The 518705-nt window shown below is 36.0% G+C and overlaps 20 protein-coding genes and 4 long non-coding RNA genes across 41 annotated transcripts; 14 read left to right on the plus strand and 10 right to left on the minus strand.

The window, feature by feature from the left end:
- Positions 1–1353: 1353 nt before the first annotated feature.
- On the minus strand, positions 1354–26176 carry LOC126827434 (mucin-5AC). 5 transcript variants are annotated; one of them, XM_056101242.1, is made up of 13 exons: positions 25987–26172; positions 25549–25750; positions 8515–8799; positions 7931–8065; positions 6998–7129; positions 6186–6356; positions 4823–4998; positions 4411–4625; positions 3601–3828; positions 3134–3240; positions 2449–2824; positions 1902–1951; positions 1354–1521 (listed from the first exon to the last, which is right to left on the minus strand). In XM_056101242.1, exons 1-13 carry the CDS (start codon positions 26044–26046, stop codon positions 1448–1450), a joined length of 2211 nt encoding a protein of 736 aa, XP_055957217.1. In that variant the 5' UTR covers positions 26047–26172; the 3' UTR covers positions 1354–1447. The 5 variants fall into 5 exon arrangements, with proteins under 5 accessions (XP_055957217.1, XP_050412810.1, XP_055957221.1 ...); XM_050556853.2 differs by lacking the exon at positions 8515–8799 and adding an exon at positions 23325–24182; XM_056101246.1 differs by lacking the exons at positions 25549–25750; positions 25987–26172 and adding exons at positions 12827–13028; positions 14495–14652 and having other exon boundaries at positions 8602–8799.
- A 4408-nt stretch (positions 26177–30584) lies between these two features.
- Positions 30585–40812, minus strand: LOC126827541 (cadherin-related tumor suppressor). Its single transcript, XM_050557002.2, has 11 exons — positions 40611–40812; positions 39619–39823; positions 39276–39452; positions 37891–38019; positions 37098–37232; positions 35478–35648; positions 34979–35160; positions 34176–34503; positions 32812–33355; positions 31614–31678; positions 30585–30854 (listed from the first exon to the last, which is right to left on the minus strand). The coding sequence occupies exons 1-11, from the start codon at positions 40677–40679 to the stop codon at positions 30763–30765; spliced, it is 2097 nt and encodes a 698-aa protein (XP_050412959.1). The 5' UTR covers positions 40680–40812; the 3' UTR covers positions 30585–30762.
- A 1555-nt stretch (positions 40813–42367) lies between these two features.
- Positions 42368–57278, plus strand: LOC126827532 (protocadherin Fat 1). Its single transcript, XM_050556990.2, has 12 exons — positions 42368–42798; positions 43243–43432; positions 44985–45158; positions 46013–46147; positions 46972–47103; positions 48323–48478; positions 48895–49079; positions 50667–50831; positions 52708–52912; positions 53484–54030; positions 55579–55646; positions 56351–57278. Exons 1-12 carry the CDS (start codon positions 42733–42735, stop codon positions 56440–56442), a joined length of 2115 nt encoding a protein of 704 aa, XP_050412947.1. The 5' UTR covers positions 42368–42732; the 3' UTR covers positions 56443–57278.
- Positions 57279–57548: 270 nt separating this feature from the next.
- LOC126827548 (cadherin EGF LAG seven-pass G-type receptor 2) lies at positions 57549–72287 on the minus strand. Of its 2 annotated transcripts, XM_050557015.2 has the most exons (14): positions 71296–72287; positions 70279–70392; positions 69527–69598; positions 67913–68167; positions 65807–65990; positions 64601–64774; positions 64122–64256; positions 61991–62119; positions 61442–61603; positions 60619–60800; positions 59561–60287; positions 58768–58999; positions 58236–58327; positions 57549–57767 (listed from the first exon to the last, which is right to left on the minus strand). In XM_050557015.2, exons 5-14 carry the CDS (start codon positions 65982–65984, stop codon positions 57706–57708), a joined length of 2073 nt encoding a protein of 690 aa, XP_050412972.1. In that variant the 5' UTR covers positions 65985–65990; positions 67913–68167; positions 69527–69598; positions 70279–70392; positions 71296–72287; the 3' UTR covers positions 57549–57705. The 2 variants fall into 2 exon arrangements, with proteins under 2 accessions (XP_050412972.1, XP_050412980.1); XM_050557023.2 differs by lacking the exons at positions 57549–57767; positions 58236–58327; positions 58768–58999; positions 59561–60287 and having other exon boundaries at positions 60534–60800.
- Positions 72288–75134: 2847 nt separating this feature from the next.
- LOC126827504 (cadherin-related hmr-1-like) lies at positions 75135–168063 on the minus strand. Of its 10 annotated transcripts, none has more exons than XM_056099879.1 (13): positions 141435–141585; positions 139621–139771; positions 139413–139433; positions 139058–139225; positions 137989–138120; positions 137393–137512; positions 136612–136791; positions 133449–133636; positions 131237–131481; positions 127778–127962; positions 121051–121399; positions 120574–120923; positions 119837–119976 (listed from the first exon to the last, which is right to left on the minus strand). In XM_056099879.1, exons 1-13 carry the CDS (start codon positions 141471–141473, stop codon positions 119906–119908), a joined length of 2199 nt encoding a protein of 732 aa, XP_055955854.1. In that variant the 5' UTR covers positions 141474–141585; the 3' UTR covers positions 119837–119905. The 10 variants fall into 10 exon arrangements, 9 of the variants coding, with proteins under 9 accessions (XP_055955842.1, XP_050412905.1, XP_055955861.1 ...); XM_056099864.1 differs by having other exon boundaries at positions 127745–127962; XM_056099867.1 differs by lacking the exons at positions 119837–119976; positions 120574–120923; positions 121051–121399; ... (8 more) ...; positions 139621–139771; positions 141435–141585 and adding exons at positions 75135–76563; positions 77343–77698; positions 78816–79149; ... (7 more) ...; positions 166897–167047; positions 167882–168038.
- On the plus strand, positions 84010–88462 carry LOC126827616 (innexin unc-9). Its single transcript, XM_050557079.2, has 3 exons — positions 84010–84140; positions 85166–85367; positions 86173–88462. Coding segments are annotated over exons 1-3 (1269 nt in total). The 5' UTR covers positions 84010–84138; the 3' UTR covers positions 87238–88462.
- LOC126827684 (uncharacterized) lies at positions 103729–105853 on the plus strand. The gene is made up of 3 exons (XR_007682834.2): positions 103729–103897; positions 104158–104265; positions 105103–105853. It is a non-coding gene; the product is annotated as an uncharacterized LOC126827684 (long non-coding RNA).
- A 4321-nt stretch (positions 168064–172384) lies between the features above and the next one.
- On the minus strand, positions 172385–177230 carry LOC126827663 (E3 SUMO-protein ligase NSE2). Its single transcript, XM_050557117.1, has 5 exons — positions 176979–177230; positions 176208–176311; positions 174633–174780; positions 173597–173795; positions 172385–172904 (listed from the first exon to the last, which is right to left on the minus strand). The coding sequence occupies exons 1-5, from the start codon at positions 177112–177114 to the stop codon at positions 172763–172765; spliced, it is 729 nt and encodes a 242-aa protein (XP_050413074.1). The 5' UTR covers positions 177115–177230; the 3' UTR covers positions 172385–172762.
- Positions 177231–180208: 2978 nt separating this feature from the next.
- LOC126827583 (protocadherin Fat 4) lies at positions 180209–190169 on the plus strand. Its single transcript, XM_050557072.2, has 10 exons — positions 180209–180471; positions 181340–181493; positions 181940–182107; positions 182561–182698; positions 182978–183097; positions 183781–183960; positions 185379–185566; positions 186413–186645; positions 188679–188887; positions 189348–190169. Exons 1-10 carry the CDS (start codon positions 180412–180414, stop codon positions 189617–189619), a joined length of 1722 nt encoding a protein of 573 aa, XP_050413029.1. The 5' UTR covers positions 180209–180411; the 3' UTR covers positions 189620–190169.
- A 17338-nt stretch (positions 190170–207507) lies between these two features.
- On the plus strand, positions 207508–209455 carry LOC126827627 (alpha-(1,3)-fucosyltransferase C). The gene is made up of 2 exons (XM_050557080.2): positions 207508–208611; positions 209189–209455. The coding sequence occupies exons 1-2, from the start codon at positions 207538–207540 to the stop codon at positions 209252–209254; spliced, it is 1140 nt and encodes a 379-aa protein (XP_050413037.1). The 5' UTR covers positions 207508–207537; the 3' UTR covers positions 209255–209455.
- A 15880-nt stretch (positions 209456–225335) lies between these two features.
- On the plus strand, positions 225336–241964 carry LOC126827656 (exosome complex component MTR3). The gene is made up of 9 exons (XM_050557104.2): positions 225336–225517; positions 231815–231872; positions 234726–234804; positions 236068–236242; positions 236549–236609; positions 238178–238263; positions 238731–238790; positions 239235–239345; positions 239909–241964. Exons 1-9 carry the CDS (start codon positions 225431–225433, stop codon positions 239993–239995), a joined length of 804 nt encoding a protein of 267 aa, XP_050413061.1. The 5' UTR covers positions 225336–225430; the 3' UTR covers positions 239996–241964.
- LOC126827679 (uncharacterized) lies at positions 225586–227582 on the plus strand. The gene is made up of 3 exons (XR_007682833.2): positions 225586–227042; positions 227166–227327; positions 227481–227582. It is a non-coding gene; the product is annotated as an uncharacterized LOC126827679 (long non-coding RNA).
- A 2562-nt stretch (positions 241965–244526) lies between the features above and the next one.
- LOC126827495 (uncharacterized) lies at positions 244527–253608 on the plus strand. Of its 2 annotated transcripts, none has more exons than XM_050556888.1 (5): positions 244527–244640; positions 246461–246546; positions 247367–249062; positions 250621–250747; positions 251547–253608. In XM_050556888.1, the coding sequence occupies exons 2-5, from the start codon at positions 246477–246479 to the stop codon at positions 252018–252020; spliced, it is 2367 nt and encodes a 788-aa protein (XP_050412845.1). In that variant the 5' UTR covers positions 244527–244640; positions 246461–246476; the 3' UTR covers positions 252021–253608. The 2 variants fall into 2 exon arrangements, with proteins under 2 accessions (XP_050412845.1, XP_050412855.1); XM_050556898.2 differs by having other exon boundaries at positions 244580–244645.
- Positions 253609–256159: 2551 nt separating this feature from the next.
- LOC126827602 (uncharacterized) lies at positions 256160–268095 on the minus strand. The gene is made up of 12 exons (XM_050557078.2): positions 267831–268095; positions 266835–266981; positions 265232–265334; positions 264901–265066; positions 264069–264185; positions 263438–263589; positions 262887–262986; positions 262220–262334; positions 260498–260619; positions 260069–260171; positions 259711–259829; positions 256160–256285 (listed from the first exon to the last, which is right to left on the minus strand). Exons 1-12 carry the CDS (start codon positions 268078–268080, stop codon positions 256160–256162), a joined length of 1620 nt encoding a protein of 539 aa, XP_050413035.1. The 5' UTR covers positions 268081–268095.
- Positions 268096–269900: 1805 nt separating this feature from the next.
- Positions 269901–381229, minus strand: LOC126820359 (uncharacterized). The gene is made up of 3 exons (XR_007679932.1): positions 381085–381229; positions 276971–277084; positions 269901–273697 (listed from the first exon to the last, which is right to left on the minus strand). It is a non-coding gene; the product is annotated as an uncharacterized LOC126820359 (long non-coding RNA).
- Positions 381230–392919: 11690 nt separating this feature from the next.
- LOC126816098 (kelch domain-containing protein 9) lies at positions 392920–401708 on the minus strand. Its single transcript, XM_050542298.1, has 4 exons — positions 401611–401708; positions 398724–398880; positions 397445–397846; positions 392920–396433 (listed from the first exon to the last, which is right to left on the minus strand). The coding sequence occupies exons 2-4, from the start codon at positions 398803–398805 to the stop codon at positions 395931–395933; spliced, it is 987 nt and encodes a 328-aa protein (XP_050398255.1). The 5' UTR covers positions 398806–398880; positions 401611–401708; the 3' UTR covers positions 392920–395930.
- A 450-nt stretch (positions 401709–402158) lies between these two features.
- On the plus strand, positions 402159–409425 carry LOC126809580 (zinc finger protein 800-like). The gene is made up of 2 exons (XM_050534211.1): positions 402159–402164; positions 402909–409425. Exons 1-2 carry the CDS (start codon positions 402159–402161, stop codon positions 405864–405866), a joined length of 2964 nt encoding a protein of 987 aa, XP_050390168.1. The 3' UTR covers positions 405867–409425.
- Positions 409426–410932: 1507 nt separating this feature from the next.
- On the minus strand, positions 410933–439618 carry LOC126829407 (myotubularin-related protein 9). The gene is made up of 15 exons (XM_050559258.2): positions 439486–439618; positions 437310–437493; positions 435927–436086; positions 434887–435038; positions 432836–432964; positions 422997–423153; positions 422052–422156; positions 421557–421682; positions 420855–420957; positions 419902–420040; positions 418935–419019; positions 418462–418531; positions 418075–418174; positions 416752–416879; positions 410933–416510 (listed from the first exon to the last, which is right to left on the minus strand). Exons 2-15 carry the CDS (start codon positions 437454–437456, stop codon positions 416195–416197), a joined length of 1917 nt encoding a protein of 638 aa, XP_050415215.1. The 5' UTR covers positions 437457–437493; positions 439486–439618; the 3' UTR covers positions 410933–416194.
- On the plus strand, positions 423976–426095 carry LOC130013168 (uncharacterized). Its single transcript, XR_008788523.1, has 2 exons — positions 423976–424366; positions 425007–426095. It is a non-coding gene; the product is annotated as an uncharacterized LOC130013168 (long non-coding RNA).
- A 227-nt stretch (positions 439619–439845) lies between the features above and the next one.
- On the plus strand, positions 439846–464765 carry LOC126829505 (zinc finger C2HC domain-containing protein 1B). 2 transcript variants are annotated; one of them, XM_050559423.2, is made up of 10 exons: positions 439846–439868; positions 448385–448458; positions 448719–448841; positions 451587–451725; positions 452567–452700; positions 454193–454340; positions 455112–455152; positions 456714–456880; positions 458899–458916; positions 460349–464765. In XM_050559423.2, the coding sequence occupies exons 1-10, from the start codon at positions 439853–439855 to the stop codon at positions 460680–460682; spliced, it is 1194 nt and encodes a 397-aa protein (XP_050415380.1). In that variant the 5' UTR covers positions 439846–439852; the 3' UTR covers positions 460683–464765. The 2 variants fall into 2 exon arrangements, with proteins under 2 accessions (XP_050415380.1, XP_050415389.1); XM_050559432.2 differs by lacking the exon at positions 458899–458916.
- A 3985-nt stretch (positions 464766–468750) lies between these two features.
- On the plus strand, positions 468751–473796 carry LOC126829461 (octopressin receptor). Its single transcript, XM_050559371.1, has 3 exons — positions 468751–468925; positions 471056–471256; positions 471655–473796. The coding sequence occupies exons 2-3, from the start codon at positions 471061–471063 to the stop codon at positions 472758–472760; spliced, it is 1302 nt and encodes a 433-aa protein (XP_050415328.1). The 5' UTR covers positions 468751–468925; positions 471056–471060; the 3' UTR covers positions 472761–473796.
- Positions 473797–482064: 8268 nt separating this feature from the next.
- Positions 482065–484730, plus strand: LOC126829489 (P2Y purinoceptor 4-like). The gene is made up of 2 exons (XM_050559398.1): positions 482065–482208; positions 482589–484730. Exons 1-2 carry the CDS (start codon positions 482097–482099, stop codon positions 483692–483694), a joined length of 1218 nt encoding a protein of 405 aa, XP_050415355.1. The 5' UTR covers positions 482065–482096; the 3' UTR covers positions 483695–484730.
- A 3701-nt stretch (positions 484731–488431) lies between these two features.
- On the plus strand, positions 488432–490029 carry LOC126809569 (putative trace amine-associated receptor 3). The gene is made up of 3 exons (XM_056098825.1): positions 488432–488495; positions 488876–489225; positions 489316–490029. Exons 1-3 carry the CDS (start codon positions 488432–488434, stop codon positions 489898–489900), a joined length of 999 nt encoding a protein of 332 aa, XP_055954800.1. The 3' UTR covers positions 489901–490029.
- Positions 490030–495058: 5029 nt separating this feature from the next.
- On the minus strand, positions 495059–502415 carry LOC126829471 (orexin receptor type 2). Of its 2 annotated transcripts, XM_050559383.2 has the most exons (4): positions 502342–502415; positions 501428–501575; positions 501070–501133; positions 495059–497058 (listed from the first exon to the last, which is right to left on the minus strand). In XM_050559383.2, the coding sequence occupies exon 4, from the start codon at positions 497029–497031 to the stop codon at positions 495811–495813; it is 1221 nt and encodes a 406-aa protein (XP_050415340.1). In that variant the 5' UTR covers positions 497032–497058; positions 501070–501133; positions 501428–501575; positions 502342–502415; the 3' UTR covers positions 495059–495810. The 2 variants fall into 2 exon arrangements, with proteins under 2 accessions (XP_050415340.1, XP_050415345.1); XM_050559388.2 differs by lacking the exons at positions 501070–501133; positions 501428–501575; positions 502342–502415 and adding an exon at positions 497353–497415.
- Positions 502416–518705: the final 16290 nt, after the last annotated feature.

The raw sequence follows: 518705 nt of genomic DNA on the forward strand, positions 1-518705 counted from the left end.
CTTTGTGGATGCATCGGCCTTTGTTCATACAGCATGTAGATAGTACCCTGCGAGGTTTCATCTTTTTTTAAAGTTATCCTATCGTCCTTATGTTCTTATCATGCCTTTCCGGGTATTGGTATATTGCCAGGGGATTTTAACCTCTCAGCTTTAGATTTCCGAGGATCTCCTCGTCCGTGTAGTCTTTGGGGACCGTTGTAGACTATCACCCTGTCTGTCTGGTTGTGCTTCGACATGGAGATTTCAACCTTCAGATTTTCTAACATTTTATGTTGATTGCCAGGTGTGCATCCTCGGTGTGTTGAAACGCGATCCTGGCGTTCCCATTTGCAAGAATCCGTTTGTCGGGCAGAGCTGCTGTCCCCATTTCATGCGGATCTCTTCTCCTATTTGGGACACTTTTTTTTGCCTTGAAGGATTTCCCTTTCTTTGGTGTACATAACACGATATATTTATATTACTAAACCATTCTTGATGCAAGAACCGGTTAGCAAAATTTCCTGCCATTTCTATACAAAAGTTAAATGAAGAATAAAAAGAAAAAAATAGGCAAACTAAAAATATGAGGGAGAGGGGGGGGGGGATGAAAAGGGAATAAAAGTTCGAAGTCATTTTTTTATGAACAACTAAGATTAGCCCGCCCGCTAAGTTGAGTTACTCACATGACGAGTTTGACTAAGATATGTGAAACAAGTAAAGAACAGAAAATAAGATATGACAGTACTCACAGTATATGATAATCCAATCCAATAATCCGCTAAAGACACTAGATGTTAACAGGGCGAAATAATTACACGTGTGACTTAAATATTACTGGGACTCTGACTAGTAATGGAAAAAAAACAGCACCCGTCGAACTCGAGTCTCGAGAACAATATTGACATATCTGTAAACAATACAAGTAGATTATCCTTGGACGGACTGTCTAGAATGTCATTAATCAACTTGAATTAATTACCTGATAATCCAAGTCCTTTCACACTTTGACTGAAATTGTGTATTATTTATTCGAGACAATAGGGCGACCAGACGGGTATCCTGGAGCTGTTACATCATGGAAAGCTATTTTTAGAACATGAAGTAAATCAAATTTGGAGCTTATTACCTCCCTTGATATAAATTGTTCAGATATGATTTTAAAAGGTATACGTAAACCTTTTAAAATGTGACTTGGATTTTAAAATATTTCCGAACCCTCTTGACAAATAAAATAGGATTTAATGGTTGATTTACACATCTAGTACTTAGAATAAGGCTTTTTTTCTTTCGCTGGAGCTGTCAAATCAGCAATAATGAGACTGCCCCTTTAAAACAATATCAAAAAATAAATAAATGCTGTTGAAACTAAAATGAAACCAGAATAATTTTTAATGTTGTCCAAGTGAATTTGTTTTTGCAAAATTTTCTATTTTCTATTGTGTTTCTATTTTTGTTAAATCTGTTATTTTTATAATGGATATTGATAAGGCTGTGGTCGGGTGTTCCCGTGGTTTACATTCTTGTAACTCTTGTTTTTGAAATCTGAAACAAAAGAATAAGGCACCTGTGGTGATGCGAGTCTTTGTTTTCTGATAAGCGTGCACAATGTGTTCATTTTGTTTAAGGAAGTTAATGGATGTTACAAGTCCCTTTCGATTAAAGAGTTTACTACACAGACTCCCGGGTACCTGGTGATGCTCTTGTGCAACTTTTGTTTTAAGAAAATGACACTCTGATCCCTGGTCCAACAGCAATCCAACTGCAGAAGGGTAATCAAATATGCGTGGATGGCATTGATGTGTGGACCCGGGTTAGAGAAAATTATTATAAAGACATAGTCAAATCCCAGTTGTTATTGATCTTACCAAAGCAACCAAGATATGAACTTGTTTCGGGGTTGTAATATATTGATGAAAACTAACCGTTTTTAAAGAAGTCATCCTGTGCTCTTGGTTCAGTGAAATTATATTTTCTGAAAAAGTAATAAATGAAATAGGGTTTAACGCCCTACTGTTCTGTTACGACGAAAAGTAATAAATATACAAAGTATGAATGAATGAAATGCGGTTTAACACTCAACTTTTCTGCACCTACCTGACAACAAATGAATTACAACGAGTGTTCTTTTACGCGTAGGCCAATGCACATTTCAGTTGGTATCCCCCTTCTCAAGTTAAACAATTTTCAACACTCAAAAGCAACAGATCTGAAAGCATGCTTTCAATCAACCGTTTCTTTAATTAGATATATTAAAGCATATACAAGACAGAGTATTTCGAAATTCCTGATATTACCTTCCCACAGGAACGCTATTTATTCTAGAAAGTTTACCCGGTGACGTCCATATTTACACAAATTCGTCAATTTGAATTGATGGACTTTATTTTGATTGCACTTTAAGGGAGACGATACTATATTATATTGATGGCAAACTATCATCAACCAAAGTAATCGGATTTACAAACTCACCTGGGGCAGCAACGCTCACTGCAGCTGTTAAATGCATTTGAAATTCTATAATGAGCGTCAGGGAAGTACTTAGGAAGACAGAACCTATACAAAAGGTACAGTATTCCAGCAAGGAGAACCAGACCTAAGATGATTCCCAAAACTACAGATGCTGTGGAGTCAGTGGTATCCCCAGTTGTTGTTGATGATGCTGAGGCAGAAGCACCACTGTTGGAATTTCCACCATTGTTGGTGTTAATATTTGAGGAACTCTGTTTATTTATGATGGTGCTTCCACTAGATTCACCAGTTCCACTCTTTCCTGATCCACCAGAGCTAGGAGCTGCAGTTGTGGGTATAGGTGCTAGTGTAGGTGCTGGTGTTGGACAAGGTTTACCTGCGATATTCATCCATAACACACATTTAATTAACACTGATATTTTATGGGCATGCTGAACCTCCGCGAAACCATAGGAGCGAGTGGAACGATTGTCCATTGCACTACGGGTCATGTCGCAAGCATTTCCGATACGAAATACAGGTCTATCAGTTATGCAAGCCTTGGGTTCGAAGTTGATGTCACTGTTGGGTGTGACAGGGCAAAATCGTCGTAATAAAGAGACTCAAGGTTCTAAAATAGTTGTATTATAGGGGCGGTAAACCCAATTTGTTTTATACCTTATACCTATATTGTATCCCAACTCACCAATTAAAGTAATGGTAACGGGAACGATGCTGGTCAATGAACCAGGATTGGTACCATGATCTTTAGCATAAGCCTGTACAATATAAGACTCCCCTGCTTTAATATTCCTGAAATATAAATAAATATCAATAAATGTTAAAACACCTATTTAAATTAGGTAAGAATTTTACATTGCCTATTTTATAATTTAATCTATTTTGTAAGGGGGTAATCTGTCTTTCGAAACATAAAGTTCATAGTATAGAACAAATCGAAAAACAAATCCAATTAACGGAATTATATTCTTGATTTTTATCTGAATTAAAGAAGTTTAACGTATTTATGAAAACGTGACAAGGATTACGCGAATAGTGCAGCCTTGAGAAACATTAACATTAGGTGTATCGGTAATTGCAACCGTTTATGAACAAAACAATCTAAACGAACTATGTAATTATATTGCAAATAAAAACGTCATATTTACTTACGTAGTCATGTAAACAGTGCCATCAGGTGTCACATTAAGAGGACCGGAAGTGACGGGAATGGTTGAAATTTCGGCATTACCATTCTGTGAGGAGTCAGAATCAAAGTACTCTAGCTTTATATCAAGTTGCTTAGGTAGATCACAAGCTGTAGCTGTTCTAGTGAAGGACTTTACTATAAACTCAGGAGCATGATTGTTGATATCCTGTATTAGTAGCTTGACCAGAATCCTGAATGGAAAAAGATGTAGATTAACTAAAAGCTTAAACTCATGGTGCATCAACACAAATATGAATAATATTAATTTCATACCGAAAACGGATCTAATCTCAAGGACGTTATAACGTAAGCTTAATGACAAATATACCACTTCTCAAACAACAAGATCCCTTTTTATGACTGTTTGGTGTACTTTTTGTTTAGCGGGGTTGGATGGCTGAATGGTTAACGCGTGTCATAAGGTCTGTCATTGAGTCAACTGGCGTGGTTTCGATTCCCCGGTCGTACGTGGTAAGGAGTAGGATCGCCTGTCCAACCTCGTTGGTTTTCTCCTGGTCCCCCGGTTTCCTCACACTGCTAAAGACCCCTACGCGCAAGCGAATTATTGAAATTAAATTGAACCATATGTTAGTCCCATTATGATCTACTTTGTGTCGAGTGGACGTTAAACCCCTTTTTTCTCTCTCTCACTTGGCGTACTTTTTAATGCAGGCCACAAAGTTTATCCTAGCAGTCAAAAGATTTAATCTCTACGGATTGATCAATATGCATTTTTGGATATCAGCAGTATTGAACTGAAAACGGTTTCTTACTTGTTAGATTCAGCTAAACCCTTTTCATCAGTAACAACAACTTGAAAACTGACTTCCATTTGTCTTATTTTATCAATAATTACACCTGTAGGATGTGATATTGCTCCAGTGAAAGGATCAATGTTATATCCCCCAGTTCGGTCTCTAAAGAAACTGAAAGTATGACGGTCATTGAAGTCTTCATCAGTGATTATATAGTTCGGTTGGGCGAAAACCTGGAACAATATCAAACATGGGTATAATACATATGGCAAATCTTTTAGACGCACGAAAGGTTATTCATTTTCTTTTTAAAAACTTGTATTGTTTCAATATATCTGTAACAAGCTATTATGATTGATAATGGTGAGTGAATATTTCGATGCGTGGCAACCTATGTTTCTATTAGATCAGCTGTATAGAAAATACCCACCTGTCCTTCATTCACCTTTAAACTTTGTTCTGCTGGACCGAGAACAGGTTTATCATTCTCATCACCGATTCTAATCAGTATATAATATTTAGATTGACAGTTATCATTACTGAAGATAAACGTGATGTTGATTCTTGGGAATGTCTCGAAATCCATTTCTTGAGACGTTCTCAAAGCTGTAAATACAAACACACAGATCGATACTATGGATCCTACCCTGAGAGAGATCAACTATACTCTTCAAAAAAAAAGAAGGGAATATTGAATGCAAATACCAATGCAGGTTGTGATATGATAAATAGTCATGGACACTTGACATGCTTTGAGAGGAGTATGTTCACAGATGACGAACTTATCGCCTGAACAGAACCACTGAGCTGCACATGCGACACGCAATAGCGCCATACACGTGGAAGGGGTTCATTTTCATATTTGACACTTCAAGGAAGGATTGATGAAAACTACCACGTGCTTGTTTATCTATCCATCTTAGCATTCCTATCGGTTCTTGCATAATATTTACTGTTTAGCGTATCTTTGCTTTAGTGTGTTACGTTTAATTGATCGGGAGACGTGTTCGTCGACGTCAACGAAAACCGACAAAACTGCCAGAATTGGCCGTGGCACTGGAAGAGGAGTGGGCCAGATTGCCCCAAATCGTGATTGGACGGTTGATTAGGAGCATGCCACGCCGAATTGCTGAATGTCTGAGGATTGATGGAGCAATTACTCATTATTAAGACAAAAATCAATAACGTCGATTTTCACTTTTGACGGTGTATCTCTTTGGGAGTGAAATGGGGCCGTCAGATAAGCCGCCCATATGAACTGTTTATGTTCACGTGTAGGCAACTGGCCTGTTATTAACATACAATGGTTACCTCTAATAAAAGCAGCAGTGCATTTCCGCAGTTTTGTATTGTTTCTGAATATCCCCTACTTTTTTTTTAAAGAGTATATAACATATAATATGACAACTGAACTGTGACAAAATCCTGACGTAATGCATGTATGAATTCTTTTCTGAAATATACATACTTTATTTAACACGCGATTCATTTTTGTGTATAAATTCATAATAACAAGAGGACATTATTATTTGGAGGACCTAGTTGGTTAGTCTTCCAATGTGAATCCCGTCTAATTCTTATTGGCATCACCAAAAAATACAAGTTCTCGTGACTATCATTTCATAATTCAAGTAGATTTTGAGAAAGAAGTAGACTTACATAGCATTTTAAAATTATTTTGCGAAAATTATTTAGCATTTTAAAATTGTTTTGAATGAAACTAGACCAAAGATATCAAATTTAATATGGAAAGGGTTAAAAGTACTTTATTAAATCTTTTGGGTGATACTTACTCGATGCGACTATTAAGAATCTGGTTTGGGCACTGATTGGATTGAAATGAGGGTCTGTGTTCTTCGTATCACTACTGGCGGACCATTTAACTATGAAGGTCGGAACTCGAAGCGTTTCCTTGTAAAAGAATTCTTGGTTTAGTCCTCGAACAGTGGGAGCGGTACTAGTGCCTTATAGAAAAATTTAAAAGCAGAGATATTTAGAGAAAGAGAGAAAAGAAATTGGGTTTCATTTTGGAACCAATAATATGGTGTATGTTTACACCAATTATTCGCTTGCAATACAAGAGAGCTGGAAATGAAATGTGTTTTACTTTCCTGCACTAACCCGGCCAATAAAGACGGGAATACGCCATTTCATCGTGATATGGTGTTCCCGCCTTCTTTTAACAGAATTCCCATCTTTAAGGGTGCGCAAGGGATATCGGGATTCCGTCCTACATTATTGACAAGGGAAAATCAGACTGAAAATCCCGTGGGAAATTCTCCGCAAACACCGATAAAGAGCCTTGGGTCCCCTGATTAGTGTATCAGCCCCTTACTCACCGAATGATTCACGCACGAGATCAGAGATGCAAAACTGTGGAATCAACCCCACGACATTTGAGTTAATGATAGAGACTATCACGCATTAGATCATTCTACCACCCAACTGATCTGCTTTTGTCGTCCTGTCAATGGCACAATAAACCGGTGTGCAAAATATTTCTTGTACAGCATTAAAAACAAAACATTAATGTTAACACTATATACTATGATAATATACACGAATTTACATGAAAGACGAGCTACAAAACAACTACTTTACTTACCAGACAGACGAACTGTAGCTACATGTGGACCAACAGGATCATGGAGATTATCAGTAGCATAAATGCTAAACGTATAAACGGCGGCTGAACATTCTGATCTTAACGTCTTCACTGCTCTGATATTACCACTGCCTGTAACAGAAAGAATATACTTAAAGTAGCTAAGTCTCTTAACTCAATATCATCCAAAACCATCGACATTTAAAACACGAATTATTTGTCAATTTAAATCAACACTGATGTTGTGATCTTACCGGGAAAAGATGGGCTTCTGATATCCAATATTTAAGACAAAATAAACATTTTACGATTGGTACACGAATCGTGTATCATAATGCGTTTCAACGAAATTTTTAGCAAGCGACTCGAAGAACGAGGTTAGACATATTCCACAAGTCATGTCAAATGGTAACCCCAAATTCTTATCTGGAGAGCATGCGCAATAAATACTATCGGTGTAGACTGGAATAACCAGACGCTAGAGATTGCCATTCGATTGAGACTTCTGGCGTATTTTGCCGAGCATAACTGCTTTGAGAGAGTAAAAACGGAAACGATTGAATGTAAATCAGATTATTTACATTCATATTACATTATTATATACGTTAATTTGTAGGTCCTAAATATTAGCGATTTAGCTCCTTTAAGTAATTTTCACTGACTCGTCAGTATTGATACACAATAATCCCAAGTGATCTGACCCTTCAGTATATATACTCAATAATAGACTTCACAGACTCTTCGGTATAGATACACTTAAGCACTACCGATTCTTTGAGATGTAATCCCAAGTGATCTGACCCTTCAGATACCCAATAATAGACTTCACAGACTCTTCGGTTGAGATACACTTAATCACTACCCATTCTTTAAGATGTAACCCCAGATGTAAAAGACATTTCTGTGACTGCATACCATTAATACAAATCTTACCATCAATATAGAAGTTTGTATTCCGTGGATCAACACTCATGGTGAAATTGATTGGATCACCTTCTGGGTCGATTACTGGAACTGTATAAACTATACCCCCATCATTTACTCCAAGGGCATTCTTTGTTATACTTGCTGAAAAGGTTCATTAAACTTTTATGATGTATATTTAATTGTACATAAATAAAAACAAAGGTATCACAACTTTACATGAAGGGATGATGATAGCTTTTATACCAGAGATTGCGTATTATTACGGTTGTTGGACGACCGAATGGTTAGCGCGTGCCGGTTCAATCATAAAGTCTGTCATTGAGTCAGCTTGCGTGGTTTCGATTTCCCAGTTGTACGTGATAAGGAGTTGCGTCGCCTGTGCAACCTCGTAGGTTTTCCCCGGGTCCTCCGGTTTCCTCCCACTGCTAAAGATCCCTACGCACAAGAGAATTATTGAATTAATATTGATCCATAGGGTTGGTCCCGAAATGACCTAGTTTGTGTTGAGTGGACGTTAAACTGTCTGTCTGTCTGTCTGTCTGTCTGTCTGTCTCTCTCTCTCTCTCTCTCTCTCTGTCGCTCATTCTTACCTGCAAGTGGGTTAAATACTGGAGGTTTGTTCGGGATAACCCGAACCTGGATCCTACCCTCAGCTGTAAGGAATGATGGTATGTTACCTGGTGTCGATGTGGTGACTATAACTGGTACTGGCACTGGTACTGGTATCGGATTTGGCGTAGGGGGCGTTGTTGGCATGGGTGTAGTAGCCGTATTTTCCACGGTACATCGAACTGTCATATCGAACACTGATCCTCTTCTATAAGATATAGGTATAACACCAGGAACGTAATAAAGACAGTAATTTGGCGGAGATCCTTAAAAAAATCATAAAATGAAACCAGCCTTGTTTAAAACTAAACGTTATTTTCATTTCATTTATTGTGATGTTCGTGTCGAATATGCACTGATAATTCAAATGGATGATTAAATGGTACATTACTTACTAACACATTACAATTTAATGACACATTATCATAGCGTGATAATTTAATGTTTTCATTAATGATGCAGTTCTATTTAATATTTACTTTATCATTTAATCTTTCATAACCAGGTAGAGGTTTTATTGCATATTTAATGTATTCATTATCATTTCATATGTTGCCATTTAATGCATTCATTATTATTTATCATTTAATGTTTGCAATTATTATTTAATGCTTTCATTACCTTTGAATGTTTTTATTATCATTTAATGTTATCATTTATCATTTAATGTAATAATCATTATCATTTAATGTTATTTTCATTTAATTTTATCATTATTATTTAATTTTATGTTTGTTTATGTTTATTACATTTGATATAGCGCTCATTATTACATACTTGATGTATTCAATGGCGCTTTACATGAACTATATATATATATGTTACAGTCAATTTGTGAAATCAGTCATTTCATGTAATGACTAAACGAATCAGTCATTTCGCGAAGAGCCTGTGAGCACAAGGCAATACGTGTAATGACTGAAAATTCCAGACATTACACGAAATGACTAAACATCATGGGCAGACATTACGCGAAATGACTGAAGGACTGTCAAACCACAAAAAGTCACTGTATAACATTTATTGACTTCACATCCAACGTTAAATCATACATAGCAGAATATTAATTATAACGAAATATTAATTCTTTTAAACAAAATATTAATTTACTGAAACGAAATATTAATTCGTTGAAATGAAATATTAATTTCATCACAAAAGTCTTACTGTAAAATTACTTTTTAAAAAAAATGCCGACTGGTTCATCACTCAAGTCACTTGTTTTTGCAGAACAGGCTGCTATGACAGCGGCTGGAGCATTTGATTTTCATTTTGAAGCATTTGCATCTATTCGTCCCGCATCTCTTGGAACCTGCACAATTGCACCGGACATACCCCTGTCCACCGCAGCTGGATTCTTTATGTACAGCCTGGCGAAGTGTTACCGTCTTTGTAAGGTCTACATCAGATTCAGTAAGTAACTGTTGGGGACACAAATCAAACTGATTGCGTGAAAACTTCCCTTTTAGAATTCCTGCTTTCACACAAATGGTGTACATGTTATTCTCATCGCGGTCGATAATTATTCCCAGAATATTACGTGGATCACCACGACCTCTATCCACTAGAGGGATGGGTACAGCTGCGTTGTCTCCCACCTGGCCAGTGGCTAGTTCCACTCGACTCCTCTTGACCATCGCTGAGCTTGTATCATCTGAGCAGAGCTGGCACCATTTCTTTCGCATAGGATGTTTTGCAAATCGGAGGGACTATTCCCCTGTTCAATTGGGCTGGCTGGAGGTTCAAAGTCAAAATCCAGACGGGTAGTTTGGGTCGGTTTCTGACTGGTAGTTAGTGTCGGTTCCGGACTGGTAGCTTGTGACGGTTCCGGACTGGTAGTTAGTGTCGGTTCCGGACTGGTAGCTTGTGACAGTTCCTGGCTGGTAGCTTGTGACAGTTCCTGGCTGGTAGTTTGCGTCGGATCCTGACTGATAGTGTGTGACAGTTCCAGACTGGTGGTTTGTGACGGTTCCTGACTGGTAGTTTGTGACGGGTCAAGATTGGTGGTTGAGTCTTGCAGATTGGAAAATGCGAACAATAAATCATCCTCACTTTGCATCCGTTCGACTAGGTTTCTCTAATCATTATAAAGCAATGAAAAAATATAAATTATAACAAGACAATATATCCATGTAAACAACAATACGTGGTTAATGCTGACCAACCAGAGACACCCTTCTAATTACCTTAAAGGAAACCCAACTTAATTAAAGTAATGTAATTATTGAGAGTGATCAAGGTTGATAAGGGTAATGCTAATGACAACATCCAATATGCCATAGACCACTCTTTCTGAAATTAAACACAATGATTAATGGATAACTTGTTTTGAAGTATTGACAATGATTTTATCAAGTTTTTAGATACACAACACCCTGAAAGAAGATTAAATTTAATTAATATTGTCAGTGAAAATAATTGTTGATACATGCATAAAGAATTAACATAATTTCACTTAAATACAAAGACCATTAGAACAAAGATTTTACCAATCATTAATGGTCCCCTAAAGGCCGGGTAATTAAATCAGTGAGTAGTATTTTCTCCGGGTGCTATAGTGATTCCTTCAGATTGAAATCACATCATTCATCTGTTAAAACGGCAATGGGACCATCCATTAAACTAAAAACGGGTTATTGAAAGGGCAGGATTTAAGCCTATAAGTTCATTAAATTCCAATAAAAACAACCATTCTACAGACCTACTGCCAAGAAAAGCGAAATAAAAACTCAAAACCAATATTAAATGGTTTTTTTTAAAGGTTATGTTGTAATTTTACGTGTTACACATATTGCCTGATTTGTAAAATCTACAATCAGGCATTATGTGTAAAAAAAAGGGTAGGAATTTTAGTCATTTCGAGTAATGTCTGGAATTTTCAGTCATTACACGTATTGCCTTGTGCTCACAGGCTCTTCGCGAAATGACTGATTCGTTTAGTCATTACGCGAAATAACTGATTACACAGATTGACTGTAACATATACACACTCACACACCCACACACACACATACCCACACCCACACACCCACACACACACACACCCACACACACACACACACATACACACACACACATAAATTAAATTAAATAAACACATAATAAAAATGTTATTTGCAGAATGTTGTTTGAAATAGATATGCTTTTAAAGTCTTCTTAAAACTTTCCAAAGAAGGACACTCTTTTAGATTTCGCGGTATCATTATGATTATCATCAATATCATGTAATGTTATCATCATCATGTAATGTTATTATTATCATTAAATGTTATTATCATTTAATTTTATCATTATCATTTAATTTTATCATTATCATTTTATTTTATCCTTTAATTTTATCATTATCATTTAATTTTATCATTATCATTATCATTAATTAATTTTTCATTATATAATTTAATGTTTACAAAATCATTTACCATTTAATGTTTTCGTTATCATTTGATGTTATCATTATCATTTAATGTTATCATTAGCATTTAATGTTATCATTATCATTTAATGTTATCATTATCATTTATGTTATTATTATTATCATTTAATGTTATCACTATCATTTAATGTTATCATTAACATTAATTAATATTTTCATTAACATTTAAACATACATTATGCAAGAGCTAAATCTGCCTATTGCAGGTCTTACTTTAGGCATGAAGTGTGTTCTAAATTATTAATTAGACATTAATTAACTTATCCGTACCATAATCAACACTTGATCGCATCGGATTTCTCCGATATTAAATAGATTAGAACAGTTCAGCCATATTTTGATTTAAGCTAAAAATGGAGGAGCGAGACTTAGCTTCGAACAACCAGTATGGTGGTTGAAATTTTTGCACACCTCTTGTCAAACCTCCAAAGGCTAATATCTTCGCTCCCAATAGAGTTATTTGAATGGAATTTTCAAATTATTCATTTTACATTATTTATGTTCGAACTATTATAGCAAGAATGGCTAGCCCTTTATCTAAATCTTATATAATGTATCTTTAATGTTTTCATAATCTTCTATCATTTTATATTTTCATTATCATTTATCATTGAATGTTTTCATATTCATTGAATGTTTTCATAAACATTGAATGTTTTCATGATAATTTAATGTTTTCATAATTATTTATCATTTAATGTTTTCGATTTTATTTAATGGTTTTCACAACCATTTAATGCTTTCATAAACATTTAATATTTTCATAAATATTAAAGACATATTACATGCTACATTATGAGTAAATGATACAGTATGAAGCAAGCAATGACACATCATCTTGGTGGTAACATGTGACCTACCTTTAATAATACCAGTAAGGTTATAGATGGAGAAACATTGTCTACAGTAGGTGGGGTAGTTGATGCTGACCAATTCGACAACATAATGTGCCATAGGATCTCCATTACATGTACAAGTTATACACGTCAACTGTTTCATCTGATTCTCACTCTCGTGTAGATTATCCACAGAGAACGCATCCTGTATCTTAGGTTGAACACACTGAAATAGGTAGCAAGAATGGTTCAGAATAAAGACATGAACTCTTCAAGGTTCTTGCTATAATAGTTCAAAAATAGATAAAGAAAAATGAATATTTATTGAAATTTATTCAGATCGTTTATTATCGTAGCAATGGTACTTCACTTCTGATACTAAATCTTCATAATACATATAATGCTAAATGTTTAAATCTTGCGGGTGTTCAAATCCTTTTAACTCTTGGCCACCCGATGCTTTAGGGGGTTGATTATGGGCTTGCCATGTAAATAAATGTCTAAAAAATAATTCATATAACATTTGATGCCAAAGAAAGACCTGCAATAGGCAGCTTTAGCTCTTACAAAATGCATCTTTAATTAAGATTAAAAGTGATCATATGAATTAGATTAAAGGAGCTAAGTCTCCTTGATTTAGGTCCGTATAAAAATACTCAGTTGGGTTAATCTGAATGGAAAAAATGATTGGTTATATATCCCAGCCCCGGCTTTACATGTGGACTTTAAATTGGAACGATAACAGATTGTCATCCGGAAAAATCAATCGTATGAAATCGAGATAAACACCTTATCATTTTTTTTATTAAAGACTTCACAGCAGGCCAATTTTTAACTATAACCGACTTTCGTTTTAATATGTGACAGGTTAAACTAACAACAAATTTAAAGACGTATAGACAGACGGGTTTCTCTACTAACTTCAAAATGTCTCGATTGAGTTGTGTGGAGCTTACCAGATCAATAATCGAATTAACATACCAAGTCCGCACTGGCATAGCCTGGTCCGTAATATACATTACCAACATAACGCATAGTAATCGGATATCTGAACTTAAAGAGTGTTTGTTCATAGTCTTAAAAATAAAAGGCGGAGTACGTATGAAATTTAAGCGCCAAAATATGGAGGAATTTTGTATTTACCTTGTCTGAAAATCCTAGCTCAAAATACTGAGTCGTTTGGACGTGAACGTAAAAACTGCTTATCCGGACACGTAACCCGTTTAAGATTCCGGGTCAATTTTTTCGTTGGGTGACCTGATAATCGATCCCCGTTCCTTAAGGTAAATTTCACCTACATATTATTTTTATAAAATAAAAGTCTAGTTTTATCCAGACACCGCATAATGCAGCTTGGGACACCGGTTCCATCTCCAGATGAAGACTGGCAGGTCCTTAGGTAGGGGATTTTAAGAGATTTTTACACAAAATTAAGTAGTTTTATTCTCCCAAAACTTATCGGGATTAGCTCTTTAATGAATCAATAATGGTAATCCCTTCCTAAAAAAGTAACAGAAAGTTTTCGTTTCCCTAAAAGTCAGTGGTTGACTCTCATAGAGAAATCTAAAGATAAAAAATAAAATAAATAGCTTTTGTTATATCCTTAGGTATCAATTTATAATGACTATAAAATGGCAGACCATCATGGTAGAGTCTATTTTTTTACATTTTAATTATAAATTAATTACTTACACATTGAGGATTAACGCCAGACAAATTCAACCAGAACAACATTAACCAGAGAAATGAAATCTTCATGTTTAAAAAATAAAAGTACTCCGTTTCATTTACGTTAATTTACATCTTCGTTAATAACCTTCATACATCTCGCCATTTTGAAATGTTGATACTTGACGTCAGAATATAGCTTGAAGGGAAGTAAAACTTATGCTTTGTTGTGCAGTTTAAAAGAAAACTGCATAGATCTGAATTGTTATGGCTTGCCTTAGTAACACCAATAGGCCTCTTTATACAATGGTAATTTAATTTATACAATATTAATACGGGGGCATTTATACAATAATGCTTTAGTAACACCAATAGACCGCTTTATACAGAGGTAATTTAATTTACGTAATAATAATACGGGGACATTTATGCAATACTGTGTCTGAATAAACTTCCAAATGTTGTTGCTTGCTTTATAGTTAAGCTAAAGGGAGAGGGGGGGGGGTCGCGACAATTACACAGTGATATTTAAGAGTAGTTCATCAATATTATCCCGTTAGCTTGTTTTGGTAGGCCTATATTATATATTGAACTATGTACTTTAAAGGAAATGAAATGAAACTGAAATGAAATGAGGTTTAATTAACGTCCCCCTGTTCTGCTCTGATTTTGTAAATGAAGACGAACATACGCCATAAGTGTCATATGAAGGAAATTTTGCCCGGACAGCGGAGCTACGGCTTACTCTTATATCAATCTTTTATGTGCACGCCAATGTGTACACAGAACCCCTGTCTTTCGTTCCATACGAACGACTATACGCTGTCCCTTGCCAGGCCCCCTGTTCTGCATCACTGACAAGTGGGAACCCTTGTCAGTTATTCCCGATGAACTCTTACGGCCAACTCGGGGATAGAACATTGGAACACCGCTATGTGGCATGAAAAGACGTCTCCAAAACAAAACATCCCCCCCAAAAAGTCAATGCGGAAGTAATTACAAATGGCTCGCGTATAGATATTACAATAAAGATTTAAAGGAGCTAAATCTCTATTCTTTGGCACTTAGAAATGGACTCAAATGGGTCGCAACGCATATAATAATGTAATATGAATGTATATAAACTGATTTTCATTCAAACGTTTCTGTTTTTACTGTAATTTTTGATCTGTTATGTTCGGCGAAATATGAGAAGAGATCAAATTGAATGGCGGTCTGGTTATTTCAGTCTACACCGGTAGTTTTTCATGTAGGGTATGTTTAGCCTCATTCATCGAGTCGCGTCATTACAAATGGCGCTCGAATAAATTCTGGCACGCGATTTCAGATTTCCATCTTGTCCAAACCTTAAAGTGGCATCGTTTAAATTTCCATTTGCTCTATTTGAATTTTGTCACCTATAAGAAGCACCAAGACGGAATAATTTGTAGTCATTAATACATCTTAATCATAATATTTCTAAAAGTCTACGTATCTTAAATGCATCCCCATCAAACAGTATCGTGTCCTTAGCTCCAGATGACTTACTGTAATAATCATGACGTTTTGGTTGTGAAACTGATATAAGATACTTGAGTTTACAAACCCTATATTTTGGGACTTGTTAAAGACTTTATGCTGCAAATTCTTACCCCATGCAAATATTGAACATGATTTGTTTTATAAATACTAACAAAAATATGTCTACATAACTAGTTTATTTGGCACAATGAATAATACAAACATAATTACATGCTATAAATACATGACACGAATGAGCATCAATGAACTTTATTTAAAAGTTATTTAAATAAGACCCTGTAACAATTGCGAGCGTGATAAAAGTATTAAAGAATTATAAAATTTATAAATTTGGAATAGTAAAAATATGCAATAAAATAATTAATTTTGTGCATAACGACAGTAAAGATTTAAACAAAATAAGGTGATAAGATTAAATGATACACTTCGATAATTTGAGGTAGAAAGAGAAGATAATGATCATATAAAAATAAAACACAATATACTTATTGTATATAATGTACATTACGTAATGAAACAGATAATGTCATAAATGCCTACAAGTGACATACAAATATTAAAACATTTGATATAATCGAAACATTAAAGGGGAACTTCAGCTCTTCCGAACTTTTTAAATTATGTTATTTTAAAAAAAATGATCTTGTATTAAGATAGGTTTAGCAATTCACAATCCAAAGTACAGTCATTGGTTATGTCGGTATGTGCAGAAATAAACAAACCGACAGTGCGTACTAATTACGTTTTTCTTCTCCGGTTGAATCTGACTACACAAAACTGAATATTTTAATACTAGATATCGAATAAAATATGAAACTGTGTAACACTGAAGTTTTATTTTACTCTTCACTCTTCAACATGTTAGATGATCAACAAAAAGTGAGCTATACGTTTTATTTAACTGGAAATTTAGAAAAACCTTTAATCGATATGATTATCAATTTTTAGCATGTTCATAAGGAAAACGATGGTGCAGAATTAATAACAACTTAATTATTTAATCATTAAATATATATAACGATACTTAAAATGGCTTATACAAACCATTTTTGAATTAAATGCAGGAGTAAAAATATCTGAAAGGGAGTAGAAGTATTAAAACTATATATAAAAAAAGTAAATGCTGTTGAAACTAAAAAAAAGGAAACCAGGAATATTTTTTTAATGTCATCAAAGTGAATTTGTTTTTGCTAAATTTTCTATTGTGTTTCTATTTTTGTTAAATCTATTATTTTTATAATGGATATTGATAAGGCTGTGGCCGGCTGTTCCTGAGGTTCACATTCTTGTTACTTTTGTTGTTAAAATCTGAAAAAAAAGAATAAGACAGAGGTGGTGATACGGGTCCCTGTCTGCTGATAAACGTGAACAAGGTGCTCATTTTGTTTATGGAAGATTTAATCGAAGATTTAGTCCCTATACAGACGCCGAGGTACTAGATGATGCTCTTATGCAAAGTTGAAACGGTGTTAGGTAGCACATTTGACACTGACGTGACCAAGGACAATAAGAGTAAAAAGTGACACTCTGATCTCGGGTCCAACAGTAATCCAACAGCAAAAGGATAATCAAATATATGCGGATGCCATTGATGTGTTGACTCGGGAAAGCAACTAAGAAATGAACTTGTTTCCAGGTTACAATATATTGATGGAAACTAACCGTTTTTAAAGAAGTCATCATGTCCTCTTGGTTCAGTGAAATTATATTTTCTGAAAAAATAATATATGAAATTAATGTGGTTTAACGACCTACTGTTCTGCTACGACGAAAAGTAATAAAGATACAATATATCAAGGAATGGCTAATAAAGATGCTGATACGCCATACATCGTGCTATGAGTAATGTCAATATGGAATCCTCGTTCACAATTTAGACAATTTTCAACACTAATAAGCAACATGTGCGAAAGCATGCTTTCAACCGACCGTTTCTTTAATTGGATACACTAATGCATATACAAGGCAGAGTATGTTTACCCTTTCGAAATGCCTGATATTATCTTCCTACGGGAACTCTATTTTCTCTAGAAAGTTCACTGAGTGAAGTCCACCTTGCACAAATTTGAATTGATGGACTTTTATTCTGATTGCTCTTTAAGGAAGACGGCACTATATTAAATATTGATAGCAAACATTGATAGCAAACTATAATCAACCAAAGTAATCGTAATCGCCTTTACTAACTAACCTGGGACAGCAACGCTCACTGCAGCTGTTAAATGCATTTGAAATTCTATAATGAGCGTCAGGGAAGTATTTAGGAAGACAGAATCTATACAAAAGGTAAAGTAGTCCAGCTAGGAGAACCAAAGCTAAGATAATTCCCAAAACTACTGCTGCTGTGGAGTCAGTGGCATCTCCAGTTGTTGTTGATGATGCCGAGGCAGAAGCACCACTGTTGGAACTTCCACCACTGTTGGTGTTAATATTTGAGGAACTCTGTTGATTTATGTTGATGCTTCCACTAGATCCACCAGTTCCGGCCGTTCCTGATCCACCAGAGCTAGGAGCTGCAGTTGTGGGTATAGGTGCGAGTGTGGGTGCTGGTGTAGGACAAGGTTTGCCTGCAATATTCATCCATAACTCACATTTAATTAAATGATATTTTATGGGCATGTTGAACCCCCAAGAATCCATACGGGCGAATGGAACGATTGTCCATTGCACTAGGGGTCATGGTTCAAGCATTTCCAATGGGAAGTACAGATCTATCAGTTATGAACTCGATGTAACCGTTTTAAAGAGACATAAGGGTCTAAAATATTTGTATCATACGGACGGTAAACCCAATTTGTTTTATACCTTACCCCTATATTGTATCTCAACTCACCAATTAAAGTAATGGTAACAGGAACGATGCTGGTCAATGAACCAGGATTGGTACCATGATCTTTAGCATAGGCCTGTACAATATAAGACTCTCCTGCTTTAATATTCCTGAAATATAAATAAATATCAATAAATGTTAAAATACCTATTTAAATTAGGTAAAAATTGAAAATTGCCTATTTTATAATTGTATCGGTAATTGCAACCCTTTATGAACAAAAACATATAAACGAACTCTTTGATTACACTGTAAATAAAAACGCCATCTTTACTTACGTTGTCATGTAAACAGTCCCATCAGGTGTCACAGTAAGAGGACCGGAAGTGACGGGAATGATTGAAATATCGGCATTACCATTCTGTGAGGAGTCAGAATCAAAGAACTCTAGCTTTATATCAAGTTGCTGAGGTAGATCACATGCTGTAGCTGTTCTAGTGAAGGACTTTACCATAAACTCAGGAGCATGATTGTTGATATCCTGTATTAGTAACTTGACAAGAATCCTGAACGGAAAAAGATGTATGATTAACTATAAACATGATCTCATTATGCATCAACGCGAATAATATTTTAATTAAAATTGCATACCGCAAACTTAAGTAATCACAACGACGTTATAACTAAGCTGCTTAATGACAAATATACTTATACTTTTCAAACAACAAGATACCTTTTTATTGAAATAACACAAACACAGCTTTATGGATAACAGTCACTAGCAACGTTTCAACAAGTATCCTCTTACCGTTATCAAGTACAAGGTAAATGATAATATGACTGCTTGGAGTACTTTTTAATGCAGGATTCAAAGTTTATCCTTGCAGTCGAAAGATTTAATCTCTAAGGATTGATCAATATGCATTTTTGGAGATCATCAGTATTGAACTGAAAACGGTTACTTACTTGTTAGATTCAGCTGAATTCTTTTCATCAGTAACAACAACTTGAAAACTGACTTCCATTTCTCTTATTTTATCAATAATTACACCTGTAGGATGTGATATAGCTCCAGTGAAAGGATCAATGTTATACCCCCCAGTTCGGTCTCTAAAGAAACTGAAAGTATGACGGTCATTGAAGTCTCCATCAGTGATTATATAGTTCGGTTGGGCGAAAACCTTGAAAAATATCAAACATGAGTATAATTTTAAACATTTTTATTAACATTCATAGCCTGTAATAACTTTGACAAATCTTTTAGACGCACGAAAGACTAAAATCATCTTTTAATTCCTTTTTACAATTTTTATTTTGTTTATTTTATTTCATTCGCCAATAATTGCTAAATAATTGTTATTGATTTTCTTTTTAAACAAAATTGTTTGAATATATCTGTAACAAGCTATTATGATTGCAGGGATGACAAAGCTAAAGGTCCGTGAATATTCCGATGCGTGGCAACGCATGTTTCTATTAGATCAGCTGTATTGAAAATACCCACCTGTCCTTCATCAACCTTTAAACTTTGTTCTGCTGGACCGAGAACAGGTTTATCATTCTCATCACCGATTCTAATCAGTATATAATATTTAGATTGACAGTTGTCATTACTGAAGGTAAACGTGATGTTGATTCTTGGAAATGTCTCGAAATCCATTTCTTGGGAAGTTCTCAATGCTATAAATACAAACAAATATAACATTAAACAAAACTTTATATGCCTTAAAGTTAAGCATGACATGTCTCCGCGTGTCAGTCGTCCATAATTAAGTAATACTTTTTATAATATTAGACAGGTTCAAATGGCCTTTTTTGGTGCATAGGCTGAGTGCCGGATTTAGATGAAGAGATACCCCAGGCTATTCTACTGTGAGGTCCTCCCCAATCCACTACCTTCACGACTAGAGCAAGGTGAAAGTGTGTTTTAAGAACAACTGAGCAAAACCGGAGATGATGATTGTAGTACCAAGGGTCTTTCGTCAGACCTGAAGAGCGGACAACAAACTAAAACCGGTCGCCACACCCGGCGTATGACTTATGCATCTTTTCTTACTACATATCTTAGAAGTCTTGTGATCGTCTTGTAGCTTTGGGTTTTGGACCTTCAATTATCTAATTGGTCAAATATGACGTAATTAATTATAGTGATTGGTTACTCAAGCCAAATGATGCAATTAGTATGACGTAATGGATGTATGAGTACGGTTCTGAATTGTACATGCTTTATTTAACACCCTATTCATTTTTGTGTATGAATTCATTTCATAACTTAATACATTTTGAGAAATAGCATTTTGAAATTGTTTTGAGAACGAAGTAGACCTACATACATTTTAAAATTGCTTTGATAATATAATACGAAAATATCACAAATAACATTACAAAAGCAGATGTAAAATGTAATATGAAAATGGTTAAAAGCACTTCTAGGTGTTACTTACTCGTTGCAACTTCCCGGAATCTGGTTCTGGCACTGGTTGGGTTGTAACTAAGGACCGTTTTCTTCGTATCACTACTGGCGGACCATTTAACTATGAAGGTGGGAACTCGAAGTGTTTCCTTGTAAAAGAATTCTTGGTTTAGACCTCGAGCCGTAGGAGCGGTACTGGTGCCTAATAGAAAAAAATAAACGCAGAAACATGTAGAGAAAGAAAGAAATTGGGTTTCATTTCGGAACCAATATACGGTATATCATTATGTCAGTTATTGGCTTGCAGTGGCAGAAAACTGGAAATGAAACGTGTTTAACGTTTTACTTTCCTATTGCAATCCGGCTAATAAAGATGACCATACTCCATTTCATCGTGCTATGGTGTTCCCACCTTCTTTTAATAGAATTCCAACTTTAAAGGGTATACACGGGACATCGGATTTTCGTCCCATCAGAACGACTACAGGCCAGACCCCCTGCCCTATACTACTAACAAGAGAAAACAACGCCGGAAAATCTCGTGGAAAATTCTCAGCGAACCCTGGTATGGAACCTTGGACCTCCTGGTTATTGTGCTAGCGCTTTACTCAGTGACTGACTCGCCGTGACTCGAGATAGGAAACTGTAGAAAGTGGTGGGACCCACGAAATCAGAGGCGTAAAAGTGTGGGATCAACCCCACGCCATTTGACTTAAAGATACATTATGGGAGATTCGATAACGAGTTGGCAGTTCTCACTATAATAATTAAAAACTAGATAACGTAAAGGCAATTTGCTAAAAATTTCATTCAAATTGATCCAGTATGAACCGAGAACTAAGCGAATGAAATTACTGCCTAGCCTCGGTCATCTTTACTAAAGTCAGTACGATAAACAGCATAGTCTCGATTATCCATTTAATCGTTTAATTGAGAAGGAAAGTTATGCAGTAAATCGGCTCACAATCCACTTAAGATCACAGGCTAGCGATGCCATCTAGAGTTGATTATGGTCTGGGTAAGTTAATCAATGTCTTATTAATAATTAAGATAACATTTCAGGCCTAAAGAAAGACCTGCAATAGACTGATTTAGCTCTTGCATAATGTATGTTTAATGGCAAATCTTATGATTTAAAACCCATGCATTAGACCATTCGGTCACCAAACTCATCTGGTTTTTTCGACCTTTCAGTAGCAGAATAAACCGGTATCCAGAGCGCACATTGGAAATGTACGCAAAATAATTCTTGACACCTGCTGTTAAAAGCAAGATATATCATCTTGTATAGTATTTATAAACAGAACATTAATGTTAACCCTATATAATATAATATACACAAATTTACATAAAGACCAGCTATAAAACAACTACTTTACTTACCAGACAGACGAACAGTAGCTACATGTGGACCAACAGGATCGTGGAGATTATCAGTAGCATTGATACTAAACGTATAAACGGCGGCTGAACATTCAGATCTTAAGGTCTTCACTGCTCTGATATTACCACTGCCTGTCACAGAGAGAATATACTATGGACAAAGTAATTTTCACTAACTCTTCAGTGTAGATATTCAGATATACTCTTCGCTATAGATACACATAACCTCAAAAGACCCCGAAGACATCTATCAAATAGTTTGATCTCGTAGAATACATTCAATATTACATGTTTGCATTAGTAGATTTACACATGATTATGGGTTGTATAACAAATAACGTAAAAGACAATTCTGTGACTGCATACCATTAATACAAATCTTACCATCAATATAGAAGTTTGTAGTCCGTGGATCAACACTCATGGTGAAATAGATTGGATCACCTTCTGGGTCAGTTACAGGAACTGTATAAACTATACCCCCATCATTTACTCCAATGGCATTCTTTGTTATACTTACTGAAAAGGTTCATTTAACTTTTATGATGTATATTAAATTGTACAGAAATAAAACGAAAGTACCACAAACCTTACCTGAAGTGATAAAAGGTGTTAAACAGAAATTACGTATTATAAATGGACCTTCTAGAAGTAAACCCACCCAACTCCAATGCTCTATACTCCGATGTTTTTATAACATACATTCAAAACAATAAGGAAATACTATGGGGCAAATGTCGAATTAAGGATCCATGGTTAGTTCTTACCTGCAAGTGGATTAAATACTGGAGGTCTGTTCGGAATAACCCGAACCTGGATCCTACCCTCAGCTGTAAGGAATGGTGGTATGGTACCTGGTGTCGGTGTGGTGACTATGACTGGTGCTGTTGTAACCGAAGTTGTAGTGAGTTGGGTAGCTGAGCTTGGGTTCGTACAGAGTACTGAAGAACTCACAGCTGCCGCCATTATGGAGCTCGTAGCTGACGGCACCGGAGGTGACATCGTGGAAGCTATAACTGTAGTATCTGCAGCTGTTGTAGTTGTAGTGTCTGTTGCTGCTGTCGTTGTAGTGTCCGCCGCTGCTGTCGTTGTAGTGTCCGCCGCTGCTGTCGTTGTAGGGCCCGACGCTGCTGTCGCTGTAGTGTCTGCCGTTATTGTCGCTGTTGTGCCCACCGCTGCAGTTGCCGTAGTGCCCGCCACTGCTGTCACCGTAGTGCCTGCCACTACTGTCGCTGTTGTGCCTGCCACTACTGTCGTTGTTGTGCCCGCAGCTGCTGTCGCTGTAGTGCCCGCAGCTGCTGTCACTGTAGTGCCTGCAGCTGCTGTCGTTGTAGTGTCTGCAACCGTCGGATCTATGGTCGTAACTGGTGTTGGTGTTAGCATTTCAGACACCATTGTTGTCGCACCCAACGATGCCGTAGTTAATACTGTACATTCAGGAAGAGATGGTACCGGTACTGGGACTGGGACTGGTATCGGATTTGGCGTAGGGGGCGTTGTTGGCATGGGTGTTGTAGCTGTATTTTCCACGGTACATCGAACTGTCATATCGAACACTGATCCTCTTCTATAAGATATAGGTATAACACCAGGAACGTAATAAAGACAGTAATTTGGCGGGGACCCTTGAAAAGAATCAAATCTTAAAATGAAACTAGCCTGGTTCAAAACTAAACGTTATATTCATTTCATTTTTTCTGATGTTCGTGTCGATTATGAAGCTGATAATTAAAATGGACGATTAAATTGTACATTATTTACTAACACATTACAATTTAATGACACATTATCATGGCTTGATACATTTAATGTTTTCATTATTAGATAATGATGAATGTTCATTTTATGCTTTCATTATCATTTAATGTTTTCATTATCATTTAATGTTTACATTATCATTTAATGTTTTCATTACCACGTAGCGGTTTCATTGTCATTTAATGTTTCAATTATCATTTCATGTTTTCATTGCCATTTAATGTATTCATTATAATTTATCAATTAATGTTTTCATTAACTTTGAATGTTTTCATTATCATTTAATGTTTTCATTATCATTTAATGTTAATATTATCATTTAATGTTAACATTTATCATTTAATGTAATCAGTTATCATTTACTGTTATCATTATCATTTACTGTTATCATTATCATTTAAAGCAGCATTATGGGAGATTAGATAAAGAGTTGACAGTTCTCGATTTAATAGTTAAAAAATAGATAACGTAAAAGGAATATGCTGAAAATTTCAGTCAGTCAAATTGCTCCATTCTGAACCGAGATATTAGTTTTTGAATTTTAGGCTAGCCTCAATCATCATTACTAAAGTCGGTACGATAAAAAAAACAGTCTCGATTATCCATTTTTACATTTAATTATTTTTCGAAATATGTATTCCAATCCGCTAAATATCGATGACTAGCGATGGTATCGAGAGTTATTTATGGTCTGAATAAGTTAATAAATGTCTATTAATAATTAAGATAACATTTCAGGCCCAACGAAAGACCCGCAGTAGGCAGATTCAGCTCTTGCATAACGCATGTTTAATGTTATTATTATCATTTAATGTTACCATTATCATTTAATGTTACCATTATCATTTAATGTTATTATTATCATCTAATGTTACCAGTATCATTTAATGTTATCATTATATATCATTTCATGTTATCAATATTTTTAAATTTTTTCATAATCATTTAATGTTTTCATTGTCATTTATCATTTAATGTTTACATTGTCATTTATCATTTGATGTTTTCATAATCATTTATCTTTAAATGTTTTCATAATCATTTATCATTTAATGTTTTTCATAACCATTTAATGTTTTCATAAACATTTAATGTTTCCATAAACATTTAATGTTTCCATAAACATTTAATGTTTTCAGTATCATTTAAAGACATATTACATGCTACAATATGATACAGTATGATACAATATGAAGCAATGAAACATAGGTTAAATGATAAGATGTGACCTACCTATAATAACATTAGTAAGGTTATAGATGGAGAAACATCGTCTACAGTAGGTGGGGAAGTTGATGCTGACCAATTCGACAACATAATGTGCTATAGGATCTCCATTGCATGTACAAGTTATACACGTCAACTGTTTGATCTGATTCTCACCCTCATGTAGATTATCCACAGAAAACCCATCCTGTATCTTAGGTTGAACATACTGAAATATATAGCAAATTAGGAAACGTCAGATATAAATTTTGATTAAATAAAAATATTACATTGAAGTCAAAATAAAGTCCTACATTATGTAGGTATAACTACAGTCAGCAGTTGTGTCGCTATTTACGCTATGGGAACACCCAAGGGCGTCATATATAGTTTAAAAGGCCTCTAATTAGTTCTTGTGATATTTTTTAAATCTCCAAGAATTGTTACTAGATGTTTTATACTTACACATTGTAGATTCACACCGGTGAAACACACCACAAAAACTGACAAAAACAATCGCGACATTTTAGAACTTCGACAAAAACGAATTTAAAACATGATAAGCAATTAATCAGTTTATGTTTTCAATTTCTTGCAATCTTCTTATGAAATATTGACACGCCATTTATATTTCTTATTTATAAATATATGACTTTAGATTTTCTTTCAGTTGACGTAAACACATATACTGCTGACGTACAACACATGACTTCTATTATCAGCCATGTTTGTGTGTCCACACAAAAGAATACAATGAAATGTTGGCCAATGTCTAGTGAGTATTGTTACGTTACAATAAAGAAGTTACACAGTAACGACGTTGTTGTATCTATGGCGGATGGAATGTAACGGGAATAAATGAACGGGTACAATAATATAGGTACTGTTATATCAAATATAAGTATACACATATTTATCATAATAATATAGATGTTCTTTTTATATACCACTATGTGGGACAGTAGGGGTACTAGCCATAAACTGGTATACAACCATACTGGCTTTATAACGCTTCAAGAGAGACGGAGACATACAAACTGATAATTATTTTAAAAAAATATTAATGATCTAATATCTATGGCAGCCAGGTTTATCATCTTACAAACAATGAAAATCTCTAAGAATATCCATTTCAGAGCAAAACATTTTTCAACTATTTCAGACCCTCTTCAACTGAAGTATTTATCTTATACTACTTTCAAACAAAATTAAAACTAAATGATCTTATTATTCTTATTATTACGGCAAATCCCAGAGGACCCATCTTTCAGCTACAGTCATCGATTTGATGATTCTTAACATTTTCTCTTCTGGTGCCCTATATATTCAGATATATGTCAGCGATATCACTTCGGTGGACGCGGACGTTTAATAAAGCTATTTCAATTGAAATAAGATATTATTTACACAGTGCAATGTTAATGGCGCCTACAGACCGACCCGTGGCGTACAAAAGGGCGACAGGATGGAGGTTTGAAAATATTCCATAGCTTATAACGCACGTAAAATTGTACACTTGATTAACATTTGATTAAGAAAATTAATAAAAATATCAACGGAAGATAATCCCCCGACCTGCTTTCAATCGGATTAAAAATAGGTCCACCCAAAGTTCATCGAATCTTAAAGATACATTATGGGAGATTCGATAAAAAGCTGTCAGTTCTCCTTGTAATAGTTAAAAACTAGATAATATAAGGGGAATTTGCTGAAAATTTCAGTCAATTTGATCCACTATGAACCGAGATTTTAGCGATTAAATTTTCGGCCTAGCCTCGATTATCCATTTCATTATTCAATCATGAATGAAAGTTCAGCAGCAAATCGGTTCCTAATCCAGTAAATAATGCAGACTAGCGATGCCATCGAGAGTTGATTATGGTTTGGATAAATTAATTAATGTCTAATTAATAATTGAGACAACGTTTCAGGTCTAAAGAAAGACCTGAAATAGGCAGATTTAGCTCTTGCATAATGTATGTTTAAAGATGACGCCGGCGTATTTAAATGTTTTATAAATGGTCAAAGCGGACATAACATTTAGTCAAAACGACCATAGATAGGTTATAACCCACATGACAATTAAAACGATGGATTTAGTATTTATTATTGTTGGACTAGGAACTTGTCGCTAACCGCTGTCTTTTTGTTCTTCTTCTTGTTCTTGGGGTGACGCTCTTCAAAAAAGCCTAAGGCTCCGCCAGTTCAAGTCTAATAGACATGAAAATTGGCATGTCTCTTCTTTAAACAGGTCTGCATCGATTTGGTGAGTTAAGAATCTAGTGATAAATATATTTAGATCGATTTTGACTACATTTTGTTGAATTTTACCGTTTTGGTTTGCAGCAGTTTTGACAATATCCAGTTTGTATCGTCTGAATTTATCATATCTTTGCAAATACTGTACGGTAGAGATTCAACTTAGATAATATTGTAGTTCCAGGGATTAACAATACAACAAGTGAAGTGTACAGACTTTAAAAGGGATGGGATATGTGAATAAAAAAACAGTATGCAGGAAGTGCGGTAGAAGTAAAAATCCAATTTTTGTTTTGCTCGACACAAAGCGATTGGGCATGGTGCAATTTCCTGTCCCGAGAAACTCGTTTCCGCTTACTCTCCTGCTACTTACATCGGTCAAGGAAAGTTTTACACTGAATTGTTCACGGCAATGTTAAGCTTGGTCGATACAGTACAAACAATTCGGTGACAATCTTTTGAAGTATACGCGATGCAGGAGAACGTTCTATGTAGAATTAAATGGCCTTACGTGGTCGAGTGATCTTAAGCGTTCGCTTTATATCATAATATTTGTCACTAAGTGAAGTGGCGTGGTTTCAATCCAAGGCTCCTAGTCCTACCTGTTAAGGAGTAAGACCGGTGTCCTTACCGCGACCTCGCGGATTTTGGTCGGGTCCTCTCCACCACTAAAGACCCGGCCGTATGCACAAACCCTTTTTCTGGCCGAATTATTTTGTTCACAAGACTTTAAACCCCATTGCATTCCGGTCATTTATCTTTGATTTTATTGTGAAGTTATATATATATACGTGTAAATGCATTAATGGGCTTAAAAGGGTTGGTTTGGGGCTAGGGATATCTCAGCATTTTAAGATCGTTCGTATATGCGCTTAAGAGGGTGGGGTTGGGGCTAGCGCTATTCAATACTAAATATGATTTCACAAGAACCATAGCCTCATGATGTCGCTAAACTTGTTGGTTTCCCAGTTGTGATTTCCAAAGGACACAATTATTGTCTAACCGTAAGTCTGATTGTCTGTTCTAGTGAGACCTGGTTAATCAGCATCTGTAGATTAATTCATCCAGGCGTTCAACAGATAAGGCGTGGAAAATTGACCAGGGCCCTGTTTCACAAAAACTTAAATCTCCTTAAAATCGTCTTAAACTAAAATTCCATCCTAACTTAAGATAGATGCGTTTCACAAAACGATTTTAAGCATTTTAGATAAAATCCCCTAAAATAATATTGTAAGTTAAAATTCTATCTTAACTTAAAATAGTGGCGTTTCACAAAGCTATTTTAGGGACAATTTTAACTAAAATCAATTTTAACTTAGGATAGCCGTCACCCTCTCCTAACTTAAAATCACGACATTAACAAACATTGATTAGAGCTACGTTGTGGGATCTATTGCGACATATGGATATATTTGGAATAATGATAATATTGCCAATGGCTCGGGTTGTATAATTTAAACATTAACATACTTTCATTCACAAAAATAATTTTCATTCATTTTTTTTTCATTGCATGGGAATATAGCTGCGACCCACCCGTTTATTTTATTGTAAGGCAATATAAGCAATTAGATGACCCCCTAAATTAAAACTCCAAGAACAAAAAAACCCCTCAAAACCCCAGTAAACAAAACTCCTTGTTACTATTTTATATATTACCATGATTCAAGTATAAATAATATTATTTTCAAATAATTAATAGACCCCCTCCCCCCCCCCCCCCCCAAAAAAAAAAAAAAAAAAAATCTAAACCCACTTCATATCTAATGGCTAAAAAAAATATTTTTGTAGGCCTACAATTGTTTAAAATGAGAGAGAGAGAGCGAGAGAGAGCGAGAGAGAGAGGGAGAGAGGGGGGGGGGGGCTTTTCGGGACTAACACATGGTTCAATTTGAATAATTCGCTTGAGCGGAGAAAACCCAAGAGGTTGGACGTACAACCGGGGAATCGAAACCCCGTCAGTCCTATAATACTAGATACGCCATATGCAAAGTATTTATGGCTTTGGGGTTATGATGATTTATATAGGAGCCAAGGGTATTTTATATTGAGAAAAATCATTTTAATTTAGTAAGATAGATAGGCATTATCCAATAAGGAGTATGGCACTTTGGCATTTTCAAATTATTATTGAAAGGGTCAATTCGACTGACATTTCAAATCTAGGCATAACATTGGTTATTTTGTGTATTAGCTTAAAAGTTATTAAATACTTTTAAAAATCGACAACATTTTAGTCTAGATTAATCGTTTGAGTCAGAAATATCACATGTTTGTGAATTTCTCAGTAGTTTCTGTTATCCAAAATACCATAAAACTACGAAATTCAAGCGATTTAGTTTATCCATACGCATTATTTCCATTAAAGCCTGCGAGTAAATCAAATGCCAAGGTCACGAAAGCGACATGCAAGTTCAAGGCCAACCAACTGATACATTTCAAAACAAAAAACACGCAATAAACTTATTTATTTCATCTCTCTACGATTGACTGACCATGTGCAGACATTGTTACAACGTATGAAACCCTCCTCATTGGTATTGTAACGGTTAGTTCAACCTGGCAACAGTTTTCAGTTTCGAAGCGTGTACGCTCACCCCCTATGTGCCTACACCGGAATTGTGCACTGCGCGAGCGCAAGCAATTTTAACTAAAATCTATTAAAATTACATTTTAAGTTACAATCGATCTTCGTGAAACGCTTAAAATTTAAAATTTCAGTTTGATTTTAGTTAAAATCTATTTTAGTGATTTTAGTTTAAGTTTTTGTGAAACAGGGCCCAGAGCTACAAATACTGAAACGATTTGCTTCTTGAGGATGTATTTACACAAACTATTGAATTCTCATATTTACAGTGATTCTTCACAAATCTGATAAAACTTTTAATAGTATTTACACCAATTTGTTTCAACTTTTGTTCAAACTGTTAAGAGTCTTTATATTATTATACATTTAAATAGCATTTTATTGTAGACTAAACGTTAATCATGTCTAAGGTAGCCCAGCTCATGAGGTGCTGGAGTTGGTTTAGCACTTCGATGAACTGTTGATCCATAATCTTGTTCTTGATAATCTGAAAATGGTAAATGTCAGATGGACTGAGTTAACAATTCTCAAATTAAAAAGATATATAATCACCTCTAGTTCAAAAATGAAAATAAGGAATTTATTGCGTCGTCACTATGGTGGGGTTTATGGTTTAGGAGATAATGACTGAAAATATAAGGTACAGTGTATCAGCAAGGATGTTGACTGCTCTGGAAGGCGTCATGTATGCCCTTGACACCCGACGCTCATTTTGTGTCGAATGAATGGATTTAATATTTCTCACGAACACAAAACTCCCCTCATTTTCTTCCTCAAAAATCAGCTGTCATGAATATTTTACGTACACGACTTATTTGTACACGAAATGACAAAACGGATAGAGACACTTCCTTATGCCAACCCGGACCAAGGTGAAAATCCAAACGATTTTCTCCGCACATTTTCTGTATTGCACTTATAACCAGGTATTTCATTATCTGTTTTATTAAAATTTCATGAAACATTTCCTCTGTGTTTTAATATCAGGGCAGAACGATAATAGGAAGCGTTGTCTATAAACCAGCTAAATGTCCCCAATTTCCGTGTAGATCTACACCCAGAAGTAAATCAACACGACACCCCTCCCTCATAGTATAGACTTAAATTGTTTATGGATTCCCCATCTAAAGGTAACGGAGGATAAGTATTTATATAGAAAGCCACAAATAAACAACTTTGAAAGTTAAAATTTATCACACTGTTCTATTACCACATCAAAACAGTTGAAAAAAACATTTTAACTTACGTTCTTGCCAAAAATCATGAATATCTCCTTGGCCCCTGACAGGTTGAGCTGTGAAACGTTTTGGTCTGAAATGTAAAATGTTTTATTGAAAACGCGCGGATTCGATCTAATCAGTGACAACATACATGTAAGTCTATTGCACAACACAATTTCAATGATTTGTGCTACAATATAAATCCTGACGTGTTGCGATTATGTTCCCAATCTCATTTCATTGTCGATTAAACGAAAAATGGATAATATTTGAAGTCGGCTGTGTTTTAGAAATACCTACTAAGCAAAGGAATGGAGAGAGAGAGAGAGAGAGAGAGAGAGAGAGAGAGGGTAACGTCCACTGGACATAAACTAGGTCATTTCGGGACTAATACATGGTTCAACTTTATTTCAAAAATTCGCTTACGCGTAGGGGTCTTTAGCAGTGGGAGGAAACCGGGGGACCCGGAGACCCTACTGATTATCACGTACAACCGGGAAAAGAAACCCCACTAGTTGACTCAATGACAGACCTTATGATACAGCGCGCACGTGCTAACCATTCGGCCATCCAATCCCCTTACGAAGGAATGGATAATAATAATTATTATTATTAAAAAAATTATTAACAGCCCTAATAGTAATACTTATTTTCCTTAATCTCGCTAAATACATGACCTGTGCCTTTTGGGTCAGATAATATCAGTTTTACCGAAATTATACAATCAGCTATTTTTAACAATTAAAGAGGACCTGCCAAATTGAATTTTACTTGGCACCACCATAGACATTAGCTTGGAAATGTAGGTCAAATCACTGGTTAACGCATGTGGATTGTCAATCATTAAAGATACATTATGGGAGATAAGATAAAGAGATGGCAGTTCTCGCTATAATAGTTAAAAACTAGATAGTGTAAAGGTAATTTGCTGAAAATTTCAGTCAAATTGATCCACTATGAGCCGAGAAAGAAGCGGGTGAAATCTTTGCATAGTCTCGGTCGTCATTACTAAAATCATTAATATAAACAGCATAGTCTCGATTATCCACTTTTTTAAATTTAATTATCAATGGCCGTTAGCGGCATATAGGAATCTAATCCAGCCAACATCGAAGGCTAGCCTTGACATCGAGAGTTTATTATGGTCTGGATAAGTTAATTAATGTCTAATTGATAATTTAGATAACATTTCCGGCCTAAAGAAAGACATCGCAATCTACTCACCTGCAACAATCACAACAGCCATCTCCTTCACCACCAGATCCACAGAACCCTGGACAGCAGCGAGGAAAGCAGAACCTCCATAACAGATACAACAGCAGAAGGAGCAGTAAAAGTCCAAGAATAGCCAGAAGAATTACCCAGGCTAGATTAGCGGGATTATCGAAGAAACCCGTAGATGCAGCCGCTGTTGCAGTAGCGCCCGCCCCCGCCCCAGCATCACTCCCTGTACCTGTACTGTTCACGCTTGTAGTAATGTTAATTGTAATATTGACCGCTCTTGTCGTAGCAACCGTTGTAGTCGTGGTGGTTGTGCAAGGGATCCCACTAATAGTTATGGTAGCCGGTCTGTTACTTTCCCTTGGGGGGCTTCCCAAATCTTCAGCGAATACGACTATCGTGTGACTTGATCCTGCCGCAATAGCACTTCTTAGGTAAACGTTACCGGAGGCCGTCACGGCCAGTGGACCACTCTCTGTAGCTGTGTAAATAATTTGTCCATTCGTTCCTGTATCAGCATCTGAAGCTTTTATAGTTTCAATCAACACTGTAATATAAAGTGAAGTATTTGTTAGGACGGTACGCGTTAGTTGCTTCCTCTTTGGATTTATTTACTATCCCTTCAAAATAAGACCTTGGCTCACTAACCAGGATATTCTAGGTTCGATAAAGTTTCCTGGTATTTTCCAGCAGAACACTGGGTGGTATATGATAATCTTCATTATTCCGGGTGATGTAAAAATAAAGGGCGGTATCAAAATACCGACAGTCTTTAGGGGGCTGTCGGGTATCGGAAAATGAATTAGAGTAGAAGCCTGTATAGGGTATTTTAAAAAATGTTTGTCATTGCATAAAACCAATGCGGTTATATCAATATGTCGATATTGAATGAAATGGGGGTTAATGTCCCATCGAAATTTTACTAAAACTAAGATAGGGTAATGCTACTTCGGTAGTTACATATATAGGTTGGTAGGGGGAGAACAGGGTTTCCAGCCATTCTTGTTTGAATTCCTACTGTCAAGGATCGTATACGTCCCACAAGGCATATTTTCCTCGTCAGCCCGTAACAGGTGAGATCCATGCTTAAAAACTCCCGACATTTATTATATATGTCTGTATTTGTGTACATGTAGTTTAAACAAATTAATGACATCTCTAATGCGCGTGTTAACTTCTAAGATAGACTCGACTGTAGCGTTATCTGGGATCTTCTAATAAATGAAATGATCTTGGATTTAGCATCTCACTGTTTAGCACTGTTTTTAATAGGCTAGCTGTCGGTTTAATAACTACAATAAGACATTATATCGTTTGTGAAATTATTCAAGGAAGCATGGATATTATTTATTGATTATACAACTTACTGGGTGGATCGCAGTCCATAATATTATTAGCAATATCAGTATTACTGATGATTGGAGCATTGTCGTTGGCATTGGTGATGGTCAGGGTCAGTTCAGCGGTGTCGCTTAGACCTCCACTGTCCGTTACCTCTATAACGAAGTCCACGGCTTGGGAATTCAGTTGATTTGCATCCAGATCAAAATCAGCATCAGAGGTGATAACTCCGAGGCTGTCGATGGAGAATCTGTCCGTGACGACAGTATTTCCAATTAAAGCCGTTACAATTTTGTAAGTATGAGTATCCAAAATGTCTTCATCGTCGATAAATGTTTGTGGGTCATAGGTTATCTATTAAAATAAATTAGAAAATATAAATTCCCAGCGACAGTTGTGTGGTTCTAGATATCATCAATTAGGTAATATCCAAACCACTGGGTTAAACATATTTTTTTGTCAATGCGTCGTTAAACCAAATTTATTGTATAATCTACATATTTTAATTTAGTAGCCATCGTGTAGTACAAGGATGGACTGGAACTGACGTTACCTTTTAACTGTAAAGAACCGCAACAAACCAAACAGTGTTAACGATCTGTAATAATAAACTTATCTACTGTATTGTGGGTTTACCGTATTAGTTATACATTTTCAATCATGAAACTATTTTTGTCTATGGGAAAGGCAGTTTTATGAACTCTGTAATGGTAGTCTTATCAAAAGACTGGAGAATATCGAGCTAGTTCATAAACTCAGAAACGATGCTCTAGCCTCTATTAACCAGGTTGGTTTGGTAATGATACAAGGATAAAGACTAAATGCTTACAAATCCTTCTTCGACCATTCCTGTTTGAGTCTTCGGAAGGAGAATTGGTTTATCATTTTCATCAATAACTTTGATAATCAGATAGAACAATTTCCTACAAACACCATTCGTTACTGCAAAAGATATATTACCAGTCGAAGCTTCTTCAAAATTAAACTGTTCCTTTATTCGTAATACATCACCTAGAACAAATCCGACAAGTAATATTAAAGGTGTATTTTCAATCAGTGAAAATATATGTAACACGCATTAAAGACGTATTGTTCATGCCCAGAGCCCCCGCAATTTGTAAACAAGACCCGATATATTTACTTCCGGTACGTTGATGGCTGTGTTCAACTTAGAAGGAGTTAAAACATTTAAGCACTGATTGGTCAAGATACACTTATCAATTATTATTTGTTTTGAAGTCTAATCGTGTTATGTAAAACTAAAGTATATAGTTACATTCCCCGCACCCAATAAGATCTGCAAAACCAATACATTAAACGACACTTACTTTGTAATGTAAATTTGTCAGCTATACTGGCAGGTGTTATGGGGTTTCCGTTGTCTATAGATAATGTGCCATCTTCTACGTTAAAAGAATGAAAGTATTGTCCCACGGGAGCTTTCTCAGAAACTGACACCTCTTGATTGGCACCAATTAAAGTTGGTTGCCTTGGATAGTCTTAAATATAAAAAGATTGAAATATGTACAATATCAATCTCAAAACAAAAAAAATCCCTTCATTTTACAGGAGAGTACTGATATTGTCTATTATAAGCAGGTATATAAACGGCCAAACACTACGATTAAACGCTTGCCATTTTACGATAATTTGTGCTAATGATCACTTAAGATCGTGCAAAATGGCAATTTATTCATTCCGCCATACTGTAGCCTCGGTTATATAGGAGGCTATTTCAAAGTTGATTTAATTATATGACCAGTCGAAATGAAAATATGAATACTCGAAATGATCGTGTGGAACGCTCAATGACGGATATCGGAATCTATCCTGGTTAAGCCTGGCACACAGCCCGCCGTACTTGCTACTACGGGCAGTCTACAGGTAAAATTTTAGTAAACCCGTACGTGAGATTCACGCATCACTTGTGTGTGTTGTGTTCGGCACCGTAGAAGGTCGCAGACTGGCCGTAGAGAATTTTGGTCCTGCACAGGCAAATTCTACGGGTCTAGCGAAAAATCACGAACGCATACAGTACGTACGAGTACCGTACTCCTGATGTACCCCAGCATCAACTCAGGAGCACGGCTAATAGGGGCATTGCGATGACAGTATGACAACGTCAAACGCACGGTGTCTGTACGGCTGACGTGCATTAGACCTATTACACAAGTACTTAAGGCTTACTATCATTGTGGTCCACCAGTCAGAAGTACATCTCACTTACCACCTCTGTGTGTGGCGTGCAATCAGTGCACACTTGCCCGTATTGTGCCCTTACTATTTATAAACACTTCACCCGATTTCTTGCTACAGATCTGCTAGCTACCAAAAGCTTAGCTACGAGAACGTAGCTAAACCAGTTGAGATATACCGATGACCGATGTACTTGTTCTTAGCTACGATTGGGTGCCTTTAGTTCCATGTGACAAACTCAATTTCTTTATTAATGCATGTAACATCTTAAAAATTAGTTAATTTTACACTATTGTGACTAATTGAATTTACAGAGGACAGGGTAGTGGCACAACTATCGCCTAACTCCAAATATTCGCGTTTAAATTAATGAAGTGTTGTTTGTATCTGACATACACCGTCATACATCTGTCGTTTAAAAATGGCGTTCTTAGTAAAGGCTTAACGCCTCGAGTTTAAATACGATGATTTATAATTAATTGTAGTTGGATGTGGCAGAAATGTTATAAATAACAATAATTAGTCGTTGTTTTGATGAAAAATATTGTCAATCTTGCTTACTGAGGCCGATCCGATGTGATTTGCGTTGGGCTTTGCTACGTGGAACTATATAGCACCACTTATCTCGAAACACGGAGGGTTGAGAGATGAGGTTTTGACACGTACGGCGGGTTGTGAGCCAGGCTTTCTAAGTGGGAGTAATGATACGACAAATGACTTTATATAGCATTATATATCAGTCTTTACTATACCTATATTTAAATCTACAGTTATCGGTGTTAGGAACTCGTGATAAGCGTCTTTGACTGTAACTTGAAAATTAAACTTCTTCGTTCCCGTACATGCAGCTTCAAATCCTTCTACGACTCGAATCTGACCCGTTTGTGCTGAAATAAACAAATCTCATTTTAATACCCGTTTCAAAAGTGCGATAAAAGGTCTTCGCTATCGTAAAATTTCACTTCAATCATCTTAGCGGAGTTATGGCTACATTTATGAATCGCGATTTTATTACCCTAATGAAAGGTAGACTAAACAACTTTAACAACTAAAGATGCATTAAGTAAAAACTAGACCTACCTATCGTAGGCCTTTTTACTTCCTTGAAATGTAATGTAAATCATTATTTCGACATTCATTCACATAATCAGCCCATAATCAACCATCAAGGCCATCGTATAGGCGACTCAGATATTAAATACATTAGAACATCCGCGCCATACAGTTGGTTAATGTTAAAATGAACAATGATACTTGACAATCGAGACTATTTATGATAAATCAAGCTTTATTTGAGTAATTTAATTGAAATTCATATTTCAGTATCCATATTTAAACTATTATATATCAAAAACAATGCATATTTAATGCAAAGTCCCACCACACAAAACAGAAAACGGTGATGGGGAAAGTGAGAAGGGTGGTGGGGGTAGACGAGAAATGGTATCAGATGTTCTCCAAGGGAAGCATACCCTGATTGGAGCGGTGTTTTGAAAGTGGATGATTTGAAATGCATGATCCAAACATAACGAGCATTATACTTACAATCAAGAACAAACTCTTGAAAACTATTTTGCTGAGAGTATGTGAGTTCATTGTTCTCGGCGTCCCTTGCTGATACTGTGAAAACTAGAGCTCCTACAGTCAAGTCGGCAGCAGCCTTTGTAACCGACTCTGAAAATAATGGGAGTTGAATGTGTTTTAGAATCTCGCTAGAATTGGACTTAGACTTAGGCCCGTGTTTTCTCGGTGTTTCCGTGCGCGTTTTCGCCAGCTAATGCAAACTTTAATAAACTGATAACGTTTCCATGTAACCGGCGAAAACGCGTACATGTCAAACGGGCTTAAACATACATTATGCAAGAGCTAAATCTGTCTATTGCAAGTCTTTCTTTAGGCCTGAAATGTTATCTAAATTATAAATTAGACATTAATTAACCTATCCAGACCATAATCAACTCTAGATGACATCGCTAGCCTGCGATCTTTAGTGGATTATGAGCCGATTTACTGCATAACTTTCCTTCACGATTTAACGATTAAATGGATAATCGAGACTATGCTGTTTATCGTACTGACTTTAGTAATGAAATTTCAATCGCTTAGTTCTCGGTTCATAGTGGATCAATTTAAAAGAAATTTTCAGCAAATTGCCTTTACATTATCTAGTTAGTGAGAACTGCCAACTCGTTATCGAAATTCACATAGCGTTAGTTTTGTCACAGAGTGAAAATAGTGAACTAAATCATCAAATGACACAAACTCCAGCAACATGATAACTTTTAAACAAAAATTTGCCAGGGCGTTCATATACTATTATATTTCCTCCAATCAAAGAGCTCCATCCCATTTCACGGGTAAATGGCCGCCTAAAATAGATGTGTCGTTATTCCGATTGAATCAAATGATTTTGTCTCCATCTCTTCATTTTCTCTGGTTTATGAATTTTGATTTGTAATTCCAATAATTGTATATCTTCTTTAGGAATGTGTTACGAAATGTACGCTTTTCAATATCTTTAGTTCTGATACTTTCTGTTGTGCGGTTATTGGGAAATGCATAGTTATAGTCGGAGATTTGGATAATTGGGAAACACCACAAAACCCATATGAAAGTCATGCTGTCTGTTTACAATTAGCTTTGATTTGAGAACAGACACGAAGCTAACTGATTGACAATTAAATTCCAACATCAACGAATTTAGTCCAAAACACTAATATTTCAAGTTCATTATTCTGCTTCTATTTTCATGTTTACTTACTGAATAAAGAACGTAGAACGGTTTAGAACCGCATCATAAAATAGTACACTGTTTTTTCAACATGGCGATCATTCACAGCAGAGATCTATTCTTAAAGTAAATACTTCGTTGTGCGCAGAATGCCCCACCCCACTATCTACAACCAGTTCCATCCATCTTAAAAACTTACCTCCTGACTTGGTCACAAATTGAGGCGCCATATTAGGAACCACCCGAACATCTGCTATTCCCCGCCTTGTTGTTGAATTCTGATCTTCGCAATCAAATGTTAATTTATATTCATTCACTACAGAGTACTGTATTCTGTTGTTGGCGAATGGGTAGTGAAAAATATTGTATATTGGTTCTGAAAAAAGTGCATAAAAACTTTGTGTTATTAAGAGAAATCGTTATATCTATACATACCTTTTGTGTTTTGTTGTAAAAAAAAGTTAATCCAACTTCTAGAAATAATCCAGAGCAAATAAACAAACATTGTTTTTAATAATAGACAATACAAATCTGTAACTTACGATCGCTGTCATCGTTATCAGATCTTATACTGAAACATTCACCATTGCCACCACAGTTAGTCGTTGGAGTAACAGAAATAAGGGTCACTTTATATCTAAAGTCAGGATCAATGGTGTCATTCAAACATTTGATCTCGCCTAATTTACTCCCGATCTCTAACCCTTCTTCTACATTAGTTACTATAGGGGCATTCAGAATAATAATCTGAAAAAAAACAACCAAATGTAAACATTTTTGAATTGAAAATGTGTACGTATTAATATCATCATGCAATTAAAACCAATGGCGAATGCAGGACTTTTGGTTTGGTTGGAGAGGGGAGTTCTTCACTATTCAAATTTTAAAATTTCGGGGTGTCAATGATGGTTATCTGTGGCGCATATCTGGACCCGAATATGAAATTCAATTTCACAGGCCAGATAACCCCAACAAACAAATAAGCCTAGATTTACACGGTCAATAAAAAATGATTTATTTATACTGTTATTTGGGGATGGGGGTGGATGAGTCCCTACCAGGATCCACGACTAGTTAAAACAAAACTCACCATCAACAAGACCCCCTCCCACAACCTCTGTAGCAAATAGAACCCAACAAAGCAAACATTACCTGGGCCATTCACCAACAATCGTTCATTAGCGCTCGAGTGGCAGACAAAGGTTAGATTTAAATATTTGATTTATAAATTATAGCAAGTTCGACGCCAACAAACATAAGTAAGGACCGTCTAATCAAATGTTTTTAACGATACTCATTTAATAATTTATGTTGGCATATATGCTAAATGTATAAATACGACCCTTTAGAATAAATGAATACGGTGTGACAAACAGATTTAAAAGATATCGAAATATTAAGTAACTCTCAAGGGACACATTCCATTTAATAATAACAAATTCGACTAAATTTATAGTCATTTTGTAAGAATTTATTTTCAAATAGTATGGAATTTACAGAACTCACATGTTTTGATTTGTTTTATATTACTTACCGCTGGTGTTAATCTGAGTATATACACCAGACATATAACAATACTAATCCTATATCTCATAATTTCCATCTGATGGCTGCAACTTCACATAATTTTTCCACAGACGCAAGTATTTTGAAGTATATTGAAATTTCGTATAAAACTAATCTCTGAGTTTTGATCGTTGTTGTGCTACAAGAAACCTAAAGAACACAGAAAGTGATGACGTTGTAGTCGAATTTGTATACAAGCTATTAACATATGTATATTTATATCTTTATCACTATATTACTTTTCATTGTGCAAATCTAACAAAATTGTTTGGGTTGACTTTTGTATGCGTGTGTGTGAATGTGTACAATTGGTGTCAATAAGACATTATTTGTACGAACAGATCTGAATAAATCGCGTTGTTACTACTTCAAAGAATAAACGACAGAAAGACCTTAAGCAACAAACATGGTGCCCCCAATTATTTTCTTCATAAAAATACTTCCCCAAATTAAATTTCACCTGTTGGCCTCGCTGTTTTAATGATAAACATTTAACATTTGATAATAGGGTAAGGCAGGGTTGTTACTTTAGCCCCTTCTTTTCCATTATGTATGTAGTGGATATTAATCAATAATACTAATTATTTGAATAAAACGCACCCAGACCAAGGTGTTTTGTTTCATATCATTATTTGTATACAGAATATATCGGAACTTGGATTGGGGAACAGTTTGAAAATTTAATTGCGTATTTTGTCTTGTAATTTGTTATTAATTAATCAAAAGATATTATTCACACAACTGTCATGGATAGAACTCCCTGGTGTGTTATTTAGTGTAATGTATGACGTACATAATGCATTCCAAACCACTTCTAGACGTCTCCTAGAGGTTAATACAAACCCTCCTGGATACTAGCCAAAATAGAAGAACCTTTTTATTTTAAGGCGAGCCGAGTGTCCGTTCTTGATTATCTTTGCCATACGTTTTGACAGCTGAAATCAAAGATTAATACTATCTCAAAACATGTATTTTCTATGGAATTTAAAGTTTTAAAACTACGAAGCTCATTAAGCGCAGTTATACTTGTGTCACAATATTGTTATAGCGTGTTCCAAAAATGATAACACACCCTGGTACATAATACCAGTAACTAACTAGTAAGAGATAAATGAGTCAAACGTTACCGAATTTAGTACTAATTGTAAACTAAGAGAGCCAAAGAATTGACTAGACGCGAAGAAACATTTCTCTCTTTACAGATATCGGGTGGGGGGGATGGCCGAATGGTTAGCACGTGCGCGCTGTATCATAGGGCCTGTCATTGAGTCAACTGGCGGGTTTTCGATTTCCCGGTTGTACGTGACAAGGAGTAGGGTCGCCTGTCCAACCTCGTGGGTTTTCTCTCGGTCCTCCGGTTTCCTCCCACTGCTAAAGACCCCTACGCGCAAGCGAATTATTGAAATAAAATTGAACCATGTGTTAGTCCCGAAATGACCTAGTTTGTGTCGAGTGGACGTTAAACCCCATCTCTCTCTCTCTCTCTCTCTCTCTCTCTCTCTCTCTCTCTCTCTCGTTACAGATATCAAACGAGCAATCTAGTCCTATATATCAGCGTAGTGATACAAACAAAAACACAAAGCTTTACAAATGACACAATAAGTGAAAATATTGGTGACAGTGACTTGTTCAAATAAAAACATTCTATTGTGCCTTTAGAAATGTTTATCATTCTGCTTATAATATACACTGACGTATATTGCTAACTGTGAATAGAGCACATCGCATAGAATCCATATATTGTGTTCTAATATATATATAATATATTCATGAAAAGTTTCGTATTTTTGTAACGAACAAGATAGACATTTCATAAGAAGATACATAGTTTTTGTTATCCAGGATTTGAAGTGTATTTAATAGAAGAAGTTTGTGAATTTAGACAAAAATCATGTAGAACACTACATGTATCACGCCGTCAATCAACAATATGTGAAGGATAAAATTATCAAAGTAACTTAGACTTCAGTTTTTTTCTGATTAAGCGTTCCATCGACTGAATTTAGAATTGAATTAAGAAGTAATATTTGTTGGTAGGACTTTTACTATTTATAAAACATTAATTACTGTTAAGTAGAAATTGGTTAAGAATGGAAACTCGTGTGATAATAATGGCGTTTTTGTTGGGGATATCAGTGGATTTCTCATTAGAAGTGGTAAGTTCACGTATTCTTACGATTATTAGTCGTATAATCTTTTTTTACTTCGTTTTAGATTTACACTACAGCACTTCGCTCTACATCTTAATGCTATAAGCAGCAGATTTTCCCCTTCAGTGCTGACAGACGATTGCAATTTAGGTTCACTTATGTTACATATGCCCTTTAAAATTTCTGTTTACCCGTTGCGTTTATTCAGGAGCGCAGAAAAGGGAAGATAGGCAAAAAATGGACCGGTTGTTTTCGGAAAAGAAGACCGGTTTGACAGAGTCCCTTACACAAAATGAGGCCTACAAATCAAAATTACACAATGGTGAGTTGACCGATTTTTTTATATGCCCCCCCCCCCAGCCACACACACACACAAAAGGGAAAATATATTTCTGCGACCCTGCGTTCATTACTAAATATTTTTCTGTCTGCGTTTACTCTTCTTTTCAGCCCTACTTAGCAAACCTGCCAATAGTTTATACTCTGTTTGAAGGAACACAAGAACAGTTTACATTCAATAGCCAGCAATTGATCTGTGAAAATGCTACGAATCGATATAAGGTCAACTTTATTAACGTTGACCCTACAACTAATTGTCAAAGCTGCTTTAATGTGTGGGCTGACACCGCTGGTGCAGGACGTAAGTACTTCTACTTATATTTGCGACAGCAAAACAACCAAAATATGTCGTCCTGGCGTCTAACCCTTGTAATACCAATCCCTTGCATTCAAATGGATCAAATCTGATACCACTATAACAATACGTCGCTTTTCGGAAGTCACTAAACAAGGTTTTTCAGGTCGCGTTGTTGTTGATACGGGGTATTTTGTCCAGAACGCGACTGGGTTAAAAAATACCCCGGTTTCTAGACGTATTTTCGTCAAGAAAAATTATTACCGACATCAGCTACAAACAAATAGAGCCACACAAATAATGTTCCGATCTTCAGGTGATAATTTAAACATTCTGCTTATGCTAAAAACTGCAGATCTACAAATTGGAATAATTATCATTGCTATGTATGTGTTTAACATCAACCTTATTTAAAATAAATACTGTTTAAATCATCGTAACACATACCCTTCATCCTACACTTGTCACATGCTCTAATGTGTATAATTATTATTATCGACGAGTGTGGTTTTTTTTGACATTATCGCCCAGAGTACTGCAAAAAGTGTGCCCCTTTGTCAAACGTATTGTACAGTGTGACCGACAAGGAAATATGTGATGTAGATACGTATATTATACACATCACATCCCAAATTTGATTACATTATAATGTTATCTATGAAACACGATATTTATAAAAAGAGCCCCCCCCCCCCCACCCACCCCCCCCCCCCCAACAAAACACATTGTGATCAAAACATAAAATCACCCCTGCCAGAGTTATTGAAAATATGTTTTCATTTATTTATTAAAGATACATTATGGGAGATTAGATAAAGAGCTGGCAGATCTCACTATAATAGTTAAAAACTAGATAATGTAAAGGGAATTTGCTGAAAATTTCAGTCAAATTGATCCACTCTGAACCGAGATTTTTGCGATTGAATTTTCGGCCTAGCCTCGATAATCATTACTAAAGTCGGTACGATAAAAAACATAGTATCGATTATCCCTTTTATGATTAAATCATGAATGAAAGTTGAGCAGCAAATCGGATCCTAAAGCAGTAAATATCGAGAGTTGATTATGGTTTGGATAAGTTAATTTTAATTAACTGTCTAATTAATAATTTAGATAACAGCTCAGTCCTAAAGAAAGACCTGCAATAGGCCGATTTAGCTCTTGCATAATGCATGTTTAAGTGCCCAGGAGGCAAGCCCCCCGGAACCCCATTTTCGCTCGATACGCTGATACCCCAAAAAAGACCTAATATGAATTTCGTTCCAACGGGCGTGTCAACATATCGTTCCGTTTCATTTCCGATTGTTAACTCGACCTCATCTTGTCTTTATGACGAGTTAAATATAACGAAATTAAACATAACATTTAATAATTTTGTATTATTGAAAACTGATACCAATTCCTTGTTAGTGGTTAGTTTAATTTTGACGATGTGATAATATCTACACTACATGAAGATCTTACTATGCTGAATTCTGTATCCTTGTTGCATTGGTTATAATTTACTTTAAATTAGACTGCACAAATTGCTAACGTTAACTTGTCTCTCTTATTTCAGAACCGAGCTACTTCCTTCGGTTTGTACCTAGTGCTACTAAATTAGACTACAACGCAGAGAATACGTACACAATAACACTGACGTGTGAAGACAGTGTCGTTGAATCACAAGATCAAAAGGTTGAAGTACGAATAACTCCTAACAACCAACCAACCTTCAGTACACCATCATTCGGTAAGTTCTAAGGATTATTTGTCATATTCCGTAACTTTCTCCGTACCTTGGTCCATTAGGCACAGAGATATCCACCACACCATCATAATGTGCCATTAATTTTGAAATGGTGTCAGACTATTTACTATAACAAGACCACCAGTTAGTGAAATAATACCATGGATCCGTTATATAGCCAACTGGCCCTTTTCATGAAAATTTAAGCTAGAATAGTTTTAAGAATACTGAATGTTCATTCATTGGCTAAGCTCAAAAATCATAGCACAAATTTTAGGACTTCGTTTAAGTTTCTTGGATATGGTCCCATTTTGGATGACCTAAGCTAACATTCCAAACCTACGCTGTCTGTCAACTATTAGCACTATTTGAGAATAAACACTGAACTAGTGACTGCCATTTTAAGTCCCAAAATCGACAATTTTAGTCGAAAACACTAATTTCTTTTTCGAGAATTTTGAGAAGCATATATTCTGCTTTCATTTAGTATAATTGAAAAGTTTTGATTAGTCTTTTTGTGAGAATTGGAGTAGAGCCTCATTACAAAACAGTATAGTAATTACAACAAAACACATACTTATGGAAAACAGCTACTAGTGTATTTAAGGCGACGTATAGTAATTGTTTGATATGGCGGAGATTAAGGACAGAGATCTATTTCCGAAGTAGATAATCTGTGAGAAGAATACAAAGCTAGTAGTTGGTGGGATTTAGGGAACCACCTTTTGGAAACATCGGAGTCCAGATTCTCTACCGCAATGTAAACCGGTAAAAGAAAGCAAAAATATGTCATTCCCATTTAAGTTACAGGTCTCATTATACAATACAAATAAATGGAACACATTTTATTATTTCAGACAGGGTAACATTACAGTCCTCAAATTTATTTGCTGGAACTAATGTATATGAAATTGTAGCCACAGATTCGGAAAATGATCCGATAGAATATGCTCTAGAAACTGTACCGACGTCATCAAATTTCGACATAAGAGGTACGTCGTAGAATTTCAGTTCTAGTAGAAGAACAAAATAAAAGCTATAGCTTCCAGTCTGCATGCTGAGGCTACCTTCACTTTTATTGTCTTGTTGACCGCGGTAGACTGAACCAGTCTCGCACCTATTTATATAGTTCGTATAGTAGGATTCTTGATCAGCAAGACCAGGACGAACAATTAGAATGTCGGGGCCGAACCCTTCTGATCTTATTTCGTTTCGTTTTTTTATAGTTCAAAATTTACTTGGGATCTGAAAGAGTTGATATATAACTCGCGTTTTGGCTGAAGTGAGGGATTAACCAATGAAACCACCTGTTACGGCGACTTCCTGATGTGCTCTACACTGAACTGTGGGTAAACGTCAACTAGAAACGTCAACGCTGACTGGGTGATTAATCAATGTCTGACGTCATAGGGTCAAAACCGCTCGTTTAACCCCTAACAGCCCCCCCCCCCATTACAACTGGTCAAATCTTCATGTAGTGTAGGCCATCGAAAGTATAAAAAAAAATGAAATATCGATCTGTATCTTAATCAGGTTGGGGCCGAAACGAAATTCCGGTGCTTTTTCCGATCTCGTTTTTCCATTGGATTCAATCTTTTGGGATGGTCGGAACCGGTCTGCTAAACGGCCATTCTCGTATATAGCTTGTTGAAGCTTGAATTTAAATGAATTTCTTCAGTCAATCGTCGGGTAATTTCGGAAAACGTAGAAAAACAGATCAGATGAATAAAGAACCCTTTAAAAATAATAAAAAAAGATGAAACAGTCTTTGCAATTAATATTCCCAGATGACGCATTTGTGTATTCTATCTTGTAGCCAATGGACAGATCTACACAGTAAATGGTTTTGAAGGAATCTGTTCAGGACAGAATAGTTATGAATTTAGAGTTCGTATTAAGGATCCATACAATGAATTTACAGATCCAATATCTGTCACTTTAGATCTACGTAAGTTATTATATAATCATAATTACATCACAATAAAACTGTACTTCATTAAAATTAAATAATAGGACGTTAAACCTCATTTTATTTCATTTCATTTCATTTAACTGCTGATGCGCCACTGGCATTTGTCTCTAAAATATCAAATTTCTCACGGTTTAAACTAAGTTAATATGTACCCAGGTTGATTATTTAACATTTAATCAAGAAAACAAAATCAAAATACCAACTCTATATAATGTCCCGGTTTGGATCCAATCGGATTTAAAACAGGCCCATCATTGAATTTTCATGAACAATAAAATGGCGGCGGACTTAATGCATAGCGAGCAGATAAGATCGATAAAAATCTTTGTAAATACTGAACCTAATGGAACCATTTTTGGATTGATATTCCTATTAGAGATTTTTTTTTCAATTTATTTTAGTTTGCAACTGATTCCTGTTGATTAAAATGGCACATCGTTACTTTAAGGTCATACGTGTACAAATCAAAACTACTTTTATAAACATTTTCGTATACATTATTATTAAAATTGATCAATTCTTACTAAAAGTACGTACACAATCAAGCCCTATTAGACAAACATGCGAACACGAGACACAAACCCCCGGCATTGCAAGCAATACACAACAAAAGTATATATCGAATCAATTGAAAGGGTCCGTGGGCTATACGGTATGGTCAACTACGCTGCTATGATGATGGCAATTTACATTGGTTTGACATTGAATTCTGAATGTGTCGCATTCAAAAACATTATAATAAATCGTTTTCGTACAAATTTTTTTTTTTATTAATCATTCATCCACAAATTGATTTTGTTTTGGAGCTAAATGCCCAATTATGTTCGATGATTAAAGGAGCTAAACCCACAACTCAATATTTCCATAATATTTGAAAATAATAATAATAAAAAAAACCGAATTAGATTTTAATATTATTCCATTTCAATCAATATTGATGTTATCTTGTTGTTACGTATTTCACCGAACATAATTAATCAGAAATTACAATTATATTTAAAAAAAAAATGATTATGAATTACATTATATACATTATCATTACAAGGATATTTATTAAGCTTCCAGAGAATAGAGCCATAGACCCTTTAACTCTGTTATATATGGGCTTGTCTGGAAAAAACAATGTTTTGACTGCCCAATTCCCCCATCCGCTTAACACGTCTCTGATTTTAGTACTGCTTCCATTTGATTCCAGAATTTCCCAACTTACCGTCTATTGGTAACGCCAATAGAGATGTAACAGTACCGGAGAACAGTGTACAGAATATACATACATTTACTGGTGTATCTGGTACAATTACTATATTAAATGTACAACCTAGTATTATGAGAAATAAGGTGACACTCTTTGGTAAGTTTTCTTTTCCTGTTGAACATTTAGCACAGATACTGTATAGATGGCTACACGTTAAAAACGTATAGTTAATTTATTATAATTCTTTGTGAGTAACAAACTCTGTATATGACGTTTTTATGTGTTTTTTTAACGGCCTACGTTGTGTGGCCGATAGATCACACGGCCTGTCATTAAGTCAAGTCGCGTTTTTCGACTCAACGCTTGTACGTGACGGGTGTTAGGGTCGCCTGTCCACCCTTGTGGATTTTCTCCGGATCCTCCGGTTTAATGCAACAACTAAAGACCGCTAGCGAATTATTGAAATAAAATTTAACCATATATTAGTCTCAAAATGACCTAGTTCTTTTTCGACTAGACTCATGGACGTTATAAGGGAGTATATACGTTTGTGTGGATATTATTTTTTTTAGGGGGAAACATATTGAGAGTTGATGAAGTATTTAATTTTGAACAGTTTAATACAGCAAACGTCACACTTCTTGTTAAAAGCGGCCAATGTGAAGCAAGGTACTGGTTGATGGTGCGTGTTCAAGAAATGAATGACATTCCAGTATTAACACCAGCGAAAATAAGTGCTTCCGTACCAGAGGGAGTTGTAAGTCTGCATTACATATAGTAAACAGAAGTATTGCGAAATCCTTCTTGTACCTCTGTATAAGATAACTGACATTTATAAGTTCAAGTATGCCTTTTACATATGACGTCACATCATACGGCCTCAGCCATTGTCGTTGCCGAAACCAATCTGATTAAAGCCCAGGTCCTGTTTCCTTTCGTTTCTTTTCAAAATTTCGATTTACTTGTCTTTACTACACTAGGGTCTGGAAGAGTTGTTATATTACGGGCGTTTTGGTTGAAGTGAGGGATTAGCCAATGAAACCACCTGTTACAGCGACTTCTTGGTCTTTTGATGTACGGAACTGTGGGTAAACGTCAACGCTGATTGAGTAATCAATGTCTGACGTCATAGGGTCAAAAGACATTCGTTTGACCCCTGACGTGAACTCCCACAATAACTTGTCAGATCTTCATGTAGTGTAGGCCATCAAAAGTATAAAAAAAACCGAAACGAAATATAGATCTGTATTTTAATCAGATTGAGCTGAAACTGGTCTGGTTAGAATGGTCCCTTTTACTCATTTTGCATACCCATTTACACTAAATAGGAAATATTTTTATCCAGATATACTTCAATCACCTTTATTTATTTTTCTAATACTTCAAAACAGTGTTTTAGAATTTAATTTTCAGAAGGAAAAAAAGTTAATATGGCGAGCTAATTTACCAGCACCGATGTCCCCCTCTCAGTGATTGCCGCGGCATAGCGAATATTCCCTGCTGATCACTGTAGCTCAATCTGTTTGAACATGAAAGAACGGACTAGTGGAGCAAGAATATCGACAGTCGAAAAACGACGAGTCCGCATGCGTTGTGCATATCTGACGTTGTTTGTCGTGTCATACAAATTACGTCAAATCTTTTAGACAGTTGTACCAGATTATCCTTTTTAGATTTTTATATTTGCTTTATAAATGTTATATAATAATAATGTATAACAAGTGCACGGATAAATGTAGTAATTTCTGTTATGCCCCCCCCCCCCCCCACCGTACCAATGAATCCCCAACCAAACAAAACCAACTAGATAATCTTTCCCAATTAACCTAACACAACACAACCTACTAAACACAAAAAAAAATTATCCAACTAAATTCAGGTAACCAAAGACCAAACCCAATAATAACAATTAAGCAAATAATCATCCCCCCCCCCCCAAAAAAAAAAAATAAAAACTTAACAAATCCCCAAACTCAGTAAAACCGAGTAATCAAATCCCCAAACTCAATAAAATTAACTAAACGTAAGTCCCAACCTAACCTAACCAATTAAACAAAAGCCCCAAACCTACAAAACCGACTAAATAAAGCCCAAACTCACCAAAACCAATTTTATGTACCCCCCCCCCCCCAACCACCCGTCCAGCCCCGCAATTCAACAAAAGAAATAACCCAACAAACTAAATAAAACATAACCCCAACGGAACGAGGCCAATAGAAGTAAAGCAACAAAACCAGTTAAACAAACCTCAGCCCAACAAAACCAATTAAACAAACTCCAGCCCAACAAAACAAAATCAGCCAGTCAAAGTTATGCAGCTTCATTCCACTGCTTGACTTTCCAGATCACCTACAATGCAGGCTTTAAAGTAGAAGATGAGGATTTTTCGGATACGGTAACCTACACTATACAGCGAGCTATCTCTGGAACACGTGATATCACGAGAGATTTCACCATTAATCAAGACGGAGAAATTATTTCAAATTTTGACTTTGACCTTGACAGCAGGGTAAGTAATACCCTACGGTCCATATAGGGCATCGGGTATTTTTTTTTTAATATGACACCATATAAAGATGCAGTATGTAAAATATAGATAAAGATTTGTCCGTTCAGGCTATAGTAGTTCAAAAACAGATAATGAACACAAATTATATTGAAAATTTCTTTCAAATTACTTTATTCTGGGCGTAGTTAAATGATTGTTTTGAGATGTAGCTTAAGTCGCTTATTATCGCAGTAACTGCACTTGACAACCATTTGATCGTTAAATTTTTAAATTCGCATCTGTTCATATCCATTTCAAACTCGGCCATCTCATGACCTAGAGAGAGATGATAATAGGCAAGTCATGTGAATAAATATCTCAATAATAATTTATAAAGGATTTGAAGCCAGTCAAAAAAAGTTGAAAAGGGAAATTTAGTTCTTTTTCATCTGTAAGAGTTTTATGTTTGTGTCAATGCCCAATATGTCTGTGTATCGAACCATTATTTCCCAGGGCTTGTCACGAGCAAATTGGAGGCGTGTAGATGACTACTCACGCAAATATAGACTTGCGCGAGTGAGGCGAGTACATGTATTTACTCACGCAGAATGATGTGCGTGAGTAGCCATTTAAATTTCATGTGCTTAATGGCAATGCTCTTGTCACTTCCGTGGAAGCAGACGTTGAATAAAGGTATTTCACACACAATGACAATGCATACTCTTTTATTTCCTTGGCAGTAATATTATCTGTAAATCGTCTTCCCATGACAAGAACATTGCAAGAGAAACTGGGCTTCCCTTTGCCATCGTTTGCGTGCTGAGGGGATTCGGGTAAAGCTTAGAAAGGTAAAAGAACAGGCAAAACAATTTCAATCCCATCAATTTGCAGAAAAGATGCGGGATCGAAAGAATTGCTATTAATAGAAACGACAACATCCGCTCAATGTTTGATTATCCAGACACGGCAAAGGACATCCGCTTAAAAACCGCCTGGCAGTACGCGTCTCAAAGTATTTTTAGTAACAACAGTTGGCACTGGAAAGACACGCCGCGTGCGCAATAGTGCATCGATATGAAGGCATACAAATTGTTTACGGCTTTTTATATTACGATATTCAATTATTTCTGATTAAATTATTTTTTATATTTGCGCGAGTACTTAATCACTCACGTAAATTTGGTTTTACGCGAGCGTAGCGTGCGCGCGAGTAATTACTCGCGTCTCGTGGCAAGCCCTGTTTCCCATCCACTCCTGTAATACTATATACACTGTACAGGTTATTTCAGTGCTCTAAATTTCAGTTATATCAGTTCTGTTTAATATATTAAAGTGGTTAAACAAATGGGGTGTTAAATGATATCCTCGTATGTTAATGATGTCACTGCCATCATTTATCTCTTGGTGTTAAATGTACGTTACGATAAGACATGAGATCGGAGTACAGATTAGCTTATTTTTTTTATAAATGTAGGGTTAATGAAACACTTATCCAAATATATAATCTCACTCATGCACGTATCCTATTTATAAGGAACGTGGGGGGTTTAAGTTTTTGAACACCCCATGTTAACCCTTTCCCCGGTTATGTGACATTATCCTACATATAGTTCATGTTGTACTGGATAAAATAGCCTTATTTGTGTATGTATCAACTGGGTTTTTACTTGTACGGTTCAATCCAACCGTTAACGATGCAAGTACGCTGACGTGGTCAGCCTAACTTAAGGCGTAACGATTTTGCCGTATCACCACTGAAGATGTATAGGCAATTGTCGCTATATTGTCCAGACTTTTCTTGCAAATTTTCGAGGCCATGTATTTTTTGGGGGTACCGAGTTCAACAACAGTTTTGGAACATTTATTTCATAATTTATGTGTATTTCATATTTTACAGGGTTCTGAAGTTGAATTGATAACATTTACTGTACGTGCTACTGATAAAAGAGGTGGTTTTGATGAAAGTGAAGTTATATTGAGAGTTGAAAATATCAATGATAATCCCCCAGTTATCACCACGGCATCTATTATAAATGACGTACTGATGGATTGTGATCCGCCACAACGAATCGCCACCGTAGCCGCAACAGATTTAGATCCAGGTCAGTTTCCAAGATCGTAAAACGCTTTTCTTGTTCACCACTAAGATTATCTCGAAAATACGACAGAGGACGTCCGGGTTACTTGGTGGCATGTATAATGTTAGGAGCAATGGTCGACAGATATTCAGCAGTCGTAAAAATAGTATGTCAATCTGCGTTCATGCTATTATATTTTACGCAAAGAGGGAGAAACCATTTGTATTTGTTTCATTTATCCCTGGGACTAATGATGTAACACCATACATGTATTAATATTACTATCAGTACGACTGTCAAGCTCTCGGGGATCTCGGGAACAATGGGTGTGTGACATTTTGGCAAACTTGACCAAATCTACTAAACGACCATAGACTCCCTGTATCTGGAGTACCACGACCCTACGAGAAACTGAGGGTAAAGTAGAACGTGTAAGCTATATATCGTTTGATGTTTTCATTCCCTACTAATCGAATTAACATGATAAATGGATTGTGCGATAATTAACAAACGAACAATGTATGCATATCGGGCATCCATAAATCAGATTCCAGATATAAGACTATTCATATTTGATTTAATTTTGATAACACAGGTACAAGTCCCAACGGTCAGTTCCAGTTTAAAGGTAGCGGAGCGGGAAACTTGAGAGTGACCCCGGATGGTGCCGTTTTCTTGGACACGCCTGTAACAGCAGACACAACCTATTCTTATACGATATTTGCTGAAGATTTAGGCAATCCACAACTAACCAGTGCCAAACCAATTACCATTACAGTCATAGGTCAAGCTTGTACAACCATCTTCGTACCACCAACAACATTACCGGCAGTAGTTGTTACTGTGCCCGCAGTGACACTGAACACTGGGGCCGGTGCTGGGGCCGGTGCTGGTGCGGGAGCTTCTGCTGGGGCTTCGGCGTCAGCTTCGTCCACGTCCCTTTTGGACGACCCCACTAACCTCATCTGGATAATTTTCCTTGGACTATTGGGTCTCCTGCTGCTTGGTCTCCTGGCATGGCTGTTATGGAGATTCTGCTTTCCCCGATGTTGTCCTGGTTGCTATGGTAGCGACTCATCAGCATTGGGTAGAAATACTGGAGGAAGTGACGGGTGTTGTAATAGATGCTGTGGCAAATCCAAGTAAGTTTTAAAATGAAAAAATGAAAGGAAATGGGATTTAACGTCCTACTATTCTGCTCCTACTGGGCAAATGTAGACGGGTATACTCCATACAGTGTGCTATCAGGAAAATTTTGCCCTATGGCCTACTCTTATATGGAATTCCAACTGCCAAAGGATCTTTTACGTGCACGCCAATGTATACACAGGTCCTTTTTTCCGTCCCATCCGCACGACTAGACAGCTGTCCTTGCCAGGCCCCCGTTCTTCACCACTGACAATGGATTTATACCAGGGAGTAGTAACATTACCTTCTTTTTTAAAATCCCAACAATCTACTTTTCCATTACGTGCCCACAAATCTTTACCGGGGAGATTTCTGTTGGTTTTTTTACCACTCCAATGACCGAGTACTGAAGGGTCCGAGTACGCCCCTTATACCCATATCTACCCACTCCTAGTAAAGTTTCAGTCACTTCCATTCAGCGACGTTTCTATTTCGACGAAAGACAATTTTTGTTTCAGCTGAACAAAAAGTGCGAAATTTGTATACAGAACCAAGTATACACAGCCACATGTGTATACAGAGCCGATGGTAACACGGAGGTTGACGTACAGCTTACGGATAAGAGGATATTGACTACTGAGAACACATTAATAACAAGAAAATTGAGACTCAATTTCCCACAAGTCATACAAGCCAATTATCATATACACACGTGGTGCTATTTTGTCCAGACTAATATTCGCCGAGTCAATTCATGCTAGGTTGATGGTGACTCCATAAAGATAATTTAAAATAAACACAGTGTTCATTATTTTCAATTAATAGACAATATTGGTGTCAGTCATTATAAAATATGTGATAGAGCTCGTAAAATACATCCCAAATATAGTTTTAACACAAAGATCATTGCTACGGGAGTTGTGTAACAAGCACGTGAAGAAACAGGAAGTGACGTCAAACATGACAAACACGAGTTGTCCTTCTATATAACTGAATGAAGTAACGAGCGGTAACAGACAAATGATCGAATTTCATTTTACTGATAATTCCGTTGAAGATGAAAGGTTGTTATATGAGACGATGATAGGATATCTGCCAATTCAAAAAAAGAATTGGCTGTCAGTAGATAAAAGATAACGAACAGATTAGAAAAAATCCGTGCATTACCATGTTTTTATTAAGAACAGAATGAATAAAAACGGGGGAATGCACGGGATTTTTTTTACTTTTACTCGTGTCCCTTATCTAGTGACAGCCAATTCTATTTTTGAATTGTGAGATACCCCCTCACCGTCCCATATAATAACTTTTCAACTTCAACGGAATTATCAGTGAAATGAAATTCGATCGTTTGTCTCTTACCGCTCGTTACTTCAGTCAGTTATATAGAAGGACAACTCATGTTTGTCAGGTTTGACGTCACTTCCCGTTTCTTCACGTTCTTGTTACACGTCTCCCGTACCAATGATCTCTTTGTTGAAATTATATTTGGAATGTATTTAACCAGTTCTATCACATATGTAATAATGACTGACACCAATATTGTCCTTTAAATTTTTCAGTCCAACAGTTGGCCCACGAGAACCGGAGCACTACCCCGAAGGAAAGGTTAAAGACTTTTGGCAAGAACGTAAGTATATCCGCTCACTTTTCTAGAGTCAAAAAGTCTACTTCCAGTTGCACGCTTTTATGAGGGTGTATGTTTACACAAAGAGTTAAAATGAATTAAAATCCACTGGACGAGATCTAGAGACTACTTTTTTAAAATTAAGATCGTCTTTTCAACACCCAGTCGTACATATCAGCATCGGTTTGGCAGATTAAGGGCTAATAATGAGCATCCAAATGAGAATTTAATATCTGAATAGTGGTCGTTGACCTCGAAGAACCTTCGGAATTTTTCAAATCCTGTTCTCACTTTCGAAGGAGTTGAAATTCCACAAGGAGTATTCGCAAAGGCGACTGTCAAAGGTTATTTTATGTGCACGCCAATGTGTACACTGGTGAACCTCAGTTTCATCGAGCAATATTTCCTTGTCAGTCTCGCAGGCACCAAACATGACAATAATTGAAGGTCAGGACATTATATATCCTGAAGGATTCGAGTAGAGCGTCAAGTGCTTGTTTTCTTTTTACCACGGACGCCTCTCAGTACGCTTGTGTTTTGACATTCCAAGCTATTTATGAGTTCTAGCTTGATACTAATTTGGACGAAATTGATCTTAAAATCTGATTTCAATATCAACATATTTTTAATAGACTTTTGAAATAAAAGTAAACGTTCTGGTATATATTTAATACATAAAAAGCTTGTTGTTTTTTTTTATGTCACAGACTATCAAGAACTTGATTATGACAACACAACACACAGAAGTCACGTTCCTACAAGTGGTCTACATGAAGATGGTTATCTAAACCCACGATAGATACATGCAATATATGGATGTATCCATGCATACAAAGACTGACACATACTAACAATTTATAGACTAATGTTAAAGTTTAAAACACACACTACTTATATAATAAATTTATAAATTAATACATAAAAATTTATTCAAAGGTAAATTTCAGTGGATTTTTGTTTATTCTACAAATTCCCCAAATGCCAAAAATCCCGATTTGTAAATATAAATGTTAATTTAGGAGGTTTTAAAAAGAACAACAAAATATTTTTTTTAAAAATCTTTGGGGTTATTTAGTGGAAGGAAAATTTCAACAGATATTCCTGAAGAACTAAATCTCAAATTGACATGTGTGAAAATGTATTACTATATTATAAAAATGTATTCGAAAGGAGACCATTAATCTGACGTATTACCAGAACTATACTTAAAGGAGCCAAATCGCTAATATTTGGGACCTAGAAATTGACACAAATGGGTCGCAACGCATATAATAATGTAGTATGAATGTATATAAACTGATTTACATTCAAACGTTTCTGTTTTTACTATAATTTCTAATCAGTGATGTTCGGCGAAATACGTCAGAAGTCTAAATCGAATGGCAATCTATAGCGTCTGGTTATTTCAGTCTACACCGAAAGTATTTATTGCGCATGCTCTCCAGGTAAGAATATGGCGTCATCGTTTGACATGACTTGTGGAATATGTCTAGCATCGTTCTTCGAGTCCCTGTTGCAAATGGCGCTGAAACGCATTATGGTACACGATTCGTGTACCAATGGTAAAATTTTTTTTTTGTCTTAAATATTGGATATCAGAAGTCCATCTTTTCTCGGTAAGATCACAACATCCATATTGATTTAAATTGACAAATAATTCGTGTTTTCAATGTCGAAGACTTTGGATGATATTGGGTTAGAGACTTAGCTACTTTAATTGTGAGATCAAGTATTGTTAACGGGATGAAATGGTGTTGAAATAGCAATAAAAATATTTTAAATCAAGAAGCGTCGTTGCCTTTGTAAACACATTAATTATATTAGATATTTGTGTTGTCTTGGAGCATCGTTAAAATTAGTTCAGAAAATTATTTTTTAGGACTGACTTTATATTCCCCATAATTATTCGAACACATTTTTTGTTTCATAACGTCACCCTCACTTGGATTACTAATAGGTATTTTGCTCGTGCTATCAATTTACATTTTTATTTCTGAAATACTTTATATATATATAGAAGTTGGATAGTGTGAATTTTCTCAAAAAGTAAGTATTTGCGATATTAAGAAGTTGTAGGAATCTGTTGACGATGACCAGTAGTACTATAGCCAGCTTCGTTATAATCTGAAATAATAATAATATACATCATGGTTTTATTTATACATGCTGAATTTCGTATCTTGGTATATAAATTGTGTGATGCATTGCACGCCGCGTTTAAATAAAATCTTATTTTCTAACAACAGATAGATAATGGTGACAACTTCTAGATCAATCTTAAGAAAAATTCTAGGTAGATTGGAAATAAAATAACAAACAATAGTTGGAATTCGGAGAATATAGGTGGAAACACCAGTGTCTGGGCGTAACTTTCCCCACTAGTGTTGAACACCTGACTATATGAAAATAACCGTATGTTAGTCGAAAATTGACCAAGTATACCTTTCTTTCTTTCACGTTGTCAGAATTGCACATCAGCCCGAATAAAAAGTAAATGAAATCAAGTACACTTGAAAGATACCGCTTGTTACAGTCTGATCATTGTCAAGTTTATTGTCATTGAGATATAATTAACAGAGAAAGGTTGCTTACGCTCTTTCCAGAAATCGTAAATTTTCCCATCGTTGATACTATTGGCGCTCCTTACTGTATATCTTGCTGGTATCACACTATTTCTTCTTGGCCTAGAAGCAAATATATACAGGGTTATTAGTAGAATACCTATTACGTAACCGTCTTCATTTGACCGATTAGATCAGAAAAGTACAAAGTTAAACACCATTTCATTTCCTATTACAATATACTTACTTTGGGATTGTAATTAAAAGAATCAAACCAGTACTATATGGACCAGAAATCGGCCATCTTGAAATTGTGACGTTATATTAAAAATGACGATGCGCCCAGGGATCAAGTTTGTCAAGTTTCATGTCGATCATACTTTAATTGGCGGGGCCTTGGGCTTTCGATGAGCCCCCCCCCCCCCAAGTACAACAGCAGTCAAATGAGGACGGCTTTGGGAAACAGTTCCTTGTCAGCAAAGAGATTCATTGGAATACGGGGTGGGGCATTGTGGGTATACTATAAATCTATTTTTCCCGGCCATAAGAAATATCATATTTACCCTTCACAGCATTGTGACATGCGCACTTTACAACATCGGCAGCAATCGGTATCACATTCACAGAACCCTCGTCTACACAAACCGTTGTCAAACACCTCATCACTACGTAGATGCTTGATGGGATAGCATAATCCACAACATGTCGGACAACAAAACTTCCATAAGAGATATCCTAAAAGACCCAGTAGAGCTAGTCCAAGGAGACTCGCCATTACCGTGGCTATGATGTTTCCTGTACAACAATAAAAGTATTAGCATTGTGAACTCTTCAATTGAGAAGTGATATCAGATTTTCTAGAATAGGTACATACACGCCTTCTCCTTACTCATCGATAAATGGAGCGATAATTCAGAAAAGACACAAGCGGATCATTTATAAACAGTTTTTGTTCAACTATGTCACGTAGACCATTAGGAAACTGTCAGGTTTGCTTTGGCAGATGTTTATTAGATTAATATTTATATTTAGCTACCTTTATTTTCAACAGGAGTTGATAAAAACTGTAGGGTTTTATCAAAGGGAATGCAGAGGTGAGTGTTGGGGGTAGGGAGAATGGGAGGATAGTTGTGTACGAACGTCAATTGGCAACTCAATTATAATGTATAGCCTACGAGCCAGTCAGTTCCTTGTCAATTGTACATACGTTTATCAGTCTTAACGTTTATCAGTCTTAACGTTCATCTAGTATTAGTCCGACTAGCATCCTCCAGTTTAAGCTTGGAAGTGGAATCCACCTTATATCAAGGATCAACTATGGTACTTGCAAACTACATTAAATTAAAATCATGTTACCTGGATCACTAAAGAAGTCATCTGGTTGGTTACTGGTAGTGATATTAGTCAGATCGAGATTATTGGAGATTCCCGTGTCAATGTTGTTGATGATCCGATTGGTTACTTGTATTTCCGTTATGACTACAGCCGGGATTATGGTCGTAGGTGGTGGCGTAGTCGTGCACGGAACTCCGACTACTGAGATCGTAACGGGAACCCCACTCGTCCGTTGCGGTGTGCCACGATCAACAGCCTCTACGGTGATAATGAAATTTTCTCCTGCATTTATTGGACTGGTTTGATAAACCGCCCCACCTGGTGTTACGGTGATTGGACCTTCCGACGTCGTTGATGATCTGTATAATATTTCTCCATTTCGTGCAAAATCTTCATCCTTTGCAGTAACGGTCATAAGTCTCATAGGTAAGTCGCAATCCATAATTGTTAACTGCCTATTGATTTCGCTCGTAAATTCTGGATCGTTGTCATTGATTTCCGTAACCGTCAAGGTTACCGTTGCTGTGTCAACAGCTTTACCCTTTGAATCTATGACCTTGACAGGCAAGACTACGATGTCGCGCTCCAAGCCCCGATCATCGAGGTCAAATTCACCATTAGATGTAATGACACCAGTTACAGGATCAATAGAAAACTGGTTAACCGCGCCTTGTGTCGACGCGAATTCAAAAGTGTGACTGTCATCAAAGTCTTCGTCCTTTACGTCAAATTCTGGGTTAAATGAAATCTACAACAATAGATAACTTTGGATTACAAAAAGGTTTGCGAATATGTGTTAAAATAATACTTATTGTAGATGGAAATTTAGTTTTAATAGAAAATAAATTCAAGAATATTAAGCCATATCTCACAAAATTTATTTAAGGGGGTGGGTTGTAGGTTGGTATATAAATCCACTTTATAAAACCCATGATGCGTTTAGAACCTTTATTGATTAAACCACGTGTATTGTAAGCTTTTCACCAAATTCAGAATGATTTCATTGTATTTGGGTCCTGCTTACATTCCTGGCTTTAGGAAGGATAGTGTTATTATTCCTCCTCAGTACTCGTACTTACATATCCCTCCTCAACCTGGGCACTCTGAACTTGGGGTGATAATTCTGGTTCATCATTGACGTCATTTACATTCACGACTAACCAGTATTTTGATTCACAGAAACCGTTGGAAAATGTGAAGCTTATATTGGCCTTGTTATCTACTTCATAATTAAATGGCGTGTTCACGGATAACTGGCCATCTGTAAATGAAAAGTAGTACCGCGTGTTCATGAAACTATAAGCATACTACACTATTGTACACAATAAAAAGTAATTTTATCATACAAGCATGATAGTTAAGAATTATTTAAAGTTGCAATTTCACATTTTTAAATTATATTTTTTAAAATTTATTAAAATAAAGACTTAAAATAGATGGTATCTATAACAGTCCTACCTTGTTAAAGACTAATTCTATTAATCCTATAATTCACTATTGCCAGTTGAGAAATTGGCAAAAATATCATTTTCATCTTCTAATTCCAACGTTTGAAGATAACTACTCCATGGTGGAGAATAGAAAACAAGGGAGGTAATTGGGAGGTAATTGTGTTATTATTTCCAGTGTAAATGAGTTTTAAGTGTGAGAATGACACCAATGATCGTACAATAGTGAGTTGACAACCTATTGAGCAAAAGACATAGAAATAATTATGTTTTGACTTTCTTAGAAAATATGAAATTGTAACTTTAAAACGACCAATAGTTCACATGACTTACTATTCATTTCACGCCACCAACTTTATTTGCCAGTTTCACCCTCTTCCAATGGTAAGGAATGTATATATATATATATATGCCCTGGACACATCAAAGCTGAAAACAACTGGTAAATACGTACCTTTTAATGTGAAATGTTTCTCCATATTAGAGGGTCTAACAGTCATGATTGAAGATGATGCATCTAATAAACCAAGGTTTACTAGTCTCGTACCTGTACCAGTGTTCTCATCAATAGATATTTGCTGATTTAACAAGTCTGTTGTTGGTGGAGTGTTTGGATCTGAAAAGTTTCAATATGGAAGTCAAGTAGTTTATTATATCAAAATAGAATGGCTTTACCGGTGTACAAAAACACCCACGGGTCTAGTCAGGCATCATCAAGCGACAATTTCGCTTCGCCTGTCATGGCTAAGCACTATTAATTTGTGAAATGCATTAGCTAACTTGTGTTTTCTTGTATGCTTTTACTGGGTGTGGTCTACAAGTTATTTATTATTTAAACACAGCGTGAAGTAAAAAATACCGCCCCTAAACGTACACCACTTTCGTGGCCGTAATATCCACAAGGTCACCATACTTCTTATAAAGTACCTGTATGGAACATATGACGTTCATACATATTATTATATAAAAGACCGCCGCCATTTCCTTTTAGTGCTTTACTTACTTTCGACCTCAATATTTATATTCACTGGCCCTTGTCTATCATTATAACTATCTGTGACGTAAGCTGATAATGAGTATGACGTTTCACAGCTATTTTCTATGTTTTGTTTTAACGTTATTCTTCCATTATCTGTAAGAACAAAATGATTTTATTTATATTTGTTATCTATTAAAACAGTTTTCAATCAAACAGTAAGAATGACAAAGATCAACTTTTCTTGCTTGGTATATGCCATGTTATCAAAGCAGCGCAACCGATGTACCGTTAGCTGATTTTCTATTACATGTACTATTATATACTATTCAAAAAAAGTAGGGGATATTTGATTTTGGGGGCATAATATTAAAATATGCAAATGACTACGAAAAAAGTCACTATAGAACCTAACAGAAGAAACATTTCCAGTTACATGTGACGCCCAAACGCACCAATAGCTGCCGCATGGAATGCAGGTGATGCTTGGTATCATCATGGGGGTCCAACCCAAGATTTGCACGACTCTGACTTTGAATGTTACAGTCATTGTGGCATTGAATTCCAGGGTGGAAACATCAGTTTAATTGTTTTAGTGACCAGAAAACAAATTTTGATATGCGTCGGCTTACCCAAAATGAAAGGTTACGTGCCCTTGGCATGCTACAGATCGGCACAACACAGGCGGTTGTGGCGCGGACGATGAATGTTTCTCAGTCTGTCATAAGCAGGCTATGGTCCAGATACCGTGATACACAATCTGTACAGGACAGACCACGCTCAGGTCGACCAAGGGCGACAACTCAAGCCCAGGATCGATTTATCCGTACCTTGGCCTTGAGAAATCGTGTCATCACAGCAAATCAGATCAGCGCTCGTCTTCAAACAGACACTGGTGTGAGAGTGAGTGGCCAGACGATTCGGAATCGACTGCATAGGGGTCACCTTCGCGCCCGACGTCCTCGCGTGATCCCTTGTTTGAGAGATCATCACATTCAGGCAAGACGTCGTTGGTGTAGGGATCGTCAACACTGGGATAATCGACGCTGGAGCAATGTGATGTTTTCAGATGAGTCAAGGTTCACTGTTGATTTTTTTGACAGACGTAGGAGGGTGTGGCGTCGTCGAAACGAGCGCTTCCAAGACGTTAACGTCATCAGACATGATCGATTTGGGGGTGGTTCTGTTATGGTGTGGGGAGGCATCACTGTTGCTGGAAGAACGGCTTTACATGTTGTTGCAGGGCGTGTTACAGGCCAGTACTACCGGGACAACATCTTGGCAGTCCATGTTGTGCCGTTCGCACGACGTCATAGCCGCCGTTTCATCTTCCAGGATGACAACGCAAGATGTCACAGGGCCAGGATCGTTACAGGTTACCTCCAACAACAGAACATCACCACATTACCTTGGCCAGCACCGAGTCCCGACCTCTCCCCCATCGAGCATGTCTGGGACATGCTTGGACAGAGGTTACGTCAACGTCAACAACGTCCTGCCAATGTCCAAGAACTTGCTGCTGCGTTGCAACAGGAATGGGACAATCTGGACCAAAATGACCTTAGACGTCTCATTAGGAGTATGCCACGTCGGATCAATGCTTGTTTGGCAAACAGAGGAGGATTTACCAGTTACTGACTTGGTTGTGATGCTGTGGTAACTTTGCTGTTTGACCCCGGGTATCATTTTACCCTTATAATGGTCAGTCTGTGCCTTACTTAGTCTAACGATCATTTGGAATAAATCGATGAATGTGAACTTCATTTCATTTTGTCATTTGTTTCTTCGTCAGTTTCATTAGGTGACTTTAATAACACTTAAAAATCAAATATCCCCTACTTTTTTTGAATAGTATAAGATTAAAGGATCTGCACTAGATGCTAAGGAAAATATAGTCTTTTACATAGGCCAATAGCTTGAAAATATAGGCGACACATGCGATCGTAAATCAATATAAAATTTCGTAAAATCTCAGCTGGTTAACATAATAATAATTCTATTATTCTTTTGTATTCTGCTCCTTTAGCTAAACCGATAAAATTAGAACATTATTGTGAGATAAGGTGCATTGTTTACCCAAATCACCTAATCGTTTAAATACAAAACTGATGAATATGCTTCAACCAATTGCCCCTCCCTCCCTCCCGTCTGTACTTACTGTCTATTTGAAAGGTATCAGAAGAACTTCTAGACTCGGGTGTCAAGGTATATTGTAGATCATCATTATTAGGGTCGGTAGCCTCGATTTGAAAGACTGGTGAACCTACAGTTTTATCAGGTAACGACACTGAGACTGATAAATAAATCAAATATGTAATATAAAAAATAAAAAAAATGATAATCACAAAATGACAAAAGCGCTTTGACCTATGTGAAAACCATGATTAAATCCAATATTTTTATTTTATGGTATAACTGCTTTTCAAATTTTGTGTGCGTAGATTGAGTCAAAATACAATTACCGCGCTTTCTTTCTACTATTGACGACACAAAACATTACAATGTCAAGCAGACCAAATTCCGCTTTCTTTGCAGAAATGAAAATTGATCACTCACCACAATAACACGTTGATCCAATGCAATACTTTACCCTAGCGTAAATAACTTACATAATAATGCGCTTAAATATAGTCTGACCTGAACTGGACGATGTGATAATTGGTGGAGAGTTGGGTAGAATTCGAACTTCTATCTGACCTCTGTTTGCCCGACCATTGGCATCCACACATTCAACTATAACACTATATACAGACACTTTCTCGTAATCTAACTGGTTGGTTCCAGGTACAAATTTTAGACAGTAGTTCGGCGCTAGAAAAAGATAGGGAAATTATTCTATATCATAGAATCATCGACAAATGATTGTCAACCAGTAAAACACAAGTACAGGTAAATTCGTTTTTCAGTCTTAAAGACACATTCTCACGAAATTATTTATTGGGTGGTTATTTCCAATAAAAGTATGGCAAATTTGCTATACATATATATGGAAAGTATAGACACCCAATCATAATAGAGAAATACTGGATTACTCGAAAAACACCAATGGGGAAAACACTGGGCAAAAATGTCAGGATATCACTAACTGACAAACCGACGGATTAATGTCTGCTACCTTGATTTATAAATTAGGGAGCGGTTGTTATTTCTTGATCAAAAGTTTAGGCGATTTTGAGAACATTGGCGGGTGTAAATGTATAACAGACTCTGTAATTAAATGGGCAGAAAATAATTCAAGAATTTACTTTGGCCCCAATACAATATGTATGGTACATAGACGAGTAATGACAAATACATTCTGTAAAATGGGCCCTCCCTCAATCAAATTAGGTGACAAACATGGCTTCTAAAAATAGATTTTTTATAGCTCGGGGTATCTTCTCGTGAAAACAAAATGGTTTGAAGACGTTTTTAGTCCAAATATATATCATCAAATCGCACTGTTTGTACGCGGGAAGGCATCTTTGATATATATTAGAAATTATCCTTTTAATTCAACGAAAATGAATTGTCTTTTCCTATCTGATGTCCTGTCCATAAAACTTTACACATCTTGTGAAAGAATATATACAGGTACAGATTAAGTGTAAGTAATAATTAAACATAAAATATAATTTATATTTTGGTACCATTCAATTTTATTTGCGATATAACCCTAGGTGAAAGCCAACATTAACCTCACCTAGCAGTAGTAGTAGTGCTAGTAGTAGTAGTAATAGTAGTAGTATGCAAAGTGTACTATTCACAAATTTGAAGCCATATTTGATATTTATAATTGTAGCGTATTGTTGATATATTCTGATGGTCATTGGAAACTGAATAAATTCATAATTCAATACTCACTACCATCCATTTCGTCTTCATCCCAGATATTAAAACAATTACCACACCCTGTCGACGGCGATACACTCACAAACCGCACTGTATATGGAACAACTCCTGTACATGTCAAACATTTTATGGTGGTAATGGCATTAGTCCCTTCTGGTAGATTACCATCCAGTGGCATATTTTCTAACATAGGGCCCTGATAAATAATTTTTAAAAAACATGGAATGCTTTGTACCTGCTGGAATAACACAGACGGGCATCTTACGAATGAAATTATCTGTATTGATATAGAGGACAGCTATTTGTGATTAATTATGGGGATTTTAATAAGAACGTATGTACAAGTGATCGCTTACACCAACTTAAATATAAATAATACGTAGCCCCCCCCCCGCACGCAAATACTCCATACGACCACATCTCAAAATGCGACAAGTAAAAGCCGCAAAGCAAACAAATACCCGCTAAACAAAACGATAAAAAATAACAACATATGTTTAAAATAAAACTGTCATAAAACAAAATTACCTGAGCCAGAAATGCATCGGATAAAAACAAAACGATGAACAAAAACGAAATAATCCACTGCATTATTCATAAACTTATTTGATCGGTTTTATTTCAGTCGTATTATATACTTGGTTCGCCATTGAATGACTCCTTGTTAAAACTCACCACTGAGTATTTGCCTTGACCCTTGGCCGGGTGATTTAAAGGGCCGTTTCAACAGCAAGAGTAACGCGTTACTAATTACTAGGGCGGATCAAGGTCGGGGCGGTTTGTCAGGGGTCGGGTCCCTAGACATTTTATATTTCCCAATTTTGAACATTTTTTGTAAATAAATCAATTTATATTTTTCTATTATTTGAGTGCATTTCAATTTTCGCACTGTCACGTGTCCATTTAAATATAATGATGTTATTGGTAAAACACCAAACCTGTTGTGTTGTTTATGGAAGACAAAATAATCTATTTTCACAACACATCTTAATGGCATGTGTAGGCCTAAGCCATAATCGTATTTACGCCTATGTTAGAATTAGTTATAATACGTTATAATAATGAAGTTTTGTGAGAATTGGAGGCCTATTGACATAAACAACAAGACATTGTTTGTTCATATAAAAGAGGGGTTTAACCAACTATACGACTATTTACAACTAGTCAAACCATCTTATGAAACATAATATTTTAGCCGATCATAAAACAACTTTGGCCGATGTTCAATTTTCCTTTTTAAATCCGAATCGTCGTATTTGAAGGGGGGGGGGGGCTTCAATTTGATGTGTCTATTCGGGTGTTTGGCAGTGAAGTTGTGTGGATAATGAAGATTTTAAAACAAGAGTAAGAACACAATGAAATAGAAAATATTGTTAATTTATAAGCTTATTGTAGCCTACACGCCCCTATATTTCTCAAGTACAGAATTTGAAAGTTTAATTACTGTTCTCCTTTTTTTACAGCGAGCAGCAACATTATTGGGATATAGAGAAGGGATAGCATTCTGCATGCTGGATTACACATTTTGCTTTCGTTTCTCACATTCGGTTTCCTCTTATATAGGACATCCATTGTAAAGGAAATTTGACAGTTGACAATGCATGATGGTATCATCGTCTCCAAATTACGTAGGCATACATACACACTGAGCTTTTTAAAGAGAGAAATCCAGAAATCAAACGCACCGTTTGACGTTTATTTTTTATCATGAATTCGCATTGTGATTCAAATATTTCATTGATGCAAAGCATTAATTGGGATATCACATTATGTCTATATCATTATCTCGCGCTTTGAATGCCCATCCCACCCCACCATCTGATGATACAGGATACAGCACATGGTTTACAATTTACTTATGTAGCCCCCCTCCACCCCTCTCTCTGGAACCTCCCCTGGTTCCGACGGTTTTCGGCAAAAGGGAGTAACTCTGGAATGCTTCACACGGACGATGGCATAAATTGTAGGCGTAAACCAATTATAAGTATGATGAGAAGCAGATTAATAGAGTCAAAATATTCCGACTTGCATCGATTCATTGATAGTTTCTTTTGATGTGAAACTGGAAAAATCCGACTTTCCTAAGGTTATGTTAGAAATACGTAATATAAGATTTACCGGTTCTTCAGTCGTGGTAGGGGTAGTGGTGGTAGGAACTGTTGTAGTGGTTGTGGTAGGTGTTGTTGTCGTTGGTGTTGTCGTGGTTGGGGTCGTTGTTGGAGTCGTGGTCGTAGGTGTGGTCGTGGTTGGGGTCGTGGTCGTTGTAGGAGTTGCGGTTGTGGGCGTAGTCGTAGTTGCAGTAGTCGTAGTAGTAGTAGGTGTTGTGGTCGTAGTAGTTGATGTTATTGGAGTCGCTTCTTGCTGAACCAAATCCTATGATTGTCGATTTAAAGTGTATATAAGCGTATATAAATAGTGAACACATAAAATAAGCATTGCCGAGGTACCGGGTGCTTTTAGATTAATTAAGATATAATGAGTTCAGGGACGTTGGTGCACAGTGATTTGGTCTCAGTAGTGCTGTGCTTTTATTTTTAATAATTTGAATTATTTATTATTTCACACTAACTACATGTAAATTCAATTCAAGTATGTATGCCTGTCGTATACAATTTTCAAGCAAATTGTGTATAGATTTGCTTTATCAACAACACCAGAAGCTACGCCTAAAATACTGTTTGAAATTCTAATAAAGTCTCCATAAATTGCTTCAGTATCTTAATGGAAAGGGCATTTACATGAGAATGAAACGAGTTTTAACCAAGAAGCTTCTTGGGTTTAACGGAGCCGTTGGCTCGCTAACCTGGAGGTCCCGTGTTCGATTCCGGTATTTGTCGAGAAAGTCTTTCGGGATTTTCCGGCGTGGTTCCCCCTTGTCAATGGCACAGAACTGAGGGACTGACAAGGAATGAAATGAAATGAAATGGGGTTTAAGGTCCTACTGTTCTGCTCCTAACCTGGGCTAATGAAGACGGGCATACGCCATACAGTGAGGTATGAGGAAAATTTTGCCCGGGTAGCGGCGCTACGGCCTACTCTTATATCGAATTCCAACCAACTGCCAAGGGATCTTTTACTTGCACGCCAATGTGTACACGGGACCTCGGTTTTTCGTCCCATTCGAACGACTAGACAGCTGTCCTTGTCAGGCCCTTCATCCTGCATCACTGACAAGGGGAAACCACGCCGGAAAATCTGAATGAACTTTCTCGGCCAATGCAGGGATCGAACACCCGACCTCCAGGCTAGCGAGCCAGCGTCTTACCCACTTAGCCACGTGAGCCCGACTGACAAGGAACATCGCATAGTCGCTCTGATAGGACGACAAACCGAGGCCGCGTGTAAACAATGACGTGAATGTAATTCGAAATAAGAGTAGGCCGCAGTGAAAGATTTCCCTCATGGCATACTGTATGTCGGAGCATAACAGTAGGACATTAAACCCGGGTTTATTTCATTTCTTGGGTTAAACGCCCTACCTTTCTGCACCCACCTGGATAATGAAGACAGGCATATCAAATAAACGAAATTTTACCTGGACAGCGGCTCTACGGCCTACTCGTATTTCGAATTCCATCTGCCAAGGGTTATTTAACGTGCTCACGGGAGCTTTGTGTGTCGTCCTCTTCAAACGACTAAACGCTGCTCCTTGCCTGGCCCACAAGCCTAAACCACTGACAAGAGGAAGTCGCCCCAGAAAATCTCTTTCTTGGCGAGAACCCGAGTACTCACTTGTAAAACGCCAGTTAGTTGTTGTAGCAACTTCGTAACTTCTAACGTAACATCCGCTAGTTTTTCATTTTCCTGAAACAGACATATTTAGAGTAACACATGTTTTTTGTTTCATTTTTAGTTCATCTATTTATCCAATGGTCCTTCCCTTGCGAACGAGTGAGCAAATTTAGAAATTGTTCAAATTTGGTAGGTACGTTTTTTTCATGCTCAAAATGCTTTGAGCGGGGGCTCCTTTAAAGGCTCAATACCACTCTTGTTGTAACTGAATAATATGTCCCAATCTTTATTCTGGTCAACAAATTGTACTATTTTACAATATTCCAATTAATTGATGATACAAATTTCATCTTAACACACCTAATTTAAAAAATTGGAAAAATTCAACTAAATGATTTGAAAGCTTTTCAAATGTGACTTGGATTTAAAAATATTTTTGAACCCTCTGGACATGTAAAATATGATTTAATGGATAATTTACACAACCGGTAGGACACTAACACATCTAGTACTTAGAATAAGGCTATTTTTTATTTTCTGGAGCTGTCAAGCCAGCAAGAGTGTTATTGTCTCTTTAAATCGTAGATTTATACATTTTTAATTTCTTTGTCTAAACCGTTGGGTTGGTTGGGTTTTAAAATGTAATTATTTTGCTTGTGTGATTTATTAAAACTAATTTATTTGTTCCCTTAGCAGTAGGTTGGGTATTCTGAAATAAAACAAGAGGTACACACTAAATCGTATTAGATTACCTGTGTATTGAATGCTGTAGTTAATGTGGCAATCGTAGTCGGAGCAGGTGTCGTAGTTGTAACGGCTGTCGTAGTTGACACTGGTCCTCCTGTCGCTGAGTTACCAACTAGATTCTGAAATATTGAAAAATTCGGTGGTGAATTGGACTCTAATTGGTAGTTCAGTGAATTAAGCGATTTTTATCAAGTTTTTCCGGACAACGAAATATAAAGAATGTTAGTGATCAGTAACGCACCGGAAGCAATCACAACAACTAGTTCGCCTGCCTAATCTGGTTATCCGACATACATTTAACGTCCCCTATACTCAATACTTCAGTGATGTCGAGACTAAAACATAGGTATATGTTCAATGTGGGGATAGGGAGATAACTTGGTCAGCTAAAGTTTCGCCTACTTCCTATAATTCCATTTCACAAAGGATATTTTACGTGAACTCCTTGTTTGTTCCACATTGTTTTTAAAAAAAGGTATTGGTAAAAGAGGGTTTCTGTGTTATGATTTTCCATCGCAAAATTGCCAAACAGAAGACTGGTTAAAGATGTGTCAGTCATTCGAACTCCAAATCAGAAAAACAGGAAAAATAACCTAAAATGTTAGACATAAATATTTCTGTCTATCAACATGTAAGCTCAATATCAGGTACAGCACAATATCAGACACAACTTTATATCAGATACAACTCGATATCAGATACTGCCCGATATCAGATACAGCTCGATAAAAGATACAGCAGGATACCAGATACAGCATGATGTATGATACAGGACGATATCAGATACAGCACGACATCAGATACAGAACGTGCATGACTATGACGTAGTGTGTGAAAGTCACAGATTTCGTCTTCTAATCTGTAACATGTCGGCTGATCGCATTTTAATAGAAATTCACATGATTGTTATCAGAAAATTTATAAAAGAGAAAATTATTCTTAGGAGTTTGGATATATCAACCAGTAGCGTAATGATCTATATCATTTATTTCCCTCATAAATATTATCTTTTATTGACTTACCTGTAAAATACCTGTTAGCTCTTCAAGGAGATTTGTGACGTCCTCTACCGTATTGCTCTGCTGCAATTAACAATTGAAATAGGTGGTAGATAATTGAATTGCTTTGGTTTCTTATTTTGAACTAAAAATCCAAACCAGGAATCAAAATAAAGATTCCAATGATGGTAACAAGTGGACTCGCCTTATGAGAAAAATATAACAATTGAAAGTGGTATCCGGTCTAATTGTTGTGTTCCAGTTTTTCGCTACATGAAGATCTAACAACTTCCTTATTAATTTACATGCTTTTTTTCAAGCCTGACGTCAGCTACTTTGATTGGTTAAAAACATATTTGCCCAAGTCAAATCATCTCTGCATCGGCGGGATGTGTGATCAGGTTATGTCATTTGAACACAAATGTCTTTCAAATGTTGTCAGATCTTTTACTATAGTACAAATAAATAAATAAAACCAAAGTAAAAGTACGGAGTTATTTTAATTAGATTGATCATGAAAGAGGTTATGTTAAAATTTATGAAGAATTCTTTTTTTTAAGGATATAATATATAATACAATCTTTGGTAAATCTACTAACAAACTAATAAATATGTCGGCTCTGGATCCATTCGCTTTATTTATATCATTATTACTTACAATGTCCGTGTGTTATAATATGGGTGTGGTACGTCGTGTCCGCGGGCTCGTCTTTTGGTTTTCCGTTTTATGCGTGGTGCGATTCTCCTGCACTTACTTTTAGAAAGCGTGTTCTCTTATATGAAAGGGTGCTGAATAATTAAGGAAAGGATGTTATTTTGTCATTAAAGTTATGAATGATCACCGCGAATTCGAATTTGATTCGCCACGCTGGGATCAACCAATTTGTGGTCTTAATTCTCTGATATATCGTTAAAATAAAACTTACCTGCCCAAATCCTTGCTTTAAAATTAAAAACCAACAAAAACACAAAATTAAGCATCTTAATATCTCCATCTTTATATTTCAGAGATATATTTTAAACTTGATTTGAATGAGAAGGGTATTTTACGTAAACGAGTCTAGGAAAACCTCGACAATTTACACTGTAAAATAACATTCATCATTTAACATAAATCTTTATACCACGAGGGTTATATACATGTATATTTGTCAAGACAATTTAACAACCACGGTATGAATACCGGTCTCTACATGCCTTTAATAAAATAGCCTGTCGTTATTTTAACGCGTAGCCAGAGGCAGGGAGTGAGAACGCTATATGCGTACTCGAATATCAAAATTTCTTTGGAAAATCATCACTCCTGAGAGTCTGGACCTGCGGCACTTTTATAGCAATTTCTTTTTTTTAACTGCCACTTTCAAAATAATTGTAATGAGTTGTATATAAACGAATCTTAAAAACATGCTAGTTTGCTCCTATTGCTAGATATGTTATTCTTTTCTATATGGTCTATTTTTTGTATTAGATATCCATGTGCTTGTAAATTTACACTAATAACTTAACAGTGTTGTCTATGTTCTCAGTCAGTTAAAGATTATTAGTATATATACCTACTATTTATATTGGTCTACCTGTATGTTATGATTGTTTATTGTTCACTTAATACATACCTATATTCTATAATTGTTTATTGCTCGATTAACTGCTAAAAGCGAAGCTTATACTAAAATATAAGATACGGTCCTGTATTAAACCGATTCTTTGTTAGATGTTAGACGCCCCCCACCCACAATAATAAACTCATTGTATGAGCGAAATCAACTGATATAATACGTCTCTCAAAAAAGAGCCGCGCTTTTTCAGTGAGTAAGTTCATCGGGATTTTCTTGTGTCGTTCTTCCTTGTCAGTTGGGGGGTTGGATGGCCGAATGGTTAGCACGCGCGCGCTGTATCATACGGTCTGTCGATTCCCCGGTTGTACGTGACAAGGAGTAGGGTCGCCTGTCCAACCTCGTGGGGTTTCTCCGGGTCCTCCGGTTTCCTCCCACTGCTAAAGACCCCTACGCGCAAGCGAATTATTGAAATAAAATTGAACCATGTGTTAGTCCCAAAATGACCTAGTTTGTGTCGAGTGGACGTTAAACCCCATCTCTCTCTCTCTCTCTCTCTCTCCTTGTCAGTTGTGTAGGGCGGAGGGTCTGGCAAGAGACAACACATAGTTGTTCGGGTGTACACCTCGGCGTGTTCATAAAATAACTTTGAGGTTTGGAACTCGAAATAAGAGTAGGTCGTTGCGGTGCTGTCCGGGCAGAATTTCTCTCCTGGTGTATGCCCAACTTCATTAGTCCAGTCGGTGCAGCAAAGTAGGACGTTTAACCCATTTAATTTCATTCAAAAAAATGTAAGGAGATAATTATCCGAAAAAACTAGTACAACTTTATATTTCCAAAATTATTAATCCATATTCTGAGAAATTCATATTTATGTAAATTCTTATTGGAAGAATGTTTTATATATAGTAAGTATATGCGAAAATACATTCTTAATAAAGTTACTGCCATCAGGTTACAATCTGGCATTTCCCGATCCATATGAATATTCACGAAACCCTGGCGGAAAATGTAAATTCAAATACTCTTTTTCGATTCTATACAACAAATTGCAGTCTTACAAAAGGTAAAAAACAAAGAATTGCTATAAAAATGGGCGAACTACATTCATGAACTCACAGGAAATATTCACTAGATAATTACAGGTTTTGTTCCTAATTCTAATTCGTAAATTTTATTTTCCGCCCGCTTGCTTCTATTGAGAAAACTTCGATTTGTGGAGCTCATTTCACATGCTGTAAAAGTCAAAAGGAACAGATGAAGATAACAAAGATTCCGAAACGGTTCTGAATTTGATCAGATGTCATCTTTATTAGTCAACTAGCAGGATACCCGGCTTCGCTCGGGGGTCATAACTCCGAAACCGGAAGTAGTAGACTAACGCCACCTGGCCTATGTTACTCCCCGGTCCGAGATACCCCTATACCCCAAATTTCAGACTCGGGGCAGACCTAGTGTAGCCGCCAACCCCGAACAGACAGACTTCGCTCGGGGGTCATAACTCCGAAACCGGAAGTGGTAGAATAACGCCACCTGGCCTATGTTATTCCCCGGTCTGAGCTACCCCTATACCCCAAATTTCAGACTCGGGGCATATGTAGCCGCCAACCCCGAACAGACAGACTTCGCTCGGGGGGGTCATAACTCCGAAACCTGAAGTGGTAGACTAACGCCACCTGGCCTATGTTACTCCCCGGTCCGAGCTACCCCTTTACCCCAAATTTCAGACTCGGGGCAAACCTAGTGTAGCCGCTAACCCCGAACAGACCGGCTTCGGTCGGGGGTCATAACTCCGAAACCGGAAGTGGTAGACTAACGCCACCTGGCCTATGTTACTCCCCGGTCCGAGCTACCCCTATACCCCAAATTTCAGACTTGGGGCAGACCTAGTGTAGCCGCCAACTCCGAACAGACAGACAGACAGACAGACAAACGACAGTCACAAATATTAGTATAGATAGATGAACAATATAGCCATGAATTAACACCAACCAGCGCCATGCTTTGTGCTATGAGGAAGTTTTGCCCTGGACAAGCCCCCCACCCCACCCCCACCCTCCACACTTTTGTACACGTACAACAACCATTGACAACTCGAATTTGTTTAAGAGCATGTTGTAACACCACTGACCAGGCAATATTGTACACCTGATCCTAGAAAACATAACCGTACATTAGTTTCGAAATGACAAGACGTGGAATTTCATTCCCTCCCATCCCTTACACTGAATTAACAAGCATTATGAACTCAAGGACCAGCAAAACCATGCTATATTACTATAGGGTGTTAGACAGTAAAGATTCAACACATAGATAAAAATAATTTATTTAAGGAAATATACAAATTAGTGGGTTCTACAGTACGGAGGTTTTTATAGTTTAAAGGTCCTGCTGTGGACTGAAAGATTACAAAATTCCGTTTTATGTAGTAGGCGTAATACGAATGTTCATCGACTGAATATAATATTCCACCGCCAGGCGTTGTTATATGTCTGAAATAACTTATATAGGCCTATAACGATTTGTGGTTTGTTCACAATATTTGTATTCGATTATCGAATCGTTTGACTATCGGACCTTCGGTTTATTGGAGCAACTATCGGACTATATAACTTGTACACTCTTAGCATATCATATACAAGATAAAAAAGTAAATTTACAATAGAGGTAGACTGCAATAATTTTTAACTCCCTTCAATCTGAACCTGATCAACCAAAGTTTAATGTTTATTTTTTTTACAACATACACCGATCGAATATATTTTTTGTTTGGCTGTGGATCATACGTTTTTGAATCTATTATAGTCCCATTTTAACGTTGGTAACATCAGAAAAGCCCACACACTATTAATGAACTAACATTAATAATGGACAAACACTATTAATGAACACACATTGATAACAGACAAACACTACTAATGGACAAACTCTATTTATGGATAAACGTTAACAATGGACAAACATTAATAATGCACAAACTCATTAATGGACAAACATTCAGTCAAGATAATATCAACTATAGGACACAGGCGTGAATCCAGGAATTGGAATTGAAGTGGAATAGTTTTTGGTTCTTTCCCCAACTACATGACCACCAAAACACTCTCTGGAAAGGTAGGTGTGGGTGGGGCTATTTTTGGACTTCTAATTGACAGATTTGTATTAAATAATTGACTTGGTTACTTTTATTTAAGACGTGTTATTATTTTAAATACACGGGTTGAAGATTGGTCTTTCTATTCCCCCACCCCACCCCCAAGATACTAGTAGATAGAGTCTTTCAAAATATTATGGTATGATACGACCGACATTATAATTCATTTTAAAGCTGATACTTTGGTTCTATAGTGGATAACGATAATGTAACTCAAAAAGCATGGAAACCAAATGAATTTAAATCGGTGGTCTTCTTGTATCACATGAAATTCCATACGTAATAACGTTCCTTGTGTTAGAAATACATTCCTTAGCAAGTATAGTATATCACAGTTATTGGGGATGTTTTTTAAACTTAAAGAAACCATTCGTCTTTAAATAATAAGAAATATATAGGATGTATACACCGTCTTAAATATTTTAACTGCGATATATAAATCTACAGTAAGGACAATAGGTCTGTAACTTTTTATAATTATTAATTTGTAAAACATGTTGGCACTAAGTAACATCTAAGCTTTATCCACAGTTGCTGGTAACGACTTTCTACTGGGTGTGGTCCCTAAATCTTTATCCATATAATCTGAAAAGAAAACAGGACATAATTTCAAAATGTTGTCTATTACATAAGTGCAAATCTGAAGAGCGGTTCATAAGGTCTGTCACTGAGTCAAGTGGCGTGGTTTCGATTCCTCGCCTGTACGTGACAAGGAGTAGGGTAGCCTGTCCAACATCGTGGGTTTTCTCACACTGCTAAAGACCCCTACACGCAATAAAATTGAACCATATGTTAGTCCCAAGTGTCGAGTGAACGTTAAACTCCATTTCTCTCTCTATCTCTCTCTCTCTAAATCTTCACATTGCTCATATACAGAGTTTGATGATATTGAGTATTGTGAGTTAAAATTGTTAGAGTTTGTAATTAGATATCACTGGTTAATCAGTAAGGTAAAAGACTGGTCAATCACAGTATTATAATAATTGATGTCAACTATTGAAAACAGTAAATACATTGTCAACAGTTATGCCGGAAAAGGATAAGATGCAGAACTGCACCAAAAGTACGCTTCGTAGGATCGTATGACTTATTAGACCGGAACTAAGTATTACTAAATATTATTATGTCACTGGCTTTAGTTAAATGAAACACGTTGTTGTACAATTAAAATCCTTAACTTAAACATGTGACATATGCATTTATCTTATAAAACATATACCGGTAGTCGCGATATGTGTGGATTAGTATAATATGCGACAACATTAATTGTTAGAATAAAACTTAGTTAACCAAGCTTCCATACTAACAGTTGGCTATATATATACGTCAATACTGTAGAGCGTATATCTAAATATCATACTCACGTTCTTTCCAGTAGTCATCCACTTTCGCATCCCCATCTCCAACAATTACTCCTTCACCGCCCCCATAACCATAATCTCCACCTCCCGCTGAACCATACCCATATCCCCCTCCTCCACCCCCCGAACCATACCCATACCCACCACCGCCGCCGCCATATCCCGATTCACTAAAAGCAGCGTGTTCTTCAACAAAGCCGCCATACTTGATACGATATCCTCCGATCATTTTGGCCTTCTTGCCTTCACCGAATCCGGCATCTTCTTCGACCACTCCACCTTCGCCGCCCTTGTTGGCTCCTGGTCCACCAGTATCACCACTCAGCTTACTGGGTTTGATCTGATTAGATTTCAGAGGACTGTAAAAACAAGTAAAGCATTGACCTAAGTGTACAAAATTCCTGATAATTGTTTGTTTCCTGAAGTGAAAACATATAAAAGTTTAGTTTAGCATCCATACGTAGTAATAACGCCAAGATCTATGATATAATTCCAAGAATGGGAGCACAACCATCTGTACAAGATTGTATTCTGTGCTATCGTTGGACGTGAAGAAATAGATGAATGTATTACAAACCAGAGTTTGGTATAATATTATTCATGCATAAAGAAAATTTGAGTTAAATTTCAAACCTTTTGTATAGTTCTTAAAATATTTGGCTTAAAGGGCCAATCTCGATAATATTTTGTAGATTAAAACTGCTTAATTTTTATGTTAAAAGCCCTTAAAATCCCCTATCTTAGGACCGTGTAACTAGCTCAATATACGTGATACGTTTTTAAACACTTAAACCCGTCAGTCTTCATCTGGACAAGGAGACTGGTGCCCTAAGCTGTATTATGTGGTGTATGGATAAAATCAGACTTTTATTTTATAAAAATAACGTGTAGGTGAAATATACCTTTCGTTATCAAGTAGAGCACGTGGGTCATGCACTGTATAGACCTCTAAAAGAATGGCAATCGATTACCAGGTCACCCAACGAAAAAAATTGACCCGAAATCTTAAAAGACTTACGTGTCCGGATAAGCGGGTTTGACGTTCACGTCCAAACAACTCGATATTTTGAGCTGAAATTTTGAGACAAGGTAAATACGCCATTCGTAAACAAACTTTTAATTTTGAGACTGTTCAAATCGGGATAGTCCCTTTAATTGAAAACTAGAATATAAACAAAAGTCCAAAGCTTTTGCATAAAACTAATTTACACAATTACAGATTTCTGTATCTGCTGCGACAAGCAATTCGGGTCCTAAACGACCACCTAGAATCACGAATCTTGACAAAAATCTGAAGTTGCTGTCGTTGCATTATGCTTCCGCAACTGTAGCATGATTATTTGGATTAGGCACCTCAATATAGGGAGCTGGTGTCAGACAAGGAATTCCGCGAAGAGTTATGATCTCCGTGTTGACTTGACATTAATTTGATCTGAAAATTAAAATTACTTATAATCAATTTTACAGGGAACTTACGGATTTCTGTATCTATAGCAGAGGTTGCTACAACATGGTCCGCAAAATCTATACAATAGATAACCCAGCAGCCCAAGTAATGCTAGTCCAAGAAGGCCACCTAGAATCGCACCTACAACATTCCACGGATTGTCAAAAAAACTGGTAGCAGTTGCTGTCGCGCCGGCGAATGCTCCTGCAGTTGTAGCTGGAGGTAGTGGGATTAGATTGGTCACTACAATTGGAGGAGCTGTTGTTGGACAAGGAACTCCGCGAAGAGTTATGGTTTCTGTCTCGCTTACTAATGGTGGCTCTCCTCTATCGGTCGACTGGACAGTTAAAACCTCTGTTTGACCTGCAAGATAATTATACTTACTTAATAAAAAGTATTTTGCGTCTAGCACGCAGACCTATGCCACATCCACTATTTACAGGTTCAATCTTACCTTTTTCCTTAGAATTTGGATCTTTGCAGTCATTCAAGCCCCAGAGTAGCCGTCCAAGATATATTTCAGTGAATCAAACTGCCAGTATAGATAGCCGCAAGGATAAATATTCGTACCAATTACCAAGCCACTCATACACTAAATGAACAATGGAATTCCTAAAACGGGTTACGTACCCGCTATTAAAATCTAGCACCGCTTAATACTTTAACCTGATTTAGCTCTTGCATAATATATGTTTAACTCGATGGTGGGCGCGTAAACTATTTGTTGCATTAATAATGGGATTGCACATTCCCTCCACACTACTAGTCAGGCGATCTCATTCATTTTCGCTTATGGGTTCGAATCGATGGCAGGCATAGTATAGATAACGAACCTTGTGGTTTAAAAGCGCACTAATTAGATCTTCGGACACCTAACCGAAGAAAACAAATTTATGAAGATTGGGATTTAACAACACGAAGACAATATAACGGTTGCCTGTATCCGCCCCAAGCACCAAATGAAATGAAATAGGATTTAACGTCCTACTGTCCTGCACCGACTGGGTTGATGGAGGCGGGCATATGCCATACTGTGCGCACTACGGCCTATACAAATTCCGAATTCCATCTGTCAAGGGTTCTTTTACGGGTACACCAAGGTGTACACGGGATATCGGCATTTTTCCATCCGAACGACTATTCGTTGTCCCTTGCAGGCCTTGCGTCCTTCACCACTGATAAGGGAGAAACCACCCCGGAAAATCCCGATGAAATTTCTCGGCCAACACCGCGTTTAAACACGAGAACCAACATCTTACTCGCCGAGGCACTGCGACTCCCCTGCCTCATATACACTCCATTAATCATGTATTTATTATTAATAGCAGGACATTAATATTACCATGGACCGTGTATAGATGGACAGACAACGCCCACGAAGCCATTAGAATTCTGTGCCGCGGCAAAAAATAGACCGGACAATCGTGACTAAAATAAAATTACCTCCCCTCGCGCAATTACCAGTATTAAGTTTAAAAACAAGGAAACAGAAATCAATTCATATTATTTTTGCTACTCTTTTTTTGCAACCCATACATAGATAGACTACTAACTGATGATTGGGGCGTATCAACACATAGTCTTTGTTTACTTCGGACGCGCCCATGTGAATCCGAAAATAACATGTCGAGTTTTCATTTAAAAACAAATCTACTAAAACACTCTTTTAATTTTTACTTCTGCACAATTAATCATCATTTCGGACAGTATTATACCTGAACTTTATTTTCATAATTTTAAAATCCTTCATACATGCGGGAATTTGGAGAAATTCGTCACTACCGGATAGGAATACTTATCGAGTTGAAAAAATACCATTTAACTACCATTTAGAATACCGTAAATTCCAAGGAGGAGTTCAAGAAATTAATTTGTATAAAATCCCGCTATGTCAAAAATCACATCGCTTGATTTGCCGTTGACATTGAGATCTCGTCGTGTCTCGCCTTAACACATTTCCGATTGGATTAATAATAATAATAATAAGTTCTTTATTTTTTAAAGGGTGAAAAATTAGGCTTTGCAGCCTGTTTACAATTCTGCCCTTAAATGACAATAGACAAAACAAACATACACATATATTATACATACAAGGAAACTGAATAATGAAAATGTATTCTTTACATTCCAAATAACATCAAATGCAGAAACCGATAATGGTTTAAATTTAAATATACAGAATAGTTATATAACATTTTTGGATATAATTATGCAGTGATTTTTTAAAAGTTGAGAGAACATGTAATGAGTTTAAATTATTTGGAAGTGAATTCCATAAAACTGGTCCATTATAACTAAGACTATGTTTAAATTTAGTACAATTTGGATGTGGAATTTGTAATTTAAGAATTATAGAGTTGTAAGGAGTATTTTTAAATTGAAATAAGGAACACAAGTAATTTGGACTTTTATAGTTTAATATTTTGAACAGAAATATATATTTATTCATTAAATGACGTTGTTGAATGGTAGGCAGTTTTAAAGATTTTGAAAGAATGGAATATGAAGAATCAGAAGAATTATATTTAATAATAGGTTTGTTGAATATAATTTTAAATGATAATTTTTGGATAATTTTAAGTTTATTAAGAGAAGAAATTTGACAGGAGTCCCAAATGGTAGAGCAGTAGTCAAGATGTGATTGAAAGTGGGCGTTATAAAATAATTTTAATACATCAGTTGGAAGTAATGATTTGATTTTCCTAAGTTGAAAGTTTTTCTGTTTTAAAATAGTACATAAATGGTTTACATGAGTGTCCCAAGAAAGATTAGAGTCAAAATATACTCCTAAGAGTTTAAAGTCAGAAACGTGTTCAATGAAGGTAGAATTAATAGAAATGGACAAATGTGTAGATAAGGAATTTATTTTAGGTTTTGAAGCAATAATCATACATTTAGTTTTAGATTCATTGATGATCATGTCATTGGAGTTGCACCATTGTATGATTTTATCAGTTTCTGGCTGAAGTGTAGAGTTAAGAGAATCAAAATTGGTAGAAGAAGAATATACAGTGGTATCATCAGCAAAAAGATCACATTGAGCTGTCAAATTTAGAGGAAGGTCATTAATGAACAGATTAAATAGTAGTGGTCCAAGAATGGAGCCTTGAGGAACACCATGGGTTGTGAGATCAAGAGAGGACTTGGTTTCACCAATTTGAGTGCATTGATAACGCTCAGATAAGTACGATTCTAATAATGTGCATAATTTGGTAGAAATTTGGTATAATTTTAGTTTCTCAAGTAACAGGGAGTGATTGGCCATATCAAAGGCTTTACGGAAATCAAAGAATACTAAACCAGTGTATTGACCTTTATTAATGGCAGAATAAACATTTTCTGCAATATTTGTAAGGGCAGTATGACAAGAAAATTTGGACCTAAAACCAGACTGATGAGAATAAAGTAAATCGTGATCCAGGAGAAAGTTATTAATGTGTTTACAAATATGCTTTTCCAAGGGTTTAGAAATAGTTTGAAGTATAGATATGGGGCGATAATTATTGGGCTGGGATTTTGGACCTGATTTATATAATGGAAGAACTTTAGCCTGTTTGAGGGTGGACGGAAAATATTCTTATCTATACAAAGATTATAAATAAATGTCAGTGAATCACAAAGAATTGGAGCACCAAGTTTAAGAAAATGAGGACCAACTTGATCTAATCCTATTGATTTGGAAGTATCAAGAGAATGAAGATATTGGAATACGTCACATTTTGATATGTAGGGAAGATGACACAAGGTATTGTTTTCAAGATGATTAGATACAAATGTAGATATCACAATAGAGGTAAAACGATCTAAACGATTTGATGGACTAGGTATAATGGACTTTGCAACATTAACAAAATGAGCATTAAAAATATCAGGGGCAACAAGAATGGAAGAACAATCATGAGATTTACCCTCAGAATTAGCAGTATTGATGGCTTTCCAAATTTGTTTACTGTTTTTGCGATCAGTGACTAATAATTCAAGACATTTGCTTTTATTACTACGAATAAGAGATTTAACTTTATTACGAAAATGTTTAAATTGCAGAGTATTGCCTTTTTTCTTATGAAAATCACGTTCATGAATATAATGAAACACTTCAGGGGTTATCCAATCAGGTTTATGAACATTTTTGACTCGTTTGGTTTTTAAAGGGACATGTTTATTAATAATGGGCTGTGTAATATCATACCAGTTGTCTAGTGCAGTATTAGGATCACAGTGATCATATATAGAATTATATGGAGCCCGTTGTAAATCATAGAGGAATAAATCATTATTAAAATGTTTAAATGAGCGATAAGTAATATTAGTATGTGAAGATTTGGGAATTTTACACCTTTCTTTTGCCAAGTAAAACAAATAGGGAAATGGTCTGATATTGAGTATTGAAGGAACAATAGATTCTTTGACATGTTCAGTTTCAGATACAAATATATGATCAATTAGTGATTTAGAGGAAGAAGTAATTCTAGTAGGTGACCTAATAATTTGATGTAGACCATATATTTCAAGAAGATCGGTCCATGATTTATTATGATTATGTAATAAGTCAATATTTAAATCTCCTAATGATAGTATCTCACAGTGAGAATTCCATGCTTTTTCTATCATAAATGAGAAGTCAGTATTCCAGGAAGATAAGGAAGAGGGATTACGATAAATATTAGAAAGTAATAATGGTTTAGAGTGTTTAGGAGTAATTTCTATCCATTTGGCCTCAATATTATCATGTTCTAAATGTAACCTACGATTACATATGATATGATTTCTAACATACAGAAGTGTTCCATAGGAACTTACATTACAAGAATCTTTCCTAAAAGGTTGTTGAAAGTTTGGGATTGAAATATCTTCATTAGTCACAGATATATCTAAATGTGACTCAGATATATCTGTGACTAATGAAGATATTTCAATCCCAAACTTTCAACAACCTTTTAAGAAAGATTGCTATGAAGGTTGCTGCGTTCAACTATATGTTAGTCCCGAAATGATCTAGGTTGGTTTGTGTCGAGTGGACGTTAAACCTCATCTCTCTGCAAAACATTTCATGTAGACACCCTCACTTTAAACGGCAGCCAATCGTGTATAACATTACTTTGTCTCAGTCGGTATCCGTCTAAAATTCCACTATTTCGTCATACGCGATATACTGGATAGTAAAAGCTCTATTACAATAATATGACACTCCCGTATCTTGCGACATACTTATATCACGTGACTTAATACGTATTTAACGGGTGCAAACTCTATTGTGAAAATCCTGTTTGAAATAAGTCATTCTCCATTTAAAGAAAACCACTGGGACAGAGAAGTCGTTTATATTATCTGTTAGTTTAAAATTATCAAGCGATGTAAGTGTTTCATTTTATTTTGTGCTTAGATTTTTAACTCATCTTCGAATCCCCGGTTGTACGTGACAAGGAGTAGGGTCGCCTGTCCAACCTCGTGGGTTTTCTCCGGGTCCTCCGGTTTCCTCCCACTGCTAAAGAGCCCTACGCGCAAGCGAATAATGTAAATAAAATTAAACCATATGTTAGTCCCGAAATGACCTAGTTTGTGTCGAGTGGACGTTAAACCCCATTTCTCTCTCTCTCTCTTTTAACTCATCATATATTTATATATATATATTATATTTTATATAGGCTATAAGTTGTTCCTAAACTTAATCCCCCCCCTACACACACACACACACACCATCACCACCACCAAAAGAAACTTCCCTAAACCATGGGGTTTCGTTTTCTATTTAAAACAAATAATAATAACTGCCGTCTTTGTGAGGTTTTTTTGTTTTGGTTTTGGTTTTTGTTTTGGTTTCGGACATTTTCTCTGATAGTATTAAAATATAAATAGTTATTTTTAATTACATCTAATCGAAAATGCCTTGGTTGTGCAAAAGCGCGATATTTTAAAATAAATCTGAAGTACAACCTGATTAGTATAATAAATAGCAAAAAAACTATTATTAATTTATTTTTTTATTTGAGTAAAACATGGCCGTGTGAAATCAATAAAGCCAATGTAAATTTAAATGACCATTGGTGGTATATATTACCTCAGCTATATCATTTATACAATCTGATTAAAATACAGATCTATATTTCGTTTCGTTTTTTTATACTTTCGATGGCCTACACTACAAGTGTAGTAAAGACAAGTAAAACGAAATTTTGAACTATAAAAACGAATCGAAATAGGATCTGTGTTTTAACCAGATTGATCATTTATACTATCACTTCCGAAATCATTGACCTATTACGGCTTTTATCAAAAAGAAAATATCAGATGTAATAGAATATATCGGATTATTTATTTAATGCATTCATATGTTTATAGTAAATTCCATATTCATTAAATTCATGTATGTTCTTTACAGGTTAGGAGCTATTGGTTCCGTTTTTGGATCCGTAGCCAAATTAACCGGAATAAACGCACCCCAAGATGACGACTTTGTTGACAGGTTAAATCACGTGATCACGGTTTCGATATTTAGCTTATTCGCCATATTTGTGACAACAAGACAATTTGCTGGTGATCCAATCAACTGTTGGTTGAGCGACGAATACAAAGACTCACATGTAAGATATTTATAAGTGTATATATTTGACATCGAGGGCTTATACATGTATTCCCACCGTAAGTGCACAATGTGGACTATAATTTGCCTTTGAACGTATGAATGCCTATTTTAACATATTTCAAATGTTCACAGACGCATACAAACGGCGAGTCAAAACCAATATAAACTAATGTAAACTTCAAATGGGCATACTTTACGTTAACATGTAGCCATTAAAATGAATGTTATGTACGTGGGGTGGGGGTGTTTAGAATAGGGTTTAAAGATGCATAATGTAAGGGGGTGTTGAGAATAGGGTTTAAAGATGCATTATGTATAAGAGCTAAATCTACCTATTGCAGGCCGTTCTTTTGACCTCAAATGTTATATAAATTATTAATTAGACATTTACTAACATGTCAAGACCATAATCAAGTCTCTAGAACATCTGATGCTCGCGATTTTCAATAGATTGAAACAGGGTCATCATTTGATAAATTAATTAAATAATGGATAATCAACAATTATATGGAATACAAGTTACTTAGAAGTTTTATATCTTTGCTCGAAACATCACCGCAAATTAATTTCTAAGTAACGCGAATCCCATATAATTGTGTCATGTGTTATCTTCAGCTTAACTCCACCATTCACCACACATTTAACTTTTATTTCCGGTTTGTTGTCATGGAAGGAAATGTAGGTCAAAACATTGATTATTGCTTTCCGGCATAGCAAAGTCAAGACTATAGTCACGTAATTGGAACCAAGCAACAATCGTATTATATTAATAAAGATAAATCTAATGATGGGTTTTCTTTCAGAAAAGTTACATACACAGTTATTGCTGGATACAGAACACGTATAAAGTCAGTTGGGATGGAATTATACCACAAGATGAGAAAGAACGTCAGATGACCAGCATTAAATATTATCAATGGGTTCCTGTCATACTTATGTTCCAGATTCTACTATTCAAACTACCCAACGTCTTCTGGAAAGTTCTTAATGAACTATCGGGAATAAATATCGAAAAGATTGGTCAGCTAGCGGAAAATACTCAGATCGGGGATATGGAATCGAGGGATACCGAAATCAAAAACCTAGCAACGTGCATCTCACGATGGCTGATCTACAAACGAGAGCATCGTTACAACGTTTTTTCACGCCTGCGCAGTAAGATAAGTCGGTTTAGCGTCATCTTATTTTTTCTTGGACTCAGGAACGGAACCTACCTTGTTGGATTATACATGTTTACCAAACTACTTTATTTTGTTAATGTCGTGGCTCAGTTTTATATGTTAAACACATTTTTATCGGACGATTTTAGTATGTATGGCATTGAAGTTATCCGCCACTTGCGAGATGTGGGAGAAATCAAAGATTCCGAATTCTTTCCAAAAATCACATTCTGTGACTTTTATGTTAGGCAAATGACAAATGTGCAGCCCCACACAACCCAGTGTGTTCTTCCTATAAATCTGTTTACCGAAAAGATCTATATATTTATTTGGTTTTGGATGTTTTTCCTCGCCATGGCGAATGGTTACAGTTTTCTTCGCTGGCTATACAAAGTTGTTTTTAGAAAAAATCGAAAGGATTACGTTGAAAAATATCTCTCCGCGTGCATTGACGTTTCACAACATGAAGCTCAAGTATCACAATTTATTGACGTCTTTTTACGAGACGATGGTGTCTTTTTATTGCGCGTGGTATGCAACAATTCTACGCCCCTGGTCATGATGGATCTTATTAAAGAGTTATGGGCCTTGTTTGTAGCCAGTAACTTTTGCAAAAAGGATGAATTAACCAAACCCCTGTATCCTAATATTCAAGAAAACCCCATAGACACAATTGGTGCATTACCCCTTAAGGAACAACTTCACTGATAGTAAAACCTTTTGACCTGTTCCAGATGTGATATCGCAGACAAACACTGCAATATCCACGCTTGGAAAATAAAGCATAATGAAGGTATGAGGTCACGTATGCCCAGTTTGTATAGACTATTCACAAATGTGTTGCAATACCCCCACCCCTAAAAATAATTGTACCTGAAAACATGTTGTTACTCTTCTAGTACTAGGCATAGTGATGACAAATGTTCATTTCATTAGTCAGATTATTGACTGTAAAGAGGCATTATAACTGGGACCAAGAAAATAAAAAATAATTTAATGTAAACAATATCATATTTAGTGAACTATTTAGAGTAGTTGTTAACTCATTAAACACCACCAAAACTTGATACAACAGTCCCTTAATTAAAGGTTGAAACGTCGGTATATCAGCGATGGTTTGACATATTTATCTCAAATTATGCATACAACAATTTTACTCCGAACACCCCAAATGTAACTAGTCAAATCATGTCAAACTTAACATTATTTTGGAAGGTGTAAAAAGCGCCAATGTCCTTTTAAAGATGAGCGAAAGTAGTCCCAAAGAATTATAATTTGTTAACTGTTATATTTACTATCTGGGTTACTCCACAACCTTTAAGAATATTATCTCTTGTGATTTTCTTTATAAAATTTTGTTTGACAATTGGTAAATAAGGGTGTATTTGATTGAACCAAATCCGGGTGGCGCCGCATCCGGGTTCGTATATATTCGGTCAAACTTGTAATGATATCGTTGATTCTTCATTGTATGAATTCATGTAACAATAGGATATCAAATATCACTACTCTTAAACAATGATTCTTGATTGTAATTATAAATCCAGATTGGGATTCTCACGCAATACGACCATCTTGTTATTGTATTATTTTTAGCTACATGTACTAACAGGATGACTAGTCATTTTAAACGGATATATCCACCCAATTTAATCTCCATTTTATATTCAAAAGAAAGATTTACATGAAATTTTAAAGATTCTTTCCGCGTTATATCCCACCATAAGTCCTAATAATTTCATATATATAGTATTCTGTTGTATTGGTTTTTGGCCCGATATTAACATACACATCAAAGAAAAATAATCAGTTTTTGTATGCATTTTTATATACTTTATAGACTTATTTTTTATATCTATATACACATACTTGTCTATCAAAAGTATTATTATTGTTGTTTATATGTTTGTTATTAAATTTTAATATGTAAAAAGGTGTTTTGTTTTATAATGTAAAAAAAAAGTAACTGTCTTAAAATTGAATTGCTGAACCACTGGTAACAAGCTTTATCACAGTTAGGTAATGTATGTACGCTTTAGATTCTAAGGTCTATCATCGTGACTGATTTGTACGTGACAACGCGAAGGGTCGCCTATTTAACCTCATGAGTTTTTTTCTGGGTCCTGGGTCCACCCACTGCTAAAAAATGGCATAGTTTGTGTTCATCGGATTTTACACCCATCTCTGGCGGTGCTTCAGTTTCTTATCAGTGGACTAAGCAGTGTAACTCTTTACTCCGCGCCCTCTTACGTGTTATTGCAAGTATCACCTGCAAGACTCGGACGTCCACACCAGAGTCTTCAATGTCCACTCTGCAGTATCACTTTATTAATTCAGACTAAAAGAAACTGATTTTATTGAATGCATTGTGTTTAAACCCGGTGTTGGCCGAGAAAGTTCATTGGGATTTTTCGGGTAGGCAGTGTGTGCTAGGCAGTCTAGCCTTTATGTTTTCTCGATATTGTCTATAAATAGTATACAGTAGTTTTCGGCGGTTAACCATCCTGCCTGAATAGGAGAGTTGACATTGTAAACTGTAGAGTTACGGTAACTAACTGTGTTAGTGTGTATGTCGTAAACATGTAACTCAAACTGTTGAACAGTTATAATAATAAACTTTATAAGCATAATTTGTAGTTGAATAGTATTTGGGGCCCATGTTGATATAGACCCTAAAGTCTGGATTCGTCTGTATGTTGAGGACGGGATTAAAATATAAGCACTTTCTTTCTGTTGCGGTCTAGGCTAGGTCTATGAAAAATATAACGTGGCACGGAGTTGCCTCAATCATATTTTCTTGTTTTCAATTGTTTACTTTTGCTAAATCAATTTGTATACAACCGTCTATCAAGCGTTACAGTGACTAGGGTATGCGACCGTGGGTAGCAAACGTATCCAACTTCTTTCGTTGAGAGAACTTAAAATTATGGGTTTCGATTGGCCAGGACAGTCAGTATGGTAGAGACCAGTTACCTACCTGCCACAGGAGCTTGAACAAGATCAAGTTCACCTTGCGCGTTCAATGTTAAACTGCTAGTTTTGGAAGGAATAAATTCTGTTTTGCCATTCGTGTCCTTTCTACAGTCGTCATCTATAGAGCGCAAAGTAGCAAGTCTGATAGGTTGTGCGCAATCTGTGAAGGTGTACGTTCTTGAAAATGGTTCATGATAAGGTCTCTTGTCATTTATATCACTAGAAAAAGAATCAAAGGGACATGTTAATCTTAATACGTAGTCAAATTCTATAAGGTAACACCAATGCTTTACTTTGGTCATTTTGAGACCATCTATGTTTAATCAGTACGTTCGCTTCTTTTTTCCCTTATTGTGGATATAGAGAGGGGGGGGCATATGTCTAGTAGTTTAACGCGTGTGGGTGAAACCACATGGTCTTTCAGTAAAGGCGAAGACCAACGGTTTTCAACAAGGTTTCCACAAATCTTATATATATATTAATATATATTAAAATTTACACTGAACAAATAAAAAAGTTGGATTATACATTGTCTTAATTTAAAAATTACATGAATAGAAGTTAGAAATTACATGAATAGAAGTTAAAAATTACATGAACAGAAGTTAGAAGTTATACGAAAGAACGTTAGAATTTTGAATCTAATAGCCCGTTCAGACGCTTAAGTTGAACTAGTTTAAAAACCCCGGGGATCGTTAAACCAGTTTAACTTAAGCGTCTGAACGCAAATGTGGGGCAAATAAACCAGTTTAAAAACCCCTGCTCGCGACCTGTCTTCGAGAAGGCTTTTTTTTTTAAACTGGTTCATGAACGGGTTGGCTTAAAAACCCCAGCTCCAGCTTGCCAATGTTATCGAAAGCGTGCGAGAACCGAATAAAGAATGTGAAGCTACCCATGCGCAGTTAACTCTAACCTCCGACCGAAGAGGTCAGAATAGTTAAACTGGTTTGGCTTATAGTACGTGTGAACGCAACACGATGCTGTCTTAAAAACCCCAGCGATTATGAACTAGTTTAAAAATAAGCGTCTGAACGGGCTATTATATACCGCCATAAATTCACGCCATGTGGCCAATTGTTAATACATCGCGTGGTTTGTTTGACATCTTGCAAGCGACAAGTATTTCGTCTGCTTCGATGTTTTTGTGCTTGCTGACAGTGTTTTTCAACATAAACAGACCAAAATTATGGGAGACATATAATATAGTGCATTTTGGCACATATTGTCGAAGCGATATCATACATTTCGATACGTTGGTGTCTGACGTTGACATACTTTGGAAATTTATATTTTTATTTGAATATATATGTGCCACAAGTCCGTTGAAATAAATAAAAACACTGTCAACAGACTCAGCACGCACAAATATTTTCAAGCAGACGAAATATCTCTCACTTGCCGAGTGTCAAACAAACCACGTGATGTAAACACTTAGCCGCGTGGCGTGAATTGGTCCACAACGTACTCTTATTTATGAGTGAATGTACTCGTCGGATTTACGTATTAAACGTTAACACCCCCAACAATTCCATATTTATAATATCCAAATAAACAGTTCCTTTAGTCGGATTCTTATCCAAACGACGACGCGTGAACAAAATACAGCAGCAAACTTATGCCAAATCTGTACGCTTACTACAGAGACCAGTGAGCGTGTTGAACCAACTACATCACTTCTGCTCTGGTTATAATAAAAATTGATTTCTCGCTTACAAAAATTTTTTTGCATGTCTTACAGAGGGGATTATTTATCAATATATATTTAAGATTTATGGAAACCTTGTTGAAAATCGTTGATTTCCCCTTGGTTATATCTATTTCTTAAAGTCACCTCTAGTAAGAAACACACTAATGTGGCTCTCACTCGAGAGCCTCAGATTTATTCTTTTTTCTTCAGAAACAAAAATACCAGAAGCAAGACCATCAGCGCCACCAAAACAGTGAAATTACCTTTCTATATAAATCTAATGTATTGCATGTATTTTTATAAAACTAGGAAATATCACGACCTAATTTTTTAATCGTCCTATATCAGTGCTTATGTGGAGACTTAACCTCTCGCCCAAATTCTTAAACCTAACCCACAATCTCATAAACAACCATGTGCCCTAACCTTATTTAGATTTTAGCGACCTTGACGAAATATGGAGGTGGCCTTGGGAAATAGATCTAGCCGAGAATAATAGCAACTAGCCCTAAAAACAAGACGTCGAAACACATAAAATTAATATAGGAATTGCCATTTCAGAAAATCCATTTGCATTGCTAGTTCAATGTCAACACTCTTAATTTTATTTATTCTAAAATTTCTCTCTTCGTGGACCATATCTATGTCTTTTATTTAAATTAATCCATCGTCACGATTCATGTTTGATTATGGACTAAGACTAGTAATTATTTCCCCTTATTTCACGAATGTAGTGCTAGTTATAAATAGACAATTTTTCCCTTAATTTTTTTCTCCCCTCTTCCTGCATTTTTGGGTTGACTTTTTGGTCTAGAATTGGAGAAAAGGGATCAAATTTGCAATTTCATAGCAGTTTTGGGTAGTACTGATGATATTACAGCGGAGGGATAGGGGGTGTAAAGTGCCCTTCTGCAGAGCAATCATTGTGTCGGAAGTGAGATTTTCACCCCAGTCAACTTCAAATCCGCGTAGCAAAAAATCTAAATGGTCAACCCCCTACAAAATTATGACGAGATTGCCAAATGTTGTCCCCATTGTGCCTATAAAGATTGGAACCAACGGAATGTTCAGCAAAAAGCTACAGCCTGTGATGTTACAGCCATTTAACATTGAAGTCAATGGGCAAATAATTGCTAGTCTGAGTCCTTATAATAATGCATGAATTATGGAATTTATTTCCGGAAGGGACGTAACTCTTACTTGACTCGACGAAATTTACTAGATACTCATCCACATAAGAAACAAACTCCCGTTTTGTGAAATGTTGACAACAGACCCAGACCCTCCCGTACGTTGAAGACTGGGAAGTTCCGGGTGACCGAGACTAGTCGAGTCTGGTCGCCTGTCCAACCTAATGGTTTTTTCCAGGTTCTCTGGTTTCCTCCCACTGCTAGAAACCCCTACGCGCAAGTGAAATATTGAAATACAATTGAACCATATGTTAGTCCCAGAATGACCTAGTTTGTTTTTGTCTTGTGGAGAGTTTGCTTGAAACCTGAATCAGCCGTTCATGATCGCAACTAGACGAAACTCACTGTGTTGTTCTAGATGGAGTTGGTAATGTTTTTCTTGTCTTTCTTATTGCTTTTTGGGAGACGTTCTTTAATTAAAAAAAAGCCCGAGGCTCTGTAAATTTGAGTACGACCGACATGAAACTTGTCATGCTCGTTCTTTGACATGGCTCTAATTTTTAACAATGAGGTCACAATTTCAAGAAGGCTGCGATGGGGGTTGGGGTGGGGTGTTGGTGGCGGGGGTTTAGACTAAAGAAGGGTAATTTTAATTCTGTTTTAATACAGAAGTATAAACTGTAACACATACTTTTGTAAGAGCAATTACTAATTTATTTGGGCGGCGTTTCCAAGAGTATTGTTTGAAAACGTTGAGAGAAAATATATTCTTCGAAACGTCGCCCAAATAAAAAAGTAATTGTTCTAAATGCCTATGAAGGATACAAATATACATGGACGCTTACTTTAGTTTGATGGTGACTGGAACAACATTTGACATGTTCCCGTCCTTGTCTGTAACTCGTACCTCGAAATCAAACACATCCTTATCTGGAATACATTCAAAATTAAAGTATTCTGGGGTGAATATCTTTCCTGTAGCGGGTTCAATCCGGAAGTCGGGCTGTAATCTATCATCAACAAACGAGTAGGTATGTTTCTCATTAAAATCATCGTCTTTTATTTTATATTCCGGCTGAACTTGGACCTTAAAACAAAAATTAAATGGAAAATAGTTTAATACAGCTCACAAAATAACACAGACTGTATATATTGACAAGTTAATTATAATTTCCAACTTTCCTTAAACAAACTATGAAATAATGCAATAGAATGAATGGATTACACGGGGTTTAAAATCCTACTTGTCTGATCCAACTTGGCTCATGAAGACGAACATAGTCATACAGTATTCTAGTAGTGAAATTGTCCGAACAGCAATTGAATTCCAACTGTATTAACAAATAGCCCAAAACACAACGTAAAGTTTATGGAGGGGAGGGGCTGGATTAATAAAACAAACGCATATGTTACAATAGGGCGTGAAGCCGCTCCCCACCCAAATTTGAAACATAGAATGGATTTGGCACATTCTGAGGTATATTGTGGGCGAGGAACACAAGTTAAATAAAATAGTTATATTGCTCATTTCAAACTTCAATCAAGGTACGATCCCAGTCAAGTCTTTTTAAAGACAACCACTAGTAAATGAATAATCGCACATTTCCTGACGAACTGGTGGCACTATAAACATAATATATGTCTACCAGCGGGCAGCCTAAAATGTGGAGACCCTCCACAGATCCAAGATCTGGTCCGAATATAGCATACAAATTGGAAAATAACGTCTCGGGTACGCCGATATAGAGATCCAGAGTAATAACTCTAAAAATGATTATCGGGAATCCATTAAAATTTATAGGTTCTCGTGTGTCATGAACATAAAAGGTCAGAAACTTTAAACAGCATGACCATAGCTTTCATACGGAGCCCCTTAAGTGCACGATTCCACTCTTATATAATTTTTTCGTGCATAATTTTATAAGAGTGGAATCGTGCACTTAAGGGGCTCCGTACTTTCACATTATCTATACACGGAACTGTGTACGGCGTCACAAAACACTATTCAAAGTCCTTGACAAAAGAAATCGTTTTTGCCTACCCATCCTTCGTCTGTAGTATACTCCTTTTTGTCTAGCTCTAACACAGGTTTCTCTGGGACATCACTCCATTGGACGTATATCCACCTTGGTTCAGAAGGACAATTACCATTGTCAAACACTAAGGATATATTAACAGGTGGATCATTCTCAAAATCAAATGTTTCACCTGTTCTCGTTACTATCCTGGCTGGAAAAAAGAAAGTACGTGCATCTAGATGATAATGAGATTGAACAGGAACTTATCGTGTAGCAGTAGCTTGGTAATAAGCTTGGCAAGAAAGAACGCATCGTGTAGTCCTAGATGGCAATAATCTTGAAAAAAAAAGAACGTATCGTGTTGCACGAGCATTGTAATTAACTGTTGAAAAGAACGTATCGTGTAGCTCGGGCATAGTAATATGCAGACAAAATAGCACGAGCATTGTTATAAGCTGACAAAACAAAAGTATCGTCTACCACGACCATGGTTATAAGCTGACCAAAGAACGTATCATATATCACATAATCAGCCGACAACAGAAAGTACTAAATAGCATAAGATAGACAATGTATCCCTTAAGGTAAAGATAGCACGAGCATGGTAGTAAACAATCTGATAAACAGATCCATCAGAGCTAGCTACCATTTACTTTTGGAATGTTATATTAGTTACGTATGGTAGTAAGCTGACAAAAGAAAGTGCTGAACACCGAAAGCATGGCCATTTGTCACCTGTGCCCTTTAAGCTAAAGACCAAACAAGTTTATATATTGCTTAAGCGGCACTTAGTAACCGAATGAATTAATACATGACACAATTATGTAATTAGAAGTTTATTTCTAGCGACGTTTAGATGAGAGTTCTCTCGTCTTCATCAAACAAAATGATATATAATTTGAAAATAGAGACTTACTCGGAGAACCAGTGGGGCAATGTGTGGTAGTATCTAGACGTTCTAGATATCTAGCCGGATCTATAGTCACGACACATGTACCCCCTGCTGCCAGACCATCTGTTATGGGTAATTCTACAAGACTGTTCTCTGGTAATACTATGCTTCTATTCCAGTCCGTAAGCACACGTTTAACATTAGAGCCTAAAGAAATTTAAAACCATATAAATGTTGTGACGTCTTGAAACAAATTTGAAAATTTAAAAACAAATTTAGTCTCTGCGAATATTAGTCTGGACGCGTTGACAACATTTGAGAATAACAAGTCATTGGCTAGATGATCCCGGTCTTTTACATTATCATAAGGCCACAGATCACCAGTGATTTCCCCATTGACTTTAATATTAATTCTCGTCTCTTAGACCGGCTCTAACTTTTCCCCAAATGTTCGTTGGGTAGAACGCGTTCTACCACAGATGGAGCAACATGTGGCAACCTTTTGCCCAAAAGCACGTACGAGGTTCATCGAAAGTAGAGACAAGTAAACATGCAATTCTCCGCTCTACTTTTGAATCTAACTAACCTCTTTACTGTTGTATCCTTCCGCTCAAAATCTCAAACCCTTTTCTCCAATTCTATACCAAAATGTCAACACAGATCGTCATGCAAAAGGGTGAAAAAGAGAAAGGGGGAGAAAGACTAAAAATAGCATAATTGGTGAGCTGTGTCCATAAACAAAGTCTATATGGGTAACTAGTCCTAAAACAAGATGTTGACACCTATGAAAATCCATTTGATTGCATTGCCAGTTCGATTTCCAACCCTCTTAATTTTTCTTATTGTTTATATTAATGCTATATCGTGGGAAGGGGCGCAACCCTTACTTGACTTGTTCAAAGATACTGGATAATCAACCACATGCAAAACCAAACTCTCTGTAACGCATGGGCAATAAAACTTTGCGTCAAATATTGACAACGGTCCCAGAACCCCGGACGTTGAAGACTAGGAGGTTCTGGGTTACCGAGCCTTAAACAAATTGTGTCCTTTCATTGAATGTGGCATTAGCTTGTTTCACTATTCACTGCATTACCGACCCTTGTCGTAAGAGGGACGTGTCCCAACTGTTACTTTGTCGGTAACACTTGTAGAGCGGGACCCCAGGGGAATCAACCTAGCTGAAAAGTGTACCAATTTTCTCCTATGGTATCAGTTCATGTATATCTGGTATCATCAGAATGTAAGTCTGTCGATATTGCTGACGAATATGCAGGGTATTACGTCAAGGGTTTGATAAGATGTGGGTTAAAGCGAGATCAACCCTCGTTTGGAGTTGTGGCCAACCAGGCATCATTATTCGTATCTGTTTAACCACAGACAATCGAAAGAACCCCCCCGATTCCATTATGTACACTAAATGTTATAATTCTCAGGTACCGTGTTTTTAAGTGCTATGAATCTATATAAATGATTTGACAACCTAAATAGCAACATACATAGAAAAATAATTATGCTCTGACTTTCTTAGAAAATATGAAATTATCGCATTAAAATGAGCTAAATTCTAGACTAACCTGGATCCATTGTTATAGTTCTTGTAACTGCTGGGTTGTAAGGATCGGACATAGTAACAGTTACATCCTCGGGTTCACAAAATGTATTCATATTTTTCTTGGCTGTTATCACACCATTGTCTAAAGACGAAAACAGGTGTTATAGTACATGAACTAAATACCAAGGGATCAACTAAATCGAATGATAATTATTTTGGATGAACGATTTTGACTTTGTTTAATGATATTTACATATTCTGTTATATAAAAAAGGGACCCATTTCCCTGCGTTTAGTCCCCCCCCCCCCCCAACTTATTATTTACGGAAATAACACATAAAGCCTACTATCAATAGAGAAGAATCCATTATCTGGTCGTTCTGTAATGGTAAATGTTAGTGTGTCACTCTCTGGGTCCATTGGTTTCAGATCAAGAACTTCACCATTAGTTTGGGTAAATGTTGTAATAGTGTGACGTGCTGAAATAGAAATAAGAAGTTAATTTGTAATAATAGTGTGACTATAATAATTATACTTGAAATGGATAATTATTCAATTGAGATTGATATTGAACTTCTGTGGAGGTGTAGCTGCAGCTACTTGACAAGAGTAACCACCAAAAGACTTAAACGCCACTGCATCTTCAATAATAAAGTTAACGAATGGAGCAGATATTTTTGGGGTGAAATTAATTCGTTTTACATAGATTATTTAAATGAAATATAGTATTGAACGTTGAACTGAAAATAAATTGTTATGATAACGTGGTATGATAACATTTTTGATTGAAAGCAAATGTTTGGTTATTTTGGTGACTTGTGGACCCACAATAAATCTCGTCGTTTTATTTCTTATATCTATAAAAGGGATAAATAAAAGACAACTGTGCAGAAGTATGATGCTTATTAAGAGGGGTTTTATAAAGTGTACATGGTACACAGCAAAGTCTGGACATGAATCTAATGACTTTAATGCAGTACCGTTTAGACCAAAGTCAGCCGATCCTATCCTAGAATGCCAACCATTCAATGTCCTTCATTTACTATAATACATCTAAAGTATAGATTTGAATTTTATTTTGAAATATAGATATTAATCCGTGTATTTATTTGAGTACAATGACTTTCCCTGAGGTTTCATAATTCACAGTGAGCTTCAATTGAAATGTGGATTTAACTTGTCTGCACCAACCGATCTAATGAATCTGATGAAACATGGCGAGTAGAGTGTTTGAGTCATAAGGGTGTATTTGTCGGTGTCACAGTTGGTTGTGCCTTTAGTATTCGAAAAAGTATTCGAAAAGATATTCGAAAGGTGTAATCTTGAAAGGAACACAAAAAGCATATCTCTGTATCATAACTTACTTCTTGCGTCTTGAAATCGTGGCGGGAAATTTGGAATTACTGCGAGACTGATGACCACTGCGGTTCCAGTATCGCGACATGTCGCTGTGATCTGATAATTTCTAGATTTATCAAAATCTAATCGTAAATTATTCCTTGGTGCGTAAAACAAATTATAGGTACCACCACCTGAGAAAAAAATAATAAATAAAATAAGACATTTAATCAGTTAGAAGTAGAGGTATAATATTCATAATAACACAACTTTATGGATTTACTACTTCTTGGTTTATTACATGCAACGTTTTAATAAACCCAGAAAAAGTAAATCCATAAAAATGTGTTATTATGAATAAAATAAAATATATTTGTGAAAGACCAGTAACACGATTTTTAAGTTGAGAACAAGTCTGTGCGTTGTCGAGTTACAACAACGCCATTAGGAATAATTGCCAATGAAATTAAATAAGAAAAATAATCATGTTTGTATGATATAATTACCTACCGACAGGTAATGCTCCAAAACACCCATTACATGTAGACGGGACTGCTGTTACGTCCAAGGCACTGGCACAAGCTATAGGCTGCGCAGGAAATGTGTTTAAGCCCTCTGCTGATTCAGGCAAAGACCATTGGGCTTTTATTGTTATTATGTTCTGTTTAAAAATAAACATCCTCATTAAGTAAAGCAGTCAAAAAATAAATAACCCAAAGGGAAACGTTGCTTGTTCTTTATAGACATTTCACATCACGGTCTATTACTATTAAAACTAAATATAAAGATTGTTTTGCAAATATATCGCATTATAATTACCCCCTTAAAATGCTAACATGCCTGAATAAAACCAAACATATTATACTTTTAGACCACACCCTTTTTAAAAGACAATATTTTGATCAGAGTCGATCAATACATAATTATATAAGTTATGGCCATTTTGTATGTTTAGATAACTAAATGTAAAGATATTCAGTCGTTTTCAAATATTATAATTACCCCTTAAAACTCCAACAAACCCGAATAAAGCTAAAGTTTAAGACCATACTTTTTAGAAAAGAAAATATTTTTTATCCAAGTCGACCGATACATGCTTAATTATATCAGTTTTTGTCCATTTTATGTGCTTAGATAAATAGTGATATAATAACAATCATAAACACCGGCCCATACTTCACGAAAGTTTTTATAAAGTCGTAGATATTTCTTGGAATACGCTAATAATTGCGGACTGTAGTTTTTAGGGGTCTAGTGATAGTGAAACTACGTTACTGTACTTGACTTCCTAAGCAGACAAAACAAGTTTTCCCCAGTTTTTCATGGCAAAATTAAATTGAAACGATACTTCCTGGGGCCAAAATGAGTCTTTATTCTTATTCGACGTTATAAGTTGCTCTTAAATGACAAATATGACTCCTATTTGTTATTTTAGAGCAACTTATAACGTAGAACATTATATGAGATATGAAAGGCCCAAGTCTTTCAGAAGTAACTTTTTAATCTAATTGTCAAAGCCCAATATTTCAAGGGGGGTGGATGGCTGAATGGTTAGCGTGCGCGCGCTGTATCATAAAGTCTGCCATTGAGTCGACCGGCGTGGTTTCGAATCCCCGGTGGAACGTGGCAAGGAGTAGGGTCGCCTGTCCAACCTCGTGGGTTTTCTCCGGGTCCTCCGGTTTCCTCCCACTGCTAAAGACCCCTACGCGCAAGCGAATTATGTAAATAAAATTAAACCATATGTTAGTCCCGAAATGACCTAGTTTGTGTCGAGTGGACGTTAAACCCCATTTCTCTCTCTCCCCCCCAATATTTCAATTGAGAAGCGGAATAACCTTTTTGTTCTCATTTGGAAACAAAATAAGTTTAGTACAGTATGATGTAGATAGGTCATTTAGAAATTATTTTAAAATCAACGTGAAAAGTCAACACTTTTGATAATAGCCATTAAAACTCCATCATCGCACAGATTTCAAGTGTCAAATAAAAAAATAAGCCATAAAATACACAAGATGGACATCAGTGTATGTTACAGTTCTACTTCTATTAAAATGTGAGTTTAAAGCACTCGAAAACCTAAAAATAATTACTGAATTTATGATCCGTCTCTGTACCCTAATTTCAAATGGCCATATCTCAGAAAGATTTTGACCCAGAGAGTTATACTTACGGATATCTTTTTATAATTTTTGGGGAGAGGGTCATGTTCCCAATTTTCTGAAATTTGATCCACTTAACATGGAATGACCTAAATTATATTTTGTTTTACCCACTAGAAAGACCTTCAAAACCTTACACCCTCTTTGAAAATAGTATTTGTATATATTAGATGGTATTTATGAACAATTTTTATCTAAACATGAAATCATCATAACTAATTGTCTGAGATGATTTAAAAAAAACAAAAACAAAGCATCCCCAAGATTATTAAAACAATGAACAGAAGCTAATTTACAAATAAATAAACTGACAAATAAATAAAAACAACTGAATCCAGCTAAGAGTTTCCTTTCTGTACAAATATGTAAACAAGTTACAAAATAGTTAATTTGAATGGTCACATTACTTACCAAGAGGAACATAAAACTAACAAGAAAATGTTTAAACATTTTCTGTGTTTTTAACATATCCAATTCTGTAAAATTTAAACACGTAATTCTGTCACATATTTGTCAATCCAGTACAAAACTACTCTGTTAATACGCTGAAAAATTGTTTAGTATTAAACGCATCGTTAGTTTATTGGGTTGCGACACAGTATGGCAATATAAGCTTATAAAAAGAATATATTATTTTATTGTTACACCGCCAGTCAATACCTCAATATTTCATACAATATAAAGAATTGCTAAATAGACACTCGGTTGTTTGGATCTGCATACGTGAAAAAATTCACTCACAATAAAACCTAGGTAACGTGAAAGGAATTTGCTGAAATTTTCAGTCAAATAGATTCACTCTGAACCGATTTAGCCATCGAATTTTGGGCCTAGCCTCGATCATCATTACTAAAGTCGGTACAATAAAAAAACATAGTCTCAATTATCCATTTTTTTGATTTAATCATGAATGAACGTTGAGCAGCACATCGGATTATAATCCAGTAAATATCGCAGCCTAGCGATGACATCGAGAGTGGATTATGGTCTGGATTAGTTAATAATTTAGATAACATTTCAGGCATAAAGAAAGACCTGCAAATGGCATTATAGTTTGTTATTTTAACATCAAAGCAAAACTATCAATGAATATTTGTTATGTTTGGAAATTACATTAAGTTTAACACTTGCTTGTGCGATGCATTACGATAGTATTGTCCCTATTGAGTCCACGATCCGGTTAGTACAAATACGTTCGGATATGTTTCGATACGACCAACGCGATTGCTATGACTGACTACAATATATGATAAGACCACGGTTACTCCACGATTAAAACCACAATTTCGATCGTAGCGCGAATTTTGATAGTGAGAACCTAGCATTAACTATATAATACCCCCGTCAGGCCGGCGTGGCGTCCTTACTGTGCTGCTACGGCGACAAAAATTGGTCTCAGAGCGCGTTAGATCGTCATAAGCGTGGTGGAAACGCCAGATATCATGCTGTGCAGCTGTGGTCTCCATGGTGGCCAATGATCGTCGAGTCACGGCATTTGTTTTGAGCATGTTCAAAGCAAACGCCAAGGTTCTGCGATCTTACCTGGAAAGCTGTGACAAGCGTGGTATCATCTTCTGAACGTAGTACACGCGCAATACACACGTGGCAAATACGCTGCCACTGCGTTTATAGAGTTCGTAATACGACCATGGCGCGGTTACCAAGCTTGCATTACGCTCTATGGCGACTTTCTATAAAAAAACAGGCAACTTATATAGCCGCCGTGATCACGTGGTAGAAACGCACGTGCATTCGCGATACACGCAGAAGACGTGTCGTGTTGTAAGAACCCCATGTGTGTGGTTGGGGCGCCGCGGGTTCGCCGATGATCGCCATTGCCAAGCCAATAGATCTTAATAGAAACGCCATAAGTGCGGAGAGGTCGTGACAGGCGCGCCGTGAGCATGCGGTATAATCGCACGGGTCGCGGTAAGAACGCGACTTTTTTCAAGTTTGTAATTTTTTGAGACATCTTCTCGTGTTGTGTTCACGTTTGCCGGAGACCTTGTGCTTTTACCACGGTTATGGCGATATTGGCGTGCTCTGAGAACCATTTTCTGTCGCCGTAGCATCGCGGTCTGTTGGGGTATACGGACGCCACCCCGGTCTGACCGGAGCTTAAGATGAATTTTTACTTTTTAATTATTTTTTTCTTTCTATCTATCTATATAAATTACTTTTTAATATTTTTTTTTTGGGAGGGGGGAGGCGGGTTAATCGGTATAAATTGACTATTTGTCGCCGTTAACCTACCTTACAGAAACATTTACCCCACAACATAAATTTCTTTCAATTGTTTCATTTTGGCAAATATGACACAATAGTCCAATATGTTTTGGTGTGCATATATATATATTCCTTAGTGATAGAAAATGTGAGGTGTGTTTATCTTTGGATTAATTTTATGAATGGATTTAATAAGGTAATTTATTAAATATATTATGGCCAAAACTTATTCAATTCGACCAAAATTTGTTTTTCTCTAATGTTCGTAGTGCCGTCGATAACATTTTACACCCATCTTGTTGTATTCATAATGTTAATTATTGTACAGGTTTAATGTTGGCTTACTCCAATTTAATCTGATAAAAGGACACGGTGAACACATCTTCAATAGAAGGCTTGATCTCGCTTTAACTCCGTACATCTGATCAAGCCCTTCATGTAATACCCTGCATATTTCCTCACTAATTTCAATTCGTACTGACCCAACTTGGGACCCCATCTAATTACTCGATTATCGCGAATTCCAAGCTTCGCGATTTCCTGTTAGAATTTATCAAAATGTCTACCTATGATAATCGAGTTGCGAAGTTCAAGTTTCGTTCAATGTCAAAGTTCAAGGTCGCCATGTTCGATCTGAGTGTGTTTTTGTCACAACCTCTGATTGGTCGCTACTGTTCACGTGTCTGTAGTAAAGGCAGATAACGTAGCTATAAGTGCAGGAATTGTAAAGCAGTGTAGCGACGTCTAGATGTTGTAAAACGTGCGCACCGTAGCATGAGACCTGTCATTGAGTCAACTGGCGTGGTTTCGAATCCCCGGTTGTACGTGACAAGGAGTAGGATCGCCTGTCCAACCTCGTGGGTTTTCTCCGGGTCCCCCGATTTCCTCCCACTGCTAAAGATTCCTACGCGTAAGCGAATTATTGAAATAAAAAATCAAAACCATGTTAGTCCCGAAATGACCTAGTGTGTGTCGAGTGGGCGTTAAACCCCATTTTTTTTCTCTCTCTCTCTCTCTCTCTCTCTCTGATGCGCACTTTAAGTTCTGTAAGCCTTTCCCTTTAGTTATGTTGATACAATAGCTTGTTTTTATTATTTGTCTACCAACCATTGTATCAGATATATCCCGGGTAACCGATAATAGCATAGATCTATCTATATAGAAATATATTTAATATTAGGTATAGCGTAGTTCTGTTAACGTTTTATTACGCGATGCAAAGAAAACTGTCAAGCAGTCTATAAACTAAATAAACAGAACACAGACACATAACTTTTGTATTTGGACAATGATCGTAGGACTGGTTTCAGCTAGGCAATGTATAATGGGCCGATCTAGGTGAAAAATTCCCGCACCGATACTGCACCCACAGTATGTAGAGAGGACAACGGTATTGTCTTATGAATGAATTGGTTTTATAAGGATGCGCTGTAAAGAATGTCTGTTTTTTAAATCCCACTTTTTGGTATTTGAAGGAAACTATCCGATTTATTACAGAAATATCTGTGATTTGAGATGTATTTTAACCATAAAATCTATTGTTTTAGTCGCATTTCTGTCTTTGTACAAGAACGTCGATATCTTTTACATATAAACTGTTTATTAACAATATAAATTGTATTAGTAATAAAACTACCTGTAATATTCTAGAATAACTTGTATATTAACGGCACTGTTCTGCTAATTCACAAAGTTATACTGTTGGATTCAGTTAACGTAGAAAAAAAGAAAGAGGGAAATCAACGATAAGATATGAAGGTAAGTCTTCCTAATAATATGTGTGAAGGAAAATCAAAGCATTATTAGATACTACGTATAATGTTATTGGATTTAAAGACACGGCCTTTGTGCTGTCTGTTCAGTTCGTTGCTTTTTTATGTTTGGAATCTATGATCAATACACTATATAGCGACCATACAGATGTATAATGTATTATAATGCAAACAATATTAATGTGTAAGAGACGCGATGGCTCAGTGAATTTGATGTCGACTTATTGACCATTAGCCAAGAGAGCTACACATGCTTGTTTTGTAACTTATTCTTCCCTGTCAATGGTGCAGGTTGGAATTTGTTCAGTTTGGACTAACAATTGGGGCCCTATGTGCTTTTGACAGTACATGGCCGTAAGCCCTAAACATTTATCTCCACCGCCGATAGGATACCCCATCATATATGCACTTAAGTGAACACCTTTTAATTTAACTTTGTTTCAAGTTTGTATTGAAAATAGAAAAATTTACAAGAAGAAGCGATGTAACTTTTCTTGCTGTTAATTTTTAATATGTATATAAATTCATGACTGAAAAGTTACATTTACAGAAAATAAATTATTTTTTTACAGATGATTTGGTTTATATTTAACCAAAATAATTATGTTATAAAGAACAGAAACTATTCTGGCAGCAGATTTACCAGATGTTTATCCTGTAATTTTACCTGTTTGTAAACAGAAACATGCTAATATGACTTAAGAGAAATTGTCTGGTAAAACAATAGAATAAAAATATGGTAAATTTGCTGCCAGAATTTTTTTTTGTTTTTTTTGTTTTTTTTCTTGTTTTTTTTTTGTTTTATTTATTTTTTTTTTTACAGAATTATTGTTTACAGTGTGCCACGGTGACTGAGTGTGTCATGCTCTCTCACTAACCAGAAGGGCCTTTTGTTCAGAAAGTATCTCGAGATTTTCCAGGTAGTTTCCCCTTGCCAGAGGTGTAGAACCGATGATCTGGCAAGGAACGGCGTCACGTCGTTCGGATTGGACGAACAAAGTTCTGAATACACGTTGGCGTTCACGTAAAATAACTATTGGAATTGACGGTAAATCCCGTTTCATTCCATTTAATAAAGTTTATATTCCATACGGAGGCGATCATAATTTTACCCAAGACTGATTTATATAAGCTTCTTTAACGTGCATATGGGTAATCTAGTACATATTTGCATTCATAGAGTGCATTTCTTTCGTCTGACAATCCCTTTATTTAAAACGTCATATTAAAATGATTGACAGGTTATTGACGTGCCCTTTAACACATATTCAAATTATTATAATTCTAACGTATGTTTACTAATAACTGTATATTAAGAATATAAATTAGTCATGCTGTAGCAGTGTGGGGGGTGGACAAATTTGGCCTTCAGAACATGTTTTAACTGATATTTTAGTACTGTAAACATTTCTATGTGGTTCTTCCTTTCAACTCCAACTTTCAACTTTTATTAGGAATAAAATCTTATAGTGCACAGTCACATTTTCCATATTGCGATTTGTAATCGATGTGGCAGAAACAGCAGAAGTATTATAGACACTTTCAAGATAAATACTAAGCAGCAAAAGAAACGTCAGGTTGGTATGTTACTCTGAATAGACGCATTGCATAAAACTTGCCAAATGTTTCCATTGTATATTTGTTACCACATCTCAAACTTTACCTGAGCAATAGGCCTCTTCCCGAGCACAGAATTGGACTCAGGAAATGTTCTCAAAAAGGCAACCTGACTTCTGTATGGTGGCTGATAGTGGCCATGTTAAATCTCGCCCTTTTCATAACGCGACAACACGACATCACGACAGTATTGGCGCAATCATACGACACTTAACTCTGTCGTATCATCGTGTTATTTTTATCCTAACGTCGAGATGTCGACTTATTGGCATAGTCTCTTTCTACAAGTCACAAAAATACAGCTGTACTCATTACACTCATTACATCAGATTAGATACAATAAGACTCGTCAAAAGAGATAATAGGAAAGTGTTGATTAATTATTCGTTTTCTCAAAATAATGAAACATTTTGCGCCCAAAATTGAATTATTGGTATTATATTCAAAAAATCTAGAATTATAATAGCAGGACAAAAGTGAGTCAGCTATGTTAATTCCTTGAATAAGAAGTGGTGTCGGTAGGTATCGAACAAGCATGCATTGCCTCGTGTACGACACCCACCAATACTTATAGATTACTGAAGCGATAGTTTAGAAGCGATTTCAGAAGATTTCCAATTTATTTTATTAGAGTGGGAAGGGGATTATATAAAACCTCAAATCAGATCACAGAAAATCACTGCATTGGTGTAGCACGCCATCCCAATAAGTGCAGGGGAGGTTTTTTATGAGGTGAAGAAAGCGATTTGCAGCTGTTATTGACCTTATCGCGTATTCATCCGTTTGGCATCACTAATGGGATCGGGGCCTAGATGATTAAAAATAGGCCCAGTATTGCCTTCAGCTATGAACACACTCCGAAAGTCCCCTACGCACCCCCCCCCTTCTTTTTTTGTTTAACAAATAATTTCGGAATCAATAAAATGGCAGGTCCCTATCAATGATGTTTGATACGACTGGAAATTAATGTGTCTAAAATTGATTAAACAACATAGGGTAGTAAATATTACATTTTGAATCCGTATCAATGATACATTTACTCAAAATGTTCCTTCTAATGGATCACCATTTAACTTGAAAACAAGGGAAGCAGCCGATCGAAGAAAAAAAGATTTTAAAAAACAAGTTTCAATATGACAGTCGTGGTTCGGTCATGCATTTACATCCGTGGGTGTCATCCTTTCTTTGAAAGTAATGATTGTGCTAAATTTGAACAAAATCCATCTAGATTCGCGGCCTGTAGGTAAAGTGTTGACAGATAAAACGTAAAAAAAAACCCAGACCTATAAAAATATATTTTCTAAAACTATTTTAATTTTGAAATTGTATTATTTTGACATGTGCCAAGTGTTTTAGCGAATAGTTATAGAAAGGGTCTTGTCGATTAAGACTATAGCGCATGTGCAATGTGCAGTTTTAAACTTCCGAGACGACAAGTCGACAAGTCGATGATACGACAGTTTCGCTTTTTGTCGTGCCGTCGTATCATCGACTTGTTGTGGCGATAAGTCGATGATACGACGGCACGACAAAATTGGGTCGATGACACGACAAAATCACGCGATCTTACGACAGTTTGTTCTGTCGTAAGATCGCGTGATTTTGTCGTAAGATCGTGTGATTTTGTCGTGTCGTCGTATCATCGACTTACAGTGGCGATAAGTCGATGATACGACGGCACGACAAAATCACACGATCTTACGATAAAATCGGGCGATCTTACGACAGAACAAACTGTCGTAAGATCGTCTGATTTTGTCGTATCATCGACTTTATTTTGTCGTGCTGTCGTATCATCGACTTATCGCCACGACAAGTCGATGATACGACGGTACGACAAAACGCTAAACTGTCGTATCATCGACTTGTCGACTTGTCGTCTCGGAAGTTTAAAACTGCACATGCGCTATAGTCTTTATCTACAAGACTCTTCTATAAATAAAAAAACAAAACTGACACAGTTATATGGGACAACAATCACTGTTTTATTATACACAAGCACAACGTTTCGATAAGTATACTCTTATCGTTATCAAGCACAATGATAACGATAAGAGAATACTTATCGAAACGTTGTGCTTGTGTATAATAAAACAGTGATTGTTGTCCCATATAACTGTGTCAGTTTTGTTATGTTTCCAATTGCTAAATGCCAATAAAAGATTATATTACCTTCTATAAATATTCGCTAAAACACTTAGCACATGTGAAAACAATATAATTTCAAAATTAAAAGAGTTTAAGAAAATATATTTTTATAGGTCTGGGGTTTTTGTTTGTTTTTTTTTACATTTGATCTGTCAACACTCTACCTACAGGCCGCGAATCTAGATGGAATTTGTTCAAATTTGGCACAATCATTACTTTCAAAGAAAGGGGGGCACTCTCGGAGGTAAATGCATGACCGAAGCACTACTGTCACATTCTTCGATCGACTGTTACCCTTGTTTCAAGTTAAATGATGATCTATTGGAAAGAACGTATTGAGTAAATCTACGCTATCACTAATACGGATTCAATATGTAATATTTCTCATTACTACCTATGTTGTTTAATCAATGTTATACATGTTATTTTCCAGTCGTATCAAACATCATTGATACCATTTTATTGATTCTGAAATTATTTGTAAAACAAAATAAGAGACGTGGGGGAGGGGGGGGGGCGTATGAGGCTTTCATAGTGTGTAATCATCTAGGCCTCGATCCATTGTTTTTGGTGCTTGATATTTTGCGGGGGAGTCGCCGTGTCTAGGCAGGTAAGACGTTGGTTCTGTAACCCGAAAGCTGGGTGTTCGATCCCTTCATTGGACGAGAAAGTTCATCCAGAATTTCCGACGAGGTCTTGTCAGTTGTGCTGGACAGAGGGCCTGGCACGTAAAATATCCCTTGGTAGTTGGAATTCGATATAATGGTAGGCCATAGTGCGCTGTCCTGGCAAAATTTCGCTCATAGTATGGCGTATGCCCGTCTTCAATATGACAGTAGTGGTTCGGTCATGTATTTACACCCGAGAGTATCATCCTTTCAGAGGATCGCGTGGCTACATGGGCAAGACGCTGGCTAGCTAGCCTGGAGGTCGGGCGTCGATCCCACACTGATCAGAAGTGAATATTCGCTAGGCCTCTGATAAGGATGACATCGATGCGACTTAATGAGTCCCCAATATTAACATTATTCCTCCGACAAATTTAATTCTAAAACATTTTTTTTTATGTATTAGAAAAATAAATAAAGACATTTGGAGTATTTGTAGGTAAAAAATATTTCCTATGTAGCGTAAATGGGTATTAAAATGAGTAAAAGGCATCATTCTACCCGAAGCAGTTACGTCTTATATAAACAATGCACGCGCCATTGGTCCAATGATTGACACCGCGTGACGTGATTGCATGTGTTGAAAACAGTCATCTTTTACAGAGATATTAGACGACTTTTTTCAAAGATTGGTTCGATCCCTGCATTGGCCGACAAAATTCATCAAGATTTACCGGCGTGGTTCCCCCTTGTCAGTGATGCAGGACGGAGGGCCTGACAATGACAGCTGTCTAATCGTTCGGATGGGACGAAACACCGAGGTCCCGTGTACACATTGGCGTGCACGTAAAAGATCCCTTGGCAGTTGGATTTCGATATAAGAGCGGGCCGTAGCGCCGCTTCCCCGGCAAAATTCCCTCATAGCACACTGTATGGCGTATGCCCGTCGTCTTTAGCCCAGCTTAGGAGAGAACAGTAGGACGTTAAACCCCATTTCATTTCATTTCGTGCCATCCTGTCTTTGAATGTAATGATTATGCCAAATTTGAACATTTAGTTCCGCAGTCTGTAGTTATACCAGAGGGTTGACAGATAACACCTTAAATAAAACAGATCTATGAAAATATATTTTCTAAACCTTTTTTAATTTTGAAATTATATTGTTTTTACGTGTGATAAGTGTTTTAGCGAATAGTTGTAGAAAGGGTCTTGTAGATTAAGACTATGGCGCATGTGCAGTTTTAAACTTCCGAGACGACAAGTCGACAAGTCGATGATACGACAGTTTGGTTTTGTCGTATCATCGACTTGTCGACTTGTCGTCTCGGAAGTTTGAAACTGCACATGCGCTATAGTCTTAATCTACAAGACCCTTTCTGTAACTACATGTATTCGCTGAAACACTTAGCACACGCGAAAACAATATTATTTCAAAATTAAAAGAGTTTTAGAAATATATTTTTATAGGTCTGGTTTTTTCTTTGTTTTTTTTTACGTTTGATCTGTCAACACTCTACATATAGGCCGCGAATGTAAACTGACTTTGTTCAAATTTGGCACAATCATTACTTTCAAAGAAAGCATGACACTCTCGAATGTAAATGCATGACCGAATCACTACTGTCATATTGAAATGTGTGTGTTTTTAAATCTTTTTCTTCGATCGCTGCTTTCCTTGTTTCATGTTAAATGATGATCCATTGGAAGGAACATATTGAGTAAATGTACGTTATCACTGATACGGATTCAATATGTAATAATATTTCTCATGTTTAATCAATTTTTGACATATTATTTTCCAGTTGTATCAAACATCATTGATACCATTTTATTGATTCTGGAATTATTTGTAAAACTAAATAAGAGACGTGGGGGTGGGGGGGGGTATGAGGCTTTTAGAGTGTGTTCATAGTTGAAGATATTACTGGGCCTATTTTTACTCATCTAGGCCCCAATCCCAATAGTGATGTCAAACGGATGCAAGCCTATATGCGATAAGGTCAATAACGGCTGCGAATCGTTTTCTCCACCTCATAAAAAAAACTCCTGCATCTATTTGGGTGACGTGGGGGGGGGGGGGGTATGAGGATTTTAGAGTGTGTTCATAGTTGAAGATATTACTGGGCCTATTTTTACTCATCTAGGCCTCAATCCCATTAGTGATGTCAAATGGGAGAGAGAGAGAGAGAGAGAGAGAGAGAGAAAGAGCGAGAGAGAGAGAGGGAGAGAGAGGGGGTTTAACGTCCACTCGACACAAATTAGGTCATTTCGGGACTAACATATGGTTTAATTTTATTTCAATAAATCGTTTGCGCGTAGGGGTCTTTAGCAGTGGGAGGAAACCGGAGGACCCGGAGAAAACCCACGAGGTTTGACAGGCGACCCTACACCTTGTCACGTACAACCGGGGATTCAAAACCACGCCAGTTGACTCAATGACAGGCTGCGAATCGTTTTCTCCACCTCATTTAAAAAAAACTCCTGCAACTATTGGGGTGACGTGCTGCACTATGATAATGCTGTGATTTTAAAGAATGTGACCCGATTTGTTTTTTTTACAATCCCCTTCCCACCCTGTCTTCTGAATTTAAATCACTTTTAAACTATCGCTCCAGTCATCTATAAATATTGGTGGGTGTCGTACACATGGCAATGAATGCTTACTTGTTCGATACCTCCCGACACCACTTTTTCTTCAAGGAATTAACTTAGCTAACTCACTTTGGTCCTGCTATTGTAATTCTAGATTTTTTTAATATAATACCAAATATAATTCACTTGTGGACACAAAATGTTTCATTATTTTGAGAAAACAAATAATTAATCAACGTTTTCCTACTATCTCTTTTATATTTATCAAATCTACTACTTAGGCCTATATATGATGTAATGAGTACAGCTGTATTTTTGTGACTTGTAGAAAGAGACTAGGACAATAAGTCGACATCTCGACGTTACGATAAAAATAACACGATGATACGACAGAATAAAGTGTCGTATGATTGCGTCAATACTGTCGTGATGTCGTGTTGTCGCGTTATGAAAAGGGCGAGATTTAGCATGGCCACTATCAGCCACCATACTTCTGAGATGGTAATGTGTTCTTCATGATTTTCATGTAAATGATGCTGCACGTGCTGTTCACCAGGATCAGCTCTATAAAATGAACCCCAATACCTGGTTGAATCATTCACACTACAACGTCAGCAACATGCCACGATTCACGACAACTCAGAGGAACCAGGCGCTTGGAAGACTCGACGCTGGCCACACAGTCCAAGTCGTTGACAATCACTTCCAGGTCAATGTTCGGACCATCTACAGGTTTCAGCAACGCTTTCGGGCCACCAACACCACGGATGATCACCCCCGAACTGGTAGACCAAGGGTTACCACAAGGCGATAAGACCTCCATGTTGTGCGACAGCACGTGCAGAATCCCTTCACACAGGCATCTGAGCACGTCAGACAGTGGGAACACACAGAAGACCCACCAGTACCGATACAGTGTGCCGACGTCTCACCAGAGAGAACATCCATTGTCGTAGACCTTACCGTGGACCGATCCTCACCCCTTGCCATCGACGTGAGCGTCTACAGTTTGTCCAACAAGACGAGAACTGGCGACACAAGCAATGGAGAACAGTTCTGTTCAACTGCCAATGGCAGAACAAGAAAATGGCGTCGACGTGGCCAGCGTCATTCTGACTAATGTGTCATGGAACGAGACTCATGGGCAGGTCCGTGCATTATGGTTTGGGATGGAATGGGCCTGAACCAGAGAGTGGGCCCTGTGGTGTTCCAAAATTTAATCTTGGTCCAGGGAGAGGAGGCCACGTCACATCAGTGTGCTACATCGATCACGCTCTCAGATCCGACGTCATACCACATTTCGCACATCATCGAACCAACGTTTTCCAGCATGACAACGCCCGTGCCCACACCGCCAAAGTTACTCGGGACCTTCTACAGCAGAACGGTGTCAACGTTATGCACTGGCCAACCCTTAGTCCGGACTTAAACCCGATTGAACATCTTTGGGATGAAATTTAGAGGAGATTTAATAACGTCGTACCGAGACCAAACACATTACATGTACAGACGCTGCGCCGCTGTTATTGACACTCGCGGTGGACACACCAGATACTGATGTATAGACTGTGTACAGACTCTAAACCTTCTCGTAATGTCTTGGAATTGTCATGATTTAATCACTTATGCGTCAACATACTGTTCACAAAAATTGCTTTGATCCATTTAGTAAGTCGTTTTCTAGAATGATTTGATTAAAGTGACTTTGAAATCGTACTGTCGTTTCTTTTTTGCTGGTTAGTATAGTATTAAATTAGTTTATTTATATGGCTATCAGATTAAACTATAACCATCGTTTTCCTTAGTGTGACATGTAATCCTCGTGACAGAGAAAGAAGTAGCATGGAATAATCTTACAGACGATTTTAAGCGAAGCCCAACTTAAAAACAATTCAATGTAAAGCAAAAATGATCAAATAATCCAAACCACTGCTACAAAAGGGCCAGAAATAGACAAAGAATTCACTCCAGACTAAGGTACCAAAAAAGTGATCTACAACAAATTTGTAATGAATGTGTCTAACAATCCATCATACATGTGGTCACGTTATGGAGGACAGCGAGCATTGTTGCAGTAAACAATTCTAAAATCTTTGATCGACTAAAAATCGTAAAAATCAAATCTGGAATATCTCTAGCTAAATCTATCACATTGACATATGTATAGTCTGTAGACCTTGGTAATGTCCTTTAAATATGCTTCCGGGTGGTTGGATGGCCGAATGGTTAGCACATGCGCGCTGTAGCATAAGACCTGTCATTGAGCCAACTGGCGTGGTTTCGAATCCCCGGTTGTACGTGACAAGGAATAGGATCGCCTGTCCATCCTCGTGGGTTTCTCCAGGTCCTCCGGTTTCCTCCCACTGCTAAAGACCCCTACGCGCAAGCGAATTATTGAAATAAAAATTAAACCATATGTTAGTCCCGAAATGATCTAGTTTGTGTCGAGTGGACGTTAAACCCCTCCTCTCTCTCTATCTATCTCTCTCTCTCTCTCCTAAATATGCTTCCCTTTTGTTGCAATAAACAATTCTAAAAATTTTAACAGACTAAAGGTCTTAACGAATGTTATTTTCATACGTCTTGTACTAAGTAAGGTATATTATTTCCCTGAGAAAACTAGAACCAATTTCAAAGTGACAATTATAATAACCACCTCTATAAATCAGAAATCAAACTAAATGTCATATATATGATAACGAATTATGGTTTTTTTATTTACACATGAATACAAATATCTGGAGCAAATATCATGAAAAACAAATTCATAACGATATAAGGTATTCCACCATTTTGTTGGCAGAGAGAAATAATTGTCAATTTTATATCTCAATCAAACAACAGAGGGAGGCGGGGCTACCCCAATTTTGTTTTTTTAAATTTTAAAAGCTATTGAATTGAAAATGAAAAAAAAATCGGGTAGCCTCCCCCACTTTAAATAAAGTTTAGTTTATAAACGAAGGCCTGTGGCATTTTTTTACAAGAATTGACACCGATATTTTGTTTCTTTATTTTAGGTTTAGCATTGTACTTGCTTTGAACAGTAAAGGGGGACAACTTGTTAAATTATAAATCAAGGTATGAACCAATCATCCATGTGTATATGCTCTTCAAAAAAAAAGTAGGGGATATCCAGAAACAATACAAAACTACGGAAATGCACTGCTGTTTTTGTTAGAGGTAACCAGTGTATGTTAATAACAGGCTAATTATCTACACATGAACATAAACAGTTCATATGGGCGACTTATCTGACGGCCCCATTTCACTCGCAAAGAGATACACCGTCAAAAGTGAAAATGGACGTTTTTGATTTTTGTCTTAATAATGAGTAATTGCTCCACCAATCCTCAGACATTCAGCTTTTTGTCGTGGCATGCTCCTAATCAACCGTCCAATCACAATTTGGGGCAATCTGACCCACTACTCTTGCAGTGCCACGATCAATTCTTGCAGTGTTGTCGGTTGATGTTGACGTCGACGAACACGTCTCCCGATCAAATTAAACGTAACACACTAAAGCAAAGATACGCTAAACAATAAATCTTATGCAAGAACCGATAGGAAAGCAAACATGGATAGATTAACCAGCACGCGGCAGTTTTCATCAACCCTTCCTTTAAGTGTCTAATTTGACAATGACCCCCCCCCCCCCCACGTGTATCATGGCGCTATTGCGTGTCGCATGTGCAGCTCAGTGGTTCTGTTGGGGTGATAATTAAGTTCTTTATCTGTGAACATACTCTCAAAGCATGTCAAGTGTCCATGAGTATTTATCATATCACATCCTGCATAGGTATTTGCATTTCAATATCCCCTACTTTTTTTGAAGAGTATATATTCACATTACTGTAAAGTAACATTATTATCCTCGTATCAAACAAATGATACGTCTGTACAGAAAACATATCACTTAAGTCGTTTCTTATCAATTTTATCTTTGTTTTCTTCTAAATTATCGACTGCAACTGTTTGATCACTACGGCCACCACTAACAGAGCATCTACAAAACATGGGCAAATACATCAGCTAAAAGAACAATGGCGGGGGGGGGGGGATATATTGTAGGGGTATATTTACTTTATCGGGAACATCTGTTAAACCGATCTATTTAGTGACTATTGCCGATCCAACTTTCGCCTTCAAGAAATCTATTCTTTTTGGTAGCTCTATAAATATTACCCTATAGTTTACCAGATTATCCTTTGTACTTGAAAACGATAAAAGAATACTTGTCAAAACGTCGTGTTATATGTGTATAAAACAGTGATTGATTTCCATATAAATCGAGTTGTTTTTGACTGCTCAATCGATAAAGTTAAGAAAACTTCCACTTGTCGACTTCATAATCTGCACGAGTCAAAATGAATAGACGAGAATAGCCAAGTTTACGAAATGGTTCTAATTTCGAACAGAGGTATCTTTATTAAACAATAACAATATAGAGAAATAAAATGAAATTAGGTCGGGTGTTCGATCCCTGATTGGCCGAGAAAGTTCATCCAGATTTTCCGGTGTGGTTTCCCCTTGTCAGTGATGCAGGATGGCGGGTCTGACAAGGACAGCTGTCTAGTCCTTCGGATGAGACGAAAAACCGAGGTCCCGTGTATACATTGGAATGCACGTAAAAGATCCCCTGGCAGTTGGAATTCGATATAAGAGTAGGCGATAGTGCCGCTGCCCGGGCAAAATGTCCCCCATAGCACACTGTATGGCGTATGCCCGTCTTCATTAGCCCAGCATAGGAGCAGAACAGTAGGACGTTAAACCCCATTTCATTTCATTTCAACGGGGATAATAAAGACGAGCACACGCCGTTCGTTGTGCTATGGTGGATTATTTTTAGTCTGGTCAGCAGGATCCACCCCATTACAAGTAAAACAATATTTGACAATTGGAATTCGATGTGGAAACACCACTGACCGGGCAACATTCTCCTCTCTAGTACTGTACACGTGACCGTAGAAAACATAACACTGAATAAACCAGCGTCATGAAATCCACGATCGGGAAGCCATGCTCCACTAGGTGGTAGACAGCGAAGATTCAACGTCTAAAAAATAATTTATTTACGGAAATATACAAACAGGAACATGTTTATAATTGGTGGGTTCTGTAGTCCAGGGGTTTTAATAGTAAAAATCCGGGTATTGACTGAAGGGTCACAAAATCCCGTTTTATGAATAGGAGGCGTAACACGATTACTCATCTATAGATAAATTGCAGAATATAATATACCGCCGTCAGGCTATTTGTATAACTTGCATCTACAAGATAAAGTAAAATTAGAGGCAGCCAGCCATTCATACTATTATACTATTCAAAAAAAGTAGGGGATATTTGATTTTTAAGTGTTATTAAAGTCACCTAATGAAACTGACGAAGAAACAAATGACAAAATGAAATGAAGTTCACATTCATCGATTTATTCCAAATGATCGTTAGACTAAGTAAGGCACAGACTGACCATTATAAGGGTAAAATGATACCCGGGGTCAAACAGCAAAGTTACCACAGCATCACAACCAAGTCAGTAACGGGTAAATCCTCCTCTGTTTGCCAAACAAGCATTGATCCGACGTGGCATACTCCTAATGAGACGTCTAAGGTCATTTTGGTCCAGATTGTCCCATTCCTGTTGCAACGCAGCAGCAAGTTCTTGGACATTGGCAGGACGTTGTTGGCGTTGACGTAACCTCTGTCCAAGCATGTCCCAGACATGCTCGATGGGGCAGAGGTCGGGACTCAGTGCTGGCCAAGGTAATGTGGTGATGTTCTGTTGTTGGAGGTAACCTGTAACGATCCTGGCCCTGTGACATCTTGCGTTGTCATCCTGGAAGATGAAACGGCGGCCATGACGTCGTGCGAACGGCACAACATGGACTGCCAAGATGTTGTCCCGGTAGTACTGGCCTGTAACACGCCCTGCAACAACATGTAAAGCCGTTCTTCCAGCAACAGTGATGCCTCCCCACACCATAACAGAACCACCCCCAAATCGATCATGTCTGATTACGTTAACGTCTTGGAAGCGCTCGTTTCGACGACGCCACACCCTCCTACGTCTGTCCAAAAAATCAACAGTGAACCTTAACTCATCTGAAAACATCACATTGCTCCAGCGTCGATTATCCCAGTGTTGACGATCCCTACACCAACGACGTCTTGCCTGAATGTGATGATCTCTCAAACAAGGGATCACGCGAGGACGTCGGGCGCGAAGGTGACCCCTATGCAGTCGATTCCGAATCGTCTGGCCACTCACTCTCACACCAGTGTCTGTTTGAAGACGAGCGCTGATCTGATTTGCTGTGATGACACGATTTCTCAAGGCCAAGGTACGGATAAATCGATCCTGGGCTTGAGTTGTCGCCCTTGGTCGACCTGAGCGTGGTCTGTCCTGTACAGATTGTGTATCACGGTATCTGGACCATAGCCTGCTTATGACAGACTGAGAAACATTCATCGTCCGCGCCACAACCGCCTGTGTTTTGCCGATCTGTAGCATGCCAAGGGCACGTAACCTTTCATTCTGGGTAAGCCGACGCATATCAAAATTTGTTTTCTGGTCACTAAAACAATTAAACTGATGTTTCCACCCTGGAATTCAATGCCACAATGACTGTAACATTCAAAGTCAGAGTCGTGCAAATCTTGAGTTGGACCCCCATGATGATCCCAAGCATCACCTGCATTCCATGCGGTAGCTATTGGTGCGTTTGGGCGTCACATGTAACTGGAAATGTTTCTTCTGTTAGGTTCTATAGTGACTTTTTTCGTAGTCATTTGCATATTTTAGTATTATGCCCCCAAAATCAAATATCCCCTACTTTTTTTGAATAGTATATATCTCTACTCTCTAAGCCATCTGAATACGATCAACCCAAGATTAATGTTTATTTTTTTTAGCATACACCGATCCAATATATTAGTTGGCTATGGGTTATACGTTTTTGAATCTGTTAGAGTCCCATTTTAACATGCTATCACCAGAAACGCACAAACATTATTAATGAACTAACATTAATAATCGACGAACACTATTAATGGACATTAATAACGGACAAACAATATTAATAGACAACATTAATAATGGACAAACTCTATTAATGGACAAACATGATTGCAAGTTATCTGAATATTTATTCAGTTAAGATAATATCAACTAGATGATACAGGCGTGAATCCGGAAATTTGAATTCAACTACCGGACCATCAAAACATTCTCTCGAAAGGCGGGGATGGGGGTATTTTTGGACTTCTAAATTGAAAGATCTTTATTAAATAGTTGACTTAGTTACTTTTATTTAAGACGTGTTATTATTTGGAAGATTGGTCTTTCTATAAAAAACAAGATACTAGTAGACAGATTCTTTCAAAATATTATGGTATGGTACAACCGAAGTATTATAATTCAAGTGTGTACACTTTTCAAAATGAAATTGAGTTTAACGTCCTACTGTCCTGCTCCGACTGTACTAATGAAGACGGAATATACACTTTTTAAAGCTGATATTTTTGTTCTATAGAGGATAAAACGTAACTCAAAAAGCGTGGAAATCAGACGAATTTAAATCGGTGGTCTTCTTGTATCACATGAAACTAGATAATTAATAACGTTTATACCTCTGTAATTATATGCCTGCATATGCGAGTATATAAAAGTTAATGGGGGGAGTATTTTATTAACTAAAAGCAATCATTGGTTTTTAAACAAGCCAACAGTGAAGCTGATATCACCCACCGAAATCCCAAAATAAATTGATTACACATATTAATTAATTGCACAATTATCTATTTCGAAAGTACTGAGAGATCAAACTGATTATCTATACTTAATCTAAGCATACAATCTTCGCGATCAAACTCAGTCACGATGTTGAAGTACCAGGTAGTGAAACTATGCACTAAGTTTCATCACTCTTCATCAGTTAGAATCAAAGTTATCTTGCCCTAAAGCATCAACCAATTAAATTGCTTAGCTCTTCTTAGCTTTAGTGCGAAATGTTAATAATTGAACTCAGTCAAGACATTCACATAATGAACATCTACATCAAGTTTAAACATTTTACCTCAATTAAGTTGTTAACACGTTTCAGAACTATGATATCGATATATAGGATGTATCTATTTGACACCGTATTAAATATATCTTGACTGAACTATACACATCTACAGTAGGCACACTAGGAGATATTCGGTGGGTGAAGGTTGCGAATGCACTTAAAAGAATCGGAGTAGAGCAAGCGGAATAAACCCACCCAAGATGACGACTTTGTCGACAGGTTAAATCACGTGATCACTGTTTCGACATTTAACTTATTCGCCATATTTGTTTCAACAAGACAATTTGATAGTGATCCAATCAACCGTTGGTTGAGCGATGAATACAAAGACTTACATGTAAGATATTTATAAGTATAAATATTTGACATCGAGGGCTTATACATGTATTCCCACCGTAAGTTCACAATGTGGACTATAATTTGCCTTTGAACGTATGTATGCCTATTTCAACATATTTCAAATGTTCACCTATGCATATATAGATGGCGAGTCAAAATCAAAAGAAACTAATGTAAACTTCAAATGGGCATACTTTATTTTTAGGTTTGTAGCTTATTATAATTATTTGTAAAACATGTTGGCACTAAGTAACATCTAAGCTTTATCCACAGTTGCTGGTAATGACTTTCTACTGGGTGTGGTCCCTAAATCTTTATCCATATAATCTGAAAATAAAACAAGATACAATTTAAAAATGCTGTCTATTAGATAAGTGAAAATCTGAAGAGCAGTTTAAGATTTCACAGGTTATCCACTAATATACAAGTGGGATTAGGTATGTAACACAGCGCTAAATGCGACGTAATGACCCATTTACCTTTCTGGAAGTTTCAAATCAAGATAAAGACCGTTTAGAAATGACTGGTCAATCACACAGTATTATGATAATTGACGTCAACTATTGAAAACAGTTAATGCATTGACATTGTTATGTCGGAAAAGCAGAAGAAGCAGAACTGCACCAAAATTATAAAAGTATACTTCGTAGAATCGTAAGATTTATTAAATCGAAAGAAGTATTAATACATATGTGACTGGCTCTGGAACACGCGATTATTTATAGACTTAAAATCCTTTAAATTAAATATGTGACATATACATTTATCTTTAAGGATAGTAAATATATGTATAGATTTGAAGTTGGTGTACGCCAACAGCATAATAACAGCATGTTTCGTGCCTTTCTATTTACATATTTCTAGAGTTATTGAAATAAGAAACCTGTCTCTTAGGTAGACCGTCTACCTAAATATCATACTCACGTTCTTTCCAGTAGTCATCCACTTTCAGATCCCCATCTCCAACAATAACTCCTTCACCACCTCCATAACCATAATCTCCACCTCCCGCTGAACCATACCCATATCCTAAGCCCCCTCCTCCTGAACCATACCCATACCCACCACCTCCATATCCCGACTCACTGAAAGCGGCATGTTCTTCAACAAAGCCGCCATACCTGATACGATACCCTCCAATCATTTTGCCCTTCTTGCCTTCAACGAATCCGGCTTCTTCTTCGACAAATCCACCTTCTTTGCCCTTGTTGGCTCCTGGTCCACCAGTATCACCACTCAGCTTACTGGGTTTGATCTGATTAGATTTCAGAGGACTGTAAAAACAAGTAAAGCATTGACCTAAATGTACAAGAGTCCTGATAATTGTTAGTCAATCTGTTGACTAGATATTTAGCCTGGAAACTAAGTAATTATTCAAAATCAATATTATAGGGAACTTACGGATTTCTGTATCTGTAGCAGAGGTTGCTGCAACATGGTCCGCAAAATCTATACAATAGATATCCCAGCAGCCCAAGTAATGCTAGTCCAAGAAGGCCACCTAGAATCGCACCTACAATATTCCACGGATTGTCAGAAAAACTGGTAGCCGCTGCCGTTGCTTTTGCGTTGGCGTCACTTTTTGTATCTGGATCTGGATCTGGAAGAGGTAGTGGGATTAGTTGTGTCACTACAAAAGGAGGAGCCGTTGTTGGACAAGGAATTCCGTGAAGAGTTATGGTTTCTACCTCGCTTACTAATGGCGGCTCTCCTTTATCGGTGGACTGGACAGTTAAAACCTCTGTTTGACCTGCAAGATTATTATACTTAGTTGATAAAAAGGTCCTCTTATGTCTAGAATGTATATCCTTGCCTTATAAACTACTATGGGTTCTGGGCTGCAAACTCAATCTTATCGTTTTCTTTTGCAATTGGACCTTTGCTGTCATTCAAGCCTAAACGGGGGCGTCAAAGATATATTTTAGTGAATTAAACGAGATAAGTGTGTGCGTATAAGACTCTTGGAAACTTTTATACTGGTCCTTTACAACCATCTGAAGCTCTGTGCTACCTTTTCACAATTTTAGTTTCGATGTGTGGTTGGCGATAAGTCCGTAAATTCAGGCTATCCGCGCTTTACCTGGAACAATAAGTGCCAAAGTCATAGAAATAAATAATTGTGTCGATTATCAAGTTACTCAAGCAATTGAACAATGGAGTTCCTTAGACGAGTTACGTTCCCCGTTAAAGCTAAATATGCCAATTGATATAGGCTTCAAATGTTATAGAAATTATTCATTAGAACTTTATTTATACATAACAAGCCCAAAATCAACTCTATAGACCCTCGACTGCCTTGGATACAGCTTTGATTTAAACAGTCGTTCATTTATGTATTAAATCATTAAATGGCTGACCAAGCTAACATATACCGTTAATCACTGACGTCACTCCCGGAGACTGTCGATGAAAGGACTGGCAATCGAAGGTATCGTAGGCATTGAAAATGTTACTTGATAATCAAGAAAATTATGTGAGCGGAGTTATCGTCTGTCAATCAAACGATTGGCAATTCTCGGAGACGGTGCGTAGACAGTTGATGCCCATTTCTAGTCCAAACTTCCAATAGCGAAAATTCGTTAATAAAATAATTTGACTGAAATTTTAAATATTTTCTTTTTTTATCATCTATTTTTGAACTGTTATATACTCTTCAAAAAAGGTAGGGGATATTCAGAAACAATACAAAACTGCAGAAATGCACAGTTGTTTTTATTGGGGGTACCAGTGTATGTTAATAACAGGCTAATTGTCTACACATGAACATAAACAGTTCATATGGGCGACTTATCTGACGGTCCCATTTCACTCGCAAAGAGATACACCGTCAAAAGTGAAAATGGACGTTTTTGTTTTTTTGTTTTAATAATGAGTAATTGCTCCACCAATCCTCAGACATTCGGCAATTCGTCGTGGCATGCTCCTAATCAACCGCCCAATCACGATTTGTGGCAATATGACTCACTCCTCTTGCAGTGCCACGGCCAATTCTTACAGTGTTGTCGGTTGACGTTGACGATAGGAAAGCAAACATGGATAGATAAACCAGCACGCGGCGGTTTTCATCAACCCTTCCTCTAAGTGTCAAATTTGACAATGAACCTCTCCCACGTGTATGGCGCTATTGCGTGTCACATGTGCAGCTCAGTGGTTCTGTTGGGGCGATAAGTTCTTCATCTGTGAACATACTCTCAAAGCATGTCAAGTGTCCATGACTATTTATCTTATCACAACCTGCATAGGTATTTGCATTTCAATATCCCCTACTTTTGTAGCACCATAGGTCTTTCTGTCTGACGTGGAGAGCGTCTATGGGAAACCGGTCGCCACATCCTACGTACGACCCATGCATCTTTTCTTACTACATATTTCTGTAGCCTTGTGATCGTCCAGAATTTGTCTCTAGCTGTCTTTACTTCTGCTTCACGTTGTGTATTTACTTCTTCCAGTTTCTTAAGACGTTTGTCTTACCAGGAATAATAATGCATAGTTCGCTTCTACATTTTATATAGCATATAACTGAATACGGGTATACAAGCATAGCACAAATTACAATACTATATAGCTAAAACCACTTCTCCACCTATCCAGCCTCTCGGCTGTCTAGGAACTCAGATGTACCCTCGATCTCTGGAATCTAATGCAAGTCTGACTTACAGGGTTCCCCGGTTTCTCTTATAACCATATGAATATCACGCACAATCAAGTGTGATCATGGCCCTGAACCTGTGCAATTAACGATATGATTGGTTACTTTAAGCTAAATGATGCAATTAGAATAATTCCACTCACGTGTAATTCTGGTGGTAAATGAGTGACATATGTTTTCGATAAATAACTCTTTTTTATGTGTCAACTGTCAATTACAGACTAAGTTGATTTAGTGCACACTATATATGTGAATATGTTTGAAATTACTAACTTGCCAAAGATATTAATTAATGAAATATAAAGGCATTATATTTCAAGAGCAAAAATTCGAGCAATATTATTACACTTTTTTTGAAGAGTATATAAAGAATGGCCAACTCTTTATTAACATCTTATGTATCTTTAAGCAAATCAAACGATCACTTCCGAACAGCTTAATATTTTGAGCGTTTAATCTGTATACCAAGACATAGTTTTAGGAAGGTGCCTTGTGTAACTGAACACTGTCCTCCCCACTCGGCAAACATCGACAGACTCCGGTACCCTACATCAAGCTACGATCAAAAAGAAAAAAAGAAGAAAATGAATAGCAAGTTGATTTATCAAGTATAAGTTGAAACAATATCCCATAGCCGGCATAATATTCGGTGGGTGAAGCTTGCGAATGTACTTAAAAGAACCCTGGAAAGTTGAAAATCGAAGTGGAAATTGTACTAAATATGCACTAAAAATGAATGAATGACAGATTGTTGTATAAAAAAGAGTTATAATTTGGTAAACATTAAATTCTAGTTTGATAACAGATATCTTGTGGGAAATTTCTACTCTAAGTTTTCACTATCCATATAAGGGTGGGTTTCGACATCATTAGACTAATTAACCAATCTCTATGATTATTTACGTCATATTTGACCAATTGGATAATTGAACGTCCAGACTCGCGGCTACAAAACTATCATATACTAAACAGAAAAAGAAACGTCAGTACGATTTCAAAATCAGAGAGGAACTTTAATCAAATCATTCTAGAAAACGACTTACTAAATGGATCAAAGCATTCTTTTGTGAACAGTATGTTGACAAATTAGTGATTAATTCATCACAATTCTAAGGCATTACGAGAAGGTTTAGAGTCTGTACACAGTCTATACATCAGTATCTGGTGTGGTCACCGCGAGTGTCAATAACAGCAGCGCAGCGTCTGCTCATGGAGTGGACCAGACGATTGATGAACGCCATTGGCACCTGGAACCACACACTCTCAGAAAAGCCTCATGGCGCAATCCATCAGCTGTGTTTGGTCTCGGTACCACGTTATTAAGTCTCCTCTGAATTTCATCCCAAAGATGTTCAATCGGGTTTAAATCCTGACTGAGGGCTGGCCAGTGCATAACGTTGACACCGTTCTGCTGTAGAAAGTCCCGAGTAACTCTGGCGGTGTGTGCACGGGCGTTGTCATGCTGGAAAACGTTTTTCATTGACGTGCGAAATGTGGTATGACGTGGGGTCTGAGAGCTTGATCGATGTAGTGCACTGTTGTGGAGCCAACTCCTCCTCTCCCTGGACCAAGATTTTGGAACATCACATGACCCACTCTCTGGTTCAGGCCGATTCCACCACAAACCATTATGCTTGGACCTCCCCATGAGTCTCGTTCCATGACACACTGGTTAGAATAACGCTGGCCAAGTCGACGCCATATTCTGGTCCTGTCATCTGCAGTTGATACACAATACCGACTCTCATCTGTGAACAGAAAAATTCTCCATTGCATGTGTCGCAAGTGCTGGTGTTGTTGGCAAACTGTAGACGTTCACGTCGATGGCGAGGGGTGAGGATTGGTCCACGGTAAGATCTAGGTCAATGGATGTTCTCTCTGGTAAGACGTCGGCTCCTGTGTGAAGGGATTCTGTACGTGCTGTCGCACAACATGGCGGTCTTGTCGCCTTGTGGTAACCCTTGGTGGCCTGAAAGCGTTGCTGAAACCTGGAAGAGATTGGCAACGGCTTGGGCAGTGTGGCCAGCGTCGAGTCTTCCAACAACTGGGTCCTCTGCGCTGTCGTGAGTCGTGGCATGCTGCTGATATGACGTTGTAGTGTGAATGATTCAACCAGGTATATTATTATATTATATATAATATTATAGGGCTGGTCCCGGTGAACAGATGTGCAGCATAAGTTACATGAAAATCATGGAGAACACATTACCATCTCAGAAATCAGGTTGCGTTTTTGAGAACATTTCCTGGGTTCAATTCTGTGTATGGGAAGGATCCTTATAGCTCAGGTAAAGTTGGAGATGTGGTCACAAATATACAATAAAAACATTTGGCAAGTTTTATGCAGTGCGTCTATTCTGAGTAACATACTAACCTGACGTTTCTTTTGCTGCTTAGTATATTTGTGAGCATTCGTCAGACAGCTGCTTGATTCCGGAAGAGAAAATATGCAGCAATTCCTATAGTCTGGCTGGATGGGGTTCGAGACTTTATTATTGCAATCTATTTTAATGTATTCTTGTTTCCAGCTATGATATATAAAATGTGAAAACGAACTGCTGCTTTGTTATTCCTGGCAAGACAAACGTCTTAACTACTGAGAAGACAAACGTCTTAACTATTTAGATAAGAAGAAGAAATACACAACGCGAAGAGGAAGCAAAGACGATCACAACGCTACTAAGATATATAGAAAAGAAAAGAATGTACGGTTTTTATTGTTGTTCGCTTTCCACGTCTGACAGAAGGACCCAGGGTGCTACATATTTGGTTTGGTGCACGCAACCAAAAGAACGAGTACCCTGGAAGATAAGAAAACCCGTACAGGAAAACAATTGTTATCCGCTTTCCACGTCTAACAGAAAGACCCATGGTGCTACAAATTATCATACCTCGCAATGCCCACTTAACCGCCTACAATCATGTAATTTATATCAGATGTAATCATAATAATGCAATATTCATTTTCGCATTTATTTAATGTATTCATATGTTTATCAGTTTGAGACCTTAAGTATATTCCATATTCATTAAATTCATGTATTTTCTTTACAGGTTTAAAGCTATTGGTTCCGTTTTTGGATCCGTAGCCAAAATAACCGGAATAAACGCACCCAAGATGAGGATCACGTGATCACTGTTTCGATATTTAGCTTATTCGCCATATTTGTTTCAACAAGACAATTTGCTGGTGATCCAATCAACTGTTGGTTGAGCGATGAATACAAAGACTCACATGTAAGATATTTATAAGTGTATATATTTGACATCGAGGGCTTATACATGTATTCCCACCGTAAGTGCACAATGTGGACTATAATTTGCCTTTTTGAACGTATGCATGCCTATTTCAAATGTTCACCTATGCATATAGAGGGCGAGTCAAAATCAATAGAAACTAATGAAAACCTTAAATGGGCATACTTTACGTAAGCATAGAGCGATTGAACTGATTGTTCGACAATTATAATAATGTTATGATTACTGATGTACAGTCATAATAGGGGGCGGGGAGGGGGGGGGCGGGCGAAGAATGGGGTTTAAAGATGCATTATATAAGAGCTAAAACTGCCTATTAGGTTTTTTTCTTTATATGTTATATAAATTATTAATTAGACATTTAGTAATATGACAAAACCATAATCAACTTTCTAGAACATCTGATGCTCTCGATTTTCAATCGATCAAAACAAGATCGCCATTTAATAATATAATTAAAAAATGAATAATCGAGACTTTGTTTACTATCGTAACGACAGTGGCACTGACAATCGACACTCCGCTATTATCCAAACAGCCATACTTTTGCTCCGAATGAAAATATTTGACAGAAATTTTCAAAATATTTTAGGTCATGTATGTTTGTAATACGCAGTGATAAAGGGTGTTTGAATGATTGAGCGCTTTAGATTATAAGGTCTGTCATAGTGTCGTACTTATTGGTAGCACCGAGTAAGTGGGTTTTCTCCAGTCTTAGGGTGTCCACCCACTGCTAAAATATGACTTAGTTAATGTTCAGTGGATATTAAACCCATCTATGATCGTACTTCAGTTTCTTATCAGTGCCCTAAGCAGTGTACCCCTTTACACCCCTCACTTTTTATTGCAAGTATAACCAATCTGAACATTGATTTCAATGCCCAGTCTGCAGTATCAGTTTATTAATCCGGACTAAAAGAAACTGATTTTGTTAAATGCATTCTTTTACACAGCGTGACATGGATTTGTCTTTATCATATTATCTTGCTTTCAATTGTTTACTCTTGTTAAATCAATTTGTATACAACCGTCTACCAAGTGTTAACATGTGCAGGGTATGCGTCCGCAGGTAGAAAACGTATGATTCTTGTTTTAAGTAAACCTATGGTCGGTGGACTTCTTTCGTTGAGAGAACATATGGGTATTGAATGGCCAGGAAAGTCTGTATGATAGAAACTATTTACCTACCAGCCACAGGAGCTTGAACAAGATCAAGTTTACCTTGCGCGTTCAATGTTAAACTGCTAGTTTTGGAAGAAATAAATTCTGTTTTGCCATTCGTGCCCTTTTCACAATCGTCATCGTTAGAGCTCAAAGTAGTAAGTCTAATAGGTTGTGCGCAATCTGTTAAGGTGTACGTTCTTGAAAATGGTTCATGAAAATAAGGTCTCTTGTCATTTATATCACTAGAAAAAAATCAAAGGTATATGTTATTCTCAATACAGGTGTACATGTATTTTAGAATACGTAGGCATATTCTTGTTCTCAACACATTTCAATATTGCACCAAAGGTGGAACGGTGTTTAATATGTCCTCAATATTTTACGTGGGTCCATGATTACCAGTTCCTTCTCTTTTCTCTTCTTGTGGAGATTTTGTTTGAGGCCAGAATCACTGGGTTGTTCTCGATGGAGTTGTAAACAGGAGCACGATCGACATGTCATGTCAGTTCTTTGACGGGCTCCGAGTTTTGACATGACGTCCCAATTTCAAGATGGGTGCGATGGGGTTTGAACACAGGATATTTTTAGACTAAAGTAGGGTAATTTTATTTCTATTTAATACATGTATAGAAATATAAACTATAACACATACTTATATAAGGAAGAACAATTACTAGTTTATTTGGGCGAGTATTGTTCGAAAAAGTTGAGAGAATACCCTGTAACCTTGCCGGTTACTTTCCTTGATTGAAGGTTGAGAGTCTCTAATATATATATATATTATAATATACTATTCAAAAAAAGTAGGGGATATTTGATTTTTAAGTGTTATTAAAGTCACCTAATGAAACTGACGAAGAAACAAATGACAAAATGAAATGAAGTTCACATTCATCGATTTATTCCAAATGATCGTTAGACTAAGTAAGGCACAGACTGGCCATTATAAGGGTAAAATGATACCCGGGGTCAAACAGCAAAGTTACCACAGCATCACAACCAAGTCAGTAACGGGTAAATCCTCCTCTGTTTGCCAAACAAGCATTGATCCGACGTGGCATACTCCTAATGAGACGTCTAAGGTCAGTTTGGTCCAGATTGTCCCATTCCTGTTGCAACGCAGCAGCAAGTTCTTGGACATTGGCAGGACGTTGTTGACGTTGACGTAACCTCTGTCCAAGCATGTCCCAGACATGCTCGATGGGGGAGAGGTCGGGACTCAGTGCTGGCCAAGGTAATGTGGTGATGTTCTGTTGTTGGAGGTAACCTGTAACGATCCTGGCCCTGTGACATCTTGCGTTGTCATCCTGGAAGATGAAACGGCGGCCATGACGTCGTGCGAACGGCACAACATGGACTGCCAAGATGTTGTCCCGGTAGTACTGGCCTGTAACACGCCCTGCAACAACATGTAAAGCCGTTCTTCCAGCAACAGTGATGCCTCCCCACACCATAACAGAACCACCCCCAAATCGATCATGTCTGATGACGTTAACGTCTTGGAAGCGCTCGTTTCGACGACGCCACATCCTCCTACGTCTGTCCAAAAAATCAACAGTGAACCTTCACTCATCTGAAAACATCACATTGCTCCAGCGTCGATTATCCCAGTGTTGACGATCCCTACACCAACGACGTCTTGCCTGAATGTGATGATCTCTCAAACAAGGGATCACGCGAGGACGTCGGGCGCGAAGGTGACCCCTATGCAGTCGATTCCGAATTGTCTGGCCACTCACTCTGACACCAGTGTCTGTTTGAAGACGAGCGCTGAGCTGATTTGCTGTGATGACACGATTTCTCAAGGCCAAGGTACGGATAAATCGATCCTGGGCTTGAGTTGTCGCCCTTGGTCGACCTGAGCGTGGTCTGTCCTGTACAGATTGTGTATCACGGTATCTGGACCATAGCCTGCTTATGACAGACTGAGAAACATTCATCGTCCGCGCCACAACCGCCTGTGTTGTGCCGATCTGTAGCATGCCAAGGGCATGTAACCTTTCATTTTGGGTAAGCCGACGCATATCAAAATTTGTTTTCTGGTCACTAAAACAATTAAACTGATGTTTCCACCCTGGAATTCAATGCCACAATGACTGTAACATTCAAAGTCAGAGTCGTGCAAATCTTGGGTTGGACCCCCATGATGATCCCAAGCATCACCTGCATTCCATGCGGTAGCTATTGGTGCGTTTGGGCGTCACATGTAACTGGAAATGTTTCTTCTGTTAGGTTCTATAGTGACTTTTTTCGTAGTCATTTGCATATTTTAGTATTATGCCCCCAAAATCAAATATCCCCTACTTTTTTTGAATAGTATATATAGGTATCTATTATCTTATAATATATATATGCCATAGAAATATTCATAGAGCACAACAATACAATACATACAATAATAATACAATATTTGAAATGAAAAGTGATTATATTTTTATATCAATCCGAACATGAACAAGATTACAACCATTTGAAACGTCGCCCATGAAAATAGGTAAGTAATTGTTCTTCCATAAGTATGTGTTATAATTTATTGCTCTATCCAGTCACTAAATGCCTCTAATTTTAAAGGATAAAGATATTTATTTTATGATCAGTAGTGGAATACCGTGTTTTATCAGTGAAATAAAAGTGTTATTCCACTGGCTAGCAGTGAAATAAAACTTGTTATTTCACTGGCCGCCGGGACTACTTTACCCAACTACGCTACGGTCACAACTCACCACGCACGGTCACTAGTTCAGTCGTTGAGTCAAGCTGGTGTAAGTGTTGTTGTCAAGACTCGTGGCATGATTTTACATCGCTTGACTTACATGTATTTCAATAAACACATCGATATCAGTAAAAGTAATATGTCCTGAAAAATGTAATAATCCACAAACGCCCAGAAAAACACTTTTTAGTGACAAAATTATGAAAACAATATGGCCGACTTGTCGATCGTTACATTCTCAAAGGTATTCATACACCAGAAGCAGATAAAGATGTAAAGCGGTCTAACCCCCCGCGTTGTCCAAGCTGACAAAGTAGTTTATGTTGTTTCTACCTAAAATGGTTGTAAAATCATAAAATAAATAGAACATTTGTTGTTTTGTCGTGAATAACATATTTTATTTCATCTCTAAGCAATAAAACGTTTATATTTTCACTCATGCTAGGCATTCGTGAAAATATAAGTTTTCTTGCTTCTCGTTCACGACCGTCTTCATTACTATATTAGCCCAGTATAGGAGCAGAACAGTAGGACGTTAAACCCCATTTCATTTCATTTCTCGTTCACGACAAAACAACAAATATCCGCTATACAGTACTAGAACACTAAGTATGGATACAATCACTTGGTTTATTATACTACAACGTTTCAACAAGATTTCACAATCAATAATGTCGTTAAGTAATGGGCTGTATAGACAGTATAATAAACCATTATCCATAATAAGTGTTCTAGTATTATATCATAAATCAATTGCTAAATGCCTCTCAATGATTAAATAAAAAATAAAAATGGACGCTTACCTTAGTTTGATGGTGACTCGAACAACATTTGACATGTTCCCGTCCTTGTCTGTAACTCGTACATCGAACTCAAACACATCTTTATCTGGAATGCATCTATCAAAGTATTCTGGGGTGAATATTTTTCCTGTATCGGGGTCAATCCGGAAGTCGGACTGCATTTTTAATTTATCATAAACAAACGAGTAGGTATGTTTCTCATTAAAATCATCGTCTTTTATTTTATATTCCGGCTGAACTTCGACCTTCAAACAAAAATTAAATGGAAAATAGTTTAGTACAGCTCGCAAAATCACAAAGGCTGTATATATTGACATGTTAATTATAATTTCCAACTTTTCTTAAAGGGACTATCCCGATTTCAACAGAGCCTCAAAAATAAAAACCCGAGTACGTATGAAATTTAAGCACCAAACTATAGAGGAGTGGTGTATTTAGTTTGTCTCAAAATTTCAGCTCAAAATATTGAGTCGTGTGGACGTGAAGGTCAAAACTGCTTATCCGGACACGTAACCCTTTTAAGATTTCGGGTCAGTGGTTTCGTTGGGTGACCTGAGATTCGATTCCCGTTCCCTTAGAGGTCTATACTGTGAATGACCCACGTGCTGTACTTGATAACGAAAAGTAAATTTCACCTACACAATATTTTTATAAAATAAAAGTCTGGTTTTATCAGACACCAAATAATACTCCTTGCGACACAGATCTCCATTTCCAGAAGAAGACTGACAGGTTTAAGTTGTTTGAAAACGTATCATATATACTGAGTTAGTTGCTCGGCCATAAAGTAGAGGATTTTAAGCTATTTTAACACAAAAATAAGCAGTTTTATTCTCCAAAATATTATCGGGATTGGCTCTATCAAATAAAATGAATGGATTAAATGGGGTTTAACGTCCTACTTTTCTGATCCAACTTGGCTAATGAAGACTACAAGAGCCATACCATCCCAAACTTAGGCTGCCTGTCTACAGCTAGCTCCGCCTGAGAACAGGCATCATAATCTCGAAGTATGACGTAGAAGGATCGCTGCGTGCAGTTTGGAGCCATACAGTATTCTAGGAGTGAAAAATTGCCCGGGCAGCATTTGAATTCCAACGGTAGTAACAAATTGCTCAAAACACAACGTAAATGAGGTAAACATTAACGATTAAATTTGGAATCTCGTGTTTTGATTGATATAAATACAATTGTGTAAAAATATAAAGATAGGCTGCCAAACAAGGAACCTAAAGCCCATGGCTATACACAATGGCTGTCGCGTTGTGGTCATTTGCAAGAAGCTATAAAATTGTCATGGGCAACAAATTATAAATTATAATTATCGGATGTCAATAGGCATCTTCTTATTTCTGGTGCAGACATAAATAATCACATATATTCAATCAGATGACAAGTTTTACTGCCTTGGCGTTCACAAGAACAAATAGGCGCAATGTAGCAAAAGCATATTATTCAAAATTGTTGTAATTAATACGTTTCGTCATCTCACTAACATACTATAGGCAAGATCGGATTAACCTTATATGTGTGTGTGTGTGGGGGGGGGGGGCTGAATAAAGCCAAAACGCGACGTGAAGCCCCAAAACATTTTGACAAGATAGAATCGATTTGTTACATTCTGAGGTATATTGCCCCTTTTTTTTGTATTAATCCATAAGTTTCAAACTTCAAAATTGGGTACGAATCCAAGTCAGTCCCTTTTAAAGACAGTCACTAGTGTATGAATAACCCCACATATCCTGATGAACTTGTGACACTGTAATTGTAAACATAATATATGTCTACAAGCAGAGTTTAAACCAAAGCCAAAAATACACACAGAGCCTTTCTGTTGTAAAAAGGAGCCTATCGAACGCAACAGCCGTGATTCAAAATGGGACTCCCGATTATTGACCCAATGACAGCCCAGAGAATGACCATCAAATTTTCAAATCTCAATTATAATCTCTCGGTTATCCAATGGTACTTTTGATCTTGTACTGTACTCAGCCCAAAATGTCCCCCCCCCCCTCTTCTCCCGAAGAAAACCCCAAAAATGTGGAGTCCCTCCATAGATCCAATACGAAATATAGCATAAACGTTGGTCTCTGGTACGTCCATTAATGTAACTCTAAATATGATTATTTGGAGACGTTGAACCAGACGGCCACATGGGTGACTACAATAATACGATTCCATGGCTTTAAAAAAAGAAATGATTTTTGCCTACCCATCCTTCGTCTGTAATATACTCCTTTTTGTCTAGCTCTAACACTGGCGTGTCAGGGACATCACTCCATTTGACGTACAGCCATCTTGGTTCAGAAGGACAATTACCATCATCAAAAATAAAGGATATATTAACAGGTTGGTCCTTCTCAAAATCAAATGTTTCACCTGATTTCGTCATTATCATGGCTGGAAAAAAGATCGTACATCTATCTAGGTGGTAATAAACTATAAAAAAAGAACGCATCGTGTAGCAGTAGCATGGCAATAAGCTTGAAAAAAGAACGTATCGTGTAGTACTATATGGTAATAACCTTGGAAACAAGAGCATAGCTACCGCTGCAATATACGTACACATTCCTGCTTTGATTGATATGTAAATGTAAGTTTGTTTTGCCAAATTTACAGACTAATTATTAACAAAAATGTTGGTGTGACAACACCCCCTGAGATCGGGGCATGCACCAAAATAAATAGTTGCTGTCCTTACGGTATAAAAAATAAATATTTGCACTCTGTAGACGATAAGCGATAAAATTGGGCTTAGCTCTGTCCCTGTGGACTGGACATAGATGAATACAAATAGGCAAAACCCTGTTATTGAATCTATTGATTTTGTCAAGCTTGAACAAAATCCGGTAATAATTGCTACATGTAAAGGATTTACACACAAAAACTTAACAAAAGGGTGAGTCGGGCATGCACCAATATAAATAATTACTGTCCTTACGGCATAAGGAGTAAATATCCTAAGTTCCAAGACGATCCGTTCCGAATTCCAACCTGTAGACTAAACACAAAACAGATTGGGCGTAGCTCTGCCTCTGGGGGTTGGGCATGGGCCACTATAAATAGGTACAACCCTATGATGCATCATGCCGAAATGGAACAAAATATGTTAATAATTGCAACCTGTAGAGTATTTACAGATACAATATTAACAGAAGAGTGGGTGTGGCACTGTCCAAGGGGTCGGATCATGCCCCAAAACCAATAGTTGCCGTCCTTAGGATATATATAGGTATACCAAGTTCCAAGATAATCCATTCAGATAAACACAAACACTGGGCGTGGTTCTGCGCACCAAAATCAATAGTTGGCGTCCTTAGGCTACAAGGAATATGCAAAGTTCCAAGATGATCCATTGTGTCTGTATACGATAGGCACAAAAATTGGGCGCGACTCTGTCCCTGGGGGTTGGGACATGCACCAAAATCAATAGTTGCCGTCTTGACGTTATAAGGAATACATATGCAAAGTTTTAAGACGATCCAGTAGATAACACACAGACACACATAGAAAAAACGGGCATGACTCTGCCATTGGGGTTTGGGCATTCGCCAAAAACAATAGAGATCATTCCAAGGGCATAAGGAATAGGTATGGAAAATTTTAAGGAGATCTGGTAAAAATTGCGGCCTGTAGGTGACACACATACACACAAAGAACAAATGGATGTGGCTCTGTCTCTGGGGGTTGGGTATGCACCAAAACAATAGAGATGGTCCTTATGCAAAGTTTCAAGGCAATCGGTCAAGAAATGGGGCCTGTAAGCGATACATAGACACAACCACCCACCCACACACACACACCCAAATTATGAATGTGGACGTATAAAAGAGAACGAATTGTGTAGCACGTGCAGTGTAATCAGTTGATGAGAGAGAGAAATGAAATGAAATGAAATGGGGTTTAACGTCCTACTGTTCTGCTCCTAAACTGGCCTAATGAAGACGGGCATACGCCATACAGTGTGCTATGAGGGAAATTTTGCCCGAGCAGCGGCACTACGGCCTACTCTTATATCGAATTCCAACTGCCAAGGGAGCTTTTACGTGCACGCCAATGTGTACACGGGACCTCGGTTTTTCGTCCCATCCGAACGACTAGACAGCTGTCCTTGTCAGGCCCTCCGTTCTGCATCACTGACAAGGGGAAACCACGCTGGAAAATCTGGATGAACTTTCTCGGCCAATGCAGGAATCGAATACCCGACCTCCAGGCTAGCGAGCCAGCGTTTTGCCCACTTAGCCACGTGATCCCCCATTTCGGAACTAACATATGGTTTAATTTTATTTCAATAATTCGCGCACGTGCTAACCATTCGGCCATCCACCCCCACCCCCCACACACCCCACATCCCCCGCCCCTAAGGAGTAGCACGAGCACTGTAATAAGCTGACATAACGAAAGTATCGTCTACCACGAGCAAGGTTATAAACTGAAAAAAAAAACGTATCGTGTAGCACGAGCATAGTAATAAACTGAAAAAAGAACTATCAAGTAGCACGAGCATTGTAATTAGCAGACAAATGAACTAACGTGTAACACGCGCATAGTAATAAGCTGACAAAAGAACTATCGTGTAACACTATCATAGTAAACACGAACATATTATGTAGCATGCGCATTGTAATCGGCTGACGAAACGAGCGTATCGTGTGCAACGAGTATAGTTATCAGCTGACAAAGTGAACGTATGGTGTAGTAGGAACATGATAATAAGCTGACAAAACAACGTATCGTGTACTGAATCGCATAAGAATTGCAATATGTGCCTTGCTCCTAATCAACCGTCCAATCACGATTTGGGGCAATCTGACCCACTCATCTTGCAGTGCCACGGCCAATTCTTGCAGTGTTGTCGGTTGACGTTGACGTCGACGAACACGTTTCCCGATCAAATTAAACGTAACACACTAAAACAATGATACGCTAAACAGTAAATCTTATGCAAGAGCCGATAGGAAAGCAAACATGGATATGATAAACCAGCAAGCGGCAGTTATTATCAACCCTTCCTTGAAGTGTCAAATTTGACAATGAACCCCTCCCAAGTGAATGACGCTATTGCGTGTCGCACATGCAGCTCAGTGGTTCTGTTGGGCCGATTAGTTCTTCATCTGTGAACATACTCTCAAAGCATGTCAAGTGTCCATGACTATTTATCATATCACAACCTGCATAGGTATATGCATTTCAATATCCCCTACTTTTTTGAAGAGTATATATATTGTTTAAGCGGCATTTAGTAACAGAATGAGTATATGACACAATTATATGGAATACAGGTTACTTAGACGTTTATTTCTGGCAACGTATAGATGTGAGTTCTCTCGTCTCTATCAAGCAAAGTTCTATATAATTTTAAAATAGAGACTTACACTGAGAACCACTTGGACAATATGTGGTAGTATCTAGACGGTCTAGATATCTAGCTGGGTCTGTAGTCACGACACATGTACCTCTTGGTAGAGCATCTGTTATAGGTATTTTTACAGTACTGTTCTCTGGTAATACTATACTTCTATTCCAGTCCGTAAGCACGCGTTTCACAGTAGAACCTAAAGAAATTTTAAACCATATAAATATTGTGATGTCTTATAACAAATATGAAATTTTGAGCGCATACGATGTCCTTTCCTTGAATGTGGGCTTTGCTTGCTTCACTATAAAATATTTCAAATCATAACGATAATTGTATTTTTTAAAGTTGCATGTTTAAAATAAAGCTTTGAAATGCATGTTATCTGTACACCGTCCTATCTTGTCAAAGAATAATCCTATTTACTAATCCTATAATTAACTAGTGGCAGTTGAGAAATTGGCAAATTTGGCAAATATAGCATTTTTTTTTTTAAATAAACACGTTTACCGATAGTGTCGTGATGGCCCTCAACATATAAAGAAGGTATGTTACCTTGGTCAACCAGACACCATTATCTCCCCGATTCCATTATGAACGCCTTTTCCAGTGAGAAATGTTACAATTTCCAAGTATGGTGGGTGAGTAGAAAATGTGTTTTTAAGTGTTATAATAATTCCTATGATTGTATAAAATTGATTTGATACGCTAAAGAGCAACGGACATAAAAATAATTATGCTCTGACTTTCTTAGAAAATATGAAATTATCGCATTAAAATGAGCTAAATTCTGGACTAACCTGGATCCATTGTTATAGTTCTTGTAACTGCTGGGTTGTAAGAATCGGACATTGCAACAGTTACATCCTCGGGTTTACAAAATGTATTCATATTTTTCTTGGCTTTTATCACACCATTGCCTAAAGATGAAAACGGATGTTTCTAGTGTTTGGTCATTTAAATTTAAAATTTACAAAATAACAATTTAATAAAATATAATAGTACATGAACTATATACCAAGGTATCACCTGAAACTAATGATAATTATTCTGGATGTAACATTTTGACTTTGCCTAATATTCTATACATATTCTGTTATATAAAAAAGGGATTCATTTCCCTGTGGATGAATCAAACCAACTTCTAGTTATTATTTACGGAAATCTATACTAATATTTGTGACTGTCGTTTGTCTGTCTGTTTGTTTGTCTGTCTGTCTGTCTGTCCGGGGTTGGCGGCTACACTAGGTCTGCCCCGAGTCTGAAATTTGGGGTATAGGGGTAGCTCGGACCGGGGAGTAACATAGGCCAGGTGGCGTTAGTCTACCACTTCCGGTTTCGGGGTTATGACCCCCGAGCGAAGCCGGGCATTCTTCTAGTAACACATAAAACCTACCGTCGATAGAGAAGAATCCATTATTTGGTCGTTCTGTGATGGTAAATGTCAGTGTGTCATTCTCTGGGTCAAGTGTTTTCAGATGAAGAACTTCACCATTAGTTTGGGTATATGTTGTAATAGTGTGACGTGCTGAAATAGAAATAAGTTAATTTGTAATAATAATGTGCCTATAATCATATACTTGGAATAGATAATTATTCAATTCAGATTAATATAGAATTTCTGTGGGGGTGTAATTAGTAGGCTATATTCCACGAGAGAGAGAGAGAGAGAGAGAGAGAGAGAGAGAGTTACAATTTCATTTCAATATTGCGCTTCGATAGCGCGTTCATTGTTTACATACCAAACTGGTCAGACTAGAATGGTGTCTTTTACGCATTTTATACACAAAATGGAAATTAATGTTTTATCCAGATATACTTCAAACAGCTTTATTTATTTTTCTAATACTTCAAAACTGTTCCAAAATTCAATTTGCGGAAGGAGAAAAGTTAATATTGCGAATCAATTGACACGCCAAAGGTTAAGTGCGATGAGAGGAAATGGTATGATGACTGTTTGGTTATTGGGCTGAATTGTGGGCCCATAATATATGTCGTCGTGTTATTTTTGATTTATAACAGGGATAAATAAATCAAAACTGCGCAGAAGTATGATGCTTTATGAAGGAGGGGTTGTATAAAGTGTACATGGTACACAGCAAAGTATGGACATGAATCTAATGACTTTAAGGCTGTGCCTTTTAGACCAGAATCGATAATTGAGAGCTGTTGATCGTTCCTAGAATAAAAGTGTCAACCGTTCAATGCTATAAATCTAAGTATAGATTTAAATTTAATTATCAAATATAGATATTAATCTGGATTTTCATTTAAGTACAATGAATTTCCCATAGGTTTCAAAATTCACAGTGAACTTCAAGTGAAATGGGGTTTAACTCTCCTGCACCAACCGATCTTATGAATCTATTGAATCATAGCCGGTACAGTGTTTAAGCCATCAGGGTCTGTCGAATTCACAGGTGATTGTGTCTTTAGTATTCGAAAATCCTTGTATTATAACTTACTTCTTGCGTCTTGAAATCGTGGCGGGAAATTTGGAATTACCGTGAGACCGATGACCACTGCGATTTCAGTTCCACGACATGTCGCTGTGATCTGATAATTTCGAGATTTATCAAAATCTAATCGTAAATTATTCCTTGGTGCGTAAAACAAATAATAGTTTCTTGTGTCTGAAAAGAATAATAAAATAAAATATATATTTGAAACACGCAGTAACAGAATTTTTGAGTTGGGGACAAGTCTGTGCATTGCCGAGTTACAACAACGCCATTAGATATTATCATTGAAATTAAATAAAATGATCATGCTTGTGTGATAAAATTTATTGGAAAATGTTTAAATCTTCAAATTACCTACCGACAGGTACTACTCCTGTGTCTGAAAAGAATAATAAAATAAAATATATATTTGAAACACGCAGTAACAGAATTTTTGAGTTGGGGACAAGTCTGTGCATTGCCGAGTTACAACAACGCCATTAGATATTATCATTGAAATTAAATAAAATGATCATGCTTGTGTGATAAAATTTATTGGAAAATGTTTAAATCTTCAAATTACCTACCGGCAGGTACTACTCCAAAACACCCATTACATGTAGACGGGGATGCTGTTACGTCCACGACACTGCCACAAGGTATCATTCGTCCGGTATAAGTGTTTGGGCCTTCTGCTGATTCAGGTAACGACCATTGGGCTTTTATTGTTATTATGTTCTGTTTAAAGATAAATATTCACATTAAGTAAAGCAGTAAATAAATAAATAACACAAAGGAAATCGTCCCTGGCTCTTTCTAGATTACTTGATAAAACATTGATGATGTTGATTTATGTAGGTAGGTATATAATATATAGCTTATAGAAATTTCACACCACGGTCTACTACTATACTTAAAACTATGTAAATGTAAAGATAATCAGGAGCTTGCAAATATCACATTATAATTACCCCTTAAAATGATAACATACCTGAATAAAACTAAACATATTATAGTTTTAGAACACGCCTTTTTCTAAAGATAATATTATTTTGATCAGAATCGATCAATATATTATAGATAATTATATAAGTTATTACCTTTGTGTGTGTTTAGATAAATAATGAAACATCATTATCATTATGTAATCTTTTCCATTAACTTACGCGCATACGAAAGTTTTATTTTTTATTATATTATTATATATGTGCTTAATTAATTACACAAAAACAGCAAGTTTCATAAAGTAGTAGACATTTTCTTCGATGCATGCGGAAAATAAAACACGGTATTTAAACTTACTAAACCAATAACGAAGAGCAGCTTTTTGTGAACTTATACCGGGAGTCACTGTGATTAAGTGTGTAAGACACCGGCTGTCTAGCCTGGAGGTCGCAAAATGTCTGGGCAAAATGTCCCTCATAGCACACTGTATGGCCTATGCCCGTCCTCATTCGCACAGTCGGAGAAGAACAGTAGGTCGTTAAAGCGCATTTCATTTCATTTCATTCCATTTAATTATTTTTTTTAAAATACCCACTGGCACAGTTTATAATAAAACATGCCATACATAGTATACACCAGCTTTAAAAATTAAAGATACATTATGTAACATTTAGATAAAGAGTTGACCATTCTGTGAAAATATTGAAAATTTCATTCAAATTACTTCATTCTGAGCCAAGTTATCACTATTTGTAGTTTTGACAAGATGTGTGCATAGTGTTAACCAGGGCACTGGTATATTCGAGACTTAGCCTCGTTTTCCCATTTTTGAATTAAATGCCGAACCATTCTAATCTAGTTAAAATGTCGAGTATCCTATGCCGTCGACAGCTGATTATGGTTTTGCTTTGTTAATAATGTCTAATTAATAGTTTATATAACATTTCAGGCTTAAATGAAGACCTGCAATAGGCAGATATAGCTCTTGCATAATGTATATGTTTAATATTGATTATGTCTTTGTGACTAGACTTAAGACCCGGGTTAAAGATGTATTATCACTATCACTGAGCAAATTCCCCAAAATATCAAAACACTATGCACACTTCGATTAGACAAAGGTATCTCTCACGACTAATAACTGACAGTTAAAACAGACGTGGATATTTCTTGGCAGATTAATTATGTCTCAAATTTTGTATGCAATCAAATTCGAACATGTCCGATTTCAAATCGAAAGCTATTGGTGAGTGCTAATGTTGCAGGCCGGTTGGGGAGGTTCGAGAATTTCCTGAGTCCACAATGGCCGCTTTGTAATGAATGAGTTTTTGGAGAATACATTTACAAATATAAATTGACAAAAAAAAAAAAAAAAAAATGAACCCAGCTAAGAGTTTCCTGTTTGTAATGTGTAAACAAGTAAAAAATGGTTATCTTGAATGGATACATTACTTACCAAGAGGAACATAAAACTAACAAGAAAATCTTTGAACATTTTCTGTGTTTTTAATCCAATTCTGTTAAATTTAAACACGTAATCCTGTCACATATTTGTCAATCTAGTACAAAGCTTCCTGTTAAAACGTTGAATAACTGTTTAATATGAAACGAATCGTTCTATTATATTGGGTTGCGACAAAGTATGGTATTATATAAATATATAAAAAGAATATACGCATATTTTATTGTTACACTGCCAGTCAATACCCTTATTTTGCATAAAATTTAAACAATTGCTAAATGGACATTCTGTTGTTTGAATGAAACACGTTTATCATATTGTAGCATTGAAAGGGCCAAGATCTTAAGGCCTGCACACACCAAAGATTATAACCGACTTTGTGTCGCCGTTGATCGACCTATCAAACAAAACAATTCGCCTCACTCATGAACATGGGCATCATAACATGAACATAGTCCAAAACATATGCTTTGGCTTACATTTCTATGGAAAATTGCCGATGATTAATCAATGGTATGTGCTTGTCTTCAGATTAATCTTATTCGAACGTGCGAAACGTTTTATGAAGGGATTCTAAAATCGTCTCGTGTGCTATGCAATTTAGTTAAGCAGGCAATAGAAGTCTGAGAATAATCTGTTGACGTGACGTGCTGATTAATTTAAATCAATGACCCAACATGCCAGAACAGAGGTTAAATATATACAGAGAGTGTAAGTAAGACTTTACATTATTAAAGGTACCTTTATTTTATAAATTCTGCCCCCCTCCACCCAAATTATTCTAATAAATCAATTCGAACAAAAGATGCGATTTCCTATCGTTATAATATCACATTTGTCGCTATATAATCAGTGTCGGGTTTACCTATAGGATTGGACGACGGAAATAGAGCCAAAAGACATCTATAGAGGTGTATAAGGTGTATAATATTTTTGACAGTGTCATAAGCCTTCCTTAAACGCAATGTAGTCTTTTAAAAACACCCGTCGTCACCATCGGTGCTGCCAAATTGTTTAAAACACTGTCATCTCTGGTTAGTCTTGGGGCGGAGATTGGGAGGGGCTCATAAGTGGAATAGCCTTGGGCCTTTATTTATCTAAATCCAGCGCTATCTTTTCTGTGCTGGGGGTTGGATGGCTGAATGGTTAGCGTGCGCGCGCTGTATCATAAAGTCTGTGATTGAGTCGACTGACGTGGTTTCGAATCCCCGGTTGTACGTGACAAGCAGTAGGGTTGCCTATCCAACCTCGTGGGTTTTCTCCGGGTCCTCCGGTTTCCCTCCACTGCTAAAGACCCCTATGCGCAAGCGAATTATTGAAATAAAATTAAAAACCATATGTTAGCCCCGAAATGACCTAGTTTGTGTCGAGTGGACGTTAAACCCCATCTCTCTCTCTCTCTCTCTCTCTCTCTCTCTCTCTTTTCTGTGCCAGTGTATTCTTTATCGGGGATTTTTTTAAATAGAAATACTAAGGTTTGCTTATTTACATAATAAAAACAGCCTCTACATTATGTTACATGTGAAAAATCTAGCTTTTGTGCCTTATTGTTTTTATTTTGTCGGTCTTTGAAATCGAATGGCTGAGCCTCTCTTTAATGTATGTTTATTGTGAAGATTTGGTTATTGTGTCGTAAAATTCTAAATGTCTTTCCTTTTAGTTATGTTGACACAATAGCGTGTTTTTTATTATTACTTGTATACCAACCATTGTATTAAATCTATCCTGGTTAGCCTACATAGATCTATAGCATAATTCAGTAAAAGTTTTAGTAGGCGACGTAAAGAAAACTGTCAACAGGGCAGGCGAAAGCATTTCTTGATTGGGAGAGTTGGGGGGGGGGGGGGGTGCTACCACCCTAGGTCCTTAGGCGAGGGTGCAGGGGCCGCCTAGGCCCCGGAAGCTCTTAGGGTCTAGACATAGGCGTACAAGCTGGTGGGGGGGGGGGGCTGGGAAAATTTGGGCACACAATTGTACTTTGTAAAAGTTGTATAAAAAAATATTGTGTTCTTGAATGTGTCCAATTTAACAGCGAATTTATTATTATTATGTAACATACTAAGAACCTAACTACATTTTCTGGGCACCAACCACCACCGCCACCCCCCCCCCCCCCCTCCCCGTCAAAAATTTCCCCGTAGAGGTCACAATTTTTATCCGATTTTGATGAAACTTACAATGTACATGTATCTTTATTACCGAAAGATCTCGGTTCCACTGGATATTGGCGCATATAGGACTGTCACTTCCTGGATTATGGCCCCTAATTGTACGAACAATCACATTTTAGTTTGTAGACCCTGTAGAAGTAACAGTTTTCATTTGATTTTAAAAACCGTTCAATTATATCAGGACACACTTTTTATACGCCCATATTTTCATGTGGACGTATTATGCCGTCGCCCCTGTCCGTCCTTCCACAATTTGTTTGTGGACACTCTACAGGTCACAATTCTTATCCGATTTTGACGAAACTTGAAATATAGGTTTATCTCCAAAAGATCCCGGCTTCTTTCGATATTGGCATGTATCGGATCGAAACTTCATGGATTATGGCCCCTGTTTGTACGAATAGTCACGTTTTTAGCTTGTTGACCCTATAGAGCTCACAATTTTTATCCGATTTTGTTGACACTTGACATGTAGGTTTATAACCTAAAGATCTCGGTTTCTTTCGATATTCGCGCATATCGGACCGTAACCTCCTGAATTATGGCCCCTGATTGTTCGAAAAATCACGTTTTTAGCTTGTGGACCCTATAGAGGTCATAATTTTTATCCGATTTAAAGAACCGTATTATTATATCACCGTTACACCCTAAGGATGGCTGAGTTCGAATTTCGTGAACATCGGCCCAAAATTGACAGACAAAATGGCCGCCGTTCGTTCTCAAATAGCGTAAAAATATGGTATATCAAGGTTGTGGACCCTATAGAGGTCACAATTTGTATCCGATTTTGTTGAAATTTGAAATGTAAGTTTATAACCCAAAGATCTCAGTTCCTTTCGATATTCGCGCATCGTACCGTAACTTCCTTAATTAAGGCCCCTGATTGTACGAAAAATCGCGTTTTTAGCTTGTGGACCCTATAGAGGTCATTATTTTTATCCGATTTAAAAAAAACCTATTATTATATCACCGTTACACCCGAAGGACAGCTGAGGTCGAATTTCGTGACAATCGGCTCAAAATTCACAGACAAAATGGCCGCCGTTTGTTCTCAAATAGCGTAAAAATATGGTATATCAAGGTTGTGGACCCTATGGAGGTCACAATTTTTATCCGATTTTGTTGAAACTTGAAATGTAAGTTTATAACCCAAAGATCTCGGTTCCTTTCGATATTCGCGCATATCGCCATATCGGACCGTAACTCCCTGAATTATGGCCCCTGATTGTACGCAAAATCGCGTTCTTAGCTTGTGGACCCTATAGAGGTCATAATTTTTATCCGATTTAAAAAAAAACGTATTATTATATCACCGTTACACCCTAAAGACGACTGAGTTCGAATTTCGTGAAAATCGGCCCAAAATTGACAGACAAAATGGCCGCCGTTCGTTCTCAAATAGCGTAAAAATATGGTATATCAAGGACGTGGACACTATAGAGGTCACAATTTTTATCCGATTTTGTTGAAACTTGAAATGTAAGTTTATAACCCAAAGATCTCGGTTCCTTTCGATATTCGCGCACATCGGACAGTAATTTCCTGAATTATGGCCCCTGATTGTACGAAAAATCGCGTTTTTAGCTTGTGGACCCTATAGAGGTCATTATTTTTATCCGATTTAAAAAAACCCTATTATTATATCACCGTTACACCCGAAGGACAGCTGAGGTCGAATTTCGTGACAATCGGCTCAAAATTCACAGACAAAATGGCCGCCGTTTGTTCTCAAATAGCGTAAAAATATGGTATATCAAGGTTGTGGACCCTATGGAGGTCACAATTTTTATCCGATTTTGTTGAAACTTGAAATGTAAGTTTATAACCCAAAGATCTCGGTTACTTTCGATATTCGCGCATATCGCCATATCGGACCGTAACTCCCTGAATTATGGCCCCTGATTGTACGCAAAATCGCGTTCTTAGCTTGTGGACCCTATAGAGGTCATAATTTTTATCCGATTTAAAAAAAAACGTATTATTATATCACCGTTACACCCTAAGGACGACTGAGTTCGAATTTTGTGAAAATCGGCCCAAAATTGACAGACAAAATGGCCGCCGTTCATTCTCAAATAGCGTAAAAATATGGTATATCAAGGACGTGGACACTATAGAGGTCACAATTTTTATCCGATTTTGTTGAAACTTGAAATGTAAGTTTATAACCCAAAGATCTCGGTTCCTTTCGATATTCGCGCATATTGAATTGTAATTTCCTGAATAATGGCCCTTGATAGTAGGAAAAATCACTTTCTTGTTAGCTTGTTCTCTATTCATCTCTCGAAAATGTGGGCGTATCCTGCCTGGCAGCCGCTGGTTATCCGATATTGACGAAACTTGAAATATAGATCTATCTTACAAAGATCTCGGACACTCGGTTCCTTTCGAAACTGGCATGTATCAGACCGTAACTTCATGGATCATGTTTTTAGCTTAAGGACACTCTAGAGGTCACAATTTTCATCTACTTTTGATGAAACTTGAAATGTATGTTTGGTTCCTTTCCATATTCGTGCATATCTGATTGTAATATTCTTGGATTGTACGAAAAATCGCGTTTCAGCTTGTGGTCCCTCTAGAAGTTACAATTTTTATCCGAATTAAAAGGCGTTCGAATATATCACCATTACACAATAATTACGGTTGAGTTCACATTTCCTGAAAATCGGACCGAACTGCCCGATAAAATGGCCGCTACCCTAAAAGCATGTAATACCCACATTAGATCTAAATATTAAGACCACTTGCAGATTTCGCCAAGTTCACGAGATCTAAACATGGCTATTGCCAACCTTAACCCAAGATCTAGCCCTTACCTAACCCACAATCCTCGGCAACAATCACGTGCCCTTAACCTGTTTACATCTCGCGGCCTTGACGAAATCTGCCGGGGGCTTTAATATTTAGATCTGACCATAATTACCAGGTTGTAGACCATCCAGCAGTTCGAATTTCATTTTTTTACACATCTAACCCTGCCTTTTCTCGGATGAGTTCAAATTTGGTAGCATTAGACCTTGCATTCCTGAGCTATAGCCCCTGCTTTTCACGCAAAATTTGAACTATGTATGGATTTTGACGGGGGGGGGGGGCTACCATTGTTGTCCAATTCTGATGAAACTTAAATATTTAAGGATGAAAAGATCTTGAATGAGAGGATAAACTCTATTGGTTTTACATCTTCCCCACCCATTTCTTTTAAATTGTGGGCATATCTTGCATGGCAACCGTGAATTTTTTGATGGATAAGGGACACACGGAAAGAGTATATATGGATGTGAGATGGGCTTGAAATAAAGATCGACTGCTCAGTTAGCTAATGGCGACCCACGAAACCGTAGGTCTCTTAACCCAGGGATCAGTATAGAGCATAGCAGGGTTTTCTACTGTGTAGAAGTCTCACTTCTACCCACCTCTATGTTAAAATCAAGCCACTTTGTTTTTAATAGAATAGTTATTTGGGTGAGTCCAGATCACATTTTAAGCCAAACATCAAATCAAAATATTCATCTCCTTCTAAGGACACATTTTACTTCGGTGACAGATTTTTCGAAATAATTCAATGTAAACTGAGGCATTGTAAAAGTGACTGGAACCACCAGAATAGACCAGGAGCCCAGGGGGTCAAACTAGCTGGAAAGTGTACCAATCTTCTCCTATATGGTATCAATGTAGGTATATCTGGTATCATCAGAATATAAGTATGTCGGGTTTCTGGTGGTGGGTGTGGTATTCCACGACCTAAATGCCATGACCCCCAACTAGGCTAGATTAGCTCAAAAGTGTACCAAATGAAAATCGTACAGCAGTGTACCGTACATCTTCAGGTATTACAGGTATCTGTCAGAGTGTTTTTGTAATACCTGAAGATGTACGGTACATTGCTGTGCGATTTCCATGTGGTACAATTTTTGTGCTAATCTATCGAGCAAAAAGCCCCAGTTCCCCCACCCCTCCCAATTGAGATTTGCCCCTTACGCCTATGGACCGTGTCTTGTGCTATGGGGGATTTGTTTTACCGCAGACAGTGGGATCGCCCCCTATAACGATAAAACAACCTTTGATAATTGGAATTCAATGTGGAAACACCACTGACTGGGCAACATTCTCCTCTCTAGTACTGTACACATGACCGTAGAAAACATAACACTGAATAAACCAGCGTCATGAAATCCACGATCGGGAAGCCATGCTGCATTAGGTGGTAGACAGCGAAAATTATACATATTATAGTAGTTCTAGTAGTTCAAAGGCCCAGCTATAAACTGAAAGATAACAAAATTCCGTTTTATGTAATATGTGCAATACGAATGTTCATCTACAGATACATTTTTGAATATAATATACCGCCGCCAGGCGTTTCTGTCTAAAATAACTTGTATATAACAATTTGTGGTTTGTTCAAAATATTTGTTTTCGTTTGTCGAATCGTTTGTGTATCGGATCTTCGGTTAATTGGAGCAACTGTCAGACTATTTATATAACTTGCACCCTTTGACATATCTACAAGATAAAAATAAAATTACAATAGAGGCAGACTGCCATTCATTTATATCTCTGTCCAATCTGAACACGAGCAACCCAAGTTTAATGGGGGGTTTTCCAACATACACCGATCGAATATAATTATTTGTTGGCTATGGGTTATACGTTTTTCAATCTGTTAGAGTCCTATTTTAACATTGGTGTCATCAGAAACGCCCAAACACTAATAATGAACTAACATTAATAATCGACTAACGCTATTAATGGACAAACATTAATAACGGACAAACAATATTAATAGACAACATTAATAATGGACAAACTCTATTAATGGACAGACATTAATAATGGACAAACTCTTTTAATGGACAAACATGGTTTCAAGTTATCTGAATATTTATTCAGACAAGATTATATCAACTAGATGATACAGGCGTAAATTCAGGAATTTGAATTCAACTACCGGACCATCAAAACATTCTCTGGAAAGGCGGGGATGGGGGGGGGGGTATTTTTGGACTTCTAATTAAAAGATCTTTATTAAATAGTTGACTTAGTTACTTTTATTTAAGACATATTATTATTTTGAATACACGGGTTGAAGATTGGTCTTTCTATAAAAAAACCCCAAGATACTAGTAGATAGAACCTTTCAAAATATTATGGTATGGTACAATATAATATATATAGAGAGAGAAATGGGGTTTAACGTCCACTCGACACAAACTAGGTCATTCGGAACTAACATATGTTTCAATTTTATTTCAATAACTCGCTTGCGCGTAGGGGTCTTTAGCAGTGGGAGGAAACCGGAGGACTCGGAGAAAACCCACGAGGTTGGACAGGCGACCCTACTCCTTGTCACGTACAACCGGGGAATCGAAACCACGCCAGTTAACTCAATGACAGACCGTGTGATACAGCGCAGCGCGAACGTGCTAACCATTCGGCCATCCCCCCCCCCCCAAATATAATATAATTATCGTGTATACAAATTTTAAAAAGAGATGGGGTTTAATATCCTACTGCTAATGGACGGATTCTACACATTTTATAGCTGATAATATTGTTCTGTATTGGATAACTCATAAAAACGTGGAAACCATATGAATTGTATCACATGAAACTGGATACGTAATGACGTTTCTACCTCTGTAATTTTATGCCTACGCGAGTATATCACAGTTATTGGGGATATTTTTTAAACTTAAAGCAGTCATTCGTCTTTTAGTAATAAGAAATATATAGGATGTATATCTATTTGACACCGTCTTAAATATCTTAACTGAGCTATACACATCTACAATCTACAGTAGACAGAATAGTTTATTTTTAGGTCTGTAAACTTATTATAATTGTTTGTAAAACATGTTGGTACTAAGTAACATCTAAGTTTTATCCATAGTTGCTGGTAACGACTTTCTACTGTGTGTGGTCTCTAAATCTTTATCCATAAAATCTGAAAATAAAACAAGATACAATTTAAAAATGATGTCTATTAGATAAGTGCAAATCTGAAGAGCAGATTAAGATTTCACAGGTTATCCACTAATATACAAGTGGGATTAGGTATGTAACACAGCGCTAAATGCGACGTATTGGCCCATTTACCTTTCTGGAAGTTTCAAATCAAGATAAAGACCGTTTAAAAATGGTTGCTATGTTTGCTTTCGTAGACTATTATAACTATTTACAGTTTAGTACATCACACACATCTTCATATTGCTCAAATACAGATCTTTGATGGTTTTTTAATTGGATATTACTGGTCAAGACATGGCCAATAACAGTATTATAATAATTGGCGTCAACTATTAAAAACAGTAAATAAATTGTTAACAGTTATGCCGGAAATGGAAATGAACCAAAAATATGATTCGTAGGATTGTAGGATTTATTAAACCGAAACAAAGTATTAATAAATATGTGACGGGCTCTGGTTAAATGAAACATGCGATCATTTATAGACTTAGATTCTGTGATTAAATCCTTTAAATTAAATATGTGACATACACTTATCTTAATGGATAGTCGAGATATGTATAGATTTGAAGCTGGTGTATGACTATAAAATTAATTGTTAAAATAAAGCAGAGTGAAATGTAAGTTTTATTTACAGCGGGATTTATTTACAAATTTTGAGCTATATGAAATATAAGTTTGTATTAGAGTTATGGTTGGCTGTGGGCCTATATACAAAAAGACTGTAGATCGTCTACCTAAATATCATATTCTCCGCCTTTGTTGGCTCCTGGTCCACCAATGTAACCATTCATCTTACTGGGTTTGATATGATTAGATTTCAGAGGACTATAATAACAAGTAAATCATTCATATAAGTGTACACAATACATAATGATTGCTTGCTTCCTGGAGTGAAAACATATATAAAAGCTTAGTTTAGCATCCATAATGACGCAAAACCTAGAATGGGAGCGCAGCCATCTGTGCAAGACATATAATTGAGCAATTACTTGAAATCAACTTTACATGAACTTACCGATTTTTGCTGCAACATGATCCGCAAAATCTGTACAATAGATATCCCAGCAGCCCAAGTAATGCTAGGCCAAGAAGGACACAAAGAATCGGACCTACAATATTCCACGTATTGTCAAAACGACTGGTTACAGATTCCGTTGCTGTTGCGCCCGTTGCTGTTGTTGGACAATAAATTCCAAAAAGAGTTATGGTTTCCGTCACGCTTACTAATGGCGGCTCTCCTCTATCGGTCGACTGAACAGTTAAAACCTCTGTTTGACCTGCAAGATAATCATACTTAGTTAATTAAAAGGTGATCTAGAATGTAGATCCTTGTCTAATAAACTATTACGAGTTCTGGGAAGCAGATTCAATCTTATCGTTTTCTTTTGCAATTGGAACTTTGAAGTCATTCAAGACATAAAACAGCCGGCTAGGATACGTTTTAGTGATTCAAACTGATCAGTTTTATGTGGAAGACTCCTGGAAACCTTATTCGGGTCCTTTACAGCCATCTGGAACTCTGTGTTACCTGGAGCATTAACTGCCAAAATCATAGTGATAAATAATGGTACCGATTATCAAGTCACTCATTCAATTGAACAATGGAGTTCCTTTGATGATACGAAAACCCCGTTAAGCAAATCAAGCGATCACTTCCGAATAGCTTAATATTTTGAGCTCACACGTTTAGCGTTTGAGTTGTAAGCCAAGACAGATTTATCAATTGTACCCTGTGAAACCAGGGACGTCACAACTAACTTTTGTGGGCAATGTGACTGAACACTGTCTTCACGTCAAAATCAAAACAGACCTTTATTGTCGTGATTATCAAGCCACTCCACGCGATGTTATTTCGGGACATACTGCATATTCTTAATTCAATAAATCGATTGGATGAGGTTTCAAAATGTAAGACTATTACTCGGTGGTGGGGTGGATAATTTATTTGTCTATAATTAACAAAGGGGTTGAACATTCCCTCCACACTATATAAATTCAGAAAAAGTGGCGACCCCACTCCTTCTCACTTACAAGTATAGGTTCGAATCCATGGCATGCATATTATAGATAACGGACCTTGTGATTTAAAAGTGCACGCATTAAACCCGTCGGACACCTACCCCTAGAAAACAAACTGATAGAGTGTTAAGATTGAACAACACAAAGACAATATAATGGATGCCTGTATCCGCCCCATACACGGAATGAAATGAAATAGGATTTTATATGGTGGCCGATAAGTACCGTTTCGCCCCTTCTTGCATTCAAATCAACGAGGTGCAAAGGCGGAGCCAAGAAGCCGCGACAAATGGACCAAATCTCGATCATTCACAGAGCGAATGGGATTTAACGTCTACTCGACACAAACTAAGTCATTTTATTTCATTTTATTTACATACATAATATTAACAAAAAAAGTGGGTGTGGCACTGTCCCTGGGCCTCGGGGCATGCTCCATCCGAGAAATGTTTTGAAATTACGATTTGAAATGGTGATTTTTGGAGTATATCTCGGATGGGAAGTTATATACATAGTTCTAAGCATAGAAAAATATCGTAGAGAGGGGGCCAGTCGGATGGGGGTCCCACTGCCAGCCACTGCCAGTCCCGGCCCAATGATATCGGTTCGCGATTCTTGTCAAGCGAGCTGGTTGATTGAGAAACGGGGGCCATACGGAAATATTGGACAATTACCAAGACCGCAACCTGTCAGACAGAAAAAATATTTCGGGTTTCGGGTTATGGAAACATTTCTGATATCACCTTCCCGCTGCCATCCCACCCAATATGGAATCGTTGATGTCTGTTTTCTTTCTTCTGGCCGATGCCTCTTGGGGCCCCCTTCCAAATGATTTCAAAACTCAAAAACACACTTTTATGGATAACAATTACTATGGTTTATTTCACTGCGACGTTTCAACAAGGTTTCACAAGTCGTTATCAAGCATATACACGCCTGACATGACTGCGCCTCAATCAAAATGGCTTGTTTCAGCTGTTTACTTTCGTTAAACCTAATTTGTGTACAACTGTGTATTAATTTTTAATATGTGCGGGGTATGCTGCAGTGGGTGATTAACGTATAATTCTTGTTCATCGGTTCATAAAATGTGTGCGTTTCGATTGTCCTGGGGTCGGTTGTTCAAAGCTCTGCTAACTTTTAACGACTCGTTAACAAGGAAAAAAACGGATCGTCATCTTTAATGGAGATAAAGTCTGTTGCTGGAACCCCCGTTATATTTAACATGTCGTTAACTTGTCATATTTAACGGAGTTTTGGGGCTCCGTTGTCTGTTTAACGATGGCATTAGTCGGCTGTCAGTCGACGTATACCCATAGCAAAACAAAAAGTCATAGATTACCAGTGTAATATTCTATACAACATTCTAGAGCGTTGGGAAATGGGGGATTATTCAATTTTTATATGAAGAAATTCTATAGTATTCTACAGAATTCGGGGGACCTGTAGGAAATAATGGCCCCAAATATTCTACAGTTTCTGTAGTGCAAATCCCATAATTTTTCTTACAGATTTATGCTAAAATTTCTAAAGGAAAAAATAAAGTATTCCATATAGTTTCTTTATAGTGTTTTCTGTATTAAATTCTACAGTTATCTTTTTGTCTTTAATCCAGTTTTGTGAACAGACTGCACAGTTGTCCCATTGTCTTCAGTTTCTTGTTAATACTAACTTCTATGAAGTTGTTATACATGTACATTGAATTCAAAAATTTAAAAGTCAGCTAATGACCAACCAGTCATCTCTTGGGTTAACTTTAATCAATCCGTTACCTAACGGATAATGAAATTGACTTTCCGGCAACAGAAATTTAACGGGCCGTTAATAAACGACGCGTTAGCAACGACCTGTTAGAGTTTAACGGATCGTTAACATAACTTAGTTTGGAGCAACCGGTCCCAGGAGGGTCCGTATGGTAGAGACTATACCTACCTGCCACAGGAGCTTGAACAAGATCAAGTTCGCCTTGCGCGTTCAATGTTAAACTGCTAGTTTTGGAAGGAATAAATTCTGTTTGGCCATTTGTGTCCTTTCTACAGTCGTCATCTACAGAGCGCAAAGTAGCAAGTCTGATAGGTTGTGCGCAATCTGTGAAGGTGTACGTTCTTGAAAATGGTTCATGATAAGGTCTCTGGTCATTTATATCACTAGAAAAAGAATCAAAGGGACATGCTATTCTTTATACAGGTATACAGGTATTTTAAAGTACGTAGGTACACTGTAACAAAAATTTCCGTGAAAAAACGTAAAAAATTCCGGAAACAAAAATTACCAGGAAAATTTTATCCGTATTTGTTTTTCCTGTAATTTACAGAAATTCCCTCAATTAACATAAATTCCATTTTCAAATACAGAAAAAAAAAATCCTGGTAAATTTTGTTTCCTGACCATATAGGTGATAAAAATTTCATTGAATTAACCATTGACTTTATACGCGTGCGTTAAATAGCTTTATTTAACGTCCGCTTCCACCAAAGTGATATCGCAGATAATCTTTAAACGTAACCTCTTTTCGCTAATGTAAGAATCGAGAGCAAGGTATCACAAACCGCTACTCGTCAGTGGTTGGATGCTTTCAGATGTAAGTTTGCGGTATTATCAATTCGCAGGTATGTAGACCCTGCCATAGAGACAAACCGACTTACACTGGCCAACCGGATGTACTATCCGGATTTAAGCGTGCTTGATTACCAGATATTACAACCTTAACACACGCAGGATTACAACATATTTTTACATATTTATGAAAATACTTACAATCTGATTAACGTATGATGAATAACAATAAACATTATAGATCTTATAAATAATGGAAATTAGATATACACGTCAATTAATATACCAAACGTTACAAAATATGATTCTTCATATTATGGTTAATAAATTGAAATGAATACTATAACATGATGATTATTAGGAGTGATTATATATGTATACTATTACTTATCGTTGCACCGTTTATCCCGTAAAATAACAGAATTAAGTCCATTACAGAACGGAATAAAACATTTTGTCCCTAAATTTCACGGAACTTCCTTGTCATTCCACCGTCTATTACGTAAAATAACAGAATTAAGTCCATTATAGAAGGGAATAAAACATTTTATCCCTAAATTTCACGGAAATTTCCTGTTTAATACTGAATATTCCACAGAAATACATAAAACACGTAATTTGAAGAAATAATTCACACTATTAACACAATTTCTCCAAAAAATCCATCGATTAACAGAAAAAAGGTGTTAAATTACGGAATTCGGCCACATAAAAAATGGATATTTTTTACAGTGTATATTCTTGTTTTCAACACATTTCAATATTACACCAAAGGATGGAACGGAGTTTAACGTGTTCTCAATACTTTACTTCGGTCATTTTTAGACAAGCTTGCTTAAAATAACTTCTATGATTACACGTTCCCTTCTCTTTTCTCTTCTTGTGGACTCTGGGAGGATTAAGTCAAGTGGCGTGGATTTGATTCCCCGCTTAAACGTGACAAGGTGTGGGGTCTTCTGTCCAAATTCTTAGGTTTTCTCCGGGTGCACCGGTTTCCTCCCGCTGCTAAATACCCTTACCGGCAAACGAATTATTGAAATAAAAGTAAACCATATGTTAGCCCCGAAATGACCTAGTTTGTTCATCATTCTCTTCTCTTGTGGTGAGGTTTCTTGAGACCGGAATCAGTCGATCATGATCACAACTAGACGAAACTCACTGAGTTGTTCTAGACGGAGTTGAATTGATTGAACCAGGAACTGATTGCATAAATTTGGTAATATTCATCTTGTTTTCCTTATAGCTTTTTGGGCCATGTTCTTCAATAAAAAGCCCGAGGCTCTGTAAATAGAAGTACTATTGACCAGGGCTAGAAAGGGGCCTCGCAGTTCACCAAATTAAAAAATTTCCAGGCAATCTGGCAGCAGGGCTGTCAGGTGGTGTATTATTAATCAATTACTAATTGTGAAGTAAAGCATAGTTGACCTTAAATATGAATGAATATATTATGTCTAGTTAAAGTTGTGTATGCATACCTTGCAATGTATTCATATCCTGTAACTTCAGGCCTTCCAAATTGGGCCCCGCATTTTCTCAACCAGCCCTGCGATTGACTTTTTCATGCTTGTTCTTTGACTGGCTCCAAGTTTTGATATGGCGTCACAATTTCAAGATGGCCGCGATGGGGGTAGAGAGAATGGATACAACCACTTGGTTTATTATACTGCAACGTTTCAACAAGATTTCACAATCAACAATGTCGCTAATTAATGATCTGTATAGGCATTATAATAAACCATGCGACTGTATCCATAATAAGTGTTCTAGTATTATATCATAAATCAATTGCTATAAAAATGCCTCTCAATGATTAAATAAAAAATATACATGGACGCTTACTTTAGTTTGATGGTGACTGGAACAACATTTGACGTGTTCCCGTCCTTGTCTGTAACTCGTACCTCGAAATCAAACTCATCTTTATCTGGAATACATACAAAATTAAAGTATTCTGGGGTGAATATCTTTCCTCTAGCTGGGTCAATCTGGAAGTCGTCGTAAAAATTATCAACAAACGAGTAGGTATGTTTCTCATTAGAATCATCGTCTTTTATCTTATATTCCGGCTGAACTTCGACCTTCAAAAGACATAACATGGAAAATGTTTTAGTATAGCTCGCAAAATTACAAAGGCTGTATATTAAGTATATATTGACATGTTTATTATAATTTCCAACTTTCCTTAAACAAACTATCAAATAGAATGGATTAAATGAGGCTTAATGGTTTTAGAGCGTGCGCGCTGTATAATAAGGCCTGTCATTGAGTCAACTGGCGTGGTTTCGATTTCCCCGGTTGTACGTGACAAGGATTAGGTCGTCTGTCCAGCCTCGTGGGTTTTCTCCGGGTCCTCCGGTTTCCTTCCACTGCTAAAGACATCTACGCACAAGCGAATTATTGAAATAAAATTGAACCATATGTTAGTCCCGAAATGACTCCTCCCTCCCCCTCTCTCTCTCTCTCTCTCTCTCTCTCATTCATTCTGGGGTATATTGTGTGAAAGCAACACAAGTTAAATAAAGTAGGTATATTGAACATTTTCTTTTGTTTCAAACTTCAATCAAGGTGGGAATCACAATCAGTCCTTTTTTAAAGACAGCCACTAGTGTAGATTAATCGTACATTTCCGGATGAACTAGTGGCACTATAAACATAATATATGTCTACGAGCGGAGTTTCAGCCAAAGTCAAAAATACACACACAGCCATTTTTTGTTGTAAAAAGGACCCTATCGAATGCGACAGCCATGAATTAAAGTGGGCTCCCGATTGTGGACCGAATGAGAGCTTAGAGAATGACCATCATATTTTCAAATCTCAATTATAATCTCTGGGTTATCCAGTGGAACTTTTGATCTTGTACTCAGCCCAAAATGTGCCCCCCCCACCCTAAAACAAATAAGTGGACATCGCCCCATAGATCCGAAATTCGGTACTGAATATAGCATATAAATTTAAAGTTAATTGAAAAATAACATTGGTCTCTGGCACGCCCGTAAAAAAGATCTAGGTTAATTACTCTGAAAATAATTATCGCGAATCGATGAAAATCAATAGGATTTCTTATGTCATGAACATAAAAGATCAGAAACGTAAACAACAAGACCTTAGCTTTCACAGAGTCTTGTGGACGACGGCCACAGGGGTGACTACAATATACGAGTTCATGGCCTTGGATAAAGAGATCTTATTTGCCTACCCATCCTTCGTCTGTAATATATTGCTTTTTGTCTAATTTTAACACTGGTTTGTCTGGGACATCAGTCCATTCGACGTATATCCATATAGGTTCAGAAGGACAGTTGCCATTATCAAAAATTAAGGATATATTAACAGGTCGGTCATTCTCAAAATCAAATGTTTCACCTGTTCTCGTAACTATCCTGGCTGGAAAAAAGAAAGTGCATGTATCTAGATGATAATAAGCTTGAAAAGGGAACTTATCGAGTAGCAGTAGCATGGTAGTAAGCTTGGCAAGAAAGAACGCATCTTGTACTACTAGATGGTAATAATCTTGAAAACACGAGCATCGCTATATCGCTGCAATATACACTCACATTCCTGCTTTGATTGATATGATACTTTTTAAAAAGAAGAGAATGAAATATGAAATGGCTGCAACCATTGTTTCATGACAAGAGGCAAAGAAGGCTAGGCGTTGGGTTTGTTTTGCCACATTTACTAATTATTAACAGAACAGTGGGTGTTGCACCACCCCTGTGGATCTGGGCAAGCACAGTTGCTGTCCTTACGGTATAAAAAATTAAATTTGCAAAGTTCCAAGATGATCCAGTCATAATTGCAGTCGGTAGACGATAAATATTAAAATTGGGCGTGGCTCTGTCCCTGGGAGGTGGATATGGAACAATATACAACCCTGTGATGGATCGGTTAATAATTGCAACCTGGAGAGTATTTACAGACAATCCACCAAAATCAATAATTGCCGCCCTTCCGGTATATGAAATAAATTTCCAAGATAATCTATTCAGAATTGTGACCTTCAGGGGCTAAACACAAAAATTGGGAGTGGTTCTGCCCCTGGGGGTCGGGATATGAAGCAATATTAATAGTCGGCGTCCTTAGGCTATAAGTAATATGTAAAGTTCCAAGATGATCCCTTCAGACTTGCGGCTGTATAGATAAACACAAAAATGGTCGTTGTTCATATTATGCCAAGTTCTAAGACGACCCCCCCCCCCCCACCTACACTATATCGCAAACACACACACACAAACAATGCCGTGGCTCTGTCCCTGAGGGGTCAAACATACACCAACAAATAGTAGAGTTCATCCTTAGGGTATAAGGAATAAGTATGAACATTTTTTAAGGTGGTCCATTAAGATAGAGAAAATAAAATGGACGTGGCTCTGCCCCTGGGGGTTGGACATGCACTAAAAGTAATATGCAAGACGATGCGTCAATCATGCGGCCTGTAGGCGATACACAGACACACACACCGACAGGTCATCCTTAGGGTTTATGAAATAAGTTTGAACAGTTTCGAGAAGACTCATATATACAGACACATATAAAAATTGGACGTGGCCCTGCCCCTGGTGTCTGGCATGCACCGAAATCATCAAGATACAAAGAATAAATATGCAAATTCTCAAGACGATCCGTTTAGAATTGCAGTTTGTAGGCGACAAATATAACAATTGGGTGTGACATGCACCAAAATCAAAAAATATCATCTTTGGTGTATAAGGAATAAGTATACAAAGTTTTAAAGAAGGCCCGTTAAGAATTGTGGCTTGTAGGCGATACACAGAGACCCCCACCCATACCCATACACACACACCCACACATGCACAATCGCACACACAAGTTTTCACAGCACTAACTGACGCCGTCAGACCATAGAACTACAATATTAGGCTGCTACGGCGACGGAAAATGGCCTTAAAGCACGTCAATATCGCCATAAGCGTGGTAAAAGCGTGGTGGAAGCGTCAGATATCGTGCTGTGGTCGCCATGGTCGCCAATGATCGCCGAGTCACAGCGTTTGTTTTGAGCATGATCAAAACAAACGCCAAGGTTCTGCGATCCGACTTAGAAAGCTGTGACAACGCGACTTTTGTAATTTTTTAGGACATTTTCTCGCGTTGTTTCACGTTTGCCGGCGACCTTGTGCATTTTCTGGTCACCGCAGTATGGACGCCAGCTTGGTCTAACGGGGTATAAGCTATTCTAATACATGTATTTGAAAAATACAGTTAGGCCTACGTGTGTTGTTCAATGTGTAAAAGTATTTAAAATAAATGAACAACGTAAGAAATTGTAACTAATGAATAAAGCCAAGGCATATGTTTTATTGAATTGGAATATAAACCTAAAATAGATTAATACACCGTGTGGGATAGTTCTTTCAAATATTGTGAAAAGGTTGGCAATAAAATTGAAATTATCATGTTGTTGTTACTTGTTACGTCTGCTAAAAAACTCAATAGAAACGAGTAATGTATTATGAAGGAAAATTTGTCTATAGAGTAATTCATAGATATATCTCACATGAAAAGGTTCAACCTAATTACGGGTCTGGTCGGTGTAAGGTTCTATGACACTTTGTCGCTAACACTTAGATTCGGGTTCGACCCCGGTGTTGGCCAAGAAAGTTCCTCGGGATTTTGTGGTATGGTTTCCCCTTGTGCCAGGTGTGCAGGACGAGGTGGGGTGAGCAGCGTCTAGCCGTCCATATGGTACGAAAAAGGGTATCGTGTACACATTGACGTATTTGTCATTTGAAATCCAAAATAAGAGCAGGTCCTAGGCAGCTATCCTGGCCAAATTTCCTTCACCGCATACTGTATGGTGTATGCTCATCATAATTAGCCTGGAAAGAGTAGAAATGTAAGACGTTAGGCCCCATTTGATTTTATATCGTTTAAAACCGCACGACACAATGTGTAACTCTTATCGCATACAATACATCACGAGTATCTGCTACCACAAGTTGTACATGTAATGTATCTATCACCGATCGTACGAAGCAACGTGTAACTCTTATCACGTTCAATACACCACGTGTATCTGCTAACAACAGTTAGTTATACATGTCATGTATCTATTACTAACCGTAAGACACAACGTGTACCTTACAATACACCACCGAGAGCTATACATGGTGTCTTACAAACAGTAATATATACACACCATGTATCGGTTACCGGCAGTAAAACAAGGCATCTAATACCCAGAACATATATCTATTACTGATTTACGACGACTTGTGTATCCATTACTGTAAGACAACATGTTTATCGGTTACTGATTGTAAGAGACTGTGTGTATCTATTGATAAACACCTTGTGTATCTGTTGCTGATTTTCAGACGCAAAATATGATTTTTTACTGATCTTCTTTAAGACACCCTATGTATCTGTTACGGATGTGTATCTGTTACTGTACGACACAATGTTTACCTGCTACTGAATGTAAGCCACCCCGTGTATCTGTTACTGAAAGACACCCCGCGTATCTATTACTGAAAGACACCAGTTATGTTACTGACTGTAAGACGCGGCATGTATACGTTACTGAATGTAAGACACCCCGTGTATTTGAATCTGTTACTGACTGTAAGTCAGGGCATTTGTCTTGCGTTGACTGTAACACAGGGCAGATTTCTTTAATGAACGAAGTCGCGACATGTATCTCATCCTGACCATAAGACCAACAGTTTATTACATTACTGTTATTAACTCGATTGTTTTGTTTTTTGTAAGATGTGTTATCTGTATCTGTTACTAAAAGTAAAACACGACATGTATTGACTGTAAGGCACAAAGCGTATACTTTACTAAAGTAAGATGCGACATGTTTCTGTTACTAAATGTTTCAGCATATATCTGTTACTAAGATTCAGCGTGTAACTGTAAGTCACGACATATGCTTCTTTCAAGGTTCATTTATATTGAAAGCGAAGAAGAATGCAATCACAATACAAGGGCCTTCCGGCTGATGGACGCAGCATGTATCTGTCACTGATCGTAAGACACAGCATTACAAGCTATATGCCCGAGTCACACAAACTAATATCATCCTTAGATATATCATTAAAAATTACAGATGGATTGGACTGTCATCGGGCTTTCATTAACACACGAGGCAGTGTCGGATTTACATATAGGCTTAGCAGGATGAATCCAAGGGTCTCAAAATCTAGGGTTCCTTCGGCCAAGGTGTGGTATAATATTTTGGACACTGGCATACATGTATGTCATCATCCTCGGATTTGCTCAAATTTATTGTGTCTAAAACACACTTCCATCTTCCTCTGGTTGAGAGGGGCCCCACAAGTGGAATAGCGTAGGTCCTCTTTTCATATAAATCTCAAACTGATATATCAAAAATATAGGAAGATGAAAATAACGTTTTCTGTTTGCTTGATTTTGACCCCGGAGATCTTTACTAAATAAAATAAATGATAATGTTGTATTGTCTTTGCTGCATTCTATTGACCATAAGCCGAAATAATTCGATTATTAATTTTATATTTTGTGTCTTTAGTTTTCATTTTTATAACGACGGTTGTTACCTTTCTTTGTCTGTAATACAATTATATTAATTGTGTATATATATACACCAACTATAAGAAGACTAGATAGATGATCTTTTGCGTACAATCAAGATCTTAAAATACAATAAATATAAAATTTATATTAACCAGCGGCTGCCAGGCAGGATACGCTCACATTTTCGAGAGATGGATAGAGAACAAGCTAAAAAAAAATGATTTTTCCTACAATCAAGGGCCATTATTCATGAAGTTACAATTTGATATACGCATATATCGAAAGGAACCAAGATCTTTGGGTTATAAACATGCATTTCGAGTTTCATCAAAATCGGATTAAAATTGTGACCTCTACAGGGTCCACAACCTAGATTTACCATATTTTTACACCTTTCGCGGACAAGCGGTGGCAATTTTGTCCGGCAGTTTTGGTTTGATTTTCAGGAAATTTATGGTGTTACGGTGATATATTCAAAAGAGCGTATTACTGAATAGCATAAGAATGACAATGTGTGCCATATCAATACTTTACCACACAAGTTTATATAATATTGTTTAAGCAGCATTTAGTAACACTATGGACCGTATATAGATGGACAGGCAACGAGTCCCGTTGGTTGGATTCTCTGCCACTCCCGCGAGACACGACAAGATCTCAATGTCAACGGCAAATCCAGCAATGTGATTTTTGACATTGCGGGATTTTATACATAATAATTTCTCGAACTCCTCCTTAGAATTTACGGTATTCTTATAGTTACACGGTAATGTTTCAACCCGATAAGTATTCCTATCCGGTAGTGACGAATTTCTCCAGTTAAAAACTTTGAAATATCCAAATGCAGCAGTTGAACATTCAGGTTTGATGATTAATCGTGCAGAAGTAATAATTAAAAGAGTGTTTTAGTAGGTTTGGTTTTAACGAAAACTCGACATGGTTTTTTTTCGGATTCACATGGGCGCGTCCGAAGTAAACAAAGACGATGTGTTGATACATTTACACCCCAATCATCAGTTAGTAGTCTATCTATGTATGGGTTGCAAGATTAATACAAATATTATGAATTGATTTATGTTTCGTTGCTTTTAAACTTAATACTGGTAATTGCTCGTGGGGAAGTAATTTTATTTTAGTCACGATTGTCAGGTCTATTTTTGCAGAGGCACATAATTCTAAAGGCTTCGCGGGCGTTGCCTGTCCATCTATACACGGTCCATGGTAACACGACACAATTATATGGAATACAAGTTACTTAGAAGTTCATTTCTGGCAACGTTTCGGCAAGAGTTCTCTCTTTTTTTATAAAGCAAAGTTATATATAATTTTGTAATCGAGACTTACACTGAGAACCACTTGGACAATATGTGGTAGTATCTAGACGTTCTAGATATCTAGCTGGGTCTGTAGTCACGACACATCTACCCCCTGTTAGACCATCTGCTATTGGTATTGTTACAGGACTGTTCTCTGGTAATACTATACTTCTATTCCAGTCGGTAAGCACGCGTTTCACATTAGAACCTACAGAAATTTTAAACCATATAAATATTGTGATGTCTTATAACAAATATGAAATTTTGAAAGCAATCTAATTAAAATACAGATCTATATTTCGTTTCGTTATTTTTATACTTTCGATAGCCTCTACTAGTACTACTAGACTGGACAACCTGCTCTAAATGACGTCAGGCTGATTCCTACGTCACTGCGCTATTCTGACTTCAATTCTATATTATGCAATTCTGACGTATTAGAGCGGGTTATCCAGTCTACCTCTACTACATGAAGATCTGACCGGTTGTAATAGAAGGTTGCGTCAGAGATCATACGAGCGGCTTTTTACCCTATGACGTGAAACATTTGATTAACCAATCAGCGTTGATGTTTTTGGTTGCTTGTTGCCCACAGTTCCGTGTACCTCACGCCAAAAACTCGCCGTAGCAGACCGTTTCATTTGCTAATCCTTCACATCATCTAGACCGTGGGTTATATAACAGATCTACCAGATCCTAGTTAAGTAAAGAAAAGTAAAACGAAATTTTGAACTATAAATAAACGAAACGAAATAGGATCTGTGTTTTAATCAGATTGTTTTGAAAGCCAGCTATGCTCTTTCATTGAATGTGGGATTAGCTCGCGACACTATTAAATATTTCGAATTATAGCGATAATTGCATTTTCTTTAAAGTCATATGTATTAAAATAAAGCCTTAAAATGCATGTTATCTTATGCACGGTCCTACCTTGTTAAAGAATAATCCTATTAATCCTATAATTCACAAGTGCCAGTTGCGAAATTGGCAAATATAGCATTTTCTTTTTGAAAATAAACAAGTTGACCCTTGATAGGATCATGGTGGCCAATTTCCAAGTGTTGTAATAATTCCTTTGATTATATAAAATTGATTTGACACCCTGAAGAGCAACGGATATAGAAATAATTATGCTCTGACTTTCTTAGAAAATATGAAATTATCGCATTGAAATGAGCTAAATTCTAGACTAACCTGGATCCATTGTTATAGTTCTTGTAACTGCTGGATTGTAAGGATCTGACATAGTAACATTTACTTCCTCGGGTTCACAAAATGTATTCATATTTTTCTTGGCTTTTATCACACCGTTGCCTAAACATGAAAACAGATGTTTCTAGTGCTTGGTCATTCAAATTTAAAGTTTACAAAGTAGCATTTTAGTATAATATAATAGTACATGAACCATATACCAAGGTATCAACTAAATCGAATGATAATTATTCTGGTTGAAAGGTTTTGATTTTGTTTAATATTCTTTACACATTCTGTTAGAAAAAAGGGATCGACAAAAACAAACCTACAGCTATTATTTGAAATAACACATAAAGCCTACCGTCGATAGAGAAGAATCCATTATCTGGTCGTTCTGTAATGGTAAATGTTAGTGTGTCACTCTCTGGGTCAAGTGGTTTCAAATCAAGAACAGCACCATTAGTTTGGGTGAATGTTGTAATAGTGTGACGTACTAAAATAGAAATAAAAAGTTGATTGGTATAATAATGTATCTACAATAATATACTTGGAATAGACCATTATTCCATTCGGGGGGGGGGGGGGGGTCAGGACTAACATCATTGTACAATTTTATTTCAATATTGCAATTGCGCGTAGGGGTCTTTAGCAGTGAGAGGAAACTGGAGGACCCGGAGAAAACCCACGAGGTTGGGGAGGCGACTCTACTCCATGTCACGTACCAATCGGTTTCACAATCTGTATAAGATTACTTGCCTTTATATGTTCACATGATCATTGGCTCGATAGCGCGTTCATTGTTTACATACCATACTTGTCCGACCAGAATGGTGTATTTTACTCATTATATACACAAAATGGGATTTATTTTTTTATCCGGATATACTTCAAAAAGCTTTATTTATTTTTCTAAATGCTCTAGAATTTAATTTGCAGGGGGAGAAAAGTTAATATTGTGAGAAAAATAATCCGCACCGAAGTCATCCCTTTCGGTGATTGTAGCGGCCTGGCGAATATTCACTTCTAATCAGTGTGGTCGCATACAGGCAGAGCATCGAAACCACGCTACTCAACTGACATGAGTTTCACGCGCACGCGTTTATCTACTAGACCACTGCATCTTCAGTAATATAGGTACGTATGGAGTAGATACATTTGAGGTGAAATTAATACTGTTTACATGGATTATTAATATAGTATTAAAAGTTTAACTGAGGGTCAATTGACACGCCAAAGGTTATGTGCGATTAGAGAAAATGAAATAACATTTTTGACTGAAAGCGACTCTTTGGTTATTGGGGTGAATTGTAGACCCATTATAAAATGTCGTCGTTTTATTTTTGATTTATAACACGGATAAACAAATCAAAACTGCAACAGTATGATGCTTAATGAAAACGGGTGGTATAAAGTGTACATGGTACACAGCAAAGGATAGGCATGCGTCTAATGACTTAAGGCTGTGCCGTTTGGACCAGAATCGATTATCGAGAGCGGTTGATCGTTCCTAGAATAGTGGCAACCGTTCAATGCTATTCATTTACTAAAATACATCTAAAGTATAAATTTAAATTTAACTATGAAATATAGATATTAATCAGGCTTTTCGTTTAAGTAAATTTAATTTCTCATAGGTTCCAAAGTTCACAGTGAGCTTTAAATGAAAAGAGTCTTTTTAACTCTTTTGCACTAGCCGGTGCAATGTTAAAGCCATAAGGGTCTATTTGTCGATATCACAGGTGATTGTGCCTTTTGTATTCGAAAAAGTGTCACCTTTAAAGGAACACAAACAACATATAATGCTTGTAGTATAACTTACTTCTTGCGTCTTGAAATCGTGGCGGGAAATTTGGAATTACTGTTATTTTTGATTTATAACAGGGATAAATAAATCAAAACTGCGCAGAAGTATGATGCTTTATGAAGGAGGGGTTGTATAAAGTGTACATGGTACACAGCAAAGTATGGACATGAATCGAATGACTTTATGGCTGTGCCTTTTAGACCAGAATCGATAATTGAGAGCTGTTGATCGTTCCTAGAATAAAAGTGTCAACCGTTCAATGCTATTCATCTACTATAATAAATCTAAAGTATAGATTTAAATTTAATTATTAAATATAGATATTAATCAGGATTTTCATTTAAGTACAATGAATTTCCCATAGGTTTCAAAATTCACAGTGAGCTTCAAGTGAAATGGGGTTTAACTCTCCTGCACCAACCGATCTTATGAATCTATTGAATCATAGCCGGTACAGTGTTTAAGCCATCAGGGTCTGTCGAATTCACAGGTGATTGTGTCTTTAGTATTCGAAAATCCTTGTATTATAACTTACTTCTTGCGTCTTGAAATCGTGGCGGGAAATTTGGAATTACCGTGAGACCGATGACCACTGCGATTTCAGTTCCACGACATGTCGCTGTGATCTGATAATTTCGAGATTTATCAAAATCTAATCGTAAATTATTCCTTGGTGCGTAATACAAATTATAGGTTCCTGTGCCTGAAACGAATAATAAAATAAAATAAAATATATATTTGAAACACCAGTAACAGAATTTTTAAGTTGGGGACAAGCCTGATGGTTGCTGAATTACAACAACGTCATTAGAAATTGTCATTGAAATTAAATAAATAAAATAATCATGTTTGTATGATAATTATAATTGATTGGAAAATGTTCAAATCTTCAAATTACCTACCGACAGGAATTACTCCAAAACACCCATTACATGTAGACGGGACTGCTGTTACGTCCAAGGCACTGGCACAAGTTATAAGCTGCGCGGTAAATTTGTTTAAGCCCTCTGCTGATTCACGCAAAGACCATTGGGCTTTTATTGTTATTATGTTCTGTTTAAAAATAAACATCCTCATTAAGTAAAGTAGTCAATAAATAAATAACCCAAAGGGAAACGTTGCTTGTTCTTTATAGACATTTCACATCACGGTCTATTACTATTAAAACTAAATATAAAGATTGTTTTGCAAATATATCGCATTATAATTACCCCCTTAAAATGCTAACATGCCTAAATAAAACTAAACATATTATACTTTTAGACCCCACCCTTTTTAAAAGAAAATATTTTGATCAGAATCGATCAATATATACATAATCATATAAGTTATGGCCATTTTGTATGTTTAGATAAATAATGATACATAATAATCAATTCATTAACGCCGGCCCGTACGAAAGTTTTATTTTTTTTTTATTATAATATTATATTTTATGTGCTTAATTACACAAAAGTAGCAAGTTTCATAAAGTAGTAGATATTTCTTCGAATGCATGAGGAATATAAAACACGGTATTTAAACTTACTAAACCAATAACAGGAGCATCCGCTGATTGTGAACTTACACCGCCAGACACTGGCTCCCTAGCCCCAGAAATGTCTGGGAAATATGTCCCTCATAGCACACTGTATAGTATATGCCCGTCCTCATTACCCCAGTCGGAGTAGAACAGTAGGACGTTAAACCCCATTTCATTTTAATTTAACTGAGATGATTTGATAAAAACAAAGAAAAAGAAAAAAACAAGATTATTAAAACAATGAAGACGAAGCTAATTTACAAATATAAATTGACAGACAAACTCAACTAAACTAAGAGTTTCTTGTCTGTTTAAATATGTAAACATGTTACGAAATAGTTTATTTGAATGGACACATTACTTACCAGTAAGAACATAAAACTAACAAGAAAATCTTTGAACATTTTCTGTGTTTTTAACATATCCAATTCTGTTAAATTTAAACACGTAATCCTATCACATCCAGTACAAAGCTTCTCTGATAAAACGTTGAAAAAAAATGTTTAATATGAAACGAATCGTTCTATTATTTTGGGTTGCGACAAAGTATGGTATTATTTAAATATATAAAAAGCATATACGTATATTTTATTATTAGATTGACAGTCAATACCCCCATATTGCATAAAATTTAAACAATTGCTAAATGGGAATTCTGTTGTTTGAATAAAACACGTTTACCAAATTGTAGCGTTGAAATGGCCAAGATCTTAAGACGTGCACACACCAAAGATTATATATCACTGACAATCCGACTTTGTGTCGCCGTTGATCGACAATTTTAGTCGAACGTACGACACGTTTTATAAAGGGATTCTAAAATCGTGTCGTGTGCTATAAGCATTTTAATGAATCAGGCAATAGAAGTCTGAGAATAATCGGTTGACGTGACGTGCTGATTAATTCAAATCAAAGACCCAACATGCCAGAACAGAGATTAAATATATATAGAGAGAAATGGGGTTCAACGTCCACTCGACACAAGCTAGGTCATTCGGAACTAACATATGGTTCAATTTTATTTCAATAATTCGCTTGCGCGTAGGGGTCTTTAGCAGTGGGAGTAAACCGGAGAACCCGGAGAAAACCCACGAGGTTGGACAGGCGACCCAACTCCTTGTCACGTACAACCGGGAAATCGAAACTACGCCAGTTGACTCAATGACATACCTTATGATATAGCGCGCACGTGCTAACCATTCGGCCATCCACCCCCACCCCCCTACGGCTGAAATAGGGGCAAAAGAGATCTATAAGGTGTATAACATTTTTGACAGTGTTATAAGCCTTTCTTTAAAGCAATGTGGTCAAAAACAACCGTCGTCTGCACCATCGGCGCTGCAAAATTGCTTTCAAACACTCTCATCTTTCGTTAGTCTTGGGTTGGGCAATGGGAGGGGGCTCATAAGTGGAATAGCCTTGAGTCTCTTTCTAGGGATTTTTTTAAAAAAGAAATGCCAAGGTTTGCTTATTTACATAATAAAAACAGCCTGTACATTATGTTACATGTGAAAAATCTAGTTTTTGTGCCTTATTGTTTTTATTTTGTCGGTCTTTGCAATTGAATGGCTGAGCTCCCCTTTAATGTCTATTTATTGTGACGACGTGTTTGTTGTGTCCTTAAATTCTGAAAGCCTTTCCCTTTAGTTAAGGTGATACAATAGCTTGTTTTTGTTATTTGTTAGCCAACATATTTATTTTAAATGACATAAAATATACTACCATAGATCTATAGCATAATTCAGTAAAAGTTTTAGTAGGCGAGGCAAAGAAAACTGTCAAACAATCTATAAAGCAAACAATGTCATGAAATATGGTTTAACGTTCTTCTGTTCTGCTCCGACTGGTCTAATGAAAACGGGTATAAGCCATACAGCGAGGAAGATTTGTCCGGGCAGCGGTGCCACGGTCTACACTTATAGAATTCCAACTGCCAAGGGACTTTTTACGTGCACGCCAATGTGCACATGGAACCTCTGCTGTTTGTCCCATCTGTTTGTCAGGCGCTCCGTCCTGCACCATTGACAACTGGAAACCAACACCGGGAGCGAACCCATGACCTCAAAGATAGCGAGCCAGCATCTTACACATTACCCACCGAGGCTAACAGAACACAGACACAAAACAATTTTGAAATAATTTCCGAATCTTTGAATTTAGTATGTACTTCTCGGACGGACAGGCCGTGCGGATATTTGAACAATGGACTGGTTTCGGCTATGCAGCACATGGGTAGCTAAGGTGGATAAAAAATAACTGCCCAAATTACTTTTATGATAAATAATGGACCGATCTAGGTGAAAAATGCCCGCGTCGGTTTTAATACCTAGTCCAATACTGCGTCTAGGATATGCACAGAAAACAACGGTAATTTCTTATGAATGAATTGGCTTTATAAGGGTGCCACGGTGGCTCAGTCAGTCTGGCGCTCGCTCACTAACCTGGAAGATCCGTAGTTCGATGTTACGGTACGTCGAGATCTTCTAGGAGTTTCCTCTTGTCCGTTGTACGTATCACGGTATAGCAAAGAACGGAATCTCGTAATTCGGATGGGACGAAAAAACGAAGTCCCGCAAGCACATAATAGAACGATTGGAATTGACAATTGTAATATCCCTTATCGGACACGTCTTCATTAGCGAGATTGGTGCAGAAATGTAGGACGTTAAATGCCATTTCATTGCATTTAATAAAGCTTATATTCCACGAGAAGGTGATCGGAATGTCGCACAAAACTGATTAATGCAACCTATAAGCGTCTTTAACGTGCACAGGAGATCTACAAAAGTTTGCGTACAGAGAGTGGATTTCTTTCGTCTGACAATCTTCTATATTTAAAACGTCATATTAAAATGATTGACAGGTTATTGACGTGCCCTTTAACACACGCCAAGATATCTTTATGCGATATTGGAACAAGTTCAAATTATGGTTTTTGTTATGTACCAGACAGGCCAAATTACTGACCTAATCAAAATAATGTTGCTTTGGAAAGTACAGAAAGTAATAAATCAACCCGAATCATTTCTTAATTTTAGTAATTTAAACCTTTTTAATGTGGTTCTTCCCTACTACTCAAGGTCTCATTAATTTTAATCAAACATTATTTTGTAGGATTCAGACCATAATGATATTCAACCATATCTTCTTCATTTACAGGCTACACCGAGACGAGACGGTTTTTCCACTCCAAAACTATACATTTTAACCGAAATGACATTTGATGAAAATCAATGAGTTGGAATATTCTAATGAACTACATTGGAAGCCCTGATAATTCATCAAAAAGTTGGCCTTAGCATTACTGAACAAGAATAAAATCTTATAGTGTGCAGTCACGTTTTACATATTGCAATTTGTAATCGATGTGGCAGAAACAACAGAAGTAGACACTTTCAAGATAAATATAATTGTATGACATTGTTTATTTATATGGCTACCAGAATAAATTATAAACATAGTTTTGCATATTGTGACATGTAAACCATGTGACAGAGAAATGAAATGAAATGAAATGGAGTTTAACTCCTACTGTTCTGCTCCTAACCTGGGCTAATGAAGACGGGCATACGCCGAACAGTGTGCTATGAGGGAAATTTTGCCCGGACAGCGGCACTACGGCCTACTCTTATATCGAATTCCAACTGCCAAGGGATCTTTTACGTGCACGCCAATGTGTACACAGGACCTCGGTTTTTCGTCCCATCCGAATGACTAGACAGCTTTCCTTGTCAGCCCCTCCGTCCTGCATCACTGACAAGGGAGAACCACGCCGGAAAATCTGGATGAACTTTCTCGGCCAATGCAAGGATCGAACACCCGACCTCCAGGCTAGGGAGCTAGCGTCTTACCCACTTAGCCATGTGATCCCCATGTGACAGAGAAAGAGGTAGCATAATAATAGTATTAAATTAATCAGTATAGCCATAGTTTAAAATGTAAGTAGAAAATTAATCTAAACTTTCTGGCTTTTTCTGACCTCCTGGTAATCAATTCCTTTTATGTACAGTTCGATTTACACTTGATATTCTCTGACTTTCTCATATAACTATAACCACCTTTCATCTTCAAAGGAATTATCATTGACATGAAAATAGCTTGTGTTACAGCTCTCTACCTCAGCCTGTAACAATATCAGATCTATATATTTTGCATCACTTCTAGATTCTTCAAGTCTTTGTTACAGATCAACCAGGGCAAAGATTTCTATGTAAAAATCACATTTGGAATATGCTTAGCTAAATCATCACATTGACATGTAAAGTCTGTAGACCTTGGTAATGTCCTTTAAACATGCATTATGCAAGAGCTAAATCTGCCTATTGCAGGTCTTTCTTTAGGCCTGAAATGTTTTCTAAAGTATTAATTAGACATTAATTAACTGATCCAGGCCTTAATCAACTCTCGATGGCATCAGATTTCTTCGATATTAAATAGATTAGAATGGTTCAGCGATACTTTGATTTAATCAAATATAGAGGACCGAGACTTTGCTTCGATCAACCAGTACGGTGGTTGAAATTATTGCACACGTCTGTCAAACCTTCAAAGGCTAATATCTTTGCTTGCAATAGAGTAATTTGAATGAAATTTTCAAATTATTCATTTTACATCATCTACTTTTGAACTATTATAGCAAGAATGGCTAGTTCTTTATCTAAATCTTACATAATGTATCTTTAAACATGCTTCCCTTACTTTTTTTTGTTGCAATAAATAATTCTAAACTCTTTGATAGATTAAAGGTCTTACGGAAGGTTATTTTCATACTATTAAGAGTAGTATATTATTTCCATGAGAAAACTAGAACCAATTTCAAACTGACAATAGTATAAACCATCTCCATAAATCAGAATAAATGTCATATATAATAATGAATTATGTTTATTATTTACACATGAATACAAATATTTGCTAAGAGATATAATTGTCGATTTTAGTGCTCTATCAAACAACAGGATCCTTAAAATAAAGTTTAGGTTTTCATACACAAGGCCAGTGACATTTTTTACAAGAATTATACAAAATGTTTCCAAAAATATAAAATTGGCACCATATTTTGTGTTCTTTATTTTAGGTTTAGCATTGTACTTGAGTTGACAGCAAAGGGGGACAACTCTTAAATTTTACCTCAAGGTATGAACCAATCATCCATATGTACATGTATGGTATATTTTTTCACATTACTGTAAAGAAACATTATAATTCTCGTATCAAACAAATGATAAGTTTGTACAGAAAACATATCACTTAAGTCGTTTCTTATCGCTCTTAGACCTTTGTCCACCTTGTCGCTTTTTCCTTTCAATAAATCGACGCAAATCTTTGTTTTCTTCTAAATTATCTGCTGTTACTGTTTGATCACTACGGCAACCACTAACAGGACATCTACAAAACAAGAGCAGATACATTTTGTTAGAATACATGGAATGTGTGCAAAATACAGGGGTATATTTATTTTTTCTGAAATATATGTTAAGACTTCTCATGACTTGTGGTGTACTTTTGTATTAACCCGATATAGCTAGTGACCGCTACAGATCCAACTTTCCTCTTCAAGAAATCTACCTGGTATTCCAAAATATTGCAAAACGATTTGGGGCTGCCATTCAATTTGGGCACATCAACCTAAAATGGCTGTTCATATTACGTTATATACAGATAACTTTCGTCTGTTTTCAGAATCTGAATTAACTATGTCAGTGATGAAACCTAGTATTTTCTCACGCAGTTCAGACAGCAATAATCAGTACACCCCTCAAAATAGCGAGAGAGAGAGAGAGAGAGAGAAAAATGGGCTTTAACGTCCACTCGACACAAACTAGGTCATTCCGGGACTAACATATGATTTAATTATATTTCAATAATTCGCTTGCGGGTAGGGGTCTTTAGCAGTGGGAGGAAACCAGAGGACCCGGAGAAAACCCATGAGGTTGGACAGGCCTCACAATAGCCCTTTATCTTTAATTATACGTTTATTAGTTATGTATGCACAAACTTGAGGCGAGCCACAGAACAAACTATAGAGATATGAATCCAGGACATTCTGTTATGCTCACTCCCAAAATATCTAGACCTACCTTGCTTTATGTTTCCGTTTTGAAATATATTCCATAATTCCTTCCTTTTCATAATTATGACCACAGATTATGTTTCGGACAGGGAAGGTCATTTCTTGTCCAGTATACGGACATTTGGTTACCACATTTTGTTGAGTCATCTCTACATCAAGATCTTCATCTTCAGTTGTTAAGGCTACCATGTCTGTGTTGTCTTCTTCTGGAATTTTACAATTAAATGAAATGAAGTTAAAATTACAGTCCTGCTTTTGTATACGACTTGGTTAATGAAGACAGACATACCTCATGCAGTCTGCTATAAGAGGAATTTTGCCCGGTCACTGGCGCTACGGCATACTCTTGTTTCAAATTCCAACTGTCACTGAACCTTGAAGTTTTTGTCCCATCCGAAAAACAATTAAATGAAATAAAAGACTAAATACTGTTTACCCGTTACTGATCACATCTTTGTTATTTTATCAATAGCCAATTGCTTTAAATTTACTTATGTGGATTACTATAGTTGTCATGGAGTGGGGTTTAATGTCTCAGTACCATAATACTTGAATCATTTTGAGACAAACATATGGTCAGTTTTACAAAATGGAGGGTAGTAGAATTTTGCCCCGACAGCAGTAATTACATCTTTATCTTCTTATAACAACTACCAATTGTTCTTTAGGTGCAATGTGCACACAGATGGACAGGGTAAATAAGCTAGTGCTTTATATATTTGATTTACAGACTTATTGCCACTGGCAATACAGATGTATATCGTAAATTGACGAAAAACTAGGTTGAATGGCAGCACATATGTACACCTTTGTATTTTTGTTCTTCGGATACACCAATAAAAAAAATTGTTTTCTAATTCTTTGGAAAAATTACCTAGTTAAAAACAAAAGTAGGCCTACTTGGAACCTTTTCCTGAAATTTTCCAATTTTTAAAATTTGAAATATTTGTTCTGAAGTAAATTGCTAGGCCTGAAGTATCATAACTCTCAGATTTCTGCTGGAAATTGTCGAGCATACATATGGTCAAGTATCTAGAACTTACCAGTATTTCTCACTTCCTGTATTTTATCTATCAAGTCCACATACTTCTCGTGATTTTGGAAGACACTGTCATCATTTTGAGTTTTCAATTCTTGTATGTGAGTGTCAAGTATTTCTTCAAGATCTTTTATTTCAGCACCTTTCTCAACCTGTGTAATAAAAAAGAAATTTAACAAAATATAATCTGCATTTAAGATGCTTGAAATAAAGATAAAGTTTGATCATATTATCATTCTTATAAAAGATTGCCAAATTAACAACATAATTAAAACACAGATAAAATGTAAAGACATTTAGATGGGACGAAAAACCAAGGCTCTTTGTACACACTGGCGTGCAAATAAAAGAGCCCTTGATAGTTGGAATTAAAATTCCATATGGTGTATGCCTGCCTCCATTAGCCAAGTCAGAGCGGCCCAGTCGGAGCAGAATTATAGTCAGGACCGTAAACTACATTTCCAACAGATCATATTTGGGTTTTTTTGTGTAGCGTTCAATTTATTTAGAGCTGGAAAGCTTTTAATACTCTGTTTAATGTCGAGGATTAGCCAACTGCCAGTTTAATATTACTTTATTCAGGGTGTGCATGGTTATCAGGGAGATTGATGTTATTACAATATCTCTGCTAATTTGTATTAATGATCTTAGTAACTTCTAAATATTCGTAATTATGGCTGGATAGACAGCCCAGATATTAGTTTATAAGATATAGATAAAGAGCTGGTCCTTCTTACTATAATAGTTGATAACAAGTGGTGTCATGCAAGATACACCCATATTTTGCAAGAGATGGAGAGAGAACAAGCTAAAATAATAATGTGATTTTTTATTCAATCCCGTGCCATAATCCAGGAAGATATCGTCCGATATGTGCTAATATTTAAAGGAACCAAGATCTTTAGGTTATAAACTTACATTTCAAGTTTCATTAAAATCGGATAAAAATTGTGACTTCAAGTTCTTGAGGGTCCACAACCTTAGTATTATACATTTTTAACCTATTTGTGTACAAGGAGCAGCCAGTTTTGGTCCGATTTTCACAAAATTCAAACTCAATCATCATTATTGTGTAGCGGTAAAATAATTGAACACTTTTTAAATCAGATAAAAATTTTGACCGCTAGGGGTACCACAAGCTAAAAACAAGATTTTTCGAAAGATCAGGAACCATAATCAAGAAAGTTGAGGTCCCATATGCGCGAATATCGAAAGGAACCAAGATTTTGGGGTTATAAACATACAAATTATAAGTTTCATATAAATCGGAAAAGAGAGAGAGAGAGATAGAGAGAGGGGTCCACTCGACACAAACCAGGTCATTTTGGGACTAACATATGGTTCAATTTTATTTCAATAATTCGCGTAGGGGTCTTTAGCAGTGGGAGGAAACCGAAGGACCTGGAGAAAACCCACAAGGCCGGACAGGCGACCCTACTCCTTGTCACATACAACCAGGGAATCGAAACCACGCCAGTTGACTCAATGACAGACCTTCTGATCCAATGCGCACGCATTAACCATTAAGCCACTCAACCTCCCGGGTAATATTGGGGTTGGGCTGTTGCGATATTATTACCTGCTGTTTAACATATTTAACTGATTCTATAAATTGTTTAAAATCTCTTTCCATCCGTATATAGTCTAACATTACATCCTTCAATGTTTCTTCACAATTAACATCTACAAGTATAAAGAGAAGTTTTTTAAGATTCTGAAGGAAATTTTGGAATTAAATTTTCATTTCAATGATTCAGTCTCCCAAATAAATCTCTAGATTTACCAGGCAGGTCATTGACAAAAACGGGAGAACCCCCTAAAGTACTCCATGTATTGTAGGCAATGTACCATACAAAAACAGGTTCTTTAATGGACATGTGTCAACACTGGATAGTCCTGGAGAATCTTTAGCGTTCCAGTGCCTTATACACTGAGCCACTGTGGCTCCGAGAAAAGATTAAATTTCATAATAAATAAAATTTGTTCCCATTAAAATTAAATGTGTAGGCCTACAAGAAATTATTTTTCGATTTTTTTTTCTACTCCTTGCGTCTTCTACACTGAGCCACTGTGGCTCCGAGAAATAATTAAACTTTATAATAAATCTGATTTGTTCCCATTAAAATTAAATGTACATGTACAACACAAGAAATACTGGCTTATTTATACATGTAACTTCCTTAACTGAACTAAGCCGCATTGAAATAAAGCTTAAAGGAGCTAAGTCGCTAATATTTGGGACCTAGAAATTGACACAAATGTAATATGAATGTATATAAATTGATTTTACATTCAATCGTTTCTGTAATTTCTAATTGTAGCTACAGCACTCTTTGCTACTTTTGTTTACCTTTTTCATAGTCACCAAAATCACTCGCAACGTCAATCGTCATTTCCATGCCAACTGAGATGTACGATTCCACCTGCTTCATCACATTCACAGCTTGATCAACAACGGCAAAATGGGACATGTCTGTTCGAGGCATTTTTCTAAGGTTGTGGTTAACTAGTTAGTTAAATTATTTCGTTAATTTCAGACAGTTTTCCAACTAAATTGACTTTACTTTTGGTTTTCCGCTGTTTGTCCACATCCGGTTGTAGCCACTCGGCAAACCTTGGTAATTCCGTTACTCTACATACTGGAATCTGCTGAGGTTTGCCGAGTGCGGTTGCAGTCTCTTTCATGTCCAGAAAGTTAAAAAATTTCGTTAATTTCAGACAGTTTTCTAACTAAATCGACTTTACCTTTTTTTTTATATATTTATATATTTCTATGTATACATCATCTTTCCGTAATCTTGAGTATTGAAATGAAATAAAATGGGGTTTAATGGCCTAGTAGGTCTGCTATTCTGCAGCGACTGGGCTAATGACCACCGGCATACGCCATACAGCTAGTGTAAGGCTACGAGGGAAATTTTACCTGGACAGCGGCGCTACGGCCTATTCTTATATCAATTTCCAACTGCCAAGGGGTCTTTTACATACACGCCAATGTGTACACGGGGCCTTGTTTTTTCGTCCCCTTCGAACGATTAGACAGCTGTCCAGACACTCTACAAGTCACAATTTTTATCCGATTTTGACGAAACTTGAAATATATAGGTCTATCTCCCAAACATCTCAGATCTTTTCGATATTGGCATGTATTGGACAATAACTTCATGGATTATGGCCCCTGATTTACGAAAAATCACGATTATAGATTGTGGACCCTCTATAGGCCACATTTCAGTGTATCACTGTTACACCCTAATGACGGTTGAGTTCGAATTTAGTAAAAATTGGACCGAAACTGCCTTAAAAAATGGCCGCTCCTTTTACGCAAATAGTGTAAAAGTATGTAATAGCAAGTCATAATTTTTATCCGATTTTGATGAAACTTAAAATATATTTTTATATCCCAAATATCTCCATCCTCGGTATCCCCAGTGGTTTCATTCCGTTTTACTCCACTACTCAAATTACATGTATTCGCCCTTGATGATTGTGCTATTTTTATCGACCAATTCCATCCATCGTTAATTGAAAAGGAAGTTGGCAAAGGGAAGTAACTCTCATCGGACAAGTTTAGGAGTTAGCCTAAATGAGAGAAGTTCAAATTATTCTAAATGCCTACTTACTAACAACAAATTGTATAATGTGAAATTAATGAAGACCGAACAAAAGTGCCATGTATAAGTTCAATAATAATAAACATAACAGAATGAAACATTTCAGATAAAGAACGAATAGTAATAATAATAACAAAAGTCAAACATATAGATGTTATACATATTTGAAATCAGCGAAACATACTACATATTTTGATAATACAATTAATTATAAATAAATTAGAAATATATATATTATTTACATAAATCATTCAGTGAAATCGAAAGCGAAACGACTGGTTTGGTTCTTGATTGGTTCGTAGACCTTATCTACAATCAAGGCCAGAGCAGATAATTTGAAATCGTGGAAACCCTATGGACTAACCCAGGGTATAGTGGAGTAGAACGGAATGAAAACACTGGGGATACCGAGGATGAAATATCTCAGACCCTTTCTATATTCGCGCATTTCAGACCATAACTTCTTATGGATTATGGCCCATGATTATACGATAAATCGCTTTTATTTCTAGCTTATTCTCTATATCCATCTCTTGCAAAATGTGGGTGTATCTTGCCTGGCAACCACTGGTTTGTAAATCTTTTGGCGTACTAATTGTCGCAGCTCTTTTTCGAAGGGGGTTGGGTGGCCGAATGGTTAACGCGTGCGTGTTGTATCATAAGGTTTGTCATTGCGTCAACTGGCGCGGTTTCGATTCCCCGGTGACACGCAATACGGTCGCCTGTTCAACCTCTTGGGTTTTCTCCGGCTGCACCCCCCCCCTCCCGCTGCTAAAGACCCCTACGCGCAAGCGAATTATTGAAATAAAATTGAACCATATGTTAGTCCCAAAATGGCTTAGTTTATTCGAGTTGGCGTTACCCCCCCCCCCCCCCTCTCTCTCTCTCTCTCGCTCTCTGATTATGTCTTCTATCGTTTATCATTATTTTGAAAACCCAGCAGAGGAGTGGGTATAAAAAACAAAATTGATTCAATCGTATATAGGTTAGGTCTAAATATTAAAGCCAACTGCAGATTTCGTCAAGGTCGCAAGATGCTAACAGGCCTAGGACACGTGATTGATGACGAGATTGTGGGTTAGGGTAACGGTTAGGGCTAGATCTAGGATTAGGCTTTGGGTTAGGTTTAGCGCTAGCCCCGTTTAAATCTCGTGACCTTTGATGAACGACATAATCTGGACGACGTTTTGATCAGGATTCTCTAGTTTGTATTTAAATAAATAGATATATTTGTATGGAATTCTTAAAAAAAGGAATCCGTTATATAGTCAGCGTGGGGCTTTAAATTGTTCCCAGTCATACAGCCCATTCTAAACGTCATACCATAGTCACACAACCAATTTCGCATAACAAAGACATATAACAAGAGTGTTGTGGCCCTTTGGAAAACTTGACACGCGGGACAATGGGCGACTTTCGTTTTTGATATACTTGTACTAGGTTGTATGGGTTTGTGTGTTATGACTATTGAAATATATGTATACACAGATTTACAATAAGCAAATACTGTTATTTATTTGTATATATTATACCTAATTGTATTATATATAACACTTCGATCATCTATTATTATATGGAGTTTAATGCTTAAAGGGAAAGGTCAGCGATGAGCGGGTTACTAAATACATGACGCCAAAAAGTTGTAAGAATTTGGAAAAATAATCTAGGGAATGTTGATATTGGAAAAAACAAACATATACTGCTATTCAATTTAGAGGTGTGAAAACAAAATCAGAATGAAATAGATTATGGCTTGCATCTTGAAAATGCAGTTTGTCTGATTATAAAAGTTATCACAAAAATCAACATACATTTAACCATATTGTACATTAATCTTAACGTATAAAAGTACCGTCACACGTTCTTACTATAATTGATCTTTTACTAATACGCCAAATGCCCATTATTAATATTCAGCCACATGTCCCTTTAATGCTTAGTGACGTCCATGAAGGTGAACCATACAAATTTGTTAAATGCGTACTTCGTCACGACAAAACGTTAAATTTGGAATATTCATAATATTGGATATACGTAAACTGTTTTAGGAAGATACGTTTATTATGTGATATCAAGGTTTCAAAATGTAAACCTTATAAAGGATAATCGATAGATTTATAATTACATAGGGGTTTTAGGATATTATAAAGCCAGAATAAGGATACTAAAATGACAATCCTTTATCGTTTAGGTGTATTTCTGATTTTATGGAATGGGGTTACCCATGCGGTAAGTTAAATGAAGGGATACTACAGATTTATAGTTTTATCACCAAAGAAACATAACTGATAGTTGGATATGGTCTTGTATTAGGGATGAATCATGATGAACGAGAACGTATTTTGAACAGAGTGAAGTACATAACTGATATGGACTAGGCTTAAAGTAGCAATGCGCCATTTGGATTTTTCGCTAAAAAATTAAATTTCTGACATCTTAATCCACGCTAATAATACATACTCAGATTGATTATTTAACATCTAATTTCTCCAAAATAATCAAAATACCAACGTTAGATAATGTCCCGGCTTAGAATCGGATTTAAGAAAAAGACTTACCTATAAATTTTCGAGGACAACAAAATGGTGGCAGGCTTATTACATAGCGAAGCAGCATAGATCGATGAAATTTCAGTTCACATACTGAACGCAAATGGACCAGTTGTTGATGTAAATGGATAGAAATCAAATACATCTCAAGGCATTCAGACATGTAAAACACAAATAATTAAAACTAATCTGCAGTAGCGCTGCCTTTCCTGCACCAAATTGAACATTATTTTGTAATGAGATGTTATCCGTGGTTAGGATTGTTCTCATGTAGTTACGAACCCTTAATTGTCTTGAATTTAAGTGTTTTTTGATAAAATGGTGTCACACGCTAAATTTGTACAAAAGATATACACACACAGATATTCTCTTGAAAGCACCACCCCCAGTCAGCTTTCAATAATTTCTCGCGTTCGAGGGGAGAGAACCGCCCGGACCGATCACTGAGTCAGGCTTAGGGGCCCGTGTCCCCTAGTCAATATACCTCTTAAAAACTTTAGCTGTAAATTCTAATATATATTTTGGTGGTATGTGAATTGTTTTTACAGGGTGTAATAACAGCGGGCAGTTCTTTTCAATGGGGATTTAAAGAGAGTGTACGTGTACCGGAAGAATTATGTTTCCAGTCGTGTTCAGGCCGTGTTAAACTAATATCTGTTGTACCTTCCTATTGTTCAGCTTGTTTTGACGTCTGGGAAAAGGGTAAATATTATGATGAGCTTATTTGGGTTCAGCAATAACGGTATTAATAATCCCTTTAGTTCTAGAAACTAGGAATTAGCTCCGAGGACCGATGATGATCGCAGTGGTGATGGAGAGGCTGTGGAGGGCATTATGGCATTTTAAACTTCGCTTTGAAATTTATATCTTCTCTGTACCATTATCATTTGTTTTTGTTTTGTTGTTGACATGCAGGTTTCCTGCATTATTTCTAGCTAGTTAACAGTAATTTATCCACCCCTGAACACCTTGAAGTGCATATAAAAGAACCATTTGACAGTTGGGAATCGAAGAATAGGTGAAAACGCCTCTATCCAAGCAAAATTCTCTGAAAATAAAAGATAGTCTCAAAATTACCAAAGTACTGCACTGGCGAGAGTTTAAGCCCGATTATATTGTCTATGGGTTTTTTTTTTGTATTTTATAAGGTGCTGATCAGTGTTTGTATTATGTTCCCCGTACAACTAAACTAGACTATAGTAAAGCGGCGAGTTATACTATACAGATACAATGTGAAGATGGCGCCGTCAACCCCGAAGCAACAGTACATCTCAGTGTTATACCAAATTTCCCTCCACGATTTACAGCCGCAACAAGTAAGTTGATGTTAATTCTTAGAAGGCTTCGAGACCATATCAGGTGGTAAAGTCCATTCAAATTTGTCTATAAACTGTCCTATTCAGTTCCATCTAGTGGATTTCAAAAAATATCTACACACACAACCACAGAATACCCTCAATAAGTTTTGTTTCTTAAACATGCGCAGATTATTCCTTTCAGTCACTTCAAAATATATCCCATTATAATTGTGTATCCCAGTAGAGCCTTAACAAGGTTTTGTAAATCAAGGGGGGGGGGGGGGGTAACTCTGGGTGTTATTATCCGAAATTGTTTAAAATCAATAGGGCAACCGTATAAATTTCAAAAAGATTGGATAACAGCAGATTTGTCTCATTTAATTTGAAAATCTTGAAAATCCCAGATTTTATAAAATCTTTACTAACCATAGGATCCCCAAATGTATTACGATAATTTTATGTTTTTTCTAGATACGATCACATTGGACATTAATCCGGACCTAAAAGCTAATGATGTTGTTTACTTAATACCTCATACGGATAGTGAAACTGATGTTCTTAGTTTCGAAGTAACAGAACAACCAAATAATGGCTTCTTCAGGGTGGACAGTAAGTGTATTATTGTTTTAAAACCCAAAGCGAAGGGTGTGTGACCTCCCGCCTAGAATCTGGAATAAATTTAAGAGTCCTTATCATCTAAAAAGAAGCGGAACAGACAAACAACGAAATATTTAACAAAACAAGCAAAAGGAAGATTTATCTTAAATTATATTTTCTCTAACGACTCAAAGTACTCCCCCCTCCTTTTGAACAAAACGAGAAAAAGAATATAGGCAACTGCTGCTTAAAATGAGAGTGGTATTTTTAAAATAAAATTTCATATTGCAGGTAACGGTAACCTCAAGGCCATGAAAAACCTGAACACCTTTTGTTCAGCTGAAACTTTGCAGGTCTCTATGACTGATCATCATAATCCGAAGGTTTACCTTACAATTAAATTAAACACAGGTAATTACAGCTATAGGTGTTTTTGATGAAGTATAGAGGCAGATTCTGTGGTCGACGGTTTGTAATACTTAACTGTATCTTATTGGACAATTTCAACCCATCTGCTCAGTGGAGCCATAATGGTTCAGTGTGTCGTCGTTGGCTTTCGACCGTGCGTCGGCCGGGAAAGTTAGTCGGAATTTTCCGGCGCAGTTCCCTCTTCTCTATGTGGTGTAGGACGGCGGGCCGATGGGTTCTAGCACACTGTATGCCATTCTCCAGTAGCCCAGTCGGCGAAGAAAATAAAAGGTTAAGTCGCATTTCATTTCATTGCATCTCATTTCCATCTGCTCAGATACCCATGCAGCTCACAAAGCTTATCAGATTTATAGAAAACTTTGTTTTAACGACCACTCGACGCAAACTAGGTCATTTCGGGATTAACATGATATTGCCCAATTTTATTTCAATAAATGGAGTAAATGGAGATAGCTATAAGTTCGGGAATTGTAAAGCAATCTAGCAACGTCCAGATGTTGTAAAACTCGCATTCGTTGCCTCAGGAACATGATGCCCGTCCGCCCCCCCCCCCTCCAAAAAAAAAACAAAACAAAAAAACAAAAACAGGCGCTTTTAATTTTTAGCCGAATTCATAAAAGTCTAATCATTTTAGACTTTCTTATTTATTTGTCTTTGTCTTCCAGGTACCAACAGTCGACTTATTTTAAAAGACTGGAATAAGAGTATCACTTACCAAGAAAACAAGAAACTCGACCTGTATATAGCCGACAGGTTGCCAGCGCCAGGCAACTGTTCCGTTCGGTCAGAACCCACCAGTATAGCCCATGATCTTACTCTATACTGCCCAGCCGGAATAGATAGATGTAAGTTATGTATAGACCTAATAGTTGATTTTCCAATTGCCATAAATAAAAATTAGTATATATTAAAGGGACAATAACACTCTTGCTGGCTTGAAAGCTCCAGAAAATAAATAATATCTCTATCTAAGTACTAGATGTTTAAGTGTCCTACCTGTTGTGTAAATTATCCATTACATCCTATTTTATTTGTCCAGAGGGTTCGAAAATATTTTTAAATTGAAGTTTCATTTGAAAAGGTTTACGTTAGACGTTTCAAACCATTATGTTGAATTTTTCAAAATTTTTAAATAAGGTGTGTTAAGATGAAATTTGTATCATCAATTAATGGAATATTGTAAAATAGTACAATTTGTTGACCAGAATAAAGATTGGGACATATTATTCAGTTACAACAAGAGTGGTATTGAGCCTTTAAAGTAGATAAAGTACAAGTACTTTTATGTTTACGGAAGATAAATACATATATAAATACAAACTACGTCCAGGTAAAACAAATAACCATTCTGACATACATTAAATCATATAAGCTAACTGTCTGTCCTCTTTGGGCGTCTCCAGATATTAATAATGTATACAAAAGTTAAATGTTACCATAGAGATACATTCGTAGAATAATAGATGTCCATGGAAATGGATTATAAACAATATTAGGTAACGTACAACAAAAGGTTATAGAGTATATAATATATACATGACATTAATTTACATAGTCTTCTTGGTATAGTCTGACTATATAGAATATAGAATGTTATGTAATCTGGCTATAACACTTAACCGTTAATTTACATACTCTTCATGGTATAATCTGACAATACAATTCTTGATGACCCAATATTTTGAATTGAAGTCCCAACGGGCCATATAATTTATATTAGTAAAATAAATTCGACGATCCTGACATTCACGACTTTCGTATCATAGAATATATGTGTGCTAATTTATCATATCGTCTAGGTTTACTGACGCCCTAGTAAATTATATAACATCTTTCATTTGTGCAGTCATTATGTTCGATTTCGTGATTGTAAGTGGCGGTATCCTTGCAAAACTGGTGATTTTCACCGGGTTCGCCGGGTACCTGCATGAGCCCTGATCGTATATTTCTTCCGAAATAAAAGGCAAATATAGACTTTAGAAACAATCGTAATCTTCTGTTGATGTTTGAACGATAACCCATTTCTTATGTCCACGAACATCGACGACAATGTTGTATCTAGCCCACGTGTTTTGTTTTATTTAGATACTTACTATTTAAATAACACTTTTCTGTTCAATTCAAATACGATGCAATGCGTATTTAGTTCTCACATTACACAGTTGTGTTACGTGGGCGTTAAATTTCATTTCCGTCTCACCCTTTGACCTACGGTGCCATTTGTTGTTCCTGCATCTAATTTGTTATTCTGTTTGAATTCCAGCATCTCATATATTAACCAACAGCCTGACCTTTGACTTTGAGAAAGATCCACCAATGAATATAACGCTTACTTACGACAACGGCAACTGTCCATCCAATACACGGTGGCTGTACATATATTGGAGCGACGTACCCGAAAAACCGTTGCTGACACTAACCACCCCTGAATACAATGTCAATGAAGGTTTTGTAAGTTTCGCTTGAAACATCCCAAGATATCAACACGCTTAATTATGGTTCAATGTTTACCAACCTGGTTCGGCGTTTGTAATCATATTTTACCAGTGCCAACCTTCGAACATTTAGAAAGGAAAGCTCGAGTATTTCTTCAAATCTTTAAAATGAGTAATCATTTATAATACCTCTTACAGTACTGAGTAATCAGATACCGCACATCACAGACAATCGTACCCGATGTTACAGAGTGTTGTTGTAAATTGGATTATTAACGTCCATTTCCACTTAGTTGACAATATCCTTTTTTGATACTCTTCAGGTTTCTTTATGCCTGGGATCTATTGTATTGAAGGGATGTTCTTGCTGGTCTTCTCTGTGGTGATTGCTGGATATTCATTAATGGAAGAGGCTCCCGATGTTGACATACCCTTCCTTCTGTTTTTTTTGTGTTGACATTGAGACGGCTGGGGTTTGTTCTACACCGTTTGATGGGCTAATAAGGAAACTTTTGCCCGGACAGCGGCACTCGCCCTACTCTCATATCGAATTCCAACTGTCAAGAAATCTTTTACGCACCCGCCAGTGTGTTCATGGCACCTCGGTTTTTTTCGTCCCATCCGAACGACTATGCATTTCCCCTCGCCACACCCTCCAACATGCAACACCGACAACGGGGACCACGCCGGAAAAGCCGATGAACTTTCTCAGTCAATACAGGGGTCGAACACGTCTTACCAACTGAGCCACCGTGCATACACCTAAAGCATGAGAACGTTGGCCCTGAACTATTTGTATGACCCTTGCATCTTTACAATCTCTATCTCTATTTTTGAATTAAATGAAACGTTTCTATTGTAGATTGAAGTTCAACCAGATTATTCTATAACTGATGAAGATTTAAATGAGAAACACACCTATTCTTTCTATGGAAATGCCAACGGGGCCTTCAGCATTGCTGCTTTAACAGGAAAGATAACAACCCTAGGCTACCTGCGAGCCACAGCCAAATCTACTCTTTATACATTCCAAGTCCAAGTCACTGATAAATCCGGGTTGAACTCTGACCCCGTTCGTGTTTTTATTAGCGTATCGTAAGTTATAAAGAAAACGAATATTTATATATTTTTAGTGTTGGGAAATCAGAAAATATTGCTCAGCTCAAAGAAGCTTTGTACAGTATTTAGTTACTATGAAAACGACGTTGTGATCGTGCGAGTTTACATAACAGAATATTATTCCGCTTTATTTTGAGGTTGTTTCCTCAACTTCATCTTGGTCTAAGGATACACAGGTTGTGATTGGTCGACTTCAGATCCACCTACCAACCAAAACCTGTGAATCAGAAAATTCCGCTTAATCTTTTGATTATCTAGCCATTTAATTGGCTGTCTAGTCAACGACAAAGCTACTATTGTGCTGTCGTTACAATTCCAGAACAAGCTTTTCCTAAACATGTCTTTAAATGTCACTGGTATGACCTCATTAACGGAGTGAAAATAACATTTAGTTGTGAGTGGACATTTAACCTAATTAGGATGTTCATTAGCAGGAAACGTAATATCATTATAACTTAATGATGCATATTGCATATACATGTACTGTACGAGCTAAATGTGCCTATTGCATGTCTTTTTTGACTTCACATACTATTTAAATTATTGTTTAAACGTTTATTAACACACTGATCCGCAGTGAATATTTGCTTGGCCGCGACAATCACTGGTAAGGATGACATCGATGCGGCTTAATGAGCTAGAAATATTAACTTTTTTCCTGCGACAAATTAAATTCTAAAACATTTTTTGTATATTGGAAAAATAAATAAAGGCGTTTGACGTATTTGTAGTTAAAAATTATTTCCGATTTAGTGTAAATGGGTATTAAAGGACCTAAGTCCGTAACTCAAAATCCTCCAAAATCTTCGACATCGAAAACACGAATTATTGGTCAATTTAAATCAACATTAATGATGTAAACTTACCGGGAAAAGATGAGCTTCTGATATCCGATATTTAAGATAAAATAATTTTTTTAACATTGGTACACGAATCGTGTACCATACTGCGCTTCAGCCCCAGTTGTATTGAGAGACTCGAGGGACGAGGCTAGACACACTGCACCAAATCAAATGTAGTTATGTAGACTAGAATAACTAGACGCTAGAAATTTGCACTCGATTGAGATTGCTGACTTATTTCGCCGAACATAACTGATTTGAAATTGGAGTAAAAACGGAAACCATTAAATGTAAATCCGTTTATATACATTCATATTACAGTATTATATGCGTTGCGACCCACTTTTGTGAATTTCTAGGTCCCAAATGTTAGCGATTTAGCTCCTTTAAAATGACTAAAATGCAGCATTCTCTCCGAAGCAGTTATGTCTTATGTAAACAATGCACGCGCCATTCAGCCAATGATTCACACCGCGTGCTGTGACAGCACGTGTTAAGGCAGTCATCTATGGCAGAGGTTTTAATTCTCTGTGACACAGATTGGTTTATTAACATTACAAGCCCATAATCAACTCCCAGGATCATGGGATGACTCCGAGTTTAAGTGTTTAATGGTAAAATAGATACTGCAATAGTAACGCTACGTTTGTCAAAACTTGAAACATTCACTCATAACTTCGCACATAAAAAAATACCAAAATGTTCAATATATTCATTTTTCATTATGTTTTTTAAAAAATAACAAGAAAGGTCAATTATGTATCTAAATAAATCTTACATAACGCATCTTTGAAATGTATAGCAATATATTGCATTATCGCGTATCGATTTCGCTGGATTGTATACCTTGATTTGTATTGCGAGATGACAATCTGCTTGTTTCAAAATTGCGCGCATTTAAATTAGACCATGGATTGTATTATAAGGTCTATGATTCGACAGTGGGAAGAAAAAATCGACTGTGCGTTCCTGTGTTTTCACAGTTAGCCATGCATGACACCAACGTTAGTAAACAAACCGACTTCCGCTTAATCGTTTGAAACAAAATGTTAATCGTATAGAGCCCTTTCACCAACTGATCAACCCAATTAGATACTTTATGTTGACTTAAATCAAACAGATTAAGTTCCTTTAATTTTAGACATATATATTTGCTTTTCAATTTAGAGACATTAATGATCATAAACCAGTCTTAGCAATCTTTGAGACACTTCTCCAGGCCACAGAATGTCAAGGTCCAGCCAAGTTTCTAACATTAACAGCAACTGATGAGGATTTTGACCAAAACAAGAAAATCGAGTTTATTCGTGTGGAATCAGGCAGTATGCTTATCAACAGAAATGGAGAGGTTTTCTTGACTAAACCTGTCATTGCTGGTACGTAAATATTATCTAATTTAATGACCTCTGCGTATGCATGAGTGAAGAGTTGCACGGGTAAATGTGTTGTGCACCTAACTTACATTCTCAGAAACTTAAATGAAATGAAATGAAATGGGGTTTAACTCCCAGTTTCTGCACAAAGACGGTCATACGCCATGCAGCGTGCTTATGAGGGATATTTTGCCAGGACAGCAGCGCTACGGGCTACACTTATAACGAATTAGAACTGTCAGGGGTTCTTTCACATGTACGCCAATGTGTTCACCGGACCTCGGTCAAAATACACGATGTGATCTTTTCTACTCCCTACTGTTTAAACAGCATTTAGTAATTGAACACATTCAATCAAACACAAGAGTTCCATGGAAAACTTTTCTACCCCTTTTCTATATTTGTTAGACCCCGTAATGATCGAAATCCAGGGTATCAAAAGTATTTTGTTTCAAAATTCCAGGGCAGTTTCAAGAACTAACTGTTACAGCCAGAGATAAAGGTGAACCTCCTCTAGAAAGTGACAAGGTAACGATTACTCTGCGTGGAATGCCTTGTCCTACCACCTCTACGCCGCCACCACCCCCGACGACGCAGCCACCCCCGCCAACAACAACGCCAACAACAACGCCATTACCAACCACGACAGAAAGCAGAGCAGCTCTGAATTTGCCGTGGTGCAGTTTACAAACTCTCTTTATCAGCACCATTTTAATAAAATTTGCGATGTATTAAATATTATTATAATAGATTTTAACAGGACAGAGGAGCAACATGACAGATTTTCACATACAATTTAACAAATATTTTAACACGTCTTTGGCTTGATTATGACTAGAGAATTGAGGCTGTTATAAAAGATACAAATGTGGATGTGTCTTTAAAGCCCTCTGCGAATTATTTTACAAAGGGTTTAAGGTGGTTGTCAAGGTCTGTTTTAAACATTAATTTTGATGACAATTTGCCAAATGTACGCACTAATTTGTCGGTCTGATTGAAACCATAACAATTGTTTTAGTTCTTTCTACTGTTTTCGTGGGCATTTCTATTAACTTTATCAAGTGACGTTTATAACTCGACGTCCATAATATTGCCTTACGCACACTGCACGAAACATTTTGCCTTATTTTACATCAAACTAAATTCTCAGACCTTCACTGACTTGCCAAAATACATCTTCCAATAATTTCAAAAAGACGAGATTACCATATAGTGCCAAATATATATATATTTTCCTTTTGTGTTTGTAAGAGTAACAGAATTGTATTAAATATTTATTGTCTTATCATGTTGATTACTATAAGCTATAGGGTTTTTATTGTAGTTCGCAAACAATACGAGAACCGAGTTTGGATACAGGAATTGTGCAAATGCAGTGGACATTCTTCGACAAATTCCCTTATGGAATGCCCGAATGTAAATCCATGAATAGCACATGGGAAAGATTTCTATCAGTTGAAGGTGGGTTTTTGGAACCTATATTCAAATGGTTTGCCCTTGGGTCATTCGCCAATGGTTTGCCTATGGGTCGTTTCACGTGAAGTTCTTGGCACCCATGTTGCATTGTCTCAAGGTTTGCTTTTGAGTAATTTCCCACTGGTTCGTTGACATGCGACGTCTCATGGGCTAATGTCCCATGTATTTCTATCAACTAGATTAAAAACTATGAAACGTTATACGAATATCTGCTCCAGTGGGATCTCTATAATCTTAAAAAAATGTATAATTTCAGAAACCAATATTATCCAGAAAGAATTTGCATGAATAAATACACCATCTGCTTATTGACTGTCTGATTATTCCACAGTCCGCATGAATTATTGCTAAAGGGTCTACGAAAACCCCACAGGAACACCCGAATGTCCCTATAATTACCCCTATGAAAACCCATGGGTCTCTATAGTTCTACAATCGACAAGAAATAAAACTGAACCACGTGTTTGTCCCGAAATGATCTGGTTTTGGTCAGGATCCTTCTTTTTTCGTCTTGTAAAGGTATTTATTCACATCGGAAAATATATAGTACAGTCAATGTCAGTGTTGGAAAACATGTAAATTATTTTCATAAAAAGTAATATTCAAATGGACGATTTAACAACATTTTTATAATCAGCGATATCTTGGTCAACGTTAAAAGGTCACCATGTTTAGCTCGAGGGCAAATACCTGTAGTTAATCGGTGGACTTGTGTGAGTAAGTAAGCCATTAAGGCATATTTCATAAAGGTACATCAGATCTTCTCAAGTTCAGTGATTACTCTATTTCGGGATAAAAACAGACTAATTGAGAAATAGTTTTGAGTGTTAGTTTGTTTCTCCAACCGGGAGAGAAATTTATTTGAAAAAACTAACTGGTGCTTTCGAGAGTATAACTTGGTGTTTATAGCTTATGCATATATTTAACGCGCGGCAATCTTAACAATTCATCAAAAGCCACGTAAATTCATGACTAAAAGGGGACCCTAAACTACGCAAGAACATTAACTAGTTTATGGACCCCTTAAACCACTATACTCGTTCAGTCCACCCCCCCCCCCCAGGAAGTTGTGGGGGCACGTTGACTTAGTGAGTATGACGCTAGCTCGCTAGCCTTGTGGTCGCGGGTTCGATCTCGGTGTTAGCCAAATATGTTCATCGGGATGTTACGGCGTGGTTTCCCCTTGTCAGTGGTGCAGGACGGAGGGTCTGACAAGGACAGCTTTCTAGTCGTTCGGATGGGAGGAAAACCCGAGGTCCTGTGTACACATTGGCGTACACGTAAAAGAGCCCGCCTTCATTAGCCTATGCAGTCGGGGCAGAACAGTAGTACGTTAAACCCCCATTCATTTCATTTCATTTCCATCCCAGGTATTGATAACACGGATCGAGTAACCATTTCTGAACTATTTAATATTAGGGTGCACTTTCTTACTAGATATATCTAAACAACTTTTAATCCCGGTGAAGATGGTACAAACTTATACCAAATGAAGAAACTTGCACTAAAAAAGGCAAACTAAACAGATGTTTGGATTTCTTAAATTTATTTTTGAACCCAAAATAAAATTCAATAACCCTGAAAACCAGATTAAATATATTTTAAAAACAATATCCACATGGAAAATGGGAAATAAAATCGCCATTATTGATTCTATTTTGATTGTCGTCTTCAATTTATAGCATCTGGTGTATTATTATATATACTCTACTGGTTATTTAAGTTCTCTAAATGATGTTCTGTTTAATATAGAAATTCGTTACCTAGCTACCTGATGTGTGACGAAAACTAGGCGAAGGAAGTACTTTGCGTGATTCTACTACTTTCTTAGACTAACTCACTGACAGTTATGCCAGTATCCATTTCTGGAAGTGGATTACTATCGTCCAGGTATCTGATGCACAGATGTGGTACCATGGGTCGTCTGTCAGACGTGGAGAGCGGACACCGGTAAACCGGATGCCACATCCGGCGTGTAACCCATGCATAGTTTCTTACTACAGTAGAATCTGTATTAAGCAGCCACCCAAGAGAATTTTCACGACTGACCGCTTAACGGGAGTGGGCACTTAATAAAATCTCAGTGTTTTATTGTGCTGACATCAATTAAATATTACGTTTGGATGCATGAAGCGAACATCAATACTTGCATCGGTAAATTTGGCCGTCGCTAAAACTGGCTTGGAACGAAAATTCTTTGACTCAAAACGCTGACATAACTTCTGTAAACGTGTAATTTTGTATCAACAACGACACTACAGTCTACATTGTGATCCATTTTTGTGAAGAAAATCCATGAATTAATTTTATTTGATCAAACAAGCACATGAACTAAAAAACATCGCTGAATTTGTCACCTATTATGAGGAGTTTAACTCTGCATGTTATATTATAGGAGGCGCTAAATCGGCTGTTTAGCAGCAAAGTGGCAAGGGAAAAGAGATACTAGATGATCGTGACAAAATTCGTCGGTACTTTTAGTTTATTCAATCAGTATCTAATAATGTTTCGTTACGCGTGAAAACAACGAGCGGGTTGGTCGTTTAATAACAAAAGATTAATTAACAGATAATCCCGGGTTTATTGTTATTTTCACATTCCTTTTTACCTGATCAGCGGGGGTCCAGCAAATTAACTATTAATCACGGGATAAGCGGGGGTGTTATGAAGAAGACAAGATGGTATCATTCAACAATGGCCGTTGAATGGGCGATGTTTTGTTAAATTTATTAGTAAAACAGTGACCGCTGGCCGCGTTAGAGGAGTGACCGTTGATTAAAGAGATGTACATATTTTGGAACAGCCCATGATCGTCTAGTATTGTCTCTGGCCGCATTTGTTTTTTTATTTTTATACGTCCGTCCGTCCACAATTGTTTGTGAACACTCTAGAGGTCACAATTTTTATCCGATTTCAACGAAACTTGAAATATAGGTTTATCACCCTAAGATCTCGGTTCTTTTCGATATTGGCATGCATCGGACTGTAACTTCATGGATTATGGCCCTTGATTGTACGAAAAATCACGTTTTTAGCTTGTGAACACTGCAGAGGTCACAATTTTTATCCGATTTGTTTTAAACTTTCAATATATGTTTATAACCCACAGATCTCGGTTCCTTTCGGTATTCGCGCATATCGGACCATAACTTCCTGAATTACGCAAAATCGCATTTTTAGCTTGTGAACACAATAGAGGTCATAATTTGTATCCGATTTAAAAAAAAAACCGTTTAGTATATCACCATTACACCCTAAGGATGGCTAAATTCGAATTTCGTGAAAATCGGACCAAAATTGACTGACAAAATGGCCGCTCATCGTTCTCAAATAGCGTAAAAATATGGTATATCAAGGTTGTGAACCCTATAGAGGTCACAATTTTTATCCGATTTTGTTGACACTTGAAATGTAAGTTTATAACCCAAAGATCTCAGTTCCTTTCGATATTTGCGCATATCGGACCATAACTTCCTGAATCGCGTTTTTAGCTTGTGGACCCTATAGAGGTCATAATTTTTATCCGATTTAAAAAAAAAAACGTTTTAATATATCACCGTTATACCCTAAGAATGGTTGAGTTCGATTTTCGTGAAACTCGGCCCAAAACTGACAGACAAAATGGCCGCACCTCGTTCTCAAATAGCGTAAAAATATGGTATATCAAGGTTGTGGACCCTCTCGAGGTCACAAGTTTCTTCTGATTTTGATGAAACTTGAAATGTAAGTTTATTACCCAAAGATCTTGGTTCCTTTCGATATTCGCGCATATCGGACCAGAACTTCATGAATTATGGCCCCTAATTATACGAAAAATCGCGTTTTTAGCTTGTGGACCCTATAGAGGTCATAATTTTTATCCGATTTAAAAAAAAAACGTATTATCATATAACCGTTACACCCTAAGGACGGCTGAGTTTGAATTTCGTGAAAATCGGCCCAAAACTGACAGACAAAATGGCCGCACCTCGTTCTCAAATAGCGTAAAAATATGGTATATCAAGGTTGTGGACCCCCTAGAGGTCACAATTTTCTTCTGATGTTGATGAAACTTGAAATGTAAGTTTATAACCCAACGATCTCGGTTCCTTTCGATATTCGTGCATATCGAATCGTAACTTCCTGATTTATGGCCCCTGATTGTACGAAAAATCGCGTGTTTAGCTTGTGGACCCTATAGCGGTCATAATTCTTATCCGATTTAAAACAACGTTTGAATATATCACCATTACATGGTTGAGTTAGAATTTCGTAAAAATGTAGTACTATCCGACTACACATCTTAGTTTTTGGCCTGATCGTCTAATGGGGGGGGGGGGGTCGGCTGGCTCTGGACTGCTACTGTTGTGTCTCTCTTCTTATAGGACTTCACCATTGTGTTTTCTCACGATACCGACTCAAATAAGTAACAGGAACAAGGATAGTGTTTTTGCTAAACATTTTATGTCACAACAGTTACACAGTTTTCTACATTACAATATTTAAAATTAACATCTCTTTCTCTCCAACCCCAGTCCTGTAAAATTCTAGCCAGCATGGCTAGACCCAGGAAAACACTACCGCATGAAATAGTCGTCTAAAGAATCCACATGATCTCTCCCAATTATTCTAGCCCCGCTCCCTTATATAGGTGCCTATTCTTTTGTCTGTGTTTATTCTTTTGTCTGTGTTATTTACGTAAACAACTGATAACAGCTAAATTCCAAATATGGAATTGACATCCACCCCAAACCTGTATATCGACAGGGATTGTTACCTTATTTGGTCAACAAATATGATATATGTTTTATAACAAAGAAACATGTAAATGACCAACATGCTCATTAATCTATAGCTCAGTTAACGTATCAAAATAACCGGCATATACTTTCTATATTTGTGGTTATGAAGTTAGAATCAATAATATGAAAGATAATGCTATTGTTCCAGCCATCATTTTTCCACATTCTTGTCTTTAGACCCCATGTCTTGTTATTGTCACAATATTCATAACCAATTTTAACTTGCGTTTCAGAATTCACTTATACCATAGCTAATATATTGACAATGGAGAATAATTAATCAAAACCATAATATTATTTTACATAGATGTTTCAAAGCACAAAGGATTTGTGCTACTTATTAGTTAGGAGACTCCTTGAAAACTTTCAATTTTTCTAATTCAACATCCATATAATTATATAATTATTCATGCAACATGCAACTTTTTAGGATTACTATACGATTACCATTCAATAAAATCATAAAACAAAGTCATCAAAGAAAAACACATAAACAAAAATCAAAAATCGCATGCAAATGCTCTCCAAACCTTCTTCAATGTCCTTAACACTGCAATTCAATGACTTAAACACAGAAGATCTCAACTGTAATTGTTTATTAAATCTTCAACTAATTTCAAAATACTATAACACTACACTTAAAATTTTTAAAGTTCAGTTTCACTTGGTAAATATTGGTAAACCATTTCTTCTTCTTGGATTTCTATTGGTCTAGTCCAGCTATCACAATTCTCAACAATAAATTCTCTTCCTTTCTTGAAGCAGAGATCTCGTCAGTCACAAGTCTTCTGACTTCCAAGAACTTTCTTCGCTCTACTGTGATGGTTGGGTGGGACATTTCATCCGTCAAATCAAAACATGTCATTGCAATCAGACCAAGAATTAACTATTCTTAATTTAAAACTTTATTTTAATATTAGTCTGACATTATGATATCCTAACCCTTACTCTTATTTAAACTAAAATTAAACCTTCATTTAATTATTAATAAGCCTTGATGTATCTCTTTAAAACAATTACAATACTCTAAAACAGTAGCCCAACTTTTTGACCTAAACTATCAATTGTAAAAGTTTCACTTCCATTTTGATATCGACTCCACAAACACACAAAGTGAGACAAGCGGGCCCTCACTTCTCCCAACATCAGTGGTACCTACACAATATCAAGAATGCCAATCAACAATGGCCTGTATATTCGCAAGACATTTTATTTTATCTAGAATAGAAATTTGTTTTTATAAACACGCACCTTGTCTTTATATGGCGGGATTTAAGGGCCAAAACTAAATGTATGTTGAAAGTGTTATTATACATCATAGAAAATACCTAATAATACCTAAGATGCAAAATACATATGTCGTTATACTTATAATGATAAATACATAATACCGTTAAAGTAAAAGTCAAATGTCAAATTACAAATGTTTTTTGGAAAAAATCCACTAATGTGCACAACCTTTTCACATATACACTTCAACAAAGCAACTTTGCAAAATGACATTTGTCTTTTGTGTTTTGCATCTTGAGTTCTCGAGGTATACGGTCAACGGTCAAAGGACATCGGGTTACATGTCAAATTGTTAAAATGAATGCTCCTGTTACGATTCCTCGATTCGCTTAGCAAAGAACGTAAATGGAAATAGGGTTCGCTCCAGTCTAGTGCTATACCAAAAGAATAAGACAAACAACAAGTTAAAAATTAATAAATTTTATTAGGAGGAAAACAATTAATTAATTGTAGGCCTATATATTATAGGTTCTACGGCAATAAATAAACAAATCGGCAATACCTAAACAAATCATCAAATTGCATAAATTATAAAATATTGGTAGGCAATTATAGTAGTGAACGCCAGATACTTTCTGTATTAAAATAATTAAAAATATGAAGCTGATCATTGACGCTACCGCCCTTTGCCCTAATTGTGGGATTGCATGTTTTTCCGTCCCAAAAGCCAAAAGTGACAAAATAGGGATTTTTCCCCAAAAAGTGGGGATTTACCCACTAACCCACTAATTGATAAAAATGGGGATTTTTCCCCCAAAATGGCAAAAGTGGGTATTTACCCACTAACCCAATAATTGATGAAATGGGTTTTTTTCCCCAGGAGTGATGAGAGTTAGGATTTTATCCAACTATTGATAAAAGCGGGGATTTACCCACTAATTGATGAAATTAATGGGGAGTTTTCCCCAAAAATGATGAGTTAGGATTTTACCCAACTAGTGATAAAAGCGGGAATTTACCCACTAATTGATGAAATTGATGGGGATTTTTCCCCAAAAATGATGAGTTGTGAGGTTATCTCATGATTAGGAGCTGAAATAGAACCTGTAAAATATACAAAAGGCAAGTAGATCTATATGTTGTTATTTAACGTTGTTGAATTCGGCTCTGGGAGGCCTCGAATTCCGGTCAAAATAAGGCCTACAAAAAGAGACAATCAATATTGACAAATTGACGGGGGAAACTGAGCCTAAGGCCTAGGCCTAACTTGCAAAAAAAAGTTCTATAGTCCAGCTTAAATAATCGCCAGTCAGTGTTCTACCGTTTACCACGGGAATTAATAGGCTGCTATTCACCTACCAATAATGTATCCATGACTTTCTTTAAGGCAAAATGGGCCTAAAAAGTAGTAACCTTAGATTCGACTGCGCCCAGTGACTGCCGGAGACCGAAGTGTCAAACCTAAGGCCTGTCGTCTGCTCTAATTAAACGCTCCGCCAATCAGAAGGATTGGAACGTCGGCTCGCGCTCACCAACCAATGAAATGACTTCGAAGGTTAGCGCGAGTACTACGGCCAATCACAGTGCCTGGAACAGACGCTCGTGTAAAACGTCAGTCAAATGCCGGAGTTGGTGAATGAAGCTTGTTAGAATCCGAGACGATGAATATTTGAAAAATACGGGTGCAATCTGCATTGGTATGCTATCTTGCGTAAGTATTCCTATCGCCCTTGAGATGGGGCATATTAATACGAATTATTGAAACATGACAAGCTGAATTTCGACCAGGGTAGAACTAGTTCTCACGCGTTGACTTTGTGAAATCAAACGCACGCGGTCTGCCTCCATTTGACACTTCCAAACGGCTGACAATAAATGAGTAGATAAACTTTAAATAATATAGCAGGTTAATGTCATCTCTAATTCTATGACCTTTTGTAGACTTTGGCCGCGATATATATATAATAATGATACTACTAATAATATAACAATAATTATAGTTTTATTCTCGTGCAACTCGAGCAGGGAAGTTATCACAAACATGTCACAAAGTGATGCATCTAGCTATAAGTATAACTAAATAGCTTATAAAAATAACAATACAGACTCTGGTGCATGGCACATATTAATGTTGACGTAATGATACTAAGTTAGCAATACTAAGTTAGGTCGATTCAGCTCTAATATTAGCTTTGCCTCCGCGCGTAACACTCCCAAGAAGGAAAGAACGGGTATAGGCTGGACCTTCTTTTAGTATCTGGAGACTTATCAGTCATGATGTTGATATTTGATATGCTAACTATACAGTGCAAGTCTGTGTAATCTTTAAACAAGGTGCCACCCATTATTAAAATTACCGTTAATCATTCTTACAAACGAAGTTTCTGGGACATTATATACCCATATATACTATTCAAAAAAAGTAGGGGATATTTGATTTTGGGGGCATAATACTAAAATATGCAAATGACTACGAAAAAAGTCACTATAGAACCTAACAGAAGAAACATTTCCAGTTACATGTGACGCCCAAAGGCACCAATAGCTACCGCATGGAATGCAGGTGATGCTTGGGATCATCATGGGGGTCCAACCCAAGATTTGCACGACTCTGACTTTGAATGTTACAGTCATTGTGGCATTGAATTCCAGGGTGGAAACATCAGTTTAATTGTTTTAGTGACCAGAAAACAAATTTTGATATGCGTCGGCTTACCCAAAATGAAAGGTTACGTGCCCTTGGCATGCTACAGATCGGCACAACACAGGCGGTTGTGGCGCGGACGGTGAATGTTTCTCAGTCTGTCATAAGCAGGCTATGGTCCAGATACCGTGATACACAATCTGTACAGGACAGACCACGCTCAGGTCGACCAAGGGCGACAACTCAAGCCCAGGATCGATTTATCCGTACCTTGGCCTTGAGAAATCGTGTCATCACAGCAAATCAGATCAGCGCTCGTCTTCAAACAGACACTGGTGTGAGAGTGAGTGGCCAGACGATTCGGAATCGACTGCATAGGGGTCACCTTCGCGCCCGACGTCCTCGCGTGATCCCTTGTTTGAGAGATCATCACATTCAGGCAAGACGTCGTTGGTGTAGGGATCGTCAACACTGGGATAATCGACGCTGGAGCAATGTGATGTTTTCAGATGAGTCAAGGTTCACTGTTGATTTTTTGGACAGACGTAGGAGGGTGTGGCGTCGTCGAAACGAGCGCTTCCAAGACGTTAACGTCATCAGACATGATCGATTTGGGGGTGGTTCTGTTATGGTGTGGAGAGGCATCACTGTTGCTGGAAGAACGGCTTTACATGTTGTTGCAGGGCGTGTTACAGGCCAGTACTACCGGGACAACATCTTGGCAGTCCATGTTGTGCCGTTCGCACGACGTCATGGCCGCCGTTTCATCTTCCAGGATGACAACGCAAGATGTCACAGGACTTCTCCCCCATCGAGCATGTCTGGGACATGCTTGGACAGAGGTTACGTCAACGTCAACAACGTCCTGCCAATGTCCAAGAACTTGCTGCTGCGTTGCAACAGGAATGGGACAATCTGGACCAAAATGACCTTAGACGTCTCATTAGGAGTATGCCACGTCGGATCAATGCTTGTTTGGCAAACAGAGGAGGATTTACCCGTTACTGACTTGGTTGTGATGCTGTGGTAACTTTGCTGTTTGACCCCGGGTATCATTTTACCCTTATAATGGTCAGTCTGTGCCTTACTTAGTCTAACGATCATTTGGAATACATCGATGAATGTGAACTTCATTTCATTTTGTCATTTGTTTCTTCGTCAGTTTCATTAGGTGACTTTAATAACACTTAAAAATCAAATATCCCCTACTTTTTTTGAATAGTATATATTTCAATTCGGTTTTAATTGTAGACTAGCCAATGTTAATGCACGTAGCCTATATAGTCATATTAATTATAAACTTCACACAAAATAGGCCTACATCTAGATTGAACATATTTAGAATAAATTTAATTTAATGTTAATGTACTTTTTGATAAATACCGAATGTGACTTGGGCTAACACAAGTTTAAATTAAATCAGGGTCACGCGTGCTGACTGTCAGAATGTATAATTGTATAGGCATATTCATGCGGCATCTTATTTTTTTAGAACGGGGGCCTGTCAAGGACAACTGTTTAGTTGTTTGGATGGTACGAGGACCCGTGTATACATTGGCGTGTACGTAAAAGATCCCCTGGTAGTTGGAATTCGATATAAGAGTAGGCCACAGTGCCGCTGCCGGGGCAAAATTTCCCCCCATAGCACACTGTATGCCGTATGGCGGTCTTCATTAGCAGAAAATTAGGACGCTAAATCCCATTTCATTTCACTTATTTTTTTTGCTGTCATATTTTTTGTTTAAATACCATTGCCATGGGCCTGTGTAAAGTCAGTAAATTACAGTTTCCCGGGGGAGTTATGGTAAGGTACTGGTTACATGTCAAATTGTTAAAATGAATGCTCCCAAGAAGGAAAGATAAGCTTGTCGTCGTCGTCTGCTAAAAGCAGCTTAGTGACATTCTGACACTATGTTGTATGGATTTTGACTTTACGGCTTTACTTGTTATTATCAATTAATGGAATCTTGCGTCAATTTAAATGTACGGAAACTGTATATTATATTTGGAAAGATTAAATATATATTAAATCCTTATTATGTACGACAACTTTTTGAAATAAAAATTTAAATTTTACTTTGATTTTGTATCTGTTCTTTGTTGTAAATTTTTATTAAGGAGCTCATTTCATGAAAACAAAACGATTAGTTCATTTAATGAAGTGTTCTTTAATTAAGAAAATAATTTCAATGATTAATTTTAAAATGGTTCATTCAACAATGTTTTAAAGTTTTTACTGGCCTGCCAGCAATCAAAAATTTAATATAACAAGAGATGGAAAACGTTTCATATCCCACCCCATATACTTGCCTATGCCTACTACAGTGAATAATAAGAACAGATCTGATTCTGATTTAATATTTAATTTCATTTATTTATTTACTCAAGTGCAGTTTACGAAAGTTATCCGAAATATGAAACACCAGTACCTTACCATAACTCCCCCAGGAAACTGTAATTTACTGACTTTACACAGGCCCATGGCAATGGTATTTAAACAAAAAATATGACAGCAAAAAAAATAAGTGAAATGAAATGGGATTTAGCGTCCTAATTTTCTGCTCCTAATGAAGACCGCCATACGGCATACAGTGTGCTATGGGGGAAATTTTGCCTCGGCAGCGGCACTGTGGCCTACTCTTATATCGAATTCCAACTACCAGGGGATCTTTTACGTACACGCCAATGTATACACGGGTCCTCGGGTTTTCGTACCATCCAAACAACTAAACAGTTGTCATTGACAGGCCCCCCGTTCTAAAAAAATAAGATGCCGCATGAATATGCCTATACAATTATACATTCTGACAGTCAGCACGCGTGACCCTGATTTAATTTAAACTTGTGTTAGCCCAAGTCACATTCGGTATTTATCAAAAAGTACATTAACATTAAATTAAATTTATTCTAAATATGTTCAATCTAGATGTAGGCCTATTTTGTGTGAAGTTTATAATTAATATGACTATATAGGCTACGTGCATTAACATTGGCTAGTCTACAATTAAAACCGAATTGAAATATATATGGGTATATAATGTCCCAGAAACTTCGTTTGTAAGAATGATTAACGGTAATTTTAATAATGGGTGGCACCTTGTTTAGATTACAGACTTGCACTGTATAGTTAGCGTATCTAATATCAACATCATGACTGACAAGTCTCCAGATACTAAAAGAAGGTCCAGCCTATACCCGTTCTTTCCTTCTTGGGAGCATTCATTTTAACAATTTGACATGTAACCCGATGTCCTTTGACCGTTGACCGTTTACCTCACACTGATCCGCAGTGAATATTCGCTTGGCCGCTACAATCACTGATAAGGATGACATCGATGCGACTTAATGACTACAAAATATTAACTTTTTTCTTTCGACAAATTAAATTCTGAAACATTTTTTTTTAGTATTAGAAAAATAAATAAAGGTGTTTGAAGTATATTTTGATAAAAAATATTCCATATTTAGCGTAAATAGGTACAGAAAATAGTACGCGGAGGCGTAAAATGGGTAAAACGATATAATTTTGCCCGTACCAGTTCATATTACTACGTTCGATGTAAACAACGCACGTGTGACCATCAATTTGACGTTTTTTTCTGTTTGTTTACTCTGAATTCTTTCAGAAGTACATTTTTTACCGTCTAATCTGATTGACCTGCTCGTGTTTGTTTAAAACAACAAAAACAAGCCACAGAAGTAATCTTTTTTGGCGTTATCGATGCCATCTTGCTTTGTTGGTAAACATTGTGATGTGACGTCACCCTTAGAACTACAGCGGTCTGACCTTTTAAAGGTCAGTCATCTTGGACAGAGATAAAAGACGGATGTCGGATTAGGTCTGTAAAACAGATTGCGTTTACCTCGAGAACTCAAAATGCAAAACACAAAAGACAAATGTCATTTTGCAAAGTTGCTTTGTTGAAGTGTATATGTGAAAAGGTTGTGCACATTAGTGGATTTTTTCCAAAAAACATTTGTAATTTGACATTTGACTTTTACTTTAACGGTATTATGTATTTATCATTATAAGTATAACGACATATGTATTTTGCATCTTAGGTATTAGGTATTTTCTATGATGTATAATAACATTTTCAACATACATTTAGTTTTGGCCCTTAAATCCCGCCATAGTCTTTACTCATTAATCTACAATTTAACTCCTGTTTTATATCACCAACATAAACACATTGTTATCATGTTCATGATAATTTGTAGCAAGCGGATGTACTTCTAATTTATCCAAACTCAACCTTTTGATTTGATAAACTACGCGTATATTATTTTAATAAATATCTCTTATCTATAAATTTACCATGTGACTTGCACACTATGAAGAGCAGATGACATTATATCGATTACACATTTTTGACAACATTTAGCAGACGAATTTTTTCTGTTCACACATAGAATACATACGATAGATTATACTATACTATTCAAAAAAAGTAGGGGATATTTGATTTTGGGGGCATAATACTAAAATATGCAAATGACTACGAAAAAAGTCACTATAGAACCTAACAGAAGAAACATTTCCAGTTACATGTGACGCCCAAACGCACCAATAGCTACCGCATGGAATGCAGGTGATGCTTGGGATCAAAATGGGGGTCCAACCCAAGATTTGCACGACTCTGACTTTGAATGTTACAGTCATTGTGGCATTGAATTCCAGGGTGGAAACATCAGTTTAATTGTTTTAGTGACCAGAATCAAATTTTGATATGCGTCGGCTTACCCAAAATGAAAGGTTACGTGCCCTTGGCATGCTACAGATCGGCACAACACAGGCGGTTGTGGCGCGGACGATGAATGTTTCTCAGTCTGTCATAAGCAGGCTATGGTCCACATACCGTGATACACAATCTGTACAGGACAGACCACGCTCAGGTCGACCAAGGGCGACGACTCAAGCCCAGGATCGATTTATCCGTACCTTGGCCTTGAGAAACCGTGTCATCACAGCAAATCAGATCAGCGCTCGTCTTCAAACAGACACTGGTGTGAGAGTGAGTGGCCAGACGATTCGGAATCGACTGCATAGGGGTCACCTTCGCGCCCGACGTCCTCGCGTGATCCCTTGTTTGAGAGATCATCACATTCAGGCAAGACGTCGTTGGTGTAGGGATCGTCAACACTTGGATAATCGACGCTGGAGCAATGTGATGTTTTCAGATGAGTCAAGGTTCACTGTTGATTTTTTGGACAGACGTAGGAGGGTGTGGCGTCGTCGAAACGAGCGCTTCCAAGACGTTAACGTCATCAGACATGATCGATTTGGGGGTGGTTCTGTTATGGTGTGGGGAGGCATCACTGTTGCTGGAAGAACGGCTTTACATGTTGTTGCAGGGCGTGTTACAGGCCAGTACTACCGGGACAACATCTTGGCAGTCCATGTTGTGCCGTTCGCACGACGTCATGGCCGCCGTTTCATCTTCCAGGATGACAACGCAAGATGTCACAGGGCCAGGATCGTTACAGGTTACCTCCAACAACAGAACATCACCACATTACCTTGGCCAGCTTGGACAGAGGTTACGTCAACGTCAACAACGTCCTGCCAATGTCCAAGAACTTGCTGCTGCGTTGCAACAGGAATGGGACAATCTGGACCAAAATGACCTTAGACGTCTCATTAGGAGTATGCCACGTCGGATCAATGCTTGTTTGGCAAACAGAGGAGGATTTACCCGTTACTGACTTGGTTGTGATGCTGTGGTAACTTTGCTGTTTGACCCCGGGTATCATTTTACCCTTATAATGGTCAGTCTGTGCCTTACTTAGTCTAACGATCATTTGGAATAAATCGATGAATGTGAACTTCATTTCATTTTGTCATTTGTTTCTTCGTCAGTTTCATTAGGTGACTTTAATAACACTTAAAAATCAAATATCCCCTACTTTTTTTGAATAGTATATATAACGTTTATATACGTTTCGAATACATAATTTAATGACACACAATAAAACATCATTATACCTATATTTTAGCCACCTTTTTAATTTGCCACTATTTCGCAAAGGTGCCTTATTTCTCACTTTAAACTCTAATTACTCACGATAATCTTGTGAATTCAATGAGTCTTAATTCCTCCGAGAAGAAAAACTATCAAAATCACCTATTAGCATTCTCGTGATTTATAGGCGCAATACATATAATACACTAGCACTTCTTCTGCCAGAACTTAACCTTATAACCAAAGGTCGTATAACTTCTTTTATTTTATGATCAGTAGTGGAATACCGCGTTTTATCAGTGAAATAAAAGTGTTATTCCACTGGCTAGCAGTAGTGCATGTTGTTTTTACCTAAAATGATTGTAAAACCATAAAATAAATAGAACATTTGTCGTTTTGTCGTGAATAATATATTTTATTTCATCTCTAAGCAAGAAAACGTTTATATTTTCACTCATGCTACGCATTCGTTAAAATATAAGTTTTCTTGCTTCTCGATGAAATAAAATATGTTATTCACTCTAGAACGACAAATATCCTTTATTTATTTGTCATTACTCTGGAAACACGTATCCCTACCAAAACCCTAAACGCTATTCACACAAGGGCTCTACACATGCTGGCAAATCTTGCCATAATTTAATCTTTTACTCAATGATTAAAAAAACGTATTTTAGCCTTTACTTGGCTCACATAATTTAGGACTAATACTCAAAGTCACAAATTTTAGCGTTACCTACTCACATACATGGACAAAACATGTAAACATAAATAACGAAGCCAGCGGAAGAGCCATCCATGAAACCTATGTGTTAATCACACCAAAACACAATTCCATATGGATTTGTCCTTTCGGTAAGATCCGGAGACACCATTAATTCTTTTATTTTTTTTTCCAATGCCTTATTATTCCTTAAATTTATTACCCTACTCGCTATTGTCCTATTTTAAATAAAACTCCAATTTACAATTTCTACTCATATTGGATAATTCTTAACGTTCCTGTTAATCTTAATAATGATTAGCTTTTATTTCCTACATTTTAATACCTATCGTCTTATTTAATTTTAATTTTAAATCGACTACAAAGCATTTATTTTGGTCTGTTAAAGCAAGTGACACTTTCAGTTTTTCAGGAAAAAAATGTATTTACCCATTTCCACCAATTTTCCATTGCTCACTTTGTTCATCTCAGATTTATCCTTGTCTGGTGCCAAATCAACATATGTACCAATATGAGGCTGCTTCATTCCTTTAAAGGTCGAATCCTGGCACGGCAATCAGGAACCAACTCACACTGCAGGAAGTAGGTATAGTTTCGTTGTTAAGGCAAACATCAGTTTCGGACATGCGCAAGTGCCCAGGAGAAAACACAGACCAGGAGTCAACTCAAACTATCACACCGGGGCTACTTATGAAGTCCCTCTACAACCAGCGAGATTTGCCTTGGGTGGCGACTGTCAAATTATCGTTTAGACTTGAAACAGGTAAAATTTGATATTATTGCGGACGCCTTGTTACACCAAGTGAGACTTAGTACTTATAGAAATACCCTTGGTCACTTTTACTTTACAAGTAAAGACTGATCATTCAATCAATTGGATTCTTTTGTGTGATCGTGAGTTAACCTCCAAGCTTTACAAGATACAGGTAAGCTCATGTCCCGCAAACATAAGGTCGATAATTGACTGGGTTGTCACGCTCTAATAATAAATTTGAACGTGAGAATAGCATAATAGTGTGACCACGTTATTTCTGGTCTTATAAAATTAAGACTGAGTCCAAGTAACTTCTATGTGATTTATTAAACATAGATAAATCAACAAATATTTACAAGAAAGAGAGAGATCTGATCCGTTCTAAACCATAGCTCACTCTGTTTTTGAAATACAGTTCTACAAAATATATAACAGATAATCATAACACATTGACAATTAAACTATAAAATATAGCCTCTTAGTTGAAATCTAAAACAATAGTTCGTTGTGTAGAGAGATTGGTCAATGACCAATTCTTAATCTTTCCATTGTTTAAACTCCAATGCTTCGTCTAAATTATATCTGACGTAATATAATAGCCAGTGGCTGGTTTAATAAGGTTCTATAGCCCAGGGCCCAGTTGACATTATATTGTAAAGGGTTTTACTCTATCTGTTTTTATAAGGACAATATGTCACTCATGCCAGTGTTGGTTTAATTCAACACGTATCTCACAGGAGAAATAATTAGGTAAATAAAATAGATTTAAAATACATTAATGGTGTCAAAGATATGTTTACCAAAATGGGGAATATAATATTGAATTTTAATATATAGAACTCATATCACTTATGTCGGTCATAATAGCCAGTCGTGCGTCCAGCATTCATCCTTTAAAAACCCGCGGCTATAAAGACACCGTCGTGTCATTTTAGAATGAACAATGTAATGTACAAGGGATCTGTTAATGGCCTTCTGTATTCCATGCGATATTTATTCTATTTTTAAATTTCAGGTGAAGAAGCAATTGTTTAGTGTGGTAATCATGGACTGGTTTTGTTTTACGACTCATAGATATTCCATGAAACATATTCTAGTGTTTCTGATCGTGTTCTGTGTAGCTTATATCTTATTAATAAATATATATCTGAAAGATACATCAAAAATCAAATCCAGCTATATAAATATATTTCCGGAGAGATATTATAGTAAACGGGAGATTAAGAGAATTCTATTCTGGACCCGAAATTTTAAATCGATCCACTGGCAAACGTATGATTATTATTCTACTTCGGATGCATTTAAAGGTTGTCCTGTGTCCAAATGTATTGTCACTGCAGATAAGACTCTAGTCAACGATAGCGATGCTTTGCTTTTCCATTCACAAGATCTGACAAATATTATTCTCCCATCACATAGATCACCCGAACAGATTTATATCCTGGCGGGCGTCGAGCCACCTACAAATTATAATATTATGAATCTAGGGCAGTATTCTAATGTTTTCAATTGGACAATGGGTTACAGATTTGACATGGATGCATTCATGGCGTATGGCAGTTTTGAAAAATCATCTGTCAATATGGCAGTTAAAAATGTTGACTTTTCCAAAAATAAAACTCACAAAGTAGCCTGGGCTGTCGGAAATTGCTATCCTTATTTCCCTCGCCAATTAATCGTACAAAAACTGTCAAAATACATAGATGTAGATATATTTGGACATTGTGGAAAAACAAAACCTAAATGTAGTAGACTTTGTCCTGAGATTTTAGGAAAATACAAGTTTTATCTTTCCTTCGAGAATTCCATGTGCAAAGACTATGTAACTGAAAAATTTTGGAATGCTTTGGTTAGAAAGCAAATACCTATCGTCCTAGGAGGGGCTAATTACACAAAAATAGCTCCACCAAAAAGTTTTATAAATGTTATGGATTTCCCAAATATTGAAAAATTAGCCGAACATTTACATTACTTGGATAAAAATCATACAGCCTACAACGAGTATTTTAAATGGAGATCTCATTTTACAGTGTCGGGTAAATTTACACCTTGGAGATGTGAATTATGCAAAGTTTTACATGACACTAGTCGACCTGCTCAAGTATATACAGATATTGTTGGATGGCTGGGGGAAGATAACTGTCCACTTAGGAGTGTAAGTATTCGACTAAACGTATCTCAACGCTGGCTCACTCACTCGAGGTCCCTGATAAAATCTCGGCGTTGGCCGAGTAAGTTACTTGGATTATTTTAGACGTGGTTTTCTCTTGTCAGTGACGCGGATCAGAGGGCCTGACAGGTAATAGTGTCTAGTCGTTCGGAGGGGCAAAATCCCGGGGTCACGTAAACACATTGGGCTGCACGAAAAAGAACCCCTGGCACTTGAAATTCTACGAAGAGAAGACGGAAACGTCGCTTTTCGGACAAACTTCCCCTTATAGCACACTGCATGGCCTATGCATGCTCCTCTTCATTAGCCCGGTCGGAGCAGAAAAAACAGGACGTTAAACAACAAAATTATCTTATCTGAGAATAAATATAGACTGGTTTCAATAATCGATAATAAAATTAAGATCATTTCCAAATGGTAACATTTTTCTTTCGATTTAACATCAGACAATGTCAGTACTTGCATTTTCACAGAATTGGCGAGTCTGTGTACATGATGAATATAAAATTATACAATATTATTAACTATTTTACCTTTTAGTTGTGTCTTTTATATATTTCAGTTTAGCAATCATATGATGAGACACGTCAATGGATTCTTGATCAACAAGGGTATAAAATGGTTTTAACGCCAACAGACAAAGTATTATATCTGTTTTACAGAAAATACAAATAAATAATGTAATTTTTTTTCCAACAATCTATTTATATTAGTGTTTACGGTTATTTAACCGAATTTCTTGAGTGGTTCCCTCTTGTCAGTGGTGCTTTCGAGGCCATTTGTAATGAAGCGACTCGATGAACGAGGCTAAACATACCCCACAGGAGAATACCGGTGTGGACTAGAATAACCAGACGCCAAAGACTGATATTAAAAGTTAAACATTGAGTTTTTGTTCAGTGCTATTACCATCAATAATTTGGTTCAATTTCAAATCCATTAATACGCATACAATTTATACCAAAGGTTTTACAACATTTCCCAATTTCATTACACCGAGAAAAGATAGCATTTTTGGTGCCAGTTTGCTCTGAAATTGCTTAAACTCTATTTTCCATGATCAACACATGGACCGGGGTCTTTCAAGGAACAGTGTCAGTCTAACCATTAGGATAGTGCGAAAAATACAGGTTATGTGTAAACGTAGACATGCTCGTAGTAGAACCCTTGACAGTTGGAATTCGATGAAGAATAGCCGGAAATACCGCTGTCCTGGTCAAATTACCTGCATAGCACACTGCATGGTACTGTTCGACATGACCTTCCTCGTATAGGGGGATTATACGGTGGCTAAGTAGGTAAGGAGTTGACTCGCTAGCCTGGAGGTCGTGTTCGATCCCTGCATTGGCCGAGAAAGTTCATCAAGATTTTCCCGCGTGGTTCTCCCTTGTCAGTGAGGCAGGGCGGAGGGCCTGACAAGGACAGCTGTCTAGTCGTTCGGATGGGACGAAAAACCGAGGTCCCGTGTACACATTGGCGTGCACGTAAAAGATGGAATTCGATATAAGAGTAGGCCGCTGTCCGGACAAAATTTCTCTCATAGCACACTGTGCACACGGAGCAAAAAAGTAGGACGTTAAATCCAATTTCATTTCATTTCCTTCCTCGTAGCACACTGTATAGCTAGGGATTGAACTGTAAACAATTTTAACAGCAAAATGACTTACAACGCCACCCCTTCCCCCTAATTGCATGGTTCCTTTTCCAACTGCGGCAGCTACTAAACCCCACTGGGACAAAGTTGTAACATCTTGCCCGTATTGCTGCGACCGCCCCACCACGATACTAGTATGTCTATAAAGGATAGCCCTGCGAAAAGTGTTGATGAGAAATGGTGTTATTGTGTTCAGTAAACGTACATTAACTCTTCATTTGCATCAGAACTGCGGTTTCTATAAATAAAGGGGAAAAATTCACACCAAACCAATCCATAGGCCGCAAACGGGAATACTGCAAAATCATATTCTTGTTAACAGGAACAACTTTCTGCCGTGGAAGCAGATATTACACCACCAGCTACTACCACTACTACCTTCCTAATGGTAAAGGGGCTAAGTGGGGGGGGGGGGGGGCAATGTCGCGTTTTGCTACAAACCGACGGTATAGCACGATTCACACAGCCAAAGTTTCTCGGAGCAACCCACTACCACGCACTCAGACCGACACAAATATCGGGTTTTGGCATTTCATTGAAATCTTATTACTAGCGCAAAATCGATAGCCACCACTCCCCTGCCCCTGTCTGTTGGCATTTCGAATCCACTAAATTTATTTAAAAATTTAGGTGGTATTTTAACATAAAGCCTGGTGTGAGATTTATTTTTAAACAACATATAGAAAACCCAAGGAAGCAGTTTTTACACGGGTTTCATCAAATGACAAGTAAAATGGTTTGAAAGATTGGAGACTTTTGGCAAGCGGAATTTTTCCCATCCGTATCACGTATCCGTATCGTATACGTGACACGTTGCGTCAATGTAGTTTTAGAGTTTTGGCAGATTTTCGCGTCGCGTACCTATACGTCGCTGAACAGGGCTTAGTTCTATTACAGCATGATGACAGAGTGTCTAGCCTACAATTTCCAAAAGAGAGCGAAGTCGCTCGACCGTCGCTGAAGTATTAAAAAAAATTTGGGTTTCACTAATGTATCATTTCAGAAAGTTTATACCCTTTACCATAGAATAAAATCATTTACAGATTTGCAAGCCCCCCCCCCCCCTAAATTTAGATCAACCAGCATGTAGACAGACAGGAAAAGTATGAAAATTCCGAGAAAAAAACATCAAAAATGATGATTAAATTCCAGTCTTTATTGTGGTTAAAATCACATCAAACATACACCTTCGTGTTCTAGGATATAGATTCATAAAATGATATATAACATTTCAGCGTCTCAAAGTAGCAAAAAAGACGACAATGTTATACGGAACTTTTCCGTATGAAAGCTGTTCGATACGTGCTACCGTATCCGTGTGCCGTATCACGTATGAGAAATACACATACATTGATGACGTCACATGCACAATCCATACGGATACGCGATGCGGACAAGGAATTAACGCTTGCCAAAAGTCTCTATTATTACACGTTAGGAAAATTGATGGCCACTAGGATTATATCATGGACTGTATATACGTAGTTATATTATGTATAGAATGAATAAAAACAAGGCAATGTACGGTATTTCAATTTTTCTCGTGTTATCTTATCTAATGACATTCAATTACTTTATTGAATTATCAGATATCCTCTTACAGTCTCATATAACAACTTTTGGTCTTCGAAGGAATTATCAGTGAGCAGAAATTCACCCGTGTATCTGTTATCACTCGTCACTTCAGTCAGTTATATAGAGGGATAACTCGTGTTTTTCTTTTGTGTTCGTCACTTCCGATTGTCGAAGCCTTTATTACGCATCTATCGTAGCAATGATCTATGTGTTAAAATTATATTTGGAATGTGTTTAACCAGTTCTATCACATATGTGATAATGACTGACATCAATAGTGTCCTTTAAGAGTGTAACAAAGTCCATAAATACTAATAGACAAATCAATGCCGATCCATTACGAAGACAAAAACGTTAAACCACATTTCTTTTCATTTCGTTAAGTTACATAGATTATTTTTTTTAAAGATTTGTGGTGTTGAAGATCGCACAATTGTTAGATTCACATGTCGAGATATTCAATAATTTTTAACATTTTCGTCTAGAAAAGCATTTGGTTTGACAGTTTTGATACATGGACACCGGATGCATCTGATAATGCCATGTTTAATTTCGAGGTCTGGCATTTTTTTTACTATTAATGTATTACTAGCATTTGTGTTGTAATAGTTTAATATCAATTTCAATATCTGCAAAGATTCAGACTCAAAAATGATCGAAATGTAAGCGAATTTACCGTTTATATACGGGAGACGCTCGCGGGAAAACATCGCTATGGCGTCAGGCGACCAGAGATTTTATATCAATCCGAATTGCTATGGCTCCCTTTATTGGTGAATCCGCACCTTAGTCAATTTGAATTTCTACTTTTTATCGAAATAAACAAACTAAAGAAACTCGACACCCCCTCCTAAGTCCTGATATAGTAATGCTGTAAAATTGAATATTGGTAGATAAATAGTGTAGAAACCTATTTGGCCGTAAGAATCTTAGGGGAAATCCTATCACGGGGAGTCATAACGGTGTGAGCCGACTCCTACAACTATGCATGTGCTAAACGGTAGTCAGACACGAGCAAAGCCAATGACGTAGATATATATGACCACAGGTTTTATAAAGGGACATGCTTGTTATGTACCATGCAACATCCAGGGTCTGAAAAACAAATATGTCTCAGATGGGGTTATTGGATAGAAAATATATTTTAAATTCTAAATTTCTCAGAGGAATTTATTTTAGCATGCATGTAATAAATATATAAAATGTGTACTGAAGGAAATATTCCTTTAAAAAATATGAATGGTATTTTTTCATGGCACTATAAAAACAAATAATTAGTTCCTTATCTATTATAAAGCTTGTGTGATTTTAAATTCTGTTACAACAAATACTTTAAATTATCACCATAAGACTCAGTTATTCTAAAAAGGTACACGCAATGTTTATATGTAAAGTCAAACCTTTATATGAATCAATCATTTGTTGAGCCTTTTCTGATAATTTCTTTTCATCATGAAGCTGGTTAACAACACTACCAATTACCATTTTTGCACGTTTTTCTCTGCGTTTGGTTAAGGCAAGTTGGTGGGCTGTGTTTTCCAGTCTATTGGTGGCATCGTCTAATTTTTCTTTCATGGTATTTAAATCATGATGGTAATTGTGTTCAATGGATGGTAAATATGATGGAGATACTATAACTCTTGTGGGCTCTACATCTACTCTGGCCCTTTTGCTTGAGGAGGTTTGTCTTGAAATAATCTATAAATAAAAGAAAAGGGTAAACGAGACTACACTCGGGTGGACGAAGTACTTTTTCAATCTAAATTGCATAATAACCATCTGAAATGAAATGAAATGGGGTTTAACGTCTTACTGTTCTGCTCCTATGCTGGGCTAATGAAGACGGGCATACGCCATACTGCCTATGAGAGAAATTTTGCCCGGGCAGCGGCACTATCGCCTGCTCTTATATCGAATTCCAACTGCCAAGGGATCTTTTACGTGCATTCCAATGTATACACAGGACCTCGGGTTTTCGTCTCATCCGAAGGACTAGACAGCTGCCCTTGTCAGGCCAGAAATTTCATATGACGTCATGAAAATATGACGTCAAGTGTACGAAGACGCCATCTTGGGTCCCAAGTATTTGTACCTACTCACTTTCTATTTTATGTCCTATCATACTGTTGTGTCGAAGTTGGCTGACCCCGACAGGGATGTAGATGGATATCTCATAGAATTCCGCGAAAAAGAGATAAAATATACATTTTTTAAACGAAAAGTATAGCCGAACAAACTATTATTATTATTATTACTATTATACAACAAAAAGCGCACATTATTGTTATAATAATATAGTCCATTTCCTAAGAAAATGAAATGAAAGATATATCAGATAAAAGCGCTATTAGATATATTTAACTTGCATACGCTTTTAAAAATCAGATTTTTATGCAGACGGGTAAAGTGAAAAATTAAAATTTAAATAGTAATTTTGGAGATAAAACCTTTTTGCCTTCTAGCCGGCAAAATAAATGCCTGAAATTCCGTGATTTTTTGGCCTGGAGCCATTCCGGATTCGATCATCGATCATTAATTGTATCATCAATTTTTCGAAAATTGAAATTTCTTTAAATTGACTAGATAAAACATTTAAAATCAGTCTAACTTAAAATCAATGTAATTTAAATAAAAGGTGTCTAGCGTAACATGTTTTTCGGGGATATGTTTCATCAGTGACATGTGAGACGAGATATCGCTCTACGAAACTTCCTGACTTTTGCAATTTGTTTGGGGTAAGACGTTATCACTTCCCACCTATGAGTAAATAATAATATTAATCTAATAAATAAACCGCACAAATTTAACAGATACAAATAATGTACATATTATTCCACAGGTGGACATCCATTGAAGGGGCCCGGTGAAGGAGACGCAGTTGCTTTAGAGTTTGTCCGACACCTTTGGGTATTTGCGCCCCATTTTCAATGAAATAATCATGTTGTTCTGATGCTCAACTAGTATCAAATATATACTCTTCAAAACAAAAGTAGGGGATATTCAGTAACAATACAAAACTGCGGAAATGCAGTGCTGTTTTTATTACAGGTAACCAGTGTATGTTAATAACAGGCCCATTCCCTACACATGAATATAAACATTTCATATGGGCGGCTTATCTGACGGCTCCATTTCACTCGCAAATAGATACACCGACAAAATTAAAAATGGACCTTTTTGATTTTTGTCTTAATAATGAGTAATTGCTCCACCAATCCTCAGGCATTCAGTATTTCGTCGTGGCATGCTCCTAATCAACCGTCCAATCACGATTTGGGGCAATCTGACGCACTCCTCTTGCAGTGCCACGGCCAAAGATACGCTAAACAGTAAATCTTATGCAAGAACCGATAGAAAAGCAAACATGGATAGATAAACCAGCACGCGGCTGTTTTCATCAACTCTTCCTTGAAGTTTCAAATTCGACAATGAACCCCTCCCACGTGTATGGCGTATTGCGTGTCGCACGTGCAGCCTACATTCCTACACAATGTTTTGTTTAGTCAAGTGAAACAAGAAAATGTATAGGCTAAATGGAACAATAGAACACGTACACCTTAATGCATATAATAATATGCATGATATAATATCTACATTCAAGTTAAACGAACCGCATCTATTCATTTTAAATCTTGCGTCGAGCTGAATAAATTTATGTGATTTATAACATCTAAGGGTGGTTAACTATGGTGGCTGATTGGTATCAGGTCGACATTATAACCCGACACCACGACATTAAGAATGTCGTAATGCCGCGTAAAAATGTCGTATTGTCGCGTAAAAATGTCGTGATGTCGGGTTGTCGTGATGTCGACTATATTTATCAATGTTGAAGCTGCAACGAGATCAAGTCAGCCCTCACTATCTCATCCTTCGATCACTATAGTCCATTTGACAGACCTAGTTTTGGAACATCACTACCAATTTGATGAATAAGTTCAACCATGATTTTCAGTTAGCCTGGTGGCTGTTGAAATTTGGTTGATGGACTTCCGGGTCACTTTGCTAAATTCCATTTTGGCGGCCATCTTTAAAAATGGCCGCCGTTATTTCATTGAAATTGAGCACATCGGGGAAACCTTCATAACTCCTAAAACGATCGACCTTTGGATATGGAATTGGCTCACAATGTTCGCAAGAAAATGCTACTTCTGGTGCTATATGATACTTGTTGTTGAATGAATCATATATTTTCCAAATCAACAAATTATTCTGGAAAAGGCAACCTTTTGGGATTTTTTCCCCAAGTTTTCATGATTTATTTTATAAGTTTACTACCAAATCATGTTCAGAGTAATTTAAGCCAAATTATGTGTTTGGTCTTCTTACGTTATTCATTTAGCATAAATAAATACGCCCAGTAGTCCTCCCTATACAGCTGCGGTGGTCGCAAACTCAACAACAGTCTTAAGTAGACTGTCAAATTTAAAATGTTGAACGTCGGCGAGGCAGGGCACCAACTTAGTGAACGTTTAGCTAGTGTGTCACAATCAAAGCGATATTTGGGGATGGGTTGTTTCTGTGTCAAAATTTGTCCCTGAAGACCATTTTGGGATTATGTCACTTCTGTGACGTCATTTTCGGTTGGGGTTCTGTCCGATTTCCAAAATGGCCGCCAAAATTTAACGAAAAACGAATTTCTAGTTAGGATGGGTGAGTATCACGCAAGGTAAGGCTTGTGATATATCATATATAGGGTTTTCGTAGCCACTGAATTTAAAATTGAATTATTTATTGGAATTTTCGATGAAACGGAAAGATTTGTTCCGCACAGGAATTAGCTTAGAAGGGACAAATACAATTGTAGAAGCAGATATTTGATGTTAGTGAACCCCTTTTTTCCAGGACACCTGTTTCACACAAAATCTTATTTTCTATCCAGACGGACCTTCAGTATAATAATCTATCTGCATACAAAGTTTATGAAAATACACATTCAAGCAGCATTTAATATGGTCTACCACCTGTAGGACACCCCCTTCAACTTAAAAATAAATTGTTTATTGGAATTTTTCGGAACAAAAATAAGCCTGTCCTATCCTAGGTATCATATGTGTAATAATACTGTAATTTTATGTCAACTTCACAATTGTCAGTATAAACATAGCATTTACTTGACAATTATCACAATTTTCATCTGGCCAACATTTTGCTTGGATTTGTGTTCCTGGTTGAACTTTCCAAAAATGTATAGTTTGTTTATTAGGGAGGATCTTGTAGCGGAACTGATTTTCTAAGCAAGCTAAAAATTATGGCTGCAGGCCTACTAGACTATACAAGAGTTGCCGGGCATAGAGTCGTTAATGTAAAAACGGATATCATTACCATTTCTGAACAAATAAGAGATCTTAAATTCTTAACAACTGGATATATCATAAATAATTCTCAAAGCGGCTAAAAATGGTGCAAAGGCATAGTAGATGAAATTAAAATGCCTCACTATTTTGGTGAAATGTCTTGTGATCTGTGAGATCCAGAATAATCAATTCCATATGCCCCATTGTATTGTTTATGGGGTGTGTGTGTGTATGGCGGGGCGGGGGGGGGGGGGGGGTCGGATAGGATGTGTCATTTTTAGCAGTATCATTAACATCATTTTCAGCATTAATTTTTGAGTTTTTATTCAAGTTCAGTGACTCTGAAAACCTTATAAAAGAGATATTATAAGCTATATAAAACAGTCATTCATGTTATGGAAATTCTGGCCGCCATTTTTAATTTTCCCCATCTTGGATTTTTAAACTGAGTACCCTTTCAGTTGGATAGTACATGTCATATCAAACAATGACATGACTATTATCTAACAAATTGGCCATTTTTAGGAAATTTTGTGGCCATTTTGAATTTCCGCCATCTTGGATTTGGGGCACTCATATTAGTGATCAATGTTTCTGATATCTATTAAATCACTTTAATTGACCAAATAGATAATTTGGCTTATATGGGTCTGAACACGATTTGTTAGTCAACTTATGAACAGACATGAAAAAAAAAATCGATAATGTTGCTTTTAAAACTGATAGTATTGATTAAACAACATATATCATATACTAGCAGATGCAGAATTATATTATGAACATTTTGAGCTATATTACATATCCATAGGTGAAACTGTTGAGGAGTTATGGAGACTTCCCGGACTCGCACTATTTCAAATAAGAAAAAAAAAACGGCGGCATATGGCCGCCAAACTGACATTTGGCAAAGGGACCCGGAAGTCCATCAACCAATTTTTGACACTTTAGACCTAAGGCTTACTGAAAATCATAGTTAAACCAATTCATTCATTTGGTATACTTACCCTTCACTAACTGCGAATCAAGCTGACCCTCACTACCAAATTACAGGTCTTAATACAAAATTCCCGATATCATGTTACATATCACTGAAAAGCACGTTCACTGCTCTTTTCAATATATAAATAATTTTCTGGCACATTTATATTTACTTACCTTGACTTCCATTTATATTTACTTACAATGTCTAATTAATTACGGGTTCTTATACGAAATTCCAGATATTAAGCTACATATCAGTAGAAAGCACGTTCACTGTTCTTTTCAAATATATAAATAATTTTCTAGCACATTTATACTTACTTGCCTTGAAAAGGGAAAAGTGGGGGTGGGGGTATTTGAAATAAAAATGCGGGGCTTAATCCAAAATTCCGTATGTCTATACTGAAAAGTAAAGTTAATCCTCTCTTGAAATGTATTTATTATATTTTCGGTGGAATGCATATATACTTTTTATACGCCCACATTTTCATGTGGACGTATATTGTCGTCGCCCCTGTCCGTCCGTCCGTCCACAATTGTTTGTGAACAGTCTACAGGCCACAATGTTTATCCGATTTCAATGAAACTTGAAATATAGGTTTATCACCCTAAGATCTCGGTTCCTTTCGATATTGGCATGTATCGGACTGTAACTTCATGGATTATGGCCCCTGATTGTACGAAAAATCACGTTTTTAGCGTGTGAACACTGTAGAGGTCACAATTTTTATCCAATTTGGTTTAAACTTGAAATGTATGCTTATAACCCAACGATCTCGGTTCCTTTCGATATTCGTGCATATCGGAACTTAACTTCCTGAATTATTGCCCCTGATTGTACGAAAAATCGCGTTTTTAGCTTGTGGACCCTATAGAGGTCATAATTTTTTATCTTATTTAAAAAACCGTATTATTATATCACCGTTACACCTTAAGGACGGCTGAGTTCGAATTTTGTGAAAATCGGCCCAAAACTGACAGACAAAATGGCCGACCCTTCGTTCTCAAATAGTGTAAAAATATGGTATATCAAGGTTGTGGACCCTATAAAGGTCACAATTTTAATCCTATTCTGATGAAACTTGAAATGTAAGTTTATAACCCAAAGATCTCGGTTCCTTTCGATATTCGCGCATATCGGACCGAAACTTCCTGAATTATGGCCCCTGATTGTACGAAAAATCACGTTTTTAGCTTGTGGACCCTATAGAGGTCATAATTTTTATCCGATTTAAAAAAAACGTTTTAGTATATCACCGTTACACCCTAAGGAAGGCTGAGTTCGAATTTAGTGAAAATCGGCCCAAAACTGACAGACAAAATGGCCGCCGTTCATTCTCAAATAGCGTAAAATATGGTATATCAAGGTTGTGGACCCTATAGAGGTCACAATTTTTATCCGATTTTGTTGAAACTTGAAATGTAATTTTATAACCCAAAGATCTTGATTCCTTTCGATATTCGCGCATATCGGACCAGAACTTCATGAATTATGGCCCCTAATTATACGAAAAATCGCGTTTTTAGCTTGTGGACCCTATAGAGGTCATAATTTTTTATCCGATTTAAAAAAAAACGTATTATCATATCACCGTTACACTCTAAGGACGGCTGACTTTTAATTTCGTGAAAATCGACCCAAAACTGACAGACAAAATGGTCGCCCCTCGTCAGGGGCGTACATAACGATTTTGTTTGGGGGGGTGTTTAGCCAGAATGCGACCGACTGATGCCCATACCCCTAGTACGAGTGACGCAGTCAGGAGCCTAGCACCACAGGTGCGAGTTTTGTAGGGGTCATGTGCAGTAGCGGGTCTAGATAGGGGCATGGGGGGGGGGTCCAAATCTAGGGTGCCACCCCAGCCACAATTCCACCCCACAATTAATGTCAACAAAATCATGGCTATAACATTAAGCGTCCCGGTACAACATAGGTGGTATTGTATAATTATATAGTTGTTTGCCGATCGTTGTCTCGCTGGAAAGCAGTTTTATTTAAGTTGACATAAAGTTTATGTCATATATGATTGTGCCTATAACACTGAGCAACCTGAGAACATTTTTAAATATTGAGTTAATATCTTGGCATTTGAGGTCATTGCTTGGAGAAATTCTTGTGGACGAGAGGACCAGAAATGTGAGTCAATTAAGACAAAATCTCGAGATCTGCTCCTGTCAATTCCGCCTGTTTTGCAAGAGTTGACAGAACTTTTGTATAGCCTGACGCCCCACGACACACACACCAGTGCCAGTGGTACTACTAACATAACTAGGCAGATCAGTATAACCGTGAATATGATAGTGCTGAGACAGTATAAGACAACAGAGGAGTGGAAGAATGATGCTATAATGGAATAGAGCGCCGCAGTCGCGAACAAATTTCAAATGTGTAACCGAGCTTTTAATTTTTGGGACTGGGCCTGACAATTTTATTCAATGTCATGGCATATGGATCTAAATTCTCGTTAACGAGAGGAAAAGAAATGGGACAGAATCTTGAGGCCTATCTGTCAATGTCGCCTGTTTTGTGAGAGTAGAACTAACAATTCTACAGTCTTTTGAACCACGACTCACTCACTAGTGGTACTACTAACTATGTGATTCACTGTAACTGTGAATATGATAGTGATGAGATAGTATAAGACAGAGAAGCAGTTGAAGAATGATGGCATAATGGAATTGAGCGCCGATATGTAACTGAGCTTTTAATTTTTGAGGACTGGGTCTGAGGGCACTTTATCTCAATGGGGCGCTTACTTGGTCTCTGAAATGCCCTGGACTTTGGGGAGAGATTTTGCAGAATTCTGATGGTCAGAAAACACCCCATTAATTCATATAGTCTGAGACCGACTGCGGTGAGCACTTTTTTTGAGACCGACGTGTGCAGTGAGCACTTATTTTGATACCGACTGCCCATATCTTACGACCGACTGCCCATATCTTACGACCGACTGCACTGATTTTGCGACCGACTAGTATTTGGGATCTATTCTGGCATTATTTGTTTACCTCATTAATTCATTAAGACGGCTATGCATAATTTTGAGACCGACTGCAGTGACTGCACTTATTTTGAGACCGACTATTTGTCTACCTGGGGGAAATTTTGTTCTTATACCTACATACTCACAACAGAATAAGAGTGAAACAACATCATTTTTTCAAACATGATAAGTTGACAAGGTTATTTTATACTAAAGTTTTGCGTGAGTAGCGTGACGTGTGCAGTGAGCACTTATTTTGATACCGACTGCTCTTATTTTGCGACCGACTGCACTGATTTTGCGACCGACTATTTTTTTCCTTCTGGGGGGGGGGGGGGGTGCAGTGAGCACTTATTTTGATACCGACTGCTCTTATTTTGCGACCGACTGCACTGATTTTGCGACCGACTATTTTTTTTCCTGGGGGGTGTACCACCCCCCCCCCACACATTTACGCCCCTGCCCCTCGTTCTCAAATAGCATAAAAATATGGTATATCAAGGTTGTGGACCCTATAGAGGGCACAATTTTCATCCGATTTTGTTGAAACTTGAAATGTAAGTTTATTACCCAATGTGACATATTATCATTAAACCAAACTGCATTAGCTTCTTTTGCATTTTTTTTAGGATAAATTATAGCCCGTAAAACGTTATAGTCCTACCAAGAAAAAAATACAACGTTTTGTTAAGTAAAGCTATATATGACGCCATGACGACGGAGGGCCCGACAAGGACAGCTGTCTAGTCCTTCGGATGAAACGAAAAACCGAGGTCCCGTGTATACATTGGAATGCACGTAAAAGATCCCTTGGCAGTTGGAATTCGATATAACAGTAGGCGATAGTGCCGTTGCCCGGGCAAAATTTCCCTCATTACACACTGTATGGTGTATGCCCGTCTTCTTTAGCCCAATATAGGAACAGAACAGTAGGACGTTAAACCCCATTTCATTTCATTTCGTAGTTTTTATGGGACCCAAAATGGCGCCTGTAAATGAGTTGTCGTAACTTTCCCTATACAGGGCTTTGCACAAAACAGGAACCAATGACATATATTCCTTTCTTTGTCGCAAATGAACTCTAAGTCTAATCCCGGTCTATCAAATCTTGTTATTTTCATATTCGTTTTACATCCGAATATTCTGCGAGGCTATTTATTCGTGATAAATTTTTTAGTCTATAGTAACTCGGGGGGGGGGGGGCTGAATGGTTAGCGTGCGCGCGCTGTATCAGAAAGTCTGTCATTGAGTCGACTGGCGTTGTTTCGAATTCCCGGTTGTACGTGGCAAGGAGTAGGGTCGGCTGTCCAACCTCGTGGGTTTTCTCCGGGTCCTCCGATTTCCTCCCTTTGTTTTGTTTTATCTGCGAGTATAAAACTTCTCCTTTGTTTTGTTTTATCTGCGAGTATAAAAGTTGACAATAATATATTGTTGAAAATTTGTGTATATTTAGTAATACTTCGTTGTTTTTCTTTTATCAATATAGTAAACGAGCTTGATTGACCGACCACTGCTAATGTTTTTTCGTGAAACGGTTAACTGCCAACACACGGCCGCCATTCTCGATGATTGACAACTCACGTTTTTCCTCATCCACCAAAAAACCGTTAGGTTTCTTTGAACATACTGCAATAACATCGGGATTATCAGTTAATCAGCTTTAATTATCCCGCTTTGATTGTTGCCATTTCTTATATTTTCCACAAAAAAACTTTGTCTTGTACGCACTAATTTATCGATTGGTATTGCCATCTACGACAAGCATGTCAACGTGCATCACGGATTATCTTGGGGCTTGTAAAAAAGATTGCATGTCGTGTACATATTTATTTTGTTTTTTGTGTAGGTCATTTTCAAATAAATTCATCAGCATATTATTCGTTTTAAATAAATATATAACTTGTACGAGAAACGATGATTATCAAAGAACCGTAAGTGCAACTAATGTTTTATCGTTTGGTTGAGCCTTTTACTAACCACGTGTTTCATGTTAATAAATATTTTCTTTCGTGTTTTGAATTGGCCTTTTTCTAATAAATTATCCCGAGTCCCAAACGTCGTATACCCGAGTCCCAATCGACGTATACCAACGTCCCAAACATCGTATACCCGAGTCCCAAATGTCGTGGTAATATTTTTGTGAGTCCCAAATGACGCGAGTCCCAAATGAGTCAGGGGCGTAAATGTGTGTGTGTGAAGGGGGGGGGGCCCCAGAAGGAAAAAAATAGTCGGTCGCAAAATCAGTACAGTCGGTCGGAAAATAAGAGCAGTCGGTATCAAAATAAGTCTCACTGCACACGTCACGCTACTCACGCAAAACTTTAGTATAAAATAACCTTGTCAACTTATCATGTTTGAAAAAATGATGGGTTTCACTCTTATTCTGTTGTCAGTATGTAGGTCTAAGAACAAAATTTCCCCGAGGGAGAAAATTAGTCGGTCTCAAAATAAGTGCAATCACTGCAGTCGGTCTCAAAATTATGCATCGCCGTCTTAATGAATTAATGAGGTAAACAAATAATGCCAGAATAGATCCTAAATACTAGTCGGTCGCAAAATCAGTGCAGTCGGTCGTAAGATATGAGCAGTCGGTATTAAAATAAGTGCTCACTGCACACGTCATTCTTCTCACGCAAAACTTTAGTATCAAATAACCTTGTCGACTTATCATGTTTGAAAAAAATGTTTTTCACCCCATGGCAAAAAAATAGTCGGTCTAAAAAAAAGTGCTCACCGCAGTCGGTCTCAGACTAAATGAATTAATGGGGTGTTTTCTGACCATCAGAATTCTGCAAAATCTCTCCCCAAAGTCCAGGGCATTTCAGAGACCAAGTAAGCGCCCCATTGAGATAAAGTGCCCTCAGACCCAGTCCTCAAAAATTAAAAGCTCAGTTACATATCGGCGCTCAATTCCATTATGCCATCATTCTTCAACTCCTTCTCTGTCTTATACTATCTCATCACTATAATATTCACAGTTGCAGTGAATCGCCCAGTTAGTAGTACCACTATATAGTGAGTGAGTCGTGGGTCAAAAGGCTGTAGAATTGTTAGTTCTACTCTCACAAAACAGGCGACATTGACAGATAGGCCTCAAGATTCTGTCTCATTTCTTATCCTCTCGTTAACGAGAATTTGGATCCATTTGCCATGACATTGACTAAAATTGTCAGGCCCAGTCCCAAAAATTAAAAGCTCGGTTACACATCTGAAATTTGTTCGCGCCTGCGGCGCTCGATGCCATTATAACATCATTCTTCCACTCCTCTGTTATCTTATACTGTCTCAGCACTATCGTATTCACGGTTATACTGAACTGCCTAGTTATGTTAGTAGCACCACTGGTACTGGTGTGTGGGTCGTGGGGCGTCAGAATATACAAACGTTCTGTCAACTCTTGCAAAACAGGCGGAATTGACAGGGGCAGATGTCGAGATTTTGTCTAATTGACTCACATTTCTGGTCCTCTCGTCCACAAGAATTTCTCCCAGCAATGACCTCAAATGCCAAGATATTGACTCAATTTTTCAAAATTTTATGTCAACTTAAATAAAACTGCTTTCCAGCGAGACAACGATCGGCAAACAACTATATAATTATACAATACCATCTATGTTCTACCGGGACGCTTAATGTTATAGCCAGTATTTTGTTGAAATTTATTGTAGTGTGGGATTGTGGATAGGGTGGCGCCTACAAAACTCGCACCTGTGGTGCTCGGCTCCTGACCATAAGCGTACGGGGAAATTTTGAACGGGGGGGGGGGGGGGCGGTGGTGGTTGGTGCCCCAAAAATGTAGTTAGGTTAAGTATGTTACATAATAATCATAATATCTCTTTTGCGATGAATAATTCTTAATTTCTAAATCATCAATAAAAGAGAACTAAATTTTATTTACTTGTAATATACACAACTAAAAACAGTTGTTTATGTAACTGTAATTCGTGGCTTACTGTACTCCAAACAATAGAGGGTTCGAGTCTTAAGATTTCTATAAAATTGCCTAACTATAGACACTCTGAATTTAAATTCGCTGTTAAATTGGACGCATTCAAGAACACAATATTTTTTCATACAACTTTTACAAAGTACAATTGTGTGCCCAAATTTTCCCAGCATTGTTTGTTTGTCCGAGTTACAATTCCAGCAGGCATTGTGCCAAGAAAACACTATCGATGTCAAAGCGCTACACAGGAACGATAACTCTAATATTTCAAGATGGCGGCGCCCATGCAAGCGTGTTAAATTTGTAAACTGCAAATAAACAACTGTATCGTTTGATTAATGCATTTATATTTTCTGAAATTGTGAAGATGCCAGTGGATTCTAGGAGGATATGTGGGCCGGAGTCAACACAAAGTCCCGTTATATTTACTGTAAATAAAGATATAAAACAAGATGTAAGTAATTGTAATTTGTATTAAGTGACGTAACCGGCTTCCATTCTTGTATTGCCCTATGTCAAAAGGGTAGCACGTCATTTCGGTCCCGCGTCATTTCGGACTCAGCACAAACGTCGTTTCGGACTCAGTATGGCGACTTTTCGGACTTACTCGGTGTCATTTCGGACTCAGTCAAACGACATTTAGGACTCGGACCGGCGACATTTCGGACTCGGACTCGGACTCAAATAAAACTTAAAATTATGTGTGTATATATTAGTAATAGCTGTTTTTCTTTCGTTGTAGGTGAGGCTCAAGACAGACCATTCACATTAATAAAGATTTAAACATTGTTAGTCTTGTTTTATTTATCCCATACAGGCCATTACTTGACAACACGCCTTTGAACTTGAACTTGAAGTAAAACCTATGCTACTTGCCTTTTTTGTATTTGTTTATTTACTTGATCGGATATTATTGTATTTTGATGAGTAAATTTTGATTGTTGACGATGAATTAGTTTAGATTGTTGACGATAATCGATCCGCGATTGTTGTTTTAATCTAGCGATTAGTGAATCCAGCGATTAGTGAAACCATCCCATTGTTGTATTTAAGATTAATAGCGATAATTGATCGGCGTTTCTAATAGCCGCTAAGAAATGATTGAGAAATAAAAACACTGATCGGCGTTTCTAATAGCCGCTAAGAAATGATTGAGAAATAATGAAGCCGTTAAGAAATGATTGAGCCCAAGCTCAAATGTATTATATATATGTGCCATATTTCAATTCAAATCATTCTCAATTTTTACACGAATCTATCATGGCTAGTGGAAATTGCGTAAAGTGTACCAATCCTGTCCGTCCTCGACAAGAAGGCCTCCAGTGCGATTCTTGTCTTTTATGGCAACATCGAACCTGCGATTCCGGTACGTAATGAAATTTTCTTTATTGTTATTTATTAAAACGTTTTAAATTTGTCGTTTCTTGTAAGTTATTGTTATTTATTAAAACGTTTTAAATTTGTCGTTTCTTGTAAGTTATTGTTATTTATTAAAACGTTTTAAATTTGTCGTTTCTTGTAAGTTATTGTTATTTATTGAAACGTTATAAATTTGTCGTTTCAGCTTGTAAGTTATTGTTATTTATTGAAACGTTATAAATTTGTCGTTATTGTTATTTATTGACACGTACCCGCAATCCGGGAATATTATTATTTTATTTATCACTATTTCAGGCATCACTCGGGATGAGTACAGGAGTTTAAACCGACATAGAACTGCTTTTGAATGGAAATGCTGTAGATGTGTTGCCCCGCTCCCCCCTACAGAAGAAGAAATGGACATCGAAGAATCATTCACCATTGAACGACCATACCAGCTACCTGATCCGGTTATCGAGTCTTCAATGTCTGAAGATGAGCAAGATATTAGCGTATTTGCTGAAGAAGAACCTGAATTAGCATACACTATAGAAGAGGCAGCAACAACACGTGGGAAAAAGAAGCTGTTTGACAACATTGGTTTTGCTTATACGATAAAGGTATGTGTTATATATATGTATGTTATAGACAAATATGATATCTAACTAGAACTTATATATTAGAACTAATGTTACGTGTAGACGAATATGATATCTAATTAGAACTAATGATGTTTTTTTTAGACGGACAAGAAAACGACCGTATGGAGGTGCTGCAAGAGAAATGGTTCCCTGACTTGTCCTGCAACGGTGATTCAGGATGGTACCGACTTCAAGAAAGGTTTGAAAGAGCATATTCACCCAGCAGAACCTGGTATATTGACTGCTGCTAAAATTAAAGTAACGGTATGTATATAAAAATACAAATATTAAAGTAACGATATGTACATATATTAAAAGATTGAAAGAACAGATATTCATTCCTCCAGCTGACCCTGGTACTGACTGTTGCTGAAATAAAAAAAAAGAATATGTATAATATTTATTATATCATTGCAGGCTAAGAAGGAAGCCATAGGAAATATTTTTACAAGATCCTGTCCATCAATCGCAGAGAGTGTCATGGCAAGTGTAGGATCGGTCAACGAACCAGTGTATAGCTATTTTTTCATCAAATAAATACACGTGTTGTTATAAATGTTGCGTTAATGTATGAATGTGTATGTATTTATACAATAAATGAATGTTTTATATGACCGTTGTTATCGCTATATGGTATGTTTAAAAATAAAATAATATGCCCGTTGTTATAAATCGATGTTATCATTTTATGCTATGTTGATAAATAAAATAGTTTATAAAGTAAATTGGCGTCAGTGTGTTGTATAATTCTATCTTACCTACCCGAGTCCGAAACGTCACCTACCCGAGTCCGAAACGTCACCTACCCGAGTCCGAAATGTCACCTACCCGAGTCCGAAATGTCGGGGACATATTTTTTGGAGTCCGAAATGACGTAAGTCCGAAATGACGCGGGACCGAAATGACATGTAATCGTCAAAAGTTTGTTTGAGTTCAATTTTTCAAGAGATAACTTTTTTATTCGATGGGATATTTAATTGTGCAATGGATTTTATTTAACCGGAGTTGATTTCAAACACACAGGTAAGTTTATAATAAAATAACCAAAGTTGTTCATAATCGAATTCGAAGAAATCCGTTTATTAATAGCAAGGTTCAGACAGTAGAAGTTAGTAGAACTAGAAGATCTAGGTACATTTGTACTCAACGACTACAGTCTGAACCATTGTAAATTTGAAACAGATTTCTTCGATTGTGAATAAGCTACTTAACTTTGGTTATTATAAACTTACCTGTGTGTTTGAAATCAACTCCCCTTCGATAAAATCCATTGCACAACTAAATATCTCAACGAATAAAAAAAAGTTCTTGCTGGACAAATTTGACTATTTACTTGTAATTTCGACTGAGAGGAAGACAACAATGCTTTCGTTACTTGTTGCGCTAAACCAATGCACAACTAAATATCTCAACGAATAAAAAAAAGTTCTTGCTGGACAAATTTGACTATTTACTTGTAATTTCGACTGAGAGGAAGACAACAATGCTTTCGTTACTTGTTGCGCTAAACCAATGCAGCTGTTGCGGGGGTGGTTTGATTTTGACAGATAGTTTGACAATCTTGTGTTGCAACTTGCAATGAAAACAAAGCGCGATCATCATGATCATTTGAATTTGTGCGACAAAAAATATACATGTAACTAAAGGCAATTACATAAGAGATTTATATTGAAACTATTGATCGCCAGTCTAACAAATTTTATTCACAATGAAAATATCACTGTTTGCATGGATACTCGTAAAAATAAAGTAATATATAACTAAAAATATCCTATCTTCTTTATGTTATAAATAATTTAACAAGGATCATGAAACTCACCTCCGAAGTCTCTGTGTTTATTGTTAATTTGATAGCATTCTTTCGATCAGATAATAACCGCTTCAATAAGATTTGAAGAGTCCAGGGGAAGAACGATCTAAGTTACATTTTTGTCTTTTCGCATAAAGGCAAAATAGACTTTTTCACGAGAATGCTTGACGCGAACAGAACAACGAGTGGGTTTAATTACATGTACAACTTCAAAATGATGTTTAATACGAATCATAATTACCAGTACAACAACTGACTTCAACTTTTCAGCCAAATTAAGGTCAAATAAAGGGTACGATGGACGTATTTGTCTGTGAGGCCATTTCAGAAGGGCCTTGGTTCGATGTGACTTTGATTGTTTTTACCTGAAATTGATTGTTCCACAGAAAGCTTATACAATTTGCTACCAGACGGCGCCATTAACTGGTGTTCGTTGAAAAAGTGACTTAGAAATAAATTGTTCTTCCCTGGGGCTCTTCATTTACAAGTGTTTTTCTTATATATATCATATTAAAGATAATCATAGGTGATATTTAAGGCCGTTAAAACGAATGTAATTGTTTTTGTGCCGCATGTGTGTTTAAAAGAAAATTATTCCATCCGAGTTGCTAATCAAATAATTATTAAAACAAAATATACCAAAAGGTAAAGTTATAAAATTTGTAGAGATTTTACCAGAGTGTAAAAAACGGTAACAAAATAAAAGAATACGGACAGTTATGTGTGTGGACGCCCAATGCCAAGCCAAGATTTGTAGCTTTTCTCAAACCAAACTTGAATTGTCGTAAAAGTGCCAAAAACCGTTTCGATTTGCTATGCTGTCACCCCTATATAGGTTGACCCACCATAAATAAATATCTCCATATATCTCGACAATTTCGCCACAATATTTATTTATATGCCAAGCCTCAAATCAGTTTCACACAATTATAGTCACTAAATAAACGATCATGTTGTACTTAATAAGCTATGACCATTAATCATCTATAAATAATAGACTGCAAACTGGTTCCATGTGTCGTCCATAACATCCAGACACTTTTGAGTAAAAGATAGGTTACGTGCCCTTGTTTTGAAATTAGTCTCGCTTAACCAGTCTATCGACCATTCTAGGGCTGATTGACAGGCCGGGATAATCAAGACTACTTTTTTACGAAACATAACAGAAAGCTAGAACAAGAAATTGAATTTAGAAATGAGCACGTTAGCTAGCTCAACAATTGTTTTAAGAAGCTTGTAAAAGTAAAATGAAACTACTGCTAGTATCATGCTCCTGTCTAACTCAAGTGTTTCAGAGATATTATTTGTACTAAACCAAAAGATGCCGCTCTTAACGGTACAGTTAATGATAAAGCGATTTAAAAAATGAAACAAACGTAATTTCTAAATCTGCTGTAATAACCAAGAAGCTTAATTTTACTGCTATTCAAAATCATCAACAATAATTTTTTACGGCTGTAATAGTTGATAGATTTGTAGAGAATTGCACGTGCCATGGCTATTTATAGTATCATACTGTCAGAAAGTTATCCTCGACACGGCGAATGTGCACGCTTCAGTGGTAGTCTCGAACTATCAGCGGTTGACTGTATTTCTGTAGGTGCATGGGTCACCCTACCCTATATGAAATGATATCTCCCGAAGAGTGACGTAATCAGCTTCCATATTGGTATTTTTCTATGTCAAAAATTTGTAGGATTTAAATTTTTCAAGAGAGAACTTTTTTATTCATTGGGATAATTAGTTATGCAATGGATTATATTTAACAGGAGTTGATTTCAGAAACACATGTAAGTTTATAATAACCAAGGTTAAGTAGTTTGTTCATAATTGAAGAAATCCGTTCAAGATTTACGATGGTTCAGACAGTAGGGCCTACTGGATTGACGATTGTCACATTCGTCTGGTCCATATATATTTACCCAATATAACCCCAAATAAGTTTAATTACGGTACCAAAAACATGAACATTAACAATCAGTATTTTGCTTAAAACAACATATATTTATGAGGTTAATTATTTCATTTTACATGTACAGGCAAGCGTAACCATGGACCGTACATGTATATAGATTCCGTGGTGTAACTCTTTTACTTTAAAGCTGCAATTTCATATTTTTAAGTTATTTTTTTAAAATTTATTTAAAAAAAGCCTTAAAATAGATGGTATCTATAAACAGTCCTACCTTATTAAAGAATAATCCTATTAATCCTATAATGCACTATTGCCAATTGAGAAATTGGCAAAAATATCATTTTCAACTTCAAATTCAAACGTTTGAAGATAGCTATTCCATGGGGGGAATAGAAAAACAAGGGAGGTAATTGTGCTATTATTTCCGGGTTCAAAGGATTTTTAAGAGGGAGAATAATACCTATGATCGTATAATAGTGAGTTGACAACCTATTGAGCAAAAGACATAGAAATAATTATGTTTTGGCTTTCTTAGAAAATATGAAATTATCGCTTTAATGATAGTTCTGAAGAAAAAATCGGTAAATGAATGAAAGATGAAATCAAGAAAGCCAACTCTATTGTCACCCTAGTGATTATGGAGTCAGACTATATATAGTATTTGTTAAATTCATGACTATTTCTTTGCTTAAACATTTTTTTTTTAAAATCCAATGACCTTATTAGTCATTATAACCGCAAAAATCCCAACATAAAAAAAAATATGATAAAGTACAGGTTGTTTCAATCGTTAATTGAAGTTGTTTAGGTTGTTTTGGGTAAATCTATGGCCTCATTCTGTATCTCGTGTTTGCTCGATTGTCTTTTGCTTTAGGAAAGAATGGCTAAATAATTGGAATTCTGTACTCAGTAAATAGCCATGCTTACTTTCCAATTGTATTTGATACCTCAGTCTTCTCTCTCCATCTGCAGTCTCAGGAGTTTGTGTTGTTTGGAATTCATTGAAGATTCCATTTTGTATTTCAGATTTTGTTAAATGGAGAGCGAAAAAATGGAAGAAAACTGGATCAGATCAGACCATTGTGTTAGTAAATAATCTTTGAAATGGCACTACTTCTTTGATTTAGGTCAAAGATAACATGTTTTATATTATTCATCTTTGATAGCACTTACAATTAATGTCACATCACAAGTGTGTTTTTTTAACTCTGATTTAAATTTAACAAAAGTTGAAATTTCTCAAATTGTTCTTGGTAGCTTATTCCACATATAGGCACCATTATGGGGAAAGATAATTTTCTTCTGAGTCTCTTGTAATTAAGCAGGCACAGATAATACAGTAGTTTCTGTAGAAGAACGTAGATTTGATCTTTCCTGTTTTGTAAATGTGAATAATCGTTTCATGTAGGAGGGAGCAGTATTCGAAAACAAAGCGTTATACACATTTGATAGCACTTTAAACTCAATCCAGGCTTTCACAGGCAGTCAATGGAGACTTTTAAGAGTTACTGTTACATGATCTCTAGAAAATGACTTGGCAACTAGTCGAGCACAGTTATTTTGTGCAACTTGAAGACGGTTGAGGGAGAAATCTGGAATGCCAGCCAAGAGTCCATTTCCATAGTCCAACTGAGATACATGTATGGCCAATGCTTATACAACTCTAGCACATGAATCTTGAGTAAAATACCTCCTGATTCTAAATACCGTATTGGTTTTAATCTCTCTCACAGTTTACACATAGTATAAGTTTACCTGTGGGATGAGAGACATTGCCTTGTCCATGATGAAACCCAGATTTCGTGCTTTACATGATTTTGAAATTTCAGTATCGCCAATGTTTGTCTTTGGTGAAAAATTGATTGTTTAGATCTTGGTCATATCACAAATTCTGTCTTCTCATCATTCAGCTTTTAATTTGTTTTGATTCATCCATGTCCAGATGTCACTATACAGGGTTCTAGCTTCTTTAGGGAATTATGTATTGACATCTGGTGTGAAGGAATGAATGGGTTATACAATTGCTTATCATCGACAAAACCATAATATGCACACATGTAATGTGGTCGTATATATAGCCGTCACCCCTGTCTGTACGTTCATTGTCCACAATTTCTTGTGATCACTTTAAAGACTACATTTATCATCTGATTGTTTTGAAATTGATATGTGTTTACATTAGTGAGATGAAGAATACTATTTACCGTCCGTCGTCCACTACTTCTTGTGAACACTCTAAAGATTACATTTATCATCTGATTGTTTTGAAATTGATATACAGTAAAGTCAGATCTTCGCTCAACTAGGATAAAATCGTTTGAACCCTTTGATCCTGCACATTTTTGTTATTAAATTTCTGCCTTTAAGTCAGATTTCCTAATTCGTATCAAAATGTTCGGTCCATTTGATCTAATTTGTGCTTTTTTCCTTCGCCTAAGTCAGAACGGCAGTATGTTCAGAATTCCATGCACAGAGCCCCAAAATACTTTCCTCTTATCATTTTGACTCAAATCGGCCTATTTGATGCGACGCAATAATAGAATTTTCCCGGATAATTCGAAACTTGCTGTCTGCTGTACGAGACACTTTCCTGAAAAATTTAGGACATTTTTCAAAGATGACGACATCTACTCGCACCAAAACGGAAGTTATCTACTCGCACATGTGAACAAAAGCTTGAAATTTGCCATTGAATCAATTATTATCCTGCTCTTGCAGTTATTTCTAATCGAGCTAAGATTGAATTTTGGTCTTCGGATAACTCCGATCTTTGCTTAACTCAGATAAAATTGGTCAGTCCACTTAGATCCGACTTATGCGAAGTTTACTGTATGTTGTTTACATTAGTGAGATGAAGAAGCCTATTTAATTTCAATAATTTCCCTTAATTTCTTCTAGAGTAATGGCCCTTGTTTTACCTGTTGCACCTTGTGAATGCTGTAATGACAAAAGTTATCATCTTGTCTGTATGAAATTTATATGCATCATTTTATTTAAACTAGTGAAACGGGGAAGCCTATTGAATTTCAGCAATTTCCGTCTATTATGTCTAGAGTTATGGTCCTTCATTTACTTTGCTGAACCTTGTGAACACTCAAACGACAAAAGTTAACATCTGATCTGTATGAAATTTATATGCATTTGTTTGGATTAGTAAGATGAAAAAGCTTGTCGAATTTCAACAATTTCTGTAAATTACTTCCAGAGTTAAGGCCCTTGTTTCAGTTTGTAGAACCTTGTAAACCTTCAAACGACGAAAATTATAATCTGATCTGTGTGAAATTGTCTTGTAAATGCCACCATTGCCTAAAAGACAATAAATATGTGACAACCCTTGTCGACCATTTCAACTGTTTAGCTGCTGTGGACATATGTTTTGTTACCTGGCAACCTATCTTCTAATTATTTGTTCTATGGGATGACAGTTTGTCTCTCTATTCAAACTTTTACTTTAGTAGATAAAGGTCAAGTCATGTTGATCTACGTCGTAATATTCATTCAATTGAATTAAAATACAGATCTATATTTTGTTTCATTTTTATACTTTTGAAGTCGTCCACTACATGAGGATCTGACCGGTTGTTGTGGGAGGCTGTGTCCGGGGTCATACGATCGACTTTTGACCCTTTGATAGAAGTCATTCAATTAACCAATCAGCATCTGTGTTTTAAGTGTATATTTGGGAATACGACTTTTGCTGTGATTTGTTTTCTATCGCTGTGAATGTCTACCCACATTTTCGGGCACTATACGCTAAGAACTTGACACAACAGACCATTTGATTGTCTAAACCCTCACAGCAACAAGAACCTGGGTTATTTAACTCCTCCTCCAGATCCTTGTGTAGAGAAGACAAGTAAAACAGAATTTTGAACTTTCATTTGGAAGAATGCAATACATGTATCAGAGAAATATTATTTTATGCCATTTGTTTCAGTTCTACGACCTGGATTAATTAGTCAAGCTAAGGGATCAGCTTATATAGAACAGAATCATACCAAGGTTATATGTGCTGTGTAAGTTATTTATTGTATTGCCAGTCTCTTGTTTCAGTCATATTGGGACTGCTGTGTGGTTGAGTGGTAGGGTGCTGGTCACTCTACTAGAATGTTCACGGTGCAAATTCTGGTTCTGCCAAGATTTAGGGCCTGACAAGGACAGCTGTCTAGTCCTTCGGATGAGACGAAAAACCGAGGTCCCGTGTATATATTGGAATGCACGTAAAAGATCCCCTGGCAGTTGGAATTCGATATAAGAGTAGGCGATGGTGCCGCTGCCTGGGCAAAATTTCCCTCATAGCACACTGTATGGCGTATGCCCGTCTTCATTAGCCCAGTATAGGAGCAGAACAGTAGGATGTTAAACCCCATTTCATTTCATTTCATTTCTGCCAAGATTTAACAAAGTAAGTGCGTAGGTCGATATATAACGTCCTGGACAACTGCCACTCACTGTGTGTAGGGCGTAATATAACAACTTGGAGGTATTTTCCCCAACCTATTCTTAGAACATAGTACATAGTTCTTCTTCACTTCGTCCAATTAATTACACAATAGGGGGTAGTTAACGTTTTAAAAACGTCACGCTTAACAGGTTAAAGTTGTTCAGATGGTATGAGAAAACGATCATAATATTGTGTTGACGAGATGCTGAGCCCCATTTCATTCAGACTTATTTACCAGTCTCTCATTTTGGAGTGGTGGCTCAGTGAGTAAGACGTTGTATGTCCTGTGTTCGATTCCAGCGTTGGTGGAGAAAGTTCCTCCTTGTGAGTGGTGCCGGCGCAAGACCTGACAAAGGACAAAGTATAGTCGTTTTGATGGGACTGAAGAACCGAGGTCCAGTGTACGCATTGGCATGACAGTTTTAATTCGATATAAGAGTAGGCCATAGTGTCGCTGTCCGGGCAAAATCTCCCTCATAGTACACTGTATGCCCCTCTTCATTTGCCCAGTTAAATCAGAACTCTAGGATGTTAAACCCCATTTCAGTTCATTTTCAATTCTGATTTTGGAGGGTCTGAGGTGGTTGAGAGATCTAATGTGTGCACTTTAGATTGTAAGGTACATGTATATCATCGAGTCAGGTGGTGTGCTTCAGATACCAAGCTTGTATGTGGCAAGCTGGTGTAAAGTCATCAGTCCAACCGTATGTGGCTTTTTTCCAGGACCTCCAGTTTCCCCCCACTTCCAAAAAGACCTATTTGCAAGCATATGTTGAAATAAAATTTTCCACCATAGCCATTAAAAAGTCTTTTAATAATTTTTTATAATTTTAAGATTTGGTCCAAGGGAGGTAATGAGAAAAGAGGATTTTAGTATGAAGGGACAACTTACTTGTGAATTTAAATTTGCAACATTTTCTTGTAAAAAGAAACGACAACATCAGCAAGATGCTGAAGAAAAAGATTTATCAGTCCAGTTACTGGAAGCTTTTGAACCAGCTGTGCAATTGGTAAGAATAAGTAGAAACATTATGTTTTCTGTCAGTCCATGAATTTGCCTCAAAGATGCTTTCTAGTCCACACTAGTGGCAAATAGCATTGTTAACTTTAGTCAGACTAAAGATAATATTGTTTTTCCAGAAAAATGAACTCTTGAACGATCTTAAAGAAAATAAATACGTGAAAATTTGATTGGCTGGTAATATGTTATGGCCAGAAAGCCTTGTGGGTATACTTTGAACACTCGATAGCATGAGATCAGTGACATGAATTACTATCACATTCACAGACACCAACGGGAATTTGTATATTTTCAGGATAAGTTTCCAAAAGCACAAGTAAATGTATACATAACTGTTCTACAAAATGATGGCAGTGGTAAGATCACTATTTATTTATATACAGTAGAATCTGTAAGAGCAGTCACTCCCATTCAGCGGCATCTCCTTGTGAGCAGTCACGATAAATTCCCCCCGTAGAAATTCTATTGTTTCATCTCTTTAATCAACGGCCACTCCTCTAACACGGCCAGCGGTCACTATTTTACTAATAAATGTAGCAAAATAGCACTTCCGCTAATCCTGTGATTAATAGTTAATTATCTACTCCCCCACCGATCAGGTAAAACAAACTGTGGAAATAACAATAAACATAGCTGGGATTACCTATTAATTAATCTTTTGTTTTATTAAATGACAAACCCTGATTATTGTTTTTACACGGATTGAAACATTATTAGATACTGATTGAATAAACTAATACTAGTACCGTCAAAGCCGAGTTTGTCGCGATCATTTAGTATCTATTTTCCATTGCCACTTCGTTCCAAAACAGAAATTTTAGCGCCTCCTATATTACATACAGAGTTACACCCCCTGAAAATCTGTGACAGATTCAGCAATATTTTTTGGGACATGTGCTTTTTGATAAAATAAAATTAATTCATGGATTTTCTTCACAAAAATGGAGATAAATAATATCGAAAACATCACAGTGGTTGACAGTAGTATCAATGTTGGTACAAAATGACACGTTTACAGAAGATATATCAGAGATTTGTGTCAAATAATTTTCGTCCCAAGCAAGTTTCAGCGATGCAAGTATTGATGTTTGCTCCTAATGCATCCAAGCATAAAATTTACTTGATATCAGCACTAACAAACACTCAGATTTTATTGAGAGGGGTCACTCCCGTTAAGCGGCCAGTCATGAAAATTCCCTTGTGTGGCTGCTTAATACAGATTCTACTGTACTATTCTTTCTGTTAAAGAAGCGTTCCCACAAAAATATAAATTGGGTAGTTATTTCCAATAAAAGTGTGCCAATTTTGGTATATGAAAAGTAGAGACACCCAATCTTAATAGTAAAAAATACTACCTAATCAACACAATGGACACGAAAAGAACAAAACTGTAAGGGTGTCACAAACTGGAAGGTGGCTTGAATGATGTACATGTAGTCAGTGGGAGGAGCTATAGGTTGATCGAATGGCTAGCAGTTATGAGAACAGTGAGACTAGTGAGAGGCTTAAACATACAACTGACTAGGCGATTATACGGCAGAAAATGATTTGTGCAGAGGATAATCACAGAATTTATTAAGGCTTCGATATTAATGATAAATGGACAATAAAGTAGCGAGAAATAAAAGCTGAAAATAGATTCTCTCCCAATCAAGTCAGCTGTTTAAAATAGAATTTTGTAGTTTGGGATATGTTTTGAGAGGGATTTGAAGCAAAATGTTGATAGATAAAATTAGCTGAATATGTTTTTTGTCCAAATATCATCAAATCACACAGTTTGTGTGAAGGCATCTTTAAATAAGCAGTCTACAATTAATAGATTTGTTATATTACCAGTAACATTTAATAGATTAAAGACCCAATATTCCTGACTTTCTGAAAATTTGATTAAGCTATGATCTATATATGGTTTGAATTTTTACAGCACTGGCAGCATCTATAACATGTGCATCACTTGCATTAGCTGATGCTGGTATTGAGATGTATGATATTGTTGTCGGATCTTCTGTTGTAAGTATACCCAAAGTTTTACACTATTTGTAAAAAAACCCAAAGAACTCGATTGAGTATAGGGTTAATGTAAGCAGTAATATGGTAACAAAGTAGAATACCGGTACCTTTTTCAAACATGGTCACTTGAAAAATTTCATGATACTCAATTGAACATTCGAGAAAGAGGTAAATCACACAAATCTGGAATTTCAAATCATCACTAATCTTATAAATATGTATCAATTCTTAATTCTCTCCATAACTGGAAAAATTAAAGCAGGAATCATCTCATTTAAAAAATTTATTGCTAAATACTTAAGGGAAGAGGTTTAGTTACTCTAACACTACTTTTGACCACACCCAATGAACCAACACTAGCTACACTTGATCAAATTTACCATCTTGTCTAACTCACTGTTGAGAGTGAAATGATAGAAGCTATTAGATGTTATATTAAGTATATACATGTATCGTATTGTTTACAGCGTATCCATGGTGATGTTATGTTGGTAGATCCTAGTGAAGAAGAAGAATATAGATCTCAGGTAAAACACAACTACCATTTATAAGGAATAAAATCACTGATTTGTTATATAATATAAAAGCAACATTTCAATCAGTATTGTTTTTGTGCATGTCGAAACATCGCACTATATACATAACAACCCTGTGATTGTATTCCATAGAGAGTTTGAATTGATCATACTTTTAACATAAAAATGGCTGATTATTCAACCATAGCAACAGATTGATGTGAATATTTAAAATCTGATTTCTCATCATTTTCCTGCAATGTTTTATTGGATTAGTTATGGAATAAACCAACCAAATCTAATTTTCTTCTCTGGTAAAATCTTGTGTTGATCACCAACATTGTTTTGGTTGCCATATATGATCTACGCCTATGTGTGTAAAATTTCAAGGGCGACAAAATTCACATTGTTCAAGATTTTCATTACCGGTAATGCAATATTATATATTTGATTTAGGATTGTAACGATGTAAACGAGGGGAATGTGGTTGTTGGTCTGATGCCATCAATTAATCAGATCTCAGCTTTAACATCAAAAGGTGAAATAGATTTTGAAACTATCAGTCAGGTTTGTATTATTTTACTACTAACCCACACTTGAGCTATACATTATGTCAGGGCCTCATTTTACTGCTAAAGGAACATGAGGTGACAAACTGTAGGAGGTCTTATCCATTTGACTGCTATCTCTTTTATTCATTTGAAGCCCAACCATTCAAGTGGTAAGGGAGCCACGGTGGCTAAGTGAGGGAGACGATGGCTCGGTAGTCTGGAGGTCGCGGGTTTGCTCCTGGTGTTTTCTGGTGTGATTTCCCCTTGTCAGTGGTGCAGGACGTAAAAGATCCCTTGGCAGTTAGAATTTGATATAAGAGTAGGCCATAGCGCTGCTGTCTGGGCAAAATATTCCCCATAGCACACTGCAATGCGTAAGCTCGACTTCATTAGCCTAGTCAGAGCAGAACAGTAGGACTTTAAACCCCATATCATTTCAAGTGGTAATATGTGGAAATTTGAGATGATTCAAGTTGTTACTGGATACCTATTGTTAGAAAACATACAAAATTTTTTTTAAAACACAACAAAATATTTTTCATTGAATTTTACATTTTATAATTTTTGTTTTTTTTTCAGGCCATTAAAACCTGTATACAGACCTGCCAGAAAGTATACCCAGTCTTACAAAATGCTTTGGTCAATTCTGTGAAAGCTAAAACATAGCACATACACATATACAAAAACATCAGGAGATTGAAAATAGATCTCAAAAGAGACATTACATCGATTGAACTTTAAGTTATGGTGGACATTTGTGTCTTTGTGCTCCCTCCATCACTTATAAGTTTTAGAATTTGAATAAACTCTAAAGTGTATATAAATATCTGTTTCTGTATTTGTGTTAACATCAGAATGTTGAATGGATTAAATTGAAAAGTACTGTTTGGAATCATGGTAAAAATATGAGGCATATTAAAGATGTGTTATGTAAGAGCTAAATCTGCCTATTGCAGGTTGTTATTTTGGCTTCAAATGTTATATAAACTATTATTTAGACATTTATTAACATAATCAACACTCTAGACTGTCGGATGGCAGAGATTTCAATGGTTTAGAATGCCCAATAGATTAAAAAATTAATGATAAAATGGATAGTCCAGTACAGTTGCTACGATAATAAACTATCTAAGCTACATCTTGCAACACCCACAACATCGCTCAGAAGAAAGTAATTTGAATGAAATTTTCAATATTACATGTATATTCATTATTCATTATCTATTTTTGAACTATGACAGCAAGAACGGCCAGCACTATCTATGACAGCCTTGTTAGCACAGTATTTTAGTCATTTCAGATTTAACATGGTCAAATTCAAGATCAAATTAAAGATCATTAAGGTCAACACTCTTTAAAACACCCCTATGTCCAAATTAATGACAGATTGGGAATCCTTGTAGAAATGCATTTCAAGCAATACCCATTTCAGCAATTTTGACCAATGGGTTACAGAACTATGGTCTTTTCAATATTGGCAGCTATGCCCAAGTTGGACAAAACAGCCAAATTATACGGGGCAGATCCCAGGAATGTATTTTTGAACTATGACAGCAAGAACGGCCAGCACTATCTATATCTTACATAATAATGAATATAATAGAAAAAGAGCAACAAGACATTAAACTGTTATGAACAAGAATGTGCAAAACAGATCTAAAATAATTTTATGAAATTTTGGTATTAAAGGCATGATATTCCAGATTAAAAGACAAAATTAGACCTTCAGATAGTTGCCTTCCCAATCAAAAATTGATCCAGAAATGATTAAAGTCCATGTCAATATTTTTATCTCTTATACACCACTGAAGGATAAATCATTTCTATCTGTGAACATTGAGCTGAATAACTTTGTTTTTATGGTGTAAATATAATAACCACTTCTCAAGTTTTTGTTAATTTTAAATAAGGAAATGTACATTGGGGGAATCAATGGCACCAGTATCATGGAATCAAGTCCTTATTAACTGTACTGTCACCACAGCTGGTGTAATGCTAACAGTAGTTGAAAAAAATATTTAGCAGTGTATTTTAAGAGCCATCTTATTGGGCAAGATTTGTTGATGGAAATGAAGACAGGCACATGCTATGAGGGAAATTTTGTCAGGACAGCAGCGCTACGGCCTACTCTTATTTTGAATTCCAACTATCCAGGATTCTTTTATGTGCATTCCAATGTGTACACAGGACCTTGTCTTGTTTTTTTGCAACATCCTAATGACTAGACAGCTGTTCTTGTAAGGCCCGCTGTCCTGTATCACTTTGTTGTTATAGAATTGTTAATGATCTGTTATGTATATTGATCAACTGTAGAATAAACTTGACATGCTGACTAAAGCAATCTGATTACATTTTTTTTGTTTTATGCTTTTGGCAGCCTTCACTCTATATACATGTAGATGTCTGTCACCAGATTGTGTGGAAGATTCAGGGGTCACATTCATGACTGAATTATTATTAATATTAACCATTGTTTTGTTTTGTCTACTGACCAATAGATGTCTCCCAGAATTCTGTGAAGAACTTGAATAAAGCTTGACTAAACAGGCCATTTCATTGGCTTATCACCCAGTTATCACATTATTGTCATGGCCTAGAGTTTGTATTATATTTGTTCAATAAAATTGGAGCCAAATCTGGAAATATTTTTATTCAACAGGTCAATATTCCTGTTAATTCATTGTTCAGGGACAATTCAGAATCGTGAGAAGTGCTCGTATAAAGAGAAGGAATTGGATTCACATCCTTGTTAGCACAGTATTTTAATCATTTCAGATTTAACATGGTCAAATTCAAGATCAAAGTAAAGATCATTAAGGTCAACACTCTTTAAAACATTCCTATGTCCAAATTAATGACAGATTCGGAATCCTTATAGAACTGCATTTCAAGCAATACCCGTTTCAGCAATTTTGACCAATGGGTTACAGAACTATGGTCTTTTCAATATTGGCAGCTACGCCCAAGTTAGACAAAACAGCCAAAATTATATGGGGAAGATCCCAGGAACAGTTAGACCGATCAAGCTAAAATCTGGGATGTCAGCCAAAATAAGCATATAAATCAATTTTCTGCAAAATCGAACAAGTTACGGTTTACTTCATTGGGTGATTTGACACAACCCAATTGTTATTTTGCTTGTGCTGTGAATAAAGACAACTGTTTGGATAGTGTTCAGATGAGTAACAGAGAGGTAAAACTTTCATTATTTTTGGATATTATCAGGTTGAATTGAAGTTATATTTTCAAAAGAGTTATTTGTGCTTTAGATTACGGTACATATCTGAAGTCTTCGAAATTAATCAAATTGCTTTTATTTGCAGTGCACTTAGAGAAACTAATTTATTATTGTTTTTATTTCTTTAAGTATATTTCAAGTTTCTTTCATAGTAATTACAATTCAAAACTTTATGAATGAATAAGTTTAATTGATTTTCTAAATAAGAATGTGGAAGTTCTAGAGGCTAAAGTTATCATTTGATTGACATGCAATATGTACACGGGAAGAAGACGTAAACCATTCAAATTTTAGTTATTTCTGATAATTACTTCAGGTATTGTTATTCATGATTTAATTTTTATAGTGTCTTGTAAATGCTCTCATTATTAACAAGAAAAAATATGCGATCACCTTTGTGGGTTGTTTAGACGACTCAACTGCTGTGGGTGTATATTTGTTTGCCTTGCAACCTATATTTACATACAGTGCCAACAGTTTTTAGGCATTGTATTCTGCCTTTCCAAAAAACTGATGTGCACACTTTTCTTGGGGTTGTGTCTTGGTTGATTTCTTGTAAAAAAAATACAATGTCACATTCAATGTTTTCAATAAAGTAAGGGGTGGGTGGCCGAATGGTTTAACACATGCACGTTAAATCATGAGGTTTGGCATTGAGTCCAGTGGCGTGGTTTCGATTCCCCACTTGTACGAGTTAAGGAACAGGGTCACCTGTCCAACCATGTGGGTTTTCTACAAGCCCTCCGGTTTACTCCCTCTGCTAATGATCCCTATGTGCAAACCAATTATTGAAATATACTCTTCAAAAAAAGTAGGAGATATTCAGAAACAATACAAAACTGCGGAAATGCATACTGCTGTTTTTATTAGAGGTAACCAGTGTATGTTAATAACAGGCCAATTGCCTACACATGAACATAAACAGTTCATATGGGCGGCTTATCTGACGGCCCCATTTCACTCGCAAAGAGATACACTGTCAAAAGTGAAAATGGACGTTTTTGATTTTTGTCTTAATAATGAGTAATTGCTCCACCAATCCTCAACCATTCAGCAGTTCGTCGTGACATGCTCCTAATTAACCGTCCAATCAAGATTTGGGGCAATCTGACCCACTCATCTTGCAACGCCACGGCCAATTTTTGCAGTGTTGTCGCTTGACGTTGACGTCGACGAGCACGTCTCCCGATCAAATTAAATGTAACACACTAAAGCAAAGATACGCTAAACAGTAAATCTTATGCAAGAACCGACAGGAAAGCAAACATGGATAGGATAAACCAACAAGGGGCAGTTTTCATCAACCCTTCCTTGAAGTGTCAAATTTGACAATGAAAACCTCCCACGTGTATGGTGCTATTGCGTGTCGTATGTGCAGCTCAGTGGTTCTGTTGAGGCAATAAGTTCTTCATCTGTGAACATACTCTCAAAGCATGTCAAGTGTCCATGACTATTTATCATATCAAAACCTGCATACATGTAGGTATTTGCATTTCAATATTCCCTACCTTTTTTGAAGAGTATAAATTGAATCATATTTTGTTAGTCCCGAAATGACCTAGTTTGTGTCATGTGAATGTTAAATCCCATTTCTCCCTCCTGATCCTCTCAATAAAATAACATCTTCTGCTGAAAAATGACTATTTAAGAAACTATAGCTGTGCTTTTCAAAGCCAGAGCACCCTGTGAGGTATACTACTCTAAAAAAAATATAGTCACCATATACAGTTTATAATTTATAAAATCAATTTTAAAAACAAAAAGTAAAGGTTCATTAAACCCAACTAAAAATTAGTGTGGTCAAACCCTGTTATGGTTTTGATTCGATAATTTTGACATTTTGCTCCTTGCTGATATCGGATTAGCCTCCACGGAATGTTCCAAAAACAGTCACAGTCCCTCTGGTGAAATAATTAGTTGACTTACTCCAGGTTTTATACAGATTTATTCCCCTTTATAGTGGTCTTGTTGGAAAAAGGAACATTTGATCAGCCGGTTTATCACGTGATGTCAACAAATGTCGGAAGTGGGATCGAATTTTCACACGTGTATTTTTGATGAAAAATAAGATTTGTAAGGTTTAGTGGTGTAAATTTTAATGCATATTAATTGCAGACAGTATTTGACAAACATATGCATAATATATTAGTTGTCTACGATCTTATTTTCCTTACTACTTCGTGTGAATTTACTTACATTCAATTATTGTAAAAAAAATGAAGGTTTTGATTTGAGCATCGCAGAAGAAATAAAATTGTTCTTTTATGTTAAGCACAAACGAAGAACTGATTCAATCTCCCCAACTTATATTGTGAATATTCCGAAGAACTAGAATGTACGGTAGAGCAACTGTTATTGTTCATAGTCAATGTCATTTTTGTATAGATTCAGATATTTGCTAGAGACAGACATAGGCCCGAGTCATATCATGCTCAAGATAACAAACCTTATCTCTCAACCCTCGTGTTTCGAGATAAGAAATGGTACTATTAACTTCAACGTAGCATGATGTGGGAGCGATTCGCACCCGGCATTTGTAAACAAAATTGACAATATTTTTAATTAAAACAACGATCTGCCACACCCAACGCAATTAAGCATCTACCTGAAACGGGTACAAATCTCCTCATTTTAAATCAAAGCGACAGTAGATTGCTTTTTCCGACATTTTAAATTTACGTCTGTAACACATAAAGGCTGGGCCTCATGTGCAATAGCCAATCAAAGTACTAATCTGATCAGAGTTGCGCAGTAGTAATACGCCGTAATTACATGTATGAATGTCTGAATCAATTTTGATAAAAACAATGCTTGATTTACTTTATTGTCAATATTTGCTGATAAATGAATGTTGTTTCGGTAGATAGGGCTGTGTATGTGTAATAAGTACTAATAGTATAAAATTAACTTATTTTTAAGACGGTACATGCATTAATAAAGAAATCGAGTTTGCCACTTGGAACTAAAGGCATCCAATCGTAGCTAAAAACAAGCACATCAGTATATCTCGTAGCTAATCATGCTCATGCATTAAAAGGGATATAAACACTATGCGCTCTTTTTCATCTAGGGTTAGACCTAGTATTCGACTTAATTTGATATAAGCCTACAGTCTACATGTTTGATATTTATTGTTTATCTGCAGAGTTGTCTTTTTGGTTTTGTTTATGTGGAGGTTGGCCAACAGAGATGGCTACCAGTACTTCCATTTACATTGCCAAATATGGATGTAAGTGCATGCTCAGCCAGAAGATGACATTCTGTTCTGTCTGTAGCAGAATGTGGTCCAGATTTAATATGAATATAAATTGTTGTCCGTGTTCTTGGAGGTTTTTTTTTTAAAATAAAATGAAATTAAATGGGGTTTAATGTCCTACTGTTCTGCTCCGACTGGGCTAATGAGGATGAGCATATGCTATACAGTGTGGTATGAGGGAAATTTTACCTCATGACACTACAGCCTACTGTTATATCAAATTCCAACTTTACACGGGACCTAAATTTTTCGTTTCATCCGAAGACTATTTTGGGTTGGTTTTTTTCAAATCTACAAGGATTGTAACTGTTTATTTCATGTACCTGTTACGTTCAAACTTGTGAAATTTTGTGAATTCGATATAGGAAACATTTCTTGAAATAATGTTTTGAAACTCAGTTGGATTGTTCCTGATATTATAAAAAAAGAACCCTATCAGATTGCAATATTTTCTGATTGCAATTTCGAATTTGATTGCCATCTCTATCACACAGAGTTAGTTTGCACACCTTACTACCATACATGTATGTATTTTCTCATGGTTCAATCTCCAGTTTTGACATTTAAACCACAGTTCTTTCCTTCCCTTGTAGGTCCATTTAGATTTCGTTTAATTGTAATTGAACTTCTGCTTCAGAATTAAGAGAACCAAAATGAGTGCTAAAGATGAAGGTGGTGTCCAGGGTGCCAGCAACCAAAATCAGAAATCTAATTCAAAATCTAGTGAGTCATCTTACATGTCGAGTACCGGGGCATAAATTATCAAAGAATTGAAATACAGTATGGTCTCTGTCAATTCCGACATCGTGCGGAATCGATACAATATGCCGGATTAGACGGAATATCGAAATACTCAATTGCCTCAATTATACCCGAAGTATTATTGTACCTTCGAATACTGGCAGAAGCTTTATTATAATGCACCCTCCAATACACAGAACTTAACACTTTCTGTACATTCAAAATTGCTCAAAACTTTTTTTATTGAAGTAATAAGGAAATAAATCGGGACATGAAATGATGACGGATTTCACAGAATGCCATAGTATTCAGATGTCAGAAGTGATAGAGTCCACTGTAGTTTTAGTAATGTTCAACCTGAAATACAAATCAATTTGTCATTTAAATTATAATATGAATTACCACACTAATTGGGACGTTATCAGGATAGCTGTCAGCATGTGCCATACTAGTCTTCGATGATCTAATGGCACAGGTAAATGGCTTTGTTGATAACCATTGATAACTACCATAATAATATCACATCCAGCATGTACATGTACTGTTGGTTTTTGTGAAATCTTTTCAGTACCATACTAGATAATGAATAATGATAATACGGCTGGATTTCTCCATAAATGATGTATGTAGCATTGATGTACAGTAAATAGTAGACATTAACTTTAAATGAGCTAAAACGCTACATGTCATCTTTTGGGCCATTACATGGAAAAAAGCACAGGTTGCTTCAAAAATTATTTCTAAATCCCTAATTAAAGATATTGACATTTCTAAACAAAACGTTTTTGAATATAATTTCCAGAAATTTCACAACAGAAAGGACCAAAAAAAAATGCTTCAGATGTCATTCCAACAGTCCTAAAGAATTACCAGAAAGAACTACAGGATCAAATTAATGAGGGTCTTCCTACAGATCCAGAGGTCCTCAAACAAATCTTTACCAAACAGCAAATGCTTCTTGAGCTACAAACTGAGATGATGTCTCAGCTAGTTAAAACCAATACTAATGAATCCGCTACTAGTACTACAGCTTCACAGGAATCCAAGAAAGCAGCAGCTTCAATGCCTTTTCCCATGCCAAACAAGAGATATTCAAATCAATATGGTTTTCATGGATTTGATGTACCTGGACAGTCAAGACGTGGTCTTGGAGGCAGGAGGTTTAATCAACATGGTGCTCCATTGATGAGGAATCAAGATTGTTCGGCTGGATATTATGACTATGATGATTGTCATGTAGATGAATATCAGATGTATGGGGCAAGAGGTTATGATCCACGACAATATGGATATGAATCACGTCACGGTTTTGGTTATGGTCCTCGTGAAATGAGAGGTGGAGATGGATATGGGCCTTTCTCTGGTGGATATGGTGGCTATGGTCCTTCTATGGCAATGGGCAGAGGTGGTTATGGCTCGTCTGCCTGTCAAGGTGCTTATGGGGGTGCTTATGGAAGTTATGAACAGTCATTGGGAAAAGGTAGCCGAGATATGGTGAGAGAAAGAAGATATCCTTCAAAAGGACAAAAAAAGCAAGGTCTTGTGGAATTCTTTATGTCAGATCTTATAAATCGACCTTATGGATCATCATTGCCCACAGAGGACCGATTGACAATACTCAAAAGAGAAGTTTTCAAGTATGAAGATTTTCCACAAGCAATGACTGTCATTGAAACCTCTCGACACAATTGCCAAGATGCTATGATAAGAACAATTTATGAAGATGAAGCTTTGGCAGATGATAGGTTCCGTGGATTTCTGATAATCAATGGCATCCTGATAGCTGTGGAAGAAGGACGGAATAAAGTGGAAGCAAAAGCTTTCTCCTATTCTCAAGCCCTACGCTTGCTGATCACCAAACCTATAAGTTTCCTCTATTCTAATTCTCAACAACTTTTCAATGACCATATTCATCCCACGAAAAAAAAGACAGAAAATTCCATGAACAAGGAACGATTGCATTGGATACTAGAATCACTACATCATGGTGTTCACAGTTTATACAAGTCCAGCGTGAACCGCGACTTTGAAGAAATCGTGTATGAGCTTGAGCTGGGGATTACTCACATCTACAGGCAAACTGAGAAGGGATATTCATGTGAGCTGTACATTGATGATCTTTTTATAGCTCAAAAAGATTCACCTAGAAAAAAGGATGCTTATCAAGATGCACTAAAGCTAGCACGTGAGAAACTGTTTCTGAGTCCCAGTAGAAATAGAGGTCTTCTCAACAAAGCTCTTCGACTCACAAATGTCAACTTTGCAGATGAGAACATTATTGATGTGCAGTTTTCAGAGAACAGACATCGCGTTTATTCTAATCTGGAAGAATTGAAGAAGAAGGGAGTGTCCACAAAGAGTCTTGAGGAGGTGAAGGATGACCTGGTGATTATTTTGCCATTGGGAAGAGCATCAGCATGGAATTGTTTGCAACAGACGGCTTTAGCTAATAATATTTTCATGGAGTTTGTAGAAAATAATCGTGGAAATTGTAAAAGGTAAGAGATAGAATTACATTATGTTGAAGATCTGAGATTTTACACATTAATCCCCCTCCCACCCTAGGTTTTAGAAAAAAACGCATATAAATTGTAAAAGTAAAAAGATATAGAATTCAATTATGCAGTGTTTGATTTTATATTCCATGCTTCATTGTCCCCTGCCTTTTGAAGAAAGCAGGGGACTATTAAAATAGGTTCGTCCGTCTGTCTGTCCGTCCGTCACATTTTTGGGGACACAATAACTCTCCTTCTAGTTGAGCTACATGAGAATGTTCAAACTTGATGTAGGTGTTTATTAGGTCAATGCCTTGATGGAGTTTGAAGATGAGCATTTTCTGCTTAGGGTAAGCAGAGATAAGCAATTTGATTGGTTGATGCTTTGGGACACGATAACTTTAGTTCTAATTAAGTGAGAGTGATGAAACTTGGTGTATAGTTTTATTAAATCAATACCTTGACTAAGTTCAATAATGAGCATTTTCTGCTCAGGGTAAGCAGAGCGATAAGTAATTTGATTGGCTGAGACTTTGGAACACAAGAACTCTCCTTCTAATTGCGGTAGAATGTTCAAACTTGGTGTAGGCGTTCATTAGGTGAATGCCTTGATCTAGTTCGATGATAAACAATGTCTGCTTACGGTAAGCAGAGATAAGCAATCTGATTGGTTGATGCTTTGGGGCATGATAACTTTGGTTATATTTAAGTGAGAGTGATGAAACTCTGAGTATAGATTCATTATATCAATACCTTGACTATGTTCAATGATGAGAATTTTCTGCTTAGGCTAAGGAGAGATAAGCAATTTGATTGGTCAAGTCTTTGGAACATACATGTACATGTAACAACTCAGGTAGAATGTTTAAACTTGATGTAGATGTTCATTAATTAGGCGAATGTCTTGTTTGAGTTCAATGATTAACATTTCAAGCTAAAACTAAGCAGAGCTAAGCAATTTCATTGGTCAATGCTTTAGGACAAGATACGAGTAACTTTGATTCTATCTGATAGGGAGTGATGAAACTTAGTGTATAGTTGATAATCAGTTTGATTGCTTGATGCTTTTGAAAAAAATAAATGTGCGATAAATTAAAATGTGTCATCTATTTATTTTGGGATTTCAGTGGGGGACATCAGCCTCACTGTTGGCTTGTCCCCCCTACCTCAGCACATCCCTGTAATGTATACACCGTGGTATCATAAAGACATGTCCATTGTGTATGTGTGTGCTGGTTGTTTGGCGTTTGGATAATTGTCATGTGATACATAATTAATAATGAATTATCACACATTGTTCTTGTTGTTAGCATTTAATTTTTGCAATAGTAGAACAATCTGCCAGATTGCTTTAAGGCACAGCCCATGCTTTGTATATAGATACATTTTAACAAGTGTTATGATCTATGAGATCTCAACTTTCCTTCCTCTTGTACCAGCAGTATAGAGTGGTATTAAACATGCATCATCGTCAAAATCATCTAGAGTGTGACAGCATTGTCATGTAATACACCATGGATTACCGTAACATCAGAGGTAAATATTCTGCTTGTAATTTCAGGTGTATAATATACATACAAGGTAAATGTATAGCTGACTCTAACAGTAATAAAGATGGTTCGGCTAAAAACGTTGCAATGGAGAGAGCTAAAACAGTTCTATTAAGAAAATATGATACATCTGTAGAGGTAAGAATATTATTTATGTTTTATGGCTAATGTGCACTAAGTGTGAAAATAACAAAGAGAATGAAATATTCCTTTTGCCATGTGAAGTTGGAGAATTTTACGGTTTGACACATTTTCCATATAAGTCCCACAGGTGCCACCTCTAACAAGTGAAGACTGGGCTTGAAAAAAGCCTGATGGTTTCAATCTTGGCCCACGCCAGTCTCAATCCTGGGACATTCTAATCAAGAGTCTAATGCTCGGCCACTCATCTTCAGTGGCACCTACAAATATAACAACCTCAACTGATACATGCTAGAAATAGTTTTTATCATAAAGTGAATATCAGTTCTATTTCCAGGGGATTATGCATTGATGATTTTAGCCGATCATATCTGTCCATTTATATATGTCAACAAATGTCTGTCTAACTTCTAAGGCCATATAAAAAAAATATTCTGTTTCTCAGATACTCCCATGCCATTTAAAAAGGGCTGCATGACCCGTTTTTATTTCTAAAAGTCTAATTAATTACCACACCTTAATATTTTTCCTGGGTTACAGAAATAAGTGAAAGAGTTTTTTTTATAAATCTGTGATTGAACAACCCTGATAAATGTTATTAACATTCAAAAATGATTCCGAATAACCATTCATTCCTATAAACAACATAGTGACTTGAAATGTGATGGTTATGAGAACACAAAATAAAAACACGAAAATAAAAACTTTCCTCATGCATTAGATTTTTTAGAAAGGATTGTCTGACGACTAAGATATTTTTTTTTTGCATGTTTGATTGTTGTGTTGTATTTTATAGATAGCACAAATGGATTATGAAAAAGTAACTTTGACCTTTGATGAGGTTAAGGAAAAGGCAGACGAACTAAAGAAATCGGAACCCAAGTTATTAGAGGGAGTTAACCCACAGGAGCATCTTGCTGCCAAAGACGATCCAGAGCCAGATGAGATGTCCCCGTGGATTGATGCCGTTTTACGCAACTTAATTGAGCAATACACAAAAACAGAGGGGTTGGAGGAAATGGTTATATCCGATCTACCATCTTACCATTCCCAACTTTTGGTAAATCAAGCCGACACAATGGAAGTTATTGTGCAATTAACAAGACGCAAGAATGTGGCATATACCACCATCCAAAAAGCCATCACGAAAGACCTGTGTTCAAAAGAATTCATTGATTATGTTATGTCTTCGAAAGACAGTTCTTCCGGACGTTACAAAGTTGTTAAACGAGAGACTTCAACGCCACAAGTTGAACCCCTCAATAATTAATTATTGTTTAACGATTCAATTATACATTTGGATGTTGAAAGTTCAAAGAGAAATATTTCTATTATTAATTTTCATTTTCTAATGGTTTCTCATTGTTACAATCGGATGTTTCAAAAGCAGGAAAAATATCCATGTCATCAGTTCTGTAAAAGATGATTGTTAAATGCTTACTTTCTTGAATTTGACAAATTTAATAAAGAGAAATAGTTCGTATTCAGCTTGTAAAAACTGCAATTTGATGAACTTTTTAATTCATATGGATCTGTAGGGATTCCTTTTTTTGTTTTCATTTATCGTTTAATTATTGTTCTTTTGCATGTGCATAGTGCTTTCTTTAACTTTATTTAAGGATAAATCCTAAAAATTTGTCGATCAGTATGAGAAAAAAATCTTCGACTTTGTTTGATAGCAATCAGGAAATCTTTATCAGTATTGACTAAGAAATGTCTTTGTTTAACATAATGTTCAGGATAACGTATGACTACATTATATAATATATATTATTTGTTATGTTTCATTTTTACAACTTTGTGACTGGCATCAACACCCCTGACTGGCATCCACACCCCTGTTACTAAAACTGGCATGATTTGTTTAAAAAATGGGGAAATAACTGACCAGAAAGCCCAATCTTATTGTTTGAATTCCAAAATAGCTTCCATGAGTCATGTATTGGCAGCATCAAGGGCCACTTATGTAAGTCATTTCTATAGGTTGACCTCAATGGTCAAGATGGATATCTGAAGGTAATTGTTTAAAATGTCTGTAGGCTGTCTGTCTTGTTGTCCTAATTACAACAGGATCTGATCAACAAGAGCATTAGTTTCTGTAAGATGGGTTTCTGTATAAGGGAGATGCCATTATGTAACAACACTGTATATAAGTTTATCACTATACCACTTATATTGACAATGAACCCCCAGTAATAGCATTATACTGAAGCACTAATGTATAGTTTTGTTTAATTTGGGTAAGAGTTCTTTTTTTATATAATCACATTTCATATGGTAGTATATTATTGTTTCTCCTTCCGGACTCGACCAAATTTGTTTTTCAAATTTGTGTTCAGTAAGTCCTATCGAAATTTAGACCTTCCCAACATTTTTTTTAGCAGATTGACTGCCCCTGTTGCCAAAACTCTGTAAACTCTTTACAGGTCAGAGTAGGTGTGATCATTTTTTCAGACTTGGTGAGATTGTTTGGCTAGTTGTGAGGATGTTTGTCAAACTTAAAGAGATTGTCTGACCAGTCATTATTCAGACTCGCCAATCAATTTTATAAGGGATTATCGAAAAACTTAAAAGTTACTGTGTTACCATCAAAATTCTTATGGTAGGCATATATTTGTTGGCTGACACTGTTTATATTTCCTAATACTTTTTTTTCCTCTTCTTGTAGATAAGGTTTATGAAATGTGTGTTTTTGAAATTCCTGTCCAATCTTGTAATAAGTATTAAAGTATCTGCATGTATACTTGTGAAAAGTTAGCGCCAAGATTAACGATTAACTTTGTCATACTGGCTGTATAATGTATAAATTCTCAAAGAGTACATTAAAAATAATTTCTTTGAATAGTTGTACAAAACTACATGTTTGTGTTAGAAATAAAAATCTGAGAATAAACTATGGCAATAGGAAGAAACAGGAGTTAAAAGGATGCACAAGACTAACTGTTACAGACAGACAGTATTTTTTTGAGGGTTTCTTTCCAAGTATTTCCCCCACCCCCACCATCATAAAATTGGGTCGGGGCTTTTATAAACACTGGGGAGACAGGGTCTGATCAACATTTGGCAGTGAAGGTTCTTCAAGATTTTCCAACTCGGTTTCTCCTAGTCAGGTTGCAGGATGGAGGTTAAACACAGTGCATTATAAAGTTTAGAATGCCCCATGTCAGGGGATAAAGAAAAACCACAGAGTTCCACTATGTGGTATCAAAGCTAAATCTAACTCTTAAGATCAATAGTTATTTCATATACAGAATTTGCTGCCTTGATCAAAAAAGGTCAGTTATTAGTCTAGATCATTAACCCGCCTATATCAACTCCTGGATATGTACACCATGTCAAAGGTCACATGGAGATTCTTGCATGTTTTACGATTGATCGATAGGAAAATGACGTTTACCTTGTATTTTAATTTTTTTTTTTTTTCTTGCACAATTCATTGCTAACTGGTGGACTGAGACAACATTGTGTAAACTGTATATGCATGTCGTCAGTTACAATGGACACGATGGCTGCTATTTTAGAACATCGGGGCTAATTTAAAGTCAACGTAGAAAGTTTATTATTTGCCAACACAAAATTCAAATGAAATGAAATGGGGTTTAACCTCCTGCCAACACAAAGTTTGTTCAGATCCAATCTGATTAAAATACAGATCTATATTTCGTTTAGTTTTTTTTATACTTTCGATGGCCTACACTACATGAAGGTCTAACCGGTTCTAGTCTACGGTCGAGTCAGGGGTCGTACCGGCGGCTTTTGACCCTATGACGTCAGACATTGATTAATCAGCGTTGGCGTTTCTAGTGGTTTACAAACAGTTCCGTGCATCGCACGCCAAGAACTCGCCGTAACAGACCTCTTTATTGGCTAATCCCTCACTTTAACCAGAACGCGTGTTATATAACAACCCTTCCAGATCCTAGTGTTGTGAAGAAAAGTAAAACGAAATTTTGAACTATACAAAACGAAATAGGATATGCGTTTTAATCTGATTGGTTCAAATCGGGTATCTGGTATATGGTCTCCATTGATCAAAGGTTAAAACCGTCTCTGGACAACAGAACTGCTTATTTGGAAATAGATGGTTTTGTCTGCGATATAACTATTGGGGAAGCCGCTGTTAAACGACCAAAGTGATGAAATAGAGGGTTTGTCGTAGATAGATTGTCCACAATAGCTCATGTTCAAGTCGGGCTGTATTAATTTACAAAAATCACACTGAACGATTAAACGAGTCCAAATTATTTAAGAAAGTCATTTAAATGCATGACCTTTAAGGAGCAAAACATTGTGTTGATTGGCAGCATGGTCAATTTTAAACTATTTAGTCGTCTACTGGTTTTCGGTATCATAAATAATTCGGGATTTGCTCCCCTCGGGTAGCTCAAATGCTGCACACTTTACTGTAAATCGGAATTTAGTACTCCCATTTCAACAGCCCCCACCCCAAATTTTTTTTATTCCAATGGTTTATTGCCATATTCCACAGAAGACAACCTTTTACACTAATGTACGTGTTTGCAATCTCCAAATGTGAAGTTCCACAGCGTGATCATCCACGACTAAAAGACATATTTGGTACCTAGCTATTAAAATATTAGATAACCAGTATATTGACACGCGCACATTGTAGACAACATCCAATCAAAAACCAGTTTAAGCAGTCAAGGGTGGATACTCTGAAGTACTTTGAACACTTGTGCAATCTGATTAAAACACAGATCCAATTTCGTTTCGTTTTTATAGTTTTAAATTTCGATTTAACTTGTCTTTACTACTCTTGCACATAGACGTCATTGCACTTGCATGTAGTGTAGACCATCGAAAGTATAAAAAACGAAATGAAATATAGATCTATGTTTTAATTAGATTGACACTTGTGCAATTATTGTTCTTTCCCTTACTTGCCGTTTTAAGTTTAAGTAATCTCCCATTTTGATCCAGGATGAAAACGAAACGAAAGTGAATATATGAAACTCTATGTGATCATAGGATTAAAGGTAGGCTACAACAGCCAGATCGTTCACATATATCTCAAAAAATAAAAATATGCTTTGTTGTAATGTAAAGACTGTTATTAATGTTTAAGCACATCTAAATACAAAACAAAAACTTTATTAACAAATCTGTATTACTATATTTGTCTTACGATAGGTAAAGATTCTGGTGTGCATCAAGTTTTACCAAAGACCATGACTTCAGCTAGCGTTGATAACGATTTGAGAAGAATATTTGGACTAAAATGATTTGAATACCAAAATGCTATTTTTAGTATAGGTACTTTTGATTATGAATGCCTGAAACTCTACTGGATAATTCTTTTCTGGCGTTTTGGGGCTTCAAAGACTAAAAAACCTCGAAAGATTATCGATTGATATCGACATCGAAAGATGATCGATCATTATGAAACTATTTACACTTATAAACTTCACTGAAGAACTCGACAATAAAATCACTGATGAGACCTTTATCTGGTATTTTAGCCATCATACCGTACACACCAGCTGTTCCTTGTTTAGACAGAGACTTGTTGTCCTGGAAAATAAACAAATAAGCGATAAATAGTCGCAGGACTGGTGTAAAATCAACGTTTATATTTTAAAATATTTGAATAACATATTATAACACCCTTCCACGGCCACATTTATGCCAGATAACACTGTGAGTATAGCAAGGTTACAATTGCACATTATGGTTCTCTTTTCGTAATTCATAAAAGAAAGCGGTCGTTATCCAATGGCTGAAATTATTTTAATAAATCAAATAATTTGCATGAAATTTGAAAAATTTGAGACGGGGTTAACAAATGGCATTGGACTTAATGATATCATGACACAATTCGAAGCAATGTAGGCGGACAAAATGCCATACGCTAGTTTCAAAAAGAAGTAAGTAAAGACAGTGTAAAATTTGGTTGCTTCTCATTGAAAACCCCGCGGTACAGGCTTACCTCGATCTTCTAAATTCAAGTTGCTCTTATACATAATATGATGTCTATGATAGATAAATGTTATATTTTATACGGTCCTTGGAGATAATTATTAGAGAAACATACTTTAAATTTAAAGGAGGCAAACTTTTTATTTAAGTCAAAAAAAAAAAAGGTTTGAATTTGATTGAAACGATTATTGATAGAACAAGCTCACACGACTAAAATTTTGCTTCAAACGACTAAGAAAAAACCCAAACTCAACACAATTTATATAGAAAACAATGACTGGTTTATACACATATAGCGCGACAAGTATCGTTTTCAAGTATAAGGTGTTATGTGCTTTTTAATGTGCGCAATAGCTAAATGGGACTCAAGGCCAAAGACAGAGTCGGGTTATTTAATAATTTCAACGAGGGCATAATTTTAATCCACAGAACAAATCAACATATAAAATCTATAGATATCGAAAATTTAACTTTTGACCCAAATCAAAGCGGTCTAGTCATTTTAAGACATTTGAACTATTTAATATACAATTCACTATGAAGACATTCACGTGTGTCTCTAATCAAACTGTTCCATTAAGACCCTTTCATTCGTGTTTCTAATAAACTAAATATTTTGTTAGACTTTCTGTTGAGAAATAGCAACATCACGGTCAAAGAGCTCCATTCATAACTTTAACAATGGAACTTCTCGTGGCTATTCTAGTTCAGCCGACTTGGGCCTCTGTTCATGAAAGGCTACGGAATTAGCATCTATTTACTAGGAGTTAAGAACTGATGTTTTCTTTCATGATAAATTAGGTCTATTGGCCACGGCTATACCTCACAACTTTTCATTGATATAAAGGCCCTATCTTGCGTTTTCACCGGGTGGTTTTAATGCAGTGTTTTAACTTGATGGTGCCGTATTCCCGTAACGGGTTGTTCTGTATCATGCGGATTTGAATATTGACAACAATTCATAGATACTGCCGTTTCTAAAACAGGAGATCACTCTATTTGAGAATTTTACAAAGGAGGATACAACCACCTCCCCATCCCCATCCACACCCATTTCCCGGAATAGGGCCTCATGGAATTTCTTATACCCCACAGACTAAACAACACTCCGACTTTCATACGAGCTAGATTGACTGAGATTTCGAAACATAAAATAAAATTAATAATTAAAGCGACTGTGCTTCTTGACCGCTAAATAAATCGTTCATTGGAAAATATAGCAGCTTATTTGTTTATGTACTAGCTATCATGAACATAAGAAAACTAAACCGTGTTTGGAAGATGTTATTAAGAACACATATTATGTAATAAAAGCATATTAAAGGTACGTAGAGACTCCTATATTTGCCAAGTAAAGCAAGTGTCGATTAATTTACGGGAAGGATTTCTGCTGCCGCTAGAACATATATGAAAAGGACAATGTTGCCCTCGGCAAATTGTGGAGTGGTTTCGATGTGATATCTCCCCAACGTCTCATATAAGAACCCTTCAGATGAATTGTCAGTGAGCTAACAAAAATCGTCTGTGTAGATGTTACCGCTCTCTACTTCAGCCGATAACAAAACCTAATTCCCCTTCTGTGTGGTGGTTCCCAACCGTTTGTTGGTTGCGACCCCATTCCAGACACCTTTTACTATGAAACGTTATCATGATTTACATTCATTATTGTTTCACTTATTTGACTACTTATTGTTTTAAATTGCTTAAATTTTACACCTTGGCAATGAGACAAGAGATGTATAGATTTATATGCTTTTCATGAAAACATAACATTTTTTCAAAAGTTTCAGAGTAGTCCGCCACGACCCCACAAAGCGTGCTTGGCGACCCACAGGTTGGGTTCGTGTCTCACTTCCCGAATCTTAAAATCGTTGGTGCGCATTAACCTTTGCAGAGATTTTTAATTAAAATTACATTTGGAATTGTTTAAACATACAAGAAGAAATGGCATTCCACGACCAGTGCACCATTTGTTGTGCTTTTGAAAGCCATAGTGATATTCCGAGTATAGAACCTAACACAAGATAAAATTGAAGCCGACCATACTAACTGAATGTGCCTTTAGTTTTAAATCGATGACAATGATAAGAAAAGTTAACTGAAAGAAGTAAATATCTCTCAAGTATCTAGATGAAAGTAATTGAAAGTATTTCATAAATGCACGAGCAAGTAAAAGTCGAGAGGTCTCTCCATTCATCCTAACGTTTTTAGGTTAAAACTAATTTGTTAGCATTTTTGTAGGCATAAACGTCTGTGGAAGTCCATGTACCCCTTTTCAAGATACCGGTTTTGTTCATGTTCTTCAGTTGCTATCAAACACACGATATAGGTAAACTATATAACGTTCGTACTATTTAACTGGGTATTCGAATTGGGAAACGATATGCTTTGGGCGTACATGATGTCATCGGAAGATAACAAGTTGTTTAAGCACAGCAGTTGCTACATTTGGGAAAATGTCTGACAAGGAGTAGTATGGTTTAGTTGATCTACAAAACGTAGCCCTACAGATAAAGTAAATTAAAGTAACTTATTCCAGCTCTTGGCATGTTCCTGAAGCATTGACCGCTAGTTTTACAACATACGCGGGTTCGAGATCAAGTCTTCTATTAAAGATGAGCTCTCGGAGGCTTGATGAATACAAATTTACAGTTAACGTTTTCATCAGATACATGCCGATTGTATAATTGAGGGTTTGTATAATTGTACGTATTTGCTATTAGCGACTCAATAGTACGAATATTAATGAGCCAGCTTCCCGAACCTGTTTTGACACCTAGTTTAAATCCCCAAATTCGAAAGCAAAACCCCAATCCCAAGAATTGTTTTGAAAAATAAGTAATGTTGTGTATACCCCATAATCGGATGAATATATGAGCAATAGGGATATTGCAAGTTTATACGCCCGAGTGGTGTTCCTATAGTAATACCCCCACTCCGTGCAATAAACATTGCCAATAGTCCGCACGCCTGCACCCCGCTGTATCCTCTACGTCGTAACGGTCTAACATGCTACTTACCCTACATTCTTCAGCACACTCCTTCAGATGAAGTAACATTTTATCAGCTACTGGTGCATGATGGGGTAAAATAGAACAATGAAGACAGAAGGGATTTTGTTGGCGTTCCATCTTCCAACCTAAATAAATAATGTCATCTTGTTTTATTTCTAAAATTTATATTACAGTTCAATTAAATATTAGCATAGTTTCTATAAAAATACGCCAATCACCCTTTCATGTAGACACATCCGTGTGGATTAAGACATTTCGTGAACTACTCGATGCTGATTCTCAAATCCCTTTCTGGAAAATGATGACAAAATATTCACGCATATGTCTGTAAACTATTCAAGAAACTGACACCCGTTAAGCATACCTCTTTTTTCCATGGCGTCTGCTACTGCAAGAATATCCACATCCGGGCTATTAGAACCGATGGAAAACCCAGTCATACATGGTTTACCAAGAATACACAATCCCTAAAAAATATAAACCATATAACTTGTATAACAATTAGATTACACGTTACAGCGATGTACACGACTATAAAACACGATGTACACGACTATAAAACACGAAATAAGTAACCCGAACATCCATTCACGTTAAAATAAAATTTTAATCGGTTTTGATGTGCTGGACGCAGATACTGTTTTCGGTATTCAAAGATACATTCCGGTATATCAAAAAGCACAGATGCGTTCCTGAACAAAGCTACTTCCCAGTAGAAATATTATTTCTATACGGTTGTATGTACGAATGTATATATTTGCCATTGTATCATTTTATAAAATACTAAACTTACGTCGATGTTATTTATGCCTTCTTTCAGTTTATTTGTAATGTCCATTAATTCCTTCGCCTTTCTCATAAAACCATCTTCACCAAGTGCTCTCATTGATGTCCAGGATGCAGCGATATTTCCACCTATAGAGACAAGACTGAGTTTCGAGAACAGGATTTTTATAAATATTCTCAAAAAATAATATTGTCCACATCCAATATTATGTTTTGCCATTACAACCAGTCTGCATTTGTGTCGGACCACAATCATCAATAGATCTTGCTTAAAAGTCATTATATACTCTTCAAAAAAAGTAGGGGATATTCAGAAACAATACAAAACTGCGAAAATGCACTGCTGTTTTTATTAGAGGTAACCAGTGTATGTTAATAACAGGCCAATTGCCTACACATGAACATAAACAGTTCATATGGGCAGCTTATCTGACGGCCCCATTTCACTCGCAAAGAGATACACTGTCAAAAGTGAAAATGGACGTTTTTGATTTTGTCTTAATAATGAGTAATTGCTCCACAAATCCTCAGACATCCAGCTCCTAATCAACCGTTCAATCACGATTTGGGGCAATCTGACCTACTCCTCTTGCAGCGCCACGGCCAATTCTTGCGGGGAAGGGTCAGGACTCATGGCTGGCCAAGGCATGTGGACAATATGGTGACGCTGGAGGTAGTCATTCACGACACCAGAGCGGTTGGCACGGGCATTATCATCTTGAAAGATGAAACGTCGACCTTCACGTTGAGCAAAGGGCAGAACTATCGGTGCCAGGATGTGGTTACGGTAGTACAAACCAGTAACACTTCCTTGAACAATATGCAAGTCCGTTCAGTCAGTCATGGTGATTCCTCCCCACACCATAACAGACGTTAACGTTAGCATGACGGTCATTTACACGCCTCATCTGAGAACATTACATGCGCCCATCGACGATTACCCCAATTTCTGCGCTGCCTACACCATTGACGCCTGTTTACCATGTGCTGGCGAGTTAATGGAGGCACAACACGCGGTCGTCGCGCATGCAAATGGGCTATATGTAGCCGATTTCTAATCGGTTGGGGTGTAACTCGAATTCCTGTAACTTGGTACAAGTTTACAGAAAGCTGATTGGCCGTTTGTCCTCGATTTCGCAGGACCTGTGTACGAATCTATCGATCCTGGGCTTGTGTAGTGGCTCTAGGACGCCCTGAACGAGGTCTATCATCAGCATTGTGTTTTTGTTGGTACTGGTTCCACAGTCTGTGATTAGCATGTTAGCTACTGCTCGCTGTGTAGAACCCATTTGAAGCATGTAAATAGCACGTAGACGTTCATCATGTTGAAGACATTGCAAATTAAACGTAACACACTAAAGCAAAGATACGCTAATCAGTAAATTTTATGTAAGAACCGATAGGAAAGCAAACATGGATAGGATAAACCAGCACGATGCAGTTTTCATCAACCCTTCCTTGAAGTGTCAAATTTGACAATGAACCCCTCCCACGTGTATGGCGCTATTGCGTGTCGCATGTGCAGCTCAGTGGTTCTGTTGGGGCGATAAGTTCTTCAACTGTGAACATATTCTTAAAGAATGTCAAGTGTCCATGACTATTTATCATATCACAACCTGCATAGGTATTTACATTTCAATATCCACTACCTTTTTTGACGAGTATATTTGAAAAATTAAGAGTTATAGTATAAAGCGGGAGATAACTATCATGTACTGGTGTATATTACCTCCCCGTGTACCAGCCATACTAGGTGAACCATAGAGACCACCCGGCCATTCAGCATAGACAAAGATTTGATACTTTCTTATATCAGCGTTTCTATACACAATAACACTGGAACCCTACAAATATAAGTATGGAATTCAATGCCCGAATACAGAAGGCTGAAAGATGACGATTAAAGTAAAAGTAGATCGTAATTAAGCTAACGCCCTTAGACAGAAAACAATGACGTCGTAAAAACTACTTAAGTTAGGATTCTTCGATTAATATTTGGACCGATTCACCTATGCCTTTTGATATAACTGCTTTTTAATTGGTATAAACTGAAAGTTTATATTTGTCTTTAGTCTGGAACACTGTGTCTTAAGGATATGTTTTTCGAAAACGAGTTCTGTAAACCGGTTGTGTCGATCTCAAAAAGGGTGTTTAACATTTTCTTTTTTACCTTTATGGTGTATTTATTAAAAAGACAAGTTCTTATCTGCTACGTTTACCTTAACCGTATATCCATATTTGTCTTTTAGTCTGGAACACTGTGTCTTAAGGATATGTTTTTCGAAAACGAGTTCTGTAAACCGGTTGTGTCGATCTCAAAAAGGGTGTTTAACATTTTCTTTTTTACCTTTATGGTGTATTTATTAAAAAGACAAGTTCTTATCTGCTACGTTTACCTTAACCGTATATCCATATTTATGAATATCAGCTGAAATAGACATTACTCCGGGACATCTGAAATCCCATTTAGGTACTTCATAACCCAATTTCTCTACCCTGGAAAGACAATACAAGTTTTACTGGTATTTCAAATCCTTAATGGAATGGGATTTAATGTCTCGTCAGCACATTACTTCAACCATCTTGAAAATTTCGCCGGACCGTGGCGTTTCCACCCCCTTTCTTGGGTTCTTTTACGTGCACCCCAATGAGTACAAGGATGGGATTTCAAGAACTTTCTAAACATCTGGCATCAGTTGTATCTAGGATCGATAGCAATGGTATTTTCTTTTTGCTTGTTAACAACAATTCTCAATTTGTGGCTGTCTTGTGAGCGAGTACAAATACTAACGTATTGGTCCAGTGCTTTTGGGGGTTTAATGGTTTTACACACGGCGCTTATTACTACGGCTGTCAAAACGATCAATCCGTCGTGGATTACACTAATATAATTCTCAATAATATATACATAGGTTTATTTTATTTTATGGCCCAGTATACATCTCACCATGGCAACATAAAACCACCAAAACAACCGTCCACGTGAACCGGAAGCCCCTTTCGAACGGCCAGATCGGATATTGCCTCGATGTCATCAACAATACCATGGCAAAACTGTGGAGCAGATCCAACCAATAAAATTGTATCAGATGTGATTGCCTGAAAGCAGTTAGAAATATATACATTCATATTTCATATCGAATTTTATCATATAAGGTAGGTCATATGTTCTTAAAATTTTTAAATTAAAGTATTATCTATTTGATTACAATATAAATCTGGGGTACTTTGACATAGTAAGATATGTCTTAAATCTTGGGCAAGCTGTTTGCATGCCGTATGCTGTCTGATAACCACTCTCCGCGAATAATCGTCAGCCTGTTGGACTTTCTTGCTTGCCCAAACATCCTGGTATCCCGAGAATGGTAAACCCAGAGGTTAGTCCCGAGTTGCAAGTTGTAATAAATAAAAGATTATTTTGTTAATAGTATGTTCATGTTAGTAAAATGGAAAATGTCGTTTGAGTTTTTATAAGACAAAGTTTGTTATAATTTGTCCTAAGCGCCCAAGATTTGGAAAAGTGACTTTAGCGTCCCGAAAGCTATACAGCAATTGCAAACTGCCTTCAAAATAGTTACCCTTTCCATTGCTTTGACATCAGCTCTGTGATCTGGTCCGATTGGGGTACGTGTTATCTTCAACCCAAAATAATGGGCGGCCTTTTCTATGACTGGATGAGCTGTGATTGGTGCTATCTGAATAAAGCAAAAATATAAAGCAGTTCAGACATTCAAGATATATTTTAGTGACTAAAACTGGTTAATTGGTGGATGATTTACTTTGATACTTTTTTCGAAGAGATTGGCCATAAGTCCCCAAATTCCACCTGGAAAATCATGGTACAAAAACCTGATTTCCCGTGTACATGTTGACGTGTACATAAATGAACCCGTGAAAGTTGGAATTTGAGGAAGAGTAGACGAATCTGCCCTCCCCCCACCCGCGACCCTCTGTAAAGGTTCATTTACTAGTTTGACAAAGTTTGACGATATACCAACATCTAAAATGTTTATATATATTTTCCCAAATTTGAAACAGTGTTATTTTTATATCTCATCCGTCGCAAATCAACTGACAAGAAGCTCAGAACTGCATCAAATTCGTAATCAGTGGTTTGCCCACTGAACGAAATGTATTTCAAATCTATATTTTCAATAGTTTCCAAAATGTAACAGGGGTGTTTTAGCAACCAATAAGTATGTTTTAAAAATACAAACTTTTATTACAATAGTGCTGTTAATTTTTATATAAGACGAACTATAATTGTTTTGTCCAATATTGTAAGTACCAAAGTACCAACTATAGAATTTTATAACAGAATAGGTGCCTTAGCTGTACAGTATAAATCATTGGATAAGAAAAAAAATCTCCCACTGTTATTTGGTAATACATCAGCTGCAATTAACTTACAATTTCTGGTTCTTTAATATGAGGGAAAAGTTTCTTTGCTCGATCTCTATAACACTTGACAGCCATTAAAATGCTCTCTGTGCCACCGGAAGTGAGGAATCCACACGCATCTTCATCCCCGTTTAGCATTGCTGCAGACATACTTAAAATTTCTGTTTCCATGGTTCTAAGAAAAAGTAACCAATTAATGTGACAAGTCAGACCACGTGTCATATGGGGAGTTTAAAGGAACAACTCCAGCTTTCGCAGGACATCATAATTAAACGTATATCATCATTAAACTGTTATATAACAAGTTTTCCACTTTTTAAAGCATGAATCATAAACCTACCTGAGACTGGGAAAGATCATTGGGTTCAGAGCATTTTCATGCAGAAAGGCGTGGTGAGCTTCTGTCACTAAAGCATCGTGGTCTACTGAATATCCAATGGCCTCTGAAATAAAAAAAAAAAATTTTTTTGTTGCAATGTTTGTCTAATTGATTTGTATTAAAATGTTCAATCTATAACCGGGTGAGCGGGTGACTGAGATGTTATATGTGGTGTATGCAGATGTCTGATTTCCTCCAACTGCTAAACTATGCCACTGACCAGACCGGATTTTAAAACATTGTTTCTAGAAAAGAATTGTCTGTATTTTCATATTAAATTAAAATATTAACAAAACTCATACTGAAAATAATAAATGAGAGAAAATTGTTAAATTCATATATTGTCAGAATTGGATGACATATTATATGAAAGATATCTAGATTAGATTTATCATAATTATCTGTATTTTCATATTTACTTTATTCTAGAAATCTCTACAATCAAAATATACATGGCGGAGTCATTTTATAAAACAAAATCATTATTGGTGTCATTTCTATTGTGCGGCATGAAAGGTATCCAGAACAAAATAATTATCTCCATTTTCATATTTTATTCGGACTAATCTCTAAAATCATTGAAAATCAACACATGTTCGGTTCTCACAGAAATAACCATTTCTATTGCTTCAAAGTAGTGACAAATGATACTTGAGTCAATTTAAATAATTTGATTTTGACAATAATTTTTTTCTGAACCTCGTGATTACTGACGTGTATAACTCAGATTGACGTAATCCATGGCAACTCAATACTTGAGTTTTATCACTATCAATGAGCTGGATAATACATCTAAAAATATCGGTACGATTCATAATTGGGAATTCTGTGGACGTTCCATCCAAAAAACGGAATACTGGTAATATGGTATTTAAAGCCGCTGATCGTAATTTGAGGGCACGCATCTTCATCGAGGAACCGTGGTAAAAATCTAACAGGAATGCCATTGTGAGTTCCATTGGGCACACCTTGCAGCGGCTGTCTTCGAGTATTACCAGGCAGGTATTCTAATGCCGATAGGAAACACAACGAGAAAATGCACATGGTTAGACAGGCGACCATACCCCTTGTCGTTACTTACAAGTGCGGGGTCGAATCAACGATACTAGCATTGCTAACATGAATAATAATCCACAGTACTGAGTACACCCATTCAAACCACCCCTGTAGGATTTATACCGAGAACTAATAGAACATTGTGGATAACAAATGTACGGACATTGAACACTACAGTGGCACCGGTCAAAACATCAATAATTAAACACTACAGTGGCACTGGTCAAAACATCAATAATTGAACACTACAGTGGCACTGGTCAAAACATCAATAATTGAACACTACGCTGCAGTTATTTGCTCGAACTTGGACATTTTGAAATTTCTCTTCGTGTGTGACACTGAGAGTAAAATGAATATATTATCACTGGTTCAGATAATATCTCCCCCTTGCTTAAGTATATGTAGCATTTGAAATTATGAGTATGTCAATCATCCCAAAAACATATTTTAGGCATTACTTTTTCCCACGATGAAAATATTTCCTCGACTTAACTGCAATACTTACTTTCAAATCTATCAAAACATTCTTTTTGTATCTGGAAGTGATCATCAGGTAGTGTGTACATATAGGCGAATATATTACCATCTTCTATCTGGTTCTCTTTACCTTGTAAATCTTTTAATTCCTCTCTTAACTGATCATGGGGTATACCTGTAATATTCATACAAAGCTACCACTCTTGAAATAAACGAAAAGTGATGTCAGATGTTCAAGAAAGAGTAAGCAGGCATATCCAGCATTTAAATATGACATAGGGTATACTTAATAGTCTCTTAGGGAGAGTAAGATACATGTATCCGGTAGTTTGGATGTTAACAATTTGTCATATTATTACAACTGAAGTGTTTAGTCCTGGATTAAATTAACATCTCGAGTATAATCGGTTTGAGGAGTACAATTAGTAGATATGTTATCGGAACCCCCAAAATCGCAACTCTTAAGTAATGCATTAGGGGACACGACCAGGGAGGGGGGGGGTTCACATATTACTGCCAAAATTGGTTTCATAAAACACACCGGAAATACATCCATGAAACCGGTGTCAACAGGTTCCTTTAGATTAGCTATGGCAAAATAAAGGGGATTAGCCCACTTTTGAGTAGGTCAAAGGTCATCATTGGTCGGCCTCGCCGATTCTACCTTAGATGCACATCCCAGTACAAGCATAAACGGGTATCAAACTGTTCCTTCGGATTGCCCGAGAGAATATGAATCCTTCTGAGTTGTGGGATAAGCCCACTTCTGACTTTGTCAAAGGTCACCACTAGTCGGTCACGCCTAATCTACCTTAAATGAACATCTCAGTACAAGCAATACTGTTCCTTAGAAACCTCTGCGGCAATATGAATCCTTCAGAGTAATCAGTTTTTGGGATCAACCCATTTCTGTGTAGATTAAAAGTTACCGTGGGTAAAAAGACTATCTGTATAGTTGGTGTCAACTATTTTTCATAATTCAATGATAATGTAATATAATATAATTCTCCTGATATAAACTTACCGACTTTTGGAATAACAACTCTGGGTTTCTTCGCTTCCCCCTTTTTAGGAGCCAGATTGACTTGTTTCATAAAGTTTGTTGCTTCATTTCGTAACACATTCTCTATAATAACGTCCATACCCGGAAGGTTCTTTATCACTCCAACGATCACTTTCAAAAAGGCATCCTTACCCTTGTTTACGAAGATGTTGCAAAGCACAACAACAATGACGGTAATGATAAAATGTTCTATGTATAACAAGAAAGTCATGATCAGAAATATATGATCTGTGTACTATCTGAATGAAATTGGTTGAAGTGGGATTAGATTCCCCGTAATAGGAACAGATTTAAGACTCTACTTCTTTGACATCGTTTCAAAGGGGTTGAAAAAATAACAATCTGTTCACAGGGACATCCACATACAAATGGGACGACAATCTGTAGATAATTATGGATATACTAGTCACGCGTGATCAAAGTACATCATTAGATGATAAATTTTGATAAAACATTATCAGATTAATATTGCATATTTACTATCTTTCGGAGAATCTTTAAATAGGATGTGTTCTTGTCATCTGATAAAATAGGCCAAATGATTATTTCCAGCCTGCATGCAGATATGTATCTTTGAATAAATGCAAATTTTGCGTTTTATGATAATCAATTCATAATTAGTCAGAATGACGTAAAGTGGTTGATATTTTACCTTGACGGATTTTTTATTTATTGTATTTATCTACTGTTAACATAGAAGTACTTGTACTTTATCTACTTTAAAGATACATTATGGGAGATTAGATAAAGAGCTGGCAGTTCTCACTATAATAGTTAAAAACTAGATAATGTAAAGGCAATTTGCTGAAAATGTCAGTCAAATTGGTCAACTCTGAACCGAGAATTTAGCGATTGAATTTTGGGCCTAGCCTCGATCATCATTACTAAAGTCTGTACAATAAAAAAACATAGTCTCGATTATCCAGTTTTAATTTTGTATTTAATCATGAATGAGCGTTAAGTTGCAGATCGGATTATAAGCCAGTAAATATCGCAGGCAAAGCGATGACACCAAGAGTTGATTATGGTCTGGATAAGTAAATTAATGTCTAATTAATAATTTAGATAACATTTCAGGCCTAAAGAAGCTGGGTTACATATGGATTGGTCAATGAGCGTTAGAAATTGATCAAACTAGTAATAAACATTATTCGCATATAACATATGAAGAAATCGTGTAATAGTGATTCGCAGAAAAAGAAAAGCACCTCCATTTCGGAGATTTGAAGCGTTTAGCTAGAGTTATATAATGGTAAACGACTGAGAGTACAGAGATATTTTTATTTTTAGAAATATTGTAATTCTCAAACAAGAGTGAATTAATATTCTTGTGTCGTCCAGTGTATCGATGGTAAGACTGCGTTGGTCTATTAAAAGGCTGCATTGAAAGAAATAATGTTCGCTAGATTCACATTTGTTTCCGCATAAACAGGATGGGTCGTCAGATACATGCATGGGGTATTTATGATAATTTAGGTCATATTTAGAGTTGCATAATTTAGAATGAATGATATGAAACGACCTGTCGTCAAAATGGAAGAGGTCATTGCATTTAGGTTTACCGTATGTTTGTCTAATTTGAGATTTGAATGAAGAAGATTGAACGTGTTTGTATATTCATAATTTGAAAAATAAAACCATTTTATGTTCATAAGAACTTTTTTAAAGGCTGGAAAATCCAGATTCAGTGCAAAGTAAATAATGAGAAGTACCGCGAGGCAGACCTGTAAATGGTTCGAATGGCGCCTAACTGTAACAATTCTAGTTTACACATTGCTGTGCACGCAAAAGAACCCATGGCAGTTAGAATACGATATAAGAGTAAACCATAGTGCTGCTCGCTACCCGGGCAAATTTACCTCATAACACAATGCATGGCGTATGCCCGTCTTTATTAACCCAGTTGGTGCAGGGCGCTAAACCTCATTTCATTCATTTTAGTAAGCCGAATCGAAGCTGAAATGTAAGATGCTAAACCCCACTTCCTCTCTCTTTCATGAAACACAGAAAATAACCAGTTCCAGGTCCATATACAGGGCAACAAACATGTTTTATTTTGTGTAAATTTTTAAAGCGTATTTATACAAATAATATTTATATAATAGTTATATATATGTACATACAATAGATAATCAATTATACAAATATCTATAATTAGTATATAGATTACACACAGTCTGGGTCAACAAATCCCTTTCTTATCTATTGTTCAAATTGTACTGGCCTATACTGCTTCGGGACTTTTAATGGTGCCATTTTGTTAAAAACGCACTGATCTATACGGCGCAGGGACTTCTAACGGTGTTATCAATTCATTGTAGTTTCAGCGAAGGGCTTGTAGTAAATGATAGCATGCCAATCTAGAGTCGTGTCTGCCGTGGGTCCTCTCGTCTTTCTTGAGCTGTTAAGCTAAGTTGGCGATAGAGCGTCCATTTTATTTCATTTCAAACAAGTCTATTTGCATTCACCCATGTATAGGTGACACTATTTACCGTTTACGGTGCGTAGTGGAATAAACATTGTTTAAAACGTGACACAAAACTTTTTTTTCTGTTTTGAACTCCCGATTTCAAATGTGGATTTAAGTTGTTTAACAGCAGGATATGCTGACCCAGTTATAAATTAACTAACAATATATCTACAAAAGCAAGATATCATTACAGTGCTATGGTAAAACAATTATTAAATGATTGATATTATTTAAGCACAAATAACAGAGCCAATGAATACTGATTCAGTATTATCAACAGGACGATGGAACTTCTAAAACTTAGACTTCTTTTGTTTTCATATTATTTTTGTAATTGTACTAAAAGCCAACCCTTACTTATTCAGTTCATATATAGCTAAAGCACCAAACCGACACTAACAATATTAAAGTATTCATATTTTACATGCATTTTATATATAGACAAACTGAATTCAAAATCAACATGTACAGTATACATTTAAAACAATTCGACATTCAATGTACATGCAATCTATAGCTTAATATATATTAAACAATTTAAAATTGCCAATATAGCATTATACACATTAAAGTTAAACATTCCAAGCATTTGAAGTTAAGCAATTCAAGCATACACGTTTTATACAATTTTTAAAGCTTAGAAAGCAAATTACTATTCATATTTGAGATTGCTTTGCGTGGTGTGAATTGTCTCGCCCAAAGAACTAGACATGCCTACATGTATATTCTCTGATGGATTCCTTTGGTGGTTAGCAGAAACTACACGACCTTGAATAATGCCAAACGTCCAATCTGGTTTTATTTTTATAATCTAATTTTAATTAGTTTAGGTCAAAGGAGTCGACAAGAAATTGTTAACCGCGTTTTTGCAAGTATCTGTTAGAAACCCCAAAGTTTCTGGTTATTTACAAATATTACCTAGAGTTCGTGAAACCTTATTATACGCAATGTTCTATAAATGCTGATGCAATGACAAGCTGTCGCAATATATGGAGTTATGCCCCTTTTCTTTGAGTATCATTTATGACTGGCGCCACCAACCAGTCCCTCGGTGAATCTCACGCGACCATCACGAACTCCAACAACGTATAACCATCGTGTAACCACCGTTAATTAGGAAGTCATATGCTTCTGAATATTCACTATTGGATCAATTTTTGGTCATGCTTCTCAATGCGTACAGGCAAAACAATGTCCCCGCGACACTATCGCCGGTTCTCGGTACTCAGACCTTACCAAACGTTGTGTCATTTGACACCGCCATTTTATTCATGCGCATTACGTTCGTACCGTGTGGCAGGCCTAAATATAAAATCAAGGGAAATAACTCGCTTGACATTATGCAATCCCTATTGTGACGGATTGAATTACAATATATAATACACAAATAGGCAAGAAAAGTTGTAGTTTGTTATACAAAAAAGGAGATAAAAACGTCAAAAAGTTAAATACACTATGAATTCCTGTAAGCGGAAAAGTCCCTTTTCAGACAAAATTCCCCTTGAAATGTACTATAGTCGTTAAACCCCATTTTTGTCTTGTCTGTCCATAGTACCAGTGCCGTTAAACCATTGCTAGAAGTCAACGGCTCCGTCGAGCTGTGGGCAACAGATTACCCTTCGTGTGCGCAGACCTTAAGCCTGTTCCAGTAGCCGTTCGTTTCGAAGGTATACACATGATGGTAGAACAATATAGAACGCAAGAGATTATCATTCTATTCAAGCAATCAGAGCCAGAAATTATACATTTAGGTATAGATCCTGTAAATGTTGACGTTCCGACATGGCCTCCAAAGAAACAAAGAAATGTTCAAAGTTACTGACAAGCTGGCTGTTTTGGAGTGATCTGGTTTCGCTGTCTAAGATTATGGAAAGCCAAATCAAAATAATATTCAAATTAATTAGGGACCAGAACAGCTTTCATTATATGGATATAAATGTGTTGGTTTGGCGTCCCATAGTCTCCCCGTGTTCACATCCAAACAGACAGTCACTACGTCAATGTACATGATATATTATATACAATACACTAAAACCGAACTGTCCTTGAATGTGACATAGTTCATTAAACATTACAGATACGTGTATATCTTCAATGTTAATGTTCGAATAGCCAAATTGATCCGATCTGCAATTGTGAAAGGAGTGGAGGGTTGTAATCAGTGCGAATTAATAAAGGACTTTCTTTGTCTTATCTATTCTTTCTCAATCTATAAGATTACATTCACCATGACCTTTTCTCTACGCTGGTATAAACAAAGGTTTGAGATATCAATATCAAGAGGAACCATCAATTAAGGACATTTGACTGAAAATCATATTGGACATATTCGTGCGTACCAAATTCTAGCCGATTCATTTAACCTCTTACTGAGTTTCATATGTTTTCACATTAAAATTCAAACACTCGACACGTGTGTAGCATACACTGCCCTAGAAGATAAATATTTAGTTTTCAATCTTTAAAGGAGAAGCCCAAGCTATAATTCAGTGAATAAATCTGAATATTTCTTAATTGAACCTTTAATCTAGTCGAAAGTAGATACATTTTAAAAGAAATAGTCAGGTGGAGATGAGATGAGCTTCCTACAAGCAATCACCTTGTGCCTGGATACCATTGTCTATGGCGCATGGAGTGACAGCTTGTGGCAAAACTCCCGTTTTGCCGTTTTCCTGCGAGTAATGGAATTAACAGGCTGTTGATAGGTTATGGCAAAGTTACTAACATCTTTAAACATTTTTGTCGATCATTTTGAACTGTCACTTTCATTACATTTTGACATACGTAAACAAACTTTTTGTCGGAAACCCTCTGAAATCTAGGACTTCTCCTTTAAGTTATATTCAGTATGTTATTCGATTCTTAACTAAAGTAATAGTTTCATTGATCTTTACGCCATAGATAATAAATAAATTATTATTGATTTGTATTCCCATTGTAGCATGTCCTTGGAAATATGGTTTTGTTAATATTTCCGTCCTTGCTTTCTACACGATTGCAAGTTAAATAGTCTGATAATTATCTCCCTTTAAACACAAAAAAAATTCAATTTCAACAAAACATTTTCTTAACACACCCCAACACGTGATCAAAGCCAAAGCAAATCCAATCAATTGTACGCATTATAAAATTTTAATATTAAAATCACATCTGTTATAAACCAATCACTAGAGTCAAGAAACATGTCTCCATGCAGCAGAAAATATATGGGCGAAGGCCACGACTAAGATGAGAGAAAGGCTGTGATTGGTTGATGATGCTTGACCGGTGTAGCACGGCTCTTTACACATTAAAACACTCCCGGATCTTTTACACATGATTGTCCAACCATCTCTATATTTTCTGCATAATTTATATTCTAAAATAAAGAGAAAATAATAATTTGAGAATTACAACTTACAATATTCGTGATCGTGTGTGTTTTTTGCAAAGTTGAACCGGAAGAAAAAAAGACAGACCATTTCTGAAATGTTATATCCAACGTGAACACAATATTCTAAAACATAATTGTGTCTAAATTTTCGAAACAAATTGTCCCCTCAACTCAAGGAGCATACAGTCTCAATATATTGGTTTTCGTAGCACAGTTAAAGGACAATATTGGTGTCAGTTATTATCACATAATTGTGTGATAGAACTGGTTGCTACGGTAGATGAGTAATGGAGGTTTCTACAAAAGGAAGTGACGAATACAAAAGGAAAACATGAGTTATCCTTCTATATAACTGACTGAAGTGACGACCGATAACAGTTACACGAGCGAATTTCTGCTCACTAACAATTCGTTCGAAGACCAGTAGTCGAACAGTAAGGGCACTAGACTTTCAACTAGAATGTCCCGAGATCAAACCCTCGGGGTTTTACAAGCCCGGTTCCCACTTGTCAGGGATGGCGCTCGCGGGGCTGGCAAGTAAAGTGTTGCCTAGTCGCCCGGATGATATAGAAAACTCAGATCCATCTGTGTACACATTGTCCTGTACATACAAAGACCCTTATCACGTACAACTGGGGAATCGAAACCACGCTACTTGACTCAATGACAGACCTTATGATACAGCGCGCACGTGCTAACCATTCGCCCCCCCCCCCAACAGGTCACAGCACTCGAATTCTAATCTTTTTAGGGCGTGTGACGTGTGCTCTGTTTTGGATGTGTATTTTTTTACATTCGACTGTGATAATTATTGCATTTATAACAATCAGCTGAAAATGTAACTGATAAATGTAACTGATATTTGGAGTTGTTTACTTTCATTTCACTATCTCTGTCTCTTGTGTTCAAAAACTAAGGACTGTGCATGCGTACAAGCTTTAAATTTGTCGTTATATGGACGTATGATAAAAACCGAAGAATTCCGAATTAATTATGCGTTCAAGAGGGTTAGTGCTAAATGATAAGGCCAGCTCAGTTTTTCGTCATACGTTACGAGATGCTAACAGGGCTATCGCTTACCTTAACCCTTACCTACCATCTCGCCAACAATCATGTGCCCTAACCTTATTTACATCTCAACGACCTTGACAAAAATTGAGCCGGCCTTAACAAATTGATTTAGCCGTTCCAGAGCAAAGTTTCAAACTTGAATGTAACCAAGAACCATAACTCGTTTTGTCACTAAGAGTTAACTCCCTTGAGAATGGGAGCCGATCATTTTTTTCAGCAGTTTATATAAATGAAATGAAATGAAATGGGGTTTAACGTCCTACTGTTCTGCTCCTATACTGGGCTAATGAAGACGGGCATACGCCATACAGTGTGCTATGAGGGAAATTTTGACCGGGCAGCGGCACTATCGCCTACTCTTATATCGAATTCCAACTGCCAGAGGATCTTTTACGTGCATTCCATTATATACACGGGGCCTCGGTTTTTCGTATCATCCGAAGGACTAGACAGCAACATGGCCATACTTCCATTGTTGATGAATGAAATTTTTATGGTAAGCCTTATCATATAATCTTAAAATTAACCCCAAATATTGTATGTCGGGTGGATTTTCTTCTGACCCTGAACCAAAGGATTGTGTTGACGAGACGTTAAACTCTTTATATACACCAGGTTGTCTTGGGGATCAGTTTATCACAGAATTGAAGGTTTAACCCAGACAGCTGTGAGTGTGTTTCTACAGATAATTCTATATAAATATGACACTAAACATGACATCCCTTGGTTATAAATGACATCTTTATTCATTTAATGGTTTTATAATATTAAAGATACGCTATCAAGATGTAGTTGCCGACCTGTAAAACAAACCAACCTCAAACATTCTGGATTGATCTAAATACGGTTAATGAACGTCTGTTTATCTTACTTTTATACACCAACCCGGGATCACGTGGCTAAGTGGGTAAGACGCTGGCTTGCTAGCCTGGAAGTTGGGTGTTCGATCCCTGCATTGGCCGAGAAAGTTCATCCCGATTTTCCGGCGTGGTTCCCCATTGTCAGTGATGCAGAACGGAGGGCCTGACAAGGACAGCTTTCTAGTCCTTCGGATGAGACGAAAAACCGAGGTCCCGTGTATAAATTGGAATGCACGTAAAAGATCCCCTGGTAGTTGGAATTCGATATAAGAGTAGGCCGTAGTGCCGCTGCAGGGGCAAAAATCCCCTCATAGCACACTGTATGGCGTATGCCCGTCTTCATTACCCCAGTATAGGAGCAGAGCAGTAGGACGTTAAACCCCATTTCATTTATACACCAACCGGGATAATGAAGCGACACTACCGCCTACTCTTATTTCGATTTTCAACTATTATAGAGAAACTTTAACGTGTCACGATGGTACTACCGACCAGTTGGATATCGGGCTGTAAAATACATAAAAACTTGTTCAGCTCTAACAGAAACAACACATTGTATCCATATGATTCAGCATATAATTTTTGTCCTAAATAATAAAAACCCGATTCCTTTAAGTTTCAAGGCTTTCTGCATTCTTCGAAGAACTTTGGAATAATCACTCTTTATCTAATCGCAGTATCATTTTCCTATTAAACGAACATACATGATTATTTTTGGGCACCCGAGTGTCAAATTTGATAGATAACTAGGAGAATAATCTGGACGTGTCCATTTATCACTCTTGACAGACGATCTTTAGCAATCTTCGACAATCTTCGGACAATTTTCCATACGGCTGTTTCACGTTGTTCTCGACGGACTATGTTTCTCGTACTTCGCGTGATTTATATAATGCAATTGCTTTCTAATTAATCCTGGTTTGTCACCCGTCTGAAGAGCTAGATATCTATCATTTTTGACATAAGCTCCAGTATAACTCGGGTGCTGTCGTACACTTCCGCAAGGGGGAAATTGAATTAAATTCGTATCTAGGTGCTATCGTACACATCCGTAAAGACGAAATCAGGTTGAGATATTGTCATTATCTGGTTTACAATGAATATTTTTAAATTTTGTTTAAGCTGGGTTTTGATAGGTAGGTTAACTTGGAGTCTACCAATCACAAACTGGGCATTACTAAGCACCTCTTATAAAGAAAGACCTTTAGACCAAGAGCAAACAATTGAAAATTACAACGAAACGAAATATTGCTATAAATTTAATTAGACTACGAATAACTAACCAACTGGGCCAAAGCAGATTTCATAGATAATCAATTATACTTACTTGAATCTCTACTAAGTGTACATGCCGTCGATTCCCGGCCATCTCTAGGTATAAATGTATCAACACAATTTTTATCTAGTGTCGTATAACCACATGTGTAACATATACTCTCCACTGTAAAATATAAACAAACAAAGGGATTTAATACGCATATAAAGTAACTATTACATCAAACTCAAAACAAAGATAGGCTGTCCGTAACGAGAGAGAAATGGGGTTTAACGACCACTGGACACAAACTAGGTCATTTTGGGACTACCATATGGTTTAATTTTTTTCAGTTCGCTAGCGCGTAGGGGTCTTTAGTAGTAGAAGGAACCCTGAGGACACGGAAAAAACTCACGAGGTATGACAGGCGACATTTGTCACGTACAACCCTGGAATGGAAACCACGCCAGTTGACTCAATGACAGACCTTATAATACAACGCGCAAGCGCTAACAATTCGGCCACGCCACCCCCATACCTAGTAACGAAACATGTCCCATACCTTCAACCATGCTGTCCTTACGGTTGATTACTTTTTCCCAATATTTGTATGTTTTAAAGTTCTTAAAAGAATTTCATTAAATGTTTAAATGATAACACTTTGACCTGGAAATTTCTTATATCTCAAAAATTGCAGAGTGATGACTAGGTTTCTGTCAAAGCGGCATAACTCCGCGAATAATCGAATTGAGATCAGTCATCGTTAGAGGTAGGGCTATTTGAAGAAATATATTTAACAAAATAAACTATGCAATTAATAAATCAGCCCAATAAAGGCTTTAAAACTATTCCCAACACTCGAACCTCTGGACAGTCTCGATTGCTCCAGCTCAAATTGTCTCTTGTTTCGAATATTGATCTTGAAAAAATAGCGGTAAATGTGTATACGGTGTCAAATGCCATGAAAATATTTACGTACGTCGTATTACGCATTGCACAACTAGCCATAAGAATAAAAACTAACAAAATGACCTAAATATGTGTTGACGAGATATAAAACCTCCATTCCATTCTAACGAAGTGTATTGTTAACTGGTGGATTTGGACAGCAGTTCCCGCCATGATGATCAGTTACCATGAACAGTGTGGACATCAATTTTCAGGTTCAATATACGAAGTAGCCGAAACGAAAGCAAGTGTTGGCAAGTGTGGTAGAGTAGAAAGTAACCGACGAATAAAAATGGGCGAGGCCAACATAATATCTCATTAAATCTTGTATGTGTAGAATGGAAATAAAGCTGTTATCATTATCGCCGGGACGCCGTTTCAAAATATGAAATAACCGAATAAAACTAATAGCAATGGAAGATTATGAAATTATCCATAATAACACTATATATAATCTTTATTGCGTTTTCCCTTTTTACTCATCAAGAATTTTAGTATATAAATTATGGAATATTGAACAAGATAAAATGAAAAACTACTCGAACTTCCATTGATTGATAAACGATGGTAAATTCAACTGCTAGTCGATGGTCAGTTTAGATTTATGAAAACAAACTTTGGCTCGGTGATTTGATATTTCATGGAGAAAAGTCGGTACGTCGCCATTTGATGTCTAAACTGTTTTTTATTATGGTTTCGTTTAAAGGGGGTCTTTAAAAACTGGTCTGACATGATTATAAAATATATGGTTTACGTGTTACAATAAACGGCTAGACACATGTTCCATGCACACAAACCCTCCTTAAATGAACACTGGGCTGAAAAATCGCCATGTTCTCTTTAGCCCACGCTGGGATTCAATCCCGGACGTTCTGGTTGGGATTTAAATGTTAACTCGTTTACGCCACAGTGTCAAACATTGTGTCCAAGCTTCTGTGACATCTAAGATAGACGTCATTCATGCCGAGAATCCAATAAGCGCTCTTAGATATCACTGCTGATTATATGAGATATTTGTGGAAGGATTATTTATTTAAAGTCAAAATAATGATTTATTCATTTTTCTGTACTTAAAATGGCAACTTAACCTTATCACCGACTGTAGCTAATATCGTACAATTTGGCCCGTAATTCCGCCGTCCGAATGGTCTAATGGGTGCACTTTAGATCTTAAGGTCTCGGTCAAATACTTGTACGTGACAATCGGCAGGGGTTTCTCTGGGTCCTCCGGTACCCCCCCCCCCCTTCATAATATAGCTTGCATTGAGTGGACATTAACACCCGTCTCTCTCTCTTCTCTGCCCATTGGGATTTCCAATTGGAATTAAAGTTTTAGATTCGTGTATATGGCATATGGGAGAGGGGATCGAAACCGAGTTACTTGATTCACAGACAAACCTTATGACCTAAGATTTAGAGTGATTTTAGCCACGCTTATCATGAAATTTTGAGTGATCATATTGTCTGAAAATGCCCATTACCGCCTCTACACAGGTTTTTAGCAGTAAGATAAAAAAAAATAGAGATGTGCATAATCTGCTTTTCTACAATAGAGGCAATTCAAGCTGTGTATTGGATGACATAACGATGAGCTCACACTATGGTGCAAATCTCCACAGAAAGGTTGTCATTTTTTATCAACTCAGGAAGTCATTAATTTCTACATGTGGCTAGCGGATTACAGAGTAAGAAAGGTTAAAGACAAACTATTCTAGAATCAACAGCAGATATAGACCATGCACAATAAAAAGTGGTCTCATCGAAAGTCATATTGGTCCAAAAATTATTAAAATCGAGCAATCTCAATGATTAAGTTACAGCCATTTAAAGTTCACAATACTTCGGCCGTAGAGGAACAACATATCATTAACAACGGACACAGTACAATTCTATGGGGCCAAACAAGAACCTATTTGCTGTAAATCACCATCAAAAGAAAACAAGGAAACACATGTTAAACTGTGATCAGGGACCAACTTATATATTGACTTCCACTTTTAGATCTACATGTATACTGTCAGTGTTTAATACCCCCCCCCCCCTCCCCAAACTTATCCAGAAGGACAATGTTAGTGTCAACCATTATTACATATATGATAGAACTGGTTAAACACATTCTTTGTTTTTATTACGTAGAGAATGAATAAAAGCAAGGGATTGCACGGACATTTTCAATTTGTCTCGCTTTCTCTTATCTAGCGACAGTCAGTTCTTTTTATGAATTGCCAGATGTCCTCTCACAGTCTCCTATAAGAACTTTTCGTCTTCAAAGGAATTATTAGTGAGCTGAAAATCGACCGTGTCTGTTATCACTCGTTACTTCAGTCAGTTATATAGAAGGATAACTCGTGTTTTCCATTTTTTTGCGTCACTTTCCGTTTCATCAAATCTTCGTTTCGCGTCTACCGTAACAATTATCTCTGCGTGAAAATTATATTTGGAATGTGTTTAACCAGTTCTATCACATATGTAATAATGACTGACATCAACATTGTCATGTAATTATCAAAAGGGGTTTCCACTTTGTTAGTTTAGTTTTAAATGGCACTCTAATGAAAGGTACACCCTACACTATCAGAAAACATCAAAACCTGGAATTTACCCTCAAAATTCGGAACTTTCCGGTACTCCCATTTTTGTAAACTTTAAGGATGTCATTGAGTACACCAGACACTACCAGAAAACAACTTTTTTTTTCATAAATTGACTGGCGTAAAGGATTCAGTAATAGATTTATTCATTTGTAATGACCGAACAGATACTAAACACATTCTTAGATACCAACATTTTCCTGACATTTGTAACACCAAGCATCAATTACGTTTAATCTTAAAGTAGCAATGCGTCAATGCAAGCGGGACTAATTTGTAGTCGTCATTAATCAGCCTTTAACCATAGGAGAAATCTCATATTTTAGCAAATAAAACGGATTAATTCCGCGTGGAAATCTCTTAGAACATTTTATTGTAGTCTCGAGCAACTATCTAAACCTCTGTACGAAATAATGGTGCGAACATCCAGTTGTCAGGTGTAGTTAGAGACGTGGTTTCTTTTACGATAGTGACTGAATACACACGCGCAGTGATATCTTTTTTCAGATTATTGCCGCGGTTTTTTTTACAAACACTATGAAATAGTCGCATTTATCAGGCCACTTAATTATAAATTGAGAGGCGAATTCTCTAATTAAAAGAAGGTAAATTTCCTGAAAACTGTTTTGGCTACCGTTTCCATACCTTCCATAACTGGGGATCGTAATGAAGTGAAAATAACAACAATTCACCAAAGCAAACGATAACCAAACACATTTCGAGTGCTTGTTTTGGGACCTATTCCATGATAACTTATCATTTTCTGAATAATCTTACCACATGCCGAATAATATATCACCACTTATTATGATTAGAGATAAGCTAGTCGCTAGTCAATTCTCTAATGGCCGATTTGTTACATTGTCATACATTTGTCCAATGACTCGCCTTCAGCAGCTAGAGCTATCGTATTCTGTTCTGATTTTAACGACATCTACATGCTTTACACTAACTGTCGTAGTGGGATTTGTAATGTTATTAGCAGGCAAATTGTCCACCATTATCAAATGATTATCTGATTTCCATCTCGTTATAATAATAATGACATGATTAATCATATATTCTAAATCTAAGATTCGTTTGTGATATGAATAGAGACATAAATATTTTACTTAAAGAGGTTCGGCGACTTTTTTTAAGTTGTTCATTTTACTTAAAGAGGTTTGACGACTTTTTGAAGAAGTTGTTCATTCTGGTTTTCGGGCTCTACAGTGAAATAGCAATACAATTTAGGGACATGGTCTCCTTAACCTCTTTCATACTAATTGTCGCCAAATAATTAATCAATGTAAACTTAACACCAAATTCGGCCCATCACTTTTGAAAAAAAATATTGACTTTATAATCTGGGTTATACATAAAAACTTGTTCATAAAATGCGAAAGAATTAGTAAAGGTATCTTGATTATCCAGGCGCTTTGAAAAAATTCATGTGTTTCGACTGGACATTATTGATGCATCAGAATTGTCTCTATGGTAAATTGTATACATAGCTGCACTATTTCGATATATCCCGGAGTCAATCCCAGATTTAACAGGACATCATAATAAATGGTTTTAAGTATGTACATCAAACGCCAAAACGTGAAGATGTGCCCGCTGACCGTGTCGTGCTTAGCCAGACTATTACACAACGTTTAATTTGGTGGCTCACGACCAACGCCACATTGAAACGCGGCATCACAAGGCTTCAGATAGTTGCACAGAACCATTATAAAACACATTTTGACATATAAAGGAGATATGCCACATTGTCACACATTGTCACTTTAACGTGGTTTCTAGGAAACTTGTATTAGGTGATATATTGGAGAACGGACAACAAGTACAACGTGTGATTTATATACAAATAACATGTCTCAATTAGAAGCCACGCCACGCACGCTTGTCAGATTCCCCTCTTGAGAGTTTCAAATAACCCAGCATATTGAAGATAATGCATGACCATTACTACACTACGGTTCATTAAAACATTACACCAAATATCAAGCTCCATATCCACTGTTCGTTGTTGTCTAGGTCAATAATAAAATAAAATAATCCAACGGTAGAGTTAGGATGTTGTGTGGTAAAAGGGGAGCAATTTGGCAAATAATTTGTAAAAGACACTTCCAGAAACGTTTTCGAACTGAAATTTTATTTTTCTTGTTCTGGACTGAAATGAAGCTTTTTAGAACCCTTTTTATGTCTGCTTTAAACCTGTCGGGTGGGTTGGCATATTCCTGAAGCAATGGCCCGAGAAATCCCTCTCTGGCCATTGCTGGATTAGCTTCTGATACTTGCGCTTTTGAGGGAGTGTGTCTATTCTTCCCGTTCAATCAAATCTATCCAAAAGCACAGCAACATGACAGCCCTTCTTTTAATCTGGGGCCTTTCCTAAAACTTTGGACAGTGATTTAAGGTATTAAAAGCGGTGAAAGTGTTGCTCGTCTCAAAACAATATTGTTTACATGATATACACAGTTTAAAAATCGTGCTGACAGTTGATAGCCTTGTTTGTCACACAATTAGTTTTTCTGCAATATTCTGCTATGCACTGGTTAATTGGGAACATTAAAATCGTGAGTCATGACGTAACGTTATGTAAACATATTTGGTCCAATGTGGAGCTATGTTTAAATCGTAATGATATTGTTACGCAGTAAGCTATTGGTTGTTAATCGGACTATTGACCAGTCATAATTTAGAACAAGAATGTGCACTCTGTACAGCAGTGAGTAGTGGGGTTAGTTCTAATCAAACGAAACACTGCGAGGAGTATGGTGGGTTGGGGGCTCTGTGTAGGCAGCAAAATTGAGGTTTAGCGTACGCATTAGGACATATAAAAGATATTCGAAAGTTGGAATTTTAATAGGAGTGGACCGAATCGCCGCTAGATAGACACAATTTTCGTCCTCCACGTTGCATAATTTTAAAGTTCGTAAACCCCATATATTTATTATTAATATTGGCTCAAGTAATGTGTTAACTGACAAGACACTTGCTTTTACACATGCTGTATCATCAAGTCTGTCATTGAGTCAACTGGCGTGGTTTCGAATCCCCGGTTGTACGTGACAAGGAGTAGGGTCGCCTGTCCAACTTCGTGGGTTTTCTCCGGGCCCCCCGGTTTCCTCCCACTGCTAAAGACCCCTACGCGCAAGCGAATTATGGAAATAAAATTGAACCATATGTTAGTCCCGAAATGACCTAGTTTGTTTCGAGTGGACGTTAAACCACATTTCTCCCTCTCTCTCTCTCTCTTTCTCTCTGCTATTTCACAAATGATCGAATTCTTCCGTTGACTGGGTGTATTTTTGTTTAAATATGTCCCTTGAATGTACGATGCACTCATAGATATATACCAGCATTAATCAACTTCAAAGGTATGGTAAAACTATTAAATTAACCAGTCGTAACTGTAATGGATCTATTAGAGCCACATATAAAAATCTTTAAATGGGCTATTTAAAAGCCCATAACATCATTCTCTTTAAGCTAATATTCCAATAATATTGATGTTATCAAACAAGTTAGTGGCCATGATAAGAGTCATTAAAGCAATTTGTTACGAGAACCGTTGCTGTTTCGAAATTACCCTGTGATTGACATCTGTGAAAAGCAATTTTATTAGTTTATGATATAATGCCATCATTATGGTGTCTGATGAAGTGCTTAATGACGTCAGTTTGAAAAGAGGTCTCGTGATTTGAAGGGCCCTTATATGGTCATAAATCATACTGCGATAAAAATTCCTAGAGATTTTATCAATCGTCTACCAATAAAATGATAAAAAAAAATACAACGCAGGTGGCATGGGTGCCGCAATACCTGTCTTATATTAGAAATAAGTATATATCGTTAATATAATGCATTGACGGGGGGGGGGGGCGATGTTCCTGAAGCAATGGTTACAAGCATTACATCACAATAAACGTCATTACTTTCACTATGGTAAAGTAATTTTATTCTAGGTCCGGTAGATTAAACAAGAAACCAAACTTTTTGTCTTGACCAGACCAGTGTCCATTATGGATACAATCGCCCCGAGATTCAAGAACTCGATTTCTCTATTGCGATTGGGATTGAAATGAACAATATGCGTTCGGTAATATTTTGATTATTCGGCAAACGAACGTAATAGAACAGTGAAAACAAACCCATAATTGGTGTCTAAATGTGCCGTTGGTATACCTAACAATGCTCAGTACCATTGCTTTGAAGATATGGAAGACTCAACTAACGTAACTATTGAAGGCTTCAAGTGGATACATATTTAATCAGTAAATGTTAAAAAATCATTCGTCCATTACATTTCTTTCCACTTTTTTTATTTTAAACTACATTGACGCCTGACACATTTTCTTTGCGGGAGGTGTTCTTATCACGTGAACTTACTGGCCAATAAAACTGTCTGTATTTGATATAAAGGACTTCATTCTGTGGTAACATATCGGATTAAAAAAAAACTAACAGAACAAGAGTGTAAGAGTGGACCTCAGAGGCGCGCCCCCCCCCCCCCTAATTTTCGACAGTGCCCTTTTTTACTGCTGAAAATGCCTTTCCTCAGACCCAAATATGTCCGTTCCCAACCCGTTGCAGGGATCCCAAATGACTCAAACCATCGATTCAAACACACCAGTCTGGTCTAATTAATGCTTCCACTTTCAAACGAATTCTTGTTGTTTAGCTGACGGTACCCTAATCCTATAGAGTGACTATAGACAGACATCTTGTGGAATCGGCGGCGTATACACTCATGTCCATCACCGACGCGCATGAGTGCAACTTGATGTAGCATTGTTTTATGTGTGGACAGTACAAAGTACAAGTTACAAGGCTTAAATAGTGAAGTGGCTAGGGAATAGATTGGTCTTTTTTCCCATCATAATGCCTCGCTCGCCTTGACAATTTTCGAGTCGCATGCTCAACTGTTTTTTTTGCTCGATGTTAAGGCTTTTTTTCAACGAAAATATCAGCCAAATAGCTCTTGGAATGGCTACAGATGCAAGGAAATGACGGATAATTTTCTTGCCCCCCCAAAAAAAAAAATCCCCTCTCAGCGGCGTGGCCCGTCTCCGCGGTCAGTGCCCTCATTTTTAGGCGCCCCCCCCACTTTTCAAAATTCCTAGATCCGCCCCTGGACCTGGTGGGTATTAGAATTATAGTGTGGATGGTATACTGCATATAACTATCACATGCAGACCACAGACCAAAGTTGGTTAGATTATAGTGTATAAGGTAAAAATCAGACAAAAAAAAAACGAAACGAAATTGAAATCATATACTTATAATACCAAGGTATTTTGGAAATACAATGTACCCTGTCTGGTTCACGGTACCTGTTCATATAGCTTCATACGGCGTTAGTTTGGACCATAGGTGTACGGGGAAATTTTTGACTGGGGGGGGGGGGGGCGGTGGTGGTTGGTGCCCCAAAAATGTAGTTAGGTTCTTAGTATGTTACATAATAATAATAAATTCGCTGTTAAATTGGACACATTCAAGAACACAATATTTCTTTATACAACTTTTACAAAGTACAATTGTGTGCCCAAATTTTCCCAGCGTTTGGTGCCCAAAATGGGGGGGGGGGGGGGCGGCCGTCCCCCAGCCCCCCCCCCCCCCCCCCAGCTCGTACGCCTATGGTTTGGACTACTGCAGAAGCCGAACCTAATATTTTTAAACAAGCGTCCACCACCACAAACACGCAGATACATGTTAAAACTACCGTCTCAGTGCCAGTAAACAGGAAATTTTCCGACTTCCACATCAAAACTATAGACGTAACCACCACGATCCATTAACTGAAAAGCATAATTTTATTTGCCGACCCCCCCCACCCCCACCCCAAAACACAATGTTTACCCATTAAAAGAACGAAGTAATGTCAATTTCAGAACTGTCGTTATTGGCAGCAACCCAAGGATGGATGTCTTGTCGAATCGGAAGTATTCGGAAACTGACGACATCCATTTGAAGATACAAAGCATGTGCGGTCAACAGAATGATTGATAGCGGAAATGTTTCCGTAATTATCCGGTGTATTTTCGTTTAATGCGGACACGATCGAAGTACATGACGGAAATATAGCTATAAAGCTTATTCACAATAAAGGGCTTTTGACATGGTTCTTGATGCCCAGGAGCGAAGTTCCCCCAACAAAACAAGCACATAATCACACGGCGTACCATATGAACAGACCCGGTCACCGAAACCATGATCTGCAATTTCTACAATTATCACTTTAATCAATTGGAGTCAATGTGTACTTATTTGTCAATCATATAAAATTATCTATATTATGGTAGCAATGACACGGAAATGGGGACTGTAATCAAACGGCTTGCCATATCTGTTGGCAAAACGTAATGGATCTAGGCACGGCAATCATGAACTACCATTTTAGAAAGTATTGATTTGATCCGTATAGTTATACTTTTTATCGATATTTTTAAGTCCTTGACGTTCAGGATGTACGACATACCCTTGCAACCACTTCCATTGTGCTGTATTTTATTTATTTCGAAAATAGATAGCGAAAATGTTGAATAGCAAACAGATTATCCGTCATAACTGCTGTAAGCTAAGGATTGAATAATATTCATTCAAATTACCATTTCATTAGCCCAAATTTTACCTTTTGTGCCAGGCAATTATCTAGAATATTGCTATAACTACATATCCGTACTTGCTTCTCAGGAACCATCCCTACTTTAAATATAAACTTTTACCCCAACAATAATAATGATAATGCCCGAACTCGCCTAGCGTTTCATATTATGAGAAATAAATTAACCCAGCTAATCATGAAAAGATAAAAAAAAATGGTACTTCATCAATTTCTATTTTAGATGGAAAACATTTCAATAGAAACGCGCCGAAAACGTTTGATATTGGCATTAAACGGCGCCAAGCGCACGAATATGATTTCCAATAATATCGTTTTGTACATAGACACCCTTCCATCTGGCATGCACGCAGACGTGCACTATCAGTCACGCGCAGTATCGATAATGGTCGAATTACAAACGGGTTATGATTCTTAAGGGAAGTACACATAAACAGATTTTATCTGGTTACCAGACAGAACAGGAGAACAGCACAACAAAACAGAATAAAAGATACAAGAACACGGCAGACTAAAATATGTCTATCTCAACCAGTACATATGATTTAAACATAGAAAACAGACGAAGAAAATACTTGAGGAAAACAAGTGGACAAATACGTCATTCGCTTTAAATATATATATGAATAACAAATATTGAACAAAAAATCGTCTGGAAGCCAACAAAAATCGGATGTATGTAAATACATGACAAATGTAAACGCCAAGCCCTTAGTGTAAGATGGGGTTAGAATACCCTGAAGTGGTATTATAAATTTCAATTGCTGGTTCCAATAAAACTAAAATCGCACGAGACTTGAAATTTCCATATGTGTTGTGGGCTTTAATCATATTAAGAATTACAGAGTTTTCAATGATTTTTCTATTTTTAAAATATGTTTTATCCGGTTATTTGTAAGATGTACAAATCGTGTTCTAAATAAGTGCAAGTAAATATATGGATATCTATTTTGATTGTAATCAATAAAAAGATCAAAGTGGTACCGCCTGGAGTAGATACTGGGCGCCATTTCGGATATAAGAGAAAATAAGAGTTTACTCCAGAGCAAAAAAGTTAATCTACCCACTCACAAATCTTATATACATTTCAGCCTAAATCACAATTTAACTGTGGAAAATATGACTGAAGGCATCAAATACGTGTATTTATTTAGATTTGTTCGGGTCAAATTTTATATTAAAGCAACCAGTCGACTTTGCTGATAATGAAATGAGGTTTAACGTCCAACTGTTCTTTTATAAGATAATGACTTCGGTACCATTAATAGCAGAAGAATTTAAAATCACCATTACTATTCGTATATATTTCTGAAGGATTTTACAACTATTTATTAATTTTCCGGGTTCTAAATAATAATACGAGTCAGTACATTCTAGATTTGGCATTACTAAGTGCCTTTGTTGTTCGTTTCATAACTTTCGTTTTCTAATATTCATTACTCAATATAAATGTGACGGGTATTATTCACGAGGTAGTGCATGCTTACTCATATCACTAATTGCAGATGAAAACGCTTCGTAAAAGAAACTGCTAAAATGACTCCTTCCTATTGATATCACGCTCATCTTTAATTTCTTAAAATCATCTATGAACGTCTTTCTAGCAAGGAACATCGATGCCATTGTTATAGTTGTCTAAATTATTATCTATCTATCTAAAGAACACTTAAAGACACCAAAGTTCGGTCCATGAAATATATGTTTTAAGATGGATCAATGAACTGAAGAAAGCTGATTAAGGGACTGATTCATCAAATAAAAAAAAATATTTTAAAAAGGAATATCACATCTTTCTTGACTCCTTGATTTAGATTCTGTTCATTCTTTTGATGTGGGAAATAAAGAATGCACCGTAACGCCGAGTCCCGTGGAAACCCCAATGAAGATGATGAATATTGGTGATGATCAAAAAGCCCAAATTAGAAATCAATAAAAGTACTCGTAATTTGATCTTCTTTCTCCCCTCAGACGCGGCAAATAAACTCTAAACAAGCAAACACAATTTACTATAAAGGGAAATTTCACGCGGCCAACTCACACGAATGCGCAAGAATTCCCGAAGGGGAAGCAACTCCGCCGTCCTATCTAATGGAGTTAAGTTTGTAATCGAGTCGATAAAGCCGGGGGAATTCGCATAGCATGATAGCCTAACAACGTGTAGATCCGATCAAACTTAACAGTCAAGAGTGTGATTAGACGAAATTAGAATGCCATGTATCATTCGGTACGTGGAGTCAATTATGAAGTCAAAAGCTACAATTCTTCGTTTTGTAAAACGCCAAACTTTAAAGAGGCCCTCCCTTTACACCGCGAAAGTTTCTCTCTGTGCCTTTCATTGTAATCAAATTGAGGATATACATCACTACGCCAAATTTTCTTATCAGTCAAAGAGCTTTTAAAAGAGCTTAAGCTCAAAATATTTAACTCTTTATGAAATTTTACTTTGAAATTTCTACATATCCCTTAACTACGAGTATTTGGATATCAGCTACGGTACTCGTAGAGAAGAAGGTGAAATATGGGGCGAATTACCGCCAATAAATGGGGGCGCGCACTGAAGTAGTTTCTGTCGCCTAAATCTTAAATTCATGAGTATATTGCTTAAATAGATAGAATGAATCCTGCATGCCTGTTTGTGAACGGATATGCTGAATCGGACACTTTACGACGCTCAAGATGGTTGGATATAATATCATAATTTAGCAAATAACAAGACAGCTTATTCAAGTTATTGTACACGTGGGATCAACTCTTGGAAATGATATGCAAATTGCGGCAAATCAAAACATGGGTATTTCTGCCAAAATCCTTCGATATGAAAGACAAATGGATGGGAATAAGATAATTTAGTTTTACCCATTAAGGTCAAACAAATGTAGGGGAAACAGAATTGAAATACAATGCACAGGATGCACCCCCCCTCTCTCCCTCTCTCTTTCTCTCTCTCTCTCTTAAAACTAACATATTTCTTTAAAACGGGGGTTTAAAGCTGACCAATTAGATCTTCTGAGAAATGATATACTGGGTTCCGTCAGTTGTAAATTAATAAGGGAACTATAATGTGTGAGCTGAATTAGAGTTGGTAGAATCCGATTTGATGAAAAATCAAAAGATAACCCGACCAAAACGAAGCTGTAATTTAAAATAGATTGCGGAATTCAATTGCTACCCTTCCTATATACTTTCCATTTTGCCAATCAAAGCACGGAAAATAAATGACCGCATGAAGTAGTTTATTTTCGTCTCAACATATCCTCAGTAAACTGTACAATTTAATACTAGCATTTTAACCATTTTTGTTTTCTTCAAAATATATATGCAATTCCATTTCAATTTTCTAGGCTATTAAATGATGCATGTTAGGTTTTAAATGAATCCCCAGAGATCAATTTCCCCTAAAATGTCAGTAAAACGATCTATTATATCAAATGATAAATGCCTAGTTTATATGCAGATTTGTCATGCAGAAATCGCCTGTCCATGAATACGAACATATCAAATCAATCTAAAGTTTCAACCGGGAATACTTAACGAGAGTGAGCAATGATTTTAAATTTTAGATGGTTCCATCTCCATGATGATATCAAAAAAAAAATCTAGCAGATTTTTCAGAATATTTTCAAATTGAATTAATCCTGAACACATTGGAATTTATTAGAATTCTTTGCGTAAACATTATCTGTGCTAGTTTTGTTTAACCTTTGCTCTCTAACTTAGCTTATTCAAACTATGAGATTTTAAAGTTTACTCAACACAATTCAATCGGCATTACTCGATGTATTCCGGTAATTTCCGTGGAGACCAATCTCGGACATCACGCCGGCGCATGAGTTAACCCCGAACGCGAATAGATGATTTTGGCGTAATGTAGTCTATTTCTGGACAATGAGAGGTGCTACTAGGTGTTCCAACAGACATAATCACACCTTTGTCCTGCACGGTACCTGTTACTAATTATTATAGCTAAAGGAAGTGCTGATTTTAAATTGTATACGGTGACCCTCCACATGATCATTTCCGGACCGTCATATTTAATATGCACGGCAAACACTTCAAAATTCTCCCCAACCTACTAGAATATAATCACTTCACTCGTTTGTTGGACGTCATGAAAGAGGAGAAGTTTAATCAAGTTACGATAATTTAGTCGAGTCAAATAGGATTCAAATAGGACCATTTGCAGAAACCCTCTAGAGAGAGCAACCTGGATAATCTGAATCGTGATATGAATAGACTCGATTAGACAATAATTGCCTCAGTTTTATATTAGAACTGACAACAGACGTTTATAAAGCCGTTAAAGGGATATGACCAATACATTTACGTGATTTTATAATTAAAGGGACATCATCACGTAAATGTATTATAGGTCAGAAAATTTATAGCGGGTTTGTGTATAAACAGAAGAAAAGAAACTTTTTAGGCTCAAATCCAATTCTGTAATATAACGTGATTGTGTGCGCAAATCAAATCATTTGACGTGATTGTGTGCACAAATCAAATTATGTGACGTAATAGTGTGCACAAATCATATTCCTGAACGTGCCAAGCTCCTTGCTAAGAAACAAGAAACATCAAAAAGTGCTTACACTAGAACATCTGATACCACTTATCCTTACATACAATCATAAGGTATATAGTATATCTCACAACATACGGTTCTATGCCAGCCAACCTTAATGTTAAAGATATTTTCGCTTGAAGAGTTTATTTCTGTATTGCTAGAGTACGGTAGGCCAAAATGTCTATACACGAAGTCAGAGAAATATTAGACAAAGATGTCTAATGCTATAACTGGGTATATTAGTTTGTAATATATACTTTAAGTTTATTAGTCTGGCCGGCAAATCCTAGAGTACATCATCTGCATGAACCAACATAACCTTATGTCAATAATAGATCACATTCAAAACTGTAATCCTTAAAGGAGAAGTTCCATCACTGCTTGACGCCCAGGTTCAAAGGCCAGGTTTGTTTTAGTGCAAGAAACCATCGTATCACTTACAATTTCAACATTACTTTTTGGGGTTGCCAGGAAAAAAATCCCGTTTATGCAAGCGGTCGAAATAAGGTAGAAATAATGAGCCGTAAGTTATGAAATGACATTAATGTTCAGTTCCTCGCCCCGTCTAGGTATTCATAATGATCGACATTTGATGTTTATATTCGAGGGACTATATATACATGTATATATAATACATCATTCTAACATCTGAAATCTGGTTTTTGGACCGATCAAACTGGGCGTGGCTCTTTAAGTAAATCCAACATCTCTATGTTTACCAATTTATAAATATGTCGGGCGATAATAATCCTTTAAACAAATACCATTATTTTATATATTTTCTGGGAATTAGCCAGACGATTTGCTTAAAGGATCAACGGGGAGATAACCTAGACAAAGCACTGCAAGTAAAAGTCAAAAATACATCAGAAAAAATCGACGAAACGAAATGATTGTATTGACAACATTATACAGAATGATCTTGCTTGGGTTTTTAGTGTGTGTTTTCCATCTTTCGATGTGTTTCAAATCTAATTGATGTTAATTGAGATACAACAGAGCGTTGTTCTCTAAACAACCGAGACTAGGTTAATCCAAAGTATCAACATGTCAACGTAATGAATGTTCTAAATGAATAATTTTTAAAGAAATGTTAAAGCCTACCACCCACTGAGTCAATCTGCATTGAACAATATTTTATTTTATTTTAGACGGGATTTGAATTCAGATAGAAGCTTATACATAATTTATATTTACTGATAAAGCTCGTAGATGGATATGTGCAGTACCAATATAAGGGGTTTGAATTCAAATTGAAGCTTGTAATCTCCATATTGATAAAGTCCGAATCTTGAGACTCTAATTGATGTTAATTGAGATACAACAGTACGTTGTTCGCTAAACGACCGAGACTAGGTTAATCCAAAGTATCAACATGTCAACGTAATGAATGTTTTAAATGAATAATTTTTAAAGAAATGTTAAAGCCTACCACCCACTGAGTCAATCTGCATTGAACAATATTTTATTTTATTTGAGACGGGATTTGAATTCAGATAGAAGCTTATACATAATTTATATTTACTGATAAAGCTCGTAGATGGATATGTGCAGTACAAATATAAGGGGTTTGAATTCAAATTGAAGCGTGTAATCTCCATACTGATATATTCCGAATCTTGAGACTCTTTTGTCAGGAATCATGTGAAAAAATATGTGTAGTTTTTGTACACTAAACTCGAGTATCTGCATTCACCAGCCCTTTTATAACAAATGATCAACTTTTGAAATACATACATGATGATTGCTTCGGAGGTACGTAGAAGAAACTTAAAACACTCCCCCCTCCCCATAGATACACACACACACTCACCCACACACACATTCTGATTACTTCTGACTAAGAATAATTGAATTAAATTAACATCTTAGTTTAAATCATAAACAATTTTTCGTCACACACTATACATAGAACATAACTTTATGGAATACAATAACCGTGTATTACGTAACGGCGTTTGGACTTGGAATGTCCAGTTTTTATAAAGTGCATGATACAATTATAAAAAAAGTGTATAATTTGCTTGATAAAGAATAAGACAGTAACTGTACGTATTCCATAGAATTGTGTTTTTTGCATGTTATATTTCAATTGCTAAATAGATATGAATTTATCCCATTTTATGCAAATGAACACTTCAACATACATTATGCAAGAGCTAAATCTGCCTATTGCAAGCCTTTCTTTAACCCTGAAATGTTATCTAAATTATTAATTAGACATTAATTAGACCCCCCCCCCCCAATTTTTTTTCGGGGGGGGGGGGGGTCTGAATATACTTGGACTCCCCCCCCAAAAAAAATTTTTTTTTTTTAAAAATTACATAGTAGGCCCTAACTCCTATTTATTTACAACAAGTATTAGGATTAGTTAAGATTCTATCTGTATAAAACCTGTACATATCCCAAAATGGTTTACATTGCTAAAATAAAACACAGAGAGAATCATCCTGGAAACATGTGTGAAGTGAAAAGTAACTGTGTTCCATAAAATTGTGTCTAGTTGGCCTGTCAGTAATATTTTGTTAATTTTTTTCTGCCACTTATCAGAGTGAATCGCATGTAGGTACCCAAAAACATTATCGCCTAAACCAAATATTTATCGCCCGCTCAGTCAGCCACGTTGGCGGTGTCTGGGTCAATGTAGACAGCATGGCCACATGGTGTTTGGTTATATTTTTTGGGGGTTTTAAAAAAGGGTTAGGGGTTAGGGTTGCGGACCCCCCCCCCCCCAATATATATTTCACGTCTACGCCCCTCGTTCCCTTAATTCGCTCTTGATAAAGCAATTGCTTTGCATGATGGACACTTTGATCTCCATTACGATTTTCATTTTTGTAATCTAAATTTCTTAACGCCACTCAAGACATATGGTTGAATTCAATTCATACCGCTAACAGTTAATAGCAGGATCAAATCCCCCCAGAAGTAATCATGTGAAAAACGAAATAGTTCTCATGGGTGCAGTTAATACACCAACTAATCCCGTAAAGAACTATTTAACCGTGGCGTAGGATCACGTAACCAGGGTAACCTTAGGTCTTCAGCCTTGTAATTTTTATTCCGCACCAAATAATATGCCGTCTATTTAATTAGAAGGTCGTATTTCAAGAGAGTCTGGGTAGGATTAATCTACCGTACTTTTTTAATGGTGCGTTACTCGGATTTTATTGGCATTGGATCGTCAATAAACCTTCGGCTATGTCCGTAGGCCTTTGAATATATAATCGGTACATTACGGCAATTTCCGCTGATGACAATGTTTGAACAATGGATGAAAAGCATGCGTGAGTAATTAAATGACTTACTAGTGTATTTAATTTATAGTCTAATTAAGTGCATACAGTAGGAAGGTTTCTCGAACCTCAGACTAACAACTGATGAATTACTGGAATTCATAAATTATAACATTTATAGTCCTCAAATCGATGATATACAGATTTGTTTTCATTCTTCTCTTAAGGGCATCATGATCATGGCCGGATTAACCAATAGGCTAATAAGGCTATAGCCTTAGGCCCTTAAAAAATTTTGGCTCCCAAATCTAGCTGAGGGTCGATTAAATTTTCTAAAATACTGTAGAAGACACCAGCATATCTTGAATAGTCTTAGCTCCGTCGCCAGGTATATCCCATTCATCGTCTAAGAGAAACATATAGATGTAGAATCAAGGCCGTCTTAACACATGGGTGGGAGCCCCACGAGCATAGGCATTCCATGTTAAACTATGTAATTGTAAAGCATGCTTTTAATGGTTAAACACTGATTTTGTATGAAGTACTAACACAGTAAATATATGTTCAATTTTATCGACCTAAATGGGCCCCAGTGTACTGCTTTGTTCGGAAACCTATCATGATGCTAAATCGGCACTAGGCGGGTATTGCAATAAATTATTTCGCTCAATGTCTCGTCAACTAGACTAATAAATGTTGTGGGGTTAACATTCGTTTAACCGGACAGTGGCGTTAGACCCAGAGACACCCGCCCTTCGTGTGTTTCTACTGCATTTGAGTAGACGAGACAATAAGTTAGCGCCCTAACCGAAAAACTAGATTCAGCGTTTATTTTGAACAAGTACTGTTATCAGTCACGTCACCTTGTATGAAAACTATTGACGACACAACATGGTAAATAAGCAAACTATATAAAATACCAGGAAAAGTTCTTCATAGTGTAAAGCTATTGCGACAATCTTGACTGCCTAGGACGTCTGTTTGGGTGAGATATATCAGTTCAAGTTCGTCCAATTGCTCACCGTCGTTATCAATCTGCATTTAGACACTATCCGCTACATCAGCCGAGGCAAAATTTGTAGAGACTATTTTGCAATAAAATATGCTGAAAGCAGCCGAAGTATCGCTAGAACGTCGGGATAGCTTAACACATGAACAAAGATAAATGAAATCGTGTCTCCTGATGCAAATACACACCACCCGCCTCTAATGAAGTTTACCGTTTCTGGCTATAAGGTATGACAATAATGACATAATGAAAATATGGGAGTGGAGAAAAAAGAACACGAAACGTTTTCTAGACTCATCAATATTGATCCATTAGTTAATATACATCTTTTCGTTTCGTGATTGAATAGTTAGCTGAAATTGGATTAACCCTCGTGTCAAAGGGCAAACGTTAATAAATTGATTTATTTTCTATGGTTTAGATAGCTTGAATAAATCATTGTCATTTAGTAATAAAAACGTTTTTGTCCACAATTCTATTCATCAATCCATATCCAAAGACGCAACGGAAATGGGGGATCACTGATCTTGTGTAAGCTTTTCAAGAGGAATAGGTCTGCCGCATGTTGATTGATTATTTAGTGAAATGAATTTCAATCTTTTTTAAGTTTCTGTTTTGGCAAATCTGATTTATATTTCAAAAGATAAATGACCGAAAAATGGTTATTTCTGGAAGAAATGGGTTCTAGTTTAAACACGAATGGTTAATACAAATTTGGAATTTTTTTCTAAAAGAGAAGAAACTTCCAGTATTCACATCCATAAACAGAAGAAAAACACTGCTTTTATTTCACATAGCTGTCTATCTCGGGCGTATCAATCGAAATCGTCACTGCTCGGGCCGCAATTTTCATCCTAATATTGCTCACATACCTATATTAATTGATTTAAATAACCACGCTAGTCTCAATATATATTCCGATATTTTCCAGAGTATTTTACAGAATATGATTGATTGAAGCTAGTTAAGAAGTGACAAAGTACTCTTTTTGAAAATAAGACGGCGTGCATGTCTATTTATCATTCCTGTGAGTAATGTAATTATTCCCGGAAAATCTTGTATTTTTTTCTTAATTAACTGTTCTATAGTATAATACCCATTTTTTTCTTTTCTAATATCTTTCCAATCCCCATTTCCTAATCCTATTAACAGTTAAAATGTAGTTTATTTATTTATTTTTTTTTTTTTGCTTTAATCGGATCTTCTGTGACTTATTTTTTTTTCTCTTTATAATTATTTTGTGTCAGCCTTAATTATTTTTTTATATAGAATTATGATAGGATTATAGGGCGTAAAGTTCTTGCCTTCTATGTGAAATAAGATTTGTTTGTTGGCTGTTAATGGTCTTTATGGTGTTCGCGAGATACGACAGGTCTTTTGCCTTTAACGTTAGCATTTTTTGTTGGTCGGATATTGAAGATAGAATTATAAAGTAAGGTTATTTCTTCCATAAGTGATTATTATATTTTAGTATTCTGTAGAACTATTATGGTAGGATTAGTGCTGGCAGAGTTCTTGTCTTCGAATTCAAAGGGACGTCCTGGTTAAAAACCCAACGCCAGTCACCAAGCCACCTTGGCTCCAACTGAAAAAAAAACCTCTGTTTAATCGAGGATACTTTCCTATCTCACGATATGTACTGACACGATTCTACCAACAATATCTAGCTGAATTCGATGTCGATAGCAGTTAAATGAGGCAAGGTCTCGAAACCAAATTTACAGGGTATTGAGATTACCATTATTCCCATTCTGTCTAAAATTAACAGTAATATATCCCAAGAAAATCAATTTTGGCACAAACCATTTAAGCATATTTTACACCTTACAGTTCAGTTCAAACCGATTATTTTACTCTGTCCTACTTTAATTTTCAGACGACCATGTTAAGATTAGAGATTGTTTTGTTTATGGTTTTTAATATAAGACTGTGATTTAGGATCTTATAAATCTAATATGAATTTTCCGATACGAAGATCCAACATACTCAAAGGTGGCTGAAAGATCCCAGCTTTCAATAATGATTACACATATGCAAAAACGTGTAAGCTATGTAATCCCGCCAAACAGTAGGCATACCTTGCATCGACCATGGCACCAATCTGTAGTTATGGCTAAAGGGAACGTTAGTTTGGTTTAAGAAGTCATAAGCCAAAGTATACAGAGTGTTATTCGAAATTCAAATTGCATAACTCGATAGCTTAGCTAAGCACTATTTTAATGATATGCATCCGATGGAAGATCAATGAGATCTTTGAGTCAGACCTATCTTTCTTGATAAGAGAAAGCAGCACCTCTCCTAGGAATTGGCCTTAGAGATTTTTCAGATTAACATTTATATATACAGCATATTTCATTTCAATGCAATTGTGGCAATATATTCTATGGAAGACAAATCGGCGAACGTACTTGTTTAAGACAGATCTATCGGTCTTAGTCTGGACAATTAGCGATGAGTCTATATCTGGTAGTGTCCTGCAAAAAAAGTTTCGGAAAAACTATATATCTGCTTAGGTAACATATTATTTCCAATGCATTTATTGACTGCAGTAAATCCTTTGGGTGATGAATACCCGTATATTGGAGTCAGACCCATTTATCTTACAGTAGGAAGCGGGCATCTTGATTAATTAACGTAGTTTTGATAGGGTCGTGAACAATGTATTATTCACAGCTGCAGAAACATGTCTTGCATTTCTATCTATAATGCTCTGTTATTATTTATCGAACATGGATAGACGTATAGACACTCGCTACGCTGGTCACAAATTAGTACTACGCAAAAGTGCAGTTCATGCCAACGGGCATGATTAGTTCAACATACCAGCCTTTTTTTTTATCAGTATTACCTTCATCTGATTGGTTGATCTAACATCCTGTCAGCCAATCATATTTATTCAAACAAATCGCTGCGCAGCACAACATTTCTAGGATTACATGATTTATATCTGCACTATAACGAAATTAGACTGTTTAGAAATAAAATGGGGTTTAACGTCCTACTGTTCTGTCCCAGGATGTTTAGAGAGTAATACTAATGGTGAAACAGCAAGATAGCAACCACAAAGACATCACACCGAGTGGGTGAATGGGCTCAACTAATATCAGTAGTCCCAACTTTACTATAAAAAATATCAACACGGTGGACTAAGAACCGACCATGATGTCATCGACGCCATCTTGTAATTATAGTATTATATGATGGACCAGGAACCCAACATAACGCGTCATCGTCGCCACCTTGTAAATCTTATATCAAAAATCGAAATCTGTCAAATCAGTCATAAAAAAAAAAAAAAAAAAAAATGCGGAGTTCTAATTCCAATAAATAACCTGTCTTAAATTACTTTCACCAGAGAACTACAGCATGCAACACCAGGCTTATTTTCTTAATGCAAAATCAACTTTCAAAATATTGCTATCCTTTTTATGTCACGTACAGCAGTTAATAGGATTGTGCAACACAGCACTACAAATCATGAATTTAAGAAAATGGATGCCACAAATAAATGAAATATTGGTGGTTAATTCGCTTACACGTTTTGGTAATACCAGGCCATGTTCGCGCTTGGTCGACCATCAGTGGTTGCACATATTTGGCTTTTTAAAGAAGAAATTGGGTTAGGCTTGTTTTTATTTGATCACTTAAAGGTACAACACCACATAATACACATCGAACAATAGCAGGTCAGGGTGAAATGTGTGTGTTTGATGGTGTGTGTGGGTGTGTGGGTGTGTGTGTGTGTGAGAGAGAGAGAGAGAGAGAGAGAGAGAGAGAGAGGTAGATTGGGGGGGGGGGGGGTGAGAGAGTCAACACGCACTAATTCATTTCTGGAGTAGACCGAATCCTTGACTTGCATAGATAACAGGTCTTACGATTCACAACTCGAACATTTCTCAACTCCATTGCTTTTCGCAAAGCAAAGGGCCCTGCTGAAGAAGACATGTTACATAAAAATTAATGTCCACATTAATACCCAAGATTCTATCATTCCGCTTACAACACTGAAAGGTTTCAAAAGGAGATGACTTTTACAGATAACGCGACCTGATCAATACTATCCGTATCACGTTAAACGATCTTAAGAAGTTCGTCGTATAAGGGGGTTTGATTGTATTAATACTGAATTACTCCAACCTTTGAAAATATGAAGAAAAGGATGTCGAGATGCACCTTTTGTTATCATTTCTCATCTAAGTCAACAACATTTGAATAATGTGAATCTTTTGGACAAAAAGGGGATTGTGGAAAAAAGATATATATCTCATTTATTTTTCTTAATTGATCTGCGTACGCAAGTTCTGGATATTTTTTTAAGGTTACAGAAATGAATGATGTCATTTCATATGATTGGCTTGACTAAGTTGACAGGCGTCATTTGCCATATTCGCTACGAGAAAATGGAGGCGTACTGTAAAAATAATGACTCCTCTAGTAGTAGTCGAATAGAGGACACACTTGCCAGCAAATAGTCAGAGAAATTTAAGACCAGTTCCAATGTTAAATAGGAGCATGGGAAACGAATTCTCTATCCCGATCGGAAAAGTTTCGATCGGATGTAAGTTATGGATACCCTGTCACTGTACAACATACTACTATATAAGCTGACTAGAATTTTGGAAAATGAAATGGGGTTTAACGTCCTCCATTTCTGCGCTGACTGGGCTAATGAAGACGGGCATACACCATCCTATTTCTCAAATAGAAACGTTACGTGTAATACTAATGCAGGAATCAAACTTGATTGGATATTTTGTGTACAAGGGGTAGGAGGAAATATGCTTTTAAAAAAAGATCAGACATCTAAACCAAGGCTAAAAATAAACGATAAAGTTAGTGATGTTGCCTTAATTTCTCGGATGCACACACGCGATGTCGAAATCGTGACTAAGAGACTAGATGAAAGGGGATATGGAATAGGAAAAAATAATAGGCTCTCTCCCTGTCATTTTAAATACCGCTTACAAAAGCTACTAGAATTAGGAACAGTATTAGTCGCGGATGATAGTTATATCAAAAATAGGCTTATATACAACCTTTTAAAAGTCTATTTAAATTTAAACATACGTTTTTAGAAAGGAAAACGTCGATTTAGTCGTGCAACGGTTATTTATTGGGATAAATATATTCATTAGTCATGTAGAGGAGGAAATTAGTATCGAATAGCAAAAAGAAGAAAAAATAATCTGATCCGAGGATGGGGCTTGCTGATAATAAAGTGGTATGGACAATACGATATACCCCTCCTACGTGTATTCTGCTCCGATATGGTATCGGGACATACACATGTATAGGCCATGTCCTTATTATCTGCAATAAAAGCGGACATTATCCCCTCTAAGAACGACACAAAAAATGAAATGAATAAAAAAAAACACAAAAAGAAACAACCAACATCTATTGACCTTGACATTTCTTTGACCTAGGTTTTTCAAGGTTGATCGACAACACAAGCACAATTATAATTTTTTTGTGTGTCAATTCATCACCAGCACGTCTGGTCTAATTGTACGCTCCATAAGCTCATATCCAATGCCTGCAAAAATCATACACACATGTATCAAGAGTTCTCGAGATTGGATTTATTCCTGGGTTTCAATTCATACAGACGGCTCTCTTTGATTATTATAGATTTTTTTGACAAAGGCCAGCTGATAGGCGCTTGTCATTGTAAATTAGTATTAAGCGTTTTGATTGGTTCTATTAAACCCATTCTGACAAGGAGTTTGTTTTTACATAATACTACCCGTCAAACTTGATACGCTAATCCTACCCTGCCGTTATGTAATTATTTCCAATCGGCTATTATAATGCAGGATTATAGGATGCCCAGAAAGGAACAATACTAAATCAATAATACATAATAACAATGGTGAATAGTGTGGACACATACTGGTTATTACAATTTTAAACTAGCATACACTTTATACGTGGGGCTGCTCATAAACGCCTATTGAAGTTCATACAATGAACTATTGTACTGCTGCTGTTGTTAAATCCCACCTGACATATTATCATAGAGAGCAAATTCAATATTACTATTACGGCAGTTTTAGAAAATACTCCATATAGAGATTTGGGAAGCAAGCTCCATTCGCTGTTCATTGTTCGAGTAACGAGAACCAATTAAGTGTTATTGGTTAAATGTTTAGCTCGTCTTTATTCCAGATCTCCTCGGGTCGGACTATCAATTTACAAAGTCAACATTTCTCTGTGTGTATGAATAATAAGTCAGACAGTTATTACACATAATACCGAGGAATGTTCTTTCCTGGGTGATGATCTAAAACCATGTATTGTGCATCGATGTAAAGGGGTTTGTTTTAAAGTTCCGTGTATGTTTGTGTCATATTGTTGTACCACAGAACACTTTCTTAACTAGTTACACTAGCATTATATGTTCCGAGATGATATCGAACAATACTCGTCTCCCTGACTATTACATATATAGAACTTGAATCTGTGTGTACGATAGCTTTATTTAACGCCTGCTTCTCCCGAAGTGATATCACCAACAATAAAACTTGGATCTTGTAGACCTTATCTTTTAAGTGATAGCCAATCTGAGCAATAGTGATAGTCAATATTTTTAAAAAGGTATAAAACGAATATTGAATATTGCCAGTAATTGATTGACTTATATCCCGACAGTGAAGACGTTTACGCCCTTATAAGGCCCGTGATATTTTTTGTTCTAAACCATATGTATTCTTGACAAATTAAATGTCACATCCCTTCCAATCTGCAATATTGTGAAAGTTGAATCTATAAAAGGGATATCGATTAAAAATGACTAAATTCCTTTCTGTATTTACATCGATATGGTGAATTGAAATTTCGCAGCTTTAAACTTCATCTGCAGATGAGATATACATGCCATCGCCACCTATAGCCGCGGTATAATTTTTCGGGGGAATGGCCTGTTCTGAATCCGATTAAATCCGATTAATACTTTATTTTACTTAACTAAAACCGGATATTGTCTAAAAAATACAAATTAGCGGCTTGAAATTTACATCCACGACCCTTGAAATGGCCTTTATTGGATTTTTTGGTTGTTGCTTTTTTTAGCACAATATATTCATCTCTAATATCATGCGAAGTCCCTTTCTACCAAACAAATTAATTGCAAATATTAGCATATCATTTAAATATCATCCACAAGAGACAAATTCCACGATTCTTTTCTAATCAGTATACTTTCTAATTATTCGAAATGAATGAAAGTGTTCGGGTGTGTTGCTCATCTTTAAGAGTGGGTGAACAAAGCGAACGGTTTAATATACGAGACACTTGGGAGGGACGCCATCTCTGTGTCAATTTGTACGTTGTATTTTACAAAGTGGGTTACAACAAGGACCGTATAGAGCAGTAGGGTAGAACGACTCGACATCTCTAGATAGAACTGAATGGAATGGTGTTTGTGGGGAAACTGCTATGTTGGATGTGTAACTAGAAATTGTCATTATAGCTAACAACCAAATACGAGCGTACACATAGGCGATGATCCGACGTTTCACAGGCGGAACACGGCTGGAAACTGGCATCCATATGCGAGACTACATGCGATTCTGAACCATTATGATAAGATGTCATATACATTTAGGTACATATTTTGACATTTGTAATCCACGAGAGCCAGTTTGACGTGCTTAATTTAATCTGCCAAAACAGTACCATTGGTACCGTGGAAACTTCTTCATTAATACATCAAAGCAATTAACAATATTTGAGTATGCTGATTAGTAAATTGTGTTTTTGCAGATTAAATTGATATTTCTTACCGCGAGTTGTTATTAATTTCTTACGTGCACAAGTTCATAACGAGTACTTAATGTACTACCAGGTATATAAATCTAACTCTCAGCTATATTATATTCTAATAAATGCGTAATTAAAATAAATGATACTTAGAATTAATGACTAGAATTTCCCCGTTGCACATCCGTATGCATCGAAGATGGGATCACTAACTGGCAAGACTGCACTTACAATATTCACCACATCTACCTCATGAAGAGGGGCTGACAAGGAACGAAAAACCGAGGTCCCGTGTACACATTGGCGTGCACGTAAAAGATCCCTTGACAGTTGGAATTCGATATAAGAGTAGGCCGTAGTGCCGCTGTCCGGGCAAAATTTCCCTCATAGCACACTGTATGGCGTATGCCCGTCTTCATTAGCCCAGGTTAGGAGCAGAACAGTAGGACGTTAAACTCCATTTCATTTCATTTCATTTCATTACCTCATGAAAAAACAAATTACCCCGGCAGTCATTGTGAGATGAACATAAGGTATTTTTAATTTCCATTGTTAAGCAGTGGGATTTTGCCCGGACTATGGCGTTTGTGCCTAGCCTTAATCGAATTCCAACACCTAATGCCTAGGCTACTCGACTCACCTCCTTGCCATTCGCCCCGGCACCTCCTCTGACAAGTAAGAATTTCAAAAGTTTGTCTCGACACACGTCGGAATTCGAATGAGGAACATTCTAGTCGAGAGGTCATTGCTCTGTCGCTTTCGACTTTCGCCTCCCCGGCATATATATGAATACAACACTCAAGGGACCTATTTACTATATGTACAACACACTCGTGGAACTTGTCATTCTCTAACAAGTTGGAATTGAGCTAAACAAATCTACACATGTATTCCCAGTCATTATCACTTTCCATTATGGGATCGAACTGGTCAACAAACAATTTAAAAAATTTGCCAGGGGAATTAATTACAAGAGCCGAGAGCATAAATTACTCAAACAGCGTGCATTTGAAAGAAATGAAATGAAATGGGGTTTAGCGTCCTTCTTCTCCGAGCTGGGCTAATGAAGACAGGCACGCGCCATACAGTGTGCTATGAGGGACATTTTGACCGGACAGCGGCACTACGGCCTACTCTTATATCGAATTCCAACTGTCAAGGGATCTTTTACGTGCACGCCAATGTGTACGACTATACAGCTATTCTTGTCAGACCTTCCGTCCTGCATCACTGACAAGGGGGAATCATGCCGGAACATCTGGATGAACTTTCTCGGCCAGTGACCCCCTGCATTTGAAAGGTTTATACTAAAAGGTGTAGATATTCTAGAGAAATCGCCGGCTGCTGATTTGCAATAGTTAATTGGTATGTGGTCAACATATTTTCACACATGTGAGGCTGTTTGTAGTTAACCTAGCAACCATTCGTCTATTTATATTCTGACAGTAATTCGCCAACTGAACATGTTCCATTACAAGTCGGAGCACATGTACAGGTAGTGTAAACATCATGCTTATTTATGTAGCCATATGAATGAATTTATCAAAGAGCTCCTCACTACACGTGATCATTCCACACTGGCAATAGTACCGCGTATAATGTTTCGTCGACTTCATTGTAATTTTGAGACTAATATACCTTTCTATATACATCGGTAGCGTGTACAGTGCGAGGGGGGGTGAAGCTTGCCCCCACATTTCATTATTATGAACATATTTATAATATGAATGTAGTGTGAACTATCCACGATCGTTCTGTACCGGAAATGGTACAAATAACAGAATTGATAACAAGTATACAAACATGTATATTTGCATAACAAAACAGATAGTTCCCATATATCTTAATTATGTAACTAATCACATCCGTTGGTTTGAATGTGTGATTTTAATCTGAATATTTGACCCTTATTCCGGTATATTAAGTGTTTCAACATTGAAACTGTGGGATTCACAATTGTTAGTCTTTAAATCAATATAAATGACTACTTTCAGGATACAATCCAAATAAATATATAATTTTATGTTCCAGCAAGAGGATTTGGGTTATCTTGTAGTTTTTCATGGTTTGTTCATGTTTGTGTTTCGGGTGCGAAAGACTAAGATGGTGCTATGATCTCATTTGAATTGATGAATATGATTCGGTAACATGGCGCCATTGGTTCTGATAATGTTAGGAATACTGAACGAAACAAATTGAGGAACGCTTAAGATATTTTAGTAACACATTTTGATTGATTATGTATTGCGCCAGTATCACGGGCGGTGTATGCATCTTCATAATAAAAAAACCCCAATAAAAACCGAAATTCTGCAATTGCCAAAGGATCCCAACCACATGTGCTCGATGTGTAATTTTTGACACTTCTGTAGAGTGATGGACGTGGTTCGTAAACACGTATGATTAATTGGTTAACATGAAAGTTAATGGAACCTACATGTAGTGAGATGTCAAAACAGGTGTCGCTTTCTTGTGCCATAACCGGGTTCATATTTATTTATTTATTCGTGTTCATAAAGAGTTTGTGGCTATATTGGCCACTTCCGATACATAACCCGCTTGACCCCGAATTGCGTCCCATCCGAACCATAACCTGGCATGAAAAAGAGTGACAGAGATTCAAAGCTGAAACGTAATATTCTTGCGTACTACTACACCTCCATCAATTAAACGATCTTCTCAGTCTACATATCAGACCTAAAACACATTTCTACAGAGACAGAGAGAAATGGGGTTTAACGTCGACTCGACACAAACTAGGTCATTTCGGGACTAACATATGGTTTAATTTTGTTTCAATAATTCGCTTGCGCATACGGGTCTTTAGCAGTGGGAGGAAACCGGGGGACCCGGAGAAAACCCACGAGGTTGGACAGGCGACCCTACTCCTTGTCACGTACAACCGCGGATTCGAAACCGCGCCAGTCGACTCAATGACAGACTTTATGATACAGCGCGCGCACGCTAACCATTCAGCCACCCCCCATCCCCCAGCCCCCTACAGAGACAGAGATGAAATACAAACTAGATCACTTACGGAATATTTCAGAACCTCCCTTGTATGTCGGATTCCCAAGCATCTGCAAGAATATGTACACGTCTATGATCTAAACCAATGCACAAAATATGATATAAAGCGCACGCGTTAGAAGCTCGGTCACCAAAAGGACATTGAAGTAGCAGAAACACACAATGAACACGCAAGCCATAAAATAATCGTCTCATGCGCAATAATGTTCTACACGGAGTTTAATGTTGTGTATAATCCAGCGCACTCGGGGATGATAGAAATGAAAGCAATGACAAGAAAGAAGAAATTTGATTCTTTCGTCCGTGAAGAAAAAAAAATATGACAAATATCACGTGTTAAAAATACATTTACAAGTTTCGTTAAATCTATTAGAGTTCTAAATAAAGATTAATGTTATTTAAAGTTGGAAAAATCGCATCACTAAATGACAAAAACATAATTAAAATGGCGTCGTTCAACTACTTTCCAAGCCACTTTGCTTTCTTTCAAAATAGTCTCCAATTCACTTCTTGTCCGGAATGTATCGATTTAAAAGAGGGCAACTGAATATAAAAAAGACGTTTATTTTGTTGATAAATTTATCTTTAAATGGTTTTGAAAAGAGAGATGTTATCTGTTTGACAATGTCTATACGCATGAATTATTGCGTTATTTCCATGTTCCTTTTTTCACACTGGTACGAGCAATAGGTCAAAAGAATAAAATAACACATTTTTAACAACGTACGTTTATCTCTTAGTGGATTTTTCTTCATTATTACATCTGCCACAGAGAAAATGAAATAGGGATGAACTTGAAACTTTCTCATTTTGTTAAACATAATTGTATTAGTTTATTTCTAAACTCAAAATGACTGTGTCAAATATTTACTGCGATTTTCTTGACAGTTACTTTACGGTGATACCGTCACATTGGTTAATGAATTGATAGACGCTATCCCTGTATTTACATCAGTATAGGAGTAGTTTAATATTTCACCGTGTATCTGTTGCTAATGTCGGTCGAGGTGAGCAAATTAAAGTACAGAATTCGAAAAAAAAGTTTCAAAGGAGAGTATTTGCAGACTGCTAAATTTGTTAGCGCGTGCGTGTTGAATTATAAGGTCTGTCAGTGAGTCAACTGGCGTGGTTTCGATTCACCGGTTGTACGTGACAAGGATAGGGTCGCCTGTCCAACCCCGCGGGTTTATTCCGGGTCCCCTGGTTTTCTCTCACTGCTAAGCGAAGTATTGAAATAAAATTGAACCGTATGTTAGTCTCTCTCTCTCTCTCTCTCTCTCTGTTTAAGGGGGTTAAACATCTATTTAATGAAATTATATTTTTACAATTACTGTCTGACTATCTGATATATGGTTATGACTTATCGCCAATCCCACATTGAAACTGACAGTTTTTTTTCTTTGAAAAGTTAATGGCCATTATAAAGATTTCTGTAAAATATATAATTATCTGAGACTGTTCCTTTAAGACACGATGGTGATAATATAAATATGGTATAGGTTAATAAGACAAAAGACTTATAAACATGGGTATTTACACCTTTATTATATGTATATGGAGAGATCTATATAAACACAAACACGTGGTATATATTGGCAGCAATATTTATACACACAGAAATTCAGATCTGGTGTTCAGGTGGTGATTGTTCCCGACAAGTTACCACGCAAGTAGCCCCGACTTATGACATCTCTGTCCACGCTATCGTTCATATATATATATATATAGGTAGTGATTGGGAGCGGTGTGTGAGAAACCGCTAACAAACTCTTGTTATTTATATAATGAAACAGGACCGGTGAATCCGTCGGTAACCTTCTAGTCAGTTTCTTTGTTTACTGTAAAACATCAATATATTTGGAAAGTTCACTCTAGGAGAGAAAGAGAGAGAGAGAGAGAGAGAGAGAGAGAGAGAGAGAAATGGTTCAATTTTTATTCCAATAATTCGCTTGCGCGTAGGGGTCTTTAGCAGTGGGAAGAAAACGGGGGACCTGGAAAAACCCACGAGGACAGGCGACCCTAATCCTTGCTTTGTACAAGCGGGGAATGGAAGCCACATCCGTTGACACAATGACAGACCTTATGATTTCACGCACACGCGTTAAACCACTAGACCACCCAACCCCCGAATAGGATAGGAATGGTGCTTAACGTCTCAACACAATATTTGGGTCATTTTGTAAATAACATATTATTTTATAGTGTGGTCTCGCAATGCCATGGAGGAGAATTTGGCCAAAAATAGTATGTCTTGTCGTCTGGCTGTGACCAAAATTAGCTGCCCCCGGAAATGACCGCATGACAGTTGGAACTCAATGAAGAGTGGGCGGAAGGGCAGCTATTCGTGTACCCCTGTAAGTTAAAATGAGACTCACATTTAACAATATTTCATTTTGGGACTAACTTATCATATTATGTTTCAAGTCAAACGCTCACTCGACCTAAGCAGGTAACTGAGACATAGATCGTATGCCCTATGGGATAGACCACGTGACCACAAAACCTCCCCGGGCATATTGGAAAAATGACAATTATCGGAAAACGATGTAACATGTCATAACATCCGAGTTACTCAAAGGTGTAAAAAGAAAACACCATAAGCTAGCAAAGATGTTTATACGAACAACACAAACAATTGCCATGCATCATCAATATCTCCCTGTTCCCAATTTGTGAATATAATGGTTGTACCATCGAGGAACACGAGTCGGATAAGGTTGAGGCAACATGACAAACTATTCTGCATATTATTTTCTTCGTATAATTTATCAACCATAATGATTTATCACTACTGTTTTTTTCTTTCAATTCTATAAAAGCAAGTCTGTCAACCATAGTTCGCAATAGAAAGATTATAAAAATAAATAAAATTCATCTGTCTTTAAAAATGCTGTTTACACGTCATGTTTCGAATAAAACTATTTCTAAATTATCTGTTCAAAAATAGATATTTTTCAATTCGTTTTTTATTTTATATTTTACCGCTCATTTGTTCATAACATCTAATATCCTTTATCACTGTGACCTCTTGTGAACTGTAAACAGCTAGTAAAATCGCAGCTTTTATATTCTCGCCAAGACATTGGGCGCTCTGAATATAAGTTAGATATGTTAATCAGAACCATAGAAACTAAACGAAACGAAATACAGATATAATTTTAAAAGGATAGACTGAATTTGTTTTATGAAATACAAAAAAATAACCGTGTTTGAATGTGTTAGTTAGGGGGTTGGCGGAAGTGCAAATGGTTTTCCAATGTTCACTTTCATGTCCGGATAATGTTTTTCACGCCATAATAATTTTAAAGGTCTGCTATACGGAATTCTGACACAAGATGGACTCGCGTGCCAAGACTAAGTGTTCTGTTCATAACAGGTTGCTAATCTTAAAATAACCCATCTCCATGCATTGCATTCGAAACTCTGAAATACAGTCTATTTGATCAATATTATTTTTAAAAAGTCGACAGCCACTGTTGCAAATCGATTTAATCCACAAAAAAGGAGACCATTTTACAATTCACTCAAACTCATTGTTCTAACTTTAAAAAATCATTGTACATAACGATCTAATCCTAGACACCATTGATTTTAAACTTGTTATCCTATAATATAAACAAACTAAGCTTTCAATAATCTCTAAGCTTCTCCATTAGACACTTGAGACAACAATAGAATCCCCATTGTCTCCGCTAGACCTGTAGTTTTTGCTTTCCAGTACATCTCCCAATAAGCACGTTACAGATAAAGTGGGAGCGTGAAGCTTCCGTTAACGCGATGAGAACCGTTTTAAGACAAAACATATAAGCACTGGATTACATCTTAAAGAAACGGTGTACTGTTTACTCACTAATAATGGAAAAGTGCTGGAAATGAGTAAGGGATTCGTGTTTTATTAAACGCTCAATAAGCACGTAATAGAAAAAGAGAATGACGACGCTTCCGTTAACGCGATGGGGGCCATTTTTAGACAAAACATATATAAGCACGGCATAACATCTTAAAGATACGGTGTAATGTTTGATGTCCTCCATTAATACAAATGTCGGATAGCTTAAAAACTCTTCAACCCATATTAGGACGGTGTTCCATGCTATCTTTAAAGCAGCTAAAGTTCATTTAAGTGTGCAAATCCGGCGCCACAATGGGCAGAAATACCTTGTTTTCCGTGTCACAAATACTGAGCCGTTGTGAAATGATCGCCATAACAGATTATGTGATCAGATAGCCGCGATTGTTTGACATCGTTTGTAAACTTTGCCAACAGATAATTAAAACGCAGCAAAAAAACCCCTGCGAAATTAAATTACATTAAACAGAAATCATAGAGGTGAGTTCTCACTGTGCACGGGGTTATGATATAGACATATTTATCCAGACATAAACTGGTTGCTACTCACGAAGCTTGTTAATCGAACTCCTGGGAGTTTTTATTTCTTTGAGCTTCGTCTAGTTGCTTGGGACTAGCATACGGGGTTCTAAGGGCCTTCAACACAAACTTAACCAGTTTCATCCACCGATATCTTTAACTAAATAAGGAAAACTTTTTGTCGAACAAAAGAGTGGTGCTCAAGTTGTATCAATATTGTTACAGACGTGTAATAACAATGCCTAAAACTATTAACAGGCAATTCGGTTTCTTCTATAAATAGTGATCTGGTAAAGAAGATTCTTCTAAGACGAAATCCATTGACATCGGCATATACATACATTTCTTTTTATAACTGTCAAATGGTATTGCTTGTTCTAAAAAAACATAAGTGTACCTTTTCCAGTGCTAAGTGGTTTTGGTCGGTTTCTTGAGCTTCGGACATGAGAGAAATTAAGGCATCAAACCCTACTGGATACGGAGTGATTAACCGATATCAGAGTAACCCCCTCCATTTAAATATTAACGTACAAAATTCGTTGGCTAAAATAACAGAGAATTGTTATCTGCTTTTGTAATCTTGTCTCTTCAAGCCTTTTTTTTCAGATTATTCCAGGAGAGAGGTTGTTTCTCAAAGGACCCGCCATCACCTTCGTGATCTTCATTTCCCAAAGTTTCACGTCATGATCATAGTGATTTATATCCGGAAAACGTAAAGATACGATTAGGTCACCCGTTTACCTTCTACATTTATTTTTTTGTATTCAAAAGTATTTTTTTTAGTGACCAGGAAAAGTCAAATCCATTAAGTATCTCAAAGATAATTTGGTTTTGGTTTGCATTATATATTGTTCTATAATCCTAATAGACATTGTCCGTTTATATCAATGAGATCACGTGACTTCAACTGGTCTAGTAGGTTGAATCAAAGTAGCCCCAGCTCCAGCATGATTGTCCGCTATAGTCGACAAAATTCCACTTGTAACAGACATTTAGGAATAATTATAAACTGATATGTCAGTCAGTCTAATTACATCAAGTATGATTATATTAATGACATGCACAATGGTAATTAAAGAATTGACTCAGTCTGCAATGACATATAACTGGTTATTAAATTATTTGATGGTCTCTATATAAGTTAAATCTATTAATATTTATTTGCGACTGTCAATTATTCAAATCCTTTATATCAGTATTGTAATTGTATTCTCATGTCGAAATCAAATTAAAATATTGATTAAATCAAAGTCAGTTATTTAACAAAGTATTAAAGTTAGATAGCTTTATTATTAAACTTTTGATATTCCCGTAGCTGGGAGTTTCTGGCTGTTTGTATTAAGTTATAGCCAGACAAAGGCAAAAGTTCCGATTCTTGGAATCGGGAGGTGGGGTTCGGGTAGTGTCATTTCATACACGCTTAATACCTAAATCGGAACATAGTGGACCACAACCCCACCCTGTCCACGCTATGCCACATCTCGATGGACTGTCACCTCAAAAGAAAACACCGTCTATAATAATTTAGTACTGTATTAAACTGACCTTTTGACGGTAAGGCTCGATATTACAAGACACTCTTGTCTACAAGCCCGACCATTTTCTGGTTTAACAAATGTGAACAAGCATCTCCCAAGCAACATATGTCCACCTAATTTGGTTTAAATCTATCTAGTCGTAAATGTGTGAACATGTCTAACAAAAAAACTACCCTTTAAGTTGCTTGTGCTCCACCCAATAGGTTCAATTTAACAATATTTGAATACGAAACATACCTACCCTGAGCTCTGTTTCTCGAAATCTTAACTAAAGATAAAATCCAAATTTTAGTAGATACTTCAATTTTAATTGGCTAAGCACTAAAATCAATCTAATATTATCCAATCAAATTACTAAAATTTGTATTTTTTCTTAGTTAAAATTATGTGAAACAGGCCCCAGTTTGGTCGAAATCAATTTAGTGGCGAAAAGTTCTAAATTTAAAGTGCTTGTGCCCATCCCGTATTGTTTCAATTAACATCACTAATCTCAAGAAGCATCACACAAACCATGTCCCCAAAAAAATTAATTGAAAAGTGTCTTGTGGTTCGGAAGAAGAAGTCGATAATATAAAAAGTAAACAGACAGACGGAGGAAGGGCACACACATGCGTAACTCCGACAGTTTTGGACATGCATTTCAGAAGCTTTAAGTGGTTTGAATACCATCATAGACACAAGGACAGCGGTTTAAGTACCATCATAGGCACTAAGACTGTGGCTTAAATACTAGCATAGGCACACGGACCGTGGTATAAATATCACCATAGACACAAGGACGTAGTTTAAAAAGTGAAAATTTGGCTTAATAGATACAAAACTTCCTATTTAAGGAGTTCCCGTCCTTGTTGTACTTTTATGACTGAATAAACATAACACTGTCTGGATTGAAAATTGAAAATATCCATGAAAAATGTGTTTAACTATTGACGCAGGCACTATGTTATTTCATCTTCACGAATCCGGTTATTTACCCAAATCAAGCGATGGCCAGATATATGAAGTGATAACTTTGATATGCGAAGTTGTTACTTCTACCACACTTTCATAATGCAGTAAAGAAGGCAGAAGTGATATGGAAGTAACGATGAATCAGAGAGAGAGGAATGGGGTTTAACGTCCACTCGACACAAACTAGGTCATTTCGGGAATAACATATGGTTTTAATTTTATTTCAATAATTCGCTTGCGCGTAGGGGTCTTTAGCAGTGGGAGGAAACCGGAGGACCCGGAGAAAACCCACGAGGTTGGACAGGCGACCCTACTCCTTGTCACGTACAACCGGGGATTCGAAACCACGCCAGTTGACTCAATGACAGACTTTATGATACAGCGCGCGTGTGCTAACCATTCAGCCATCCAACCCCCCACGATGAATCAGACTGCTCTCTTCCGTGTGATACATACTTACTCGGGTAAGGTGCTGTGTCAGATAATCTTAGTGAATCAAACGGGTTAATTCAATGTGAAAGGCTACGAAACTTTTACGTCAGTCCTTTGCTGTACATCCATCAGTCGCTCCAGGTATCAAACAATCAGTAAGGAAGTCGCTTACTCGATAACCAGATCTCGGATTCGCTCCTGGTATTGGCCGAGAATGTGCCTTGGGATTTTCCTGCGTGGTTTCCCTTGTACAGTAATAGTTCGGATGAGACGAGAAACCAAGGTCCCGTGTACACATTGGCGTTTACGTAAAAGAACCCTTGATAGTTGGAATTTGAAATAAGTGTTACCCTCATACCATACTAAATGGTGCATGCCCTTCTTCATTGGACCAATCGAGGCTGAAAGTAGGACGTTAAACTCGCTCCAATAAAGGGGACAACTGCAACTTCGCATTTAAGAAATCATCGGTGTTACACATGAATTTCATTCATATAATACACTTTATTAAACTATTTTTTTGTTTTAGCACGACTGTTTACGCGTTTCACATGCGTATTTTATCTGAGTTTGTGATTGGTCACCATTAATTGGATTCATATTTGGACAACCTGTCTTATGTTTCTCTCCTACAATGATGAAATCACGGATGTAGACACTAATATCACGTCGCAGATGTAATTTGGACTTGATCTACACGACTATTTACAAACCACAACCGTCTTTATTAAGTTAACACTCGACAACAGAGACTAAAAACAAAGTGATGGAGATTTAATTAAGTCGAAGTAGTCGCCTGTTTCACGCTTAAAGACGTTAAGTAGAAATTTACTTCATTTGTGTCCTTTATTAAGTCTCGTTTATCAAGACGATAATCAATATGTTATTGATTTTACCAACTAATGGTCCGTTTGAACTAGACTACTCTTTAGTCTCTCTTATCACGACCATCGGCAAATAATTATTGATACCGTAACGACCCGTTTGAACCAGGCTAATTCCCTATCCATGAATCATTAATGATACAAGCGACGTAATCTGATTATCACGTGACGTTTATCGCTGTTGATCACACAAGCGACGGTTAGTTTTCTTGGTTGATTACAGAAGGCGCGTAAGAAAGATGGCGACGCTCGATAGAAAAAAAGTCAATACGGATGTGTTATAGACTGTACTAGATGTTTATCTGTTCTACTTAATTTTATCTTTGGTAAATTTGATTGATAGGTGGGAATCAAAATCTTGTAGATTACAAATAGGTTATTGTCGTTCATGAAAATGCAACATCCTTTGGCTGTTTCAAAGCTCGAAATAATAGATATTCAAGATTTTCGCTCATTGCTTCGCACGGCAATAGACTATAATATTCAAGTATCTACACCATTTAGAGAAGTTAATTGTCCTTGCACAATTAGTCACAAAGAACGAAAAATGCCCCCCCCCCCCCAAGAATATTAAACCATCTAGCGTAAATAAAAATACGGTAGTAACAAACATGGATGGTTTTCTCTATCATAAGGACCAAGTCGTAATGTTTGAACTCATATTGCGTGATTTGGATAACCCATGCATGGCCCAGAGATTTGTGGGGCCTATATACCACTCCTCACTACCCCAAAAAGTCTATCACTATTCATAATTTTTACAATGTTTGTATGTGGTGGACTACACCACACACAAACATTTACACAAGACAAATCAACGGACAAAACACACACATCAGATCAAGTGAATGGATCCACGCAAAATGAAAAACAGTAACAGTAAGGGAATATTCCCAATCGTTGTATCATACTTGTGTGAATCATGATCGGTTATGTGCTACATGAAATATAAATGTAGGCACATTGAAGGAAAATTCCTTTAAGAGAAACTATTTAAAGTAAAAACTAAATGTCCTGTGTAGTAGTCAAAAAATAGGGGTCAAAACATTATAAACGTGCGAAAGAATTCAAGTGTATTAATAACAAAGTTAGGTCATAAGTCCTCCTTTCTTTAAAACAAAAAAAAACCACCCGAAAACTGAATACAAGAAGCAATTGGAAACCATGCCACTAGCTTTGCAGACGGAGGTCCGTTGAATGACGTTACGGTCCGCAAAGACGGTAGTCTGCCACATCAATGCTGATTGGTTAATCAAATGTCTGACGTTATAGGTAAAACAGTCGCTCGTATGACCCCCGACGCGACCTTCCACTACAACTGGTCAGATCTCCATGTAGTAGAGACCATGGAAGGTATAAAAAAATGAAAAGAAATATAGATCTGTATTTTAATCAGATTGTAAAAGGGACGATAATCCAGATAAGAAAACGCTAAAAGGGTTAAAACTAAACAATTAAGGAACATATAGGTATTAATCAACTGACATTGCACATAATATAATAAGCCATATACTAATACGAATTGCAAACTTGGTATATTGAAGAAATGGAACTGTAGAAATGTATTTATATAAAAGCAGGGCGATCATCCAGATATAATTAAAAAACCGCTAAAATTTAACAATGAAGAAACATATAAGTATTATTAAATTATATCATTGCACAAACTGTTATCAGCTATATACTTGCAAGAAATGTTAAAATTGGTAGGTTGAAGAAATGGAAGTTTAGAAATGTCTTTTAAAATACGTAATTGTGTTCCGCCTTTGGCAGTGTATTTCCAAGATATCTTATTCTAGAAAGAAATAGTTTTCTTTGATTGGCATTTAGTAATTGAACATATTAACACATGGTACAATTTTATGGATACACAATTACTGAGTTTAATACTAACGACGTTTCGGCGAGGATACTCTCGTCTTTATCCTCGTCGAGACGTTGTTTAGTGTTAAACTCAGTAATTGTGTATACATACAATTGTACCTTGTGTTAAAGAAATAGTTCTTTATACTTATCTTTTGGGGTCTTTGGATCATTATCTTAATAGGAACTATTGCAACTAAAATGTAACGTTAAACCCCATTCCATTCTTAATGTCATTTGATGCATAGACTACTTTTGATTTAGCATTATAACCAAACCTGTCTAATATTTTTCATTGAACCTGTAAGTCCACTTACTAAGTAAACCAACTTCAACTTCACAATACTATGTAGCCCAGTTTACAATGGCGGTTTGTGTCTAAAACTGGGTTTAATTAAATGCTACCATCGTCTGTAGTTGATTTAATAACAAAGTTGTAGTACTTTATAACTACATTAAAACCGATAACTAGACTATATCCGAGAGACTGGTGAGTTAAAACCTACCAACTTGTAAAGCACATTTAATTTCATTTCCATTCGGTGTTTTTGTGACCTGAATGAGATACAATAAATACAAATTAATGGCAACTCCTGAACTAATTTCATTCTAGAAATAGTTATCTTGTACCCGCTAACTGCGGAAAGAACTCGGAGAACATCGAGAAATACCACGGTATACAACAGGCAGTGGCGTGTAGAGGTTTGATTATGCCCTTGATTTCATGCCCCCAAGAAATAAACTTTTTATTCAAATTAAGTTGGGCAGTATTTTACCAAAGTCAAGAGCGTTAATGTCATATAATGTCGCATTCATTGGATGCCCGGGGAAATCGTTTACTCTGACCACTCTCTTTGTGCCACAGGCGTTGGTCTTTTATAACCTTTTTACGTCGCACAGTCTCGAAATGATTTGAAATGATTCTCCAAGATTCCATTCAAGATAATGGGCCATGTAATTCTACTGACCTACTCACTAAGACTACCTCAAAGTCAAAGTAAATATTTTAATGAACCGTGCAAATTAACTCGTAGTATCGGGTAATCAAGTGATCACATTGTCTGTCTCGTGTAAGATTGCCATGATGAGATATTGCAAATCAATTATATGACATTTTATATAGAACACCATAACCAAGCGAAATTTTATAATCTCAAAGAAATAAGGAGAACGATGATATAATGTATTATAATTTGTAAAAAAAAAAAATAGGTTGTTTGAGGTATCCGCCAAGGGAGGAAGTCATTACTCCGACATCCACTTTCCAGATGCTGAAATTATCGGATACCTAAATATCATAATGTATATGGTGCAGGAAGGAGGGTTTGACAAGGAAACAGCGCCCAATCGTTCGGATGTGACGAGAAACCAAGGTCAATCCGTATGCTCTTTCGCGTGGTCGTAGACGTACCCTGCCAGGTGTATGCCCATATCTTCATTAGCCTGGTTGGTACAGAAAATAGAATGTTAAACCCCATTTAATTTTCTTTCTGTTCAATTGGTTCTGACAATTTCCCAACACTCTAACATCAAATCATTTCCAATTTGTGTGCATTGTTAAATATTTATGAACTGTTTAGCTAATCGGGCCAATATGCATACTTAAGCCATGGATATTCATTGTTTCCTGATGATCGCTTTATGAGTTATGCCCCTTTAATGAAAATATAAATATTCTGTACATTAAATTAAATGTTTCACTGGTATACCTAGTTTGATTATGCTTCGTGACCTGCAAACCCTCTTGTTTCTTTTTTTTAAAATCCAATTTTACTAACTCCAATAGATTGTCCTTCTGTGTGGTGAATGCGGTAGGCTTCGGGGCAGCAGTGAGTAAATTTGTTACTTAATTTATATTCTCTTTTTTTCAAAACATATCCTGTTAGACACCAGTTCTAGTCCGCCATTGGTATACCTGTAATGCCGTTGGGTTAGGGTAAGAGAACTTAGCTAACATAATTGTTCAAAAATCGCTGCACAATTTTTACTAGAGATCTGAATACGACATTCGATGTTTTAAGTAAATGTGTGATTTATTTTTAGGTCGAATCAATTTAATATGTGTCGTTGTTTTTCTTTATTTTCAATTCTGCAAAAGAATATTTTTCTTCCATATGGAATGTTGGCTTTTTTATTATGAATAATAAAACTATATAATAGCGCAGAGGAAGTGGGTCGATTCAATAATTGGGAATGGATGGAAACTGCACATATTTATCCTGTACAATGGCGTATGTAACTATTCCCCGATGGCGGAGCAATTAATCTTTATGAATTTGACATGGAATTTAATTCCAGGATTTTTATGGCGGGAGGCTCCTTATAACTCATAAAAGCCATTCTAGTTAGATTTATTTCTTGCGACCTTGGTTTTAATAAAACGTCACCCAGCATAAGGTGGACGGGTGATCATTATTAAATCGATGCGCAATAAATCCACGAATTATTACCGCGATCCAGCATAGAGCTACTTTCAATTTCGTTTTATGAGTGCCTTGTTTGGAATCCAGCGTTTTAAATGGGACTATTTCTTCTTGCTCTTGTTTGATAACGTCTCAAGGAAGGCGATAAAAAGCCCCCTTAAATTATCCTAACAGAACTCATAGAGCGATATTAGCAAAGATTTGGAATGATTTAAGTTTGTTTTAAGCTCTCTGAGGAATCATTTTCTCCACGTTTTCATTTCAACGTTGAATTACAGTTTAGTTTAGTTCATATAGGCGAATTTGATTTGTACATATTATAAATAAATTGGGAGGGGGGGGGGGTAGAATAAGTCGACACGCTACGTTTGCCTTCATATCCGGATTTATCCAAAATGATTTCGCAGTGTAAAAATATAATCACACAGTTTTCAATATTTTAATGTAAGGACGTTAATACGTTAAAGGGTCAATACACTTATGCTTCGAAAATTGGGGGTTATAAAATAGTAATGTTAGTCAGTCGCTACATCTATGAATGTTCTAAATCAAGAAAGAAAATGGAGACTCAATAATTTTCATTTCAAGAATTCCCTAGTACGCAGAAGATCTTTAACCGTGGGAGAACCTGGAGTACACGAGAAAACCCATGGGGATAGGCAAGCGACAAGGATAGATAACGGGCATTATACGGCGTTACAGACAGTTCGTTACCTCTTTGCAGTCACTTTTAATTTCGACTACCAGAGGATCTTTTTCACGTGTACTAATCACAGTACATGGGTTGCGTCTTTTACAAAAAGCTAGACAACAATGCATGCTACCGAATATCTGTGAGGAAGATGGAAATAATCAGAGATTTAATTATACACACGAAGAATGGCCATTCATGTTGAAATGGCGGTACATGTTCAACTATATTATAAATATATGGCTGTCACTGATAGAAATAAAGTGCTATCTTAATAACAGTTGTTGAAAATATCGCTTCGACATAACGTGTCACTATGGTCCATCAAATTAACATTCTATTTTTATTTACAGCCATGTGAACGTCTCAATTTTATTTCAATAATTCGCATGCGGGTAGGGTTCCGCCGCATGTCTGTGAGGAAGGTGGTTATAATTCAGAAACCATGAAAGCCTTATTTGGTATATTTTACAAGCAATAGCCACAAGAGAAATCATTTTTCCCCTAAAATTCGCCATTTTAGATTCCATTTCGACCGCCATTTTGAATCATGCCTTTTTGGATATTCAAAATTAGTTTTTTTAGGTCGGAGTTGATACCTGTGATGGCATCATGCTCGGCTCCTAGTTCATATAATACATTCGTATTTGTTCTTACTAGTTTGAATATATATGTATACTTGAATCAAAGGTTATATTCAAGAAATAAACACGTATCTTTAAACAAATATCCACTTGATTTTTTTTTAATTCTAAAATGATTCCACGCTGTGCTTCTGGCTGTCTTGCTAAAAACAAAAACCATTATTATGCAAATTTCTTTTCTTTTCTTTTCTGGGTGTATTGCGAAAGGAAACCATTTTATGTCAGATACATCTAATTATTGTGCAAATCTATGTGGCAAATAATGGTGAAGATCACAAAACGTTAACCGATGGCAATGAGAAAATTGCTTACAGGGGCATTGTTTCTTCACTATACTGCACTTCAATCTGATTAAACCACGGGTCGTATTTCGTTTCGTTTTTTATAGTTTAAAATTTCGTTTTACTTGTCTTTCCAACACTAGGATCTGGAAGAGTTTTTATATAATCCGCGTTCTGGATGATGTGAGGGATTAGCCAATGAAACGGTTTGTTGCAGCGAGTTCTTGTCTGAACTGTGGGTATCCTACTAGAAACATTAACGCTGATTGGTAAAAATCAAATGTCTGACGTCATAGGGTTAAAATCCGAGCGTATGACCCCTGACGCGACCTCCCACTACAACTAGTCAGATCTTCATGTAGTAGAGGCCATCGAAAGTATATAAAAAAAAAACGAAACGAAATATAGATCTGTGTTTTAATTAGATTGCCTGTAATTTGGATTAGAATTTTATTTCTCATACTACTATTATAGGAGATTTTAGAAAATGTTGAGAGACACGCTGCAGTATCCAAGTCAAAATGAAAATCGAAACTTTTGTATCAAAAATAATCCGATTAAAACGCATCCTATTTCGTTTCGTTATCAGTTCAAAATTTCATTTTATTTGTATTAAATGATGTGACCCCCCCCCCCCATAATAATCGGTCAGATCTACATGGATTAAGACTAGCAATAGCTTCAAAATCTCCCCCCCCCCCACCAATTCAATATTTTTTATCAGATGATCGTGTAATGTCATGGATTTAACTATGAAGTCAATAGTGAGATAATTACTATTCTGACTACACGTGGAGGGGGATGTCATGGAAGTCCATTAAACACGATGTAAAGTTGAATCTTTATTTAAATCAGATTTGACCATTAGAGGCCAACTAAGAGCTCTATCCAATTCTGTCGGTTTCTTCTGCCTTCACACATGATCAATTTTCTCTGTTTTAACTTCTATAGCATTATAATTTTCAGATTTTCTTTGCAATGGCTGCATAAGACAAATCGCTTTTCAGTGTCATTGTAACAAGCACTCTGTCAATGTTAACAGATTATTTGTCAATATGGAGAACCTCTTCAACTATCCACCAACCGCTCAAAATCAATATCGAGCTCTTGATGACAGCTTTAACTTAATGTTTGCTTGCCGATGTTATAGCGTTGTTAACATTGTACTAGCCGTCCTTTAATCTGGCAAAAAATAACTAAAGTTGTTTATATAGAGAACATTAAACAATATTGAAGGCTGTGAGAAGTGCTATAAGGTGTTCCAGAAAGTAAGCATTTCACTATCCTTCCCCTCAATGGTAACAAATAACCAAAGCTGTTGATTAAAGTGAATGAGTACAATACAATAATCGAGTGTTAGCTATATGTGAACGCTTCAGATGAGAAATTTTATCGAGTGTTATAAAAAGGTAAGCATATTAGAGCTAAACGAAAACCATTAAATAGGTTTAACTTGTCGTTAGAAACAATACTTTTGTCCAATTGAGACCAAATAGCTGTATAAGTATAATGGTGTGGTAGATTTTTATCGGATCAGTAACCGAATTCCATTTTTATTGGATCTTTAACGTGCATTGTCAATTTCAACATCAGACATATTTTTGGGAAACTCTAAAAGCGATAGGAAGTAAACGCAGTCATCATCTATATGCATCATCATCATCATCATCATCGTCATCACGCTATCCTGATCATGTGGTCGTGTGGAACGTTTGTATCTAACAAACGGGGATCAATAATTGTATTGACGAATCTAACACTTCATATTTCCTTCAACATTTACATTAGGATTACCTTGATATGTTAACAACTCATAAAGAACTCTCTCTGTACACAAAATGAATGAATGGATTTTATTACTCAATCGAATAAAAAAAGCGGCCCTTTCCCTCTTCTTCTTTTTGTCACGATGGTTTTGTCATGCATGCCAATGGAACTGAATCGGGTTCATAACTAGAACTACATCCGATCCCGGTGTGTACTGAGAAAAGTCCTTGGCATTTAAGGTTATCCGTTTGAACGCGATCTGCCATGTGGTAATATCTTGTTTTTCTGGTATTGGTAATCAGTTAGCATATCAATTCAAGAACTTACAGTGGGGTTAAAGGTGGTAGTCCATCTGTTTCTATATTCTAACAAAAGATAGATGATGACTATGACCAATTAGGGGCTCCCATGCCAGCTCTATAGTTAAAGAATAGGTAAGCAATAGCATCACACCTTCGAAAATGTCTTCCAAGGAGTTGGGGTGGTGTATCGACAGACATCTTAAATACTGGTTTAATAAAAATTAAAAGCCCTGAGTGTGATTTGAGCGATATAAGAATCCCTTGCAAACTACGATATTGTAAAAGTTGGATTTCTAATAAGAATATCAGTCCAAAAACAAAAATGGTTCAATTCCGTTCAGTATTTACAAATTGGGTGAAGTGAAATTCCATCCATCTATGCAGCTCCAAACTGAAATAGTAAACTTTACTTTTTCTATTTCTCTCTTCTCGCTTCTTTTTCTGAACAGAACTTTCCTCCTTTTTGCAATCTACGGTAGGCGGATCGTAAATCACAGGTATCCTTAAATTGCTTAAGTGGCATTTAGTAACTGGATGGGAATAACACGTGACACAATTATATGGAATACAAGTTACTTGAAGAGTTTATTTCAGCCGCGTTCGTCGAAACGTCGTTGAAATAAACCCTTCAATTAACAAGTATGTTTATTGTCGCATGAAAGTCATGATATTACAGCATACCTGTCGCCATCTTAACGTATTCTCGAAATCTAATTGACGGGCTTGATTTTATTATCTAATTTAAATGTTAAATAATCAATCTGCGTAAATATTAGCGTGGGTTAAGCTTTTTGATATTTTTCGACAAAGTACAAATCATGCACCGTTACTTTAAAACGATATGTACTATAATAGCCAATAATTGAAATATAATCGACAAAGCAAAAAGAACTTCGCAACCAGAAACGGAAATAATGTGATGTCACATATTTACACGCTTGACCGTTTGGTGAGTGCAAAAATATTAGACATAACTGGCGTCAATACTTGCTGAAAATCAAAACAAACTGGTGAATTACAGATAAACTCAGAATCTTGTTAGCAACTAATGTAGTTTCAGAGTCTGCGGAAGAATAACACTGTAAACCGAATGGAGACGTCACGGGTCACTAACTTTGAATAATCCTTGAAATCAAAGTATGTCCCTTGGCGGGTTTCTACAGACTTAAGACTCAAAAAGCTGTACAGAATTTAACGATCGGACAATCTCGCTTACACTATTTCTTATCGACTTACAGTTTGAGAAAAAGGGAAAACAAATCATGAACCGACCTCAGACAAAGTACAATGTAAAAGTAAGCAATACTCTTTACACAATATCGTTAAAATTCGTAATGTTATTAAAAATAGACCAATTCTAACTTAACTTATGTCCAGCTAAAGTTCATTAAAGATACATTAGTTTAATAAAGAGTTGACCATTTTTGCTTTAATAATTCAAAAATAGATGATAAAAAAAAATATTGAATATTTCAGTCAAATTACTTTATTCTGAACGGAGTTGTCACTGTTGGAAGTTTGCTTAGAAATATGCATCAACTATGTCCGCACCGTCTACGAGAATTGCCAATCGTTTGGCTGACAGACGATACCCCACCCACTTATTCTCGATGGCTATAGTACCCTCGATTGGTAGGCCTTTCATCACCAGTTTCCGGTAGTGACGTCAGCTCAATAACCACTTTCAGTTTAAAATTACATTTTTCCGTTTATAATTTTGTTTTTCCATATCAGAAGAAATATTATAGTTCTATTTGGAAATAAGTTTTTTTCGGGTTGCACTAGATGACCTTATTAACCTCCAGTGAACGTATCTTTCAAAAAATACATATTATGGCGATTCACAGTTAATCGTTACTCTTCCAATTCTGTCAAAAGGGTTAAAATGTGAATAAGTGAATTTGACTTCTTTTTTATTTAAAATATGAAAATTGATAACATTTGTCAGATGTCTAAACCCCTTTAATCTTAAATTAAAGTTATTCTATTGAACGCTGTGCTTAACAAATTGTACATTGGAATGGCCAAACACATTTAATATTTTGTCATGGGTAAAAGTGTAGAAAAAATCAATCGACAATGCAGGCTATCTGCATAAAAACACAGACATTTCAGACGATAGAAAATACAACAGAGACTGTACAATTATAGATAACCATTCTCAAAAATTATTTTAAAAGTTTATGTAGTCTTCTGATATCACATACTCGAGAGTATGGGAACAATAATTTGAAAATCAATAAATAAAAAGACTCAATCACTCATTCTGTGACAACCGAGTAATATTTCATATTCATGTTCGGTACGGTATTGTAATTAATGTCTAAATGATCGAGTATTAAATAGCGAGTGATTGACTCGATTACTGAGCAATAATTGGATAAAAAATACAACTGATTGTTTTGACTTCTTTTGCCTCTGACATAAATTCTTAGTCATAACATTATACATCATTCGTGTCAAACAAAGTCCGTTTCAGGACTGTCGTCTTATAAAGTGAGTGCTCTTACTGAGACTCAAGTTTTGAAATTGACAATCGCTATTTTTCAAAATATTAAAGGGATATTATGTAAAGCCCGTCGTACACGAGCAAAGAAAATTTGACAAATTTCTTTGACGGTCTACGACGGGCTTAACTCTCACATAATTTAATCTAAAATAACATTAGAGTTGCCTAATTATCGAATCATCATTGACATATTATTATATACTGAATAACCTCAAAATTATTTTCTTACCAACGGGTAAAATTTCTCAAAGAAATAATATTCCTCTATAATGAACATCGCCCTTCGATATATTACAGTAAATTCAATTTACCTCATGGGGAAAACATGAATTATTAGGGTTTCACACTGCGTAGCTTGTGTGAAACACTATTGTTTTTGTTAAAATTATTATTAGGGTTTCACACTGCGTAGCTTGGGTTTCACACTGCGTAGCTTGTGTGAAACACTATTGTTTTTGTTAAAATTATTAGGGTTTCACACTGCGAAGCTTGTGTGAAACACTATTGTTTTTGTTAAAATTATTATTCTTATTATTATTATTATTCTTCTTTTGTTTTGAGTAGATCTCAGCAACTACTTGTCGCATCGTTACGATTTCTTCGGTTTTACTGGGAAAGTGGGTGTGACTTAGAGGATAAAGCTATTTTGAACGTTCTGCGACAATGCGAAATGTCCGAAATCACCGAAGTTATCGTTTTTACAAATATTGCGGTAATTTTAACAATAATCATGGGATTTTAACTTTCGATACATTTTGGCATAGCTGGAGACAGGGCACATAGCTGAGCTACTTTCGATTTTTGATTTTCAGCAAAAATTCGAAGATATTAGGCGCCAAATTTCGGAAATTTAAAATTTTACAAAAAACTTTTTTATTGATGAATATTTTTTACTCGTGTTGTGCACAGAATTAAAGAGTCATCTGACTTGCGCAAAAATGTTAAAATTTTTTGTCTCAGTAATTTTCCTTGGCCTCCATTGGCTAATTCAGTTTTTCAGTCCTAGCTTAATTTTTTATTGTTCGATTTGTATAAAACAAAGTTCATATGCTTCGTTGTCTCAATTGTCATTTTTTTTATTACCAAAAGTGTTATCTGTCGGCACCGGAAGTGGCATAATTTTACCAAAAACTACAATTTTGACAGTTAGGTACCATTTTTTGAAAACAAATATTATTTTTTTGAAAAATTATATGACTCAAAGAGTGTGTCCTTTAAAGGCGCAAAAAATGTCGGAAGCAGTTTTTTTAATTTCTTTTTCATTTTCTAGCAAATTGGATTAAGAGGTGAAAAAAGGCGTAAAATTGACCTATTTACAACTCATTCAGGCTTTTCAGATTTTAAAATATTTTTACGTAACTTTTATAAACTTGTAGCTATAATCCATACGAAGAGAATGTATGTGAAAATTAGTTTGTAATATAAGCAGTTGCCGAGAAATAGGCAATTTTGCATGAGTCACTTTTCACGTAATTTTGGCTGTAAAAGAATCAATTATTATTCGATTTTCAATTTTCTTTCGCCATTGGATGCCTAATGCCATAGTGGACTATGTCAAACCATTTTACCCCTTGCGCTGCCACCGGAAATGACGTCATTTGCTCAAAACTTAAATTTTAGCCTTCAAAAAACAATATTTTATTCAAATGATTCGTATTTGTTATTTTTTTCAAATTATGATATTTGATTCTATTGATCAAATAGATTGAACCCATACGATCATACAGATACCACAAAATGGTTTCTAACTTGTACGGTTGCAGAGAAATGGGCGATTTTCCTTAAGTCACTTTTCAAGGTTTTTGGTCTATAAAAGTGTCAGTTATTATTCGATTTTCATAAAATTTTCACCATATGATATCTTGTGTCATTTATGATTTCATAGAACTAATTTAACATTTTCATTATCACCGGAAGTAACGTCATTTTGGCAAAAACTGTATTTTTAGCCTTCAAAACAGATATTTTTTTCAAATGAGTCTTATTTGTATTGTTTTTAAAATTATGATATTTGATTCCAATCAGCAAATAGATTGAACCCATACGATCATACAGATACCAGAAAATGGTTTCTAACTTGTACGGTTGCAGAGAAATAGGCGATTTTCTACAAGTCACTTTTCAAGGTTTTTGGTGTATAAAAGTGGCAATTGTTATTCGATTTACATACAATTTTCACCATGTGATGCCCTATGAAATTTCTGATTTCATAAAAGTAATTGAACATTTTCATTATCACCGGAAGTACAGTACACTTACATGTAACAAATGTATAAAATGAATTGATATTGCTGGATTTTGTTGATTCGGCGTCCATTTTATTTGATGTGTCCAATGCTTATGTGGAAACCTGTTTAATGGTTTCATTGGTACGGGAAGTAACATGTTTAGGGTAAAGTGGCACCGGTGAAACCCGTCATTACTGCATCGCAGTTCTAGTTAGGGTTTCACACTGCGTAGCTTGTGTGAAACACTATTGTTTTTGTTAAAATTATTATTCTTATTATTATTATTCTTCTTTTGTTTTGAGTAGATCTCAGCAACTGATTGTCGGATCGTTACGATTTCTTCGGTTTTATCGGAAAAGTGGGTGTGACTTAGAGGATAAAGCTATTTTGAACGTTCTGCGACAATGCGAAATGTCCGAAATCACCGAAGCTATCGTTTTTAGAAATATTGCAGTAATTTTAACAATAATCATTGGATTTTAACTTTCGATGCATTTTGGCATAGCCGGAGACGGGGCACATAGCTACGCTACTTTTGATTTTTGATTTTCGGCAAATCTTCGCAGATATTAGGCGCTAAATTTAGAAAATTTAAATTTTTACAAAAAACTTTTTTATTTATGAATATTTTTTAGTCGTGTTTTACACAAATATAACGAGTCCTCTGACTTGGGCAAAAATGTGAAAAATTTTTGTCTCGGTAATTTTCCTTGGTCCCCATTGGCTAATTCAGTTTTTCAGTCCTAGATTAATTATTTATTGTTCGATTTGTATAAAACAAAGTTCATATGCCCCGTTGTCTCAATTGTCATTTTTTTTGTTACCAATAGTGTTATCTGTCGGCACCGGAAGTGGCGTAAATTGACAAAAAACTACAATTTTGACAGTTAGGTACCATTTTTCGAAAGCAAATATTATTTTTTTTCAAATCTGGTATAACTGAAATTGTGCGCCCTTTAAAGGCGTACAAAATGTTGGGACCAGTTTTTTTAATTTCGATTCCGTTTTCGGGCTATTTCGATTAAAAGGTGAAAAAAGGTGTAAAATTAAGCTATTTACAACCCATCCAGCGTTTTCATATTTTAAAATATTACTTCGTAACTTTCATAAACTCCTAGCAATAATCTATACGGAGAGAATGTATTTGAAAATTAATTTGTTATATGCGCAGTTGCCGAGAAATGGGCAATTATGCATGAGTCACTTTTTACGCTAGTTTGCCTGTAAAAGAGTCAATTATTATTCGATTTTCATAAAAGTGACACCATTTGATGTGTAATGTCAATTTTAACTAGGTCAAACCAATTTAACATTTTCAATATCACCGGAAATGACGTAATTTGGGCAAAAATTGTATTTATAGCCTTCGAAACCAGTAATTTATTCAAATGAGTCATATTTGTTATTTGTTTAAAATTTTGATATTTGATTCAAATCAACTAATACAATGAACCGTTACGATCATATAGATATCACAAAATAGTTTCTAACTTGTTCAGTTGCGGAGAAATAGGCAATTTTCAACAGGTCACTTTTTAAGGTTTTTTGTCAATAAAAGTGTCAATTATTATTCGATTTTCATGAAATTTTCACTGTGTGATACATAATGCCATTTACGATTTCATACAAGTAATTTAAGATTTTCATTATCACCGGAAGTAACGTCATTTTGGCAAAAACTGTATTTTTAGCCTTCAAAACATATATTTTATTCAACTGAATCAGATTTGTAATGTTTTTAAAATTATGATATTTGATTCCAATCAACAAATAGAATGAACTCATTCGATCATACAGATACCTCAAAATGGTTTCTAACTTGTACGGTTGCAGAGAAATAGGCGATTTTCTACAAGTCATTTTTCAAGGTTTTTGGTCTATAAAGGTGGCAATTATTATAGGATTTACATAAAATTTTCACCATGTGATGATGCTATTTCTGATTTCATAAACCAATTTAACATTTTCATTATCACCGGAAGTAATGTAATTTTGACAGGATCACTGACATGTAGCAAATGAATTGATTGCTGGATTTGGTTGTTTCTGCGTCCATTTTATTTCATGTGTGCAATGCTTATGTGGAAACCTGTTTAACGGTTTCATTGGTACCGGAAGTGACATAAGTTCAAGGGTAACGTGGCACCGGTGAAACCCGTCATTACTGCTTCGCAGTTCTAGTTCTTATTATTATTATTATTCTTCTTTTGTTTTGAGTAGATCTCAGCAACTACTTGTCGCATCGTTACGATTTCTTCGGTTTTACTGGGAAAGTGGGTGTGACTTAGAGGATAAAGCTATTTTGAACGTTCTGCGACAATGCGAAATGTCCGAAATCACCGAAGTTATCGTTTTTACAAATATTGCGGTAATTTTAACAATAATCATGGGATTTTAACTTTCGATACATTTTGGCATAGCTGGAGACAGGGCACATAGCTGCGCTACTTTCGATTTTTGATTTTCAGCAAAAATTCGAAGATATTAGGCGCCAAATTTCGGAAATTTAAAATTTTACAAAAAACTTTTTTATTGATGAATATTTTTTACTCGTGTTGTGCACAGAATTAAAGAGTCATCTGACTTGCGCAAAAATGTTAAAAATTTTTGTCTCAGTAATTTTCCTTGGCCTCCATTGGCTAATTCAGTTTTTCAGTCCTAGCTTAATTTTTTATTGTTCGATTTGTATAAAACAAAGTTCATATGCTTCGTTGTCTCAATTGTCATTTTTTTTATTACCAAAAGTGTTATCTGTCGGCACCGGAAGTGGCATAATTTTACCAAAAACTACAATTTTGACAGTTAGGTACCATTTTTTGAAAACAAATATTATTTTTTTGAAAAATTATATGACTCAAAGAGTGTGTCCTTTAAAGGCGCAAAAAATGTCGGAAGCAGTTTTTTTAATTTCTTTTTCATTTTCTAGCAAATTGGATTAAGAGGTGAAAAAAGGCGTAAAATTGACCTATTTACAACTCATTCAGGCTTTTCAGATTTTAAAATATTTTTACGTAACTTTTATAAACTTGTAGCTATAATCCATACGAAGAGAATGTATGTGAAAATTAGTTTGTAATATAAGCAGTTGCCGAGAAATAGGCAATTTTGCATGAGTCACTTTTCACGTAATTTTGGCTGTAAAAGAATCAATTATTATTCGATTTTCAATTTTCTTTCGCCATTGGATGCCTAATGCCATAGTGGACTATGTCAAACCATTTTACCCCTTGCGCTGCCACCGGAAATGACGTCATTTGCTCAAAACTTAAATTTTAGCCTTCAAAAAACAATATTTTATTCAAATGATTCGTATTTGTTATTTTTTTCAAATTATGATATTTGATTCTATTGATCAAATAGATTGAACCCATACGATCATACAGATACCACAAAATGGTTTCTAACTTGTACGGTTGCAGAGAAATGGGCGATTTTCCTTAAGTCACTTTTCAAGGTTTTTGGTCTATAAAAGTGTCAGTTATTATTCGATTTTCATAAAATTTTCACCATATGATATCTTGTGTCATTTATGATTTCATAGAACTAATTTAACATTTTCATTATCACCGGAAGTAACGTCATTTTGGCAAAAACTGTATTTTTAGCCTTCAAAACAGATATTTTTTTCAAATGAGTCTTATTTGTATTGTTTTTAAAATTATGATATTTGATTCCAATCAGCAAATAGATTGAACCCATACGATCATACAGATACCAGAAAATGGTTTCTAACTTGTACGGTTGCAGAGAAATAGGCGATTTTCTACAAGTCACTTTTCAAGGTTTTTGGTCTATAAAAGTGGCAATTGTTATTCGATTTACATACAATTTTCACCATGTGATGCCCTATGTCATTTCTGATTTCATAAAAGTAATTGAACATTTTCATTATCACCGGAAGTACAGTACACTTACATGTAACAAATGTATAAAATGAATTGATATTGCTGGATTTTGTTGATTCGGCGTCCATTTTATTTGATGTGTGCAATGCTTATGTGGAAACCTGTTTAATGGTTTCATTGGTACGGGAAGTAACATGTTTAGGGTAAAGTGGCACCGGTGAAACCCGTCATTACTGCATCGCAGTTCTAGTTCTTCTTTTGTTTTGAGTAGATCTCAGCAACTGATTGTCGGATCGTTACGATTTCTTCAGTTTTACTGAAAAAGTGGGTGTGACTTAGAGGATAAAGCTATTTTGAACGTTCTGCGACAATGCGAAATGTCCGAAATCACCGAAGCTATCGTTTTTAGAAATATTGCAGTAATTTTAACAATAATCATTGGATTTTAACTTTCGATGCATTTTGGCATAGCCGGAGACGGGGCACATAGCTACGCTACTTTTGATTTTTGATTTTCGGCAAATCTTCGCAGATATTAGGCGCTAAATTTAGAAAATTTAAATTTTTACAAAAAACTTTTTTATTTATGAATATTTTTTAGTCGTGTTTTACACAAATATAACGAGTCCTCTGACTTGGGCAAAAATGTGAAAAAATTTTGTCTCGGTAATTTTCCTTGGCCCCAATTGGCTAATTCAGTTTTTCAGTCCTAGATTAATTATTTATTGTTCGATTTGTATAAAACAAAGTTCATATGCTCCGTTGTCTCAATTGTCATTTTTTTTGTTACCAATAGTGTTATCTGTCGGCACCGGAAGTGGCGTAAATTGACAAAAAACTACAATTTTGACAGTTAGGTACCATTTTTCGAAAGCAAATATTATTTTTTTCAAATCTGGTATAACTGAAATTGTGCGCCCTTTAAAGGCGCACAAAATGTTGGAACCAGTTTTTTTAATTTCGATTCCGTTTTCGGGCTATTTCGATTAAAAGGTGAAAAAAGGTGTAAAATTAAGCTATTTACAACCCATCCAGCGTTTTCATATTTTAAAATATTACTTCGTAACTTTCATAAACTCGTAGCAATAATCTATACGGAGAGAATGTATGTGAAAATTAATTTGTAATATGCGCAGTTGCCGAGAAATGGGCAATTTTGCATGAGTCACTTTTTACGCTAGTTTGCCTGTAAAAGAGTCAATTATTATTCGATTTTCATAAAAGTGACACCATTTGATGTGTAATGTCAATTTTAACTAGGTCAAACCAATTTAACATTTTCAATATCACCGGAAATGACGTAATTTGGGCAAAAATTGTATTTATAGCCTTCGAAACCAGTAATTTATTCAAATGAGTCATATTTGTTATTTGTTTAAAATTTTGATATTTGATTCAAATGAACTAATACAATGAACCCTTACGATCATATAGATATCACAAAATGGTTTCTAACTTGTTCAGTTGCGGAGAAATAGGCAATTTTCAACAGGTCACTTTTTAAGGTTTTTTGTCAATAAAAGTGTCAATTATTATTCGATTTTCATGAAATTTTCATTGTGTGATACCTAATGCCATTTACGATTTCATACAAGTAATTTAAGATTTTCATTATCACCGGAAGTAACGTCATTTTGGCAAAAACTGTATTTTTAGCCTTCAAAACAGATATTTTATTCAAATGAATCAGATTTGTAATGTTTTTAAAATTATGATATTTGATTCCAATCAACAAATAGAATGAACTCATTCGATCATACAGATACCTCAAAATGGTTTCTAACTTGTACGGTTGCAGAGAAATAGGCGATTTTCTACAAGTCATTTTTCAAGGTTTTTGGTCTATAAAGGTGGCAACTATTATAGGATTTACATAAAATTTTCACCATGTGATGATGCTATTTCTGATTTCATAAACCAATTTAACATTTTCATTATCACCGGAAGTAATGTAATTTTGGTACCGGAAGTGACATAAGTTCAAGGGTAACGTGGCACCGGTGAAACCCGTCATTACTGCTTCGCAGTTCTAGTTATTCTTATTATTATTATTCTTCTTTTGTTTTGAGTAGATCTCAGCAACTGATTGTCGGATCGTTACGATTTCTTCGGTTTTATCGGAAAAGTGGGTGTGACTTAGAGGATAAAGCTATTTTGAACGTTCTGCGACAATGCGAAATGTCCGAAATCACCGAAGCTATCGTTTTTAGAAATATTGCAGTAATTTTAACAATAATCATTGGATTTTAACTTTCGATGCATTTTGGCATAGCCGGAGACGGGGCACATAGCTACGCTACTTTTGATTTTTGATTTTCGGCAAATCTTCGCAGATATTAGGCGCTAAATTTAGAAAATTTAAATTTTTACAAAAAACTTTTTTATTTATAAATATTTTTTAATCGTGTTTTACACAAATATAACGAGTCCTCTGACTTGGGCAAAAATGTGAAAATTTTTTGTCTCGGTAATTTTCCTTGGCCCCCATTGGCTAATTCAGTTTTTCAGTCCTAGATTAATTATTTATTGTTCGATTTGTATAAAACAAAGTTCATATGCCCCGTTGTCTCAATTGTCATTTTTTTTGTTACCAATAGTGTTATCTGTCGGCACCGGAAGTGGCGTAAATTGACAAAAAACTACAATTTTGACAGTTAGGTACCATTTTTCGAAAGCAAATATTATTTTTTTCAAATCTGGTATAACTGAAATTGTGCGCCCTTTAAAGGCGCACAAAATGTTGGGACCATTTTTTTTAATTTCGATTCCGTTTTCGGGCTATTTCGATTAAAAGGTGAAAAAAGGTGTAAAATTAAGCTATTTACAACCCATTCAGCGTTTTCATATTTTAAAATATTACTTCGTAACTTTCATAAACTCGTAGCAATAATCTATACGGAGAGAATGTATGTGAAAATTAATTTGTAATATGCGCAGTTGCCGAGAAATGGGCAATTTTGCATGAGTCACTTTTTACGCTAGTTTGCCTGTAAAAGAGTCAATTATTATTCGATTTTCATAAAAGTGACACCATTTGATGTGTAATGTCAATTTTAACTAGGTCAAACCAATTTAACATTTTCAATATCACCGGAAATGACGTAATTTGGGCAAAAATTGTATTTATAGCCTTCGAAACCAGTAATTTATTCAAATGAGTCATATTTGTTATTTGTTTAAAATTTTGATATTTGATTAAAATCAACTAATACAATGAACCCTTACGATCATATAGATATCACAAAATGGTTTCTAACTTGTTCAGTTGCGGAGAAATAGGCAATTTTCAACAGGTCACTTTTTAAGGTTTTTTTGTCAAAAAAAGTGTCAATTATTATTCGATTTTCATGAAATTTTCACTGTGTGATACATAATGCCATTTACGATATCATACAAGTAATTTAAGATTTTCATTATCACCGGAAGTAACGTCATTTTGGCAAAAACTGTATTTTTAGCCTTCAAAACAGATATTTTATTCAAATGAATCAGATTTGTAATGTTTTTAAAATTATGATATTTGATTCCAATCAACAAATAGAATGAACTCATTCGATCATACAGATACCTCAAAATGGTTTCTAACTTGTACGGTTGCAGAGAAATAGGCGATTTTCTACAAGTCATTTTTCAAGGTTTTTGGTCTATAAAGGTGGCAATTATTATAGGATTTACATAAAATTTTCAACATGTGATGATGCTATTTCTGATTTCATAAACCAATTTAACATTTTCATTATCACCGGAAGTAATGTAATTTTGACAGGATCACTGACATGTAGCAAATGAATTGATTGCTGGATTTGGTTGTTTCTGCGTCCATTTTATTTCATGTGTGCAATGCTTATGTGGAAACCTGTTTAACGGTTTCATTGGTACCGGAAGTGACATAAGTTCAAGGGTAACGTGGCACCGGTGAAACCCGTCATTACTGCTTCGCAGTTCTAGTTCTTATTATTATTATTCTTCTTTTGTTTTGAGTAGATCTCAGCAACTGATTGTCGGATCGTTACGATTTCTTCGGTTTTATCGGAAAAGTGGGTGTGACTTAGAGGATAAAGCTATTTTGAACGTTCTGCGACAATGCGAAATGTCCGAAATCACCGAAGCTATCGTTTTTAGAAATATTGCAGTAATTTTAACAATAATCATTGGATTTTAACTTTCGATGCATTTTGGCATAGCCGGAGACGGGGCACATAGCTACGCTACTTTTGATTTTTGATTTTCGGCAAATCTTCGCAGATATTAGGCGCTAAATTTAGAAAATTTAAATTTTCACAAAAAACTTTTTTATTTATGAATATTTTTTAGTCGTGTTTTACACAAATATAACGAGTCCTCTGACTTGGGCAAAAATGTGAAAAATTTTTGTCTCGGTAATTTTCCTTGGCCCCCATTGGCTAATTCAGTTTTTCAGTTCTAGATTAATTATTTTTTGTTTGATTTGTATAAAACAAAGTTCATATACTCCGTTGTCTCAATTGTCATTTTTTTTGTTACCAATAATTTTAACTGTCGGCACCGGAAGTGGCGTAAATTGACAAAAAAATACAATTTTGACAGTTAGGTACCATTTTTCGAAAGCAAATATTATTTTTTTCAAATCTGGTATAACTGAAATTGTGCGCCCTTTAAAGGCGCACAAAATGTTGGGACCAGTTTTTTTAATTTCGAATCCGTTTTCGGGCTATTTCGATTAAAAGGTGAAAAAAGGTGTAAAATTAAGCTATTTACAACCCATCCAGCGTATTCATATTTTAAAATAATACTTCGTAACTTTCATAAACTCGTAGCAATAATCTATACGGAGAGAATGTATGTGAAAATTAATTTTTAATATGCGCAGTTGCCGAGAAATGGGCAATTTTGCATGAGTCACTTTTTACGCTAGTTTGCCTGTAAAAGAGTCAATTATTATTCGATTTTCATAAAAGTGACACCATTTGATGTGTAATGTCAATTTTAACTAGGTCAAACCAATTTAACATTTTCAATATCACCGGAAATGACGTAATTTGGGCAAAAATTGTATTTATAGCCTTCGAAACCAGTAATTTATTCAAATGAGTCATATTTGTTATTTGTTTAAAATTTTGATATTTGATTCAAATCAACTAATTCAATGAACCCTTACGATCATATAGATATCACAAAATGGTTTCTAACTTGTTCAGTTGCGGAGAAATAGGCAATTTTCAACAGGTCACTTTTTAAGGTTTTTTGTCAATAAAAGTGTCAATTATTATTCGATTTTCATGAAATTTTCACTGTGTGATACATAATGCCATTTACGATTTCATACAAGTAATTTAAGATTTTCATTATCACCGGAAGTAACGTCATTTTGGCAAAAACTGTATTTTTAGCCTTCAAAACAGATATTTTATTCAAATGAATCAGATTTGTAATGTTTTTAAAATTATGATATTTGATTCCAATCAACAAATAGAATGAACTCATTCGATCATACAGATACCTCAAAATGGTTTCTAACTTGTACGGTTGCAGAGAAATAGGCGATTTTCTACAAGTCATTTTTCAAGGTTTTTGGTCTATAAAGGTGGCAATTATTATAGGATTTACATAAAATTTTCACCATGTGATGATGCTATTTCTGATTTCATAAACCAATTTAACATTTTCATTATCACCGGAAGTAATGTAATTTTGACAGGATCACTGACATGTAGCAAATGAATTGATTGCTGGATTTGGTTGTTTCTGCGTCCATTTTATTTCATGTGTGCAATGCTTATGTGGAAACCTGTTTAACGGTTTCATTGGTACCGGAAGTGACATAAGTTCAAGGGTAACGTGGCACCGGTGAAACCCGTCATTACTGCTTCGCAGTTCTAGTTCTTATTATTATTAGGGTTTCACACTGCGTAGCTTGTGTGAAACACTATTGTTTTTGTTAAAATTATTATTAGGGTTTCACACTGCGAAGCTTGTGTGAAACACTATTGTTTTTGTTAAAATTATTATTCTTATTATTATTATTATTCTTCTTTTGTTTTGAGTAGATCTCAGCAACTACTTGTCGCATCGTTACGATTTCTTCGGTTTTACTGGGAAAGTGGGTGTGACTTAGAGGATAAAGCTATTTTGAACGTTCTGCGACAATGCGAAATGTCCGAAATCACCGAAGTTATCGTTTTTACAAATATTGCGGTAATTTTAACAATAATCATGGGATTTTAACTTTCGATACATTTTGGCATAGCTGGAGACAGGGCACATAGCTGCGCTACTTTCGATTTTTGATTTTCAGCAAAAATTCGAAGATATTAGGCGCCAAATTTCGGAAATTTAAAATTTTACAAAAAACTTTTTTATTGATGAATATTTTTTACTCGTGTTGTGCACAGAATTAAAGAGTCATCTGACTTGCGCAAAAATGTTAAAATTTTTTGTCTCAGTAATTTTCCTTGGCCTCCATTGGCTAATTCAGTTTTTCAGTCCTAGCTTAATTTTTTATTGTTCGATTTGTATAAAACAAAGTTCATATGCTTCGTTGTCTCAATTGTCATTTTTTTTATTACCAAAAGTGTTATCTGTCGGCACCTTAAGTGGCATAATTTTACCAAAAACTACAATTTTGACAGTTAGGTACCATTTTTTGAAAACAAATATTATTTTTTTGAAAAATTATATGACTCAAAGAGTGTGTCCTTTAAAGGCGCAAAAAATGTCGGAAGCAGTTTTTTTAATTTCTTTTTCATTTTCTAGCAAATTGGATTAAGAGGTGAAAAAAGGCGTAAAATTGACCTATTTACAACTCATTCAGGCTTTTCAGATTTTAAAATATTTTTACGTAACTTTTATAAACTTGTAGCTATAATCCATACGAAGAGAATGTATGTGAAAATTAGTTTGTAATATAAGCAGTTGCCGAGAAATAGGCAATTTTGCATGAGTCACTTTTCACGTAATTTTGGCTGTAAAAGAATCAATTATTATTCGATTTTCAATTTTCTTTCGCCATTGGATGCCTAATGCCATAGTGGACTATGTCAAACCATTTTACCCCTTGCGCTGCCACCGGAAATGACGTCATTTGCTCAAAACTTAAATTTTAGCCTTCAAAAAACAATATTTTATTCAAATGATTCGTATTTGTTATTTTTTTCAAATTATGATATTTGATTCTATTGATCAAATAGATTGAACCCATACGATCATACAGATACCACAAAATGGTTTCTAACTTGTACGGTTGCAGAGAAATGGGCGATTTTCCTTAAGTCACTTTTCAAGGTTTTTGGTCTATAAAAGTGTCAGTTATTATTCGATTTTCATAAAATTTTCACCATATGATATCTTGTGTCATTTATGATTTCATAGAACTAATTTAACATTTTCATTATCACCGGAAGTAACGTCATTTTGGCAAAAACTGTATTTTTAGCCTTCAAAACAGATATTTTTTTCAAATGAGTCTTATTTGTATTGTTTTTAAAATTATGATATTTGATTCCAATCAGCAAATAGATTGAACCCATACGATCATACAGATACCAGAAAATGGTTTCTAACTTGTACGGTTGCAGAGAAATAGGCGATTTTCTACAAGTCACTTTTCAAGGTTTTTGGTCTATAAAAGTGGCAATTGTTATTCGATTTACATACAATTTTCACCATGTGATGCCCTATGTCATTTCTGATTTCATAAAAGTAATTGAACATTTTCATTATCACCGGAAGTACAGTACACTTACATGTAACAAATGTATAAAATGAATTGATATTGCTGGATTTTGTTGATTCGGCGTCCATTTTATTTGATGTGTGCAATGCTTATGTGGAAACCTGTTTAATGGTTTCATTGGTACGGGAAGTAACATGTTTAGGGTAAAGTGGCACCGGTGAAACCCGTCATTACTGCATCGCAGTTCTAGTTCTTATTATTATTATTCTTCTTTTGTTTTGAGTAGATCTCAGCAACTGATTGTCGGATCGTTACGATTTCTTCGGTTTTATCGGAAAAGTGGGTGTGACTTAGAGGATAAAGCTATTTTGAACGTTCTGCGACAATGCGAAATGTCCGAAATCACCGAAGCTATCGTTTTTAGAAATATTGCAGTAATTTTAACAATAATCATTGGATTTTAACTTTCGATGCATTTTGGCATAGCCGGAGACGGGGCACATAGCTACGCTACTTTTGATTTTTGATTTTCGGCAAATCTTCGCAGATATTAGGCGCTAAATTTAGAAAATTTAAATTTTTACAAAAAACTTTTTTATTTATGAATATTTTTTAATCGTGTTTTACACAAATATAACGAGTCCTCTGACTTGGGCAAAAATGTGAAAATTTTTTGTCTCGGTAATTTTCCTTGGCCCCCATTGGCTAATTCAGTTTTTCAGTCCTAGATTAATTATTTATTGTTCGATTTGTATAAAACAAAGTTCATATGCCCCGTTGTCTCAATTGTCATTTTTTTTGTTACCAATAGTGTTATCTGTCGGCACCGGAAGTGGCGTAAATTGACAAAAAACTACAATTTTGACAGTTAGGTACCATTTTTCGAAAGCAAATATTATTTTTTTCAAATCTGGTATAACTGAAATTGTGCGCCCTTTAAAGGCGCACAAAATGTTGGGACCATTTTTTTTAATTTCGATTCCGTTTTCGGGCTATTTCGATTAAAAGGTGAAAAAAGGTGTAAAATTAAGCTATTTACAACCCATTCAGCGTTTTCATATTTTAAAATATTACTTCGTAACTTTCATAAACTCGTAGCAATAATCTATACGGAGAGAATGTATGTGAAAATTAATTTGTAATATGCGCAGTTGCCGAGAAATGGGCAATTTTGCATGAGTCACTTTTTACGCTAGTTTGCCTGTAAAAGAGTCAATTATTATTCGATTTTCATAAAAGTGACACCATTTGATGTGTAATGTCAATTTTAACTAGGTCAAACCAATTTAACATTTTCAATATCACCGGAAATGACGTAATTTGGGCAAAAATTGTATTTATAGCCTTCGAAACCAGTAATTTATTCAAATGAGTCATATTTGTTATTTGTTTAAAATTTTGATATTTGATTCAAATGAACTAATACAATCAACCCTTACGATCATATAGATATCACAAAATGGTTTCTAACTTGTTCAGTTGCGGAGAAATAGGCAATTTTCAACAGGTCACTTTTTAAGGTTTTTTGTCAATAAAAGTGTCAATTATTATTCGATTTTCATGAAATTTTCATTGTGTGATACCTAATGCCATTTACGATTTCATACAAGTAATTTAAGATTTTCATTATCACCGGAAGTAACGTCATTTTGGCAAAAACTGTATTTTTAGCCTTCAAAACAGATATTTTATTCAAATGAATCAGATTTGTAATGTTTTTAAAATTATGATATTTGATTCCAATCAACAAATAGAATGAACTCATTCGATCATACAGATACCTCAAAATGGTTTCTAACTTGTACGGTTGCAGAGAAATAGGCGATTTTCTACAAGTCATTTTTCAAGGTTTTTGGTCTATAAAGGTGGCAACTATTATAGGATTTACATAAAATTTTCACCATGTGATGATGCTATTTCTGATTTCATAAACCAATTTAACATTTTCATTATCACCGGAAGTAATGTAATTTTGGTACCGGAAGTGACATAAGTTCAAGGGTAACGTGGCACCGGTGAAACCCGTCATTACTGCTTCGCAGTTCTAGTTATTCTTCTTTTGTTTTGAGTAGATCTCAGCAACTGATTGTCGGATCGTTACGATTTCTTCGGTTTTATCGGAAAAGTGGGTGTGACTTAGAGGATAAAGCTATTTTGAACGTTCTGCGACAATGCGAAATGTCCGAAATCACCGAAGCTATCGTTTTTAGAAATATTGCAGTAATTTTAACAATAATCATTGGATTTTAACGTTCGATGCATTTTGGCATAGCCGGAGACGGGGCACATAGCTACGCTACTTTTGATTTTTGATTTTCGGCAAATCTTCGCAGATATTAGGCGCTAAATTTAGAAAATTTAAATTTTTACAAAAAACTTTTTTATTTATGAATATTTTTTAGTCGTGTTTTAAGCAAATATAACGAGTCCTCTGACTTGGGCAAAAATGTGAAAATTTTTTGTCCCAGTAATTTTCCTTGGCCCCCATTGGCTAATTCAGTTTTTCAGTCCTATATTAATTATTTATTGTTCGATTTGTATAAAACAAGGTTCATATGCTCCGTTGTCTCAATTGTCATTTTTTTTGTTACCAATAGTGTTATCTGTCGGCACCGGAAGTGGCGTAAATTGACAAAAAACTACAATTTTGACAGTTAGGTACCATTTTTCGAAAGCAAATATTATTTTTTTCAAATCTGGTATAACTGAAATTGTGCGCCCTTTAAAGGCGCACAAAATGTTGGGACCAGTTTTTTTAATTTCGATTCCGTTTTCGGGCTATTTCGATTAAAAGGTGAAAAAAGGTGTAAAATTAAGCTATTTACAACCCATCCAGCGTTTTCATATTTTAAAATATTACTTCGTAACTTTCATAAACTCGTAGCAATAATCTATACGGAGAGAATGTATGTGAAAATTAATTTGTAATATGCGCAGTTGCCGAGAAATGGGCAATTTTGCACGAGTCACTTTTTACGCTAGTTTGCCTGTAAAAGAGTCAATTATTATTCGATTTTCATAAAAGTGACACCAGTTGATGTGTAATGTCAATTTTAACTAGGTCAAACCAATTTAACATTTTCAATATCACCGGAAATGACGTAATTTGGGCAAAAATTGTATTTATAGCCTTCGAAACCAGTAATTTATTCAAATGAGTCATATTTGTTATTTGTTTAAAATTTTGATATTTGATTCAAATCAACTAATACAATGAACCCTTACGATCATATAGATATCACAAAATGGTTTCTAACTTGTTCAGTTGCGGAGAAATAGGCAATTTTCAACAGGTCACTTTTTAAGGTTTTTTGTCAATAAAAGTGTCAATTATTATTCGATTTTCATGAAATTTTCACTGTGTGATACATAATGCCATTTACGATTTCATACAAGTAATTTAAGATTTTCATTATCACCGGAAGTAACGTCATTTTGACAAAAACTGTATTTTTAGCCTTCAAAACAGATATTTTATTCAAATGAATCAGATTTGTAATGTTTTTAAAATTATGATATTTGATTCCAATCAACAAATAGAATGAACTCATTCGATCATACAGATACCTCAAAATGGTTTCTAACTTGTACGGTTGCAGAGAAATAGGCGATTTTCTACAAGTCACTTTTCAAGGTTTTTGGTCTATAAAAGTGGCAATTGTTATTCGATTTACATACAATTTTCACCATGTGATGCCCTATGTCATTTCTGATTTCATAAAAGTAATTGAACATTTTCATTATCACCGGAAGTACAGTACACTTACATGTAACAAATGTATAAAATGAATTGATATTGCTGGATTTTGTTGATTCGGCGTCCATTTTATTTGATGTGTGCAATGCTTATGTGGAAACCTGTTTAATGGTTTCATTGGTACGGGAAGTAACATGTTTAGGGTAAAGTGGCACCGGTGAAACCCGTCATTACTGCATCGCAGTTCTAGTTATTCTTATTATTATTATTCTTCTTTTGTTTTGAGTAGATCTCAGCAATTGATTGTCGGATCGTTACGATTTTTTCGGTTTTATCGGAAAAGTGGGTGTGACTGAGAGGATAAAGCTATTTTGAACGTTCTGCGACAATGCGAAATGTCCGAAATCACCGAAGTTATCGTTTTTACAAATATTGCGGTAATTTTAACAATAATCATTGGATTTTAACTTTGGATGCATTTTGGCATAGCCGGAGACGGGGCACATAGCTACGCTACTTTTGATTTATAATTTTCGGCAAATCTTCGCAGATATTAGGCGCTAAATTTAGAAAATTTAAATTTTTACAAAAAACTTTTTTAATTATGAATATTTTTTGGTCGTGTTTCACACAAATATAACGAGTCCTCTGACTTGGGCAAAAATGTGAAAAAATTTTGTCTCGGTAATTTTCCTTGGCCCCCATTGGCTAATTCAGTTTTTCAGTCCTAGATTAATTATTTATTGTTCGATTTGTATAAAACAAAGTTCATATGCTCCGTTGTCTCAATTGTCATTTTTTTTATTACCAAAAGTGTTATCTGTCGGCACCGGAAGTGGCATAATTTTACCAAAAACTACAATTTTGACAGTTAGGTACCATTTTTTGAAAACAAATATTATTTTTTTGAAAAATTATATGACTCAAAGAGTGTGTCCTTTAAAGGCGCAAAAAATGTCGGAAGCAGTTTTTTTAATTTCTTTTTCATTTTCTAGCAAATTGGATTAAGAGGTGAAAAAAGGCGTAAAATTGACCTATTTACAACTCATTCAGGCTTTTCAGATTTTAAAATATTTTTACGTAACTTTTATAAACTTGTAGCTATAATCCATACGAAGAGAATGTATGTGAAAATTAGTTTGTAATATAAGCAGTTGCCGAGAAATGGGCAATTTTGCATGAGTCACTTTTTACGCTAGTTTGCCTGTAAAAGAGTCAATTATTATTCGATTTTCATAAAAGTGACACCATTTGATGTGTAATGTCAATTTTAACTAGGTCAAAATGTGAAAATTTCTTGTCTCGGTAATTTTCCTTGGCCCCCATTGGCTAATTCAGTTTTTCAGTCCTAGATTAATTATTTATTGTTCGATTTGTATAAAACAAAGTTCATATGCTCCGTTGTCTCAATTGTCATTTTTTTTGTTACCAATCGTGTTATCTGTCGGCACCGGAAGTGGCGTAAATTGACAAAAAACTACAATTTTGACAGTTAGGTACCATTTTTCGAAAGCAAATTTTTTTTTTTCAAATCTGGTATAACTGAAATTGTGCGCTCTTTAAAGGCGCACAAAATGTTGGGACCAGTTTTTTAAATTTCGATTCCGTTTTCGGGCTATTTCGATTAAAAGGTGAAAAAAGGTGTAAAATTAAGCTATTTACAACCCATCCAGCGTTTTCATATTTTAAAATATTACTTCGTAACTTTCATAAACTCGTAGCAATAATCTATACGGAGAGAATGTATGTGAAAATTAATTTGTAATATGCGCAGTTGCCGAGAAATGGGCAATTTTGCATGAGTCACTTTTTACGCTAGTTTGCCTGTAAAAGAGTCAATTATTATTCGATTTTCATAAAAGTGACACCATTTGATGTGTAATGTCAATTTTAACTAGGTCAAACCAATTTAACATTTTCAATATCTCGGTAATTTTCCTTGGCCCCCATTGGCTAATTCAGTTTTTCAGTCCTAGATTAATCATTTATTGTTCGATTTGTATAAAACAAAGTTCATATGCCCCGTTGTCTCAATTGTCATTTTTTTTGTTACCAATAGTGTTATCTGTCGGCACCGGAAGTGGCGTAAATTGACAAAAAACTACAATTTTGACAGTTAGGTACCATTTTTCGAAAGCAAATATTATTTTTTTCAAATCTGGTATAACTGAAATTGTGCGCCTTTTAAAGGCGCACAAAATGTTGGGACCATGTTTTTTAATTTCGATTCCGTTTTCGGGCTATTTCGATTAAAAGGTGAAAAAAGGTGTAAAATTAAGCTATTTACAACCCATCCAGCGTTTTCATATTTTAAAATATTACTTCGTAACTTTCATAAACTCGTAGCAATAATCTATACGGAGAGAATGTATGTGAAAATTAATTTGTAATATGCGCAGTTGCCGAGAAATGGGCAATTTTGCATGAGTCACTTTTTACGCTAGTTTGCCTGTAAAAGAGTCAATTATTATTCGATTTTCATAAAAGTGACACCATTTGATGTGTAATGTCAATTTTAACTAGGTCAAACCAATTTAACATTTTCAATATCACCGGAAATGACGTAATTTGGGCAAAAATTGTATTTATAGCCTTCGAAACCAGTAATTTATTCAAATGAGTCATATTTGTTATTTGTTTAAAATTTTGATATTTGATTCAAATCAACTAATACAATGAACCCTTACGATCATATAGATATCACAAAATGGTTTCTAACTTGTTCAGTTGCGGAGAAATAGGCAATTTTCAACAGGTCACTTTTTAAGGTTTTTTTGTCAATAAAAGTGTCAATTATTATTCGATTTTCATGAAATTTTCACTGTGTGATACATAATGCCATTTACGATTTCATACAAGTAATTTAAGATTTTCATTATCACCGGAAGTAACGTCATTTTGGCAAAAACTGTATTTTTAGCCTTCAAAACAGATATTTTATTCAAATGAATCAGATTTGTAATGTTTTTAAAATTATGATATTTGATTCCAATCAACAAATAGAATGAACTCATTCGATCATACAGATACCTCAAAATGGTTTCTAACTTGTACGGTTGCAGAGAAATAGGCGATTTTCTACAAGTCATTTTTCAAGGTTTTTGGTCTATAAAGGTGGCAATTATTATAGGATTTACATAAAATTTTCAACATGTGATGATGCTATTTCTGATTTCATAAACCAATTTAACATTTTCATTATCACCGGAAGTAATGTAATTTTGACAGGATCACTGACATGTAGCAAATGAATTGGTTGCTGGATTTGGTTGTTTCTGTGTCCATTTTATTTCATGTGTGCAATGCTTATGTGGAAACCTGTTTAACGGTTTCATTGGTACCGGAAGTGACATAAGTTCAAGGGTAACGTGGCACCGGTGAAACCCGTCATTACTGCTTCGCAGTTCTAGTTAGGGTTTCACACTGCGTAGCTTGTGTGAAACACTATTGTTTTTGTTAAAATTATTAGGGTTTCACACTGCGTAGCTTGTGTGAAACACTATTGTTTTTGTTAAAATTATTATTAGGGTTTCACACTGCGTAGCTTGTGTGAAACACTATTGTTTTTGTTAAAATTATTATTCTTATTATTATTATTCTTCTTTTGTTTTGAGTAGATCTCAGCAACTGATTGTCGGATCGTTACGATTTCTTCGGTTTTATCGGAAAAGTGGGTGTGACTTAGAGGATAAAGCTATTTTGAACGTTCTGCGACAATGCGAAATGTCCGAAATCACCGAAGCTATCGTTTTTAGAAATATTGCAGTAATTTTAACAATAATCATTGGATTTTAACTTTCGATGCATTTTGGCATAGCCGGAGACGGGGCACATAGCTACGCTACTTTTGATTTTTGATTTTCGGCAAATCTTCGCAGATATTAGGCGCTAAATTTAGAAAATTTAAATTTTTACAAAAAACTTTTTTATTTATAAATATTTTTTAATCGTGTTTTACACAAATATAACGAGTCCTCTGACTTGGGCAAAAATGTGAAAATTTTTTGTCTCGGTAATTTTCCTTGGCCCCCATTGGCTAATTCAGTTTTTCAGTCCTAGATTAATTATTTATTGTTCGATTTGTATAAAACAAAGTTCATATGCCCCGTTGTCTCAATTGTCATTTTTTTTGTTACCAATAGTGTTATCTGTCGGCACCGGAAGTGGCGTAAATTGACAAAAAACTACAATTTTGACAGTTAGGTACCATTTTTCGAAAGCAAATATTATTTTTTTCAAATCTGGTATAACTGAAATTGTGCGCCCTTTAAAGGCGCACAAAATGTTGGGACCATTTTTTTTAATTTCGATTCCGTTTTCGGGCTATTTCGATTAAAAGGTGAAAAAAGGTGAAAAATTAAGCTATTTACAACCCATTCAGCGTTTTCATATTTTAAAATATTACTTCGTAACTTTCATAAACTCGTAGCAATAATCTATACGGAGAGAATGTATGTGAAAATTAATTTGTAATATGCGCAGTTGCCGAGAAATGGGCAATTTTGCATGAGTCACTTTTTACGCTAGTTTGCCTGTAAAAGAGTCAATTATTATTCGATTTTCATAAAAGTGACACCATTTGATGTGTAATGTCAATTTTAACTAGGTCAAACCAATTTAACATTTTCAATATCACCGGAAATGACGTAATTTGGGCAAAAATTGTATTTATAGCCTTCGAAACCAGTAATTTATTCAAATGAGTCATATTTGTTATTTGTTTAAAATTTTGATATTTGATTCAAATCAACTAATACAATGAACCCTTACGATCATATAGATATCCCAAAATGGTTTCTAACTTGTTCAGTTGCGGAGAAATAGGCAATTTTCAACAGGTCACTTTTTAAGGTTTTTTTGTCAAAAAAAGTGTCAATTATTATTCGATTTTCATGAAATTTTCACTGTGTGATACATAATGCCATTTACGATATCATACAAGTAATTTAAGATTTTCATTATCACCGGAAGTAACGTCATTTTGGCAAAAACTGTATTTTTAGCCTTCAAAACAGATATTTTATTCAAATGAATCAGATTTGTAATGTTTTTAAAATTATGATATTTGATTCCAATCAACAAATAGAATGAACTCATTCGATCATACAGATACCTCAAAATGGTTTCTAACTTGTACGGTTGCAGAGAAATAGGCGATTTTCTACAAGTCATTTTTCAAGGTTTTTGGTCTATAAAGGTGGCAATTATTATAGGATTTACATAAAATTTTCAACATGTGATGATGCTATTTCTGATTTAATAAACCAATTTAACATTTTCATTATCACCGGAAGTAATCTAATTTTGACAGGATCACTGACATGTAGCAAATGAATTGATTGCTGGATTTGGTTGTTTCTGCGTCCATTTTATTTCATGTGTGCAATGCTTATGTGGAAACCTGTTTAACGGTTTCATTGGTACCGGAAGTGACATAAGTTCAAGGGTAACGTGGCACCGGTGAAACCCGTCATTACTGCTTCGCAGTTCTAGTTCTTATTATTATTATTATTCTTCTTTTGTTTTGAGTAGATCTCAGCAACTGATTGTCGGATCGTTACGATTTCTTCAGTTTTACTGAAAAAGTGGGTGTGACTTAGAGGATAAAGCTATTTTGAACGTTCTGCGACAATGCGAAATGTCCGAAATCACCGAAGCTATCGTTTTTAGAAATATTGCAGTAATTTTAACAATAATCATTGGATTTTAACTTTCGATGCATTTTGGCATAGCCGGAGACGGGGCACATAGCTACGCTACTTTTGATTTTTGATTTTCGGCAAATCTTCGCAGATATTAGGCGCTAAATTTAGAAAATTTAAATTTTTACAAAAAACTTTTTTATTTATGAATATTTTTTAGTCGTGTTTTACACAAATATAACGAGTCCTCTGACTTGGGCAAAAATGTGAAAAATTTTTGTCTCGGTAATTTTCCTTGGCCCCAATTGGCTAATTCAGTTTTTCAGTCCTAGATTAATTATTTATTGTTCGATTTGTATAAAACAAAGTTCATATGCTCCGTTGTCTCAATTGTCATTTTTTTTGTTACCAATAGTGTTATCTGTCGGCACCGGAAGTGGCGTAAATTGACAAAAAACTACAATTTTGACAGTTAGGTACCATTTTTCGAAAGCAAATATTATTTTTTTCAAATCTGGTATAACTGAAATTGTGCGCCCTTTAAAGGCGCACAAAATGTTGGAACCAGTTTTTTTAATTTCGATTCCGTTTTCGGGCTATTTCGATTAAAAGGTGAAAAAAGGTGTAAAATTAAGCTATTTACAACCCATCCAGCGTTTTCATATTTTAAAATATTACTTCGTAACTTTCATAAACTCGTAGCAATAATCTATACGGAGAGAATGTATGTGAAAATTAATTTGTAATATGCGCAGTTGCCGAGAAATGGGCAATTTTGCATGAGTCACTTTTTACGCTAGTTTGCCTGTAAAAGAGTCAATTATTATTCGATTTTCATAAAAGTGACACCATTTGATGTGTAATGTCAATTTTAACTAGGTCAAACCAATTTAACATTTTCAATATCACCGGAAATGACGTAATTTGGGCAAAAATTGTATTTATAGCCTTCGAAACCAGTAATTTATTCAAATGAGTCATATTTGTTATTTGTTTAAAATTTTGATATTTGATTCAAATGAACTAATACAATGAACCCTTACGATCATATAGATATCACAAAATGGTTTCTAACTTGTTCAGTTGCGGAGAAATAGGCAATTTTCAACAGGTCACTTTTTAAGGTTTTTTGTCAATAAAAGTGTCAATTATTATTCGATTTTCATGAAATTTTCATTGTGTGATACCTAATGCCATTTACGATTTCATACAAGTAATTTAAGATTTTCATTATCACCGGAAGTAACGTCATTTTGGCAAAAACTGTATTTTTAGCCTTCAAAACAGATATTTTATTCAAATGAATCAGATTTGTAATGTTTTTAAAATTATGATATTTGATTCCAATCAACAAATAGAATGAACTCATTCGATCATACAGATACCTCAAAATGGTTTCTAACTTGTACGGTTGCAGAGAAATAGGCGATTTTCTACAAGTCATTTTTCAAGGTTTTTGGTCTATAAAGGTGGCAACTATTATAGGATTTACATAAAATTTTCACCATGTGATGATGCTATTTCTGATTTCATAAACCAATTTAACATTTTCATTATCACCGGAAGTAATGTAATTTTGGTACCGGAAGTGACATAAGTTCAAGGGTAACGTGGCACCGGTGAAACCCGTCATTACTGCTTCGCAGTTCTAGTTCTTATTATTATTATTCTTCTTTTGTTTTGAGTAGATCTCAGCAACTGATTGTCGGATCGTTACGATTTCTTCGGTTTTATCGGAAAAGTGGGTGTGACTTAGAGGATAAAGCTATTTTGAACGTTCTGCGACAATGCGAAATGTCCGAAATCACCGAAGCTATCGTTTTTAGAAATATTGCAGTAATTTTAACAATAATCATTGGATTTTAACTTTCGATGCATTTTGGCATAGCCGGAGACGGGGCACATAGCTACGCTACTTTTGATTTTTGATTTTCGGCAAATCTTCGCAGATATTAGGCGCTAAATTTAGAAAATTTAAATTTTTACAAAAAACTTTTTTATTTATGAATATTCTTTAATCGTGTTTTACACAAATATAACGAGTCCTCTGACTTGGGCAAAAATGTGAAAATTTTTTGTCTCGGTAATTTTCCTTGGCCCCCATTGGCTAATTCAGTTTTTCAGTCCTAGATTAATTATTTATTGTTCGATTTGTATAAAACAAAGTTCATATGCCCCGTTGTCTCAATTGTCATTTTTTTTGTTACCAATAGTGTTATCTGTCGGCACCGGAAGTGGCGTAAATTGACAAAAAACTACAATTTTGACAGTTAGGTACCATTTTTCGAAAGCAAATTTTTTTTTTTCAAATCTGGTATAACTGAAATTGTGCGCTCTTTAAAGGCGCACAAAATGTTGGGACCAGTTTTTTTAATTTCGATTCCGTTTTCGGGCTATTTCGATTAAAAGGTGAAAAAAGGTGTAAAATTAAGCTATTTACAACCCATCCAGCGTTTTCATATTTTAAAATATTACTTCGTAACTTTCATAAACTCGTAGCAATAATCTATACGGAGAGAATGTATGTGAAAATTAATTTGTAATATGCGCAGTTGCCGAGAAATGGGCAATTTTGCATGAGTCACTTTTTACGCTAGTTTGCCTGTAAAAGAGTCAATTATTATTCGATTTTCATAAAAGTGACACCATTTGATGTGTAATGTCAATTTTAACTAGGTCAAACCAATTTAACATTTTCAATATCACCGGAAATGACGTAATTTGGGCAAAAATTGTATTTATAGCCTTCGAAACCAGTAATTTATTCAAATGAGTCATATTTGTTATTTGTTTAAAATTGTGATATTTGATTCAAATCAACTAATACAATGAACCCTTACGATCATATAGATATCACAAAATGGTTTCTAACTTGTTCAGTTGCGGAGAAATAGGCAATTTTCAACAGGTCACTTTTTAAGGTTTTTTGTCAATAAAAGTGTCAATTATTATTCGATTTTCATGAAATTTTCACTGTGTGATACATAATGCCATTTACGATTTCATACAAGTAATTTAAGATTTTCATTATCACCTGAAGTAACGTCATTTTGGCAAAAACTGTATTTTTAGCCTTCAAAACAGATATTTTATTCAAATGAATCAGATTTGTAATGTTTTTAAAATTATGATATTTGATTCCAATCAACAAATAGAATGAACTCATTCGATCATACAGATACCTCAAAATGGTTTCTAACTTGTACGGTTGCAGAGAAATAGGCGATTTTCTACAAGTCATTTTTCAAGGTTTTTGGTCTATAAAGGTGGCAATAATATAGGATTTACATAAAATTTTCACCATGTGATGATGCTATTTCTGATTTCATAAACCAATTTAACATTTTCATTATCACCGGAAGTAATGTAATTTTGACAGGATCACTGACATGTAGCAAATGAATTGATTGCTGGATTTGGTTGTTTCTGCGTCCATTTTATTTCATGTGTGCAATGCTTATGTGGAAACCTGTTTAACGGTTTCATTGGTACCGGAAGTGACATAAGTTCTAGGGTAACGTGGCACCGGTGAAACCCGTCATTACTGCTTCGCAGTTCTAGTTCTTATTATTATTATTATTCTTCTTTTGTTTTGAGTAGATCTCAGCAACTGATTGTCGGATCGTTACGATTTCTTCGGTTTTAACGGAAAAGTGGGTGTGACTTAGAGGATAAAGCTATTTTGAACGTTCTGCGACAATGCGAAATGTCCGAAATCACCGAAGCTATCGTTTTTAGAAATATTGCAGTAATTTTAACAATAATCATTGGATTTTAACTTTCGATGCATTTTGGCATAGCCGGAGACGGGGCACATAGCTACGCTACTTTTGATTTTTGATTTTCGGCAAATCTTCGCAGATATTAGGCGCTAAATTTAGAAAATTTAAATTTTTACAAAAAACTTTTTTATTTATGAATATTTTTTAATCGTGTTTTACACAAATATAACGAGTCCTCTGACTTGGGCAAAAATGTGAAAATTTTTTGTCTCGGTAATTTTCCTTGGCCCCCATTGGCTAATTCAGTTTTTCAGTCCTAGATTAATCATTTATTGTTCGATTTGTATAAAACAAAGTTCATATGCCCCGTTGTCTCAATTGTCATTTTTTTTGTTACCAATAGTGTTATCTGTCGGCACCGGAAGTGGCGTAAATTGACAAAAAACTACAATTTTGACAGTTAGGTACCATTTTTCGAAAGCAAATATTATTTTTTTCAAATCTGGTATAACTGAAATTGTGCGCCTTTTAAAGGCGCACAAAATGTTGGGACCATGTTTTTTAATTTCGATTCCGTTTTCGGGCTATTTCGATTAAAAGGTGAAAAAAGGTGTAAAATTAAGCTATTTACAACCCATCCAGCGTTTTCATATTTTAAAATATTACTTCGTAACTTTCATAAACTCGTAGCAATAATCTATACGGAGAGAATGTATGTGAAAATTAATTTGTAATATGCGCAGTTGCCGAGAAATGGGCAATTTTGCATGAGTCACTTTTTACGCTAGTTTGCCTGTAAAAGAGTCAATTATTATTCGATTTTCATAAAAGTGACACCATTTGATGTGTAATGTCAATTTTAACTAGGTCAAACCAATTTAACATTTTCAATATCACCGGAAATGACGTAATTTGGGCAAAAATTGTATTTATAGCCTTCGAAACCAGTAATTTATTCAAATGAGTCATATTTGTTATTTGTTTAAAATTTTGATATTTGATTCAAATCAACTAATACAATGAACCCTTACGATCATATAGATATCACAAAATGGTTTCTAACTTGTTCAGTTGCGGAGAAATAGGCAATTTTCAACAGGTCACTTTTTAAGGTTTTTTTGTCAATAAAAGTGTCAATTATTATTCGATTTTCATGAAATTTTCACTGTGTGATACATAATGCCATTTACGATTTCATACAAGTAATTTAAGATTTTCATTATCACCAGAAGTAACGTCATTTTGGCAAAAACTGTATTTTTAGCCTTCAAAACAGATATTTTATTCAAATGAATCAGATTTGTAATGTTTTTAAAATTATGATATTTGATTCCAATCAACAAATAGAATGAACTCATTCGATCATACAGATACCTCAAAATGGTTTCTAACTTGTACGGTTGCAGAGAAATAGGCGATTTTCTACAAGTCATTTTTCAAGGTTTTTGGTCTATAAAGGTGGCAATTATTATAGGATTTACATAAAATTTTCAACATGTGATGATGCTATTTCTGATTTCATAAACCAATTTAACATTTTCATTATCACCGGAAGTAATGTAATTTTGACAGGATCACTGACATGTAGCAAATGAATTGGTTGCTGGATTTGGTTGTTTCTGTGTCCATTTTATTTCATGTGTGCAATGCTTATGTGGAAACCTGTTTAACGGTTTCATTGGTACCGGAAGTGACATAAGTTCAAGGGTAACGTGGCACCGGTGAAACCCGTCATTACTGCTTCGCAGTTCTAGTTATAATCCTATTTACAGAGCAGCTTGTGAGATGAGGGGCATTCAAGAATGTGGTTACTAGTTTTATGTTATTGGGGTATTGCATTATACATAATAATTATAAATATCGATTAAATGCAGGCATAGAGCATTCGAGTTTTATGAACATTGGTTCCATTTCAGTTTTAAATCTTAAAACTCAGACGTGGAAGTCATATGACTGAGATCGATCATTTAAAACGGCATATCTATCAAAAAAGGACAACTAGCACACAAGAAGTTTAAATTCTATACATTTTATTACTTCGATCAATAATATCTGTTTGATTAAAAAAATAAATAAACGTACAAATCTATCGCTTGAAAGCTAAATGACAGCTGCATCACTTATCTACAGGCTAGTTGTTCAGAATGAGCACACTAATGCTTTTGAAATGTGCGTTATCCATTTATTATCAATGTATTTTACGATTTTGCATTTATCCATAAAACACGATGTGTCGCAAATTACCGTAATTCTGTTTTATGAATCTAACATTAGTCATGAAACTAGTGAAAAAAAGTTATTTCGCCACAAATCTAAGCAAATCCAAAAAATCCAGAACATTGTTCACGATACAGAAATTCGCCCAACTGTTCGAAATTGATGATTCAAATATCACAATGGCATACTAATTGCAGCAGTTAAAGTGAATTAAATATCTTTCAGATATAAAAAAGAGGACTGGATTATTCAGAAAAACCATAGATATTTAAAGAGAACAAGAACACTTCACTTGATACAAAAGGAGCATAACAACTAAAATGTGCAAAGTGTCCATTAAGATAAATAATCTTGTTTGAAATGTAAGGTGAAAGGGTTCGTAAAATTACCTCGATTTCGACGTGTTATGACTAGGACATAACAGCACAGCGTTAGCTCTTGTCTACATGGCAAATTGCATCGTTAAACATGATTACAATATCTGACAATATCTCTTTAAATATAACTATGGTTGAACACTCCCGACATTTTGATAAATTCAATGATAACAAACCCAATGTAGCAAGTATTGTATTAAAAGACCATACCAATTACATTACACAATTCAGCGATTGAATGTATAAATTCATAATTTGATCAGAAGAATTATTTCTAATTAAAGGATAAATTACTTTAATAATTAGATAAAGCTGCCAAGATTTCTTTTTTCCCGTATTGCTTTAAAGGCCCACTAAAAACGGTTGATACACATAATAACTCATCATAAAGAATCCTTGTGGACTTGATTTACACGTTATTCACTCTATAGAGAAATGAGGCTAACGTCTTGTATGCACCAACAGGGATCATGTGGACATTGCCATGTAGTGTGTTATGAGAGGGGGTCTTTAAAGGCAATGATATACACGGGTGCCTCGGTTTTATGCCCCACGCGGACCACGAGGTTTTCTTTTAAGACCCTTAGCCCGCGGCCGGCTTGTTAGTGAGCCAGTGTCATACGCACACAGCCACCCTGTATCTCGCAACAAATGAACACATGCTGATTATGGCTTTACCTCCAACAAGAAATCCCCGCTTTAATGATACACACCTAAATCTACAAGTGGGCCTTTAAAAACAAACATACGGACGATGATGAAATGTTATTGATATAAGCGATTGACAAGAGAAAGAAAAGATAGAACCAGTATAGAACTGATTACATGAAAGCCTTCAAGCTTAGTTATAAATTGATACAATTATACCATATCCTAATCTTCAATAATTAGTTTATTACCATTCCTATATCCCATACCATAAATATGAATTACAAATACTAATTTCCCCTTAGCATACAATAATAAGTCAACAGACAATTCGCCTCGAGACATCTCGCACAAATAGCTCCACTTCAATTTCACTTATAATAATTCGCCGAACTTCTAACACATGTAAGCCAATAGTTCCGTCGAAATAATGATTTAAATATTTCAATTTTGAAACTAACCCCCGGTTATTTATGTGGGATGTGAATTTTGATTATGCAGCGGCGTTCCAGCTTCTCTTGTTCGAACATCAGTTGATCGTATCTTGAATTCCTACCACCCTACTTTCCTTGTTAGCCTCACAGGCATACCAACTTACAAGTTGGGACCGGGATATCTAATATGCACAGCGCCCCAATCAACCCTTTGGATAGACTGTCGAGAAATATGTCTTCTAAAATGACATTAGAAACTGTGGATAAAGCAGTAATTTCCGTGGCCCACACCGAACCTCGGATATTGTACGCGGTCATACGCACAGAAGTATACAAAGAACCATTTTGCGGTAAAATAATCCCAGGGAGCCCTTATAGTCCATATTGCATAATTTAGGCTACAATAATATGGTGGATAAGGGAATTGCCATGAACATAGTATAATCCTAAAGGGGTGGCGTATGCCGTAATCATAAAATAGTGACGTATGCAGAGTTGCTATCACGGTGGGCCGTTTGGACATTAACTTTCATGAAATTACATTTCCGTGCCAACTGTCGTTATTTGTGATATGTATGCCTTTGATATTCATATTTTTGGTCGACTTGTGTTACCCTCGAGGTGTGGTAAAAGTACATAACGAGCAATTATTGATTGTCTGCGGTAGAAATAAATAAGTTATTATATCCCAATTCTTTGTTCTATTGTAATAATTTGCTGGTCTATGCATGAGAAGTATAAAGGAAATTCAGTTTAGTCTTGAATAGACACTAATTAAATAGACGCCAATACTTTTAAGAATGTATTAATCTTAAAACCACATGGGTGCATGACAGCGCAAAGGTCTTTGAGATTTGACTTCAAAGAAGCTGTAATTAAATTTAGGATTAATTGGGAACGGTGGATGCTATTTTTAATTGAGATATAAAAAATATTTGATGATTGTGTTCAAATTCTTGCTTTGAAAAACTAATGCAATTATCCTATAAATGAGGACTTTCTTTGTGATTCTTAACGGAATGGTAAATTTAAAGTAACCGATAAATTTCAGACTGGATTCAAAATTGGTCGTATACTATAGAATGCTGTGAACGATAAATTTAGCAAGCTGCGTCAGTTTAAAATTAGTTCGAAGAAAAACTAGAAGAGAAGAGCCACGTGATTTGTAAAGCTCACTTTCCATTTGTTGGGCTGAAACGAAAAGTGTGCTTAGTCGTTAGTAGAGAACTAAAACAAGGTAAGGTCCGTCCTACGAAAAGCACAACGCAATTCACACGAATACCGTCCCTACAGAAAATCCAACAACTGTTTTCTTTCAATGCAGTATATTACGCCCCACCCCACCCTAAAACAAAAACTGACACTTCTGTCCCTAGCTCTGCTAATGTATGTATACAATGTATATATAAAATATGCATTATATAAATTTCATGCTTTGATGAATAGTTTAGAAGCGGCGAGGTGTAACAACTTCCCTACATTCAGATCATTTCATAACATCAGACGGATAAATAAAATATGTCGAAAGTCAAAACAACAACAACAAAAAACTAATTAAAATAATTGCTAACAGAACGAACATCATCTAATTGATTTTGCACAATCTTGTCAAGTTTTGTCGAGGCCATTGATTACTGAACAAATCTTCAATTAATGATTGATGATGTAAAGGATCGAAGTAAACTACTCTACAATTCTTCAAGTAGTTTAAGAGTTTGTCATCGGCTATTTTTGTCCCGGCAGTCAAAGAAAATCAGGAGTGAATGGAACCATTGGAATTTCGTTTTATTAAAGAAGTATTATTATAAGAATAGTAGTCTTTTAAATAACTTTGTCTTCAAGGACTTACTTGTGTTGAGTTCACATAAAGCTAAATTTACATCCTGGTACTGGTAATTAAAATGAAATTTAGTGCAAGATCTTCTGAACTGCCAATTGTTCAAATCACAGGTGTTTTAAACACGACGTCCTTTTGGCAATATAAAGATTTGTGTTTAAGAAGAAATCTCTAGATATCTGTGTCATCTAATTTTGTCATTGTTAGCTACTCGTATATGTCATCACATGTTCTAAAGGGAGTAAGCATACCACGTCTTGTGGTATTTGGATCGATTGTTTGAACTTGGATTTCAGAAGCAACATCCTGTCTTCATTAGCCCAATTTAGGAGCAGAACAGTAGGACGTTAAACCCCATTTCATTTCATTTCAGATACAGACATTGGGGCAACGCATGACTATCACTATGACCCAAACTGCGGCGAATGGAAGATACGCTCCCACGAAAGATCCCGGGGTGCCATCGAAGAACTGACAAAACGATGTGGCATATGTTAATCCCGAAATAACCCAATTTAATGTCGATTGGTCTTTCTCTTGCTGACTCGCTCGTCAATTCGACTGCTCGACATTGTTATCTTTTATATTTTTTTCGCTAGAATAATATTGAAGAATCGACTTTTTAATTAAGCTGACAATTTATAAACCTAGAAAACGTCGACAATTGGCGAAAAAAAAACAACAACACGTTATTAAAAGAGCAATCGGCTTTTTTGAATACTAAAATTATAGTTTTTATGTTCGCCAACAAAATGGCTTTGTATAATCCAATAATATCGATAATTCTTCCACAAAAGAATAATAAGACAATAAACAATGGACACATTAAACAAATCACTTTATAGTGCAATATATTAATTAGTTCGGTTATTAGCACCATTGTAAATGAAAATTTGAATATCTATTAAAAATAAAGCTTTGATCGTTTTGTTAGAAATGTGAACTAATATCGATTATCGATTAGTTTTTGTGATTCTTGAATAATTGATCGGTTTAAACGCAACGACTCGTGAATGGGTTTTCTGAAAAGATAAATACATGTGAGCACCTAACGTAAACTGATATAGTTAAAGTGGTAAAAACCCGGGGATATACTGTGAACAACGATGCAGGTCTAGATACGTTGCTCACCACATGATTTTTTGCTTAAACCTAAATATATATTTAAAATAATAAGTAAAAACGAAACGATGTGGATTTTTAATTGCTATTAAAATGGTAGGCATACATTTACCATACTCAATAAACTTAAATATGATTAAATACGATAAGTAAAAACGAAAAGATGTGCATAGTAATACATAAAAAAATACAACTGCAAATCAACAGCACAAGCAAGATGATAATTGATTTTTTAGATATTATAAAATAAATCCATGTGACGACCGAGAACCAAATAGACATATATGGCCGTTGATACGGACCACTGCGACTATCCGCATTGACGATTTGACTATAGCTGCGTTCACACGAGGGGTTTAATCTGAATTGAATTCAGAATAAAGTCTTATTCCGGATTTAGGCGTCATACGGGCGTATTCATCTTGGATATGAATCACCTTCCCTTCTGCTAGTTGTGCGCATTTAGTGTGGCGCGTTTTAATTTGAATTCAATCCGAATAAGCTGTAATGTGACGCACCGCTTTTAATCCGAGACAAACCAATCCGAATTCCGGAGGTTGGTTTTCGGAATTTTGCATTAAATGCGCATGCAGTGTGAGCGCAGCGTTTGCCGTTTAACCACGCACTCTGATTTGCAAATGAAAATTGTTCGAGCGAACATTTGTAAAAACGACGTCATTCAAATAGTAGTTACAGTATCAACGGCCTTTAATTGACGCCTTTTCATAAGGAACCGAGCCAAACAGGTAACCAAATCAACCCGTGACACCGGAAATAAGTGTGCTTTAAGTGCTCAATAATTTCTCAGATCGAACTTTCACCACCTTTTCAGAACAAACATGAAGACGAACAAGAAAAAAAAACTTAGTGGAACAAAAAACTTATAAAATCAATGATATTTTTGTACATGTAGTTATTTTCAGGAAATAACCACTCTTATTGAACAAAATTGAACGATTCTTACGTTTATTGAATTATCAGCAATGATTTAAAATTGAAACTTGCAGACCATTGTCATACTCGAGCACTCCATTTTTAAAACTATATTTATCGGTAGAAAACACTCTGAAACAATCGATCTTGTTGTGTCATTTTTAAATCAATGATGTTAAGGAACAAAAGAGGGCTATTTAGGTGTTCATTCAATTATTAAACAATTATAAGCGAATGGTGTACTTGTATGAGAAACAATTTATAAAGAATTGTTAATGCAGAACGGTTTGATAAAAACACATTTTATTATTTATTAGCATAATGCGTTGTTGCTTAGTGGAGGGGCCGCCATTGCCGTGAGATTAGGACTGTATACTGTAATTGTCCTACCGACATTAAACCGGATTATTTCAAGACTAAAATATGTGTTTTAACTTAAAAGATATTAAATTTTTTAACCTACCATTTCTAACAGGTTGTCTATATATAAATTATTTTTAACTACTGTAATAAACGAGCATGCGTTTCAAAAACACGTTTCATGTGAACACGACCACCATTACCCTCATTTGAGCAATGATATTCCTTATATTTAGTGTTTCTGTTGTTGCCACATGTTGCTCCATCTGCGATAGAACACGTTCAACTGGGCGAAATGTGAAAAATTCAGTTCCGACCAAAGACACGAGAATTAACATTAAAGTCAATGGAGAAATCAAAGGAGAACAGCGGTCGTGTAGCCTCAAATCATAACTCAGGCCCAGTCAATTTTCAATGTAGATCAAGTTGACTGAAGGATCGGGTCTGTTTACTCTGTTTAACCTTTATATAATATATATATAGCACTATTATTTGTTAAATGGTTTACGATTAAATGAGTTATGTAATAGTAAAGGATCATGACCTTTAAATATGTCATAAAGATATAATAGTACGATATTAGCAGCGACTCATAGAGAATCTCTCAGCTAAAGGTTAACAATAATTCCACAGATACTGAGTAGAATGGCGAGAGCAATAAAGGTCAAGCCTGGAAAGTTTGTGGTCGTCAATGAATCGGGCATATGTGTTTTGAAGAGAGTCCACTATAGTACACTGTGGTCGAACGGCAAGGGAACTGAAGTCTCGGTCCCAAGTTGTTTGAATTCCAACGTGGACCAAAATACACCTTTCCATTTTAATGGCCCGTGTCAGAGTTAGCCCCCTTTGAGGCCGATATGATGAACGAATCCCTCGTTGTAAGGGATAAAAAGAGATGTTTTAACAAGCCGCGCGTACATGCACGGAAAATGCAGCTGGAATTCGGTGATGAGATGCCATGGCAAAGTAGCCCGACAATACGTTCCTTCCTTGAATTAATTGCATGTACGTGAGCATATTAAATAAGAGCGCACGTATTATGGACCAGGAACCGAGCATTATGTCATCGCAGCCATCTTGGTATGGTGACATCATATCAGTAATCGAAGTGTGTTAAAAATTTGACCATGTGTTAGTTTGATAATTACAATAGTAACGTGCAGACGAGACGTCAAATCTCCCAACCGAGTATCCGCTCTTTAGTAATATTTGAGGGGCTGAAGAAACAGATTGGTAGATTAGATGATAATTAGACAGAGCGATCGATGTTATTACCGCCATATTACATGTTCAAATTTCTAACATGGCCGACAGTTTGTGTTACGTCAATAACACCCACCTCGTTAACGATAAAGGGGAATGTTTTTTTTCTCCAAAATCCAAAGTCCTTGATTTTTGAAATTCTCTAATTTGCAGTTTGATGTTTTAGATTCCATTTTATCCGTTTAAAAAAACGATCAATATATCTGCAGAAGTTGTCAATTTCGCCAATCTACTCAACAAAAGAGGTGCTTTTTAAGTTTAAAGGGCGTATGGCTCGAACCAATTATGTTCGGTGAAATACGCGAACAGTCCAAATTAAACGACCACCTTTTACGTCTACTAAGTCCATTCTACACGTTTCTTAATTAATATTTTGTCGTTTGTGAATCAGCCATTAATAATAACTTCCGCATTGTCTTGTAGAATATGTTTGTCTTTTGTTCATTACAAACGGGTCCCGAAACCATAGGGTACACGACTCGTGTACGGAATTTAAAATGTTCATTGTGTCTTAAATATTGGATATCAGGATCTAATATTTTCACGGCAAAACAACAGCATCAATATTGATTGAAATGGACCAATATTGAATTCCATTTTGTATTTTAAATTTCGAATATTATGGAAAATATTGAGTAAGAAATTTAGCTCCTTTGAAAAAAATCCTCCAAAAAACAGTCTTCTCTATTTGAATTTAGTTCGGGTTCTTTTTCCATTCCAATTACAAAAGTTGACTATATTATGTGAAATAATATTATATTATTCGCTAACGAGAGAGATTTTCTCTCATTTTTTTCTTAATATTTTGCAGTTGAATATAGGGTCTTAATTTTGAAAATCATCCACTAAATTTGTAATTGAACCCACTTAAAGTCATTTTATTTGCGAAAAGGGAATATAACATTTCCAATTTAGATTGAAGACAGCTTTAATGAGATCGTAATTACACCATGGAACTGTAGGGCGTTATATGATTTGATTCTGTATAATTTGCTCTAATAAAACTCTTGAAAATCGTCAAGCTATATAGTTCGTACATTTGATAAAAGGACAGTTCGCATGGGATAAAAACGTATTTACTGTAATGAAGATCTCGTGTTATATAGCTTATAGTTATTTGTTGTACATGTAATTTGCTGCTTTGGCCCCTGAAATCATCGTCAAATCTATCGTTCTTAACTGTAGTCAGTAATGGTTTCGTGCATAAGCTAATGTAGACTTCCTCTTTCATCCGATCTCATTGCTTTGGGAGAGAACTCTTATTTACTTTACATGTAATTTATAGTTTTGACTTCTGAAAACTATCGCCCTATTTAACTATGGGTAGTAATGGGTTTTTCTAAACGAGACAGAGCGTACTGACTCTTTTAGACCACCCGATAACACACTGTATCCTAAAATAGTGTAACCATTATTATTCTACCTCGTCAATGTTAGAAGATAACTGCAATTTATGGTGTGCGTGTGTGCTATACAATTGATATTCAGTGCAGTATATTAGAAGAAAAATATAATTCTATCCTAGAGCATTTCATATACAGGCCTGGGATCGAAACCACAACAGTTGACTCAGTGCCAGATCTTATAATGTAAAGTGAACACTTGAGACCACTTAATAATTATGATTAACATCGGATCGCATACATTTTATACCGGAGCCATGGTGGCTCGGTGAATAAGACGTTGACTCGCTACCCTGGAAGACCCGGTACCGGCGTTGGCCGAAAAAGTTCATCGGGATTTTCGGGCGTGGTTCTCCCTTGTCAGTGGTGCTGGACAGGGGGTCTGGTAATAGACAACGTATAGTCGTGTGGGTGGGACGAAAAACCTAATTATCGTTTCCTTATTGGCGTGTACGTAAAAGATCCCTTGGCAGTTAGAATCCAATATAAGAGTAGGCCATATCACCTATGTCCGGGCAGAATGTCTCTCATAGCATACTGTATGGTGTATGCCCGTCTTCATTAGTCCTGTCGGAGCAAAACATTAGGACGTTAAACCCCATTTCATTTCATTTTATACCCCAACGAAGGTCAATGGATTCATATAAATAAGTATATGTATTGTGCAGATAAGATACTCTAGTCTAAGTAATGGTAACCTGGACAAATACACCAAACACATAAACAAAAAACACATTTCTATAACATCTAACACTATCTAACAGAACTCTAGGCACTATGTCTTTCTTTCTATCTGGTTCCTTAACTCATAAACAAAAAGTCAAAGGTTAAATTACCAAACCATATGGCCCATTGAAAAATATATATTCTAGTTTACAGAAACACGTATATACACCTGCAATATTCTTTAGTAATTTGTATACTGCGGTAAGTAAAAATGTTGAAATGTGCTAATATACAAAACACACCGTGAACTAGGGTTTTTTTTTTGTTTTTTTTTTTGATTTCTTGTGTGTATGTAAACGCTAAGTTCTGAATGCGGATAGTCATTTTCCATATTTGAACAATGTATTCTTTAAGTAATCTAAACGTTTAACTGTTGGATACACCCATAAAATGGGTCATTTGGAGACTAACATGTGCTATATCTTTATTTCAATAAACAGATTTGCACGGGGTGGGGTGGGATGTATTAAGCAGTGCGCCGAAATTGGATTAACCCGGAGAACACGAAATGAAATGAAATGGGTTTAACGTCCTACTGTTCTGCTCCGAACTGGGCTAATAAAGACGGACCCGTAGAAAACAGCGGAATCTTTAGGAGTAGGTGGGAACCACGCCACACGGAATAAACCTTGAGGCAAGCCAGACTCCCTACTCCATGCACAAGCACCGCGGGGCAGAAATCAACACTACGATTTGTATCATTGACATACATTATGATCTACTTGTGTTAGATTACACCGGGACACTGAAAACACATGGAAAATATATACAAAATAAAGCAAATTAGATACATTAACGAATTAGTTAAATGTGAATCAGAATATTTCCATTAACAATGACTTAAGTCAAAGATTGGTGGTGATAACGACAGCCTCCAGTAATTGCGATAAGTTCAAACATAATTACATAGGGTAATAAATTCAATTATTCATATACCAAACCTCCATTATTTATTTCCTGTATCAGTAGCTGTGATATCATATCGATTGTTCAGTCAAAAATGCAACGATATGTAACTAACGTTTTGGGAATATTGGCAGGGTTATCTCACCATAAACAACAATACTAACGTTTTATTTAATTATGTACATCATTTCTATATCTATTCGTATGTTGAACATATCCCTAGTGGTGATCAAAACTTTAAACACCAACCTTCGCTTAAATGTCAAATCATTTGCAACATTTGACATTATCTAAATGTAAGAACCTGGTTTCTGTCTGAAAGGTTCAAACATTTACTTCATCGTCACGCCAAAATTTGTATCATATTATTCATGATTACGGAAAAGATTCCTGTAGTAAGAGAACTTAAAAGGAGACATCCCTGACGGAACAAAAACATCACCTTTTCTGCATCTACCATGCAGTATGTTATGAGAGAAATTTTGCCCGGTCAAAGAGGAGCTACGCCCCAGAGTTATTTAAATTTCCAAATGTCAGGGGATCTTTAACATGTCAATGGTACATACGGGGCCTCTTTCTGCCAGGTCATTATTCCTTCGGCCAAATCTAGGATTAAATCCGGGACTTCCTCGTTATCCAGCCAACTCCATACTCACTAATTTTGCAGTAAATTCAGAAGGACTATCAAAAGAGTTTTATTAATTAAAGCAAGTTGCTGTTGCTAACAGCTTTGGTGTCTACCTCGTCGTGCAGATTAACTTTCTGACATTTGATATAATATTATTAAAAGTTTATTGTAAGGGAATACTCTTAAAGATACATTATGGGAAATTAGATACAGAGCTGGCAGTTCTCACTATATTAGTTAAAAACTAGATAATGTAAAGCTGAAAATTTCAGTCAAAGTGATCCACTCTGAACCGAGATTTTAGCGATTTTGGGTCTAGCCTCGATCATCATTACTAATGTCGGTACGATAAAAATATAGTCTCGATTATCCATTTTTTGATTTAATCATCAATAAGCGTTAAGCAGCAGATAGGATTCTAATCAAGAAAATATTTCAGGCTATAGTCTTGATAAGTTAAAGATACATTATTGGAGATTCCATAACGAGTTGGCTGATTGAAATTTCCGCCTAGCCTCGATCATCATTACTACAGTCAGTACGATAAACAGCATAGTCTCGATTATCCATTTAATCCTTAAATCGTGAAGGAAAGTCATGCAGTAAATCGGCTCATAATTCACTAAAGATCGCAGGCTAGCGATGCCATCTAGAGTTGATTATGGTCTGGATAGGTTAATTAATGTCTAATTAATAATTTAGATAACAATTCAGGTCTAAAGAAAGACCTGCAATAGACAGATTTAGCTATTATTTATTTAATGTCTAATTAATAATTTAGATAAAATTTCAGGCCAAAAGAAAGACGTGCATTTGGCAGATTTAGCTCTTGCATAATGTATGTTTAAGAACATTCTCATACTATTTAGCGCTTAATTGCTATTACTGTTGTTATAAATATGTATGTACATCATTTATTTTGACATCGACACTCTGTAATCCAACTACGTAATTGTGTTTTGAATAAGCGGCCTTCTGGTGTATCTGCTTCTCGTAGTTCCAATCTAATTACAAATTTTACTTGATAACATCTTCATAACAGATGCACAACCATAACATGATTCTTGGGAGATAGCTGTTTATAAATGTATAACAGATAGTTGTTAAAGATTTCACGAAATAAACGAAGCCCACGCTTCTAAAAGTCAGGATATAAATAAGATTTCTACATCATCTTAAATGAAATAAAAAAAATGACTGGAATTCGGCAACAAGAAACTTATCGCTAAAACTTTAATCTCTAATATAGAATTATTACAAAAAGGTATATTTAGACGAAAAATCTAATTAAGACTATAAAACTGATAACAATCTAATTTAAGACTAATTGAAAATGAATCTAAATTAAGACTAATTGCAAATTCTAAACTAAGACTAATAAAGAACATTTTTAATTAAACATACATTATGCAAGAGCTAAATCGGCCTGAAATGTTATTTAAATTATTAATTAGACATTAATTAACTTATCCAGACCATAATCAACTCTTGATGTCATCGCTAGCCTGCGATGTTTATTGGATTAGGTTCCGATTTGCTGTTCGACTTCCATTCAAGATTTAATCATGAAATGGATATTCGAGACTATGTTTTTATCGCACAGAATTTAGTAATGATGATCGAGGCTAGGCCGAAAATTCAATCGCTAAAATCTCGGTTCCTTGTCAATTATATTGTTACAAATGGTTTCGATCTGTTAGGTGTTTATCGCATAAGTATAAGTGATTATAGAAAATCGCCCTGATGCAATCCTTGGTGTATAGAGGCCTATGATTTGAAGTACTTAAATCTTTAACTGAGTTCTTTTTATATAAACAGCTTCTAAAATACAATTGTAAGTATTTTAAGAGGGTTTTTCATTGGAATTTCATTCGTTCCTTGAGATGAATATTATTCACTGACTGGACAGTATTTTAATACGTGAATCTAATCCGGAAAATATATAACATCAGGTAAGATTTCAGGGGATCACATATCTTATTAAAACTGGCGACAGCTCATGTAAAATATTCTTATTATTGGGATTCAGTTTTGATGCAGGGGGGTTTTTTTTTTGGTTTTTTTTAAATGACTAGACAACTGTGATTTAATTTTGATGCGTTATTTGTATCCGTCTACTAAAACATTTCGGTGCCCAGGTGGTTTTTTTTAGACAGCTAACAGCTTACATCACTTTGTGCTTTTCAAAAATTGCATGCATTGTTTTTGATACGTTTTACTGAGTAGTTCGGGTCAGTTGTTAATTATATTTAACAATACATTTAATTAATCTATAAGTCGACTAATAGCATATAAGATTTCAACCGCATCATATATCTCATTTATTCTATATAATTGGTTACCTGATATACACGAGCGGATTAAGGTAGACATTCGGTAAGAACTGAACAATTTCTATTTATCGAGTAAATTAATTAGAACCATAAAAGCTCTTTGATTTGAGTAAAATATGAAAGTATAGATTTTATTTAATTTAATGTGTGTAGGAAGTGGGTACTTGTCTGTATTTAAAATTCATTTTAGGTCCACAGAGCAAAGAAAGAAATTGGGTTTAAAGTCCACTCGACACATCGGGACTAATGGTATAATTTTATTTCAGTAATTCACATGCGCGTTTGGGTCTTTAGCAGTGGGGGTGACCCGGATGACACAGAGACACCCCAAGCGTTTGGGCAAATGTTGTTATATATGTGATTTTGTGTTCACCTGTCGACAGCTATAACAATACTAGAATTAGCAAATAAAACGACCTCCGTTTAATAATTCCAAACAAAATTTAATCGTATCAATGTTGTCCAATGATTAATCGAAATAATACGTCAGATTAAACAATTTAACACTTTTATGTATTAAAATATATATACCGAAATTAAAGCGGCGTGGTCCCCCTTCTCAGTGGTGCAGGACAGAGGGTCTGGCATGAAACAACGTATAAACTAAGGTCCCGTGTACACATTGGCGTGCACGTAATGGATCCCTTGATAGTTGGAATTCGATATAAGAGTAGGGCGTTGCGCCGCCGTAAGGGCAAAAAGTATTTAATAGCGTACTGCATTGCTTATCCCGTCGTTATTAGCCCATTAAATTTAGGACGTTAAACCCCATTAAATTTATATCAAACAGGTTTCGCTTTACAAATCTGATTCTCGCAAACAGAATAAAGACAGCAGAAAAAACTACACAAATATACGGCGTATAGACGACAAATAGGAACTAGTTCTTAGAAAAGACATACAGGTACAGAAGGAACGGATATGAAATTAAATGAAATGGAGTTTAACGTCCTGCTTTTAGGCTAGTGAAGACAGGCATCCATGTAGTGTTCTATGAGGAACTTTTTACTCGGACAGCTGTCCTTGTCAAACCGTCCGTCCTGAACCACAGCCAACGGAGAAAACACGCCGGAAAATCCCAAGTAACCTCCTCGGCCAACACTGGGAGCGTATCCGAGACCCCGAGACTTATAGCGAGCCAGCGTCTTACTCACTGAGCTACAATGAATGATATCAAGAGACTGAAACGGAGAGAACTGTGTGAGTCAGTGAATGGTGTCGTGCAACACCACCGCAACATGGTGTCAGTCTAAGTGGATGGAAGTCAGGAACTAAATGTTGATCATTAGAGTATAAATACATTGTATATGTTAAGAATGTCAAAATAACATGCTAAATTTTGTAGAATTTGGAAGTTATGACCTTAAATTAGAACTAAAAGCTTTATATCTTATTTTCAGTGATTTTTTTAATTTGTCTAAGTTTAAAATGCCAAGCACCTTTATGTAATCAGTTCTTATTTTTTAAAAAAAGAAACTGTTAAGAATGTTAGAAGTGTTTGTAAATGGTTAAGAATAAAGGTAATTATAATAGAGGGTTATTGCTGGCAACTGACTGATATTAATGACTTTTTAAGGAGTCTTCTAATTGACATATAGTTGTAAAATGTTTCAGTTCTGGTTCTATAGGTAAGTTCTTCAATAAAGAATGTTAACATTGACGGCTTTGCTATTTGACAATTTACAAACAAAAGTCGTTGCTCAGTATCTGATTATTAAGTAGCAACACACCAAAGTGTGGAAATGAAATGAAATAGGGTTTAACGTCCTACTGTTCTGCTCCGAACTGGGCTAATGAAGACGGGCATACGCCATACAGTGTGCTATGAGGGAAATTGTGCCCGGACAGTGGCACTATGGCCTACTCTTATATCGAATTCCAACTGTCAAGGGATCTTTTACGTGCACGCCAATGTGTACACGGAACCTCGGGTTTTCGTACCATCCGAACGATTAGACGGCTGTCCTTCTCAGGCCCTCGGTTCTGCATCACAGACAAGGGGGGACCACGCCGGAAAATCTGGATGAACTTTCTCGGCCAATGCAGGGATCGAACACCCGACCTCCAGGCTAGCGAGCCAGCGTCTTACCCACTTAGTCACCGTGATCGCCCACCAAAGTGTGGACAGTCATGAGTAAACTGAATCCGATTCCGGGTTTCTGAACTAGGAACCGAACATGGCGCCATCGCCGACAGTCGATAGAAAAATAATTGGCTTAGCCGTGAGCATTTTTCGAAGAGATTCACTCCCAAGAATAACAGCAACAAGATAATTCGCTCTTAGGACCCTGATCCTTGTCCAAAAACAGCCTTGATTATTTCTAAAATTGTAAATATTTGCTGTGGTTCTTGAAAGATGATGTCGTATACAGTAAAATATTTTGGTATGGCCGCTTTTCTTTTTTATAGTTCAGTAGAAGACAAAATCAAATCTTGTCATTCGATATCTGAGTAAAGTTAAAGGAACCATACCTCTCTGAATCTGGTAAAAATTAAGTATTGAATTAAAGGAGCTAATCGCTATTCTTTGGCACCTAGAAATGAACACAAATGGGTCGCAACGCATATAATAATGTAATATGAATGTATATAAACTGATTTATTTTCAATCGTTTCTGTTTTACTGTAATTTCTAATCAGTTGTGTTCCTCGAAATACACGAAGAGTCCAAATTGAATGGCAGTCTTTGGCGTCTAGTAATTCCAGTCTACACCGGTAGTCTTCCTTTGTGAGATATGTTTAGCCTCGTTCATCGAGTTGCTTCATTACAAACGGCGCTCAAATGCATTCTAGCGCGCGATTCGTGTGCCAAGTTTAAAATTTTCACTGTGTCTAAAATATTGGCTACCAGAAGCCTATCTTTTCACGGTAAGATAACACCATTAATGTTGATTTAAACTGACCAATAAGTCGTGTTTGCAATGTTGAAGACTGTGGTTGATATTGAGTTAAAGACTTGTTACTTAATGTAATATATATATATCTAACAGTGTAGGGGACAAGGTCTATACGATGAAAGTTTCGTTTCAAAAGATTAAGCGGATATCCACATGTTTATTAGTTTTAATTTGTCGACTGTCAAAACTTTACATGTTCTATGGTCGTAATATTTCAAACGTAGACAAATTTTGAACTCCCACATAAATAAATGCATAATAGTTAAGATTTTTTAAAATATAAATATTACAGTGCGATACCACCTTGACCTCGGTGTTGGTGAATTGAAATAAGTTGGCCGATGTTTAGCATGGAATATTACACCTTTCAAAGAACAAAAAGCTCAATTATAGGTAAATTGAGTTATCATCTTGAAATCCAGGTTCATGGAGTAAAACGAGTTACTCTTCAGGGGATGGCTGACGTTGTAAGGACGAAAATAATGTTAAAACTACATGTGTATGATCTAAATCTTTATATTTGTCTATTATTATCGAATAATGCACCTTTAAGAAATAAAAAAAAACGCTGTTTTATCGAATAGCCTACATACAGTATATTATTATCGGTATTTAAACCGTTCAAATAAAACAAGAGACATAAACAGACCTATTTGGCTGATTACTTTGATTAAAAGCTTAGTAATGAATAGCGTCACATTTAGTCTTACATTACAAAACAAAAACATAACAATGGTACAAAGCCGCTGGGAAAAAATCAAGAAAATAATGAAATGGAGAAAACAACAGTTTTATTCTAGAAATATAAATAAAACAAACAATAAAATATGCACAGACTCTATTATTTTCTGGTTTTAAAAGTAATGCTATAATGGTGAACATAAAGGTCTGTAGGATGTTTATATTAAAAACAGAACATTATTACGTATCGTGAATGTCTTGTTAAATATATCTTTTTACCATCGGCGAGATACATGTACTTAAAGGAGGTAAGTCTTTAACTCAATATCATCCACGGTCTTCTTTTAATATTTAAGACAAACTGAAAATTTGAAAACTGGCACACGAATCGCGTGTCAGAATGCTTTCGAGCGCCATCTGTAATGAAGCTACTCGGTGAACGAAGCTAAACATACCCCACAGGAGAATACTACTGCTCTAGACTGAAATTACCAAACGCCAAAGGCTGACATTCAATTTGGACTCAGTAAAAACAGAAACGACTGAATGTAAATCAGTTTATAAACATTTATATTACATTATTATATTACATTATTATATGCGTTGCGACCTATTTGTGTCCATTTCTAGCTGCTAAAGAATGGAGATTTAGCTCCTTTAATTAATTTATTAAAGGCGCACTATGGGAGATTAGAAAAAGGGCTGGCAGTTCTCACAATAATAGTTAAAAAAAATGGATAACGTAAATAGAATATGTTAAAAATAGCTCCACTCTGAACCGGGATACAGTATTAGCTTTTGATATTTAGGCTCGCCTCGATCATCATTACTAAAGTCGGTATGATAAAACAAACAACAAAAAACAAAGTGTCGATATTGCATTTCAACGTTTAAATATCCTTAACTAAATATCGCAGGCTAGCGATGGCATCGAGAGTTGATTATGGTCTGGAAAATTTAATTAATGTCTAATTAATAATGTATATATAACATTTCAGGCCTAAAGAAAGACCTGCAATAGGCATATTAAGCTCTTGCATAATGTATGTTTAACTAAGGATGTTCAGACAACCCTGGCGCAAATACTGCGGTAGCTGATGCACCACATCTCACAGCATAGAGTTACTTACATATAAATAGAAATATTTATACATTTGTATTTGCGTCACCTTTGCGATTATACGGATTTGGCAAAGATTTGAACGCGAATGCATTGGGTTGTTATGTGTGCAATTATAGTGACAGTCTATCACATGTTTATACTGATTTGACGATGAATATCCATATGCATACCTTCCAGTGATCATAACTATTGGCATACTCCTTGCAGTTTTTCGTTTAACTATACCTAATCCCACTAAACACTGCTTTAACGAAAGCAAATTTCTGTTCCAAATTATGACTGGTCAATGGTCCGATTAACAACCAATAGCTAACTGCGTTACAAAAATATTACGCTTAAAACAGAGCTCCAAATTTGGACCAAATATGTTTACATAACGTTACGTCATGACTCGCGATTTTATTATGCCCAATTAACCAGTACATAGCAGAATATTGCAGAACAACTAAATGCGTGACAAACGAGGCCATCAAATCGAAAACAATGTAAACAATACTGTTTGGAGACGAGCATACTTTCACCGTTTTTAATACCTTAAATCACTGTCCAAAGTTTTAGGGAAGACCCAGATTAAACGAAGGGCTGTCATGTTGTTGTACTTGGGATAGATTTGATTGGACCGGAAGAATAGACACACTTCCTCAAAAGCTCAAGTATCAGAAGCCAAATCCAGCATTGGCCAGAGAGGGATTTCTCGGGCCATTGCTTCAGGAATATGAACTATTGGGAACTATTGGGTAATTATGGGTCCAGTTTGTTTGTAAAGTTTGCCATTACCAACCCTAATATAAAGGCGCGCCTTATTCTAATTAAAAACAGTTTCGTGTTAAACGCAACTTAGATCACGGCACAGGGAAACCAAGCAGTCTTTATCATGGTTTATTGAGTTCAGTGTCAGTATTTCTACATTGATGCCGATAAATTATAGATGTGTTTGAAAATTAAAATCTACCTTCAATCACTGTCGTTAAATCTGGCACGTTTTCCATACACGCAATGCTATGACCATCTAGGGGGATGGGGGCTAACAGTCTTCAACGATGCGCTGCTTAAGTATCAAACGAGTATATCGCTACGACATTGTCGGGAAACTTCGATATATTATAAGACTTTACGGTAAACGTATTTCTTCGTAAGAAATGGTAAAAGAATATATGATACCTAGACATACAATGATTAATCTATTGTTAATTACTCAAAATTAAACGAATTAGACGAATAAGGAAATTAATGACCCAATCTGGTCGGTTTTAATTACTAAAGAAACATGATGCCTATTTTCATTAGTCCTTAATTACAGTGGTATCGTGGGATCATTTCAGAAGCCTAAATTCATTTTGCAGTAAATTCATGTCCAGTCGTTGCTAATAATTATCATGTATTTTATGCGTATCTTAAAGCCACTTTGACACGAACAAGATGTTTAAGCCCAGTCGTTCGTAAGTATTTCGATTATGCGTGAATCTCATATTATTAACGAGTGTCACAAGGGATGAGGGGATGCTTTCATCCGAAACACCGACATATTGGTCCAATACTTAACAGTATGTATTGCCGTTCGAGGTTCACAATAGTTTCTGATGATTTCACCCCGTCTTCTCTATTCTCTTATAATCGTATATTTTTGTGAACTATAAATAAGGAAGATATTTATTTATCTTCTGCCACATTATCCATATGTGTTGTATTTTTTACACCGAATTTCGGTCATAATAAACCTACGTTTCCTTTATTCCATTTATTCAATAGTCTCCTATTTTTATTAAAAATGGACTAAAGGTATATTTTTCAGTAATATCTGAAGTTGAACTTTCTGGTTTGCTTTTGAAATGTCGTTTTCTATTATTCCGTTTATCAAAACAGTAAATTATTTCTACCCGATCTGCACTTTCTGACATTTTTGAAAAAAAAAAACAAACACAGAAAAAATTATGCAAGTGCCAAGATTTTATAAAATAGGTGTTTAATGACATAACAAAAAAAACTTGATTTGAAAATTCTCACTTGTAGCGGGATTATAAATGAACTTTTCGCACCAGGAGGCGCCATTTGTTTTCTGCAGAAATGGTAACCTAGGTGACGTTAAATGATGGTAAACGGACATCGCTGTCAATCACTTTGGAATAACGAGAGGTGTTTTGTTGAAATAAACTGGCAGTAAATAACAGTCATTCGTAATGAAGATGGGATATTCACAGCAGGACGATGTGCAAGGTATAAATAATCAAAACAAAAACTTCATTTAAATATGCAAGATTGTTGGCACTGAATTTTTTTTATTATTTAAAGTTGCGTCCTTTTGAGATAATGATGTTGATAAGTTTGTTGGCTATTGAAATCCTCAAAGAAAAGTTGCATCGGGTGTTCAAGACAGAGTAGATTTGTAAGCGGGATCACTTATATCATATTACTTTTCATTTTAAGATGGGGATTATGAAAATATTACCCAAGCTAAAGGAAAGAGACATAATATTAATAAATTTAAGATATAAATTTAATGTCTTACTTCTTTTTATGCACCGCCCTGATAATGACAATGAATGAAATGAGGTTTAACGACCTCCTTTTCTGTACCGGATGGAGAAGGACATACGCTATTCTGTGTGCTGTAAGGGATATTTTACCCTGACAGCGGGGGAGGAGGGGGGGGGGGGGCTGCTGGCAAAATATTGTATCCGAACTCTAATACAACACTAATTTTACTTTTCTTTTTATTGAATACCGCAAATTGGTACTGAATTGACTATGGAGTAAAACATTTTGTATGGAGACACTCTGCTTAATGCGACGATTTTCGAGCAATGATTATTATTTATGAATGCAGCTACAACAGTCTGATTAGATGGTTGGAAATCAAGTCGGCAAAGCGATTTCAGTTGCAAAACCATTAGGCAACTTTGAAGTTGTTTAACTCGTGGGCTAGAATAACAGAAAAACGCATTTGCGGCCGGTTAAATTTTCAAAATTTTCTCCCGAGACTGGAAACGGTTAAATGGAATTCAAATTTGAAGTTGCTGTATTAACGGGCTTGAATAGCAGGAAAACGCGTTTGCAGCCGTCAAATTTTTCAAATTTTCTTGGGTTTGCCCCCTAACATTCATGAGGCCCGTGCGCCTATAACGCCTACTCTTCGTCGAATTTCAACTGTCAGAGGTTCTTTGACGTGCACACCAACGTTTACAAGAGACTTCGGCTTTTCGTTCCACCCGAACGACAAGACGCCTTTCCTTCCCAGGACCCCCGTCCGACGCCAGTAACCAATACTGACATATGCCAATTATCAGGGGTTCATTAATCTGCTGCCATTAGTATACAATGGAGCTTGGTTCATCGCACGAACGAAACAAACTAAATACATTTTTTGGTTTTTGGATGGGTTGAAAAATACTACCGGAAACCATAGCATCGGAAGTCGAAATAAATTATGAAACACAATAAGTTGCCAAAATATTCGATTTTCATATAGAAGGCATATTATGATCTGTTAAGCAAATATTTGTTATTCATAATCGTTACGAATAATAAAAATTAATGTTATGAATAATAGCATATTTTTATCAACAGTTAATCGTGTGATATTTTGGTTCAAAGCAGACCAGTCAAATGACAAGTGTCGATTCTGTGGAGAGACCTATTCATGAAGCAATGGTTACGAGCATTATCACCTCATCAATCATGGCTTCTCTTGGTTTGGTAAACTTTGGCGTATCCTCTACAGGTGTTAGGTTCCTATATCGATTTCTCTTGCGTATGCTATTACAATATGGTACGTTCGCCTCCAAACACGAGACTGTCTCTACTAATGCCATTCGATTTGACACGAACTCTGCATTTACGAAAATATTAATCCTTGTCCGGTTTATAAAAATTTGAAGTAAAAACACCACAGGTTATATCGATCATTTTGATTAGTCGGCCAGCGAACCTAGTAGATTAATGGAAAAAATTGCTCACAATTACTGTCATGTTTGGCAATGCTCGTTACCATTGCTTCGACAATGTGACCACAGATGAAAATGACCGATTCTGTGATGAGAATAATAGTTAAGTATATACTTTATTGTAAAGCTACAATTCCGCACAGCTGATGGACCATTGTCAGAGACCTATATATCTTGTAGCGTGTATACTATATATTACTGGCTCTACAGGCTCGCCAGATTATTCATTAAGATGCACGAACAACCAGGGAGGGTCTTCATCACGGTACAGACCCATGTTAACTAGACTCTCGCCATTTATCTTATTCTGTATAAAATACTGTTTATACTGGCGTATTGGATGTTCCCTATCTATCTCAAACCTACGTTTAGCGTTTAATCTAACATCAAATATGGTGTAATCTTTAACTAATTGATTGGCTGCTTCCTCTTAAAGGGTCCCCGCCAAAAATTTGGAATCCATCAATCTGAAATAGATCCTGGCCATGACTAGCGTGAACGGGAAGTTTAACAGTTGTCCAGACAGGAAAACTAAAATGGGATTGTAATACGGGTGGGGTTGGGAGGGGGTCGAGCGAAGAAAATGAAATGGGGTTTAATGTCCTACTTTTCTGCACCGACTGGGCTATTGGAGACGGGGCCGATGGAAGGGGGGCGCGGTCTTCTGTGTCAGATAATGTCGGAATGGAAGTATAACCCCATACGCTTCATAATGTTTCGTTTGATAAATCTACACCCTGCACCACTGTTTCAAGACATAATTTAACACCCACTAGACACAGCAGACTAGGTCATTTCGGGTCTAACTTATAGTACAATTTCATTTTAATAATTCGCTAGTGCGTAGGGGTCTTTAGAAGTGTGAAGACACCCGAGGACCCGGCGATAACTTACTAATTATTGCAGTTAATTGTCCACCACTAACGGTGGTATACAGACAACTCATCCCAAGGACTACTCATTCCAATATAAGACAACTCATTCCAAGTTAGAAGACAACTCATCCCAAGTTAGAAGACAACTCATCCCAACTTTAAAACATGGATCGAGATATAAGACAAATATAAGTGCTAGTTATATTTGTCTTAATACAATTGCTTTCTTCGAAGACCACTTTCTTATTTTAATCAAATTGATATTGATGCTTTGTTTTAATCAAATTGGTGGTTGTGTTTGACTGTTTGTAGTTGTGTTTGTTTTCTCATTTCATCATGAAGCACTTCAAAAAAAAAAAAATCAATTAACAAAACATTGATTAACTAAACTGAGTAGTAGTACTCATACACGGCTGTGCTTTTCTTTGGGGTCAGGCAGTTTGGAGAAATGAAATGAAATGAAATGGATTTTAACTGACTCTACCCTTTCTACCTGCGGAACACATACTACCTATTTTCGATATATTAGCTACCAACCCAGATCAAAATTAATTTAATATATTACTGACCCAGTTGTCTTTTATCTTGGAATGAGTTGTCTGTTATCTTGGGATGAGTTGTCTTCTAACGTGGGATGAGTTGTCTTATATTGGGATAAGTTGTCTTGGAATGAGTTGACTTTGGCATGAGTTGTCAGGTATTCCTAACGGTGACTTATTCAGTCGAGTTCGTGACGCTTTAACAAAGATATTGAAACGAGAATCAAAGTAGTGGGGGAGAGAGAGAGAGAGAGAGAGAGAGAGAGAGAGATGGGTTTAAAGTCCACTCGACACAAGCCAGGTGCTTTCGAGACTAACATGGTTCAATTTTATTTCAATAATTCGCTTGCGCGTAGAGGTCTTTAGCAGTGGGAGGAAACCGGAGGACCCGGAGAAAACCCACGAGGTTGGACAGGGGCGACCCTACTCCTTGTCACGTACAACCGAGGAAGCGAAACCATGCCAGTTGACCCAGTGACAGACCTTATGATACAACGCGCGCTAGCCATTCGGCCATCCAACCCCCAAGTACATCTAGTGGGGAAAACGTAACTATCAGTGCAGTTGGCATTAAAAGACCTAACAGTAAGTCAGAATGCCGACGGTTCCATGAAATCCTTTTGTCCTCAACAGTTATTATAGCTGTTTTAAGATCCATAAACTCTTCACAATAAAAAAAAAACAGACATGACACAGACTTCCGTAATTGATAATCGATTCTGCATGCTTGTATTGGTCAATGTTTATATATAAATCATAGGACTTGTACGACTTTATTTATAAGGAGTATAAATCTATAAACACTTATAATTGATCGGGTCAAAAGGTTTCAAGTCTCTTTTAACCAGTAATATACACGTTAATTAAAGTGGTATATAATTGTTGTTGAACGAGCAAACCTATTTTAATATCAAGTGTTTATATGGGTTGATCTGGCATGTTATTTCAACTAAAATAATGTAACAAGTTCTATGCTATAAAATATTTCAAAAGATTAAGCTCAAAAACAGTTGTTTCTTAATATTATTTCATTTTTAGCTATTGTGTCCACGCTAGAACATTACAATCAAATGTATCTTTTTCTATGGACGTAAAACATTTGAACGAAGCCAGATCGTAATCCGACAAAACAAATCTAAACAAATATAATATCCTATGACCAGATCCGCCGTGAAAGTTCCTCGAATTTTTCGGCGTGGTGTCCGATTGCCAGTGGTACAGGACGGAGTGTCTGGCAACGAACAACCTCTAGACGTTCGGATGGGACCAAAAAACCAAGTTCGGTAAATATTTAATAACGTTCTACAATTTCTAAGAATGTCAATAATTGTTAGTCATACTCTAGATCGTCTCTCGCCAGGCAACCGCCATGGAATCTGATAGCAAATTTGTTCTTATGTTCCGTCCACACCTGTAGGGCCTTTAAATGACCACATGTTCTCAAAAGATATAACTTTCCACCCTTGTTAAAATATCAAACATCGTTAATTTAATACTGATGTAGAAGATCGTTGTGAATTATTTATATCCTCCAATTGTTTGCATCACGAAAGTGAAATGATTGCTTTACATACTGAAGATGACCTTTTGGGTGGTTATTTCGACGTTGTTAAATATTCGGGACAACTACAATTGGAGGAATAACCATCAAGTGATTTGTGTCTTTTTAAGGGAATCGCCTTATATCCAAATCGGTGTTCAGATGGCAATATCTATACAGCAAATTAATTTAAACAGCTGATCTTTTCACAGGTTGCTATTTGAATTGTAGTGATTAAAGTGAGTAAATCATTTTGCAAACAAACAGAATTGACATCCTGATATCGCTCTGTGTCCCTGTGAATTAGTTTGAATGCTCACTAAACATATCCCACATTGACATGTTGAACAAGTAATCGTAAATGTGCACTGGCTATTGAGCTACTAAATTTCAGACGCGAAACTAAAAACAAATTCAACCACGATATTTTTATTTTCTAATGAAGACAACAAATAAATTTAACAAATGCAAGTTTTAAAGACTCGTCATGGGATAAAGATGAAACAGATAGATATACACAATCAAAGTACCTTTGTTTTAAAAAAAACAACATTTCTGTCCAAATGTATTCAAATCGATCAATTCTAAGTAACTTTTGAAGTATCAACATTTGGCAAAACGATTACCTCTTGAATTAAATTCCTCCCCCTACAAAAAACATGTAAAAGTTGGCACAAAGAAATGGTGAAAGCTGCGAACAGCCAAACGTTAACTGTCTTAAAGTAATTTATGAGTTCATCTTATGTTTTAAAAAAGTTTATTGACGGAAAGGATTCCAAAATGATTTGATGGGAAGATTCTGTTATTAAAAGTCACAATTTCTTCTCTGATATGGAGCCATAAATGTGTATTTAAATTGCTGGGCAATAAATTGTTATTACACTAATCTATGAAAACAAAGGTTGGAATTATATTGCTATACGGGCAGAAAAATTATGATGGAATCTTATGTGGCTGATCATTGTTCCTTCTGTCGCTTATTCATAGAGTCTCCAGCACTTGAATTGAAAGATTTTCTCCCTGCTGGGAACAATTAACATAGTTAATTGAGGAGAACATAATTAATGAACATGCTATAGTATTCCCAGCGACATATATAATGTAAATAATTATTATGAAGTTATTGGGTGCGTGGGGGATAAACGTTATGTTAATGTCATGTGTCACGTGTTAACGGGGGATGAAATGTTGACTATTCTTGAAGGCGGGGGTGTTGGAGAGGCCCCTAGTGATCAAGTACTCTCCGACATGCCTAATAAAACTAAAAGTAACTTCCCCAAATCCTCCCTTAAAAAAGATAAAAATCCTAAAACAAATCTATCGAAGGGCGAATTGGACCGCGCTCCGAAAAATATCATTTTTGTTTACTAAAAGCTAGTTACGAACAATAATGTACCGTTATAGATTGCCCCCCCCCCATCTCCCACGCACAAAAATCATTAACCCGCTTTAAAATGGTCAATTGAGTCTAATGCATGAGTTGTCAACCCTTCTCTGTCCCAAATATTATCCGTAGGATTACAAAAGTGCCATATAGCTTAAACAGACTAACTTAAGATACAATGTATAGAAAAATTATTTGTTTTAACCTCGGTGGCCTAATGTCGGACTTCATAAAAACTTTGTGATACCATCTTGTTCGGTAATCGATAGGGGGAGAGGTGGGTGATTATGAGGTGTGACACATGGAATGGTCAAATGTGACACTTGTGGTACCATGTTGGCCACCTGTGGCACTGTAATTTAGAGAGGCATAAAACATCAAGCCACATGGATTACCAGACTAAAGTCTTCCAGTTTGAGAGAACATATCTCAAATTTAAATAGAATTAAATTACTATAATCCTTAATGGCGCAAAGATAAATGTAGGTTTTGGCTTAGTGTTGAATGGATAAAAAGTTATCAACATTGAGAAAAATAAATCAATTAAAAAAATATGAATTAAAAATTGTAATTAAATGTCACTCAAATTCAAAATATTATATCAATTTTAAACAAATGTAATTAAATCTTCGTCTAATTTTGAATCCGATATAGATGTAAAACTGAATAGGTATTTTCTCATGGTGTATTAGTTTATATATCCAAACACGTGTAGAAAAAGTTTTCCACTTCGAGATAAAACGGCTTGATTTTATGACTGAAAAAGTACAATGTACGTCCTCAATATTCAGGACATTTCAAAGTTTTTAAGGAATTAAAATGATGGCTTACCTTCGTGTAAAAGTAAAATCCCCAGAACTATAAAAGAAATGTTGGACGCCATATTGTTAAGGTATAGTTCCTCGAGAACACATGACAAAACAAACACACACGTTACCCAGAACACTAGTAAAAACAGCACGCGCCATTCCATCGACCGACAGACGTGATTCCTGTAAAGTGTTCGTAGACTCCTTACAGCGCATGTCATCGATGTAGTGGATATAACGGGTTGTTGTAGAAATACTACAGCAATATTATCGGGACTTAAGCTTCATATTTTTGACAATGAAAGAAAATTTTCGATTTTCATGAATATGTTTATTGTAATACCAGTCGACACATTAAAACGTGACCTTTGTTGCATTTTCCATTAATGGATTGTACAGGCTATGGCGGAACGATAACTGGTAATTTTCAAATGGAAAAAATAGAAACCTGACTAACAGTTATTTTTGACACACAAAATAAACAAATATGTCCGATTTACAAAACAAATCTCCATTTTAAAGCCTGGCGACGCCACATTGAATAATCAGCAATACTGATGAGGTCACTTATATTATACTATTCAGTCTTTGATTATGGATAGTGCATTGATGTGATCCAACTAGCTGTCTTTAGTATCTGCGTGTGGGAGTACTAGCAGTAAAATATTCCTCAGCAATATAATTTTGTTACATTCTAGACACTGTATTGATGATTTCAGAGGGGTTTACGAGAAATATTCTTTTTTTTTCTTTTTATTTGTGGTGTTTTAAACGTGCGCTAAAATATCAAGAAATGAAATGAAATGAAATGGATGTTTAACGTCCTACTGTTCTGCTCTTATACTGGGCTAATGAAGGCGGACAATATCAAGAAGTAGCAGTTGCCTCGAATTCCGAACTAGATTTCATTATATACGAGTTCATCGTCATCCGTAATATGCGGTGGAGGCATTGGGGAATGGTTTTGAAATTTGACCTGAAAGAAATAATACTCCAAAATTTGGAATTCGTTACTATCAAACACGGTTGAAACCTCTAACTGTCTATTTTTAATAAAATTCGAAATGTAAAAACATGAATTTGAATTCAATATTGGTCCATGTCAATCAATATTGATTTTGTTATGTTGTCGGGAAAACTGGGGATCCTTATATCCAATATTTAAGACATAAAAAAAACATTTTAAAATCAGTACACGAGTCGTTTATTCTATGGTTTTGGGCGCCATTTGCAATAAAAAAAAGAAAAACATACCCTACAAGACAATACAGAAGTAATTAGTAAAGGCTGGTTCACAAATGACAAAATGATTGTAAAAACAGGGAATTAAGCAGGCGCAAAAGACTACAGTTCAATGTGGACTGTTCATGTATTTCATCGAACACAATTGATTAGCAATTATAATTAAAACATTTCAAATTGAATATAATCACTATATACATTCAAGTTACATTAAGTGAGCTTTCACACCCATTCTCGTCTATTTTAAGGTTCCAAAGAATAAAGCCATACGCCAAATAAAAGAAGATTGTGCGACAATTGTAACCTTGTCGAAAAGGTTTGAATTCAGAATAGTATCTTTTACCGACATTCTCCGACAAAACAATGTTGTATTTGATATTTGTTAATATATTCCCAAACACATTATATAATTCTTCCGTAAAAAGATCCAACTTCTCTGGGCCCATCCCTGGTATATCACATATCAGAAAACGGCCACTAAATAAATCAAATTAGTCCAAAAAGTTTGACGTTCTTCTTACCTTTCGATGGCTATGGTGAGTCATGCATAAAAACAGCAGACCTGTCACGATACTTCTCCATTTGTCGCTGCCATGGTGGTATTATGATAGGCACAATTTACAACATACAATACTAAATGACTTTGTATTAATTTCGTTGAACGGACTGAGAGACATATTTGGAAACGTATAAAGGAATAACCTTTCGATAAATTTATAATATAATGTGCTTCAGGGATGGGGGGGGGGGCGTGTTAACATTCTCAAGACGTGTGTAGCCTGATAGCCTGAAAGGTTAAAAGAAACTTAGATACAAAAAAGCAGCAATTATGGTCACTTAAAGTGGTCGCTGTTTTCGCGGAACTTCTAGACCAAACCGAGTTGATGGCTGTAATTGAGATGATAACTGTAATCCATCGTGTATACAGCTTTGTGCTATTCAGTGCTCTGTTGAATTGCACTACCTCGGCGAAGACTATGGCTGTGTAGGAGCATGATTTATCAACAAAGCATAATGCAAGTTTCAAACTTTCTTATTTTATTCGGCTGTAATTAGACACATACTAGACAGGCAATGGGTCGGATTCAGTCCCAGGGGCCGGTGGAATTCATATTAACCCTAGAGAACGGACACCGCATTCAAACCGATCCGTCATTTGTGTCAAATAAAAAAATCGTTCATTTTTCCAGTTCGGAGCCTAAATTGTTTCTTAACACGAAATATTGCAATCTTTTCGCATATCGAGAAAATTAGATTTTTTCTCCCTTAATCTATCTCGCAATCCATCAATTTACTTTTAAGAAACTGGATGAAAAAGCTAATTGTATTGTCGATTAACATGACGTCAAAAAATAACAATAAAGTCGGGCAATATTTATATAGGTATTAGACAATCTTATAGATTTATTTTCATTAAGGTTCTCTCCTTACACTGTCTGCTTAACTTAAGGTTTAGGAAGCAATGTAGCAGCGCATGTTTGAAAATTACAATACTGACCCATTTTGTGATACCATTACTGAGTCTGGATAAACAAAACTCCACTCAGTCGCGTGCCTTTCGGGGGTGGGGGTGTTGTTTTCCCTCAAATAATACAAATTGCTGTCTTTCAATTACCTCTTTGCAAAATTAACAACCGGAATAGAAAAGTCGCGCTAGCAGGTCAATGAATGACAACTGAAATCGAAAATTCAAAAAGTTCTGAAAACTGTTGGTGATCCTTTCCAAGAGGCTCAATATTTTGTGCTGAAACTGGTCGACATGGTCAATAGGCAATTTCATTTTTGCGTTTTATTTTCAGATTTAAGATATATTTTTTTTCGGATCCCCATTGAAATTAACTCTTCTCGTGTAACAGCAGTATCTACCACAGTAGATCAGTAGTATTTAGTTAACCTCATTATGTTATATAGTCTCTAACCTCGTAAATCAAACCGGAACAGAACAATAGGACGTTAAACCCCATTTCATTTCATAAATTAAACAGATATTTTAAATGGGATTGTTAGTCTAAAATAAAACCGCACGGTTACATGAAAAATGGATGATGTTAAAATATGTTGCGAAATAAAACGTGTCAAACGGGAAAGAGAGGGGAATGGGGTTTAACGTGAATCGACACAAACCAGGTAATTTTGGGAGTAACACATGGTTCAATTTTATTTCAATAATTTGCTTGCGCGTAGGGGTCTTTAGCAGTGGGAGGAAATCGGAGGACCCAGAGAAAACTCACGAGATTGGGCAGGCGACCCTACTCTTTGTCACGTACAACCCGGGAATCGAAACCACACCAGTTGACTCAATGACAGACCTTATGATACAGCGCGCATTTGCTGACCATTCAGCCATCCAACGCCCCGTCAAACAGGGGAACCGGGTCTAATCTAACACGAGTCTTGTACTAGCCCTTTGGAAAAGTCTGTTTGCGTGCAATTTTCAGCCTTTAGTTGGTTCTAAGCCTCGATTACAAATGTATTCCTTTAAATTCCTGTTTATTCTTTAAATACTGATTACAAACGTTTGGTGGACAGATAACACCATAATTTCTAGAAAGGTCGCCTTATTTTGAAACAATGGACATTATCATAAATGTAATTAAAGATGCGTAGGAACTAAATCTTTCTTTTGGCCTCAAATATTATATGAATTATTAAACAACTCTCTAGTTCTCGGGTGGTTGCGATTATCAAAGGATTTAAACATAATCGTCATTTAATAATTTAATTCAAAAACGGATAACCTGGACTGTGTTTATTATCGTAACAATGGAACTTGACAATTGATACTACATTGTGGAAACTTCAAAGACTGATAACCTCCCTCAGAATAAGGCCCGTTTTCCATGTACGCGCTTTCGCAGGTGAAAAAGTCGGTCTAATGCAATGGGACCATTTTCATGTACCCGGTGTAGTACTATTATGGCAAGATTCTTGCTAAAGAACACATATGTATAATAATATTATGGACTTGACTAATTATTGTTAACAGATTCAGGGTAGGATTAAGCACGAGACTGAAGCTGTGCTGGGGGAAAGAAGGGCAAGAAAAAAAACCGAGAAAAAGAAAAACAGATGCAAGCAGGCCGAGGTTTTTCTTTCGAGGGTTTTTTTCTGAAGTCTTCCTTCCTCAAACTTTCAGAAGAATAACCTCAAATTCCAGTCCGCATGTTATTCCGAGCATATAATAATAACCTATAGATCAAATCTGTGATAATATGATACATGAATCGAACTTTAGGTTAATAAACACATTTGTCATATGTCATCTACATGGTCAGGAATGGAATGTGTCTGTTGACCAGGAGTAATAGTCCCTGTTGGTATGCAAGGTATGAGGTATGACCATTCCATATTTGGCTGATTCGTGACGTAATTAGGCATTGAGTGACCAATCACATAATTGATTTCAGAAGTCAAGGCATATAAATGCGAATACATTTCAGAAAACCATGTAGATTAGAAAAGAAAATGTAGCAAGTTCTATCAGCAGACTCGCTATGGCGAGTTCGAATGGGAGTGAGATAGAGGGAATGGGTTTTTTTTTAAAATCTATGCCTGTAACCTATGTTATTCCTGTGATCATAATCTGAGCAAGCTACAAAATCCACATCTAACCAGCAACTCGTAGCACGGCATATCACCCTATATTTGATTTTGTTGCATAGTGCTACACCGGCGAAAATGACACAAAAACGCGCACATGGAAAACGGGCTTACGGTAATACGTTAATATGTTCAATTACTAAATGCTAATCAAAGAAGGGCTTAAATGAAATGAAATGGGGTTTAACGTCCTACTGTTCTGCTCCTATACTGGGCTAATGAAGACGTGCATACGCCATACAGTGTGCACTATCGCCTACTCTTATATCGAATTCCAACTGCCAAGGGATCTTTTACGTGCATTCCACTATTTACACGGGACCTCGGTTTTTCGTATCATCCGAAGGACTAGACAGCTGTCCTTGTCAGACCCTCCGTTCTGCACCACTGACAAGGGGAAACCACGTCGGAAAATCGGGATGAACTTTCTCGGCCAATGCAGGGATCGAACACCCGACCTCCAGGCTAGCGAGCCAGCGTCTTAACCACCTAGCCACCGTGGCTCCCCAAAGAAAGGCTTACGGTAATTTTACTGAAATTTTATATATATTCCCTTTTCATTATCTATTTTTTAACTATCATAGCATTAACGGCCGGTTCTTTATCTAAATCTTACATAATGCAACTTTAATGGTCAAAGAAGCTACACCTATTCTTTGACACCTATAAATGGACACAAATGGGTCGCAACGAATATAATAATGTAATATGAATGTATATAAACTGATTTACATTCAATCGTTTCTGTTTTTACTGTACTTTCTAATCAGTTATATTCAGCGAAATACGTTATTCTAGTTTTTTCCGGTAGTCTTCGCTTATGGGATATGTTCAGCCTCGTTCGTCGTGTCGCTTCCTTACAAATGGTGCTCAAAAGCATTCTGGCACGCGATTCGTGTGACTAGTTTAAAATTTTTATTGTGTCTTCAATGTTGGATACCAGAAGCCAATCTTTTCACGGTAAGATAACAACATCAATGTTGATGTAAATTGACCAATATTGAATTCGAATTCGTGTTTTTACATTTCGAATTTTATGGAAAATATTGAGTTAGAGGTTTCAACCGTGTTTAATTGTAACGAATCCGAAATTTTCCTGTTAAGGAATATTTTACTGCTAGTTCCGCTACACGCAGATACCAAAGACAGCTACTTGAATCACACCAATGCGGTTACATGTACGAACCGCATTTAAATAGTAAGTCCGGGAGAATCGCACAAAAGCAAACAGAGACCACTAAGAACAGCCAAATCAACACCAACATTGCAAATAATTTGCAAAATGATAGTGCTATCAATTCACCATTATCAATTCAATTGTAGGGTGACCCATGCAGCTACAGAAATACAGTCAACCGCTGATAGTTCGAGACTACCACTGAAGCGTGCACATTCGCCGTGTCGAGGCCAACTTTCTGACAGTATGATACTATAAATAGCCATGGCACGTGCAATTCTCTACAAATCTATCAACTATTACAGCCGTAAAAAAATGATTGTTGACGATTTTGAATAGCAGTAAAATTAAGCTTCTTGGTTATTACAGCAGCTTTAGAAATTACGTTCGTTTCATTTTTTAAATCGCTTTATAATTAACTGTACCGTTAAGAGCGGCATCTTTTGGTTTAGTACAAATACTATCTCTGAAACACTCGGGTTAGACAGGAACATGATACTAGCAGTAGTTTCATTTTACTTTTACTAGCTTCTTAAAACAATTGTTGAGCTAGCTAACGTGCTCATTTCTAAATTCAATTTCTTGTTCTAGCTTTCTGTTATGTTTCGTAAAAAAGTAGTCTTGGTTATCCCGACCTGTCAATCAGCCTTAGAATGGTCGATAGACTGGTTAAGCGAGACTAATTTCCAAACAAGGGCACGTAACCTATCTTTTACTCAAAAGTGTCTGGATGTTATGGACGACACATGGAACCAGTTTTCAGTCTATTATTTATAGATGATTATTGGCCATAGCTTATTAAGTACAACATGATCGTTTATTTAGTGACTATAATTGTGTGAAACTGATTTGAGGCTTGGCATATATATAAATATTGTGGCGAAATTGTCGAGATATATGGAGATATTTATTTATGGTGGGTCACCCTATCAATTCACAAAGCTGACGACAAGGGAGACAATCCATAGGCGAAAAAAAGACAACAACCGGAAAATGGAGCATTCCCCAAACAAAATAATACGGTTTATAGCTATTAATGTTTATTCACATTATTCTTTTACCTATACCGACGAACATCCCCGTATAATCCTCCTTTAAACTGCGTTCAATAGTTGTTTAGAAATCTAAGAAAAATCTGACGAACTCATAATCCTCAATAATAATTATTTCAGAAATCAATATCCCGGCACTTTAAATCAGAGTCAAGATAGGCTTTATTTTGCAATGTGTGTAATCGTGTTATAAATTCCTATATATAAATACTGATCTATTAGATAAGTATAAAATTAGTTTTATTGATCGGTGTTATTGACAAAAATAATGTACGACTTTGATACATTTAGCTTAAAGGGGGTATAATATCCATTCTCAGAAAACGAGTCGTCTTTCTCTCTCCAAGCTTAAGCTTTCGATCTGTAATACGGACTTTCCGGTAGCTCATTCTACACATTTATTTTATGAAACAAGGCTTGATGTCTTACTTTTCTGTACTTTGCCTTGACAGCTTTGTTCCAGCCCCACCCCCCAAATTCCGAGGAACTTTGTGGGACAACAACACTGGCATCGAACCCTGTTTAGTGAGCCAGACCTATCCCATGTAAAGAAGATGATTTAAAACAGATTTTCTTGGTAAAGTTTTGGTTTAAATAACTCAACTGAAACATGTCACGAAACAGTTTTCTTCATAAATGGGTGGGACTCACATCTTCCAAGGCAACCTTCGCTCATTTTGAGACTAACATGTCGTTATTTTAGATCATAGTCACAACGAACAAGCAGTAGTGGTGATTTAGCTTGCACAGTGGCATATAAAAAGGTGGAGTGGGTGTCTATTGGTTTAACACGCGTGCATGAAACCGTAAGGTCTGTCATTAGGTCAAATGGTGTGGTTTCGATCCACCATTTGCACGTGGCAAGGAGTAGGGTCCCCTCCACTACTAAAGATCTCTACGCGCAAGCGAATTATTGAATTAAAACTATTAACCACATGTTAGTGCCTAAATAACCTAGTCGCGTAGACGTTAAACCCAAGCTCTGTCTGTCTGTGTGTCTCTGTCTCTCTCTTTCTCAAAAAAAAGGTAGAAGACTATGGCCTAGCCGAGTCATTGAAATTTAAAAAGTTCGAATTATGTCAATTTTGAGTTTATAATATCCTCGTAAAACCTTGGCTATGCAGTACTTACTCATACTGAAAAGTCCTGGTGTTTCGAGAATGAGTCTGTTGTTCAGACTTTATATAAAATATTAACGGTATGTGAAGTTTATAAAACGAAAAGAAAAATCATTATAAATGAACGATGCGTCACACCCCCTCACTTTAACGTAATATTTCATAATCAGACCTAAACTTTTCTTCATTTTCAATTTCGTTTTAGTCTCGTTAAGATGAAAGAGTGCGATATTTCATCATAAATTGCGCGGGAAATCTCGTTTATCACCAATAAGTGTCGGCTGCTTCAGATTGATCTGTTCGTGAAACATACGAGCATTTGGTTCATTGCTGCCAATATTTTATCTGAATAATAAAGTTAGGAAATGTTGTATTGTTTTAAAACCATTTATGTCGACATTTACCCAAGAATTTTTGGAAACCGAACACGGAGAGGGCCAAATATTTCAGGAGTTTGAGCACCAAAAAGGGACATTAGCATATCAGGTTAAAAGTAATTATACTTCCTAGTTACTATTATTATTTTTAAAAAAAAAGAAAAAACACGTATGGATTTAAGGGGAATCGGGTTTTGTTCATTACCCCCTCTAATGAAATTCCAGGGTTAAAATTTATTGAATGAAAAGAAATTTTTTTTTTTTGCTGTATTACGATATCCCCTTTAAAATACATGTGAACAATAAATACATAATAGGCGCTTGTGCCCGACCCAGCCCATCCCTGCAATAATACATTGATGTTTATTAATTGGTCACTATTAACTACTGTGTACTGTATTCTTTGGATGTGTAACTAGGTCAAAACAATTGTCTGACCTGATTGATTTATTGTTAATATAATATATTATAGAATATTGGGTTTAACTGGCGTTATTTTATCTTTAAACATACATTATGCAAGAGCTAAATATGTCTATTGCAGGTCTTTCTTTAGGCCTGAAATGTTATCTAAATTATTAATTATAATCAACTCCCGATGTCAACGCTAGCCTGCGATATTTACGGGGTTACGATCCAATTTGCTGCTCAACTTTCATTCATGATTTAATCATGAAATAGATGATCGAGACTGCCAGTTCTTTATCTAGTCACTCATAATGCATCTTTAAAATAATATCAGTCATCTGATAAATAAAAATGAGAGGGATAGATATCTTCTTGATGGCTAATCAACAGCTCGCATATATCCTTTGGATATGCTTCAGATACCCATTCACATTGTAAATCTTCATTCCAGCGACAACGTATAGTCGTTCGGATAGTACGAAAAAACGAGGTCTCGTGTACACACTGGTGTGCACGTAAAAGATCCCTCGTCAGTTGGAATTCGATGTAAGAGTAGGCCGTATCGCGGCTGTCCGGACAAAATACCCTTTATAGCAAGCACTGTACGACTTCATTAGCCTAGTCGGAGCAGAACAGTAGGGCTTTAAACCCCATTTCATTTCATTAACCCAGTCGGAGCAAAACAGTAGGCTCGGGGATCACGTGGCTAAGTGGGTGAGACGCTGGCTCGCTAGCCTGGAGGTCGGGTGTTCGATCCCTGCATTGGCACGTAAAAGATCTCTTGGCAGTTGGAATTCGATATAAGAGTAGGCCGTAGCGCCGCTGCCCGGGCAAAATTTCCCCGTCTTCATTTTCCCAGGTTAGGAGCAGAACAGTAGGACGTTAAACCCCATTTCATTTCATTTCATTTGCAAAACAGTAGGACGTTAAACCCCATTTCATTTTCAATATTTTGCAATGTTTAGGCGACAGGGCGAGTTAAGAAATACTGAAAAAAAAACCCAATAGTTCCGCAAGTCAACAAAAAAACGCCATGAAACAGAAATGGGAGACAAGGGGTATAAATAGAAGGCAATACATTCGTCTGTATTTTTGGGTGTACTGTGTCCGTACGGTGCTCTCGATGTTCATAACTGTTGTAAACTATTTGTGTTGTGTAAATCTCATTCGGCAAACCTCAACAGATTCCAGTACCCTACATCTAATGTAGGATTCCGGAATCTGCCGAGTGGTGTAAATCTCAGCGACAATAAACCACTGATCTCTATTTATAGAGATCAGTGCAATAAACGCCATAAAGCTAAAGGGAGACAACTTCTATTAAGCAACAAGGGATGCGGACCACCATATGAATTTTGGGTATACTGTATCCGTACGGTGCCCTCGATGCCCATAACCGTTGTAAACTATTTGTGTTGTGTAAACCTCAACGTCATTAAGCGTCATAAAGCTGAACAGAGACAACTAGTGTTAAGCAACAAGGGATGCAGACCACCACATGAAGTACTTTTTGCTTAGTCTCTGTAAGTTTGTTACGTCTTTTTCGAAGGTGATTTCCTCAATACGTATGTTTACTTTTTCCTTTCCGTCTAAAGAAAGTGAATATTCAACAAAACCTAGCAGAAAAGTCAAATTCAAAAACATTTATGCTATTCTAGACAGGAGCCATATTTTCCACTGACTATAATGTTAATTCATTTCTCTTTGCCCAGTTGCAACATTCTGCTGGGCTGAATGCTCTCTACCACAGACTGAACTACACCTGACTAAGTATTACCCCAACGCTTCTATGCCTTTTACTGTGTAAATTTTGAGCTGGACAAATTGGAAGTAGCATGTAACTTCCCTGAATGATATCACCGCATGCGCACCCCCCCTCCCCCAATAAAACAAAACACATTTAACCTGTTATCCGCCCACCTCTACTCTAAATATTAAACATCTGACCGAAAATGTCAATTCAAATCCTCTTCTTTGAATCCATACCAAACCAGCGGTTGTCAGGCAAGATACGTCCATATTTACAAGAGATGGATACAGAAAGCTAATAACAAAAGCGTTTTTTCATACAATCAGCGGTCATAATCCAGCAATCTATGGTCTGAAATGCACAAATATCGAAAGGGACCGACATCTTTGGGATATAAAGATATATTTTTAAGTTTCATCAAAATCAGATAAAAATTGTGACTTCTAGAGGGCCCACAACCTTCATATTACATACTTTGCGTACAAAGAGTGGCCATTTTGTCAGGCTGTTTGTTTCTATATTTCAGCAATTCGAATTCAACCTTCGTTATGGTGGAATGGTGATATATTTAAACGGTTTTTAAAATCAGATAAAAATCCTGATCCCTAGAGAATCCACAAGCTACCCCCCCCCCACCCCGATTTTTTACAACATCAGGGGCGATAATCCAGGAAGTTATGGACTGATATGCGTGAATATCGACAGGAACCAAGATCTTTGGGTTATAAACATATAGTTCAAGTGTCCTCAAAATCAGATCAAAATTGTGGCCTCTATATGGTCCACAACCTTGATATACCATACTTTACACTCTTTTCGTACAAGAGGCGACCATTTTGTCCATGAAGTTATGATCCGATACATACCAATATCGAAAGGAACCAAGATCTTTGGGCGATAAAACCTATATTTCAAGATTCGTCAAAATCGGATAAAAATTGTGACCTGCACGTGTCCACAATCAAATTGTGGGGAGACGGACATCCAGATGGACCGGGGCGACAGCATAATAGGTCCACATGAAAATGTGGGCGTATAAAAATTAAAAAAAATTGAAATTGGTATGCTGAGATGAAGGAAGTAATTGGTGGTCTGAATCTGCAAGTTACCGGTACTAAGCACAATAAACACCATATTCAGAAATTGTTTAATTGTCTAAAGTTTACTTTATGTTTAGAAAGATAGGTTGTCAGGCAACGAAACATACGTCCACAGCAGCTAAATCGTCCGGGCAGTCAACAAGTGTTGACGCATATTTTTGCTTTTTTCGGTAATGAAACATTTATAATACACTAAAATCTGATTAAGAGTAACAACTCATGAAGTAATTATCAGAAAATCATTAGAAATTGTTTGGCTTTTAGTTCTACCCCATGCTAACGTTTAGTATACGAAACATTTAATATCATGGATTTCGGTGTTCGAGTTACCAAAATTCATTGAAATTCAATATACTTGTTCGTTTCAAGATCTTAAACTCTGTTCATCAATCTAAAGTCAATCGAATGATAACTTTGGTCTCTAAAGCATCCACAAGATTTTTCAAAATGATCAAGGCCCATAACTCTGGTAGTAATTATCGGAAATCATTGAAAATCACTAGGCTTCTTTGTCTTCCGACCTTAAATACTGTGTATAAATTTAAAGTCAAACGGAAATTAACTTTAGCCTCTAGAGCGTCCACAAGATATTTCAAAGTGATCAAGGGCCATAACTCTAGCAGTAATTATTGGGAATCGTTGAAAATCAAAAGTATAAATTTCAAGTCAATCGGATATTAACTTTAGTCTCTAGAGCGTCCACAAGATTTTTCAAAGGCCATAACTCTGGTAGTAATTATTGAAAATCACTGGGCTTCTTCGTTTCACGACCTTAAACACTGTGTATAAATGTGAAGTCAATCGGATATTAACTTTAGCATCTAGGCATCCACAAGATATTTCAATGTGATCAAGGGCCATTACTCTGGCAGCAATTATCGAATATCGTTGATAATCAAAAGGCTTCTTTGTCTCATGACCTTAAACACTGTGTATAAATTTAAAGTCAATCCGATATTAATTTTAGTCCCTAGACGGACGGACGGACGGGACGACGATAATATACAACCAGATTCCAATGTATAAAAAACTGCTTTGTACTTTAGCCATGAGAGGTTGACCGTGTATGAAGTACGACCTTGCCGAGGCATCTCATTATCTATTAAAAGTTCAAATCTATTAAATATAACAGTTTCTCACTTTCTCCATCTTCCTATTCAGTTTTTGTATTGTTATTTTTATAAATGACGGCAACAGAAACAATGGGCGACAATATGAAAGTCTGCATATTTTTCAGCCATTGTCACACTTTCACATTGCAAGTGTGGTTTAAAGAGATGAAAGAGAATGTGAAGGTATGAAAATGGAGATTGGTCTATAATTGTTGTTTATGTGTTGAAAGGAATTGGCTGCAGCAAGATTACATAGACAAATACAATTACAAAATTCAACAAAATAAATTAACAGCAAGAAGTGAAAAAAAAAATATGGAAGTGCATAGTGAGAGTTACCTGCTTTGCTTACAACATATGCCATTCAGATGATATAGTCATTAAGGTCATATCAATTTAAACTTTATTTTTTCATTACAATTTAGCTTTAAAAAAGTTCTTGTGTGCTTACCTCAAAGGGTTTTAGTTTCTCGAATTTAAGTCTGGAAATTGTTCACATGAATCAAGAGTCTATTTATTAAATGGGCATTAGATAAGATTATATAAAGAGCTCACAGTTCTCGCTATATTAGTTAAAAAAATAGATAATGAACAGAAAATGCTGAAAATTTCAGCCAAATTACTTCATTCTGAATGAACAAAGATATAAACGATTAAATTTTAAGCTAGCCTCCATCATCATTACTAATGTTGCTTCTATAATTAACAAAGTCTAGATTACCATTTTACGTTAAATCATTCATCACAAAATGTATTCAAATCCACTAAATATCAGAGACTAACAAAGAGTTGATTATGGCTTGGATCAGTTAATTAATGTCTAAGTTAGGTAACATTTTAGGCCTAAAGAAAGACAGATTTAGCTCTTGCATAGACAGATTTAGCTTTTGCATAATGTGTGTTTAAAGAACCAAAAATTAATTTGGGTTGGCCTAAACCTATACTTTAAAAAAAAAAAAGAATTAAAACATAATTAACACTAACAATGACAATCTGATTAAAATACAGATCTATATTTTGTTTCATTTTTTTATACTTTCGATGGCTCTACTACATGAAGATCTGACCAGTTGTAGTGGGAGACCACATCAGGGGTCACACAAGCGTTTTTTGACCCTATGACGTTAGACATTTGATTAATCAATCAGCATTGATGTTTCTAGTAGGATACTTACAGTTCTGCGCACCGCACGCCAAGAACTGGCTGTAACAGACCGTTTGATTGGCTAATCCCTCATGTCAAACAGTCAACCAAAACATGTAACAACTCTTTAAGATTCTAGTATGGTAAAGACAAGTAAAACGAAATTTTGAACTATAAAAAATGAAACAAACTAGGCTCTGTGTTTTAATCAGATTGTAACAATGACCGATTCACATAAATTAACAGAAATTAAAATTGTTATTGATAAAAATAATTTCATAAAAAAAATCCAATAAAAATAACATAACATGTACATGACATTATATAATATAATATACTTATATGTATCCGCTTTGAATCCCTTGCAAACTACAATATTGTGGAAGTTAAGTATCTAAAAGGAACATATCAGTCCAAAAATTGTTAAATTTCTTTTTAGTATTTAAAAAAGTCAGCACAGCACGCCCAGTAAGAGTTGGGTAAAATCTGTTGAAGGGCCTATTTCTGTAGGTCTTTTGCTAAATGACCATAATAGTGAGGATTAAGTTGTAAAAAATGAGCTATTGTCTGCAAAATGCACGATTTTAAATTTAAAAAAAAAATAATTCCACTTACAAAATAAAACAAAGCTAACATTTAATTTAATTACTATAAGAAATTTGTTTTTAAGATTTATTAATTTCTTGACCACCACAAAATTCATAATTATTTCCATGTAGGCCTACATGATTTCAACAAAAACAAAAACAAATAAATAAAAGATAAGAAAAATATCACAGAATTACTCTTCAAAAATTTAAATTAAGTTCAAAAGTTTCTCCTCGGACATCAAAATTCTTCCCCGCTATTCCTCCATGAAGGATCACACGATTTTCATAACACAAACAAATATGGCCAGACCGACCTACACTACTTGTTCCTAGTTTGTAAAAATTACCCACTGGTTTTGTTGTCATTAGATACATATCACCAACCGGTTCACGACACTTGCCATCAAATGTCTCTCCTCCATGAAGAAATAGCCCCCCGGGAACTGCTAATGAGATATGATGTCGCCGACCTCCTGGGAATTTTGGCAATGCTTTGAGTTTATCTGAGATGGAAATAAGTTTTGTTAACAATGGGATATCGTGCGTAATTTTATTCGCATAGCCTGAGTACACCTCTACGAGTTTATCACTCCGCCCTCCAATAACAAAGACTTTATGACCAATGATTGAAGTAGAATGACCAGATCTTGAGGTAACAGAGTTGCTGAATTCTGAATATTTGAAATCGGTGTCTGGATTTCCTGAAAAGACAAAACATATTATACTCTATTCAATCACCATTCACAAACTGCTTGACCTTACAACATTCTGAAAGTTAAAACTCAATTGGGAACATTCTAGTCTTAATCTACTGCTCCCACCTAATAAATGAAATGAAATTTAACATCCTACCTTTCTGCTTCATCCAGTCTAATAAAGACGCTATTAGGGCGCTATGGCCTACTCTTATTTCGAATTACTACTATCAAGGGTTGCTTTGCTTGTACGCCAATGTGTACATAATACCTTGGTTTTTAGTCTTATCCGAATGACTACAATGAAGGTGCTGTTCCTTGCCAGAATATTCATCCTGCACAAATGACAAGGGTAAAACTTGCCGGAAAACCTGGAGGAAGTTTCTCTGCCAACACCAGATAGTACCTGGGACTGTGAGGATAACAAGCGAGTGCCTTAACCACTGAGTCACGAAGTCCTGTATCACATTCACAAGATTCAAAAGTTGTGTGAGAGAGAGAGAGACAAATGGAGATTAACGTCCACTGTCAAGCGAGCGCCTTAATCACTGAGTCATGAAGTCCTGTATCACATTCACAAGATTCAAAAGTTGTGTGAGAGAGAGAGAGAGAAATGGAGATTAACGTCCACTGTCCACTCAACACAAACTAAGTCATTTCGGGACTAACACATGGTTCAGTTTTATTTCAGTAATTTAATTGCGCGTAGGGGTCTTTAGCAGTGGGAGAAAACTGGAGAACCCGGAGAAAACCCATGTGGTTGGACAAGCGACCCAACTTCAAAAGTCGTAACTCTGTGATTTACATTCCAAAAAATCCTGAAAATCAGTATTCTTTCTTTACCCAGTAAACATTGCAAATTTTAAAAAAAATCAAAAAAGGCTGCCAACATGGTGAGTTTTCACAAGAAATCATGAATAGGTGACAAGCGGGAGGAACTTGAAGACAATATATTCCCCGTAAAGTAAATGGGGGCATACACCTGCAAATATTGTTTAAAAAGAAAACAACAAATACCAGATAATAAATATGCATTTCCATATCTTCTTTGCATGCGTAAACTCCCATCTCTTCCAATAACTAAAATCTTTCCATCTGACAATTCAGTTACTGTGTGAGAGCTCAGTCCTCCATCTTCTGGAAATCCAGTAGATTTGGGGAATTTCCATGAATTATTAACAGTATCATAAACACAGACTTTTGATGTCCGCGCTTTTCCATTCCAGCCACCCACGTATATGATGTAACGATCTTGAAGTACTAAACAGGCATGGTGGCTTAATGCAGGACTTTCGGGACTCTCAATTGGACTCCATATTGACGAATCCAGATCCAGTTTAAAGAGTTTATTGCATGGAGAGTTACTTCCCCTTTGTGAGATTCCACCATGGACTATTATGGTTTTACCGATAATACAACCTGAAAGTACCAGAATCATTTTAATGGCACAAATCCTTTTGATTTCCTCACTGATTTGAATTTAACCAGGTTGTACTCGATTTCTAATGAATTTTAAAATTAAATTGAGCAAAACTGTTTCCAATAAACAGTAGCCTATTTACTTTATGCAAACTAGTCAATATAATCAATTTCCCTTCAATAAACGTTGTTTTCTGTGTCAGTTAAAGCGGAAATTGCAAATTTTCTAAGAAAGTCAAAACGTAATTATTTCTATGTCTTTTGCTCAATAGGTTGTCAACTCACAATTATACGATCATAGGTGTCATTCTTACACTTAAAACTCATTTACACAGGAAATAATAACACAATTACCTCCCTTGTTTTCTATTCTCCACCATGGAGTAGCTTTTTCAAATGTTTGAAAATGAAGAGGAAAATGATATTTTTGCCAATTTCTCAGCTGGCAATAGTGAATTATAGGATTAATAGGATTATTCTTTAACAAGGTAGGACTGTTTATGGATACCATCTATTTTCAGGCTTTATTTTAATAAATTTTAAAAATATAACTTAAAAATTTGCAATTTCTGCTTTAAAGTAGCTAAATCTGTAAACTAATATTATCCATAATATTCAAAATTAAAAACTAGAATTAGAATTCAATATTGCTATTGGTCCATTTCATTCAAAATTGAAGTTGCATTTTTCCATGAAAATATGGGATCCTGATATCCAATAAAATAGTAACATTGTTTTCTCTATGCTGTTGAGCTTCATTTGCAATTAAAGACAGCCATTCAATTTGGACTGCACACATATTGCACCAAACATAACTGATTAGCAATTACAATAAAGAATTGAATTTAATTCAGTTTCATAGACTTGATAATCTTACCAGCATGGAATGCTAGTGTTGGCCCAGTAGGTATTAGAACCTGCCAATCTACTAGACATTGTGAACTTAATTTGGTCGCCATTATGTGGAGAAGGACTTTAACTTCTTCATCTCTTAATTAGATTCTATAGTTGATCATTTTTTGTTGTCCATGTATCTGCAAAAATTACAGGTAAATAATATAATTCTTTAGTCACTATGAGACTAACTAACATGGTTAATTGTATTGACTTCAGTCATCTGTGTAATTCTTTCTGTCTATGTAAGATTTAGATAAAGAACTAGCCATTCTTGCTATGTAGGGGGGAATCGAACAAGCGACCTCCAAGCTAGTGAGCCAGCGTCTTGCTCACTTAACCACCGTGGCTCCAGCTTCCAAATGACTGCACAACATATTAAGATGGTTCTTCTAGGCCAGCACTGTGTTATAAACTGAGACATATCACCAAGAGTTCAGGTAGTGCAGTCGTTGTTGTTTGTATTTTAGAGGAGAGCCGAAAAAAGCTCACCTTAATGAACAAATTGAAAAAATTGCTCCCCTAAACAATTTCTCCCGGTTTCGATAAGAAGAGTGATTTAGAAATTAAGCAGAGAGATCGGATATTAAGGAGAGTGATTAGTTGTTGCGGTATTCCAACAGAAATTCTTGTCAATATTTCTAAATATATATTGTTTGTATAAATTGTGTTCAGAATATAATCATAAACGCTCGAAAAATTCCATCAAAATAGAATCTATTTCTTCCGGAATTATTCTCATTGGAAATTATCATATGCCATCTCTCTTAACTTCTCACAGCTCCAAGAGTTCTACTTTAATTTCAGCAAATTGGATCCTAATCCAATAAATATCGCAGGCTACGGATGACATCGAGAGTTGATTATGGTCTGGATAAATTAATTAATATCTAATTAATAATTTAGATAACATTTCAGGCCTAAAGAAAGACCTTCAATAGGCAGATTTAGCTCTTGCATAATGTATGTTTAACCAATGATGAATAGACGCCATCTATTTTTAGCAACATATTCATCAGAATTTTATTACCATGTGCGATCACATTATAGACCAACACTAATCGAATACACTAAATAAATGTTTACAATGACAGCATGGTGGTGATCGGAATGTGAGTCTTTCACACTCTTTAAAAAAAAAAAAAATATTTAGGCCTATGTCCATGTTTTACAAATAAGGACAGCGATTTTCAGTTTTAAGGTGAGGGATAAAACCCTCAATAAAAAATGACTGCTTGTGCCCTGGGCGCTCAACTGCATGTACCAAATTAAAGGCAATGAATGTTTAATAGATACCTAGCATGCATGTGCAGCATCTTTGTAAAAATAAAAGAAGTCGGATGCGTTTACCGGTAAATAAAAATTTATGTTAATTTTTAAGAACTTGACATATGTTAGTCCATCAGTTTCTCGCATTAAACATTATGATACACAACTAAAGGACTGTTTTAAATAAACTTTGTGGGCAGATTCTGAAATAAAGATTTAAACCTAAGTCTAAACTCTAAAGACAATATTATAGTAGTCTGTGTAGAACTTACAAATGACATGAAATGAAAGGGAGTTTAATGTCCTATTGTTCTGCTCCGACTGGGCTAATGAAGACGGTTATAGTTACAAACAAGAGGTAAATATTTTTTATTTGTTTGCCGTACGTAAGCCTGAAAATGAGAGAGAGAGAGAAATGGGGTTTAACGTCCACTCGACACAAACTAGGTCATTTCGGGACTAACACATGGTTTAATTTTGTTTCAATAATTCGCTTGTGCATATGGGTCTTTAGCAGTGGGAGGAAACCGGAGGACCTGGAGAAAACCCACAAGGTTGGACAGGCGACCCTACTCCTTGTCACGTACAACCGGGGAATCAAAACCACACCAGACTTTATGATACAGCGCGTGCACGCTAACCATTCAGCCATCCAACCTGAAAATGAGTTTTATGCAATACCAGTTCTGACTTTGAGCTTCAATCAAATTTTATAATGAGGTACCGCACATCATGTAGGAAAGGATCTTTTATACATGGTACAATGAATTAAATTGGTACCGGTACCATGAATTAAAGGAGCTAAATAGCTAATATTTGGGACCTAGAAAATGACACAAATGGGTCACAACGCATATAATAATGTAATATGAATTTATATAAACTGATTTACATTCAATCGTTTCCGGTTTCACTTTAATATCAAATCACATATGTTCGACGAAATACGCCAGAAGTCTCAATCGAATGACAATCTCTAGCGTCTGGTTAATCGATCCAGTTTAAATAGTATTTATTGCGCATGCTCACCAAATAAGAATATGTCGTCGCTGGCGTTTGACAGGAATTTGGATGATATGGAGTTGGAGACTTAGCTCCTTTAAATTAATCAAACACAGGACTGATCTGTCTTTATTCTAGCACAATATCATATATTGCGGGAAATATTGTGTCAGTGTGAAAAATGTTTCCCACTCCAGTAAGAACATTATTATTCCCTTTTGCCTTAGCTCACCCTTTGGTCAGTGCAATCACTTCAATCAGTGAGTAATCAGAATCAAGTTTTCCCTTGGCAGCTGACCTATTGATGAGATCCTGAAAATTATTAATTTTATAATACAGTAGACAACAAAGAAAAAAAGCCGCGAAAACACCAAGAAAATTCCTTTATAAAATAACAATGGAAAGTTGTACAGCAGGTGCACTATGGAGGATCAAGCTGAAGAAGAAAAGTTAAAACGAAAGTAAAATTTGCAAATTAAACCATGGTACAAAATCCTTGATAACGCCAATAAAATCTGTGTTGGTCAAAATTCAGTTTTTGGTTTGGTTAAAATTTAAACTACTGCACTGAAATTCAAACTTAAAGTCAATGTATTTACCATTCGATCACTTGCCACCTCTGGTAACCAACGACTCGTTTTTCATCCGCCTAAATATTCGCCATATTTAATGCCCGGATGTGAGACTAGTGTCCCACAGTTCATTGCGAATTATCGGCGCCCTAGAAAATTTTCCACCTTACCAAGAAGTCGAAATTTTATCAAATTCACTAATTTGAAAGGTAATGATAAAGAAATGGTGGTAATAGTTCAATTGCTTGTACATTTTTGAATGAGGCAGCGATAATTCAGGAACCCAAATACAATAATCTTTCTCAAAATATGTAATGATCTGCCTCTGAAATTGTGCTTCTTATGTCAATGCACATCGCCAGCGGATCATGCGCCGAGCCGAGGCTTGAGGGCGATTTATGTGTAGAAATGTCTCCGTGTAATATCTTATATTGCCTTTTGTGGCTACATATGGAACTGCAGAATATCTTTCAAACACATGGTTCTTTTATTACTGAGATTCCTGTCTTGGTCAATAATAAATTATGTGCTGCACAACAAAGTCAATATGTGGAGCCAAAAGTACAAGTAGGATAATGAATGTAAATGGGAACTCCTAGTCCTAGCTAACTCCATCCATCAAATGGCTAGCATACAATGATTATATGTATGTAGTCTTTAATCGTTATAAATGTAGGGGGTCAAATAATTACTGTAATCCCTTGAAATTAACAGTAAATTTGTTGAGGAATTGTGCTAATTTTATGTGAATTCATGAATAGATTTCTGGCTCTGCACCGTTATCTAATTTATGACAATATTCTACTTGAAGACACTGAATTTACTTACATCAGTTACATATATCAATGTTAATTTCAGTGACTTATGGTAATGTACATGTACGTGTACCTGTTGTTATAACTTACATTAGTGCCACAAGATACAATGTGACTTTGTCTAAGTTCTCGGTAAATTCTTATTATATTAGACCACTATACGTGCAAGTGAATTATTGAAAAATAAAATCACACCGTACATGTAGTTTGTGTTGAGTGGACGTTAAATCCCATTTCTCTCTCTTAAAGTGTCACACCACACTGTATGGTGACTGTCTTCATTAGCCCAGTCAGAGCAGAATAGTAGAATTTTAAACCCCATTTCGTTTCATCTAAGTCCCTAAATTCCACGTTGTGTTTTTGTGACTGGATAACCAAGTCTTCAGAATTTTCAGACCAGCTCAATATGCTATAATTTCACATTTTGTTACATTTAAATATATCAGGGCTGACATTTGATGCTGTATGATATTGTTTTAGTAAATTTCTTTCATTTCTTTTAGGAAATAGATCAAGATGTCTGATGATGAAGAAATTGATGAAGATGTTGATCTGTCTGTCATCAAAAAAGCCATTAAGATTTCGGGTAACATGATTGAACAGATCTTAAAAGGCATCCACTACGGCTCACCAGAGGTACGATGTCTGCTCTACAGTGAATGTGACTATATCTTGGAATGCAAAGTCTGTAGGAATTTGTTCCGTTCTCTACCAAATTTTGTGGCCCACAAACGAGCCTATTGTCAAAGTGCTTATCAAGAGTCAGAAACCTTTTTTAATGATTTAAAACCTGATGAAGAAACAATCATTGTCCAGCCCGAAGCCCCAGAAACTTCAAGTACATGTAGTCAAAAGCGCTGCAAACCTAGAACACTAGAATCCACTATTAAATTGCTCAAAGATGGCATCTTGGGTAAATCGGATGCTTACAAAGTTTATTCCAAAGCTGCAGATAAAATGGAAAGACAGAAGGAATTCCGCAAAACTCAGACGTTAACCTTTGAACCCATACCAAATACAACAAAAGCTATGAAGGTTACAGTAAGCAATGGTGAACCTGTGGAGTCAGTGATTGAAAATTCTGATTCTGACCAGGTGAGAGAAACGTCAACTCTCCAATCTACACCAACAGCAACTCTCCAATCTTCACCAACAACAACTCTCCAATCTTCACCAACAGCAACACTGAAATCGATGCTATTGAAATCAGCTCTCGAAGGTGATGGTGCTGTGAGTAATTCACATGCTGTCAATCCAGCGTCGAGCGGAAATTCGTCATCTCTGTCCAAGTCAAATACCAAGTCTTGTCCATCGCCAACCAAAATGACTTCACTAATCTCCCCGCCCAAAAAAATGACTCTTCGATGTAAAGAGGGAATAAACAGTATGCCATGGAAAAAAGCACGGAAGGAAGATAACGAGCCAGACAGCCCTCAACGGGGAATGGATTTCAAAAATCTGTTATGTTTGGACTGTAATACTGCCTTTCGTTCCCGGAAAACACTTATTTTTCATTATCAAAATGCCCATTGTGGACAGCGGACATTTTTCCCCTGTCCATGTTGTAAGAGTGTCTTTTTCTATATTTTTGGCCTCACCCGTCATTTGATGCGCAATCATAACAAATCGAAAGCTCAGGTTGACAAAATGCGCTCCAAATTGAAAAAGAGTGCCTTTGTAAAACAAGTAACCGAGCAGTGTCAATCGGCACGGCAACAGATCCACCATGTTAAGGAACTAGATGCGGAAGCAGCTAAAAAATTAGAAAGTGCTTTGGATAAGCAGCCAGATCGCTTAACATCGAAACTGAATATAAAAAGAGAAGCTGCGGATATAATTCAATGTGAAAGCTACTCGTCCCCTACAAAAGATGGCGAACATGTCTGCTCAAATTGTGGTCGGTCCTTTGGCAAAAAAATCAGTCTTCTAAATCATCGAAAAATATGTCTAACTACCGGTATGGCATGTGATGCCAATAACAAAGCAAAATCAGACTCGACAACGGAGGCTAAGAAACCTATTATCAAGAACACTGGACAATCAGTGACATCATACAAAAAGATCAAGTCTTCTGCTCTAGGTAAGCGGTTCAGTTCTAGATCAACCAGTCAGAGATTAGATTATGCCAAGATGATAAGCTCTGGGATTTCATCAAACAGTGAGGAAGAGGATACTAGTACAACAAAGACGTCACCGGAAAGCAAAGAGAAAAGTTCACCGGAAAAAGAGAAAACCGAAGATGGTAAGAGCTTCATTCAACGATACAGAAACCTTCGTGGTCAATTTGTACCAGCATCCGACAAACAAGAGAATAACAAAAATAAAGATCAGATGGAAAATATGCAAGAAGAAAAAGATACTGGAACAAAAATGGAGGGAACAAAAATAGAGGTTGAGGACACGGGTCAGGATGTAATGAAGAAGGTTCGCGTTGTCGAAGAAATTTGGGTTGACAAACAGCCTGGACGACCGACAGAAAAGATCAAATCGAACCGAACCTATGTCATGAAGGCCTCAGCAAGCCAGAAATTAGAATGTCAGGACACGAAAAAGGTTACTGCCATCGTGAATGAGACTGAATTACATTGTATGCATTGCGATCAAGAATTTAGCAACGTGTCAAATTTACGGCGTCATGCTATTAGACATTTAGGATGGAAGCGCTATAAATGTAAAATGTGTAAATTTAGTAGTTATAACAAATCTGAATGTAATACCCACCTTTATCGTACTCATTCTGATCGTTTCCGCAATGTTTCTTCGGTAAACAGCCTAATTGTTGATCTGGGAAAAGAAGGGTCGAGGGTCCGTCTGCGCAAAAAGCAACAAACCTTGATAGAAAAACAGGCGATTGAATTCAGATTATCGCCTACTCAACACATTCGTAAACAAAATAGAAAAAAAATTCAGAAGAATGAAGATCCTTCCCCGAGAAAAAGTAGTGCTGAAGTAAAGGATGAGAAAAATCAAGAACGTCGGTTTAACATTTCAACGCGCAATTCTCCGCGAGAATTTGACACTCGTCCTTATCAGAAATTGGATCGTGCGACAACATTGTGTACAAGAAAAAGTTCTTATCCGAAAAAGATAACTCTAAACACACAAACTGATGACAGTGACGAAGATGACACACGGTCGAATTTATCACACACAAGTGCTAATTCTAAATCAAGTAAACTTGACTCTGCGTCTGTTATATCAGATGTGAGTGAACAAAGTGCTAAATCAAATTTTGACGACAATAAAATGGAAGTTAGTGACACTGACTCTGAGGCAACCAAAGCCAATAAACAAAAAAATCCTAAGATGTTCAGTTCCCGGGATCTTCTAGTCACGCGAAGGTCAGCTCGTGCGAATGAGACTGGAAAATGTTCTCCATTGAAGCCCAGTTTATCCAATGCTTCAAAATCAATAGAAGAACAAGAACTCAAAGCAATTAAAAATTTAACTAAGGAGATGATAGATTAATAAAGATTGACTTGAATTGATAGAAAATTGATAAACCTAGTCTTGAACTAGATATCAGTTAGATTTGATTTTTGAGCAATTTATGATTTGGTTTGGGCTTAAAATACAACATTTTTTATCTGAATCAGTAGAATTGAATTGCTTACAGTAGCTCTAGACTTAGAATATTAAAAGGCCATTTTTAATAAAAAATGTTATTTTTTGATCAAATATTAGATACTTTTATTTTTAAGAAAGATTGATTAAAACAGACTATAGGCCTACCCATCACTCAGGGCCATATTATTTTAGAAAAATTGAGGTTCAAAATTTTGAAATGAATAATTAAACATGGATTATACAAGAGAAAAATCTGCCTATGGCAAGTCTTTCTTTCGGCCTGAAATGTTATATAAATTATTAATAAGACATTTATTAACATGAAAAGACCATAATGAACTCTCGATGCCATCGAATGGCTGTGATATTTAGTAGATTTGATGAAATAACAAAAAAAACGGATTAGTAGTAATGACAATCGAGGCTGAGAGTGGAGTAATTTGACTGAAATTTTCTGCATATTCTCTTTTCATTATCTATTTTTATACGCCGTCATTTTCATGTGGACGTATAATGTCATCGCCCCTGACCGTCCGTCCACAATTTGTTTGTGGACACCCTACAGGTCACAATTTTTATTCGATTTTGACGAAACTTAAAATATTGGTCTATCTAGCAAAGATCTCGGTTCCTTTCGATATTGGCATATATCCGACCATAACTTCATGGATTATAGCCCCTGATTGTTTGAAAAATCACGTTATTAGCTTGTGGACACTCTAGAGGTCACAATTTTCATCTTATTTTGATGAAACTTGAAGTGCATGTTTATAACCCAAAGATCTTGGTTTCTTTGGATATTTGCGCATATTGGATCGTAACTTCCTGAATTATGGCCCCTGATCGTACGAAAAATCACGTTTTTAGCTTGTGGTCCCTCTAATGGTCACAATTTTTTTATCCAATTTAAAAAAACCCAAAAAACGGTTGAATATATCACCATTACACCCTAATGATGATTGAGTTCGAATTTTGTGAAAATCGGACCACACCTGGCAAAATGGCCGCCCCTCGTACACAAATAGTGTAAATATATGGTATATCAAGGTTGTGGACCCTCTAGAAGTCACAATTTTGATGCAGTTTTGATGAAACTTAAAATATATCTTTATAACCCAAAGATCTTGGTTCCTGTCAATATTGCTGCATATCGGATTGTGACTTCCTGAATTATGACCCTTGATTGTACGAAAAATTGCTTTTTGTTTAGCTTGCTCTCTATCCATCTCTTGTAAAATGTGGGCGTATCTTGCCTGGAAGCCGCTGGTTTAACTATTATATCGAGTACTCTCAGTTCTTTATCTAATCTTACCTAATGCCTTTTTAACTGGTCTTGACAGATATTTTACTTAAGGATAATAACAAAAATCTCTGCATAAAGATCTCTGAATATCCCGGTTAATATTATATAAAGATCAAATAAATTAATTATGATCATAATAATTAATGCCATATTATTTATTTCAAGGTATAATATTATATGAAGATCAAATACATTAATTACGATCATAATAATTTGTAATTATTAATGCCTTATTATTTATTTCAAGGTACATGTATATTGTCCTTCAGATTTGTCAACACATTTGTGCAAATAAAACATCATTTGGTACATTAAATATACCTTACATTTCTTCACACATGTCATGACACAAATACCGTGCATTTTATGATTCTACTCACACCACCCCCGTTTGTGCCTGACAAAACTGTGACAGGACTGAATTCTGCATTGCACTATTGCAATTCTGTGAATTCTGAACATTCTTGACTCTCAATCAAGCACCTCCTAGGAGTCTGATCCCATTTGAAAGGGGAACAACTCATTATATTTCATATTCAGTTATTTTCAGGTGTCTCAAAGTTCTTAATTTCAAATATAGTTTAGTATCTGAATCTTTCCTTATCTCTTTTAGCACAAATGAATAAGGGGTTACATGTACACCTCTAATAAAACTTTATTTTGCTATTCAAAACCTGTATCAGTATTTTGGAACATTGTACTGATATTATAAATGTATTGAAACAAAGAAGCTAAAAATTTGTACAAAATTCATGTATTGTCTTTAAGGCAATACACCTGATCATAATTATGCATTAAAATTGTTTTAATTTGTTAATTTACATAAGGTTATCGTTATGACCAAGATTTATATCTACCCAGGGTCTTAGTTTGTATAAACCATGGTGAGTCTCCTATTTTAGTAATAGGCCTTTATATGTGGTTTAATGGTCGAGAGCGAAACATTAAGTGATATATTGAAATAACATTAGTGACGTAGTCACAAGTTGTTGGTTCAATATATTATGCAATGTCTTAAGCTCGAGACGATTAAACAACTTAAAATACAGACACTTGCACACATGCTTTGCAATGAAATACGTCACACGGTCCAAAATTTTAACTTGTATAAATAATGTACGCTTGGCACATTGCCCATACTATTATTCGAAATAATTATATGCCAACATCAAAGGATAACGTGTCATTACTTTCTTGGGCTTGACACAGCTATTTAAATACAACCATATTCCTTCTGGAATATAATGTCATCATGACTTTCCTTCCCGTATGTCTCCAATTATGAATACTGTAAAGTTAGATTTTTCCTTTATACAAGCATGCTTTGATTGGTCGCCTAGTCCTTAGGAGGAATTCTATTACATTTCAGGGTTGTGCAAAAACAATTTTTTGCACAGTAAAGTTACTGCCCCTGTCACTGAAATACTGGAGTACCAAGATCCCATGTACATACATATATTGGCGTGCACATAAAACAACCAGTATGCCTGTTTTCATTAGCCCAATTGGGCTTAAAAATGGAATCCCCAAATTTGTTATTTTAGCTTTTTTAAAGGAATTCTGTAGTGAATTCTATGGTGAATTCAATTCAGATTCAAACTGAAGGCTGTTATTCCTACCAATCTTGCCACTGCCAGGCCTGACGGATTGGTACTGAACATGTAATCATTAACAATACTATATAGATGTATAAACAATGCTATATAAAAGTATGTCTGTTTAAAATACAAGAGATCTGAATATATATAAAATGTAAAATGAAATCATACTTTTTCAAAACAAATTTCACAAATATTTTTGGTAGGACTAAATATATCAATTATTCATTTATCTTGATAAATATTGACCTGGTTATGAATCGAGATACGAATCGTAACACCTGAATGACAATACATATCGTATCATGACTGCTGTGGCAATACCTAGCATTATTAATAGTAATTCAGTGTGGAGATTGGTATTAAATGAAAAAACTTGACAAGATATTTATTTATGAAAGGTCTAAAATATATTGTGTGTTTCTTACAATGAACAGAAAACAAACTTTAAGCTATTATTAAAATAAATGTTCTACTATTATCATGAATTAAAATGAATGTTATACTATTATCATGAATTAAAATAAATGTTTTACTATTATCATGAAATAAAATTTTGTTGATAATTGTTATTCACGTTAGCTACTTTTATATTGAGAGTGTCATACATAGGATTTGAAATTAGGGCTTTTTTCAGAGGATCAGAGAGGAAGAGAGATATGGCTTAACGTCCATTTGACACAAACCCAGGCGTTTTGGGACTAACATATGGTTCAATTTTATTTCAGGAGTTTTTATATGCCCACATTGAAATGTGGTTGTATATTTTCGTTGCCCCCGTCCGTCCATCTGGCGTCCACAATATTTTGTGGAAGCTCTTAAGAAATTTGTTGATTTTCAACGTTTTTTAAAAAATTATTGCCAGAGTTATGACCCTTGATCACTTTGAAATATCTTGTGGATGCTCTAGAGACTAAAGTTAATAGCCGATTGACTTTAAATTTATTCAGTGTTTAAGGTCATGAGACGAAGAAGCCTATTGATTTTCAAAGATTTCCGATAATTATTGCCAGAGTTATGGCCATTGATCACTTTGAAATACCTTTTAGATTGACTTTAAATTTATACAAAGTGTTTAAGATCATGAGACGAAGAATCTGATATATTTTCATGGATATCCGATAATTACTGCCAGAGTTATGGCCCTTGATTACTTTGAAGAATCTTGCGCATGCTGTACAGGCCAAAGTAATCATTTGATTGACTATAGATTGATACACAGAGTTTAAGGTATTGAGACGAACAAGTATATTGATTTCCAATGATTTTTGATAACTTGAACAGCTCAATCCATGCTATTTAATGTTTTGTATTATACTACATGTAAATGTTAACATGGGGCAGAACTAGAAGCCAAACAAATTCTAATGATTTTCTGATAATTACTTAATTAGATTTTAGTGTATTACCGACAAAAGTAAAAATATACGACAACTGTTGCTGACTGCCCGGACAATTTAGCTTCTGTGGGTGTATGTTTCGTTGCCTGGCAACCTATCTGTAGCAGTTTGAGGAAACCATAGGCCCCAGAAAAACCCACAACGTTGGACAGACAGCCCTATTCCTTGTCACATACAAGCAGGTAATCAAAATCACACCATGTAACTCAATGATCTAGCCATTGGACCACCCAACTCCCCAGAGGTTCATACAGACGATTTGAACTTTCGGTTGATGAAGATGACCATATGCTATGTATAGTGCTATGGGTGATATTTTTCCTGGACAGCAACATTTCTACCAACTTTTGTCGAACTCCGACTGCCAAATGTTCGTTTACATGCACACACTCGCACTTCCACAAATGCAAGATTGAAGCCTGGCAAGAATCAACAAAAACAAGGTCCTGTGTACATAACAGAACACTTGACAGTTCAAATTTCTTAACGATTAGATGGAAACACAGCTGTCAGAGGCAAATTTTCCTCAAACTCACTAGTGACACCTATGTGACAAGGAGAGAAAGTTTGAGATTATTAATATTATAGGACAAGACTTTAAACCCCCATTTCATTTCATTTATAGGACAGGATATACTGCATTCAAGAATAAAAACAGTTCCTAAGAATTGTCAATAATATTTATTTATACATGATATATCTAATATACAAAAAAATAGTAATAGCTAACAATAACAACGAACAGAACTGAAAATATTAGTCACAGTCGTATGACAACGGCTGCTGTCAATGGTTAGCTGACAAAAGTCCCATAACGGTTATCAAATTATTGTGTGCAAGTACAGTAGCTATTGAAATTATGTAAAATAGTCCCCCAAATTAGTCTTTAAAAGGCCAGAGTGTAATACGTGTATTTTTTATTCAAAGAGCTATAATGACCTATAGCTAGTATGACAAAAAGATGGATGATATATTTTCAGTTCTGACAACAACCTATAATACTCCAACATAAATATACAAATTATCTATATATATACACATAATCTAGAGTATATCTATTGCACTAAAGTTTTGTCACAAATTATCTCTAGAAGCAAAAAATTACGGTGTTTGTTTCTCGGATTACAAATCACAATTTAATAAATTCTTGAAAAATACATATCAAACAATTTTATTCGATTAAAAAATACTGTTAAATGTATTTCACATCAACTAATAAAATTTGTCACATTACTATACCTATATAAATGTTACTTCTTAGAAAAATGAGTCACATAATAATAGAAATCTAGTCTGACGTAAAAGTCTCAAGTATGACTTTGTCTATGGATACACAATTAGCAAGAAATTATCTATGTTGGATGCGATATAAATACAGATATTTTCATAAATAAAGATTGTCTTTTGTTTGTGATTTGTAATCCTTGGAATTTAGAGACAGTGGAGTTTTTAATCAAAAGAACTTTGTGTTATTTGGACTAATAACAGTATACATACGTGTAGACCAGAATGCTCAAATCTTCACAATGTCAAGGTTTTGTCATGTATGTCTGATACCATGACTGCATTAGCCAATTTAACTGGGTACAAGATGGTAATTTGATCAATTAGCATACATTAGAATTGATAGTTGCCACGACACATTCATTGTGGCAAATGTAGTAAAAATGGCATTAGATAAAGAGCAGACAGTTCTCGCTATAATAGTTAAAAATAGATAATGAAAAGGAAATATGTTCAAAATTTCAGTCAAATTACTTCACTCTGAGTCTAGCTATCGGCGACACAATTATAGTCTAGCCTCGATTGTCATTGCTGCCGTTGTTACGATAATAAACAAAGTCTCGATTATCCATTTTTATGGTAACCGCATCAACTGCAAAATATATTTAAATCTACTTAATATCTGAGCCATCCAATGGCATCGAGAGATGATTATAGTCTTGGTAATTTAATTAATGCCTAATTAATAATTTATATAACATTTAAGGTTTAAAAGTTAAAGAAATATCTACAATAGGCAGATTTAGCTCTTGCATAATGCCTGTTTTAATTAACAGGGCAGTCCCAGATTTCAATTACCATGTTTGAAAGTTAACTAGCTTAACAGGGTTACGTAACTCATATAGACATGATTATCCAGGCACTTATATATAACGTTTGTAACTCTTCGAAATAGTATCACAGTGCTTCATGTAGTTGCACAGGACTAGGATAAACCAGAATTACATATTTTTTTATTCACTAAAATATATCCAAGACTGCTCTTTTACGAAGACATATTCACAACTTCACCATTTGGCTAGCTAACCCAGTCAAGATATCACATGTACATAGCAAGACACTCAAATTGTTTGCAAGGAACAAACCAATATTATTATTATTCTCGGCTGTACAATATTTGCATATATCATAACAAAAAGCTTTGACAGTTCATCAAAGCAGGACAACAAATATTCGCTGTATAAAACATTAATAATAACAAAAATCTCTAAATGTGGAACATAACACTTTAATTAATAGTGAAAAGAATGAGCAGAATATGCATTAATAAAATTATAGCTGAACATAGTTTGAAGGCTCAACAATTCTTTCACTATTAAAGATAAATTACACCTTATGTTGTGACACAAATGGAATGCAGAAAAGTCAATCTATATTTATTCTGACTTGGATATGTTGTTAGTCTTTTCTACATAAGATCTAACAACTTAACGATTATCTGTTCTCTTTAACCCTTTATAACTTAGACTGCCTCAAGGCCCTCCCCATCACACACATAGCTGTGGTATCTGTACAAACTAATAAATGGTCATATAATAGGGAAAGCTATTCATATATCTCAGGCAATTTGATGCAAATAACAACAGTTTCAGTCTGTCCAGGGTAGTACTAGTACTAACATATCACTTTTCTCTAATTTTCTTCAAGAAACTGGGGTAGTTCGATAGTTAGTATTTATATGCGCTAAAGTGTGAAAATCTGATTTGGGGCACAGTGATTGGCTCCAACTATTCATTACCAAAGGAAAAGCATCTTTTCATAGGCTAAATGAAAGATCTAGTCAGGCTTGTTGAACGCAAACTTTTTAAAGATGTTATTAGATCTTACTGTAGTGTTAATATAAACAACAACAAAAAAATGAAAAATATGGACTAATTACACTTGCAATAAATATAAAAATGCACTCCATTGGAATGAGTCTAACTGTGGCATAAATAAAAAATTATGAGAAATATTATACAGCAACACAAATTATGCATAGCAAGTTTAACTCTTGAGTATGGATAACCTTCATCCAATAGGTAGATTTCTCATCCAGACATTAATACAAGTGGGGCATTGATCGACAATAAGTACCTTAACACACACGCAAGCACAATAAAATCATGATGTTCATCAATCCAGTTTGATTGAAATCAATTTATTTGTGTTTGAGAGAATTTATTTGTGAAGCATTTATGCAATGGTAAAAACATGATTCTCACATGTTATCGTTGTAATCTGATGTTGTTACATTCAGAATTGCAAGATTAAAGTGTATCTCTCATACAAGATTGACAATCAGTCCACAATCAATGATGCATTTTCATTTTGTTTCAGTCTATTCATCAAAATTTTCTGAATTTGTGTAAAACTATTAAGGTATAAAGGTACATATAGAAATTACAACAAAATAACCATTTGTCAAATAGCAATGCTCGTGATTTGAATGTATAGCAAATGGATGTATGCAAACAAACACAAAATCTATCACAGTATGTATAAGGTGGTGAAAGAAAATATATGGAGTTAAGCTTTTTATTCGAACATTGGGAAGTTTTCCCAACCCCTCTTATAACTATGGGTCCCTCATCGCTATTCTGTGGATCCCAATCCATGAGAGTGAAGTGGTGAAAGTGGATTTCAATACACAATTTAAGTTTTTCTGATTTTTGTAACATTTCCTGGCACACTGACCAAAAGTTTTTCACAATGTCTATACATGCATTATTAACGAAACAATAAAAAAAAGTTTTAAGTACATTTATTTATATGATATGTAATATATAGTAGCGTTTACGGTCAAGATGGCAAAGTTGTTAGCGTTTTTATTATGGCCCTCTTATTCAAAAATCAAATAAAGGTTTTTATTATGCTTTTTTTTTAAAAAATCAAATAAAGGTAGTGAAGAGAGATGAAAAGTTTAACAATACCTAGTAGATTTTCTTTTAGTAATGTACAGTGTGCAGGGGGAAAAAGTCAGAGTATTCAGAAAAAGAAAACAAAGAGGTAAGGTGGGCGACCCTACTCTTTGTTACATACAAGCATGGGTCAAACCCATACCTTGCATAGATAACTGGCTGTATGATCTACTAGGAAAGTCAAAAATTGAAGATTCCTATTTGTGAATAATTATTATCAGTCAACCTTAAGAAATCCAAATTGATTAAAGATACTTTCCCAGAACAGTATTTATCGGGTGGTTATTTCCAATAAACGTATAGCAATTTTGGTATACATGGAAAGTAGAAATATCCAATCTTACTAGAAAAATACTGGATTCCCTTTAAAAACACCCATGGAACGCATACAGAACAAAAATGTAAGGGTTTCCCTAATCGGCAGCCCGATGATTAGGAATGTCTGCTCGCGTTCCGTCAAAGCTAGCATGCGAAGCTTGAGCGCTTGATGTATATGTTGATAAACTTGATAAAGTGTTAAACATACAACACTTTCAGAGATAAAAACCATGGAAAAAGATGTGGGTAGTGGATAATCCGAGAATTTAATTAGGCTTCAATGTTTATGATTTATGGATAGCGATTAAACCAACATCGTCTTGTGTATGCAGTGGATTCTCCTCTGGCTTCGCACCTGTTGCTAGGTAGTGCGTCAGCTAAGTCATGTGACACAAACATGACTTCTTTTAATAGAGTGTTTTGAGAAGGATTTGATGCAAAATTTTGATACATTAATTAAACTGAAATGTTTTTAGTCCAAATACATCATCAAATCACCCAGTTTGTACACGGGAACGTATCTTTAATGTATGTTGAAGTTTATGACTTAAATGCAGGAAAATAGTGGGATTTCCCTTTTACTTTCTTTGATTCTTGGGCTCAAATTTGTCATCAGTTGACTGTATAGTGGGATGTCCCCTTTGTTCAGTTTGTAATAAGACAGGTTTTATTATAAGATGATGATATCAACAGAGTTATAATTATGGAGTTTATGATTATGAGTATAGGGTACCACCATAATGAGAGCTCAATATAGTGTTTATACATATAGTAAATACCTACCAATACTTCTCACCACATACATGGATCATTCTGTGTCAAATCAAGATTAGACCCTTCTTTAAACAGCGTTTAAATAAGGATATAAATAAGTTTAATGCAGTGATGGGATTTCGCCTGTATATTCTGGACATGTCCGACGCTATTTTCCAAATGTTCTAAATTGTCCGACCAGGAATATGCCCAATCAGACATCAAGACATCTTGAATAATATTCAAAATTCCCAAATTAATTAATGTCTAGTTAACAAACTATTTTGATCATTTTGAGAATGACATGGTTATTTTTTTCCATAGCCTCATGTCCAATACTACGGAAGATAATTTTGTCTTGACATCAGCTTTTCAAACCATTGGAAAGCCATATATTGGATAGTTCATTATGCAAAATGAAATTTAATTTTCTTGTGGGCTACTTCCTGGGGTTTTGTCATTGAGCTAATAATCATACCAAATTTCATTGAAATCCATTCTTTTTTTCATTTGACACAGAATGACACAAATCCAATATCAAAATTATTGGAGATGCAAAATTTGAAAGAACTTTAAATACATTGAATAACAATGATGCAAATATCACAAAAAAATGCTACAATGCGTGCCCTGTATTCTTTGTCATTTCCCTGATTGTCGTCTCCTTTATCAATTATTTAACAGTCGACGTGATACTCAAACCACCAACAGCATCTTCTAATTGTTCAACAGTTTTATCACTAGTAGGATTCTCTAGTTTATCCATGGCTACTCCGTCGGCTTCTTTAACATTTTTACTATCTACAGTGCCATCTACTGGTTTTAAAGTCTTATTAATTGAGGCTTGTTTCACAGGTTTATTAACTGAAGCGCCTTCAGCTTTGCCACCGACAGCTCCCTCTGTTGATGTAACAGTTTTTCCACCAGTATCGCCCTCTAGTTTTATAACTCCTTTACTGATAGCTTCTTTCTCTAATGCTGCTAATTGTCTGAAATAATAAAATTGATTCAACATACACAGCCAAAATTTCAAAATCATTTCTAATACAAATACAAGTAATATCAATCAATCACTAAAGTAATCAATTGAGAAACAAGTTGAACATGCCTTCTCTGACATTAAGTCTCATAGTCCTGTATTTATTAACTTTCCATATGTCTAGTATTTACACATTTCACGAGACAAATTCGCAATCTGGATATAATAAAATTAACTACCATGATATATACCTTCTAAGTCTAATAGCTTTAGCTTTTAATTCTTTATCATATTCTGCTATTTTTACAACCTCTCTCCATCTGTCTTCCATTGGTACTGGATCTGCCTGGGATCTTAGATATAACTCATTCCATAATTCCTGCAAAAAGAGCATGCATGTTAGAAACTTTACATGAACATATATGTTGGACCAAGTCGACAAAAATCCCAAACCAACTAACAACTTCAAGAATATATCAAGTTTGAGAGAATTTTTGAGACTATCATATTTTTTTTAATAGATACACACAAGGAAACAAGGCATTTTCATCCATTTCACTACTAATATTTTGAACAGTGATTGGGGAACATGCTAGATTTATATCAAAAGCTTTACCCGGTGGCATCTCTTTAGCAGTCATTGGTTTGACAATATAAACTATTATTATTATTTTATCCCTCCTTAAAAGGATCGGATGAAGGCATAAAATTTCCTGTTGATTTTCCTTCAGGTTATGCATACTTAAATAAATGCAGCTGTCCAACAAAAAGACAAGTGGTTGCCATGCATGATATGCACACATTTCGGGACTAACACATGGTATAATTTTATTTCAATAATTAGCTAGCGCATAGGGGTCTTTAGCAGTGGGAGGAAACCAGAGGACCCAGAGAAAACCCACGAGGTTGGACAGGCGACCCTACTCCTTGTCACGTACAACCGGGGATTCGAAACCATGCCAGTCGACCCAATGACAGACTTTATGATACAGCGCGCGCACGCTAACCATTCAGCCATCCAACCCACCAACCGCAAACAGGTGCAATGACAATACACATCCACATGAACATGTGGGCGTATAAAAATTGTGACTTGTAGAGTGTCCACAAACAAAATGTGAACGGATGGATGGACAGGGGTGACGACAATAAAATGGAACCAAACAAAAACATTTCTAAGAATAAAAATTTGTATATTACCATATTTGAGTATATATATCCTTTTATTAATTGTTGCTAGTTTAATTCATTTCAATTTTTAGCCTTGGTTTACGATGGTTATCTGAGCACACGTTCTTGTTAATAGTGACTCAATGCCCGAAATGTTGATTGCGACACCTTATGCCAAAACAAATGACTTTCACCACTAGAGACAAAACTTTTTATTGACAATTATTATTTCCAACATTACCCAGCAAGGAATTTGTGTAAACAATTTGTTTAAACAAACGATTACCTGACCAAATTCAACAGAGTCCAACAGTAGTTTATGTTTAAATTGAAAAAAAATGACAAACCGTTCATGCAAAAATTTGAAAATTTAAGGACTGGGATGTGTTTGGAAAAATACTTACTAAGCTTTGAGGTGCTACAGATGGCCATAAAACTACCTGGTTAGGTTGGTATAGAGGATTTAAATACTGATTTAATACTTGTGGTCTGTTGATATAGGACCTGTAAATATAATATAATTATTCTATATCTTTAACAGAGCAACCACAAGATTCTTATTAAGGACCAGAACTCTGCAAGGCAATCATCAGAAATCAGTAAATTACTATAAAGTACTTTGAATCACTAATCTAAACATTATATCAATTATTAAAAGATTATTTTGCAGGCAGTGTTTCAAAATGGTGCTCATGGACAATAACTCTTGAAGTAATCAGCAAAAATTGTTTTTAAAAAAGCCTCAGGTGATAATTATTTTGTATGCATAAACATGACCAACTTCTCCTTACCATAATGAGACAGTTGTTGTGGTTACTTTATGTACACTTTTTTCTTTTTCATTGTTACATAGGAATGTACCTAAAATATAACAGACATTGTTACATAGGGATGTACATAAAACGAGCAGATCTTGGCAGTACATACTTAAAAGACATACAAATATGAATAAATTAATTTCCTTTGATTTTGAGTTACAATCTGTATGTGGAATTATCTTTGATTTGTAAGTTATATTTTCTGCCACAGTTTACTCTGAACTTTATACCGGTAATGCAGATAGAGAGACAGACAGACAGACAGGTTTAATGTCCCCTTAACACAAACAAGGTGATTTCAGGACTAACATATGTGTGCAGGGGGAGGAAAGTGGGACATACAGGGAAAACCCACGATCTGACATTGACTGACAATAACGACTTAATAAAGAGCCCCGGTTTTATCCCTTTCTTTGAATATAATACAATTAAAGTGTGATAATTACCGTATTGTGAGGAATAAACATGTTGTATAAGATCGATTAAAAAATATTCATTAAATTCGAAAGAACATGGAAATTGCTGCAAAATCTGAAATAGAGAAAAAACATTACTAATCATTTACTAAACCATGTCTTTCATTAAATTAATATTGTGATCAAAAATATATTCCCGTAAACATAATTAGGTCACCTGTTTGATCCCATAAACGTACTTTCTCAAAAATATGATATTTATAATGTCCATGAAAAATAAAATTATTGACTCAAATTGCATACCAAGCTCACAACACTTTAAACAAGTTAGTTAAATGTATTACAAACTGTCAGTCCCAGAGTCTGCCAACGATATATTAGGACCTGTATTGTTCACAGGGTTTGTTCATTAAATGTCCCCCAAATGTACTACCTAATAGTGGCATCTTTAAAATTATAAATTGTCCATAAAGTTTCTCGAAAGATATAATGTTTATCAAAGTTGAAATGTTCTTTTTAATTTTAATAGTAAGGGCAGGACACAAAACAAAACATAAATCTACAAGATAAACCTTTGGACAAGACAGAATATAGACATTGCAAAAGACAGACATATCAAATCCAGTGAAGGCCTCCATGTGATAATCAAATGGATTAACAATTTGTCAACACATTATTTACATCAATTTGAGACTGCTTGATAACGATAAGAGAATACTTATCGAAACGTCGTGCTTGTGTATAATAAACCAGTGATTGTTGTCCCATATAACTGTATAGTTTTGTTATGTTTCCAATTGCTAAATGCCACTAAAGGATTAAATTTGAGACTAATTTTATTATTGTTGATTTTTTAATCAAATTCATGACAGTTTTGTATCTACACAGTAACATTTGATCATTTGAGAGGTCAAATGGTCACGATCGTATAATATAGATATATTTCAAGAGATTGAATATGTTACAGGAAAAACCTATGACTGAAGATAAAACCAACCTGTCTAACAGCATCTATAAACAGTAAAAAGACAGGAGATTCTTTTCTCTGTTTGGTTACAGCATACGCTGATTTAGAACACCTCAGACGGAATGGGTGACCTCCCCTGATCCATTCTCTTTCTATTAAAGCCTCAAACCTACAAATTAAAAACACAAAATGAATGAAATGGAGTTACCATCTCACAATCACTGACACATTATCTAGCATACTTATGAGTTATCAGTTTGAGACACGACAATCATTTACATAGGATCTTTGGTTAACTATACACTTAGCAATACACATTTGCTTGAAAACAATAAGAAATGAAATAAAATAATGTTTAACGTCCTACTGTTCTGCTCGGAACTGGGCTAATGAAGACAGGCATACGCTATACAGTGTGCTATGAGGGAAATTTTGCCCGAACAGCGGCACTACGGCCTACTCTTATATCGAATTCCAATTGTCAAGAGATCTTTCACAAACACAGCAATGTATACACAGCGCCTAGGTTTTCTGTCCCATCCGTATGACTATACATTGTCCCTTGCCAGGCCCTATGTCCTGCACCACTGACAAGGGCGAACCAGGTATCGAACATACAACCTCCAGGTTAGCAAGAGAGAGAGAGAGAGAGAGAGAGATGGTAGGAAACCGAAGGACCCAGAGAAAATCCATGCGGTTGGACAAGGCGACCTTAATCCTTGTCACGTACAACCAGGGAATCGAAATCACGCCAGTTGACTCAATGACAGATCTTATTATACAGCGGGCACACGCTAACCATTCGGTCATGCCCCCCCCACACACACACACAACTCAATAGACCACACGTTCCAAGTTAATCAATTTAAATTTTTTATTATTATGTCATCACAGGCCCAGAACCAGTTTTTCTTTAGATGTTAATGGGCTAACAGAATACACAGAACCAAAAAAGTTTTATAATGTAGGTGTGGTGTACTTACCCTGTAACTGTACGACAATCATGGTCTAATATAAGTTGAGCTAAAGATGTAACTTGTAGAGTTGTATCTGTTCCCTCACTACCATGAACTAGTACAGAAGCTCCTGCAATCAAAACATAAATAATACTACACGTATAGACAATATACAACTAACTCTGCTAGTGCTAGTGGCGATTAGGTCTTATTGTTCACACCATTTGTTATTTCCCTTTGTTCACCATTTCATCCACTTTGTTGGAGAACAACATTTTAACATCAAGGGGTATGAAAAGAGTTATTTTAGTCCTCTAAATTTTAGAACCTGTGTTTATAGTTGATGTAGAAACTTATAAAAACAAAGGTACAAGATGTTTTGAGGTGTCTGGGACAAAAGCTTTTTATGATTTGACATCTCATTTCCTTCCATCTTGTGAATTTCTAACTTCAAGAGTAAACAAAACATAGTGGTCTTATGAATAATCAGACCAGTTGGTAACTTATCCTGGTTATTTCATTATTGTCAAATAGACAGTTTTAACTACTGGCGGTGTATATGGCATTCACTGTAATTTGTCCTGTCTGTGAAAGCAGAATTCACTGATAAAATATTAGAAAGGCGACAACAGATAACTTGCTTTTGAAAGATTATGATCACAACTATGAAACAAATGCAAAATTCCTTTTCCCATGCCGAACCTCAAGAGTTTACTGAATGTTACCTACCTTCTTTATCTATACATTGAGCTACGACACAAGCACAAGTTAATATATCTTTAACATGTGTCATCCAGTTACTAGATTCTAACTTTGACAACCATTTATCCATACTACAATTAGGATCACTACACGCTGAAATCATACAAATATACTTTTAGTCAAGGAACTAAAAATTGATAATTTTAACTCATAGTATGTACTGTAACCTGGGTATCATTTATTCTTGCATATTTAGCTCTAATTTCTCTTACATTACTTCAATATCAAATATTCATTACAGTGTTGGTAGGTAATAAATATGACTTCAATTGGCAGCATCCCTTCATTATTTCTGAGGTCTTTGAATTTATAACCCTGACACTAGAAGAGGTTGTTTGTTACTAAGATTTAGTGGAGTGAAAAACCTTTATGTGATATAGATTACTGGCGGGCAAATCATTAAAAAATCTACTTAAAAGTTCGTTTGAAATGTTAATCTGTATAGAATAGATCATATTTTACCTTCAATCATTTTAATTAATGAATCATGGAATGCTTGATGTCTTTCTATTGGTTGATGAATTCTTCTCCATCTTGAATAATTAGCTTCTGGTTCATAACCTCCACCTGGGAAACAACACAAAATACATTAAGACATGTGGACATCATTGATTATCAGTTAGAGACAACCTGCATAATTAAACATATTGCTTGTGTCTAGAACAGATGTTGTCAATTTTAAAAACAGAACTTCTTGTATTTTTCAGAAAAAGAAGATAATCACTAATATTTAAAGTAGCCAATTCTCTAACTCAATACCACCCAAAGTCTTAAACGTTGAAAACACAAATTATTTGTCAATTCAAATCAACATTGATGTTGTTATCTTACCGGGAAAAGGTGGGTTTCTGATATCCAATATTTAAGACAAAATAAACATTTTACCATTGGTGCACGAATCATGTACCATAGTGCGTTTGAGCGTCATTTGTAACAAGTGACATATTCCACAACTCATGTCAAACGGCGATGCCATAACTTATCTGGGGAGCATGTGCAATAGACTGGAATAACCAGACGCTAGAAATTTCTATGTGGCTGAGACTCATGTCGTATTTCGCTGGACATAACTGATTTGAAATTAGAGTCAAAACGGAAACAGTTGAATGTAAATCAGTTCATATACAATCAGTTTACATCATTATATATGCGTTGCGACCCATTTGGCTCAATTTCAAGGTCCCAAATGTTAGTGATTTAGCTCCTTTAAAATGAGCTAGTCAATGATAATAAATTGTGTATAGAACTTTGGAAGTCAAAGCATAAAACAAGGTGTACAACTCCAAAATTCAATAAAATAAAATAATAACAATCCAATCCAATAAAGTTTCAAAATTTATGTCAAATACTTTGTCCTGACAAATACAGCATTAAAAATTAATTCTTATCACCGAGTCTGACACTCACCTTTCGCCTGTGCCATTTTTGCAACACTTTGAGCTCTGGTATCTACAATATAACCTCTACGACCTTGTACTAATATAGAATTAACTAATCTCTCATCTTCTTTACAACGATTACTGTTAGAACCGGTTAATGGCTGACTACTTCTCATTAATGCAGTCTAAAATAACAAAACAAAATACAAATAAAAGTAATCTAAAATACACTGTCCTTTAGAATGTTTACAAGGGACATCAGCTCTGTAAAAGATGGGTTGCCAGGCAACGAAACATACGCCAACTGAAATCATCAGAGCAGTTATCGCGCATTTATTGTTTTGTAGATAATGGGAGAGTTTACAAGACACTGATATCAATTTCATACAGAAGAATGTTAACTCTTGTGAAACAAAGTGAAACAAGGGCCATAACTATAGAAGGGTTTAACAGAAATTACTGAAATTCTTTAGGCTGCTTCGTTTTACGAATTTAAATAATGCATGTAAATTAAATAAAGATCAGTGATAACTTTAATCTCTAGTGTGTTCACAAGGTTCTACAAAGTGAAACAGGGACCATAACTCTAGAAGTAATTAACGGAAATTGTTGAAATTAATGGGGCTTCTTCGTCTCACTAATATAAACAACATCAGATAACAAATGTAGTCTGTAGATTGTTCACAAGAAATTGTGGATGATGGACGGACTGATTGACGGATTGACAAAGAGACTGAGGCTAAGGCAACATATAACCATATTTCTATGTGGGCATATAAAAATAATGATGAGTGACTCAGAATTTTGACAGTCTTTCACTAAAATATATCCAGAACAGCTCCTTTAATCTTTAATCTTATTTCAAAAAGATAAATCTACACATATGTGGGACATCCCCTTTAATCTTATCTCATATCAAAAACATAAATCTACAAATATATGTGGGACATCCCCTTTCTTATGTAAATAAGGTAAAGCTATAAATATATCTCAAATGTTATGTTTTGTAATATGTATATAGATAAGTTTAAGATAAGGTATCGGGTATAACCATAAAATTATTGGAGAAAAAACTTAGTTCAGAATAATACACCATTGTGTGAACTGGATATGGAAAGAGGGCGAATGCCAGACAAAGACTACCGTATATTACAAGAAAACTATGTTTTTTTGATACAGAATGTCGAGGCAAGGTATCTTATTCCTTATCTTCATCAAATAAATCTAATATCCACTGACGATATGGTAGTTTTAGAGAATGAGGAAGTAAATAAAGGACACACAGCAGGAATGAAAAAGCTTATTGAAATATTAAACTGGTCTGGATATAATGCTTTATCTGGTTTTATAACAAGCTTACAGACAGCTGGTTACACCCATGCTGTACAAAAACTGCAGGTAGATAATGCTTTTATTAAATTTGACATTCATCATTTTCCTTTCTTTCCTGGTGTTCAAAGTATCGTCAAATATAATTTACATAAAATATTATCAACAAAAAAAAAAGGATATCTTAATCGGACAGTTTACAAGTTTTGGTTTAAAACAACAGTCTACTTCTTGGAATCAGGCAATTTCTCATCCAAACAATTCCTTGCTGTACCTCCCTGGTGGTGAGTCATCCAAACAGTTAATCAAAGCTCCTAAAACTCAGCATAATTTGAAGGATCTTAAATCTTTTAAGGACTACAATATTGTGAAAGAGGAGTATCAGTACAAAGTTCAATTCTGTTCATTATTTACAAAGATGGTGGTGAATAGCAGATGATATAAACAAGGCAGTGCTACATACCTCACCTATAAGTGTTAAGTCGGGGGGGGGGGGTAGCAGTGGGGGAAAAGCAGGAGGAACCTGAGAAAACCCATAGTACTTGACTCAATGACAGACCTTATGATCTAAAGCCCACATGTTAAACCATTCGGCCACCCAACCCCACCCCCCTCTCAATTTATGTTAAATGTCAACTAAAAAACAATGTAAACAGGAAAGTAACTATGGACAAACAATTGGAATATTTTTACTTTTTTCCTTTTTAAGGCAACAGGCATAGATAACAACAATGAAGACCTGAATAACAATATTCAATACCAGTTACTAAACATTGTGATGAATGATGTAAAGCAACTAAAGGAGAATGATTTACGAGAAGAGGAACAAATAAAAAAGTTGCAAGATGAAGTCGAGTTGCTAAAAATAAAAGGGATGAATGATGTAAAGCAACTAAAGGAGAATGATTTACGAAAAGAGGAACAAATAAAAAAGTTGAAAGAGTTGCTAAAAATAAAAGGGAAGAAACTCTTCTCCACAATATAAAAAGCAACCAAATGATTAAACTTGATAACCAAAATAATCTGTTTGGGTGAACTTTTCCTTTAAAGGGGCCAAACCTTTGGAAATATACAGCCATATTGTTCTGCATAACTTCAGACAATATTTGCAAAACAGAATCACTAACTTTAGAAATATCTTTTTAACAAAATGCGTATCTTGAGAAGTTTGACAATATTAACGTTTTCAAATGAAATGAAAATGGATTATGAAGTGCTGTGTATATAATTTGAATATTGTTTATAAACTATAGCAGGCTGCATTATGTAAGAGCTATTTCGGCATCAAATGTTATCATTCAGACATTTATTCACATGACAAGCTTAAGCCTATATAAAGAATCTCCTACGAGTCTTTTTTGATATCAAAAAATATCAACTCAAGTCAATAATGTAAAAAGAACATGGCCTTGCCGAGGTTTTTTTTTTTATCGACAAGTGTTGATATTTGTTGATGTCAAAAAAGGTGAGTAGATGATTTTATTTATCACCCAACCATTTCCACCCTTTTTAATTGACCAATAAAATTCATGTAAAGCGATACCTCCTAGGAGAATAAGAAATTTATCACACAAGCAATATCTACTCTAGAATGTGTTATTGGGGGATAAAATCAACTCTCTATACCATTGGATGGAGCAGATGTAAACGAACTGAAATACGAAAACCATTTAAGAATTTAATTTAGAAATGGAGAAGCGAGGCTGAGTCTCTCGTGTAACGTTGCTACAATAAAACAATCTATGTCAAATCTTCAAACAATGATAATGTCACTCAGAATAAAGTAATTTAAACGTAATTTTCAATATATTTATTTTACATTATCTATTTTTGAACTATTATAGCAAGAACGGCTAGAACGTAATATATATTCAGAAAATTTTGCCTACTCTTGCCGAATTGCAACTAGGGTTCTTTTACGTGCACACGTAGTCAAGTACACAGGTGAACCTAAGTTTTCCATCCCATCCAAACAACTAGATGCTTTTTCCTTGCCAGACGATACATACAGCACCACTAACAAGGAGGAAACCAGATTGGGTACCAACCCAGGACCTCCTTGTTAATCAGCAAGTACCATACTGTACAAGACTAAATAAATACATGTATGTTGTGACAGCCTGTCACTGACAGGTAATACCAATGGTGTCATTCATAGAAGCAAAGACATTAAGAAGGAAAAAATCTCAAATTACAAACAACAAATCTTTTAAAACTGTTCATCAGAATCAGATTTAATTTTTGTCTTGGGCCATTGTTTATCATTAAAATATTTTATTCATTAAAGGGACAATATTCCAGGGCCTGATTCATAGAAAATTCTTAAGCACGTTCCTGTGCTTAGATTTTAAGTAGACTTTGCATTTAAGTAAACTTACCTTATTTTGTGTTCCCAGAAAATTCTTAAGAACGTTCTTGTACTAAGATTTTAAGTAGACTTCATTGTAAGCAGAAGAACGTTATCATGCGTTCCAAGAAAAGACTTAAGCACAACTTCGTTCTTAAACATAGTCAATCTAAGCACAAGTCCCAAGCAAGGTATACGGCTTGCTTACCAACCTTAAGTCTGCTTCTGCTTCTAAAAGATTGCTGACCGTAGAGTTATTCGACACCTTTTGATACCAAAGAGACAATTACAAGACAGAGAAAATCATTCTCCAGAAGAAATTAAGAATGCTATAGAAAATTTCGCTTCTACCCTGATACCATTTTATTTATTTGCCAATTAGTAAACAATAAGCTACAAACACACAGGCTACTTTAAGATCAGACGCTCTCACAATTATTCAGTTAGTTTGTATGTGTCTCGTTTTTTATCTTGTGGCACATTTTATATGTGTATAGGGGACATGTCAAATGCATCTAAATCAACCATATATATATATGAAGTCAATGAAGCAGACAACAAATTTATGACGTAATTCGCATACCAAAGTTGTTTTTATGACGTTAAAGAGCATCGTAGTCTCAGTTTATGGTAAACTTTACAAGTCACAATGTGCTTAGACTTATACTTGTCTTGTGCTTACATAAGAATGGTCTTGAGAACTTTAAGAATTTTCTAGGAACCAGGCCCAGGGTTAAATATTCAAATAGATTTTACATCTATGCACAATCACAACTACTCTCATTGAAAATTATATTATTCCTATGGAGAAATAATAACGTAAGTTATTGCAATTTGAAGTTTACATTATAGTGTTTATCTGCCATCTTAACTTGTATGAGTTCACCAGCTCATTCTTTAAATAGCCTTTTATGGTGGGTATTATAATAAGCTGCGATAAATCTATGGATTATCTGGTTTAATTCAACAATCTCAAGTTACCTTTATATTAATCAATATACTGGTAAGCTATTATTGTACTATAGTATTTTCTTATAATTAACATCCTGTTTGCCAAGTGTGTACAGATTTTTACATTTGATTAAAAAATACCGAGGCTGAAGAAACTTTACTTCTGTTGGTTTGTTTCAAATGTATACCTCCTTCTCTGGTAACAAGTATTTTATAGAGCTTCATATCTGTATATCTATTCTGTTTGTGTTTTGTTGTACAGTTTTCCTGCACTATCTATAACTATGTGTTGTAAACATGGATCGTAGTCTCATGCCAGCCAGTGATTACAGCATATTACAGAATAACTATTTATATTTAATACAAAATATTCAAGCTGAGGATCTTATTTCACATCTTCATCAATATAACATATTAACTGCAGATGACATGGAAGCTTTACGGAAAGTGGTCGAAGCTAAGGGCAATAAGGAAGGAATGATAAAGATTATTGAGAGGTTAAGATGGTCCGGATCTAAAGCTTTGTCTCTGTTTTTAACTTGTTTAAAGGAAACCCGCCACACTGAAGCCCTTGATCAACTTCAGGTATTATTATATTCCATAGACTTTCCAAATATATATTCAAGTGTAAATAGATATATATTTTATATTTCTGCTGTAATCTTTAAATTATATTATCATTGAGATATCACAATCTGAGAAAAACATGACATTGTCAGACCCACATCTAATTGTGTCTGCTAGGAAGGCAGTTTATCACATGACTAAGGCTGAAAAACTTAACAAGACCATTAATGAGATCACTTTTTAGCAGCTTGTAATTTCAAACATCAAGTAGTATCGGGCAATATCACTTCAAAATATTTAATGTTTTTATTTTTAATGCTCTTGCAAAGGCCACTGATCTACCTAACATCAAGTCCACAGACCTACATGTGCCTAACAAGGCCACCAATCTTCCTAACAAGGCTACCAACCTACCTAACAAGGCCACAGACCTACATGTACCTAACATCAAGGTCACAGATCTTCCTAATACGGTCACCGACCTACCTAAGATCAAGGCCACCGACCGATCTAATATCAAGGCCACAGACATACCTAACATGTCGACCATCGAACCTAACAAGTCCATCGACCTACCTAAAACCAAGGCCAAAGATCTATCTAAAAACAGGTCCACTGACCTACCTAAAAATAAGCCCACAGACCTACCTAACATAAAGGCCACAGACCTACCTAAAAACAAGCCCACAGACCTACCTAAAAACAAACCCACACACCTACTTAACAAGGCCACAGACCTACCTAACATGAAGACCACAGATCTACCTAATAAGGCCACAGACCTACCTAACATTAAGGTCAAAGACTTTTCTAACAAGCCCACAGACCTACCTAACAAGTCCACAGACCTGCCTAACAAGCCCACAGACCTACATGTACCTAATACGACAACCACAGATTTACGAATCATGAAGAACACAGATATACCTAACATAAAGACCATAGATTTACCTAACAGAAAGGCAGTTCCTCGAAACAACAAAACTAAAGACCTAACTAACAACGAAAAGACTTATTTTCAGCAACTAGAACAAACTGATCTGGTAAAAAGTAAACCAAGAAAACCATCAGATAAAGAAATAAATAAAGATGATGATAAAATCACACTAACTATACATGATTCCAGGTAGGTGTTTGTATAATAGATATCAGTGCTCACTCTGGGTTTCATTTTTTTTCCGCCAATTTTTCATTTTAATTTATCAGCCATATATTTTCTACGCCAAAATAAAGAATAAATATCTATTAGATTTTTTCAGTATTTTTTCTTTTTATATAAGTACATACAATATACATATGATATTACAATTTACAAAATTCTTCTTTGCTTTGCAGAAGCCCATTTTTTGAAAGCTTTTTCAACTTAGTAACATTAAATTACACAGTGTATTTGTTTTTAAAGAATATCTGTATATCTGAAAATGTCCATTCATCCTTAAAAGATCTACCTTTTCCTAATGCGCTTAAACAAAAATGGATAATCGAGACTTTGTTTTTTTTATTGTACCGACATTAATGATGATGATCGAGGCTAGGCCTAAAATTCAAAAGCTAATATCTCGGTTCAGATTAGATATTCAGTATGATTAAGACAAGAAATGAAGTGGGATTTGCTGTTCTACTTATTTGCTAGAACTGGGATAATGAAGATGGGATGACACCAACCGTGTCCGGGAAATTTTGCCCGGACAGCATGATCAAGACAAATAAGTCAGATGTATAATCAATGTTTAAAGGGTAACATTTAGTAATTAGCATTTACAAGTATTAAAAACAAAACATAAATAAATGCCTTCATCATGCTTTAACACTAACTCACAAAATTCTAACACATTCGTAAAGTAATGTTAACAAGCATTACATAACTACTGCTTCATCTGACAGCAATTATGGTCAGCTATTTACATTGGTGTACGATTCTCCTTGTCAAGTACAGAAATATCATGTGCATGTAACAATCAAGACATTGGCAAGCAAATTTTGCATAGATAATTAAAACAACGGAACATAATTCATATCTATTTGTAGCAATAGTAAATGAGCTGGTAATGCTTCTTACCACTGCTTCTGAAAAATGGTGATGTAGTAGATATATCTTGTTTATGTAATAGTATATGTGTGTTTACAGGATTGGTATTTCTGAAGACGATGATACAAGTTTATGTGTAAAGAAGGATATGACTGTAAAAGGGTTGGAAGATCTGATCAACCAGGAAATGAGAACAAAGTTTGTATTAGGAATTACTATTAGCAGTATTACTACATATGAACAGAAGTGTGTATATCGCTCATACAACAATAACAAATTAAAACTATCACATTATGGAGTTAAAAGTGGAGATATTGTCATGTTGTTACCGGTAGTACAAACTCTGACTGATTTAAATTGAGTGTATGTATTTGAAATGTGAGAAAACTTGTGCCCATAGTGAATACTATTTGATAGTTACGATAGTGGATCTACAAGACAGAAGCAATGACATGTTATCGGTAATAATACACTATGGATATTATAGATATTAACTGTTCGTTCAGTTTTTATAGGATATCTCCATGGCCACAGCCATACCAAGCTTCTAACACCTCCTTCTTTCTCTTCAGCTCAGGACATGCTATTGCTGTTTCATCTCAGTAAAATGTGAAAATGAGAATTATGTTTGATTTATGTTTGGTGTCTATGTGAATGAAGTTAAGATAATAACACAATTGTCAAGACAGACTACAGCTCGACCAGCATCTTGCTATAATCTATGAAATCTACCAAATTGCAAAAGGCAAATTAAGGGTAATCGCAGGTTTCGTTATCGGCAATTACTCATTTTAAGAAATTACTATTTCCAATTAACAATTTGAATAGTGTTGTATTGTCTAATGTTTTTGTGTGTACATGTATATGTTATGTAAGTAACAGTATTATTTTATATATATAAACATGTAGCATCGTGTTTTATGGTTTTTATATATAACAGATGTTAATTGTCTAAACAGAAAGATATTAACCTCCGTTTATACCCATGCTAACAATATACACTTTATTTCAATTATGAGAAAACATGGCAACATATCACTTACATCCGGGGATGTTAAAGGTACACAATGCTTCTCGGTTGTTAGAAGTAGCTACCATCTTGTATTATTTTACTCCACTAACCTCTGGGTCCATCCACGGGTGAGACGCAGTCAAATTATCCACCTTTGATACTATTTCTTTTGACCAATTGAGTGGGAAAAGGGAAGTAACTCGCATTTTATTGCCACTAAGATTATTGTGGTGAGTGTAAAGAATGACGTTAAGACTGGTATGTAAACTACGATCAAGGGCAGAAAATTTGAATTTGTGAAAACCCTATGGATGGACTCGGTGGTTTGTGGAGTAAAACAAAACAATACCACTGTGGATACTGAGAATGTGCCTGATTTCTACTACAATCTTTTTCAAAAACAGTTATAGTTTGTAAACTTTCAACAAAAGTTCATAAAATGTTTGCCACCTCAAAAAGCATTTTTACATCAGCATCCGTCAGAATAAAATAAACTTGATATTTTTGAAAGCCATATATTATAGTAGAAATGGTCTAGTTAATTTAGACTATAGAAGGCCCCTCTACTCATAATTACCACCAATTATCATCTTAAGAAAATTGATGAAGTAGACTAGATCACAGATCCTTTTGTATTGAAAGTAACCAGGTCATAACACATGGTAGACAACATACACAATGATGGTCTGAATTAAAGATAGAGGCTATGTGGCAGGTGTGTTCCCACTTAGCCGGCAGACTGTTAATCCTTTGATTGATCTTAAAACTATAGTCTGTTTAAAAGTAGTCACTCAAGAACTGTTCACTAGTGTTCAGCGTTAATGAGCTCTTAATCCCTCTTAATAAAATTTATTAACCAACTAATTAATGACATTTTGAACACAGTTCATGCCGGCGTTATGAATTCAATTCACTATATTAATATAAATAGGCTTTGAGTTAAGAAATATCGACAACTTGATACAAGAATTGAACATTTGAAAACACAGTTATTAAATGGCTCTTTAAGTGTAAATCGGTATGGAACAAATATTTCCTATTTAGTGGGGCTGTAAAATGATTGTTATGTTGTAAGGCATTTATTTATAAATTATATAATGCTATTTAATAAAAGTTAAATGTGTAAATTGTAATGCATTTTTATATGTGTAAATTATTTAATGTTATTTAATAAATATTAAATTTGTTAAAATCAATATATTTTTATATGTGTAAGCTATTTAATGTTATTTAATAAAAGTTAAATTTGTTAAAATCAATACAGTTTTAGTCTTAAAAAAGATATGGACTATAGTTTATAACACCATTGTTCTAGGATTAACTCTGGATTAGCGGCAAAATTTGACATCAAAGCCTGCCGGGTAAGTGGGAACACCCCATGTGGCATTAGACTTATCTTATAAGTTGATTCTACAGGATTGTTTATCATGACTTTTTGCAAAGCTATCATTAGGTAATACATCTCCATTGCAAGTGCTGAAGAAAATCAGCGATTTTTTTACCATCTCCACCTATTATATTATGTAAACTAACAGAGTTAATGGCATAGTAATTCCAGACTGAAGCCAGTCAGATGTCAAGCTTTACTATAATCCCAATACTACTACAGAGAAAGCTGCAAACAGAACCTACCTTATTATGTCTGTGGAAGTAACTTAGCACCGGAAAACGACCATTCTGTCGAAACTTTGCAACTCTAACTATCAATTCATCTTCTACAGATTTGGGTACAATAACAACACTAGGATATGAAGAACAAACCTAAAAATAAAATTAAAAAAACACATTATGTACTATGGCTCAGTTTTCCTATAACTTGGTATAAGATTTATCAGACTATACTCATTGACAACAAAGTTAAAGCCACTTATCATACAGTAATACCGATATGGACCAACACAGACACAGTCTGCTTATTCTATTGCCAGACAGTCAGCTTGAACAAATACAATTTACAAGGGCTGGCTGAAAAATTCTAAGCCTATATGTCAAAGACCTATACAAAGTCAATGGTTTCCATTTATTTTCCTACATAATAATAATCGATTATCATTCTTCCAGAAAAACCGAACTTTACCGACCTGTCATTTGTGTTGATCGAGTTACAGTAGTGTTATTATCCTAGTCTATTACTGTGCCGATGTACGTAAAAAAATCAATTAATGTAAAATAATTAGTTGCTAAATGTAGGATTAACTTAAGTATTATTCTAAGTTTTGTTCTGGATTCATTTGAACCTTTTTTTTATTCCAATATCTCCAATAAATACAAAGACAATACATGGTTTCTCTTTGCAAGTTACTGGCGATCACACAGTGTTACTAATAATAGAATAAAATATAATAGAAGGCGTCTATTGATTGGACAATAAAAAAATAATTACCGGCTTTCAAAGTAGAATTTTTATGATTGGTTAATTTTGACGAAAACCAAAGTAGAATTCTTCCAAGAAATTACGAGAGATATAGATATTTTCCCGGGAAGTCAAAAACGTGTTTTGTATGGGCTGTATCTGACATGAGTTAGTAATAAAAGCTGAGTTGATCATTAATAATACAATTAGTTTTATCGTGAAAGCAGACAATCTCTCTACAAATCAATCAAGAGCAAAGAAGGGAGATAATTCTAATTTTACTATATCACGTGCGATCGTCATTGTTCACAAAGTGCGTGACCTATTTTAGTTTCAACTAGTAATAACAACAAAAACAACGAAAATATTAAAATAATGTATTTAATCTTAAAGTTTAGTTTTTTTACAATAATATATATTTAAAATGTGCCAGTTTGTAAGCAGAGGGGGGAAATAGTTGTTGTGTTGACGTTGTGTATTCGTTCATTCGTCTGCATACCAGACTACGGCAAGTTCAGTCATGTGAAAGTGACCGTAACTTGCCGTCAGAAGGTAAATATACCGATAATCGATATTTGAATTTCAATATCGATTATCGTATCGCTAAATAACTTCTACCGATTATCGATTATATCGATATTTTTGCACAGCCTTACTGGTAATAAGACAATAATCACACTACAGTTGCTGTTTTATGTCTATGATTCATTCAATGATTGTACTTGGTGGTAAAAGATTGTTTCAACCCGACTGATCTTTTAAGCTTAGAACTTTTCAGCCAGATCTTGTACATGGTCACTACATGTGAAATGAAATGAAGACATTGTTTGAAGATCATCAAGAATGTATACATAGATTCATTTTATATTACAATATAAAATTGATTTTTAACTAAAAACAGAAAAATGAGTAGAAAGTCTTCTCAAGTATGACTAAGTTATTTTGAGACTAACATATGTACATCTATAGTTCAATAACTCGCTTGCACACATTAGGCCACCCAACACCCCTTTATCTTTAAAGACACAGTATTTTTTTAAATGTTTGCTATAGAAACATTACCTTTATAAAGGCATGAACAATACAGCCATGGTTAGGCACCTTTTTTCAATGATTATGCCTCACTTGATTTGTACTATAAGCTTTATCATGAAAAGGTAATGCAACTATTAGAATTCTATATAACTCTTTTATTGAACCTTTTGTGATGAATTTAATAATAATCAAACAATTGTCTGGATGTCCTGCACATTCCCAATGCTATAGGCAAATAAAGCATTCTAGTTATCTCCTTTACCTCCCCATGCATTACAGTGAAATAATCAATTACCTGATAATCTTTGTTTACATAACTTAGTCTCCATTCATCAGAACATTCTTTATGACGGCTAAACTCAGTCTCTGGTTGAAAAGCCTGCCAACCATCTTCTAAAATCTCAAACGATGGTTGATAGAAAAATGGATATTTTAAAGCAATGTCTCCTGAAAGATAAGAGAGTAATATAAAATAACAGAGAAACTAGAAGACAAAATCTTGGGTTGACTAAAACAGCAGAGCCAACAAACTAATCAGAAACTTACTTTACCATAGGGGGATCACGTGGCTAAGTGGGTAAGATGCTAGCTTGCTAGCCTGGAGGTCGGGTGTTCGATCCCTGCATTGGCCGAGAAAGTTCATCCAGATTTTCCGGCGTGGTTCTCCCTTGTCAGTGATGCAGGACGGAGGGGCTGACAAGGAAAGCTGTCTAGTCGTTCGGATGGGACGAAAAACCAAGGTCCCGTGTACACATTGGCGTGCACGTAAAAGATCCCTTGACAGTTGGAATTCGATATGGCGTATGCCCGTCTTCATTAGCCCAGGTTAGGAGCAGAACAATAGGACGTTAAACTCCATTTCATTTCATTTCATTTCATTTACTTTACCATAGTAAGCACTTCAGGAGTGGAGGGGTTGGGCTGCCTAATTGTTTAACGTGTGCTTGATAAAAATAAGAGGAGACTTGTCAAAACGTTGTGCTTTTAGAATAAACCAGTGATTGATATCCCACATAAAAAAAATGTGTTCCTTAATCGTTAAATGCCACTCAAAGATGAGATCATAAGGTCTACCACTGACTCAAGTGGCATAGTTTCGACTCACCGCTTGTATGTGACAAGGAGTAAAGTCGCCTGTTCTGAAGTTTCTCCAGGTCCTCAAGTTTCATCCCACAGCTAAAGACCTTTATACACAAGCGAATTATTGAAATAAAGTTTAAGTATGTGTTAGTCCCAAAATGACCTAGTTGGTGCTTAATGAGACAGAATCTGTTTTTTCCTGCAAGATCGCAAGACCATTGCCAGCCCAGTTAATACTGTATTACCATTATTTACCTAGATTAGATAATTGTTCAATGGAAGATGCCACGTTTAAACAGTCTTCTACTGTCGGCATTGCAAGTTGCAGAACTTTAAAATTTTTACATTTTAATGTCAGTGTTCCTGTCGAACCACTCAATTTCTTTTCTATACTATCAACTAGACTATGCAGAACCTGAAACATACAATATATTCATTATTAAAACCATTTCAATTCATTGACCCAATCATTTCATTTTCATTCATTTTGTTTAATGTCTCACCTAACCATAAGGGCTGTACTATTTACCAAGTTGTGGGTTTCATATCCTAAATTTGGTCCATATCAAGCCATTGGTTAAGTCTGTACCACTAACAGAGTGCCCTCCCCTGTTGCTTATTGCAAGACATAGCTAACAAAAAATGAAATGAAATGAAATGGGGTTTAACGTTCTACTGTTCTGCTTCTAAACAGGGCTAATGAAGACGGGCATACGCCATACAGTGTGCTATGAGGGAAATTTTGCCCGGGCAGTGTCGCTACGCCCTACTCTTATATCGAATTCCAACTACCAAGGAATCTTTTACGTGCACGCCAATGTGTACACGGGACCTCTGTTTTTCGTCTCATCCGAATGACTAGACAGCTGTCCTTGTCAGGCCCTTCGTCCTGCATCACTGACAAGTGGAAACCACGCCGGAAAATCTGGATGAACTTTCTCGGCCAATGCAGGGATCAATCACCCGACCTCCAGGCTAGCGAGCCAGCGTCTTACCCACTTAGCCACATGATCCCCGAGCTAACAAAAATATATTCTGTTTTGCACTGTAATTCCAAACTATATAATTGAGCTATGCACACAGGACACCAATACTTATAGAAAATTCAACAAAAGTGTGAGTACAAGTACAGTAAATGTGAGCATACATGTAAATGTCCCCCATACATGTATATGGGTGACTAAAATTAACATATTCCAAGAATTCAACACCGACAAGCAATCGCAAACCATGCAATAGAAAATGACCTACATTGTCCATAGTTGATCTTAGGCAAATCCAAATTCTGAATAGGATTCCACACGAAATGAAATTTATCTATTTTTCATTTACATTCAATATTAATTCATTTACTTTGTTTTTGTATACATCTAAGTTGTCCTAAAACATTCATATATGGTTCTATGTCCCATACTCTGTCGCAAACACTGCTACATCATTTCTATGAATGATAGTAAACAATGTCTCGTTCATCCATATTTTTGTAAAATAATTAAATGGTGAACGTGTTAAATTCATTAAATATGTAAGTTTATCTGTCGTGGATCAGCTGATCATGCACAGAAAATGAATCATTAGGAATGTTGACATAAACTGTACCTTTGTTTAATAGTTAAACATGATTCAAACATAATTTACCCATAATTCATCATGTGGTTGATTTCTTGATGAAATTATAAGGTGATGCCCTGTGATACACAGAGTGCCTTCAATTGGTTTCTTAAAATTCTCCTTTAATGTTACGTTATCAACCATAGGAGTTTTTATAAACTCTGCAAACTCCATCTTTTGATTTTATAATGGCACCACCGGATGAGTTTAGCTGAAGAGATATCAAGAAGAAATATTAAATACATAAAATAATTGTTTCACAAACCACAGTTTATAATTTTAAGAGTTATAGATTATGATGGCTGGTTATGAGTATGACTGATGTTGGCAAGAAGAAGGTTAGTAGCTTTTGACTTTCTATATTGGGGGAGACTGACCTATTTGAACCTCAGTCTGATCTTTACAAAGGTGTTTAAAGATGCTTACTTAAGGTTACTTATGGAATGCAATGCCACAGGAATCAGTGCCTTTAATTCTGAGAATCTCTACAGTGGTTGAATTTAACTGATCACAAATCAATGCATAGAGCCATAGCTTTTTGTCATCAAAAACAATTTGCCAACCATTTGCAGTCCCAAATTAGCCTCAGTGAGCAAGTAAAACTGGCCCAATCAAGTAGTACATGTATGGCTAATGTACATCTAAAAGTGCAGCGGTTGATACATTTCGAATTTCAGTGGCAAAAATAGTCTATTTTATCATGCATGGAGTTATTTCCTTCCAGTTCCACTTGAACTAAAAGGTTGCACGCTGGAATTTAGTAAGCATTTTCATTGCAAGTGCGAGATCTCGCCGAAATCGAACATACTCTGCAGACCGGTTTGAGCCGGTATCACGTCATTTGGGACTCACGTCATTTGGGACTCAACATAAACGACATTTGGGACTCAGTTGACGACATTTGGGACTTGATTGGCGTCAATTGGGACTCAACACAAACGACATTTGGGACTATTTATTTATGAGATATACATGTATAGTAACAGCTGTCTTAGTTGTCTTTCGTTTTATTTAGTTGATCGGCGATTGTTGAGACCGCGATTAACACTGCTAGTTCTCCTTTGTTTTGTTTTATCTGCGAGTATAAAACTTCTCCTTTGTTTTGTTTTATCTGCGAGTATAAAACTTGACAATAATATATTGTTGAAAATTTGTGTATATTTAGTAATACTTCGTTGTTTTTCTTTTATCAAATAGTAAATGAGCTTGATTGACCGACTACTGCTCATGTTTTTTCGTGAAACGGTATAACTGCAATCAACACACAGACGCCATTCTCGGTGATTGACAACTCACGTTTTTCCTCATCCACCAAAGAACCGTTAGGTTTCTTTGAACATACTGCAATAACATCGGGATTATCAGTTAATCAGCTTTAATTATCCCGCTTTGATCGTTGCCATTTCTTATATTTTCCACAAAAAAACTTTGCCTTGTAGGCACTAATTTATCGATTGGTATTGCCATCTACGACAAGCATGTCAACGTGCAGCTCACGGATTATCATTAACAATTTCTAGGGGCTTGTAAAAAAGATTGCATGTCGTGTAAATATTTATTTTGTTTTTTTGTGTAGGTCATTTTCAAATAAATTCATCAGCATATTATTAGTTTTAAATAAATATATAACTTTTATGAGAATCGATGATTATCAAAGAACCGTAAGTGCAACTAATGTTTTATTGTTTGGTTGAGCATTTTACTAACCACGTGTTTCATGTTAATAAATATTTTCTTTTGTGTTTTGAATTGGCTTATTTCTAATAAATTATCCCGATACGAGTCCCAAACGTCGTATACCCGAGTCCCAAACGACGTAGGCCTATACCAAAGTCCCAAACGTCATATACCCGAGTCCCAAATGTCGTGGTCATATTTTTTTGAGTCCCAAATGACGCGAGTCCCAAATGACGTGAGTCCCAAATGACATGTAATCTTTGAGCCGACTTCTGTCAAAGAAATTTTTCATAATATTATAATAACATCATGGTTGATAAAATCCATAGCCCTACAAGTTTATGACAATGTCCATTAATTATTGTCATACAACTAGAAGCAGGACAGTTTTTATTTGGTAATCTTATACACTCAAAATCAATCATTCAGTGACACACAGACCAATCAGATACGGTCTACAGCAGTACATCTTCAATAATGATCTTGAATGGCGAGTCTTTACTTCGCCTGGATGTCATTTATGTACCTTTCACTGTATGATTTCCAAATGTTGTTTTTGATAATGACCATAAGCATATATGTAATCCGTATACAAAATAGAATATCTGGCCTTTTTAATTTAAATGAGATATGGTAAAACTACAAGACGCCTAAATATAATAAATAATTTTGGCCATTATCTGCCCACTTCCGGTGTAAATAATTAGGCCCGAGGTAAATGTAGAATTAGTAACTATACAATATAAATATAATACACATATCGCTTAATCAGTTAAACATTCCATATACCAAATTCGGTTTCTTTTAATTTTACTTCCACTTGATCATTTTAAAATGCTACATATTTTCAACATTACGTCATCATTATTTTCTGCGGAGTCATAAATTCCACAATGGACGGCATCCAAGGTAAACAAATTTTTCTCTCTCATAATTTTTATTTGTAAATGATTGAATTGTATATCGACATGTGGACAGTTGTATTTATTATCTTCCTTTTATATTATTTTTAATGTTTCAATCAGTGACACGGATATAGTTTATTTTATTTCAGAAATTTAAGCAAATCGGAACTGTAAAAAATTAATATTTTGACTTCAGACTTGTCTTGAGCCAGTTGAGCTATTTTAATTGAGGTAGAAATAGCAATTAACACTGTCCTATCCTATTTGGCATTAAACAACACAAATCACTACAGCATTAAAGGGGCTTAATCGCTAATATTTAGGACCTAGAAATTGACAGCAAATGGTTCACACCGCATATAATAATGTAATATGAATGTATATAATTTTAACACAGAGATCATTGCTACGGCAGATGTGTAACAAGCACGTGAAGAAACGGGAAGTGACGACAAACATGACAAACACAAGTTATCCTACTATATAACTGAATGAAGTAACAAGCTATAACAGACACGCGATCAAATTTCATTTCACTGATAAGTCAGTTGAAGATGAAAAGTTATTATATGAGACGGTGAGAGGATATCTGACAATTGAAAAAAACAATTGGCTGTCATTAGATAAAAGATAACGAACAAATTAGAAAAAGTCCGTGCATTACTATGTTTTTATTAAGAACAGAATGAATAAAAACAGGGGAATGCACAGGGTTTTTCTATTTTTCTCGTTTTCCCTTATCTAGTGACAGCCAATTCTATTTTTGAATTGTGAGATACTCTCCAACCGTCCTATATAATAACTTTTCAACTTCAACTGAATTATCAGTGAAACGAAATTCGATCGTTTGTCTGTTATTGCTCGTTACTTCAATCAGATATATAGAAGGATAGCTCGTGTTTGTCATGTTTCGCGTCACTTCCCGTTTCTTCACGTGCTTGTTACATATCTCCCGTAGCAATGATCTCTGTGTTAAAATAATATTTGGAATGTATTTAACCAGTTCTATCACATATTTTATAATGACTGACACCAATATTGTCCTTTAAGCCCATCTTTTCCTGGTAAGATCACAATATCAATTTCTGATTTAAATTGACAAATAATTCATTTTTTTTATGTCAAAGACTTTGGATGATATTGAGTTAGACTTGCTACTTTAAATCAACCATTTAATTTTATTTCCTAATGTGTAGGCTATTATGTCTGTTGTCAAATAGCTATTCTTTCAACATTACAAACATGTCTTGTGCAATATTATAACGCATGTGACTATTCGGCAGAGTTTGTCCGGTCATTTTTTTCCAGAGATCGGTACACATGCATTTTCGTCAGATTTGTACGTCTGGTGTGGCACAACATTTCTACCTTGCACGCAGCGACTTTAATCTGTAAGCGTGCTAGTTGTCATGTCTCCCATAATCTGTTGTTGATCCGCCGCAAAAACAGGGGATCTAACTACAGACAACTACAAGCCAACAGCAGGGTTAGCCTAAATGTAGCTCGCTATAGCAATTTGAATTACGAGAAGCAAGATGACAAAAACAGAAGATTAACAGCTAAAGCACTGATTAATCATCATTTGTATTCTTTGGACAATAGGCCCAGATCTAAGACATAAGAATCTTTGCTAAATTAAAATTATTGTCCAGCACTGTAGCCTACTACTGGTATCACATATCAATGAAATGCATTGTACAGCAGATCGCAAATCACACAATAGTTAAAGCATTTTCGAAAAAAATAATTTCTTTCAATATGATGAATATGACCATGTCCGTTCGAATGTGCTGTATTTTATTAGTTTTTAATAACCAGAAAAGTTAATGTTTCGATACTTATATTTAAACACAAATAAAGAATGTTTTGTCAAGTCTCCAATTTGAAATTCAGGTACGTGTGGAAAGCATTGCATAAGCTTTTAGTATGGTAACTTAACTTAAACATACATAACACATACATTATACAAGAGCTAAATTTGCCTATGATTTTTAGGCCTGAAATGTTATATAAACCCTTAATTAGACATTTATTAATATGACAAGACCATATTCAACTCTCAGTGCCATCTGATGCTTCCAATTTTCATTAGATTTGAATCAGATTTTCCGCTCACCAGCCATTGATGATTAACTGCAAAAATGGAGACCAGTAATCAAGACTCTGTTGATTATCGTTGCAATGGTAACAATGACAATCAAGGCTACAATGCTATTATAATGTGTATTTCTCGCTTTAGAGTAAAGTAATTTGACTGAAATTCAGCATATTCCTGTTACATTATATATTATTTAACTATTATGTTATTTAACTGTCAGCTATTTATCTAATAGTTTTTGATGAAGCTACATGTATTGCTGTAATAAAGAAGAAAGACGGTGCTATGGCATTGCAATTCTGAACAGAACAAATTTCAAGGAAAAAAAATGTGATTCAACTAAGCCTGTAATTATTAAAGGGAATAGAAGCATACTGGGTCTATTAATATTATCCAAAGTCACCAACCAATTCTGATTGATACATTTCAAAATAGATTATAAGAGCTCTGCTGTCGAGTCTCGTTGTCCTTTAAGGCTAGTAGTCACTAGTCAGTCATCTATGTTTTATGTTTTGACCTTTTCTGTTGCATGTCTGACTTTTAGTTCAAGTTCAGAGTTGTTTTCTATCAGGAAATAGATTTCTAGCTTAAAGGTCAAAGCTGTTTAATCAGAGTTTATTCTCAAGTTTAATTTGTGGTTTCTTGCAAAGTACATGTAGTACATTTATTTTTAAGCGATATGGTTGAGTCCATTTATAATTTAAGACCAGAAAACATCATACAAGATCATAAACTAGTTATTTAACAATTACAAATTAATTAGAAGTTATAATAAAGACATTACATGTATGGTAATTTCTCTACTGTACTGTTTTGTGCAGGGGCCTACGTATTCGATTTTTGTAAATTCTTTTTTTCCTGCAGTGTTTCGGATCACCATATTTATAAATAGCTGTTTACGTATTTTGTAAAATAGTCCTTCAATTATTCATTAAATAAAACCGCTGATCAGTGTTTGTATTTTTTGAAGAATATCTTATAAGTTCACAACTTAATCCACTCAAAATTTATTAACATTTAATTAAGAAAGCAAATTCAAATATCAACAGTAGATAATCTATCGACTTAAATTCAATCAGATTAAATAGACCCCTCAAAAGATTTTTTGCTATAAAATAGGTGGCTCTGGCTTATATCATAAACTATTTTTGGGCTGATATTCCTTTTAGAAATTCAACTTCCATAGAATCGTAGTTTGCAAATAATGATCAGCGGCTTTAAAGTAACGTGATATTTACAAGCTTCAAGATTTTGATCTTATCTTAAATTACATGTGTAACACTAGAACAAATTTATCATAAAGTGTAACACTGGAACAATTTTATTGAAATGTACTTTTTGTATTTTATTGTTCACTGATTTTTTTTCTGTGTTTGTTCTAGTTGACTGACATCAGACAATTCTTTCTATAGAATGTTTCTCATATGATATGAAACGAACTGACTTGAGAATAACTATAACTTGGGAGCGGAGATTTCAAATCATTAATAGGCTACATTATTTGATTTGTTTATTGGTAGCTAAGCAAATTAAAGACAACACCTTGTATTAAACATTTGATAATTGGTGAGATCAATTGGATTGAAGGTACATGTACATTATTAATTAATAAACGGCAGTGGCCATTTTATGGATACCTGAGAGTTGATCGATAGTTTAAAGAATAGTAAATTTTTAATATTTTATTGAATAGTGATTTTGAAAAACTCCTCATTACACCTGATCGATCACTCTATCTGAACACAATAGCAAACCCATGGTAACTTTTAGATACCAAATTTAAAAAAAAAAAACATTTCAGACTCATCAATACAGTAGCATTATACAGTAGAACTCACATGTCTTTTCAAATTCAAATTTGCTTATTCTGGCTGATTTTAGGGCATTTTTTATTCAATGACTATTAAAACTGAAGGATCGATTGTTTTTTTTTGTTTCCTGTGAAATATTTCCTTAAATCAACGAAGTCATATAATATATATCCCTAAATAAACAAACAGATAAAACAGTATGAATAGTACAAGAATACATGTAGATAGTGAAGTGAATATTACTATTAGAGAATACATGTAATGATTCAGAACTTCTTTCTTGTAGCACGTTCTATAGCTATTACATTTCTTACCTGTACATGTAGGCCTTGTTCATGAAAATTTACAGTCTATATTTTTAAAAAGTTTTCTTAACCATTACATTACACTACAGGATATTAATATCATGTGATTATGATTTTAAAATATCTAGCAACCATTCTGTTGAAAAATGAAAATATTTCCTTATACAATTACGTGTAGTATCCTGTTTTCATGAATGCTGCACATCGTAATTTATACATATTTTTGCTCATTGTATTGACATTTGTGTCGGTTTTAATTTACATTATTATTATTACAAAATTCATATTGCCCACCCATACACCCCCCCCCCCCCCCCGCCCCTTTCACAGGTGTTCAACGGTGCTTTACAATGTTGCAATTAAAAGAATGCAAAAAAAAAAAAAAATATAAATATACATAATATCAGTAATGAAAAGATTCTTAGAAGAGGAAGCTCTTAAAATAAGTTCTTCTTAAAACTATAAATAGTATATTACATGAATTTAAAGTAATAGGTAATTTATTCCATAAAAGAGGTGCTTGAACAGTAAATGAGCATTGTATAAAAGTATAAATTTATCATCAGAAGATTTTAAACTTCTTGATAGATATACATTTCTAAAAGTTCTGGCTGATAAATATACATATGTACTGATGTATAGTGTGTAGAAATTTCTAGTGGACCCATGTGGTCATGTACAACTGCTCTTTGTAATGGTATAACAAAAAAGCACTCCCTTTTAATTTAAAGAGGAGGTCACAGGATTCTTAGGAGACCATAAATAAATGCATTATATAAATAAATGTATTCAAACCAAATGTAAAAATGTGAAGAGCTAGCTAATTTACATTGTCAAATGTACGAAGCTGCACAGGTTTCTGAAGGGGATGGATGGGTGTGTGTGTGAGGGGTTTGGGGGTATGTCAACCTTACAACTGAGAGCAACTGGCGTTTCGGCAAATGGGAGCAGCTGGCTTCAACTGAGTGTAACTGAAAAAGGTCAATGTATTCACAAAAATAATTCTGAGAGTGGCCCTTTCACTTACGTGTACTTTTAAGCTTTTGTTAAAATAGATTTTGAAAGCATGTAATAGCTTATTAACCTGTTTGTCAATAGATCAAATACAGCTTTAGTAATATGACATGTGGGGACATTTAATATAGATTAAAGATTCAATAACAGACTGTGTATAGTTATTAGGTATATTACTATGTTTCATTTATTTTCGTCCATTTTCAACTTCTCCATTTATTATACTATGCTAAAGAGCTTGTAAAAAATTCACTATTGGTGGATCTGCTATTACTGACAGATAGTGTTTGCGGACCACACACAACCACAATTCCAGCGCTATGTTTGAAAGTAAATGCTTTTGGAGCACACAACACACATAAATGATTGCAGCTCTAATTTTGAAAGTAAATGTACATACAGTTTTAGTGCTTGGGGACCACACCATACACAACAAGTATTACAGTTATACGTTTGATAGCATAATTGGGATCCTAGTTATATCTTACTATTGATAGTAAGTGCTTGGGAACGGCACCACATACAACAATAATTACAGCTGTACTTTCGATAACTGTAGGGGGACCACACCACACACAGCAATAAGAAAAATGTGATACTGTTACAAATAAAGTAGTGCACACAGGCCAATTGCTATAATCTTTCAAAACAAACACTAACAATCCTTAGATGGGTTCAACAATTTCTCCATCATTGATACCTAATACATTTTATTTTCATTGACAATAACAAAAATCATTCCATCAAATCAATGTTTATGTAATCAGATCGTCAGATGTAAAAAATGTTACCAATAGAATTATGGATATTCCAGTTCATACTCACCATTGAAGTACAAAAAGTTTATGGCAATTAAAATGTAAGATTTAGATAAAAAGCTGACCATTCTTTCTGTAATAGCTCAAAAATAGATAATGTAAATGAAAATATTGTCACAGTTTGTAGTTTTGACAAGATGTGTGCATAGTGCATAACCAGGGTACAGCTATATTTAAGACTTAAACCCAGTTTACATTACAAATTTTAAGCGTACCAGGTACACGGTACCAGGACTGACTTGCTTTAAATTTTTCGTAGTGTAAACGCTAACCGGTCTGAGCACGGATTACTGCGCATGCGCCAAATGAACATTGACCTTTTTCCCCGCAAACTTTGACAGCTCTGTCATCAGTTCTGTCAAAATGGCTGCTCAAACTAAATCAACCATCATAATTGTTTTCATCTGGGTAATTTGTATAGGGACTGAAATTAACTTTTCTGTGAAGAGTTCCACATTTAGCGTGCTTGACACGGTTCTGAGAGCTGTTATTTTAGAGTAATGTAAACGGGTAAATTTCTTGAAATTTATCTCGGCCTGGTACTGTGCCCAAGTGTAAATGGGGCTTTAGCCTCGCTTTCCCATTTTTAAATTAAATTTTTAAATGGTGAACCGTTCTAATCTAGTTAAAATCTTGATTATCCAATGCCATTGAGAGTTGATTGGGGTCTTGTTTTGTTAATAAATGTCTAATTAATAGTTTGTATAACATTTCAGGCCTAAAGAAAGGCCTGCAATAGGCAGATTTAGCTCTTGCATAATGTATATTTAAATGTATCAGGTAACCTAATATTCACCAGTTTAAAAACTGTTTATGAAACAAAATATTTAGGTTTTACTAGTTTTAGTGTAAAAAGGTAGAGGTTTGATTTATTACTAGGCGTTAACACTATAGTTCACTGTATTATGTGATATCTCCCAATACTCAAGTGTGTTTAAATGCTTCATAATTGTGAAATATTAGGTTTGTATTCACTGGTTGAGTGTAAAGGTCTTCTCTTTGATTTACTGAGGTTTCTTTATATTGTTTACTTGTTGCTAAGGAAATTTGTATTATAAATAATAATATCCTTTTTGCCCTAACCTAGTTATTGTTTATCTATTGTGATGCCAATGCCATGACGATAGTCAATATACCCAATCAAATTTTAATTTATGAATTGATTAAAGTTTTAAAGTCGTGATAGTAAAATATTTTTCTCAAACAATATGCGGGTGTTGAAATTGTTTATATTCTGTAATAGATTTTGAATAAAATAGAGCCTATAGTATGTGACTAGATCTAATCAAAATAAACTCTGAAATATTACATCAGAAATCTCTTCCATTATAAGAGGACATGTTCACAATACTAACATCAAGTGATCTATTTATCTGTCCCTTTATTGTCTTAATATATTTAGACAAGAGTACTCATTTTGCACACATATGTATATGACATTGTCAGATATACTTGTATAATGGTTTCTGTACTACTGTGAAAAGTATTTGTACATAATACACCAAGTAGTGATACATGTACCTTCTTTAGGAATACTATTATACAGTAAACACACTAAACTCTTACTTAGTGTCAACAAACAGCTTCACACTGTATTTATTTAGTAGTACTATTTATGGGCTTTAGAAATATCAACATTGGTCTGATTTAAAACCAAAGCAAAGGATTAAGAATAAATCTGTCTTATTAAAATTATACCAATGTCTCGTTCTGTTCTATTTTTCAATCATTTATATCACTTCGTCCTGAGGGGGGTTGGATGGCCGAATGGTTAGCACATGCACACTGTAACATAAGGCCTGTCATTGAGTCAACTGGCGTGGTTTCGAATCCTTGGTTGTACGTGACAAGGAGTGGGGTTGCCTGTCGAACCTCGTGGGTTTTCTCTGGGTCCTCCGGTTTCCTTCCACTGCTAAAGACCCCTATGCGCAAGCGAATTATTGAAATAAAGTTAAACCATGGGTTAGTCCCAAAATGACCTAGTCTGTGTCGAGTGGACATTAAACCCCATTTCTCTCTCTCACTTCGTCCTGATCTTAAGACATTATTTAAAAAAGAGAGTGAGAGAGAAAAGGGGTTTAAGGTTCACTCAACACATTTCCGGACTACGAATTTTATTTCAATAATTCGCTTGCCGTAGGGGTCTTAAGCTGTGGGAGGCAACCACAGAACCTGTATAAAATCAATGAGGTTGGACAGGCGAGGGGTGGTGGATGGCTGAATGGTTAGTGTGTGCGTGCTGTAGCATAAGGTCTGTCATTCCCTTGTACGTGACAAGGAGTAGGGACGCCTGTTCAATGTCATGAGTTTTCTCCGGGTCCTCCAGTTTCCTCCCACTGCTAAAGACCCCTATGCGTTAGCGAATTATTGAAATAAAATTGAACCATATGTTAAGTTAGTCCTGAAATGATCTCTCTCTCTCTCTCTCTCTCAAAAGAAAATTAATGTTGTTTAACATATTTTTTTTTCTTCAGAATATGACGAGGCAGGTCCTGATGAAAGAAGTCCATGTCCAATTTGTGGACGAATGTTTAATCCAAGACCATTGGTAAGTAGTTCTTTCTTCATTAGTCTAGTTTATGCAGAAATGTAGAATGTTAAACCATACCCACTTTCGTTTCATTTTTGCTATTAGGATTTACAAGGAAAGTGCATGTATGTATGTTTGTTCGCATGAGAAATAAACAAACATTTTATTAGTTGAGTCACTCCATTGACAGTTACAATTAGAAGTGCGTCATTTACTAAAATCATAAATTCATAGTAAAATGTAACAACAACTAAAATCATTTTTGCTTCCAATTCCAGCAAATTCATAAAAAGTCATGTGTAAAAAGTGCAAACAAACCAAGAAAGGTTTTTGATTCGACCAAACAAAGAGCTATGGGAACTGATATTCCATTGAAACAGATGAAGGCTGCCCAGAAGAAGGTATAGTACTGGCTGTTTTATAGTTAAAGGAGTTTTAATACCTCTTTGATTGAGGTTAAATTGATTTATGAGTTTTCCAATATTAATGGGGCAAGATCATTACTATTAAATTTTTATACGCCCACATTTTCATGTGGACGTATTATGCCGTCGCCCCTGTCCGTCCGGACGTCCGTCCGTCCGTCCACAATTGTTTGTGGACTCTCTACAGGTCACAATTCTTATCCGATTTTGTTGAAACTTGAAATGTAAGTTTATAACCCAAAGATCTCGGTTCCTTTCGATATTCGTGCATATCGGACCGTAACTTCCTGAATTATGACCCCTGATTGTACGAAAAATCACGTTTTTAGCTTGTGGACCCTATAGAAGTCATAATTTTTATCCGATTTAAAAAAACGTTTTATTATATCACAGTTACACCCTAAGGATGACTGAGTTCGAATTTCGTGAAAATCGGCCCAAAATTGACAGACAAAATGGCCGCCATTCGTTCCCAAATAGCGTAAGAATATGGTATATCAAGGTTGTGGACCCTATAGGGGTCACAATTTTGATCCGATTTTGTTGAAACTTGAAATGTAAGTTTATAACCCAAAGATCTCGGTTCCTTTCGATATTCGTGCATATCGGACCGTAACTTCCTGAATTATGACCCCTGATTGTACGAAAAATCACGTTTTTAGCTTGTGGACCCTATAGAAGTCATAATTTTTACCCTATTTAAAAACGTATTATTATATCACCGTTACACCCTAGGGACGACTGAATTCAAATTTCGTGAAAATCGGCCCAAAATTGACAGACAAAATGGCCGCCGTTCGTTCTCAAATAGCGTAAGAAAATTGTATATCAATGTTGTGGACCCTATAGAGGTCACAATTTTTATCCGATTTTGTTGAAACTTGAAATGTAAGTCTATAACCCAAAGATCTCGGTTCCTTTCGATATTCGCGCATATCGGACCGTAATTTCCTGAATTATGGCCCCTGATTGTACGAAAAATCACGTTTTTAGCATGTGGACCCTATAGAGGTCATAATTTTTATCCGCTTTAAAAAAACGTATTATTATATCACCGTTACACCCTAAGGACGACTGAGTTTGAATTTCATGAAAATCGGCCCAAAATTGACAGACAAAATGGCCGCCGTTCATTCTCAAATAGCGTAAAAATATGGTATATCAAGGTTGTGGACCCTATAGAGGTCACAATTTTTATCCAATTTTGTTGAAACTTGAAATATAAGTTTATAACCCAAAGATCTCGGTTCCTTTCAATATTTGCCCATATCGGACCGTAACTTCCTGAATTATGGCCCCTGATTGTACGAAAAATCATGTTTTTAGCTTGTGGACCCATTAGAGGTCATAATTTTTATCCGATTTAAAAAAACGTATTATTATATTACCGTTCCACCCTGAGGACAGTTGAGTTTGAATTTTGTGAAAATCGCCCCAAAATTGACAGACAAAATGGCCGCCGTTCGTTCTCAAATAGCGTAAAAATATGGTATATCAAGGTTGTGGACCCTATAGAGGTCACAATTTTTATCCGATTTTGTTGAAACTTGAAATGTAAGTTTATAACACAAAGATCTCAGTTCCTTTCGATATATGCGCATATTGAATTGTAATTTCCTGAATTATGGCCCTTGATTGTAGGAAAAATCACTTTCTTGTTAGCTTGTTCTCTATCCATCTCTCGAAAATGTGGGCGTATCCTGCCTGGCAGCCGCTGGTTGTTTAGAAAGATTAAGCTGAGTAGCATTTTTGAATCTCTCGTTACAAACATCGTAACCATTGTTTTCGATCATATGGATACAATAATTTAAAACAACATGAAATGTCTAAGGACCTTTGTTTGCTGTTCACGCATAATTTTCCACTTTTCGTAAGTTTTGTGACATTGCGAAAGTGTTTGATTTAGTCTTTTTTTCCACATATTGTTATTTTTTTCTTTCTTTATGAGTTATCCCCATGTTGATTTCTTTTGTTGTGTGTTGTGTTTTTTTTCTTTTTATATGGGTATTGTCGTCTACACGTCTGTTATCAAAGGTTGTCACAAATATGCATGGATAAACATATCAATAACTCAGTGAATCTTCCTGCAACGCCTTCAAATATTGGATTTGTTTCAAACTTCCGGACAAGTTTTTTAAAAAGGCCACTTTGCAAATATACACCGATGGTATAGAGATTCTGTTCATTCAGGGGGGGTTGGATGGCTGAATGGTTAGCGTGCGCGCGCTGTATCATAAAGTCTGTCATTGAGTCGACTGGCGTGGTTTCGAATCCCCGGTTGTACGTGGCAAGGAGTAGGGTCGCCTGTCCAACCTCGTGGGTTTTCTCCGGGTCCTCGGGTTTCCTCTCACTGCTAAAGACCCCTACGCGCAAGCGAATTATGTAATTAAAATTAAACCATATGTTAGTCCCGAAATGACCTAGTTTGTGTCGAGTGGACGTTAAACCCCATTTTTCTCTCTCTCTGTTCATTCAGCTAAGCCATTAGATGGAAATCACTGTTCATGATAACAGTATAACTCCTGAGCTAGTGTCATATATACACCCAAAAGTCTTAGAAGGGTTATATTACAGTTCCCATTTAAGTCTATTTCATAAATGTTTGAGCAGTAAGGGTTTGAAAATTAATTACAATTTTTGTTTAAGCTGTCTGTTTGACGGAGCTGGTGGTAGTGTTTGTTGAGTTGCCTGGTAAACCATGTTTTAATCTTTTTATTTCAGGTTGTGCCCCCACCTAAAAGTAACTGGAGAGCTCAGCATGAAGACTTTATCAACACAGTAAAATCTGCTAGAGGTGTTACAGTAGCCATGAAGACAGGTCAAGCCTTGCCCCCACCTCCTCCACCATCTATCAATCCGGGTAAACAGCACTGTATAGATCATTCTCAAAGTCATTTTAGAATCAGTCAACCAAATTCTTCAGTCATTATAATCATACCTCACAAGCTCTAAGCCTTGGTGTCCCAGTAGTTTTCATTGGCCGAGAAAGTTCATCCAGATATTCTGGCGTGGTTCCATCCCCAACCCTCCCCCACCCCTTGTCAGTGATACAGGACGAAGGGCCTGACAAGGACAGCTGTCTAGTTGTTCGGATGGAATGAAAAACCGAGGTCCTGTGAACACATTGGCATGCATGTAAAAAATCACTTGACAGTTGGAATTCGATATACGGGTAGGGTAGGCTGTAGTGCCGTTGTGTGGGCAAAATTTCCCTCATAGCAATCTGTATGGCGTATGCCCGTCTTCATTAACCCAGTTCGGAGCAGAACAGTAGAACGTTAAACCCCATTTCATTTCATTTCATTTCCGAGTAGTTTAACACATTCACTTTAGATCAGAAAGTCTGTGATTGAGCCGTTAGTTAACCCAGGATGTATGCAAGTACCATCGTTGAAATATTGCTAAACCAGTAATTTTTAGTGTGTTACTCTTCAGTTTCTTAACGCCGCTCAAAGAAGTTGCATTTAATTCACTGGGAGTTTCAAAGTGAAATCTTAAACCACTCAAAATTTTTCTTTTGGGATTGATTAAAATGCTATTATACAATACATTAAACAATTCCTGACTGGTAACAAAGTGTAGAGAAATATATAGAATAAAGTAAATCATGACACCATGAAGAATCATCCTCATTAAATATGTTGTCAAGTCTGAATCTTACATCTTATTTTTTGATGGCTGGCTTTTCTTCTTGTTTTCAGATTATGTGGCATGTCCATATTGTGAACGTAGATTTAATCAGAAGGCAGCTGAACGCCATATTGATTTCTGTAAAGAACAACATGCTAGGAAGGGAAACAAACCAAACGCAATCGCCAAGAAACCACCATCAAGGGTAAGTTTTCATTAGATGTGATAAGAATTGAATTTAACGTTTTATAGACACATAGTTTGGTAAGTTTTAGACTAACATGGATTTTTTTTTCTATGGTAATGTGTGCAGTGCTGATGAGGAGCATTATGCCTGGACAGAGGCTTTATACCTACTGTTCATCAAATTCCAAATGTCATGGGTTCTTTTATGTGCACTCCAACACTCCAAGGCATATCTCATTTATCATCCAATCCAAAAGACTAGTCAAACATTTCCTAATTTATGCCCCATGCACTACCCCTGACTAGTGGGAACTATTCTTGAAAAAATCCCATTATTCTGCTTGGTCCCCACTGGATTTGAACCTGAGACATTCTATGCAAGAGTCTACTGCCGTAACTATACCAGGATTTTATTTAGAATTCCATTTTAGATTCTTCATGAATTTCCAAATAAACTCATGAAAAATCTTTGAATGTCCTAATCGAAGTGTCTGGGTTGTCTCCCTTAGCCTGAATGAAACTTGAGAGTTGGCAATTCTTTAACAAAATACAAAAAGAAATGGTTTCAGGGGTGAATAAAGGCTGTATTGTATAGCATTAAATTACTGTGTGCATAATAATAATGCTAATAGAATTTTAAAAGTCTTTATATTTCTTTAGCAGCACAAACTTTATTCTCTCAAGCAGAGTTATCCTCCCTTTTACAGTCCACACTAATCTCTTTTGTGGAACTTATGCTAGATATGGGGTTTTAGTGTGAAGTGCACAAGTCATCATTCTAATTTTAACAATGAGTTTGTATTTTTAATCATTATCATCACATAGATTGATACTTTCTGATCATGTGTTAAAGGTCATATGACTATTTTTTATGACTCTATGTTTTTTAACCTTGAAATAGACGAAAATGGTTCTAAAAGCACATATTAATGTAATATGAATGCATGTAAAGTGATTTATGTTTATTTTTTAAATTATTATTTTGTCGTTTGTGAATCAGCCTTTACTAATTACTTTCACATTGGGTTGTAGGATATATTTTTATTTGTTCATTACAAAATGGCACCCTATACCATAGGGTACACGACTCGTGTACTGATTATGAAATGTTAATTGTGTATTAAATATTGTATATTAGGATCCTATAGTTTAACGGCAAGATAACAACTTCTATATTGATTGAAATTGATCAATATTGAAGACTAATTCATGTTTTTAATTTCGAATATTATGAAAAATATTGAGTTAGAGGTTTAGCTCTCCTATAAGACATAAATCTGAATCAAGAAAGCAGAAATTATGTTGAAGTAAATTAGTAATATTTCAAATGTTCCTTGAATGTAGTTCATTTTCATTTTAATGGTAGCATTTTAAAATCCGGTTTCAAGCCATGTTTAAAACATGGACAGATTGTGCCCACAGCTGTGTCTTGATGTTTTCAAATTTGGTCAGAAAGATGTTTTGTCTTATTTAATATATCAATATTTTTGTTTGGTTTATCTCTTCAACAGATACAGCCACCAAAGGCAGCGCCTGCTAGAACATCACCATCAGGACCTGCACCAGCAGCTAGTAGAATTCCTGCAAATCGTGCTGCACCCGCATCTAATAGAACTCCTGTAGCCTCAACAACGACAAGGACCCCTGCTGCTAGAAATGGTATTTTTCTTCCTTAATCTTGGCTTTCCAGGAAATAAAATGGAACTAGATCATTTTGCTGTTTTTCTCAGGGAATTGATGGGCTCATTTCCTGAAATACAAGCATATTCTGGGGAAAATGTTTTCAGCAATCAAGTCAATATCAAAGCACTTGTATTAATGCTGTCCTGGGGAAAGTTTCTGTTCACATGAATTTGGTTCTGTTTGACAGTCAACACAAGAGAAGTTAATATTGTGATAGTAGTTTAGATGAATAGATAAAAAATTGTAGATTAAAATAAAGTCATATCCTTGATGCTCATGTACTTGATCATTAGTGGATCAAATGATGTCATGTTTAATAGCTTTTCAATCACATTAAGATGGCTACATGAAAACATACTAATGTAAGCTGTACATGGCCACAAACTCTCCATTGTTACAGTAGAACTTCCAACACTACCACACATGAATTTGAACTTTTAGCTCACTATGTGATAATGTCTGATGTATACATGTGCATAGCTTATCACAGATCGTATTTTGCTAGTTGTGAGAAGCTTTTAATAGATTTAGTCAGAGAGACAAGCTATCATCAAAAATTGTGAATATTCATATCATGCACCCCTCATTTTAATAAGATAAGCTTCTCTGTTGACTCGGCTTACACTTAGCAATAGAAGCAGATCGGCTATTTATTCTTAATTATGTACCTTTAACATGACTATAATATATTGTTGCTGAATTATAAATCTTTCTTGTATATTTTTCTATATATTTATATTTTTACAGGTGCACCTGCTGCCCGAGGAAGAACTGTTCCAAGTTATTCAGTATGTATATTATTATTAATATAAATAATAACATCTTTTGTAAAGACTATAAGTTTATCTTAGCAGCCCCATAGAATGGAAACTTTTGAGTTATTTGTTTCCGAGTTTCAAAATCAAATCTGAATCAAATGCCACATTTTCAAAAAATTCATTTATAAGTTATGAAATAGCATGGATTTTTAAAATGCCAATAAAAGCAAATCTGAAATTTGTATTCTTTCTTTGAAAGAAGTATAAAAATTCATCTTTTGCTGTCAGAATTACGAAAAATAGAAGTGCACTTTTTATCAATCAAAAGTTCCCATTATCAGGGACAAACTATAATCAAAGCTCTAAGACAAACAATTCTATTTAAATCAGGTAATAAATGTAAAATGGTAGTCCACTTTTAGCTTAATTCACGCTTAGTCTGATTAAAATTAGATGTCATATTTCATTTTGTTTATTTTTCCTCCTGTAACACATTTTCTTTGAAGCCAGTGTTCAGATCACTTAAACGAATTGACACATTGTATACAGGGCATTCTAATTTTTTTCTTGTTTCCTTACTCTGCTTTACCTTTGTCAAAAGAAATTTCATGTGCATGGTTAATAATGCAATGATTGTGATTGGTTGACTCCAGATCAACCTACCAATCAAAACTGGTGATACAGAACACTCTGCAAAGGTTTTGATTGACAAGAAATTTTATTGACCATCTAGCTAATCAAGATCAAAGGTTCAGAATGAGCTTTTCTTAAACATGACTTTAGATTTTAATACAGTGAGCCTCCAAATAAATAAATGAAACTTATAACATATCTAGATTGTATACAGGGCTAGATATTTTTAAGGTAAACTAGGGGAATTTTAAAAAAAACAAAACAAACAAAGTTGTTGACTAATCTAATTTTATTAAGATACAATTCATGCTTAATTCATTAAAAGGTATATTGGCTTTTAGATTAATAAGTATATTTGTATTTAAAATGTTATATGGTGTCAAGTAAATACATTAGTGTTAACTTTCTCTACATCTGATGCCATACGTTAAGAACTAAATATTTTATTGTTGAATTTACTCCCAATCGCTATAATGTTGGCTAGTAGCCAGTTACTCCTCTTTTCAATTATTTTGTGATTTCTGGTTTTGTCATGTATCTTGACAATATATCTTTTAAACTCTGCGACATTTCTTCCATTGTTTGAAAAATTGATATTTTGGTGACATAGTCACATGATCAAAGAAAATTCTCCTTTGGATTTGGAGGTAGTCTCTCTAGTTTGAGTATGTATTAATAGCAGCATTATTTCGCTAACAAAGAATTTTTCAACATATTAGACTGGCATGGCATCTTCATTATATTTGAACAAAATGACACAAACTTTATACAAAATATATTCTAAAAGGCAATATACCTCCAATTTTTAAGGTGCTGTACATTTTAATTAATTTTCTTTTTTATTTGTTTCGTAATTAGAATAATTCTCTGTCACATTCATTTTCTGTTTTATCATTTTTTTTTGTGTGTGTGTTGCTTTATTTTATATATCTATTATACACCCTTTCTGCACCTCTAGGCTTCTGACTATACTGACTACAGTTCAAACAATGGAAACAACATCATGTCACCCACTACTGGCAAGTCCTTACGTACAGGGCATAGCCCTCAATTAGATGATGAAAATAATTCTGCTAAGTTGAAGAAAATGAGTTACAATCGAACCTCACCCCTTTTACCACAAAGGTATTCATTATTTTTTGCATGCCTTTTTTATTTGAAGGAGTGGGTTATTCAATACGTACAGTACAGCAGATCTTCTTAATTAAACTTAATATTAGCCAGTAAACCTACTGTTGCCATGTGATTAGTGGCAATCATAACATCTATTTGATGTAATCTGGATGGTTACCGTGCAGCTCATTTCTTGCACTTCCCAAACCTGATCAGAAGGAATATTTAAGAGAAATAAAAATGTTAATTCAAATAGATAGATGATCCATACTTGTTTAAGAGTTAACTTGGGAGTTTATTTTTTATCAATGTGTATTGTAAGGAATGTCTTCAAAAAATGTGGCAGCCAGATAAAGTATGATGCAGGGTTTCTTAATAAGTTTATTAGTAACAGAGAGAATTAACCAAAATTACTGTAATCTCAAAAATCTAACTTAAACACTGCTCTCTACATGTTTTTTTTTTCTGCATTATCATTTTGTTGAGATTTGTAGTAAATTCCTTTAAAAAATATAGATGGAACTACTGTAGAAATTGTTTTATCAAAGTTGCCTCAAAGAAAAGGTAACACAGTCTTTCTGACCATTTAAACATACATTATGCAAGAGCAAAATCTGATTATTGCAAGTCTTAATTTAGGCTTCAGATGTTATAGAAATTGTAAATTAGATCTTTATTTAAACAACAAGCCCAAAATCAACTCTGTAGACCCACGGATGGCTCGGCTACAGCTCAGATTTAAATAGGATTTCACTTAAATTGATTAATCCAAATATGGCGCACCCTGATGAGAATACGTCCGTTAGATCGATGCTAAATGATAGAGTGTACTTAGCGAGGCCGCTGTAGAGTGTTTCCGCATGCCATTGAAAACTTTACTTGATAATCGAGATATGTAGGTGGAGTTAACGCCTGTCAATCAAACGATCAGCCATTAAAGGTCTCTTGATAGTGTCAAAATGTCCTAAGCACTGAAAAGATTTTGGCCAATGTTTAAATGTTACTGTTCAACAGTTTACAGTCTAAGTCAAAAAACAAAAATAATGCAAGAAAACAATCCGAATATACCTAAACTAAAATTAGAAAACAAACCGACATGAGCTTAATATATCTAAACTAAAATTAGAAAACAAACCAACTTCAGCTGAAATTATAAAACGAACGACTTCATTTTAATATATTTAAACTAGAATTAGAAAACAGACGGACTTCAGCTTAATGAGGATATATCAGAACTAAAATTAGAAAACAAACTGACTTCATCTTAATAATAATATATCAAAACTAAAATTAGAAAACAAACTGACTTTAGCTTAATAATAATATCAAAACTAAAATTAGAAAACAAACTGACTTTAGCTTAATAATAATATCAAAACTAAAATTAGAAAAACTGACTTGAGCTTACTATAAGAAAACTACCATTTGAAAACAAACCGACTTCCTCTTGATATATCAAGACTGAAATTAGAAAACAAACAGCTTCATCTTATCAAAGCTGACTTCAGCTTAATATATCAAAACTAAAATTAGAAAACAAACCGACTTCAGCTTAATGTATAGGAGCTAAAACTAGTAATCAAACTGACTTCCATCTAATTTCTTTTAAACGAAAAATGTAACCATATAAGACCATCACTAACTGCAATAACATACCAGATCAGCCAAATTCTGTATATATTTTTGACCTAAATTAAAGAGGTTTATCCCTTCTAAAACTTGTAATTTTATGATAATTATCACTTCCAGAAGTTAATCTCAGTTGTCATTTTGACTCGGCTTGACTAATGCCAAAATTTCTGCATTTTCTGTGCAGAAAAAAAATATTTAAATTGAACAAATAGAAATAAAATGCTTTCTTTCAAAATTTCTGTTTACTATCTTTATTTATAAAATCACCACTTCTCATTCTACTGCATGTTGTTTCATTTTCTTAACTTCTATTCTAAACTAGAAAAATATTTGAAAATAATTAATTTTAAAAGATGTTTAGTTAAATCTTTTTTTTTCTTTTTAACTTGCTAACATAGAAAAAAACAACAACCACTGTAAGTATTAATAGAATATAACTACTAGAATTTAAACCTATAAATCCCTCTATCATAAACCATGGTCAAGTGTTTATATTTAATCAGATACAGCTAATTTACAATGATAGAATCAAGGATGAGGATGTTATGTACACTTGAAAATGTAAACAGGACAAATTTCAACCCCTACATAATTTGCATGTACCAGCGTAGAAGATTTTAAGCTTTTATAGTATTGTGAAATTAGTTGGAATGATATTTTAATGAGAAATTTATGTGTTTATGAATAGAATGGATTGTGTCTCATCAATGTTTATTTATAATATACTCAATTATCCATGCATTTGTGCATGCTGAGCTGAAAGCACTACATTTAGGGTGTCTCTCATCAATTAAAAGTCACATCAAACAAGGTATTTCTAGTCTGGATAAGAGAGTTTAAATAAGAGAGTTTACTGGCAACTATTTACTTGGAGCAAGATCATTTTGACATTGATAAACTAATGACAAAACTTTACACTAAACATGATTCTGCAGTCATTTTTTTTAGACAAACATATAGTCATTTTTATCTCCATGGCTTCACAAGGTTGGAGAATTTTCCAACTAATCTTTATTAAAATCGGTCAGTGTATACATGGATTGAGGTCAGTTTTGATACAAAAGATTCTACTCCTGATATCATTTTATATTTCATGGTCATAAAAAGCATCCAATTTTTTCTTAGACAAATAAAGGTCTTATATCCATTAAATATGAATGCCTCGTTCTAAATATCAGATTTAGTATAGCATGCTTAATACACATTATCAAATATATATCCTTATAACAACATTATATTTGAACTGAAAATTACAGTTCTGGCATTTATTTACGTATGTATCTATTGAAGCAGGCAGGGTATGCATTTTTTTGTGGACAATATCTGATATGAGTGAATTTTTTCACAAATAGAAGAATCAATCATGACCATGGAGAATCCATTTTTGAGAGGATTTATTTGTAAAATAGTGTGAAATGACTCCGCCCTGATTATTTTCTGGTCTTGTCTAGTCTTAATTGTGCCAGTAGAGCTAGTTTCCTGTGCATGTACCTAGTGCAGAAGTGTACATAGTCTTATTTGCATGATCTGGTATTTTGATTTGATTTTATGACTGCAGATTGAAGAAAATATTTTCTTACTCTTAGCTGTAGAATTAAGTGAGAATGTTTTTAGAGTAATTTCAGCTTGTGGATCTGTTTAAGATCAGTAAATTAAGAGTTAAAGGTCAAATTTAAGAGCTACCCAGAACTTGTATTATATTAATGAGTCTGTGTTTAGTTTGAATATGATTATTTTTCATGTTAAAATTCAGAATTAGATTTAAGAAGAAGTTCCTTTAGCAACTAATTCCTGATTGTCTCCTCCCTGTTCATCAATTAAACTTAGATGTGTTTTTATTACTTTCAGGGGCGGCGTTAAAGGGAGCATGACTAGAAACCCATCAGGTTCAGCACTTAGTAGCACTAAAAGAGATGCAGATTTTGGTTACTATAGCAACAATTCTGAATGTGATTCTCCTTTCAATAAAGCCCCTTCCAGTTCCAGAATAAGTATGGCTGCTAAAACTACTCCCAGAGTGTCATCTGCTAAAAGAAATGGACATATGTCAACACTGGACAGAAAGTCAGCACCAGAATCTTCTCCGTCAAGATTTTGTCATGATTGCGGAACACAATATCCCATTTCAACGGCTAAATTTTGCTGTGAATGTGGCATGCGAAGAATGATGATATCGTCGTAATTTTTATGCTCATATTATAGAAAATATATATTACTGCCTTTTTCTTCTAATGAACTGTCATGTTTAGATAATTAAAGAAGAACATTTCCTAATATTATGCCGCATTGCCTCGATTGTAATTTATTTTAAAGAGACACCAAAACATTGATCAAAAATGCTCTTAAAATACTAGACCTCTTTGATTTGGGTCAAAACTACATTTTGATTTGTGTAAGAAATTTGTCATTTTCATTTGATTTTATATGTTGATTTACGTCCATATGTGAAATCAGTGTTGTGATATAACTGATTTGTTTTGCACTCTTTTAAACCCAAAATTAAAATGGAAATTAGTAAACAAGCCCAGTTGACTTAATCAATCGTAGCAAAATTTCATTTACATAGAACTAGGTCCATCACTAATTGAAATAACACATGAGGTCACTCCAATGCATGATCAGTACATTGTTTTGTTCTGATATAAATCAAAGAGCTTTTTAACTCCCTTGATTATTGTTGGAAAAATCTTTAATTGTTTCTAGGTGAATGATTATAGTTCAATTTCCTTTTTTTTTTTTTCCGTAATATTTGCTCATCTTTATCAGAAAAAATTCAGACTTTTTAAAACTTGGAAAACTTTTTTGGGTTTTAAAAGAGGATCTGACCACCTATTTTAGAAATGCGAAGAATGGCAGAATTGTCATTAATTGAATTAAGAGGATTTTATCTAGTCAATTGAGAACTTGTGATTTATCATATATATACTGTCTCAATTTAATATAATATCAATTTATGGAAAGTTTAATTTTATGGATTGCTATCTCTGCCAAAATATATTACATTTGTATACATCTTTAAAATATTTTGTAGAATATATATTATACCATAAAACTAAATCTCACATAAAGAATTGTAATAAATTTTTTTTTGAAACATAACAAGGATACTTGATTAAATATTCTAGGATTCAATTCTCTCAATCCCATAAATAATGATAGTTAAGTAGAAATGAAAGAAAAACATGACATATCATTGCCAAATCATTAACAAAATATCTCCACCAGTTACCACAACTGAAACAGTGCACTCTGTTGGATTATGTTAAGATGCAATTCCAAATGACAGAAAACAACAATCGAGTATCCCCAAGGTCTTGGATGTTAAATATAATTACATGTATATAGCAAGGATTAGATGATAGTATCCGTTATTCAGCATAGCCTAAAATTATTTGCATTTTATTTTAATTTGTTACTGGAAGGGGAAATGTGAATTTTATTATTGTTATTTGATTAGATTATTTGGTTAATTATAAAATTGATGCCAAATTGTATATAAGAATAAACGATATATGAATTAGTTATGTGCTGTGCATAATATATATATATTTTTTATTATTCATAAAGTTTATGAAATATTTGCATGAAATACATATGCATGATGAATTTAGTTTGATTGATTTCCATATAATGAATATTCATATCATTTGGGGGTTTGGTAACTTATGTTTATGTGATACTAGATTTGTATTACATTTGAGTTAACCCTTTAGCATTTTCCCCAGCTAGCACCTAAAACTGCCTGAATACTAGTATTTTGACAGAGGTGGTTTAAGGTGGTGCAGGAAGTCGGGGTTTCGGAATGTTGAATGGATAGTTATAAAGCACTAGGTAAAAAAAACATCACTTTTCTCCAAAAATTTCCAGGGAACAGGGGTAGTCAATTTACCAAGTGCTAAATGTTTAAATATTCAAATGTATATCTGTGTGATATTCACACTTCCGGGGGAATAATTAAATTTCTTATTTGAATCAAGTTCAAATCTTCTGTTTCCCATCAAACTCCTCTGTGGTGCAATCACTGACACATGTAAAATTATTTAGGTAGGAATTTAAAACTTTTCTCATTTTGTGTGAATTAAATTTCAAAACAGTCTATGTAAAATATTAATTAATAATTTCTAAGTAAGATTAGGGCAGATTAATTATTTATAAAATTGCAAAATGTGAACGTTCACTGTTAAGTTTTGCCTTTCACAGAGTCTGCAATTTATGCACAATATGACAGACATGACATGTTCAATTTAGGTGAACCCCCATCATTATTTGCAATAATATTGCATTGAAAAGGTCATCATTGCAGGGAGATTTTGTTTCTTACTGTCATAAAAAGCTTTCAGAAGATTTAGACTAATTTTGATTTTTCCTGTACGTTTTTATTACCCATTTTCTTCTGATCTATTTTGCATATCATCTATACCAATTAACAGGACCAATGATTTTGTCTCATTTTACCCAAAGTTTTTTGTTTTTTTATTTTGATATTTATACATAGATGATTTATTTATTATTTTTTATGATTAACCATTCAATTTTATGTTGATTTAATCCAAGAGTTAATTAAAAGATATATTCCTCGAAAATCTGAGGTTCTAATTATAAGACAATGTATTGGAGAATTTAAACTAATAACTACTTAAGTGGCTCATGTAGGGAGAATTATTTTCTATTATAAATCTAAATATACCATCATTATGAATAACATTTCACTATACCTGTCATCAATAGCATACCTTTGCAAATGTTAATTACTGTTTGTGATCTTTGAATCCAGTGACTGGGATCCATTATAAATTTAACTGGTTGGGATACCTTCATTATAATTTCTAGAAATCTTATTCTCATTGAAGTGTATGTTTTAGGGCAGTATGTGTTTTCAGTGGGAGCAATAACATGACTTAATAATCTTTGAAGGAATATATCTTTAACAAGTTGATGCATCTTGTTATTGTGACATATTTATTTGTATTAAATTAAAACACATTTCATCTTCTTTTTCTTGCTTGGTAGAAAATGGATTAATATCATTTAGAAGAGTCTAAATGTGTTTCTTGAAAATGGAAAGGTGTAGTCTAAATTTTAGACTACACCTTTCCATTTTCAAGAAACATATTTCCAAGAAATATCTTAAAACGGAATACTACTGGCTGATTTCCTAGCAAGTTTTATTGTGAATCGGAGCAGATTTAGCAATGAAAATATTGCACATAAACTGTGGAAAATTGCATGTTCCTTACAGCTTTTTTTAGATGATTTTAAAATTTGCGTCCTAGCAAAAAGTTGATTTAAGATTCTTCTCGGAACTAAACAACCTTATTCACATAAACTAAAACAAAAGTAAATGTTTGTTATTAAATTGGTCACTCATTCATCTGTTATGACCACTGGAATAGATCACAAATGGGGACACTCCCGTAAATAGGGAAGGGGGATCGTGGAAATGAATGTGGGTTGTTGGATTAATGGTGCATGTATAATGATGCTATTCATTGCTATGCATTTGTAAAATAACATACTGCTAAGTATTATCTTATTATTGCTGTTGCTGTAATAACCATAAACTGTTGGACTTGCCAAACTAGAAGTTGTTCACCTCACCTGCACAACAAAAATGTTTAAAATAAGAACAAATTTTAACTTTTTAATTACCTATTGCCTGATGAGAAAATTTTGTGAATCTGTGTATGGTATCTTTTTGTTATGTTAATGTTGTAGGGTAGAATAAGGCATCCTGATCATTTTCAATTGAATGACTGCAGACAGGTATGCAAATATGTGTGCTCAAAACATTATTGGTTCCTTGTTAGATATAGGAACTCAAAGCCAATAAACTACTATCAAACTCTGAAGGAGAAAATAATGCACAACACTGATTAGCCCTGTAACATGTCTCTTAGAAATTAAAATTGATTCTTTTTTATTTAAATTAAATTTTATTGACCAGAAACTGAATATTGATGTAATAAAATCTATTTTGTACTCTTGCGTGACCTGAAATGATTTTAAGTTTTCTGCACTCTTTTTAATTATCTGGTGAATATCTTAGAATATTTCGGGCTTTTATTTTCCGTTTATCCGTCCTTATAAAATTATGTCTGCTGTCTTTATATTATTTGATATGTAACAATGTCTGCTGTCTTTATATTATTTGGTATGTAACCGGCTCTTCTTCTGTGATACTAAGACTATATTATAATGGTGGTTATGTTCATTATGTCATTATCTTATTTATATTCTAATAAAATTATTTATTCTAGTTGGGAAATGACTATGAGATTGTGTTAATTATTTCATGATATTCGCACATTTATGTGAACGTGGGGGATTGGATGGCCGAATGGTTAGCATGTGCATGCTGTATTATAAGGTCTGTCATTGATTCAACTGGCAAGGTTTCGATTCCCCAGTTGTACGTAGCAATGAGTAGGTCGCCTGTCCAACCTCGTGGGTTTTCTCCGGGTCCTCCGGTTTCCTCCCACTGTTATAGACCCCTTACATGCAAGCGAATTGTTGAAATAAAATTGAACCATGTGTTAGTCCCGAAATGACCTAGTTTGTGTGAGTGGGTGTTAAACCCCATATCTCTCTTTTTTTATGTGAAGTATATTGTTGCAACTAGTGCCTGTACAGGTCTAGAGTTCTTATCTGAATTTATGCACCCCTATTTTAATGTGGGCATATGCCGTCTACCTGTCGATCAATCGTTCACATTATTTGTTAGCTCAATCCATAACAAATTTCTGGCAGGCATATGCCCCCTTACAATTTAGTGAAATTTTGCCCCCATGCAACAATTTTTGTAAATAAAGAAAATAGGTCAAAAGTTTCCTTGGCGGCTAGATTTTCCATCAGAATCTAAAAAATATTCCCACTCTCTGGTTCTTTCTGGCAAAAATATTACAATTCTGTCGATATTTCAGTTAAAACCGCCAAAATGTATCTTTGTAGGCCTATTTGAAATGCAAATTCAGCAGTAGCGTGATGACAATTTACTCTCAGGAGGCAAAATGAATAAAGGAACCTAATGCCTTTTCTGAGGTTGGAGATCCAAAAAATTTATCAAGCGATTGGCCTGTCAATGAGAACTGTTCCTACCCCATTTATATATATTATATATCTTGATAGGGACTGAGGAAGAGTCGTAGCCTATATCAGACCCCTCACCCTGTCAGATATAGATACCTGTATTTACATTTTATAAATGAAGGCTGTACACTGGTGGAAACATATACAGCGAGTGTGTGTATCTAATTCGACCAAATTATGAACTGTACTATTATAGTTTGGACGGCTCGGAAAAAAAAAATGTTTACAGTAGTTTCATTGTTGTCAATTCCGTTCAGTAGAATAGCAGTGTTTCAAAGAGTAGACGGGAGATTGTTTATTGTGTTAATAGGAGCAAAGTCAAGAGAACGTGTTCGGTATCTTTAACTTGATTACCCAATTTACAGGTTGTATTGTCAGAAATACGAAGTAAAATGTATGTCCCTTCAGATTTGCGATTTACTTAAACAATGGGCAAATTCCAATAATGCCATTGATCTGTTTATTCCACTTATGCCATTTAGCGAAGAGTTGAACATTCGATGTGTACATTCACAATGTCATTTATGTGGATGAGACAAAGAAATTGACAAAGAACAGAGCCCTGTGGCACGACCGAGGGATTTATTTTCGGAGAAGAGATAATAGCACACGGTATGACGTACGCCTGTCTTCATTTGCTCAGTCGGGGCAGAACAGTAGGACGTTAAAACCCATTTCATTTCATTTCCATTGCTGTACCGCTAAGGATGCAAAAAAACCGAAGTTGTCATTACTATTGCTTGGGGACTGACATCAGTATTACATTTAAATTTAAATCGGTTAGTGGCCCTGTTGCCATCTGGAGTAATTCTCTATGAGATGGACCTACTACAACGATGACAAGGAACGTGTACCTAGTTGTTTACTTTGTAAGGGATCAAGTGTAATGGCCCATTCGTTTACACACTACTGTGGGCGTAAGAGAGTCCTTGGCAGCTGCGGAAATGCCGCTGTGCAGGAAAAATGATTATACCCATCATTGCACATGTAACTATAGAAATAACAATTAACATATGTTTGTCAGAAAATTACCAAAGTACTGTGTTGACTAATGTTGTTTCACAGGTGATGAAAATAAGAGTAAGATGTCTTTTGTTTACGGCAGAGGAAGATTGAATTCAGATGTCATAAAAAAAGGCTGTGTTTGTGAATTATGTCGTAGTGCTATTTTCTGGGAGCTGCTATTTAAGATCAATCTAATTAAAATACAGATCTATATTTCGTTTCGTTTTTTTATACACTTTCGATGGCCTACACTACATGAAGATCTGACAAGTTGCATTCGAAGGTCGTGTCAGGGGTCGCAGGAGCGGCTTTTGACGCTATGACGTCAGACATTGATTAATCAATCAGCGTTGGCGTTTACCCACAGTTCCGTGCATGGCACACCAAGATGTCGCCGTAACAGACTGGTTCATTGGCTTAATCTCACTTCACCAAAAATATAACCTTCCAGATCTTAGTGTAGTAAAGGCAAGTAAAACGAAATTTTGAACTATAAAAAACGAAACGAAATAGGATCTGTGTTTTAATCAGATTCACTTAAGATGGGCGAGATATCAATTCGGACAATGAATTGCTACTTTAATAGTAATTAAAGATAGGTGCCCAGAGAAGTATTTATCGGGTGGTTATTTCCAATAAAAGTATGGCAATTTTGGTATATATGGAAAGTAGAGAAATCCAATCTTACCAGAAAAATACTGGATTCCCTGAAAAACACCCATGGAGCGTATATAGGACAAAAATGTCAGGGTTTCTCTAATCGACAACCCGACGATTAGGAATATTTGCACGCGTGACGTCAAAGGTTGCACGCGGGGATTGATCGCATGATGTACATGTTGATAAACTTTATGAATAGTTAGAGGTACAACACTTTCTGAGATAAAAATCACGGAAAAAGACGCGAGCAGTGGATAATCCGAGAATTTAATTAGGATTCGATATTTGTAATAAATAGTCAGCGATTAAAGACAACACCGTCTTGTGTATGCAATGAATTCTCCTCCGACTTCGCACCCGTAAGTCACGTGACACAAACATGATCTCTTTTGATCAGTTGTTTACAGCAAGGGTATTCCTTGACAATTACAATGTTTTGAGAAGGATTTGAAGCAAATTTATGATAAATTAATTAGTTTGAATATGTTTTTAGACCAAATATATCACCAAATCTCCCAGTTTGTACACGGGAATGTATTTTTAAATTGTTTGCAAAGATACAAGATAACAGCTGCATTGCAGTTTACTAGGGATACTGGATAAATTCTGCACGTCATACGATCCACAGCTTTGATTATTGTCTCCAAATATGCCACGAAAAGTTAGATTCAGAGGGCCGTCAAAGTTTCCCGCGTCGTTTCGCCCTGTCAGTTGTGTAGGGCGGAGGTCCTGGCAAGGAACAGTGTCTAGTCGTTCGGATAGTACGAAAACCCAAGGTCCCTTTATACGTTGCTGTGCAGGTAAAAGAATCCTTGACAGATGGAATTCAAAATAAGAGTAGGCCGTAGAGCCACTGTCCTGACAAAATGTCCCCATAGCAAACTGCATGGCGTATGCTCGTCTTCATTATCCCGGTTGGTGTAGAAAAGTAGGACGTTAAACCCTATTTCACTCCCAGTCGGGTAACCATGTAGTATACAAGAAAGAAAAGGGGTTTAATGTCCAATCGACTCAAACTAGGTCATTTCGGGACTTACACATGGTTCAATTTTTTTCAATAATTCGCTTGCGCCTAGGGGTCTTTAGCAGTGGGTGGAAACCGGGGTAGACGGAGAAAACCAAAGAGGTTGGACAGGCGACCCTACTCCTTGTCACGTACAACTGGGGAATCGAAGCCCCGCCAGTTGACTCAATGACATACCTTACGATACAGCGCGCACGTGCTAACCATTCGGCCATCCAACCCCCCATTATACACGGAGTCAAGGTAAAACTGTTCTATATTCCATTCTGATAACGGGGAATAATGTTGATAAGGAACTGTTCGTGACATAATTAGTCATTATGCGGTCGGGCGACTAGTATTCTAATCTGAAAATGAACACCCTTGTTTATTCAATTCAATACAACCATTGTACAGAACGTAATGAATAATAATTATAATTGAAAATATCCGGCTATACTATTTAAATCGGAAGCCGTTTTGCGACCTGGCCACTATTACGTAGAAATCGGAGACGCACTTAACACTTACAGAACATCTTGAGCGTGGGCACAGTATCTTGTCATGTCAAATTATTATAACATTTAATGCATTTATCAATTTGTATATAAATTATAACTGTCAAGAAACCTGTGGATTTCTTTTTTATTTTTCCTGCACGTAGATAAAAGGTGAGTGATTTTATGCTTTCCTTGTTTTGCTTTGTTTTTAAATTCTATTTTACCATGAATTCAGTTCACATCATACCTTTTAAAATGCTAAACTTTGTCAAATTCAGCTGATTAAATAATTTAATGTAGCTATCTGAAAAGCAGTTTGGAAATAAGACGACTCATTTAAAAAAATAATACCATGAAATCGTATACATCCAGCAGAATCAGTTGTGATTTACTTAAGCCATATCTGCAAACCCCACATTAATTTTCAAGAAATCTTCTGCCTTATACAAAATAATCCGTTGTACCAACGCATTCAATATAACCAAGGAATGCTCACCTTCAAAATTCTAAGGGACAAATTACCATCATATTTATATAACACATTCTGTGAAAATTCTAAATTGACCGAAACTACCATGACATTGAGATCAGAAAGTCAACTTAAATTAGCAATTCAAAAAGTAAGAAAAAGGCAATGACAAGAACATTCCAATATACCGCCTCTGCATTCTGGAATTCATTACCTCAAACTGTGAAACACGCGTCTTCAAGTTTTATCTTCAGAAAGGAGTTAGTAAAACACGTTAAATCTATGAACTCTTGTTATTTACTGTTGTCCCCTGAATGTATGTTTATTTGCCCTTTTTTCTTTCTTTATTGTTTGTTTGTTTGATATTTCTTTAATATAAGCTTATATAATATGATATATATGCACTTTGTAAATATTATTACTGTGTAGTTGCTAGTTTTATAGAGGAGGGACGGTATAGTCATTTAAAGTTAATTTACACGACTTAATGTACAATCAATAATATACTGAAAACAAATGAACAAAATTATGAGTTCTGTTGAAATAAAATAAGATTATCGAACTATGCTCTTTTTAAAAAAAAATGATATTGCGATTTGCTTTATGGTGAGATAAGATTCGGCCAGCATATGGTGTTGCACTGATTATATGATGATTGATGACCATCAATGCGACAATAAAGTGTGGTTTGAACTTAATATGTAGACAATTATTAAAGACATCTACAACCGCTGAAAGGGTTGATACATGAACGACTTCCTATATATACATCTGTATGTCCGTGATAATACTGATATAGTAGATCTAAAGATAGGCTACTGAGACTATTGAACGATTTAAAAGCTTGGCGTCGGCTTTAGTTTGCAAATACTAAAATGTTTCCAGGGCCCATTTATGACGATTGAAAGAAACATTATAACATTAACCAAGAAAACTGTAATTAATTTTAAATAATATCATATAACTTTAAAGTTACGTAATTATCGAAAATCTACGGAAGACCATTAGGGTCAATCAAATGATCAAAAAATATTCTGATTATCTGGCAATTACGAGTCAACTATCTCGTAATTACGACATAGCTAAATCGTAATTTCGAGATAATATAAAGTTCGAATTGCTGATTCATCCTTCCTTCATATGTTAAAGGTATTTGTTTGCTTTAGTGTGGCCCATGGATTTAAATGACTCTGTTGTTCGACTCCATAACGCCAAAGCCCTCACTCGTTCCTGAACTCCTCTCCCTCGTAAAAGAAATCATTTTAACTATAACATCGAAACTGGATCGAAGAACTTCCACTATTTTATGTGCGCGAGTGAGTGTGGGTCCCTACGTGCATGTATGTGCGTTCATTCACACTTGTACGTGTGCGTACGTCAGTGATCTGCGTCTGTGTGTGCGTGTGTGTGTGTGTGTGTGTGTGCTTGATGTGAAAGAGAGAGAGAGTGATTGTAGATAAGGGATGGGAGGGGGCACCAACACGCCCAAATGTACCCTAAGATACCATTTTTTTCCCGACAAATATATACATTTTGTGCAATAATCCGATATGTTTCGGGAAAAGGCACTATTTTATTCCAGTGTCATGGATAAATTGGGACAGAAGTTTAACAGTCCAAATCTTCAAATACCACGTATACCTATGGCACAAAGCCGTATATATCGTTCAGGAAATTAATTTTTGGTGGTTAACGGAGGCTACCGAGATTGCTGAAAATCCAGAAGTATCGAGCTGTAGGGTGTTTAGATTTTCTTTTTTAAAAACGCCATTGTTGAGTTATCAGCAGCCTACGGTGATTTCGCATAAGATCTAATTTTTTTTTCATTGTAGGTCCAATGGAAAATTTTGCAACCACAATGGCGACACTGAATGTGTCAGAGATGGTTGACAATGTTACTATGGTGACACCAAAAGTAAGAGGGGGGATGGCGCTACCTCCTAATTTTATAGATCTGAAGAATGCTGACATGGCCAAAAAGATGATAATACCAATTGTTTATGTAGCCATTATGATGGTACTTGGCTTAATAGGTAAAATCACGGCTTCTCACTGCGTCCTCAAAATGGGGACGGGGGTTCCGGAAACGCAGCAAAAATGTGTCATACAAACATATTTGGAGTAGGCAGCTAGTCATAAGGAGGCAATCTATTAATCCACGCTTCAAGTTTACATGGAGTTATTGTCATGTCACTGAGTTTGGGGATTTGGTCATTCAGAATTCAGACATGCGTGTCTCCTAATGATATTTCTCTTAAAGCAGCGATCTCACACATTTGAGGATCCCTGTGTTTCCATTTTAGAGATGATTGGCTTGGATGTGCATTTTGAAATTAGAGTGTTGAATTGACTTTCTTTTCATTAATTTAGCTCACAAGAGGAATCCATATCAATTATATATTACTAGTTCTATTTTTATTGGAATTTTCAGGCAATGCACTGGTAGTATACATCTACGGCTTCAAATGGAGGAGCACACCTGAAAAATGTTTTATAACTACACTTGCTCTATTTGACTTGGTTAACTGTGTCATTACCATGCCAACAGAAATCGCTACCTTAGTTAGTTTCTACCGTTTCACCTCCCACAGCTTCTGCAAGATCTCTCGATTTTCCACATTTTGGATGAACAATAGCAGTGTGGTGCTTCTTTTCGCCATAGCAGTGGATAGATTCATCAAGATTTGTCTACCAAACAAAATGTCCTTCAACTACCACAAGGCCAAGATTACGTGCGTGTGTTCAACTGTAATTGGATTGGTGGTATCATGGCCGAGTCTTGTAATTTACGGTATTATGACGATACCTATTACTAAGGATATCACAATGACCTTCTGTAACGTAGCAGATGGAATGGAAAATAGTTCGTACACCTTAGGTTTCTACATTTATCTTTGGGTTGCCTTCTTGGCAATTGCACTTGCTATGATTATTCTATATGGTCTGATTGGTATTAGAATCTGGCTGCAGAAATCTAAGGGAGATAAGCGAAAGGACTCTCTGAAAGCGTCCCTGCGGAGTTCAAAATCAGGTTCTCAGAGTCATGAAAAAGAAGTATCCTTGCTATCTATTAAGCCTAAAGTAGAAATGGAAAACACTCAATCCGTTGATTTGAGTGACGACGCATTTGATTCTGGATCATCTGAAGAACCCAAACGAGACGGAGTTGTTATCAAACCCCCGGTGAATCCAGAGCCCAAAACATCGGCAAGGTCGAGGCTCAAGTCAATGACCAGCGTCCATATTAGTAAGTCCGGACTCCAAGCCGGAAAGGCCACTGCAATGCTTTTCGCAATAACCATGGTTTATATTATCAGCTTTCTACCATACTTGGTCATAACCATTATGCGAACCGCTTATGGGGATACCTGGTATCCGAGTCTATCTTTATCTTCGCAGGTCGCGGTTAACCTGTTTCTAAGATCGTATCTGATAAGTAATACCGGAAATGCTATAGTTTACGGATTCTGCAATCTTACATTTCGACGCGAGTGTGCAAAAATATTCACAAGACTATTCTGTTGCAAGAAGAATTAATCAGACATTGAAATCTTAAAATTTAATAAAATGGCCTTAAGTGGAACTTCGTGTAATTACTTTTAAATTGAAAATCAATATGACCACGGAATCTTTGCTGTTTAAAGCCCAATTCAATCAAGCGGTGAAATAGCATGGCGGCCCATTGCACAGCGAATAGAGAGATTTACTGAGAAGATGTTAGGAGTTTGTAATTATTACATAATTATTACTATATCTATTGCTTAATATGATGTCAAACTCTACTATAGAATTATAGGAATCATTCTAGCACTTAGAATAGTAATTAAACATGATATATTATTAGCAAAATTACCGTACCTGTTTTCTATACGCTCCATGGAATTGGCAAAGTTCAATGTTGATGTTTCAACTTTAACATGATATATTTGCAAAATTCTCAATTAACAATAGTGAATTATAGGATTAATAAGATTAATCTTTTACAGAGTAGGACTGTGTATAGATTCCATGTGCTTATAGGATTTATTTTAACAATTTTTAAACATATGACTTAATAAAGAATGCAACTATGGCTTTAAAGCCACAGAAAGGCGGACTAAATTAATAAATTGTCGATGTTATATCTACTTTTAGAATTTTTCAGTGTTGTATTTGGCTATGATAGCAGATCTACAACTCGGCATTTTATGATTGCTCTTATATTCTAAATATTAAATAGCTTTGCTCTGTTTAGGATAAATGGAAACAAAGTTTGATAGGGTTTTTCGAAAACTTTGATTTTTTCTAATCCTAACGAGATATTATTGTCTTTAAGACAGCTGAGTCGAAAAACCCAGACGGGATAAGGCTTTCTAGAGAAAATAATTTGAAAGGCAGATTACTAGATGTTCGAATTTAATTCCAGAAGAACAGCAATTGTTTGCTGTAGTCCACCATTTTGTGTATTTATGTACATTGCAACGGTTTACTGTGTATATTTTTTACATACCATTTTGATGTATTTTTGTAGAAAAGTCTTTATTTACCCATCTTGCTTTATTGCTTTATTAAAAATGTTTTTTTCTTATTATAATTGACTTGCTGTATTTTATCTTAACAGGAGATGAATCTCTAACTCAATATTGTCCATAATATTCAAAATTAAAAACTCGAATTGTAGTTCAATTTTAGTTCATTTCAATCGATATTGTTGTGAAAATATGGGATCCCAATATCCAATATTTAAGAAAAAATTAATATTTTCAAATCAGTACACGAGTCGTGTACCTCACGGATATAATGGTTTCGAGCGCCATTTGTAATGGACAATGGATAACATATCCCAGAAGACAATGTGGAAGTAATTAGAATGTACTAATCAGGACCAGACGAATACATTTCAAATTGGACTACAATAATGAAATTGAAAGAAAAAATGGTGTAACTGAGAATAGAGCCACGCCGCCTTTAACATAATAGTTTTATAATTCTATGAGTTCGTTCATAAACATGATGGGGTGGGTGGGTGGTTGGGTGACCGAATGGTTAACGCGTATGCGTTGCATCATTAGGTCTGACATTGAGTCAAGTGGCGTTGTTTCGATTTCCCGCTTATATGCGACAAGGAGTATGGTCCCCGGTCCAACCTCGTGGGTTTTCTCTGGGGCTCGCCCCCCCCCCTGTCACTGCTAAAGACCCCTACGCACAAGTGAATTAATAAAGGTAGTCTCGAAACGATCTAGTCAGTGTCGAGTGGAGTTTAGTTCTCTTTTATTGATGATTTAGAATTAAGAACTTATTCATCGCAAAAGAGATATTATGATTATTATGTAACATACTAAGAACCTAACTACATTTTTGGGGCACCAACCACCACCGCCCCCCCCCCAGTCCAAAATTTCCCCGTACGCCTATGCTCCTCACTGGCTTATTTCATAAAGAATATGGTCACAAACTTCTTCAATTAATATCTGATATTTATTGTTTAAAGAGACAATGTGACAAATGAAATGAGATGGGCTTTAACGTCCTACTGTTCTGCGCCGACTGGGCTAATTGAGACAGACATACTCCTGTCAGTGTGCTATAACAGAAACTTTGTCCGGACAAGGCTTCTTTATCGTTACACGGGGCCTCGGTTTTTCGTCCTATACAAACAACTAGACACCGCCCCTTGCAGACACTGTGATAGAAGGCCGTTAAATGTTTCATTATCTAAACATACATTATGCAAGAGCTAAATCTGTCTATTGGAGGTCTATCTTTAGACCTGAACTGTTATCTAAATTATTAATTAGACATTAATTAACTTATCCAGACCATAATCAACTCCCGATGCCATCAGATGGCTTCTGTATAAGTAGATTTAAATACTTTTTGTGATGGATTATTTAAAGTAAAAATAGATAATCGAGACATTTTTTATTACCAACGCTAGTAATGACGATTGAAATTAGCCTAAAATAGAATCACTAATAATTTGGTTCAAAGTGAAGCAATTTGACTGAAATTTTCAGCGTATTCTGTTGTCATTATCTATTCTTTAATTATTATAGCGATAGTTCTTTATCTAATCTTACCTAATGCTCCTTTAAATTTTTTAAAAATAAAATAGAATTGAGTTAAACGTTTCGTCGACACACTACCTCGGTCATTTTAGGACAACCCCATAGGTTATTTTTTCTATGGTGGAACTTTGCACAGGCAAGTACAAAATGAGAAATCTGTATAAATATAAACACAACGCTTCGACAGTGGCGGCGCCAGCCGTCGGTGATTGGAGGGGCAAAGCTAGGGCAAAGTCCAAGGTTAAGGGGGCAAAGGCACGAGCTTCAACTAGGGTTAGGGGGCCTTCCCCAGAAAATTTTGAAAAACAGGTTGCCGGAAATACAGCCTGGCAGTATTTCAGGCACTGATCGATGAGGTAAAGTGTCAAACGAACGGACTTTCGAATCACGACGAAGCCCACTCACGAGCGTCAAAGTAGGGAGTCCTCCCCCAGAAAATTTTGAAAAATAGACTGCCGGAAACGCTGTCTTACAGTATTCTGTCAGGCACCGATCGTCGAGATAAATAGATCTGCCCAGATACCGTTCGTCGCCTGACCACTAGTTTATATCCGACTAGAGAACAAAATGTCAAACGAACGGACTTGCGAACCTCAACGAATTAACGAATTCCCCTTGTGAGCGCCAAAGTAGCGAGTCCATTGGGGACCTCGCCAAGAAAATTTTGAAAAATAGACTGTCGGAAATGCTCTACAACATGCAAGTTTATGATTGAGTGGGGATGTGGAATTTATTCACCGTAGAAGGTATTGATTACCGAAACGTATCACAAATACTTTTTTTTATTTTCTAAAATTATTGGGGGGAGGGGGCAAACAGAGGGCAGACCAGATTAATGGGGGGGGGGGGCCAATTCCCCCCCCTTGCCCCTCCCCCCTGGCGCCGCCACTGGTCGTTATCAAGCAAACAAATTTACAAATGAGGAAAAAAGCGAAAGCGTTATATATTCTAAGCAGCAAAAGAATCGTCAAGTTGGTATGTTGCTCTGAATAGACGCATTGCACAAAACTTGCCAAATGTTTTTATTGTATATTTGTGACCACATCTCCAACTTTACCTGAACAATAAGACTCCTTCCCAAACACAGAATTGAACCCAGGAAATGTTCTCAAAAATGCAACTTGACTTCTGAGATGGTAATATGTTCTCCATGATTTTCATGTAACTCATACTGCACGTGCTGTTCCCCGGGACCAGCCCTATAAAACGCCCCCCCCCCCATACCTGGTTGAATCATTCACACAACAACGTCGGCAGCATGTCACGACTCACGACAGCTCAGAAGAACCAAGCGCTTGGAAGACTCGATGCTGGCCACACTGTCCAAGCCGTTGCCAATCACTTCCAGGTCAATGTTCGGACCATCTACAGGCTTCAGCGACGCTTTCGGACCACCAACACCACGGATGATCGCCCCCGAACTGGTAGACCAAGGGTTACCACAAGATGAAAAAACCGCCATGTTGTGCGGCAGCACGTGCAGAATCCCCTCACGCAAGCATCTGAGACAGCACGTCAGACAGTGGGAACACACGGAAGATCCATCAGTACCGATACAGTGCGCCGACGTCTCACCAGAGAGAACATCCATTACCGTAAAACTTACCGTGGGCCGATTCGCATCCCCCACCTTCGATGTGAACGACTACAGTTTGCCCAACAACACCAAACCTGGCGACACAGGCAATGGAGAACTGTTCTGTTCACAGATGAGAGTCGCTATTGCGTATCAACTGCAGATGGCAGGACCAGAATATGGCGTCGACGTGGCCAGCGTTATTCTGACCAATGTGTCATGGAACGAGACTCATGGGAAGGTCCAAGCATAATGGTTTGGGGTAAAAATCTGCCTGAACCTGAGAGTGGGTCCTGTGGTGTTCCAAAATATTGGTCGTGGGAGAAGAGGCGGCATCACAGCAGTGCGCTACACCGATCACATACCACATTTAGCATGTCATCGAAACAACGTTTTCCAGCATGACAACGCCCGTGCCCACACCGCCAGAGTTACTCGGGACTTTTAACACAGAGATCATTGCTACGAGAGATGTGTAACAAGCACGTGAAGAAACGGGAAGTGACGTCAAACATGACCAACACGAGTTGTCCTTCTATATAACTGACTGAAGTAACGAGCGATAACAGACAAATTTCATTTCACTGATAATTCAGTTGAAGATGAAAAGTTGTTATATGAGACGATGAGAGGATATCTGACGATAATAACAGGCCAATTGCCTACACATGAACATTAACAGTTCACATGGGCGGCTTATCTGACGGCCCCATTTCACTCGCATAGAGATAAACCGTCAAAAGTGAAAATGGACGTTTTTGATTTTTGTCTTAATAATGAGTAATTGCTCCACCAATCCTCAGACATTCAGCAATTCGTCGTGACATGCTCCTAATCAACCGTCCAATCACGATTTGGGGCAATCTGACCCACTCCTCTTGCAGTGTCACGGCCAATTCTTGCAGTGTTGACGTTGACGTCGACGAACACGTCTCCCGGTCAAATTAAACGTAACACACTAAAGCAAAGATACGCTAAACAGTAATTCTTGTGCATGAACCGATAGGAAAGCAAACATGGATAGATAAACCAGCGCGCGGCAGTTTTCATCAACCCTTCCTTGAAGTGTCAAATTTCACAATGAACCCCTTCCACGTGTATGGCGCTAATGCGTGTCGCATGTGCCACTCAGTGGTTCTGTTGGGGCGATAAATTCTTCATCTGTGAACCTCAAAGCATCTCAAATGTACATGACTATTTATCATATCTCAACCTGCATAGCTATTTGCATTTCAATATCCCCTACTTTTTTTTGAAGAGTATATAAAATAATACCTGGGCATCTTAGTAGTTTGGTGTGTGTGTGTTGGTTGGTTGGGGGGATGCTTAACGCAAGCGCGTTGCATCAAGAGGTTTGTCACTAAGTCAAGTGGCGTGGTTTCGATTCACGGTTTCCTCCCGCTGCTAAAGACCCCTACGGGCAATTCTTTGTTGGAATAAAATTGATAGAATTGGGACAGGTTAAAGGCAGATCTTCAACATACACACACTCATGCTGTTCATGCTTGATAGTTCATAAAAAGATAATAGATAATGCAAAATGAATATATTGAAAATTTCATTCAAATTACTTTATTCTGAGCGAAGTTATGACTGTTTGTAGTTTTGACATTGCATGGGTTGTTTATGTGACGTCATGGGTGGATGCAAACTGCTTTATCCGACTCAGAGATATAGAGTTCCCATATGTTGATAATACATTCATAGGGTCTAACATTGATAGTTTTTGAGATATTGACTGCTTTTTGCTGATTGGTCAAGCTTGACCTTTGAACCCGCCCGAAAAAATTTCCCCAGCGATCATGATGGGTCATTTTTTTCTGGAATAACTACGGACCCCACCTTTCATTTGAGAATAAGTTTGCTTTTGTGAGACTTTTATTCCAGGAAATAATCTAAATCCGGCAGACTATTATGGTGGGGAGGGTTAAAGGTGAAAAACCGTTAAGTCTGAGAAAAAAATTCGTTCGATTCGGTACAATCTATCTGGAATTCAGGATGGCCATAGATTTAGATTTCAGTTGGACCACTTTGATTTGATGTACTCAAAGGCTAGAACAGCGGTGCGCTTGCCGTTGTCTTTGCGTTTGCGGGAAACCGGTTTCTACACGGATATTTTGGTTACATGTACGCCTACGATTATCATAACGGGGAATTTGGTTTATAAGATAAGTACAATTATTGCCCGAGTATATCGTGTAAATCGGAAGTCGTGTTGCGAACTGGCCAATAATACCTAGAAATCAAAGAGACATTCTTAACACGTTCAGAATATCTGAAGCCTCGGTACAGTGTTGTTTCATATCAAATCATAACATTTAATGCATTTATAAATCCGCATATAAATTGATTTTTCCTGCACGTAGATAAAAGGTAAGTGATTTTATACTTTACTTAAAAGCTCGACGCGTCATTTGCATTTTCGGAAATATATCAAATTTCTCACGGCTTACTATCGGCTAAACGTGTACTCCGACTAATTATTTAACATTTAATTAAGAAATAATCAACATACTAACGCTAGACAATCTCTCGAATTGGATTCAAACGGGGAGGTGGGGGGGGGGCGAATGGTTAGCACGTGCGCGCTGTATCATCAGGTCTGTCATTGAGTCAACTGACGTGGTTTCGATTTCCCGGTTGTACGTGACAAGGAGTAGGATCGCCTGTCCAACCTCGTGGGTTTTCTCCGGGTCCTCCGGTTTCCTCTCACTGCTAAAGACTCCTACGCGCAAGCGAATTATTGAAATAAAATTGAACCATGTGTTTGTCCCGAAATGACCTAGTTTGTGTCGAGTGGACGTTAAACCCCATTTCTCTCTCTTTCGGATTCAATCGGATTTGATTAAGCCAATCAGGTTTCTTTATTTCTGGCGGTGGTACCACCGTTGTAAAACAAAATTGTCATGGAAGCAATTCTTTGCTTTTCGAAATGGGGTAGATGTCTAGTGCTCCAGAAATAAAAGCCCCGTCGATCGGGTCATGGGAATTTTTTTGGCAGCGGATTGAATTTTGAGGTCCTGACGGCCAAGATTTTCGCGAAAAGCATTGATCCACAGAAGGTACCACCCACAAGTCGGGCGGCATTTTACCACGGGCTCATAGTCAACCTACAGATTTCAGTTTGAAGGGCACGAGATGAAAATATGAAGGATCCATTGGCATGGGGGTGGTTTCGCGGACAATATGGACTAGAACCAATAAAGACTGATCTACCTGTGGCACCTGATAGCGTTCTCAATTTCATCAGGTGTGGATGTAAATCCACAAAAAATCAATGTGGAAATCAGATGTGTACTTGCCGAAAAAATGGACTAAAATGTGTTAAAGCCTGTCGTGGCTGTCATGGTGCGGACTGTATGAACTCTGAGCCTGTCGATCTTGACGATGGAATGGAGGAATTGGACAGCGCATAGATTTCATGTGAGTATGATTCTCAATGCTTCATGATGTTGATATTGAATGCCGAGAATATTTGATTTCTTTACCTATAGAGGCCAACTCATCATGTTGTTCCTTCCCCCTGATCAATACCAGTCAGTAGGTAACCAGGTAGACTCCTCTGGCGGTCCATTGTAGAAATCAGAAAAACCAGCGGGTGACTGAATCGACTTAGCATCACACACAATGATTCTAATGGATTTCTATGGGTATATTCGTCATCTACGACCCCGAAAACATATAAAACGATATATTAGAAGGTCAGTTTGAGTTTACATGATCATTTTGAGTATTTTCCGCAATTTTGGCCGCCATCTTGGATTTTGACTTGATGACGTCATCGAACACGCGTGGAAGTTCATTATTTAGATCAAGTATTTATTGCATTCGTATATTGTAACCTTTGTTCGATAAATACACATAGGAATTTTGCCATATATGCAAATATCCTAGCTTACCCCCAAATTCCAGGCGAAAATCTTGGCCGTCAGGACCTCAAAATTCAAACCGCTGTCAAAAAAATTCCCATGACCCGATCGACGGGGCTTTTTTTTCTGGAACACTAGACATCACCCCCATTTCGTAAAACAAAGAATTGCTTCCATGGCAATTTTGTTCCACAAAGGCCTGCAACTCTGGTACCACCGCCAGACTATACCTATAAAAGATTGAACTTATATTCCTATTAGAGATGATACTTTCACAATATTGTAGTATGCAAGGGGACTCTTAAGGCGCTGAAAGATGCCTCGAGCCCTTAAAATGTAAAATGTTTTGGCAACAAATATAATTTTAACAATTATATGAATATTTGTTATTATGGCAATATAAAATTCATCTCATCGATTGCTCAACAGATATATCTTTAGAAACAAGGATTAATAAAACAAAGTTATACTTTCAAGTAGTTAAAAAGAATGTAATAAGAAGCAAACCAACTCTAAAAAACGTCTATTCCACGCAAACTAGATTATTTCGGCACTAAGAAATGGTACAATTTTATTTCATTAATTCACTTGTGTGGTGGGTGGAAACCGGAAGACACGGAGAAAACCAACGAGGTTAGGTAGGCTACCCTAGTCCTTGTCACGTATAAGTTTGTGTTCGAAACCACTCTACTGACTCAATGACAGACCTTATGATCTGAAACGCAGTTAGACCATTTGATCACCCAACCCCCGAAATTGTTTAGTCGACTTCACATAACGTATATTGTTCAGAGCATAAGTTGTCCGGAAATAGTAATAATATCAATTGGGAAACCATCACTTGCTTCTAGGAATACAACTCGAGATGCAACGGAGGCTACAGAGATTACCGAGAATTCCCGAGTGGATGGTTGTGTTAGATTCTAAGAAAACACGCCATTGTTTAATTAGATATCAAGGTAATGAAATAAAATGGGGTTTAACGTCCTACTGCTCTGCTCCGACTGGGCTAATGAAGACGGATATGCGCTAGTGTGCTATGAAGGAAATTTTGCCCGGGCAGCGACACTATGGCCTGCACTTATACCGAATTCAAACTGCCAGGGGATCTTTTACGTGCAGGCCAATGTTTACACGGATCATCGGTTTTTCGTTCCATCCGAACGACTAGACAACTGTCCTATTCATGCCCTTCATCCTGCACCACTGCCTATGCGGGAAACAACCTCGGTCAACCGCGGAGTCGAACCTTACTTACTGAACCACTGCGGCTTCCATTTCATTCCCCTAAGAACTATTTTGATTTTTTATTGTAGGTAAAATGGAAAATATAACGAAAATGGCGACGCTGAATGTGTCAGAGGTATTTGACAATGTTACTATGGTGATGGCGCTACCTCCTAATTTTATAGATCTGAAGAATGCTGACATAGCCAAAAAGATGATAATACCAATTGTTTATGTGGTCATTATGATGGTGCTTGGAATAATAGGTAAAATCCCGGCTTCCATTGCGTTTTCAAAGTTAATGGGATTATTTAGCTATTCATAAGGAGTTGCGTTTCAAGTGTCAATTCTACATGGCGTCATGGTCCGTGTCCCTTAAACTTTGAAAACGCTTTAAGAGTTTGAAGGACTTAGTTTTCATACATTCTGACCGCTCTGCCGGGCTTTTATAATTCAACTATTGTCATTTTCATCGAAATCATGTTTTTTTGATTTTTCAAATAAATATTTATGATACGCCTTGACCGGAGGTCGCCTATATTTTGAGGCCCAAGGCTTCCGTATGACAAGTCTATAGGTAAATCCGGCATTGTCAGTGAAATTTATACGATATTGGAGATTTATTTTCGTTATTTCAAATTTTCAGGCAATGCACTGGTATTATACATCTATGGCTTCAAATGGAGGAGGACTCCCGAAAAATGTTTTATAACTACACTTGCTCTATTTGACTTGGTCAACTGTGTCGTTACTATGCCAACAGAAATCGCTACCTTAGTTAGTTTCTACCGTTTCACCTCCCACGGCTTCTGCAAGTTCTCTCGATTTTTCACATTTTGGATGAACAATAGCAGTGTGGTGCTTCTTTTTGCCATAGCAGTGGATAGATTCATCAAGATTTGTCTACCAAACAAAATGTCCTTCAACTACCACAAGGCCAAGATTACGTGCGTGTGTTCGACTGTAATTGGATTGGTGGTATCATGGCCGAGTCTTGTAATTTACGGTATTATGACGATACCTATTACTAAGGATATCACAATGACCTTCTGTAACGTAGCAGATGGAATGGAAAATAGTTCGTACACATTAGGTTTCTACATTTGTCTTTGGGTTGCCTTCTTGGCAATTGCACTTGCTATGATTATTCTATATGGTCTGATTGGTATTAGAATCTGGCTGCAGAAATCTAAGGGTGATAAGCGAAAGGACTCTCTGAAAGCGTCCCTGCGGAGTTCAAAATCAGGTTCTCAGAGTCATGAAAAAGAAGTATCCTTGCTATCTATTAAGCCTAAAGTAGAAATGGAAAACACTCAATCCGTTGAGTTGAGTGACGACGCATTTGATTCTGGATCATCTGAAGAACCCAAACGAGACGGAGTTGTTATCAAACCCCCGGTGAATCCAGAGCCCAAAACATCGGCAAGGTCGAGGCTCAAGTCAATGACCAGCGTCCATATTAGTAAGTCCGGACTCCAAGCCGGAAAGGCCACTGCAATGCTTTTCGCAATAACCATGGTTTATATTATCAGCTTTCTACCATACTTGGTCATAACCTTTATGCGAACCGCTTATGGGGATACCTGGTATCCGAGTCTATCTTTATCTTCGCAGGTCGCGGTTAACCTGTTTCTAAGATCGTATCTGATAAGTAATACCGGAAATGCTATAGTTTACGGATTCTGCAATCTAACATTTCGACGCGAGTGTGCAAAAATATTCACAATACTTTTCTGTTGCAAGAAGAATTAATCAGACATTGAAATCTTAAAATTTAATAAAATGGCCTTAAGTGGAACTTCGTGTAATTACTTTTAAATTGAAAATCAATATGACCACGGAATCTTTGCTGTTTAAAGCCCAATTCAATCAAGCGGTGAAATAGCATGGCGGCCCATTGCACAGCGAATAGAGAGATTTACTGAGAAGATGTTAGGAGTTTGTAATTATTACATAATTATTACTATATCTATTGCTTAATATGATGTCAAACTCTACTATAGAATTATAGGAATCATTCTAGCACTTAGAATAGTAATTAAACATGATATATTATTAGCAAAATTACCGTACCTGTTTTCTATACGCTCCATGGAATTGGCAAAGTTCAATGTTGATGTTTCAACTTGAACATGATATATTTGCAAAATTCTCAATTAACAATAGTGAATTATAGGATTAATAAGATTAATCTTTTACAGAGTAGGACTGTGTATAGATTCCATGTGCTTATAGGATTTATTTTAACAATTTTTAAACATATGACTTAATAAAGAATGCAACTATGGCTTTAAAGCCACAGAAAAGCGGACTAAATTAATAAATTGTCGATGTTATATCTACTTTTATAATTTTTCAGTGTTGTATTTGGCTATGATAGCAGATCTACAACTCGGCATTTTATGATTGCTCTTATATTCTAAATATTAAATAGCTTTGCTCTGTTTAGGATAAATGGAAACAAAGTTTGATAGGGTTTTTCAAAAACTTTGATTTTTTCTAATCCTAACGAGATATTATTGTCTTTAAGACAGCTGAGTCGAAAAACCCAGACGGGATAAGGCTTTCTAGAGAAAATAATTTGAAAGGCAGATTACTAGATGTTCGAATTTAATTCCAGAAGAACAGCAATTGTTTGCTGTAGTCCACCATTTTGTGTATTTATGTACATTGCAACGGTTTACTGTGTATATTTTTTACATACCATTTTGATGTATTTTTGTAGAAAAGTCTTTATTTACCCATCTTGCTTTATTGCTTTATTAAAAATGTTTTTTTCTTATTATAATTGACTTGCTGTATTTTATCTTAACAGGAGATGAATCTCTAACTCAATATTGTCCATAATATTCAAAATTAAAAACTCGAATTGTAGTTCAATTTTAGTTCATTTCAATCGATATTGTTGTGAAAATATGGGATCCCAATATCCAATATTTAAGAAAAAATTAATATTTTCAAATCAGTACACGAGTCGTGTACCTCACGGATATAATGGTTTCGAGCGCCATTTGTAATGGACAATGGATATCATATCCCAGAAGACAATGTGGAAGTAATTAGAATGTACTAATCAGGCGCAGACGAATATATTTCAATTTTGACTACAATAATAAAATTGAAAAAAAAATGGTGTAACTGAGAATAGAGCCACTTCGCCTTTAACATAATAGTTTTATAATTCTATGAGTTCGTTCATAAACATGATGGGGGGGGGGGGGGTGGTTGGGTGACCGAATGGTTAACGCGTATGCGTTACATCATAAGGTCTGACACTGAGTCAAGTGGCGTTGTTTCGATTCCCAGCTTATACGTGATAACCCACATGATGGTGAGTTACATGTAGGATATAACATCTAGTATCATGTTCTAGCATACATAAACTTCAGTCAGTTATATTGAAGGACAACTCGTGCTTGTTACACATCTCCCGTAGCAATGATCTCTGTGTTAAAATTATATTTGGAATGTATTTAACCAGTTCTATCACATATGTATTAATGACTGACACCAATATTGTCCTTTAACCAGATTGAACATCTTTGGGATGAAATTCAGAGGAGACTTAATAACGTCGTTACGAGATCAAACACAGTCGATGGTTTGCGCCAGGCTTTTCTGAGAGTGTGGTTCCAGGTGCCAATGGCGTTCATCGATCGTCTGGTACACTCCATTTACAGATGCTGCGCTGCGGTTATTGACACTCGCGGTGGACACACCAGATACTGATGTATAGACTGTGTACAGACTCTAAACCTTCTCGTAATTTCTTGGAATTGTGATGAATTAATCACTGATGTGTCGAGATACTGTTCACAAAAAAATGCGTTTTCTAGAATGATTTGATTAAAAAGCCTCTCTGATTTTGAAATCGTACTGACGTTTTGGGTTTTTTTTTGCTGTTTACATTCAACGATAATAACAGATAATGATTGTTATCCATAGAACTGTGTTCTGTTATATTATGTTCAAAACATACCAAGTAGGGGATATTCAGAAACAATACAAAACTGCGGAAATGCACTGCTGTTTTTATTAGAGGTAACCAGTGTATGTTAATAACAGGCCAATTGCCTACACATGAACATTAACAGTTCATATGGGCGGCATATCTGACGGCCCCATTTCACTCGCAAAGAGATACACCGTCAAAAGTAAAAATGGACGTTTTTGATTTTTGTCTTAATAATGAGTAATTGCTCCACCAATCCTCAGACATTCAGCAATTCGTCGTGGCATGCTCCTAATCAACCGTCCAATCACGATTTTGGCCAATCTGACCCAGTCCTTTTGCAGTGCCACGGCCAATTTTTGAAGTGTTGTCGGTTGACGTTGACGAACACGTCTCCCGGTCAAATTAAACGTAACACACTAAAGCAAAGATACGCTAAACAGTAAATCTTATGGATAGATAAACCAGCACGCGGCGGTTTTCATCAACCCTTCCTTGAAGTGTCAAATTTGACAATGAACCCCTTCCACGTGTATGGCGCTAATGCGTGTCGCATGTGCAGCTCAGTGGTTATGTTGGGGCGATAAATTCTTCATCTGTGAACCTCAAAGCATGTCAAATGTCCATGGCTATTTATCATATCTCAACCTGTATAGGTATTTGCATTTCAATATCCCCTACTTTTTTTTGAAGAGTATATATAATAATACGTGGGCATCTTAGTAGTTTGGCGTGTGTGTTGGTTGGGTAGGGGGATGCTTAACGCAAGCGCGTTGCATCAAGATTTTTATCATTAAATCAAGTGGCGTGGTTTCGATTCACGGCTTGTACATGACAAGGAGACAAGAATATTAGGGTCGCCTGTCCAACCTCGTGGGTTTTCTCCGGGTCTTCCGGTTTCCTCCCGCTGCTAAAGACCCCTACGGGCAATTCTTTGTTGAAAAAAAATTGATAGAATTGGGACAGGTTAAAGGCAGATCTTCAACCCATACACACACTCATGCTGTTCATGTTTGATAGTTCATAGAAAGATAATAGATAATGCAAAATAAATATATTGAAAATTTCATTCAAATTACTTTATTCTGAGCGAAGTTATGACTGTTTGTAGTTTTGACATTGCATTGGTTGTTTATGTGACGTCATAGGTGGATGCAAACTGCTTTATCCGACTCAGAGATATAGAGTTCCCATATGTTGATAATACATTTATAGGGTCTAACATTGATAGTTTTTGAGATATTGACTGCTTTTCCCTGATTAGTCAAGCTTGACCTTTGAACCCGCCCGAAAAAAATTTTCCCAGCGATCATGATGGGTCATTTTTTTCTGGAATAATTACGGACCCCACCTTTCATTTGAGACCAAGTTTGCTTTGATGGGACGTTTTTTCCAGGAAATAATCTAAATCCGGCAGACTATTATGGTGGGGAGGGTTAAAGGTGAAAAACCGTTAAGTCTGAGAAAAAAATTCGAGTTAGTATGTGACTTTGTTTTTGGAAGTCGGACCCCGTAAATTTCGAGGCTGCCAGCATTATTCTGGCGCGAACCAATCTCGGCTCCAGTTACAATCTATCTGGAATAAAATTCAGGATGGCCATAGATTTAGATTTCGGTTGGACCAATTTGCTTTGATGTACTCAAAGGCCAGAACAGCGGTGCGCTTGCCGTTGTCATTGCGTTTGCGGGAGGCCGGCTTCTACACGGATAATTTTGGTTACATGCACGCCTGCCTATACGATTACCATAACGGGGAATTTGGTTTATAAGCTAAGTACAATTATTGCCCGGGTATATCGTGTAAATCGGAAGTCGTTTTGCGAACTGGCGAATAATACCTAGAAATCAAAGAGACGTTCTTAACACGTTCAGAATATCTGAAGCCTCGGTACAGTGTTGTTTCATATCAAATCGTAACATTTAATGCATTTATAAATCCGCATATAAATTGATTTTTCCTGCACGTAGATAATTTTAGACTTTACTTAAAAGCTCGACGCGTCATTTGCATTTTCGGAAAAATATCAAATTTCTCACGGCTTAATACCGGCTAAATGTGTACTCCGACTAATTATTTAACATTTAATTAAGAAATAATCAACATGCGCGCTGTATCATCAGGTCTGTCATTGAGTCAACTGACGTGGTTTCGATTTCCCGGTTGTACGTGACAAGGAGTAGGATCGCCTGTCCAACCTCGGGGGTTTTCTCCGGGTCCTCCGGTTTCCTCTCACTGCTAAAGACTCCTACGCGCAAGCCAATTATTGAAATAGAATTGAACCATGTGTTAGTCCCGAAATGACCTAGTTTGTGTCGAGTGGGCGTTTAAACCCATTTCTCTCTCTTTCGGATTCAATCGGATTTGATTAAGTCAATCAGGTTTCTCTATTACCTATAAAAGATAGTGACGTCTTGTTAGCTCGATAGGGACTCTTAAGGCGTTAAAAGATGCCTCGAGCCCTTAAAATGTAAAATGTTTTGGCAACAAATATAATTTTAACAATTATATGAATTTTATAGATCTGAAGAATGCTGACATGGCCAAAAAGATGATAATACCAATTGTTTATGTGGTCATTATGATGGTGCTTGGAATAATAGGTAAAATCCCGGCTTCCATTGCGTTTTCAAAGTTAATGGGATTATTTAGTTATTCATAAGGAGTTGCGTGTCAAGTGTCAATTCTACATGGCGTCATTGTCCGTGTCCCTTAAACTTTGAAAACGCATTAAGAGTTTGAAGGACTTAGTTTTCATACATTCTGACCGCTCTGCCGGGCTTTTATAATCCAACTATTGTCATTTTCATCGAAATCATGTTTTTTGGATTTTTCAAATAAAGATTTATGATACGCCTTAACCGGAGGTCGCCTATATTTTGAGGCCCTAGGCTTCCGTCTGACAAGTCTATAGGTAAATCCGGCATTGTCGGTGAAATTTATACGATATTGGAGATTTATTTTCGTTATTTCAAATTTTCAGGCAATGCACTGGTATTATACATCTATGGCTTCAAATGGAGGAGGACTCCCGAAAAATGTTTTATAACTACACTTGCTCTATTTGACTTGGTCAACTGTGTCATTACCATGCCAACAGAAATCGCTACCTTGGTTAGTTTCTACCGTTTCACCTCCCACAGCTTCTGCAAGTTCTCTCGATTTTTCACATTTTGGATGAACAATAGCAGTGTGGTGCTTCTTTTCGCCATAGCAGTGGATAGATTCATCAAGATTTGTCTACCAAACAAAATGTCCTTCAACTACCACAAGGCCAAGATTACGTGCGTGTGTTCGACTGTAATTGGATTGGTGGAATCATGGCCGAGTCTTGTAATTTAACGTAGCAGATGGAATGAAAAATAGTTCGTACACATTAGGTTTCTACATTTATCTTTGGGTTGCCTATATGGTCTGATTGGTATTAGAATCTGGCTGCAGAAATCTAAGGGTGATAAGCGAAAGGACTCTCTGAAAGCGTCCCTGCGGAGTTCAAAATCAGGTTCTCAGAGTCATGAAAAAGAAGTATCCTTGCTATCTATTAAGCCTAAAGTAGAAATGGAAAACACTCAATCCGTTGAGTTGAGTGACGACGCATTTGATTCTGGATCATCTGAAGAACCCAAACGAGACGGAGTTGTTATCAAACCCCCGGTGAATCCAGAGCCCAAAACATCGGCAAGGTCGAGGCTCAAGTCAATGACCAGCGTCCATATTAGTAAGTCCGGACTCCAAGCCGGAAAGGCCACTGCAATGCTTTTCGCAATAACCATGGTTTATATTATCAGCTTTCTACCATACTTGGTCATAACCATTATGCGAACCGCTTATGGGGATACCTGGTATCCGAGTCTATCTTTATCTTCGCAGGTCGCGGTTAACCTGTTTCTAACATCGTATCTGATAAGTAATACCGGAAATGCTATAGTTTACGGATTCTGCAATCTTACTTTTCAACGCGAGTGTGCAAAAATATTCACAAGACTATTCTGTTGCAAGAAGAATTAATCAGACATTGAAATCTTAAAATTTAATAAAATGGCCTTAAGTGGAACTTCGTGTAATTACTTTTAAATTGAAAATCAATATGACCACGGAATCTTTGCTGTTTAAAGCCCAATTAAATCAAGCGGTGAAAAAGCATGGTGACGACGCATTTGATTCTGGATCATCTGAAGAACCCAAACGAGACGGAGTTGTTATCAAACCCCCGGTGAAACCAGAACCCCAAAAATCGGTAAGGTCGATGCTCATGTCAATGACCAGCGTCCGTATTAGTAAGTCCGGACTCCAAGCCGGAAAAGCCACTGCAATGATTTTCACAATAACCATGGTCTATATTCTCAGCTTTCTACCACATTTGGTAATAGCCATTACGCGAACCGTCCATGGGGATACCTGGTATCCGAGTCTATCGTTATCTTCGAAAGTCGCGGTTAACTTGTTTCTGAGATCGTATCTGATAAGTAATACTGGAAATGCTATAGTTTACGGATTCGGCAATCTTACTTTTAGACGCGAGTGTGCAAAGAATTCAAAGGGTTATTTTGTTCCAAAAAGTAAACACGGACTGAAAAATCAAAAGAGGGGGAGCTGTGATGTAATTATTTTCAAACTGAATTTTAATATGGCCACTGAAATTAAAAATGGCCACCGAGTCCTTGCCATATTTAATTTCAGTGCCACTGTGCCACCGCAATCTGATTAAAACACATATCCTATTTCGTTTCGTTTTGTATAGTTCAAAATTTCGTTTTACTTGTCTTTACTACACTAGAATTTGGAAGAGTTATTATCATTGACGTGTTGTGGATGATGTGAGGGATTAGCCAATGAAACGTTCTGTTACGACGAGCTTTTGGCATGTGGGTGCACGGAACTGTGGGTAATCCACTAGAAACATCAATGCTGATTGGTCTGACGCGATAGGGTCAAAAGCCGCTGGTATGACCTCAGATGCGACCTCCCAAAACAACTGGTCAGATTTCCATGTAGTGTAGACGATCGAAAGTATAAAAAAACGAAACGAAATATCGATCTGTATTTTAATCAGATTGGTGCCACCGAGGTTCCCAGGCCAAATTATTGATGCCTGTAGTAATGATAGCAAGATCAGTTTTAAAGGGATACGGGGGCCATGGTAAGGCGCTGGCTCACTACTTATTAAGTCCGGGATTCGATCCAGGTTCCCCGGGATTTTCCAGTGTGGTTTCACTGTCAGTGGGTCAGGACGGGAAGAGGCTGGGGCTGGCAAGAGACAGCGTCTAGTCGTTCAGATTAGACGAAGAATCTAGGTCACGTGTACACGATGGCGTGCACACGAAAGAACAATCGACAGTTGGTAAACCGTAAAACCCATTCCATTCATTCATTTAAAAGGGCTATTCATTTAAGGAATTTCATAATTCATGCGTGTCTTGATAATCTCGGTGATCAGCTACCATAATTTTCGGCAAGTATATAGAGATCATTATCCAGACATTTACAGGGGGTTGAATTTTGTGGACTTATGGTCAATCCCTATAATATCCAAATTTATATAAGGCAATAAATACTCGTATTAATATTAGAAGTTCCAGTTACGCTTGCAAAGTTATACATTTTGGTCCTATTTCATCCATAATGTTGTATGAACAGAGGAGCTTTTGAAAATGCAGATATACTTTGATTCCTTTGTATATAGAGCGGTAGTGAATTCCACAAATGAACTGAAGATTACTGGAAGGTACGTTTGGTCATTTCCAAGCTAATAAGTGGTACTATTAAGAGTTTATTTTAGAAGATGGTATATAGACGTACATACCGTGCTGGTATGTATGTATAGATAAGATTCTTGATGTAGGCAGAGTTTTTATCTTTTAATATATTCATTTTTCATTATCTATTTTTGAACTATTATACGAAGAACGGACAGCTCTTTATCTAATTCTTACATAATGCATATTGAATATCACAGAAAGGCAGATCGACCAATATTATTTACTTTTAGAAATCGTCTCGTATTGTATCTGATTTGATAACAGGCCCACAAGTGCTTTTATATTCCCAATATTAGAAAGGTTTACATACATTGGGGAAATGAAAATCAAAATTTTTTAATAGTGCAAACAGATTTAAATTAAAGTTTACTAGATACGAATCCGTCAGTTCGTATTTAATCTGAAAGGAACAGCAATTGTTTATCGTGGAAAATTTGATCGGCCACAGGCTTGTATTGGGTGTTTGTTGTTAAAAGTTCACCTTTTTGTACATTGCAAAGATTAATTGTGTATATTTATTTACAAGCCATTTTGATATATTTTTGTAGCAAAAGCTTTATCTATATATCTGGCTATATTTCCATATTAAAGATGTGTATTGCTGTTTTAATTTATAATTGAATTATAGTCCAGGCAAGATAATATTAGTGCTTGAAATTGCTGCTATAGAAATGCCGACTACGGTTTACTGTCGGTCGGTCTAGACGTTTAATATCACAAAAAGAAATAATTTTGTGAAATAAATTTACCGCGTGCTTCCATAGATTTGGTAAGCTTGGGTCAATTTTGGAGGTTGGTGACCAAAATAAGACACGCCCACTACGCATCGTTCGCAGTGAGCTGGGTGTGGCCCCTTTCGACATGCCTGCTACGCTGCTTCCGCAGTCAGCTGTGAGTGAGATAAGTGGTAGACTGGAGAGTCCAAATGAAATTTAGTGGATACTTGATGGAGGATACTTGATCGGAGGCAGGAGCCACGGTGGCTGGGTGGTTAAGACGCTGGCTCGCTAGCCTGGAGGTCGGGTGTTCGATCCCTGCATTGGCCGAGAAAGTTCATCCAGATTTTCCGACGTGGTTTCCCCTTGTCAGTGGTGCAGAACGGAGGGCCTGACAAGGACAGCTGTCTAGTCCTTCGGATGAGACGAAAAACCGATGTCCCGTGTATATATTGGAATCCACGTAAAAGATCCCCCGGCAGTTGGGATTCGATATAAGAGTAGGCGATAGTGCCCAGTATAGGAGCAGAACAATAGGACGTTAAACCCCATTTCATTTCATTTTCATTTTGATCGGAGGCAGACTCGAATATCATTAATCCATCAATCTCAAATGGGATTTCCTCATATATTGACCCAACCGAACCATTAAATCACCAAAATAGGAAAATACGTACGAAAATTGAATCAGCAAACTCAAAAACGCATATTTGGACACCGAATATGATCATTTAGTAAAATTCGAATTTTCCAGCCAAAACTGGCCGCTATCTTTAATTCGCCAATATTGACGAATCACCAAAATTTGTATGGAAATGGGATCAGCTATACCGAAAAGGTATTGTGATACCAAACCTATGATAACTGGGTATACATTGGGATTTTCCAGTGAAAACACTGATATCGTACTGGGATTTTTTTGGGTGATAATACACGTCTCGACCGAACATTAAACCCGGGATAATGCGGAACTGAGTTAAAATGCCTGGACTCCATGTTCTAACTTAAAATTATCCAAAGGGGCAACTTATCTGTAGATTTTGGCTCCAAAAACACAAACAAGATTCGTTTGAATCGATCCGCCATTATGAAACTCACGCCTGCGCTCAGTCTATATTCCAAATTTAGAAATGGAATGTTATTGTGAACGAAAATTCTTGCTGTACTTCAATTATGTATTAATCGATTTTATGTAATAATTGTTTATGTATCTTCAAAATACTGGCAGTTTTGTCCATTTATTGAAGTACAGCAAGAATTTTCGTCGATGTTAACATTCAAATCCTAAATTTGTGATATTGGCTGAGCGCAGCTATCAACCCGTGACCTCCGGACTGCGCAGGCGTGAGTTTCATAATGCCGGATCTATTGAAACGAATCTTGTTTGTGTTTTCGAAACGCTAAATTCTACATGAAAATAGTGTTGGATTATTATAAATTTGTGTCGGATGTGGCAAGAAATGATTCATTTTGGCGAACAAGGAAGAATCACGGTATGGATTCCAAAATAGCCTTAGAACCGAGACGGGGGGAGGAGGGAGCTCTATTTTCATATAGTTATGTATAGGATCAGCCAGTAACGTCACTAAAATAAACTGTTAACTCTCTTATCCTTCCGCTTCAAAATCATGAATAGTCACCAGAACCTGACAGAAAATGTATATTCAAGCCCTTTCTCCGATTCTACACCAATACATCCACATAAATCGCCATGCAAAAGGGGGGGGGGGGGGAGAAAGACTATAAATAACGGTTGCACTACATTCGTAACCAGCAAATGAATTAATGTTGTCTTGTGTCTAGTTCGTAAGGTGAGCCCATACGTGGAGATTGCTATGATTGTATCCCTACACAATATTTATATGCATACAGTGACCATAACAATTGAGTATCCGCAGCCGACCTATATGGTTTACCATACTTAAACCGATGTCCTTTGAAAGCTGGCACTTTTCGTTTACAACAACAATAATTTTTAACTTTGATATCTAGACTTTTTATTAACAATAAATAACCTTTATTAAAAATCAGGTCGGGCAGGCAAATTATATATGTACATTACTTCAGAGATAGAGAGGAAAACAAATAGGAGAAGAAACAGTTAAATAATATAAGTAACTCGCTGGAATGGAATCAAGCCCGCCAGTATTTCTCAGTTTCTATAACCAAAAATTTCAAGACATATTTTATCAAATCAAAAAGGTAGATTAAACCAAAAGTATATAATTTATTGTCGACGTTGTCTTCGAATAAAATATAACAAACTGATTCAAATATAAGTATTTCATGTAACCATTTCTTAAACTTCGAATAACGATTAAAAGTTATCTTTATAAGAAATGCCCAATGGACAAGAACATATACATGCTGTAATTTTTCAAATAAGGTATGAGTTGTCATAGCAGTCGTTTCATATACACAAAATCCAGTAAGGTCAAATCTTTATTAATCTAATTTTCTTTTTCTTTAAAATTAAAATCGTGAGTTTATCATTTTATTCATTAAAATACTAAAATCATGGGTTGGATAAAAAATTGTTGTTTTTAAAAAAAATAAAAAAAATATGAAATTAGTGATTAAAATAAGGTGAAGTTAAAAACTACATCAAATAAAAGAAAATAAATTTTTAAATTTATTTAAATATTGTTTAAATAATATTTTTTTATTAAATTGTTATATTTAAAAGCGATATTTAAAATTTATATTTCGTCATGTGTTATAGTCATTTTGAGAATAACAAGTTTTGATAAAAAAAAAAAAAGTAAAGAGAAGCTTCTAAGATTGAAAGAAAGATTAAGAGGATAGAGAAAAGAACGACAGAAGAAAGGAATTGGAAAGATAAAAGTCTAATTACACTATTTACAATAGAGGATGCATTTCAATATCGTGCGATCGTGCAATCCCTCGTGAACTGAAACATTCACATTGTTGTAAAGAAAATTCACACACACACACAAAAAAAAAATGACGTCACTTGAGACGAAATGTTCGAACACTGAGGATGAAAATATGGTTTGCATTAAAGTACTAAGTTTTAACTTTCTGTTCTTCAAACATTGAATTATCCTTCATAGTGTCCACTGTGTCCCTCCATAATTTCTAAACAAAACAAATCGCGCAAAAACTGATTTCACTCGAGGCGAAATTTTCGAACATTGGCATTTAAGCTTGTATGAACATATTGTTTGCATTAAAATACTCAGTATTACCTTTCTGTTTTCCCAAGATTAAATTACCGTACAAGATGTCCTATGATGTCCAATGTGGCCCTCCATAAGTTCTGTGTGCACGATGAGTCGTTAACCTTTCACACGGAATCGAAACAATTTGTCGTTCAACCGTGGGTACATACATTGTATGTATTTATATATTCCATGTACAACAATTATAATATTTCCATCAAAATATATACAAAATATACACAATTCACATATGTCAAAGCGTTAGGCTTCACTCTCCCCCGTGTTTATTCTCACGGCCATTTTAGCACTATTATTATTGGTCGTATTCTGACGAGTTATGGATTTAGTTTTGCAAAAAACACCAATAATTAGTTTATAGCATTCCTGCTTGAACTGTCCGTTTGAAAATCCATAAATATACGGATTAACAGCACTGCTAATTATGTAAGTTTTGAGACCGAGTTCAAAAAAGACTGCTTCGGTATTTGTTAAATTCGATTCAAAGCTTTCGATAATCGTTCGACAGATCGAAATGAGTATGTAAGGGAGGCAACTCACAATAAATGTCAACGTCATAAAGAACATAATGCACGTGGTACGTTTTCGGCTGTAGACGCGGCGTCGTTTTAAAGTCGACGGAGAACGCGTTAATGTTGCAAATTTTCCTTTCTGGATATTCATGGCTACTTGTTCAACAATTTTTGCGTGTGACGTGTAATCACCGGAACTGACGGATTTTGTGTCGCAGATGACACTCTCTGGGATAGAAGGCGATCGGTTTCGAACATTCGTCAGTACTTTTCGACGTTTCCATATTTTCGCAGCTATTAACGAATACAGAATGCACAAAGCCAGTGACGTAGAAAAATATAACAAAAACAGGAAAATGTAATATGCGGACGGATAAAATGTTTCCAAGAGCTGATCATCCATGGAACATTCCACGCCCACTTCATCGATTCCCAAATCGATTTTTTGTTTTCCGAAAAGAACAGCAGCGGGGCATGAACAGATTATGCCACATATAAGAACGGCAATGCACGCCCTGTTTGCTTGCGAAACATGAATATGTTTGTTCAGGGGTTTACAGATACGATTGTAACGTTCAATCGCGATGGCAACGAGAATAAGACCGGAAGTGATGGTGGTCACTGATCTGAGTGTCCTAAGAATTTTGCACAAAACAGGAAAATCGAACATATACGGCAAACGAAGTTCTAGGATCTCCAATGGTATGCAGACGACACAACTCACGAGGTCCACGGAAGCTAATGCCAGAACAAAAGTATTGGTCACATTTTTACGCAGTCGTAATCCACAAATAAAGCACACCAATGAACTACCGATTACTCCAACTACCATACACAAAGCACAGACAACAACAACTGGAATCAGAAGAACTGCTTTTATATCACTGTGTATCTGTAATTCTGACGGAACTGAATTCAAGAACGTTCCAACTGCCACTGTTGTGTTATCCATTTTAAAAATCGAAAAAAGAACGCATTACTGAAATGAGACAGAAAAACATGACCTCTAGTAATTTCATTTGCAAATATATTATACCCTTTTTTGTTTCTGGCATTTATAGGATAACCGTCGGGTAGAGTGGTGACGTTAATCTTTAAATCTATGAAAACTATATTCGATTTCGAAGTCATGGATTCCAAGATTTGAAAGACTCACCACCACCGTTAAGCCAATATCCTTAATCAGTGTAAAAAAAAAATGTTATTTGCAATCAACAAAAGGTTCAAATCAAAGGAACAAACAAAAAAAACAACATATATACTGTATACCAACAACTTATTAAGCAAAGTTCACAACGAGCTGAACAGAATTATCATCGTCCTCTTAATAATGGAGCATATAACCGAACAGTTTAAAGTATATGTACTTAATGTCGCTTCTAATTAAAATAACAATAGGGAAGATATCAATCCGGATATGACAGGTTCCACTTTGGGCTCCAGAGCTGCAACAAATATTTAACCTCTGTTTTCGCGCCTTAAAGTAGATTTACGCGAATCAAATGCCTGGTGTGGTTGGTTGTCTACTCGCTCATTGTTCTATTAAAGATTCTCTTGCATCAGTACAATTATCAAAATTGAAATGAAGTGGGGTTTAACGATCTCATGTGCTGCTCCGAATAGGGTAGTGAATACGGGCATACGCCATACAGTGCGCTATGAGGGAAATTTTGCACGGACAGCGGCGCTATGGCCTATTACCATATCGAATTCCAACTGCCAAGGGATATTTTATGTGCACGTCAATGTGTACACGGGACAAATATCACAAGGGCCGCTAAACTAATTTTTTAGCACTTTGATCGCTTGATAGGAAGTTAACAATGTATTATTCATCAATGATGACATATAGGTATTATAAATTGTTCTCGTGTGTAGTATATATCATATACACCGGAAACATAAACTGAAAATCGTGATTTCTGTCAAATACACGCTATCATATACGTATTTTCGAAAAGTACACAAATTAACCCCGCTTGTTAAGTGCCCTTATAGTGATATCACAGATCGTTACTCATGTCTTTAAAGTATGCGGAAAATAAAATTTTAAATGAAATTCGATGCCCTACTGATACCATGGACGTTATAAACATTTACATTAATAAAAGTTACAAGCCTGGTCGTATGTCTAAAAATATAATTTTTTTTACACTATTGTAAGATAGAGAGTTTTATTTCTGTATCAAGTACATGTATTTCAAGTACATGTATTCAACTTCTTTACATTCGTTAACATATATTTTAAATGATATAGCTTTCAAATGGTAACCTTGTCGAACAGCTAATCAAGCAGTCGGTTGTAGTGTGTTTTACCGTCTTGTACGAATTCTGCCTGGACTGACAAACTGCTCTCTTTTATGATTATGTGTACATTATGTGGAGGAGAATTCCAGTTCCCCCTTTTTTATCGCAATACAAAGGGAGTAATCAGGACCCTATTCATCTATTACCTCCGAGGATCTGAACCAGAGAGAGAGAGAGAGAGAGAGAGAGAGAAATGGGGTTTAACGTCCACTCGACACAAACTTGGTCATTTCGGGACTAGATCTGAACCAGACCTGAAATATCCCGTAAATATTTTCTAGTTATTGACGAATAATTTTATTCCTAAAATGTTGTTAAAAAAGCCAACATATGCCGAATATTACGCAATACTGTTGGTTGGTTTCTCAGGCTTAACGTCCGCGCCCACCGAGAATGGTATTGCAGACTAGGTATATACGGTATTTATTATGCTTGTATATAGATCGCAAACCGTATTACATTAACTAGAGTAAATCTTCTCCATAAATAATTCAAATTAACCCAATGTTCTATATTAACTGCATATCTATTTATTCCTCGACTCTTATCTTCCGTTGGGCGATGACAATGACATCAGTTTTCCGCAATTATCTATTTATTTCCTGTTGACGCCTGATTTTTGTCGGCTTCCGCGTCTCCCGGGGAAACTAATCAACATTATTATCAAAAATCGGAAATAACAAAACTATTAAAATCTCTCAAATTTGAGAAACTGTTTTAAAGTGTCATTTAAAGTATTCAGTCAAGGTCGAGTGTTTTTCTGTCTTTATAAGAATTACATGTAGGATAAAAGACACACTATTCTAGGCATATATTTATTTCCTCTGTCAGGGTGATAACGCCTCTTTAGTATACATGTAGAGCATAAGGCCATAATCTAAAGCTCCCGACTGGCGTTAAAAAAAAATAATGGTCAAAAATTATTTAAATCGGCAATCCTAACGTAAATTATGGCCATTTAAAGTTCCCATTGATCTCATATCGCCATTTCCATACATCTGCAAGAGTTTGAATTGTAAACGCATTATACCGATTAAAAAATTATTAACATAAATCAATCCTGTAAGTCATGGCCATTCCAACTTTCGATTACTTTCTATTGGAATCGTAACTCCATCTTTCTTTGTCTAAGAATGTCAGTCCGCTGTTGCAGAATAACTCGTTTATCCAAGAACATCGAGGCCAATGTTGTTTTTATTTAATCATCAAGAAAACCAAAGAAATTTTGTTAGCCTTAGTTGTGTTAAATAAGTGATTCGCAACGTGGGGCGCACGCCCAACAAGGGGGCGATTTGCATAACATTTTTTTGAGGGTGGGGGGGGATTTGAAAATGTCAATAAGATAAACTTCACTTTTAATTTTTCATCTGATCACTATATAAAATTATTTTCTGATTCTTTATTATTTTATTTGCATAATCTTATTCTATTGGAAGGAATCGACATCTTATTTGAACGATTTAATTTTATTTTACAAAACTCAATTTGTTTTCACGTCAATGAGGGGGAGCGGGGGGAGGGGGCACAAAATAATTTGGGACATGGTACACAAAAGCTTGGGAACCACTGTGTTATTATGTTTAATAGCTATTAACCGTTTATCGCATTGCATGTTAATAAGAGAGATAAAATATTAGCTTCACCTTATTAAATCCAATTTTAAACTATCTTTTAATGAACTATGACGATTGTTTTGTATGCTGTATGATATACTAATATTTCTTCCACTGATAATTGCACTAAGGTTACTATATATAGCAATGTGCTAATTGTGGTGATTAAACGTTAAATTAAAACCGTTTATTATTCGGTCGAATATCAACCAAAATTATCATTCCAATCAGGCTAATCGATTTGCGGAAGAAGTCACGTGACAATGTTTCTGCCAGAAACAGATAATGGCAAAACAACAGAATTATGAGTAATAAGAAATGAAATTGGGTTTAAAGCCCTACTTGTTTACAGAGCGGGTTGGGGACGACGAACATATGCAATGGGGTGTTACACCATGCACAGTCAAACGAGAACACCCCACCCACCACCCCCACCCCAAAAAAAAAACAACATCAGGGTTAGAATTATTCAAATCAATATGTTATTTTAAGTTTACTTTGGTTTCCATTGATTGTACATCCCCATCTTTGTCTCTCTTTGACATATATAGTAATAATAATTCTGCAATATTTTCGTACAAGCCAGTCCATTCTTTTAGAAGGTATTTTTTATACTCAAATGTGCTTAATTACAAAATAACAGTCCTTACATTAAAATGGAATATTTATTTTTACTTTTGAAGTATATGGTACGATCTTTGTTGTGCCTATAACAATATTATGTGTTTTCAATGGAAAAGTCGTGACGAACAGGTCGGCTATTTCAGTCCCCTCAAAATTCCTCTTTAAATTCTCGTATTGGGTGCGTTGTTGGAATTATAATATAGACCAGGTGTTGTCGCAATTGCGTCACCTCTCTTTCCTTAAAGGGGATAACCCCCCCCCCCCCATGCGCCATATGGGCGATAATGAAATAAAACCCTCATTAACGGCTTGGTTCTTTTATACTTTCTGAGTCTCCAACATCAAAAACATATTGTAACAGTTTATCGGTCATAATCTGGGTTTATGACACATTTTGATGACCATTGATAATCCGGATTATTACCAGGAGAATCTAAAATACTCACCTTTCTTTAATTTGATTTTTCGATAGGTGTTAATGTCGTTCTTGATGGCATTTTTAGTAGTATCCTGAAAGAAACACTGTGAATGTTATGTCGGCAGGGCCATAAAAACGAGAATTCATCTCGTTTATGAAATTACCAACGTAAAACAGGCATATATGTATGTTTAAAAGTAAGCATGCCCTGTGAAAGACACTTGCCATTAGTAAATACATTGTTGCATTCAGCCTACATTTAAATCACTTTTTTCGTCAATGCTATGGAATTGGCCGTTCTATTCACTGCGTATATAATATACCTATTTGCTTTTGGGTGCATTTTTACGCTATATAAATATACAATATGAATTAGTTCAACTTACGTAAGGAAGCGTTATATTATTATAATGCGCAATTTGTATTTAGACTACAATTTACATCTATCTCTGTGTCTTGTGTGATGCCTACAAGTTGTTTTGTTCTATATCTGTGGTTTCCTGCTATTTAGTTATTTCATTCCTTCTGGCACATCTGAAATCACATATAGTTGCATGGAACTATTTCTTAACTGTTTAGTTCAAGTTTAATATAAGAAATATAACCATAATAATTATCAGGGTAGAGCTTACGGACTTGACAAGCCGATGTCTAGTCGTTGGGATTGTACGAAAAAAAAACGGTTTCACAATTGTACATATTAGAATACGTGCACAAACTCAATTTCTTTTTAAAAAAATAATGTTTTTAACGAATTCGGACATGTAAAACCTATACATCAGTAAACCAACATGTAGTTTATATGGGATGTGGTCATAACGGCTATAAACCATAATGGCCAAAATTCACTCGGATATCAACGGCCATACGAGCAGGTAGTATAGGGCCTACCATTATAAAACTTATTGCCTAAATATGAGAATCTGTCCACCATCCACACACTTTTGATGATTTGTGCAGTGAACAGGGTTTTATTATAGTTCAGGTTTAGCTAAAAAAAAAAAACTAGGTAAAAATGTGAAACATAAGATTGATGGATGGAGTATCCGACATTACACACAATTGTAAATTGTTTAATAATAACACAATTCACAGAAGTCAAGCATAGTTCGCATTGTAAATCATATATCGCTCACGTTTGAACTTCCATATATATACATCTAATGGGGATGTTTCGATATATCAATCAAAATTGGAGTTGACAGTTTTTACATTATTCTTGAGGAATTTTCATTGAATAATAAAAATCGATGTGTTTTAACAAAAGGAAAATATCATTAATTCAGTACAGTATACTCACCGGTTTGGTCGGGGACAATGATGTTATCCGACATTAACTGGACCTCGCGTTAATATGTGTGACCAATAATGGAGTCCGTCGAATAAGCGACCAGATTCAAATTCGTGGGTGAATTATATTTTTGGTCTTTGTCCTTAGTAGTCCTAGTCAACCAGATGCATATTTGTTAAACCATTGCAACTGGATAACAAAAAATCACTGACCACGGGTGATCACGGCTCGGTTGGTGATCTTACGTTCCGATTTACCAGCCGCCCCGAAACAATGGTTATTTATACTGGATGTTTGTGACTTACTCACAATTATTCTCCCAATCGAAGTAATTGTTAGATCATCCGTTGTATAAACAAAGAGGTCATCACCAGCGAGGCGTGACCACCTATAACCACTGCGAACTGTTTCAACTCTTAATCAACAAAAACAATAAACGATTGATCAGTCAAGCGAAACCATTGTTATATTAACGAAGGGGCCCTAAAAATCAAGGCTAATATTATTTATTTCAGAAGCTGAATGTTTATAACAGGGTTTATGCTATATGAAGAACCTTTGTTTGGCCTATCCGTCAATTTTCACACCATTTATTATCACAGCGACTTATTGTCTGCACCAGTTAATTTCATTTTTATTAAATAAACATACATATATGCCAACCGCAACTAATTCGGAAAAGAAAAGGAAGGATTAGGGATATTTTTCTATGTGCTCCATAGAGAGGCGTGGGGAGGGGGAGGGGATCCGATTGATAAGGGATCTGTTATGTACTTTAAGAATTTATACCTGGAACCTTGGATTTTTGTCGGATCCATGAGAAGCCATGCAGTTTCATTGTCATCTCCGCAATTATTGCCGTTCACAAGTAGGAATTGCAATCCTGCCAAATTGGCAAGTGAAGTCTGAATTTGTGCAGCTGGAAAATCCCGAGGAACTTTCACTGCCAACACCAGAATCGAACCTAGCTACAAGTCACTGCTTCAAACAGAAACTGACAAAAGCTATTTTGATCTACTCATTCTAATACTCACAGAAACATCTAAGTCGACACTATAAGTACCTCACGTAAAGTGGGATTGACAGTATATTTTGAAGAGGTAAGAAACGAGGAAAATAAACAGGACCGCCAAGATAATTATTGTCTGCCGGAACATGAAAATTTTGACTCATCTCACCCCCCACCTGTGCAAGAACCATGCAAAAAATAGGATTTCTAAATCTAACTTAACCCTTGCGTAGTCAGATAAGGGCATGGGGGGGGGGGGGGGCGAATACCGGCCACGCCTACATAAAAAAAATGAAATAAATTTATTCATGGTCGTCCCACTCCTGGAGCTTCATGAGACATGGAGCGATGTACCGACAACACCGCCTCTTGCATAGAAATATACTTGCCATAGTGTAAGAAGTCAAAATATTATTGCCGTTTTAATGATAGAACCGGTTCGTATGAATGGGGTAACACTAAAACAAGGTGTTGGCAAATTGATCGAGCTAAACATCCTCATTTTGTTTATTCAAAGATGACTGATCTATTCTAGCAATTACAATAAATTTGATGTATTCTAGCTTCAGATGTTTCTTGTTATTGCTTTATATATTTTCCTCATAACTAAACAAATTTAGAATTCATTTAACAAACAGTGGGCGTTAAAGAGAAGGAATGATCAGGGATGAGTAATTTATTATATTTTAGATACCTCCCTAAGCATTACGATCAAACCTATCTGGCAAGTTCTTTGCGAGAAATATTCAGAACAATATAATTATGTAACTTTATAGCGTCGTGTCTGATACTGATTGCCACATCCACATTCATTTGTATGTATCTGGGACCGGTATGGTGGAGTATCCACCTGGAGAAATGAAATGAAATGTAGCGACTTACTCACCGAGATGCAGTGGATCCTGTATCCACAAGGGATAACAGATTATCGCATTTATGATTTTAGATAAATAGCAATAGCGTGTTCATGGGATTACCTATATAATGTTATAATTATAATAATGAGTCATGAAGTTGCGCGCCTGGTTACTATGGCTATTCACATCACTATGACATTGGAGGTAGCTGTACTTTATCTATATCTTTATCTATATCTTTATCTATATCTTAATTATGAAGTTGATTATCATTAAATCTATTTGATCTTATATTATCATAGTGAAATAAAAAATAATAAATAATATCTTTATCTATATCTTAATTATGAAGTTGATTATCATTAAATCTATTTGATCTTATATTATCATAGTGAAATAAAAAATAATAAATAAAAAAATTAGCTGTTCGTATCATTATGGTATGTAATAATTTACGATGTTGTTACTCATATCTTAGTTATAGTTTTATCAGCATGCATGAAATGAAATGGGATTTAACACCATACTTTCTTGCCCCGACTGGGCTAATAAAAACGGGATTTATCAGCATGAAACAGACATGCAATTCTAGACTTAAATCAGTATCAGGCATCCAGACAGTCTCGGTCACCAATAAATCCCATAATTCTTGCATTAATATAAACAAACATGAATCGTGACCTCGAATTAGGATTAATTAAATAAACATAGATATGACCGATGAAGAGAGAAATTTTACAATAAAAAAAATAGAGAGTTGGGTATTGAACTGACAATGCAATCAAATGGATTTTCTGAAATGGCATTCATAAATTAATTTCATGCGCGTCAAATTCTTGGTTTAGGACTAGTACCTACCTTAGACATTGTTTATGATAATGTAAAAGACCAGATAATCTAGCCAATGATCTATTATTATTCTCAAAAGCTGACACCGCATCCAGACTAATATTCGTAGAATATTTTCGTCTGGATGATAGAGACTAGTATCTTGTGTGATAATCACAGTAATTAGGGCCACTGTTCTACATTATAATAATCAATTAATATTAAGTGGAATAGTCTAAATTTATCTATTTTATTTTTTCTGGGAACTGTCTTACAACATAAGTCGTTTTCTAGAATTGTTTAAAATAGTATGACGTTGTTTTGGGGTTTTTTTTGGGTTTTTTTCTTCATATTTTAAAGGGGCATTATCGCTCCTAAAATAATTCAGATTCACCTGATTATCAAAAGTCCAAGTACCGTCCCGAGACTCTTACAAAGGGCTTAATGCCGAATGGTTAACGCGTGTGCATTAGATTATAAAATCTATCATTAAGTGGCGTCTGTCCAGCCTCGTGGGTTTTCTCCGGGTCGTCCGGTTGCGTAAAGTGGATATTACCCCCCCCCCCTCTCTCTCTCTCCCCCTCTCTGCTGTAAGGTCAAATCAAAACCGGCGAAGATTCCCAAATCTTCATTTACCATTAGAAGTGCATGTCATCTCATTAATGACTCTTTAGTGCACTCCTAGACGCATTGATGGTCTTTAAACCTTGAGCCGGGCATATTTCCCCTTAAATGACCTTTAGACCATTAATCGTCCTTTAAGCGTGAATGTTGTCCCTTTAAAAACCTTGAGACGGTCATATTATCCCTTTAATGATAAAAGGAATTTGTTCTTCTCTGTTCAAGTTTAAACCGGACGTTTAAACACCCCAGTGTATTCGTGCTGCTGTGAAGTATGTAATCTAATTTACATCAAGATAATTGAAATCTCCATAGCTTATGATATGGTGCACGCTTCTTCAAACTGTTTACCTGAATACCTGTATCTCATCAGGTTTGTATAACAAAATTACAAAAAAACCTGGTATAGTTCCCACAGAAACACTTAAACATCTCGTGAGCACAATATATTACACTCAATTGAAATGCCAGAGTTAGACGCCTTAATGCCTTGGACTTTGCCATGTTTAAAAGATTAGTCAGTATTACATCAGGAATTCGATAAATTGTTATAGTCTCATTATAAGTGGCAACATAGATCGAAATGAAATGGGTATACGCCACAAAGTGTGCTATGAGGGAAAATTTGCCTGGACAGCGGCACCACGGCCTTCTCTTATATCCAATTCCAAATGTCCAGAGTCTTTTACGTGCACGCCAATAATATGTATCCGAGACTTCGGTTTCTTATGCTATCCGAATGACTACACATTGTCCCTTGCCAGCTCCTCTGTCCTGCACCACTGGTACGCCGGTAAATCACGATGAACTTTCTCGGCCAACACGGATCGAACATGGGACATCCAGGTGACCGAATCCACGCCTTTCACACCGAGCCACCGCGGCTCCTCAAAATAGTTACTCCCGAAAAACACGTAACTAATACTTAAACAAATTTTTTCGTTAGCATACTAAGTCTAGCATTTCTTATAAGTTCGTACAGCTGATAATGATATACTAAAATAATACACTCTTTTGGAAATACTTCCCTTTTTTAACTTTTGTGAATTATTGTAGTATGAGTCAATATATGCCAGCCGGGATGTACAAAACCATGTCTACTTACTTGATTTGATTGTATTTGGTATGGTTTACAGTATCCGAGTTTCGTTACGATCGCGTGCTTGTCTTCTGTGCTTCTATGTAATTGTGTGGTGCGGCTCCCCCTGCTCTTACTTTTTGACGCTTTGTATTGATTGGTAATTTCTATGCAAACCATTAGGCCGAGATTCTCTCCTATCAAGTAGCCCCACTAGTTTCAAGTAGTGATAGGATACAATGCCTACAATTGCTTCCGGGTTTTTTTTTTCGCTAGCTTTTCATTTTTGTTTTATAACCATATATGTTTTCACCCAAAATTGAAAATATCCTTCAGTAATGTGTATGACAATTTTGATTATAAGACAAACACATAATACATGTATAATATTTACAAAGTTTTCCCCTTATTTTCTCTTGCCCATTTTTGAAACCTTTTGCAAGGATTTGAAATTTTCATTCACCCCGAAAGGACTTAGATCTACGATTTCCAAGAAAACTATTACTTAACGTACAGCGAATTCATTCCAACGTACACGCCAATGTTTGAACGGCACCTCGGTGTTTCGTCCTATCCGAACGACTAGACAACTGTTCTTCTCAGGCCCTCCTTCCTGCACCACCTAAAAGAGGAAGCCACGACCGAAAACCCCGATGTACTTTCTCGGTTAACACCGGGATCGAACCCGCGACCTCCAGGATAGCGAGCCAGCGTCTTACTCACCTAGTCACCGTGGCTCTTCAAAAATCAGAGGTCTTTGACATACACAAGACAGGGTATACAAATACCTATTATCGACAATGCGCCTCTACTTGTAATCTAGAGGGGTTGGATGGCCGAATAGATAGCAGGTGCACGCTGTATCATAAGGTCTGTCATTGAGTCTACTGGCGGGGTTCGATTCTCCGGTTGTACGTGCCAAGGAGTAGGGTCGCCTGTCCAACCTCGTCGGTTTTCTCGGGGTCCCCCGGTTTCCTCCCACTGCTAAAGACCCTACGCGCAAACGAATTATCGAAATATAAAAATTGAACCATATGTTAGTCCCGAAATTACCTAGATTGTGTCGAGTGGACGTTAAACCTCATTTCTCTCTCCCTCTCTCTCCCTCTACTTGTAATCTAACTGCGTATATAGGGTTTAACAATGGTTAATGATTGATGAACCGGACGCTCTTCTGAATAAATTTTCATAATTTGTTGTCTTGTGAGCTAACTGCTAACTTTACACTCTAAACATTTTACTTAGGGGCGGATCCAGGAATTTTTGCTGGGGGGGGGGGGGAGGGTGTCATGTTCCTGAGACAATGTATCCCCCCCTCCTCCCGCATGGTCTCTATCGTCATTTTGGCCTATATGCATACACATTGAGCTTTTTAAACAGATAAATTCAACACCTCGTTTGACGTCAATTTTTATTATGAATTAATACAATGATATTGTGATTCAATTTCATATGAATGCAAAGCATTAATTGTGATATCACATAATGTCTATATATCACGTGCTTTGAGTGCCCATCCTGTACCAAATCTGACGATAAAGGATAAAGCACACGGCCGAGAAACCTTTCTCATAAAAAGTGTTGATTTACAAAAAAAATTATGTAGCTGAGCAGGGGGGTTTGGGTGGGTGGGGGGTCGTCCCCCCCCCCTCTGGATCCGCCCCTGTAATGTTAGGGAGGGGACATCTTTAAATCCAGACTTTAATGTGTAAGGTTACTTATGACAGCGATAAATTAGCACCCCTATAAAAAAAATTAAAACTGCCTTTTTTATTCACGCAGGATCTAAAAATACAAGTAACTAAAACCAAAATGAATGACATCTTTATCCATTATATAATGACAAAGTTTGTTTGTGGGTTTACTGTCCCCGGCATAGTTTCCGCTTCGAATCGGTACTGGGTGAAGGACCGGGCAAGGAAAACGTCTTGTCATTCGGATGGAACGAAAACCGAGGTCCCGTTTTCAGATTGTCATGCATCTAAAAGCATTAGAAATAAGAGTTAGTATGAACGGCGCTGCCCGGGCAACAAATCCCCCATAGCACACTGCATGGCGTATGCCCGTCTTCATTGGTTTGGGGTGCAGGACGCTAAACCCCATTTGTTTTCATTTTATTTTGTATGATTTTCCAATCCGTTACAGTGAAGGAGTGGGCTGTTTGATTAAGAATATTATAGTCTCGAACCACCGGTGATAAAAGCAGGACACGGCAGTATTCAAACAAACCGTCTAAATATTTGTGATGGTAAGTAATGTCATAGCTCTAGTAATATTGAATGGTTAGTCGTATGTTTATCTATGATGGTATGTTTATTATTTATTTGACCATTGTTGTTAAATTATATTTCCTTATGGGGGTGGGTTGACCTAATGAGTCAAGTGGTCTGGCTTTGATCCCAAGCCTGTATGTGATAAGGAACACGATCGCCTGCTAAACCTGCCACTGCTAGACCCATCGAAGTGAATTATTGAAATAAAATTGTACCGAATGCTAGTACTGAAATGACCCAGTTTTTGTCGAGTGAACGTTGCCCCCTCCCTCCCTCTCTCTTAATTAATTAGAGCAGTTTTAAATTTTAACAGGGGTGGCCCTATCTCATGTTAGTCTGAAAATGGCTGATCTATTGTGTTGACGAGACGTTAAACTATAACTCTTTTCTTTTGTGAAAATTTACAAATAGATAGTTAACAATTTATCAGTTTGAGCGTTACAATTATGAACGATCCGACATGTTTATTCTAAGATAAGAATTTGATGTGTTTAATAGGGTATGTTTATCAGATCTTGATGTGTTAGATTGCATAATGGTGTTCGTCATATGGGAAAACCACGATAACAATCATCTCTATTTATATAGGGTGCGCTAAAACAAACACTAAGGCCATTTTAAAGGGGCAATGCTACTTGGGAATTTTAATTTTCTCGCGTAAAATCATTGGGTACATTTAGTATGGATTTACGAAAGCCTTTTACCAGATTAGACTCCGCCATACCATTTGTCCGCGCTAGTCAAGGTTACTCGGAGATAACAACACTTATCTTATAGCACACTGGATAAAGACTCACCGAATATTATGTTCTCCACGAAGCATGCAGACCAAGAGGTGGACGGGCTATGGGAGAAATTGGTGCGGCCACTAACGCCAATACACATAGAACAACGAGATAATAGAGAGGATGCGCAACAATGCGATTATAAATATTCTACAAATAATTATTAGTCTGGATGGCTTGTCAACATTTGAGAATAAAAGGTCATTGGCTAGATTATTCGGTCTTTTTGCATTATCATGAACAAAGTCCAGAGGTGGATCCAACCCCTAATTTTCGACAGTGCCCTTTTTTACTGCTGAAAGTGCCTTTTCTCAGACCCAAATATGTCCGTTCCCAACCCGTTGCAGGGATCCCAAATGACTCAAACCATGGACTCAAACACATCAGTCTGGTCTAATTAATGTTTCCATGCTTTCAAACGAACATAATAACCGTCTGTTAGTATTAAAATTAATTATACATAATTATAGTACCGTACATAATAACCGTATAGTATTAAAAATAATTATACATAATTATAGTACCGTACATACGTATAGTATTAAAATTAATTATACAGAATTATAGTACCGTACATAATAACCGTATGTTAGTATTAAAATTAATTATACATAATTATAGTAATGTACATAATAACCGTATGTTAGTATTAAAATTACTAATTTAAAGTTTCTACTGGATTCTATTCTATTGTTAAATGGTTGATATCTATTTGACCCGTGATTCAATGAAAAGCTTTTAACAATAATCGGTTTTACAATTACATGTCAAAGTATCTTTCAAAGATCTTTACAGAAAAGATGTCGCAATACATGTAATCTTTCAAAATAAATGTAATATTCTCCTTATTTCCAATAGGCTTTTCACGCGTGACGTAATAATCGTCATCCATTTTGTAAAGTTGTGTTTACTGAATGAAGTATTTACAGTCGTGTTCGTGCGTGGTAGTTTGTTTAGGTTTAGCTGAAAGAAAATATATACTCCCAGCCTCTATCAATTAATGACAAATGCAAACAGTTGTGTTTCTATCTGGGATGGCGTAAAGGAAGGGATATTTAACGGCTATTTTGAGTTAAATGTGCACTGTATAGACTTTAGGACGTGTGTTTTCATTGATTTGAGGAATAATGTAAGGCAGTGTTAGATATAAATGATAATTAATGATAATATCTTGAAAGGTGAGTATAGCTCTGTGGACTATGGTGGCCCATACGTATCATTATCATATTGTCCTTTCAAAATATTCACAAAACAACAGCGGGGTGGTATTTTAATACACTAACTCGTTATCTATTCATAGATCCTGTATTTATATATTGATTATGTTAAGTGGGCCATATTCCCTCATACAAGTTCATTTATTACCAACAGTAGGGCTACTGTTCTTGCGTTGACATCTGTCGCAATTTTTTTAGGCGAAGGAGTGACACTGCGACATCAGGCTTCTATATTTCCTATAGTATGTATGTTCATTAGGGGTCAGGGTTGTCCAGACCCTAATCTTCATATCTATAAACATTACATATTTATGAAATAGCCCTGAAATAGTCGTTCTGATGGGACTAAAAACCTATGGTCCCGTGTAAACATTGGACAATCTGATTAAAACACAGATCCAATTTCGTTTCGTTTTTATAGTTCAAAATTGCGATTTTACTTGTCTTTACTACACTTGGATCTGGAAGCGTTGTTATTTAACTCGTGTTCTGCTTGAAATGAGGGGTCAGCCAATCAAATGTTCTGTCGAATCGAGCGTTTGACCTTTTTTGCGCGGAACTGTGGGTAGACATTAGCGGCAATAGAAATCAAAACAAAGCAAAAGTAGATAAAAAAAATACATGGCGGTCGCTAATTGGTTAATCGAATGACTGACGTAATCGGGTCACATGTCGCTTGCTTGGTACCTGACGTCATAGAACGTGAACTCCCACTATATAGAGGATATTTGTCGTTTTAGAGTGAATAACATATTTTATTTCATCGAGAAGCAAGGAAACTTATATTTTCACGAATGCGTAGCATGAGTGAAAATATAAACGTTTTCTTGCTTAGAGATAATAAAATATGTTATTCACGACAAAACGACAAATGTTCTATTTATTTTATGATTTTACAATCATTTTAGGTAAAAACAACATGGGCTACTGCTAGCGAGTGGAATAACACTTTTATTTCACTGATAAAACGCGGTATTCCACTACTGATCGTAAAATAAAACTTATTAGATCTACATGTAGTGTAAGCCATCGAAAGTATAAAAAACGAAATGAAATATAGATCTATATTTTAATTAGATTGAACATTGGAGTGCACTTAAAAGAACCCTGGACAGTTTGAATTCGATCTAAGAGAAGGTCATGGCACCGCTGTCAGGGTAAGATTTCCCTCGTAGCACACTGAATGGCGTATACCCGTTTTCATTAGCCCAGTCGGAGCGGAACAGTAGGACGATTAACCTCACTTCATCAAATTTGATTCATTTCACCGTGGAATTCTCTGTCAATAACACCTACCAGTTTACCCCACGCATGCCATTATACTGGCAATTAAATTCGAGACCACACTTATTGTCCAGTAAGCTATGTTTATTTGACCATAAAGCTGAAATCAAAACGATTACAAATATATATGTATGCCTCAGAATACGCGAAGGGTTTGAAAATCCGGGCGGATATGTCTGTCAGTATTTCATTTTTATGTGTGGGATTTTTGATACCACGGTCTGTCGTTTACAATCCTTTTGAACACTTTACAGATCCCAGTTAAGTATTTGAGGTTTTTGCTAAGATTATTTGACTAGTGCCGAGGAGGAATTATATCGAAATTCATAGTGAAGAGGGGGAAGGGGTTATCAAGTCACATCCGTTGTTTGCACTTTTATTTCCCCTTGCCATTTCAAGTTTGAGATTTAGTTTTCAAAATTGCTGGGTTTGTTCACCTATATTCTAAATTGCGTTATTGCAACCGTCAGCAAAACTTTCAAACGCTGTACTGCGAAGAGGTTTTTCACAATTTCACAATAGACAAATTCTACTGAGAGTTAGTCACCATCGATTATATGCCTAGATCCTTAAACTTGAAAGGGTCACCCTTCAATCCGATCTATATAAGCCATTGGCTTGTTTCGATAACTCGTGAATGAAATACAAATTTAATTTTATTTAAATACCTTATCGGTTCGAGGAACTATTTTATTATACATTTAACTTCATGTGGTGTAAATGGGTTCTTCAGTTCAGAAAATATTCCTCCATGTAAAGTTCAATGCGGAACATTGATGTTAAAGTTTATGATTAACAAAGGGTGTTGCTAGTGGGCGTATCTACCTTGTCTGGTAATATGTTTCTGTTTATTGGTGGTTCCTAGCTGTCTATAAGTGTATGTTAAAGTCACCTTAATTTATGTGTACAAAGTGTATGTGTGTGTGTTCAAAGTCTACAAGAAGCAAAATATGTCATGATTTGTGTAATATAATGAGCCAAACAAAATATGTGATTAAATTACATAATAATATAAAATCCATACAGTGCCTGGAAAACCTATTAGCAAGGTAATGCTTGTCCGCTATTAATTCCTATTGAGCGATTCTACACTTCCTGGTACTGCCTTTATGATGTAGCCAATTATATTCTTCAATCGGTTTATTATCCCAACACTGTTTCTGGACGTCATTTGCATTTTTCGCAAAATATCAAATTTTCCACAGCTCTATCCATCCTAATTATTTTTTCTGTAATAAGAATCTAGTAATATATTTTTGTAAATTTGGCAATTTTGACCAAATTTTGGGTCGTTTTGACTAATATGTTTACAGCCGTTTTGGCTAAGGTATAAATGTTTGATCATATCCAGTTTTTATCGTCTGCAGCAGATACCGGAATTGAATCATTTTTGGATTGACATTCCTCTAGCGCAGTGGTTCTCAACCTTTTTCTGCAAACGGCACACCTTGGAACACATGACAAAATATAGCGGCACACCTGGCTAAATATATATGACACATATTTGAATTTTTTGCTAAATAAAAACATTTAGTAAGTCAGACGAATTACATCCGTAGACAGAGACTAGTCATAGACATATAGAATGACTCAAACTAAAAGAAGAAAACACAGCTATGAAGTTATCAGTGGACGCCAGTGAATATTCAATTGGGATCACGTGGGTTTTTTTACATTTTCTTAGTGTGCCGTTCAAAATTTCGCGGCACACTGATTGAGAATCACTGCTCTATGGATTAAACTTTTGGATTAAAGATACATTATGGGAGATTAGATAAGGAGCTGGTAGTTCTCGCTATAATAGTTAATACTAGATAATGTAAAGGGAATTTGCTGAAAGTTTCAGACAAATTGATCCACCCTGAACCGAATATTTAGCGATTGAATTTTGGGCCTAGCCTTGATCATCATTACTAAAGTCGGTACGATAAAAAAACCCCAACATAGTCTCGATTATTCATTTTTTGATTTAATCAGAAGCAGCAGCTCGGGTTCTAATCCAGTAAATATCACAGGATGGCGATGTCATCGAGAATTGATTATGGTCTGGATAAGTTAATTAATGTCTAATTAATAATTTAGATAACATTCCAGGCCTAAAGAAAGACCTGCAATTGACAGATTTAGCTCTTGCATAATGTATGTTTAAAGTAGTTTAAATTGCAATGGAATAAAACAAAATAAATGACGATCATAATATTTAATGTGGTATCTAGGCGATGCAAGCTGCACAAAACCTGAACTCGATTTATTAGCTGAAACACTCGACTTCCATGTTTTATAACACAGACGCTGCATCAGCTTAATCCGACCATGATTCCGTGTTTGCTTTTAGCTTTATAGTAAAGCCGTATTGTAAATAGTGTACAAGTTATTTGAAATAAGAGCCGCTAAATATGATTGACAGCTGACTAGTTTGTATTTACATAACCATGACCAGAAATATCGTTATAGGTGCATTATGTAAGATTTAGACAAATAACTAGCCGTTCTTGCTATAATACCTTCAAAATAGATTATTCAAAATTCGTATATTGAAATTTACATTCAAATTGCTTTATTCTGAGCGACGTTGTCACTGTTTGGAGTTTATTTGGCTATGCACAGCTCTCTTTTCGCATAAAAACTCAGCACTAGGAAGATAACCCAACATTTTTGTTGCGATATCATTTGAATTATAATTCAAATTCTATCATCACATCAACATCAAAACTCAAATTCTGTCAGTAACAAGGGTACAAAATATAAAAAAATCTGAGGAGTGATGTCAATACTTAAAATCGCAGATAATACCAAAAATTCGTTTAAAGTTTCTCAAGAAAAACGTTAAAACATTTTCATAGTGAAAGTTAAATGACAGTCAAGGACGCAGCGGATCGGATACTAAGCCTAATGAAAAATCTGACTGGTCAGGGAGTCGATCGAATGCCAGCTGGTCTGATCTGATCTGTTATAATTAGTGCAACTGCCCACCACAAAAGGAAACACTCATTAGGGATCAAGTGGCATCGCTAACTTACGTTTATTTTTTAAGGGCACTGCACCAATTTTTTCAGAGCAAGGTTTTCTTATTTTCAAAGCACAGATATTTCAATTCGAAGCACGTCCGTGCCCCAAGGCACGTTATTTTAGGCCCTAACACGACCCAAAAAGGCGACAATGGTGTTTAAGGGTTGAGAGATATTTTGATTGTATAAACATTGTTGGCATTATTCAGCTACACGAGAGGGAATTTGGTTGTAATTCCGTCTCATGAATTAATTTTATCATTCTCACTTCCCAAAATGTATTTAAGATCTATCATTTTAAACTATCGGCCCGGGTAACTGGCAACTTATCTTTTTTAATTGCGTTACATACACAACTCCGGAGATACGATACTTTTTCAATGTAATGATTATGATATGATGTAACCTATGATAGATAGCGGTAGTTCATTGCTCAACTTTATTTCTATTTAAGCAAACCGAGAAAAGTTAAAAATAAAATTTAGTAGGATGTGCGCTTGTTTGTGTGCCTCCCAGGGGGTTTCATTCTGGAATAGTATCTTTTTATACGCCACATTTTCATGAATTTATGCATTTTCGACCCCGTTCACCACTATGATTTTCGTAAGGATTTAGAGACGGAAGCTTAATTATTATTTCAATATTGTATAGAGCGGGGAAAAAGCCCTATCAATCAGAGAGGCGCCATTTTGTCAAATATAACATAATATAATGTTATATCTGTGTCGACATCAGTTATGCTCCTTTCACTAATAAAACTTTGATAAATTGCCATCCAAATATTACATGTTCAATTCTCTTTCATCTCTAGAAGTGTTTGATTATTGACATTCCGATTTCCATATACGAACGGAATCAGATAGTCGTAATATTAAAACGACTGATGGATACAGTAATAACGTTCCTGCTCTCTCCTATTGGAATTAACTTTTCGATAATGATGTACGGTGACCCTCCCCCACCCCCTTTTTCTCTCTCTCTCCCTGGAATTATTGGAATCAACTATGTGTTATGTGTGTGTGGGTGTGCGTGTGTGTAAACACGCTATCATTGAGTATATTGTATCCTATATATGATTTTCAATAATACATGTGTCTGAAATCACGTAGTTGCGGAAAACTTATTGACGGATATTAGATTATTGTTTGCTGACCATTGATGTCGGTGTTATCACTCTACCTTAAATCAATTCATATCCAAGTATCGTGAGAAACATATTCTTCTCCGGGAAATTATAGAGTGACCGGATGTTAGTTTATTGTTAAAGATACAGTCAAACGATATTAAACATGCATTATGCAAGAGCAAAATCTGCTTATTACAAGTCTTTCTTTAGGCCTGAAATGTTATCTAAATTATCAATTAGACATTAATTAACTTATCCAGACCATAATAAACTCTCGATGTCAAGGCTAGCCTTCGATGTAGGCTGGATTAAATTCCTATATGCCGCTAACGGCCAAAGATAATTAAATCAGAAAAAGTGGATAATCGAGACTATGCTGTTTATATTAATGATTTTAGTAATGATAACCGAGACTATGCAAAAATTTCACCGGTTTCTTTCTCGGCTCATAGTGGATCAATTTGACTGAAATTTTTAGCAAATTACCTTTACACTATCTAGTTTTTAACTATTATAGCGAGAACTGCCATCTCTTTATCTTATCTCCCATAATGTATCTTTAAAAGCCTTGACATTTTATTAGCCATATTATAATATGGTCAAGCCTGTCCACGTCTCGGTAGTCCGAGATAATCTCCATTGGAGTGCTTAATACATCATTGATTTTTCTGCGATGGATTTGAACTAATAATAATGATAACAACATATTATTCATTTTTAAGATAACACAAATTTATTTCTGTAATTAAAAGGTTGCTAAAGTGTCTTGATAAATTTACTACTGTCACGATGGTGGTCAGGGGGCAAACAATGTCGTTGAACTGTACACGGAATACTGATTGGGCACAATTCTCAACTTGTTAAAGTGTCATGCCATTCTCTAATATTAGAAAGCTGGAAACCACCCAGATCGATTTCCAGATTTTATCTGGGAAGAAGTAGGTGGGGTGTAACAGTTTACCCTGTAAACAATATTGTCAGCTGATCCAAATTCAACATTAGGATTTTCATTCCAAATTACCTAATCGAACGACTCAAACAACTTAACGATTTATTAACAAAACCTGGCAGTGTAAACGAAGCATATATCAAACGCATGATTGGGAGACGTGCAACGTTTTTCTTGCGTTGGGATAAAATCAAAGCATTCACCAGTTGCTCTCTGACAAGCCTCCACTGGCCCATCCTCAGTATCCCCAGTGGTATCGTTACGTTCTACTTCACTAACCCCTGGGTCCATTCACGAGTTGTTCACGAATTCAAATTATCTGCCCTTAATCGTAGGTTGATTTTATGAACCAAGTAAAAAACTTTTTTACATACCAGTCTTAGCGTCACTGTTTACGTCATAGAAATACAGGGTGTACGTTCACCACAATAAAGCAGTTTGTACGCTCGATTATGAGAAGGGTTGCAAGAGGTTTAACCTCAAAGGTCAAAGAAGTGACATGCAAACAAAACGATGCCCTAAAATATTTTGACAAATTTTCAACACCGATTAGGGGATCTTAGTTGCAATAAAATACGAGTTACTTCCTTTCGCCTACGCGCGAATTTTGCCACTGGCCTCGATATTTTCGACGTGATTTCCATTGAATTCTCAACCTTGAATATATGTACATGTGCATTAATATATTTCAGATGTGAGAAAAATCACCAGTCGATCAGATGGAATGCTAAATGTTTGATGATGAACAGTTATGGTACATTTTTATACACACACATTTCAGTGTGGGTGCATTATGCGGTCACCCTCACCACTGGCCCCTCGGTCTGTCAAAAACTGGCGTGTGAACGCGATGGAGGCTACACTTTCTGACTAATTTTTCTTCAATTTGTTGTGAAGCATTGTAATCATTATAGGACGAACTCAATCAACATTCAGCGTTCTGTAACTTTCCATCTCCCTTTTCCGAAAACCTTGCGGGTGCAGTGAAGGTTATAGTTTTTATAGATTTAAAAAAAATGGGTTAACACTAGTGCTATTCAGCTTTTCAGAGTTACGCCCCCCCACCTCCAACCCCTTCGAAAAACCCTGTGAGGCTACAGCCTTTAATGGATTTGTGTCAAATCTGGCTTGAAGCGGGGGGGGGGGGGGGGTGGATGGCTGAATGGTTAGCGTGCGCGCGCTGTATCATAAAGTATGTCATTGAGTCGACTGGCGTGGTTTCGAATCCCCGGTTGTACGTGGCAAGGAGTAGGGTCGCCTGTCCAACCTCGTGGGTTTTTTCCGGGTCCTCCGGTTTCCTCCCACTGCTAAAGACCACTACGCGCAAGCGAATTATGT

Source organism: Patella vulgata, chromosome 1 (genome assembly GCF_932274485.2).
Source record: "Patella vulgata chromosome 1, xgPatVulg1.2, whole genome shotgun sequence".
Taxonomy (NCBI): domain Eukaryota; kingdom Metazoa; phylum Mollusca; class Gastropoda; family Patellidae; genus Patella; species Patella vulgata.

Bases quoted from the DNA above. Each gene is read 5' to 3' on its own strand.
- LOC126827663 (XM_050557117.1), bottom strand. From the start codon at position 177,114: ATGCCTCGAACAGACATGTCCCATTTTGCCGTTGTTGATCAAGCTGTG. The intron at 174,781-176,207 runs GTAATAATATCG...TTTATTACACAG, and splicing joins TTAAATATGTTAAACAGCAG to GTTGAGAAAGGTGCTGAAAT. The intron at 173,796-174,632 runs GTAAGTTCTAGA...GTAAAATTCCAG, and splicing joins ACAGGAAGTGAGAAATACTG to AAGAAGACAACACAGACATG.
- LOC126829407 (XM_050559258.2), bottom strand. From the start codon at position 437,456: ATGGAGTTTGCAGAGTTTATAAAAACTCCTATGGTTGATAACGTAACA. The intron at 432,965-434,886 runs GTAATTGATTAT...TTTTATTTTTAG, and splicing joins ATGTAAACAAAGATTATCAG to GTTTGTTCTTCATATCCTAG. The intron at 423,154-432,835 runs GTAGGTTCTGTT...TTGTTATTTTAG, and splicing joins ACTTCCACAGACATAATAAG to ACTGCATTAATGAGAAGTAG.
- LOC126827602 (XM_050557078.2), bottom strand. From the start codon at position 268,080: ATGACTTTCTTGTTATACATAGAACATTTTATCATTACCGTCATTGTT. The intron at 262,987-263,437 runs GTGAGATGTATA...TTGTCTTTCCAG, and splicing joins GGTGGTTTTATGTTGCCATG to GGTAGAGAAATTGGGTTATG. The intron at 260,172-260,497 runs GTAAGTTTAGTA...TATATTTTTTAG, and splicing joins AAGGCATAAATAACATCGAC to GGATTGTGTATTCTTGGTAA.
- LOC126827616 (XM_050557079.2), top strand. The intron at 85,368-86,172 runs GTAAGATATTTA...GTTTTCTTTCAG, and splicing joins ACGAATACAAAGACTCACAT to AAAAGTTACATACACAGTTA.
- LOC126827532 (XM_050556990.2), top strand. From the start codon at position 42,733: ATGGAAACTCGTGTGATAATAATGGCGTTTTTGTTGGGGATATCAGTG. The intron at 42,799-43,242 runs GTAAGTTCACGT...TCTTCTTTTCAG, and splicing joins TGGATTTCTCATTAGAAGTG to CCCTACTTAGCAAACCTGCC. The intron at 55,647-56,350 runs GTAAGTATATCC...TTTATGTCACAG, and splicing joins TAAAGACTTTTGGCAAGAAC to ACTATCAAGAACTTGATTAT.
- LOC126827548 (XM_050557015.2), bottom strand. From the start codon at position 65,984: ATGTTAGAAAATATGCCACTGGATGGTAATCTACCAGAAGGGACTAAT. The intron at 64,775-65,806 runs GTGAGTATTGAA...ATCTTTTTCTAG, and splicing joins TGAAGACGAAATGGATGGTA to CGCCGAACTACTGTCTAAAA. The intron at 58,328-58,767 runs GTAAATATGATA...ATTTGCTTCTAG, and splicing joins ATGTCACAATGCTGTGAAGG to GCCAAGAAGAAATAGTGTGA.
- LOC126827495 (XM_050556888.1), top strand. From the start codon at position 246,477: ATGAGTGCTAAAGATGAAGGTGGTGTCCAGGGTGCCAGCAACCAAAAT. The intron at 246,547-247,366 runs GTGAGTCATCTT...TATAATTTCCAG, and splicing joins GAAATCTAATTCAAAATCTA to AAATTTCACAACAGAAAGGA. The intron at 250,748-251,546 runs GTAAGAATATTA...TGTATTTTATAG, and splicing joins AATATGATACATCTGTAGAG to ATAGCACAAATGGATTATGA.
- LOC126827656 (XM_050557104.2), top strand. From the start codon at position 225,431: ATGCCAGTGGATTCTAGGAGGATATGTGGGCCGGAGTCAACACAAAGT. The intron at 236,610-238,177 runs GTAAGATCACTA...GAATTTTTACAG, and splicing joins TCTACAAAATGATGGCAGTG to CACTGGCAGCATCTATAACA. The intron at 238,791-239,234 runs GTAAAACACAAC...TATTTGATTTAG, and splicing joins AAGAAGAATATAGATCTCAG to GATTGTAACGATGTAAACGA.
- LOC126827541 (XM_050557002.2), bottom strand. From the start codon at position 40,679: ATGGAAATTATGAGATATAGGATTAGTATTGTTATATGTCTGGTGTAT. The intron at 38,020-39,275 runs GTAAGTTTTTAA...CATTATTTTCAG, and splicing joins ATTTGTGACCAAGTCAGGAG to AGTCGGTTACAAAGGCTGCT. The intron at 35,161-35,477 runs GTAAGTGTCGTT...GATTTGTTCTAG, and splicing joins TGACAAATTTACATTACAAA to GTGATGTATTACGAATAAAG.
- LOC126829489 (XM_050559398.1), top strand. From the start codon at position 482,097: ATGGTGATGGCGCTACCTCCTAATTTTATAGATCTGAAGAATGCTGAC. The intron at 482,209-482,588 runs GTAAAATCCCGG...TCAAATTTTCAG, and splicing joins GATGGTGCTTGGAATAATAG to GCAATGCACTGGTATTATAC.
- LOC126827583 (XM_050557072.2), top strand. From the start codon at position 180,412: ATGACAATCCTTTATCGTTTAGGTGTATTTCTGATTTTATGGAATGGG. The intron at 183,098-183,780 runs GTAATTACAGCT...TTTGTCTTCCAG, and splicing joins TACAATTAAATTAAACACAG to GTACCAACAGTCGACTTATT. The intron at 188,888-189,347 runs GTACGTAAATAT...TCAAAATTCCAG, and splicing joins GACTAAACCTGTCATTGCTG to GGCAGTTTCAAGAACTAACT.
- LOC126809569 (XM_056098825.1), top strand. From the start codon at position 488,432: ATGGCCAAAAAGATGATAATACCAATTGTTTATGTGGTCATTATGATG. The intron at 488,496-488,875 runs GTAAAATCCCGG...TCAAATTTTCAG, and splicing joins GATGGTGCTTGGAATAATAG to GCAATGCACTGGTATTATAC. The intron at 489,226-489,315 runs GTAATTTAACGT...GGTCTGATTGGT, and splicing joins TGGAATCATGGCCGAGTCTT to ATTAGAATCTGGCTGCAGAA.
- LOC126827434 (XM_050556853.2), bottom strand. From the start codon at position 26,046: ATGTCGCGATTGTTTTTGTCAGTTTTTGTGGTGTGTTTCACCGGTGTG. The intron at 2,825-3,133 runs GTGAGTTGGGAT...TGAATATCGCAG, and splicing joins CGTTACCATTACTTTAATTG to GTAAACCTTGTCCAACACCA. The intron at 1,952-2,448 runs GTGAGTTTGTAA...TTACTTTTTCAG, and splicing joins AGTGAGCGTTGCTGCCCCAG to AAAATATAATTTCACTGAAC.
- LOC126827627 (XM_050557080.2), top strand. From the start codon at position 207,538: ATGAAACATATTCTAGTGTTTCTGATCGTGTTCTGTGTAGCTTATATC. The intron at 208,612-209,188 runs GTAAGTATTCGA...TATATATTTCAG, and splicing joins ATAACTGTCCACTTAGGAGT to TTTAGCAATCATATGATGAG.
- LOC126829471 (XM_050559383.2), bottom strand. From the start codon at position 497,031: ATGGATAACACAACAGTGGCAGTTGGAACGTTCTTGAATTCAGTTCCG.
- LOC126829461 (XM_050559371.1), top strand. From the start codon at position 471,061: ATGGAAAATTTTGCAACCACAATGGCGACACTGAATGTGTCAGAGATG. The intron at 471,257-471,654 runs GTAAAATCACGG...TGGAATTTTCAG, and splicing joins GATGGTACTTGGCTTAATAG to GCAATGCACTGGTAGTATAC.
- LOC126829505 (XM_050559423.2), top strand. The intron at 448,459-448,718 runs GTAAGTAGTTCT...TTCCAATTCCAG, and splicing joins TGTTTAATCCAAGACCATTG to CAAATTCATAAAAAGTCATG. The intron at 451,726-452,566 runs GTAAACAGCACT...TCTTGTTTTCAG, and splicing joins TCCACCATCTATCAATCCGG to ATTATGTGGCATGTCCATAT.
- LOC126816098 (XM_050542298.1), bottom strand. From the start codon at position 398,805: ATGGCGACCAAATTAAGTTCACAATGTCTAGTAGATTGGCAGGTTCTA. The intron at 397,847-398,723 runs GTAAGATTATCA...TGGTACTTTCAG, and splicing joins AACACTAGCATTCCATGCTG to GTTGTATTATCGGTAAAACC. The intron at 396,434-397,444 runs GTATTTGTTGTT...TTGTCTTTTCAG, and splicing joins AAATGCATATTTATTATCTG to GAAATCCAGACACCGATTTC.
- LOC126827504 (XM_056099864.1), bottom strand. From the start codon at position 141,473: ATGTTCAAAGATTTTCTTGTTAGTTTTATGTTCCTCTTG. The intron at 139,772-141,434 runs GTAAGTAATGTA...ATCTTTAAACAG, and splicing joins TTAGTTTTATGTTCCTCTTG to AACATAATAACAATAAAAGC. The intron at 138,121-139,057 runs GTAAGTTATAAT...TTTCTATTTCAG, and splicing joins ACGATTTCAAGACGCAAGAA to CACGTCACACTATTACAACA.